Raw genomic sequence first — 576,716 nt, 5'->3', positions numbered from 1 at the left:
TCACCACCCCACTAACATGCCCCTCCACCTTCAGAGATCTATGAACACACATGCCATGGTCCCTTTGTTCCTCAGAACTTCCTAGTGCCATGCCGTTTATTGAATATTCCTTGTCAAATTACTCCTTCCAAAGTGTATCACCTCACACTTTTCAGGGTTAAATTCCATCTGCCACTTATCTGCCCATTTGACCATCCCATTTATATCTTCCTGTAGCCCAAGATACTTAACCTCACTGTTAACCACCCGGACAATCTTTGTGTCATCCGCAAACTTACTAATCCTACCCCCCACATAGTCATCTATGTCATTTATATAAATGACGAATAATAGGGGACCCAGCACAGATCCCTGTGGTACGCCACTGGACACTGGCTTCCAGTCACTAAAGCATCCTTCTGTCATCACCCTCTGCCTCCTACAACTAAGCCAATTTTGAATGCACCTCATCAAATTACCCTGTATCCCATGTGCATTTGCCTTCTTTATAAGTCTCCCATGTGGGACTTTGTCAAAGGCTTTGCTGAAATCCATACAAACTACATCACCGGCACTACCCTCATCTACACACCTCGTCACCTCCTCAAAAAATTCAATCAAATTTGTTAGGCATGACCTCCCTCTGACAAAGCCATGCTGACTATCCTTGATCAAACCTTGCCTCTCCAAGTGGAGATATATTCTCTCCTTCAGAATTTTCTCCAATAGTTTCCCTACCACTGACATGAGACTCACTGGCCTGTAGTTCCCTAGCTTATCTCTACAACCCTTCTTAAATAGAGGAAGCACATTAGCTGTTCTCCAGTCTTCTGGCACCTCCCCCGTGGCCAGAGAGGAATTAAAAATTTGGGTCATAGCCCCTGCGATCTCCTCCCTTGCCTCCCTCAGCAGTCTGGGACACAAATCATCCGGACCTGGATATTTGTCCACTTTTAAGCCTGCCAACACCTCCAATACCTTGTCACTCCCTATATCAATTTGCTCAAGAACCTCACAGTCTCTCTCCCCAAGTTTGATACCTTCATCCTCATTCTCTTGGGTGAAGGCGGATGTGAAGTATTCGTTCAACACCCTACCGATGTCCTCTGGCTCCACCCATAGATTTCCCACTTGGTCCCTAATGGGCCCTACTCTTTCTCTGGTTATCCTGTTCCCATTGATATACTTATAGAATAGCTTGGGATTTTCCCTACTTTTACCAGCCAGAGCGTTCTCATATCCCTTCTTTGCTCTCCTAATTGCTTTCTTAAGCTCCACCCTGCACTTTCTGCACTCCACTAATGCCTCCACTGATTTGCTTCCCTTGTACCTGCTAAAAGTCTCTCTTTTCCTTCCCATCGTTTCCTGAATATCTCTGGTCATCCATGGTTCTCTGGGCTTGTTACTCCTTCCTATCACCCTAGAGGGAACCTGTTGAGCCTGTACCCTCCCCATTTCCTTTTTGAATGCCCCGCACAGCTCCTCTGTAGATTTCCCCACAAGTAGCTGTTCCCAGTCTACCTTGGCCAGATCCTGCCTTATTTTACTAAAATCTACTCTCCCCCAATCCAAAACATTTTTTTGCAATTTGTCTATTTCTTTGTCCATAACAAGCTTAAATTGTACCATGTTGTGGTTGCTATCACTAAAATGCTCTCCCACCACCACTTCAGCCACCAGTCCGGCTTCATTCCCCAGAATTAAGTCCAGGATTGCACCGTCCCTTGTTGGACCCTCTACATATTGACCTAAAAAGTTCTCCTGTACACATTTCAAGAAATCCACTCCATCCAAGCTCTTAACACTACGTCTATCCCAATTAATGTTTGGGAAGTTGAAATCACCTAATATAATTACCCTATTGTTATTGTTTTTACACACCTCCACAAATTGTGCACATATTTGCTCCTCAATTTCCTGCTGACTATCTGGGGGTCTGTAATAAACACCTAACAATGTGGCTGCCCCTTTTTTATTCCTAAGCTCTATCCACAAAGCTTCATTCGACGCCCTCTCCAAGATATCATCTCTCCTTACTGCAGTAACTGACTCCTTAACTAATAATGCAATGCCTCCTCCTCTTTTACCCCCTCCCCTATCTCACCTGAAGATTCTATATCCCGGAATGTTGAGCTGCCAATCCTGCCCCACCCTCAACCACGTCTCAGTGATGGCTACTATATCACAATTCCACTTGTCAGCAGGATGGATTTAATGTTGGCTAAATGTCAGGAAACAGAGATTAGTGGTAAACGCTTTTTTTCAGGCTAGAGGAAGGTGTACAGTGGGCTTCCCCCGGGATTGCTATAAGGACCACTGTTTTTCTTGATCTTTATTACTGAGGCATGCCTTACACAATTTCAAAATTTACAGCTAACATAAAACTTGGAAGTATTGGGAATTGTGAGGAGGATATTATTATACCACAAGAGAACATAGACAAGGTACCTTGTTTAAAAGGATCTGCCCCTGAAGTGCTATAACCTGCAAGGCTAGGGACCGGTTGCTGGAAGGTGTGATTAGAATAGGTGGCTAGTTTTTTTTCCGGCTGGTGCAGGCATGATAGGCTGTATGGCCTCTTTCTGTGCTGTAACTTTTCTATGGTTCCAGACAGGGTGGTGGAATGGGCAGACATGTGTTGAAATTTCATGTAGAAAAGCGTGAAATGATCATTTTGTTAGAAGGAACAAGGAGAGGCAATGACATAAAGGATACAATTCTAAAGGGGCTGTAGAAGCAGAGAGACTTGGGGGTAAATTTGTACAAATCAAAGCTGGTAGGGCAGATTGAGAAAGTAGTTAGGAAAGGCATCTGGGATCCTGGGCTTTATGAATCGAGGCACAGAGTACAAAAGCAAGGAAGTTACATAAAGCATTAGTTCGGTCTCAACTGGAGTATTGTGTCCAATTCTGGGAACTACACTTGAGGAAGGATGTGAAGGCTTCAGAGAGGGTGCAGAAAGGGTTTGCAAGAATGGTTCCAGGGATGAGGGATTTCTGTTATATGGATAGGTTAAAGAAGCTGGGGCTGTTCTCCTTGAAGAAGTGAAGGTTGAGAGGAAATTTGATAAAGATGTTCAAACTTAGAGGCTTTTGGACAGGGTAGATAGAAATAAATTGCTCCCATTGGCGGTGGGGGCATGAACCAGATGACATCGATTGAAGATGAAGGACAAAAAACTAAAGGCATGAGGAAAAAACTTTTTACACAACGATTGGTTAGGCTCTGAAATGCATTGCTTGAAAGTTTGGTGGAGGTAGCTTCAATCATGGCTTTCAAAAGGGAATTGGATAATTACCTGAAGACAAAAAATTGGTGAACCACAGGGAAAAGGCAGAAACTGGCACTGGTTGATTTGGTCTTGCAGAGAACTGGCATGGACATGAGGGGTGAATGGCCTCGTCCTGTGCTGTAACCATCCTATGATTCAAAGATTCTAAGATTCTGGCTGCATTACATTGAAAGGGTATATGGTGGCTGTGCATTGCAATCCCTGCACCCAGTTTTAGAGGTCGATCCAATTCAGCATCATTAGTGCCTATCTTTGGAAAATTGACATTGAACCTGTATTTCAAGTCCAGAGGTGGTTCTTGAAATTATAGTCATATAGTATGATTATAGCGTATCTTGCAGGAAAAGAAAGTCTAGCAAACTACATGGGCTGAATTTTGCCGTCGGCGAGCAGGGGGCCCATTTAAATTTTCAGGAAGGCAGGGGCACAGCCAAATCAGCTGTGTGCCCGCCGACCTGTCAATGGCCAATAAAACAATTAAAGGACCTGCCCATCCAACCTTAAGGCTGGTGGGCAGGCCAGGAGCCCCAGCGGACTTCTGAAAAAACATGAAATCTCATCCTCCGGCGGGATGAGGTTTCAGGTAGGGTTTAAAAAACTTTAATAAAGTTTGAGTGAAATTTATGAACATGTCCCATCTCATGTGACATTGTGACATGAGGGGGACATGTTAATGATTTTTTTATTTTTCTATTTTTAATGTTTGTACAAGTGTAAGCGATCTCCCTGAGGCAGCACTTAGCCTCAGGGAGATGTGTGCTCTTTCGTGCGCATGCGTGAAAGAGCGCACTCTCGCATTTGGGGAATCCCCCCCCCCAAGCCTGCACGTGGAACACATAGCGCTTCCCGCCGGGCGTCACACTGGGCGGGCCTTAATTGGCCCAACCACTTAAAATGGCGGCGGGGCCCGCTTCTCCGGCGGGGATCAGCTCCCCGCCCACAGGAGATTGGGTCGGGCTCACCCACCCGGTGGGCAGAAAATTCTGCCCCATGTCATACCACAAAACCCCAGACTGTCTTGGGAACTACTCTTTAGAACTGACTACATGTTTAATGCACAGTATACAACTTGATGAAGCCAAACAAAAGATGAAGATAGATTTTGCACTACTATGGTGTATACCCATACAGGAAAATGGTACAAGATAAAAAAAGACATTGTTGAATTAAGTGAAGATCATTGAGGTGATCTCAGATCAAACAATGACTCTTGCGCATAATACTGCCAAGAAATTGGTCATTAATATGCAGTTCCCTGGCATTAACAGGAAAGGTAAGATGGCTTGAATTCCTGCCTGCATTTCCAGGCAATACAAAGAGATTGATGAGTACATTTGTCAGTGTATATTAGTTATAGTAACACCCCAGAAGCAGTTATAAACCAGGAAATGAGAAGGAAGCCAGGAAGATTACAGTTACCAGAGAAGTGGTTCTGAGTAAATTGTTGGAGCTGTGGGCTGACAAGAGCTCGGGTCCTGATGGACTTCATCCTAGGGTCTTAAAAGAAGTGTCTAGTGAGATAATTGATGCATTGGTTTAATTTTCCAAAATTCCCTAGACTTGGGGAAGGTCCCATTAAATTAGAAGATAGCAAATGTAACAACATTATTCAAAAAGGGAGACAGAAAGAAGGAAACTACAAGCCATTTAGCTTAACATCTGTCATAGGGAAAATGTTAGAAGGTATTATTAAAGAAGTTATAGCTGGGCACTTGGATAAGCTCAAGGTCATCAGGCAGAGTCAACAGGGTTTGTAAAACGGAAATTGTGTTTAACCAACTTATTGGAGTTCTTTGAGAAAGTGAGATGTGCTGTGTATAAAGGGGAACCAGTGGATATACTGTACTTAGATTTCCAGAACGCATTTGATAAACTGCCACATCAAAGGCTAGTGCAGAAAATAAAAGCTCATGGTGTAGGAGGTAACATATTGGCATAGATAGAAGATTGGCTGGCTAACAGGAAGCAGAGAGAAGGCATAAATGGGTCTTTTTCAGGTTGGCAAGATGTAACTAGTGGCATGCCACAGAGATCAGCGCTGAGACCTCAACTTTTTACAATTTATATAAATATCTTGGATGAAGGGATTGAATGGATGGTTGCCAAATTTGCTGATGACACAAAGATAGGTAGGAAAGTAAGTTGTGACAAGGACTTAAGGAGGCTACAAATAGATACAGATTATTAAGTGAGTGGGCAAAGATCTGGCAGATGGGCCAGGGGTTTTTCCTATAGTGGGCGGGAGCGAGTGGGCGCAGAGCCGATTGCAGGCGGCGATCGGCTCCGTGCCGCCATTTTACATGGGTGGGCCAATTAAGCCCAGCGTAATGCGTGACCAGTAGCGCTCAGCACTACCTGTGTGGGCGGGGGGAGGGGGAAGAGTCGCTCAAGTGCGCGAAAGAGCGCAGCAATCTCCCTGAGGCATGGAGCTGCCACAGGGAGGTTGAATGTATTATGAAATCATGACAGAAATGATTTTTAAAATTATTTAAACATGTGCCCCTTATGTGACCATGTTGCACATGAGTGAGGACATGTTTGTAAATTTATGACAATTTGTTTATTTATTTAATAAAAGTTTCAGGGAACCTCATCCCGCCTGTGGATGAGGTTTCCTGAAAAACGTAAAGGCCGCTTGGGCTTTTTGCCGTTCTTAACTGCTTTAATTAATTTCTTAATGGCCTTAATAGGCCATTGACATTTTGGCAGGCATGCAGCTGATACTGGTGTAAGCCCGCTGAACAAATATCGCAATGGTGTGCGATGACATCGTGATGCACACCTGTCATCACACGACATTTTACATGTTGGCATGTCAGGCCCGCCCACACACACCGACTGGAAGATTCTGCCCATGGAGCTTAATGTGGGAAAGTGTCAAATTGTCCATTTTGGCAGGAACAATAAAAGAGAAGCATATTATCTAAATGGTGAGAGATTGCAGAGCTCTGAGGTACAGAAGGATCTGGGTGTCCTAGCGCATGAATCACAAAAGGTTAGTACGCAGGTACAGCAAATAATTAGGAAAGCTAATAGGATGTTATAATTTATTGCGTGGGGAATTGAATACAAAAGTAGGGAGGTTATGCTTCAGTTGTACAGGGCACTAGTGAGACCACATTTGGAGTATTGTGTACAGTATTGGCCACCTTATTTCAGGAAGGGTGTAAATGCATTGGAAGTAGTTAAAAGAAGGTTTACCAGACTGATACCTAGACTAGGTGGGTTGTCTTATGAGGAAAGGTTGGACAGACGAGGCTTGCAGCTGCTGGAGTTTAGAAGAGTAAGAGGTGACTTGATTGAAACATATAAGATCCTGAGGGGTCTTGACAATGTGGATGTGGAGAGGATGTTTCCTCTTGCGGGGGAATCTAGAACTAGGGGTCACTTTTTAAAAGTAAGAGGTCGCCCATTTAAAACTGAGATGAGGCAAAATTTTTTCACACAGAGGTCGTGAGTTTTTGGAACTCTCTTCCTGAAAAGATGGTGGAAGCAGAATCTTTGAATATTTTTAAGGCAGAGGTGGATAGATTCTTAGTAAGCAAGGGGGTGATAGGTTATCAGGGTTGGTGGGATGCAGATTTCAGGTTACTAACAGATCAGCCATGAACTTATTAAATGGTGGAGCAGGCTTAAGGGGCTGGATGGCCTACTCCTGCTCCTTGTTCATATGTTCGTTATGTTATGGTTGTGTTAGTATTATTATATCTCATTTCAGAACTTTACATTTAAGATATTTGTAGATATACACATGCAAGAGTGCTGCTTATTCTGTCACTTCCTCAAGGTCTATTGCTATCTACGCAATGCAAAACAAATCAGTGGGCATGATTTTTGGGTCATCAGGTAGGCCCAGGAGCGGCCAGGATAAAGTTCCTCTGCCCTCGATTGGCCCCTGACCACAATTTCACGCTGGCTGGCCAATTAACAGCCAGCCAGCGTGAAATGCACACTGAAAGGCTCAACACTGCTGGGGTGGGGGCGGGAGGAGGGCGAGCGCTGAAGTCTGCGCAGGCCCAGAGGATTGCAAACTGAAAGCTCGCTGAAGGCAGAGAGCTGGCTCAGGGAGTTGAAGAGCTTTAAAATCAAAAGTAAAGATTTTGAAAATCTGAAAAAAATGTCCCCCACGTAGGACTCACATAAAGATAAACATTAAAAAATTATGAGAAAACATTTTCTAAAAAATTAATGTCGAAAACCTCATCCCACTCGTGGATGAGGTTTCCTTAAAAATGCAGAGGCCGCCTGGCCGATTTGCCCGCCCGCCAACCATAGGGTTAGACGGGTAGGCAAAAATCTCTTTCAATTAATGCTTTAATGGCCTTCATAAGCCTCTTAATTGTTGACCAGCGCACTGCCGACTCTCACACGTGCCTGCTGACCGAAATATTGCTCAGTGCATGATGACATTGGGACGTTCACCCAACGAGTCAGGACACTTGCCCGGTGTCATCGTGTGCTATTTTACACTTGATCAGGTTGGGCGCCTGCCTGCCCGCAGGACGTCAAATCCTGCCCAGTGTGTTTGCACATTTAACTTCTAAAGGAAATGTTTATAAACTGAGAAATAATTGTTGGTAATGCTATTGCAAGGGAGGCAATGGATGAACATTCATTTCTTGCAACCAATGAGAACATTGCAGCTGGCGCTGAAATGATTTGGAGGGCTCAGAAATCCACCGGGAATTCCTTTCCTTGGATTCCTGTTTATCTTGTTTCTGGTCTATTTAGCCTAACCCAAATTGCACTTGCACAAAACCTGCAAAAGCAGCTTCAACATAACCTTATGTAAGTCATTATTTTCCTTTCGGATGAAACTTCTCATATTATTGCTAATGAGGAGGACTTCTAAAGGGTGATGTTAGAATGCAATTCATCACTTCACTTCAAGGGCTACCAAAACTTGTAATCATAAGCTGCAGCATCCTGTGACATCAGCCAATTCAGTTTAAAGTTAGTGATGGGGGTTGCTTTTAAAGCAGCTCAAGTACAACATTTAATTGTTAAGAGGGGTACAAAATGAAAGAGTGTACGCCAAGAAGATGAACAGAGCTGGATTGCCCATTACTCACTATTATGACACAACCTGCATCTGTAGGTTATGGAATACTTGTCTCGTAATAACCTTTAGGCAAACAGATATATGAGGACCTGCAATTAATTTAAGGACAACAGTAGCCAATCTATATTATATACATGATGCTACACGTGACAGCATGGTCACTACTGCCCTTTTTCTGTCTTCACTTCTTGCAGGATGGTATTGGAAGTATCTGCAGTGTCAGCCAACTTGTTGCCCACAAATGTGTCATAAAGGTGGCTGATGCATTGATGAGTGGACCCAATACTGTAATTCTCTTTTTGACTGAATAGCAACCAAAGTATAATAAAGCAGCACAATTTAACCCTCAAAATAGAACCGAAGATAGCTGTTGTAATCCAGTGAGGAGGGGTCAATTGGCTCCCTTCTTTTCTCCCTCCTTGTTTGACCATAAGAGATTTTTTTGTTAAAATAGATATACTTGCCAACTTAACGAGTGTTTAACTGTTTATGTGCTGTGATCTTAAAGACACAATCAGGCAGGTTTTCTTTAACAAAGAAAGGAGGATAGTTTATATTGCACTTAACCCAGCCTAAGTAAAATAATAAAATACGCTCTGACTTTTGCAAACATACATACTCAAAGGTCATATACCCACACAAAAATAGGTTGCAGGGAGAGGATGGAAGGACCCCACTTGGTACTTCTTCCTTCCGCTTCTCAGCTGCTTGCATTGTACCGCAGAGACAGCAGTTGCTTAAACGCACAAAGGGTGGGCTTGTCACATGACCATGACCCAGTGATTCACATATGGTCATGGTGAGTGTATTCCATTGTAACTTGATTAGTTGGTGTCTAAGTGTCCTCCAGGATCCCACTGTCCATGTGATTAGGTTTAATGGTTTGTCTTCATCTGGTTGAGTACCCCCAGGTGATTGGCTTGATCTTAGCAAATGGGGGCAGGATATATGGTTCATTCAGTCATTTTTTTCAATGGATTTTTGCTGACCTGGGTTTCCATCTCCATGGGCTGGAATGTGGAAAGTACAATGAAGCAAACTGCGTGGCCATCTTTGGCTGTGAGCTCAAGTCACACTTCAGTCGCTGTTTTAAAGAGTTCAATTCCAGCTTCCAGCCGGTGGATTCAAACTCATTATTTGATATAAGGCATATTTTTGTGACAATAGCATTGGTGTGACCTTATGGGGTTCCATTTGCTTCCCCTCACCTAATGCCACTGCTTACCTAAGCAGTATCATGCTTTGTGCTACTTTGTAAAGCTCACAATCTTAATCCTCTGAGCTATGCGCTGATCCTGGCAAGTGTTGGTGGTGAACAGGGTGGTGTGGGATGCTGGTTAATTTGCTCACACTGACAAGCTACTTTAACAAGCCTACACTACCAGAACAAGAGCATATGTTACAATGCTGTTTCCAAGAGATACCTTCAGACAGAGCTTACATTGCAAAATACTTTATTTTCCGATTGGACCCACTCAATTAACAAGCATAATTAGGCCGAGATTGTAAAAGTCAGCAGATAGCAGTTATTTCTGAAAGCTGGAATTTCCACAGGGGCTGTCCAGATCTCCTGCTATAATTTCAACAGATTAGTGTGGAACATCTGTTGCCAACCACCCCCACCCCAAACCTCGAGAAATGGCATAAATAGCTGGAAACAATAGTTTACATCATTTCTCTGGAGTTCAATCAACCTCCCATCCTGACGTTAAGGTGGAAGTTTGGGACAGCACCCACAGACAGTCAGGCCATGATAACAAACAGGGACACGTTAAAGGCAGCACTATACATTTTGAATTAGGTGAATCAATGCAGCAAATTAAAGCTACTGTTGCCATTAGGTCTTTTTGCAACAACATATGGCTTTTGATTCCTAATTACAAAGAATGTTCAGCAAGAAAACAAGCCATTCTTTCTATTGGTCATGCCCAATTGGTCCATGCTGATGTTTAACAAAGTAGAATTGTAACCTAATAAAGAAACAAAACATCGGAGCTCCAATGCGGCCTACTGCTCCACTGGGACAGAGACCTATAGTAAAGAGTTACAGAGAATGAGATCAAAACATTAGGTCTGCATACAAAAAATGCAGTAGACTGGGGCAAATAACTCCTATGCCACAATTTTTATGGCAAGTCTTTTGACAAATCTTGTGAAGTTCTACATTTAGCATAACTTGGTGTTCAAGTAAGGTTGTTTCTATGTAAAATGTCCAAGAGACAAAGGGCTGAATTTTCATCCCAAGGCGCAGGTGGGTTTGGAGGTGGGAGTGCCAGTGTGGTGGTCTGCCACCATGTTCCCACCTTCGGCCTATTTTCAGAAAGGTACTTGCCTGCCACCCGCAGGTAGCCAATTAGGCCAACTAAAATGGCAATTGAGAACACTCTTCACATGTCATCTGGATTTTAGAGAGTCGGATGACCCTCACCACAATACTGCTTTTCCCCACCCTGCCAATTGTGACTGGACCCTCGTAGATGGAATGGTGGCAGCCTGGCGGCAGGCCAGGGCAGCCAGAGGCACATCTCCAAATCAGCCCAGCAGATGGCCACAATTGTGGCTGCAGGCCATTATGCAGAAGGGTCATGATAGCCTGCATAGCACCTATGACCACAAGTACATTTTGATACATTTACCTTCCTTCAGAGGGCTCCTCCATTTTGAGGTGCCCTCGTGATTTCCCACTTACAGCGGTAGCACTTGCGTCTCCTGGGGGTGCTGCCAGCACTCAGAGCCTTGGGCGCTACCATTGGCCCTTCCGGCTGCGCAGCCTACCACTGTTCTTAATTAGTGGGGGCACTCAAGAGTTGGCCTCTTAATTGGCCGCCTCCCCAAAAATGATTTCAACTCAGCTTCAGGATTGCAGGCCTAGAACTAATATTCAGCCCGATGGAAATACCAGTTTCTGTGCAGTTCTGTGAGATAATAAATTATCTCCCAACAAATCTGTTTCCCAAAATATAACTAGAGTGTTTAAGTTAAAACATTCCAAAATAAATCTCTGATAAATACAAGAATAAGGTATATTCCTAAACTTTTTCTGTCATAGAAGCTGAGTAACCCTACGTCCTGTGTAAAGATTTGAGGTCCAGGGGAAATGAGGGGGTGCTATTCAATTACTATATTTCAATCTGAAAATAACAGGATGCTGTCGAAAAAGAATTTGCTGGAGAGTGATATTACCAAAGGAGCAGTTCAGAGATTGATAGGCTGGCGTAATGCATTCAAGGACAATGATAACACACTTGGAAATGAAAATTGGTGCTGGTCTATCTTTTTGTTTGAAGCTATGGACAGATAGCCTGGAGTTACAAGGAGGCACACAACCAAGACCTTTGCTGAAGAGTTGAATCTTAATAATTGTCCAGATTTCTGTACTTGTCTTATTTAATCTCTTAGAACTAATCAGTTCAAATGGCATAAACTCGAGCATTAAATCTGTCAAGTTTGTAAGATTGAGTATTGAACTTGACTTTTCGTTTCCAGTAATGAACTAATTAGCTGCAATCAATGCCAGCTTCCAAACACATCATATTCTAGTGCATAACTCCTGTTTTTAAGGAGGTTTCCCAAGAAACATTTAACTGGAATGTCTCAAGCAAGAACACTGGGTCATTTGTGAACAACAATAGCCTGTCAGGACAGTTCTATTTGCAGACATTCCCATATCATATATATTAATGTGTTCACCAGTCTCCTGCACCTCCCACAGAACTTATCATCAAACACTGCAGCTCTGTGCATTTTGATGGGATTGAAATAGTCTTAAAATGGATTATTTAACAGTAATTAGTCTAATGTCTTTAAATGAATCTTTTAGAATGATTTTCCAGTTTCACATGGGAAATATATGATTCCAATTTCACACTCATAATTACCCTTAAACCAACTCTTTGCAAGCCAATTATTTTGCAGTATATTTTCAGGATAGTGTAGATGACAGCATACTGAAGAAAATATAACTACTGCAGTATGATTGTGGTGGATACAGAACTAGGCCATTCAGCCCCTTGGAATATTTAATCAGATTATGGTTGAAATGCTCCTCAACTGAATTTACCCATCTTTGATCTAGTTTACTTGACATTCTCACCCAACAAAAATGCATCACTCTCAGCCTTGAAAATTTCAATTCTGGCAACATTGAGAGCCTTTTTGGGGAGAGAGTTGGAGAATTATATCACTGTCTGTATGGAAGGGTGCTTCCCGATTTCACTCCTGTATTGCATAGATATAATTTTATGTTTGCACTCTTTTGTTCTGGATTCTGCTTCTTTGCACCTAGCCCATGAAATCCTGCTGTCATTTTGAACTCTTTGGACAGGATTTTCAGCTTGGCGTGCGGGTGCATGCTAGAGTGTGAAATAGCGTCGCCGAGTGTCCCGATGTCATCGCACATTCGCGCAATATTTCGGTCGGTTGGCAGGCGCGCGCAAGAGTCAGCAATGCGCCCTCTGATAATTAAGAACCTATTAAGGCCCTTAAACTGGTAATTAAATTGAAGTTTTCATGGTTGGCGGGCGGATGAGTAGGCCAGGCAGCCGTTGCATTTTTTGTGAAACCTCATCTACGGGTGGGATGAGGTTTCTGTAATTAAACTTTAAAAAGTGCTTGGGCAGGGTTTTAATAATCACCATGTAAAGGTGCGTGAGTCCACTGTGCAGACATTTTTTACGGATTTTTAACATCTTTAATTGTGTTTTTAAAAATCTTCAGCTCCCTGAGGCAGCCTTCAGGGAGCTTTCAGTGAGTGCACCCCCATGCATGCGCAAACTTCAGCACTCACGCTCCTCCCACCCCCACCCCAGCAGCGCTGAGGCTCTCAGCGCACGTTTCACGTTGGCTGGCCGTTAATTGGCTGGCCAGTGTGAAATCGTGGTCGGGGCCCAATCGCGGGCGGTGGACTGTTTTGGAGCTGCTCCTGGGCCCACCCGCCCAATAAGGGGAAAATCCTCCCCTTTGATTAGATCAACCCTCAATTTTCTAAGTCAGTGTACAAATTCCTTTCTCTGGAAGTATGGTATCCTGGATCATGTGGGACTGTCATGTTCATTTTCAATACTTTAAGTGGGGTTAGCTAAGTGAGAGGTTGTTAGTCTTTCCAGAGGCGAAGCAACTTGCTGTTGCACATAGGACTGACAGGAAAGTTGTACAATTACTGTGTAAAACTAGGATTCAATAACCATTTAGATACGTGAAGATATTTCTAACATTTATGCCATTCCTCTGTGTTTCTGACAATCTTCCACTGAAGTTATAGGAGAAGATCGTGGCAATCCCTGCAGAAATTCAGAGTCTCAGTTCTAGGTTCATAGGTGAAGAATATCCACTAGGATGAAGTATTGGAGAATGGTTAATGATGACTGAAACCATAACCGAGCCTAAGATGTTGCTCAAGAATGGAACACCAGAGGAAAAACAGCAAATAATTTCAATTGATAGTCGGCAAATTTTGAAGGAGAGTCGATAGCCTTTGAACATATTGAGCCAACTAGAATCGCCCTTCCAAGGAAAGACTGAATTTTTAATCTTATCTTTTTATTTTCTCAGTTTCCTGTATTTTCTCTTCAATCTGGTCATCTGGCTGCGATTGACAAAACTCTTCCCAAGTAAACCAATCTGTGGGTCCTGAACTTGACACCTTCTTGGTAAAGGCAAGCTTTCTGGTAACCTGTGCTCAGTGTTACTGCTATCCAATCTGATAACATTTTAACATTTTAATGAGAGAAATTAGGGGCAGAATTTAGCCCTCGTTGGGCGGGCTCAACAGGAGCGGGCGGTGGTGATTGGGAAGCCGACCACCGCCCACAATTTCACACTGGCGGGCCAATTAAGACCCGCCCAGCGTGAAACGCAAGCAGCAGTGCTCAGCACTGTCTGTGTGGTGGGGGGGGGAGCGGAGGAGGAGGGCGAGCATGCAAGTTCGCGCATGCGCGCGAGTGCACACTTGCAAATCTCCCTGGGGCACAGAGCTGCCTCAGGAAGATGAAGAGTTTTCAGAAAAATAAATAAAGGCTCATAAAATGTTATAAAACATGACCCGTCATGTGACTCATGAGCAGGGACACGTTATTAATTAAATTCTAAAAATTTTATTTTATTTTTATTTGCTTTTGGAAACCTCATCCCGCCTGTGGATGAGGTTTCCTAAAAAAATGCAAAGGCCACTTGGCCTTTTCACCTGCCCACCAACCATAAGGTTGGACGGACAGAGAAAAATGAAAGTTAATTAAGATTTTAATGGCCTTAACAGGCCTTTTAATTGTTGGCGGCCATGCTGCCGATTCCCGCGCGCACCTGCCGACTGAAATATCACGCAACTGCGCATTGATATTGGGAAGCTCACCTGATGTCAATGCGCATCATTTTACCCTCGAGCAGGCTGGGCACGCGCCTGCCCATCAAGTTAAAAATTTTGCCCTAGAAACACAAAAGGACAAAAATGTGCAGGTGTGACTTTAAAATAAAATTCATAGGGCTGAACTTTAGGTTCCAAATGGGGACCCGTGCCATCCGTGCATGTGTAAAATCCGGAGTGATGACACTGGGTCGCTAACCCGATATCGACACCTACAACAATGGGGAAGTTGAGCAGATTCCAAACTAAGCAGCCCACCCTCCATTTGTAATAACTTGATTAACAAGCTCTTAAACTTGTTCACAAGCCAATTCACCAGAATAATATATTGTCCACACCATAATGTGGTGGGTGCATGGGAAACATATTCGGAGGGAGTCACGTTTTTTTTATATAGAAGTGTAGCAAAGGCAGAGGTAAAGGCTGAATGTTGAACTCTGGCAGACTGCTGAAGCTGGGAGGCTTTGTTAATGTTGTTAATTCTGTTTTTAATTACATTTCAATCTGCATTAGGGCATTTCCTCATGGAATGGGGCAATAAGGAAGTGCTCCGATCAATATTGAGCACAACATCATTTGTGCTGTACATCACTGTCCCCTCTGGGAATTGTCCATTCTGCTGGGGGCTCCTCCTCAGTGAGGAGGAGAGGAGAAGATGGTGAAAGAGAAGGGGGCAGCTAGCCAGGGACAGATGCACCATGAGGTCCAGCAAGAAGAGCAACCTGCTGCTGAGCAAGGGGTTGCAGAGGGGGGACACAACATCAGGCAGACAGATGTAGGCAAAGGCATTATCCTGCCAACCAAGTCTACAGGGTCAGGATGTCCTACCTGCAGATATCGGAACAACAGTGCCTCTGAGTCACATCCCTTTGTGACATGCTTTCTCAGGAAATAGCCTCCAAGGGTGTGGGTGACCACCCAATGCCTGTGACCTTAAAATTACTGTGGCATTGAACTTCATCTCTGGGTCATTCTAGGCAGCATGTGGAGACCTTGATGGAATTACCCAGCCTATAGTCCATCTCAGCATTAAGGTTTTCACTGATGCTATATTTAGGCTTGCCCATGAGAAAATCTTTCCATGTGACAATGCCAAGTGGAAAGAGCCAGAGGTTTTGTAGCCATGGCTGGAGTTCTAAGGATTCAAATGATAATTGAGTGTAACCATGTTGAAATAAAGGGCAGAATTGTCCGCTCCCGTTTGCAATGGGCGTCATAGTGGCCATAGGTTGAAAGTTTTGAGAGATCGCAAAAACTAGTTTCACATCGTCATAAAACCAGTTTGCGATCATCCGCTCCACCCGTCAATGGCCAGCGCATGTTGGGAACCTAATTTCAATATGTTAGCATCTCATTATAAGCCCTGTTTGCTGGGTCATCTGAGCATGTCTGCAGCATAGATATGATCACTCATCCTCTTTCCGTACTGGATGGCCAACCTTTTCTGTGCAGCTTTGGCAATGACCACCACTGCCACCACCTCCTAAGTTGGAGTGATGAGATTGCTGGACCTCCTGAAGCCAGATCCAGGGTGGAGGACATCACAGCAGACCTCCAAAATGCATTCCAGTGACAGGTCACTAAACTCTTCTTGAGTTTCTGGGCCATGTCTTCACTGGAGCAGTCCTGGGCTGTAAGCATTGAAAACTGTGTGTGTGGCTGCAGTTTAAATATGGCACCTGGGGTGAGCAAACGGTGAAGTAATGGCATGGCGAGCGGTTCTGAGGCTGCCCACCAGTAAGACAGTGCATTTCCTGTGGTTACATAATTCATGAGGCGTGAAGCAAATGATACGGTGCCCACTACCTCACTTGGTGCAATTCTGGGGTGATTCTGCCCAAAAGCTCCATCTGGATAGCCAGGGGCATTTATAAACAGGAAAAGGTATCACTCCATCAATGTCCAGATTGTGTATGACCATAAATAAGGAATAAGGTTATCCGGGTAGTAGACATGACACATGTAGCCTTAGATACTCTCAGGTGCAAGGGATGTTCATCAGCCTGGAACCTTTGGATGGCTGGCTTTTGGGAGATAAAGGGTACCCTCTAACGAGATGGCTAAGGAATCCATACACAGAGCCTGAGAGGAGGTGTAATAATAGCCACGCACCTACTAGCAGATCATTGGTTTACTCAAAATGCGCTTTTGATGTTTGGACAGATCAGGTGGCGCTCAGCAATATTCGCCTGCTAGGGTGTAATTTATGGTTATTGCCTGCTGTACATTGCACAATCTGGCCTGCCAGACAGGGGAAGCTCTGACAGAGGAGGATTTGATGGAGACACCTCCGCCATCTGATGATGAATCTGGTAATGAGGAAGGTGAGTCATGCCAGCCAGCAGCACAAATCAGTCCACTGGACAGTCAGAATGCCCACAAAGACTCCAATAGCCACATGTCTCCAGCTCAACAGCACCATCTTGGGCCATTGTTGCCTTTTCCTCTTATCTCCCTCTCATGAACAGCAGGGCTGCATCTGCAAAGGGCAATGTAGAATCACCAAATAAGGCCAAGCAGAGGGACCCACGTGAACACAAACTCCCTTAACAGTATCTAGTCTATCCAATTCAAAACTATCACATCTCACACAACTGATGCCTGAATGCAGCTGGAGCATTATGTGAAAAGAACAGTGATTGAATTAGACATTTAATCAGCATTCTTTCCAACTCACAAATATGCAAATCATCTATATGAACCATGTCTGATTGCTGTGGTGTTTTTTCAAATCTTTTCCTGGTGCTACAACCTCGTGCTTCCCTTTCGCCGCCAGTTGTTTTGGAGTGAGGCTGCTGACCCTTATGCCCCTTTGCCTGGGAAGACCTTTGCAGGCATCCTCTGGTCCCCTGAGGCCATGAGGGGCCTGGCATGGCGGGAGTCTCCTGCACAGTGGCAGGAGTCGCAACTGTCGTTGCAGCACTCAGAAGCAGTTGTATCAATGGCAGAGGGGCAGACGAGAGGCTGGCCCTATCAGAAACACCCTCAGAGGCGCCCCCTGATGGCATTAGCAGCTGCTCATCTGTCGTGGTGAGATCCATTTGGCAACCTCTGCTACCCTGAGAGGAACCAGGGCCAGGATGTGGGTCCAGGCTGCTCGTCCCCCTCTTGCCCTGGGTCCGGGCACTAGAGCTAAGAGACAAGGCAATGGAGTGCATGACAGCATGCATACCCAGTATCCTATCAATGACAGGGCAATGTCAGTCCCTCGATGGAGGAAGCCATGCATTCTGAAGTGAGGGTTATCATGCGCTCATGGTCTGCTTCGATTCCTCCAATATCCCGTGCCAGTGCATGCAACCCCTCTGGAATCTGGGCCACATGTACACATACCTTGCGCTGTGTGTCCAGCATCTGTCACCTGATGGACAACTCCAGAGGCACTTCATCAGCCTGGGCTTGGCATCAAGGTCACCTCCAGCACTCCTCCGAGTGCCAAGAGCCTGCGCTATCTCAGTCTGTGACAGCTGATCTTGTGACCGTGATGCACTTTCACCAGTGTATGGATCCCTTACAGCCAAGTCACACATACACACTGACAGGCATGTCTCTGCGCTGTTGCTAGATGCGGAGCAAAGGAGTGATGCTGCACCCTCTGAGGCTTCCTCCTCCTCCTCTTCCTCAGAGGTTATCGATGTTCTCCCTCAGGACACGTTGCTGCAGCTAAAGATTTTTGTCCTGCAGAAGAAACAAAACAAGGAGAATGAGGGGCGTCATCATTATTTGAGCTGAGTTCAGAAAGACACCGTTCTTCAAAACACACATGGTCACCATTGAGAGATGGCAGCCAGTTTTTGAACCTTAGACCTTTTAACATTGAGACATACCTTCCTCCCTGAATTCTGAAAGCCTCCAAAGTCAAAAGCTATCAATGCTACCTTTCCACCCGCTTCCCCAGTTTCCAACTCTTTCCACATACCCCACCCCGCCAACTTTAGCACTGTTTGCAGGAGGGAGAATCTCACCACCCACGGGGGCTTCCTCCAACCTCACCTCGCCCAATGACTCAAATCCATTCATTGGCTGCCATCTTCAGGATCAATTGGTGCCAGAATGTCCAGGTTTGCAGGTCCACCTCCAGTCCTGGCCCTCTCTCGAGCGCTATGTGCCCACTTCCCAGAAGGAAAAAACAATTCGGGCCAGTATTCTCATTTCCCAGTTTTTACTGTGCTTTCCTTCTGGGTTCTCCTGCAATTAAAAATGGATATGGTAATGGATATGTTGTGTTACAATCATGCCTTCAAATATGTGGCCAACATGCACTTTGTCAGGGTTAACATTTCTCAGTGCTCCTTGCCAACTAACAGGTGTTGCAGTTCAGAGACCCCCCGAACCCCTGTTGCCATGCAGAGTGGTATGCCTGTGTCATGCCACCTTCTACACTTGGGCAAGACAACAGGCAACCCCACATTTGACCGACATCACACCCTCACACCCTTCCATATAGGTCCATCACTGAAATGGTTACATACTCACCCTAGCGGATCTTAAGAGGCCATTGGGCATTTTTGGCACTGCAGCCAGGTTCTTTGAATGACCCGGTGGCTGCTGAGGAGACCTCCTTTGTGACCTCTATCCGCACTGCTTTGGTCGGGCTGGGAGGTCTCCTGTTCCCGCCTGCCAGCTTGAGGACTTCCCGCCTATCACCCGGAACCTGGAAGAGGACTCGCAGGGAGCCTCCATCAACCCATGGGACCGTCCTTGGTCTGCGTCCCTCAGCAGCTGGTGGCTCCATTAACTCTGCCATCTGTGGAGAAACAGAGAGTTAAAGAGTAGAATTTGGATCTCTTCTTAAACACTGGTTATTCATAAGGGTATGGGTCAGGTTTATTTAAACGTTCTTTCCTCCCTGGCAAGGGTCCTGGATAAGTCACTTTTAACACAATGGTCCAAAACATTTAAAAACAAGCTCTTACCTGCTGCTGCTGTTAGTCCAGGGATTTCAAGGCTAAAGTACTGTGCCTCCAACGTTCCTCATCCAGAGCCCCAATTCTGCTGCAGGTGCTACAATTCCCTGCCGGAGTCCTTTAATTGGGTGGCCATGGCGGAATTCCAGTTCACAGCCTGCCCCCTCGGTTCCTGCCTTTCATGGCCAATTGGGCACACTGCCCACCATTGCTCACTGCTGTTGGTTGGCGTCCCACCAGGCAATCATTAATCGAGCCGCAAGATGCTTTACCTGGCATCCTTAAAAGAAGCCGGCGATTGCGTACTCCTAGGTTGGACTTCCGTCCACGGCCGAGCAATGTAAAATTCAACCCATAATGCCTATAAAAGGAAATTCACCTCTTAATGGTAACTTTACTTGTCTTTGAGTTAATTCAAATTGGGAGCTTTCTTACATGACTTCATTAAAAATGTGTGCCTTTTATACACATGATTCGTGTCACACTCAATGCATTCTCACAAGATTGCTTGCAGCATTTCTTTCATGAAGGCTGATATTTGTGTTTAGTTTCAGGGACAAACACATTAGACAGGCCTGACGTCAACCTTTGGGAAATGTTTGACATTTTGAAATTTATCTAGTCAGCCTCCATCGGTTTAAAATAACTCTGTTTATCTCAACTCTCCTTGAAACATTTTAAAACATGAACCAACTTGGCATTGCATTAAGTCAGACAACCACCCACCACCCACCCACACACACATACACCACCCCCTCAGTCTCCGTGAAATGGTTACTTCTGTTTCTAAATCATCAACACAACATAAGGACAGGAATTCCGAAGGAACGTTATGGTATTATCAAGAAGTTTTTAGTTGGGCTAATTTCCTGGGCGGTCAGAATTGTCCAGTCTGATATATCAGCCCAGAATGTAATGTGCTTGCCCCATGGTAAGCAGATTTTATAATTATATTGAAAATATACCTCAGCAGATTCTGTACTGACTATATTGAAAACATATTTTTTAAATAATTCAGGGGTATCATTCCATGATCAACCATGCTATTACTCTTAGACATGTTAGTAAATAGAGTTCAAACTGAGATAACATGTGACAAAGTTTATTTAAACTGGTAGGTATACCAGTATATAGTTCACAATTTTGAGCTAAAATTCTGACTGTATCATTGCATCATCAGAAATGAAGTGGAACAGACTTCTCCTTGCCTTCAAGTTCTGGCACTAGCCCAGTGGTAATAGCAAGCTATGGTGCTTCAGAAACATGGGGCAGAATTTTATGTCCCGTGTGCAGGCATATAGGTGATGGCATCAGCCAAGCCTCCTGCGCCTTAGTGCACTCGCGGGATATTTTGATTGGTGCGCGAGAGAGTTTGCAGTGTGCCCGCCGACAATTAAGAGGCCTATTAAGGCCATTAAAGTATTCATTAAGGCAGATTTGTCGCTGCCCGTCCAACCTTTCGGTTGGCGGGCGGGCGAATCGGCCAGGCGGCTTTTGCATTTTTGAGAAAACCTCATCCACGGGCGGGATGAGGTTTCCGTCATTAATTTTAAAAAACAACAATGTTTTGACTTGATTTTTTATTATGTTTATGTTCATGTGAGGGAGTCCTATGTGGGGGCATTTTTTTCAGATTTTCAAAATCTTTATTTTTGATCTTAAAATTCTTCAGTTCCCTGAGGCAGCTCTCTGCCTTCAGGGAGCTTTCAGTGCGCTCCTCCGCGCCCGCACAGACTTCAGCGCTCACCCTCCTCCTGCCCCCACCCCGGCAGTGCCGAGCCTTTCATGGCACATTTCACGTTGACTGGCCATTAATTGATCAGCTGGTGTGGAATCGCAGTCAGGGGCCGATCGCGGGCGGCGGACTGTTTCCCGGCCGCCCCCAGGCCTGCCCACCCACCACGCCCACCCAGTGACCCGAAAGTCTTGCCCATGAGGTTGCGGGGGCTAATAGCACAGGGGCAGGAGTTAGGCCCCAAGTGGGCCATGAAACAAAAGGGAAGCCAGAAAATACCTGGCGGTGTGGGGCAATGAAGAGGGGAAGGAGGTCTGGAGGGGGAAAGAATGGGTCAAAAAATACCTGGAGGGGAGGCAGAGACCTGCCACAGCAGCCAGATATAAATAAAAACAGAAAATGCTGGAAAAGCTCAGCAGGTCTGGCAGCATCAGTGGAGAGAGGAACAAGAGTTAATGTTTCGAGTCCTATGACTTCTTCAGAGTGAGATATAAAACTTGATGCTGTTTAAAGGGGCAAAGGGAGCACTGGTATAGCTCTGGGCAGTGAGAATAACAGATCAAAGAAACAAACAGCACAGAACCAGACTTTGTATGTCCTCATAGTGAAGATTAGCGACAGTAGAAACAGGCTGTTTGGTCTGTCTCACCTAGCATGTGGCATACAGGCTGTGGCATTGAGTGCCACCTTAGGACTATGAAACTGAAACTGAAAAGCATTGTGCAGACTCCTTTCTGGGCAGCAGAGCTGAGACAAGTGTTTCTAATTGCTTCAAAGTTGATATTCCGGGCAAAGAATGTGGGCTTTCAAAGCTTATGAACTCAAACACTTTCTGGTTTGACAAGGCATGCAGGTATCCTTTTCCTGCACACCCTTATGTTAAGGCTAGTTTATTTTAGGTGTAAATGGTGGAATTCCCATGGCAACACTTTCCCTGATTGTCCCATCATTTACATGCAAAATTTCAGGGGAATACACATCACCTGTGACCAAATCTGCTGGAATTTAGCCTATTTCAGAATGGATCTATCTAACTTAAGCACCAAATTCTGGTCGATGCCAGAATTACATCACTATTTGCACCATTGTTTTTTTAAAAAAAAAATGCATGCTGTAAGAATGTGTATCGAAACATTCAGCTAACATTACTATATCTTTCAACATGATACAATCATGCTTTGAAATGGTTGTTAGATGAGTTGAATAAAGTTTTAATGACTGTACCAAGTTTCGGTTCTCTTTAAATTCCCATGAAATAGAGAGCATTTAGTTATAACTAACTCTAATGTTTCCTTCTTTAATCTTTGACAGGATCTTTTGATCTTAGGAGAGAAAAACCCAAGCTTAATGTGAAGCAGTAATTCTTAATTTGGAAACTACTCACCCGGGTAATTTTTCTACGCTGAGGTTCTTGGCTTTTATGAGAATTTAAGGCTATACATATCAGAGATAAGGGTAAGTGAACTCTTTCACTTATTGAAGGTATCTTGATTAGTGAAAAAGAAAGTTTAAATCATTGAAAGTGCTTTAGGCCCTGCTGGGACTATAAAGTTTCAGACAGAGCTTAGTTTCTCCAGTTAATATTTTTGACATGAACAACAAAGGACTGAAAAATAACAGCTCAAAGGAAACAAAACGTGTTAAGACTTTGTTGATAGTCGCAGCGAAATGCTGCTTTGCCAGAATTCTGCTTGAAATCAGAGTTAAGGAAGTTAATTTCCAATAAGGGGTTAATAGTAAGTATGCAGAAAGATAACTCGTTTTGAAAAGGTTTCAGTGTGAAACAATATAGTCGAAAAGATAACAAATAGAAATAAATTGATATTCAAAATTTAAACAAATCACCAGTCAGCAAAGGCAACACAGTCCCGGATGTTGAAATGCAGTTGAAACCGGTTAATCAGGATATTGTTGATAAAGACAATTTTTTTATACAGGGCATTTTAGAAAGGTTCAATTGACTTCCAGCATCTGTTGCGTAATCAATTGGGATGGGTTTCACTTGAGGCCATTTGGTAAATGAAACAATTCAAAAAGAACCCATCAGCAATAGCATTTACAAAAATTGAACAACAGTAAAGAATTATGATCTTTTTGTTCTGCTCTGTCCAGTTTAGTCAATTTTTGTATATTTTATTTCTTTACACTGTGAGCGCTAATTGTATCATTGATGATACTGACTTTGAAATGCCATTAGCTGGACAATAAAGGAGACTTGAATTAATTTTCTAATACAAAGATGTCCACACACAATCAATGCTGAATCATTTCTGGCCTTATGATTGCACCTCCAATAATTCAGCTTCCTAATATTCAATTTCACTATCTCCTATAAGCTGTATCTCTAACACTACCTCACACAATGACTCAGAACCATACAAATTAGTGAAGGAATCTTCGCTGGAGCAAGCCAAAACTAACTCCATCTTTCACCATTAATGTGATGTAGACATGAGATCAAATTCCACCATGGGAGTTGGGGAATTTAATTTTTTAAAAATTCATTCACGGGATGTGGGCTTTGCTGGCTGGGCCAGCATTTATTGCCCATCCCTAATTGCCCTTGAGAAGGTGGTGGTGGTCTGCCTTCTTGAACCACTGCAGTCCATGTGGTGTAGGGACAGCCACAGTGCTGTTAGGAAGGGAGTTCCAGGATTTTGACCCAGCAACATTGAAGGAACGGCGATATCTTTCCAAATGAGGATGGTGAGTGACTTGGAGGGAAAATTCCAGGTGGTGGTGTTCCCATCAATCTGCTGCCCTTTGTCCTTCTAGATGGTAGCGGTCGTGGGTTTGGAATATGCTTTTGAAGGAGCCTTGGTGAATTCCTGCAATGCATCTTGTACATCTAGTGGTACACACTACTGCTACTGTGTGTCGGTGGTGAATGGAGTGAATGTTTGTGGATGTGGTGCCAATCAAGCGGGCTGCTTTGTCCTGGACAATATCAAGGTTCTTCAGTGTTGTGGGAGCTGCATCCATCCAGGCAAGCGGGGAGTATTCAATCACATTCCTGACTTGTGCCTTGTAGATGGAGAACAGGCTTGGGGAGTCAGAAGGTGAGTTACTCATCGCACGATTCCAAGCCTCTGACCTGCTCTTGTACCACAGTATTTATATGGCTAGTCCAATTCAGTTTCTGGAAAATGGTAACCTTCAGGATGCTGATAGTGGGGGATTCAGTGATGGCAATGCCATTGAACACCAAGGGGTGATGGTTAGATTCTCTCTTGTTGGATTTGGTCATTGCCTGACACTTATGTGGTGCGAATGTTACTTGCCACTTGTCAGCCCAAGCCAGGTCTTGCTGCATTTGGACATGGGCTGCTTCAGTATTTGAGGAGCTGTGAATGGTGTTGAACATTGTGCAATCATCAGCGAACATCCCCACTTCTGACCTTATGATGGAAGGAAGGTCATTGATGAAGCAGCTGAAGGTGGTTGGGTTGAGGACACTACCCTGAGGAACTTCTTCAGTGATGTCCTGGAGCTGAAATGACTGATCTCCAACAACCACAACCATCTTCCTTGGTGCTAGGTATGAGTTTTCCCTCTGATTCCCATTGGCTCCAGTTTTACTAGGGCTCCTTGATGCGACACTTGGTCAAATGCTGCCTTGAAGTCAAGGGCAGTTACTCTCACCGCACCTCAGGAGTTCAGCCCTTTTGCCCATGTTTGAACCAAGGCTGTAATGAGGTCAGGAGCTGAGTGATCCTGGCGGAACCCAAACTGGACATCAATGAGAAGGTTATTGCTAAGCAAGTGTCACTTGATAGCACTGTTGATGACTCCTTCTATTACTTTACTGATGATGGAGAGTAGATTGATGGGGCATTAATTGGCCGGGTTGGAATTGTCCTGCTTTTTGTGTACAGGACATACTTGGGTAATTTTCCACATAGCTGGGTAGATGCCAGTGTTGTAGCTGTACTGGAACAGCTTGGCTAGGGGCGCGGCAAGTTCTGGAGCACAAGTCTTCAGTACTGTTGCTGGAATGTTGTCAGGGCCCATATCCTCTGCAGTATCCAGTGCCTTCAGCTGTTTCTTGATATCATGTGGAGTCATTCGAATTGGCTGAAGACTGGCATCTGTGATGCTGGGGACCTCCTGAGGAGGCCGAGATGGATCATCCACTTGGCACTTCTGGCTGAAGGTTGTAGCAAATGCTTCAGCCTTATCTTTTGCACAGATGTGCTGGGTTCCTCCATGGCATATAGAGAATTCCAACGATATAGTGAAAGAGAGCATACTAGAAATAGTGCAATTCATGTAACTCATGAAATTCGTTAGTGAAGAGTAATACACGTGCAGAAAGAAATCAAGGCTATCATGGCAATGGAGAAATCCAGATACACAAATAGCTGGAAAGGTCAACGAATAGAAATAAAGCCAAGTAACAAGCTGGAGCTGGAGACCTTAATGAAAATATAGGAATTGATAGAATGATAAAAACCAGAACTTGCTAGATATAGAGATAAACCCTCAAATAAATTAAATGATTGTAATAGTTAATATAGGGAAAGGTAGCTAGCTGGGATTTGCCAAATTGATAAGAGTTAGAGAAACTGATAGGTATAAGGAAAGAGAACTAGCTGGAGATGCAGACATGGCGAAAAATTGAAAATATGACATAGCAATCCAGAATTTGAAGCATGGAAGGATTTGGAGAAATGAATAAATCCATTGTGTGACAACAAGCTAGAGTTGCAGAAAATCATAAAAGTAAAGTCATTCACAGCTTTAGAGAACAGGAGGGTGAGGGTGGGGATGTTTGTGGATCCTCCTACTCCAGCCAGTTGTTTAATTGTCCACCACCATTTGTGGCTGGGTGTGGCAGGACTGCAGAGCTTAGATCTGATCCGTTGGTTGTGGGATCACTTAGCTCTGTCTATTACTTGCTGCTTATGCTGCTTGGCACGCAAGTAGTCCTGTGTTATAGCTTCACCAGGTTGACACCTCATTTTTAGGTATGCCTGGTGCTGCTCCTGGCATGCCTTCCTGCAATCTTCATTGAACCAGGGTTGATCCCCTGGCTTGATGGTAATGGTAGAGTGGGGGATATGCCAGGCCATGAGGTTGCAGGTTGTGTTTGACTACAATTCTGCTGCTGCTGATGGCCCACAGCGCCTCATGGATGCCCAGTCTTGAGTTGCTAGATCTGTTCGAAATCTATCCCATTTAGCATGGCGGTAGTGCCACACAACACGATAGAGGGTATGCTCAATGTGGAGGAGGGACTTCATCTCCACAACGACTGTGCAGTGGTCACTCCTACCGATACTGTCATGGACAGATGCATCTGCGGCAGGCAGGTTGGTGTGGATAAGGTCAAGTACGTTTTTCCCTCTTGTTGGCTCCCTCACCACCTACCGCAGACCCAACCTAGCAGCTATGTCATTTAGGACTCGGCCAGATCAGTTAGTATAGTGCTACTGAGCCACTCTTGGTGATGGACGTTGAAGTCCCCCACCCAGAGTACATTCTACACCCTTGCAACCCTCAGTGCTTCCTCCAAGTGGTGTTCAACATTTTTACCTTTATGACTTTAACACTTTTTCTTTAGTTCCAGTTTGTTTCCCTAATAACTAATGACAGGGAACCAAGCAATGCTACCTAAACAAACTTCCTTCTGCTATATGTGGTTTTCAAAGTGCATCAAACATTAAATTGTATAAATAAAAATATTGCTTCAAAGTAAGTAAGACCAGAGGACAAAGGGAAAGGAAAGTGAAATGAATGATGCTTTTTTAAAATTCATTTACAGGATGTGGGCATCGCTGACTAGGCCAGTATTTATTGCCCATCCCTAGTTGCCCTTGTTCAGGGGCGTTCAGGATCAACCACATTGCTATGGATCTGGAGTCACATGTAGGCCAGGCCAGATAAGGACAGCAGATTTCCTTCCATAAAGGACATTAGTGAACCAGATGAGTTTTTACGACAATCGACAATAGTTTCATGGTCATCATTAGACTTTTAATTCTAGATTTTTATTGGGTTCAAATTCCACCATCTACCATGGCAGGATTCGAACCCAGGTCCACAGACCATTACCCGGGGTCTCTGGATTACTAGTCCAGTGGCAAAAGCACTCCGCCATCACCTCCTGTTATGTCATTGTCATATCAAATCAAAGCCAAGCAATGAAGCGTTCAAAATACATAGATGTTTTGGTGGGAGGGATGAGTGTTGAAGGGTAAATGGCCTTTTTACATCTCTGATATTTCTAATGTTTTTATCTATGCCTTGTTCAGTTCAGTTCCATAACCAGATGCTAGGAGATGTAAGGCATTAGATCAGGTTGCGCCTTTTATCTTTTCCTGGCTGGGTTCTCGGCCCGGATTTTCGCCACTGAGGCAGGTAACTTGAGTCAGGAAATTTCCTGCCTCATCGCTCCCACCTCAAGAGAAAGGCCTCTGAATGGTGAGATCTTAGCTGTGGGAGGCGGGCAGGTGCTGGATAGAATCAGACCCGCAGCCCCTGGAAGAGGAGTATAGGCGGCCATGGGAGTGGCTGAATGCCGAGGCAGGCTGGTTAAAAGGCCCACCCTAGTGCTCTGGGACTTTATCTCAGTTGTATTGTAACATTTTAGGCCTTCTAGCCTCCATCCTTCACACCCCCTCAACTCCCTTACCCACCTCCCACCCACTCCCCATGCCACCTCCATGCCAAATCATGCTAACTCATCTTTGTGTGATTATAAGTTATTTTTACTGTGATGTCTTTTGTCAATGTTCCAATGTTTATTTGCACAAGATTAAGAAGTGTAAAGTGTTTGAATCCTCTGTTATTGATACTTTACTATACTGTTTGATTGACACTTTTATAGGGTTGTAGAAACAATACTTTTTGTTCAAATGAAAAATTGTGAGTGGGTATTTTTTAACAGTTCCACACATGCCATTGTTATTATAGGGTTAATTCATTCTGTATATAATGTATACTGGGTGGATGGGCATGAAAGAGTCTTGAGTTGTGTCATGACCACGGATCATAGCCCCAAATTACTTATGGACATATTGAACTTTTAAGTAAGACATATGTTTTTTAAAAAGGACCTAGAAGCAAAAGCTGGCTGAGACTGTAAAATAACCACTTGCTGGAAAATTCCTATGTGGATTACCCATGACCAACTAATCTAGAGAGAACAGAATGTCGCACCTAAAAAGGTGTCAAGATCTTTTGAACATACACTCCAAAAGGTTTCCAAATCCAGACTATGGCTCACGACTCTTCTGAGATCCGTGAATCACAAGTCACGGAGATGTTGGCCAGAGTCCACAAGAATTGAGGGGGACTAGAAGATGCCAAGGAGTGCAGGACTCCCTTATCCCATGCCAGGGAAAATAGTAGTGCAGGGAATGGGTGTGGGAATCCCGGGATCAGGTCCTGCCTGCCATTTTTAAATGGCTCTGCTGTGGCTACGCCTCCATGGAAATCCGGGTCTAGTCTGCCCACCGGCACTTAGAATTTTAACCATACATTCAGTGAATAAATGCTCATTTTCCCTGACTGGGAAGAAATCTGTTGGAACAAATTATCTTCCCTTTGTGGAACCCGTCCAATTTTCATTTCATTATAATCAATTCAATGAAAACAGTGAGGGTGCTACAACAGGTGAGAAATCCCACTGCCAGATTACCATTCATGAGGTAAAGACCAAATTTTACCTCAGCACGTCTATGTCAACTCCTGTACACATAGGCCAACATTTTCCCCCTATCGGGGGTGGGATGGGGGGTGGGGTGGTGGGGGGATGTGCGAGAGCGGGTGTGGGTGGTCAGGCTTCCAATCAGCGCTCCCGATTGGGGGCGCGCCGCCATTTTACATGGGCAGGCCAATTAAGGCCCACCCAGCGTGACGTCCGCCAGGAAGTGCTGTGTGCTCCCTGTGCGGGTGAGGGGGGATTCCCTCAACCAGGAGTGCGCTCTTTCGCCCATGCTCGCGGAAGAGCACACAGATCTCCCTGAGGCAAAGTGCTCACATTTTAAACTTTAAATGAAGCTGAGAAAAAAAATTTCCCTGCCATGTTTCCTCATGTGACACTGTCACATGAGTTGGGACATGTCCATAACTTTTATTTTAAAATATTGTGAAATTTTAAAATTCTCACGAAACCTCATCCCGCCCATGGATGAGGTTTCATGTTTTTTCAGAAGCCCGCCAGGGCTCCTGGCCTGCCCACCAACCTTAAGGTTGGACGGGCGGGTCCACTAACGACTTCAACTACTTTGCTAATGGCCTTAATAAGCTGTTGACAGGTCAGCGGGTGAGCAGATGACTCGGGTGCACGCCCGCTGAACTGAAAGCCTGAATGATGCGCCGTGATGTCAGGACGCACGCCTGATGTCACCCCGTGCCGTTTTACGTGTCGGCGAGTGGACCTGGCCCCCGCTCGCTGACTGGAAGATACAGCCCATACAGTCTGCATTAAAGAGCTATTGAAACATTCCCATTATAAACTCCAAACAGACCTGCTCCTTTTCAGTACCCATTGTCATCATGTAAAAAAAAAACAAATTGCTACAATACTAGCCATATTTATTTATTTATTCATTCATATATATTTATTTTTTCACAATATTTAGTCTTGCAACAGCTTTGATGATTGCTAAAACCTACACAGAGTCTTCACAGTGAGAGACTGAGAAAGCTTAACCATGATTGATATAATATTTTTGTGAAAAACCACCAGCAACTGCAGTAGCAGGGAAATGGAAAATACAAACAAGGTAGGGCAATATTTTTTCACATTATTTAAAGTTATTGCGCTGGTTATTTCATTGACCATGAATTCATTGCTGTCAAATAGTAACACTGGTAGAAATGTAATAATGATAACATTACTTTGCAGGGTAAAATCCCAAAAGCAGAATGCCTGCGTGAGTCCTGAATTAATTTAAAAATATCTGTTTTATTGAAAGTAATAAATAAACTGAAAGCTGAGCTCCATGCTTGCAATCCACTTCAGTGCAGACATCATAGATATATATCGATAGCAATCGAGCAAAACTTCTTCGAGATGTCTCAAGCTGTTTTAGCTTGGAGGCTTTTTGTCAGTTATAGTTTGCTTTCCACCAGTTGTTGTTGTGCAGCTAATTTGAATGGAAAATTGGTGTGAATTTTTTTTTGATATGTCCTCTTGCCATTTTCTTAAAACGGATTTGGATGAGTTCATACCTGAGTTATATCATACATTTTTCATAGATGCAGAGCCCAAGGGCAGAATTTTCCCGTTGGCATGCGGGGGGGCGGGCCCCGCACACAGTAACGTCAGGCAAGCGTCCCAACGTCACCACGCGCCATCACGATATTTCAGTGGTTGACCACGCGATGATCTCCGATGCTCACCCGCCATTAATTAACAGGCCACTTAAAGCCCCCGAGGCACCAATTCACGGCGATTTCTCAGGGCCCGTGCAATCTTCAGGCCATCGCAGGGACGCAACGGGCAGGCGGGTAGGACACATTTGTATAAACCTCATCCACGGACAGAATAAGAGGGGTCCATTGGATCGCGAATGTGCTCAGTCAGATATTTATTTTTGAAAGTTACTGATACTTGCCTGTGTGAGCAGAAATACTTCAAAATTCATACCAGCTGCTTGGACTGGACTCACAACCTTCAGGTCAGCACTCTGCAGTGAAGATCCTTTTTTGGGCCTGCAGATTTCAGGAAGTCTTCCTTTAGCCTGGGAATGGGAGTTGTGCTCTCCACTGGAGGCACCTCCTTTGAGGAGGAAGGTAGGGCCAGAAGTGGGAGGAGGCCAGGAGTCCACATTCAGCCTCCAGGGAAGCCACCTTTGGGAGGAGAGGCGCAGGCACAAGGGGCAGAGGGCCAACAGGAAGCCCAAGGCAGAAGAGGCCGCAGAAGATGCCACTATCCTGCTGCTAGGGTATACAGGCGGCGAAGCAGCTACCTCAATATGTCTGAGGTGCAGTGTCGAAGGAGGTTCCATCTCTCAAGGGAGACAGTCAACTCTATCTGCCAGACGATAGGCCCTGAGATCTCCGCTAACTGTGTGGTGGGCACCTCATGCCAGTGGCTCTAAAGTTCACAGCTGCCCTCAACTTCTATGCCTCTAGATCCTTCCAGGGCTCGGTGGGTGATCTTTGTGGTGTCTCCCAATCAGCTGTCCACACTGGTGTCAAGCAGGTGACAGAAGCTCTGTTCAGGCGTTGATTGACGTTCATGCACTACCGCTGGGGCCAGGCCAGCCAGACACAGCGAGCCAGAGGCTTTGCAGCAATTGCTGGGTTCCCCCGCGTCCAGGGTGCAATCGACTGCGCACATGTGGCCATCAAGGCGCCAGCAGGTGACTCCAGTACTCACCTTTCCAGAGCGCAAAAGGTCATTAAAGTGTTTGCGACACTGGATCCAAGTGCACCGCACCACGTCGCAGGAACTCACCACCTCCGCCACCTCCTCCCAGGCACGTTTGGTCATGTGGGGGGGACCTCCTCCTCCCGTCCCTCGGAATGAGGGCCTCCCGCCGTGCTGCCACCTCCTTGAGAAGGGCAGCAAAGCAATCGTCTGAGAAACGAGGGGCACAATGGCCCCCTGCCCTACCCTCCTGCCTGGCCTGCTCACCAGCAGCGCTCTGATGAGCCCTTCTGCTGGCCATGATTGACAGCCTTTGAAAGGCTGCAGGAGCACTTTTAAACAGGCCACCGGGTCGCCATCGGGCCCGGCAGTCATTGCAGTCCCGCCGCCGCCCGCCCCCTCCCGCTGTCCTCGGGAGGCGCGATTCACACTGGGTGGGCCTTAATTGGCCCGCCCGCATAAAATGGCGGTGCAGATCCGATTGCGGGCTGTTTCAGGGAGTAATTTGCATGGGTCAGCTTTAACAATTTACTTTCTCACTTTGAAATTCCCATAATAATCTGAAGATGAAATGTTATTGGAACACAAAGAGTGGGAGTAGCCAATTCAGCCCCTTGACTATTCCACCAATCAATAAGATCATGGCTGATTTGTACCTGACGCCCATCCCCCTAATTTGGATCCATATCCTTGTGTACCCTTGTCCAGCAAAAAATGTGTTGATATTGGATTTAAAATTATTAAATTAAGATTATAGTCAACTTTCTGGCCACAATTTTATGGCCCCTACCCACCTCCGCCCCCCCCCCCCCCCTCCCCCGGATGTTATGGTCCCACCGTACTGAGTGGAGATTTAAAAGGCTCTCCTAATCCACCTGTGGGGCTGTGGGGAGACACACTACAGCAGGGCCGTAAAATCCTGGCCTCCATACTACAAAATCCAAATCAAAATGTGAGATTTATGAAAGGGGCAGTTAAGTATACTGGAGCACCATGCCTGAATCAAACTTGGACTGAAAGCACAAGGTATCAAGTTATTGGAATGCTTCTGTGAAGTAATGTCTGGATAGTTTAGTTGGTAGCAAGGAACAAACAAAATTAAAGCTGACACAACACTGGTACTTCATTTCTGGCAGAACATGTTTGGCAGCTTTAAGGTTAACATCTTGATTTCTCACGCATGCATGGCTCTGAGGAGAGCAAAAAGCAATCCACTGAATGTGAGAAGAATCCAAAGAGTCCTTATTGATTTTAAGATGTTTTTTTTTTGATGCAGGGACTGGTATTTCTAACCAGCGTGTCCTGAAATCCATAGTTTAATTATGCAACTGCCTGTGTAGTTTTATATTTACTCCCATCACCAACTGTCACTACCCCTGTAGGAAAGCAGTAATTAATTCAGAGCAAGAGGCTAGCGATTCTACAGTGTCATTTATCTAACTAAAATATATCTAATCTCGCAAAGAAACAGTTAAACTGTCACATTATGTTTTTATGCTTTTACCAAGATAAATAGTAGGTCATGTCGGTCAGGGCTCAAGTTGAGCTGCTCCCCCAACAAAAATGCAATTTTAGAAAAAGCCAACAGCTTTACAGGACAACATTATAAACATCCTAATGAAACAATGGGTCCGCTCTCCTAAACTCTCTATTGACAACTAAATGAATGAGCCAGTTAATACAAATTCATAGATAGATAGGCTTCAGTTTCAACCTCAGCCTGAACTTAATACTATGTAGAAATTTTTCAAGTAATTTTTTTCAATTTATTGCCATGATTTCTCCTCAGCTCCCTTTCAGGATCCCATTGCTTGATCAAATACTACATACTACAAATACTGATGATCAACTGGATGATAGTGGAAGAATTTCTACAGCAGCCGTGGACAACCTATGGCCTGCAACCTACCATGTGGCCCATCAGAGTTCTGAATGTGGCCCGTGAGACATTTTGTCGATGGAATCCACGCGCAGGAAAAAGAATCCAACTGCAGTCATCATTGATGCGTTTAGCTCAGTGACCATCGGCTCGCAGCACCACTGGACAGGAGATAAGACAACACTGTTGAGAGTTTTCACTTTGTCTTTCGCTAGTATTTGCACTGTGTTGGGTGTTAATCATTATTAGTGAAACCGAGTTAAACTGAACTGAAAAACATTATACAGTGAAAGCATTGGCTTCTCAGTCAATGAGTTATGTATCGCTTATGCGTATCTGAGCTATGATGTACATTTTCTAATGCTCGATGTTTTTGTTTTATTCGGACTTGTTTTCAAATAATTAGCAATAAATTATTACCATGTTGTACCGCATTTGTAAAGTACACAGAAGCAAATGACTTCAACTGACTGCCAATTACAAAATTTATTGTTGTCTTAGCTGAAGCAGGTAGCCTTTGATGAAACAAAAATTACGACCTTCTGAAACTGTAATATCTATTTGGGAAGAGAGTTTTTAATTCGTGCAGTGCGATGTTGATTCTGCGAATGCAGTAACTTAAAGGTTGGCGGTTGAGGAAGGTAGCTGCTGGAGACAACATTAGCTACAGTTCAATCAGCATGCCCCACGAATTGTGGAGGACAGATCCAACCAGAAGCCACACTGAGTATAATGTAGGTAAGACAAGCGTAAATATTTCTTTTGTTTTTACCATTTGAAGTTGATGACAGTTCTATTAATATATGAATGATTGAGCATTTTCTGTAACTTGTTATGAAATATTCAGCATGTATTAAATGTATTTAATTCTATTTATGGGGGATACGGTTAGTGCACATGCCCAGTTTCAACCTTGTGGCCCACTGAGATGAAGGAGGGCCACTCATGTGACCCACTTACTAGCTTAGGTTGCCCATCACTGTTCTACAGAATACTGAAGCCAGAAATAAAGCTTTAACATGAAATTAAAATGTTCAGAGTAACTGATAGTGTGCCCTGCAATCTCCATATTAAAAACCCATGAGCCAGGAGGTGAAATGTGCGCAAGAACCTTGGCAAATTCCACAGTACATTAATGTGCTTCCCTGATGGCTAATAAAATCACTGACATTGGGGATGATTTTCTTTTTAATCTTTAGAATGATCGACCTAAACGGAGTTGGTGTACTTGGTGCCCGCTTTGGTGCCTTTGGTCACGGCATGTTTGGCCAGTTCCCCCAGCAGCATGAGGCAGGCAGTGCTCTGGATCTCCCTGGCCAAGATGGTGTGGCGCTTGTTGTAGCGAATGAGGTGTGAGGCCTCAGAGGCAATGCGATCAAAAATGTCGACAATGAAGGAATTCATAACACTCATGGCCTTGGACGAGATCCTGTTGGAAGGGTGGACCTGGGTCAGCACCCTGTACACGTAAGTGGAATAGTTCTGCTTGCGAGATTTCCTCCGCTTCTTGGCCGGCACCTTGCGGGATGCACTGCCCTTAGCTGCAGCCGCCACCTCAGGCATTCAACTCGACTTGGACCAACTCAAATCAGTGTGGGCATTGGGCAGGAAGTGGGGGGAACAATTGGACCACCCACCCATCATCCTTGGTCAGAGGCCTGAGCCATTTTGATAGTCGGATTTCAGTTAAATCAGATTGGTAAGATGCAAGCATTGACCCAGCACTCAGTGCTGATCAAGAGATAGAAGTCTCTAGACTCCTTCACAGGTACAAGCCAGAGGTTAAATTATTAAAGGGAACAGGAAATTATGTGGGAGGGGTACAGAGCGGGAAGATGGTGAACTGTAAAGGGTGTGAATATTGTTGTCAGGTCAGCAGGAGCAGTGATACTCCTTCTGGCCCCACAAAAAACACTAAGTCAATGAAAACCTAATAATTCTGTGGGTTGCTTTCAGTGGCCTCTTTAAGGACCTCTGGATAGACGATTTTGTATCGAGGACCAATGAGTGCAGACCGGACCTTGATTTGCATGCATTAATGAGCCTATCATCAGAAACAGGCGTGTCACCTGGCAGACCATTTCCAGGACCAGTAGCAAATGGTGGCAAATGAGAACATGACCCGAAGTTTGGTGCCCCAATTTTCGGAGTGCTCCTGACTCATTCCTTCAGGACTAAAGCATTGAAAATCAGCCTCAATAGAAATAATGTTCTACAAGGGAAAACTCCTGCAGGTGCTGGAAACCTGAAATATCAACAGGAAATGTTGGAAATACTCCACAGGCCACACAGGATCTATGGAGAGAGAAAACGAGTTAACATTCCAATCTGGTGACGTTTCGTCAAAACTAGAAAATGTTGCAGATGTCAATGGTTTTAAGCAATTATAGAGGCAGGGCAAGAAGGAAGTGGATAAAGAACAAGTCTGTGATAGGGTGGAAGGCAAGGGAGATGAATGAACAGAAAAATCAATACTAGCACCTGCTGTTCCCAAAAGATGGGAGCAATGGTGATAATCTGAAATTGTTGAACTTGAGTCTGAAAGGCTGTGAAGTGCCTAATCGAATGAGGTGCTGCTCCTCAACCTTCCATTGAGCTTCATTGGAACAGTGTGAGAAGCTGAGGATGGAGAGTTCAGAGTAGTGGTGGGATGGAGAATTAAAATGGCAAGCAACCAGAGTCACGTATGCAGACTAAATGGAGGTGTTCAGCAAAATAGTCACCCAATCCGCGCTTGGTCTCCCTATTGTAGAGGACATTGCCTCCCCTACGCATTAAAAGGTACTATATCGAATGAGGAAGAAGTAAATTGCTTTTTCACCTGAAAAGAATGTTTGGCATCCTGATGGGAAGGGAACGAGTGAAAGGATGGCTGTTGCATATCCTGTACTTGCATGGGAAGGTCCTGTGGGAAAAGGAGGGGGTGTTGGGGGCGATTGAGGAATGGACCAGAGTGTCACAGAGGTGTCTTTGCAATGCTGAAAGATGAAGGGAGGGGGAGATATTTGACGGTATTGTATGATGAACGATGACAGAAGTGTCCTCTCTTAAAGTTTTGTTGCTGTAAAACAATTATTTGCTTTTTGATCTTTGTCAAGCTACAGTAGCTAATATAGGGCGGGTCCGAAGATTAAGGCCGGGATTTTCCAGCCCAGCCTTGGTAGGACCTGTTGGGCGGGAAATGACGAGCCAGCCAAAAGTCCATTGACTTTCAGCAGGAACGGAAGATCCCAATGGCAGGCGAGGCTGGAAAATCCCAGACTAAGTGTGGTGGCGGGCAGGTTTCATGGCAAGTTTCCCGCTGGGCGGCAGGGCGGGAACTCGCGCCCGATATAACATTCAGTAGCTCATAATTTGCATCAGCAAGTAGTTCTCCGAATCACATGGCAGGGCGAGCACTGATTTGTCCGCCTCACCATTACCTAAAGGTCCGAGCGCCATATTTAAACGCCACCCGAACATATACATTACTCCCTAGGTCAGCTGGTTAGCAGGAAATATCTTGGAATGTCTGCACTGAGGAAGAAAGCTGCATTGAGGTTCAACAATGACTTCCCTGAGGCCCTTACCTATGAAGCCCGCCAGCACTGGGATGTCCTCTACCAGACGGATGACTCCAGAAGGCCCATCAGCCTCACCTCGCTGGCCTGGGAGGTAGTTACAAGAGAGATCAGCTCGTCAGGCACCTGCCTGAGAAACACCATCCAGTGCAGGAAAAGAATGAATGATCTTATCCGCTCAGCCAAGGTAAGTCAACCTTCAGCTCACCCCAATCTCACACTCTTATTGTGGCATCAGGCACACAGTGGGTTACACTGCTCAAGGATCTCACACAATATTAGTGGGGAAGACATTAGCACTGATTGTCTCACGAACACTTCCACATCACCAGCATCTCATCTATCATGCTGCACAAAATCATTCCTCAGCCCTTACTGGGGAGAGCTCAGCACTCACAGCAGGCAGGCATGCTTCCCAACCTCTGCTCCAATGCTTCTCATCACGTTCCATCCATTTATCTTCATGCAGACTAAGCTCACCTCGTGGTCATGCCACTGATGGGAGGAGGGATAGCAGACGTCTAGGCACTGACCGACTTTGAGGAGGATGCTGCCAAGTTGGTAGGCAAGGACAGAGATCGCTCTTGTGGTGCAAGTGAGATCGGCCTCTCCCAGCAAGTCAGTACAGACGAGCCCTCCATGAGTTAATCACATCCTGTTAATCACAGTGAGTGAGATGCAATGTTGTATTCTGCCTGCGAAGGAACTAAATACATCTTTTCTCTCTTACTCAGGATGCATCAGATGAAGACCTTTCACTGCATTCGCCAACACCCTCCACCAACGCAGAGACACATACCCCGGTGCGTCATGAATCCAGGTATGGCTTGGGGTCACATTCTGGGGCACGCCTCACTGACATGTCTCCGCAGCAGTCAGAGGAAGTGACAGCTTTGGCCTTTGGAACTTGGAGGACTGCTGGAGATCAGGCACTCGCAGAGTCTGAGTCAGATGAGGAGCCTCTGCAAGCAGCCATCTCTAACATGCTGGAGATGCAACGACAGGTGGCGGAAGATCAGGTAGAGTTGCAAGAGGCAGTCAGCAGACTAGAGCGAAGGATGGAGCAAACCATCCGCATTCTGTCTGATGTCATGGCTCTGACATACGAGCGGCTCGAGGTTTTCGTGGGAAGATTGACTGCCACCTTGGAGACCATGGTCCAGCAGATCCTGCCAAATTTGCACTCGGACCTGCACTCCATTGCCATAGGTGGGATCCATCAGTGGCTTAGTGAGAAGGGGGCGGGGTACCTGACCTCCCTCCAAGAACCCCTTCTCCTTGGGAGTCAGGCAGGAGCCCTTGGGCACCCACAAGGAGGAGGACCAGCAGCTGGAGACCCCAGTGCCATCCACCCAAGAGACTCAGAGAGTGTCCAGCCGACACCTTTGCCTGTGACCCCTTCACCTCCAGCTGTACAGGCCGAGGGGGATGCACCTGCCCCACAGCAGGAGACCCAAAGCAGGCCATGGCCCTCCAGGTCTCAGCTCTCTAGAAGACGCCTGCCAAAATCATCAAAGACAACAGGGCTGCCCCCCCTCTGCTGCATATATTGGGGATGAACCAAGACGTAGCTGCAGGGTTAGCAAAATTAAGAAACTTTGACATCCCTTCTGGGTCTTGGGTGTTCAATCACTGTATATATCATGCACCTTTGTGAACATGGAGGTGTGTCAGTGAGGTGTTCTCCAGAATGTGGCCCCGAGCCTAACCTAGATCCATGACTGCTGCCTTGGAGACCATGGTCTAGCAGTGTGTCTCAGCGCTCGTGGAGGGTGCAGGTAAATTCAGTGATGGTTTCCAAGGTGGCCACCACCCTCCCCATGGAGACCTCGAGTCACTGGCATGTCGGAGCCATTTGCTGCTCATGAGAATAGTCTCATTTGAAACTATTGTGCACATGCAACTTGTGCCCTCTTATTGCGAGGGTGAGTCATACTCCCACTCAGTGATTGCCTCCCTTTGTGAGCTTCACATTCATGTGATGTGTAGTTGAGTCATGATTGTTGTTCGACTCTTGTGTTATGTCAGGGAGATGTGTCAAACTCTTTATTGGACGCAAAATGCATCAGTAACCTCTATTCCTTACAAGACAACATGGAGTTCGGTGTGCTCAATAGCCTTGGGGGATTAGCTATAACTGTTTCTCAGAATGAGATGACTGACTTCATTAGTAATGCCAAAGTACAAGACCTGCAGCCATGATGGTGTCTCCATCCATGCGAACATCACAATGTCCACTAAAGGTTTCTCATTAAGGTGGCGACAACTGCATCAAGTTCTTTGATGCTGCGTTTGCCCTGATGTGCCAACATTCGCTTCCCAGTGCCCATGGATACAGGGTTTGCCACTGACCTTTCCAAAGGATTGGGCCTGGTGAATCATGTGCCAGGTTGTGAAGGGTGCAGCAGACCACGGTGATGGAGGACACCCTCTGTGGAGAGTACTGCGCAGCCCCGCCGGAGCTGTCCAAGCATCGGAAGTGCATCTTCAGGATGCCAATGGTTGGCTCCATGGTGGATTGTGTCGAGCTGTGCGCCGCATTGTATCTCTCCTCTGAGGCACCCTGAGGATGTGCACAGGTGTGATGAGCTACTGTTTGAGTGGGGACTCCTTATCCCCAAGCAGCCCGCCCTGTATTCACTGAGTCCCTTCAAATATGTGAGGCAGCTGGGAGTGACTCAGGGTGTATGAATCATAGGAACTCCCAGGGTACCTGGCACAAACATATATGATGTGCCTTTGATGACTGCACACCAGTTGAACGTTTAGGGAGTGGAACCCTTTCCAGTTAATGAACGTCAGGGGCTGCTGCCATGGAACTTTCAAAACCACATGTGAGCAATCGATTGCACCCTGTACTCTAGGGAAGCCTGAGACAGCTGCAAACCCCCAAAATCTAGCGGCCTGGTTATCTTCATCGAATGTGAGCTTCACATAATGATGAGCCTCACTGTAGAGGGCCTCTGTCACCTCCTTGCTACATTTATGTGTTGAGGTCTGTGTCCCCTGTGGATACGATAGAACGATCCACAGGCAAAAAAACTGAGCACGGTGGTGACCTTCCGGGGCAATGGCAGGGGGTATTCTCCCAGTCCATGGGTCATTAGATCCTCCCGCATCAAGTCCTTTGATGCTGTGTTTGCACTGTTGTGCCAACATTCGTTTCCCAGTGCCCATGGATACAGGGTTTGCCATTGACCTTTCCAAAGGTTTGGGCCTGGTGAATCATGAGGGTTGAAGTTGCAAGTCCGAATGCTGAACTTGCTGTCAATGTTACTGGTTGTAAATGCCTTTCATGCACTGGCGTGGCACTAAGGGACAAGATATGATCCATCCCATCTCTTGACAAGCACAGATGTGTGCGGAATTGTCTTTCACACATCTCCAGATAGGAAAGTTTTCTTTGGTGGACCCTTGGTTGTGCGAATCGCCTCCGTGGGATGGGTCGAATGACCTCATCCTCTGGATGTTGCTGGGGCTCCCTGGACCATGGACCTCAGGCTGGGCCTCCTCTCGAAGCTGCGCTAGGTGGCACTGGGCCCTTCTCCTCCTTAATCGGATCACTGCCATCAAAAAGGCAGCACTGAACGCAGGCTCCATTGTTCAATCCTCCTTCTAATAGATGGACTAATAGATGCAAGAGATTAGTGAATACTGGGTAAATATAGTAGACTCCCAACTCACAAACAGAAAGCCATTGTCATGTCCTTAAGCTGCTTCTGCGCTACTAGCTTTTCACTGATATAGACTTGCAGCTGAAGCACAAACTTACAGATCTAGGTGACCAAGATGCCAACCCTGATATTTGACATGTCAGTCACACAGAGATTGGAAGAGGTTTGGACACATTCATGAAATGTGTCACCTTACCAAAGGCTCTCCTGCAATCTCTGACCTGGTATACTGAGTAAGCTCAACTTACACTTCAGCAATGACTGGATGTCCTTTGACCAGTTATCCATGCCAACTGGAGAAAGTACATTAGAGGCTTTCATTGATGATCTGGCAGATATGCAACAGTTGTGCTTCCTTAACGGTTGCCTGCATTTTCCATTCTCACAAACCTTTCTGTTAAAGCTCAAATAGAGCAACTGTATTGTGAAGGCAATGGGCGGAATCATGCCAGATTTGCGCTAAGTGCTGTAGCGGGCGGGAAAAAGAACGTTTTACCCGCCGGTCACAATGGCGGCTTTTCATGCCGTACTGTCCCAATCCTGCCTCATTAATCATGCATTCCTGGAAAACGCTCCATTTCGATGACGGACAGGGTCTTATTTGCCCACCACACCATCACCTCGCCACTTCCTCATGTCGAGTGCCATATTTAAAGTGCAACCGTATGCACACCTCTCTGTGCTTCCAGCCCAGGACTGCTGCACGGAACACATGGCCCCAAAAGGCAAGAAAACTACACCCCCCTGATTCAGTGACGCATCCCTGGAACGCCTTTTGGGTGCCGTGGAGGCCTGCCATGATGTCTTCTACCCCCGGTCTGGCCTCAGGAAGTCCAGCAATCTCACCACTCCAGCTTGGTAGGTGATGACAGTGGTGATCAGTGCCAATGCTGCACAGAAGAAGTTGGCCATCGAATACAGATAGAGGATGAATGATCTCTTCCTTGCTTCCATGGTAAGGCAACCATCTCATCACTCTAAACTCACACACTCAAGCCCATCACACATTCACTGGCATCTCACTACTGCCAGCTTAAGAGGCATCACCACTCTCTCTCACACACACCCTCACATCTCCATCTGGCCTCATCTCCTCTGGAGACTGCCTCCTCAGACCTCACCATCTTGAGGCCACTTGCACAGATCAACATGTGCCCCCACACATACCCTGGAATGCCCCCCTACCCCAGTACAGCCCTAGCCCTGAAGCCTCTTCCCTTGCCTGAGGCCACTTCTCCCCCTTCCCCATGCAAGACCTAGCCCTGCAGTCATTGAAAAGCCACCCCACCTTATGGCTGGCCTGGTAGGCAGAGACCTGCCCGTGAACTCCCCTAAAAGTGATGTGGTGCTGTCTGGTGCTGATGACCACATATTCTGCCCGAAGCAAGGTCGGCAAACAAACATCGAAGTCCCAAGCGAAGTGCAGCTCGCCAGGTGCACGTCACTTATGTACAGTTGTGAAACACGTCAACATGGGGGGCGTTTCCAACAAGCTCGGCTTATCATGATTTGCAGATGTGCTGCAATGAAGTTGCCGACGTCTGATGGCGGGAAATGTGGCCTGCCATTGAGGGGCAGAGCAGATGATTGTAAACTAGTTTCCCAACGTTGTGAAGCCAATTTTTGGCCTTCTTGCCATATTCTCCGCTCAAGCTGCCAAACACACCCAATACCAATGGCACAGAAAATTCCGGCCAATGCCTCCTGCAGTCTCTTGTTAAAGTGCACCAAAACGCAATGGCTCCAATTGCACCTTCTTAAGGAAGTCTTCTTCTCTTCTCTCAGCTCTGACTCTATTTCAATGTTGTGACTCTAAGCAGTTTGAGGGTGCCCCAAAAAGTGGCCCTTAGTCCAGCCGTGGGCTCCTCCCACACTGCCTCAGACCCCTCCCGTGCAGATTCTTTTCCACTTTCGATTTTAAACTGTGCATCAACTTTGGGTTTCAAGGTGGTGGTGCTGCACTTTTATTTTGAGACCGGCTTCAACCCTCCCCTGTCAGTGTTCAGGTCCCTCCAATCTTCCTGGAACTTCACGCTGTGTAGGTAGACCTCCTTCCAGTTATTCTCCAGCCTCCCCCAGGAACCCTGGATCCCATTGTACTTGTGATGGATATTCTAGCCCTCCCCACCCCCAAACCCATCACTGCTGATGTCTCCATGCCCCATGTGGACCTCATCCCTCCCCATCTCAAGTCTGTGTCTAAGAGGAGAACATCTCCCAGGACAGTTTCGCATACTCACCCCCTTTATTACGTTTTCCCCATTTACAGGCTGCAGATGCCTCCCCTATCCATGACCATCCCATCTGCAGCCCAGTACCGAGCCAGACAAGCCCATCACCACAAACTGTAAGACAATGAACATGCCCTGCACACTGAGCTGTGCCTTATCCCAATTGAGCACACGGGCCTTGCCCCTCCCTGGAGCCGGACTACCATGTACGTGCTATGCATAGCTCAGTAGTATGGCCTGCAAAGCCCCAGGGCTGCCTTTAATCTCTCACCCTGACTATGAGGTGCACAAAGCCCCAGGACTGCCTTTAATCTCTCACTCTGATTCCTTGGCCTCAGACCAGGGACTATGACTGTCTTTCAATGAGCTCTCCCATTCCTTCTTTACTGATCACAACACAGTCTCCCTCCCACCCAACCCACCACCTCCCCAGGAGTCTCTGTGTAACCCATCCAAAAGCATAACTGCGCCCCTCCCCCACCCCTCCCCACCCCACACCTCTTATTCCGGAGTCTGCGTGCATCCACTCCCATTCATACAGTTTGATTCCCATCTACCCACTTCTGTGTCTGCGTTCGAGCCTTCCATGCTGGGCTCCAGCTTCCCTCCCCTCAGTCTCCCCTCTGCCTGCCACCATCCTACCCCCACTCCCTCCAACCCCATCATAGCCCATTGTCCCCCATGTCTCTGTCCTCCTTCCCCCCTGGTCGCAATGTTGGTCTCTGTTTCAGAGTGCAGCTAGCTCTACCTGAGACCCACAAAACACACCCTCCCAGAGTATGGAGGAAACTAGTGAGCAGACCAACTCTACACCCCTGCCAGTGTGGCATCTTACTGGCATTGGTGAGAATCTGGAGTAGCACTGGTGCAGGTACACTTTGAATGTTGCACTCACCTCAAAGTCTGGAGTGAGGGCTGACAGCTACGCGCCACTTCCATTCAAACGCAATTCAGACCGGTCTAATTTCCGACTGGTGTGGCCTGTAATTGGGAGGGGGAGCTCGATTCTGGCAAGTAGTGTTTTTAATGAGTATTCGTGACATGGTTATGCATGCAAATGACGTTCCTGACATGGATCAAATGGAAACCTGACCCGCCAACAGCCCGTGGGTGGTGAGGGGAAAATTCCGAACTGATTTCCCACCGGCGGAATTCCAATTTTTGGCCTTTCTCTGAAAAATTACCACTCCCGCCTGCCATGAAAACTGCAGGCAGGACTAGAAAATTCCACCCACAATTGCAGTTTTAGTCTCATGATCCAATGTTTCTGTAATTCAAATCATGTGATATTATATCATGTGACTCAAGGCGGGAGTTTGTAAGTTGCTTCTGCCTGATGTGATGATATCTGGCACAAAAGGAAAACCAAAACTTAGCTAAGCGAAATGAAATCAATGAATCATGGACTAGATTTTCCTTCTGGGGTCAGGAACCCAATGTTGGGAAAACTTTGAGGTCTGGACTCCACCCCCGTCAAAAATAGACCTTCGATGCAATTTTTCAATGACAAGCCAATTAATGTCCAGAGGGCATGTTCACTGCCCAATTAAGGATGGTTGGGGCTGGGGTGGTGGTGGTGGGGTTGGGGGGAGGGGGTGTTCCCAAGGCTGGAAGGTCAATGGAAGGCCCTCCAGCAATAACGCATTGACAGCCCCACAATCTGAGGTGGGAATTGTTAATGTGTGTAGGAGAGGGAGAGAGAGGGTGCCTCCATCTTCAGGCACTCTCTGAACACGTTTAAAGAAGTATAAAACTAGGAAGACCCCACAAATGCAAGGGGAATCTATCCATGGGGTGACCAGTATCCACAGTTGTGGCCATCACAAGGTATGGTGGCTGACAAAGTGGAAGGAGGAGTTTAAAAAGTCCACTGGAATGCTGGTTCTCCAGACTGTCACCAAGAAATTGCCTCCTCTAATATGGGTATGCTTGAACCACTACAGAGGGCTCACCTGCCAACTGGAAAATTCTAGTCGGTGTGAGATAGATGCCTTAATAGGCCCCTTAATACATTTATTGGCTACTCCTCACTTGCGAGTGGGTACCATTCTGTCCCCAACCCAGTTTGGAAAATGGCTCAGGGCTGGAACAGTGTTGGCAAACCAGCACTTGCTGGTGGTGGGAAATTCCGGCCCTGGTTGACTTAGTTCCACCCATACCGGGCTTTGAAAATCTGACCCAATATGCCTGTATGATATAAAGAAAAACAAAGAATTACTAATTGCTTCTAAGTAAAGACTCAACATGGGTAATCAGATAATGTTGATCAACCACTTGAGTTTCTCTTGCAGTTTGCAGCGTATAATATTCTGAACGTATCACTGGGTTATTTCCTTTCTAACTCTCTAGTCTGTATGCTATCTTATCTGTAAAGAATAAGACCTGTTACATGACAATGTCCCACTGAAAGCATCAAAAATAAATAAAAACTGGTTTAAATTGCAACCTGAATATCCAAAAAATTTTGAGGCCCTGGACAGTGAGGTCCTACTGAGCTTAATGGGAGGACAACGTTATCAATTTGTCAGTTGACCAAATTGATAGTCCGGCTAATGACCAGAGAAAAAGCCAGCAGCCGAAGGCTATGGATGGGGACCCTTGGTGACAGTCGCTGGAAATTGGGAGTGCAGTGGACATTGCAGTGGGGCTGGTGGGGTGTGAAGTGTCAACGCTGTGATGGAGAGGGAAAAATGGACATCATGGTGGGGGTGGTTGGGGAGGCATTGTGGGGAGTGAAAAGGTTACACTGCAGCAAAATGGGGACATGAGGACATCATGGCAATGTGTGGCGTAATTTCATGCATTTGATAGTTTAACCCCTGACTTTCGCAGTGGGTTAATATTGAGGTCTGTATGTTTACTGAATTGAAAAGTACACTGGTGTGAATTTCTATCTTATTGTTTACAATATCAAGGCATCTTCTTTTTAAAAATTCTAATATAACAATGCAAAGTGATAATTGACATGGGGCAGAGATGATGTCACGAATCATAAAAGCAAAGCACCATCAATTTATTAATATCTGTATGATACTGTGATGTCCAACTGCTTTAGACACTCCAGTGTGAGTTGATCTGTAAACGATATTGAACAGCAGTAATCTTCAATCTTCATTTTGTTGTCATGGGGACGTAGGGGGCACAGTGACGGCTGATACATTTTTAAGCTGGAATCAGGCAATGTGCTAAGTAATGTTATACTTTTATTTTATATAGCTCTCTCCTCTTCCTCATCTAGATGCTGCCTCTTGGCGACATCAAAGGAAGACATGAGGTCAGCTACCACACGTGATGATGATGCCCATTTCTACCTAACCTGACAAATAAGCAAGACTAAATGAGGGTAAAGCCCCAGGTTTGGATGGCATGCACCCATGTGTACTCAAGGAAACTAGAGAGGAGATAGGAGAGGCAGCAGTTTGTATATACAAATGTTCTGTAGGTAAAGGGGTAGTGCCAGAGCACTGGCACACAGCTAATGTTGTTTCTATACAGAAAACAGGAGGTAGAACAAAACCTGGGAATAATGGACTGGTCAACTTACTATCAATGGTTGAAAAGATACTGGAATCTATGTTCAAGAAGTAGCAGGAGAGCATCTAAAGACAGAAAATATAAGAAAAGGTAGTCAGCATGGATTTAAAAATGTTAAGTTCTGCTTACTAAACTGATAGAATTTTTTTAACGGAGTAAGAGAAAGAGTAAACAAGGGTAATGTAGTAGATGTCACATACTTGGATATTCAAAAGACCAATGAAAAGGTATCACACTAGGCTCACAATAAAGGTTAGGGCACATGGAGTCGGGGACAACTAGTTGGATGGATAACAGATTAGCTGGATAATAGTAAGCAGAGAGTATGGATAGTGGGTAGTTATGCAGATTGGAGGAGGGCAGAAAGCAGTGTTTCACAGGAATCAATGCTGGAACCACTGTTAATCATAATATACATTAATGATTTGGGCTCAGGAATAAGTAACTTAATGTCAAAATTTGTAAATGTTACCAAACCGAAGGATACAGTTAACACTGAAGAAGAATGCAATATAACACAAGAAGACATCAGAAAACTTACAGACTGGGCAATTAAGTAGCAAATTAACTTTAACATAGATAAATGTATGGTGATGCACTTTGGTAGGAAAAATAAATACATCACCTATATAATAGAAAATCGGAAACTGAATAGGGTCAAAGAGCAAAGGGATCTAAAGATGCAGTTACACAAAACAACATCACAGGTCAGTGCTAAGCAAGTGAAAATGCTAACAAAGCACTTTGATTTATTTCTACCACTATAGAATACAAAAGGAGTGCAGTTATTTTAGACTTGTATGGAACCCTGACCAGGCGCACTTCAAGAACTATGCAGAATTCTGGTCTTCGTATTATAAAAAGGACATAGTAGCACTGGAGAATTGCAACAAAAAAAAAGACTTACAATGATGGTACAAGAACTGAGAGATTACAGCAATCAGGAAAGATTGAACAGGTTGATGATTTTTTCTTTGAAAAGGGAAGACTTAGAAGAGACGTAATGGAGGTCTTTAATTCATATCCTTTAAACAAACTAGAGCACATGTCAATGCAAATTATGCATGGCAGATAGGAAGAAGTAGGCTCAAGAGGCCAGATGGCTTTTTCTTATTCAATGCCAATCGCAAGGCAAATATTCATTTTTCTTTGAGTGAACCTAAAAGCCAAAAGTAGTCACAGTTAAAAATTAATGATTATGATGTGTTGTAGTTTTATTGTAACACAGTTAATTTTGAATGTTTAATTTAAGATGATGACATCCTGTGGGAGGAATGGCAGATTGTGATTGTCTCTTCTTGTCTATTAGCACTGAAATTGACAATAACAAGATTCCCTGCAATCTAAAATAAATGATGCTATTTGTATTCAGTCTGGAGATTGGTGATGCCTCTTCTCTGAGTCCTTTAATGAATAGGTCACTGAAAAAGCGGAGTGGATAACCCTACCTTTACATAGCATATTGAACATACTGAATTTGATCATTTACACAGCATCTTCATGTCCCTGGAGTAAGGCATGTGGTGGGTTGGATCAAATTACTGCCTGGTGCATGCACTGGGTTGTACAACAGGGGCTGCAATCTTACGAGGGATTAAAACCAGGCTGTTTGCACAGATCTGACTCAAATTTTCTGTGATTCACAGTTGCTTTGAAGCCAGTAGAGTGCAATTTCCCCCCTTTTGTTTCAGAGTAAAAATGGGTTATTCAAGTTTACATGCTGCATTCTAACAGGAAAACAGATGTAGGCTGGGTTGAATGCAAAACCAAATTAACAGCTGCTATGTTAATGGATAGATTGCAACTTTATTGCTGGAAGTGGACAACATCAGCCGTTAGGCAGTTTAGATTGAAAAATCTCTGAGTAGAATGCATATGGAACAATATGATCTCACCCCTAAATTTGTAAATTACAGTGAAATTGCTTTATGTAAAAGCACCAGGATTCACAAGAAAGCTAGGTTTCATTAAGTGAGGGAGCTGAATTAGTTCTCAGGCGTCACAACAGCACCCTCTAGTGTGCCATGATATGCAGTGATGCCAAAGGACACATAACGTCACTCATGCAAGATATCCATCCCATCTAGACCTCTCTGAACATCACGGTAGTCCAGTTTTTTGAACTTGTTTTTTTTTTAATGAATCATTCTCAATTTTTTTGAAAAATATACTAAGAATTTTCCATTTTTCAATTTCTCTGGATTATTTTCTTTAATTTTCTGAATACAAAACTCTCACGTTTTATTTGCGAGAATGGCATTCTAATTACTTCCAAGATTTTTTCAATATTTTATTTCATTTTCAAGTCCTTTTTATTTTTACTATATTCAATTTTTCCTGTTCTATTTCCAGGAGATGGAGCACATTCTCTAAATTATGATTTACTGTTCAATATTAATACATTAAGCAATTTTGCTGCTCCGGGATTATTGAATGGTTAAGGGCATGGCTTCGCATGAGATTCAGCTGTGCGACACCCTACAGCCCAAGGGTCAGCCTCTATTAAATTTGTTTCAGACAGGAAAAGGTCAAGAAATATATATATGTGTGTATATGTGTGTCTGTGTGTATGTCTTTTAGAAATTTCTGATTACATTTGTCCAGAATAATTTTTCTACATATTCCTTGTTATTGCTTTCTTAATTATTTTGATCATGGCTATTTAAGTTTTCATTTTTTTAAAAATTAAATGCCTTGGTATTATCCTTGCTTATTTTCTGACATTCTTCACCTATTACCCCTAGAGAGTTGAGGAAATATATTTTTGTGTATTCTTGTGCACCCTGCTGTGGTTTATATGGTTTCCCAAATTTTCTCAGTTTTACATTAACACAGCAAACCCATGCTAAATATATCAAATTCAATTTTGAAGAGATCTTTATGTGCCGATTCAAGAAAAGCATATGAAAAGAACAATGTTTTCCTTTCTGCTGGCAATGCAATGGATAAATTGAATCTCAGAACCCAAAAAGGTCTCACCTTACTGGATAATTAACTCGGTTGCTCCACCAGAGAAAATCAAAGAATTTTTTGCCTATAAATTACTGCTTCCGATATCAACTTGACAGATCTGTATCACATTGCCCAGCGCACGATTTTAACAGAGGCACCAGACCATTTATTTTAAATAGGTTAATACCTCTTAAAAATAACAGAGTAACGTAATATAAGCCCGTTGAACACTCATGAACTAATATCACCAAAAATAATTTTGAGATTTGAGCCTTAGCTTGTAAAATGTTTCGGAACATCTTAAGGATGCAAAAGGGATTATACAAATGCATTTTTTTCTTTTCTCTCTTTACGTCTTCTAATTTATTATGGTAAATTTTAAATTTGTGAAATATTGTAAAACAGGCGACAGCCATTTTAGATCTCAGCTGATTCATTATCATCCATTTTAGACTAGCGCACAAAGTTAATCTACTCGAGTGATTCGATTTTTTAAAATTTCCTGGAACTCCTGCAGCACCCGGGACTAAGATGATTGACCTCCAACAACCACAACCATTTTCCTTTATGCTAGGTATGACTCCAGCCAATTGAGAGTGTTCTCTCTCTGATTCCCATTGACTTCAATTTTGCTAAGGCTCCTTTTTGCCACCCTGGGGAGGGATGGTGGCTGTGAGGGTAATGTATGTAAGAGGATGTGGAAGAGTTTGTTTCATACTTGTCCATATCCCAAGTCCTAAAGTAATCTTAGTTTGTTTGGTAAGCTTAGCAATTAGCCTGGGCTTGTTTTCATTCCCAGACTCAGCACTGCACTACCAATATGTACTTGGGCCTGTAGGTCCAAGGGTAATTGGATATTGATTCTCAAGCTTCATTATCACAACTGGTCATGCCTCTACAGGCAGCTTACTGCAGCAAGGACATCAAAGTTGGATGACCTGCCTTGCTGCCAGTGGTTCTCAGCTAGTCCCAGAAGTGGGGATGTTACTGACATGGTTAACAGCGTGGAGGATGACCATCACTCCTGTGGAGTAACTGAAGCAATCCTGCTTCTCCTGACTCCACAGCGTGAGTTTTTTTTAAACAAACAAACGTTGGTAAAATACTCAACACGCTTGTCACCATCCAGGACAAAGCAGCCCACTTGATTTGCACCACATCCACAAACATTCACTCCCTCCACCACCGACGCATGGTAGCAGCAGTGTGTAGCATCTACAAGATGCACGACAGGAATTCACCAAGGGTCCTTTGACAGCATCTTCCAAAACCACGACCATTATCATCTAGAAGGACAAGGGCAGCAGATAGATGCGAACACCACCACCTGGAAGTTCCCCTCCAAGTCATTCACCATCCTGACTTGGAAACATATTGCCGTCCCTTCACTGTCGCTGGGTCAAAATCCTGGAACTCCCTCCCTAACAGCAGTGTGGGTGTACCTACACCACATGGACTGCAGCAGTTCAAGAAGGCTGCTCACCACCACCTTCTCAAGGTCAACTAGCGATAGACAATAAATGCTGGCCCAGCCAGCAAAGCCCACATCCTGTGAATGAATTAAAACAAAATCAATTTACCTGGAATTAGCCACCATTAATGAAACTTGAGAGAGGGATGGCCAATGCCTGCCACACTCATCACTGACTAATTCCATGATTGGGTCCTTCAACAGGAACTATTAATGGGTTTAATGTCTTTTGTAGGACAGGACGCTTAAAAAAAGTGCCCACCATTTTAGCTACACTTGTGCAGATTGGGTGTATGTCCTTCCACTGGAAAATTGGTATGCCTCTATGGCACACCTACATTACACCTGAAAAACAGATGTCGCCAAATGAATTGCTAACTCACCAATCCTCTTGAGGAAAGGTTTGATCTTTGATCCTAAACAGCACTTTGTATAAAATACCTCAGAGGGATAAATATTCAACACTGCAGTCTTACTTTTAAAATAGGCTTGTTTTGTTATAATGTGCCTTTAAGCGATAGCAGTGTGCCATCACCAGAAGGGAAGTGTGTCATGTGATTCATTCTCAGTTTCACTTTGGCCTGTGAGCAGAACACAACATACAAACTCTGCTGCTGATGTGGCCAACCTTTCTATCGATGTACATATGTTCTCATGTGCCTAGTTTAAATAAATAAACCCACAACATGTTTACACAATCCTGTGTGAGGGATTTATCATAAAAACACAACACTTCACACCTGTCTTACACCTTGAAAATAGATGTTGCCAAATGAATTTCTAACACACCAATCCTCTTGAGGAAAGGTTTGATCTTTGACCTTAAACAGCACTTTGTATAAAATACCTCAGTCGGATAAATATTCAACACTGCAGTCTTACTTTTAAAACAAGTTCATTTTTTTCCCCCACTGTGCTTAGATTAATTTATATTTCAGTCATTTAGTAAATACTAACCTATGAAGAGTTCATAAATCTTTGATTAGGTGATACACCATGTATTATTAATTTGCAATAAGCACGAGATATAAAAGATTTAAAAATGTACAGCTGTGACAATTACATTCACTGCCTGTGGTTGACCTCCTCATTCAAACCATGACGGAAAGTAGAAACATCGCTGAGTAATGAGCAATCATATTTTAGATGAACTGGAACAAATCACTCCAAAAGGACAATCCCTCATTTTAACTGTCCAATACATTATCAAAATCAATCTATAATATGTTAAAACAAAATCTATAACATGGTGTCAAATTATTTGCAATAATGTATTTGATACTTAACAGGAATGGATGTCCTTGTCCCATGATTTGATGGAACTATACTTTTTTCTAATGAATTATTAAATGCATGAAATACTGCCCCTGCTATCTCTTCCCTAGCTTCTTTTAATATGCACCCACATGATCTGTCAGACTTAGGCATTTTATCTGGCTGGGTTTGATTAGTTCATTTAATATTTCTCTTTTTTATTATAAATGCAGTTATATCATTCTTAATCGCACTTTCTGCAGTAATGTTCACCTGATCTGTCCCCCTAATTTGTTTGCATATTTCTTCCTCCTCCGGCCCAGTATTTAGTGGTCTCTAGACTACCCCTATAGGTGTGATTAATCCTTTATTATTTTTGTTTCTTTCCATGTGGATTCCACATCTATATTACTGATAGCTGCATTACTTTTCTCCACCGCCATTTTGTTATCTCTAATAAGTGCAGCTACTTCACCTCCCATTTTTCGCTATTGTTTCTGAATCTGTTATACTCTGCAACATTTAATTCCCAGTTCTGATTTTTCTGTAGCCATGTCTCAGTAATCCCTACCAAATCTGGTTTCTCAAAACGTATTATTGCCTCCAGTTTTCCTGTTGAATTATAGACATTATGTACATTTCTGGACAGATTGTTTGATGCATTTTTAATAGCAGTTCCTCTCACTTTAATTTTAACCGTCTATATAAACCCTTGTTCTATAACTCTCTTTATTGCCTGGCCAATTCTGTCCCTCCTTAGTTTAACCCATTCTATTCTCTACTTTCCTGTTTTGTTTATATTTAGACTTGTTTCATTTCTTCTAGATACCCCCCACCAACAGTTTAAAGCCTTTGCCACCATCTTATTTGTTCTTTCTGTTAGGACACTGGTACTATTCTGGTTCAGATGGAGCCCGTCCAAACTGTGTAGCTTCGCCCTGTCCCAGTCTGAACCTGGTGAGCTGCATTAGGACATCTTCTGAGGCAGGCAGCTTGCCTAGTTCTGTTTAAGTGAGCCACTGCCTCTTTACTGACTGAGTAGATAGGTGCTCAATGAGTTAGCTGCCCAAAAGTTAAAATTGCTCCCATAGAGAAGTAAGTGAGAGAGGGAGAGAGTAAACAAAACATGACTGGGAGACAGACAGATGCAGGGAACAGTGGCACACAGAGGTGAAGATGGATAAGACCAATCAACTTGAAATTTTGCTCTTAGATGATCAGGCCAAGAACACTTTTGCATTCCTGTGTAATTTCACCTCTGTTTTAACAAAGGCATTATCTAATTCAAAATAAGTAGAGGTGAATTTGGCCTGAAACAGACATGACAGATCAGCAACCCAATTAATACTCAACCTGATTTTCTTAGAAAGTGATTTATAATCATTCCTTTACTTACTCCTCTCTCTTGTGATTATAGAAGCAGAGCCAGAATCCTGTTGTGGAATAGAACCTGCCTATTCCCTCATAGAGCTTTCAAGCTACCATTGCAATTACCTAAGAAAGCCAAGTTTTGGAATGTGTGGTATTAGATTTTAGCAGAAAAGTCGTCGACATTTCCAGATGGATAACTTCAAGATTTTCGAATACTTAATGGAAATCCTTAATCAAGCACAAGCCAATATAATAAAGAAAAAATAAAATCTAAAGTTAAGGAGAGTTGAGACTGCAATTTGCATATTTCCTGTCTCTACAACGCATTGACTATAGCAAATATCGAAACCATTTAACACTGAGATGTATACTCTTAGGATCTGCAAATATTTAATCCTAGACTTTAATTTCATTTGAATGCTCAAAGTATAGATCACTTGTGAAAGTAAAAAAAATCCTTTCCTGAAAAATCACAGAAGGCAGACCTTAGATGTCCCAATTGTAAACACTGTAGCTTACAATGTGTAAAACTTCTGACATGGCTCCACCTGCTGGAAGAAGCAATGGGATTCAACAATGGGATTCAGCCAGTGTTACTTTCACTGCATTTTCAATAACAATTCAATAACCTGTACGGGATGGAATATTTATATTTATACCAAACAATAAAACAAGCAATCTAAAAATCAAACAGTGAACAAGTTTGTTAGAAAAAGGGTGTCAAATGAATGCTATTTTATAACTGGCTTAAATAGCTCAGTGTCTTTGCATGCATGCTCACAATACAATCGTGCTGGCTATAATTTGGTATTTGATGTTCTCCTTTCTGACGAAATTCAAAATACGATTTACTTAATAAAAGGGGCTATGGTCAAAACATAAGATCAAACTTAATTGCTAGATTTTGCATGTGTTATTGGTTAAGGCTATTTGAACAATGAATCAATACTAAACACTTGCAAGGTTGTTAGCGTAGTGTTGTCTAATGCAGCGATGCTGGGGTGAAATTGTATTGGCAGTTTCATTAATGGCAGTGGCAAGTTAAGAATTATCTAACTTAAGGTTGCATAAAATCATACAAATCATTTACGAAACACAAGTGTTGAAAAATAGTGCTTTAGGAAGAATTTTACTAGATTTTAAAAATTCATTCATTCATGGGATGTGGTTTTTCTGCCAGTGTTTATTGCCAATTTCTAATTGCCCTTAAGAAGGACATGGTCAGCCGCCTCCTTGAAATGCTGTGCCTTCTTGAATCACTGCTGTCCTTGTAATGTAGATATTACCACATCGCTTAGGTTGGACTTCCAATATTTTGACCCAGCGATAATGAATGAACAGCAATCATATTTCCAAGTCAGAATGGTGTGAGACTTGGAAGGGAAATTGCAGGTGGTCATGTTCCCATGCACTGGCTGCCTTATTCTTCTGTATGGTAGAGGTCGTGGGTTTGAAAGGTGCTGTCAAAGGAGACTTGGTGAGTTCTACTGCATCTTGTAAATGGTACATGCAGCTGCCAGTGATGGAGGAGTGAATACCTAAGGGGGTGGATGTGGTGCCAGTCAAGTGGGCTGCTTTGTTGTGGATGGTGCTGAGCATTTATACTGCATGAGAAGAGAGTGCTGATTGGTTGGCAAGTGGACTCTGATTGGAAGAGGCATTGTCATGGGGCATTCACCAGTTAACTGATGACTGACAGTTAACTGCTAAGCTTTGTTTAAATTCAAACCAGGCAGGTTGACTCTGATTGGTTAAGGCATTGCCCTGGGGAATGAACCAGAGAATGGCTGTCGCCTGTTTTGTTTAGTTGAAACAGGCGCAACGTGTATACATATTCTTTCTGTCTGCAAAGAACAGGGCCCTGTGTATTAATATATGTAACTTCTAGTACATGTAAGTGCACCACACTGCACGCCCAACTAGTAAACTTAAATTGGTTATCAGCATAATTCTTAGCACACTCAGGATTGTTTAGTAAATGTTGTCCAATTGCGGAATCACATCTAATCTTGGACACTGTGCTTTGAGTTTTGCAAGCACGAGCTGGTTGGATACAGTCTGTACCTTGCCTGTTGCAAACAGCGAATGGACATGCTGCTTGATATGATCTGCCAGTCTTTGGGACGTACAGCCTACATACCTAGCATCACATGGGCACTGAAACTCATGCACCACACTATTCATTTATGTGATAGGCAGAATGTCAATTTGGCTTGATGGCAGCATCCTGTTAGTGGCGAATGTCACTTGTGCTGCTGCTGCATAGTAGCAGCGTGAAACAGCTAGCGTCACCTGTTGCTCAAATTCTTGAGACACGTTACCCTTCCAGGGTAATCTGGGACAGGCTGGGCAGTTTTCAGGACTGAAAGTGATGACCTCAGGCCCATTCGTGACTTTGCGCGATACACAGAGACCAATGATCTGGTCAGCGTAGCCATTATCTCACGGGATGGCTTTGATATGTCCTATTTCAGCTTCAAGTTTGCACGGTGAGAAAATGGCTCAGGCCTTGCTTGCAAGGTTGATAATAAGGCCAATCTTATAGCGTGTGGAGCTGTAGGAAAGCTGTAGAGAACCCCCTGGCAGATTCCTCAACTAGTACATCTAGTACAAAGGGAGCACATTTGACTGCTCCATTTCAAAGGTGAATTTGAGCACCGGATTGAGCCCATTAAGGTGTGTAAGGCAATTCTTACTTGTAGCTGCGAATTGAAATATAGTAAACGTATCATCCACATATCTGACATATGCAAGGGGCAGGATGTTGGATGTCATTCCATCGAAGATGTGTTTCTCGCGGACCCCAACAAAGATGTTTGCAAAAGCTGGGCCTGGAGGAGATCCCATGGCAACACCATCTATTTGGGCATACATGGGGCAGAATTTTTCGCTCAGTGGGTGGGCGCGCGCCCAACATGCTCGAGCATGCAGTAACGCGCATTGATGTTAGCAGAGCATGCCGATGTCAACACACACTCCTGAGATATTTCGCTCGGCAGGCGTGCGAGGGAGACAGAGGTGCGCCTGCCATTAATTAAGAGGCTAGTTAAGGCCCTTGGCACACCAATTGTCTCCGAGTTTCCGTAGCTTGTGCAAATTTTCAGCCATCGTACGGGGAAAACAGGCCGGTGGGCAGGCCACAACTTGCAAAAGCTCATACAAGGGTGGGGTAAGAAGGGTCAGCAGTATTGTCAATGTAACTAGTGAGGAGTTTTGGAGATCATGTGCTGCTGGTTGCTTTTGTGAACTGCACAGCTTCATCTCGCTTCAGAGCTGCATTCTGAGCATTTCTAGGCTTCATTTCAGGACTTATTGTTGTCTTCAAGGCCCTCGGAGGATTCAGACCATGTGGGTCCTCGCAGGTATCAGACAGCCCTCCGTAACCCTGGTAATGGGGATTCTGGTCTCTGCTGGTGGCACCTCCTTTGAGGAGGAAGAGAGGGGCAGAAGGGCGAGGAGGCCAGGTGTCCCTATTCATCTTCCAGGGCAGTGACCTGTGGGACGAGAGGTGCAGGCACAAGGGGTGCAGGGCCAGCTGGCAGTCCAAGATGGAAGGGGCCACAGAAGATGTCATATCCTGCTGCCAGGGTTTACAGGCTGCAATGCAGCTGCATCAGTATGTCCAAGGTGCAATGCCGAAGGAGGCTCCGTCTCTCAAGGGAGACAGTGACCTCCAGAGGTTCGGCCATGAGAGCAGCTCCGACTGTGTGGGTGGACACCCTGTGCCAGGGGCTCTAAAAGTCACAGTGGCCCTCAACATCTATATCTTCGGCTCTTTCGGGGGCTCAGTGAGATATCTTTGTAGAGTCTCCCAATCAGCTGTCCACAGTTGCGTAAAGCTAGTGACAGAAGCTCTGTTCAGCCGTGCATTGACCTTCATTCATTACTGTATGGATGAGGCCAGCCAGGCTGAGTGAGCCAGAGGCTTTGCAGCGATTGCTGAGTTCCCCTGGGTCCAGGGTGCCATCGGCTGCACACATGTGGCCATCAAGGTGCCAGCGGGTCAGCTGGGTGCCTTCATCAACAGGAAGGGATTTCACTCCATGAACGTGCAGGTAGTGTGTGACCATAGGATGCATATTCTGCAAGTCTGTGCAAGGTACCCTGGCAGCTCCAATGACATTTACATCCCGAGACACTCCCAGGTGCCGAGGCTCTTCAGTGCTCCAGCCCGACTGGATGGATGGCTGTTGGGTGACAAGGGCTATCCCCTGAAAAGGTGGCTCATGATGCCTCTCCGCCACCCAGAACAGAGGCAGAGCAGCGTTACAACAGGAGCCACGCCTCCACAAGGGCAGTGGTAGAGAGAACCATAGGTCTTCTCCAGATACGCTTCCGGTGCCTGAACTATTCGGGGTGTCACTGATAGTGGTTGCATGCTGCGCTCTGCACAATCTGGCACTGACGGGGGGGACCCACCGGAGGAAGAGGATGTTGACGCAGCTGCACAGGTCACAGATGATGTGTCCAGCCTGCTCGCCAAGGGCAAAATTCTGCCCATGGTGTCTCTAAAGCTGAACTCAACTGTGCGAGTTGCTGAGTGCATAAGTTCAACAGATACCAATTCACACAATGGCGGTGGGCCTAGATTGCCATGATATAGTGGTGCTGTGCAAATGTCTATGGCTTCCTTGAGTCGTACATTGGTGAATAGGCTATCAATGTCAAATGAGCACACGGACACAACATTGCTATTGATATGCAAGCCCTGTTTGGTCTTCACAAATGTGAAAGAATTCTTCATCATGTATGCGGAAAACTTGCTCAAAACTGGTTGCAGCAATTTGCCCAGCTATTTGGCCAATTCATGTTATGCAGAACTGGTCATAGGTAAGATAGAGTGCAAAGGGATATCACTTTTGTGTGGCTTGGGCAGCCCAAACATACGTGGGTGCAGTGAGCTGTGCGGGTGAATCCTATCACATATATCACCCAGCAGCTCATTGCTCTTAGTCCAATGAGCGTTTTTTTGGTTGCTTTCAAACAAGACTGCTTGGTCATCCTGAGCAGCAGGCCCAATGGATATGAATTTGGGCCCGTCATTAAGAATGGCATGCATTTTATTGATATAGTCACTCTTGTTAAGGATGACTATTCCAATCCCTTCATTGGGTTTACAGGTATGTACATCTGCATTGGCACCAGACATTTGCTTTGCATGAGAAAATCAAACAAGTTATTCGGAATCCTGCCATATCTGTATGCTCAATCAGTTGGCATGCTTTCAAGGATTCTGTGTCTTCAGTGGATGCTGGTTTGTGGCGGGATAGCTGGGAGTAGAGGAATTCAAACTCAGCCAATTCCTCTTCCCATTTGATGTGTGAGGAAGACACATCAAAATTAAAACCATGCACAAGAACAAACTTCTTGCTGTCAGAGAGTACATGGCCAGAGAGAGTTACTACATGTTTGATGGCGTCGTTCGTTGTGTGGCCAAACTGCTTCCACTTAAGTGAGTTTACAGTGTGGGTGTGTTTCAAACGGGTACTGTTTATGGTGTAGTCATGATGAAGCAATGTAGCGGCATAAATGAATCAAATCAAAAAATGAAAGGAACTTGCGCAGCTCAGACCATGCGCAGTGTAGGGCACACTAAATTAGTGTAAATTAGTAACCCTATTACCAATCTATTCAATCTCATCTTGCATAAACGCTCGCTCGATTGTGGGACTGTGTCTCACTTTAGCATTACCAATACGTTTGGATATGAAAACTGGCACAACTTTGGGTTTAATACACTCTCGGAGAAATTTGATAGATAGCATGCCTTTTCTTAACTTACCTGGAAGGGTAAGGTATCTCAAAAATTTGAGCAAGTAGTTTCATGCTGCTACTATGCAGTAGCAACACGAGTGGTGTTCACCACTAACAGGATGCTGCCATCAAGCCAAAAAGATGTCTGCTTATCGCACAAATGAGTAATGTGGTATATGAATTTCAGTGCCAGTGTGATGCTAAGTGTGTGGCTGTACATCCCAAAGACTGGTGGATCGTATCAAACAGCATGTCCCTTCGGCTGTTCACAATAGGCAAGGTACAAACTGTACCCAACCAGCTCGTGCTTGCAAAACTCAAAACACAGTGTCCAACATTAGATATAATTCTGCAATTGGACAACATTTACTAAACAATCCTGAGTGTGCTAAGAATTATGCTGATAACCAATTTAAGTTTACCAGTTGGGCTCGCAGTGTGGTGCACTTACACAGGCTACATAAATTAATACACAGGGCCCTGTTCTTTGCAGGCAGAAAGAATATGTATACACTTTGCTCCTGTTTCAACTAAACAAAACAGGTGACAGCCATTTTCTGGTTTTTTCCCCAGAGCAATGCCTTGACCAATCAGAGTCAACCTCTTGGTTTGAATTCAAACACAGCTTGGCATTTAATTGTCAGTCACCAGTTAACAGGTGTATTCTCTGTGGCAATGCCTCTACCAATCAAAGCCCACTTGTCAACCAATCAGCACTCTTTTCTCATACAGTATAAGTTGTTGTTCCTTTTACATTTGGTATTCTTGCAAATTGTCCTGATGAGTGCATGATGAAAAGTTTCGACAGCATATAGCTTTCTTCAGCAACACTAAATTCAGTTAGTTAAATGGGGGTGGATGTGGACTTCACTGGAAAGGTCCAGCATTTACTTCCCATCCCTGCTTGCTCATTGGAAGGTGATGGCATTTAATTAACTCTACTTAAATTTCCAACTGCCATTTTGAGATGTGAATTTGTACTTCACAGATGGAGGCCTCTGGATTACTAATTCCATGATGTCTCATGGCATCAACTTAATCCTGCAGATTATCACCTAGTACCCTCCCAGTGCTTCTCCATGTTGAACATGATTTGGAAGAAGCACTGAGGGTAGCAATGGCACAAAATATACCTGGGTTGGGGACTTTAATATCCTTCGCCAAGAATGGCTTGGCAGCATCGCCATTGACTGAGCTGGCCAAGTCCTGAAGGACACAATTTCCATACTGGTCCTGCAGCTGGTGGTGAGAGAAACAGCATGAAGGAAAACCTATATGACCGAATCCTCATCAATCTACCTGTTGCTGATGGCATCTGCCATTGACAGTATTGATAGTTGTGACCACCACACAGTCCGTGTGGAGGTGACATCCCATCTTAACACTATGGATACCCTCCATTGTATTGTGTGGTATTGTCACTGTGCTAAATGGGATAGGCTCAGGACAGATCTAGCAGCTCAAAACTGAGCATCCAGGAAAAGCTGTGGGCCATCAGCAGCAGCAGAATTGTATTCAACTGCAATCAGTAATACCCTCACTCGACCATTACCATCAAGCCAGGGAACCAACTCTGGTTCAATGAGGATTGATGAAGAACATGTTATGAGTAGTACCAGCCACAACTAAAAATGAGGTGCCAGCTTGTGAAGCTACAGCACAGGACTACATGCATGCTAAACAGCAGAAGCAGCATGCTATAGGAAGCTATTAAACAACTAATGGGAAGAGAGCATTGCCATCCGGAGTCCAGCACATTAGTGCAACAGACAAGGCTAAAGTAATTATAGCCAGAAGTCCTGAGTGGATGGTCCATCCTGGCCTCTTCGTGGGGTTACATCAAGATCATTCAATAATTAAGTTATTTTAGCCTGAATTTTGGGTTCAAGTAGTCAAAGTTACAAACAAATTCCTCCATGTTAAAATGAGAGTGGGTCTGATACATCAATATCACTTTTTTCCCCAGATGTAAGGGTTGGAGCATCATATGACCTATCAAAACCACTTGGGCAGGCTCATTACAAAAGGTTGATTGTATAACTGGGCATGTCAAGTTATTTCCATAAATAAAATATCTTACAGTTGTTAACACTCAATATATTCCATTCACTCTCAACAGAGTTAATAACTCTATGGCCAGGATTTTTGGGATCGGAAATTCCCACCTGAAGTCGATGGGCTTTTGGCTGGTCTGTCAAATTTTCTATCTCTCCCGTGACGATTTCCCCCAATGGTGGGACCAGAAAATCCCACACTATGGCCTGAATTCTACGCTAGGGGTCCTCCTGAAGTTGGCGCGGCCGAAAGCGGATGTAAAACCCTCTCCTGGCCGAGTTCACACCGTGAACACGATCTTACGCTGGGTTGCCAATTAAGGCCTGTCCAGCATGAAACGCTGGATGTGTTTTCTGTGCGCAGGGTTGAGAACGTGTCCGGCACCGAGTCCAATGGGGACCCGGCAGAGTGTTCAAAAATGGAAGAGGCAGCTCCCTGAGGGCTGCCAGGAGTTATGGGGGAGGTTGAGGGAGCTGTTTGGAAGCAACCCAACAAATGCCCTGGTGTGCAGTCATGGCCTCAGCCCCTGGTGGCCATGAAAGGTGGGAGGGCAAGTCGGGTGCGCACTCTGCCCCCCCTTTTCTCAGATGAGTGCTTGGGAGCGCTGGTGGAGGAGGTCAGTGCCAGGTGGCATATCCTAATGCCCAGGGACAGCAAGAGAAGGCCACCCCACCTGACCAAGAAGGCCTGGACAGAGGTCACTGCCCAGGTCAGTGGGCATGGCGTGGTGCGTCGCATGTGGCTTCTGTCCGCAAAAGGTTCAATGATCTGCTGCAGTCAGCAAGGGTAAATGCAGAAATGGCGTGAATCTGTGCGGAGAACTTTAGTTGGGTGCCTGTTGCTCAGAATGTTCCAGGGTTTAAGAGTGTGTATGCCAACTGGCACTTAACCCTCCCTGCCAAGGCTGGGATGTCAGCACGAATGACCTCAGTGCATTGCAGGGTGAGATGTGCCACAGTGACACAGCCCGCGTAATGCCCAGGTGGGAGGGCAGGTGGGAACGGGGAAAGGACCTTCAGGGAGACCTGCATTCAGGCCTGCAAGCCCTCACACAGGCAGTGCCTGGAGGTCATTGCCAGTGTGAGAGAGTGTGAGGCACCTAGTCTCTCTGCTAGGTCCCCCGTCCATCAATGATGAGCAGGGAGTTGCGAACGCATCTCACACTGGAGGATGAGCTGCCTGTTGTCTCTATGGGCTTCTCTCAGGGCGCTCTGGATGAGGGCACCAGCTCCTCCACCCCTCTGCCAATGGCCCCGCTGCATCTGATGATGCTGTGATGACTGAGGAGTGCCCAGTCATGGGGCTGGATACACTCCCCCCAGGCGGAGTCTACCCAGATTCCGGTGGCCAGAGGACGACTGCCAAGGTGATCAGGGGCACCAGGACAGCAGAGTCAGCAGGCTGCCTCCAACACCACTGTCAGCGAGGAGGGGGCACCAAGACACAGCACCCACAAACGTAAGTTGAAGGCACCTTGAGCACAACAGGGGTGCATCACGGGTGACATTTTTTGCGTTAATTATTTTGACTCTTGTGTTAGGGATGGATACTTTGTTCTTTGTTTGTTTATGTGAAGTAACGTAAACATTTATTTGACTTAAATGGGCTGAATTGTCTGGATGGTATGAATAGGTGCCAGGTGCAGCACAGGCTTGTAAAAGTATGGCATTGTGTGGAGCTGGCGCACTGGGTTGGGTTCTGAATTATTGATTGATAGCAAAGGAGACAGTGTAATTGGCTTGACGAGGCATCGATGCCCTGGATGCCTAGCTGAGGTTCGCTGGATCAAAGCATCCCTGGAGTCACTGCCTCCATGAGGGTCCCTGTCCTCTGCCTCGAGGTCCTCACCCTGCACCGCCCCAGGCTCTTCCTCTGAGCCATCGCTTGAGGCATCCTCCGTGGCCTGTGGAGCTGCCTCGCTTTCCTCAGCCTCCAGTCGATCCCCCCTTGCTAGAGCCAGGTTGTGCAGGGCGCAGCATGTGACGACTATGAGGGAGACACGCTCCGGAGGATACTGCAATGCTCCCCCTGACCGGTCCAGGCATCTAAAGCACATCTTCAACAGCCCAATGGCCCTCTCCACCACTGCTCTTGTGGAGGCATAACTCCTGTTGTATCTCTCCTCAGCCTCAGTTCTTGGGTGATGGAGTGGGATTATCAGCCACCTCTTCACCCTTGTCACCCAAGAGCCATCCATCCACTCATGCAGGAGCCACAAACAGCCTTGGTACCTGTGAGTGCCGCAAGATGTAAACATCATGTGAGCTCCCAGGGTAATGGACACAAACTTGGAGAATCTGTGTCCTGTGGTCACAGACAATCTGAACATTCACTGAGTGGAACCCCTTTCTGTTTACGAAAGCTCCAGGCTCACCTGCTGGCGCCTTGATGGCCATGTGAGTGCCATCTATTGCACCCTGGACGCGGGGGAACCCAGCCATTGCAGCAAAGACTTGTGGTCCCTCTGCCTGGCTCGCCTCATCTGTCCTGAAGTGGGTGAACGTATGGGCGTGTCTAAAGATTGCATCAGTCACAAGCTTAATGCAACTGTGTGCAGCTGATTGAGAAATGCCGCACAGATCCCCCACTGAGCCCTGAAAAGAACTGGAGACATAGAAGTTGATTTCACTGTGACCTTCAAAGCCACTGGCATGGGGTGTCCGCCCACGCAGTTGGAGGCGATTTCCGGACCTATCATGTGACATATTGCTGTCACTCTTTCCCTGGAGAGGTGGAGTCTCCTGTGGCAATGGACTTTGGACATCTGGAGGTAGTTGGAGTGCTGCATGAGCACTCGAAACACTGGGTAGTGCAGACTTCGGTGTGCCCTCCCGTCTTGGCCTCCCTATTGGCCCTGCACCAACTGAGCCCATGCCTCCCCTCTTAAAGGTCAGTCCCTGGGGCACTACCTGCGCTCGCCTGGCCTCCTCTCCCTCCTGCCCCTCTTTTCCTCTTCAGAGGAGGTTCCACCGGCAGAATACGCTATCCCCATTAGATGGGATGCAGAGGAGCAGTGCCATGAAAATAAAGGAGCAACTGTGCTGCAATGCTCAGAGGAACCTTCCAGGGAAGATGAGGACCTGAGATGCTGAAAGGCAGGTTTGACGATCAAACGAGTTGCCATGAAACTCTGGGACAACTCTGTACTCACACAGCAAAGAACTGGTAATGACAGAGAAACTGCTGCTGCTTCCGGGGCCTTTTATCCCGCCCGTGGATGAGGAAATGATTAAAATGTGAATTCCACCCACCTATTTTGCCCGTGCGATGAGCTAAAACTCGCATGGGCAACATAAAATTGTGGTCAACTGGCTTTTTAATGACCTTAGTTGGCCCTTAAATTGTCGGTGGGCACTGCTCTGACTCCCATGTTTGCCCACCAGCCTCAGGATTGCGCATGTGCACAATGATGTCAGGATGCACGCCTGACGTTTTTATGTGTAATTTTACATGCGATCGGGTCGGGCGCGCACCTGACCTCGGAATGTAAGAATGGCCGGGAGAAGAGCACATCAGACGGGCAATGTGCATGATGCAAGTCCGGAGGGTAGGCCATCGGGGCAGGCCAGGCCGGAGGGTGGGGCAGCGGGGCAGTGTGCCTCTTGTTTCTCCAACGAGTGCCTAGCTGCCCTCCTGGAGGAGATTGCAGCGCGGCGGAGGTCCTTCTTTCAAGGGACGGGAGGCGGAGGCCTCCTCACCTGACCAAATGCGCGTTGGGGGAGGTGGCTGAGAGTGTCAGCACTCATGATGTGGTGCAGTGCACATGGGCCCAGTGCCGCAAAAGATTCAACGGCCTCCAGCGCTTGGGAAGGGTGAGTGCCATGTTGCCTCAGGTCACTTAATGCAGCTGTCACCCCAGCTGCGCACCCCACCTCCCCCGCAAACCCCGGCAACTCTGAGTACAGTAACGTCATTGAATCCCTCACTGCATGTTTCCCTCGCTGGGTGGGCCAGCAGATATTGCCCATGCCTAGTTCACCCTGAGAGGGTTGAGCTAGGATGTGTTCTGGATCCGCAGCGTGTGTGACACTGACACCCAGAGTATAGAATTGGGATGAAAGTCAAGGGTCTGCACCTAGGCAGAGTGCTGGAACTATGAAGCATGTTGAAGTCAGGGTGCTAACATGTTGGGAGGGGAGCTTCCAGTTGGCGGGGCACCAATCCATCTGCTGGTGTTTGCGCTCCACGTGCTTGTGCCTCCTTGCTTAGCAAAGTGAAAATTTGTGGAGCCACATGTGAAGGAGGCAGCATTTGGGCAATGGAGGGGGGTCAGCCCTGGCTTCTTTGGGTGAGTGTGCGTTAGCTGCTGGGTAACAAAGAACTAGAGCCCTGCAGTGTCCCACTCTGGCTGGGTTGGCAGGGATGCAATGGGAATTCAGGTACAGGCTGGACTAATCAATGCTCCTCTCTCCTTTTCAGGAGAAGGCGGCGCGCAATTCCACATAAAGGATGTGGACTGGCGGAAGCCAGGCCCAGTTGACCATCCTAACACCTTACGAGCAGCAGGCCATGGATCTGGAGAGGCGCCATGCCCCCAGGTCCACTGGTGGCGGTGAGGCTGGGGTGCCACAGGGAGGTATGTTTGGCAAGCACTCAGGTCACCATGTGTGTCCCAGCAGCCATGGCAGTGCTGCCTGCTCAGTGATTGAAGTTTGCAACATGGCTTGAGCATTGTTTATGAAGGATGAGCACATACTGATCCAGGGGAGCAGCATGCAAGTTGACATTGCCTGCACTGTAACTAATCAAATGTCCTCTTTCTTCCTTTCAGCATCACCAGAGCAGAGTCGGGAGGAGGAGACAGAGGGCCCACCTCTCACACCTGAGGGCCCAGAGGAAACCCACTCACCAGCGTCACATCATCTCAACCAGGCAGGCACCAGCGCAGATACAAGCACCTTGGTGAGAGTTAGATCTTTGGCCAGTGTTCCGGGGCACATTGGTGAGGGCACTTCATACTCACTTGAGGTGCGGGCAGAGACAGAGAGTGCCCAGGGTGCCGGCAATCGGAGGACTGCTGGGGACCAGGTACATGCTCAGTCAGTGGCTGATGATGTGCCCCTGGAGTCGTCCGTGAGGCAGCGAACACTGGAAGTGCAGCAGGGTATGTGGGAGGATCTGGCGGAGATACATGAGACTATGCGTGGCCTGGTGCCCGTGCTTGAGGAGCCCATGTGGAGCATCACTGATGCAATGAGCCTCATGGCTGAGCGCCACGCTTCCTCCATGGAGAGAGTGGTGACTTTCGTGGAGAGGCTCTCCCAGGAGTACAATCAGGGCCTTTTGGAGTTGCGCTCAGACCTACAAGTCCTCACAGTGGCACTGATCTCAGCTGGTCAGTGCCAGTGTGGGAGATGGTTTGGGCACCAAGTTTCCCAGCTTGGTGCCCATCCATCCACGGTGAGCAGGGAGGTCCGAAGCGACCTCACATTGGCGCAGCAGCTGCCTGTCATCGCTGTGGGCTCCTCTCAGGGCGCTCCTGATGACAGCAGCAGCTCCTCCGCCCCAGCTGTGCAACTGGCTTCTCCCTCCCAGGCAGGGCCATCAAAGGCTTCAAGGGGCAGAGGACGTCCATCAAGGTCATCGAGGCCAACAGGACAGCACAGCAGGCAGGCTGTCTCAGATGCTAGTGCCAGCGAGACGACAGCACCTAGACGTAGCACCCGTAAGCGTAAATTTAAGGCACCTTAGACACACCACGGGTTTCTCACTGGCGCTTTTATGTCGGCCCATAGTAGTTTATTGAAGACTTGGTGCGATGTCTAACACTTTTTTTGGTTTATGAAGTTACATTTGTTCCCTCAATAAATTTTGACACGTTGCCATGCCTCAGGGTGATTTCTTACTTCTGCAGGTGGCTGGGAACCCATGATGTTATGAATGACTTGTTTGACACTGAGCTTTATTGGCAAGAGTCTTAGTTGATTTTTTCTATCCAGGCAGATATAGCACTCAGGAATCAAGTATGGAGCCTGCAGCCCTGACGTGTGTTGAAGGTCCATCTGTGGTGGGCTAGCTGAAGGTTCTTTGGATTAAAGCCTCCCGGGTGTCCCTGCCTCCCTGGAGTATGCCCGGGTCAGCAACGGCCTCCTCAACATTCTCTGGTACGTACTCATCTTCGGACTCACAGCTGGATTCATCGTGTGCATCCGAAGCAACTGCATCTATGTCTTCCTCGTCCACTGCGTCGTCCCTTTCCAGAGCTAGGATGTGGAGAGCGCAGCATGCAATCACTATCAGCGACACACAATCTGGGGGGTACTGGAGTGCGCCCCCTGAATGGTCCAGGCATCGGAAGCGCATCTTGAGGAGACCGATGGTTCTCTCCACCACAGCCCTTGTGGAGGCGTGGCTCCTATTGTACCACTTGCTCAGCTTCTGTTCTTGGATGGTGGAGAGGCGTCATGAGCCACCTTCTGAGGAGATAGCCCTTGTCACCCAGCAGCCAACCATCCAGCCGGGCTGGAGCACTGAAGAGCCTCGGCGCCTGGGAGTGTCTGAGGATGTAGGCGTTGTGGGAGCTGCCTGGATACCTTGCACAGACTTGTTGAATCAGCATCCTGTGATCACACACTATCTGCATATTCATGGAGTGGAAGCCCTTCCTGTTGACGAAGGCACCGGGTTCATCTGCTGGTGCTTTGATGGCCACATGTGTGCAGTCTATTGCACCCTGGATGCGGGGGAAGCCAGCAATCACTGCAAAGCTTCTGGCTCGCTGTGCCTGGCTGGCCTCATCCCAGCGGTAGTGGATGAAAGTCAATGCACGCCTGAACAGACCATCTGTCACCTGCTTGACACAAGTGCGGAGAACCGATTGGGAGACTCCGCAGAGATCACCCACGACCCCTTGAAAGAGCCGGATGCATAGAAGTTGAGGGCAGTTGTGACCTTTAGAGCCACTGGCATGGGGTGCCCACCCACGCAGTTTGCAGAGATTTCAGGCCCAATCATCTGATAAATGGAGGTGACTGTCTCCCTTGAGGGACGAAGCCTCCTTTGGCACTGGACCTCAGACATATTGAGGTAGCTGCTTTGCTGCCTGTAAACCCTGGTAGCAGGATAGTGGCGTTTTCTGCGGCCCCTTCCGCCTTGGACTTCCTGTTACCCCTGTGCCCCTTGTGCCTGCGCCTGTCCTTCCAAAGGTGGCTCCCCTGGAGGCTGAATGTGGACTCCTGGCCTCCTCCCCCTTCTGGCCTTCCCTTCCTCCTTAGAGGAGGTGCCTCCAGTGGAGAGCACAACCCCCATTCCCAGGCTAAGGGGAGGCTGCCTGAAACCTGCAGGCCCCAAAGTTGATCTTTACTGTCGAGTCCTGACCAGGGCTTTTACTCCTATCCAAGCAGCTGGTATGAGTTTTGAAGTATTCCTGCTCACACAGGCAAGTATAAGTAACTTTCACACTTAAATACCTGAAAGATCACATGCGCGACCCCACTCACCCCTCTTATCCCACCTGTGGATGAGGTTTATACAAATCTCTCCTACCTGCCTGCCCATTGCGCCCATGTGACATCTGAAGATCACAAGGGCTGCGAAAAGTTGTATTCAATTGCTGCCTCAAGGGCCTTAACTGGCCTGTTAATTAAGGGCGGGCGCGCCTCCGAACTCATAGCACGCCCGCCTTCTGAAGTATCGCGATGGCACACGGTGACGTCGGGACGCATGCCTGATGTCACTGCGCGTCATTTTATGCGTTGGCGTGTAGGGCCCAACGCCCCCGCACACCAACGGGAAAATTCTGCCCCAACTTTCAGCAGCAGCATAAAATGTTAAATAGCAAATACGGTCAAACCAAAGGCATTTTATTTGACAGTGCATAACATTCGCAAAAAATAAGGTTATGGACAGGGGAGAGAGGCAAACATGAACTTCTTTATTTTTCTCACTATCTGCCTTTAAGCAGAGGTGTTTTAATTTTTGAAATAGGCTGTGGCGTGTTTCCCCAAACCCTTGGTTTATGATGTCAATTTTTAAAGTGATTCGCAGTAAACTGTCTTCAGGATTAAATCAGAAATATAGTTTATTCACACATTCAAACCCAGGGGATGGTCACAACTTCATATACATGCACGAACACATAATAAGATAAGGAGTTTTTACAACTATGAGTAACTTAAAAAGAAAAGAACCACAGATATGTATATCAGTTCACGTGATTGCTGGAGTCCACGAAGTCAGAGTTCAGTAACTTCACGGAGGAGTTACAGTTCAGGTGGGTTCAGCTAAGTAGGAGTTGTAGAATTCCTGTAAAGTTGATGGTGATGCAGTAAGATGAGGTTGGCATTCAGAGACTTGGCTTGTTCAGCAGGTGATGACAGGAATCTTCCAGATGAACAGGCTTCGAGGAGGTTTAGACTTGATGCAGGCTGTTGGTCAGCCTGGAGTCCTGCAGGCTGGAGGTTAAACAGCAGACTGAGTTGCAAGTCTAGAAATGTAATATTAAAACTTTCCAAAGGCCAGAAGCTTAGGCCATGTAATGTTGCCCATTAATGATCCAGTTGCAGGCCAACAAACGGTTTCTATAGCCAGGATTTTACATTCGGCGTGCGGGCGTGCGTCTGACATCACCGTGAACTCACGCGATATTTCATTTGGTGAAATTAAGGCAATTAATAAGGTAATTAAGTTGAATTTTACGCTGCCCGTCCAACCTTATGGTTGGCGGGCAGGCGAAAAGGCCAAGCAACCTTTACATTTTTTAGGAAACATCATCCACTAGTGGGATGAGGTTTCCAAAAGCTATTACAAATTAATAAAAATTTCTTTTGCCATTAAAAACATGTCCCATCTCATGTCATTACTAGTTTTTTAAAAAAGCGCTTCGATCTCTCTGAGGCAGCTCCGTGCTCAGCGCTATCGCTCACAATCCACGCATGTCGGGCCTTAATTGGCCCGCCCGCATGAAATCATGGTTGGGAGCTGATTGTGAGCAGTGGTCGGTCCCTGACTGCCCCTACCCACTCCCGCCGAGCCCGTACACCAAATGTAAAATTCTGGCCTATATCTCTGGTCACAATCCATTGTTCACCTTAGGACATAGATAGTGGCTATTAGCGCCGCTGTAGGTATAATTAGTTTTGATGGGGAGACAGGTCATCTGCTGGTCTCTGGTTTCATTGATTGTAATGCGTCCTCAAAATGAGAGGTGTGAGATTCCACAAGGATGAGGGTTGAGCTTTTGTCCTGCAACTGTTGTTGGAAATTTTCAGAAACTGTAGTCAACTTATGAATCATATGACATGTGGCAGCCATCTTTTGGTTCAGCCATGTCCACTTTTTAAATAAGCAAAAAAAAGTAAGGTTTGATTTAAACAGTTTATGATCTCTTTCATGTCTTATGGACATGACATTTGATTAGTTAATAGCAGAAATACTAATTCATGGGTTTGATCCAATAAACATTATGGAGAAATGGATACTTGACTTTCAGAAGAGATGGATAAAATGGAAATGAGGGTGTGGGTAACCCTGATAAAAGATCTGGGCTTGGAAAATTAAGAGGTCAAATCAAATTGGGTGGAGTTTAGAAATAACAATGGACAAAACACATTGGTGGGACTAATTTACAGGTCCCCTCACAGTAGTGCTAATGTTGGGCAGAGTATAACTTGGGAAATTAGATTGGAAAATTAGAGATGGGTGTAACAAGGGTAATACAGTTGTATTATATGGGGGGCGTTTCTATTCATATAAACTGAACAAACCAAATTTGTAGTAATAGTGTGGAGGATGAGTTCATGGAATGCATGCAAGTAGGTTTTATTGATTAGTATGTCAAAGAACCAACTAGAGAACAGCCTTTTTAAAATATAATATTGTGCAATGAAAATGGGTGAATTAATAACCTTGAAGTAAATGAGACTCAAGTGAGTGTAATATGATAGAATATATACTGAGTTTGAGAGTGATTCAATTAAGTATAAAACTCGGGTCTTAAATATGGACGAAGTTGGCTAAGGCAGATTGAGAAACTAAATTAAAAGGTATGGTAGACAAGCAATGTCATACACTTAAGAATTTATTTATAATTTGCAACAAATATGTAATTCCTTAAAGAATAAAAACCCTAGAAGAAAAGTGGTCCCACTCTGGCAAGCAAGAGAAGTTAAAGATATTAAATTGAAGGAAAGGGACCTATAACATTGCTAAAAAGAATAATTAGCCTGAGGATTGTGAGGATTTTAGAATTCAGCAAAAGATGGCCAAGGAATTGATAAAGAGAAATTATAATATGAGAGTAAACTAGCAAGAGACATAACAACAGATTTTAAAAGCCTCTATAGGCATGGAAAAATGAAGAGATTTGTGAAAGTAAGCATGGGACTCTTAGAGGCAGAGAAGGAAGAAATTAGAATGGGAAACAGAGAATTAGCAGAGACATTAAGATCATAAGAAATAGGAGCAGGAGTAGACCATTTGGCTCCTTGAGTCTGCTCCACAATTCAATAAGATCATGGCTGATCTGATTGTGGCCCTCACTCCATTTTCCAGGTGTCAGCTGTGGCTCAGTTCATAGCACCCTTGCCTTTGAATCAGAGGGTTGCGGGTTCATGTCCCACTCCCGGAAACCAAGAACTGTGATTGTACTCGAAAAGAGTTGCAATCTGTGACTGTTGATAACTCGAAAGAGTTTCCTGCCTGCCCTCCATAACCATTGACTCCTTGGCTCCCTTGTTGATGAAAAATCTAACTCAAAACTTGAATATATTCAATGACTCGGCCTCCAATGCTCTATGGGGAACAGTATTCCAAAGACTACTGGCCCTCTGAGAGCAAAATTTCCTCCTCATCTCCATCTTAAATGGGAGACCCCTTATTTTTAAATTGTGCCCCTTAATTGTTGATTTCCTCAAGAAAGGAAACATGTCCAGAATCTAGGAAATTTTGCAAGATTACAATCAATGCATCAATTATCTCTGCAGCCAATTCCTTTAAGACACTAGGATGCTGGCTAGAAGGTCCAGGGGACTTGGTAGCCTTTAGTCCAATTAGTTTTTCTAGTATCGTTTCTCTAACAATGATTGTTTTTAGTTCCTCCCACCCTTTTGCCCCTGCTTTTCTGCTATTCTAGGGATGCTTTTTATGTCTTCTACTGTGAAGACAGTTACAAAACACTTGTTCAAAGTCTCTCCATTTCCTTGTTTCCCATTATTAATTCACAGTCTCACCCTCTAAGGGACTGACTACTCTTGCTACTCTTTTCCTTTTTATATACTTGAGGTTTTTACCCTGATTTTACATTCTTACTACTTTGATCTCATATTCCAGTTTCTCCCTCTTTACTTTTCTTTAGTCACCCTTTGCTGGATTCTAAACTTCTCCCAATCTTGTGGCCTATCACTGATCTTTGCAGCATTGTACATCTTTCCTTTCAATTTGATACCTTTAATTTCCTTAGTTAGTCATGGTTGGTTCATCCTTTTCATAGAGTCACTCCTTCTCAATGGAATATATCTCTGCCACTGCTTCTCTACAGTCTTACCTTTTAACTTATTTTTCCATTCCACTTTAGCCAACTCTATCTTCATACCCTTGTAATTGCCTTTATTTAATACTTATTATTTAAGATCAGGTTTCAGGCCCAAACCTTTCACTCTCAAACTGAATGTGAAATGCTATCATGTTATGATTACTCTTACCTAGAGGATCCTATACTAGAGCCAATAAAGTAATCCTGTCTCATTAGACATTACCAGGCCTAATATAGCCTTTTCATAGTTGGTTCCAGAATATACTGTTCTAAGAAACTGTCCCGAATACATTCTATGAACTCATCCTCCAGGCTACCTTTGCCAATTTGATTTGTCCACTCTGTATGATACGATCCGTTTAGGGACCGTTACCATTTAAAGAGAAATACGAACACCTCATTTTAACCAATACGTCTCAAAATTTCACATTTTTAAACAAAAACACAAACTTTATTGTATATAAAACACTTAAACAGAACAAGCACTATTAACTTAACAATACGGTTTATAACTTCATATGTTATTCAGTCAGATTTACCTCTTACTTCCACCAACAAGTCTCTCGCAAGTCAGATCAATCTTAAAGTTATTTACTTTTGTAGGAACCACACACAAGTGTGCCACAGTCCTCTGGAGATTACTTTAATTCTTTTCAGCTCCGGGTATTCTCGGAGTTAAACATTTCATTTCCATCTTTTGACTGTGGTTGCCTCAGTCCCTTATTCTGGTTACATTTCCAATATTTCTAATTGCTAATCTGCTGGTTACTTTCTCTTTCCAAAGACTCAGTGAGGACCACTGTAGATTCTTCCACTAGTTTCAATTTAGGCAATGTTCAAGCTTCTGTCCCTCACAAAATTCAAACCAAGATTAATTCCTGCCCGTCTTCCACACGATGAACGATGAAGTTAGTTTTTCACTCTGCTTACAATGCAAGCCTATCTAATTATAATTCACTTTGGCTATCTTCTCAAACTGCACACATCAATTCCAAACTGCAACTACTATTTTGATTGCTCTGCATCCATTTATATAGCCTCCACCAGTTTCAGTCTGCCCAGAGATTTTGGTTCCAAATGTCAGGTTCAGCTTTTGTTTCCTTAGAAATGGGGCAGGTCAGTTTTTTTCCTATGTTTCCCTTTCCTGTTTCCATTTTCAGTTTCTGTTTTCAGTTAGATCATGCATTGTTTCAGTTTCTCCATCTGCTGATTTAATGCTCTATCACTTCCATTTTGACCTTTTAAGTGTAACAACCTCCCAGCTTGTTTATGTTGCATTTCCCAATTTTCTACAGATAAAACTTTAATTCTGAAAACTACAAGTTAGATTCTAAAATTAAAAGATATACTCTAAGAAACATGAACTAGATATTCACATTAATGAAGATTGAAATCTCCCCACGATTACTGCAGTATCTTTCTTACAAGACCCCATTTTTTCTTGATGTATACTCTGTCCTGCAGTGTAGTACTGTCAGGGGCCTATAAGCTGTTCCCTCCACTAATGACTTCTTTCCTTTGATATTCCTTATCTCCACTCAAACTGCTTTTCCATTTTGATCCTCTGAAGCAACCATGGCAGCTGGTGAAATTTAAATTCAATCAATAAATCCAGAATTGAAACCTAGTCTCAGTAATAGTGACCATGGAAACCATCATTGCTTGTTGTACAAACCCATCTGGTTCACTAATGTCCTTCAGGAAAGGAAATCTGCCATCCTTACCCGGTCTGACCTACATGTGACTGCAGATCCACAACAATGTGGTTGATTCTTAACTGCCCTCTGAAATGGTCTAGCAAGCCACTCAGTTCAAGGGCAATTAGGGGTGGCAAAAAAATGCTAGCCTTACCAGTGACGCCCACATCCCATGAAAGAATAAAGAAAACAAGATAATTTCTCACCATGTACTGATCTCATCCTTTATTAACAGAGCTATCTTACCTCCTTTTCCTTTCTTCCTGTCCTTCTGAAATGTCAAATACCCTTGAATTGTCAGGTCCCAGCTGTGCCCACTTTGCAATCATGTCTCTGTAATGGCTATCATATCATACTCATTTATTCCTGTTTGTGCTGTCAATTCATCCATCTTGTTGCAAATACAAATGCTGCATGCATTCAGATAAATTCTGTCTTTTCACTATTTCACCATATTTTGACCTTATTTTCTGGTGCACTCTTATGTTTGTACATACTGTCCCTTTCTGTTACCATTACCCAGCTCATTAATCTGCACTATTACCTTGTCCTTTCTCTTTAACATTTGAAATCTCACCTCACACGAACCCACCCTCTCACTATTTACTTTAATGACCTGTCTACAACACTAGTTATATGATTCACCAGCGCACAGATCCCAGAGCAGTTCAGGTGAAGGCCATCCCCATAATATAACTCCCTCTTTCACCAGGACTGTGCAAGTGCCCCAGGAATGAAAACCCATTTCTCCAACACCAATTGCTGAGCTACGGATTCAACTCTGTGATCTTATTTAGCCTGTGCCAATTGTGCTTGCGGCTCAGGTAGTAATCAAGAGATTATTACTTTTTTGGTTCTGCTTTTTAATTCCTAGCTGCTCATACATCCTCAGCAGAATCTCTTTCTTAGTCTTACCTATGTCTTTGGTACCCACCTGGACCACAACAACTGGATCCTTCCCCGCATACTCCAGGTTCCTCTCCAGCCCTGAGGTAATGCCATTAACTCTGGCATTGGGCAGCCAAAAGAGCTTTAGTGACTCGGAGTCTCAGAGAACAGTGTCCAGGCCCCTAACTGCACTGTCCCTACTGCATTCCTCTTTGCTCCCCTGAATTGAATAGCCCCCTGCACCACAGTGCTGTGGTCAGTTTGCTCATCCTCCTTGTAGTCCCTGCATTGTCTACACAAGCTGCAAGAACATTGAAGCTGGTGGGCAAATGCAAGGTTTGAGGCTCCCCCACTGTTGCTTCCACCTGCCGCTCTTACAGTCACACCCTCCTGTCCCTGACCAGGACCAAATCTGAAGTATATAGCCTAAGGGAAACAAAGAATGCCTCCTGGATCAAAGAATTCAGATAACATTTCCCCTCCATGATGCATTGCAATGTCTGAAGCTTGGACTTTAGCTCATCAGTTCTGAACCAAAGTTCCTTGAACTGAGGACACTTGCTACAGATGTGGTTCTCATAGATCACATAGGTATCCACTAGCTCCCACATACCACTCCAATACTGACTTAAAATACTTCCCCAGTTTAGAGAACTTTAAAAACTCACCAACCTGCATATCTAATTGATGTCTCCCGGCTTCAGCTCTTGGGTCTTATCTCCACCTCTCTTTCTTGGGCCACTCCTTTTTTGTAAAAATCCAGACACACCTCTTCCCTCACTGCACCTAATTCCCTCACTTACCAAATTCCAAGATTTAAGCATATGGCCTAGCTGCACTCAGACTCCAGCTGCCACCAAAATGTGACTTATTTTGTGCATAGGCTTCAGCTCCTGTATTTATACTAGCTTAGATTCCAGTGAACTGAGTCAGACACTACTGGCTAGGGAACCAGTTCTAACTAGTTCTCTGATTAACTAACTGCAGCTGCCTCAAGCAGTGAACTTGTTTAAAACTAAGACTGAAAAAAACTTCAATTTATCGTTACAGTTTAAATATAACATAAGAACGTAAGAAATAGGAGCAGGAGTAGGTCATTCGGCCCCTCAAGACAGCCCCACTATTCAATAAGATCATGGCTGATCTCAGACCTCAACTCCTCTTTCGTGCCAGCTCCTCATAGCCCTCAACTCCCCGATATTTCAAAAATCTATCTACCTCCTATTTAAATACTTTCAGTGATCTAGCCTCCACAACTCTCTGGGCTAGAGAATTCCAGACATTCAGTACCCTCTGAGAGAAGAAATTCCTTCACATCTCAGTTTTAAACGGTGTCCCCTTATTCTGTAACTATGTCTCCTAGTTTGTAATTCCCCCACTACGGGGAACATCTTCTCAACATCTACCCTGTCAAGCTCCCTCAGAATCTTGTACGCTTCAATAAAATCACCCCTCATCCTTCTAAACTCTAATGAATAAAGGCCTGACCTGTTTAGCCATTCTTGATAAGTCAACCCTTTCATCCCTGGAATCAGCCTAGTGAATCCCTTTTGAGCTGCCTCCAATGCCAGTATATCATTTCTTAAATACTATACACAGTACTCCAGGTGTGCCCTCATCAACACCCTGTACAGTTGTTACAAGATTTCCTTACTTTTAAACTCCAACGCCCTAGCAATACAGGCCAAAATTCCATTTGCCTTCTTAATTACTTGCTGCACCTGCATGCTAACTTTTTGTGTTTCATGCACAAGAACACCCAGATCCCTCTGTGCTGTACTTTTTTGGAGTCTCTCTCCATTTAAATAATAGTCTGCCTTTTGATTTTTCCTACCAAAGTGCATGAGCTCACACTTTCCTACATTAAACTCCATCTGCCAAGTTTTTGCCTACTCACTCAACCTTGCAGATTCATAATGTCATCATCACAACATGCCCATTAATCCCGACTCTGTCTTCTGTGTGTTAACCAATCCTCAATCCATGCCAATACATTACCCCCAATACCATGAGCAATATCTTGTGCAATAATACGCTACATCTACCAGTTCCCCTTTATCAATTCTGCTTGTTATATCCTCAAAGAACTCCAGCAAATTTATCAAACATGATTTCCCTTTCACAAAACCATGTTGACTCTGTTTGATTGTGTTAAGCTTTTCTACATGTCCTGCTATTTCTTCCTTAATAATGGACTCTAGCGTTTTCGCAACAAAAGATGTTAGGCTGACTGGCCTATAGTTTCCTGCTTTTTGTCTCCCTCCCTCTTAAACAGGGACATGACATTAATGGTTTTCCAATCTGCTGGGACCCTCCCAGTGAATTCTGGAATATTTCGACCAATGCCTCCACTATCTCTGCAGCCACTTCCTTTAAAACCCTTGGATGCAGGCCATCAGGTCCTGGTGACTTGTCTACCTTTAGCCCCATTAGTTTCTCAAAATCTTTGTCCCTTGTGATAGAGAGTATTACAAGATCTTTCCTCCCTTTAGCTCCTTACTTATCTGATATCTTTGGAATGTTTATAGTGTCCTCCACGGTGAAGACTGATGCAAAATATTGATTTAAATTATCTGCCATTTCCCTGTTCCCCGTTATCAATTCCCCAGTCGCATCCTCCAAGGGTCCCATGCTCACTTTAGCTGCTCTCTTTCTTTTTATATACCTGAAGAAGCTCTTGCTGTTTGTTTCTATATTTTGTGCCAATTTACTTTCATAATCAATTTTCTCCCTCTTTATTAGCTTTGTGGTCATCCGCTGCTGGATCCTAAAAAATTCCCAATCCTCTGGCCTACAACTAGTTTTCGCTGCTTTATATGCCTTAGTTTTTGATTGGATACTCTCCTTGACCACCTTTGTCAACCACAGGTGGTTTATCCTTCTCATCAAGTCCTTCTTTTTGACCAGGATAAGTTTTTGCTGAGTGTTATGAAATATCTGCTTAAATGTCTGCTGCTGCTCATCTACTGACCTTCTCCTTAGTCTATTTTCCCAGCCCACTTTAGACAACTCTTTCTTCATACCTCTGTAATTGCTCTTATTTAAGTTGAGGACACTGATTTGAGATCCGAGTTGCTTGCCCTCAAACTGAATTTGAAATTCTACCATGTTGTGATTGCTACCCCCTAGAGGATCCTTAATTATAATATCTCTTATTAATCCCACCTCATTACACATTACTAGATCTAAATTAACCTGTTCCTGGGTAGGTTCTGCAATATATTGCTCTAAGAAACAATCCCTGGTGCATTCTACAAATTCATCTTCCATGTTACCCCTGCCAATCTGATTTGTCCAGTCAATATGCAGATTAAAATCACCCATGACAATTCTAGCGCCCTTCTTACACGCCTCCATTATTTCCCGATTTATACTTTGCCCTACAGTGAGGCAACTCTTCGTGACTCCCACCCGTGACTTCTTCCCCTTGATATTCCTTATTTCCGCCCAAACTGACTCCATATCACGATCTATTGCACCTATATCACTACTCACCGTCGCGCTACTTTCCTTTATTAACAAAGTTACCACACCCCTATTCGTTTTTGCCTATTTTTCTGGAACATCGAATGCCCTTGAATATTGAGTTCCCAGTCTTGGTCACCCTGCAACCACGTCTCTGTAATAGCTATCAAGTAATATCCATTTATTTCTATTTGTGCCATCAACTCATCTATCTTATTACAAATGCTGCATGCATTCAGATAAACAGCCTTAAGCTTTGACTTTTTACCATTATTACTCATTCTGGTTCTACTTTCTGCTGCACTCTTCTGCTTATATTTTCTGCCCCTTCCTGTCACACTTTGATTTTCGTTCACCCCTTCACTACTTTGCACCTCTGCTCTCTCGATTATTTTTTATTTTCTAAACTTCCCTTCAATTGAGCCCTCCCCCAAAACTAATTAGTTTAAAGCCCTATCTACAATCCTAGTTATACTATTCGCCAGGACACTGGCCCCAGCATGGTTCAAATGAAGCCCGTCTTAACAGAACAGCTCTCGCCTTCCCCATGGTGCCAGTGCCCCATGAATTGGAACCCATTTCTCCCACACCAATCTTTTGAGCTACGCATTTAGCTCTCTAATCTTATTTACCCTACGCCAATTTGCACGTGGCTTTGATAAGAATCCGGAGACTATTACCTTTGTGGTTCTGCTTTTTAGTTTATCAGTTAAGTTAAATGCTAAATTCAAACTTGACTAGATTTTAGAAGGAGATTTTTAAAATATATTCTGCCATGGGATGTGGGCGTCATTAGCAAGGCCAGTATTTGTTGCTCATCCCTAATTGTCCTTGAGCTGGTGTCTTGCTCAGCCATTTCAGTGTGCAGTCAGAGGCAACCAAATTGCTGTGGGTCTGGAGTCACATGTAGGCCATACCAGGTGAGGATTAAATATTTCCTTTCCTTAGGGACATTAGATGGGTTTTACAACAATCTATGATCAAACCTTAAAACTCCTTCACTTACCAGATTCCCAGATTTAAGCATGCAGTAGCACCCCACTCTGTCTCCGGCTGCCATCTTTTTGTGACCTACCTGAAATAAATTGCATCTGTCTTCATGGTGGAAGGCACAAAGAACATTCTGGAAATGGTGCTGAGCCAAGGATCTACTGAAAATTAGGAATTTTGGAGTTTTAATGGAAAACTGTGCTGAAATTAATGGAACTTAAAGTTGACAAATCCCTTCGACTTGCATGGCCTGAATCCTAGAGTTTTTAAAGCGGTATGGACAGGATATGGACAGAGATATGGACAGTTTTAATGAGTGAGCAACAAGGTGCAGGAAATGCAGCCGGATGTGCGGGAGCATCTGGGGGAGATACATGAGGCTACGCTTGGCTTGGTCTCCGTGATGGAGAAGTCTTCTGGGGAAGCGGACGATCGCCGAAGCAATGAGCCACATGTCCGGGCGCCATGCGTCCTCCATGGAGAGAGTGGCGACTCTTGTGGACAGCCTCCTCCAGGAGAGCTGTCAGGGCTTCCTGGGGATACGCTTTGATGTGCAAGGCCTCACATCAGCATTGACCTCAGCTGGTCATTGCCAATGTGGGAGATGGTTTGGGCATCAACTTTCACAGCTCGGTGCCCATCCATCCACGGTGAGCAGGGAGGTCCAAAGCGACCTCACGTAAGTGCAGCAGCTGCTTATCGTCTCTGCGGGCACCTCTCAGCGCTCTCCGGATGAGGGTGGCACCTCCTCCGTCCCTCTCCCAGTGACTGTAGCATCCGGTGAGTCTGCGACGACTAGGGAGATGCCAGCTATGGAACTGGCAGCTCCCTCCCAGGCAGAGCCAGCACTGGCTCCACGGGCCAGAGGATGACTGCCAAGGTCATCGAGGCCAACAGGACAGCAGAGTCAGTAGGCTGTCTCAGATGCCACTCCGAGCAATGGGGCAGCACCAAGATGTAGCACCCGGAAACAAAAACATAAGGCATCCTAAGCACGCCATGGGTTTTTCACTGGTGCTTCTGTATTGGCCCGAGATGAGGTCCTTAGGATTTGCTTTGTTTGGTAACACTATTCTCTTTTATTTGGAATATGTTGGATTGCTTGACAGAATAAATTCAGATGTGTCACCATGGGTGACATGGCTGAGGGTGCCTCATTTCTTCTGCATGTGTATAGTTTCCAAAGCTGTAATGAGTGCTTGGTTGGATATTCAGCTTTATTAACAAGGTCATTAGTGACTGTCCCTAACCTGGCAGATTTTGCACTTGGGTGTCGAGCATCAAGCCTACTGCCCAGGCTAGTCCTGGTGGTCCATCTGTGGTGTGCTAGCCGAAGGTTTGTTGGTTAAAGGCTCCTGGGTGTCCCTGCCTCCCTGGAGTATGCCTGGGTCAGTGCCTACCTCCTCAGCATTTCCCTGTGCAAGCTCATCCTTGGACTCACAGCTGGACTCATAGTGTGCAGCCGCAGCCACTGCGTCGATGTCTTCATTGTCCACTGTGTCCTTTCCAGCGCAAGATTGTGGGGAGTGCAGCATGCAACCTCTATCACCAAGACACGGTCTGAGAGCCTCTCCACCACAGCCCATGTGGAGGCGTGGCACCTATTGTACCACTGCTCAGCTTCTGTTCCTGGATGGCGGAGAGGCATCATGAGCCACCTTCTGAGGGGATAGCCCTTGTCACCCAGCAGCCATCCATCAAGCCAGGCTGGAGCACTGAAGAGCCCCGGCACCTGGGAGTGTCTGAGGATGTAGGTGTCATGGGAGCTGCCTGGGGACCTCGCATAGACTTGTAGAATCTGCATCCTGTGATCACACACTATCTGCACTTTCATGGAGTGGAAGCCCTTCCTGTTGACCAAGGCGCTGGACTCACCTGCTGGCGCCTTGATGGCCACATGTGTGCAGTGTATTGCACCCTGGATGCGGGGGAACTCAGCAATCGCCGCAAAGCCTCTGGTTCGCTGTGTCTGGCTTGCCTAGTCCCAATGGTAGTAGATGAAAGTCAATGCATGCCTGAACAAAGCATCTGTAGCCTGCTTGACACAAATGCGCACAGCTGATTGGGAGACACCGCAAAGATCACCCACCCACTGCTGGAAGGAGCCAGCGGTATAGAAATTGAGGGCAGCTGTGGCCTTCAGAGCCACTGGCATAGGGTATCCACCCACACAGTTATCGGAGATTTCAGGCCCTATCATCTGACAGATATAGTTGACTGTCTCCCTTGAGCGACAGAGCCTCCTTCGGCACGGCACCTCAAACATATTGAGGTCACTGCTTCGCCGCCTGTACACCCTGGCAGCAGGATAGTGGCATCTTCCGCAGCCCATTCGACTTGGACTACCTCTTGGCCCTGCGCCCCTTGTGCCTGCACCTGTCCTCCCAAAGGTGGCTCCCCTGGAGGCTGAATGTGCAATTTTGGCCTTCTCCCCCTTCTAGCCCTCCCTTCCTCCTCAGAGGAGCTGCTTCCAGTGGACAGTTCAGCTCCCATTCCCAGGCTAAGGGAAGGCTTCCTGAAACCTGCAGGCCCAGAAAAGATTATTCACTGCAGAGTGATGATCTGAAGGTTAAGATTCCAGAAAAAGCAGCTGGTATTCATTTTGAAGTACTGCAGATCACACAGGCAAGTTTCAAAAACTTTCACAAATAAATGCTTGACTGTGCACACTGTGGATGAGGTTTATACAAATGTGTCCTATCCGCCTGCCCACTGCACCTGTGCGCTGAGCCAAAGATTGCACGGGCACCGAAAAATCGGCATTGATTGGTGCCTCAAGGGCTTTAAGTGGCCTGTTAATTAATCGCGGGCGCGCGTTGGACATCATCGTGCGCCCGCTCAGCGAAATATCGCAATGGTGAGCGGTGACGTCAGGACGCTCACCCGACATCACCGCGCGTCATTATATGTGCAGACATGTGCCCCCATACACCAAAGGGAAAATTCAGCCTTGTGTGTCTGTGTCTATGTGTGTGTGTGGAGGTGTAAATGATTTAATTAAGCTGGGGAAAAGTTACTAGAAGACGGATTGTCTGGGGGTTTAAAACATAAAAGGATAGAGGTGTTAGCTTTGAGGTACAAGTGAATAGGTTGGACCTAACATTTGCATTTCTAGTTAAGTTGAGAGTTCATTTGAATATCAAAGGGAAGTCAAAGGTATCAAGAAACATCTTTGCATCTTACAGGAGTTCCATAGATAAATAGAAGACGGTATATTACATTATATTACAAAATCAGAGACAAAATAAAAACATGAAAGATTTAATATTTAGAAGGACTTGAGTTTCAAAGAGGTGTGAGAATAATGGAACCTGAGATGAAAGGGGGAAAAGGGTATTTTAGCGTTATTGTGGGAAGCTTAAGATAGCTGGCAGCTGTTAGTTTTAGCTGTGGGCTGTTAACTGTTGGCTGTGTGAGGAAGATCTCCTGGAAGCCGCTCTAGGCTGGGAGAAGATGCAGTTTGAATCAGCCAGGAAAGTCTTGGGCTTCAAAAAGCAGTCACGTTCTGAAGTTTGGGTTTCTACAGCAGAATGGGAGAGAGTTTAAGTGGTCATGCGGTATGCCCTTAATAAAGCTACAGCAGTTTGCCTTGGGTAATATTACTGGATTTTTATAGTTAAACATTTATAAAGAAGTGTTGCCTGGAAGGTGTTTACTTGTGGGTCTGACCAATTAGGGAGTCTTTTGAGGGAATGTTTTGGAAGACTAATTTTAACAGTTCAACTGTAATCTTGTGTTCTTAAGTTTTCTTTTATTCTTGTCAATAAAACCTTTACTTTTAATTTTGAAAATCCCAAAAGTGTTACTGGACTTCTTACTGCTGAGATCAATATGTTTTCTTCTCATTTTTAAAGTACAAAAGTAGGGTATGGCCTGTAAGCCAAGTTTCTCCCTAGGATTTGGTTTGCGCAGTAATTAACATCTGTTGTGGTCATAACAAGAGGGACCTGGGTATCCTTGCACATTCTTCACAGAAAGGTAGCAAGAGCGATTAGAAAAGCAAATTGTACGTTAGCCTTTTTACATAGGGATTGAAGTATAAGAGTGATGAAGTCTTTCTGCTGTTGTATAGGGCCTTGACGAGACCACACCTGGAGTGCTGCGCAGATTTGATCTCCTTATTAAGGAAGAATATACTCCCCTTGGAGGGAGTGCACTGAAGGTACATTAGACTGATTCCTGAGATGAGGGATTTGGGCAATGAAGAGAGATTCTAGAATTTAGAAGAATGATAGGTACTCCAAGTGAAACCTATAAAATTCATGAGGAGCTGGTAGGATGTTTCCCCTGACGGGGAAGTCTTGAACATGGTGGGTGGGGTGGGGGTTGGGGGGGGGGGGGTGGGGTCACAGTTATAGAGTAAGGTGTTGGCTATTTACAACTGAGATGAGGAGAAATTTCTTTAAAGGGCTGGAGATCTTTGCAATTATCTACTTCACAGACTGTTGGTACTCAGTACAAGATAGCAATTGACAGATTTTTGGATACTAAGGGTCTACCTGCCGAGGTGAAAATTCTGCCCTAAGGGAATTCCAAGTTATGGGGATAGTGCAGGAAAATGGAGTTCTTAAAATCACAGAATCATCGACTTGTTAAATAACAGAAGGAGGCCATTTGGCCCATTGAGTAAATGCCAGCTCTCTACAAGAGCAATTAAGCTAGTCCCACTCTCTGACTCTCTCAAAAGCCCTGCAGTTTGTTTTCCCTTCAAGTGCTATCCAATTCTCTTTTGAAAGCCACAAATGGTCTGCCTCTACCACCCTCCCATGCAGTGCACTGCAGATTGTAACTCGATTGTGTCAAACCAAATAAACTAAATTAACAAATCAATTTAAAAGGCAGCCCCTTAAAGGGAAGCGGCAGAAAACAAAAGTCAAAATTTAAAGGAAACTTATAAATATTAAACCAAAATGTGAGCAAAGGGGTCAATAAAACACCCTAGTCCCCGGGGTGCCCACCAGGCATGGAAGGCATCACTGCAGATTGTAACCACCCACTGAGTAAAAAAAATTCCTCATGTTTCCTTTAGCTCTTTGGTGAATCACTTTAAATCAAAGTACTCTGGTTTTTGACTCTTCTATCAACGGGAACAGTTTCTCTATTCTCTAGTCCCCTCATAATTTTGACACCTCCATCAAATCTCCTCTTAACCTCTTCTCCAAAAAGAACAACCACAGCTTCTCCAACATATCCACGTAATTGAATTCCCTTCCCTGGAACCATTCTCGTAACTCTTTTCTGTTTCCTCACTAAAGCCTTCACATCCTTTCTAAACTGTGGTACCCAGAATTGGACACAATATCCCAGTTGGGGCCGAATCAGTGTTTTATGAGGGTTCATCGTCATTTCCTTGATTTAGTACTCTAAGGCTGGGATTTTTTGGCTCTGCTATGGTGTGACGGATCACTATCCTCCTCACAGTTCACTACACTTCCCAGGTTTTGTGACATCCGAAAATTTTGAAATTGTGTCCTGTTGTTGGCTGTCCCTTTATTTGAGAATGATGTTGACTCAGGGTCGTGCGTTTCTGCCGTGGGTCTTCATGTGACTGAACAGGCTGATTCTTGGCCCGCAGATCTTTGGGGCAAGAGTGCAGGGCGTCCCATGAGGTAATGGGTTCCAAAGAGCAGGATTTGCTTCCTTTTCTTTCCTTCTCTGCCACTGCTCTGCCTCATCTTTAAGACATTGGGACACAAAGCATGATGCAGCTTGATGGACGTTGCCATTCTGAATGAATGGCCCTGTACACCCAAGCCTAAACCATTAATTTATATCAAGAAAAGCAGTGGACTAGTAGCGATGCCTGGGGAACATGAACCTTTCTCCATTCCAAAAAACAACCAGTACTCTCTGTTTCCTGTCACTCAGCCAAATTCATGTACATGCTGCCATTTTCCCTTTCATTCCATGGGCTTTAAATTTGCTGACAAGCCTATTGTGTGACACTTTATCAAAAGTCTTTTGGAAGTCCATATCCATCACCATCTACCACATTACCTTCATCAACCCTCTCTGGCACCTCATCAAATAACTCAATCAAGTTAGTTAAACAAGATTTGTCTGTAACACATCTGTGCTGGCTTTCCTTAATTAATCCACTCTTGTCAAAGTGACTGTTAACTTTGTCCCAAATTACTGGGCAGAATTTTATCGAAGCTATGGGGGATGTCTCGATATCAGAATTATACACGGATCCCAAACTTACATGGGCAGACAGCATGACCATATTGGCAATATACCCAGAGGCAGCCATGTCCTCTTCTTCCATGTGTAGGTCTCCCTTTTGGTTCTTAATAATCACCAGCCTTCCTCTTACTTCCCTGTTACTATTCATATGCCTAAGAAGACATCTGGCTTTCCTTTTGTGTTACCTGTCAGTCTCTTCCCATAACCTCTCTTTACCCCCTGTATTTTCTTTTTAACTTCCCATCTGAACTTACTATTTCCAGCCTGGGTTTTCACTTGTATTAACAACCTGACATCCGTCATATGCTCACTTCCTAAATTAACCAAACTTACCAAACAATGGAAGAAATTGATGGACAGATTTCACTTTTTATAACTTTTACTATAACTATCAAACCAAAGTTAACATAAATTAAACATGAATTAACAGGCAAACCGTATTCAATAGAAACTATAAATTACACATTAAATAACTGATAGCACAAAGGTGGGTCTCACGCATTTACTGCCAGTCCCCTTGGCACATATGGCACCACATTCAGCCATAATGTCCTTCAAAACTCTGTCTTTCTCATGTAGAGTTCAACTCCTTTGCATCATGCAGGATTTGGCCATCGAGTCACCTCCAACAGCAGCTTTACTCCATCTGAGTTCCACACAGTCATCACCAAAAGGGCATCCTTTAGCAGAACCTCCTTAGCTCAGTTCACAGCAGTCTTCATGGCATGAAGGAGTCCACAGAGTCATCTTCATCTGACTACTTAGTAAAATCCTGGTACATTGTATGGCCTGCTATGATAAAATAACTTAAGCAGTGACTTTATTTCACCATCCCTGCTGCTAAATCCAGCCTTCGGGTTCCCTTTCTTTTAGCTGTCTCCCACACACACCCTCTTCAGCCTGCTTATACTGTTCCTGCTGAAATCTGATCTCTGAGAGCTCTGAGTTTTCCTTTTGGCTTCAATCAGCCTCTATTTCCTTAGCAACCTGAGGCTACAGTCTGATTTCCCAGAAATCTGATGTCACAGCTAGGAGCCCAAAGTCACAATCCCTTTTCCCAGAAAGCTGACGTTTTAGTTTCTCTTTCAGCTAGGGACTGTCTCAAAAAATTGACAGGCTTTGAAACCAATGTCAGTGTCAACAACCACTTGCACACACTTCCCCACTGCTCTTGTAAACCACGGATTTCATCATACTCTCTATCTCTTTTGTCATTTCAGGAGCTTTGGCTTTGGCTACCCTTTCCACCTCATGGGGATATACCTCGACTGTATCCAAACCTTCTATTTAAAGGCAGCCCATTGTTCAATAACAGTTTTGCCTGCCAATCTCTGGTTTCTATTTATCCTGCATAGATCCATTCTCCTATGGTCCACCCTGTAACGAGTCTCAATATCCTAAGAATCTAATCCCTCCTGCACATCTCTCCAGCTATACAATCACCTGCTCTAACCTCCTATTTCTATATCACTGGTGCATGGTGCTGAGAGTAATCCAGAGATGACTACCTTTTAGATCCTGCTTGTTAATCTCTTTCCCAGCTCCCTAAACACTGCCCGCAGCACCTTATCCCTCTCTCTATCCATGTCTTTGGTACCAATATAGACCACAACCTCTGGCTGTTTATTATGACATAGTCGATGGTAAAGGCTGAGCTGTTCAAATCCCAGAGGGAAACTTGAAACAACTGTCATAATCTATTTTTGCAACTTGTAGTTTCGAGATGCAGGCTTTGAATTCAGTAGTTATAAAACCACCAAGTCTCAAGAGGTTTTTTATAAAACTAAATTAAACATTTATTATTACAAGAAAAATTGTAAGACATACATGTGTCTACAAAATTACTACAATAATAGCTACAAAAATCTAACTCTCAGTTACACCCCCGTTAAGGCAACAGTAAAACTCATAGATTTAAAACGACTCCAGGCAAAGAACATTTTCCCTTACAAATTCAAACTGAGGTTCCTTGCAGACACAGTTGCAGCCGTACAGGCTGGTTAGATCTTAAATGACTCTGCCTTAAACACACAAACTCCTTTCTGTTTATACCTAGCTTTTCCTTTGAATATAAATTTTCCATTGTATCACCAGGCTTGTAACATTACATCTCCTATCAATAATATTTTCATCCCACTAATTTTATTATTAATATAAACACATTGCTTGGCATCTCCCAGCTAGGTGCAAGATTTTACTCCCACTCTTGAATGCTTTATTCAACAAATGCAAATGTATATCCTTAATGCCTATGTTTCTAAACTTCCCCATGTTTACCTAATTATCATTTCAAACCTACTTCTTTCTATACATCAAAGAACCCAGACTAGCTGGCTTTAATCCAATTAAGACACACACACATACACACACATAGACAGACACCACTAAACTCTTATTTAAAAAAATAATTTCCAATAATATTATAGACATTAATCTCTTCACGACACTGTTCTTCTTCCCTGCTTAGAATATTCTGCAGTGCTCAGCGACACCCTGGAACCAGGCACCAGGGAGGCAACAGACCATCCTGGAAACACTTTTGCAGGCACCGAAATGCCTGTCTGCTCCCCCAACTATAGAGTTCCCTATCACTATTGCTTTCCCAATCATCCTTCAGCTCCCTGTACAGCTGAGCCACTCATGGTGCAGTGAACCTGACTCTGGCTGCACTGCCCAGAGGAACCATTACTCTCGCCAGTATTCAGAACTGAACACCAGTTGGAAAGTGAGATGCACTCAGGAGACTCCTTCTCTACCTGTGTTGTTCTCCTAGACTGCCTGGAGGTCACCAATTTGCTCTGTTTGTACACCCTTAAACTACAGAGTGACTGCATGAGGAAACATGCTATCGAGATATCTCTCAGCCTCATGGATGCACCACAGTGACACTAGATGCTGCTGAAGTTCTGAAACCTGCAGCTTGAGCTGTTCCAGCTGATGACACTTCCTGCACACATGGTTGTCCAGGATATGATAAATGTCTGGAGATCCAAATGGAACAGGATGTGCATTCCACAGAACTGAGGTGCCCTGCCTTGCCTCTATTTATTAGTTTAACTCAACTTGACAGAAATAAACAAAAGACTTATTAAAGATTTATATGAAAAAAACCTCACCAGCTACTCACCAATCAGCACCTTCCTTTGTGATGGCATTACTTTTAGTTTTCTTTCAGCTTGCTCCTTGATGCTCGCACTCCCTCCGCTCTGCTGCTCCGCTCCCCGAATCCTATCAGATCCGTTCTCCTTAGCTCTAGTCCCTCTGATCTAGACAAATAAAGAAAATTACTTCCTGTATACTCATCTGATTTACTTACCCTCAGAGCTCCACCTGCACACTCACTGTGTTAATGTCACCCTTTCAGAATTTTGAGAACCCTCTGGTATTTGTGCTAGACAGCTCCTCCCTCAGTGTTTGGCACTGACTGGATATTCTCTCTCACTGCTGCTCCTTTTTAAACTGTCTGGACCCCTCCATTAGTGTGTGGTGCTGACTGCTCTCTGTAAACTTGCAAGGCTCCTCCGTCAGTATTCTGCACTGACTGTAGATTCTCCCTCGCTGATGCTCTCTGTAAACTCGCAGGCCTTCTCCCTCAGTGCTCACTGTTCACTGGGGATTCTCTCTCATTGCTGCTCTTTTTTAGATTCACTGGGCTCCTCCCTCGGTGCTCATTGCTGATTCCTAGGCCGCGATCTTCCAGCCTCGTTGTGCTGGGACTTGCACGGGAGGTTTGGTGGCCCAGCCAAAAGTCCATTGACTTTCGATGGGTCTGGCCAATCCTGGCGGCGGGCAGGGCTGGAAAACCCCATCCCTAGTCTATCCACATAACTCAGTCCCACATCCCTTGTACCATTCGAGTAAATCTCCTCTGCACCCTCTTTAAGTTGTTGGCATCATTTTTTAAGTATGGTCTCAAAACTGGGCACAGTACTCCAGCAGGGACCTAACCAAGGTTCCAATCAACAATGACAACAACTTGCATTTATATAGCTCCTTTTTAAAATTCTTTCATGGGACGCGGATATTGCTGGCAAGACTCGCATTTGTTGCCCATCCCTAATTATCTTTCAGGAGGTGTTGGTGAGCTGCCTTCTTGAACCGCAGCAGGCCATGTGGTGTAGGTACACCCACAGTACTGTTAGGGGGTTCCAGGATTTTGATCCAGCGACAGTGAAGGAACAGTATTATAATTCCAAGTCAGAATGAGGTGCGGCTTGGAGGAGAATTTGCAGGAGGTGGTGCTTCCATGCACTGTTGACCTTGTCCTTCTAGGTGGAAGAGGTTGCGGGTTTGGAAGGTGTGTGGAAGGAGCCTTGGTGAGTTGCTGAAATGCATCTTGTAGGTCAGTGATCTTCACTATTTTTCAAGCAAGGGCCAGTTTAGCAAAAAACTTGCAATGTGAGAGCCACATCGACCACTATAATAGAGGCCAGTGCCTGATTCGCTCTTGCTTGCGATAACACAAAGGAAAAAAGGACATTAATTGAAAAGCAGAATATATTGTTCTTTCTGGTGGAATGCAGGCTTGAAGTGCACTGACTTGGCCTCGCCTCAGTGCTAGGGTGAGGGATATACCTGCAGAATGTGCTTCTCGCTCCCTGGGAGGTGATGGCACATTCCTGTATGCCACATCCTACTGAGATGGCGGCTGCCCCTTGAACAATTCCAATAGCCAACTGCATCAAAATGTCAGGTAGCACCTGCCTGGGTGGAGGCCTCTGTCAGGATCGGCTCGTTCCTGAAGAAGTGGGCCCATTCCTGGATACAAATGGATCTCCCACACACACACACAGTCACTTTCACAGTCACACACGCACACGGACACATACACACACACACACACACACATTCTCACTCTCTCTCACCCCCACACACACACTCAGCAATCAGCCTCTTCCTCCTTCCCACCGCTCCCCATGACCTGTGGCTATGCTCTGCAGCGGCTCAGTCCTGGGCCTCGCAGCCAGCCTCTCCTTCCCAAGACCCGCAGGCCTCGTAGCCAGCCTCTCCTTCCCAAGGGCCTCGGGCCTCACACCCAGCCTCTCCCCCACAAAGCCCCTGGACCTCGCAGCCAGCCTCTCCTCCCAAGGGCCCCGGGCCTCACACCCAGCCTCTCCTCCCCAAGGCCCCCGGACCTCGTAGCCAGCCTCTCCTCCCTAGGACCCTGACACTGCACTCCGCTGCACTCTGGGACCTAGTTGGAGGTGCCAGAGCTCCACTCTGGCAGCACTTCCTGTCAATGGGAGCCGCCACTGGCTCGCAAGCCTTGCAATGGAGAACACTGGTGTAGATAGTACACGCTGCTGCCACTGTGTGTCGGTGGCAGAGGGAGTGAATATTTAAATTAGCAGATGGGGCGGTGATCAAGCAGATTGCTTTGGCCTGGATGGTGTCAAGCTTCTTGAGTGTTGTTGAAGCCACACCTATCCAGGCAAGAGAAGCGTATTCCGTCGCACTCCTGACTTGTGCCTTTAATGTATAAAATATTCATGATTACCCTTGGCTAGCAAAAATCTAAAGATCTTAGATTGAAAATTATTAATGAAGCTAGCAGCCGCTGCTTTCTTTGTGAGAGGGGTACATGCTCTATCAACCTTTGTGTGGAAAAGTGTTTTCTAATTTCTCTCCTGGATGGCCTCGCTCTGATTTTCTGCTTATGTTCCCATATCCTAGGCTCATCTGCAAACTCTGAAATTTTGCCCTGTATACCCAGCTCCAGGTCATTAATATAAAAGAAAAATACTGCGGATTCTGGGGATCGGAAATAAAAACAGAAAGGGCTGGAAAAACTCAGCAGGTCTGGCAACAATTGCAAGATGTGTAACACCTACCCCTTTACCTCCTCATCCTCACTGTCCAAGGCCACAAACACTCCTTCCAGGTGAAGCAGCAATTTACTTTTACTTCTTTCAATTTAGTCTACTGTATTTGTTGCTCACAATGTGGTCTCCTCTACACTGGGGAGACCAAATGCAGAATGGGTGACCACTTTGCAAGAATGACCTCTACTTCTGGTTGCTTGCCATTTCAATTCACCATCTTGCTCTCATGCCTACATTTCCGTCCTTGTCCCGCTACAATGCTCCAATGAAGCCCAACACAGGCTGGTGGATAACACCTTTCCTTCCAATCAGGCATTTTACAACCTTCTGGACTGAATATTGAGTTCAACAACTTTAAACAATGAACCTTGGCATCCATTTTGAATATTTCCCCCAAGTGCCATTCTGCATCTTGTTCTCATGATTTTGTTTTCAGACAGCGCTGACATTTATTCTGTGATTTACACATTCTGCTATTTTGCTTTCAGACAGTGCTGACCTCTATTCTGCCATTGACACCTACTCTGGACCAATGTGTCTTTGTGTCTTTAATGCTATAATTAACACACCATTTTTCTTGTGTTCCATGAAATCTTTGTCATTTAATCTCCCTGTCCTCTAACCTCTCCATGATCTCTTTTGCTCCATCCTTCTCCCTTTTTCAACAGCATAAAGCCCATCGCATTCCTACCTCTCTTCAGTCCTGAAGAAGATTCACATTGGACTCGAAACACTAACTCTGTGGGAGGCGGTGGTGTAACAATAATGTCACCAAACTAGTAATCCAGAACCCCAAGTTAATGCTCTAGGACATGGGCTCAAATCCCACCACTGCAGCTGGTGTAATTTTAAATTCAGTTAATAAATCTGGAATTAAAAAGCTATGCTTGGGAATGGTGACCATGAAACTATTGTTGATTGTTGTAAAAATCCATCTGGTTCACTAATGCCCTTTAGAGAAGGAAATCTGCCATCCATACCTCGTCTGGCCTACGTGTGACTCCAGACCCACAGCAATGTGGTTGACTCTGAACTTCCCTCTGAAATGGTCTAGCAAGCCAGTCAGTTGAATCAAAGCCGCTACAAAGCTCACAAAAAGGAATGAAACTGGATGGATCACCTGACATCAGCCTATGCACCAGAAACGACAACGACATAACCAGGCCCTGTTGCCCCTGCAAAGTCCTTCCTACTAACATCTGGGGGCTTGTGCCAAAATTGGGAGAGCTCGCCTACAGATTAGCCAAGCAACAGCCGGATATAGTCATACCTTACACACAATGTCCCAGATGCCACCATCACCATCCCATCACCAGAGTTGGCAGCACAGAGGTATACCGTCGAGTGGGAGTTGCCCTGAAAGTTCTTAACATTGACTCTGGACCCCATGAAGTCTCATGGTATCAGGTCAAACATGGGCAGGAAACCACCTACTGCCTCCCTCAGCTAATGAATCAATACTCCTCCATGTTGAACACCACTTTGAGGAAACACTGAGGATGGTAAGGGCACAGAATATACTCTGAGTGAGGGACTTCAATGTCCACCAGCAAGAGTGGCTCGGTAGCACCACTACTGTCCTACCATCACCTTGAGGAAACCCTCCATTGTGTTGTGTGGCACTACCATTGTGCTAAATTTCAAACAAATCTAGCAAGTCAAAACTGGGCATCCATGAGGCACAGAGGACCATGTGCAGCAGCAGAATTGTATACAATCACAGTCTGTAACCTCATGGCTCAGCAAATCTCTCATTCTACTGTTACCATTGTATGGGGCATCAGCCCTGGTTCAATGAAGAGTGCAGGAAGGCATGTCAGGAGCAACACCAGGCATAACTAAAAATTAGGTGCTAACCTGGTGAAGTGACAACACAGGACTACTTGCATGCCAAACAGTGAAAGCACCATACGATAGATAGAGCTAAGCAATCCCATAAACAATGGATCAGAGCTAAACTCTGGAGTACTGCCACATCCACTCATGAATGGTGGTGGACAATTAAACAACTCACTGGAAAAGGAGGCTCCACAAATATCCCCATCCTCAATGATGAGGGAGCCCAGCACATCAGTGCCAAAGATAAGGCTGAAGCATTTGCAACAATCTTCAGCCAGAAGTGCTGAGTGGATGATCCATCTCTGCCTCTTCTGGAGGTCCCCAGCATCACAGATGCCAGTCTTCAGCCAATTCGATTCACGCCACGTGATATCAAGAAATGGACGAAGGCACTGGGTACTGCAAAGGCTATGGCCATGACAAGTTTTTGGCCATAGTACTGAAGACTTGTGCTCCAGAACTTGCTGCACCCCTAGACAAGCTGTTCCAGTACAGCTACAACAGTGTCATCCACCCGGCTATGTGGAAAATTGCCCAGGTATGTCCTGTACACAAAAAGCAGGACAAATCCAACCCAGCCAAATACCATCCCATCAGTCTACTCTTGATCATCAGTAAAGTGATGAAAGGGATTGACAACAGTGCTATCAAAGCACACTTCCTCAGAAACAACAGGATCACTGATACTCAGTGTGGGTTCTGCCATGGCCACTCAGCTCCTGACCTCATTACAGCCCTAGTCCAAGCATGGACAAAAGAGCTGAACTCCCGAGGTGAGGTGAGAGTGACTGCCCTTGACATCAAGGCCGCATGTGACCGAGTGTGGCATCAAGGAGCCCTAGCAAAACTGGAGTCAATCGGAATCAGGGGGAAAGCTCTCCACTGTTTGGAATCATACCCAGCACAAAGGAAGATGGTTGCGGTTTTGGGAGGTCAGTCATTTCACCTCCAGGACATTACTACAGGAGTTCCTCAGGGAAGTGTCCTAGGCCCAACCATCTTCAGCTGCTTCACTGATGACCTTCCTTCCATCATAAAGTCAGAAGTGGGGATGTTCACTGATGATTGCACAATATTCAGCGCCATTTGCGAGTCCTCAGATACTGAAGCAGTCAGTGCCTAAATGCAGCAAGATCTGCACAACATTTAGGTTTGGGCTAACAAGTGGCAAGTAAAATTCACGCCACACAAGTACCAGGCATTGACCATCTACAACAATAGAAAATCTAACCATCTCCCCACCATATTCAATGGCATTACGATTATTGAATCATCCACATCAACATCCTGGAGGGTTACCATTGACCAGAAATTGAACTTGGCCAGGCATATAACTACTGTGGCTACAAGAGCAGGTCAGAGGCTGAGAATTCTGTGGCAGGTAACTCACTTCCTGACTCTCCAAAGCCTGTCCACCATCTACAAGGCACAAGTCAGGAGTGTGGTGGAATTCCCCACTTGCCTGGATGAATGCAGCTCCAACAACACTCAAGAAGCTTGACACCGTCCTGGACAAAACAGCCCGCTTGACTGGCATCCCATCCACAACCTCCATCATCCACTCTGCACCACTGAATCACAGTGGCAGCGGTGTGTACCATTTACAAGATGCACTGCAGCAACTCACCAAGGCTCCTTCGACAGCACCTTCCAAACCTGCTACCGCTCCCACCTAGAAGGGCCAAGGGCTGCAGATGCATGGGAACATAACCAGGTGCAAGTTCCCCTCCAAGGGGGTGCGAAACGGCACCGGAAAGTCCTCCGAGATAATATCCAGGGAATCACTAAACCTGCCATTCGCCGCCTCACTCGTTGTGGGGGCGTTAAGCGCATCTCCGGCCTCATTTACGAGGAAACCCGCGGGGTTCTCAAGGTTTTCTTGGAAAATATCATCCGAGACTCGGTCACCTACATGGAGCACGCTAAACGCAAGACTGTTACCGCCATGGATGTGGTCTATGCCCTGAAACGCCAAGGCCGAACTCTGTATGGGTTCGGTGGTTGAGAACTTAACAAAAACATTCCCCTCCAAGCCAGTCACCATCCTGACTTGGAAATATACTGCTGTGCCTTCACTGTCGCTGGGTCAAAATCCTGCAACTCCAACCCTAACAAGCACTGTGGGTGTGCCCACACCACATGGACTGCAGTGGTTCACCACCACCTTCTCAAGGGCGGTTAGGGATGGGCAATAAAAATGCTGGCCTAGCCAGCGACACCAACGTCCCATGAAAGAATAAAGAAATAACTGTTTCCCTGTCCACAGAGGCTGCCAGACCTGCTGAGCTTTTCCAGCACTTTCTGTTTTCATTCCAAGTCATTAATATTATGTGCAATATAAAGGTGTGAGAAAATTCCCGCATCCGTCATATGGGGAGGATGCTGGTGCACAGTAAACAATGGACCTGGAAATTCATTGCTGCTCCAAGTACCTTTCCCAGCTGTAAACAGCGGTGAAGGCAACGAACTGAACTAAAAACATCTGGAATTTACATAAAGGCCTTGTTCTGCGAAAATGAGAAGAATTGAGTGCAAAAATTCTGACGGCACGATAGAAAGGAACTTCTCACTCCCTTTTCTGAATGCCCCCCTCCCCTCCCAGGATATTCGGGCCTTAAGCCAACATGATGCCGAATCTCCAGTCATGCTCCAACTTCTCAATTTCTTTGCAGTCTGGCCTCTGCGTCCAAACAGGTCATCCTACTTGTCCAAAACATTATCCATAATGTTTTAAAGACCCGGGCTGCTCCAGCGGAGCGAAGTTTCCGCCGAACTATAGCCAAACATTGGTTTGCTGAACTATTTTCCTCGCGTCACAGCGAGACTGTGTGTTTTGTAGCAGATTGCCACTTTGAGAATTGCGAAGATACATTTCGTTTTAGCTTCTGTCTGGTCACTTAAGGCCGGGCCACGCAGCAAGAATTGCAAAAACATAGGGATCCAGAGGGATGTGGTACTGGATGGTACTGACCCGCTGTCTTCTGAGTAAAACACTGGAGGACGCTGTTGTATCGCGCACAGCGAATTCTCAGCTTTGCTGGGAATGCCCCGTCAAACAGAAAGAAATGCCGCATTGAATAACTTGTTATATTTTTGCGATGTGGGACTGAATCGGAAAGTTGCTGCTATTGCTTTACAACAATCTATAAGCTTTGCGATGGCTTACAACTTTCCCAGTAGCCAAAATCTGGCCTTAATTAATATCCGTTCGAAAATAGCGAAATTCGCTCTTTTGTTAAATTGTTTTCAAAGGGAGTTCAATGTTTTTGCCTTTAATACTTCCAAAGGGGGCGCATTCTGTAAAATTAACAGTTGAGGGGGATATTTATTTTTCGGGTAAAGCCTCATACGGACTGAAGTGGGTACACAGTTGACAGCTCAACACGAATTTGACTGTAAAGCAGCTATGGGTCAACTCCGACAGCTGAGAGTTTGACACCTTTCGTCGCGCGAACAACTATGTGAAGCACGTATCTGTCCTGTTCACATTCAGCCACCTAGTCACCAAAGTGTAAGGCAGCTTTCCGTCCAACACGTAGCAGCAGTGGGTCCTATTAATGCGGCATGCCATGTACATGTTACTCTGGTACATAACTGGAAATTCAACTTTCACTTTAAAAGTATGTCCCTCCCCTTATGAAACTCTGGAACAGTTTGCAAGCCCTGGACTTAAACACATTATGTACAGCCCATTGCCACACAAGCCAGAGCCGCAAATCCCTTGAGTTATTCCTGGTAACCAGCTAACGGTTCCAAGCACACTTTAGCTACGCCCCCTTCCTCATTTTTTTTTATATATCCCTCACCTCGCAAGTCAGCCCAACCAAGCTTCCCTTGGGGAGGGACCAGACGCCAGTCGCTGTGATTGACAGGGGCATCGACCACAGGGGGGGCCAGCCCTAGGCGGGAGGGGGCGCGGCAGTCCGCCAGCACCGGCCAATGGGAAGTGCGGTGACCGTGAGCTGAGAAAGGAGGGGGTGCGGGCGGAGTCTTCCTGTGCTCTGGAGTTTGGTTGCATTAGGAGCGAGTGGGAGAAAGCAAGATCCCGGGGAATGACCAAAGCGAGTCATGTCTTTCCTGGTGCCAGAGCGAAAGCGGCAGTGCGCTGAAACTGTATCCGAGCACCCTCTCCCACTGTAAGCCGCGAGTTAAAACATACAGGGAGGGGAAAAAAAGAAACTGTATTAAAAAAGTTGGATTGGGTCAAAAAACAAAGTTTACAGAAACTTTAGGAAAACGCCAAAGCAGCTTTGGAAAAAACTTTATGAAGAGCAGCGGTGGAAGAAAAACCACATTAATATATATAAAAAAGAACCGTGGCGTTGGTGCTCTTCCAAGGTAACCTAAAAACGGTACCTTTGCTGGAATTTCCCCTCGGCTTCATTCAGATTTGATGCATTTTGGAACAAGTATATTTAATTGGAAAGGTGGGCTCGGAACACACTCTTATCATGGTACCGTTAGGTAGAGGCTGCAACTTGGTCGCCGTTTTGCTGGTGTTTTTAAGCTTTTGCTGGGACGCCGCATCCAACCAACTCCGCCAAGTGTTTCAGGTCGAGGAGGAGCAGCCGCCCCACACGGTGGTGGGCACCATACCCACCAAGCCGAACTTCAGCTACCGTTTCAGCGAGAACCACGCTCTGTTCGCCATCAACGCCACCACAGGTGTCATCTCCACCACCTCGGTCATCGATCGCGAAAGCCTGCCCAGCGATGTGATCAACATCGTGGTGCTGTCCAGTCAGCCCACTTACCCCACCGAGGTCCGGATCATCGTCATGGACATCAACGACAACACGCCCGTCTTCCCCGAGTCCACCATCGTGGTGGCCTTTCGAGAGGACACCAGCGGCGGCCGGCAGGTGATCCTGGACACGGCCACCGATGCGGACACGGGCTCCAACGGGGTTGACCACCGGTCCTACCGGATTGTGCAAGGGAACGAAGACGGGAAATTCCGTTTGGACATTACAGTCAACCCGAGCGGCGAGGGCGCCTTCTTGCACCTTGTGTCCACCGGCGGCTTGGACCGAGAGTCTGCGCCTTTCTACCAGCTGGTGGTGGAGGTGGAGGACCGGGGGCTGCCCAAGAAATTCGGCTACCTGCAGGTCAATGTCACCGTGCAGGACACGAACGACAATTCCCCGAGCTTCTCCAAATCCCACTACCAGAGCAGTGTTTACGAGAATGTGGCCATCGGCTCGAGTGTCCTGCAAGTGACGGCCAGCGACTTGGACGAGGGGGTCAACGGGGACATCGTCTACTCTCTGGACGAAGGGTCTCCCTTCCAGATCGAGCCGCACACCGGCATGGTCACCGTCCGGGAGACTCTCAACTACGAGACCAAGAAGCAATACTCGCTGGTGATCCGAGCCAGTGACGGCGGCAGCCCTTCCCTGAGCGGCCGCACCGAGGCCACGGTCAAGCTGCTGGACGTCAACGACAACGACCCGGTGGTGAAGTTCCGCTACCTGCCGGCCACCTCCAAGTTCGCGGCGGTGGACGAGAACGCCTCGGTCGGCACGGTGGTGGCCCTGCTGACGGTCAGCGACGCCGACTCCTCGGCCAACGGCAACATCTCGGTCTCCATCCTGGGGGGGAACGAGCAGATGCACTTCGCCGTGCAGAGGTCCCCGGTGCCGGGCCTCAGCCTCATCAAGGTGGCCAGCGCCCTGGACCGGGAGCGGATCCCCTCTTACAACCTGAGCGTCTCGGTGTCCGACCACGGCGTGCCGCTGGCCCGCACGTCGCTGGCCAGCCTGCTCATCTTCGTCAACGACATCAACGATCACGCCCCGGTCTTCGAGAAGCCCCTCTACCGGGTGGCCGTCGGCGAGGACGTGCCGGTGGGCAGCTACATCCGAGGCATCTCGGCCACGGACGGCGACTCGGGGCTGAACGCCAAGCTCCGCTACTCGGTGGTGTCCGGCAACCGGCTGGGCTGGTTCAACATCAGCGAGGAGAGCGGCCTCATCACCAGCGCGGCCCCGCTGGACAGGGAGACCGTGTCCGAGCTGACCCTCAACATCAGCGCCCGGGACCAGGGGCTGCAGCCCAAGACCTCCTACACCACCCTCAGCATCACCATCAGCGACGTCAACGACCAGGCGCCCACTTTCCCTCACCCTTCCTACCGCTACTCCATCGCCGAGAACTCGCCCCCCGGCACCCAGCTGGACATCTTCACCGCCCTCGACAAGGACTTGGGCGCCAACGGCACCGTCCGCTTCCTCCTCCACCCCGACAGCCCGCCCCGCCACCTGGACCTCTTCCGCCTGGACCCCGTCTCCGGCCGCCTGACCTGTGTCACCGAGCTGGACCGGGAGGAGCAGGCCGAGTACACCCTGCTCGTCCAGGCCCGGGACAAAGGCAGCCCCCCGCTCTCCTCGGTGGCCCAGGTGACCGTCACCCTGGAGGACATCAACGACAACAGCCCCACTTTCTACCCCGTGCAGTACTTCGCCAACATTAAAGAGAACGAACCCCCCGGGACCTATATCACCACCGTTTCTGCTGCCGACCCTGATTTAGGGAAGAATGGCACCGTCAGGTACTCCATCACGGCGGGGGACATCTTCAGCTTCCAGATCAACTGGGGCACCGGGGTCATCTCCACCAGGCTTTCACTAGACCGAGAGGAGAAGACAGCTTATCAGCTCCAGGTAAGATCATGTGTTAAAATTAGATTTTCAATTTAAAAAAAAAATTAAGCATGCAGCATAACTATAAAAGTACAGCAGTACAAATAACAACTTAGCAGTGACCAGTCTGATTGCACTCACTGTAAAGTCAAGCAGTGAAAAGATGTGTATAAATAGCACCAGGGTCAGTGTGAGCTGAGATCCCCCAAGGCCAGTGTTAACAGACAACCCAACTTTAAAAGTCCAGTCTCAAGGACATACTGCCACAGCTGTTGTCCCTACCCCCCACCACCCACCAACACCCAACACCCACCACTTTTGGAAAAGTTCCATATTTTCAAGGTATGTTTTTCTGAACATGTGCAGAATACTTTTGCATAATTATTCATGGAGATTGGCCAGAGGCAGGCATTGAATTTTTCACCGAATGTTACATCTGGTGCCAGAAACTGCTTCAGTCAGAGATATAACTGATCTAGTCGGGGATGAAGGGCAGTCAGGAAGAAGGGGCTTGGAAATTCAGAGACGACTTCTGTGTTATTAATTTTACTTTTGAAGAATTAGTTTCCTCACTGCCTTACATGTACCAAATTTTGGTCTTGGGCCATTTCCTTTGCTGCTCATATGTAGCTTCCACAAACAGCTGCCATGGCTAGTTCTCCTGATTTTCGCTCACTCCCTGTAGTGAAGTATCTTGTCTGGCTGAGATAGTGAGTTCATATGAAGAATCCTAGCAGCCTGTGAGAAACAGTATTAATACAGCAATGTACTCAATCAACAGAGCATGATGCAGATTATTAATGGGAAAAAAATCATATAGAAAGAAAGTCAAAATCACCAAAAAGACACATTTAATTATTGGGGAATGCACACCATAACTTTGACAATAATTCGTTCCTCAGTGGTAATTCTGGGTTATCTACCATTTGAGAGGGTCAGTCAATATCCTGCTTACAGACTACCACCAATGTTGAAATTGGCCTGTTGCCAGGAGTTATACTGCCTGCTAGTGACTCATCTGATGTTTCCATCCCTTCTCCAGCAAGATGCTCCACTTGGCATCCTTCATGTAGAATGAACAAAATTGGGCGCTCAAAGGCTAGTAGAAAGTTGAACCTGAAACCCTTCACTCTTCGGTACCACACAGCTGGTGCTCCTGTGCTCAATACTGCATTGTTCCCCATCTATACAACTTTACCATGTCAATATAGAGTTTTGCCTGATTGCATTTTCTGCATCGAACACTTAAAGAAATTGAGATGATTGATAAAGGAACAGCATTTTGACCACCCCTGCTGGTTGAACCCTTATTTTATATAATACATTCTTTCCCTGTTTTTCCCTTCCTACCTCCTCCTTTCTGGGAGGCTGCATTCTATATTGTGATACAATTCTACAGTCAGTGGTGGCACTCTGGTATCTCATCCAAATTACTTTTTTGCAATTCATTGTTCATATGTCCAATTGTAATGCCGCAACTACCGCCCAACTGAGATTAGCTGGTTCAATGCAGGCTAGGGATGAAGTAGTTTGCATATCTCAGTAACAAAACACAAACTAAGAGATGGTAATATTTTTGAACGCGCAGTTAACTTAAGTAGGACTGTGATTCATTTTCGAAGCATACTGAATCTGGGTCTAATTATGATGCACCAGTCTTAATATTCCTTCAGCTTTGGAAAGCAAGATTCTGCATCGTAGAGTTGTAGCCAAGCATTTCTGTCAAACAATTTCTTGCACAAATTTAACAGTTAGGATTTCATCTAGTCATTTTGCAGTATTATGTTTATAAATATTTATTTCCGGAAGGGCATTCCTCATACTCATCTGAGTTCCTGAAATCAAAGGCAATGCTACTTGGAAGCATGGAGCTGAAATCAGGCACTTTCTCACAAGGACACTGAAAGAATGTTGTCAAGCCACAGTTACACAACTCCCAACATTTAGCTGCAAATGACAGCTAAGGAGGCCTAGTGTGAATTTCCCTCTTGGGTTGCAGGAAGTTACATGGTCCAAAGAGGTTGAAATAGGAAGGTTAAGGAAATAAAGCAGAGATTTCTTGCATTCAAAAAAGTAAATGTTAATAATCAGCATCACTTGTACCTTTGATTTACCTTGGATAGTGCAGACTTTAAGATTTTACATGAATTCGAAATATTCACTCCTAAAAAGATATAAGAGCAAAGCAAATAATTAAATCAGTTACAAAAGATACACAACAGTATTTTGTAAAAGCAAATAAACCAAGGAATATAACTTTACACTAATTTTCTAGTCTTTTGATTATATATAATGGTTTGATTTAGGTACTGGTTTAATTCATAATCCAAATTCCTGTAAGAAAGATTAACTGAGCAGATTTTTCACGTTCCTTATAATATATAAATGCATCCCAGCTTAGCACTTAATGTTAGAGTACCAGTTGAAGTTAAATCAATGATGCTAGACTATATTCATTTTATTCTATTGCTTAGATTGCTGACATCATAATTAGTAAGTACAGGCTTCCTAATATTTTAAGATACTTTTATTGCTAAAAGCAAATAAGAGATGAGCATTGTTGGAAAATTTCAACTCCTGACTCCTTGAAATCATACTCTGTGATATCATCTTGTCAGTGTTTAGCATATTGGTATGAAATTTTTTTGTTGCTTTAATGGAGAAATGGGGTACATGTTAATTAAAATAAATCAAAGAAATGTCATACAAATGTATTAATTTATTTCATCTTCCTATCACAATTTCAAATGCTTGGTTTGCATATGCCTCATTAATATTTGTTAGATTTTCCCCCATTTAGAAGTGGAGGGTAGATACTCTGCTTTCCACTTAATTTAGTGAAAAAATCAGTGTGCATTCAAGGTGGATTGGACACTGCGTTGGTTTTAGGAAACATGCCAAAAGAGTGAATAAATTATCTCAAGAACTTCTTTTGTTTTAAAAACAATTGAAATTAGTCTTTAATTATATTTGTCTAACCAGCCTGGAAAGTCTGTAGTTATCAGTTTCTGAGACCACGTGGTTGGAGATAGATATAGCCTTGAACTCCCCCGATTCCACTGTAGTATTAGGCAGGGTTGGACTGACATTTCCTATTCTGTGTTCCAACATGGGTGAAGTAAACATGTAGGCTACAGTCACTGTGATGTTATGCATACTTCTGTGGTTCAAATTACACATACAGAACTGTCCCTAATCTCAAAACAATCAGAATGTTTGCGGTAATTAAGAATTGCTTTATATGGAGGTCACAGGGCATTTTTTAAAAATTCATTCTTGGGATGTGACCATCATTGGCAAGGCCAGAATTTATTGTCCAATCCTAATTACTCTTGAAAAGGTGGTGGTAAACCCCTTTCTTGAACTGCTGCAGTCCATGGATGTGGTTACATCCACAGTGCTGTTAGGGAGGGAGTTCCAGGGTTTTGACCTAGCAACAATGAAGATTGGGGAGAATTCAGGTACAAGGCTGTTCCATTCTCATCTCTGGCAATCTGCACTATAGCCGCCAAAACCCAATTTCAATTGACAGGAATCATTACTCATTGAAAAAGATTGTTTTTATGCCATCTTTCATATAATTACTGGGACGGATGTGTCCTTTGCCTGCTAACTGTATGGGTTATGTAAAGTGAGTTAATCTAGTTCCTAAGAGGCATGGGACTAGGCCACAAAATGGTCCCTAATTCAGAACTTATCAATAATGTCACTTAGGCAGGCCTTGATTGGTGTGGAAGTTTGAAGAATTGTCATTATTGGTGCAGTAAGAGGTGCTTTTCTGAGGTTGTGAATGAAACTCAATGTTGACACAGAGGAAATTTTTTTTTTGCTGCATCTGGCTGTGCCTTTTCTGATGTGGAAGTTTAACATGGGATGAAATGGAATCTGTTCCTTCCACATTAGCATGCCGACCTTTACAGTGGGACATGGGGCGGGAGAAGGTAGACCACTGGGGGCGTGGAGCAGATATCCAGCTGCATGCTCCAGAAGGCCTGGGACTGCCCTTCCTACCTCATTTCAATCCTGAAGACTGGTCCAGATAAATACATGTGGGACCTCCAGGAAATACTGATCCAATGTAGTGGGGTGGGAGACCTGATGCCACATCAGATAATCCATAAAATGGATTACTTTATGAGCTCCAGTTCTCAGCTTCATTTGATGCATTTCTTTATTCTCCTAATCAAATATGATTTGGTTATCTCAAAGAGTTCTTTTTTTCTTACTGGTTATAAACCATCAATTATAATATCTTTTCATGTTCATTAATCTTTGTCATTCAGTAATATGTCATAATAAATGTTTGCCATTTTAGTTATGCTCTTTTAATGTTTTTCTGTATGATTTTTGGTTGCAGGTAGTTGCCACTGATGGTGGAAATCTCCGCTCCCAGAGTCCAGCTATTGTAACCATCACGGTTATTGACACACAGGACAATCCTCCATCATTCAGCCAGAGCAGCTATAGTTTTGTTATTTTTGAAAACATTGCCATTGGTTCTCTTGTTGGCACTGTATCTGCATCTACACTTGATCTTAATACCAACATCACCTACCTTATCACTTCAGGAGACCAGAAGGGCATGTTTACCATTGGTGGATCGACAGGTCAAATTAATACTGCCAGGAGCATAGACAGGGAAGAACTAGCATTTTATCAGTTAAACGTTGTGGCTAGTGGTGGTACTGTGACTGGGGAGACTTTAGTGAATATCACTGTCAAGGATCTGAATGATAATTCTCCCCGTTTCCCTCATGCAGTTGAAAATATTAATGCAGTTGAAAACTGGGGTTCAGGACACACAATTTTCCAGGCTGAAGTAAAGGATCCTGATGAAGGTATTAATGGCATGGTTTCATACTCCTTGCGGCAGAATCCTAAAGGCCTCTTCCACATTGATGAAAAAACTGGAATAGTAACTTTAAATGGACCTCTTGACATAAATGCAGGCTCATATCAGGTGGAGGCAATAGCATCCGACATGGGTGTTCCTCAGCGTGCATCTAGCTTAATTTTGACTGTCTATGTACATGATGTGAATGATAACTCACCAGTATTTGACCAGCTTTCATATGAGGTCACAATTTCAGAAGCAGAACCTGTGAACTCTAGGTTCTTCAAAGTCCAGGCTTCTGACAAAGATTCAGGAGTGAATGGGGAGATCACCTATGATATTGCACAAGGAAACAGAGAGAAGAAGTTTGGAATTTTTCCTGATGGGCAGTTATATATTAAGGCGGAATTGGATCGTGAATCTCAAAGCCGTTATGTCCTGATGGTTATTGCTGCAGACAGAGCAGTGGAGCCTTTGAGTGCAATTGTGAATGTGACAATAATACTAGAAGATGTAAATGACAATAGACCTTTATTCAACAGCACAAATTATGTATTCCATTTTGAAGAGGAGCAGAAAGCTGGTTCAACAGTTGGTTATGTCAATGCTGTGGACAATGATTTTGGATTTAATGGTGAAGTGAAGTATACTATTGAAATGCCCCAACTTGATTTTGAGCTGAATGCAGTCACTGGGGAAATTACCAGTATACTCCAATTTGACCGAGAGGCTCTAATGAGACAAAGAGGGGCTGCAGTTTTCACCTTTACAGTAATTGCATCAGACCAAGGATTGCCAAAACCTCTCCAGGACCATGCTACTGTACAGATATACATCAGGGATACAAATGATAATGTACCCAGGTTCACTAAAGACCTGTATCAGGCCACTGTATCTGAATCAGCAGGAAATTTAACACAAGTACTTCGTGTTAGTGCTTCAGATGTTGATGAGGGAAATAATGCTTTGGTAAATTACTCAATCATCGAAGGGAATGAAGAAGAACAGTTTACAATTCAAAGTACCACAGGACAGGTGACATTGGTAGGAAAGCTGGACCATGAAGCTACAGCATCCTATTCTCTGACGCTTTTAGCAGTGGACTTGGGAAGTGTACCTTTGAGCTCCACATGCACTTTAATCATCAGTGTGCTAGATGAAAATGACAACACTCCTTCATTTCCTAAGTCTGTGATGTACGTTGATGCATTAGAAAATATGAGAGTTGGAGAGCTCGTGGAATCTGCAACTGCCACGGATTCAGATTCAGGAGACAATGCTGAGATCCATTATAGCATTACAGGAAGTAACAACCATGGAACATTTAGCATTAGTCATAATACTGGTAGCATCTTCCTTGCAAAAAAAATGGACTTTGAAACCCAATCTGTTTACCATTTGAACATAACAGCAAAAGATAATGGAAGGCCACCAAGATCCTCAACAATGTCGGTAGTGATTCAAGTGAGAGATTTTAATGATAATCCACCTAGTTTCCCTCCTGGAGATATTTTTAAATCGATAGTGGAAAATATTCCTATTGGTACATCTGTACTGACAGTAACTGCCCAGGACCCTGATGCCGATATTAATGGAGAGTTACAATACTGCATAGCCCAGCAAATACCAAGAGGAAACCATTTTGTAATCAGTGCTTCTGATGGGACACTGCGGACCAATGCAGAGATTGACCGTGAATTTTCCAATCTATTTGAACTTACCATTAAAGCCATTGATCAAGCAGTTCCACTAGATTTCAGACGTTTTGCTTTAAAGAATGTCACCATCTTAGTGACCGATCAGAATGATAATGCTCCTGTATTTGTATCACAAAATGCTCTAGTTGCTGATAGTGCTCTTGTGATGGGTTCCATTCTCACAACCATCAGGGCTATAGACCTAGACGAAGGACCAAATGGAGAAGTTGAGTATGAATTAGTCAATGGAGATAGTGACACCTTCATGATGGATCGATATAATGGAGATATTAGAGTAATCGCTCCTTTGGTTCCTTCCAGACTCACATACCATCTTGTTGTGTCAGCTGTAGACTTTGGACCAGAGAGAAGAACAACCAGCACTGAGCTGACTGTTATTCTTCAGGGTCTAGATGGACCTGTCTTTACTCAGCCAAAATATATCACCATTTTACGTGAAGGAGAGCCTGTGGGTACCAGCGTGATCTCTTTAGAGGCAGCAAGCCCAAGAGATTCTTCAGCATTATTGGAGTATTACATAGTTTCAGTTCGTTGCGGGGGAAAATCTGTTGGACGGCTTTTCACAATAGGGCACCAGAGTGGTGTCATCCAAACAGCTGCTGTGCTGGATCGAGAGCGAGGTCCAAATCTATATCTTGTGGATGTTTATGCAGTGGAGAAATCTTCTAGTTTCCCCAGAACACAAAAAGCAGAGGTAAGTGGATATTATTTAAATTATCATCTACGGGCGTAATGGGTCATTCTGTGCTGCCATTTCTACTATTCTGTTTGGCTGCCTTAATGACTAAATAGGTTTTCTGCATTTTGGAATAAGCAGACTAATAATTACCATTTTAAGCAACCTTGTAGAAGCAGCACTTTGGTTCTTTAACACCATATATTTTCATATTGTAAGCCTGCCTTTTAACAATGGGAGGGACACATTGACTAGTACTATGTGAGAGAGTTTCACATCTAAGGCTTATAGTAATAAAAATATTATAATTGCTTCTTTTTAATACCCTCATTCTTTGAACTAAGGTTTTGTAGAACTGACTACTATATTCCACTTTCTCATAAGTCATGAAATTTTCCAGTACAAAACTATCATTTTATTTGACTGCATACTTGCAACTAAGCACAATGCTTTGGATAATCTAACAATCTGTATGACAGAAGATTGTGTTTGCCAGTAAACATTTCCATTCACTCCATCGGGTTTCAATCTCTTTTAGATAGTCCTTTCTTTATTGATGCAAAAAGTTTAGCAGGGAAGGATCCTAACTGTTGTTTTGCATGTGTGTGTCTTGCTTCTATAAACTGGAAACAGTGATATAAATAACTGGTAACTAGGAATACCAAGGTTTGACATGGTGAAAAATATGAATCTAATTTTATCACAAGAGTCAGTTAGACCTTATAACCTACAAATGGCAAAGACACAAGTGAATCACCCTTGTCGCACTCAACACCATGTGGCATAAATTCAGTTTTCACTGTCCACCATTGCATATTGTATTTTCACCATAGAGTGAAAAAAAATAAACAGAGCCTATTTTAAAATACGTTAATATGTTGCTTTTAGATCTGTTGAATGAAGGTAATGTAGTCGCTTTGTGACTTTGAAAGGCAAGTTTGTGGTGTCATGGGAGATAATGTGACATCAGAGCAAATAATGTGAAGTTATAACGTGATTTACATTGAAATTTGTACAAACTGCCATACAAGTGATGCAATGTAGAGAAACAGATGTATGTTGATGGAGAACAAACAATGGCGCGGGAGTGGTGCCAGACTTTTGACAGGAAGTGGCCTGAAGCTTCCATCATAGCTTATGAATCTAGTTTGTACCATTAGGCATAATGTGCTTGAGAGGTGTGAATGGCATTATAACCTGTAAAAGCAAATCAGTCATCTGATTCCTGATTCTGCTTTATAAGTTGAATACATACTTGAATTAGTTTACATTTTGGCTGCTAGTCTTTCCATGTGTTTCCACATCAGCACAGGAGTGTTTTTTCCCAACAAAATTACTGAAATGTAATAGTATAATTAAGGTAAGGGAATTTTACTGCTGTAATATTCCTGTATATTTATATGTTTTATATAATGATTTCAATATCATATTGAGGAAGCGTTTTCAAGAACTTTCTACATTGCAGTATAAAACTGTTAAAAGTCAGTGCTTTTTCCAAAAACTGTCTCATGCCACGTCGTGTCACATAGGGCAGAATATTGCCATTGGTGTGCGGGGGCAGGCCCGACACGCCGACACTTGAAATGACGCGAGATGATGTTGGGCGTGCGTGCTGACGTCATCATGCGTCATTTTGATATTTTGTTTGGCGGGTACGCACCGGAGGCGGCTGCGCGCCCGTCGAGCTGTCAACGGCCTATTAAGGCCATTAAAAAAGTAATTTAACTTATTAATAACACTGCCCGTCCAACTTTAGGCTCTTCGCCTGCCCGCCAACCTTAAGTAGCCTTCGCGTTTTTCAGGAAACCTCATCCATGGGCGGGATGAGGTTTCCTGAAGGTTTTATAAAATTAATAAATACATTTTGCAAACTTCACAAACATGTCCCAGCTCATGTGACATTGTCACATGAGAGGTCATGTTTAAATAATTTTTACTTTATTTTTGAAAAAGTTTTATTATCTGCTTAACCTCTCTGAGGCAGCTCCGTGCCTCAGGGAGATTTCTGCGCTCTTTCGCGCACATGCGCGAAAGAGCGCAGGCCCTGACTCTCCCTCCTCCCCCCGCCCGCACAGGTAGCGCTGAGCGCTACTGGCTTCGCTTTACGCTAGGTGGGCCTTAATCGGCCCGCCCGTGTAAAATGGTGGCACGCAGCTGCCCCCGCCCGCTCCCACCCAGCCTGCCCTGCATAGGAAAAATTCTCTCATTAGAGTTATCTCACTGCCACAAAGTTAGGTCTTGTTTCTTCCTGAGGTATGATTTCAGTCACAACCCAACACCTTTTTATCAGTAACTGATGAGCTTAGAATAAAGAATGATGATAATTGAATTATGCACGCGGGATTGACATACTACTAAAATGGTGCAGGGCTACAACATTGTGAGGGTGCGCTTTGAAGTGATGCTGGAAGGGGCATGTTATGTGATACATTAAGTAGTGAGACGCATCTAATATTGTGTGGCAGCCCCACTGTATTCAACAGGATTTCACACTCCATCTCAATTAATGTTGGAGGAATGCCATAAAGAATAACTTGACGTGTTTTGTTGGCACTTTTTAACCTCCTTTCCAGAAGCCAATGATTTGATCAGAAGCATGGCAACTATACCCCTAGTTCCATAATTTGTTGACTTAGTCTCTTCATTATCCCTGGACTTCTTAAAATTCTTTCATGGGGTGTGGGTGCCACTGGCTAGGCCAACATTTATTGTCCACCCCTAATTGCCCTTGAGAAGATGGCGGTTAGCCACCCCTTGAACCACTGCAGTCCATGTGGTGTAGGTACACAAACAGTGCTGTTAGGAAAGGAGTTCCAGGATTTTGACCCAGCAACAGTGAAGGAACTACAATTTGGTTCCAAGTCAGCTGTGAGGCTTGGCGGGGAACTTGCAGGCGATGGTGTTCCCATGCACCTGCTGCAGGTTTGGAAGGTGCTGTTGAAGGAGCCTTGCTGGAGTGCATCTTGTAGATGGTACACACGCTGCCACTGTGCATCAGTGGTGGAGGGAGTGAATGTTTAAGCTGGTGGATGGGGTGCCAATCAAGTGGGCTGCTTTGTCCTGGATCCTACTTAAATTCCCGTTGCTCCCCACACTGCCCTTCCCGTTCCCCTCTCCCCACCAACACCCCACGTGCCGCCGCCCCCCCCCTTTTCTCATTTTGCAGCTGCCATTTGACAAAGGGATTCATCATTGGAGTTTTAGTTTTAACTCACCTTCATTGGACGTACAGACAACATTGGGGCAATCAGGTGGAGTACTTACAAATAAGAGCTAGCAGGCAAGAGTACCTGGAAATTTCACAAGCAAGAAGTGCTTATCAGCATTTTAATATAATTTGAAACATTTAATAGAAATATGAGCTAATGGTATGGTTGGAATGAGTGATTCTTACGTTATTAAAGTAGTCTAATTCTTTTGGGGTCTAGAGAAGAATGTTATAATGATGACTTTATTGTTAAAACCGGAATTAGTTGGTCAGCCTGGGCCTGAATCATGGCAGATGAAAACCTGTTCAGGAGCTGGCCACTGGAAACTAAACAGTGGGAAGAAATTCATTGGGCTATGCTACATCAACAACAACCCCAGCAAGAACTAAGGATTCACCGTGGGAAATAAGGGGGAAGGAAAAAAAAGTCCTATCAATCATAATCATGTAAATAATCAAGAAAAAGAAGGGAAAGAGGTAACAACCTGAAAAGATACTTGCCTCTTCTGCAAATACTGCAAAATGCATCTCGAGAGGTTGAGCAGTGATTTTGGGCTAGAAGAGCAAACAAAATTACTTAAGGAAGTTTTGTGTAAATAGTGACTGTTGTTTTAACTTAACTCATTTGGCTAGTGTTATGATCTTATTAGGGCTCAGTAACTTTTTGTTTAGCATCAATAAAGTTTGAAATCCCAGTTACCCACTAAGAGAATAAAGCCACAAAATTCCACTGTTTTAAACAAACAAAATAAACTTTACTATATAAAGTCAGAAAAATAAAACAATTTTCAGTATCTATCTTATACTCTAGCATTCAGAATTAATGCAAGGTAAATATGAATTTACAAGCAACACACCACACTGCACATTAAATGGCGGATGCCACCAAGATGGATCCCATGGATTTCTTAGCAATCCACCCAGACATCAGTGACCACTGTGAGTCACAAAATCTCATTAAACCCTATCTCCCTCACGAGGGATTTCAACTCCTCATTTTCGAAGATCTAGCCTCAGAATTCCCTCAAAGCTGTTCTGGACTGCCTCAATGACTGTTCACCTCCTGACGATACAATATCTTCTGAGACTGTGTTTCACCGGATTTACAAAGCTGCACTTGCACCTCTAATTACTGGCACAATTCCAACTCTTTTGCAAATTGCTAGCTTAACTAAACTGGCAGTGCCCCTGGGATTCTCCAAACTCCAGTCTCCCATTGCACTGATCTGTAAGTGGCTCCCAGGGCTTCCCTAAGCCTTAATTGTCTGGCACAGTGCCAGTGACCTTCCACCACCATCTTCTCAGCTCTCCTTATGACTTCGCTGAGCCCTAACTGCCTGGAGTCTGCTAACAACCCGCAGAGCTTCTCTGTGAGCTGCAAATCACATGAGGTCCAAACTGCAAGTAATTCCCCCCTCCCAGCAAACTACAGAAAAACCAGAAAATCTTTTTAAGCTCCACCCATCTCCATGATGACGTAGCCTTTCAGGGCTTACTGAATGTTTTTAAACTAATTTACCTCTAACTCTCAAAACAAAACATGTCTCTGGACTACACATCTTTGCAAGTAGTGTAGACATCACATATCCTGCTCTTCAGCCAAGTATGCACACCTGCTGTTATAGGATCTTACTTTTCTAGCTGTCAACCCCTTAAGTTAACATGGGTCCAACCTTTTAAGTGTAATATCATCCAAGTTGCTTTAGTTGCACTTATCCCATTTTCTACAGTTAAACTTTAACCTTCCCAAATAAAGCATTACCTCTAAAATATTAGCATGAGCCATGAGCTACATATTCGCAACACCAGAAACTCACGGGTTTTATTGGCCACCCAGATGACATCACGTCTGATTTTACTTTCCATGAAGTCAATAGATAGGGTGTGAAATGGCCAACCATCCAATCCTGTCAGCTTGCCACTGAGTGTGTTAGGTTAAAATTACTCTGGAAACTAGTGTTACAGCTATATTTATAGCTTTCAGCATCAGTGAGGTGTGCGGTATTTTTATCGTGTGTCAATTGCGCAGTGCATTGCTTCAGTAAATTTGCTGTGTGACTGTAATGGGTGAATTACTGACATGTTTACACTGTAGCGAAACTGCAACAACATCAGAAGCAGCAGCTCCCAAATTACCTGGAAGCATTGCCAGGGGATATTGAAAAGACATAATAAGGATTCTTGCCATTAATTCCTGCTGGGTTTTTTCCAATCATCTGCCTTAACTTTGCAAAGGATTCAGTGAAACCCAAGAGAAATAACATAAATGGCATCTGGTGGGCTATATTTCAATATTCACAAAATCCTATCCTTCAGAAATCCTTGGTATTTCAAATCCCTTGAGTGTAAAGTAGAAGGAAATTGATAGTGAAAAATTTTGAAACTGCAAAGTAAAAGAGGCTCTTACATCTGGGTCGTAGGGGTACATTGCCTCAGGTTTTTTTTGGTTGTAATAACTTTTTGATTGCCTTAACTTATTACAGGTACAGTACCTCAAATCCGGCTGTTCAAAAACCGGAGTTGTCCGAAAACTGAACACTTTTATAATGTTCCATGCATCAATTTTAATTGAGAAAAATAAAAAAATAAATTTATCTGAACAGTTTGGCTAGGCTCTGTGTTGGCGTGGTGTGGCACTGGGCTAGTTATCTACTTTGTGCTTGGCATGTCGCTCTGTTTCTTGTTCCAAGCGACTCTTGACCCCACCTGATCTGGCTTGACCCGAACTGCACCCAGCTCGACCTGGCCAACCCGAAATCCGTCAATATCTGAAACGCGGCAAGACCTTGGTCCCAAGGTTGCTGCATTTGATGTACTGCACCTGTACTAATATATGTGGCACTAATCATTAATGTAGTTGTAACTAACATTCAGATGTGTGCCAAATGAGTAGGAATAGTACAGAAATACAGGATTCATTTTGATGGAGAGCAACTGATAAGCAGCAGCAGCACAAGGCTACCATTGGTTGCTATTTATTTTGCGTAGACATTCACTCCCATGAAAGTCGGAACTGACAGCACAGAGGAATAAAATGAAGGCAAAGTACTGCGGATGCAGGAAATCTGAAATTAAAAGCAGAATGTGCTGGAAATACTCAGCAGGTTTGGCAATATCTGCAGAGAGAGAAATAGAAGTCTAGATTTTCACCTCGATGGAGAGCCTTTCTGTGATGGTGAAGATGGCCAGAATCCAGAAGGCCACCACCCCCCCCTCCCCACACCAACCCCGATCATGGCACTTACCATTTTTGCGGGAGCAGGAAAGGGCCTAGGTCAGGATTTTCACATGCTCGTTTCACAGAAGCAGCTGCCCATAGAATTCAGCAGTTGTCTCCACTCATGTGCGATTTTGGTGTAAGAGATGTCTCAAACCTGACATCCACAGACTAGACCTGGTAGGAGCAGGTCTGAACCTTGTGGATTTGCTTGGATAGCCAGGGTACTCTTTTGGAGAAGTAAGGTACCCCTTTGGATATGGTTCCAGGACTCTCTCGGCAGGGGGGGGGGGGGGGTGGGGGGGTGGGATGGTGCAGGGGGCAGGGGGTGCAAATCAGGTGTCCTTTGGCTGAGGTCAGATGACCTTTGGGAGAGGTAAGGTGCTATTTGGCTCTGCTGAAAATAGGCTTGAATGTGCATAAAAAAGTGCCTAAACTCATTGGAACTGTAAAGCTCAGTGGAACTGTCAAATACAACTGTTGAAAGTGTCAAGATGAACTGTCAAAAGTAGCTGTCAAGCTGTCAAAGATTTAAAACTCCTGCCCTTTAACTCTTTGAAAAAAAAACTGTCTGGGTTGTTTAAAAAAAAATGATTGCTTGCTATTTAGCTCTGTCTGTTGACATAGTGGCTTAGTGCTGCAGGACTGATTTCACAACTGACCATTATTACAGTGGGATGCCTCTATTTTACAGTTTAATTGGCAGCTCCAGGTGGTTATGGACTGTTGAAACTCTTTCAAGTTATCAACAGTCACAGATTGCAACTCTTTCGAGTACAATCACAGTTCTTGGTTTCTGGGAGTGGGACATGAACCCACAACCCTCTGATTCAAAGGCGAGGGTGCTGTGAACTGAGCCACAGCTGACACCTCATGGACTGTTGAAGTGGGACTATGCATTCCAGTGTTTGTTTTTATAAGGGATTATGCAATTGAATGAAATGGTTGTCGTTAAATTGGGTAATGTAGTTGAGGATGTAGATGAAGCAAATGTAGTAAATAGGTTTTTTATGAATGAAAGTGTCTTTTTTTAAATTAAGTCTCCAATAGACACTTGGAACATTATTTGATTTAATCTCAGCACGGATCCTGAGGTGAATACTGGGTGTTTTGGTATGGTAGGTGTAAGGGCAAAGGGTGTATGGGTTGGAATGAGTTGGCACTTAGGTGGCATTGTGGCTATAAAGAGCCATGGGGGTGGGCAGGGAAGCATAGGTTGGCATGGAGGGTGTGAGGGGCAATGGAGGGGGGCAGAAGGACATGGGTTGACATGGAGTGGGGGCATGAGGTGGCATGGACTAGCATGGATGGCCTTGGGGAGTGTGTGGGGGTGTGAGGGGTGAGGTCTGGAGGGCTGTTTTATGTTTCTGTGTTTTTAAACTTTGACACAGTGCCAGTGCACCGAGGCAGGTCTTCCGCCCAGCCCGCCTCTGCACCTACCATCCTCTGCAGTCATTCTGGGGTTGCCCGGAATGACTTGCAGGGAACCCTGCCCCTCCGAATGAAAATCCGACCTTCTGGGCCACTTTGTTCTGGGTTCGGTTTGCAGAGCTGGGAAATGTCCTCAATCTGTGCTTCCGACCCGGGAGTGAAAACCAAGGGCAGAGTTAATGTTTCAAGTCAACTTTGACTCTTCGGAACCTGCTCTGAAGAAGAGGAATAAAATGAGTCTTTATTTTTCTGATGAGTAATACTCTCATGGCACTTTTGCATTATTAAGAAGACCTTGGAGGAGCATTACTCAAATGGAGACCCATAATCTCCTAACATTGCAGTCCTTTTCCCCGACTCTTGCCTTCAGTCAGGAAATAGGAGGACCCACCATTCCCACTGATAAAAGAAGAGAATCTAATTCTCTGCTTGTAGTTTGAATTGGAAACCGGACTGCAGCTTATAGTACAAATTTTGAGTCTTCTTGGTTGGTGGGTATCAGGAGGGTTGGTTCCTTACAGAGTGCTATTAACTGAGAGACCATGAGCTAGCTGTCAGTAACACTACGATGTAAACTTGTCTTCAGAAACTCCCAGTTAACATAATGCAGAAATGTAGCTGAATTCCCTTCTCTTTATGAGATTTGAAAGTGTGCCTGAAGTCAGCCTTCGAAAAGCAATTTCAATACAAATGATAGGTCTGCATTTTTGGCTTGTTCTGAAAAATCTTTCTGAACGCAGAGATTATATTGCTTGGTGTGTGCCTTTAAAAGAAATTGTAATGACGTATGGCAACTGTATTATACAGTCACTACCGTATTATCTACAAATAAATCCTGTTTTATCAGCTTCTTAGTTGTAAGAGAATATTTTATGCTGAAGATATAACCATATCCCCTGGATTAGAAACACTATAAGGAAAAGGTACATACCAAGCCATATTTATCTGCCATTTAGTATATCAGTTTAAAGTGGTATGGTTAGTTAGTGTGTCATTGCATGCACCGATGCAAAGGTTCAGAAAGAAACTAATATCTTACATCCCTATTCACAACTATTTACAAGAAGTAAATTAAATTATCCTAAAAAACTATTTGCTTTAAAGGCTGTTTAATCCAATAATGCATGAGTGGCAATAAGGCAGAGAGAGGGGTTTCATTACATAAGTTTCAAGATAGTTTTTTTGAGAAACTTGAGTGAAAGGCCAAGTGCAGGATGCCACCACCACCACCAAAAAGAAGCATTAGGGACTAAAATGCTGGAAATGTCTATGGAGGCCGAACCACAGGGCCATAAAATTTCAGCCAGCGTTTCAGATCAATGATTTTTCATCCCTGACATTAGGGATTAATTGATTAGTGTTTGTTTTAAACACTTGAGAAGGAAGAGAAGACTGTAAGAGTAAAGGATGTCTAAAGTTTTCAGGTGTTAGTAATGAATAAATTTGGGCTCAGAATTTGGCCATAGGTCTGAATGCACCTGTTGTCAGGTGAAAATTGGATAGAACCTGGTTCCCTGTGATGGGGAAACCAAGGAATTCTGGCTGGGGATGGGGAGAGAAGAGTGTAGATATTCTGTCTGCTTCCCCTACCTCATGGTGGTATCTCTGGTGGAGTTCCTGGGCCTTCTCAGGAAATTCTACAGTTAGGCCAATGGAGCCTGTCTGTTAGAGACCTAGAAAAGGTCTGAGGAAAAAAGCTTGTGTCTTATCGGTGTCCTGCACCATGCCATTTGGACACTGGGCCATTTCAACATTTGGGGCATGGGCTACTTGCTGATGCACATCCCCTCAAATCATGTTCACGATCACCATCTCTGCAATTTGGGATGGCTCAGCTTACCTGGAAGCCAATGGGCTTAGGAGCCACTCCACCACACTTCTACTGGCAGAGCTGGGCCTTGAGAATTTTGACCACTTCGAGTAAGCAAGTGTGCAGTGATTCCTGGTTTCAACAAAGTGAGGATGCAGGGTAATTTTGGTCATGCTGGATAATTTGTAAAAAGATTATGAGAAGCAATAATTATACTAAGCGTTTTCCAATTTGTCAGCTGCTTCTGTTTATATGGTCAAATTTTCTTTCTGGCAGCCGTTAGCCGTTAGGATATTATCTCGCTTGGCATGTACACCAGTCATCAAGAAATTCCAGAAATGATCACTATTTTAAGGCTTTGGCATCTGCAGTGAGTACTGAAATTGGGATAAGATAATACACCCAAAAAGGCTGATGTTATTCAGGCTTACATTTTACCTGCTATCAGTGACATCCAATGACCCAGACTAGAAAACCTGCATATGCAAACATCAGAGTAGGTGTTGACTGTTAGGCTGTTGCTTGATCTCTTGGACTCACACCTGAAGAATGGCGGATTTGGTTAAAGCAAAGGAGGACAGCTGACATGTATACCTGTACTCCCAGCAATAGTCAGCATTTAAAGTTAGATGGAATAAAACACGTTTTAAAAAGAAATGTCCAGTGATGAAATTAAATGTATTTTCTTTGTGAAGAAAAGATGTTGGACTGTGACCCTGAATTTGTTTTAGTTACACCCTGGCCACATACACCATGTTTGAGCTGGAAATTTATGCTGTTCACCAGCAGAGGGAGTTACACACAAGTTTCATGGGTAGGTTAATTTAAATATTTTGGCTGCAGCTCTGGCGTAATAATTTGATTTTGTGCTCCCCCCAGCCCCCACCAGCAACCAGGAAACTGCTGAGCAACAACATAATCTTTAACAGCATTCTTCATGCCTACTTAGAAGCCATCTTTGCCCACAAGACACCATGCCAGCAGGCACAAGAAGCTCCGACGAAACCTTCCAAGTGGTACAAGACAGGAAATTCACTGTCCTAAATCGCCTCTTCCTTAAGCCGGGCACCATCATCAGTTGTGTTGCCTGCAGAGAGCTATTACTGGCACTGATACCCAACTCCCTCACACTCAGCACTGATCAACAGTCCAGGAAGAAATGAAAACACTTCACAAGGGCAGTCAAGTTATCCTGTCACCAGACTGTCCCTTTTCTCCAACTACTAGATTCTGCACTTTCTTAAAGCAATACTCACAACAATCTGTGTAAGAGTCCCTAAGACTCCCCTGACACAATCCAATTGCCTTGCAAAACCCCCCCAAAAACCTTCTCTGTTATTTTTCGGTTGTCTCGGAAGATATTGGGTGTCTTACTCTAGTAAGAGACCTGGCTGAGGCCAAAATCTTTCCTTAAAAGCATTTTTACTTACATAGCTAACTATATATAAGATTACAGAACATCAGGACAGAGCTCCAGCTCCTCCCTTAGGTTCTTCTCACTCATCTCTCTCTGACATTATAACATAGCTCCTTACACACATGCTCAGTAGCTGTTAGTGTTAGACTTAACCCTTTAATCTACATTTCCCCCAAATCTTTATCCCTGCATTTTCATATACGCATCCTCCTACACCTCCTCCCAGAATCTCTATTTTTAAAGGGATAGTCTCCCCTTGGTGGTTTCACCAATCTCCCTGAATGCGTGCGGAGTGTCCTTTTGAGGACGTTGTGGATGTGTTCGCTCCGAACACATTCCCTGAGAGTTGTCACTCCTTGTTTGCCTCATTAGCGGTTCTGCAGGTGTGATATACTCCTGAGAATCATGGTATGCAGCCCATTCTGCTTATGGTTTCCTGTTCATTGAAATCAAGGCACTCCTGTTTCTTTGGATGATACCCGTTTCTGTCTGGACCAGATACAATCTTGGTTGTTGTAACTTCTCCTTTACGGTACCTTCTTGCTGCCTCTTGCAGCAATGAGTGAGAACGTATGCTGCTTTCATGAAAAACACGCTGGCTGGCCCTTCCGATTCACGTACATCAGTGGCAGTTTGGAGGTCCCTTCATTGCCATGTGCATGCTATTGTGAGAGCATACAGCCTGGAGAATTTAGCTTTTGTACAGAGGTCTGTGGCTCTGAACCTCTGCTTCCCGGGGAGAAGCTAAGGTAGATGAACTTCAACTTCTTTATGGAAGAGGGCATCCGTCACCTGTAGGATACACACCCTGGTTAAGTGGCACCAATCCCCTGTGGCAGCTTGGAAAGAAGCAAACCAGTCAAACATGAGGTAAAAACAGAAAATGCTGGAAAAACTCAGCAGGTCTGGCAGCATCTGTGGAGAGAGAGAAGCAGAGTGAACATTTCAAGTCCAATATGACTCTTCTTCAGAACGTCAGTCAAGCATGAGAACTGTTGTCTACTTTAAGGCCGCAGACAGAAGAGTTGTCAGTGGAGTGAGTGTACAAATTGTTGTGATGAAGTTGGCAGAGATGCCCAGTGCCATCCTTGAAGTGATGCAGCCGTCAGATACACAGCTTCTCCTGGAGGTCCTCTTAGGACTAGTACGGCTTATAGACATGAGGCGGCAGTTGGTGGGCTGCTGTCCTCAGTCACATTGCCTGATTTTCAGAGCAGTCACATGTCCAAGCAGGAAAGGACAGATGTACATCAAGTTTTGCTAAATAATTTGAACCAATTTTCAATAGCACTATGGCCATAAAATTAAAGAGCGACTGTTATTTTTTGGGGTGAGGGGGTTGGCCATTCCAAACTTTGATGGCTGATTTAGTTGGTGCTTGGCAGAAAACCGCCTTCACCTGCACTCAGCAGGTGACTGACATATTGTTCTGGCACTCTGGAAAGTTTATTCATTTTTTTCAGACATTCAAAGAGAGACAGCTGCTCAGGATGTAGCAAATAGTTCCCCCTCTCACCCCTTCCCCTCTGTCTTGGGTGTATAGATACTGTATTTGTCATCAGTCAATCTGAAGATTTACTGTTAGAGCTTGTGTTTGCCCAGATGGGCTGTAATACCTTCAAAAAACCCCATTACCTTCAAAGGATGTCAGGTTCCTAGGGTCAACTTACAACTCCTAAGTTCTCATAGGCTAATGGGTTCTCCAGGTTTTTGAAAAGGATGACCAACTAAACTGATTTTCAGGGCAACTTGGTTATCAATTAAAACTGTAATACTGAGTGGCTAAGTGGTTTTCCAAACTGTCCTTTAAACTCTGGGATTCACATTTGAAACCACATTAACAGGCTGAAAGTCGCTTTTCTCTTTGGTGGATATATATTTGAAATGTGGTTGAACAATGTCAACTTCATTCCTTGTGGATATCGATACACAGTACAAAGTTGCTCCTAATTTGGACTGGCTAGACTTCTGGGTGGAATTTTGGTTACACTGTCCCATTATTTTTTTAGGAGCATCTGACAACTTCAAGAAGTTTGAGAAGTTTTAGTTGTTTGACAGTGAGGTCCTGCACCATAATGGGAATAAAAATTCACCAAAATAGGAATATTCCATGGACACTAACCACAGAAATATTCTGATGAATATGCTTTTGCGATTGGTATATAATTTTGTAGGTTAGTCTGACACTATGATTTCAAAGTTATCCTTGGAATGCAAAATAAATCTTTAAACTCGACTAACGTGCTATAAAATTACGATTATTTTTGTTGTAAATCTTTTTAAGTTGCATTTTATGACGTGCGCTAAAAGAAACATATACGTCCTGGCGTACAGATGTATTTGCAGAGTAATTCAGTAAGATTTATGTTCAACTTTTTGCTTGTTACCATCTGCAAAAATTAGGCTATTATTAGCACTGTAATTAGAATAATGAAAGAACTAAGGCGGGGCAGGGCAAAGTGATTTAAAAATTGATTAAGCATACATATGATGATGACTAAAGCCAATAAATATATTTCAGTCTCCAGGTTTTTTAAAAACTTATTGCGGACTCTTGAATTTTGGGAGATGTATTTTTTTAAGAAGGTTTATGCATGTTGTCATATCCAGATGAACATAAAGAATTGTTTTAATTTTCAACCAAAGCAAAGTCCACTGACTTTCAGACTAACAATTTCCCATATGTTAAAGTTGCTCAACTTGTTATTTTTGTAATAAGAGTATTAGTGTAATCAAAGTTGAAAAATGCCAACTGGTTAACTCCTCTTTGTAGAGTAATGCAAGTCTAGGGATGCATTTTAATTTACAGCATACTTCTGACAGAAGACTGCTCTGGTGAGTTTTTTCCCTTTCTGGCAGAGGCAACTGGGGCTACAACAATTTTAACTGGTGAACCTCATCGAAATACCACCGTTCCATTTCCCACCCTAAATGTGTGTGAAGAGGGTACAAACTAGATGCCAACAGGTGAGGATTGGACGCCCCTTGGCTACCTGCCAGTAAACAGTATTGAGGGGCTTTCGGCAAGGTCTTAAGGGAAGGAAGAAGAGCATGGTTCCATAAGAGAATGTTTTTCGTTTACCTGAACGGCCTCTCTGTCTGGCAGAGCTGCTTCTGCCAAGCAGAGGAAGGCCATGGGCACCAGCTAAAATGCCATTGGGTCCACTGGATGTCATAAGACCCCAGTTAGTATTTATGCATGAGGTTCCTGTCTGAATTCAGCAGACGTTAGAACCAGCTTGTTAAAATCGTCAGGTATGGTATGGGAAATGAGACTGCTTCAATTTAACTTCTCGCCCGCTCCTTTCCTGCGAGTGGGGAGAGTAACTCCCTCTCCCTATTGATCATTTTCAGCTTGTTCAGAGTAATCAAGGCAGGATTTTCTTTTAATGATATTCTCAGTTCTTTGAGCATTTAGGAACAATGTGTGATCTTTTCAGGGGGAAAAAATAAAGGAAGTGGAGTAAATTTGACATTGAAGGGTTGGCTTGTGTTTCAGGTTGACAGAGCTGTACATGCCAGATAATGAAGGCTGCCACGGCCAGACTGAAAGGACACAGATGGTCAAAGCTGATAAAAATAATCAAATTGCTATTGTTTTCTTAGTTCAGCATTTTGCAAACTCTACTGCTCCTCCCCCTCTCAGTCTTACCCACCTTAGGAACTTAAAACAGAGACTCAATGAATAATAAACTATAAGAACTTTGTTTGATAGTTTTAATAGTTTAAATGGTTTTGTGGTCAGAAAGAAGTGCCAACAAATCACTTGGGTGGGAGTAAGCCTTGTCAAGGTCACTAAGGAAACAAAAGATATTTTAGTGTTCAGAAAATAGTCTATGGGCGGAATTGATTTGCAATAAGTGCGGTAGCGGGCGGGAAAAATAGTGTTTTATTTGCCGGCCGCAGTGGTGGCTTTTCACACTCTATCATCCCAACCTGTCTCATTAATCATGCATTCCCGGGAACCATGCTGTTTTGCTGGTGGGTGGCCACCGATTCGCCCGTCATGTCATCACCTCGCCGCTTGCTCATGCTGGGTGCCATATGTAAAGTGCAGCCACGCGCACACCTCTTAGTGGTTCCAGCTCAGGACTGCTGCGTACAAGACGTGGCCCCAAAAGTTAAGAAGTCTACAGCCCCCTGGGATGCCATCTGAACACTGTTGGAGCCCACCGCGACATCCCCTACCCCCGCTCTGGCTGCAGGAGGCCCATTAGTGTCACCACTCCGGCTTGGGAGGCAGTGACAGTGGTGGTCAGTGCCAGTGCTCCACAGAACAGGTTGGGGCCATCCAGTACAGAAAATGGATGAATAATCTCATCTGTGCCACCAGGGTAAGGCAACCATTTCATCACTCTAAACCCACATACTCACACTCATCATACATTCACTCACTGCCAGCTCAAGGGACATCAGCACTCTCTCTCCCACACAAACCCTCACATCCCCATTTGGCCTTATCTCCTCTGAAGACTGCCTCCACAGCCCTCATCATCTTGAGGCACTTGCACAGATCAACATGTGTCCCCACACATCCCATCCTGGGATATCCTCCCTTCCCCAGTAATTCCCTAGCCCTGCAGCCTCTTCCCTTGTCTGAGACCAATTCTCCCCCTCCCCCAAGCAAGCCATGGCCCTGCAGCCGTTGAAAAGCGACCCTCGCCTTTTGGCTGGTCTCGTAAGTAGTGATCTGCCCACAAGCCTCCCTAAAAGCGCTGTTGTACTGCCTGCAAAGGCTGGTGCTAATCACTGCGAGTGCTATCCGATGGGCAAACAAGCCTCAAAGTCCTGTGCGAAGTGCAGCTCGCCAAGTGCACATCACTTATGTTCAGTTGTGAAACATGTCAGTGTGCAATCATGGGGGCGGTGATTCCAGTGAGCTGGGCTTATAATGATTTGCAGATGTACTACAATGAAGTCCCCGACGTGCAACGGCAGGAAACACGCCCCGCCATTGATGGGCAGAGCAGACGATTGCATCGATTTTTGGCTTTCTCACCATATTGTCCGCTCATGCCACCAAACACGCCTGCCGCCAATGGGCACAGAAAATTCCGCCCTATGTTTCACTTCCTTACTTTTAAGTGAAAATTAGGCTAATATATTATTAAATATAGTGTGATTATAGGTTACAGAATTTAAGGAAGCATTGGCCTCCTTTCTTTTGGATTATGCAGATTGGCTTCTAAAACATAAGTGTCAAACTTACAGACTAAAATGTCAAGGGTAGGATCAGAATCCTCTGGCGTTAGTATTTACAGCAGCCTTCTCCCAAGCAAAATATTCCTTACAGTGGAGTTCTTCCTGCAAAGCACCGTACAGTCCATTGTTAGAAAAGCTGTAAGAAAAATAGTTCTGCTTTGTGTTGAATAAGATGTGTGCATCAGCATCACTGGACATTGTGTCTCCTGGCCAAATTATATGAATATCACTGCAGCTAAACATTTGTGCGTGAGACTAATCCTAAAGAAAGTAATATCTGTGTCTAAAGCAGAATTCTTTATCCCTGGGGTCCCACTACAGTGATTTGATGGACAATGCATGCCAGTCAGTAATAGAATAGCTTCTTGGTTTTGGGAATACAAGCTGGGGTATATCATCATTTTGTGGTAACTGGCCGGGAACTCAAGCTAAAATATGGAACAGTCTTACCCAATGCCTTACAGAAGCTCTTTCAATAGCCCAAAAAAACCCTAAGGTGGGCAAAGTCTGTTTATGCTCTAACCTTTTAATCTTTTAAAGGATAGCGTCAAAGTAAAATCGGAATTTAGGTTGCTTGTGGCTTTATCAAAAGTTATCAAGTACAAATGTTATGTTCAGTGTAAATTTAGGATGAGAAACAGTTTCACTTGGTACTTTTGGAAAAGGGCAGATCGTTTCATTTTTCAACTTTTATCCCCCTTTCTGCATGAAAATATCTTTTTTTGAAAGATGGGCTGAATGTCTATTGTTTAAGAATAATATTAATGGGAAAGATGAAGTAAAGGTGATAATTTATAATTGCCACTAAACTTGAGATTTAAAAGCCTGGTTTTCACTTAATGTCTTCCATAATGACATGGCTGAGGTTGTGACCATGCACTGTGGATAATTTTGGGGGAGGGTAAAACTATGACTCACTGTTCAGGCACAGGGTCTTCCTGTATTAATGTGCTGTAGCACTCATTCACTTTGACAGCCTGTTGTTCTCATGTAAGAAGAAACTGGCAATATTGGTCGTGTAGAGATAGACTCGATGATTTTCATCACTTTGAGCTGCTTTCTTTCACTTCAACCGAATAAAGGTGGCAAATATGAATGAGAAAGGAAAACGCGATGAGAAAAAGTGCAACTATTCACGAACAAGAAAAAGAAACTTGAATTGTTTGAAATTACTTATTTAAAATTAACAGTTGTACATCATTTTCCATTTGTTTTCTAACTCAGCTAAAATCCTTTCGGGATGGCTAATGAAACAAAACTTACTGCTGTTTCTACTGTTTATTTTTGTTCCACACCAATTCATAGTACATTAATCTTTCTGGTTGACATTTACATTTGTTTTAGGTTTTTTTGTCCTCCTTAGTTTCCTCCACTGTTGCCTCCTGCCGCCACACTTCCTTCTTCAGGGTGGGACTTTTTGTGCCACGTACTTCATCACGGCCACCATCAATGCCATTTCATGTTCCTGCTAGTTTTTCCTTCCCCTGCCCCAAATCACTTCACCAGTATAAAAGCATTCTATTTAACTGCTTAGGTGAGAACTCCCAAAAGTGGCTGAAAATAAGGGCTGTTGGAATGACTGTGGAACCTGGAACTGGATTTCATGCCTAAGGGTATAAGTCTAAAGCTGTAATTGTGCAACTTGATGCGATTATATTTCTCATATGCAGTTGACATGTATGTAATTCAATAGACCGTAGCTACAGTAGAGGAAAGTTGTTGGTGAAAGTGAAATTCTTAATTAGCCTGAATTCTGCCCACATTTTGGAAAGTAATCATGCCCTTAAGTGTGCCTCTAACAGTTATGTTGTGACATCTTCAGAATTCCACTATGACTTCATACTTCTATGTTCGTATAGGCTCAGTAATAGCCTTTGCTAGTTAATTGTTTCATTGTGTTCCTTTTCACTTTGAGCCCCGAGCTCTGGTTACAGCTCAGTTGGAGCTGCAACGTAAACAAAGTCTAGGTACTTTGGTGTGTTCCATGGGTCCTGCCTCTGTCATTGATAACATATTCCAGGAATCTGAAAGCTTTGCTCCCTGAAACATCATTCATAACCAGCAAACAATATATTCATATAAGAAAGTGGAATAGGCCGCTAATCCCTCATTGCCAAGGAATGCATAAATACTTTATGGGCAGGATTTTCGGGTCATCGGGTGGGCGCGGTGGGCGGGCCTGGGAACGGCCCGCCGAATGCGGTCAGCCCCCGACTACGATTTCACGCTGGCTGGCCAGTGTGAACTGTGCACTGAGAAGTTCAGCGCTGCCAGGGTGGGGGTGGGAGGAGGGCGAGCGCTGAAGTCAGCGCGGGCACAGGGAGCACGCAATGAAAGCTCCCTGAAGGCAGAGAGCTGCCTCAGGGAGCTGAAGAACATAAAATACAAAAATTAAGATTTATAAATGCAGAAAAAAATCTCCACACATCGGACTCACTCACCTAAACACATGCATTATAAAAGTTCTGCCCAAATGTTTTTAATTTTCTTTTATTTAGTTACGGAAACCTCATCTCACCCTTGGATGAGGTCTCCTCAAAAAGGTAAAAGCCACCTGGCTGACTGTAAAGTTGGACGGGCAGCGAAAAATCACTGTTAATTAGTACTTTAATGGCCATAATGGACCTCTTAATTGTCGGCGGGCACACTGCCGACTCTTGTGTGTGCCCGCTGACCGAAATATTGTGCAAGTGCATGATGATGTTGGGGTGCTTGCCCGACATCATTGCGCGTTATTTTACGCCCAATTGAACTGGGTGCGTGCCAATGTAATCTGGCAAAATTCTGCCCTATGTAATCCTGCATATTTGAAAAAATAAATATAGAGACAACATTACAGTGAAATACAATGAGATTTAAAAGCACAAATGAATTGAGAGGCAATGGCATATTAGTATTGATCACTGTTCCAACTGTATCAAAGAAGTACTTACACCTGCAACTCAGATCTTTAGGTTAGGAAGAGATGGTTATCACTATTCCTGCAAAAGGCTTTAAATAGTAAATAAAGGAGCAACAGTACATTTTCTATCTTTTCCTGTTGCTAGATTTGCATTTGCCTCCCAATTCAGACAGACCACTTCAGGTTTAATAAAATTGCAACTTAAACAAATATTCCGACAAGTCAAGGAAGGTCAATCTCTAAAAGATTATGGAGCTAATCAGTATGGGGCTAAACTATCAGGAGGCTTCTCACTCAAATTTTGCTTGAGAGTACGCCCATACCAGCAGTTCTTTTAAGCATCGTATGCCAAACAATTCCAGTGCACTATGTCGAGCATCCCCTCCAGTGGACTTGGTCACGGGTAAACCAATAATTACAGTTGCTTAGTGATTTCCATATCATGGTTCCCAGAAAAAAAAATAGCCAAGAAAGCCTCCCTTTCAAGGACACACCCATCCTTTCAGAACTTAATCATTTGCAGAGCTACTGTAGAACTTGAAATAGGCAATCTCCTAGTATCAAGAGCAAGAGTGTGTTTTCCTGCTGAGCAATTAATCATAGGTTTTCACTTCAGTTACTTCGTTATACCCAAGAAATTGAGAAATTTTTTTCCCATTTTTAGATCAAAGGAAATGGAGTCAGTTCCTATACTAAAACTCATATTTCTAGGAACGAAGGATTGTGTAATGCAAAGCATGGTTTTCCTACCGCTGGAAAGGTTTGTTGTGTTCTGGGCTTTCTGGTGAAAGGCTTATATCTCACAGTTCAGGCTTAACTACGCATAATAAGACTAATGCCATCTTCATGGTTTCCAATTCAACTTTTTACATTGAAGCATTTTAGTTGAATCTGCTCATGCATTTACCTTGTCCTATCTAGTCGTATAGATAGCTGTATCTGTTACAAGTTGCTCTTCAGCTAATTTGCCACAAATGAGGATGACGATGGATACGTTTCTGTCAGCTTGGAAGGCTCACCTCTGAAACAGGTGCCATTGGGGAAGTTTGACTGCCTAATTTTACAGAATTGCCAGTGTTGCAGCTCCCTCTTTGATCACCTAAGAAGACTAACCATTATTATGAGCAACACCTGAGAGAGTTATCAGCATTGATAAACAAGAATAAGACCAGGCTGAGCAGAAAGGACAATAGAGCTAGAATAAGCTTCGTGTATATAGCACAAAGAAGAAATAAACTTGTAAGTGGAAAACGTGGAGAACAAATGTCATATAAAAGGCATGATACAGTAGGGAAGACAGCAAAGCATATGTCCAGAAAAAAGGATGAAAGCAGAATCAATCAAATTAATCAATTTAAATAAAATCTGGACCAGTGAGGAATTTAAAAACATGTTGATGAAATACTGACAGCTTTAGATCAAATGATTGGAATTATTTGTTGCCAGTTTATATTTTTTTAAATTTATTTTTGCTTTTTGAAAGGCTGACTGAGGCAAATGATAGTTTTACCAGCTAGTATCATAAAATATTATTGTTCTCATTACTCATCAAGTTTGCAATAAATTTACAAAGCTGCTGCTCCTATTTTCTATAAAACAAAATAGGGCTGTGCCGATTTGAATTTTACATTTTGTTACCAAAAATAAGGCTTATACTGGCCATTTAGCAAAGTTGCATGCTAAATTCCTTTTGGGAAGTTTATTTTAAATCATGGGCAACCTTACTTTCTAACGTGTTTCTGACTGTCAAGCCTCATTAGCAGCCTATGAGTACACATATGGTTAGTGTACGTTATTACTGCTTAGTGCATATTTTCTTCTCTGCAGGTCACCTGTCTATCAGGCATTGGTATGTGTGAATACGAGAATAAGACACCTATGGGGAAAATCAGCTTAGAGCTGCTCATTTTTTTTAACTGAAAAGTTTCTCTTTGATTTTTGTTGCCGAGTTTAAATGTCCTCTGTGAATTTTAGAATGTAATTTTTTGGGGTGGGACGGAATTGATTGGCACAGAGGTTTTGTGAATGTGCTTCCTCCTAAGGAACAAGGTTCATGACAAGCCTGGAATGATGGGATGAAGGATTCTTCTGTAAAATTCCCACGTGAAGTGTGTTGGGCAGTTTCACCTTAGCTGCTCAAGGCATAAAACTGTTCTAATTTGGGACGAATTGGTACTAAAGTGCACTCATGAGATCACAGAGGCAGCTAGTGTAGGAAATGGAAGTGTTGTAGGAAGTGCTCTTCTGGGATTGCTGGAGTTAAGAGACCAATTGGAGGAGATAGAGGGAGCATTTCTTCACATCTGACCTATGCTATCATTGATCTGAGTGTGCTTCTTCCTGCACAAAACCTGACCAAAACACCCAAGTGTCGTCCATATAATAATGCTGCAAGCCAGGAGATTTTTTTATAAGGAAGACTAAAACCCCAAATCGCCATGCTTACCCTTGTTTACATATCATACAGTCAGTTCCATCACATGCTTACTGAGCAGTACCCATTGAGGCTAATATGCTTTTGAAATATATTTTAAACTATCAAACCTTAGCATCGTGGGATTGGTTGTGCTTAACAACTGGCCTGATTGTGTTAAACATTGATTTAAAAAAAAGACAATGCAGAGGCATAACACATTGAAGTGCCAACATATGACTCATGAAGCTTAGGGATAGGAATTAGACCATTCCGCTCCAATCAAATACCTGTCTGAACAATGCTCTTATAAGAAGGGGCCATGCAATGGCCTTGTTTCTCATTGTGAGGATAAATAATCGTGGAGAGCGAGTTGTTATTCAGCTGTTATCGCTCACTGCAAGCCCTTACACTGCAAGAATTTTGTGGCTGGGCCAGCCAGCCCCTTGAGTAGGAAAAGAGGGAAGAGAGACAGCTTTGTATGCTCTCTTAAAAAAAAAGGACAAGGGATGTTTCTGCAAGGTAATGACATTGAAATTAGTAACAGTTGCTGGAATCCCTCCCACCGTTGGCATCGGGCATCAAGGCGGGAAGGCCAGAAATCAGTTTCATGCCATCGTGAAACCAATTTACGATCTTCCACTCCGCCCATCATTCCTTTTTCTTGCCATCCAACATCGGGAACCTAATTTCCATGCATTTGTATCTCATCACCTTGCCTGCCTGCCGAGATCATTGTCCCACGCTGGATTATCCATGCTGATGTGTTTCGCAACTGAACATAAGCAATATGCACCTGGCGAGTTGCACTTCACTCAGACTTTGAGGTTTGTTTGCCTACCTTGCTTCGGGCAGCACTCGTGGTCATCAGCGCCAGGCTTCGCAGGCAGCACCACATCACTTTTAGGGGGACTGATGGGCAGGTATCTACTTACCAGATGGGCCATAATATAGGGATGGTTTTTAAACAGCTGCAGGGCTAGGGCTTGCTTGGGGAATGGGGAGAAGTGGCCTCAGGCAAGGGAAGAGGCTGCAGAGCGAGGGCTGTACTGGGGAAGGGGTATAACCCTTGGTGTGTGTGGGGTACATGTTGATCTGTGCAAGGGGCCTCAAGAGGGTGAGGGCTGAGGAGGCAGTCTCCAGAGGAGATGAGACCAGATGGAGATGTGAGGGTGTGTGAGAGAGAGTGATGATGTCCCTTGAGCTGGCGGTGAGATGCCAGTGAATGTATGATGGGCTTGTGAATGTGTGAGATTAGATTGATGAGATGGTTGCCTTACCCTGGTGGCATGGATGAGATCGTTCATCCTCTTCTGCACTGGATGGTGAACCTCTTCTGTGCAGAGTTAGCACTGACCACCACTGCCACCGCCTCCCAAACCAGAACGGTGAGACCGATGGGCCTCCTGCGGTCAGAGCGGGGGTAGAGGACATCATGGTGGCCCTCCACGGCATCCAAAAAGTGTCCCAGGGATGCATCAGAAAAAGGGTGGGCTGCAATCTTCTTGCCTTTTGGGGCCATGTGCAGCAGCCCTGGGCTGCAAACATAGAGAGCTGTGTGCACAGCTGCAGTTCAAATATGGTGCCTGGTGTGAGGAAATGGTGAGGTGATGGCGTGGCGGGCAAATCGGAGGAAGCCCACCAGCAAAACGGCGTGTTTCCCGTGACTGCATAAATAATGAGGCAGGAAGGGGATGGTACAGCGCGAAAACCCACCATTGCAGCTGGCTATCGCACTTAATGCAGTTCTGGGATGATTCCACCCAGTGCATGGTAACCGTATGTAATGTAGCTAAGCAGTTGCAGGCAGAAGCCACAATGGGTATAATTATGATTAAAGGCCTCGGTGTGATTTACTGTCAGTATAGTGGCAAGTAAAGCTCAGTCTAATATTTGTATATGGCTTAGGAATAACTTGCTTCCAACTTGTAAATTCTTGTTGCAAAAGGCAGGCTTAAGTTTCTGTCCCCTCCAAAGCAGCTTCCTGTCTGCTGTTTTTTATTTTTCCTTCCTTTTGAGTCACTTCTCCTTTGAGAAAATACTTTGCCTATAGATTTATACCCTTCATAGTTCCAGCTATAAATCTTTGTTTATGCACTGCTAGAAAAACTTATTGTTCACTTCCTCCCTAGTTCCTCCCTCGACAAATCCACAAATCTTTATTTTCAACAAGAAGTACAGAAATAATCCATGCTGAAACAACTAGATATCAGTTGTGTTCAGTTTTAAAGTAAATGGAGAATGAACAAAGTCTTCTGAAGCAGGGGAGAGGGGGAGTTATCCTTGGTGCAATTCTACCAGTTGAGATTTTGCAATGTATTATAAAATACAGCATGCAGTACATGTTGTGAAAATGTAACTAAAGGTTGACGATTGAGTTAATTAGATTTGAAAAGCATGCCGGTGCTGTACATTTGTGGATAGTCACAAAACTTGTAGTAAAATTTCAATTAAAATTAATCAAATATTGCTATGGCTAGTTGTATGTGGAATATTAGTGCAACATGGTGATGGGAACTGTGTATGTTAGAAGAGGGTAATGTTTAAAGATAGTGGTTAATGAGAAGAAAGAGGGAATGTGCTAATACAGTATATGGGATGGAGTGTAGCATATAAAAAATATTTAAGAAGTATAAATAATAGGTTGGCATCATGTATTAGAACCCTGTCCGTTTACTCTTAGCACCTTGGCTCCAATCCAGCAGAGATGCAATTAAAAAAAACACTGGCAATCACTAACATTGATTCCCAAGTTTATCGAGCAAAGGCCATCAATTAGCAATGAGTGAGTATATATCCCAGTACTCAATCTGAACAACACCTAAAGTTAGCTCTCCAAAAGCTGTGGCCGTTTTGCTTGGAGCTGCACAGAGCAAACTTTCAGGCAGTCACTACTTTAAGCCCTGAAAATGAGATGGAAGTCGAATAGTTCCAAAGACCTGAGTGGAGCGTCAAGCGAACAGCAAAGCCCGCCCCCAACAGACCATTACAATTATGATTTACGAATGGTACAAAAACATTAATATAAAATTTCATCTCAGCTACAAAACCTCAGGTAGATGGAAATACATATTTTATGATTTAATTGTTGGGTGAGAGAAAAATCGAACACATAACTGTACTTGGCTGCTGCCAGCTAGTTATGTATCTCTAACGATGCTTCACTTAAGTGGCAAGATGGGCACAGATACAATTTTACCTGGTTCATGGCATCTGTAGGTAAGACCTCCGATCCAGAATTCTTTTTCATTGACAAACATGATTAAAGTTCATGTCTGAAACACCTTTGTGAAAATAATGTTGTCCTGTGCTTAATAAAAAAGGTGATGGCAGATGGATTTTTTTTTTTGCATGGCCTCAGTGAAAACATCCCTTTGTAAGTTTAATGGCTTAGCCTTCCCTCTTGGTGATAATGCAAAATATTTTTTTTCCCCATTCCATGCTGCTAGCAGCAATTTTGAAAAATGGCTGCCGCTTTGCTAGAAGTCCCTTGCCATCCATTAGATGTTAATTTATAGTGGTAACTGGCAGAACTGCAAAAGCGCTACTTGTCTGCTCAAGATTAAATCCCAGGCTGCACTAATTGTTCACATCTTTAGTGCTGCGTCCAGCAGCTATCGTGCAGCAGCTGAAAATGAAGAGTTACCAATGTGTGAGAGAGAGAGCTACACCATTATTTCCCATCCTTCATTCCTCATAACGATGCGGTCACAATGCGTTTACGTTTTCTTGTGGGAATTGAAATGAAAAATGAGTCTAAAAATATTAACTGGTCTTTCATGGCAGACAGGTATATGAGTTTTTTTTAAAGGGAAATAATTTGTATTTTTCAAATTAGTTAAACATTTCAAAAAGAACAAAAGAATCTACAGAGCGTTGGATGTGAGTAGTTTGGGATTTGCCATTGTAGTCATCGTAAACATGAAGGATTTCTTTTTCTGTGGACAAAATATATCACCCGATAAGTAAAGGAGGTTATTGAGAAATAGGGGGAGATTTTCATGGAGTTGGGGAGACTCCATGAGGTGTAAAAATAACATCTGGGAGCTGATTCCTGGATCCCTGAGCTATTCCCGGCGCCCCAAATTTTCACCAGTGCAGGTTAAGAGTATGGGCTAGTGTGGGTTGTGAGCTTGCATCCTGCACTCCCAACCTGGCTAGCTCCATTGTGGGGATAGGCATGTCCTAGTACTCTACAATTTTCATGGAGTTAGACAAGCTTTTAAAGGACTCGTGGTTTACAGCCCCTCAGAGGTGTCATGAGCTATAAACTGGATGAGGGAACCTTTTGAAAGGTAAGTTCAAAAGGCCCCCCATGCCAAGCTATGCTCCTTCACCCACCCACCAATGGCCCCATATAACTTTATATGCCAATCTATGCCCTTCCACCCACCCCCAATGGCCCCCCATACTCTTCATGTCAAGATATGGCTGTTCCATGCCTATTCACCCACTATCCGCTCTGTACATAACCAATGAACCCTAGAGTAACAATAGAACGTGTGGAAAAGCTTTTAAAAAACATATTCATTCATAACTTTCTACTTTCTTTAAAAAAACTGACTTCACTACAACCCTATAAAAGTATCAATCATCCAGACTCTTTAAAGTATCAACAGCTGAAATTGCAAGCACTTGAAACCTCTTTATCTTGTGTAAATAAATGTTGTGCAATTGACAGAATAGATCAGAGAGCAAGAGCTGTCAATCAAGCAATGTCTCCCCTGAGCACTGCTTTTTCAACAGTATAATGGATTTTTGGGCTCTCAGCTAAGCCTCATTATGCATTCTTGGCTGAGAGGGGCAATGGGGGGTTGGTGGAGGAGCATAGATTGGCATGAGTTGGCATGGATGGAGCACGGAGAGTGGGAGGGGGCTGAGGGGGTTGTGAGTGGTGGGGACTAGAGGGCTGTTATTTGTTTTGCTGTCATTATTACAACTGGGACCAGGTCCCAGAACATCAAGGTGGGACTTTTAACCAGTCCATCTTGGCACTTGGTAACCCTTGTGGCTACCTCCGAGCTCTTTCCAAGGGCAGCGGGGCCAACTCCAGTTAGCACCCACGCTCCCTGCCCCAAGAATGAAAATTCCACCTTTGCTGGCACTTTCTCCTGAGATAGATGGATGGATGGGCCAAACCAGGAAATTTCCCCGATTCCTGCTACCCGCGTCTAGGATGAAAATGCAGCCCATAATAACAAGGTATCCTTATAGGAGAAGGACCTTGAATGCTAAATATTTACATGTATCTTGTTTTATTTTAAAAGCAGTATTTTAAGGGTTGCTCTGCAAAGTCAAGAAGGGTATCCCTTTGGTTTATTAAAAGGCAAGCAGATATGCTGATAGCGACAGTCAGGGATATCCCCAAGGAGAATGTCGCCTGTCAAGAGTTGGTATCAAGTTGGTCTTTTCCCAGAGCAACTGTTTTTTTTTTAATAACTCAGTTTGTGCTGAAACTTTTCTGTGTTTTCCTTCAAAGAAAAGACTGCCAGTGAAAGAGAACACATGACGCAAAGATCACTGTTATGTTCTTAAGCACCGTTAGCCAATGTGGGTTCCTTTTAGGGCCAACCTAGTAAAACGATTTCATGACACCATTAGTGACAGAAGCAGCTGCTGCAACTTAAGTTCAATTGAAGTTGGTCACTTCAGGCTAGCTGGCTATATGTAATACTAACTGTTCTCTCTTTGTTGACAGTCATTCATTTTTCCTTCCATACTTTTCTGTTCTGGATTCTGCTCAATGCTAACTCTTTTGTATTCTGCTCGCAGCAGGCAAAATACTTCTGATTAATGAGAGATCGTACCCTTGTTAAAATGTAGGGCAGAAGCTTACACATGAAGAGTTTTTCTTGGTCCATATGTAATAAATATGATTGTTTGTACAGTTGCTGCCTATGATTTCAAGGTCCGTTAAAGTGTCAGCTGCAATCATCTCACCTTACCTTAGCTATGTGAATAATTCAAAATGTCCATGAGTTTGAGTAAAAGACAAAAGAAGAGTTTTAACAATTACCTCAGGTGATTATCTATGTGGATAGGAACTTGTTGGAAGTTTCATTGTAGTCTACCAAAGGTGGTGCGAATGGGTGTCATGTCAGTACACTAAGGGGGAAAACTCGTTCGCGTACTGCCATTTCAAATGTCAGTGCCACATCAATTCTGTGGGGGCAGACTGCCTTGGGCTGTTACCTGTGCAGCCCATGTGATTTTCTCATTGTTAGCATTAAGAAATCCGCGTGAGCCATGCAAGTAATAGCCTTCAACGCCGTCTGCTCCCAGGGAATTGATGTAGTCTATGTAGCGCCTCTTCAAGTGACACTGTGCAAATTAATCTTTTCCACTAAGTTTACACATGCTTTGGCATTCCTGAATAAACAGATACAGTCGAGTGCAGCTTTCACTATAAGATGTAAGATACTCGTTGTGACCAAGTAAATTGTTATCAAACCTTTCCAGTTCAATGATTACAAAAAGTTGATTTTTCTTTTGAAAAGGCGGGATATGTTTCTATGCGCTATGTCCATAGGAACAAGAGTATGCCTATTCAGCCCCTCAAGCTTGCTCTGCCATTCAGTTAAATAATGCCTGATCCATGCCTCAACTCTTTTTACCAGCATTAACTCCATATCCTTTGATATTCTAAACAAACACAATCCAGCAGTGTCAGCCTTAAATATTTCAACTGTCTACAGAATCCACAGCCTTGTGCAGGTAGAAAATTCCAGCTATCTACATTTTGTATGAAAAAGTGCTTCCTGATTCCCTTCTAAATGGCCTGGCTATAATCTTAACATTATTTGTCCTTGTTCTTGATTATCCTACCAGTCAAATAGTTTCTCTGGACTGAATTTTCGCTCTTGATTTGGGTACGCAGAGTTGGGAAAAATCCTGACTCCCAAATCCGACTCAAGAGGAACTTCCCTGAATGGCCTGATTTTTGATTTGGGGGAGTGGGGGTTAACTGGAGTTAGGCCTGCTGCCTCCAGAAACAGTGGGGAGGTATCCACAGGTCTGCTAAGTGCCGATGGGGCTGTATAAATGGCCTGTCTTGGTGCTGTGACACTTTGTCCCAGTTATAATAAGAACATCTAACCCTTACCCCTCACAACCCTCAGCCCCAACACACTCGCCATGCTCCATCTATGCTACTTCATGTCTCCCATGGCCCCCATTCCCTCCATGCCTAATACCCTCCATGCCAACCTATGCCCCTCTACCCACACCACATACTCCCTCGTACCTTGCATGGCCTCTCACATGCCCCGTGCCAACATACGCCCATCTACCCACCCCAGTGGCCCCTCATAGCCTCCATGCTAACTTAGTGACCTCATGCCAACCCATGAACTCCACTTATCCCCATAGCCTCTGAAAACTACCATGCCAACTTAGCACCAACCCATGACCGTCCACTTATTCCCTTAGCCCTTTGTACCCCTGTACCAACTTACGTCAATCCATGATCCCCCCCCCGCACCCGCCACCCTTTGCCCTTGCACCCTTCATGCCAACTCACCCAGTATCCACCATGGCCAGACCTCAGGAGCCACACTGAGATGAAATAAAGTTCTAGGTATCTATTACAGGCTTCACTGTATTAAAAAAACACTAGCATTGATGAAGGCCTGTTCAATACATTTAAATCCCTTCAAATATTTAATCCCTTACAAAAGCAAACATTTATATTCTTGGCATTGACCAAAGGCAGCTAACCCATTTATAATCACTTGCAGCTGTCAATAAAACTGTGAACTTGCGGCCACCACTGTGATAATGATGGGTTGTGGAAGTAGTTAAGAAGTACTAATCATATAATGATAACCCTCAAGCTTATGTCAACAATCACGTATTGAAATTACAAACACCAATATTTTGCAACTGAAAGTCACAGCAGGCTTTTTTTTGGTCCAAATTTAAAGGGCAGGGGATTTAAATGACTTGGCAGTTTGACAGTTCCACAGTCCTTATCCATTTTTATGCAAATTCATGTCTCCTCTTAACAATCCCAACGTGGTACCTGAACTTCTCCAAAATGGTGCCTTACCTCTGCAAAGAACTTTGGTAGGTCCTCAAATTCATAAAGCCCATGAGCCATGCTTCAAAAACCTCAGTGATGAAAATTGCTTCTGATTGAAGGCAACTGCACTTTTAAATATGCCACCTCCTCCATGAACTGCTGAACTGCTGATATGTGAAATACGTTGTGACACAGTTCTCCCCCACCCCTCCCCCACCACCCCCAGCGAAAGTGGCATTTTTTTATGGGATGTGGGCGTCACTGACAAGGCCATCCGTAATTGCTACAACTGAGTGGCTTACTAAGCTGTTTGAGGGCAGTTAAGAGTCAACCACATTGTTGTGGGTCTGGAGTAGGCTAAACTAAGTTTAGACACAATATTTCCTTCCCAAAGGACATTGGTGAACCAGATGAGTTTTTATGACAATCAATGATAGTTTCATGGTCACCGTTACGGAGACTAGCTTTCAATTCCAGATTTTTATTAATTAATTGAACTGATTAGTTAATGGAATTGAAATCCCACCAGCTGCTGTGGTGGGATTTAAACCCATGTCTCCAGATCACAAGCCTGGGCCTCTGGATTATGAGCTCAGTGACATTACCACAATGCCACTTCTCCCCTCAAAGTGATTGGAGTATAAGGGTCTTCCTGCAATTATACAGGGCATTGGTAAAGCCATATCTGGAGTATTTTATGTGGTTTTGGTCTCCTTTCCTAAGGAAATACATACTTACCCAGGAAGGAGTGCAATGAAGGTTCACTAGACTGGTTCCTGGGATGAGGGATTGTCCTGTGAGGATAGATTGAGTAGATTCAGCCTGCATTTGCTTTTTTAAGAGGCTTAAGAGGGTAGATACTGAGAAAGTATTTCCCTTGGCTAGGAATCTGGAACACAATGTCACTGTCTCAGAATTTGTCCATTTAAGACTGAGACGAGGAGAGACCCCTCAACTCAAAAGGTTGTGAAGCTTTGGAGTTCTTTACCCTAGAGAGCTGTGAGTGCTTGGCTGTTGAGTATATTCAAGACAGAGGTTGATAGAATTGTGGGTACTAAGGGAATTAAGGGGTTTGGGGATAGAGCTGGGAGGTGGATCTGAGGTAGATATCAGCCACAATCTTCATGAATGGCGGAGCAGGCTCGAAGTGGCCAAATAGCCTATTCCTTATGTTCTCATGTTCTTATGTACATCAAGCCCACTTCTACAGACCATGTGTGTCATTTTTAACGTAGTACAAAGAACCTTCTGGAGAGGGGCTGGATTTAAAGGCTGGAATTTTCCACCCTGCCAGCGGTGGGATTTGTGGCTGGCTGGGGTGGAGAATACGTCAGGAATGTAAAATTAAGGTACCTGACGGCAGGAAATGCCGGTAGGGGCTTGCAGTCCCAACCATCATGGCAGGTCACCATTCTTGCCGAAGGCCAGCGGGAACCCGATTGGCAGAATTAATATGATTTAAATGGGCACCCGACTGGAATTATCCCCCCCCCCCACCCCCGGCAAATCATCCGCCCCGCCAGTGGGAGTTTGCGTCGGTCTGAAACACAACCAGACCAATGTGGCGTTCAAGTACTTGGAAGGCGCAGCCTGTTCCTCTCAGTGGAAGGTGTACAGTGACTGGGTTGGGGGTGGTGTGCTGGAACACCAGGTGGGGAGAGGGCAGACAACCCAGGTGGGTGCGGGAACACGAGGCGGGGCGGGGTGAGAGAGAGAAGGCAGAGAATGGGGTGGGAAGGCTGGAGGGTGGGGGGCAGGGAGATGAAACCAGGGAGCCTTGCAGGGGGAGGTGGAGGAGAGGGAACAGGGAGCAGTGCAGGGGTTGTGGGCAAGCAGGGGACAGGGAGGGTGGGGTGTTCAGCGGGAGGGTCTGTGGTGTTGATGGAGGAATCTTGGAGGGCAAACCGAGGAAACTGGAGGTGGGAGGGCACAGTAACTGTTAGAGGGGCAGTGGGGTGCGGTAGGGTAGGAGAGTGAGGGTGCGACATGGTGGGTGAAGGGTCAGTTTGGGTGGTTGAAGGAGACATGGAGGTGTACACAGTTCCTTGAGGTGGACAGGATCAGGGTCGGCATGGGGACCGTGACAGGCATGGGCTCACCGGGGAGGCAAGGCATGTGGAGGGTAATGGTGGTGGTCTGTAGGGTGAGGGCTGGGGGGATGAAGGGTGACAGATGGGAGGGTGAAGGTAACACCTTTGCCGGGGGGGGGGTCAATGAAGATTGGGGGGAGGGTATGGGTTACAGGAGGAGGGTAGAAGGTGCTGGAGATGGTCTGAAAGATGGTGCGCACTATCTTGATGCCAAGGCACAGCACTGATCCACACTCTCAATGTCCAGCTGAAGAAATGCTGCTGGGGAGGAGGGCCATTGAGTGGAGCTGGAGGTCAGCTCAACTGGACAACAGAAGGGGAGCTCTACTAAGCCGACCTGACAAGGGAAATGACTTTCTATCGACTCAGAAGGGCAGTGGAGAGAAAGGGAACAGTGTTCTTCGGAAGCTTCTCGCACATGGCTCGCTAGGGCTTTGGCAAAGAGCTATGTCTTCACACGCAGGCATAATTCAGAGGGACAGACCCAACCTGGGACAGCCCCTTGATGGGGAGTTGGCAGGGGTGGGGGTTGTGGGTACTGGTTGCGCACATACATTAACATGAGCAGCAGCAGGAAAACCCAGCAGACCTCAGTTAAGTGCAATGAATCGTTTATTTACAGAAGTGCAGCAGCTATTTACAGTAGTTCTATACCCGTGCTACCAGACAGAATGTGGAACGTCTTAATTTTCCTTACCCTACCACTACTTCTAGGTGTTTCTCTGACATTTGCAGCAGAGGTAAAGGTAGCCTGCTGACCACTCTACCCTCTTGTTTCCGATAACCTTGGCGGTCATCCTCTGGAGGCCTGAGACCTGGAGGGTCCCGGCCTTCTTTGGATCTCTTGCTCTGGGGCAGGTTCACCCTCAGTGGTCCCAGAGGCTGGAGCTGATGGGGTAACAGGCAGAGGGGACTCAGAACTCGTAGAGAGTCCTAGGTTGAAGCCCCAAGGGTGTCCACCTGACGCTCCCCCTCCCTTTTGGCGCCCGAGTGCCCCTCCCTGACTCCTTGGGGAGAAGGGGCACCTGGAGGGAGATCGAGGTTCCCTGTCTCCTTCTTGCACAGCACTGTGAGAGCTCACCCATGGCTACAGCGATGGAGTGCAGGTCTGAGTGCATCTCCAGTAGGAACTGGGCATTCTGCTGGACTAGGGTCTCCAAAGCATCTGCCATCTTCCCCATGGAGCTCTCCATGCACTCACATGTCAGTGCCATGATATCGGAGAGCAGGCGGATGGGCTCCTCTGCCTCTTGTGCCACTCTATTGAGGGATTCTGACACTTCTACCTGATGTTCCACATGTAGATGCGTCTCGCTGCATCTCCAGCGTCGTGTCCATATCTGCTCCCAGTGGCTGATCATCTGACTCGGATTTAGCAGACGCCTTTTTCCCAGCAGTCCTCTGAGTCTTAGAAATCTTGGCTTTCATTGCCTCCTCCTGCTGTGGACACATGTCTATATGGTGACCACCAGAGTGTGAGGCCCAGCCTGAACTAGATCTGTGAGCCACTGAGGCGTGGGTCTCTGGGCTGGGGGAGGGTGCAGGTGAATTTTATGATGGCTGTACAGGTGAGAATTCATCGTACTCATTCTTTCCAGAGGTGTCACGTAGGCTGGGGCTGATTTCAGGCAGGGGGTCTGGCCTCACCATCTTCCTGCTGGCACCTCGAATGGAAAGTGGAGAGAATGAGTGACTGCATGATCTTCCTCCTACATAGCACAGAAAATTGCCCCCAGGTTCCATTTGGCAGAGATTAAGCATGCTTTCTTGCTGCATGGCCAGGGGAGGCTAGCCTCACCACTGCCACAGGCATGGTCACCCAGCCAGCTCCGGAACCCACTGCTCAAACTGTGTGAGGGGCCGGATGTCGGACAAGCCCCCTTTCGCCTTCCCCCTCTCATGCCAGTTGTTATTTTTTCATTCGTTCATGGGATGTGCATGTCGCTGGCTAGGCCAGCAGTTAGTGCCAATCCCTAATTGCCCTTGCTCAGAAGGCATTTAAGAGTCAACCACATTGATGTGGGTCTCAAGTCACATGCTGGCCACACCAGGTACGGACAGCAGGCTTCCTTCCCTAAAGGACAGTAGTGAACCAGATGAGTTTTAACAACAATCAGTAATGGTTTCATGACAATGGATTAATTCCAGATTTTCATTGAATTCAATTTCCACCATCTGCTGTGGTGGGATTTGAACCTGGGACCCCAGAGCATTACCCTAGTTCTTTGGATTACTAGTTGTGCGCTGTCTTCTCCTGCGTAAAGATAGAGGATGGCTTGTGAGCATTTCTGATGCAGGCGCAGGTCGCATGCTACTAATTCTGTCCAGTGAGTGACCTTGTGAATTCCCAAAGCCTGAACACCATATGAAAGGCACAAGTGGGGGCTGGGGGTGGTTGGGGAGTGGTGTTGAGGGAATACTATCCAGGTGCCTGGATAAGTGTAGCTCCAGCAACAGTCTGGAAACTGGAGACCACGTAGGACAATGTAGACCGCTTGACAGATATCCCATCCAGCAACCTCACCATTGAGGTCTTCGACCACTGACCCATTGGCAGCTAATTGTGCCATATGAAAGATGCACTACCACTTGTCCCCAAGGGTGCTTCGGCAGCACCTTTCAAACCAGCGAGCTCTAGCAGCTACAAGGACAAGGCCGACAGAGACTTGACATCAGCAACATCTGTGAGGTGCCTTCACTGCCAAGATCTCCCCCACCCCCTCCACAGTGTCTGTGCCTTCAGTGTGGCTGGATGAGCAGCCCACAGCTGCCTCCCTACCAGCAGGCCACATGGACTGCAGTGGGGCTATGAGGCAGCACCCCAGCAACTTGTGAAGGGCTTTTATGCATGGGCAGCACAGCTGCTGGCCTTGCCAATAATGGCCACGTCCCAGGACCCATTCAGTGAGGTGAGTTTGGAGAGCAGAGGTTTCTCTTATCCTGGTGGCGTGGATTAGGTCATTCATTCTTTTTCTGCACTGAGGGGTGGCCCTCCTCTGTATAGAAGTGGCATTGACCACCCTGGTGACTTTCTCCCAGTCAGGTGTGGTAAGACGGGTGGACGTCCTCCTCCTGTCCCCTCCAGGTCTCCACGGCCTGCAGGAGAGTCTCCAGTGAGGCATCGCTGAAGTGTGGGCCCAGTGCGTGCTGCTCCCTGGAGGTCATTTTATCTTGCAGAGTCCTTGCGTTATTCATGAATGAGACGTCTGGGTAGCTTTTAAATATGGCACCCAGAAATGATGGCAGGGCACGCGACTTCCTGCCCGCCCAGCCACGCTATTCGCTGGGAACCTCCTGGCTGCATAACTAATGAGCCCAACATCGCGCGATTGGGCTGGTTTACCTGTTGGGCTGTGCAGTGGGAGTCCCTCTGACTTCCTGCCCTCGCCACGAGAGTTAGGCCCGGAGCAGAAAATCCCAGCTGCAATCTGTGTACACATTGTATATATAGCCAACTTCCATTATTTTCTGTTGTACACTTTTAGAGGAATTGGGGATGAAGTGAGTGCATTCGGTCTGTACTATTGTGAATTACAGCAGTTTTGGATGACACCTAGCTGTGATTTAGAATCCCAAAATGTGTGTTCATTATAACTACGTAACTTTGTGTGACTATTAGGGGAGGTGTGATGGATTTTTTTTAATAACCAGAATAACCCACTAAAGAAAATACGGTTATCTGTTTTCTTGACTACAGAAATGTAACTTGCTGAGTGCTCTCTGCCAAATGTTGTCTCTCGGGGAATGGGGCCTCCTCGCTGAGAATAGTATCAAAATGTGTATTATATTGTTCTTGTTTTATATAAGAAAAGTTACTTTCAAAATGATACCCAAAATGATTTGGAAAAACACTGCAATGGATGGCATACTGCCAAGAAAGACTAAGCACTCTTAAATCATATTACTTTTTAATCAGCGTTTTTATGTGGGCTGTTGCAGCTTTAATTTGTTCAACGTGTGCCTAATTAATATGGTTATAAATAATCTGTTCAAGTTTATGCTCCCTATAAAGTTTGTAAGATTTTTTCTAGTAATCCCTAACAATAAATAAACTGCATATTTTCTTCTCTATTTCTGAAAAGAGAAATATGTTGCCAAAGCTTTTTATCTTACACGTGTCAGGACAAACACAAGAATGTCAAATTTCGAACGATCACAACAATTTGCACCACAGGAGGAGGTGAGTGCTGATTGGCCAGCAAGTCCACTCTGATTGGCTGAGGAACTGTAGGCTCCCCTCTATGTTTGCTTTCTCCATGGCAACACCTCAGCCAATTAAACTTCACTCTCCCCACCCTATGGCCAGTCGGTTTGAAGGCAATGTGGGCATGTACGATCTCGTGGCCGCCATGCCTGCACCCGCCACAATTAAACAAGGAACAGGGTAGCTGTCGGGGAACCCTCCCTCCCTTGGGCATATTGAAGCCCTTACGTGGCCAGTTAAATACCACTTAAGGGCCTCATCCCACCGCTGCCAGTATTAAACCTATGGCAGGGCAGGTCCGTGCCAGTCGGGAAGCTTGGCAGCTTTAGCTGCATGGGTTGGGGGTGTGAGGAGATATCCTTGTGGGCCTCCTGGAGGCACCCTACCCCCCCGATTGTTCCCCCACTTTGACCATCATCCCTTGGCCTCTGAAACAAGGCTCTCAATCCCCCTTACCAACTCCCTCACCCCTCTTGCCGGGGCCTTCCAACCTGACCTCAGCGACCACAGATATACCTGGGCTCTCAGTATGGCAGGGTTGCCTGTAGTCCCAGCAGTGACCAACGTTCCTGGTGGCACAGCTGGGACTACAGAACTGCTGGCCATCTGATTGTCTGGCAGCTCTTTAAGGCAGGACTTCCTCCCACAAGAGGGGCAGAAGTCCCACCTCCAACCACTTAATGCTGCTTCCAACATTAAATGGCTGTGGGGCAGCTGTCGGGATTGTGGGTGGTCACCCCTCGCCCCTATGTGTCCCTATGTCATCACGCGTCATTTCGATTTTTCGTTCGGCAGGAGCGCGCCAGAGGTGGCTGCGCACCTGCCAAATTGCCAACGGCCTATTAAGGCCATTAAAAAAGTAATTACACTTGTTAAGAATGCTGCCCGTCCAACCTTAAGGTTGGCGGGCAGGCGAAGAGCCCAAATGGCCGTCGCGTTTTTCAGGAAACCTCATCCACGGGTGGGATGGAATTTCCTGAAGCTTTTATGAAATAAATGATTAAATTTTACTAACTTCACAAACATGCCCCCAGGTCATGTGACTTTATTTATTAAAAAGTTTTCTAATCCATTCAATCTCCCTGAGGCACGGAGCTGCCTCAGGGAGATTGCTGCACTTAAAGAATGCAGGCTCCGACTCTCCCTCCTCCCCCCGCCCACACAGGTAGCGCTGAGTGCTACTGGCTGCGCTTTACGCAGGGCAGGCCTTAATTGGGCCGCCCGCATAAAATGGTGGTGCACAGCTGATCGCGGGCGGCGATTGGCTCTGCACCCGCTCCCGCCTAGCCTGCCCATCATAGGAAAAATTCTCCCCCTAAACTGTGTGTCAGTAGCTAATAGTTTGCAGATGGAGTTCACTCGCAGGTATCTGTGTGCTCATTAAATTTAAATAACTGCAAGAAGCTAACATAGTGCTCTGGTCAGATGGCATCTTGAGTACTGTGTCCAGATCTGCTTGCCAAAAGGCAAAGAGAACATTCAGTTACTGGAGGCACAGTACTGATCCCCAGGCCGGAATCTTCTGCCTCTGCAGGAGGTGAGGAAGGAGGTGGACGGGCCTGAAAATTTGGTGGGTTGGCATGGGGACTGATACCTGACTCTTTCCCACCTCCACCAAATTCACAGCTCACTTTTTCAGTTTACCAGGCATCATTCTGTCATTGTAATTCAGCCTCACTTTAATGCTGATCTATTCTGTTTGCGGATTGCATCGTTTTTGTAATGACAACTATGTCATTCACTAAAAGGTGTGCTGTCCATGGAAATAGTTTGGTTAGAACCCCACTACTGAGCCCAACTGCACAGGGTCATACAGACTCGGACTGTTAACTCTTTCTCTCTCCACAGATGCTGTCAGATCTGTTGAGTCTTTCTAGCATTTTTTGTTTTTATTTCAGATTTCCAGCATCTGCAGTATTTTGCTTTTATACTTGCACAGAAGTTTTGCCTGCATCCACTTAAGGAACATTTAAAAAGTGCTTTTGAGAAAATACCAGCAAATGCCCCACAGCACTAACTCTAGTGACACTAATTCGTGACATTTCTTGAACATGAAACTAGACAGTCACGGGAAAGCCAAACAGCAGGAAATGTGTACAGTACATACTTAATTCGGTTGGTGTGCTATACTGAATTTACCATGAATGTATTCATTTTAAACATGTACAGATCATTTTACTAGAAATCCAATGCTTGGCTAAAACCAGCTCAAACTGGAGTATAAATTAATATCCAAAAGCACATATTAGCACATAAAACACTGATGTAAATTTCCAGATAACATGCTCTTGCTGTTTTCTAACTATGACAAAAGCTGGATTGGAGAAGGGATGAGTGTTTTCAGGATTATCTGAACCATTTTCAAGCTCATTATATTTAGGGTATGTTGAAAGGAAATTGTTAGGATTTTAGGATTGTGCCTGGACTATTATTTTAAGCCAGACAGTGACGCAGTGTTCACAGGATGCCTATCTATGTGACTGAAAACATGCCGCATATACTTTTGCACTTCAGCTGCACTCTGGGATGCTATGTCTATCACATGTTTGACAATTCTTTCTTTAGCAGAAATCTTTTCAACTCTGGTGTACATCCTACTTCTATTTGAGCAGATTTTTCAAATGATATTACCGAAAATAATATTACCAGTATGTGGGAGCTAAGGATTGGCAATCTTTAAAAAGCGTGCATTTCAGAAAAGTTTACCGAGATTGCAGTTAAACCCTGAAAAGTATTGGCAACAAGCTAATCAGGGTTTTTGCAGGATACAAGAAAGATACACCAGACCTGTTTTAAACCCAGAGTAGGAATCGTGTGGTCAGGCACAAGGCAAGTGGCCAACCTCCCTGACCTTGCAAGGATGAGATCCGGGTTATTTTATCTCTGTGGCCTCTGATTAGTTACCTCCAGTGTTCTCTGAGGTGCAGCAGTGCAGGAACCTAGAGCGTACTGTGCATTGAAATAAACAGGCTGTTCTCAACAGCAAGCTTGAGTAGGGCAGGGCTTGCGCATCAAACCCCAATGGCGAGAGTGTGAATGGCTGAAGACAGAATTGGAAAATGTGCAGCTGTGGTTGGAGGAGCATGAACGCAAAAGAGAAAGGGAATCTGTGATTGGAGGAGCAGTGAGCTTGAAAGAAAGGGAATCTGTGATTGGAGGAGCAGCGAGCATGAAAGAAAGAGAATCTGTGATTGGAGGAGCAGTGAGCTTGAATGCAAGGGAGTGGGAGGTGTGTCCAGAAGTGAGCAGTGGGCAACAAGAAAGGCATTAAGTGAGATGCAAGACAGGGTTTCAGAGCGCAGGGATGGACTGAGCTGCAGAAGGCGATAGTGCTCTGGATTCATTGGTAAGAGGTTGTGGGAGCAAGACATGGGGAAATGTTCCCTGGAACCAATTGGCCTGTGAAGACAGTGGAAGGGCTGAGGTGGATGCAAATGAGGGGTGTGCAGAGCATCTGGTTACCATCCTTGGATTAGAGCAAGGCTCGGGAGAGCTTCCCATTCAGCAGCCCTCCATGGCCAGGACTCAACCAGGAACCAACTCTCTCAGAAAGGCCCACAGCAACTAAAAGTCACAAACCTAATGGAGATGGCAAACACACAAAAGTGGACCGATGGTTTTAGTATTGGTGAGAACCACATGCTTTCTGGCAGCAAACTTTTGATGATGATTGGGTTATTGATCATATAGATGGGGCATGGCCAATGAACCTTTAGCATTGACTGAGCCACATATACCAACCTTCAATCGCACTTTCCAAACCTGCGACCTCCACTACTTAGAAAGACAAGGACAGCTGATGCAGGGGAACACCACCACCTGCTAGTTCCTTTCTAAGCCACATGCCATCCTGACTTGAAACTATGGGTGGAATTTTCCGTGCCTGCTGGTGTTTGACAATATGGCGGGAAGGCCAAAAATCGCATTTCATGACGTTGTGAAACCAGTTTGCAATCGTTCGCTCTGCCCATCAATGGCTGGTGGCGTTTCCCACCACTGCACATCGGGAGCTCCACTGTAATACATCTGTCTATCTTTATAAGCCCAGCTCACTGGAATCACCCCATCCATGCTGGATCATCTGGGCACATTGGGCGTGATTGCACTTGTTTGTCTACCTTACTTCGGGCAGCAGTCGTGGTCATCAGCGCCAGGCTTCACAGGCAGCACCACATCACTTATAGCGGGGCTCATGGGCAGGTCTCTATTTACGAGACTAGTCGTAAGGCGGGGGTGACTTTTCAATGGCTGCAGGGCAATGGCTTGCTTGGGGAAAGAGGAGAAGTGGCCTCAGGCAAGGGAAGAGGTTGCAGGGCTAGGGCATTACTGGGGAAGGGGGATATCCCAGGGTGTGTATGTGGGCATATGTTGATCTGTGCAAGTGGCCTCAAAATGGTGAGGGCTGAGGAGGCAGTCTCCAGAGGAGATGAGGCCAGTTGGAGATGTGAAGGTTTGTGTGAAAGAGTGAGTGGTGATGTCCCTTGAGCTGGCAGTGAGTGAGATGAAAGTGAATGTATGATGGGCTTGAGTGTACGAGTTTAGAGTGATGAGATGATTGCCTTACCCTGGGGACACGGATGAGATCATTCATCCTCTTTCTGCACTGAATAGCGAACCTCTTCTGTGCACCATTGGCACTGATCTCTACTGCCACTGCCTCCCAAGCTGAAATGGTGACACTGATGGGCCTTCTGCAGCCAGAGCGGGGGTAGAGGACATCACGGTGAAATCCAATGGTGTCCAGAAGGTATCCCAGGGATGTGCCACTGAATCGGGGGGGTGGCTGCAGACTTCTTGCCATGTCTTCTGTGCAGCAGTCCTGGGCTAGCAGCACTGAGAGGTGCGCATGCAGCTGCACTTTAAATATGGCGGCCGGCATGAGGGAGTGGCGAAGTGGCGGGTGAATCAGAGGCCGCCCACCAGCAAAATAGCATGTTTCCCGGGAATGCATGACTAATAAGGCGGGATTGGGACAATATGGCCCAAAAACCTGCCATTGCAGCCAGTCCTTTTTCTCGCCTGCTACCACACTTAGTGCAAATCTGGAACGATTCCACCCTATGTTGCCGTTCCTTCACTGTTGCTGGGTCACAATCCAGGAATTCACTCCCTAACAGCACTGTGGATGCACCTACATTACTGGGACTGTAGCGGTTTAAGAAGGCGGCTCACCACCACCTTCTCAAGGGCAATTAGGGATGGGCAATGAAAATGCTAGCCTAGCCAGCGACATCCCATGAGAAAGAATTAGAAGAAACCTAGGGTGGAATTTTACGACAGCATTATTTTACATTCCTGAAGAAGTTAGTGGACTTTAGAATGGTACGTTGCATTTTATGGCCCTGTCCCCACCACGAAGCAGCCATAAAATTCCAGCCCTAGAAACTTCAAGTTAATTGAAACTGCCTAGATTAATTGATAGTAGAAGAGTGATCAAATTAAGTGAGTTTCATTTCAGTGTGTGGAGTGATGGATGGATTTTTAAGGTTGGTTATAATCCAAGCTGATACTTTCAAGCTGTATGCATTCTCCTGCTCCTTTTACATTTCATAATCCCCCCCTGAAGTGTGAACACTTGTGTCAGGAAAGGAGAGCTAACAGCCCAGGTGTATGACGTATGGTGAGGTGGAGTTGGAGGGGTAAATTGGGATGTGTGAGGTGAGGCAGAATGGAACATGTGTGATACAGTGAATTGGGATATGTGAGGAGAGCGACAGTGGGATGTGTGGATAGACAGAATGGGACCAGTAAAAAGAGTGGTTGATTGTGATGTGTGAGAATAGAAGTATAATGTGACTTGTTCGAGGAGTGATGAATTTGTTCTGCTGAGGGGTGGAGGCGGAAGGAGAAGTAGAATGGGACTAATGTGAAGACAGCAATGTTTCCTTGAAGATGTGCATGTGCCTGGCCATGCAGCAATCTGGATCATAGCACGCATTGAAATAAACACGCCGCTCAAAACTTTGTGACATTTCAGTAACTTTTAAAATATAAGCTGCCCATGGACAAAACTGTGTGCTTAGAGGAGTTTGTAGCTCGCCTGTTGCAATGAAAATTTAAAGGGAATGTTGGCTGCCTCCCTGAAATGGGTGGAAACGTAATTTTGAGTGGCAGGAAGTGAGTGGCCAGGATGGAAGGAATGTTCACCAACATCCAGGGAAGTCATGGAGTGGGAGTTTTGGGAGTGTCTCACGCTTGGGAAACAGGAGGGCCAAAGGCAGATAAGCCTAAACTTACCTTATGGGGACTGGAGAAGCACTTTCGTTCCTCAGGATCACATAATGGAACTAAGAAAAATGTTTATAGAAAATCTACCTGTTTGGACCTCCTCTGGCTAGACCCTTCCTTATATATTCATTGGGTGAGAAAACCACAATGTCTTCCCACTCAGACCTCCAGTTAAATTTGCAGTTGGGCCAACAATATATTCCGGTACTTTGGAGTGGGAAGACAGTTGAAGGTAGAACAGTAACTTGTGGCAATGGGGTGGGGTTTTTGATGAAGTGGTGTTGATGACAGTTTTGAAAGGGTGGGGAAGGGTCCCTGAAGAGGGGGAACCATTTATAATATCAGCTCATAAGTGGCCAAGATGGAAAACGGGTTCATCACTGGTTCAATGGAAACCTTGAGAGAACAGCTCTCGTGGATGAGATAGGTTTGAAAAGTGAATGGAGATAAAGGAATAAGTAGAAAAAGATGAAAGCAAAATACTGTGGATGCTGGAAATTTGAAATAAAAACAGAAAATGTTGGAAAAACTGAGCAGGTCTGGCAGCATCTGTGGAGAGAGAAACAGAGTTAATGTTTTGAGTCCATATGCCTCTTCTTCAGTACTGCAGCTCTGAAGTAGAGAAAGATGTTGGTTCAAGGCTAGACAGAGGGATCCTGGAGGAAGATTTGTCTTGGTGAGCAAGATGCGGGGAAAATGCAGCAGAGCTTGCTGAATGGATGCCTTAATCTTTGTGATAAAGTAGTCCGTGAGGTCCTCACATTTATTTCTGGAGGTGAGGGCAGAGGAGGAAGGGGAGATTGGTTTAAGGAGATAGTTTGGAGTGGAAAACTGAAACTGAGTGTTTCTTTGCTCGCTGGGGTGATACTGAAGCAATGGACAGTTTTAGCAGGGGACAGTGTGGCCCAATAGCACTAGATATTGCCGAAGTAGATCTGGTGATGAATGGATGAAGCAGTTGGGTGCCAGATACATCCAAGTGTATCCTGTTTGACTTAAAGGAATGAAGATGGGGCCACAAGGAGAACGACTAGGAAGAGAGTCATTGATGGTTGGGTACAAGGGAATCAATTGTAGAGCAGAAGGAATGGGTGAGCAAATTCATGGCTGCAGAGGCATTGTAGTGACTCCCTCTAGTGAATTACAGTTTTGAAAAAAAAGTTATAAGCTACTTGCGGACGAGTTTTGTCAGGAAAATTATAGAGGGATTTGAACTTAGACGAGGTAGGAGGATATGGGAAATGCAGGATACCAGAAAATAGTTGGAGATGACCTCGTCAATTATCAAGACCACAGGAGTAGAAAGTCTCCATCTCTTGGACTCCACTTCTATGGTCAATTGTGTAATCCTCCTTATGCTAATAATTGGCTTTCAGCAAATATTTACTTACTTCACGTGTTTACATACATAAAAAGCCATTTACATTTGACTGCAGTGGAAACTAAACTGGAAAATAAGAATCAAATAGACTTTGAGAGAATGGAAACATTTCCTTTTATAGAATAGCGTGAGTTTAGTATAAATTTATTATAACTGGTTTTCCAAGGAATGCAAGTCTCTGGCAACAATGGTGCAATCTCAGAAAATCTCTGCCATGTTTGTAGCCTTTGTTTTCGAGAACCTCCTGCAAGCACGCAGCAACATAACCTCAAGTAGCACCATCCACAGGATCTTGTCCAAGAGAGTGGCCGTCCAACAAGCGAGTTTTGACAGGCTGTGTACTAAAGACAAAACCAGAACTGAACCCAAACTAGTCTTCACCAAATACATATTCAATATGCTTTCAAGCAGTGGACATTGAATAGTGCCAAGCAGCAAGAGCCCCTCCCTAGTACAGGATCATTGAATTTTCTGGATTTTCTCACATAAGTGCTGCAGACACAGAGCTCTACTTGCCAGGGGCACATCTTGATAAACTGTGGCTGTGCTCCCACAATAGGAAATCATGCAGAACACGGCCACAACTTCTCAGTACATGCCTAGGCTCTGTGCGGTAGCACATGTTTGGAAAATCGGCCCTTAAGTGGTATGCCCTTATTAACTCCCTGTTGAGATAAGTTAAGGCAATTTAAAAAAATTTATTAGATGTGGGTGGCGCTGGCTAGGCCAGCATTTATTTCCCCTCCCTAATTGCCCTTGTTCAGAGGGCATTTTTTTAATGTCAACCACATTGCTGTAGATCTGGAGTCACATGTAGGCCAAACCAGCTAAGGAAAGCAGATTTCCTTCCCTAAAGGGCATTATTGAACCAGCTGGGTTTTTACAATAATTGCCAGTGGTCATCATCAGTTATTGAATTAAAATTTCACCATCTGCCGTGGTGGGATACAAACCCAGGATCAATCCCGAGAGCATACCAGTCCAGTGACAATACCACTACGCCACCACCTCCCCATATTGCCACTGCGAGTTAAAACAGGAATATGGCCATTGCATCAAATAATATTAAAGAGTGACAATTAATCTAACAGATTGTGCCAATCTCATTCATTTAGACCAGGAAATAATGGTAGTAACACACAGAAACTTGGGAAACATAGATTTGTTCCCCGATCTGCATCATAATCTTGTGTCACCTGGCCAACTAAAATGGACATTGACTGAAGCTTGGAAAATACCTGACCAACATAGGCATGAAACTTAGAAAGGACCTTGAAACATTGTGGTAAATTGAGGAAACACCATTTCTGAATTTGTACACTTATGCTATCATCAGTTTGATAGGCATGGCTGTCTGTTTTTTTTTAGATTGGCTACTGTGCTAATGCATAGCATTTTACATGGCTGTTCATTCTTTCTAGCCAGAAATGCCATTTGTGTTGATGAACTGGCCATCAAGTTCTGTTTCTATTTCTTTTTCATTATAGCCATGCTACTGAATGTAATGTGCCTTGGGAGCTGAACTCAGTTTCTAACATTTGTTTTTTTATGAAAGTAACACTTTGTCCATTTATTCATAAGTTTTTTTTTGAAGCTTTATCAATTAGCTGGGTATCCACATAGCAACCAAAATATCCCACAAATGAATATTTTTTTTTTACTCATTCATGGGATGTGGGTGTCACTGGCTAGGCCAGCATTTATTACCCATCCCTAATTGCCCTTGTTCAGAGGCAATTTAAGAGTCAACCACATTGCTGTGGGTCTGGAGTCAAATGTCAGCCAGACCAGGTAAGGACAGGAGATTTCCTTCCCTAAAGGACATTGGTGAACCAGGTGGGTTTTTATGACAATCAACAGTGGTTTCATGGTCATCATTAGACTTTTAATTCCAGATTTTTATTGAATTCAAATTCCACTATCTGCCATAGTGGGATTCGAATGCAGGCCCCCAGAGTCTCCAGTGACAATATCACTATGCTGCTGTCTTCCCCAATGAATTCCAGGTGTCCGTTTGGTTGAATAAACAACTAACATAATTACCTCCTGTAATTCAATAAGTTCCCAAACTCAGTAAGACCAGTGAGGTGCTTTCTTTCACTTTAGCAGAACCAAGCTATACATAGATAGATATGAGGTCTACGTGGTTCTACATGGGCGTTGGAGATTGCCAGTTCATTGGCAGGCAGAGACCAGTGCTTTATGTATCAGAGGTTTTCACGGTAAGCCTCCCTGGCAAGCAAACACACTGCACAACATTATTGATATTCCAAATGGGATATAAAAAACAATTTGTGGAACGTTATTTGGTCCCAGTACTCACCATTAGGAATATAAGTTTTCAAGAGCGGTTCAAATGTGCTTAGCAGATTTATGTTGGCTTTTAGCTCTGAAAATTTTAAGAGGCTAAGAGCTGATTGCCTGTTGGGAGACTGAAGCAGTGCATAGGGTTTCTTGTGGTTTGGAAACTAGTGAGTTGAGCTTCTTGCTTCTTTCCAAAAAACTTCCAAACCCAATTAATCAGTCATTTTTTGTTTGTGAAGCTAAAATTCCATTAACCCTTTTTTGTTACTGTATTGCAAAGTACTAAAATGTTTTCATTTGAAAAGTGGAGGGTGGGGCAGGGTGGTGGGCGTGGAGGGGGTGGGGGGGTAGGTTATTGGTGCATTTTATCACCTCATAAGATGTTTTGATAAGGCATAGGTCATGGAACAGATGGTGGACCACCTTGTTGGCCAGAAGGGTAGATTTGTGCTCCAGAAAGCATGATAGGGCAAGTACTGTGAGACTTTGATGTTGGTACAGAGCTTGCTAGATATGAACCTGAAACAAAGGCCTGGATTTTACAGCCCCCGGAGGGGTGGCGGTGGCCATAAAATTGGGCACCATGCCATGGGCACCATTCCCTGCCGCTGCCTCTGCTGCAATTTTACCCACCTCAGGGGAGGCTGTGGGAGGCCCCCCCATCTACTCATGGGTCATTTGAGGCCCATTAAGTGGTCAATTAATGGCAACATAAGAGTCTCCTCCTGCCACTGTTGGGATTTTACCCATGATGATGGGGGAGGCCAGTGCCAAGTGTGCAGCCTGGCAGCTTTCATTTCTTGGGCTAATGGCCGGATAAGGGAGTAGCAGGGTACCTCCTTGATGGGCCCATGACAGAAGAAGCTGTGTCAGCTGAAAAAGAGCTATCCAGTCTTATCCTTCTTCCAAACTCTTGGTCTGTAGCCTTGTAGGTTACAGAACTTCAAGTACATGTCCATGTACTTTTTAAATGTATTGAGGGTTTCTCCTCTGCCACCCTTTCACAGTGAGTTCTAGACTCCCACCACCCTCTGGGTGAAAAAATTCTCCTCAACTCACCTCGAATCCTTCTGCCAATTACTTTAAATATTTGTCCCTGGTTATTGATCTCTCTGCTAAAGGACGTTTCCCATCCACTCCATCAAGGCTTCTCTTAGTTTTATGCACCTCAATTAAATCAAGCCCAACCTATCCAATCCTTTCCCATAGCTAAAGTTCTCCAGTTCTGGCAACATCCTCATAAATCTCCTTTGTACCCTCTCTTGTGCGATCACAGGATTCCTGTAATATGATAACCAGAACTGTACACAGTGCTCTAGCTGTGGCTTATATGATTCTAGCATAACCTTCCTGCTCTTAAACTCTGTGCATTGGCTAATAAAGGAAAGCATCCCTTATGCCTTCTTAATCACCTTGTCCATTTGCCCTGCTACCTTCAAGGATCTGTGGACATGCACTTCAAAATCCCTCTGTTCCTCTGCAGGTTTTAGTATGCAAACATTATCCCTCATCCTCACCTTGTTTGCTCTCACTGAATGCATTACCTGACACTTTTCCTGATTGATTACGTTTGCCACTTTTCTACCTGACCGGTTCATTGATATCTTCCTGCAATATACTGCTTCCTTCTTCTCTACCAACTACATGGCCAATTTTTGTATCATTTGCAAACTTCTTAATCATGCTCCCTATGTTGAAGCCTCAATCATTGATATATACCAATGAAAAGCAAGGGATCAACTAATGCGCTCTGCGGAACCCCATTGGGAACAGCCTTCCAATCAAAAACACATCCGTCAACCTTTCTGACCACGAAGCAAATTTTGGAACCAACCTTCCCTTACTTCAGAGGGAATGGTGTGGGGTCTGAAAGAACAGTCATTGCTGGAAATGCTCTGATTAAGATTAAATAGGTAAGAGAGGGACCAAATGTGGGCAGCCCTGCTGAGCCAGGCATGGAAGAGAGGCGATGAATGAAGATGGTGTAGTAAGCATGGCAATGACTGTTAAAACTGCTGCTTAAAACTATGGAAGAAACAACTAGCAGGAGAAGGAAGTTTTCTTTCTTTATCTACTCTGTGAGACAAACACCAGCACAATGTTTAGGTCAGCACTCTCAAATCTGAGTCTGACACCTGCCTTTCTGTATAGGTCACCTGCAAATATCTGAAAACATACTAAGATTTGACAATTGACACATTATTTTGTGATATATACACAGAAAGCAGTAATAGTTACAGCCTCATACAGTCATTCTAAAGCAAGTGACCTCAAAAGATAGTTCTGGGAATTGTAGAAGAAATTTGGAATGACAAGCACAGGGAGTGTGGGGTTGAAAGAATCTGGGAGCAAATGGTCAGGCTTCTCTGATGGGGCTACACTGCTAATGTTCGAGGCTCCCAAGAGCAAAAAAGGCACATTTTAAAACTCCACTTTGGACCTTCAATGGTGTTTACTTAAAGTTGTGCTGAATTGTTTTCAGAGTGACAGATTTTATCTTTTGCAACTAATATGCGAAAGTGTAGAGATGTTGCGACGAGAGAATATATTGGGATATACACTGTCTGTGCCTTACCTATTCAAAGCCCCACACTTGGACCATCTGAGTTCTTAGCAGATTCCACTGACTTTTAATTTGAATATATTTCAAAATCTTCAATCTTATCATTAGACACTTGCACAGCCTTACCTAGAGGGAGAAACCCTCTAGATCAGGCACAGCTGTATGTCCTTACCAAGATTGAGGAGATGGTAGTCCCCATCATGTCTGAGGCCAAGGCCAGTGACAGGACTGAAACCATCGGAGATAACAGCATGCTCATACCTAACCCTTCTTCTCCCATTTCACTTCTCCCGCAACCCACAATGTCATCTGGTTTTTAAGCTGCATATAGTGCAACCTTGCACTTCTTGCTTCCACTCCATTCCCTTCATTACAACCCCACCCTTGTGCTTTTCTCCTTTGAGATACCCAAGAACTGCAACATGAGAACAGGCAGAAAAACATGCGAAGACTGTGAATGCGTGTTCAGTTTATGTTTATATGCAATGTAGCAATGTTTTATTTCTAAATTTGGATTGGAATGTTTGTTATGTTGAATGTTCATTATCTTAACATTGTGGTCTAGAGGATGCTGTGGTGGTCAGTAAAAGAGGGAAGGTAAGTTGTGGGATTGTTGGTGAATGAGAAATTGGGATTGCCTTCATGTTACTATAGTTGGATGAGTTGATCACAGGGAAGGCCAGCCAGAAATGAGCTGTGTTGGTTGCCTGCTTCCCCTTCCTCACTTTCCTCTGCCATTACCCCCTCTTCCTTCTTCTCCTCTTCCCCCTCCTCCTCCTCCTCTGGTTACTGTATAGCTGATGGAAAGAGCTGTGCCCTCATGATGGTGAGGTTGTGTAATGTGCGACAGACCATGACAAATCCTGACATGTACACTGCTGAATACTGTATGGCTCCTCCAGGTAGTAGAAGCATTGCTTAAGCACCCCAGTAGTCTGCTTGGTTGCATTTCATGTGGTAGCATAGCTATCATTATATGCAAGCTGTCCACATGTGTGTGGGTTGCACACCAGAGCCATGAGTCATGTAATGAACAGATAGCCCTTTTCACCTTGTAACCACCCTCTGGTTTGTTGTGGTGTTTCAATGAGGACATCAGTATTGCTGCCAGAATACAAGGCTTGATATGCTGCCTGATATGTTGCACACCAGCTGAATATTGAGTGAGTGAATACCTTCCTGTTGCAGTACATTGCAGAATTGAAATATGGTGCCTGCAAAGCCAGTGACACCGTGCCATGAGGAAGCCTGCAATCCTTGTGAAGTCATGTGCTCCCTCTGCCCACTTCTCTCTGGCAAGAGAGAATGAGATGTATTCAGCTCTCTTGGAATATAGATCCTCAGTGACCTCCCTCATGCAACAGCGGATGCCAAACTGGGAGATGTTGCAAATATCGCCTGCTCCAGTGTGGAAGGATGTGTAACAGTTCATGGCCATGGTCACCTTCACCAACAATTAGCACTGCCATCCTCGCCTTGCTCCTAGGCTGCAGTTATGGCAGGAGCAGGTGGTGCAGATATCTGACACATTTTTCCTTGCTGAGGTTCAGGAAGGAGAAATGCTTCCTAGCGAGCCTGGTTGGATATGGCCTCTTGCTGAGAGCTCTTCTCTCCACCCCACCACCCGCCCCCCCCCCCCCCCCCCCCCCCCCCCCCCCCCCCCACCCCCCAACCTCAAATCTCTTCTGCTTCTTGTCATCTCTGATCATCCCGTGTCTTGGAGCAAGTGTCTGTACAAAACCCTTGAAGTACGCAGCAATCCAGCACACGCCATGCTGCTCCCTGTAGACTTTAGCAAAGTTATGCAGTTCTGCAAATCACCAAACATTCTATAGTTGCAGCAAGAGCCAGGAGAAATCAAACATTAACTGATTTGAAAGTAGTTGATGATCCCTTTAGATAGCACTGGTGGGGAATCCTTCATGCTGCTGAACATTTTCAGTTGTGCTAGGTTCAGAGAGGGCATTCGCAGGAGCAGTGAGCTCCAAAATTGCAGTGCTGGCATCAAATCAGCATTACACCCTGATTGACATCACAGTCTGCATATTCTATATACTTCCAGTGGATGTCTGCTGTGTATGTGCTAATGCCTTCACCAAAATTGCACTGAGCAAGGCCAGCCTCAGAAGTTTGCACGTGCACGGCAGATGCCCTTTTGGAGACAAAATGACTTCTTCGCACCAAAAAAAATGGGCACTACCCCTGTGAATTTTTGCGGCCTCAATTTTTCATATTTAACCTATTTTCAATCCGAAATATTGGCCAAAGGGTGGAAAAATGTAATCCTTAGCCTCCAAGATAAGTTTCAAAAAGACATCGGCATTTCCGATAGGGGAGAAGAATATATCAGCAATTCTAATACAGGCTTCAAACTGGTCACTGCAGAAAACAGAGGCAATAAAAGGATGTGGCACAGGATGTGCAATGTTAAACTTTTTTTTGTCTGTTTGATGGCTACCTGGCGTTTATGTGCTGCAAAATTACTGTATTGTACTTGTATCAGCTGCAAACATGACCTTAACTATGTTGGGTCAGGGCTGTTAAGAATCTTAGTGGAGCTTAGCTAATGCACTAAGTGGGATAACTATTTATCAATTTCAATTGGAAAAGATTGAATTTCAGTTACCTAAACAAAAAGTGCAATTTAACACAATTTGCTGAATGAATGGAAATTTTCTTCTCACTCTCCGGAATGAGTCATTGTTTTACCAGTTTAAGTGCCTCTGGGAATTGTACCTTTTATTGGTAAGACCTTTCCGTGTTTTAATTTCTAAATTTTAATCTTCTCACAGTGGCAAACCTGTGGTGATAAGCAGTGTTTGTTCAAAGGTGGATGTAGGCACAATATAAGACAAGGGTCAGAATCAGCTGGTGTCCATTCAAAAAACTGTGTTTTGATTGAAAATCCCTAAAACAGCTGGATATATGGAAAGACCTAGATAACTTTTCCTGAGCTCACTGTGTACATTGACTCATAACAACATATCATGAAAGGTAAGCAACATAATTTACTCTTGATGCTTGTGGTTAAATTATGTTCAAAGTAAGTGTATTTTGGATGTTAAATCACTTTAATAGTTTGCGTACTGCTGGCAAGGGGCATAACATTGAACTGGATGGAGGATTCTGCTGCTGTCAAACTGCAATTCTGATGAATCCATTCCAAACCAGATATAGGTCAAAGCAGACAGATAAAGCTGGGGTGAGGTTCACAAGCACTTACATTACCACTTTTCGCTTCATGAAACTGGCATAGAGACACAACCAGTTGCAACTTGAACCTTCAATATGATAGCTAACAATCACTGTGATTCAAGTAGTAAGTGGCACGAGAAGCTCATGAAAGAATGCAGTGGCTCAAGGGGCAATTTTAAGCCATCTCACCCAGTAAAAAACGAGTTGGCAGCTGTTAAAATGGCTGGAGTGACTTACCCCTGTTGATCCCGCTGTTAAAACTATTTAAAGAATTATTACTGTGAATTTTTGGAAGGCAAGAATGCTTTTACAGCCCCTGACTTTAAAAGCAGGAAGATTGGGTTGCGGGTTTAAAACGTGCATCCTTAATTGTTTCATACGTGATACTAATGAACATGTAGTGCCTTCCTTGTAAATATACTTACATGTTTGTCTACTAGAAAATGGAAGTCATGCAAATTACAAACCGTTTGTAAATCTACTATTTAACAGAAGCCTTCTGCTTGATCTCTGCCCACAACTCACAGCACCACCACCCCCACCACACCGCGACCAACCCCTCCAACGACCCCAAGAGCTTTGATGGACTTAAACCTTTCATTTCTCTTCCCTTTCAATCGAAATTTAAAATCAGCTAGGAAAGATTTGGCAGAGATTTGAACTTATACTTTGTCAGATTAGTGTAAAATGTTATCCCTGTTGTTGTGACAATTTTGTGTTGTCCATGAGAGATCTAAACTGGGGATATATGAGAGACCTTTTTCGTTTATTGGATTGGGTTGGTAATGTGCGGAGTTGTCTGATGTAAATCAACCTCTGCTTCCATGAATGCTTTGCCACGAGAGTGATATAGTCCTTTTATTGACTAAAGAGACCTTTATGAAGGTTTCACTAGGAGTCTATGAATAATCCTTCAGCTGCTTGCTGATGATGGGATTCAGTATCTAATTTAAACTATTAACTTTTATACAATTTTATATTAAGCACCTGAAACATTGCTCCACTCTCAATTCTTATATTATTGGGCCTGTCTGGTACTATCTGAATCACTGTACAATGGTCAATGACTATAGCAAAACTATTTTTTATAACAGTTAGGGTCACTTCCTAATCTTCTAACATAACTGCTGTACAATTACTTGAAGAATCTTCAGTCTTAAAAATAATCCGATATGTGTGAAAACACTTAATGCGCTTGTAAGGTGTTATTTTATCCACAATTTTAATGAAGATACTAACCATTATGTGGATTAACTTCTCTATTAAAATAACAGGCAAAAGAATCCCTGTAGCAGTAATCTTTCTCATTCCACCCTATATCTGGCTAGCTGCTTCACATTTTTTCAGGTGATGTTAACCACATCGTGTGATAATAGCTTAATCGTTGTGTGAGCACTTGCTGCGATAAAGACGAGTTCACAATAATCCTGTGATGCTGCTTTTTGGAGTGACCCGCTGAACATGAGTCTGTTATAAAGAGCTGTTCCAGGCAAGGTATTTCATGGGAGGATGATATTAGATTGGTTGCCTATTATACATCTCTCCCAATTCTATTTCCATTGTTTTCCATGGAAGGGAAGGCTGGGAGTGGTGTTTAATGGGTGGTTGATCGATATTTCTCATTTTACCCTATCATCAAAATTTGTAAGGCCCCCTTTGTTATAGGGGTTATATCAGAGGTTGTGTTGTACCTGCCTGAGAGATAACTAAATTTGCAAGCTGGTACAAACTTGTACCCATTGCATATAAATTATGGACAACTCAAATGAATAGACAATATAAAAACACTGGAAGACAATGCCTCATTCTCTTACAATCCCATAATCTTTATTGTGAACGATCATCTAAACAAAAAAAGAGCAAAAAGTCTGCTTTTTTTGTCTTGCAGTTTTCTGTAAGCCATTCTTTATTTTTTTTCCTTTTGAGCCCTAACATCTCTTTGTGTTTAAAGTCAGTAGTTCAACTGGATGCTTGTGATTTGTATGGGACTAATCTTGAGAGCGAGTAATGAGCATTTTTCATTTAGCGAGCTGTTGACAAGGCATTTAAACTAATGCTCTTAGAGGGTCATTAGCCTTTTCAGAGTTATTCTGATAGTTAGTGGAAACACTAAAACCCTGTGTCTTCAAGCCCTGATTAGTGACACTTTGATAAAGTCATCTGAAGTTCCTTGGACTGAATTTTCTACCTTTTCTGCTGTTTCTATGGTCACTGTGAAACGACCTGTATTCAGGCTTTTATGCAATCTTTTTAAATGCAACTCGTTTAAAAGTTTTGTGTAATTCTGTGCATAAGATTTCTCATTTGGCCTCAAAACGTGGATTTATAAACAGCAACAACAGCGTGTTTTTTTCATCCCCTTCAGTTTTCTTAAAGTGACAGAGATTGACTAAACAGGGCCTTTTAAGTTGACAAAAGATTCAGGAAATCTTTACACATTTTATTGCCGAAAGTTTCACAAGGGCCAAAGGAAACAAAGACGTTTCTCTTCCACTCCATTTGATAGGAAGGCGAGGATAACGTTTGGGGCCGAGATATATCTTAACATTCCCTGAATTTTTCTAAGCAGAAAAAATACTATGGCTAATCAGTCACAATCAAATCATTCATGGCTATCTCAGATAGAAGGGATTAATGCATTATGTATTGGATAACGAGTAGACTCAACATTTGAAACACGTGAGAACTCGGTAAAAAAATGACTGCTGGGAGTTGTTTCACAGGAGATGCAGAGTCAGGTCATTGACTTGATTTTCATGGGAAGACTGACTAGGGACTGGGAGCTTTCAGAGTGTGAGTAGCACAGTATTGACAGCTGCAGTTTTGGGAGGGGAGTGTGCAGCATTGTGACATGGTTTGTTGAGAAAAAACAAGAGATGGTTTGAACAAAGCTGTGAATGGAAACACTGGGTTCTGTGTCCCATCACTGGCTGACTCCAACTTGTTACTGCTTGCTAAATCATTACTCCTCCAACATAAATTATTACATAGCAGGGGCAGTCACAAAACAAACAAATGTTTATCTGTTTATACAAAAACAAATACCCCCCTGCATACTTAAAGAACTGGTGGAGTTCAAGTTGCTTCTTTCGTAACAAGGTATTGTCAGAAGAAAAACTTGTTTAAAGTTAACAGCTTGTTTTGGAAACTGTACCTATTTTCACAGGTTGTTTTAACTGGAATTCCCCTTGGCTATGAAGCAAGAAAGCTTTCTCATGTTTTGTTCATAATAATTTATATATATATATATATATATATATATTTAAAATTTTGCCACATAACTCACACCTTTTGGGCTAGGATGTTATTTCAAGAAAGGAGTCCTGATTTTCTGCTTGACTTTGAAGAGAAAAATTGTTGACGTGGTTCCTTATTTTTGCTTTGAAATTGAAGCTATGAAAATAAAGATTCAGTGGAGCACAACTAGTTCCTCTGCGTTCAAAATAGATTTAAATGTGGATGCAGCAGCACTACTGATCACAAAATGACAGAAATATCAAAAAAGATGTCTGTAAATATGACACAAAAAAGAGAAAGTTATGTTTTTATTATTCACAGATGTTGGCATTACTGGCAAGGCCAGCATTTATTGCCCAAACCTAATTGCTCTTGAGTCAGTGGTGGAGAGGTACCTTAAACTGCTACAATGCTGTTAGGTCAGGCGTTCCAGGATTTTGACCCAATGATGGTGAAGGAGTTCCGATATACTTCAAAATTAGGCTGATGTGTAGTTTGGAGGGGAACTTGAAGGTGGTGGCATTCCCATGTGCCTGCTGCTCATTTCCTTCTAAGCGGTATCCAAATAGTCCTTAGTTTGTATGACATTTGCACTTTTTCAATTATTTAACTATTACTAGGATAAATAAAAAGTGAAATATTTGCAGTCATTTATATTATACCTTATTATACCAAGCTTATCTAGCATCCTGAGATTGTTGTTCTGCTTCTGCCTGATATGCCCCGTCCGTGGAAAGGATATTCTTCAACCCCTCCAGTCTCTAAGATGTTAAACCTAGGTGGGCACCTGCACTAACAACATTGTAAAGGATTCTTTTCAGATATATAGTAAGAAGAAAATATGGATCATGTTTGGAAGAAAATAATCTCAGCAGAATTGCAGGCATTGTCAAAGTTATATGCGCTCTACTTTTGAGAACATAGCACTTCTGAAAATGTTGATCATTTATGTTATTTGTGTTCACTATTTAAACATATATATTATAATGCAGAAACAAAATAACAAGAGATTTACCGAAGCAAATGTTTCTATATTTTTGTTTGTTGAACAGTACTGCTAATGGGAATTCAGCTTTAGTCAGAAGCGTTGTTAGTACCTTCAAAGTCATCCTCGAGGCGAATAGAGGAAGTTGGGAAAATTCCCGACTGGGCCAGCCCGCCTTGGGAGAAAATTCAGGAAAGATGGGGTTTTCATTTTGGGGAAACGGGTGCAGGCTCCAGTCAGGCCCGCCGACCCTGGAAAAAGTTTAGAGGCAGCCACAGGGTGCCGAGGTGGGCTTTTGTTCTAGTTGTAATGAAAAAAGTAAGGCTCGCTAGCCCTCAACCCTCACACCACCTCAATCCCCACATGCTCCCTTTGCCCCATTCATGCCATCTCTATGCCCCACCCAACCCCCATGGCCCCTCCCAAGGTATGCCCCTCACCCAAGCTTCATTATGCATTCTTGGCTGAGAGCCCAGAAATCCATTAGACTGTTGAAACAGCTGAGCTGCAGGAAAACATTGCTGGATTGGCAACTCTGGCTCTCTGATCTCTTCTGTCAATTGTACAATCTTTATTTATATAAGGTAAAGAGGTTCCAAGTGCCTGCAGTTTCTGCTACTGTTACTTTAGAAGGTCTGGCTGATTGCCATTTTTATTGGCTTGTCTATTGGACTTTTTAAGAAAGTGTAAAGTTATCAATTAATCGCCTTGTAAAAAAAAATTACACATCCTAATGTCACTGTAGGGCTCATTGGCTCTGTACAGTGTATAGTGGGCGAACGAGCATGGAAGTGCCATAGCATGGCATGGGGGGGGGCAAGAAGGACGGTTCGGACAGGGAAGAGATTTTCAATCCATCAGCTTGTTCTAGATTTAACCCTAAGTGCCAGAGGTAGAAGAGTGGTATCAAACCAACGAAGAACCATTGTCCAAATTTAAAAAAAGCTTTGTTGTACAAATTTGAATTTAGTGTGTTCATAAGTTCTCTCGGCTGAATGTCATATTTTCTTACAATAAGTTAATGCATGTCTGTGCTTTGTCATTATAGTAATTCTTTGAAGGATAACTGATATGTGCCCCTTATCTCACTTCTCTATAGTTTGCTCAATCTCACTAATTTATGTAAATGTATTGTTGTTAGTAATTATGTGGTGCTATATAGTGCTTCAGAGCCCTTTTGTTTTATCTGATTAAAGTTGCTATGCTAGTAAAGCTAGGATGGCCATTTATCTGATTTAATACTGGACTGTCTGGTTTTCAGCTGGCCTGTCCCCAATGCGGAACCCGATTTGAACCTGACGCCTATTGCCCTGTATTTTTATTTTGAAGCACTCAGCTTCTAGGGAAGCATTTTAAATCAAAATTATTTGTCTATCCATGCCTGTGGCCCTGCAAAGCCTCTATCAGGACTATCTGTATATGCCCCCTTACGATGCCCTCATTCTACATCAATACATTGCTTGCAGCTATTGACATATACGTGGAGCCACACTGATGCACACTGATCTCAGGTAGCTGTCATGAGGAGAGACATAAAAGCAACCTGGTAAAAGTTCTTCCTGTCTGCTTGTGCCTTACTCCTATTCTCAACCTGGATATTACTGCCCATAAAAAGGATCAGGTTGCTAGGCAGTCTCAACACTTGCACACACAGTTCCTAATTAAAAGCATCACTCGATTTATTTTTTTAGCCTGCTTTAGCTCCTCCAAGGTTCATTTTAAGCTGGAAATATACAAGCTCCCCAAGTTTAACTCACTCTGAGATACTGGATTCATTACGTATTGTATTTTCACATGTTTGAGCAAAAGGTTCAAATCAGTAAGTGTTATTAAACTATTTTAATAAAGTGTGGAAATGTGTCTGTGCGTAGAGGTGTACCGTATTCTTGAGGTCTTTCAGTGGCCACCATAAGTAAGGCAGTGTTAAAGTTCGATTTCATTATTACACAAACATACAGGGACCCATTTCTGGGGCCTCACACCGATGGTGTCTGAGGCCGACCCACTTGTTCGATCTTCCTGGCGGTGGCCGGTTAACAGGCTGTCCCCATGTTCATCGTCCAATTCAGGACAGTGAGCGGGCTCCACTGGCGGGAGAACCAACTGTAGCGCTGGAGGCTGTGAGCGGGTGAGGTGCTCACTGCTGATGCAGGTGGGAACTGCGAGGTCACCTCATGGCGGAGGTGACTTTTGAGTTTTTAAAAATAAAGGATGGGCATCACTGCTAAGGGAGAACCACCCTACGGGATGGCCTGTGGCCCTCTGAGCCCTGCTGCTCCGAGATTGGGGATTTAAAGGCAGTATTGCTGACCTCCCCTCTCCCCCAGCCAGGATGCTGCCTCCAGTCACCTGCCAGGCTTTGGCCTCAGCCAAAGAGGGACCATCCGTCATCGGGAATGTCATGATGGCATCGCCAATTTTCCCCCCAAGTGGGCGCTTAATTGATTTTAATTTGCTACCTCCGGTCTGGCCCCGCCTCCAAAAAAATTGCTTGAAGGTGGGAACACATCGGGTCATCGACCTGACGCACAACTTGTAGAAATTCACGGCCCTTCTACCTCCAAAACCTCCACTGCCCATCTGATAAGATTCTGCCCCTAAGCTGCTCCTCCAACCGCTGTGCAAGCTGTCAGAGGTTGCTGGATATCATTTTGATTTCAGCCAATACAATGTTTGCCAAATTTAGAATTAGTGATCTATGTCTCCATCCACATCAGCCCTTCTACATCAAATCTCAACCTTAACTCTTTCTCTTATTATAGTTGTAAATCCACCCGAAAACTCTCCGCTGAACTTTCAGTACTGTTTCTCACATTACAAGCCTTCATAAGAATCCACCTGTCCTTGTTCTGTGAATCACTGACACCATCAGATGCACCTCGCAATGCCATTCTGTACTCACTAACCAATGTGCAAATTGTAGCAGCCTTATTTCATGTGTCTCCTTTAACCATGTCTCCCATTTTCTTGTGCACACTGTTTCCAACACTTTGACCATTATAATCAGTCTCAAGTTTATGCCAATTATCTGTTTTTAATATTTTGCACCAATCAGAATTTCATCCTTTTTTTTTACTTCCTGCACTTATCCTCCACCTTATCTAACTTAATTACTGTTCACCATTTTTGTTTCCCATCATTTATCTATTCGACGTTGTTGCACTGCATCATTTACAACCTCCAGTATCTCTGGTGCTTTATGTACATCCCCCGATGCAGCACTGCAAGCTGACAAAATGTGTTCCAAGCTGGCCACACCCTTCCTTCATCCTGAGCACCCAGCCAAACCCACTTTGCCAGTTTCTCCTTAGTTGGAAGCGTACCATAGATTCCATCTAACAAGAAAATAAACTGATTCTGATTCAATGTTATATTTTATTTCTCTCCCCTGCTCTGCACATTGTCCTGTCCTTTATATACACTTTGGTGACTGTGATGTAATCACTGCCACTGTGCACTCACCAGCTCGTTTCCCACGTTATTTTTTCTTAGCCTCTCAACTCTGTTGTTGCCTCAGGGAACTTAACGTTCCAATTTTAACTTGGGGTGGACTCTGGGGGCATGAAGGTCAAAGCATGAGGCATATCCTCTAGTCCACCAGAGCATGAGGCCTGGGAGATTGGAACTTGCAACTTAATTTGCATGCCCCAACACTGAACCCCACCTGAAGCCAATAGGGATGATGTCAACACCAGTGGTTGTGGTGGAAATTGGAGCAATTAGACCTCTGCTGGGGAAACAGACCCTGGCAAGGTAAGTGAGGATAGGGGGGTTGTAAAAATTCCTCATCGCCCACAAGGAACAGTAAAAAGTTGAAATAAAACTTATTTTGGTCTTCAGTGTCTAGAATGCTGCCTGTTGCCAGGTTTCACTCACAGACCTAATATTATGTAGCCCTTCGTTAACCACAGCTAAGATAGGTGCATATCCTGATGATGCTGTTTGCCGGGGGGGCAACTTCATAACTTAAATTAGGCACTCTCCATTCTGGGGTGAGCAACCTTCCTGTACCTAACCTCAGGTAAGTTAAAATGATTGGGACTGGAATGAATCCCTAGCATCATCTTAAGCACTCTCTGCCTGTACCATTCCCGCCGAGTCAATTGGGGGAGGTTAAAATGCTGCTTGAACTTTCTGATTTATCTTACTACCGTTTCCATGCACACACTGTTTGTTGTAAGTGTGCAATGACAGTATCTTCTTATCAGTATTATTGGTCTCATCTTCTTTGCTTTCCTGCATGCTTCCAATTATAAATAAAATACTGAGTATTAAAAATCCCCAAGAATTCTATTTGTCAGTGTTGCACTGTAGAAAGCATGTCCTTTTAATCTGCAAAGTGCAGGTGGTGCATGAAGAGTTAATGGGTAATTGGTTCAATAATTGTTTTGTTTTTTACAGACTTCTTTGAAAAAACAATGCTGTGCAGAATCCTGTTTCTTTTCACGTAGAACCACTATTTGATACTCGTATTTATTATTTTCTCCCTTTTACATGAAGGTAGGTTGACAATAAATGTGAGGAAAATAGTGGAAAATGGTGCTCAGAACAATAACTCTTGGAAACAAGTAGGTACAATAATGAGCATGGTATCAGAGCTGATGCATCACTCAGTGTTAATCTATTAGCTTCATTTTCTCACAGAGAAAAGCCTTTTAGTTATTCAAATATCTTAACGTTGAGAAAAAGATTATAAAATACGTGACGTATTAAAACAAAATTACATGCTTAGTCAGTTTCTGCTAACTTCAAGTGTGCTAGGAGGGTGCATAAATTACATATTCTCATTATGTCAAGAATCTCAGTAATTTGAAGGCTGTATTAAGTCTGGTACTCAGAGGCTGCATGTGGATCGAAATTTCCTGTCAGAAATTCTCTTTCATTGATATCAAGGACAGGATAGTGAGTTCGGCGAGCGGGGGCGGGGGGCGGGGTCCACTCGCCGACATGTAAAATGAAGCAGGACAACATCAGGCGGAACTCCCGATGTCACCCCGCTTCATTTCACTTTTCAGGTCGGCGGGGGCGCAGCTGAATCAGCTGTGCGCCCGCCGACCTGTCAACGGCCTATTGAGGCCATTTAAAAAGTAATTGAAGTAATTAAAGGACCTGCCCATCCAACCTTAAGGTTGGCGGGCAGGCCAGAAGCTCTGGTGAGCTTCAGAAAAAGCATGAAACCTCATCCACGGGCAGGATGAGGTTTCATGAAGGTTTTTAAAAATTTAATAGAAGTTCAATTAAAAGTGATGGACATGTCCCAATTCATGTGACAGTGACATGAGGGGACATGTCAGGGAAATTTTATTTTTCTATATTTCACATTTTTGAATTTGGCGCCGATCTTCCTGAGGCAGCACTTAGCCTCAGGGAGATGAGTGCACTCTTTCACACGCATGCGCGAAAGAGCGCACTCTCGGCTTAGGGAATTCCCCCCCTCCCTGCCCACACAGGGAGCGCATAGTGCGGGCCTTAATTGGCCCTCCCACGTAAAATGACAGCACGCTGCTGATCGGGGGTGCTGGTGGGAGGTGCGCCCGCACGCGCCCGCTCCTGAACTTCAACCCGACGGGGGGAAAATTCTTCCCCAAGAATTTAGCACCACTCATTCTTGGTGCCGCAATGGGTGAACTTTCTAAAGAACATCAAAATTGCATTCTGTGATGTGTACAAATGATAACAAGGGAACACCAATGAATCGTTCCTAATACTTGCAGAAATTCATCGCTGTGCTTAAAACTCTGCAAACCAAAATACTGAGAAATCAAGATGGACTTTCTGTTTGCCTCATTTGGACTGTGCATTCTCTTCCTAGGTGCAGGTCGGCAAAAGTTAGGGACCTGTAAGTGTACATAAGTGTACTGGCTGGAAATTACCAGCTGAATCAGAGAACCTTTGTAGATCAGAGAACTTGACTTCCATTTCTTTTCCAGTTAGAATCACAGTTTGTATTGCAGAGTTACCTGGAAGCGGGTGCAACAAAATCTCTCAGGGCCCATCAGTGAACAATTTTAACTTACAAATTGTTAACAGATCATTGATTATTGGAGACCAACTTATTGATGGAGTCAATCAGAGAATATCAACTTGCTTCCTACCTTTCCATTGACAGGCCTGTTTTGAGTCAATTCAACCACAAGGGGTCCGAATTACAAGCATTTTTCTAATATTTAGGAGTACATGGAAATTAAGATGAATTGACTTCATTAGGAAAGCATGTATATTATTAACTCTTCAAAATAAATGAGTGTCTTTGTGCGCTAGGACTGTGATGTAGCAGAGGTTTCATTTAAACCACCCTTCAAAAATTAAATCAATTAACTAAAAATCAAAACAGTAAATTGAGTAACCATACAGCAGATTAACAACATTCCTTCTTCCTCATGGCATACCTCCTTAATGTTTTTATCTATCTTGCTAACTGGTGGAAACTTTGGATGAGAAGAAAGTATTCAAAGAGGAGAAGTTGATAAATCATACTTCATAAATCAATAGTAAGAACTCTCTGCCATGGATACTGGCAGACTACTTGCAGAGTTTTATATTATATATACTGGGCGCATATCCTTTATCCCTTGGGACTGATTGTATTTTGGTATCCAGATATTTTCGGTAGGCTTAGGCCTACTTACATTACAATAGCCTAAGGCTTGGCTAACTATAGTCTACAAATATTAGGCTATTTCTCCATTTGCCAACTCTGACACACCTTACTTTTTACCTGTTAATATTTATTACACTTGTACTATATTACATTGCTTTATTAACATACAAATTAACTGCATTGCCATTCATAAACACTTCGGTTTTTAGATGTGTTTGGTTTTCAGATGTACTGATAAAGGATATTTGACCTGTATTGCATGTGTGTGTGTATATGATATATATATATATATATATATATGTATAAAATATTTGCACATAATCACCTGGCAGGCTCAGGACCAGGATTTTCCATGTGTTGGGCAGGCTCGGTGGGAGCGGGCGCGGGCAGTCGTGGAGCCAACTGCCGCCCACAATTGGCTCAGCCCCGTGGGTTTCATGTGGGCGGGCCAATTAAGACCCGCCCAGCGTGGATTGCGAGCGGTAACCTGTGCGGGCGGGGGGAGGAGGGAGAGTCAGGTGCTGCGCTCTTTTGCGCATGGGTGTGAAAGAGCGCTTCAGTCTCCTTGAGTCAGCTCCATGCCTCAGGGAGATTGAAGCGCTTTTTAAAGACATTATTGAAAACATGAAAAATTTAATGCACCATGTCCCCTCATGTGACTGTGTCACTTGAGATGGGACATGTTTTTATTTTCAAAATAAAGTTTTTATATAATCAGTATTAGCTTTAGGTAACCTCACCAAGGTCGTAAAGACGTAAAGGCTGCTTGGCCTTTTTGCCTGGCCGCCAGCCATTAGGGCAGCATAAATTTGGAGTTAGTTAGTACGTTACTGGCTTTAATAGGGCGCCCAGCCGACTCTGGCGCGCGCCCGCCGAACAAAATATCGCGAGACAGCGCGATGACGTCGGGACGCACGCCAAACGTCATCGCGCGTCATTTTAAGTTCCGGCGAGTTGGGCACGCCCCCACACGCCAAGTGTAAAATTCTGCCCCAGGTAATTTTTTTAGTGCAGTAAGACTAAAATTCAAAGTCAGGGAAAGAAGATAGCGGTCACAATTCTCAGGAGTAAATCTATTAGATGCACCCACTTCCAAATGCAAACATGCCAATTTTATCTCTCAGATCTTCTTCCTTATCTTTATTCCCTGCTACCTAACCCCAGATAGTGTTTGAGGGGAGAAAAAAACAAAACAGGAATTAAGTCATTTTGTGTCGATCAGGTTTTTATTTGTTCTATTTGAAAACCACACAGTGATGGATCATAACAACATACACATCTTTACATCTGGTAATGTATCATTGAACCGTTTTGTTTTTTGGGCCCTGTTAAAGAACCATCTTTTATTCATTTATGACAATGAGGCAGTAATCATTAACATCCAGCAGTGCTGCTCCTCTGTTTTAAATTTATTTTTTTTTTAATACTAATAAGGAAACCTCATCAGCATGCAAACTTTAAAGATAAAAAGAGGAACATGAAGTGCAAGAAATAAATGAAACCAGAAGATGCTAGAACTGCGCAGCAGGCCCATCAGCAGATAAATAGGAAAAAAAGGCAGCTTAACATTTCAGTTAATGGTGACCTGTCTTTTAATTCTTTCGATGCTCATAGACCTGTTGCATCTTTTTCTGTTTTTGCTTTTAAAAGTGAAAGCACTTGACTTCTTTAAAAGCCTCGCCATCTGTGTCCCAATTCATAATTCTGCTAATCTTCTAACAACCCTTTATTTTTTCGACTATTTCTGTTGTGCTTCATTTTGAATTTTGAAAATGTTTTCCCAATTCTGCCCCCTCCTCTTTGAGTTACCTGGTCCCAGCCAGGGACGCAATTCCATGAGCACCACCTGTCATTTCGTACCTTGCCAATGCAGGAGCCTTTCATGAGTAAGCAGCGATTGCTGGCAAGCTGTTCCAGCTCAGCAGAACCCAGTCCTGTCCTTATCCCATGTAGACACGCAAGCATTTCCCTGGATATCGATAAGGACTGGGAGCCTATCTGAGTTCTCCCTTTTGGACTGAAGAAACACAAAAGTCAATTGTGGTGCAATTATTGCTCTCCTGGCTGAGATCACAGGATGGGATTAATTCTGGGACGTGCTTTGTGTGTCCTTCCGCAATGCTTTTGTCAATGAATAACTGAGACATTTTTTTAAAAGGGATCACAGAACCCTGTCATGTGAGGCTGAATTAACATACATATAACTGGAATTTCACAGTTGCTGAATCAGTTAATCAACATTGTCACTGGTGAAAGCTCAACTCACTCATACTTTTGGACATATACATTTTACTGGACAAGCAAGCTTGTTGATGTCATCAAATATTTCTCAGAAATTAAAATATCAGGCATCATTCAAAACCAACAAAAATGACTGGATGCTTCTCATGCTGAGTAGGCTGATGCACTGTGTGTTGATATGATTATTAACCATAGAGACCAGGAAGTGACGGGTTTCATTCTCTGTCGGTCTTCAGATAGTTAATCCCATTAGCTCCAGAGTGGGGTGCACTGAAACTTTTCACAGTAGCCACTGGGGGAGGGAGAAGGAGAAGAATCAGCCAGGGCTTTTCTTTGCAATTGCTGGTCTGCTTGGGCAGACCTTAGGTGAGACCAGGAGCAGGCTTAGCAGTGATACCATGGTGTGCCACGAGTTATTGTCCAAGACCACATGAAAAGTGGACATTTGGGTAAGGTACCCAGAAGGTCATTACTGTCTTCACAATAGTACCTGATACCAGCTTCACTGTCCAAGTACTTTCATTGCGTGGTCAATAATCAGTTGAAAATTCTTATTTCTTGATTGACAGTCTCAATCATGTTCACGTGGGAATTATCGTATATTTAAAATTGCAATTAATTTGCCATTCCTTAATTTATCAACCTAATTGGCCTTGATAACTTTCAAGTGCCATTTCAAATGTGATTGTACAAATGGATAAGATTCAGAGTTGGTGTATTATTCTCTCACAAGCTGCTAATTCCAGGATGAAATGCAAAATTAATCTAGATGCAGATAATTTAAAAACAACTTGGGGCAGGATTTTGCGCGTCGGCAAGCGGGGGCGGGGCCCACTCGCCGACGCATAAAATGATGTGGGATGACGTCAGGCATCCCGACGTCACCGCGTCCCATTTAAATTTTCAGGTCGGCGGGGGTGCAGCGAAATCAGCTGCGCGTCCACCGACCTGTCAATGGCCAATTGAGGCCATTGACAGAGTCAATTAAGTAATTAAAGGACCTGCCCGTCCAACCTTAAGGTTGGCGGGCAGGCCAGGAGCCCCGGCGCGAATTAGGAAAAGCATGAAACCTAATCCATGGGCAGGATGAAGTTTCATGTAGGTTTTTAAAAATTTTAATAAATTTTTTGTAAAAATTATGGACACGTCCTAACTCATGTGACATTGTCACATGAGGGAACATGTTAGGGAAATTTTATTTTTCTCTTTTTAGGTTTTTACCATTTAGAGCCGATCTCCCTGAGGCTGCACTTAGCCTCAGGGAGATGAGTGCGCTCTTTCATGCGCATGCACGAAAGAGCGCACTCTCGATTTTGGGATTCCCCCCTTGCCCGCACAGGAAGCGCACAGTGTTTCTGTGCGAACGTCACGCTGGGCGCGTCTTAACTGGCCCGCCCATGTAAAATGGCACCGATCGGAAGCGCGCCTGTGTGTGCCTGCCATTCAACTTCGCCCCCGACGTGGGGAAAATTCAGCCCTTGAAATTATTGACGCAACATGGCTTTTGACCTTTGTTAACAAAGGAGATGGGATTTTCTTTGTAATAATTTCGTATGCTCCAAAAAGCCAGAATCTGCTTTGTGTTTCAGTGAAAGAGACAAAGCAATTGGGGGAATTTGATGGTTTGAGATAGGAGGGGGAAAATGGACTGCATTGAAATGTTCTTAAAAGTGGGTTGATTCCTCCTGACCAGTATACCAGAACTGCTCAGACATTACGACCATGGCTAAAGAGAAGGCCTATTTTCTGTGCGAACTCCACCCAATGCATAACTGATGATCAGTACGACTAATATCAACCGAAGTTCTAATAAAATAGAGATGGGTGCCTGGAGGCTTCAGAATGTGGGCAAATGGGAAAAGAGAGTAAAAGCACTTGCAATTTAATTTTATAACCATCACGTGCCTTCTGTGTTCCGATTTTTAAGCACCTCCCAATGGTGCTAGTGTATTCCTCTTAGCAAAGGGTGATTCTCAGATGTTGGAAAAGCTGAGTTTTATGAGAGATGAACACTGACATCATGTCTGGCTGAGAACACGGCAGAACTCATCCGGTATTGATTTCAAATGCAAAATACAAACTTCCCCTCAGCATGGAGGAATTGCACAGCATTGTTTTCTTGACAAACCTTCTGCTTGCCAGTCCCATTGTGTGCTGCCATGTTTTTCTCCTGTGTAAAAATCGTGGTTCCCTTAGTTCTCAAGGTTTTCTATGGTAGTAAGGGTAGTATCTTTCCACCACAGAGAACCAGTCGAACGCTCATCCAGCTTTTCCTTTCAATCCCTTTACCTGACTGTCCTTTTTTGATAAAGAGCCTTAAAGGGCAGAGTAAATTAATTTTTAACAAAGTGGGATATAAAACAAATCCTATCTTCAGTAACCTAAATACTTCTTTGCCACTTGCTTATCTCAATAGATGTTTAATGGATTCATGATTCGTTAACAATTGGGGTTTAATTAATGTAGACACCATATTGAGTCGTATATTATTGCACAGCATAATGAGCCTGCAATATGTGTATTAGTTTCTCCTGTTGTTGTGGTAAGTGCATACAATAATGGGAATAACTTGCTTGCCTCAGAGGACTGGACTCTAATAAATGATCAAGTACAAAGCCACAGCTTTAGAAAAAAGTCTGACAAAAAACAATGCAAACAAAGCTTCCAAAATGTCAAATGTTGGTACAAGCCAGATGAAATGCATCTTCTGATAAGACTGATGGACTTCAAATACACGTTGAGTTCGAAATGAGAAGCAACAAATAGAATATCAATTGCAAATAACAGCTCTGCATCTGGACAGTTTATTAATTCTGAGCATAGCCCTGAGATTAGGGCATAAACAGAAGCTCTCAAAGTCTGGAACACATAAGCAACAAGACTTTCCAGCCGTGGACTCAAAAGCAGTAGAACAACTTGCTTAAAGTGCCACTAATGCACAGGAATCAGCTTGAAACTCACACTGCCAGAGGCACCTACAAATTCCAGCAGAGGGTTTGAATTATAGACCCAGAAAAGTAAACCAAATGGTCAGAATCCAAGAAAAGCAAAGGCCACAATAATATCAGTTCAATCCAATGCAAAAAAATGTATGAACAAAATGTGAAATCAAAATGCGAATAGATTTAGAGACAGCAGAGCTTGACAGTGAGGCAGTTCCACTGGAGAACAGAGCCAACAGCTGACAAAGGTCTGCAGCAACAAAAATATTATTGCTCTGGTAATACCACATACCACAAGAAAACGGAAAAAGTTTCCAATTTCAGTCAGTTTTTATAAAGTCTGCTTAAGAATGTACCTTTATGTGCATGATCCAATGCGGTGAGGACAATTTGGTGACAGAACACGTCCACTGATCCATCAGACTAGCTGCATTCCCACAGTCACTAGTCTCCTGCTAAACTTGCTGGCCTTCATCCAGTCAACCTATATTAATTTTAACCCTGAAAGAATTCAGAAATCAGCAGTTAGTTTTGGACAAACTTCTGGGTTAGAATTTACATCTTGTGGGGGAAGCATGAGTTTCGAGAAATCATTCATGTGGATTTTTCCCTTAATTATTTGAACTTACTTGTAGGCATTGTGCACATTTAAACCAGTTGAGCAGTGGAGCAGCCTGTGCCCAACCTGTGCGGACATTGACCCCTCCCTGCTATATTCATGGCACCCACATTTTAGGTAACCCAGCTCACACCTCTGCACTTTGGTGTGTGTGTGCTGAATCTAGGTACAAAGATGCATCCAGACCAGGATACCAAAATTGGATAAAAGGTTCTGGCAACATCTGTTTTGTCCACTCTTTAAAAAAAGGAGCACGAGGAAGCAAGGTGGGCCCTGCAGTAGTGTTACTTAAAGGCACCCTAACTGCAGGTCAGGAAAATTTATTGAACACCTTCCACTGGAAAGTGTCTGAAAGCACTCAGGAGTGTTATAGACGTATTTGTTGAAAGAGTGTTGCCACATCTTCACAGGGATGGCAGAGGAATAGGTGACCTGTCCACATGAAGGCTGCAAAAGGTATGGGGGCAGCAGTGACAGTGGGCTGGATTTTCGGAGACTGCCCACACAATCTCCCAGGAGGTGGCCTCCTAATTGGCTGCTTCCGTGCTCGCCATTCAGTTAAGGACAGTGAACAGGCCCCTGATGCTGCTGGCCCAATTAGAGGCCTGCTAGCTTTGACATTGATGAGGTATGTCGGAGACAACAAGGGCACCTCAACATGGAGGCACCTCACTGGCTACCACAGAACGGCTGCACAGAAGACTACCTGAAGCTGGTACAGACATTGGGATGGAGGCAAAACCCTTCTGCAGGTTCGGACACCGACACATTTGCAGCCTTTCATCCACCTGGCCCCCATTAGGGCAAGAGGCCTCCAGCTCCAATGGCCCCTGGCTGCCTCTAATGAACTGGCAGTACCCACACAAGGCAGAGGTACTGCTCTGCTGGTGGGAAAATTTCAGCAACACCACAAAAATCGTTCCTAATTGGACCTCAGCATCCTAACTGGCTGTCCATCTCTGTGTAGTGCACAGCTGATCCTGTTGACAGCCTGACCCGGACAAATTTTCCCAGCAGTAGCAATGTGTCAGGGAACCATCCCAACTCATCTTCCCACTATTTTCCTGGCCTGCACCCCACCTCCAACCCTATCTCCATGGGTCGGCAGGATGACAGGGAGATGGAGCAGAGGCTATGCAGAGAGCAAACTCTGTGCGATGCCCTTTGTCATCTTGGAGCCAGGCTTCCCCTTGCTCCTTGACAGTGACAGGAAGGTTTCTGGCAGGCCAGCCAATGTACCCAGCATCTTAGTGACCATGCACATTCAGCAATCTATGTGCTTCCTCACCGAGGTCCTCATTTGAGTTTTCTGCAGCAGAACTCATCTGCAATCTTGCCTCTGGAGGGGTGGTAATTGAAACATTCCTTACACCTAGCCTCCCTGCAACCCTCTTGTGCCAAGATGACTCAACATGCATTTATCCCAACTTTGTACTCAACACTAAGGTCTGTGCTGTGTCAAGATCTGAGTTGTTGACTGCAAATGTGACTTCAAGTCACAAGGCCCCTTCATCAGCCCTGTGCTGTTGCTACCCTTCTTCCTCCTGGGCTGCTGTGACTGGGCAGGTGGCAGATCTTGAGCGTCTGAAATCAGGAAACCAGGAAAGGAAGGTTGGGGTGAGGAAAGGGTGTGGGTGGAAAGCAAGTGGTCCATGGTTACACTATCTGCAACTTGCTCACATACTAGTTAGATGGATGAGGGTGTACTGGGGAGTTGAGAAAGGATGTAATGCAGGAAGATGCCATGATCCTTAATGTTCCCAGTGATGTTGGATGTTCTGGGGCCCATCACAGCCGGCACCATGATGTGGAAAACCATATCTGTAGGGCCCCTGCCAGTTCTGCTCTGCTTGCTCTGTTGTGTGCTACCTTGTCCGGCAAGGGAGAAGATAGAATATCAGTGATTGTGTGGCGCTGTGCTTGGGCGATGTGCTTGCAGCTGTTGAATAGCTAGAGGCCTGTGTGGGCGGTGAGAAGTGTATTTGAGGCTAGCAAAATTGGTAGGTGTGTGAGGTTGAATTGGTGTACCTGGATGTTAGGCATGAGTACTGAGTGATAGCGAGTGTTGCTGGGTGAATGATGTGGATGTGGCGTATTGTGTGGCATGAATGTTTGTTGGAGCAGAGGTTATGTGAAGATTCATTCACTGACATTGACTTCCGCTGTGACGTCATTAGACCAGTGACACTGCTGCTAGGTTCTCTATTGACCGTAGGAGTTGACGTTCCTGGCTACCTTCTGACAATCTCTTATGAGGGCAGTCCTTGAGGGCCTCCTGGCTCCCCATAGAACAATGGCACCTCTGCACCTGCTCATCTGCAGCACTAATGCCTCCAGTATGCATCCATCAGTCTGGATCCTTCTGCATGCCCTGGTGTTCATTTTTCAGGAAATTCCACTGTGGCTATCTTGTTTTTTCCATCTTTGCTCTAAGAGGCAGTCTGCCTGTGCCATGTGATCGGGAACAGAGTTGCTGGTATTGCCATCTGTCTGTAGACTACGTTGGCAGAATTGAGAAGAAAAATGTTGAAGGCCCAGATTCCTGTGTTGAAGTCATTTAGGTTAGGTGGGTGATTAATTTTGTGTCTATTCAGTTTGATCTGGATGGGTGTTGGCATAGCGCAAACTTCCGACCCTGTGCTCAAAAGCTTGGGTGATAGAATATTGTGCCCAGATCTTCAAGAGAAGAGGGGAAAGTGCAAAAATTGGAAGAATGGTGTTAAACCTTTGCAATACACTAAGCAGCGCATGGCTCTGAATTTCTGTGGGGATTGTGCTGATCACTACCTTCAGTGCTTTCCACCATTTCTCTGAAGTTTGCCCTGAAGTCTCTTGCTAAAGTTAATGACAGGAGATCGGGTGAACTCCTGTGGAAATTCAGAGCCCATGTATTTCCATTTCATGGTACGAAGAAGGACAGCGTCCAAAATAATTAACACAAAGACAAAACTTTGGGCTCAGTCTGGGTGGAAGGTTCATTCATTGGGGTACGAAGAGAAGAATGAAATAGTATGCCTAAGTTTCACCCTCACTGAATCCTCACAATAATTCTGACATCAGTTTGATGAGATTCAACGTGACTAATGGACAGTGTAATAATCAAAATTGTTAAGTGTAAAGTTTTTGGTTAAATAAGAGGTAACTTTGTGAAATCCTTGTTAGTGGTAAGCATGGACCAAAGAATCAAAGACCTAAAATGTTAACCACACCTCCAACCTGTGTTCACATCTGACATGATGTTAGGTCAACAATGTAACAAAACTATTGTCTGTAGTATCAATAGGCCATCACCATTATTTTGCATTCATAAAGCCAAATGATAGGTATTTTTGATTATTATGTTTGCATTGGGCGTACTGAACATTATATTTTGTTTGTTGAGATAATGCTGACAATTGCATGAAACCCCTCAATGGTACTGTTAAGTGCAGATTCTCTGGTACTCATGGAAATTTAGGCTTGCTTCACTGAAGTTTTAAATCAGTTAAAGAAGGCATTCAATTGGAAACATGTACAGCTCAGAAGATATCTTTGAAACGGTACCGTAGCAGCTGTGTTGTAAATGGAAATATATTAAATACAAAGATTCATATCACGTTGCAGTACCTCGTTGAATGAAATAATACTGAACAAAATAAATATTTGCACACAGGTATGTGAGTAATAGGATATCACAGCAGATGTAACTTATTAAGGCTTTTATTTGGGGAAATTGGGCTCCTGGTCAGAATTAATTATTTGGCTATTTAATTGGAATTTCAAATGCAGAACAACTTGGATTTCATGGTCAGCGACGAAGCAATGGCACTTGTCACTATCATTGACAAAAGTGTCCCACACTGATCTAGCAATTTCTGTGGCGCTATTCTCTTCTTTCCTAATGTCTGTTTGAATCAGGGGCCAAGTCAAGGGGATCTCCAGGCGTCCTGCAACTTTGATGTCATCAGGCAATATAAGCAACCAATCACATTGAAGTATTTACACAGACAACAAACCAGGAGGCAGAATTATAGAGAGTGAAATAAATGATTGGGACATACACATGGAATTAAATTAGAAACCAAAATATCATAAACCAAATGATTGGAATATACACATGGGATTAAATTAGAAGCCAAAACATCATAAGCCAACTTTATTCTTAAAAGAAAAATGTGTGGAATTTTTTATCATAATGGAGAAATTTGATAGTCCACACATAAAATTAATTTTCCAGAGCAAGTGAGGTTTTTCAGCAGTAATTATGAACCTAGTTTGCTGTTAAAAACCCAGTTACACCTCATTCAACAAGACATATCATTTTCAAGGATTTTTACAGCAAAACAAATATGTATAAACCAAATTCTCATCAGTTCGGCGTTTTCTAATAATTACAGGCTAGGGGGACTTCAGCAGCACACCCTGTTGAGAAGCATAGAATCACTGACAGCAGCTTGTGGATTTCAGCATTGAGAACTGAACATATGTGGATCCTAGACTGTCAGTTGTTGCTGTCAATTTCAGAGAATTAATGATGGCCAACTCTGACGATTTCATCATCATTACTACTGTAAATTCCAGACCAAACACTCTGTTTCATTCATAAAACCCATCTAGACACTTAGTACTTTTTCAATCCATGTGCTATAAATTTTTCTTGAGTGACAGTGCAAAACGGACAATAGTGCATTGACAGCCTATATTACACACTGCCCAGGTTTCTTTTACTTTGTAGACCTTAGGGCATTTTGCATTACTGCTCAAGACAAATTTTAGCTTTAAGGTCTCTTCTGCCAACTTTCCAGTCTTAATCCATTTTCCTTTTTTGTACTGTTAACCCACTCGGCTCTGATCTGTCACTCACCTGGTACCCAATTTTCATTACTTTTGATTCAGCATCTATTAGTGGCTTACCCATCTAATTAACCACCATCCACATCCTTCACGTTCAGCACAACCACATCCTGTCTATCATATGTACGACAGTAGCAAAAAAAAAAATATTTTACTAAATCCAAGCAGGCAAAATTGCTTTACGCCTGAAGCCCCAAACAGGCTTGTAGTGAATCGGCAGCTGATTTTTCACTGTGCCTGTTTGTATCTTCCATTGAATTGGAAATCAGGGCCCAAGATTTTTAATTTCAAATCAAGTATAAGTGACAGTGAGAGGATGAAACGAATCTTCAAAAAGTGTTTGAACCATCATTCTGTGAACTTCAGTGGAAAGATAATCAGTTACGATGAATAAAAGGATGTCAATTCACTACAAGCCTGTTTCAAGCTGCTGATGTGGACCAATTTCATCCCCCCAAATTTCTAAACTATCTAATTCTTTAGTGTAATGGTGCTCTAAATTAGATGGTAGCATGACAACATATTTTGAATTCCCTATTTAGCTAACTTAATTCATTGATTATTGTAAGCTTTGATATATAGGTTGCACCTTTGTGCTTGTTTGTTTTCTTTATGTCGTATTAATACAAGGAAAGTGACTTTATATTGTTATTTACCAAACCAAGAAATAAGTGTAAAACAAAAAATAAATTATCCACCAGTATTTATGGCAACTCTCTCAGATCAAAGCTTTGTCTTTGGGCAGAATTTTCCATGCATGCTGGCAAAGGGCGTGCTTGGTGGCATGAACGAGAAGGCCAAAAATCAGTTTCACGATGTTGTCAAACCAGTTTGCAATCGTCTGCTCTGCTTGTCAATGGTGGGTTGCGTTTTCCACCGTCATTGTAATACATATGCGTATCATTATAAGCCCAGCTCACTGGGATCGTCCGAGCATGTTGACGGGAAAACACGCCGGTGCAGAACACGTTTTGACAAGTGTGATGTGTAGTAGTCAGTACTTACCGTCAAGGCCTTGCTCACATTACGGACATCCGAGGAACGACATCTGAGGAGCAGAAGTTGCTGGAGCCTGACAGCAACAGGACCTGGAAGAACGTCCATCGCATGCTGGATGGGTTCTCATGGACATGGCTCCACCGTAAAGCAGCTCACGGAAGGTGGAAAGTCACCATTGAGGGTCTGCTCACAACGGATGATGGTGGAGCGGAAAATCCAGCTGTGTTTGGGAGAGGAAGAATGGGGGGGGGGGCGGCGTTGGAGTGCAAGGTCTAGGTTCCACTGGGAGAGGAAGGTGTGTCGGGGGTAGGTTGGAGGGGGGAAACAGAGGTGACTGGGTTGGGAGGGGGGAGGGAACGAAGATGTCAGGGGTGTGAGGTTGGAGGGGTGAGGTGGGGAGGGGGAGAACGAAAGTGTCGGGGGATGAGATTGGGAGGGGTAATGGGGTATTGGGGGCGGGGAGGATGGGGTAACGGGGAAGAAGATGGCAACTGGGGAGGTAGGTGTAAGGGGGGAGGAAGGTGTAGGGAAAGGAGCCTGGAGAGGGGATGGAGTCTGCGGGAGGAAGGCGTTCCCAGAGGGGAAGGGGTCCGAAGGGGGGGATGTCCAGGCAAACGTACAAGGAAGGGCTCTGTTGAGTTAACAACTGCCTCCTGGGGAGCGAACTGAGGGTGGATGTGGTAGGAGGGAATGGTGAGAATGATGAAGGGCAGAGTGAGGCGCTAGCACGGGGGTGTGAGGGGTCAACAGTATCAGTAGAAGAGATGATGAGGGTGGCTGGTAGGAGGCAAACACGGACCCTGGGGTGGGAAGGAGGAGGTCGGGGAGGTTAATGTGGACGGGGGTGGGATTTTCGGGAAAGAAGGGAACGTGCATGTTTATCTGGAAAGAAAAGGGTTGTGGCTGGTAGGCAACAGTGATGAGGAGGAAGGTGATGTCAAGGGGGATCGACAGTGTTGGGGGAAAGGAAATGAGTGACTGGGGGAGGGGCAAGGACAGGGGACCTCAAGAAAAATGTTAGATGCACCATGCTTGCTAAATTGAAAGTGGAACGAGAGCCATGGACAACTGAAAGAGAACCTCAGCAGGCAGAATTGAAAATGTTCAAGACATTGAGAAGAGTGTGATGCTTGCACGAGGCTCTGAAAGGCCCTGCCCCCCACACACACACGCACACACTTCTCCCATCAGAATCACTCATGCGTTGGCTCTGTGCAGCTGAACTGCTAGCGGTGGGGGGAAGGGGAATGCAGTGGGTGGACTCGCAAAGCCTGCCAATGAAGCTGAAAGACACCATTACACATTATTCAGTGAAAGTGAATATATTTTCAGATTGTAAAGTGACAAAATGTGTTCACCTGTGCAACTAACAGTGATCAGAATTTCTTAACCTTTGAATGCCTTAGACTTCTAGGTGCTGCCCTGACATCTGCAGCAGGGGTGGAGACTGTGCAATGGTTAGCCCTGTTGCCTCTGATGACTTCGGCATGGGTCCTCTGGGGAACCGAGGCCTTGGGGACCCTGGCTTGCTTTGGCTGTCCTCCTGTGGGTCAGCTGCTCCCTCTGCAGTGGCAGTGAACGAGGTTGAGGGGGTTACAAGCAAAGGGGACTTGGAGGGAGAGGACAGCCTCTGAGATTCCTGAGTAGGTGACCCAGAAGTGTCCAGCTGCTGCTCCTTCTCTCTTCGGGTGCCCAAGAGCCCCAGCCTCACTCCTTGAGGGGAAAGTGCACCTGGAGGGATGTTGAGGTGCCTCATTTCCCTCTCGTGTTGCAGGAACTCACCCATGGCTACCTCGATGGAATGCAGGTCTGTGCGCATCTCCATGTTCTGCTGGACCAGGGTCTCCATGGCGTCCGCCATCCTCCCCATGGAGACCGCCATACGCGCACATGTGGGCAGCACTGCATCAAAGAACAGGCGGACACACTCCTCCGACTTGTGTGCCACTCTGTTGACGGCTTCCAACAGCTCTGCTTGATGTTCCCCCGCCTTCTGCTGAGTCTCCAGGATGAGTTGGAAGGCCATTTCCAGAGGCTCGTTATCTGACTCGGACCTCACAGATGCCTCTTCTCCAGCAGTCCTCCAAGTGCCAGGGAGATTGGCTGAACCTGCCTCCTCCTGCTGCTGATACGTGTCCGTGCGGTGACCACCAGATTGTGAACCCGGGCCTGCTCTAGATCTAGGTCCCACTGAGGTGTGTGTCTCTGCGCTGGTGGAGGGTGTGGGTAAGCGCTGTGATGGGTCTTCCAGGCTACTTAATTTCAGCTCTTCAGTGGAAGAGGTGTCCTCTTGGCTGGAGGTGTGGATGTGGATGGAGCTGAGGAACTGGTTGGCTGAGGGTGTCAGTCACTTGTGAACCAAAGTAGAGATAATTAGTGCATGTCAGCAGAGTCAAAAGCAGGAGAGAGAGCACTCGCATTTGTGTTGAGAACGGGATAATGTGGTGTAGAATCCTCAGGTGGGTGTTTGCCGTTGACCTCACTGTCACTGCAGGCACGGTCCACATCCTCACCAGTCAGCACGATGGCACACTCTTCAAAGTGAGTGAGGGGCCTAATGTGAGACACTCCACCGCTAACTGGTCTGGGACCTCTCCCTGTTGTTGTGAGCCAGCTTCTCCTGCATGAAAACAAATGGAGAGAGTATGAGCAGGACACATGGCACTGCATGGAATGTTTGTGTGGTGAGCGGAGCCATGGATGGGATGAGGCCGCAAGCTCGAGAGATTATGAGCCTGATGGAGATGTGAGGCTGTGTGTGAGAGTCAGTGGTGTTGCCCCTTGAGGTGTGAGATCCCTGTGGATGTGTGATGGGTTTGTGAGTGTGTGAGTTGTGAGCGATGAGAAGAGTGAAATACACTGGCAGAATGGATGAGACCGTTCACCTTGTTGCGGCACTGGTGGCTGTCTTCATTTACAGGGCATTGGCGCTGACCACCGCTGCCACCGCCTCCCATTCTGGTTAGGCGACTTTGCTTGCTGGTCTTCGTCCAGAGCAGGGGTAGAGGACATCACAGTTGTCCAAAAGGCGCTCGAGGGATGTGTCATTAAACCGGGGGCCTGCAGTCTTCCTGCCCTTTAGGGCCATGAGTGCCATGCAGCAGTCCTGGTCTTGAAGCATTAAGGAGTGTGCGTGCGGCTGCATTTTAAATATGTCGGCTGGCGTGATGAAGCGATGAGGTGATGGTGAATGAGAGCTCGCCTGCCATCGAAATGGCGTGTTTCCTGGGATTGCATAATTAAGGAAGTGCGATTGGGGACAATACGGCATGAAAAGCTGCCATTGCGGCCAGCGGGTAAAACGTTTTTATTCCCACCCGCTACCACACTTAGTGCCAATCTGGGACGATTCCGCCATTTGTAATTGTCAGTTACACACTTGGAGAGCTTTTTCTTCTTAAATCTTCCCATCAATACAATTTGCCAATGGCTGGCAATGGATAACCATTCAGCCCATTGCACTGCTAACTCAGTGACTGCGCTTAACATTTGACGAGAACCTGCAAGGCAAATAGAGTACCTGTTGGAGCATATATTTTAAGGTTCATAGCTGTTCCACATTACATTTTTACATCAAGATCTGCGAACCCATCTCCACATATCTGCTGCACTCACCTTCTTCATTGCTCCTTTGCCTCTCCTTTGATGTCCTCATTCCTAACAAATCCCCAGATATTTTAGCACTGCACCATTTCCTAAGAACAGTTCTTATCTTTGTGCCTTTAGAGCTCAAGGTTGGAGTACACCTGACTGTTCTAGTTTACACTGCCAGATGTGGCTCAAACGTTTTAAGCGTTTTGCGAGAGCTTTTCCTCAGCCAAATCCTACCACTACCGCTGTTTCATTCTAGAGTGTAAGGACAATCCTCGGATTCCCTTAGCGACAATCTTCTTACTCTGCCCACCCCATCTTCACTACAAGTATTAAATGTGAGCTTATTGATTCTTTCATTTGAAAGATTGAGACTCAGCAGCTTTGTCTTTTTCACAACTCTTCACAATTATTTACAATTCTTTCTCTATCCCGCCAGACCTTCAACAAGCTGATCTCATGACACCCACTCCTGTTCCTTTAACTACTGCCCAACACTTCTCTTCATTTTAAGATCATAAGAGATAGGAGCAGGAGTCGGCAATTCGGCCCATTGGGCCTGCCCCACCATTCAATAAGGCCATGGCTGATCTGATTGTGGCCTTACTGCCACTTTCTTGCCAGGCCCCCCTTAACCCTTGGTACTTGTCAATCAAAAAACCTGTCGAACTCAGCCCTGAACATATTCAATGACCCAGCCTTCACTGTTATCTGTGGAAGAGAACTCCAAAGACTAATGATTCTCTGAGAAGAAATTCCTCCTCATCTCTGTCTTAAATGGGAGATCCCTTATCTTAAAACTGTGCTGCCTGGTTCTAGATTCCTCCATGAGAGAAAACATCCGCTCAGCATCTACTTTGTCAAGCCCCCTCAGAATCTTATTATACACTCTGTCTGCTCAATCTGTCACTTCCTGACATCATTAATGACTCTGTTTTTCCATGATCTGACCTTTTACCTTTCAAGACTGCCAGAATCACTCTTCTCATCAATTAACATCCTGGGTCTGACATCCCTTCCCACTCAAATATCCGCAGATTTGCCATTTCTACCCGCTTCATAGCTACCTCAGCTATCATTTCCTTTTGTAATATTCCAGTGTCTTTCTTGCAGTCTTCTCACTTCTGCCCTTCACAAATTGCATCCGAAGTTCATCCGAAACTCCACCTACATTTTCTTCTGCTGAATCTCTTTTCTCATGGTCTCTGTGCACACAAACTTCATGTGCCCCCCATCACCTTTTGTACCAAATTCAAAATCCTTGACTGCCTCGACAGATCTACATATCCTTGCTCCTCCTTAACTCCTGGCACCTTTTAGTCTTAATTTCTAGTCTCCCTTGCATTTCCCCCCCTCTATGCTCTCTTTAGCCATGCTTTCTCCCTAAAACTCTTTGCCTTGTTACCTGTCTTCTCTCTCTCTCTCAAAAATATCCTATATCATAACTTGTTGATCCAACCTGTAGTCATCTCCCTTAACTCCCCCGTCACGATTCAATGCCCAGTAATTTTTGCTTCTTTGAAGCTATTTGAGATACTTAATTACCTAAAAGGTGTTAAATAAGAACAAGTCATTGTTGTCAATTAATTCGATACAATAAAGTGTTTATGGAAATTCAGTCCGATGAACAATTTTTGATGTTCCTTACTGTATAAAATAAATAGAGTGTACCAAAAATGGAGAATTGATAATTAAGGCAGAATTTTCCCGTTAAGGCCCTTGAGGTAGCAATTGATCTTGATTTTTCGCAGCCCGTGCGATCTTCAGGATGTTGCACGGGTGCAACGGGCAGGCAGGTAGGAAACATTTGTATAAACCCATCCATGGGAGGGATAAGAGGCGTGAGTGGGGTTGCGAATGTGATGTTTGAGGTATTTAAGTGTGAAAGTGACTTATACTTGCCTGAATGAGCAGGAAGACTTCAAAACCCATACCAGCTGCTAGGACAGGAGTAAAAGCCTTGGTCAGGACTATACAGTAGAGATCATTCCTGGGGCCTGCAGCTGTCAGGAAGCCTCCCCTTAGCCTAGGAATGAGAGTTGTGCTCTCCACCGGGGGCACCTCCTCTAAGGAGGAAGGGAGGGCCAGAAGGGGGAGGAGGCCAGGAGTCCACATTCAGCCTCCAAGGGAGCCACCTTTGGAAGGAGAGGCGCAGGCACAAGGGGCGCAGGGCCAACAGGAAGTTCAAGGCGGAAGGGGCCGCAGATGACGCCACTATCCTGCTGCCAGGGTTTACAGGCGACGAAGCAGCTACCTCAATATGTCTGAGGTGCAGTGCCGAAGGAAGCGCCGTCTCTCAAGGGATACAGTCAAATATATCTGTCAGATGATTGGCCCTGAGATCTCCGCAAAGTGTGTGGGTGGACACCCCATGCCAGTGGCTCCAAAGGTCACAGCTGCCCTCAACTTCTATGCCTCCGGCTCTTTCCAGGGGTTGGTGGGTGATCTTTGTGGTGTCACCCAGTCAGCTGTCCACACTTGTGTCAAGCAGGTGACAGATGCTGTATTCAGGTGTGCATTGACTTTCATCCATTACCGCTGGGATGATGCCAGTCAGACACAGTGAGCCAGAGGCTTCGCGACCATTGCTGGCTTCCCCCCGCGTCCAGGGTGTAATAGACTGCACACATGTGGCCATTAAGGTGCCAGCAGGTGAGCCCAGTGCCTTCGTCAACAGGAAGGGCTTCCACTCCATGAACGTGCAGATAGTGTGTGATCACAGGATGCTGATTCTACAAGTCTGTGCAAGGTACCCAGGCAGCTTCCATGATGCTTACATCCTCAGGCACTCCCAGGTGCTGAGGCTCTTCAGTGCTCCAGCCCGGCTGGATGGGTGGTTGCTGGGTGACAAGGGCTATCCCCTCAGAAGGTGGCTCATGACACCTCTCCTCCATCCAAGAACAGAGGCTGAGCAACGGTACAATAGGAGCCACGCCTCCTCAAGGGCTGTGGTAGAGAGAACCATTGGTCTTCTCAAGATGCACTTCCGATGCTCAGGGGGCGCACTCCAGTACCCCCCAGATTGTGTGTCGCTGATGGTGGTTGCATGCTGTGCTCTCCACAATCTGGCTCTGGAAAGGGGCGACGCAGTGGACGAGGAAGATGTAGACGCAGTTGCTCCGGATGCACATGATGAATCCAGCAGTGAGTCCGAGGATGAGCACGCACAGGAGAACGCTGAGGGGACCCGGGCATACTCCAGGGAGGCAGGGACACCCAGGAGGCTTTAATCCAAAGAACCTTCAACTAGCCCACCACAGTTGGACCTTCAACACACGTCAGGGCTGCAGGCTCCATACTTGATATCTTAATCACCCTGGATAATAACATTAACTAAGGCCCTTCTCAATAAAGCTCAATGTCAAACATGGCTTCCCATCACATGCAGAAGTAAGGAATCACCCTGAGGCATGGCGACATGTCAAAAATTATTGAGCAAACAAAAGTAAATTCATAAAACAAAACAAAAACAGTGTTGGACATCACACCAAGTCTTCCACTAAGTATTATTGGCCAACATAAAAGCACCAGTGAGAAACGCGTGGTGTGCCTAAAGTGGCTTAAATTTACGCTTATGGGTGCTACGTCTAGGTTCTGTTCCCTCGCTGGGACTGGCATCTGAGACAGCCTGCTCACTGTGCTGTCCTGTTGGCCTCGATGACCTTGGTGGACGTCCTCTGACCTGTGGAGCCTATGCTGGCCCCGCCTGGGAGGGAGCGGCCAGTGCCACGGCTGGCTTCTCCCCAGTCGCCACAGCCTCATCGGATGCCACGGTCACTGGTAGAGGGGCGGAGGAGCTGCTGCCCTCATCCAGAGCGCCCTGAGAGGAGCCCACAGTCAACAGGGAGCTGCTGCGCCGACGTGAGGTCGCTTCAGACCTTCCTGCTCACCGTAGATGGATGGGCACCGAGCTGGGATACTTGGTGCCCAGACCATCTCCCACACTGGCACTGACCAGCTGTGGCCAATGCCACTGTGAGGGCTTGGAGGTCCGAGCACAACCCCAGTAGGACCTGATTGTTCTCCTGGAGGACCCTCTCCACGAGAGTCACCACGCTCTCCATGGAGGACGTATGGCACTCAGCCATGAGGCTCATAGCATCGGTGATGCTCCACGTGGACTCCTCCAGCACAGGCACCATGCTACGCATAGCCTCATGTATCTCTGCCAGATTGTCCCGCATACCTGTCTCTGACTCAGGGACGACTCCAGAGGCACATCATCAGCCACCAACTGAGCAAGTACCTGGTCCCCAGCAGTCCTCTGACCTCAAGCAAGTGTGAAGTGCCCTCACCACCATGCCCCGGGAACTAGCCGAAGATCTAATTCCCACCGAGGTGCTAGTCTCTGTGCTGGTACCTGCCTGGCTGAGATGGTGTGATGCTGGGGGGCTTCAGGGGTGAGTGGTGGGCCCTCTGCCTCCCCTTCCTGGCCCTGTTCCCATGACACTGAAAGGAAGAAAAAGGACGTTTGATTAATTACAGTGCAGACAATGTCAACTTGCATGCCGCTCTCCCAGATGATTATGCACTCACCCTTCCATAATCAAGGGTAAACCCATGTTGTTAGCTTCAATCACGGAGCATTCAGCAGTGCAATGGCTTCTGTGACATACATGGTGACCTGAGTGCTCGCCAAACATACCTCCCTGTGGCACCCCAGCCTCACCACCACTGGTGGACCTGGGGACATGGCGCCTCTCAAGATCCATGGCCTGCTGCTCGAAAGCCGTCAGGATGGTCAACTGGGCCTGCCTTCTGCCAGTCTGCATTCATTCCGCACATTGTGCGCAGTCTTTTCCTGAAAAGGAGAGAGGAGCATTGATTAGTCCAGCCTGTCCCTGGATTCCCATTGCATCCCTGCCAACCCAGCCAGAGTGGGACATCGCAGGACTCCAGTTCTTCGTCACCCCGTAGCTGCCGCACACTCACCCAAAGAAGCCAGGGCTGACCACCCCCCCATTGCCCAAATGCTGCCCCCTTCACATGTGGCACCACAAGTTTTCACTTTGCTAAGCAAGGAGGCATAAGCATGTGGAGCACAAACACCAGCAGATGGGTTGGTGCCCCGCCAACTGGAAGCTCCCCTCCCAACATGTTAGCACCCTGACTTCAACATGCTTCGCAGTTCCAGCACTCTGCCTAGGTGCAAACCCTTGACTTTCATCCCCATTTCTATACTTTGGGTGTCAGTGTCACACACGCTGCGGATGCAGAACACATCCTAGCTCAACCCTCTCAGGGTGAACTGGGCATGGGCAATCTCTACTGTCATACCCAGCGAGGGATCCATGCTGTGAGGGATTCAATGCTGCTACTGTACTCAGAGTTTGTGGTGGGTAGGGGGGAAGAACGGTGATGGCTGCATTAAGCGACTTGAGGCAACATGGTACTCACCCTTCTCGAGCGCAGGAGATCATTAAATCTTTTGCGGCACTGGAGCCATGTGCGCCGCACCACGTCGTGGGAGCTAACACTCTCGACCACCTACCCCTACGCATGTTTGGTCTGGTGGGGAGGCCTCTGCCTCCCATCCCTCAGAAGAAGGACCTCCCGCTGCACTGCCATCTCCTCCAGGATGGAAGCTAGGTACTCATCTGAAAAATGAGGGGCACACCACCCCATTGGCCTACCCTCTGGCCTGGCCTGCCCCGATGGCTACCCCCCAGACTTGCCCCTCTGCAGAGTCCTTCTCCCAGCCATTGTGAATAGCCTTTCCAAGGCTGCCAAGCCTTCATTTATACAGGCCGCCAGGCCGCCACTGGACCCGGAGGTCTGAGCGCGCCCGCCCCACCCACCCACTCCCAATATGTCCGGGAGTCATGAAGTATGCTGGGCGGGCCTTAATTGGCCCACCTGTGTAAAATGGCGGCGCGGACCCGATCACGGGCGGCGATTGGGTCTGTGCCCGCCTGCACCCGCTCCCAACCGGCCCACTCGACATGGGGAAAATTCTCCCCTAAATCTTTGCATGTGTCAGTCAGTTCAAACACTAGTAAAACGCCTTGTGTGAATCTGGAAAACAAAACAGTGCCAGAGGTTTGGATTTGGGCTTAAATTCAGTGTCTGTGTTTTTCCCTTCCTAATTAGTCCCCTTTAGCTGGTGCAGAAGGGAAAGCACTCTGCGGTCTTTGATTTTGGCTTGTGCTGTTCGTCGGCATTTTGTTGTGACAACGAAACTATTTTGCATGTGCTGCAGAACAGTTTTTGAAATTAAAAACATGTGTAAAAGTGACTTTGAGGATACTTAAACAGAATTTCATTGTGATTTATATCAAAATTATGTTTCAAAGTAAATTACTTCTGCTTGGATTGATTTGACTCTTTCCATAGATTTGTAATTCATGGTTCATAGAAAAAACAGGAATAGGCCACTTACCTCACCTTGAGTTCTGCCATTCAGTGAGATCACTGTTGATCTGCAACCTAACTCCATACACTCGCCTTTGCTTCTTACCCCTTCATACCTTTGGATAACAAAAATCTATCAATCTCAGGCTTAAAATTTACAATTGACCTAGTATCAATTTCTGTCTGTGGGAGAGTTTCAAACTTCTACCACCCCTTTGTGCATGGAACTGTTTCCAAATTTCACTCCTAAAAGGCCTGACTCTAATTTTTAGAGTATGCCTCCTAGTCCTCCATCCCTGAGAATTTTGGCATCATTTCCATATTCAATGTGCTCAAAAACGACCAGCGATCACTTGACATCAAATGTTCTATTTTGGAATGAGTTTGCTCACAATCAGCTGGGTTTTGCCATGTTTGACATCAAATGGCAAAAGACGCTCAAAGTTATCAAGTGCGGTCAAAGCTCTCCATTGTGCTCAAAACTATCGAGTGCACTCAAAGCTATCCAGCACCCTCAAAGCTATCCAATGTCCTCTAGGCTATCCATTGCGATCAACAACCTGCATTGAAAAATACAAGGAAATTAATTACTTAAATAATATCTGAATTTATTCAGTCTTTCAATTTGGTCCAAAAAATCGGTCTGCTATATAGTACATGCTTGAGAGCACCACCAGATCCCCCATCAGAGAGGGAGGGGGAGGGAGGGGAAAGCGAGAGGAGGGGACAGAGAGTGTGGGGGGTGATAGAGAAAGAGAACTGCTGCAGTCTGAGTAGAGGGGATGGGGAGGATGGGCCATTTTTTCTGGTTTTTATTTTTATGCCTATCCAGGTAAATGCAAAGGACTGAAAGAGCTGTCGGCTGGCCGCTGGCGGGACCGGAAAATCCCACCCTCCATTTCAGAGGATTTTTCCCATGGGCTTCGGGATCCCGATGTTAGTGTGAAATAGCGGTCAGAAGTCTGCACTGTGGGGAACATGGTCCGTGATTTTCCCTGAACTTTTAAAACCCATTTAAACTCTTTGACCAAGCTTTTGGTAGCGTGAACTATGTTGGCTCACCCTACCTGAAAACTTTGGCCTTTGAAAGTTAGGCGGGGGTGGAAAAAAATTACTCAGGGCGGGAGTTTGGGGGGTGGTTGGTGGGGGAGAGGAAATTGCTTGGGGGGGGAGCATGTTGGGGGAGAAAATTTCCCTGGGAGGGTTGATAGGGAGAGAACCGCTGCATTTGAGGGGGAGATGTTGCACAGCGGGGTGGGGTGGAGGGATGTGGTGTGAGGCAAGGTTGTGCTGCACAAGTTATAGGTTATGAAGAAAATCATAAAAGTACCTCATCAAAATAAAGTCTGCTTTTTCGAAAATTAGCTCAGTTTTATGATGTTTGAAGCTATTGAAATTCAGAAATATGGAAAATAAACTCGATGATCGTTTTTGGTGTCCAAATGCTTAGCTAATGTTGCTAATCGCAAATTTTTGAGCGGTTTTGGCCAATTAATGACATTGATGTCAGTTACGGTACTTATAATGTTAAATGATAGCGAACTGATTGCTTTTGAGTGCAATTGATATCAAATGAGGGCAAATGAACACTGGTGAATGCAAATTATGTCAATCTTGTCAGGTAGGGCTAGACTCCCCAGCCAATGGAAATAGTTTCTATCTATGAGTGGCAGGTCAGAATATAGGACAGAATATATAAAAAAACAGCAAAAAATGACTAAAAGATTGATACGGAGGGAAAAATCAGTGTACAAGAGGAAGATAGCTAGAAATATAAAAACATATAGTAAGAGTTTCTATAGATATTTAACAAAAGAAAAAAATGAAGAGAGTGAGTGTTGGTCCTATAGAAAGTGTGTCTGCGGGTTGAATATGGGAAAATAAGGAGATGGCAGACGAGTTCAACAGGTATTTTGCATCGGCCTTCACAATGGAGGATACAAGTAAAATCCCAGAAATAGCTGTAAATTAGGAAATGGAAGGGAGGGAGAAACTCAAAAAAATTACAATCACCAGGGAAGTGGTACTGAGCAAATTGTTGGAGCTGCAAGTTGTCGGGCCCTGATGGACTTCATCCTAGGGTCTTAAAACAAGTGGCCAGTGAGATAGTTGATGCATTGGTATTAATTTTCCAAAATTCCCTAGATTTGGAGAAGATTCTATTTGATTGGAAAATAGGAAATTCAACCCCTTTATTCAAAAAAGGAGGGAGACAGAAAGCAAGAAACTACAGGTCAGTTAGCTTAACATCTGTCTTAGGGAAAATGTTAGAAGATTTTATTAAGGATGTTATAGCAGGATACTTGGAAAAATTCAAGGTAATTGGGCAGAGTCAACATGGTTTTGTGAAAGGGAAATCATGTTTAACCAACTTGTTGGAGTCTTTTGAAGAAGTAACATGTGCTGTGGATAAAGGGGAACTGGTGGATGTACTGTACTTAGATTTCCAGAAGGCATTTGATAAGGTGTCACATGAAAGGTTTTTGTGGAAAATAAACATTCATGGTGTAGGGGCTAACATATTGGCATGGATAGAGTAGCTAGCTAACAGAAAGCATAAATGGGTCTTTTTCTGATTAGCAAGATGTGACGAGTGGTGTGTCACAAGGATCAGTGCTGGGGCCTCACACTTTTACAATTTATATAAATGACTTGGACAAAGGGACCGAAGGTATGGTTGCTAAATTTGCTGGTGATACAAAGATAGGTAGGAAAGTAATTTGTGAAGAGGGCACAAGGAGATGACGAAAAAGGTATAGACAGGTTAAGTGAGTGCCAAAGATCTGCAAATGGAGTATAATGTGGGAAAATAAGAAATTGTCAATTTTGGCAGGAAGAATAAAAAAGATGCATATTATCTAAATGGTGAGAGATTACGGAACTCTGAGAAGCAGAGGGATTTGGGTATCCTAGTGCATAAATCGCAAAAAGTTGGTATGCAGGTGCAGCAAGTAATTAGGAAAGTGAATGGAATGTTATCGTTTGTTGTGAGGGGAATTGAATACAAAAGTAGGGATGCTATGCTTCAGTTTTGCAGGGCATTGGTGAGACCACATTTGGAGTATTGTGTACAGTACTGGTCTCCTTATTTAAGGAAGGATGCAAAAGCATTGGAAGCAGTTCAGAGAAGGTTTACTAGACTATTACCTGGAATAGGTGGGTTATCTTATGCGGAAAGTTTGGATAGGCTAGGCTTGTGTCCACTGGAGTTTAGAAGAGTAAGAGGTGATTTGATTGAAACATATAAGATCCTGAGGGTCTTGACAAGGTGGATGTGGAAAGGATGTTTCCTTTTGTGGGAGAATCTAGAACTAGAGGTTGCTATTTAAAAATAAGAGGCCTCCCCTTTAAGACAGGGATGAGGAGAACTTGTTTCTCTCAGGGCTGTGAGTCTTTGGAACCCTCTTCCTCAAAAGGCAGAGGGAGCAGAGTCTTTGACAATTTTTAGGGCAGAGCTAGATAGACCCTTGATAAGCGAGGAGGTGAAAGGTGATCAGGGGTAGGCATTGTGGAGCTGATGTCACAATCAGATAAGCCTTGATCTTATTGGATGGCGGTGCAGGCTCGAGGGGCCAAGTGGCCTATTCCTGCTCCTAGTTCGCATGTTCATACCCTAGCTGTTCCCCTTAACATCTTGGAAACTTTGGTCACATGACTCCTTAACCATCTAAATTCCAAGGCCTGAACTATACCTTTTGCAGGCACACTCCCCCCCCCACCCGCCCGATCGTCAGGCCCGGGAGCATTCAGGAAATGGACCGCCAACCGCAATCGGCCCCCGACTGCAATTTCACGCTGGCTGGCCAATTAACGGCCAGCCAGCGTGAAACGCACGCTGAAATGCTCAGCACTGCAGGGTGGGGGTGGGAAGAGGGCAGGCGATGATGTCACTGCAGGCACAGTTGAGCGCTGCGAGAAAGCTCCCTTAAAGCAGACAGCTGCCTCAGGGAGCTGAAGACCTGAAAATCATCAAATAAAGGTTTTAAAAGCTGAAAAAAAATGTTCATGCATCACAATCAATCACCTGGAAATATAGCTGATAAAAATGCTGCCCATAGATATTTATTTTCATTTTATTTCATGACGGAAAATTCATCCCGCCCTTGAATGAGGTTTGATGAAGAATGCAAAGTCTGCCTTTCTGATTTGCCCATCCGCCAACTGTAAGTAGAAGTAAGGAGTAGAACAAATTGGAGACAATCGTGCCATTAATGGGCTTAATTACCCTCTTAATTGTCGGCAGGCACACTTCTGACTTTTGCATGTGCCCACCAAGCGAAATATTGCGTGATTGCATGATGATGTCGGGACGCTCACCCGGCATCTTCTCCTGCGATTTTACAGGTTGGGCACATACCCGTCCACTCGCCGGACATAAAATTCAGCCCCAGGGAATATACCTTAGTTTGTGTTATCACTCTTCATAATTTAGCAGTTGCAGCCCAGGTATCATTCTAGTCATCCAATACTGCACTCCCTCCTAGGACAATATCGCTATCCTAAGATGTGGTACTCAGAACTGCTCACGGTACTCCAGGTGTGTGACATGACTTCTATGCCTTGTATTCTCGTCCTCTAGATATAAAAGACAGAACTCCATTTGAATTTTTGATTATTTTCTGCACCGATCCAAGCCAATTTAATGATTTGTGAACCTGAACTCCCAAGTCTCTCTGGACCTCCAATATTTCTAGTTTTTCACCATTAAGCCCTTTTTAGGTCCAAAGTGGATAGCCTCACATTTGCCTACATTGAAGTCCATTTGCCATACTTTTGTCCATTTCCTTAATCTATAAATATCTGATTGTAATTTTACACTCCCATCTACATTGTTTACAATGCCACCTATCTTGGTGTCATTGGCAAATTTGGATACTTAGTTCAGCTTACAATATAATGATCTGTGCTCTTTGATAATGTCACACGTTTCAAAGCATTGCAATCAGTGAGCATTACTGTCTGTTACCTAATGGGACATTTTGATTGATTTCTGAGAGCTGGCATGGTTTGTTTGCACTGGTTAAAATCAACAAAATGACCTGAAGACAGGGACATGTCAGTGGTGTTGAGGTGTCTTGTACCAAAGCTTAATGACGTGGAGTTGGCACTTATGACCCCAGTTATTCACACAGTCAGTTTCCAGGCCAGCTGCTGTGTTGGAGAGTTTTGGGGAATCAAGGGTGAGTCAGTTCGGGATGTTGGCACAAAAATCCCAGTAACCAGAAACAGAATGGTATTGGATTGGGTTAGGCCGGCACATTTGCCAAGCCGCTTTGTTGAGGAACGATGAAAGAGAGAGAAATAAAATTAAAAACAGCATTTTGGACCAAAAAAAAACCTGCAAATCTTGAGGTAGTTTTTTTTTTGTTACTTCCTGGCCTTTCTACCATGGAATTTCATTAGTCAGCTGCATAGTCACATATGATGTAAATTTGCAGCTGTAGCATAAAATGGATCTTTGCTGTGGTAATGAGAGCCCTCCTTAAACTTGGTTTGTTGGAGAAAGTCTTTGGATATTATCATGAATCATTTCTGATGTAATCAGCATCTTCAGAACTGTGGCTGCCCTCATTTTTGAGCAATGACTGTGATTTCTGAAAGAATATATGAAATAGATCATGAGCGAATGCAGACGTTCTTTTATTCATTCTGCAGATTATTTTGAGAACTTACACTTCATAGCTTGAATGATGTGGCAACGAACACTTGGCACTGTAGTAAATCTGATCAGTTTATGCAAGGCTGTCACAATGTTTGCAGTACCATTCTGTAACTGGCCACTGGGAAGTGCATGAGGATGTTCCAGAGTTGTTCTCCCGTAATTTTTCCTGCCCTGTGGAAAATATGGCAGGTTTCCATTTGTCGCCTGTTCTTAATAACATGGAAAAGATTGGGAACTTGCTGCAGGAAAAAGTTGCGCCATTGGAAGCTGACTGGGAGGCGGGGGTTAGGTGCAGTGGTGTTGAAGGCTGTTGTAGATTCAAGACAGGGTGGAAAGCCCATTACCTTCCTGACTCCCTCCAATTCAGTCAGGGACAGAGAAATTTGAGGATGGCTTTCCCTCCCGGAGGCCAATTGAGGCTCTGGCGTAGCCAATTAATGGGCCACTGCGCAGTAAAAGCTGAAGGCTTCCTTTGGGCTTTGTGGGGGTCCTGTCCTGTGGCTCCCTTGAGAAAACCTCCACCCTCCCCTCAAAAACTACACCTTCTTACCTGAACCTGCCAGACTGGCTTCGGCGATCCCCAGGCACTTACCTCCATCTTAGGGCCTCCTTCTGTGTGGCTGGTCCTGGAAGTAATTGCAGTGGCCACCACTTCTGGTGGCGCTTGGAACTGAGGAGCTGCCAGTCCTCTGATTGGCCGACAGCTCTTGGAGGAAAGATCTCTTTCCTTAAAAGGATGGAAGCTCCGATGCCGGGTAATGAACCGAATGATGGGCATGCGATTGCATGGGGCACTCCCGGAAATGACCACATCTGGGTTGCCGCCACTTTCTGGTCGGTGGACGGGGCCATCACAGTGGCCATTAAACTCAGCCAGATGTGTGCAAACCTGATGAACCAGAACTGCAATGTAATGCACTATGCTTTCCCCACTGCTCATACTTTTTATCAAAACTGTCATTCCTCCCCTAAACTTTAGACCCACGTAGCTACATTCATCTTTAAAATTAGAATTTGAAACAGCTGCAGAACAATAGAATAATAGAAGGAATGATTTGGTGAGGTTGGCTTTGCCAGGTGGGAGCATGGGCCAGAACCTCGCAAGAATATGCCTTTAAGGCTGGATAGCATTTTGATTGCTCAAGAATAGTTCACTCGTGCCTATGATAAAAAAAATTCAGAAATAATTAACTAGCCTTTATGTCCAACGATTAATTTCTGATTCTTGAAGAGCTTGTACATATGTCAAAATGACCTAAGGACAGCCTGTGGTTTGAGAGTTTGTTTTTTTTTAACATTGGTTGTAAGTGCCAAATTTGCACAGAAGAGGACTTTTGTAGCTTCATTAAGATGTGGCACTGGTTGGAACAATGAGGTAATTTATTGCCAGCTGGAGACACCACTTTATCACCCCAGCTTGGTGTTCTTGTAACAGTTTTACACTGCTGCTGATCAGATTCCCATACAGCCTCGTAAAAATTGTCTCTATAAATGTCGCCATTTCCCAGCACAGACATTTCTGCTTACCCTGTGTTAAATGTTCTGAGAATGCAGAATATTTATTGTGTCTGCAGATTTCTGCTTTCTGGCATTAATAACGTTTTTTTTTCCCTTTTCTTTCACTGAAATGCATCACATTGTCCTTCAATTTTCCCTATTTCCTAAATTTATCCTGTGTTCCACTCAGGAGCAGGCATGTAAAGGACTGCAAACAAATATCAGTTCAGACTGACAGCCTCAAAACACCAGTAACTGCATTACTTTGCTTGGTTGAAACTCTGGACTTTATAACTGGTTCAAGAATTTTCCATTATTTTGCTCATATCTATAGCTGTGTGCCTTAATGAACTCTCGTAAATTGTCTAACTTCACCTAGAGCAATGATACTGTTATATAATGACAAAGTGGTGTAGGGTCAGTTAGAATTTTAATAATCTTCCCAATAGTGAACAAGGAAAATAAGGCATAAGAAAGAAAATGGAAGAGTGGAGGTTTACTGTCATGCTGCTTCCTTTTGCCAGACATAGGGAAAGACTCCTCTATGCAGTATATGGAAATATTGTAAACCCCTTCATAAAGATCACGTACTATAATTTAGTTACACATGACAGAGTGGATATCTTCTCTGTACTTCGGTTATTTAATCAGAAGAAAATTGAATGACAGTACTTGATGCAGTGCAATTTTACAAAATAGCTGAGTGTGTACATTAATTGCTGCTAGGATACTTAAACATTAGTGTGAGATTTTAAGGCAGTAATCGAACAATATAATGAAGCTTGTATCTGTTCTGGGAGCACAGGGAAAATTTCAGTGTAACATTGGCTTATTAATTTAAAGGGAGTATAGAGCTCTGATTGTAGCCAGACTGTGAAGTGACATTTAACAGAGAATTGCTCTATAATAACCTCATGAATGAGGATAATATGCTAAGGGAAAAAATGTCATACATGTTACCAGGACTTGAATTCATAATATCATGGTAGGGAAGCACCAAGGTGTCTGACCCTGGCAGCCATTGATTGGCCATTTCTAAAGCATGTAACCAATGGCAACAGTTTATTGGTATCTCCTTTTATAATGGTTAGGATTATGTAATTTTTCAAATTGTCCTTAATTTTTAAAAAATTTGATTTTATTTCACAGTCATCAATTCCGAACTGAGTCACCCAGAAACACAAACCAGAGAATACCTTGTAAAGTCCTTAGACCACATTTTCAAAATGACACAGAATCACGCATAATGCAGCTGCAGTCATTGACTGACAGAACAGTGTCCTTAAAGCAGTAGTCCTGCTGTTTTAAACTTGTTTTCTCTGCTGTTGGCAATGTATAGCAAGCGGTCTCTGCTGTGTGTCCAACAAACCTAAAGTGGGATAATAAAAGCTGTCTCGCCATTGAGTCAATCTTTTGAAAGATTTGAAAGGGAAGTGGAAAGCAGCTGTGATAGTGTTCACACAAACCTAGCATGGTGGTCTGCCAGTAGAACCAATGGGATACTAAATAAAGGAGAAAATCATCAATATTTGCAATCCTGATAATTGATATTAACAAGTAAACTGAGTTCTTTCTACCAAATTATTAACTTCTGATATATTGAGTTAATGCTGTATTTTCCTTAAATTATATGACGAAGCATACAATTTGCTAGTTACCACAAGGGACTGGACCTACAATTAAAGGAGCCAGAGTTCATGCCCTATCAATGTGTTTACTCACAAAGGGCACTGCTCCACAACTCAGGGGGTTGTTGCTTAAAATGGATGCAGCTGTGGATTGGTGTGAGATTATGTGTGTCAGACATTGTTTGTAAAAAGCGATAAATTAATGAAGTGGCAGAGCTGGGAATTTCCTGCCCATAGCATTACTGGAAACTCCTCAGCATATTTCTAGGATTATAGTTTTCGTCCATAGCATTAACAGAAATGCTTTTGAAGTCAGTTAATCTTTGCCTTTGACAAATCATGGTTGTTTCAAAGTGGATCGTTAGAAAAGCACTAAAAACGATGTAATTTCAAAGGTATGGAAATAACAGACATTCCTTTTTGTAATCACAGGTCAGTGAAAGGAAAATAAAAAATCAGAACATGACTTTGGAAAAAGGTCCTTCGTTTTTAAGGATTTCTAGTTTACAAGACAGAAAATTCTGATTACAAACCATAAGATATCAGAATGTAAGCGATCCCTTGGTAACTTTCTGCCCCTGACAAACTATGTGGGCAGCAAGGAGGATTTAAACTCATTTTAAAAGAATGACAGTCCCATGAAAGTTTTGAAATCAAAATAGCAATTTTGAACAGATTTTAAAATCTTTTTGTGATACAGTATCTGGTGCAACCATATTATCAAGTGTCATGCTTGATCTTGAGTTTTGATGCTTCAGGTGATGCCACAAAAAATGTTGCCACGGAAACAACTTCTGCTATTCTAACTCGTTACCTATATCCTCGTCTGTTACCACACAATGTGACTGCTGTGCGCCTCGTTTCCCCTGCAGAACAGCACAACACTTTTAAGTGCGAGCCAAATTGTCACTGACTTTTATGGTTAATTACTCAGAGAACTCAGTGTAGCCAGTAGAAATAATCTATTCAAGGTTTTCTTTTGTTTGCCTGTAGTTTATCAGAATGTTTGGTTTTGAATAGTTTAGCACTGTTAGAAGGTTGCACTTTCAAGGCCCCTGTTGGACTGATGAGCCTCAAATGGATTGAATTGCTGTATCTGATCCAGACCAATGTAAGCACCCAGCAGCTGCAATTTGTCATCCTGACTAAACTCAACATTTGAAGCATTAATTCGAGGAATAGTATCCTTTTCGCAGGCCTATGCAAGTTTCATGTCAAACTAATACTGCACAAATAAGATCGATATGACTGCTCAAGTCTGACACGTTAACCAGCTGACAGATCCCCATCCGTTTTTGTTTATTTTTCTTTTCAGCTCATTTTTTGCTTTGTTTTGGATTAATGTTGCTATTCCAACATAGGAGACTCCTGCACTTGAAAATCATGATTAGCCTAAACATTGTGCTCATAATCACATGGCCAAGACAGTACGGAATGGCTCACTGCCTCACTCAGAAGATGCTTCAAGAAGCTTTTATAGCCACCAGTTTAATGGTCTGGGAACACAGGGCATTTGCCTTTAGAAAGATTAAGAAACTATCAATATATTGAGGTGAGGTTAAAATTAAATTCATTTCCAAAACTAAGGTACTTTGCATTATGAGGCTGGCCAGTCCTATTAAAGCAATGGACTGACTAATATTGTGAATTGACAGAAAATATCCCTCAGCACAGACATGTCACCATGTTGCATAATTCATTGTAGGTTTTCTTGCCACACAGCTGGCTGATCAATGAATAATTTTGATCTGTGGACGAATAGGAAAATGTTAGCCCTAAGAAACCTTCCCATCCAAATGTCTCATACCATTTGTTTCAGTCCCAGGCACTCGCAGTGCTTGCACGACCCACTGGTTGGGAAATCAGAAGCTCGTATCCCTCGATTTCCTGTCCAGTAATTTAAATGGATGTTTTGCTGTGGCGTCTTGCGTTGCCAGCCGCTTCCGATGTGGCCTGTGCAGTGTGCCTATTGAGAAGAGCACATGTGCGGATATCCTGAGCATGTGCCGGAAGCCTGGGAAGGAGCACTATCCCGTTGTCACACAGCCCAACCGGCTAATCACAGAATCACAGTGCAGAAGAGGTCCTTCGGCCCATCAAGTCTGCACTGACTTGTGAGAAACACCTGACCTACCTACTTAATCCCAATGTGCACTGCCAAGATCTCTAACTTGGACTATGCAGGTCCAGGTTGCAAATTTGTGCATCACTGTGAAAACCACAAGTGCTAAGCCACAAGATGGGCTATTCTTTTAAAAAGGACCAGGCAACCATTCAGCAGGTAAGGCCATTTTTAACAACTTGTACTATTGCAAAGTGTTATGGAAGTAGCCTGGAATAATTTTGAGGTGTCGTGATGAGTTTCTAGATTTGCCTGGGAATGTTGCTGCATTCTCACAGGAGTGGCAGAGGATTAGGTGACCTGTCCACAAAAAGGCTGCTAAAGGTAAGAGACAGCAGTGGCAGTGCCTCTGGGTAGGGGCAGAGGCTGTGGAGAGAGCAAACTCTGCCCAATGTCCTCTGTCAAGTTGGAATCAGATTCCTGCATGCTGCTTGACAGTGACAGCAGGCTGTCTAGCAGGCCAGCCAATATAACTAGCATCTTGGTATACAGTCCTCATTAACATTCTTTCTGTATGCCACCTCATCGACTTCCTCATCTGAGTTCTCTGCAATAAAGTTCATCTGCAACCTCTCTCTCTGGTGAGCTGGCAAATGTATCATCCTGGCCTTGCTGTAGCACACTCATGCCTGATGACTCATCATGGGCTGATCCCCACTCTATACTTGCCTCTGAGTAACATGCACTGCCAATATCTGAGCTGGTAGCTATGAGTGTTTGATCAAGTGACAGGGCCTCTTCATCAAAGCTGTGCCATTGCTCTCTCATTTCCTCCTGTAGCTGGGCAGGCAGCAGTTCTTGAGTGTCTGAAAGTAGGGGAAGTTTGGCGTGAGGCAAGGGTGGGGTGGGGTGAGAAGCATGAGTTCCCTGGTCACCCCATTAGCTGCTTACTCACCATGCCAGATAGCAGGATGACTATGAGGAGGGGCATAAGCTAGTAATATACCATCATCTTCAATATTTTTAGCAACACCAGATACCGCAGGCCCCATTGCAGCTGGTCCCATGATGCTGAGAGCGATTGCCTCTGTAGAACTCAGAGATGCAGGCGTCCTTGTCTCCTGCCGGCTCAGCTATGTTCCCTTCTATTATGTGCCACCTTGTCGTACGAGAGAGAGGGCAGAATGTCGGTGATTGTGTGGCACAGAGTTTGGGTCAATGAGAGATGACTGGAAGGCTGGCAGCACTGGCAGGTGTGTGAGGGTGAGATGGAATATCTGGATGTTGGGTGTGAGTTCTGATTGCAGGGAATGCTGCTGGGTGAGTAAATATGTTCGATGCATGAGAGACTGGTCGTGGTAGGTGGGAGATGTCATGGGAAGATGCATTCACTGACGTTGACTGTCTGCGTGAGGTTATTAGACCTCTTGTGAGATATGGACATCAGATTTACATGCTGGTGGCAAGGGCCATGCCTTCATGACAGTGAGGTTGTGAAGCATGCAGCAGACCATCGACTTTGCCGAGTACTGAAAAGCACTTTGAGGGAGGTCCAGGAGGCAGAAGTGTTGTTTTAGCAAGACAGTGATCTGTTCTATCACATTTTGTGTGGCAACATGCCTTTTATTGTCTGCATGTTGCACATGTATGCATGGGGTGCACATGTGGCTGTGGGTTCCGCATTGGAATCCTGAACCATGTTGTCAGCAGAATGCATTGTCAGCTCATCAGAGAGAGAGGTTGCAGACGAGTTTTACTGCAGAGAACTCAGATGAGGAACTCAATGAGGTGGCATACAGAAAGAATGTAGATGAGGACTGCATACCAATGCTTTCGTCACCCAGAAACTCACCCTTTGTTTTGCCATGGTGGTTCAAATGCAGGTAGCACAGCGGATTGTTGCAGATTGAAGACATTAACATTGCTGCTATGATACCTGGCATTGACCTAAATGATCGACTGCATATAGTACAAAACAGCTGGAAGTTGAGGGAATGGAATCACCCCAGTTGCAGCGTACTTCAAGAGTTAACATGCAGTACCCACAAAGCAATGTGTGTGAATTCAATGGCACCCTGCTGCGCAGTGAAACTTGTAAACCTCAAAGCCATGTGCTCACTCTGCTTCTCTTTGGCAAGAGAGAATGAAATGTAGTCAGCTCCAAAGAATCTCAGTGACCTATACAACAGTGGGTGGCAAACTGTTAGCTGTTGCAAATACGTCTAGATCCACCCTGGTAGGAGCCTGTTGCATAAAAGTTCATTGCCATGGTCCTAATTGCAGCCACTGATGATGTGCTCTGCTCTGAGGTTGCAGTTGTGTTCTCAGCAGGTGGCAGATTTCAGTGAGGATGTACCTAATGAAGTGCAGATGTCTCACTCATTGTTCTTCACTGAAGCTGAGGGAGGAGAATCTTTCTCTGAACCCCCTACGTGGTTATGGCCTCCTGCTGAGATCCCTTTTAACCATCCCCTTCTCCTGCTCCTTCTAGCAGTTTACTCTACTCTCTGTGGCTTCTATTCATTCTGTCAGTCATGTTGTATTCCAAAGAAAAGGCCTACTCCACCATGTCTGGGAGTAACTGGTTTGTGCAGAAGCCTTGAAGCCAGGACAAAGTCCATCATGAAAGTCCATCAGCACCTGCCACACTACTTCCTGTGGACTTCTGCAACTTTAAAGAACTCTAGGTAGCACCAAACTCTTGTAGAATCATAGCAACAGCCAGTACAAATCAATCAGCAGCAAATCTGAAAGTAGTTGATGATCTCTTTAAATAGTGTCAGTGGGATTGTCCTTCTTGCTGCTGAACATGCCATGTCTAGCTTTAGATTTGGCATTAAGTGACAACTCTAGTCAAAGCATAAAGACACTCACATTATTGTCATTTGATCATATCTAGAAAAAATGGACAAAGATTATTTTGATTTATAAAGCAAAGGGTGTTAACAATTGTCAGCTAAAAATAGAAGATTGCAGTTATATAGTGAACTTCATGATGTCAATGTCTCAAAGTGGCTCACAGCTAAAGAGCACTTCTTGAAATGTTGTCACTGTTGGAATGTTGAGACATGGAACAGACAATTTGTGCATAGTAAGATCCCACAAGACACCAATGAGATAAGTGCATCCAGATCATTTTTAAAAATTCATGCTACCTAAGGGATAATTGTCAGCCAGAATGGGAGAATGCATCTGCATTTCTTTGACTAGTGCTATGGGTTTGTTTACATACAGCTGAGAGGGCAGATAGGGCATTGACACTATTGGTAATAGATGGCTAACCTTGCTCAGAGGGACATAGGATGCCTCACGTGGGAAGTGAATAACTTTGCTCCTGAGCACTCTTACAGTCTTCTGAGTATGGAAGAGTACAGAAATGTTACTGTGTTTTTGGCTGGCTTCTACTTAAACTTGGGAATGCTTGGTTTTCACCACAGCAGATGTAAAAGTGTTTCATTCCTAGCACTGATATCCACCACTTTCATGAACAGAAAGTTTGACTCAGTTGACTCAAGCCATGGAAGTGTGGAGCCAGTCTGACAAGAATATCCTCCGTCATGTCAAGTAGTCTGCTTTCACATGAAGGAACCCATATTAAGGCTACTTAATTGCATCCCCATTTAAATCAGAAATTGTGGTTGGGAGCTAGTGAGATTGTTAGCGAACATGATAGAATTAAATCTTGGTTACATTTTGGTGAAGATTTGGATAGAGATGCAAGCACAGCCCATCAAACAGTGTCTGCTTTTGTTGTCTAGCTCATAAAATATCATTTTCTAATCATCATGTTGAATAGGAATTTACAAAGCAAAGAGGGTTATGTGCATTAAACTGAAACTTACTTGTAAGTTCTAAACCCTGATTCTAAATTCAGCACATGAATGATTTAAAAAAGATATGTCATTTTTATTGCTCAGTAATTATTTCCAGAGATCTGCCAATGAGTCTGAGGGATGCCACTTGCATTTGCGACTATATATGCTGCTGCTTTGCTTCTTGAATATCATTGGGAGCTCTGTTGTGTGAGAAGCCAGAGAAAGGAGGGTTTGTGGTTTCAATATATGTTTAAAGCATATCAGCGACCACTTATTTACGAGTATTATGCCAATGATTGAACTTTCTTTTTACATAAGTGACTGAGAGGAATTCAGCATGTTTCTGATGTGGCTTATTTTAGCCCAACTGAAGTTTTGAAATTATTTCAGATTTATAAGCTTTTTGCCAGTAACATGATTTGAGGATTAATTTGTGATGTATGAAGATATAGAGATATGCCAACAGCAGTTCCGGTTACCAAACTTTATGCAGCAAGAAACTTCTGTTTTAAGCAATCTCTGAATTAAGGGAGCTAAGGTAAAAAAGAATTCTAGCTCTCGAAAATTTCTAGCCTGATACTCACCGACTAAGGATCATTGAGAAGTGAACTTTGTACCAACCTTCAAGCTTTAAAGGGGCAGCATTCTTGCAACATATTTGCAGTATGTTTCTTTTGTTTTATACAGATATTTAAGTTTTCTTTAGGAAAAGATCGACAGTGGATGTTGCTTTCCTGTTGAAAAAGATTAATAGATCACATTTTTGCTTCAGGTTTCCATGGTGATTGTCGAGATTTTAAATTTGAGTTGAACACCTCAGTGCAGTTTTCCTTCATCTCCCACAAGTGTAAGTCCTGCCATCACTAGCAATTACTGCTCTCTTGCCATTGGTAATTTGATCTGATCAAAGATTGTCTGATCTTTTAGTGCAGAACTGGCAAGTTTGACAATTGGACATTTTGATGTTGTAAAGATGTTCATCATCATCATGATGTGTGCTCTGCCCATAGCCAGGTCCTTCATGCATAATAGTCTTTCCATACCTTTCTATCCTGTGTCATTCTTTTCATTTGCTAATAACGTCCTTCAATTTTCAAGCCATTCAACATTGATATTCTCTTCCTTACGCATCCACTTTTTTCTTGAAATCCTCCCTCCATAACATCTCTTACAAGCCCATTTCCTCTTAAAATGTGCCCTACCCAGTCTGGCTTTCTTTTCCTAATTATGTTCAACAAATGTTTTGTTTGTTCACTCCTCAGCACTTCATCATTTGTTACTTTGACTGTCCAGCTGATCCTTTCCAGTCTCCTCCAAACTCACATTTCAAAGCTGTTTAGCAAGTTTGTTTCCTCCTACCATAAGGTCCAAGTCTCACATCCATACAAAACAGCACCCCAAATCAAGTTCTCTGCAAGTCACTTTTTGAGTTGCTTGTTCAGCTTTCCAGTCAGCAACGGCCTCCTAACAAATATGGTCTTCCTCATCATTATGCTTGTTCATATTTCTTTGTTGCATTGTAAAGAGGTAAATTGTTTTAAATATATGATATAACTCTAAAATTATGGTTGAGAGTCAAAATTTCATGCTGCAAACCCAAGCATGCAAGTTTTTAGCTTAAAAATCTACAAGTGGGATTTTCTGACCCAGGCAATAAATTTTGCCCCACTTCTGACCTCATGATGGAAGGAAGGTCATTGATGAAGCTGATCAAAATGGTTCGGCCTAGGGCATTGCCCTGAGGAACTCCGGCAGTGATGTCCTGGAGATAGATGACTGACCTCCAACAACCACAACCATCTTCCTTTGTGCAAGGTATGACTCCAACCAGTGGAAAGTTTTCCTCCGATTCCCGTTGACTGCAGTTTTGCTAAGGCTCCTTGATGTCACACTCAGTTAAATGCTGCCTTGATGTGAAAGGCAGTCACTCTCACCTCACCTCTGGAGTTCAGCTCTTTTGTCCATGTTTGAACCAAGGCTGTAATGAGGTCAGGAGCTGAGTGGCCCTGGCAGAACCCAAACTGAACATCAGTAAGCAGGTTATTGCTAAACAAGTGCCGTTTGATAGCACTGTTGGTGACCTCTTCCATCACTTTAATGATGATGGAGAGTAGACTGATGGGGTGGTGATTGGCCGGATTGGATTTGTCCTGCTTTTTGTGCACAGGATATACCTGAGCAATTTTCCACATAGCCGGGTAGATGCAAGTGTTGCAGTTGTACTGGAACAGCTTGGCTAGGGGTGCGGCAGGCTCTGGAGCACAAGTGTTCAGTACTATTGCCGGAATATTCTCAGGGTCCATAGCCTTGCAGTATCCAGTGCCTTCAGCCGTTACTTGATATCATGTGGAGTGAATCAATTTGCCTGAAGACTGGCATCTGTGATGCTGGGTCCTCTGGAGGAGGCCGAGATGGATCACCCACTCGGCACTTCTGGCTGAAGATTGTAACACATGCTTCAGCTTTATCTTCTGCACTAACATACTGGACTCCCCCATCATTGAGGATGGGGATATTTGTGGAGCCTCCTCCTCCAGTGAGTTGTTTAATTGTCCACCAGCATTCATGACTGGATGTGGCAAGACTGCAGAGCTTAGGTCTGATCCATTGGTTTTGGAATTACTTTGTCTATCACTTGCTGGTTACGCTGTTTGGCACGCAAGTAGTCCTGTTTTGTAGCTTCACCTGGTTGACACCTCATTTTCAGGTATGTCTGGTATTGCTCCTGGCATGCCATCCTGCACTCTTTATTGAACCAGGGTTGGTGGTGGTAATGGTAGAGTGGGGGTATGACAGGGCATGAGGTTACAGATTGTGGTTGAGTGCAATTCTGCTGCTGCTAATGGTCCACAGCACCTCATGGTTGTCCAGTCTTGAGTTGCTAGATCTGTTCAAAGGCTATCCCGTTTAGCACGGTGGTCGTGCCACACAACACATGGAGGGTATCTTCAACGTGAAGACATGGACAGATACATCTGTGGCAGGCAGGTTGGTGAGGATGAGATCATGTATGTTTTTCACTCTTGTTGGACTGCCGACCTATTCTAGCAACTATGCCCTTTAGGATTCAGCCAGCTCAGTCAGTAGTGATGCTACCAAACCACCCTTGGTGATGGACATTGAAGTCCCTTACCCAAAGCACATTCTGCGCCCTTGCCACTCTGTGATTCTTCCAAGTGTTGTTCAACATGGAGGAGTACTGATTCATCAGCTGAGGGGAGGCGGTACGTGGTAATCAGCAGGAGCTTTCCTTGCCAATGTTTTAGCTGATGCCATGAGACCTCATGAGGACCGGAGTCGATGTTGAGGAGTTCCAGTGCAATGTATACCGCTGTGCCACCATCTTTGCTGGGTCTGTCCTGCTGGTGCCTGCAAGGTATGATTCCGTGAGTGTGACTATGCCAGGCTGTTGCTTGACTAGTTTGTGAGACAGCTGTCTCCCAATTTTGGCACAAATCCCCAGGTGTTAGTAAGGAGGACTTTGCAAAGCTGGGTTTGCCATTGTTATTTACGGTGCCTAGGTCGATTCCTTTGAGGCTTTTTAGTGGTTTTATACAACTGAGTGGCTTGCTAGGCCAGAGGGCTTTTAAGAGTCAACCACCTTGCTGTGGGTATGTGGGCCAGAGCAGGTGAGGACATTAGTGAACCAGATGGGTTTCATCATTAGACTTTTAGTCCAGATTTTTTATTGAATTCAAATTTCACCATCTGCTGTGATTCCCAGAGCATTACCCTGGGTTCTAGATTACTAGTCCAGTGCCAATACCACTATGCCACCCCATTAATGTTGGTTGATCTCCTTTAATTCTTCAGTGAGCAAATTAACTTTGAAAAGAACAACTTCGTGATTCTTTTCTCTGAAAAACATGTGACTTGAGGCTAATACAATGTATTATCTTAGGTGTGTTGTGAAATCAGGTTTGTCACCGACCACGGTGACAATACCTATGCCTGTGCTATTTCTTTAATGAAACACTGAAAAATGTCAGTTCTTCCATTGTATTTAGTTCTAATTCGTCTGTAAAGGTGGAGGTGCTATTGATGCAGTCCAATATTGTTGCCCGATATATTTCATAGCTATAATTCCTTAAAGAAACACATGCCAACTTTTACAGCACAGTTGCTGTTTCTTTTTCTGTTGTCCTTAAGTGCTTTGTTCCTAGATGTGATCAATTTTGCTTATTTTGTTCTGCATTTTTAATCCCTATGTCTGTCCACTTTTTTTAAGCTTTTATCTTTTTAAAATTTCTTCCCTTTGGGTATTCCTTTCTGTTATTTCTCTTCTGCTTTCCTGTCTTTTAAAGATATGCTGTTTCTATACTGCCTCTTGCCTTCCACTTTTTCCTGATGGTTGGAGTTCCCTGGCACCTCATAATGCTCTGCCATTTCAGCCTCTCTATCAGTGTCACCCTGGCCCTGTGTATATGGTTTTCTTTTCCTTTTTGCACAGAAATGAACCAAGGGAAAACTGGCAGCAAAAGAATTAATACAAGCTAAAGGTATAATGAAAATGTTAGGAAACAAAAAGTGAGAAATAGCTTTAGATTAATGTTGAGAAGAAGAGGATAATAAAGGCTGTGCATACTTTTATTTGGAGAAATAGAACAAACGTACGAGGGAGCACCAAGTTAAAATCAAGTGACAAAGAAACAGCAGATCAAGTTCATGAGAACAAAGGAAGAACTTTTTAAAATAGCTGAGAAGGAACAATGGTAAAGAAGTTTAAAAGGATAAAAAATAGAAGCAGAGCTTTAAAGGAAGGCAAGTAAAGGTGAAATAAAATGAAATCCATAATTTAAATAAAAGAGAAACTGACTGAATGAGGACCTACAATACACTTTATGCAATGCTCAAAAGATGAAATAAACAAATTATTCCTTGTGTCAGTACTTTGTTAAACAATAGGTACTGGTGAGAGACCACCAGAGGCATCTGTGAAAGTATACTTGCAAATACTAAATTAACACTGATGTGTCATGAACAATTGGAATTTTTCTTTTACTTCTTTTCTGTCCTGGTTTTTTTAGTGAGCAGAATATTTTTGTTAAGCAGTGAATGCTGATCCTCAGGGTAATTAACCTGTTACTCAGCCCTGCAGTATGGAAGAGCTGAGAGAACTTAAATAGTTGAAACTGTCTCTACCGAGATTAATTCAGCTTTATCATACTGCCAGGTTCTTTGTTCTTCCTAGCCATTTACAGCAATTGTGCCCTGTACATTGATAAATAGGAAACACACATAAAAACTAAATTAATAGAAAATCTTTATAACTGACAATGGCACTCACTTTTTGGACTGGTTAAAATGATCAACTTACCTGGAGTGACGGGCTTGTCAATTAGATACCACTGCTGTAATCTTGCTATCATTACATTCCAGTTTAGAATGTTTTTTTGCAGTCTTAAGTAATTGATTTGAAATCAGAGTAATGGTTAAAATGTTATCTGGTTACTCGTTTAATGATCTTATTCACTCCTTGTTCCAGTTTCACTACAGCCTGAAAAGTGTACTTCCCTTTTCTTTCGTGCCTTTGTCGCTCAATGTAAGAAAGGAAGCTTAAAGTTTTCATAAAGTTATAAGTTGAAATAACACAACATTGATCAGAGGAACAACAGATTCCAAAAATACAGTTTTCACAGGGGATCTTGCTCAGTGTGTGTTCTGAATAAAGAGTTTCAAATCAATTATGTTTGCTGCAGCCACACATTTCACTTTGAAGCCATTCTAAGTTTTTATACATATGTGATGGATCTGGCCTGATGGTAGATCAGTTATGACACTTTAGATAACTGTTTTTGAATTACTTTACCAAGCCAAGTGAAATAGTTCATCCATTTGATTTCTTTCCCTAACTTCACATTATTCAGCATAATTGTTCACATTGCTTAGTTGCATGACTGTGCAATACTCCTAAGTCCCACCATTCATGTTTGGTTTGAAAGACTTTTGGCATGAGATAGAAAGTTGCCAAAATTCACTTTCCTTGGGGCATTTGGTTTAAGATTACCTTCGTTGACAGTGAATCAAGATAAGAGTCCAGTCAGTATTTGAACTCTTTCCTGCAAAATCAGTATTTCTTACTAATGAGCCACACTACAAGTACAAGATGAATTCAGTATGAGACTTCCAGTCTGTCAAGGAACCAGAAATTAATGCCTCTCAAACTTGCCAGCTAGAGAGTAAGGAATCTAAATTTATTCTCACTCAAAAGAAAATTGAATCAATTCGTGTTCCAATAGAGTAAAGCGCTTTAGGTTAGGAAAAAGATTAAAATTGGTTGCAGAATAACAGAGAGATCACAAAGGGTAAATAGGTGTTTCTTGTTGCAAATTTCATATAAAACAACATAAGCTGCAGAGGAAAGTTTCCTTTATTCTGCCTAACAATGTCTCATAATCTTGAGCTCCTAAGAACATTCCCTACAGCACTGATGTTGCATGTGCATTTCCAAAACCAACCACTCCGATGTTGCCAAACTGCTTAAGATGAACTGGGTTGAGAATACACAAGTTCATTTAATGTAGGACCCTTGCAGCTAGCAGAGAGGACAAAACATTTGTTCTTCATACGTAACTTGACAAAGAGTTTCAGAAGTAATAGAACACAATTCCTGAACACCACAATGTATAAGGTCCAAGAAGAACTCACACATCTAAACAATTGAACCTGTAGGGATAGTTGTTGTATGATTTCTGAGAAGAAAACATTATTCTTGAAATGAAAAGGGGGAAGGAGGAGCATCTTTCTGAAGACCCACCATGTTGGTCATCAATTGAGAGGAGAGCTGTGATGAGGAGGAAGAATGCTGACCATTTCCTGATCCTGTGAGTCTAGGCAAATTACTTTGTGACTTTCCCAATTGTAATTGAAATATATACACCAATGGAAAATTTTCCAGTCGTTTTAATTTCATTTTGCCTATAGGACATCTCGACACAAGAAGCAAATTTTTTGTTTGTCTTTCTTTCTCATGTCAACCTGACTTGCCCTAATGTTCTTTTTCAGACCAGAGTTGATGGTTTCTTTAATTTGATGCCACAGTTGAACCTGAGAGCCAATAAGTACTTCAGTACTTATTGCTGAAGGGGACAGAGAATGCTGCTATATTTACGTAAATAATAATGGAACCATGTTTTCCTTTGTTGGATGAAACACGAATGACCACTGCTTATAGCTCACTATTTTAAAATGAATCTCTGTTACAAAACAATAAAAAGAGCGAAGGGAACTAATTTTCATTCATCCTTTGTAAAGTAATCTTTTAAGCTGCGACTGTTGAACTTTTTTCTAGTATCTTTCAGGAAAGATCAACTTCATTGTCCCAGTTCCAGTCATCCTCAGCCTGTAGTCCTGTTGTTTCAAAAAACCTCAATGCCTCTTTGTCACATGTACTGGTTGTTCTTGCACTCATTTTCATTTTCATTTCCATATAGTTTAAATAGACAATCACATGATCTTATGAAATTTGTGATGTTGGCGTAATTAAAGATGACATTATTTACAATCAAGAAACAGGACAAGAATTTAGTATTCCCTAGGATTCATTTTTTTTGAATTGAGATGTTAATATCTAGGAACTTAGAATTCCCGAGCTATATTTAGCCTTTGGATTGTAACTCTTCATTTGTAATCAGAGGTGAAGAATAAGGTTATAAAGGAAATCCCAAATCAGAGCAGTCCATTAGTTCCATAAAGATGTGTAATCATTCCATTCATATCTGAGAGCTTATTGCTGTGTTTGGCTTGCTGATAAGTTCACATCATGGGCCAGCTTTGTTGAAAAAATTACGGCTTTAGAACTGAGCAAATTGGCCAAGAACTTGTCGTGAAGAAGAGATATACCATGATTTGTGAATCATCACAAACTGCTGGCATTATGCCACTCTGCCATCAGCTTTGCAAAAATGCATCTCAGCTTTAACCTCCTCGTGAATATCATGAAGTTGCCATGCTTGCACATTAATTGTCCATTAAATGCACCACGGATAGTTAAATCTTTTAATTAATGGCTTAATTTTGACAATAGGATAATTGTTAATGACTGCCCCCTTGCTCAAAAGTTAAAAAAATAAGTGACGTCTCATTCCTTTAGGTTGTGAATTGTTTTAGGGGTTTTTCAAAATGCTAAACACTTCCTGCCTGTTTTCTGCCTTTAGCCTTTCTTTTCCTCTTTAATACAAAATCAAAATGCTACAGATGCCAGAGCTCTTTTTGTTCCTTTCTTTTCCTATATTTATTTCTCTTTCTGTACCTGATTTAATATTGAATCCACCCAGTCTAATTCACCTCCCTCTTCAGGCCCCCCTCTCTTTATTTTCCAGTTTTTAAATCTCACTAAGGAGGTACACAATTGCTCCCATTGTTCCATCCTGTCCCGGATGCCCTGTTTTCCTCAATGCACCATTATCAAATCCAACTAAGATGCCCTGCTGCAGCAAAATCTGGCCCACTTAAAGTTTCTGAATGATGAACTTTCCTTGCATAACCAAATTGATTTTGTTTATTCAAATTGAAACAACATGATTTTATAATTGTTGAAATACCTATTTGCAGGCTAGCTCTTGCAGCTTTCATATTTGATAAATCTAGCCTTACCAAAGTTGAGCATTTTTGGTGGTGCGTAAATCATTCATGGTGCCAAATTGACATTTGGAACTTCACCTTAACTGAAATAGAAAAATAACTGCTTGAGAAAATTACTTTTGTGTTGCTTAATACACAGTAAATTCAAGAAGAAAGATTTTTCAGCAGCAACGCTATATGTTTAGCAATCACAGACCATTAGACTTCCAGCATCATTTGTTATTTCGACTTCTGTTATGGCAATTGCTGATCAGGCCAGTAGATGGAGCACTGAACAACCATAGCAAAATAAATCTCAAGAGGAAGGTAAAACTGACAGGACTACCTTTGTCCTGCAGAAAGCAACTCGGAGGGGCTGGCCACAAAACAAAATTAAAAGCGAGCATGGAGTTCATGCCCAGGCTATCAAACATTTCTAGTTGTAGGAGAAATGATGTTCAGCAATGGTAGACCTTAAAGAAGGAATGAAATAAAGGGTTGAGAATTTTCTGATGGTGTGCACCTGTACATGGAAACAAAATATACTAATTTCACACCTTTTAAAGCTTTTGTCCTGTCTTCCACACACTTCAGAAGGAATGCTGAGAGACTGTGAGAGACAGTGAGGGTAGGTTTAAGTTTGGGTGTGGACAGAAGATTTGTAGTTGGACTGCCTGCCCAATTTTCTTTTCCAATCACAGTTTCGATTTTGAAAGTGATCCAAACCTCCTGGGGGAAAGGGGCAGGACAGATGGGTAGAGTTTCAATCCTCCAGGATTGTCCTGGAGTCTCTAGGAATTACACATCCCCTGGGCACAGCTGCAGAAATCCGAGCAGGAAATAATAGAAGCGGAAGATCTGTTAATAAACATTAAAAGTCTTGGGTGTCTTGTGCACTTGTAAGTGCCAAACTCTCTTCCTGTAACACTTTCACCATCACAATATTGCTGTAAAATAGTGTACCTTCTGATTAACCATAAGCATCAGAATTTTACGCTCGGCGTAAAATGACGCACGGTGACGTTGGGCGTACGTCCCAACGTCATCGCGCACTCGCAAATATTTAGTTCGGCGGGCGCACAGCCGACTCAGGCGCGCGCCCACCGATAATTAAAAGGCCTATTAAGGCCATTAACAACCTCATTAACTTGAAATTTACACTGCCCATCCAACCTTATGGTTGGCGGGCAGGTGAAAATGCCAAGTGGCCTTGACATTTTTTAGGAAATCTCATCAAGCGGGATGAGGTTTCCTAAAGCTAATACACATTAAATAAAAGCTTTATTTTGGGATTAAAAACATGTCCTATCTCATGTGACAGAGGGGCCAGGTTTTATTAAATTTTTACTGTATTTTTACATTTTTTTTAAAAAGCGCTTCAATCTCCTTGAGGCACGGAGCTGCCCCAGGGGGTTTGAAATGATCTTTTGCGCGCATGCGTGAACTGCGCGCCAGGCCCACTCTCCCCTCCTCCCCCCGCCCGCACAGGCAGTGCTCAGCCCTGCTGCTCGCAATCCACCCAGGGCAGGCCTTAATTGGCCCGCCCGCATAAAATCGCGGCGTGGAGCTGATTGTGGGCAGCGGTCGGCTTCCTGACCACTCCCGCCAAGCACCCCCGCAAAAGGCAAACTCTTGCCCCTAGGAGATTTGTTAGAATATGCATACATACAATCCTTCGGTTGAATCATTCTTTGGTTGTTCTGATTTTCTTGCAACTTATAGCTTTACATTATGTAGACACTTCTCATTTTGTGTAATAGTGTCCAGTTACAGCTTTACTTTTTGGAATGCACATTGGCTACTGTTTGCTTGCTTTTCCAGCAAGAAGTGGAGTATCTCTGAAAAACTTTTTGTTCCTTTTATTTATCATTGACACCCTTTCAGCTAATTCTTCACTACAGGTAATAAGATCAATTACACCGTTCAGTTGTATTGCAAAAATATCATAAAATAGTTTGCAACACAGTCGGGGTGGGAGGGTGGGGGGAGTTATTTTACATGGAAGTACACTACCTCACAAGCTTCTGAGTAGTGTTTAATCGTGACATCCTAATTTCAAGGTCAAGTGTCTAGAACAATGTCTCATAACAATTTACTGCAATGTGTTTAAAGCTTTCAGCAGATACATCTAGTTGAAGAATTAGTCTGTCTCGTGTTGGCCTCTAATTTACCAGTACATAAAACCACAGTATGTTATATATACTACACAGTCATACCCTGGGTTGGCACTGTTAAGTAGAACCTCCTTCAACTGCTACTGTTTAGCAGAACTATCTTTTTTTTCAAAAAAAAGCATACAGCTTTTCAGTGTATGTAGATTTCTGAGTTTTAAGAGAATGAGGCCAGCCGGGGTCACGGGTATATTTCAGTCTATCTGCACAATGTAGATGCTTAACATTGTGAGCTCAGAGGCACTATTGTTACTGTGTTACTCACTCACTTATCCTCAAGTGTTGCTAAGTGCACTATTTTCTGTGTTAAGTAAATATGGAATTTGATCATAAGTAGCCTGAAGTTAAGAGTCTAAAAATCTGATCTTAAGTAGAATTACTGGATCATTATAAAATTATTCAAACATGAGATTTGACCTATACTGAAGGGATAGAAAAGAAGAGCAGTTTTTAATTATTGTTTCATTTGGAACAGAGTAAAAATAACAACATTTAGCTAACGTGGCAGTGAAAGTCCAGATGCAGTTATTCTGCTCAGTTGGAGAGTGTCAGGGTTGGCAAGTGGCTTTGACTCAGTGTCACCAGTGAACAAATGGAAATGTTTGCTTTTCCTTCAGTGCAATTCTGAGCTCCTTTCGAGTGCCTTTTTATTATATACCTCTAGGTGTCCAGACAGAAAGCACAGCTAAGGGTATGCACAGGATGGACATTTCAAAGGAACACAAGCAAACATTAAATAAACTGATGTTATAATTACTTCAGGTAATGGTAACAATGGCTGTTCTGCTTTTGTCTTTGAAGCTATTGTGTCAGCTGCAATTCCTCATAGCCCCAGTGTACATCTTGTGCAACATTATCATCTCCTATTGTGTCCACTTGGGCTTTCACTGCAAAATTAATTAATTAATTTGGTAGTACAGAGCTTGAGTATTGCAGAAAAAAGACATTTTGTCAAAGCTTTTTGTCTTGCACGCATCAGGACAATCGCAAGAATACCAATGCCAGGGGAAGCAACAACTTTATACTGTATGAGAAGAGATGATTGGTTGGCAAGTGGACACTGATTGGTAGAGGCATTGCCATGGAGAATGCACCAGTTAATGGTGACTGACAGTTAACTGCCAAGTATTGTTTGAAACTTTAAATCAGGTAGCTTGACTCTGATTAGTCAAGGCATCGCCCTAAACCAGCAAATGGCTATCACTTATTTTGTTTAGCTGAAACAGGTGCAATGTGTGTACATGTTCTTTCTGTCTGCAAAGAACAGGGCCCTGTGTATTAATATATATAGCTTCCAGTGCATGCTGAGTGCTCGACTGATAATCTTAAAATGGCTGTCAGTGTAATTTTTAACATCCTGAGGATTGTTTAGCAAATGTCGTCTAATCGCGGAATCACATCTATTGTTGGACACTGTGTTTTGAGTTTTGCAAGCATGGGCTAGTTGGGTACGACCTGTACTTTGCCAGTTGCGAACAGCGGAAAGGACATGCTGTTTGATATGATCTGCCAGCCTTTGGGACGTTTGGGCTACATACCTAGCATTACACTGAGGATTATTTAGCATCACTTGTACACACATTGTGCCTGTTTCAGCTAAACAGGGTAAGTGATGGCCATTTACTGGTTCATTCCTCAGGGCAATGCCTTGACCAGAGTCAAGCTCCCCGGTTTAAAATTTCAAAAAATGCTTGGTGATTAACCATCAGTCACCATTAACTGGTGCATTCTCCATGGCAACGCCTCTACCAATCAGTGTCCTCTTGCCAAGCAATCAGCACTCTCTTCTCACATAGTATAAAGTTGTTGCTTCACCTGACATTAGTATTCTTGTGGTTGTCCTGATGAGTGCAAGATGAAAAGTTTTGACAAAATGTCTTTTTTGTTAGCAATACTCAGCTTAATTCAAGCAATATTTACTCATAATTGTTGTAAAATGCTGTTCAAAATTACTTATGATCATTTCAGCAGGCTGACGTGTTTGAAGATTTATGAATGGTATCATTGATCAGAACGTATTCAGCATAGCTATTGGTTTACAAATTGGTCTATAAATCAACATTTTTTTATGTTTCCCACTCTTAAATTATACACAGCTGCACATGCTTGAAAGGTATATCATGACTTTCCCTTTCCCGACTCACTTTCCCGATAAATCTCTCTTCTAACATTAATTATATAGTGAAATATGGACCTCGTGAACAACACCCTTTGAATGTGGCTGCCCAGTGGGAGCATGAGATGTATGGATTTACTGTCTAGTAGATGTTAACTCTTGTTATTTTTCAGCAATCGGCTGTTGGTGACTATCACCTGGCAGATTTTGTTTTTAAGTTGATAAACCAGGGTGAAGGGCCAAGGCCCTTTGTGCAAGACGCCACCAAGATTTAGAAGAGCAAGAGGTGATGAGGTAAATCAGAAGATGGCGCTGAGGTGATGTTAGGCTTCAGTGTTGAAATCTTGTAAATTGTGCAAGGCAGTAAAGACTAAAGAACTGGAAGTTGCTCCATGTGTCAGGCTAGGATGCAATAGTCAGTCAGTCATGTGTTCATTAATTTGAGGCTGAGCCAATTGCTATTCATGAGTAGAGATACTTGCAAGATAGGTGACATCATTTCCTATTTGTATTGTAGTTTAAAATACTGTGATGATAACAGCTTGTTGCAAGGCTTGTCCCTAATTGTGTTCAAGTATGCATGGAACTAGAGAGAAAGAAAACATAGCAGTAAGAGAAATATTGGAGTAAAAATTAATCTGGGCCTTTTTTCAAATACAGATGCTCGCAAACCAATAGAAATTAATTCTTGGCTCTCAGCTGCAGTGGCAGTGATGTAGTGGTATTATCACTGGACTGGTAACCCAGAGACCCAGGGTAATGATCTGGGGACCCGGGTTTGAATCCCACCATGACAGATGGTGGAATTTGAATTCAATAAAAATGTGGAATTAAAAGCCTCATGACGACCATGAAACCATTGTCGATTGTGGTAAAAACCCATCTGGTTCACTAATGTCCTTTAGCTCTCCTCACCTGGCCTGGCCTACATGTGACTCCAGACCCACAGCAATGTGGTTGACTCTTAAATGCCTTCTGAAATGGCCTAGCATGCCACTCAGTTGTATCAAATCGCTAAAAAGTCAATAAAACGGAATGGAACTGGACATACCACCTGGCGCCAACCTAGGCACCGGAAATGATAATGGAAAACCCAGCGCTGTCAACCCTGCAAAGCTCTTACTAACATCTGGGGGCTAGTGCCAAAATTGGGAGAGCTGTCTCACAGATTAGTCAAGCAACAGCCTGACATAGTCATCCTCACAGAATCATACCTTACAGATCATGTCCCACCATCACCATCCCTGGGTATGCCCTGTCCCACCTGCAGGAGACACCTAGCAGAGGTGGTGACTCAGTGGTATAGTCGGGAGGGAGTTGCTGTGGGAGTCCTCAACATCGACTCTGGACCCATGGAGTCTCACGGCATCAGGTCAAACATGGGCAAGGAAAGCTCCTGCATATTAACAAGTACCCCCCCCCCCCCCCCCCACACACACACACACACACACACACACACACTCACACAAACCCGCCTGCCCTCAGCTGATGAATCAGTGCTCCTCCATGTTGAACATCACTTGGAGGAAGCACTGAGGGTGGCAAGGGCGCAGAATGTACTCTGGGTGGGGGACTTCAAAGTCCATTGCCAAGAGTGGCTCAGTAGCACCACCACAGACCAAGCTGGCTGAGTCATAAAGGACATAACTGCTAGATTAGGTCTGCAGCAGGTGGTGAGGGAACCACCAAGAAGGAGAAACATGCTTGACCTCATCCTCACCAACATGCCTGCCGTAGATGCATCTGTTCATGACAGTATTGGTGGGAGTGACTACTGCACAGTCCTTGTGGAGACAAAGTCCCACCTTCACATTGGGGATACCCTCCATCGTGTTGTGTGGCACTACAACTGCTAAATGGGATAGATTTCGAACAGATCTAGCAACTCAAAACTGGGCATCCATGAGGCACTATGGGCCATCAGCAAGCAGCATCATAATTGTACTCAACCACAATCTGTAACCTCATGGCCTGTCATATCCCCCACTGTTCCATTACCATCAAGCCATGGGATCAATCCTGATTCAATAAAGAGTGCAGGAGAGCATGCCAGGAGCAGCACCAGGCATACCTTAAACTGAGGTGCCAGTCTGGTGAAGCTACAACACAGGACTGTTTACATGCCAAACAGCATAAGAAGCAAGTGATAGACAGAGCTAAGCGACTCCACAACCAATGGATCAGGTCTAAGCTCTGAAGTCTTGCCACATTAAGTCGTGAATGGTGGTGGACAATTAAATAACTCACTGGAGGAGGAGGCTCCATAAATATCCTCATCTTCAATGATGGATGAGCCCTGCACATCAGTGCAAAAGATAAGGCTGAAGCATTCGCAACAATCTTCAGCCAGAAGTGCCGAACGGATGATCCATCTCAGGCTCCTCCGGAGGTCTCCAGCATCACAGATGCCAGGCTTCCGCCAATTCAATTTACTCCATGTGATATCAAGAAACGGCTGAAGGCACTGGATACTGCTAAGGCTATGGGCCCTGACAATATTCTGGCAATAGCACTGAAGACTTGCACTCCAGAACTTGCCATGCCCCTAGCCAAGCTGTTCCAGTACAGTTATGACACTGGCATCTACCTAGCAATGTGGAAAGTTGCCCAGGTATGTCCTGTACACAAAAAGCAGGACAATTCCAACCCGGCCAATCACCGTCCCATCACTCTACTCTTGATTATCAGTAAAGTGATGGAAGGAGTCATCAACAGTGCCATCAAGCGACACTTGCTTAGCGATAACCTGTTCACTGACGGTCAGTTTGGGTTCCACCAGGGTCACTCAGCTCCTGACCTCATTACAGCCTTGATTCAAACATGGACAACAGGGCTGAACTCCAGAGGGCAGATGAGAGTGACAGCCCTTGACATCAAGACAACATTTGACTGAGTGTGGCAAGAAAAAGCCCTATCAAAACTGGAATGAATGGGAGTTGGGGGAAACTCTCCGCTGGTTGGAGTCATACTTAGCACAAAGTAAGATGGTTGTGGTTGTTGGAGGTCAATCATCTCAGGTCCGGGACATCATTGCAAGAGTTCCTCAGGGTAGTGTCCTAGGCCCAACCAGCTTCACCTGCTTCATTAATGATCTTCCTTCCATCAAAAGGTCAGAAGTGGGGATGTTTGGTGATGATTACACAATGTTCAGCACCATTTGCAATTTCTCAGATACTGAAACAGTCCATGTCCAAATGCAGCAAGACCTGGACAATATCCAGGCTTGGGCTGACAAGTGGCAAGTGGCATTCGTGCCACACAAGTGCTAGGCAATTACCAACAAGAGAGAATCTAATCATCGCCCCATGACATTCAATAGCACTGGAATTGCTAAATCCCCAACTATCAACATTCTGACGGTTTTTATTGCCCAGAAACTGAACTGGATTAACCATATAAATACTGTTTCTACAAGAGAGGGTTGGAGGCTAGGAATCCTGCGGCGAGTAACTCACCTCCTGACTCCCAAAGCCTGTCCACAATGCACAAGTCATGCACAAGTGATGGAATGCTCTCCACTTGCCTGGATGAGTGCAGCTCCAACAACGATAAAGAAGCTTGACACCATCTAGGACAAAGCAGCCCGCTTGATTGGCATCCCTTCCACAAACATTCACTCCCTCCTCCACTGACGCACAGTGGCTGCAGTGTGTACCTTCTGCAAGATACACTGCAAAAACTCACCAAGGCCTGTTTTGCATTTTCCAAGCCCATGACCACTACACCTAGAAGAACAAGGGCAGCAGATACATGGGAACACTGCCACCTGGAAGTTCCCCTCCAAGGCACTCACCATCCTGACTTGGAAACATATCACTGTTCCTTCACTGTCGCTGGGTAAAAATCCTGGAACCCATTCCCTAACAGCACTACACCACATGGACTGCAGTGGTTCAAGAAGGCAGCTCACCACCACCATCTCAAGGGCAATTAGGAATGGGCAATAAATGCTGGCCCAGCCAATGAAGCCCACATCCCATGAATGAATTTTTAAAAAGCTGTTGGGCTAGGTCACACCTCACAGGCATCCCACCTAATGATAACAAGCAGTTCAGGGTCACCTGTTTTGCTGACAGTGGCTTTCAGGTATGTCCAGGAAAGGGGGATTGGAGTAGATTATAAGCAGAGGGGCTGGGGGAAATGACTGCAATGGATGGGGAACGACTTTGTACATGTAGCTGTATTGGTGAGCACCGAAATATTTTTGCATAGAGGCCCTTATGCAGGGGTTAGGCCTGGTATTTCCATATTAGAGGGGTTGAACAAAGCCTAAAAATGGGCCCCACAGGTTTTATCAGCGGGGGCAACCCCAACTCAGATGAAGCATCAGCTGTCCCACAGCTAAATTAATGTGTTTTGCTTCTGCTTTTTGGACATAAAAAGGACACAGCACATTCAAATTTCTACCCCATTAGGTTTAAAGGAAAAGATAGAATCATGGTAAGTTTACGGCACAGAAGGAGACCATATGGCCCATTGTATCTTGCCGGCTGAAAAAAATGAGCCACCCAGCCCAATCCCACTTTCCAGCATTTGGTCTGTAGCCTTGCAGGCTATGGCACTTAAGGTGCACATCCAGGCTCCTCTTACATGAGATGAGGCTTTCTGCCTCTATCACCCTTTCAGGCAGCGAGTTCCAGACCCCTACCACTTTCTGGGTGAAATAGAATCCTCATCTCCCCTGTATTCTTTTACCAATCACTTTAAGCCTCTGCCCCCTAGTCACTCACCTCTCTACTAAGGTAAACAAGCCCATCCCATCTACTCTTTCCAGGCCTCTTACAATTTTGTACACCTCAATCCCCTCAGCCTCCTCTGTTCCAAGGAGAACAACCCCAGTCTACCCAATCTTTCCTCATAGCTACAATTTCCAGTCCTGGTGACATCCTTGTAAATTTCTCCTGTACCCTCTCTAGTGCAGTTACATAGTTTCTGTAATGAGGTGACCAGAACTGCACACAGCACTCAAGCTGTGGCCTAACTAATAGTTCCAGCATAAACTGTCTGCTCTTATATTCTATGCCTTGGCTAACAAAGAAAATGATTCGATATGACTTCTTGACCACCTTATTGCCCTGCCCTACTATTCTTTTGCCTTGTTTGACCTCCCCAAATGCATCACCTCACACTTAGCTGGGTTGAATTCCGTTGCCACTTTTCTGCCCACCTGGCCAGCCCATTGATATCTTCCTGCACTTTACCGCTAACCTCCTCACTATCAACCACGCGGCCAATTTTTGTGCCGTCTGCAAACTTCTTGATCATTCCCCCTACATTTAGGTCTAAATCGTTACTATATGCCACAAAAAGCAGGGGAACTAGCACTGAGCCTTGCGGAACCCCACTGGAAACAGCCTTCAAAAACCTCCATCAACAATTACCCTTTGTTTCCTGCCACTAACCAGTTTTGTATCCAGTTTGCTACCTTCCCATGGGCTTTTATTTTTTTAACCAGGCTGCCATGTGGACCTTGTTAAAAGCCTTGCTAAAATCTATGTAGACCACATCACTGCAGTACCCTCACCAATCCTCCATGTTACTTCCTCAAAAAATTCAATTAAGTTAGTCAGACACGACTTTCCCATAAAAAACCCATGCTGATTGTCCTTGACTAATTTTGTGACTTTCTAAGTGACAGCTTATCCTGTCTCTTAGAATTGATTCCAATATTTTGCCCACTATCAAGGTTAGACTGACTGGCCTGTAATTATTTGGTTCTTCCTTCGCTCCCTTTTTAAACAAAAGTACAATGTTAGCAGACCTCCAATTCTCTGGCACCACACTTGTATCCCGTGAGAATTGGAAAATGATGGCCAGACCTTCTGCTATTTCTCTCTGGTTTCTTTTAATGGCCTGAAGGACATTTCATTCAGCCTTGGCGATTTATCCACTTTCAGGGATGCTAATCCCCTTAATACTTCCCCTCTCCCTATGTTTATCACACCCAGTACTTCACACTCCTCCTCCTTGACTACACTGTCTGCACTGTCCCCATCTTTTGTGAAGACAGGCACAATGTATTCATTAAGAACCAGACCCTTATATTCTGACTCCAAACATAGGTTACCTTTTTAGTTTTTTATGGGCCCTACTCTTTCCTTAATAATATCCTTAAATCATATTTTTCCCATCTCTAATTATGATGTTTGTAAACAATGCCTAAATTGTAACACTTAGCTGTGATTTACTCAGCTTGCACTGAATGAATAGATGTAGTAGCAGTGCCTGATGTGAGTTTAAATGGAATGAAGAAAAGACTAATATATTGCATTATTAAGACCCTCTGTTTCTGATAATTATTACTATTTAAATTTGCTCAATAGTTGAATCAAAGTACTTGTCAAATAATGAAGACCAATGGCTGAAAAGTTATCTAATGGTGTGTTCATGGCTGTGGTCTAAACATGCTGTTGCACGTGGGGAGATAGGGAGGAAACATGACTCTGGCTGCACAAAGTCACAGTTCTATCCTGGCTCCACTGTGCATTGTCTGACATGATGATTCTGTGTCTAACTACTCCCCAGAGAGCAGAGCTATTTATTTGAAAACAAATGACAGGAAAGCAGCACCATTCACCATAACTGATTCACACTCTGCCCATGCATTCCCAATAGTAGGTGTTGCAGCTTGGTTAGCATCTCCCCCACAACCCCCACCACTTCCTCCATCCCCTGCATTTTGACGGGACACTAGACAAGAATGTGACTCCAGGAGTTATCTTTTGTTGCATTATCTGGTAATCTTTGTTTTGTCTGTTTTAATTTCCTAAGTTTAATTCTTTATTTAGAGACATTCTGTTCTCCCCCTCCCTTCTGATTCTCTCCTCAGTCTTCCTCTCTCTTCCAATCACCAAACAAAGCAAAAAAAAAATTAATAACATTGAGGCATTCTAAACAATCATTTTTAAAAAAATTATTTGCAATGCAGAAATTGTATAGATTAAATTTGTGTTATTAGGTATAATAACATTTCTTGTAATGGCAGGAAGTAGGAAGGGTGTTCTCTGTAACATGGCAAACATGCCTCACCCTTTGCTTCTTCGTTTTTGTGGAAACATGCCAAAATTTCTTTGTGTTAATTAGAATGAAAAGTTGTTTTAATGTGCATGTAAATTTTCTTGGAAAAATATGTTTTATGATCAGTATGAATTATAAAGACATCACAGTACAATAAATCCTTCCAATCCCCTCACTTCATTTATTGGTTGAAACATAACAAGTTCATTTTACTTTCTGGAGTCTTGCCAAAGGTAATATAATATCGAGAGTGCGGTAATATTGAGATCTTTACATTTATTTGTAAGGAGAGTGTTCTCCATCTTGCAAGCTTCCCTATTAACAACCAGAATTAGAGCTCTTTTATTTTGATTTTATAACTGTAGTAATAATACTTAAAGTTTCTTTTTTTGTTTATGAAATTTAATTTACTTGAGGTTCATCTGAATTTATAGACCCTTTCCACTACAGGAAGTTTAAATAACTGAGAATAAGATTTTGGAGAGGGAAGAACAAAGTTATTTGCTAATAAATCAAGTTTTGTAAAGTGGCAGATACATATTCTTACAAACATTACAGCTGTGAGTGCTGTGAGCCCTGTGCCTTTGATTATCAGCAATGCCTTTGCTTTCATCTCATGCCAGCCATGTACTAAGAACATAAGAAATAGAAGCAAGAGTAGGCCATTCGGCCCCTCAAGCCTGCCCCGCCATTCAATAAGATCATGGCTGATCTGCCCCAGGCCTCAGATCTTCTTTCGTGCCAGTTCCTCATAGCCCTCAATCCACGATATTTCAAAAATCTATCCACCTCTTCTTTATATACTTTCAGTGATCTAGCCTCCACAACTTTCTGGGTGGAGAATTCCAGACATTCACTACCCTCTGAGAGAAGAAATTCCTTCACATCTCAGTTTTAAATGAGCGTCCCCTTATTCTGTATCTACGTCCCCTAGTTCGAGATTCCCCAATTAGTGGAAACATCTTCTCAACACCTACTCTGTCAAGGCCCCTCAGAATCTTGTACGTTTCAATAAGATCACCCCTCATTCTTCTAAACTCTAATGAATAAAGGCCTAACTTGTTTAGCCGTTCTTGATAAGTCAACCCCTTCATCCCAGGAATCAGCCAAGTAAATCTCTTTTGAACTGCCTCCAATGCCAGTATATCCTTTCTTAAATACAGGGACCAAAACTGTACACAGTACTCCAGGTGCTGCCTCACCAACATCCTATACAGTTGTAACAAGATTTCCCTATTTTTAAACACCAACTCCCTTGCAATACAGGCCAAAACTCATTTGCCTTCTTAATTACTTGCTGTACCTGCATTTCATGTACAAGAACACCCAGATCACTCTGTGCCGCAGTTTTTTTGGAGCCTCTCTCCATTTAAATAGTCTGCCTTTTGACTCTTCCTACCAAAGTGCATGACCTCACACTTATCTACATTAAACTCCATCTGCCAAGTTTTTGCCCACTCACTCAGCCTATCTATATCTTCTTGCAGATTCCTTATGTCCTCATCAAAACTTGCCCTCCCTGCTATTTTTGTATCATCAGCAAATTTGGATACATTACACTTCCCCCCTCCTCCAGGTCATTAATATAGGTAGTAAATATTTGAGGCCTTAGGACTGATCCTTGTGGCACTCCACTCCACATCTTTCCAACCTGAAAAAAACCCATTAATCCCGACTCTCTGTCTTCTGTGTGTTAACCAATCCTCACTCCATGCCAATACATTACCCCCAATACCGTGAGCTTCTAACTTGTGCAATAATCTTTTACGTGACACCTTATCGAATGCCTTCTGGAAATCCAAATACACTACACCTACTGGTTTCCCTTTATCAACTCTGCTTGTTATATCTTCAAAGAACACTAGCAAATTTATCAAACATGATTTCCCTTTCACAAAACCATGTGGACTCTTGATTGATTGTGTTAAGCTTTTCTAAATGTCCTTCTATTTCTCCCTTAATAATGGACTCTAGCATTTTCCCAACGACAGATGTTAGGCTGTCTGGCGCATAGTTTCCTGCTTTCTGTCTCTCCCCCCCCCTCCCCCTTCTTGAACATCAGCGGTTTTCCAATCCACTGGGACCCTCCCAGAAACCAGTGAGTTCTGGAATATTCCAACCAATGCCTCCGCTATCTCTGCAGCCGCTTCCTTTAAAACCCTTGGATGCAGGCCATGATGTCTTGGCAACTTGTCTACCTTTAGTCCCTTTAGTTTGTCAAACACTTTGTCCCTTGATATAGAGACTGTTACAAGATCTTTCCTCCCATTAGCTCCTTGCTTATCTGATATCTTTGGGTTGTTTATAGTACCCTCCACCATGAAGACCAATGCAAAATATTGGTTTAAATTATCTGCCATTTCTCTGTTCCCTGTTATCAATGCTACAGTCAGATGCTGTGATGCATGATCGCTTTTAAGTATGGCCTCTCCCATACCACACTTCAACTCCAATCTTTTTTTAAATTCATTCTTAGGATGTGGATATCACTGGCAAGACTGACATTTCTTGCCCAACCCTAGTTATCCTGAGAAGGTAGTGATGGGTCTTCTTCAACCGTTGCTGGTTGATGCAACTAAATGTTTGCAGAACTACTTCAGAGGGCAGTCAAGAGTCAACCATGTTGGTGTGGAACTGGAGTTATGTATAGGCCAGCCTGGCGAACTGGTTTTCGTCCCTAAGGGGCATTAGTAAACTATTTTATTTTTAAGGCAATTCAGCAGCTTCATCATTACTTTTACTGATACTTTTTATTTCGAATTTTTTTTTTAAATCTCAAAACAGTGGGATTGGAGATCACTTTCTCTGGATTGCTAGTCCAGTAACCATAATCAAATACTACTTTACCATTATTACTAATGCCACTGGTGATATATTGATGGTGTCTAGTATCAGAGCATTATTGGTGGAACCTTCCGGTCCCACCCACCGTAGGAATTACTGGTGCCGCCAAAGTCAATGAAATTTTTGGCTGGCTTGCTGCATTCTGTCAGGGACATGTTATTAATTAAGTTTTAAATTTTTATTTTATTTTCATTTGCTTCAGGAAACCTCATCCTGCCCGTGGATGAGGTTTCCTAAAAGGTACAAAGGCCACCTGGCCTTTTCCCCTGCCTGGCCAACCGTAAGGTTGGACGGGCAAGGAAAAATTCAATTTAATTGATCCTTTAATGGCCTTAACAGGCCTTTTAATTGTCAGTGGGCACACTGCCGACTCTGGCACATGCCAGCCGAATGAAATATCAGGTGCTTGCCCGACGTCAACGTGTGTCATTTTACGCTCGAGCAGGTCGGGCGTGCGCCTGCCCGCTGAGCTAAAAATTTTGCCCTTAAACTCTGCCTTGCATAAATTCTGCATGGGATCTGATACATTGGCAATTGGCCACGAAATGCGGACACAGATAATTTTACCACCCTTGTGCCAACACTTAATGCTTATCCAACAACTTCTGCCAGGTGTTCATGCTCAGCAGCCTCTTCATTTTTTTGTAGCTTGGTGTTATTAAACAATATGAAAAGTGCCATGTAACTGTAAATGCATCCATTCTGTTCAGTGAAAGCACTTGTAGTACTGAACACCTGCTGTTTTTATAGTGCCAGTCTGTCGGGGGGCCAAGTGCACATCATTATGGCATTTTTTTTTATTGAGAAATAGTGTTAAAATGAGAAACCCATTTATGTGAACCTCACAGACAGTCTTAATTACTGCCATACTGTTTGTTTTCTCATAGCATCCAAACAAGGTTACATGCGGAATTAATTTGTAAATGTTCCATAGTAAGTAACAAATTATTTGGTCTACCGATTCCACTTGTTATATAATGGAGGCAGAGGATAACTACGGCAGACTGGTTGACCCTGATTTTGCAGTAAAACAGTGAGGCTATCGGCACCGCTGTGGTTAAGCAGTACATCGAACAGCAACTTCTGGCAATTGCATATACACGAGTTATATAGTCATAGAGTCATTTATGGCACAGAAGGAGGCCATTCAGTTGACTCTCCACAGAGCACTTCTGTTAGTCCCATTTCCCTGCTCTATCCCCAAAGCACTGCAAATTTATTTCCTTCAAATACATATTGAATTTCCTTTTGAAATCATTGATCATCCCTGCTTCCCCCATCCAGTGTAAAAACAAATTCTTCCTCACATCCCCCCTGCAGCTCTTGCTGAAAACCTTAAATCTGTGTCCATGGTCCTTGTACCATCAGCTAATAGAACAGGTTTTCCTTGTCTACCTTATCCAGTACTGTCATAATCTTGTATACCTCTGTCAAATTTCCTCTCAGTCTCCTTTTCTCGAAGGAGAACAACCCCAATTACTCAAACTTAACCTTTTAGCTAAAATCCCTCATCCCTGGAACCATTTCAGTAAATCTCCTCTGCAGCCTCTCAAGAACCTTCACATCCTTTCTGAAGTGTGGTGGCAAGAGCTGGATGTACTCTATTTGTGGCCTAAGCAGAGCCTTATAAAGGTTCAGCATAACTTCCCTGCTTTTGTACTCAGTATCTACATTTATGAAGCCCAAGATCACATGTGCTTTGCTAACCATTCTGTCAATATATCCTACCAGCTTCAGAGACCTATGAACATGCAACCTCCTTTTCCCTAGTCACTCTTTAGTTCTGAGCCATTAAGTCTATATAACCTCTCCCTAACCCTTTAGCCAAAATGCATCACCTGACATTTCTCTATTAAATTCTATTCGCTGCTTGGCTGTACATTCTGCTAGCCTAGCTATGTCCTGTTGCAGTCGATTTGTATCATCCTTATTATTTGCCATTCCTCCAAGTTTGATATTGGGAAATTTTTAAATTTCATTCTGTATTCCAATATCCCAAGTCATATATATTATGTAGTTTTTACATGTACATCCACATTGACCCCTGGGGAACACCACTACCTACCATCCTCCAGTCTGAAAAATAACTGTTTACCACAGCTCACTCTTTTTCTGACCTTAAGCCAATTTTTATCCAAGCTGACACTGATCTTTCTATTCCATGAGCCTTAATTTTGTTAACCAGCCTTTTATGTGGTACTTTGTCAAACACTTTCTTAAAATGCATATGGACAACATCAATTGCATTCCCTTCATCAATCTTCTGTTACCTCATCAAAAAATTCAATTAGACTAGTCAACCATGATCTGCCTTTACAAAACTGTGCTGTCTTCCCTTAATTAACTGAAACCTCTCCAAGTGCATGTTGATTTTTTCCCTAATTATTGTTTCTAAAACCTTACCCACCACTGATATTAAACCAACTGGCTTGTAGTTAGGCCTGTCTTTATATCCTTTTTTGAATAAGGGTGCCAGATTTGCTACTTTCCAATCCTCTGGCATCACCTGTATCTAGGGAAGATTGAAAGATTATAGCAACCCCTCCGCTACCTCCACCCAACTCCCTTTAGCAACCTGGAAATCCATTTATTTTATACCATAGAGGGCCAAGCTCACAAACCATTTCCAGTATGTTTGTAACTGGTTTGAACAAAACCTGCCAAATTAATTAGAGTGGTCTCCCCAATACTTCGTAAATGTAACTGCCAACTCCTTAACCTTAGGCTCCATAGACCTGATGCTACAACCCAGTGCTCTGCTCTGTGTAGCAGTTATTACCATATAATGTATCAACATTCTCAGTATTTGGCCAACCAGCAAACCTAAATCTTTTCTTGCTTGTTGAAACTTATTTAAAAGCGTGAAATCATTTTGGTAGCACTGATGTGCATTTCTGAGCAATTCTCAATATTTGCCATTTGCCTGCAGATCTCTATCAGAGGTAATCCTTTTCATTAAAACAGTCTGCTTTCCCAGAGAATAGAATGTCATCTGCAGACTGGTATATTCTAATTACTTTCATTGGGGGCCATTAAAGAAGGGAATGAAATACAGCAATATTTAGCCTATGGATAATAATAGGTATATTGTTTCCAATGTGATGAGTAATTTAAAGAAAATAAAAACTTAAAGAGTAGTTTAAAGAAAAAGGATAGTGCTGAGGGTACGTGAAAAATTAATGACTCCCAGCAGTAATATAATTTTGGCTTGGGTAGCCTTGCACCAATGTAGAAAGTCTGTTCACAAACAATAAATTTTAGTGATAAACCATTGAGGATACCTTGAAGTGCAGCCTAAAACAAATGAATATTTGAGAGGAAAGGCACGCACAACGATTTTTCTTTACCAAGAATGTACATCATCGAGCCACATTTATTTTAGAGTAGACTGTTTTTCTTGAGGAAATTGCGCTTTAGCTTTACTCATGCTTCTTTTCACTCTGCTATGATAATGGCCCAGATCTCCCGAGCAGCAGCACTGATGAGAGGATTGTCACTGAGCTCGGAGATTCCCCCAACTTGATGCCGCTGCAAATTTCTTCCAGGATTTTTGGATCCTGGCTGTCACAGAAATATGCAGCACAGCGACCCTCAGGGAACTCCTGCGGAGCAGGGTAGAATCAGGGGAAGAGAAGAACAAAAACAAAAATAGCTGGAAAAACTCAGCAGGTCTGACAGCATCTGCGGAAAGGAATACAGTTAACGTTTCGAGTCTGTATGACTCTTCATCAGAACTGACAAGAACTGACAACTGACAGAAGACAAGAACAAGTCCCTTTTTATGGCACTAGCTGCTGTATGGTAAGTTTAAAAGCCCAGTCTTTGAATGAGTGAGTGGGTGAAAGGGTAGGTGGTGGAGTGCGTTGGTGGGTAGGATGGGTGAAGTGCGTAGGTGGGTATGTGGGCAAGATAGTAGGTGGGAGGATGGGTGAGTGGGTGAGTGGATGAGGTGGAAGAGGGTGAGGTAGTAGGTGGGTAAGTGGGTAGTGCAGTCGGGAAGGTATTTCGGTGATCAGAGGGCTAAATGGGTGGTCGGGGGTACTTGGTTAGGTTGGAGGGAGTCGTCGGGTCAGGGCATGAAGTAGTCAGGTCGGGGGATTAGGTGGTCAGGGGGGTCGTCGGGTTGGATCGGGTGTAATCTGGTGATCGGGGGGGATAGTCAGGTTGGGTCTGGTCAGTGGGGTAGTCAGTTGTCGGAGAGGATAGTTTGTTGAGGATGGGGGTGATGGGGGTCTCAGTTGTGGAGTTACCCAGATTTTAGACAAGGTATTAATCTGTCTAACATTTCCTGGGTAACTTTTCAGGTAAGTACATCGGAACTGTCCGAAGTCTCCGACTCTAACTCAGAGTTGGAGACATTCGCGGAAGGTCCCGGCGAGGAAGGCCAATGCCCATCGAAAGTTTAAACTTTCCGGGCAATTTCCATGGAGGTCCGCGCATTAGGACTTCCGACACGCACCTTCAGCTGTAGATGCAGTCTCCGATGTCTAGAGGATTTGGCCCACAGTTGCACACAGTTATGAGAAGCTATAAGCCTAGAAATCAGTGCAGGGATTGCATGGGTAGGCACAAGGCACACCCAATATTGAACCTCATTTACATGTGATTTATGAGCTGCAGCCACTTGCAAGGATTAGGCATGAAGCTTGCTGGCGAAGTAGATTTCAATTTTAGGCCACTGCATCACTGGTAACAGCCTTCAGCCAGGATTTGGAAGAGAGGACGAAGCAATTGGGCAGGAGGGGGTGATCATGAGTTGGTAATGAATGGTCTTTAGCCATGAACCAGCTGAATTCAGGCAGTTCAATTTGGCTAAGAAGATGTCAAACAGGAGTTAGGCCTGCTACTTGCATATGCAAAGACTGTAACATCTGCTTCTTATGCAGGCAATGGATGCTTCTTTCTCTGCCTTTCTCAATACGGGATGTACCACATTTCTGGCATAGAATGAGTGCATTCCTCTCATCCACTATATTAGATGTTATCAGCATCAATGCCATAACAAAGGGTAGAATTTCCTTGGGGCTTTGCAATCTCCATCTGCAACCTCGGGGAAAACTATAGAGGATCAGTGTAAATGGCTTTACATCAATTCTGCAAAGGTTTCACAGATTTCCTGTTAGAGTGATGGTGTTAGATTGGAAGAACTCCTGTGGAAATGCCAGAAACATTTGTTTTTCCAGAACATTAGCAGACCTCAGTTGGTGACAGTGGAACTGGTGATATTGTGAGGTAAGCGAGATAGGAATGATACTGGCCTGAATTTTGCAGTAGGAATTACAATGAGGCTATCAGTGCTCGTGGTTCTGCTGGATTAAATTGGACAAAAACTTTCATTGTCCACACATGCACAGTTAAAGACAGAAATCAGGAAGTTGCTGTTTGAGTTGCCCTGCTCCTCCAGAAGCTTCGCTATACCAGTACCTTGCTGAACGAATCAACATTAAAAATGATGAAAACTTACTGTTTGGATTGGGCCAGGCCTTGGCGAGGGTCGGGCCAGGCCTTGGTGGCGGGGGGGGGGTTCTTTTTTGTTCATTCATAGGATGTGGACTTCGCTGGCGCAAAGAAAGCTCCCACAAATAGCAATCTGAAATTTACCAGATATTCTATTTTTCTGATGTTGACTGAGGGGGAAGTATTGGCCAGGGCATTGGGGATAACTGGACACTGTTCTTTGAAATAACACCATAGGATCTTGTACATCCACCTGAGAGAGTAGACAGGGCCTCAGTTTAACACCTCATCTGAAAGATGGCACCTTCCACAGAGCAGGACTCCTTCAGTGCTGCACTGGATTGTCAGCTTTGATTTTTGTGCGCAAGTCCTGGAGTGTGAGTTGAACCTGGAATCTTGTGACTCAGACATGTGAGAGAATGCTATCACTAAGCCATGGCTGACAGGCTTCACAGACAGCTCAGTAGGATGGCTCACGGGTAGGTCTCTACCTACCAGATCAGCCATATGTGATGGCTTTTCAATGGTTGCAGGGCTAGGGCTTGCTTGGGGAAGGGGGAGAAGTGGCCTCAGGAAAGGGAAGAGGCTGCAGGATGAGAGCTGTACTGGGGAAGGTGGGTATCCCAGGGTGTGTGTGGGGGCACATTTTGATGTGTGCAAGTGGCCGCAAGATGGTGAGAGCTGAGGAGGCAGTCTCCAGAGGAGATGAGGCCAGATGGAGATGTGAGGGTATGTTTGTGAAAATGGGTGGTGATGTCCCTTGAGCTGGCAGTGAATGAGGTGCCAGTGAATGTGTGATGGGCTTGATATGAGAGTTTAGAGTGATGAGATGGTTGCCATACTCTGGCTGCACGGATGAGATCAATCATCCTCTTCTATCTGCATTGGATGATCAACCTCTTCTGTGCAGCATTGGCTCTAAGCACTGCTGCCACCACCTGCCATTCTGGATTGGTGATGTCGCTGCCCATCCTGCGGCCAGAGTGGGGGTAGAGGACATTGCGGGGGCCTCTACAGCATCCAAATATCATTCCAGTGACACTTCATTAAACCTGGGGACTGCAAACATTTTGCTGTTTGTGGACATCTTCCCTGCAGTAGTCATGGACTGATGTCGGCCACTGCACCGCCCCTCTGCCACACTCCCAACAACTATAGTGCACATCTTAACCTGAAGGTGCAGACTCCTCTGAATTGTTCCCCACCTGACTGGAATCTAAGCCAGTCAATCAGGGTGGCCTCCAGTGGGGACCTTGCAAAACAAAATTATGCATGCTGTAGAGTCAAACCTCCAAAACATTTGGGGAAACCCAAGTTTCTGGGTTTCCTGGTGGAAACTCTGGCCACTACCATCACTACATACATAAGATTACATAAATAGGATATATGGAATAGAAACAGGCCATTTGACTCAACGGTGGTTATGCTCCATTCAAACCTCCACCCATCTTTCCTCATCTAAGCCTATCATCGTAACCCTCTATTCCCTTCTCCCTCACTGCTTATTTAGCTTCCCCTAAAATGCATCTTACTGTTTGCTGCAACCACTCCCTGTGGTAGCAAATTACATATTCTTATCACTCTTTGAGTAAAGATGTTTATTCTGAATTTCCTATTGGATTTCTTCATCGCTGTTGATGGCCACCAGTTATGTTGTTCTCCACAAGAGGAAAGATTCTCTTTGTATCCACTCTATCAAAACCTTTCATAATCCTAAATAGCTCTATAAGGTCACCCCTTAGCCATCTTTTTTAAAAGAAGGGAAACCCAGCCTGTCAACCCTTTCCTTATATGTCTACACTGATTTGTGTCATTTCCCGCCTTTGCAGCCTGCCCGGCCAAGATTCAGCCCTGCAAGTCTCTGTAAGGTTTCATGAATCTGTTTGGTTCAGGAGCCACACTGCTGCTTGCTCTGCTCACATAGCTCCAAGATTCTCTGTGCTAGAATGGATCTTGCAAAAGCCCATGAAAATTCTGTGGACAGCTGTAAGCTTAATGAACGAAGAGTGTTATTCATTTGCCATTGACTGCAAAATTCAGTCCATTAGCAAACATTAAGGGTAGTGCTGTAGAAAGGATGACAGCATTTTATGTGCTCATGACGAAACAAAGTAGGATATCATTGGAGGTGTGATTGGATGATCTAGGGAGTTGGCATACTATTCTTTCGGCTTTGGTATCTCGGTTTGAATTAAACCCACAGAGGATGAAAGGCTCCTCTGTTTAGGTTCTGTAAAGACCCTATGCAAAATGTCTACAGGGCAGATTCAGTCAAGTTCCAGTTAGGTGTCACTTGGTTCCAGCTCCCGCATCCTTGATATCGATGAGCAGAGGATTCATCCAAAACATTAAACCGCATTAACAGAAATAACAACTCTGGTAACTTTTTGTATGGGATTAATGTATAATACAATGTACAATAGCTTGATTGACATAAGCATTTGTTTGAACACAGCATTGATCGGCTTAGTGCTGCACGGACAAACTCAAATCCTAACTTGTGGAACTCATTTCAGATGATGATCTTCTTTCACATGTAAGTTTAAAGGGAATATGCACATAGCAAGTACGTGCTGGGAACAACTGCAATATCAGATTAAACTTCTCCACGTAACTTGAGTTTTCATGAATGTTTCACAAATCTTTCTGAGTTATTGGGCATAAAAGACAGTGAAAATAATTCTATTCTCATTGGCCATGCCGCTGATCTTATTTAACATTGTTTTGTAATTGTGGCTTAGATTTATTGTTCCAGCCTAAAGCAATAAATTAAAACCGTAAGGCACATAGTTCACTAAGCCACAGACTTGACTGGGTATTTTGCCTCAAGTTTTTGACCCTTGCATAGCTGTTGTACAAATTTAATGGCCAATAATTCTGGACTTTTATTATCGAAACACATAAATATTTGGCAAATAATTGGCAAGAGCATGTGGAATGTGTTTTCAATAAATGCAGGGAGAAGAAGAATAACATATTGTAGTCCCAGTGTTGTGAATCACACGTGTTAACAGTTGTCTGCCATTAGTGCTGCAGCCCTCAATCTTTATGTGTTTTTCTTTTGTGGTTTGTTAATTGACCTCACTGGATAAAATTTGTATAAATGAGGTGAAAACTAACCTTTATCTAAAGCATACAAGGTATCCAAAGTGTGCAAGGAGACTGATGGCTCCCGCTCTAATTAAATGGCGAGACATTTAATCAAAACTGTGAGGTTGTTTTTGCTGACGACCAACGTAGCCTGTTGCAATAATGCTGTGTTTCTGTAAAAATCTGAATGGTAAATTATTGGAGTAAGCCTTTTTCACGCATCATATATGGATCAAAGGATGACCATGGGCTAAATTGCAAAAGTGTTTACGTGCCCACGATGGACTAAAATCAGTAAGCAAGTTAGCACACTTTAGTAATTAACGTTTCTCATCCAGCTAACATTCTTTATTTAATGGTCAGATGTTATAGTTCCTCTCTTCTCCACACTCGTATCTCTTTCAAATTATTGCCATTATATCTGGATCGATCAGCAGCATGAAATTAGAGATTTGAAATGATAAAAGATATACAAAAATGAATGCAAAGCATATAGGAAAGTAATGTGCATTTTCTGATACTATAATGTACAAAATATACATTTGGCTCCTGGAGTACCCTAGTGAGGTAACTGTTTGCTTGGTTTCCCTGTTTCTTGGCAGTGGATGTCACTTATTTGGTGAAAATGCCTTCTCTTGAATTCCAAGTTTTTAGTGAGATTAATTTTCATTCATCACGATTGAAAGTAAATTTTGACAGTCTGTGGTGATTTGCCTTGCTGAGTAATGGAAAGCGACTTTTGGCGGAACATAGAACTGAGCCATTAAATGTACCTGCTGAGTTGAACAATAAATGAGATTGATGATGTCTGTGGAGCTAACTGGAGCCTTGATTGCCCTTCTCAATTGAAGAAGATAATAGTGGTACAGGCTAAGTTTAAAATAAAGATTTTTAAAACTATTTTTGCGAAATAATTTTTAAAAATAGTTTATTTTTCTCATCTTTAAATTGATTTATAACCTACTGTTTTGATAGTTTGTTTTCTTATCATGATGTTTTTGGTTTTGAGGCATCCAAGCATATAATTAAACATCTTGCATCTAAAGTAAATCAGGAGGGAGGAGTAAATGTCCATTATGTTTCAAAGTACCACACTATTCAGTGTTCATCACATTTGAAATCCTGATTCATTTAAATATTTTCATATAAAAACTGCTGAACAATGCTTATTGCCTCAAATATAGCTAAACACTTAGGAAAGACACCAGTGAGAAAACAGCAATGAGGATAGCTATCAATCATAATTTTTCAAAAGGCCATCCGGTCCAGAATCAGTTCTGCAGATCAAGATCCACTCCTGCTTCATTGTGCAGATCATGGTGTGCCTTACTCTTCATCCAAGATAAAACTCCAGAGTACAGGTTGTTTTACACTCATGCATGTTACAGCACTGAAGCAGTCTGTGCCCATATGCAGCAAGACCTGGACAGCATTCGGGCTTGGGCTGATAAGCGGCAAGTAACATTCGTGCCACACAAGTGCCAGGCAATGACCATCTCCAACAAGAGAGAATCTAACCATCTCCCCTTGACATTCAATGGCATTATTATCATTGAATCCCCCACTATCAACATCCTGGGGTTTACCACTGACCAAAAATTGAACTGGACTAGCCATATAAATACTGTGGCTACCAGACCAGTTCAGAGGTTGGGTATTCTGCAGCAAGCAACTCACCCCCTGACTCCCCAAAGCCTGTCCATCATCTACAAAGCACAAGTCAGGAGTGTGATGGAATACCCTCCACTTGCCTGGGTGAAAACAGCTCCAACAACACTCAGGAAGCTGAACACTGTACAGGACAAAACATCCCACTTGATCGGTACCCCATCCACCACCTTAAACATTCACCTCACCAATGATGCACAGTGGCAGTACCATCTGCAAGATGCACTGCATCATCATGATTGAAAGTAAATGTTGACAATCTGTGGTGATTTGCCTCGCTGAGTAATTTTGGTGGAACATAGAACTGAGCCATTAAATGTACCAGTTGAGTTGAACAATAAATGGGATTGATGATGCCTGTGGAACTAACTGGAGCCTTGATTGTCCTTCTCAATTGAAGAAGATAATAGTGGTAGAGGCTTCTTCGATAGTACCTTTCAAACCTGCGACTCCTAACACCTAGAAGGACAAGGGCAGCAAGATGCATGGAAACACCACGACTTTCCCTCCAAGCCACACACCGTCTTGGCTTGGAAATATATCGCTGTTCCTTCACTCACTGGGTCAAAATCCTGGAACTCCCTCCCTAACAGCACTGTGGGTGTACCTACACCACATGGACTGCAGCGGTTCAAGAAGGCAGCTCACCACCACTTTCTCAAGGGCAGTTAGGGATGGGCAATAAATCCTGGCCTAGCCAGCGAAGCCCACATAGGCAGAAAGGGTGGGGTTGGCTCTCAGGGAGTACCTGCCTTCCCGGGTCAGGTCCCTCAATTGGGCACTGATTACCTTTGAATGAGGGACTCCCCTCAGAGCCGACAAGCAACCTTGACAGGGTTTGCTATTCCTGGGTGGCGACTGCCCCACCCTCCACTGGTTGAATACCAGCAGTGGCAGGATGAGGCCCTTATTTGAGCATCAGTTGCCCACTTAGAGGACTTATTGACAGTGGGGCAGGAAGGCCATGAGATTTCTCGCCCCAGATTTATTCTGGGCAGAGGCAGGAAGGTGGCAGGGTCCCCTCTCGGCACCCTCCCACCTTATTAAATATTCCCCGCACCTCCAGACTCACCCCTGATCTCTGTAGCATAAAAAAGGATGAAGAGTGACTGGAGAGGCTTTTAAAATATTTAGTAGAATTATACAAGAACTGAGAGGAAGCACCTATCATGAGTGTTTGAACAGTCTGGGACTCATATCTCTCCAAAGGAGAAGAATGAGAAGTGACCTGATAGAGGTTTATAAGATCATGGAAGGGTTTGCTAGGCCAGCTGTAGAGGAGATGGTTTTACTTGGAGGGGAAATCAGAACTAGGGACCCTAACCATAAGATAGTCACCAATAAATCCAATAAAGAACTCAGGAAAAACTTTTTTACGAAATGTGCTTAGAATGTAGTGCCCTCTACCCTATGGAGTAGTTGAGGCCATGAGCTTAGATACATTTAAAGGGAAGCTAGTTGAACATATAAGGGAGAAATTAATAGAAAGATATTTTGACAAAACAGGGTGGGAGGAGGCTCGTGTGGAGCATAAACACTGGTGTGGACTTGTTCAAGCAAATGATCGGTTACTGGTTGTTCATTTTATGACCAATTTCAATTTCTGCGAATTGGGCTTTGGAGCACACATATTGTTTTGTGTTATTTTTGAAAGATATCACAGTTAAATCCTACAGAAATTTGTGCCAGTGTGGAAATGAAAAACAGCTTGTGAAGTCGACAAACTGAAGGGATTTTTAAATGTTTTTATAAATATATATATAATACATATATAATGATATATAATATATATATAAAACATAGAAGCAAAGAGCGGTTTGCACAAAAACTCTTGTCATTACTTCCCTCCTCTGTGGCTGTGAGTCTTGGACTTTATACCGCAAACACATAGGGCAGTTGGAGCAATTTCACATGTGTACTCTTTGCTCCATCTTTGGCATCTACTGGTAAGATCGGATCACAAACCTCGAAACCTTAAACCGAGCCCAGATAACAAGTATTGAGGCAATGCTTCTGAAAGCCCAACTACACTGGGTAGGGCAGTTAATTAGAATGGAGAATCATAGCAGTCGGAGACAGCTGCTATATGGAGAGCTAGCACCTGGCAAAAGAAACCAAGGTTGGCTGCACAAGTGCTACAAAGACATGCTTAAGGGAAATCTGAAGTGGTACTGTATCAGGCCTAATGAGCTGGAAGAATCAGTGTGAGAAGGAACTCGCTGGAGAGCCCCAATCCATAGAGCTTCAGTCACTTTTGAAAAGGATTGACATCAGTGTCATATTGCTGCCTGTGAACAGTGTCATAATGCAGCATCTGTCCATGTCACAACATGTCCAACGTCCCAACTGTCTTCAACTCCATCCCGACTGGGACCACATAACCATCTCCATATTCATCATTGATGAGTCTGCACATCCGTTGTCTTCTTCGAACTTGAAGGACAACCATCATCATGTTTAACATAGTTGGTGGCAAGAGGCATCTTGTGATTGATACATTCTCCTGAGAGGAAACCAAGGCAAAGTCAGCAGCAGCTTGCCCACTTTTTCAGGGTATACTATTAGGGGGGGAAAGAACAGGAAAGGCAGTTCAAACTCTGATTCCCAGCTGCTTAGAAATTGGCATTGCGGATCGTTCAGGCTGCACGTTGAAGACTACTGGTGTCAGTAAAGCTGAGGATATTCTCCCTCCAGTCTGTTTCTAAATATTAATTGCGGTTGAAGAGTAAAATGCAGGAGACAGACTGCTGCTCTGTAGCTCTGGAATTTGACTGTGTCTTAACCTAATGGTCCACTAATGTAATGTTGAATTAAAACAAGACAGACACTTTTGAGAATGGATTGGATGAATCAGCTTTGTTGATGTTAATCATCTGTGTGCATGATATATAAATAAGGCTCAACTTAATGCAAACAATTTAAAAAATGCCAAACCAAGTGAGGTGAATTAAAATGTTTGGATATGAGCCTTTAAGATGATTGGCTTTAGAGAAAACAGCATACCAAGTTGATTGATATAGTTATATATGTATATCTATATAAATAGAATGTTTAAAAATAGAGCTCCATGAGTGAATCCTTTTGAGATAAACAATGATCATTTTCTTCTTGGGACATTGTTTATCTTGTGTGTCTGAGGCCCAGTCAGCTAGCTTTTGATCGATCTTTGTGACAGGCCTGGCTTTGTTAATTTTCTCGAGGAAGCTTTTGAGCAAGCGCCAATCTGTAAAATGAAAATATTATATAAAATAATTGAATTGCCCTGAATATAATTTTTAAATATCATATTTGTCAGTTTAGCAAAATCCCTATTTTTCAACCACTTTCTAAAACTCCAATGTGCCTCACTAGTTGGCACATCCAAAATTATTTGCATTGAGTTGATCCTTATTTATATATAAAAACAAACAATAGCCTAAACAAGGCTAATTCATGCATCCATCTTTCAATACAAGACAGCTTTATTCAATATCACATCAATTGTAGTTATTTTGCCAGGGTTATCCCTCTTAATGCGCAATATCCCACTTCCAGTATAACATCATGGCAGCATGTTACATCAGGGGAAGAATTTTTTGCTGAGCAGGCAGACGCGTGCCTTACCCGCTCGACCGTAAAATAGCACGTGATGATGTCGGGCAAGCATCCCGACGTCATCGCGCAGTCACGATATTTCAGTCGGCGAGTGGGTACTAAACTTAGAAGCGCACCCACCAACAATTAAGTGGGTAATTAAGCCCATTACCGGAGCAATTAACAGATTTTTCGTTGCCCATCCAAAGTTACTGTTGGCAGGAGGGCAATTCAGCCAGACAGCCTTTGCATTTTTCATGAAACCTCATCCACGGGTGGGATGAACTTTCCGTGGTAAATTAAAATAAAAATACATTTCAGTGGACAACATTTTCATTAGCTACATTTTCAGGTGATTGATTATGAAGTTTGGACACTTTTCTCCGGTTTCTGTGGCCTTTATTTTAAGTTGTGCAGGTCTACAGCTGCCTGAGGCCGCCCACACCCGCACTGACTTCAGCGCTCGTCCTCCTCCCGTCCTCATGCCGGCAGCACTGAGCTTTTCAGAGCATGGTCGGGGCGCCGATCGCGGTTGGCGGTCCTGCTGATCCCGCCTGCCCGCCGAGTTGAAAATCCTGCCCCAGGTGTGTGGTACCCTCCATACAGTAAGAAGCTGAGAGGGTGTAACATTATGCAATCATGTTACATTGAATGTGCAGTTTCCTGTAACAAGCTGAGAGGGAGTCTGGTGACAGAGGTTGAGCTGAGTGGTTATGGTCATTTGAATTTCTTTAGATATTTTGATATAAAATGGCAACAAAAAGAAAAGGCACAATCTGAACAAAAAGATTAGTGGTTAACATCTAATCTGAGATTTGGGAATACTTCCAAAGGTGATGAGCAGTGCTGGAAATGGTTTCAAATAGTCACAGTTGGAGATACAAATTGGCAAGGACCTTTAGTCCCTGCCGCAGCATCTTTCTTTCCAAGTGAAAAGCGGAAAAAGATAAAAGAGCAAAAGAGAAAAGCAAAAAAAAAAGCTCTCCCAACTCAGGTGGGAGTTAACACCACAGCATGTTTGGTAGGGAAACAGTTGAATATGTGTGTCTGTTTTTATAGTAAACTGCATAGAAATGCTAAAAACAACATCCAAACATATCTCATATAGATTTAGTTAAAAGCGAACTTCTGCTCAATAATCCTAGAGAAAGAATGAAGGAGAATGTATGAAATATAGACATGAAGACAAATGGAGAGGTACAGAGATGACAGCTAGCAAAAATTGTAAGAGCTGCACAAAAAGAAAGTGGAAGATGGGCTGTAAGACAAGGAACGCTATTTAGAAAAAAAGTAAGACAGGAAGAGTTTTTATTACTATCAGTGAGCATGGGAGATCAATTAGCAGCCTAAAAAACCTTAACACTTAATACACGCTGTAAAATCATGTGTGCATTGGCAGACTAGCATCTGTTTTAATAGCAATGGTTTTGTTTAAAGTAAGGAAACTGTGTTGGAGTGGGTATTCCCAAGTGGAAATGGGATAATAGGACTCAGAGAACTCCAGGACTTTTGAGGACATTCTAGCTCTCTAATGCTTAGAATCACTGTAAAGATCAGATAACTTTGCCAACAATTTTCATCCCCACACAAGGTTTATAAGGAAGCAGTGTCCTTTAAATTAAAGCAGTCAATTATTACTACGTGAAGCACAAATTATATAATTAGCCTGCCAACCTGGTGATTATGTTCAGGGCAAAAAACTCCTGCCAATTTAAAAAAATTTAAGTTGAGTGTTCAGTGCTCTGCCATGGGCAACATTTGCTTTGTGAACTCTCTGAGGGACTGAGGCTGTATATTTTACCTCCTCGGAGTCTTACTCAATTTCCTCAGCAATGTACAACGGTGTATTTGACCTTGTAACAGGATGGGCAGAGTTAAGGCACTACCTGGGTAAAGGGTGAACTGCTGTAACCATTTTCAAAAGCAGCTTTAAAATGAAATATCAATTTTTAGATTTGATAAGTATAGATAAAGTACATGCTCCTTTCAATAAAAATAGCATGTAATGAGTTACCGCTCTCCCTACCCTGCTAAAGCCCATATTCTTGCCTTGTGCTTGTTGACTGTATTCATTCTGTGATTGCAACTTTCCTTATCTCCAATTCTCCATTCAATGTAATGCTACCAGTGTATCTGTTTCATAAGAACATGCCTTGAAATTGATTTGGCAAGAGCCATAAAGTAACTCCCCCATGGGCTAATGAAAGTTGGAAGAAGAGTCTTTAATCATGATCAGCAACATGAAACATAGATATACTTGAGGCATCCTGAAACAATCCCAGTGACATAATGCAATTATGTCTTGGAACAATTACCTAAGTAGGTAAAAAAAAAATGCTGGATACTATGGGAAAAAAATGTATGCTGTCAGGTAGTGGTGAGAAGCTTTTTGGAAGACCTTCTCCCCATCCCCCACCCCATAAAGGAACTGGACCACTCTGCAAGAAAGGATTTATTTCTCGGTGTGTCTTATGGAGAGAAACTTTCCTCTGGTTACCATGTGTCATAAACCTAACAGAGAGATTTCCTATGTTTACCACTTCAAGCGAAATTATGTAAGAATATCTGAAGAATGTGCTTACTATTTCAGAAAAAGCAGAATTCAGAGAAAGTTTTCCTGGTCAGCTGACAATTTTTTGGACTCATATACTACATTACTGAAATATTGTTGGGTGGAAATTGCGACATGAAGTACAAGTAACAAAAGTGTTAATATGAAATTCCATAACTTCTATTTTAATGCAAGTGCTAATTTTTTTACAATAAACAACAGCTTTTGCTTTGTGTAAAAGCACATCACACAGGCACAGAGGCAACACCAAGACAGAGATAGGAAAGTGTGATGGGTGGGGGTTGGGCGGGTGGTGGTCACAGAGGGGGGAGTGGGTCCTTGATGAAGGAGGATTGCGGAAGGCTTTCAAAGAAGTGAGAGGTAGCAAGAAAAATTGCTTTGGGAAAGAGTTTCAAAAGATCAAGAGCATAATAACTGTATATTTAGCTTTTGCTGGTAGAGTGGAGAATGCAAGGAACGAGCATCAGGGAACAGGGGAGCAGCAAGCTCAGATGGGAATGTATGACTGAAGACAATCATTGATATATGGCGGGGAAGAGTAGGGAAGAATTTGAACATGAGGAAAGGAACCTTGAAATCGACATACTGGAGGCAGGAAATCATGGAGCAATGGGTATGGGAGAAAGCTCAAGCCAGAGTCTGTATTAACTACAGATTATGCAGAATAGAACTAGGAGGAATGGATAAGGAGGGTGTTAGAAAAACCTAACCTAGAAATGACCTATTCAAAAATTTGCATTTTTACTGTGCCCAATTGTATTAGAAGCTTTTAGACCCTCTAGCCCTCACTCCTGACAGACCATCACCTCCCACCCACTCCCATATGGCCCCTTCATTCCAACTCATTTTCTCTACCCACCTTCCCACACCCTCATACCACTCATGGCTCTTCAATGCCCCCACTCATCTTCCATGGCCCCCATACTCCCATGCCACTTCCATAGCCACTTACCTGGCATTCACCACGGGCAGACCTCAGGAGCCATGTGGAGATGAAAAACAAAATAAGTTTCTAACAATCTAATACAACTCTCACCCATACACGATTGATAGTGTAAAGAGACCCACTCATGAAACCCATTCAAATCTTTTAAATCTGCTTAAGTGGTTAACCTTGTATAAAAACAAACTTTTATTCAGACTCCACATCAAAGGCAGCTAATCATTCAATGGATTCTTTAAACTGTCAATCAAACTGTGAATTCAGAACTCACTGCTGAGATAATTGGAGCTTTTGAAACTCAGCCAAAAATTTATAATCACATAATGACAGCCAGAGGGAAATGTCAACAAAGATCATAATTGAAACTGTGGAATAGGTGGTTGTGTTTTTTCTAACCTATACCAGATGTCCTGACAATAAAAGGTGTCCAGCAAAGTGTGTTTTTTGACTCTCAATGACAGCTTTTTCAAGTTTAAAGAGCAGGGGTTGAAAAAGAAACTTCAAATCATAATAGTTATACTTACCTTCCCTTCCAGAGTGCTTACTTCTACTCCAGCAATTAGTGACTTCCACATTGTGCTTTAAGGCCCGTAGAACAGCCAAAATAGGGCCTGTTTGAGCTCAGCTCTAAGTTCAAATGGCTGTGCTGAGTTTGGATTTTCCACCTGTGTGAATCATACCCGACCCCCTTCCCTCCGATAGCCAGAAAATGGATCTGTTGGAAATGGGGGCAGGAGTTTCACATCTGGGTTCTGCGCAGCATTTTTAAAGCCTGCACAAAAATCCACCTCAACGTAATAGATCATCCTTATCGAAGGTCAAGGATGCCGAGGAATCTCAGACAACAGTGGAGATGCAACTAAATGCCAGCAGCTTCCCCCTACCAATTCCCAAATGAACAAACAAATGTACCACATTGTTATAGACAGGGATGAGGGAGAACTGAAACCCTTGTTCATTTTGCTTACTGTCTAAAAGCAGTGTTTTTGAAAAGGAAGGTGTTGGTATTTTTAACTCCCTAAGTGTATGGTCAGTTTGAATCACAAGCAGCACACTTTTTGTGTGTTTAAATGAAGAGGATTACTTATGCATGTGTTCACCCTGAAAGTCTAACAATATGGCATTCCATCAACACACACACACACACACACACACACACAAGGAAAATACAGTTAAAGGGCATAGTGCATTTTTACAAATTATAAACAAATGAATGGTTTGTAATTCATGCGATTGGCTCGTCTTGTTTCATGCCTGGTGAAGAAGAGGTTTTTTCCTACTCTTGAAGTGTAGCTAGGCGAGTCCAATAACCAAAGTCACTGCAGGATTCCATACTCGAAGGGGTGGGTTTTCAGCAGTTCATAAAGTTAATCACTTGTAGTCTTTATTACTAGGAGGTGAGTTTTCTGCACTGGTTGATTGAAAAGGAACAGGCTTGAAAACCTTATGATGTTGCAGGTTTTAAAACATAGATATTGCTGCCTTTGCTGTTACTGTTTCTTGTTCTGTTGTTTGCAGATTAACTGATTTCTCCCTGGTCCTCGGTGTAAAAAGATTTGTTGTCTGTGGTCAGTTTCAGTCAGGTGACCACCTGATCAATACTTCTATTGTCCTCACAGAATGATTTGAAATGTGCAGAGGTGGGGGTAGGAATGGTGACTATTCACACCTACTTATGATAAATTGGTTTCTCTACAGTTCTCTTTAAGCTTCAAGCTCTGAGACCATGAGTCTACCAGTCCATTGACTTGGAGTTTTGGGTAAATCCATAAACAATAGGAGGTGTGAATTTCACAAATGGTTTTGCCTTGGCATGTCCATTCAAGGAAGGCACTCCAACCATAGCCATTCAATTAGGAATTTTCCAGAGATTTGAGGTTTGTCTGAGGCTGTGCAGAAATTGCAAAAGTCACCTCACCCTGCCAGCCATCTGAACAGCCTTATAATGTGCATTTTAAAAAGAAAGGCAGTTCCAAAAAGCTCTATACTGAATACAGCCAGCTGAATGACTATTTTCAAAGCCTTTGAGGACCTTGATGTCAGACATTCCCCCACCAGTCTGTGAACTCTCCCTCCTGTTGTGTGCCAGCTTGTCCTGCATGACCACAGATGGAGAGAGGGTAAGCAGGATACCTTCAAGCCAGATGAGAAGGATGCTTGGCATGTGTGGTTGGTGAGCAGTGCCATGGATGGGATGAGGACACGATCCACAGGGCATATGAAGATGTATGTGGGAGAGCGAATGATGATGTCCCTTGAACTGACAGTGAATGAGATCCCTCTGGATGTGTGATGGGTTTGTGAGTTGAGAATGATGAGAAGAGTGACTTACCTAGCGGAACGGAAGAGATCATTCATCCTCTTTCGACACTGGGTGGCTGTCCTTTTTTGCAGGGCGTTTGTGCTGACCACCGCTGCCACCACCTCCCATGCTGGATTGGTGACTTTGCTTGCTGGCCTTCGCCCAGAGCGGGGTTAGAGGACTTCACGGAGGGCCTCCACTGCATCCTGTCGGTGCCCGAGGGAGGCGTTGCTAAATTTGGGGGCAGCATGTCTCCTCCCTTTGGCAGCCTTGACTTTGCCAGTTTCTGACCCCTTAGAGAGCGCTAGCTCTGTGCAGGGGCACCCTTTAAATATGGTGCCCCAATTACTGACGGCCTGAGGTGACAGCGGGGCGGGCGAATCAGAGGCCACCCTGCCAGCAATCCGGCGTGTTCTGGGAATGCAGTATTAATGAGACAGGACGGGCTGGGAATGGGACGATATGGCGTGAAAAGTCCTCATTGTGGCCGGCTGGTACAATGTCCTTTTTCCTTCCTGCTACCGCACTTTGTGCAAATCTGGAATGATTCCGCCAATTTGAACATTAATGGAAACAACAGTAAGAAAATATGGCCTGAAACCAGTCAGTGGAAAAGTAAGAGAATGAAAATAATCTGTGGCTCCTTAAGCTTGGTTCTTGGTTATGGGACATTGTGCTATGTTAAAGGTGCTATGTAAATGCAAGTAGTTTTTGTTAACAAAAAATATTCATTTCATTGTATATATGGTGATTATCTGAAATTTCTCATTTGCAAGTCAAATAAACGGTCCCTTGTGAAGCATATGGTGGGGATTTGATTATAGATGGTGCATGTTTTAAGCTCTCATTTGGTTCCTGTTCCTGGTTCTGTGCCAGCTTGACAAAATATCAGACCAGTTAACGCTATTGATGTGAGTAAGCAGTGTAATGGACAGGCAAACACTCAGCTGCAGGTTGGTGTGTAAAATCATTAACAGAGGTGGTTATTTTTGTCCCTTTCAGTGCTCATTTTTGAAAAAAAAACTGATATTGAGGAAGCACTGACTGGCAGCCAACAATCGTAGATGGTTTGCTCTGGTTGCTATTTATAGTGACATCGGAATATATCCAAAATCATGGACCAGGATTTTTTGGATGGCGGAGTTTCCCTTCCCTCCATCAGAGCAGTCGGAGGCGAACACATTGCTGCCGATACTGGCTGCCCCACAGCCACTTAATGCTTCAAGAATCATTAATTGACAGGAGATGGGACTTCAGCCCATCATTCGGGAGGAAGTCCTCCCACAGAGAGCTACTGGCCAATCCGATTGTCAGGCAGCTGCCGAGTCCCAGCAGATATGGGTAGCCTGGTCAGGCTTCCCCTGGGAATTGAGCATTACTGAGAGGACAAAAGGAGCACAAGGGGAGCAAGCCAAACTGCTGGAGGAGGGAGGATGCGGAGGAGTCGAAGGGGTTTCAGCAGGAAGGCATATCCACCGAAGGTTGTCAGGCCATAATTTTCTTTCTGGAGTTTCAGTGAGGACCCCACCCTTGAGAAAACTTTGCTTCACAAAAGATGCCTTGACTGAAATCTGCCAATTGCTGCATCAACACCTGCAGCCCCAACATCTGCAGGGCAAGGGTGGCATTGCTGTCAAAATCACTGCAGCTCTAACTTTTTTGCAGCTGCCAGGCTGTTGCTGAATAAATAAGCAACATCTCGCTGTCTGGCAAGTTAGCACCTGCACTATCCTTTCCTCCAGCCCTAACTACTGCACGTTTGTGCTCGGTGTCTCACCATCCCTACTCTGTTCCAGCCTCTGATGTAGATGCAGTGTCAGTCTCTGAGCTGCTGGCTATGAGTGTAAGGTCAAGTGACCGTGTCTCATCATCTTCTCTTGTCTTTTTTCTCTTTGCCCAATGATTGGGAAAGCCCCAATTCTTGAGTATCTGAAGTGAAAAAGGGGACGGTTATGGTGAGGGGAAAGGAGAAAGTAAGAAATGTGTGTTTATATCAGCTGCAGCTTGAGAGTCAGATGAGATTGAGGGATGAGGGAGAATGAGAGGAGGAAGATTAGATATGAGAATACCCTCATCTTCAATCCCTCGAGACCTGCCAGTAATGCTCTTTCCCATGGTGGGACTGGCTCTTCACTTCTTCGCCTGTTTAGCCATTGCTCAAAATATCACAGTCCAGATTGACTTTTGAACAAGGTTCCACCGCTCTTTGCAGCCACAATGCACTTCCCCCTTTAAGAGGTGTGGGATGTCTTTAAGTGGCGCTAACCATTTGTGATATTGGGCCCCCCCGTTGATGCATGGAGCCAATGAACAGTATGAGAAGCACTGGATGCATGCGGCTGTCATTTAAAAGAATAAGCAGCTCCAATTTAACGTGTTGTCTGTAACGCAATGAACAGACGTGGGTTAATCATGCAAGGCAATTCGCACGCCCATTTTCGGATGTTAGCCAATTTCTCCTCTTCTTTCTACAAAGAATAGCCAGGAAAAGCTGATCAAACCTCGCCCTCTAGGGGGCTCTCCAATGATTACTGTTGAAACTGCTATTTGAGCTCTATTATAAACCTATCATTTAACTGTTGTTGCTACACATATCTCTAACTTGTTTCTTTTATAGATCATAATATGACATAAATAACTGTTTAAGTACTAAAGGCATAAAATGCATGCAGATTGAAGTTGCTCAATATTTTAACTGCATAAAGGGCTCCCCTCTGTTGTAGAATAGACGTGGGGAGAAAAAAACAAAATAACTGCGGAGCTGGAAATCCAAAACAAAAAACAAAAAATACCTGGAAAAACTCAGCAGGTCTGGCAGCATCGGCGGAAAAGAGTACAGTTGATGTTTCGAATTCTCATAACCCTTCAACAGAACAAAGTAAAAATAGGAGAGGGGTGAAATATAAGCTGGTTTAAGGCGGGGGATGGGGGGGTGGGGAGAGAGAGAGAGAGAGAGGGGGTGTGGTTGTAGGGACAAGCAAGCAGTGATAGGAGGAGATAACCAAAAGATGCCACAGACAAAAGAACAAAGAAGTGTTGAAGGTGGTGATATTATCTAAAAGAATGTGCTAATTAAGAATGGATGGCAGGACAAGCAAGGTACAGATAGCTGTAGTGGGGGTGGGGTGAAATAAGACTAAAAGGGCATAAAAGGTATAGATAAATGATCGGTGGAATACATTAAAAATAATGGAAATAGGTGGGAAAAGAAAAATCTATATAAATTATTGGAAAAAACAAGGAGGAGGGGGAAGAAACGGAAAGGGGGCGGGGATGGAGGAGGGAGTTTAAGATCTAAAGTTGTTGAACTCAATATTCAGTCCGGAAGGCTGTAAAGTGCCTAGTCGGAAGATGAGGTGCTGTTCCTCCAGTTTGCGTTGAGCTTCACTGGAACAATGCAGCAAGCCAAGGACAGACATGTGGGCAAGAGAGCAGGGTGGAGTGTTAAAATGGCAAGCGACAGGGAGGTCTGGGTGATGCTTGCGGACAGACCGAAGGTGTTCTGCAAAGCGGTCACCCAGTCCGCGTTTGGTCTCTCCAATTTAGAGGAAACTGCATTGGGAGCAACGAATGCAGTAGACTAAGTTGAAGGAAATGCAAGTGGAATACTGCTTCACTTGAAAGGAGTGTTTGGGCCCTTGGACGGTGAGGAGAGAGGAAGTGAAGGGGCAGGTGTTGCATATCTTGAGTTCGCATGGGGAGGTGCCGTAGGAGGGAGTTGAGGTGTAGGGGGTGATGGAGGAGTGGACCAGGGTGTCACGGAGGGAACGATCCCTACAGAATGCCGCCGGGGGGGTGAAGGGAAGATGTGTTTGGTAGCGGCATCATGCTGGAGTTGGCAGAAATGGCGGAGGATGATCCTTTGAATGCGGAGGCTGGTGGGGTGATAAGTGAGGACAAGGGGGACCCTATCATGTTTCTGGGAGGGAGGAGAAGGCGTGAGGGCGGATGTGCGGGAGATGGGCTGGACACGGTTGAGGGCCCTGTCAACTACCGTGGGTGGAAAACCTCAGTTAAGGAAGAAGGAGGACATGTCAGAGGAACTGTTTTTGAAGGTAGCGTCATCAGAACAGATGCGACGGAGGCGAAGGAACTGAGAGAATGGGATGGAGTCCTTAAAGGAAACGGGGTGTGAGGAGCTGTAGTCGAGGTAGCTGTGGAAGTCGGTAGGCTTGTAATGGATATTGGTGGACAGTCTATCACCAGAAATTGAGACAGAGAGGTCAAGGAAGGGAAGGGAAGTGTCAGAGATGGACCATGTGAAAATGATGGAGGGGTGGAGATTGGAAGCAAAATTAATAAATTTTTCCAGTTCCCGACGAGAGCATGAAGCAGCACCGAAGTAATCATCGATGTACTGGAGAAAGAGTTGTGGGAGGGGGCCGGAGTAGGACTAGAACAAGGAATGTTCCACATACCCCATAAAGAGACAGGCATAGCTGGGGCCCATGCGGGTACCCATAGCCACACCTTTTATTTGGAGGAAGTGAGAGGAGTTAAAGGAGAAATTGTTCAGTGTGAGAACAAGTTCAGCCAGACGGAGGAGAGTAGTGGTGGATGGGGATTGTTCGGGCCTCTGTTCGAGGAAGAAGCTGAGAGCCCTCAGACCATCCCGGTGGGGGACGGAGGTGTAGAGGGATTGGACGTCCATGGTGAAGAGGAGGTGGTTGGGGCCAGGGAACTGGAAATTGTTGATGTGACGTAAGGTGTCAGAGGAATCACGGATGTAGGTGGGAAGGGACTGGACAAGGGGAGAGAGAAGGGAGTCAAGATAGCGAGAAATGAGTTCCGTGGAGCAGGAACAGGCTGACACGATCGGTCTGCCGGGACAGTCCTGTTTGTGGATTTTGGATTTTGGGGAGAAAAAAGCTTCTGTTAACTGTACCACTACTTGATCTCAACATTTTTACTTTTTGATTTGAATTATCTGCATAAAAATGTGCACTGAAATATCAGCATGTGTTATTTGTGTTAGAGTTTCTGCTGCATCTACATTTAAAGTGAATTAGGAGTGAAATTGGTCAATGTCAGTAGTGGAACAAAGGCTGATAGCAAATCTACAGCCTGTTTAGATAAAATGCTGTGATGCAAATGGATATCTTTTCAAAACAGAAGTATTTGCTTATCTGATATTTGCATATGTTAAGCAGAATTAACTATAAGACTTGAGGCATTCTGCATGAAATAATGAGTGCACAAAATGGTGTAGTACATTGAAAACATGCAGTCCATAGCATCATGAAGCAAAGTTTATTTTTTCTTCAAGAAATTTGGATGAAAAATCAAAGTTTATACTGTGGGACATTACAAAGATGTTATAGAATAATAAGGAAATCTTGCCATGATATAAGAGTGACCTGTGATGTCATTGATTATTAGGGTAGTAATTACCAAAAGTAACAAATTCAGCTCTGTTTGGAGGGGAAATTGTCTTATAATTGCTTCTACATGGGTGTCACACTGTGAAAAACTACCCTTTGTCGTTGCCTGTGAAGAGTAGAAAAGCCATAGCCATACATATAATACAATGGAGGCATCAAGGCTCTAAATAAATGAGCAACCTACAATTCTGCTACAACTGTCTTAATAGTTTTTGATTTTAAGAAAAATGGCGCCCCTTTCATACTGCCCCACATAAGCTGTCAAAACCCAAATTGACACATGAGGCCCCATTATTGCCTGAACAGGCTACATACAATCTACCGCCAGTTTATTTATGGTCACATTATAGACGTCAGTGCAGAATTGGATGAAAAATATCAAATGGAAGAGTTTTTTTGTCTCACTGATGTACAAAAGCCATGGCATGAAAGAAAGGCAAGACCAATGAGATTGATGATGACCTTCCACCCTGCCAAACCTTACATGGGTGAGTGCATAATTAGATGGATTTAAATCAGCATTCTTAGATATGTGTGGAAGAAATAGAACATATTTTGTTAATAATTCCTATGAGAAAACATATCGCAGATCGTGTAAGTGAGGTGCCATTCTTGGCTATTTGAGGTATTGCTACAAATTTTCTTCAATAAACAGTATCAAATATTTTGACTACCATACAACTCATTTGAAATAGATTCTATTACTTGCTAAAGTTTTCCTTTCACTGGCCTCAGTTTTTTAAGGGTAAATGCAAAGTTTAGCTGTGATAATTTGTTGAACTAAAATTGTGGGGTTTATTTTCATTATTGCCAACATTTAATCTTGGAAGGGAATAACTGAAAATTGACTTCGTTCCACAGTACATTAACAGTGACTCGTTGCCAACACGGATGAATTTTGTCCATCAAAAACTTCATGCATGGAAGTTTTTAGTCTGTGACAGTTCTGAGAATAAAGAATTTATAAAGCAAATCTGTAGATAAACCAGTCATGTTTTGTAGGATTAAATGACCAGATGTCCCAGATTGTGGGATTATCAGTGCGAGTGACTTTGGGTAAATGTTTTCAGGGTAGGTGTATGCCTTGCTTTTAATGTTTCTTTCAATATCATAACAATGCGTAATCTTTAACATTAATGATAATTGTGACTTACCTAACATAAATTTTATGTATTTGAATCTAATCATCTTTTTCTGCCCTGGTGTAATAAGAATCCTCTGCCTAATATGCTTTCAGTCATTTTTTAGGGAAAAATAATAAATAGAGGTTGGTTATTAAATGACCTTAGATATTTGCAATATCCATTTCTCCTTTCGAAATTCCACTGGAATGAATTTTGAGCTATCTACTTTCTTTATTTGTTCAACCTATCATCTCCCATGAATGTCATTAGCATGAAACCTGGAGAACAAAATTGCAGCATTGCACTTAAAAAAATTTGAATTGCCAGACTTGACTATCATCTTACATAACAATGGACCGTAACCTCTGAGCTCCAGGGCATAGCATCTGGGCAGTACCCCAAAGCTGTGCTGGGGACCCCCACGCCAGAAGAATTCCCAGTAAGGTTTGCATGGCAAGTGCCAGGGAAGTGCAAACTTACTGCCTGATTTGAATTTGAACAAAGCTAGACAGTTAACTGTTCCATGCTGCATTCTCCATGGTAACGCCTCCATCAATCAGAGTCCACTTGCCAACTAATTAGCACTCTCTTCTCATGCAGTATAAATTGTTGTTCCCCGATACAGTTGCATTTTTTGCGAGCTATCCTGATGAGTGCAAGACGAAAAGCTTTGAGGGTATGTCTCTTTTTTCACCTCTACTCCACATTTGTTGACTTGACCAAGGTCTTTGACACAGTCAGCGTGAAGACCTTTGGAAGGACATGGAAGAAGTCAGCTACCCTGAGAAATTCATGACAATGGTTCGACAGTTCCATGTCATCAGGCTGGTGCGTGCCCTGGATGATGGTGAGTCTTCTGACCCATATCCAGTCACTAATGGAGTTAAACAGGGCTGCACGCTAGGGCCAAACCTCTTCAGCAGGTTTTTCTCCGCCATGCTGTCCGATGCCTTTCATGAAGGTGATCCTGACATCAAAATCAGATATCACATGGACAGGAAGCTGCTCAATCTGAGATGGCTCCAGTCAAAGATTAAGGTCTCTAGGGACGTACTCTGTGATTTCCTGTTTGCTGAAGACTTTGCACTAGCTGCCGGTTCAGAGCTGGACGTGCAATGTAGCATGGACTTGTTCTCCAATGCAAGCGACAACTTTAGCCTGACGATCAGCAAGAAGCAAACTGAAGTAACATACCAGCCTGCTCCAGGAAAGCCCTATCTCAGCCCAAGATTTCAGCCCATGACCAGAACCCGTCAGCAGTGAATAAATTTATTTATCTCAGCAGCACACTCTCTTGAGCTGTCGACATTGACGACAGATGCATGCAAGAGTTGCTCAAGCAAGTGTGGCCATTGGCAGACTTTGAACATCAGCCTGGGAACGAGGAGGAGTAAGTTTGCCTACCCAACTGAAAGTTTGTAGAGCAATAGTCCTGCCCGCTCTGCTCTATTCATGCCATGAAGCTCAACCACTTTCACTTGGGCTTCCTTTGGAAGCTTCTGAAGATGAAATGGCAAGACAGAATGCCAGGCACTGAGGTGCTCACCTGAGAAGGCATGGCAAGCATCCACACCATCTTGAGATAATCACAATTGAGCTGGGTTGGTCATGTAGCCAGAATGCCTGAGACTCACTTTCCAAAGTGAATCCTTATGGAGAGCTTGAGTCTGGGTGCACTCCCATGGCAGTCAAAGGAAGCACTGCATCGACACTCTGAGGGCTTCATTTAGGAGTTTTGATACTGACTTCAAGTCCTGGGAGAAGCTCGTCCAGGATTGCTGTACTTGGTGCAACCAAATAAAAAGTGGCTCAGCTGCCTTCTAAAGCAAGTGCATATCAGAGGCAAAGCGAAAATGCAAGAGGAAATTCTGAGCCAGCAACTTGTCCAAAATTCAGTGTTCTTCAGTACCCTGTCCTATCCACAGCAGAATCTCCTGGGCAGATATCAGCCTTAGCAGTCACCCATGTACCCACCAGAACCCTACCAAATACCCCAGATGATGAACCTGGTCATCTTTGCCTTGAAGGATGAACAAGAAGTAACATGTTATCTGCACGACGATTGACTGTTTTTTAGGAGGTGTTTATTTCTTAAAGCCATTTTGATGAAGAATTGCATCCTAGTTTCTTCTTATTCTTTTAAAATTTAGCTTTCTGTGTTATTCATCATGAGTGATAGTGCAATCCATTTAGTGTCTCCAGCAGGAAAATGATGCGCTAACACTCTTATGTATTGAGCATTGCCCAGCTTTTCACTTCATTCAACATGTTAATCACTTGGTGCGATTCCAGTTGCCCCATTCTGTGTCCCTGGACAATGATTGAAAGTGCAGTCTGGAATTCGGCAAAGAACTTTCCAGCTGACATTTTAATGCTACAGTAATATATTTATGATATATTTTGTACTAAGAAGGTATAAGATTTCTCTTTTGGCCCTTGTTGTGGGGAGTGTTAGATTTATAAAATGCTGTCTTATAGTGAACAAGCTGGAAATCAGTTCCAGTAGTCTGAGATATAGGTGACCAAAACAGAATTATGCATTTGTGTCCAGAGTGGTTTGGCTTTTGATTGATACTTCAGCACCGAGGAGGGCTTCACTGGAACAAATGATTTACCTAGAGGCCATAACTCTTCTGTTATACTTCACTAATGCATGTGAAATAGAGACAAAGGGCAGAATTTTTAGGTCAGTGGGCGGGCAATAGGCCCCGACCAGATAGGACGCGAAATCGCACCCGAGTTGACATCGGGTGTGCGTCCCAATGTCATCCCGCGCTCGTGCGTCATTTCGGTCGGCAGGCGCACAAAAAAGTCGGAAGCGCCCGCTGACAATTAATAGGCCAATCAAGATAATTAAAGTTGTAATTGTCTTTAATTTTACATTGCCTGTCCAACCTTACAGTTGGCGGACGGGCAAATCGGCCAGGCGGACTTTGCATTTTACTTCAAACCTCATCCATGGGTGCATGAGATTTCCCTGATGAAATAAAATATAAATAAATTTATGTGCACAGCATTTTCAGTAGCTCAATTTTCAGATGATTTTTAGCGATGTATGGACACTTTCTTCCAGCTTCTGACACCTTTCTTTTTGATATTTCAGGTCTTCAGCTCCTTGAGGCAGCTCTCTGTCTTCAGGGAGCTTTCATTCAGCACTCGCCTGCGCCCGCGCTGGTGTCCTCCCACCCCCGCCCCAGCAGCGCTGAGCATTTCAGCGCATGTTTCATGCTGGCTGGCCGTTACTTGGCCAGCCAGTGTGAAGTCATGGTCTGGGGCCGATGCAGTCGGCGGTCCATTCCCTAGATTACCCCGGACCTACCGATCGCCCCCACCCGCTGACCTAAAAATTCTGCTCAAAATAATTGCTGGAATTCTTTTAGAGTCACACAATACATGTGATAATAATACAACTTGCTAAGGAAATTCAGATAGCTATGTGCATGCTGGAATGAAACAGACTTTGAGGGGCGAATTTTCTCCCCGTCGGCGGAGGGGCAGCTGGGCGGGAGTGGGCGCGGGTGGGCCCACAGCCGATCGCTGCCTGTGATTGGCTGGGTGCCGTCATTTTACGTGGGCGCTGAGTGCTCCCTGTGCGGGCGGGGGGGAAGAGGCTGAGTCGGGGCCAACACTCTTTCGCGCATGTGCAAAAGAGCACAGAAATCTCCCTGAGGCACAGCTGCCTCAAGGAAATTAGTTTGATTTTTTTTTTATTTTAATAAAAGCAAAAAAAAATTTTTAAGACATGCCCCTTCATGTGACAGTGTCAACGAATTTTATTAAAAATTTTTCTAGCACTTTAAAAACCTTCATGAAACCCGTGGATGAGGTTTCATGATAAATGCGAAGGCCGCCTGGGCTCTTCGCCTGCCCGCCAACCTTAAGGTTGGATGGGCAGCTCAGTTAAGTACTTTAATTAGTTTTTAAATGGCCTTAAAAGGTCTTTGAAAGTTCGGCGGGCGTGCAGCCGACTCAGCTGCGCTCCTGCTAAACTGAGACCCCGAATGACGCGGAGTGACATCGGGACGCATGGCAGACGTCACCGTGCGTCATTTTACCTGTCGGCGAGTGGGGCCCGCCCCCACACGCCGACCCGAAGATCCTGGCCTGTGAGTTTTATAAAGCCATAAAAAAAAAATGTTACCTTTTTATTACCTCCCTCCTCACTTTATCACATTAGGTGGATTGTGTTAACGACAAAGTGGGTCAAGAAGCTAAGAGGCAGAATTTTTCTGTCGGTGTGCGGGGGCGGGACCTGCACGCCGACCCGTAAAATGACACGCGGTGACGTCGGGCGCGTATCCTGATGTCACCGTGTGACATCACGATATTTCACTAGATGGGCACGTGACGGTGTCCGTTGTGCACCCGCCAGTCATTACCAGGTCAATTAAGGTAGTTGAGGCTCCAATTGTCGTGGATTTTAAGGCGCCCGTGCGATATTCAGCTCATTGCATGGGCGCAACGGGCAGGCGGCTATCCGAAACTTTAATGGAGCTCGTCCACGTGCGGGAAAGAGGGATCATTGTTTTTGCGAATCCAGACATTTAATAGTTAGTGCTCAGAAATTATTGAAAGTTGCGCATGTGAGGTGGAAAAGTGTCAAACGCTTAGCAGCCGCTTGGACTCCACTCATAACCTTCAGGTCAGTACTTTTCAGTGAGGATTTGTTTAGGAGCCTGTAGGTTTCAGCAAGCCTCCCTGAGCCTGGGAATGGGAGGTGATCTCTCCACTGGAGGCACCGCACCTGAGGCGGAAGGGAGGGCAAGAAGGGGGAGGAGGCCAGAAGTGCACATACAGCCTCCAGGGGAGCCACCTTTAGGAGGACAGGCACAGGCGCAAGGGGTGCAGAAGATGCCGCTATCCTGTTGCTAAGGTATACAGAGCGCAGACCACCTACCTCAATATGTCTGAGGTGCAGTGCCGATGGAAGCTCCATCTGTCAAGGGAGACAGTCAACACTATCTGTCAGATGATTGGTCCAGAGATCTCAGTTAACTGTGTGGGTGGACACCCCATGCCCATCTCTCTAAAGGTTACAGTTGCCCTCAACTTCTATACCTCTGGCTCTTTTCAAGGCTTAGTGGGTGATCTCTGCAGTGTCTCCCAATCGGCTGCCCATACTTGTGTCAAGCAGGTGACAGATGTTCTGTTCAGGTGTGCATTGTCCTTCATCCACTTCCGCTGGGACAAGACTAGCCAGACACAGTGAGCCAGAGGCTTCATGGCCATTGCTGGCTTCTCCCACGTCCAGGGTGCAATCGACTGCACACGTGTGGCCATCAAGACGCCAGCAGGTGAGCCCGGTGCCTTCGTCAACAGGAAGGGCTTCCACTCCATGAAGGTGCAGATAGTGTGTGACCACAGGATGCTGATTCTATAAGTGTGTGCAAGGTTCCCAGGCAGCTCCCAGGACACCTACATCCTCAGACACTCCCAAGTGCAGGGGCTCTTCAGTGCTCTAGCCCGGCTGGATGGTTGGCTGCTGGGAGACAAGGGCTATCCCCTCAGAAGGCGGCTCATGACGCCTCTCCGCCATCCAAGAACAGAAGCTGAGCAGCGGTACAATAGAAGTCACGCCTCCACAAGGACTATGGTGGAGAGAACCATCGGTCTTCACAAGATGCGCTTCAGATGCCTGGACCGTTCCGGGGGCACACTCCAGTACTGTCGCTGATAGTGGTTGCATGCTGTGCTCTGCACAATCTAGCTCTGCAAGGAGTGGACGCTGTGGATGAAGAAGATGTAGATGGAGTGGCTGGGGCTGAGAACGATGAGTCCAGCAGTGAGTCCGAGGATGATGAGGGGGCACAGGTTGACCCAGGCATGCTCCAGGGAGGCAGGGACACCTGGGATGCTCTAATCCAAGGAACCTTTAGTTAGCACAGCACAAATGGATCTGCAACAAGCCTGGCATTTATCCTCCATCCTGGAGACCTCATCTGTTTGATAGGAGGATTGGCGATGGGCGCAGTGAATAAATCTAATAGATACACAAAGCACTCATCAAATCTCAGGATTCCGTGCACCTTCCCAAAAAAAGAGGCACCCACAGCCATTTGAGACGACATAAATTTAATACTGTAACCAAAGTCTCCTCACATAACAGAAATAAAATGGTGTTGCACTTCACACAAAGCTCGATACAACTCATGGTGGGGGGACCAGAAAAGCACCAGTGATGAACCCGGGGTGTGCCTAAGGTGCCTTCATCTTTCATTTGCGGGTGCTACGTCTTTGTGGTGCCCTGTCGCTGGCAGTGGCATCTGAGACAGCCTGCTTTCTCTGATGTCCTGTTGGCCTCGATGACCTTGGCGGACGTCCTCTGGCCCGTTGAGCCTGTGATGGGCCTGCCTGGGAGGGAGCTGCCAGCTCCGCTGCTGGCATCTCCCCAGTCGTCACAGCCTCATTGGGTGCCACAGTCACTGGCAGAGGAGCGGAGGAGATGCCGCCCTCATCTGGAGCACCCTGAGAGGCACCAGCAGAGATGACAGGCAGCTGCTCCACCGACGTGAGGTTCATTCAGCCCTCCCTGCTCACCGTAGATGGATGGGCACCGAGGTGGGATACCTAGTGGCCAAACCACCGCCCACACGGGCACTGACCAGATGAGGCCAATGCCCCTGTGAGGGTGTACAGGTCCGAGCGCAACCCCAGGAACCCCTGATCCTGTCCTTGGAGCTGCCTCTCCATGAGAGTCACCAATCTCTCCATGGAGGAAGCTTGACGCTCAGCCATGATGCTCAATGCATCGGCCACGGCCCACGTAGGCTCCTCCACCGCTGACACCAAGCCAAGCAGAGCCTCATATATCCCCACCAGATGTTCCCAAGCACCCGGCCGCATGTCAGCACTTGGCTGCATCGCCCACGACTCCAGAGGCTCATCACCTGCCACGGACTGAGCATATGCCTGGGCCCCTTCAGTCCTCCGACTGCTCGTGCCATCGGCACTCTCTGTCTCCACCAGCTGCTCCAGCGACTGTGAAGTGTCCTCACCGCTGTGACTCGGGACACTAGCTGAAGATATGATGCCCACCGAGGTGCCAATATCTGCGCTGGTGCCTGCTTGGCAGAGATGGTGTGACACTTCTAATGGTGAAACTTCACCCCCCTCAGGTGTCAGAGGGTCCCCAGCTGCTCCTGCTCCCGGTCGTGCGCTGATGATGCTGAAAGGAAGAGTAAGGAAATTCGATCAGTTTGCCTGCGTGCAATGTCAATGTACATGCCCGGCTCATCAAACGCACATCATTCCACACGCACTGGGCAAGCCATGTTGGTAATGTCACTCACTCAACAATCAACAATGGCAAGGATGTTGGGAGACGACTGGTGACGTGAGTGCTGGTCGTACATACCTGCCCGTGGAACCCCAACCTCTCCGGCTCCAGTGGACCTGGGTGCGTGCTGCCTCTCCAGGTCCAGTGCCTCCTGCTCGTAGCGACTCAGCATCAAAATCCGGCCTGGCCCACCGCCAGTCCTCAGCCGCTCGGCACTGTTATGTGAATTCTTCTCCTGCAAATGAAAAAATTGCATTGATAAGTAATACTTGTACTTTCAATCTCCTCGTAACCAGCCCACCCCAAGCCCTGTTGGCCATTGCAGGTCTGCAGTGCACCCTTCCCCTGCTGGTGGCTGGCACTCACACTAATATGTCTGGTGTGTCCTTCCTCCACACCACCCCCCACCCCACCCCACCCCACCCTACCACACATGCTGCCTTCATCACAGCTGGGAACACAGTTGTACCTGCCGTTGCAAGGAGGCACAATGACGTGGAGCGCAGAGGGCAGCACATCCATCTGTGCCACAGCATCTTGAAGATCCCCTCACACCATGTCATCACCCTGACTTCGACATGTCGTGGAGTTCGACCAGTTCGCCTGGGTGTGGCTGCTCCAGGTTGAACCCACCATAGTCATTTGGGTGTCACTGCACCACATGCTGCGGGTGCAGAACCCATCTCACCACAACCCTCTCATGCTGATGAATGCAATACCTGGTGGCCCACCCAGCTAAGGACATATGCCGTCTCTGACTCATTGTGCTCAGGTCACTCAGACATGGGTGGTCCGCCAGCAGGGGAGAAGGTTACATGATGGGTGAAGTGAACGATGCCAACATGCTACTCACCCTTCCCCAACCTCTGACCATGTACAGCAGCCTCGGTGCAGCTACTGCTTGGCCTTTAAACAGGCTGCCGGGTCACCATTAGACCCGGCGGTGATTGCCACTCTGCCTCCACACGCCCGCTCCCGCATCTCCGGGAGTCGCCAAACATGCTGGGCGGGCCTTAATTGGCCTGCCCGCGTAAAATGGCGGCGCAGTCCTGATCACTGCCGGCGATCGGGACCACGACCGCCAGCGCCCGCTCCCGCCCGATATGGGGAATATTCTCCCCAACATTTTTAAGGTTTTCATTAAGGTGGCAGAATGAGATGCCTCATTATGTAAACTCCTTATTTTAAAATAGCCACTGGTTTTCGCCATGCGTTCCATAACTAAATCAATAACAAACATTTGGTATCTCCCAGAAGGAAAAAACATGTTCGGACCAGTATTCTTATTTCCTAGTTTTTACTGGTGTTCCATTTTAAGGTATACAAGACCAGTTTGGACCATTATTCTTATTGCCCGGTTTTAACTGTCTTTTCCCCCTTTGCAATATTTTGCCTCCAACTATCAGTCACAGAGAGTTCTTAGAATTTAGCTTTCAGACTTTGAAACATCCAGCACTTTTTCTTAACACTGGGCAACGTGTTGTTTCCCCATTACTGGATGCAGACTGTTCTCTTCAGTCATTGCCTCAGTGAAAGCCCAGACAGAATGCTTAAGAATAATTGTTTTCTGACATCCTGTAAAACATGAACGTGGAAATTCACTGTCCATGTTTGTGGTTTAATTAAAATGTCTAACGACTAGCTGAAGTCATTATACGTATAGATTTGTCAGACCTCAGGGATATAAATCTGCCTGACCTGTGATAAACTCAGTTTTGTGCTTAGATATGTTGGTGAAGTTTGAGGTATTTTTTCCTGTTGTATCTTTTTCATTCCCCCAACACCCACTCCAAATCATAATAAATCTTACACCTTGCTATGCTTGCTCTTGAGACCTCCTAGGTACACTGTCAGCTGTAAGCTGCACAAGATTGACAGCTCAGCAAGTTTATTTTTTTCTTATTCCAGTTAGCTAAAACAAAATATGCATTATTCCACTTTCTGGCAATCACAATGATTTATTGTACTACTGCACTGAAACCAACTGACCAATGCACCAATAAAATGCATGTCATATTTCAGGCTAGAATAAAAATATGTATTTAAAAGCGATCAGGAGAAAATGACTTGCTGTGGGCAACCAGCTTGCAAAACAGACTGTCTAGACAGTATCAGTAATGAGTCATTAATGAGAAATGAAATAAAAGTAATCCTGGTGGGAATTTGAACCTAAAAATTGAGTGTGTTTAGGTGCAGTTGGGGATTCAAATCGGAGAAACCTGTTTCCCAACCCAAACCATTCCAGAGGCCAATAATCCCTTCCCCTGAGGCATGAAATGCCCCTCAGGCCTGTGATTCCTCTCCCCTCAACCATGAACCTCATCCCGTCCCCTCCCTCCTCAGAGGCCTCAGAGCAGCACACCCCACTCCCACCCCCTTCCCTCGGTCTCCGACCTAGCCCCTCAGAATGACAGGTCACCCTTGCGTCCGCCCACCTTGATCAACATCCACCTCCTTGCCCGGCAACTAACCCTGTCACTCCCACCCCCCTTCCACAGTCAACAACCTCTAGCCTCCTCTTCCATCCCGCCCCTTCCACCCCCTAGTTGAACCCCTCCAATTGAACCACGCAACCGCTCTGCAATCTGCATCCCACCCCCCCATCCCTAACATACAATTAGCTGCTCCTGTGGCTTTTACCCAGTGGCATTTACCTGACTGGAGTGGAAGCCTGCCAATCTGACCTCAGGGCCTGGAACCAATCAACGATGAGTCACAAACAGCAGATTCCCCTTGACTATATGGCTGACCACCACCCTGTGGTTCAGGCAAGAAAAAACTCCCTGATGTGTTTTGTTCTCTTTTTCAATGGTACTGAGGAGATATTATTAACATTCCATTATTTATGCGTTTGGCATCATTTATCTGCTTCATTGGTTTCCATAGTTTGGTACTTTCCAGTCGCAGGGTTTATCTATGCAGTATGGTTCGCGTTTATAGATAGTTGCATTTATACCGTGTACATCTTTCAGAAATTTGTTTTTCTTTCGGACTGCCAAAGCCAAAGTAGGTTTAACGGCTACACCATGGATATTACCAATATACATCTGTTGCTAATAATTCAGCCGTCAGTTCAGAATTTTATTACCAGGAAAGGGTTATTATAAGATGAATAAAACAATTATAGGATATAATTATAGGATCTGTCCACAGAACAGTCCAGCTGAAATATAAGAGAACAGTACAACTTCCCAGTAAAGATTCTGAGTATTTGACATTCTAGTGAGATTTCCCACTTTCTTATTTACCGACACTATGAGCAAGATTCTCTTTTTTGGGTGGGGAGAAGATGTCGAGATCACATATGGGTCCTGACCCCACACCCGCACTGTGTCAGGAGCAGTATTGCAACATTGATTTTTGCTGGATTGGCCAGTTAGTGGCCAGAGGGTGTACTCACCATCCAGTTAAGGTCAGCGGGTGGGCTCATCTGGAGAGCCGACAAGAGGCCCCCCCCCCAGCACTGTAGGAGCTGCAGCCTGCTATTGCAGGCAAGGGAGAGAGAGAGGGCTCTTCCAGCTTGAAGCACCCTCCCAACACATTTAACATGTTCAAAACTAAAAAGGGCCACAGCCGCCGTACCACCATTGTCAAGGGTAAACCCCTGCACAGGGCACCCTGTAGCCGCTGCAGTTCCCAGGCGGGTATGGTGGCAAGTGTGGGGTGGGGTGGTTTTGAGCTATCAAAGTAATACTGCAGTGTGACCTTCCCCACCCCGCCTCCCCAGCCTTCCGCCAGGAAGTTGCGATGTCATCTGGATGCCTTAGGCCAATTGGAAAATTCCAGTCGGCCTCCAAATAATGGCTTTAATTGACCTTCTAATTGAATTAACAAGCTGCCCATCGTTGTGGGTGAGTAGCCGTTCCTTGTCTGACCTGGCCGCTAGGAAAATGGCTGGGAACCAGGACAATGGCTGAGAACCAGGACGCTGACTGGCAGCGGGAAATTCCACACCTGCTCGTTTCCATTCCCATCCCCATATCGAGGCCAAAACCCTGCCCCCACAATGGAGGGCATGTATCGCACCGTTTTTACTTTCTACACAGGTTTCAGTTATATATTCTGGGCAAAAAATGAGAATTGCTGCTGGCTCAAGGTTTTTGGGACCATGAGACATGAATGTGTGCCAAACACAATTCCAAATCTGCAGTTTTGTACAACTGCTGTGAGCACAGTCAGCCTGAGGTTGGGGAAACATTCCCAGTGGAAACAAAAGCTTTTTTAAGCGTTGTTATGGATGACTGTGTGACAGTGATTACAGCTTTCATTACTTAAATTTGATAAACAATGATTGCTTTTTGGAGAGATGAACATAATTAAATATTTACTGCACGTTTTTTGTCCAGATTTTTGTTGTCGTAAGCATTTTAAAAGTGAACAATTAAATTCCCTGTAGTATTCAGGGAGCTGCAAGTCATTTATTTTGCTTTTACTGTTTCTGATAATTGTTAAAATAGAACTCTCTTAAAAGTGTGAATGACTTCCATTGTAATATAGCTTTACTGGGTTTCCGAAAGTACCCATTATTCATAGATGGAATATGCATAGACCTAAATACTGCCCAATTTAAAATATAATATGTTGCATCAAGAGGAATTCTGAATAGTTAGCATGGAAACACAGTGAGCAGGATTTCAGCTGCTAAGTGGTGGTTTGGGTGTGGGCAGGGGATTAAGTCCCCTAGAAAAATGCCGGCATGTCAGAATCCCAACATGATCCCGCACACTTCTGGCTTTTACCAGGACATTATTGGAGGCCTGCAGTAAGTCCCGAATGGGGACGTGGAGTCTCTAATTTAGAAATGTAAAGCGGCCGTGGTGGAATTTTATACCCCCCCTCCGCCCCCCACCCACCAAAGAGCAGGGAGCGTAAAATCGAATACCATGGAAGTGGTACCAAGCCCGTTGCCTTCCCACCATCACTGGCACTTTACCAATGCTGCGCCAACATGAGGTCACTTCGGACCTCCCTGCTCACAGGATGGGCAAGGAGCTGGGAAACTTGGTGCCCACATAATGTCCCATGCTGGCACTGACCAGCTGAGATCAATGCCGCTGTGAGGGCTTGCTGGTCAGAGCGCATCCCCAGGAAGTCCTGATGGGTCTCCTGGAGGAGCCCCTCCACGAGAGTCACCACACTCTTCATGGAGGACGCATGGCGCTGGGACATGTGGCTCATTGCTTCGGCGATCGTCCACGTAGACTCCTCCACCACGGAAACCAAGCCAAGCATAGCCTCATGTATCTCCACCAGATGCTCCCGCACACCCGGCCGCATTTCCTGCCCCTGCTGCGTAGTGGATGACTCCAGAGGCAAAAACATCAGGCACCGACTGCCTGGTCTCCTGCAGTCCTCCGATTGCTGGTGCCATGGGCACTCTTTGTCTCAGCCAGCTCCTCCAGCGACTGTGAAGTCCCCTCACTGCTGTGCCCCGGGACACTAGTTAATGTTCTAACCCCCACCGAGGTGCTAGTATCTGCGCTGGTGCCTGCCTGGCAGAGATGGTGTGACACTGGTGAGACTTCAGGAGCCTCTGCTGCTCCTCCTCCCGGCCCTGCTCTGCTGATGCTGAAAGGAAGAACAAGGACATTTTATCAGTTAATGTGGAGACAATGACAAAGTGCAACCCTGTCCCCCAGATCATTTTGCACACATCCTTCCATAACCAATGGTCAAGCTATGTTTCAAAATTAAATCATTTAACATTCAGCATTGCTATGGCTGTTGGGAGAACAATGCTGACCTCACTGCTGGGCATAAATACCTGGCCTTGGCACCCCAGCCTCACTGACACTAGTGGACCTGGGCTCATGGAGCCTTTCCAAACCTAGGGCCTCCTGCTCAAACCGGCTGAGAGTGGCTAACTACGCCTGGCCGCCGCCAGTCCTCACACACTCTGTAACATTATGAGCATCCTTCCCCTGAAAATGAGAGAAGAGCATTGATTAGTGAAAATTGTACATGGGCTCTCTTCGCGCACAGCCCACCCCAACCAGAGTGGGACATATCAGGGCTCCAGAGCCACCTCACCCCGCTGCTGCCGAACACTCACACAAAGATGCTAGACCTGTTCCCCACACCCGATCCCCTCCCCCGGCCACATGCTGCCTACATCACATTAGGCACCACACGATATATCCTTCCATAGCAAGGAGGCGCAAGCACGTGGAGCACAGAGGGCAGCAGATGGCTCGGTGCCACGGCACCTTGAAGCTCCCCTCCCGGCATGTCATCACCCTGACTAGGATATGTCTTGCAGTTCAAGCACAGCGCCCTAGGTGCAGCTCCTCCAGGTTGCCCCCAAAGCAGTCATGTGGGTTTCAGTGTGACACATGCTGCGGGCGCAGAACCCATCTCATCACCGCCCTCTCAAGCTGAGCTCAGCATGGGCAATATCTGCTGGCCCACCCAGCGAAGGACACATGCCATCAATGATTCAATGCAATAACTACATTCAGGCTTGGGGCAGGGGGCAGCAGGGGTGAAAAGCCTACCTGCTGGGTTAAGTTACCAATGCCAACATTGTCCTCACCCTTCCAGAGCGCAACAAGTTGTTGAAGCACTTGCGACACTGGATCCAGGTGCGCTGCCCCATGTCGCAGGAGCTCACCACCTCCGCCACCTCCTCCAAGACACGTTTCGTCATGTGGGGGGGCCTCCTCCTCACATCCTGGGGAACCAGCACCTCCCGCCGTGCTGCTATCTCCTCGAAGAGGGCAGCAAGGTGCTCATTGGAAAAATGAGGTCCTACCCTCCGGCCTGGTCTGCCCGGATGGCCTACCCTCAGGCCTGGTCCGCCCCGATGGCCTACCCTCCGGCCTGGTCCGCCCCGATGGCCTACCCTCTGGCCTGGTCCGCCCCGATGGCCTACCCTCCGGACTGGTCTGCCCCAATGGCCTACCCTCTGGGCTTGCATAACCCCCATTGCCCCTCTGCAGAGTCCTTCACCCGGCCATTGCGAGCAGCCTTTCTAAAGCTGCCAGACCTTCCTTTATCCAGGTGAGCGCGCCCGCCCACTCCCACTATGCACGGGAGTCGTGAAGTATGCTGGGCGGGCCTTAATTGGCCCGCCTGTGTAAAATGGCGGCGCAGACCTGATCGCGAGTGGCGATTGGGTCTGTGCCCTCTCCTACTCTGCCCCCCCATCATCCAGAAAATTCTGCGCCAGGACAAGATACATAGGCAGAAGATCAGCATGATGGAGCAGCAGGCCATTGCTGACAACATTCGGAACAAGACCTGCTTCCAAGAGGGCTATGGGCACATTGCTATGACTGTCAAGGACACTCCTTCCAAGAATCTTCTGGTGCCATCTGCCAGATTTCACAGTCTGCTGCGCTCAAGTGAATCTCCCGGGTGACTGATACCATGCTTGCCAAGCTTACCACTTTATGTTCATTTTGACATTGATGAGGCCAGTCAGACACAGAGGGCTCTCGTATTCACTGTGATGACTGGATTCCCGCTGATACAGGGAGCCATAGACTGAACACATGTGGCAATCAAGGTGCCCTCAGAGCATTAGGAACATTTGTTAATTGGAAGGGATAACACGCCTTCAGTGTTCAGCTGGCATATGATCTATGGAGGGTTTTCATGTATGTCTATGGAAGATATCCTGGAAGCTGTCATAAATGTATCTATTCTGCAACAGTCATATCTTCCACCGATGTTCGCATCTCCAAACAAAGTGAGCAGGCGGCTGTTTTGGAGACAAGTGCTACTCTCTGAGGGTGTAGCTGATGACGCCTGTGAGGACCCCTTACCACTGATCCTGAGGGGAAAGTTACAGCTAGAGCCAAATGAGTATAAGGACTTGACAAGCCATTAGGTTGCTGAAGATGCGGTTGAGGAGCCTGGGGCTGCTCGTCAATATGCAATCTCAAAGGTCTCCAGAATTGTCGTTTCTGCTGTGCCTTACACAGCATCACGCTACAGAGAGCACTGGAGCTGTAAGAGGAGGAAGGTAATAATCATTTGGCATCCCCCAAGGAGGAAGGGAGGAGGAGGAACCTGATGTGTCCAGCGTGCCTGCAGCCACCTATCCGGCTGCCAAAGAAACCCACAACAGGCTCGTCCAGGCACAGTTCATATAAACCAAGTGGGAAAAGCTATATGGCACTCCAATGCTAAACCATCTGCCTCCTCACCCTGCCAATACAAATCATTCCTGTACATTCCAATCATTCCAAAACAAAAGTCCCTTCACATTTACACACTTTTCTTGCCTTCCACTCTGGTCACACCATTCTCCTTTAGGCTGATGTCCATTTGGAATTCAAGATACAGCAATGAAGATGGAAGGATGATGAAGATTTCAAATTAAGTGCAAGAGTCATTGAAATAGTCATGTGTGTGTATATAGTGTCACCTTTGAAGGACCTGTAGGGGATGTAAAACATAAATTTCAGTGAATGAATGGATTAGGAACACATTTCAAAGTCAATCTTGAGCAGCTGTTCACATTTTAGTCAGTGGTAGCTGCAATTCGACATAATTTTTTGTGTCAAATGGCAGCATGATATCTGATTCTGTCACTAGGGGCAGAATATTGCGCTCGTTGGGCGGGCACACGCCCAACCCAAACGAGTGTAAAATGACGCACGATGACATCGGGTGAGCATCCCAACATCATCGCGCACTTGCGTGACATTTCGGTTGGCGGGCGCGCGAGGGAGTCGGCAGCACGCGCGCCGACAATGAAACGGCCCATTAAGGCCCTTAATCAACTAATTGTTTGGAATTATTCGCTGCCCGTCCAACCGAGCGGACGAAAAGGCCAAGCGGCCTTTGCATTTTTGGCAAGACCTCATCCACAGGCGGAATGAGGTTTCGACCAGTGATTAAAAAATATAAAAACTTTTTGCATTCATATTTTATATGTCCCTGCTCATGTGACAGACACAAGGGGACACATTTTCATTATTTTAAAATTCTTTATTCATATTGATAAAAATCAGCTCTGTGCCTCAGGGGGCTTTTAATGCGCACATCTCCGTGCATGCTCACACTTCCGCACTCGTGCTCCTCCCGCCCCCCCCCTGGCAGCGCACATTTCACACCGGCTAGCCGTTAATTGGCCAGCCAGCGTGAAATCCATGTCAGGGCCCGATCGCGGGCGACGCTCGGCTTTGCGACTACTCCCGGGCCTGCCCGCCACACCCGCCCGAGAAGGGCAAAATTTTGCCCTAGCTGTTTCGGAGCCCCCCATCTGCATTGCCAAAGCCATCCTGCCTTTCTTCCAGGCCCCTTCTGTAGTGGTCAAGATGGCCATGACTTGTGAGCCACCCTGGCTCTCTGCGACCCCCCAGGAGATGTGTGCTGTCTTCACCTGCAAAGGCAGAAAGCAGAGAGTTATGAGTGTGAGAAATGACATGCTTAAAGAAGAGAGAATGGCAACAGTCGTGAAAGGTGACTGTGAGATGACACCAACGTGAGGGCCAGTGTGAGTATTATCTGTTCAGATGGAGATATGAGGAACTGCCTTGAGAGGAGAATGAGTCGAGCTTTAGAGTGTTGGCCTGAGGGGGGCTGTGCAGGAAAATGCTGGGGAACTCAAGAGTTTGAGGTTGGGATCTGAAAGTTGGAGGTCACATCTTTCCTGCCTTTATGAGGTCATGGAACTTACTGCATCACTGAATTCTAGTTCTGGGGACCCCACTGCTGTTGCTCACTGATTCCGCGACTGCCATCCATGCCTGCTTGTTCTGTGGGACTGGGCTCTTGCTCCTGTCTGTGGAAAACAGCACTTTGCTGGGCACCCTCACAGCATGCAAGCAAGAGTCAGAAAGTGGAGGCAACCTTCCGACATTTTCCTCCGATCCTATTCTTCCCCGAAGCTGATAGAACCAATGCAGGCTGCAGCCATTATGGCCCCTACTTGGGTCCCTTTAAATAGAAATCCACCCATTTACAGGCCGAGGTCATTATCATTGCCCCACTCTGTGATTGGCTGGGAAATCCGGAAGTGGGATGTAATGCCGTGGCTGAGTTAAGCAGGGTAACTGTGAAGGATGGGTGTGAGGTGACACTGACATGTTGCTATAGCAACAATCGGTTTCCCGAACCGTTGCTGGCAACCCCCGCTGCAAGTGGGTCTGTTTATTAAAATTCAGCCCAGTGGGTGGTGCTTTAGGCCTTGCCTTGTTGCACAAACAGGTGCTGTGTACAGTTAGCACAGATTTAGCACAGATTTTACATTAATAAGAGAAAGGTAGCATTGAGGATTCAACTGCAGCAGGCTAGGATATTAGCTTATCAATTTTCCCATTCTTTGTGACATGGGGAGTTCCCATATAAATTTCAACCCACTTTCAGAAGAAGGTTGATGCTGGTCATTAGAACAGTCTCCCTTGTCCCACTTTTTGTTTGCCACAAAATGCAGAACGCAGTGGTTTGCATGTGTACCTGTGTGCCCTCACTCACAGACTCACAGGGCTGGGTTTTGTGGTACCGTTTCGGAACCCCATGGAATTGGGAATCTGAAAGAAATGGCCGCGGAGAGGCAAAGGAGGAAGTCCCACCTCCATTTCAATCTCTGGCTATTGTCAGAAGAGCGAGAAAGGGGGTGGGGCAGGAACCTCACCCGCTGCTGTTTCAAAGTTGATGGCTTCCAGAAGTGGGCAAGCCATTTAGAAAATCATAATACAGTCAGGCAGAGTCATCATGGTTTTGTGAAAGAAAGTCATGTTTGACCAATTTGTTTGAGTCATTTGAAGTTGTAACAAGCAGGTCGGATAAAGGGGTACCAGTAGGTTTAGTGTATTTAGATTCCCAAATGGCATTTGATCAGGTGTCACATAAAAGGTTACTGCACAAGGTAAGAGACAGCTCATGGGCTCGCCAACACGTAAAATGATGCGGGATGACGTCGGGCGGAACCCCCAACGTCACCCTGCTCCATTTAAATTTTCAGGTGGGCGGGGTCTCAGCAGAATCAGCTGTGCTCCCGCCGACCTGTCAATGGCCAATTGAGGCCATTGACAGAGTCATTAAAGTAATTATTGGACCTGCCCATCCAACCTTAAGGTTGGCGGGCAGGCCAGGAGCCCTGGTGGGCATTAGAAAAAGCATGAAACCTCATCCACGGGCGGGATGATATTTAATGCAGGTTCTAAAAAATGTAATTAAACTGTATTTAAAAGGGATGGACATGTCCCAATTCATATGACAGTGTCACATGAGGAGACATGTCAGGGAAATTTTTTTTTCTATTTTTCACATTTTTTACTGTAGAGCTGATCTCCCTGAGGCAGCACTTAGCCTCAGGGAGATGAATGTGCTATTTCATGCGCATGCGCGAAAGAGTATACTCTTGGCTCAGGGAATCCCCCCCCCAACCCCCTGCACAGGGAGCGCATAGCGTTTCCGTGCGGACGTCACACTGGGCGGACCTTAATTGACCCGCCAACGTAAAATGGCAGCGCACCCCCATTCGGGGGCGCCAATCGGAGGCGCGCCTCCGCGTGCCCACTCTTAAACTCCCCCCCCCCCCCCCAACGTGGGGAAAATTCTGCCCATGGTGTTGGAGATGATATATTGCCTTGGATACCTAACAGGAAATAGAGGGCTTAATTTTGCTGTCGGTGAGAGGGGGCGGGGCCTGCTCGCTGACGCGCGAAATGATGTGGGATGAGGTCGGGGGGAATCCCTGACGTCATCCCGCCCCGCCTAAATTTTCAGGAAGACGGACCCGCAGCAAAATCAGCTGCGGGCCCGCCGACCTGTCAATGGCCAATTGAGGCCATTGACAGGATAATTAAAACAATTAAAGGCCCTGCCCATTCACCTTAAGGTTGGTGGGCAGGCCAGGAGCCCCGGCGGTCTTCTGAAAGAACATGAAACCTCATCCACCGGCGGGATGAAGTTTCATGCAGGGTTTAAAAAACTTTAATAAAGCTTTAGTGAAATTTATTAACGTGTTCCATCTCGTGTGACATTGTCACATGAGGGGGACATGTTAAAGATTTTTAAATTTTTCTATTTTTAATGTTTGAACAACTGTCAACGATCTCCCTGAGGCAGCACTTAGCCTCAGGGAGATGTGCGCTCTTTCGTGCGCATGCGTGAAAGTGTGCAATCTCGTATTTGGGGAATCCCCCCACCCCCCGCCCGCACAGGAAGCGCATAGCGCTTTCCGCCGGGCGTCATGCTCCCGCCCACTTAAAATGGCGGCGGGGCCCGCTTCTCCGGCGGGGATCAGCTCCCCGCCCGCCGGAGATTGGGTCGGGCCCACCTGCCCAGAGAGTCAGGATAAATGGGTAATTTTCAGGTTGACAAATTAGTGGAGTGGTTCAGTGTTCAGGCCTCAACCAGTTGCGATCTATGTTAATGGCTTGGATGAAGAGACTGAGTGTATTATAGTTACATTTACTAACCACACAAAGATAGGTAGGAAAGCAAGTTGTGAGGAGGATACAAAAAGTCATCAAAAGGACATGGTTAAGTGAGTCGGCAAAAAATTTGGCAGATGGGGTGTAATGTGGGAAAATGTGAGGTTGTCCTTTTTGGCAAGAAGAATATTATTTAAATTTGGAGACACTGCAGAATGCTGTGGTACAGAGAGGTCTGGGTGTTTGGGTGTTCTTGTACATGAATCACAAGAAGTTAGCTTGCAGGTCCAGCAAATAATTAGTAAGGCAAATGGAATGTTAACCTTTATTGAAAGAGGGATGGAGGATAAAAGTAGGGAAGTCTTGCTACAGCTGTACAGGGCATTGGTGAGACTGCACCTAGTATACAGTTTTGGTCTCCTTACTTAAGGAGGGATATACCTACATTGGAAGCTGTTCAGAGAAGTTTCGGTAGGCTGATTCCTGGAATGCAGGGGTTGTCTTAAGAGGATGTTGAGTAGATTGGGCCTGTACTCATTCACGTTTAGAAGAATGAGAAGTGATCTTAAACATATAGGATGCTGAGGGGGCTTGACAGGGTAGATACTGAGAGGATCTTTCCACTCGTGGGGGAACCTAGAACAAGGGGGCACAGTTTAAAAATACAGGGTCTGCCATTTAAGATGGAGATGAGGAATTTCTTCTCTCAGAGGGCCTTTAGAATTCTCTTCCCCAGTGAGCAGTGGAGGCTGGGCCATTGAATATATTCACAAATGAGTTAGACAGATTTTTGATCTACAAGGAAGTCAAGAGTTATGGGAGGCAGATAGGAAAATGGAGTGAATGCCACAATCAGATCAGCCATGACCTTATTGAATGGTGGAGCAGGTTCGATTGGCCAAAAGACCTACCCCTGTTCCTATTTATTACGATCTTAAATAAATTATGCTTTTCTATTGCCATTCTGTCTTTAGCTTCACAAAATTTACACCTTGTTGTCTGCCTCTTCATTGAGATGCCACGAACGGTGTGAAGTTGCTGTATTTGCATGCTATATATGAACTAAAGTTCCCACAGAAAGCTAAGTCTTATCCATTTCACTCTAAGTATCCTTCTGATGATATCCAAGAATTATTTGCTGTCAGTCAACCTCTCTGGCTTTGAAAATTAACTGTTATAGAGATAGGATCTCATTTCTTCAGATTTTAATTATTGTTGGAGATTTTAAAATGATTTTTTTTAAATTGTTGTTTCTGTCCTTCTCCCTCTCTTAATCCGATTGTATTTAACCCTCTTTATTTTTCTGTACCTGACTTGATCTCAAATTCACCACACTGATTTACATTTCCTTCTTAGTCCCTGTGCTGCCAATTTCGCATTTCTTTAGCCTGAATGTTAAGGACAGGCGCTTTGCTTGCTCAGGTCCTAGATGTTCAGATTTCCTCACCTTAACATTATCATTTTGCATTTCCAGTGCAAAAAATGTAAAAAGCAAAGTCTGCATGAGCAGGTCAAATAAATAGCAACAGTGCTGGATGGCCTGTTACAACAAAACCTGCCTCATTATAATAAATGTATATAGTTACCCAAAAATGCTGATGGTGGTTATGAATCATGTGACCCAAGGGCATTTGATACTAGCAAAATTGCGACTAGGATACAAAACAAACGTCAAAAATCCAACTTTAATTCACAGTGATGTAGGTGAAGTTCACAGAGGGCTGAATTCTCCGGTCGGCGTGCAGGGCCGGGTCCCGCTCGCCAACGTGTAAAATGACGCACGGTGACGTCGGGCGGGTGTCCCGACATCACCATGCGTCACTTAGATTTTCAGTTTGGCGGGCACGCAGCCGAGTTGGCTGCACGCCCGCTGAACTGTCAAAGGCCTATTAAGGCCTGTTCAAAGCTCATTTAATTAATTAAATGAGCTGCCCGTCCAACCTTAAGGTTGGCGGGCAGGCGAAGAGCTTTTGCGTTTTTCATGAAACCTCATCCATGGGTGGGATGAGGTTTCATGAAGCGTTTAAAAATTCAATGAAAATTTTTATTAAAAAATCATTGATATGTCCCAGCTCATGTGACACTGTCACACGAGGGGACATGTTTTAAAAGTTTTCAAATGCTTTATTTAGAAATTTTAAACTTAAACAAATCTCCCTGAGGCACTCTGTGCCTCAGGGAGATTTCTGCACTCCTTCGCACGCATACGCGAAAGAGCGCACTCCCGACTCAGGGAATTCCCCTCCCCGCCCGCACAGGGAGCGCTCAGCGCTTCCGGGGCCTGCCCACATAAAATGGCGGCACGCACCCGATCGGAGGTGCTGATCGGGTTCATGCTCGCTCCCGCCCGCCCCGGCACCACCCCCCCCACGGGGGTCAAAATTAAGCCCAAAAACAGGTAAGCAGTTATTGGCCTAATACCCACCCTTCCTTCCCCCACTCTCACTTTCCCCGCGTTCCTGCACAGCAAAATTGGGAGTCCCTATAAAAGTTTCTTTTTTGGAAGAAGAATTGCTTTTTCCCTGTTTGAAGTGGCATGAGCATGCGGTTTTGGGGGGTATTCCCTTTGGAATAGTAAATGGAACACCAAAAAAGATTTGATCAATTCAGTGGTGTGTTTTTCTTGTTCCAGTTTAACAAGGCACTGTCTTTGTTAATGGAGATGGAGAAGAACCAAAACAGCTGAGCATCCTTTCTGTAATGTGCAAATGGCACTGAGCTTTTCACAGTGCAGTGTTGTTGCATCTAATGTTTCACTTGCAAACAAAGAAGGATTACCAAATAGTTTCTGATGAAGACTGTGCTCCTTTCAGCAACTCCTGCCTAGCAACTGTTAGCATTTCAGATTTGACTGGATTCTGCCAATTCTGTCAATCTGGTAGTAACTAGTTCATACATCACTATCTGAATGCTTGATCCTTGGAGTATCACATTTTAAACAACTATTAATTTTCTTCTGTTATAATGTATTCCTATCAGGAAACCATTATATTAAAAGATAAAAAAAATCTTCTGGAACATCTCCTTAGATACAACAGGAGATTCTGCACCATAGGATATGAGTAAAGGATGTTTAATTTCATATTATCCAGGATGTTCAATGAGTCTAAAATGATTTCTAGGCCTAACGACACAGGTCGTGACTTATCAAATGAAAATAATGGCCAAATATTACTGGTGATGATCATTTTTATTTTTACACATAGGGTGAAATTTAATGCCCTCTCCTGATTTCCCAAGGTGTGCTTGGTGGGTGGGGGGATGTTTATGGCAGGGGGCATTTAATTGGGTGGGATCATGGTTGGTAGGGATCCTGCCACCTTCCCACCTCTGCCCCGATTAAGCCTAGGGTGGGAAGCTCGTAGACTGCCTCTGCTGGTGATCACCTAGCAGTGGGCGGGGGGGCTCGCCATGTGGGAAGTCTGAAAAGCAAACTCTGTCGGAATCGCTTGCGGGCTTCTGGCAGTGGGGGGATCCCTCCTTCAGAGGCACTCGGTGCCTGATCAAGGTACCCAGCATCAGGAAAGGGGGCCCTGCTGAGAACCACATCCCTATCCTTACTGTCGACCCCACCCCCTTCCTCCTTCCCATCTGACCCCGCCCTGTGATCCCCTCCTGCCATCGCTCATCTGTGGCCTGGGCCCCTTGGCGATTACTGGCAGCAGCCACCGCCTTCCCGTGACACTGCCAAGCAATGCGCAGCTGCTGGCCTCTGATTGGCTGGCAACCCTCAGGGGACAGGATTTCCGCCTCCGGGGCCCTTGATCCCGGGGACCTGCCACCGTACACTCAAGTGCCTGAGTGGCATTTAAATCAGCGGGCCCCCCCGAAAGGAGGTGAAACAGGGCTCTTGCCAGCGCTCCAGCCAGCAGGCGAGAGAGACCCTGTTGACTACATTTAGTACCGCCCATAAAGTCTGCCATTAATGCATATGTATAAAAAAACCACAAGAAATAGATAGGTTATGTGTGAGTTATTTGCTTCTTTTTCGTATGCTTATATTTGCCTATGAAATGGACAGCTGAAGCAGTGTGTGGAACTATATGCTTGACCCACCAAGCCCCAGAGTGCTTGGAACAACATGTCTATAAATCTTTCATGCAATGATTTGACAGAGCATTTAAACATTTGAGTAAGTTTTGAAAAATAAGGGAAATTAAGTACCCAAAGCACTGAGTGTCTTTGTTTTAGGTCTATAAACAATTAAAATCTAATGTACACATTCTGATCCAGCTATATCACTAGCGTTAGAAGGATTACAGTGCTTATTATGACATTCAATTTAAAATTCTCTTGTTAAAATAGCAACACACTTTGGTGGTACTTCCACATAAATTCCTGTTACCTTAAACTCTACTTATAAAATAAAATTTGATCCAAATGTTATCTTGAAGGACTGCATGTATTGTTCTGTGCGCATCCATGTGTATTCAGTAGGTAACATTCAATGACTTGCTAACGGAACGCAGATATAACAGAAGACAGCGTAACCCATGGGTCATGCTCACCAATAGATTTAAGTAACAAAAGCTATTGTTTTGCAGAGAAACTCCCCTGCTCTTACCCAAAAAAAATCAGGTTTCTGCAAGCACCACAATAAACAAAGAGAATTATGAATTCAGCCATTTAAATTTAGTTACCATTCACAAACCTTTAGAGTAGCGTAGTGATAAAGTGCTAATCAGATGAAGCAAATACATTGGACAAATACTCATGGGTTCTTCATTAACTATTTTGTAAATCAGGAAATTTTTGCTCTATTCACTCATATAAATTTACCACATAGCTTTAGCTACTGAAACACAAAGTAACCCATTGTATCGGAAATACTTACTTTCTGTAAGACATAAATGTAAGTCTTTCTTAAACTTACCACGAAGTCTAGTTTATTTTATTTACCTTGTTTACCATAAATGTATCAGCAAATTTAATTTCGCAGAGAAGTGTATCAATTTTGGGCTGTGCAGAATATCCTTTGCATTGATATTTCCTGATTTGCAGTTGCCCTTTGAACACTGGTCCAGTTTTTCCATTAACTGGTGATTATACTGTGCAACTTCTGCAATATTACATTCTGACTACAGACTAGAACTCCAGTTTAACTATCAAATTTAAAGGGCAAGATATTTTGATAATATTAAGTTACTGTTGGGAAAGGTGGCAATCTGATGCCTCACCCCATGATCGCACTCACCCACTGATCTCTGAGACCCTTATGATCTCCTCGCCCCCTCCAACAACAATACCGAATACCAGTTAACTAATGTAGAAAATCTCAGGTAAATTTAACAATATTTCATGCATAATTATAATTAAAAATTGAAAAATATTGTATCGCAGAAGATTTACTCACTTTGCATATTAAAGTTGATCATAAAATACACCGTAAAATGGAACAAACCAACTCTTTCACATCAAAGATAAAATGCTGTTAATTAACTTAAGGAAACAAATCACTTGGATCCTTGAGATAAATTAAAGCAGAAATTCAAATTGTGTTTGATTTATTTAATGGTTTCTTTTTCTTTTTTGATTGGTTAGAATCCTGGGTCAGAATTTTCCAGCCCCCCCCACCCACCCCCCAGGAATTTTCCAGTCCCTGCCTGCCCCCCCCACAACGGCGGGTCGATGAGCCATTGAAATCTCCATTCATATGATGTGGGGGGCTGGAGAATTACGGCTCTGGTGTCATCAAGGCAAGTTGTTCTTTTGGTTTTAATTCCAAATATAGTTCTCTGTGTACAGTTTTTTTATAACCAGCTCTGCAGTATGTACATAATCTCTGATGGACATGTATTGTGCATTAACTCTCAATTATTATTTTCTTAAGCACAAAAAAAATGCTTTTCCAAAGGTAAAGATTCCTGGTGCAGAATCGTCCCAGCCTTGCACTAAGTGCGGTAGCAGGCAAGAAAAATGATGTTTTACCCACCAGCCGCAATGGTGGCTTTTCGTGCTGTATCGTCCCATTCCCGCCTCATTAACTATGCAGCACAGGAAACATGCCGTCTCGCTGGCGGGCAGCCTCCGATTTGTCTGCCATGCCATTACCTCACCACTTCCTCACACAGGGCGCTATATTTAAACTGTAGCTGTACGCACACTCCTCAATGCTTACAGCTGGGAAGGCACGAGTGAAAACTTGGCCCCAAAAGCCAAGATGAGTGCAGCCCCCTGATTCAGTGACGCATCCCTGGGACAACTTCTAGATGTCGTGGAGGCACACCGTGATATCCTCTACCCCCGCTGTGGATGCAGGAGGCCCATCAGTCTCACCACTCAGTCTTGGGAGGCAGTGGCAGAAGTGGTCAGTGCCAATGCTGCACACAAGAGGTTGGCCATCCAGTACAGAAAATGGATGAATGTTCTCATCCGTGCCACCAGAGTATGGCAACCATCTCATCACTCTAAACTCACGCATTCACAAACCTATCACACATTCACTAGCATCTCACTCACTGCCAGCTCAAGGGACATCACCACTCGGTGTCTCCCACAAACTCTCACCATCTGGCCTCATCTCCTCTGGAGACTGCCTCCCCAGTCCTTACCATCTTGAGGCCACTTGTATGAATGAACATGTACCCCCACACACACCCTGGGATGCTCCCTTCCCCAGTACAACCCTTGCCCTGCAGCCTCTTCCCTTGCCTGAGGCCAATTTTCCCCTTTCCCCAAGCAAGCCCTAGCCCTGCAGCCATTGAAAAGTCATCCCCACCTTACGGCTGGTCTGGTAAGTAGAGACCTGCCCGTGAGTCCCCCTAAAAGTGATGCGGTGCTGCCTGCGAAGCCTGGCGCTGATGACCATGAGTGCTGCCCGAAGCAAGGTAGACAAACAAACCTTGAAGTCCCAAGCGAAGTGCAGCCCGCCAGGTGCACGTCGCTTATGTTCAGTCATGAAACACATTGGCGTGTGGATGCACCCGGATGCTCCAGTATGGGAGGATGATTCCGGCAAGCAGGGTTTATAATTAGATGCAAAGGCATTAGAATGATGTTCTCGACATCCGGTGGTTGGAAACGCAGCCCTCCATTGACGGGTGGAGCAAACGATCGCAAATTGTTTTCGCAGTGGCATAAAACTGTTTTGTGGCCTTCTCTCCATATTGTTCGCTCACGTCCACCCAGGATGCCCAACATCAATGGGGGTGGAAAATTCTGGCCCTGGGTTCTAAGCCTCAGAGCTTTGCTTGCTCGTTAATACAAAACATCAGTCTTGGTTAGTTTTGAATGGATGGAGAAAGGATTAGGGTGAGTGAGACTCACCATGCTCAGTATGAAGGGGCAAATTTGGGTTCAAGTGGAACACTAAAACCTGAACATCAGAAGACCAAAATCATTATTGGCAAGGGTACTAGATTATGGCTGGTAATTGGCATGTTAGCAAAGGTGTTTGATTACATCAAGCACTTAGTATGTGTGTGCTTACTATAGGATAAAACTTCAAGATCTACAAACACAACGGAAGCAATGATACTTTGCAAAATGTTGCTAAAACTTTATAAAAGCTTATGGCTATGCATTATCGTTGTCTTAAATAGTGTTCATGTAGGAAAATTGTACTAACTTCAAAAAGTTGTAATCGCCAATGGGCTTACAGTCCATTAGTAATAAATGCAACATAAAACAGGAAACAAATGCTAGTGTTATATTCTTTTATCTACTGATTAGTTAGTTGGCGTAGTTCAGAGTTGTGACTGCTTCACTAACTTGGAAAAGCTAATCCAGTTAGTAAGTGGTTCTGATTGACAGAAAGTGTGGATGGAATAAGGGAATACATTATTCCCTCCAGTGACAACATTCTTTTCATGAACTCTGCTTTCCAATGCTCAGGGGTTGAACAAAAACCAATTATTGCCAATGGCATCATTATTGCTGTCATTGCTCTCTTTTGTTGGACATAAGGTTTTGTTCAGATAAAATAGTTGAGGCTTGAACCTCATCCTCTGAGCTACTTCCAACATCCTAAACTTGATTACTTGATGGTTGCTTGATTACATTTGTGTCTCAAGATCTCACATTTCAGTTGGAATGCTGACGGAGGGAAATACTTGTACTGCCTCTCAAGCCAAAAATGGACAGCATATGAACCAAATCATATAATACTTTAGTGTGCCAAGTTAAGATAACAGTGTAAGTGACACAGCATATCATTCATTCCTGCACTTAAATTAGCACCTACTGGAATTATGTCAAAATGAATTTTCAAGTTACTCATGTATTCGGCTGCATTTCACTGTGTAATGATGCAAGAAAGTTTCTATTTGCCTAACCTTCGCTGGTGTCTTCTAAAATATTCCCTGGGAAAAGAAAAATGCCTCTGTGGATTTTGAAGTCACTTATCTGCTGAATTGGACAGTTAAAAGGGGTGCTGTAACCAGAGAGTGATCTGCAGTGGTAGGCCTGCTTCACTAAGATAACAAATCTGTGAAAGATTTTTTTCGCTAACAGAATTTCTGCTGGTTAGCTTATTTATTTCAGTAGAAAATGACCATGGGGATCATTTTCAGAAAGCTGTGGTTAATACATTAAATAGGAATCAGAATTGTTTACAGAATGGCAACATTTGCATTTATTTCAAACCTTTGTACAGAATTACTATTTTCTGCAGGATGATTTAAAACAAGATAGCCGCTCACCGCTTCTCACAATGTGCACTTATTGTCCTCAAACTTGTGAACTGGGAATGAGTGGGACACTGGGTTGCCTCCCACCCAATGTCTCCCCCTCCTACCACCGCCCCCCATCCCCATTGACCCTCACAGAACTCAGAGCTCACCTCTGTGTCAAAACCCAGGGCCAGGATTTTACGGCCCCTCCCACCTAGTGGGATATTACGGTCCCGCTGAACTGAATAGAGATTTAAATGGCTCGCCGCATCCGCCAAGGGGAGACATGCCACGGTGAGGCTGTAAAATCCTGGCTCAGGTCTAAGTGCCCAATGAGTGCAAAAATATATATTTTTAAATTAAAGGTATTGAAGGTATTGGCATAGTAACACCAACTCACCATTTCACAACTTGGTTCACACTGAGGAAAGCATTGCAATTCTTAAATTTAGAATGCTTCAGTAGCAAAGAGTGGCAGGGATTAAGTATGCTTTCATGATTCACTGTGCAATGAGTTTCCTAACTGCTGCCATGTGGAGCATTTACAGGGTTCCCAAGAGTAGATATGAATCAGACAGATGCATAGTAAATTTGGGACTGAAACTGGAAAAAGACAACAATAAAAATTAAGATCATAAAATGTTTGCTTTTAGGACTTCACTTGCATGCTGATGTATTCAACTGGTATTTTGCTTATATGTAGCTTTGTGATATAATGGTATTGGCACATTATATGACCCATAATAATGTACAGTTAAGTTCCAGTTTTGGTGGGACGCAAAATCCCAGAGGAATGGTGTTTTCACCAGATATTGAGAGAACGCTGCAGAACATCTCGGCCTGAGGTGTGTTGTATTGTACCCTCTCTGTAACTGTGCATGCAGGTTAGTAGAATGGGGTTGTGCTGGTCAATTGTTTTTGCAAGTTGCACTAAAATCATGCTATAGCAAACACCATGCTCTACAGATGAAGCTTTTGTATGCCCAGTTTTAATGAGGGCCATGTAATGTGTGCTATGCCTGCAATTGTGAGGGAACAGAAACTGTTAAAATGATGAACTAATGCAGGAAACATGACATTTTCACATACAGCTCTTCATGAGTGGTTTGGGTATAGAAGCATCCAGCAGCCATTAAAATGCCACACAAAGGAGGAATACTAAAAGGGATTGGATCATAAAAACAAAACAGCATTTAAAGTGAAGAGCTGTAGTATATTGCAAAAAAGGTGCTTGATTTGCAAAACGATTGCTAATAAAATATATTTCATTTTTATGTGTTGTACTGAGGCACTGTACAAATGTGTGTTTTGACTAACATATTCAAACATTGGAAAACCATTGTCACTTTCCATCTGTTTTGACCAATCATTACTCGTTTGCAAGTTTTCAATGTCAACCCTCTCTGAACCAGTCACCAAAACAGCACAAGTTTGCCCTGGAAGATGAAAAAAATTTAATATAGTTTTACTCCCGATATTACAACATCGACTACATTTCAAAAGTACTGCATTGGTTGTAAAGTGCTTTGGGATATCCTGAAATTGTGAAAGAAACGATGGGCAGAATTTTGCCGTTGGCGAGCAGGGGGCGGGGCTCGCTCACCGATGCGTAAAATGACGCAGGATGACGTCAGGCGGAACCCCCGACGGCACTCTGCCCCATTTAAATTTTCAGGAAGGTGGGGGCTGCGGGCCCGCCAACCTGTCAATGGCCAATTGAGGCCATTGACAGGATCATTTAAACAATTAAAGGACCTGCCCGTCCAACCTTAAGGACTGTTAGGCAAATAGATAAAACATGAAACCTCATCCAGCGGCGGGATGAGGTTTCATGCAGGGTATTAAAAATTTTAATAAAGTTATTGTGTAAGTTATGAACATGTCCCAACTCATGTGACATTGTCACATGGAGAGGGACATGTTACGGAAATTTTTTTTTCTATTTTTAATATTTTTCAAAGCGGAAGCGATCTCCCTGAGGCTGCATTTAGCCACAGGGAGATGTGTACTCTTTCGTGCGCATGCGCAAAAGAGCGCACTCTCGCTTTTAGGGATTCCCCCCGCCTGCACAGGAAGCGCATAGCGATTCCCGGCGAACGTCACGCTGGGTGGGCCTTAATTGGCCCGCCCGTGTAAAGTGGCGGTGCGGCCCGCTTCGCTGGCGGGGATCGGCTCCCTGCCTGCCGGAGAGTGGGTCGGGGTCGGGCCCGCCCGACAGGCAGAAAATTCTGCCCTATGGGCAGAATCTTGGGTTCAACGAGCGAAGGCAGGGCCCGCTCGCCGAGGTGTAAAATGGCGCGCGGTGACTGCGCACCCGCCGAACTGTCAAAGGCCTATCAAGACCATTTAAAAAGCTAATAAAGCAATTTGCTGTTCAACGTTAAGGTTGGCGGGCAGGTGAAGAGCCCAGGCGGCCGTTGCATTTTTTTTTCATGGAACCTCATCCACAGGCGGGATGAAGTTTCTTGAAAGTTTTTTAAGTGTTTGAAAAATTTGTAATATAATTAATGGACATGTCCCAGCTCATGTGACATGTCCTTACATTTTTTTTTAACCTTTATTCAATGTTATATAAGTGAAAGTAATCTCCCTGAGGCACAGAGGTCCCTCAGGGAGATTTCTGCACTCTTCCGCGCCCATGTGCAAAAGAGCACACTGCCCTACTCAGAGGAAGCTAAGACAATTCGATATGGTGAATGTGGACGTGGGATCGTAATGTAAAATTATGGTTGTGTTGCACAAAATTTTTGAACAGTGCAGCATAATTACAATGTACATCACTGTGTTGTGAGACGTTATTAAGATAATAAGTTTTAATACAGAGTTGCATAACAGTGCATCATAATTTTGTCTGCTGAGAAGATTTAGTTTGCATTTGCCTCAGGAAACTAGAGAATTCGATAAATCACCTTCTGAGGCTCGTTGTATTTTCAGATTCATCCATTCAGGGCCTTATGTTTTGTGACAACAAATTGGTGCGTGAATTTGTTTCCCTGGTCATAAAAATAGCAATGACAGTAAAACAGACCACGGTGGAAAATACAACTGCGCAAGGTAAAGTCAGAAAACAGTCCTTTGTTTTCATTTATGTGAAAGCACATTGGAAGAGGGAAAGACTTTAATGCTTTACACTTGTTCACATGTGAAACAATGTACTGTCAGAATGAATTTCTAACTCCATCCACGACAGCAGCATGTTAAATACAGCTCTCATAGAAAAGCTTCTGCATGAAGGCTGCAATGTTTTCTTTTGAAAAGAACATTATTGAAAAGGTGCTGATAAACTTATGGGCCTGAATTTTATATTTCCCTGGAGAATAATAGCACCCTGCAGGAGGGCATGAAATTAGATGTAATGTCCTGTTTATTGCCAGCCCGGCAACCCACGGGTATTTTATTCCCAACGGGGGAGTTGTCAGGTGGTCTGCTTGCCTGTGGGCCGATTGAAGCCCTTAAGTGGCCAATTAAGGCCTTTCTCTTGCCACCAGTGGGATTTTTCCTGCAAAGGGAGAGGCTTATGCCAGGTCTCCAAACATCCCAGCAAGGCCAGTTGGCCTGGTGAATGGACTGGGGGTGGCATGTGGGGTGACTGCTGGTCAGGCACCTCCTTGAGTGTGAACTCTTCTCCACATTGCCCCTAACCTTGACCTGTCAATGCCTGCTCCCCCACCTCACACCCACTGCGCCGGGGGCTACCAGCCTGACCCTGGTGAGACCCTGCACTCCCCTCGCAATCTGGGCTCCATTGCTGAACACCTTTGAGTACTGTTGGAGCCCCAGCAGTGGTCACTGCTCCCAGTGGCGCTGCAAGGACAAGAAAGCTGACACCCATTTGATTGGTCAGCAGCTCGCTGAGGCGGGACTTCCTCATCGTTGGGGGCGGAAGACCTGCCACACACCAATTAAAGGTGCCACAGCCGTTCAATGGCTGCGAGATGAGCTGGCCACATGCAGGCGGGCTTGCCTCCTACTTTTATATCGGGGCAGAAACTCTGCCCACAGTCAACTAAACTTTATTAATTTTAGAGAGCCAAGAATTTAAAACGCGCCCTTTATAGCGGGATGGGAAGAGGGGTGGGAGGGTGCAGGGGGTGTAGGGTGGCAGTGTGGCACAGGGATCAATCCCTGTCCTTTAGTGGCGAAGCTGATGTGAGTTGGTCCAAGTTGAGTGGAATGCCTGAGGTGGCAGATGTGGCTAAGGGTGGTGCGCCCTGCAAGGTGTCGTAGCAGACGCTGACTAAAGTCACTAAGATGCCGCCCAAGAGGCGGAGGAAATCTCGCAAGCAGAGCTGTTCCACTTACTTGTACAGGGTGCTGACCCAGGTTCACCCTTCCACCAGGATCTTGTCCAAGGCCATGAGTGTCATGAACTCCTTTGTTACTGATATTTTTGAGTGCATTGCCTCCGAGGCCTCGCACCTCACTCACTACAAGTGCCACACCATCTCGGCCAGGGAGCTCCAGAGCGCCATTCGCCTCATGCTGCCAGGGGAACTGGCCAAATACGGAGTCTCCGAAGGCACGAGAGTGGTCACCGAATACACCAACTCCGTTTAGGTCGACGATTCTAAAGATTAAGAAAAGAAACATAATTTGGTCTCTGGCCTCATTTCCATTGAGGCAACAAATTACAGACAGTGAGACAAAAGCAGATGCTGGAAATCTGAAATAAAAACAGAAAATGCTGGAAAAACTCGGCCGGTCTGGCAGCATTTGTGGAAAGAGAAACTGAGTTAACGTTTCGAGTCTGTATAACTCTTCTTCAGAGCTAAAGCGAAGTAGAAATGCGGTGGATATTATACTGTTTAAGATGGGGTGGAACAGGTGGAGCAAAATAGAAGGTAAGGGATAGGTGGGAGCTCAGGAGAGATTGACAAAGATGTCGTGGAAACAAGACAAAGGGTGCATTATTGGTAGTGTTAAAGACTAAAGAAGGTACTGATAGTGGCACAAAGGTAAGATAGCAGAAAGTGTTATTAGCAGAACAAGGGTCAGTGGCCTGTGAAAGCACAATATAGAAACAAGTGACAGATGGCCCTGTGGGTGGGGGGGCTGGGGAAGGGGGAGGTGGCTGGGGAAAAGGATTTAAAAAAATAATAATAAAAGAATAAAAAAAGAAACACATCTCCTCCTGACCCCCCCCATCAGCAATCGTGGATGGTGCAACACCTGCCCCTTTAACTCCCTCCTCACCGTCCAAGTCCCCAAACACTCCTTTCAGGTGAAGCAGTGCTTCACTTGGGCCTCCTTCAATTTTGTTTACTGTATTCACTGCTCCCAATGCGGCCTCCTCTACATTGGGGAGACTAAATGCAAGAATGAGTGACTGCTTTGTGGAACACTTTTGTTCAGTCTGCAAGCATGACAGACCTTCCTGTCGCTTGCCATTTCAACACACCACCCTGCTCTCGTGACCACATGTCTGTCCGTGACCTGCTGCAATGTTCCGGTGAAGCCCAATGCAAACTGGAGGAACAGCATCTCATCTTCATACTAGGCCCTTTACAGCCTTCTGGAGTTAACGTTGAGTTCAACAGCTTCAGACAATGAACTCTCTCTTCCAACTTTACTCCTTTTTAAAATCCATTCTCAATTTTTAAATTTTTTTATTTGTTTAAATTTATTTTTTATTTATTTGTTTTTTAAATTTTTTTTAATCCTTTTTCCCCAACCCCCAATCCCCCTCACCCCACAGGGCCATCTGTCACTTGTTTCTGTGTTGTGCTTTCACAGAGTGCTGACCCTTGTTCTGCTATTAACACATTCTGCTATCTTACCTTTATGCCACTATCAGCACCTCCTTTAGTCTTTAATGCTACCATTAACACTCCCTTTGTCTTGTGTCCATGACATCTTTGTCAATCTCTGCTGAGCTCCCACCTCCAAACTTCTATTTTGCACCACCCCCTCTTAAACAGTGTAATATCCATAATATTTCTACATCTTTTTAGCTCTGAAGAAGAGCCAGATTGGACTTGAAACGTCAACTCTGTTTCTCTCTGCACTGATGCTGCCAGACAGCAAACCAGACTGAGTTTTTTTCCAGCATTTTCTGTTTTTATTTAAGTTACAGACAGTAGCTTGCAGCTGTCTAGCAAAGTGGGATGGAAGATCCAGATACTGTAATTGCAGCAGCACCCCTCAGATAACTGATTAAAGGGGATTGTGACATGTAAAGGGAAGGTAGGATGATGGGGTGACCAGGTCAGGAGGTAGCAGTGGTGGGAGAGATTGGAGTGATGACTGGATAGAGGGTGGAGGTGGTGATGCTGCATGGGAGTGAGTGGAGGCCAGCAGCAGCTGATGTTTCTTGAAAGTTCTCTATTCAGGTAAATGTATTTTCAAGACTTAGGTTTTTTTTTATTGATTCATGGGATGTGGATGTCGCTGGCTAGGCCAGCATTTATTGCCCATCCCTAATTCCCTTGTTCAGAGGGCATTTTTTTTTGAGAGTCAATCACATTGCTGGGGGTCTGGAGGCCGGACCAGGTAAGGACAGCAGATTTCCTTCCCTAAAGGACATTAGTGAACCAGACGGGTTTTTACGACAAGTGAATGCTTTTCATGGTCATCATTAGACTTTTTAATTCCAGGTTTTTATTGAATTCAAATTCCACTGTTTCCCACATGGTGGGATTCAAACCTGGGTCCCCAGAACATTATCCTGAGCCTCTAGAATACCAGTCCAGCGACAATACCATTACACCACCGCCTCCCCCTTAGTCTGTTGTTTGCAGCTTGATAGACGGTCTCTTGTTGGGATGCCTGTGGGCCTGCTTTTCCTTCCGACCAAAGCGGAATGGCCAGAAATGTTTTTTTACAGGTCTAATCCACTTAGCTTGAAAGTGTGTTCCTTATTTAAATACCTCCTGAAAGCCCATCTAGATTTTTGGTCACGTTTCAACCTGAGCTGCTGAGAATATGGAGTCAGCACACTTTTGAGGCCAAAAATGTCTTGAATCCGTGTCTCATTTTAATACGATGATGAACACTTACGTCCATTTGGGAGCATAGGGCTGATCCAGTTAAAAGCTTGGGGCAGGGGTCGGGGGTTCGAATCCACCAATGATCTTGACAGCTGGCCTGCAGCACCCAGTATTAATTGCTTTAAGGGAATTTAGGCATGACTTCCGCCCTATTCTGGAGGGCTGCCAGCCAATCCAATTGGCCGGCAGTTCTGTCGTCCCAGCAGAACCAGACCAGAGCTGTGGCCACTGCTGGGACTACAGAGGAGCCCAGGTATGTCTGGATCAGGTGTCTCCTCGAGGGGTGTGAGGGGTTTCGGAGGCTGGTTTCAGGTGGCCAAGGGTGGGTTAAAGGGAGGAATGGGGAGGGCGTGGTGGGGGGGGGGGGGGGGGGGGGGCGCCTCCGATAGGCCTATGGGGCCCCCAAAGGAGGTACTGCCCCTTGCCCGATACCAGCCTGTTCAGCTAATGTTGCTGAACTTCCCAGATCGTGTGTGTCTCCCTTCACCATGGGTGAAATACGGCAGTAGTGGGATGAGGCCCTAAAGTGGCCATTAATACCTCCCCCATCCCCCATAAAATTTTACACAGGTTGAGGTAGGCAGGGAGACATTGGCCAAGCTCCCCTGCCTTCAAACCCACTGACAGGGGGATGAAACTCCAGTCCATAGAAAGAGTAGTACAACATTCAGCCCCTTTAGCCTTTCCCACCATTAAATTAGATCATGACTGATCATTACCTCAACCCAGTAAATTCAGCTTTGCTTCTTACAAGTTGATACCCTAAAAAATGTATACCCTTAATACCTGTAATTGGGGCAGTAGCAAGATGAAAAGTCCCCTTTCAGTTTTGCACCTGGCTATGCTGGGCCGGATTTTTATGGAATTGCTGAGACCTTTTAAAAATGACGGGTGGAATTAAGCCCCACCCCCATTTCCAACAAACACAATTTTCACACATTTTTACAACAGCTTGACCACTTGAGGAGATTTAAAATCTTTGAGTTTCATGAATGAAAGTTTTTTCAGTATCAAGTGTGTATAAGTGACAGCTCTTTTATATTGTTAGGAGTTTAAATTTTTTTCATCTCCACGTGGCTCCTGAGGTCTGCCCATAGTGGATACTGAGTGAGTTGCTGTGGAGGTGGCAGGGGTATTTGTGAAGTGGCATGAAGGATATGAGATGGACATGGAGCGTGTGAGGTGGCATGGAGGGGGTGTGGGGTGGGTGGGTGGGGGGTGAAGGCCAGAGGGACCAACAGCCTTTTATAAAACTGGTCCCAAGCATCAAAGAACCGAGGCAGACCTTCTAAGCAGCAAGCCCCTGCACTCGCCTGCCTCTGTGGCTGCCTCCAAACTGTCTCCGGAGGAGGCAGGCCTGACCCAATCAAGGCCCCGCCTCTCCAGAGCGAAAATTCCGTGTGAGGGGCCCTTTATATTGACGGTCTACTGAGTCAGAAAATTTCCCCACTTGGGATATCCACCTCTGTAGCGAAAACCTGGCCTGCTGCGCCTGACTTCCAATTGCATAATGTTGATACTGACTGCCTGAAGTGGGGAAATATTTTGCGCGCCAGTGTAAGCATTACTTGTCTAGTTGAGCACAAAAAATTGCCAAAAGAAAACAGTACTTTAAATGTTTTAATTAGATTTTTATGGCTTATATAGCCTAATTTTATAGGTTAAATAGCCATTCATCTCATTGCTGTTCAGGCTTGACTAATTACGTATAGCTGCTGCATTTATCTACATAGCAAACCTTGCGAAGTAATTCATTCTATGTGAGATGCTATTAGCATTTATGAAAGATCTGATAAGGTATTTATAAATATTCTTTCAATGATTTTTTTCCTATTATACATAACCTTTTTTTTCTCTGCAATTCAGTTCACCAAAAAATGTGTGATAGAAACTCGATTAGCTGCATCGCTGGGCCATTTGATTTGCATTAGATGTGCTTATGAAAACAAAACCATCCAAATGCCTAAGAGAGCAGCTTAATAGTAACCCATTTCCTAAAGCAAGCATGCTGGATCAAATACTGAGTCATATCATCAACTTCTTAACAAGCCTAACCGCTACCACGTCCTAAAGGAATGATTTAAAAATTGCTTGGCTGGGAGATCATCTTTTAATCGCCACACTGTCTGCTCCTCTGTCATAAAAAGACATTTGAGTTTGTTCATTCTAACCATAGTTGAACAATTTTTCCAGTTGTGTAACCTTCCATAATTTATAAATATTTACTAGGCTCACTTCATATTGAAAAAATGTAGCAATCAGCTTTCCTATGTTTTCCAAGTTCACTGTTTGTTTGGCTTTTGGGCTGAACCGGTTTAAATTTGACTTGGCTGGGAAAGCCGAAGTTGTAAAACACATAGGATTTATAATACATTAAGTGGAATATTTAGAAATAGTATGACTAAAACAATCTGGTAAACTTCTGATCTCACTTTTATTAGCAGTTAGTTGAATGCTCATCTTATGCCTGATTATAAAAGTGCATTTTCTTGCTGCTTGGTGGTCTTTGATGTTGAAACATTTCTTAGCCTCATGGGAAAACCCTTGTGTCAGAGTATTGTCAAGATGGAGAGAGGACAGCTGCTGTCTTTATGATAATCATGAAGTATGGTATTTGTCATTGTGTGTAGACCAGAGCAGTTCATTGAAGACCAGGGTTTCCAAGAGTTTGCCAGATCTGAACTACTCACTCACTACGATTTGAGAAAACAGAAAAAAAACTAGCTAAAGCCAGTCATCTTTGTTTAAATTTTAACATTATTGTTCCCATTTATCTTCCAAGGTCTGTAAATAAAAAGGCGTCAGAAAGAAATGGCTGTTTAGGTTTTGAGACTGGGCTTGGCATTACACAGGGTCTATCAGCTTTTTATGGGAATTCAGCATTACTTTGTTAAAACAGTAAAGTTATATTAAACAAAAAAAATCTTTTAAAAAGTGACCCAGCAATTTGAGTAACTTAAGCAGTAAAATGACATTAGCTACCAAAATCCAAGAATATATGGAGTTACGTCCCACCATGCATATCATGTGACATTTCATGGCCATGACTTTCAGCACATGCTCAGCAGCTCCATACTAGAGGCTAGAAACCAAGCATTGCATTGATATTAGATCACTGGATTAGGTTCAAGTTAAAACTGGGCACAATCCATTAAGCATTGCCAGTGTAACATTTGGTTTCAGATTAACATTTACGATCTTCAGACTTCTTTAATGCTCCATTGCAAAGCTGTCATTGGTTATAGCTTATGATCCACCCAGTAGCTACTGGTATTTCACTGCAATGTAACTTCTGGGTGATTAGGTCCCATAGTATGTTGAATGTTTTGCAGAAAAAGCAAAAGGACTGTCCTCTCTGACTGTTCTCTCTGACAGCTGTTGAGACATGACTGGATGTGAAATTAGCCTGAGCAGGCTGAGTCCAGCTTCCAGTAACTGTGAGATCACATCTCTCAACTGTCCTCAAATCCAGTACTAAACTAACAAGCTTTCATAGACCATAAGAATATAAGAAATTCAGAACAAGAACGGTCCATTCAGTCCATCCAGCTGTCATTTAAATCCACGCTTAGGAATCTGCAGAGCCCGTTTACACCTCTCTCTGTCTTATGGGGATAAAAATGATGAGAGAGAGAAATGTCAGCACATCGTTGTGGGGCCAGAGGAAACAGGTGTCCTTCTAAAGTTTGGAATCAAAGGTCATATTCAGGATAATATAAAGGATCTGAACGTTCCATCTGCTTTGTACCATACTTGACACAGATTCCCTGGTGCTGTCAATGGGTGTAAAATGGAAATGGAACAGTTGGCCTGACAGCCCACAGTTCCTACACATACCCACCCATGACTCTAGGCACTGGCCCCATTATAGGCCTGAAAGTATGAGATATCCAGCCGTTTCATAGCTCCAACTACAGAAGTGAATGCTAAAAACAGTATTCATTCACCTCCAGCAATCTGGTTAACACACTCTGCTGAAACGATGCTATGGTTGCTGACTTGAATCAATGTAGAGTATGTATGTTTCGAAACTTTCCTGTGTTGGTTACTGTACGAGCTGAAGTTACATTCAACACCAACTCACATATTGTAGAGTGTTTAATTAGACAAAGGGGGAGATTTTACTCCCCCACCATGGGCCAAAATCAGGCAGGGGATTATCAGTTAAAATGGAATGGGACACTTAACACTTCCTTTCCTGCCCTAATCTGGCTGACTGCAATTTTAAGGTATGGCTGACAAGGACACCCACCCAAAGACAGATCTTCTTTAAATATGGAGATCAGACTCTAACAGCCTCGTCGGTACTCGATCTCTACTTTAATCTGTTTCCTGAGCAGGGAAACAATGGTATTCTCCAGACTTGTCAGAAACAGACCAGGTCCTGCAGCTAAATTTTCACATTTTTGGTTATCTGTTGAAACCAGGAGGAGCATAAACACTCCTCTAGGTCCCACAAAAAAATCTTGGGCCCAAACCAGACCAGGATTTCCCTCCAACAGACTTACCTTTCGTCAAGGAGGAGCAATTTATCTAGTGCCACTCCCCTGTCTTCTCCCCATTGCCCTGCATGTTCTTCCTTTTCAGATAACAATCCAATTCCCTCTTGAATGCCACAATTGAAGCTGTCTCCACCACATTCTCAGGCAGTGCATTCCAGATTTGAGCCACTCACTGCGTGAAAACTTTTCCTCATGTTACCATTGTTTCTTTTGCCAGTTACCTTAAATCTGTGCCCTCTTCCATTAATAGGAAAATTTTTACTCTATCTACTCTGTCCAAACACCTCATGATTTTGAATACCTCTATCAAATTTCCTCTCAACACCGTCAAAGACCAGAGCAACAATCAACAATATAATTTCTGGACTTTCATCTTATCCTTTAATTTTTGTTTTCCATCCCCTGTATCATGACCACCTTAATGGCAGATAACTGTGTCCGCACTTTAAGGAATTAGTTTTGAAAGAGCTATTTTCATCTATTTTCACACATTACCCTTAATCGGTATAATGACCCTTTTTCCCACTGTTGATATTGTTACATAGGAACATAGGATTTAGGAGCAGGAGTAGGCCATTTGACCCTTCGAGCCTGCTCCACCATTGATAAGACCATGGCTGATCAGGTTGTGGTCTCAACTCCATTTTCTTGTCTGCCCCTATAAACCTTGACTCCATCGTCTATTAACAATCTGTCTAACTCAACTTTGAATAAATTCAATGACCCAGCCTCCATTGCTTTCTGGGGAAGAGAATTTCATACATATTAATGGCCCGTTGAGAGAAAAAAAATTCTTCTCATCTCCATCTTAAATGGGAGACTTCTTATTTTTAAACTGTGTCCCCTAATTCTAGACTCCCTCATCAGAGGAAACACTCCTCCCAGTATCCAACTCATCAGGTCTGCTCAGGATCTTATATGTTTCAATAAGATCCCCCTCATTCTTTTAAACTCTAATGGGTTTAGGCGCAACCTGTTCAACCTTTCTTCATAAGATAAGCCTTTCATCCCAGGAATGAGTCGAGTGAACTTTCTCTGAACTGCTTCTGATGCAATTATATCCTATTTCATATGGAAACCAAACTGTACACAGTTTTCCAGTTGTGCTCTCACCAAGGCCCTGTACAGTTGCAAAAAAACTTCCCTCCTTTTATTTTCCATTCCCCTTGTAACAAACGCCAACGGTTCTTTACACCTTCCCATTTTTTTCTCACTTTCAGTGGCCAACATGTTCCAAGACATCATGGGCTGCATCTTCTGGTCGTGGGGTGGGGCCTGCTCGCCGATGCGGGGTGATTTCGGGCGGGCGTTCCAATGTCACCCCGCATCATTTACATTTTCAGGTCGGCGGACATGCACCCAGCTCAGCTGCGCACCCGCCGACCTGTCAACGGTCTATTAAGGCCATTGAGAAAGTAGCTGAAATCATTAATGGACCTGCGCATCCAGCCTTAAGGTTGGCGGGCAGGCCAGGAGCCCTGGCGGGCTTCTGAAAAATCATGAAACCTCATCCACGGGCAGGATGAGGTTCATGAGGGATTTTAAAATTTCAGAATGTTTTAAAATAAAAGTTATGGACATGTCCCAACACATGTGACAGTGTCACATGAGGAGACATGGCAGTGAAACCTTTTCTGTTGTTGAAACTGCAGCGCTGTTGGGTTGGGGGGCGGGAGGAGGGCAAGCGCAGAAGTCAGCGCAATGAAAGCTCCTCGAGGCACAGAGCTGCCTCAGGGAGCCAAAGATTTAAAAACTCAAAAATAAAGAAGTTACCACTGTTAAAAATATGTTCCCTCATGTGACTCCATTATGTTATGAATGAAATTTTAAAAATGTATTTCATTTTTATTTGCTGTTGGAAACCTCATCCTGCCCATGGATGAGATTTCCTAAAAAATCCAAAGGCCGCTTGGCCTTTTCACCTGCCCGCCAACTGTAAGGTTGGACAGGCAGCAAAAAATTTCATTCAATTGTTACTTTAATGGCCGTAATAGGCCTGTTAATTGTGGGTGGGCACACTGCCGATTCCTGTGCGCCTGCTGACTGAAATATCACGCGCGTGCGTCATGATGTTGGGATGCTCACCTGATGTCATTATTGCACGTCATTTTACGCTCGAGCGGGTCGGAAAGTGCTCGCCCGCTCAGCGAAAAATCCTTCCCATAGAGTATAATGTGGGGAATGTGAACTTGCCCACTTTGGGAGGAAGAATAAAAATGCAGCATATTATTTAAATGGGGGAGAGATTGCCGAACTCTCTGGGTGTCTTGAGTGTACTGGTACATGAATCACAAAATGTTAGTATGCAGATACAGCAAGTAATTAGGAAGGCAAATGGAGTATGCTGGTGTTTATTGCAAGGGGACTGTAATATAAAAGTAGGGATGCTCTGCTGCAGCTGTATGTGGTATTGATGAGACCACATCTAGAGTACCGTGTGTAGTTTTGGTCTCCTTATTTAAGAAAGGGCATAATTGCATTAGAAACAGTTCAGAGAAGGTTCAATTGACTGATTCCTGGAATGAGAGAGTTATCCTATGAGGAAAGGTTGAACAGCCTGGGCCTGTATCCACTGGATTTTAGAAGGTTGAGAAGTATAACGTCCTGAGGGGACTTGACAGGGTGGATGATGAAAGGATATTTCCCCTTGTGGGAGAGACTAGAACAAAGGGGCACAATTTAAAATGAGGGGTCTTCTCATTTTAGATGGAGATGAGGAGAATTTTTTTCTCTCAGAGAATTGTGAGTCCATGGGTGGGATTTTCTGGCCCCGCCCACCACCGGGATCATCCGGTCCCACTTCAAGTCAATGGAATTTGGGCTGGGCCGCTGAATCTCCCACGCGGGTCCCACCACAGCGGGGCCGGAAAGTCCTGGCCCATGAAACTCTCTTCCCCAGAGAGTGGTGGAGGTAGGACCGTTAAACATTTTTAAGGCTGAATTAGATAGATTCTTGATTGACAAAAGAATCAAAGGGTATGGGGGGTAGGAAGGAAAGTGGAGTTGAGGCCACAACCTGATCAGCCATGATCTTGTTGAATGTTGGAGCAGGCTCGAGAGGTCGAATGGCCTACTCCTGCTCCTAATTTGTATGTTTGTATGTTCATTTATCATTGTATCCAGCAGCGGTGTGCTAACAGATTCTTTGTTGTTTTTCAGGTTGAAATAACACTGCAGGATATTAATGACAATCCTCCTGTGTTTCCCACTGATGCATTGGATGTCATCATTGAAGAAAACATTGGAGATGGTTTTCGAATATTACAGCTGTCAGCTACTGATGCAGATGAGGTAGGTACTGCATCGCTTGACTTAATATCTGTTTTCCACAAATAATTACAACCCCATAAGCGATACAACTTTAACTTTTATCGTTTCCATCGAGTTTCTCATGAAAACTTAGTGAGCGGCTGAAGCCCATACTGCAGGATAGCGCCAAAGTTAAAAAGAGTAGGAAAGAAGACTAGATAAATCAAGAAGTGGTGATTTGGTGACACTAAGCTTGGGTTTAAGAATGTCTGGCTGCCCTCTGGAATTGGCAATGAATCTGTGATGCATTAAGATTAAGTGAGAAAGAATACAGAGGATATTTTGATGCTTGGTAAGTTAAAAATTAAACAGAGGTTCTGGTACTCAAAGAAAGTCTATAGGCAGGATCCCCTCCCCCCCCCCCGTCGGAGAGGAAGTTGAAGTGTCTTGCGTGCCTCTGATCAGCGCCCCCATTCGGGGGTGCGCTGCCATTTTACATGGGTGGGCCAATTAAGGCCCGCCCAGCATGACGTCCGCACGGAAGCGCTGTGCGCTCCCTGTGCGGGCGGGGGGCGGATTCCCTTAACCTGAGAGTGCACTGTTTTGCTCATGCACACGAAAGAGCGCACTCATCTCCCTGAGGCTAAGTGCTGCCTCAGGGAGATTGGCTCTACAATAAAAAATATTAAAAATAGAGAAAAAAAAAATCCCCTGACATGCCCCCTCATATGACACTGTCACATGAGTTGGGACATGTCCATAACCTTTTAAAAAACTTTAATTACATTATTTTTTAAAACTACATTAAACCTCATCCCGCCCATGGATGAGGTTTCATGCTTTTTCTGAAGCCCGCCAGGGCTCCTGGCCTGCCCGCCAACCTTAAGGTTGGACGGGCAGGTCCATTAATTACTTCAATGACTCTGTCAATGGCCTCAATTGGCGATTGACAGATCGGTGGGCGCGCAGCTGATTTTGCTGAGCCCCTGCCTACCTGAAAATTTAAATGGGGCGCGGTGACATCGGGAGTTCCGCCCAACCTCACCGCACGTCATTTTACGCGTCAGCGAGCGTGCCCCGCCCCCTGCTCGCCAACGGGAAAATCCTGCCCTATATTACTTTTCTTAATTTTCTATCAGCTTGAACACATTCTATCCTTCACGCTCTTTAAAATTTTGGTGGAAAATCAAAGGAAATTGTTTCTCAGTATCCAATGAATGTAGAATGTTGTCAGCATCCATTCACTCAATATTAAAGTCCCAGAATGTTGAGGTTTGGAATTACATTCCAAGTTTATAGCGTTCCACATTTATTAAATATTATGCAACATTCAACTGACAGCCAGTAAACATGGCTTCAGTCCATTTCATTCCTCATGTTTATGGGAACGTGAATGCTATCACTTTGTTCAAATATCATTCTAACATCGCAATTATGAAGTTATTCTTACTATTACAAATTACAAATCTCACTTTATTCATGCAGAAGCAGGGGGTCTATGACAGTAATAGTAATGGAGAAACCGGTGGAAGCATAATAATTTGCTGTTGACTTTACTCCTTGGAAAGCTAGCTCACCAAATGAAGCCACTGTGTTGTGCGTGTGATGGTGAACCTAAGAATGAATTGCCATGTATCCCTATGCAAAGAAAGCAATAAATAAAGAATTATATTCATTTAGCTTCTTTATTCTGTCCTCCCCCCCAAATTTGACCACTCCTAAAAAAGTTGACTTTTGCTTGCATGCGCTTCATTGAATCCCAGCTGCTCTGCCTACTTTGTCCAAATGGCTATTCTACATGTGAAAACCTCATTGTCGTTCAGCTTTTCAACTTAAGTCTGGTTGGCTGGATTTCTTGAGTTGTTCAAGGTGAGGCTTGGAGAATCCAGGAGGCAAGTGCCTTTGCACCGATCTTCTGGATAAAGCATACGTCTGATGAACTCCCTGCATTCAGCCAGCCTCCCATTACCTTGTCCTCAAGGCTTTTGATTTACCGTCTCACTCCCCCTCATTGCCAAGAGGCATATGATCGTCCCCACCAGGTCCCTAATCTCCCTCCACCATGAAGCCACCCATCCCTCCCTCCAGAGCCCCAATTCCCCTCCACCGCTCTGCCAGGCCTCCGATTTCCCCAAATCCCCTCACATTCCCCAACCCAGATATCTAATCTCATACCCCACAAAGACTTTCGGCACCGCGGGATCGGAAACGCAACAGATTGACTCCTCCCTGTCACCACTCACTGAGATCATGCCCCTCCACCATCCCCTCCCCCCCAAGGTTGCCTCCGACCGCACCCCCTTCCCACCTCCCTCCCTCCAAATTTGCCCTCCTGAAAATGTTGACTATTGCTTGCATGCCCTTCCTTGAATTGGGTGAACTGATGTGGTTCTAATGCTTTCAACTGGTTTCCCCCCCCTCTCACTCTCTCTCTCTCTCTCTCTCCCTCTCTCTGTGCAGTCTTTCTGTGAGTTAAATTTCAGTGCAGGAACTAACCACCCAGGCAAGCACTTGAGAAGACAACAAAGTGGACCAAGCCAATATTGTGTCTGGCACAATTCAGCATAGTTTGGACACAGCATATCATATAGCAAAATTGTTGTTCTTATCCCAATTTTAGGCTGATGAAATGGAGGGCCCTGATTTGAACATCTTCCCGAAAAGATAATAGATAAAAGATAATAATTACCCTTGTTCTTCAGGCTAATCCTGGGCAGCTGCCTAAAACAAGCGCGGGCCTGTTCCACATAGAATTGCGCAACAGGCCCCTATAATCCAGCTTCTGGGTTAAATGAACCAGTTTAGATTCGATTGGCTAAATTCAGCCATTGGCTGTTCTTTTGCATTCAAAGCAAATGATTCACTTCTGTGTGCAAAAGGCATTCAAAATTGCACGTTCGGAAAGAATCCTGATTGCCAATGCATGTGGTTTTGCACACACACTGTAATGTGTTTTTATATAGAAGAAAAGATAGATTGAAAGCAATATGGAAAAGTCCAGTGGTCGACATTTCTCCCTCATCTCCCCCACCACCCACATATTTAGATGGACTTAGATTCCGGCTTTGTACTAATCCCATGTAAAACTTTTAGTGGTACATATAAATTATATTTAATCACTACTGTCCTGAAGTTACTGTGGAATACCAGTACATTCATGCATAAATCGTTCATTTATAATTATTCACACTGCTATTTTAGTAGAGGCATTACCATGACTTTGCAATGAATTAAAATATAGGCAAAAAGAATTTCATATGACCACCTGGTTCTGATATTTCTCTTCTATTGACCCGGGAAATGCTCGGTTTCCAGGGGCAAAAGAGAAGAAAACCAGGTGGAGGCTCATGATGCTAGGACTTCACCCTTTTATGCCACCCCTGGATTTCCAGGACTTTCCCCATTGTTGGGGGGTGGGGTGGGGTTTAGTGAGCATAGGATGTATATGACTCCGGTATGTGGAGGGAAAGGGCAGGTGTGTAAATGGAGGGGGAAGGGGGCCAGTGTGACTCATGTCTCATTTTCCGAAACGTTTTCTGAAAGGAGCATCTAAAAAAGCTGTCTGTAGCTTTTGCTCCTGCTACCCACATCCCTGCCCTCCCCCATCCCATCTACTCGCCACCTCCTCCACCCCTGCCAATCAGATTGGCAGTTCTGAAAGTGCTAGGCAACAAGACAAAGAAGGCCTAAAAAGGTAAGTGGCCTTAATTTTCAGCAGGATGGTTTTGGGTCATCAGGGCTGCCTTACCTTCTGGCTGGTGTTCTTTAATTACAGCTGGCAGTGCCCTGCGGCTGGTCATCATTATTACTGCAGGAGTCACAGGCTCTGGCTTCCTGGCTGCAATTCTGAATGACAGTCCTCTCAGAGCTGCTGGGGGCCCAGGCTGAGGGCATCCTGACGACTGAACCTGCAGATGTTGAAGTTTGGATCATGACTGCAAAGATAATGCACCTCAGGTGGGCTGGGCCTAACACTTAAGGCAGACTGGGGAGAGAAACATGGGGCTGAATTTTTCGCTGAGCGGGTGGGTGCGTGATGACGTCAGGTGAGCGTCCCGACGTCAGCATGGACTCACGCGATATTTCAGTCGGCGGGCACGCATGGGAGTCAGAATCACGCCCGCCATCAATTACGAGGTAAGAAGGCCATTAAAAAGGCAATTAAGAAGGATTAACGTTGCCTGAGCGATTTCGTGCTCGTCGCACGGGCAAAATGGGCAGGCAGGCAGCCGACAATTTGCTAAACCTCATCCATGGGCAGGATAAAAAAGGTCAGCAGCATTGCCAGTGTGAGTAGTGAGGAGTTTTGGAGATAACTTGCTGCTGATTGCTTATTGGTACTTGGCAGCTTCATCTCTGTTCAGGCTTCATTGTTAGTATTTCCAGGCTTCATTTCAGGGCTTATTGGTGTTTCCAAGGTCCCTGGAGGATTCGGACCATATGGACCCTTCCAGGTATCAGGCAGCCTTCACTTACCCTGGTAATGGGGATTGTGCTCTCCGCTGGAGGCACCTGCTCTGAGGAGGAAGAGAGGGGCAGAAGGGAGAGGAGGCCAGGTGTCCCAATGCAGCTTCCAAGGGAGGGACCTGTGGGAGGAGAGGCGCAGGCACATGGTGTGCAGGGCCAGCAGGTAGTCCAAGGCGGAAGGGGCTGCAGAAGACACCACTATCCTGCTGCCAGGGTTTACAGGCAGCAATGCAGCTACCTCAATATGTCTGAGGTGCAATGCCGAAGGAGGCTCCGTCTCTCAAGGGAGACCGTGACCTCCATTTGTCAGATAATTGAGCCTGAGATCAGCTCCGACTGTGTGGGTGGACACCCCATACCAGTGGCTCTGAAGGTCACAGTGGCCCGAAACTTCTATGCCTCCGGCTCTTTCCGTGGCTCAGTGGGGGGTCTTTGTGGAGTCTCCCAATCAACTGTCCACAGTTGCATCAAGCTGGTGACAGAAGCTCTGTTCAGGCAGGTACTGACCTTTATTCTTAGTGTACAGATGATGCCAGGCAGGCTGAGCAAGCCAGAGGCTTTGCAGCGATTGCTGGGCTCCCCCGCATCCAGGATGCAGTCGACTGCACATATGTGGCCATCAAGGCGCCAGTGGGTCAGCTGGGTGCCTTCATCAACAGGAAGGGCTTCCACTCCATGAACGTGCAGATAGTGTGTGACCACAGGATGCATATTCTGCAAGTCTGTGCACGGTACCCTGGCAGCTCCCATGATGCTTACATCCTGAGACAATCCCAGATGCCGAGGCTTTTCAGTGCTCCAGGCCGACTGGATGGATGGCTGCTGGGTGACAAGGGCTATCCATTGGAAAGGTGGCTTATGACGTCTCTCCACCACCCAAGAACAGAGGCAGAGAAGCCTTACAATACGAATCATGCCTCCACAAGGGCGACAGCAAAGAGGACCATAGGTCTTCTCAAGATGTGCTTCCGATGCTTGGACCATTCAGGGGGAGCACTACAATAACCCCCAGAGCGTGTGTCACTGATAGTGGTTGCATGCTGCGCTCTGCACAATCTGGCACAGGCAAGGGGGGGGACCCACCAGGGGAAGGGGATCTGGACGTAGCTCCACAGATCACAGAGGATGAATACAGTGGTGAGTCAGAAGAGGAGCACAGTGAGGAGAAAGCAGAGGGTGTGGAGGCAGACCTCGGTAACCTGCAGGGAAGCAGGGACACCAGGGACGCCTTGATCCAACGTTTCTTCAGCTATGCTGCCAAAGATCTGCTTCCACTTCATGTTAGGTCTGCCGCCTCCATCCTGGATGTCCGAAATGACCTTTTCATTTACACCCAAAGTCCACTCGATGTCTGTGCAATAAAGTATCCAGCCACTCATGTCCAGCATTACTGGAGTACCCTGCAACAGAAAGAGAAAAGGTGAAGTATACTCAGGCCATCAGAACCATAGCAAATTTAATGTTATTGTCAAATTGAATGCATAATAACATAACCATTACTGGTGTTGATGTCTACACCAGCAGACATATAAACCAAACATAAATGAACAGAAAATCACCCTTGAACTGTCCCTCTTATGCTCATGATGTCTTTAACTTGTGTTTCCGAGTGCTACATCTTGGTGCCATGCCTTCACTGGTACTGGCGTTGGAGACAGCCTGCTAACTCTGCTCTCTTATTGGCACACACTCACACTTCTGATGACCTTGGCGGTCGTCCCCTAACCAGTGGAGCCTGTGCTGGCCCCACCTGGGAGGAAGTGGCCAGCGCCACAGTTGGCATCTCCCCAGTCATCGTAGCCTCGTCAGATGCCACGGTCACTGGCGGAGGAGCTGCTGCCGTCATCCAGAGCACCCTGAGAGGAGCCCACAGAGGTGACAAGAAGCTCATGTGCCAACGTGAGGTTGCCCTGGATCTCCCTGCTCACCATTGATGGACAGGCACCTAGCTGGGATACTGGGTACCTCATCCATCTCCTACACTGGCACTGACCACCTGAGGTCATTGTCTGTGTGAGGGCTTGCATGGATCTCCACCAGATCCTTCTGCACATCCCGCTGGACATCCAGCATCCTTTTTTTATTTGTTTGTTGCACGTGAACATTGCTGGCTAGGCCAGCATTTATTGCGCATCCCTAATTGTTCAGAGGGCATTTTTAACAGTCAACCACATTTCTGTGGGTCTGGAGTCACATGTAAGCTGGACCATGTGAGGACAGCAGATTTCCTTCTCCGAAGGGCATTAGTGAACTAGATGGGTTTTTATGACAATCAACAATGGTTTCATGGTCATCATTAGACTGTGAATTCCAGATATTTATTGGATTCAAATTCCACCATCTGCTGTGGTGGGATTCGAAGCCAGAGCATTACTCTGGATTACCGGTCCAGTGACAATACCACTACATCACCGCCTCCCCCCTAATCTGCTGCCTAATGGACGACTCCAGAGGCTCATCATCTGCTTTTGACTGAGCATCGCCCTGGTACCCAGCAGACCTCCAACTGCCAGTGCCCTGGGCACTGTCCGTTTCCGCCTGCACGTCGAGCGAGTGTGAAGTGCCCTCACCAATGGGCACCGACATTCTTGCTGCCGGTCTAATGCCTACCAAGGTGCTGGCATCTGCGCTGGTGCCTGGTTCAGAGAGTGGGTGTGACGCAGGTCAGTGTCAGGGGTGGCCCTTTGGGGTCCAGAGAGCGGGAGCGTGCTGACGAATCTAATGGAGAACAAGGACACGTCATTAGTTAAAGTCATCACACTGTCACTGTGCATGCCAGGCACCCTGGTGAGACAATGGAGATCTGCATCATGGTGCCATCATCTGACCTGATCAATGGGGACTCCAGGTTCGAGGTTCACATCAATGAAGAGACTACACTAGAATGGTTGCACAATCCGAAACTCACCTCTGTGCACTGCGCTGTTACCTTCGTATGACACCCCCACCTCTCCACGCCCAGTTACACGTGGAACGTGCCGGCTCTCCAGCTCAAGGGCATCCTGCTTGAATCTGGTGAGCAGCCGCAGTTTGGGCGGGTCTCCACCTCTCGATTTGGTTCTGGCTTCTCTTCTCCTGAAAGGACGGAGGAGCATTGATTAGTCCACCCTCTACCTGCAGCGCCATTGCAGCCTGGCCAACCCCATCTGAGGAGCACCTTACAGGGCACGTCGGAGTCATGACCCTCTAGCCGCAAGGCACTCAGTCCAAGCTGCCAGGGCTCACCCCCTAGGCCAGCTGCGGCATCATTGACATTTGGCACTCAGACTCTAGTGCCCCTAAGGTCCACAGGGGGACAGCCACACCATAACACTTCTGCACACTGATTCATGCCAACACGGTACTCACCCATCCTAAGTGCAGCAGGTCACTGAACCTCTTCCAGCACTGCACTCATGTTCACCTCACCATGCCATGGCTGCTCACCAGCACTGCCACCTCCTCCCATGCCCTCTTTGTGAGGTGCAGCAGCCTCCTTCTCCCATCTCTGGGGACAAGGCTGTCCCTCCTGGCAACCACCTCCTCCAAGAGGACCGTGAGGCACCCATTCAAAAAGCCGGGGGCCGAGTGCCCATTCGAGCTGCCCTCCCGCCTGCTGTGTCCAGCCGCACTCGACTCCGCTTGAATATTGAAAACGCCTGTGCCTGTGCCATTTTTAAACCGGCTGCCGCTCACCATCGAACCCGTAAGCCAATAGGCCCCCACACCCACTCTCCCACTCAGCCTTTCCCGACTAGTGGGGAACCACGTTTCATGCTGGGTGGGTTTCAACTGGCCCACCAGCATGAAATCGCGGTCAGGGGCCAATCGTGGGCGGGGGCCCATTTCCTGGCCGTTCCCGGGCCCGCTGACCACGCCCACCCGCCGAACTCGAAGTCCTGCCCATGAGGCTGTTAGGTGTTCCCCCACGAGTCTCCCATGGAGTCATTTTCAGGTCCCAGCAGCACTCATTAACTGGCTATTATTTTCTCATTTTTATGTCACTGAGTTTCAGCCTATGTCAACCATGCTAAATTTTAATGGATCATGATTATTGATCCATGGATGTGAGAAGTTCCCAGTCATCTGTAGTTCTAAATCTGTTCAAAAATCAAACATATTTTTAGTTGATACTTTTAGTGCAGTGGGGTATTTTTTTTTGCTTAAAATGCTCTCTTGCTTCAAACTATATTCCTTACACCAAAATGCATTCCTTCCAGCTTGATGCAGAACCACCCCCCCAGGACTCTTTTACTTACACAATGCAAAACTGCTTATATAGCTGGTGTTCATTATGAAAAAGATGAAACAGCTAAGTCTGAGCTGAGGCATTAAAGCCTGTGGTAAATACAAATGTCCAGAAACTCCTCATTCAGACCTTCCACTGCCTATAGTATGACAAGAAAGGATTTCAATAAGCAGAGGCACCTGTATATACAAGCCACGATCATAATGCTGCTGGGTGAAAATACTGTTAAAGTATACAAGAGAAATTACAGCTGACATGAAAATGTTTAACTGCACATGTTATTGGTTAGAAATAAAACTTTATCGCAGTGAAGGTCGCTTTTTAAAGTATGACTCGGTAGGTAAATTTACTGCATGTTGCCATACAGAACCTATTGTTTTTCTTTTAAAGACAATCCTAATACAGTGGTTCAACTTATGTGATTCTGTGAAGTTTCAGGTTTTGTTTTGCTTTCATCAATATCACACCACATCTACTGCACTCACCACTCCAAGTAGAATTGGCGCTTTCCTGTTTTTCAGTTGGACAGGCTTTTTTTCTCAAACAGGCTTCTTTTTTTGCATTTTCTATATAAACAGGACGGATCTAAGTTTCTGGATCCTTGCTCTTTGTCCTCTTTTCAGAGGATTTCTTTTAGTTTGTATTGTGAGGTTTAGAGTACAAAACCATCAATGGACGGTTCAAGCTGCTCCTGTGGTTGTATGTCAAAATGAAGTTCAGCTTCGCCAGCCGGGAGAAAGACTGCCAGACCCATAAGCTAATGACACTGCATCTAAATCTGCAGCATTTGAACAAAGAGCTGGCAAACAGATTGAATCTAAGAAACCCTGCAAACAAAGTAAGAGATGACGCTGAAATAAATGTACTCTACACCAGCTGAGTATTGACACCACAGAACACTTGATTTGTTTTAGGACAAATATATAAAGGTGATTTTCCCTGAAAACAGGATCCTGACCTTCCTCAACTCTGCCCTCTGCCCAGTTTTGGACTTAAAAGAGGTCACACCTTACTTCCCAGCATATCTATTAAATACTTTAAGAATGTCCAGCAGACTTCGCATGTCCCACTTCAAAGGTTTGACAGAAAGTAGAAAGGAAAAAGGAAATGATTCCACGCTGAAGTTATGTATGCTGTGGTGATGAAACCAAATCACATCTTGGCCTCCACTCTTTATTCTTCTTTCAAAGAAAGAAAAAAAAAAATGAAAGAAAATTTTACTTATATAGAGTACCTTTCATGACCTCAAGACCTCCCAAAATGGCAGTGTTGCACTCTAAATCAGAGTTGTAGTGTAGGAAACATGGCAGCCAATTTGTACACAGCAAATTCTTACAAATAGCAATGAGATCTGACCAGATAATCTGCATTGGGTGAGGGAACTCCAGAGAGAACCTTCTTGTTCTTTTTCAAAATAGTGCCAAGGGATCTTTTACATCTACCTGAGAGGCCAGATGTGCCACAGTTTAATGCCTCATCCAATAGATGGCTCCTCTGACAGTGCAGCACTTCCTCAATACTGCTCTGGAGTGACAACCTAAATTTTGCACTCTAGGCCAGGATTTTGCACTCGTTGGGTGGGCTCAGCGGGGGTGAGCGGAAGCGGTCGGGAAGCCGACCGCCACCCAGATTTCACACTGGCAGGTCAATTAAGGCCCACCCAGCGTGAAACGCGTGCTGCAGACCGCTTGGCATTTTCGCTTGCCCGCCAACTGTAACTTAATTATTACTTTAACAGCCTTAATAGGCCTTTTAATTGTCGGCGGGCGTGCTGTTGACTCACATGCGCGCCTGCCGACTGAAATATTGTGCGAGTGCACGATGATGTCGGGACACTCGCCCGACATCATCGCGTGTCATTTTACACTTGTTCGGGTCGAGCGCACGCCCGCCCGCCCGACGAGTAAAAAATTCTGGCCCTAGAGTGGGTCTTGAAACTGCAATCTTCTCGCCCAGGGTGAGAGTGCTACCAGTGAGCCATGGCTGATATGTTCCCCTGCTCCATACTTCCTTTATGGCATTCAAAATTCTTGTGCACTGCATGCCACCTGCTACACCAGCTTTCTCACTGGTATGCCCTCTGTTTTTTTGGCCACTTAGCTTCTGCACTGAGCATCTTGGTCTCTTCAATGTACACCTCTCATCCAACTTCTCTATCTCCTCTTCTCATTCAATTTCAGTCTTGATCTGGAGCCTTGCATCCATACCCATGGTCACCTATCAACTTTGCCATCTCCTGTGGCCTTGCTGTGCTCAAGGGGCGGAATCTTTTTGTGCCAGAGGCCGGGGAGGTCAAGCGGCTGGCCATGCACAATCGTGCAGCAGCCAAATAGAATGCAGAGACAAGGGCTCTGGCCAATCATGAAGCGGGGTCAAAGGTCCAAGTGCCATATTTGAACAGCACCCAGATGGGCATCTACTCCTTAGCAGCATCAGTCTGGCTGTTTGTGAGGAATTTGTAACTTTTGGATCTACTGGAATTTACACAGTGACATTTTGTGAGGGGATCATGAGATCTTGCAGGGGCCTCATTCTGGCTAGAATCTTCATACATTGAAGGTGTCACCAGCCTGTCTGGCACGTCACTCCATCACCCTTGCCCTGCCTTTGATTACCTAGACCCACTCCCCATCACCCTTGGCCAATTATCATTCACCCTAAAGCTTCCCCCTGTCACCATTGGTCATCCCCCCAGCACAAAGGAACTGACCCCCCGTTACCCTTGACCTGCCATACATCATCCTCAACCCTCCCTCTATCATCCTTGGCCTTCCCTCTGTTACCCTCAACCCTCAAGACCTCACCATTAACCTTCCCTTAACCCTTCATATGCCCATAATTAAGCTTGACCTCCCACCTGTAGATATTGACCTTCCCTGTGCAGTCCAGCTTCCTCCTTCTGTCCCCAACTAGCCTTCATAGGGTTACCACCTCCCTCCCTCCTTCGGTCAGCCATGCCCCCTTCTCCTTGCACAACTGGCACCTGATCTCAATCATCAATGCCTCTTCTCCCCTAGTTCAACAAAGCTCCCCACACAAGAAAAGCAACTCCTACTCATCCAAATCCAGCATGAAGACTACTGCGCTGGCTGCACACCACCTTTAACCAATTGTTTCTGGTTTGCTGCTGTTTACTAACTGAGTGCGAGGCGAAAGGTCAGCTTCCCAATGGTGGGATGAAACTTGGTTATTATGTCACAGCTTCCTCCAATTTATCAGGAAGGATGAAGTTATCATTTTCACCCCTGCCATAAGCTCTTCTACTTTGCCACTGATTCCATGTCCTGGCCTCACTACATGCTCAGACTGCACCAATCCCACTAACAATTTATTGCTTTGTTTGGGCTAAAAATCAGCTTCAAACCCCATGTCAATTCATCACCAAGATTACATATTTCCTCTTCTGCACTGCTTCAGCCACCATCAGTAAAACTCTTCTTTATGTTTTGGTTTTTCCTTTGCCCTGCTGATATGTTTCAGGTTTTTCGACTATTTTACCTTGTCAAACAAAAGTACACGTAGGTGCACACAAACTTATGATATCCAATTTTCATAACAAGGGCTTCTCTTTACCATAGTCCCCACTTCATTTTATTGTATGACTAGATATGTAAGCAACCATGATGACAAGGCAGTAATTTAGTGAAGGGTTTTTAGTAGTTTATTTACTTGGGAACAATTAAAAGGCAATAATTTAATCCAATGGTACAAACCACTACAATGACATTGACTCATTTCTAACTCAGATTGCAGACAGGAAATTATTCCGTCACTGAAACCTGTTCCGATGCTGTGCATGGATCTTGTTGCTTCTGATCAGATTTTCTACCAGCAGCAACACGTGTCAGCTTGGACAGCGAGGTCTGAAACTTCTTCCTCTGGCCAGCGAATGATTGGGATGGGACTTCTGCCACCTCCTGTCATTACAATGGCCCATTTGGCTGATTCAAGGATTATTACCAATTTAGGGTGAGCACACAGCAGCATCCCACCACCAAGAAGGGAGCCAGCCATTACTGAGGATGAAGTTGTGAGTGTGCTGCACTGGCAGCAGCACCAGGTGAGGAGGGAACAAGTTTAAAGGGCACAGAAGAGATTGAAGAGGTGACAGTAGAATTTTTTGGGGGGGGTTTGGACTAGGCAGAAACCTAATAAAAGAAATTATTTTGGCCAGAGGAGAGTGAACGGTGCCCATCACTTGCAATCTCTTCCTTCAAAAGCAGAATCAGTAGGCCTTTCAATTCTGCAGCAAGAACTACTGCTAGACTTTCGTGACTGACTTTGGGATCAGCAATTTTAACAGAAAATGAGAAAGCAATTTGGTAGATTGCTGTGCCCTGCCTTCCTGCTGGTGCCTGTTCTTCCTGCTGTCATCTACATGTGGTGGGCAGTGAATGGACAGCCAACAACCTGCCATCCTGTGGCGTGGGAGGAAAATCTAGTTTAAGGCCAAAATTTAGGAATAGGCCTCCTCCCAGATTTTCCTTGATTTTGCTACCATTATACTGCCTGCCCCTGAGCTGTATAAATTAGGAAAATCCTGACTTTACCGTTTGGTACATTCCATATCCTGGCTGAAAGAACACATTCAAAAGGAGGAACTAACAATCAGGGCATCATTACTGCAATCTCAGGAATAAGTTGCAGTTAGTATCTGAAACATTCTGTATCTGATCTGAAAATACATCAATAAACTTCATTTCTAAATATGAAAGGCAAACTTGATATTTAAAATGCTTCAGCCATGCCTCATTGACGATGTTGGCATGATGCATGAAGATCAGAGAATTTTATTATTGCTGAACTTGGAATTCACGTGACTCTATTTTTCCTTAACTTAGGGTCCAAATGCTCTTGTGACATACACAATTATTAGCGGGGCGGACAACAGTTTCCGTATCGATCCAGAATCCGGAGATCTTCTGGCCACTAAACGTTTGGACCGAGAGCGCCGTTCCAAATATTCCTTATTGGTCCGAGCCGATGATGGGCTGCAATCTTCAGATATGAGAATCAACATCACCGTCAGTGACATTAATGATCACACACCCAAGTTCTCCAGGGATGTGTATTCGTTTGATATACCAGAGGACGCTGCACCAGGTAAGACCAGAAACTAAAGCAAACCTCAAGATATTAATACTAAATATTAATAAATAATAATATTAATGGAATATTAGCAAACTAACATCCACCTTGTCAGGACAGCTAATTTAGGAGCAGTCCCTATGATTCTGTTCACACTTTAATCTACTTCAGTTCTCTGAACGCAGGTCCTTGGCGATTATTCGCCGCGCATGGCAAAGTGCTGTGATTTTTTTTAACTACGGGTAAGGCAAGGAGTCTACCTCAGCCAGATGACGATCGAACCCGCTGCTTTTGGCATTAATCCAATCCACACTTCCTGGCTACGGGTATATTCTGGGCCTAAGTCGGTAATGTACTGGCATCATGCTGAACATGACTCCAGTTAACTGGGGTCAAGTTCCATTGTTAATATGTAATTGTTAGTTACTTGTCTGCAAAACAAGAGGCCAAGTGCTAAGGGATTCCATATGTTATAAACTATCCCAAGCTGATCTGTGCTGTATCTTCTCTGTTTCTGGTCTGGATTGCACTGCCAGCTGCCCTTGAGCAGAAATGCATAGTAAACAAGCTCTGAGGCTTAACTAGAATATCCTGTATAAATATATCTTGGTAAATAAATACATAGGAGTGTTTTGAAATCATGCCTTCCATAAATAATGAGCAAAATGTTTCAATTTTTGCATTCTTCGAAGAGGGGTCATGGGCCTGGATTGTCCTCGGAGGTGTTCTCACGGGAGATTTTGGGAGAGACATCACAGGGAGGGGTCGATCGATCACAGGGGGAGGGGAAAGATTGTTACAGCAGGTTTACATGATAGAATTCCATTGCATCCCAAAAGCTGTTCCCACTCCATCACATAACTTTGCCGAAGGCGACTGTAAACAAATGCCCCAGTATTTATGGGGAGGGAACGGAGGCATGTGTAATCGGCTAGGAAACCTAGATATGTTGGGAACATAGATGTCTTGCCAAATTTAACAGCAGGATATCATTAGATTTTTTTTTTTACTCCTTTTGCCACCTGCCTGTCAGCTACATTGCAGGCTGGCTAGCTGCCAGGCGAGAAAACTTGAGTACAAGACCACAACTGTGGACCACTGGGGATAGGCCTCAGAAATTTGTGAAGATCAGGGATTTCTGAGGGGACTCATGGCACGCCAAATAGATCACGGAGAGGGAGAGATCTTGGGAAGGGGGGAGAGATTGCAGAGAGCAATCGGAGGGAAGAGATTTTGGGAGAGAGATCATGAGGAGGGGTTGACCGATCACAGGGATTGTTGCAGCAGGTTTGGAAGATAGAATGCCATTGGATCCCAAAAGCTGAGGAGCTAAGCCTCATTCAAATATTATAATCATTTACCCGCCCCTGCAGAATGCGGTGTTTGTTTGATCCAAGACATGTTGTGGTTAATTTGGTGTGTTTGTGGCTGCCTATGGTTGGGTTTAAGCCGTATCCTCTCCTGCCTATCCAGGAGTAAGGGATTGTGGGATGGCGGGAGGAGTGGTGGTGAAGTTAAATTTACCCTGATGCTTCTGTTGCATTCCCAGGGAAGTAACAATTGACAGAGCTCGAATGAAATTCGCTGCCTGCTCTCCATTTATTTACTTCCTCTCCTTTGATAGAAACAGTGCTACTTAGCACTAGTTTCACTTTTTTTTGAGGGATTTGCAAAGGTAGTAACATTGCATGGCCAAAGTGGAAAAGACAGCATGACCAAAACATTTAAAAGGTTAATTATTAAAAAAGAATACGAACACTTTAAGGCTTTTATGTCACCTGCTCAATTACTGGACTGTTTACTGTGCTAGGCTGTCATTGCCAAACTGAATATTAATAAGTTTATAACATAGTCCTAACCAGCCTACCGATCAGTCCACTGTGTTATATATTATATATATTAGTAACTGATTGCTACTGAATTGAAATTTCTACAATATTATTGAGTAGATCTTTTGGAAAAGCAGAAGGTGCTTATTAAGCACATGCCAAATCAGATACAACAAAGGCACACCCAACCCAGTCAACCCTGCAAAACCCTCCTCACTAACATCTGAGGACTTGTGCCAAAATTGGGAGAGCTGTCCCACAGACCTGTTGAGCAACAGCTTGGCTTAGGTCCCAGAATCCCTTACAGACATATGTCCCCGAATCCTCCATCTCAATCCCTGGCCCTGTTCTGTCCTACCAGTAAGTCAGACCTACAAGAGTTGGCAGTATAGTGGTATATAATCCTCAACATTGATTCCATGAAGTCTCATGGCATCAGGTCAATACGGGCAAGCAAACCTTTTGCTGATTATCACCTACTGTCCATGTTGAACACTGATTGGAATAAGCACTTGGGGGCAGCAACTGCACAGAATGTACCTGGGTAGGGGGGTTCAATGTATGACTCCACATGTTATTTTCTGGAATTTATAGGAATTAGAGGAATCCAACTGAAACATATGAAAATCTTAAGGGGTTCGATAGGGTAGATGCTGAGAGGATGTTTCCCCTGGCTAGGGAGTCTAAAACTAGGGAGCACAGTCTCAGGATAAGGGGTTGGCCATTTAGGAATGGGATGAGGAGTAATTTCTTTGCTAAAAGGGTTGTGGATCTTTGGAATTCTCTGAGCATCAAAATCCGACCTAGCCCACCACCAGTCCTCAGCCACTCGGCACTGTTATGAGAATTCTTCTCCTGCAGATGAAAAAATTGCATTGATAAGTAATACTTGTACCGTCAATCTCCTCGCAACCAGCCCACCCCAAGCCCAGTTGGCCATTGCAGGTCTGCAGTACATTCTTCCCCTGCTAGTGGCTGGCACTCACACTAATATGTCTGGTGTGTCCTTCCACACCCCCTCCCCCCCACCCTACCACACATGCTGCCTTCATCACAGCTGGGAACACAGTTGTACCTGCCGTTGCAAGGAGGCACAATGACGTGGAGCGCAGAGGGCAGCACATCCATCTGTGCCACAGCACCTTGAAGATCCCCTCACACCATGTCATCACCCTGACTTCGACATGTCGTGGAATTCGACCAGTTCGCCTGGGTGTGGCTTCTCCAGGTTGAACCCACCATAGTCATGTGGGTGTCACTGCACCACATGCTGCGGGTGCAGAACCCATCTCACCACAACCCTCTCATTCTGACAAATGCATAGGCAATACCTGGTGGGCCGCCCAGCTAAGGACACATGCCATCAATGACTCATTGCACTCAGGCCACTTAGACATGGGTGGGGTGCCAGCGGGGGAGAAGGTTACATGATGGGTGCAGTGAATGATGCTAACATGCTACTCACCCTTCCCGCTGCAGGTCATTGAAGCGCTTGTGGCACTGGGTCCATGAGCACCACATTGTGGGAGCTCACGACCTCTGCAACCTCCTCCCACGCACGCTTGGTCAAGTGGGGTGACCTCCTCCTCCTGTTCTCGGGGACAAGCACATCCTGTCGTGCTGCCACCTCCTCGAGAAGGGTAGCAAGGCACTCATCGGAGAACCTGGGTGCACACTGGCTACCCGCCCTCCGCTCCTGCATGGCTGTTTCAGATTTACCTTGCCCCCAACCTTTGGCCATGTACAGCAGCCTTGGTGCAGCTACAGCTTGGCCTTTAAACAGGCCGTCGGGTCGCCATTGGACCCGGCGGCGATTGCCATTCCGCCTGCGCCTGCACACTCCCACCGTCGCCAGGAGTCGCCAAACATGCTGGGTGGGCCTTAATTGGCCCACTGCGCAAAATGGCGGTGCGGCCGCGATTGTCAGCGGCGATCAGGACCACGCCCGCCAGCGCCCACACCCGCACTCCCTGCCCGATATGGGGAAAATTATCCCCAATGTTTCCAGTCCAATATGACTCTTCTTCAGAATGGACTTTTCCAAAGAAGAATCATATTGGACTCAAAACATTAACTCTGTTTCTCTCTCCACAGATGCTGCCAGACCTGCTGAGTTTTGCAGCATTTTCTGTTCTTATATCAGTTGCAGAATCCAGTATTTTGCTTTTATTTTAGTGTCCAGTAGGAGAGAGTTTAACCACCTCCCCACCTCCCACAACATTACCATTTTTAAATCCCTATGATCAATATCCTGGGGGAGGGGGGGCAGTAGGGAGGGCACAGAGTTGGGGGCAGAGGGGCGGCAGTCATCATTGACCACAAAATCACTGGATCAGTCAAATAATTACTGTAGCTACAAGAGCAGGTCAAAAGCTGGATATTCTGAGGTGTGCAACTCACCTGCTGACTTTCCAAATACTTGTCACTCTCTATCGACACAAGTCAGGAGTGCAATGAATACCCTCAACTTGCCTGGATGAGTGCAACTCCAACAAAACTCGAGAGGTCAACCCCACCCAGAACAAAGCAGTTGTTTTATTGACACCTCATTCATCACCTTAAACATATACTCCTTCCACCACTGATACACCCTAGCTGCAGTGTGTACCATCTACAAGGTACACTGCAGCAACTCACAAAGGCTTCTTTGACAGCAATCCCCAAACTTTCAATTTGTACCACATGGAATAACAAAGGCAGAAGGCACATGGCAGCACCATCACTTCCAAGTCACACACCATCTTTGACTTGGAAATACATTGTTGTTCCTTTATCATTGCTGGGCCAAAGTCCAGGAACTCCCTCCCTGACAGCTTTGTGGGAGCACCTTCACCACGCGGACTGTAACTGTTCAAGAAGGTGGCTCACGAATATCTTCTCGAGGTCAATTAGGGATCGGCAATAATTGTTAGTGATAAATAATTTTGTAAAAAGTATTATGCAAAGTGCTTCTGTACAAATGATTGACAGTATAGAAATGGAATAAACTGCTTATTTTAACTAGTGTACACCATAATCTTGTGGGTTTTGGCATTTCGATTTTAATAGTTAATAAATTGCACAGATGAAAGTTGTTTTGAAACAGGCAAGCCACAAGAGTAGTGATAGAAACAAGATGTTACTGATGATATTGAAATGAAAATTGTTCATTGAAGTTAAGTAATCCCTTCCCTTTACAAAAAGAAAATAAGAAAATATTTAGAAATGGGAAAAAGTTTCATATCTTTCTATGAAGAATCACAACGTGCTACAATTTAAAAAATATTGTTAGAGATTTTAAACACTTTTCTTTCTTTATTTAAATGTTTTAGGCTCCATTGTGGCAGCCACCTTAGCCAGTGATGCAGATTCTGGTACGAACGGGGAAATCACATACATGGTAGAAGAGGATGATGAAGATGGGGTGTTTTTCCTCAATTCTGTGACTGGCGTTTTCAACCTGACTCAAACCCTGGACTATGAGAAGCAACCATATTACATTCTGACTGTGCGAGCAGAAGATGGAGGCGGACAGTTCAGCACAGTGAGAGTTTACTTCAATGTGCTGGATGTAAATGATAATCTTCCCATTTTCAGCCCTTCAACTTACAGCACTGTAGCGATGGAAAACCTTCCCCCTGGAGTAAGCATCCTAACCATTAAAGCGACTGATGCAGATGATGGTATGTATTATGGAAAAGTTACGGATAAATTGTGATTATACTAACCAGTATTGCAATAGGTGCTCCATCTCTGAAAGATATTAAAGTCAGTTTCCAGGGATTCAGTTTCATTATCCTGTTGAAAATGGCTGGGGTAATTGCACATTGAGAATAACGCTTCTGTCGTCTCTCTGACAGACAAATTTCCATGAAGTCTGAGGTTTAGCATTAGTAATTTACTACCTACCCTAAATTCCTTCACAATTAATCTCAGTTCTGATTTACAATACAGCAAATTTAACTCTTTCAAATTTGCAAATTTAACTATTGCACTATTGCATTTTTAACAAAAGAGCCAGATTTTTTTTTAAAAAGAGATTTGTCATGAGAATACTAAAATTTATTTCTGTTCCATAATACAGAGGAAGATTTTTTTTAACATTTATTTATTTTTCATTAATTTTTCTCAAGCTGGTAAACATTTAAGTTTCAGAGTCAGCAACAAGCACACATGGAAGAACCACATGTCCAGATATCGGGACACATCTGAGACCCTATACTGGCTGCACTGCTCTTAGTTTTCCATCTATTGATTTCAGTGAATGGAACATCTTAAATATGAATCAGCTGTTTTCTGGTGCTTTACCTCCTGAGTATGAGGCCCCACCTATTTTCCCTCTGGAATGAATTGTCATCTATTTAAACTGTATTTAGTGGCACATTATCACTAGTCTGTATGCTATATGGTGACATGTCATTTTCTCTTCACTGTTGATTAATTTGGACATTTAAAATTTTCAAACATTATATCTAAGAAAAATCAGTGGTCTTCCAAGAAGCAGACTTTTCATTTCTGTCTTTATCATGTAAAAAAAAAGCCCTTGCATTTATCAAATAATTATCATGATCTCAGGGTATCCCGAAGCACTTCACAGGCAAATAAGTATTTTTGAGGGATGGCACTTGTTGTAATGGAGGGATATATAATAACTAATTTGTATGCAACCAGGTCCCACAAACAGCAGTGAGATAAATGATTGGATAATTTATTTTAGTGATAGTTTAAGTTTTTCTTTGAGCCATGACATGGGATTTTTAACATCCACCTTATAGGATAGACGGGACCTTGGTTCAGCATCTCCCCTGAAGTTTGGCACCTCTGACCGTGCAGCAGTTCCTCCGTACTGCGCTTTAGTGTCATAGGTTCTTAATATGTATTCTGTTGAATATTCTATTGGGACATGCTAAAAGCAGAAGTATGAACTCTGCACTCGTCATGGGAGGTTTTATGGAGTGTCAGGGGTCTGGCAGCTGGACAGCCAGTGAGAGACCGATGTTGCATCCCCCGGGAAGCCCCGCTGGCATTAAGTGCCTCTGGCCTTCCCTGGGATCAAGATGCAGATGCAATCTCACCCTCCAAGAGCTGGTGGCCAATCAGAGGCCAGCAGCTCTCTTGCTCACCAGTGTCACTAGGGAGGCGGTGGTTGCTGCGGGAATGACAGCCACCGGAGGCTCAGGATCGAGGAGCAACCCAGACCAGGTGTAAGTCATGGCAGGAGTGTTTTCATGGAGTGAGGGTCAACAGCAAAGGCAGGGGTTGGCGCTCAGCTACCCCCTACCTTCACGATGCTGGGTCCCTCGATCAGGCCCGCAAAAGGCTCGCACAGGTTTGCTTGTCGCGCTCCCCAAGTGGCCCACCTGGCGTTGGTTTAATACCAGCGGCAGCAGGATGAGGCCCTTAAGTGGTCATTAATTGCCCACTTAAGGGCCTCAATTGGCATCTGGGTGGAAAGTCTGACCACGAGCCTTCCAGCCCTGGACTCAATTTTGGCAGAGGATGGAAGGCGGCAGAGTGCCCGCACGCCATCCCACCCCCCCCCCCCACATGATTAAATGACCTCCCTTCCCTCATACATTTTGAGAGAGGGCATGAAATTACCCCCATAGAGCTAATATTGTCGAGCAATGGCCTATATGTGACTCCAAACCCAGAGCAATGCGGTTGACTCTTAACTCTCCTCTGAAACAGCCTAGCCAGCCACTCTGTTGTACCAAACCGCAACAGAAAAGTTAAAACCAGATAGCCAGATAGACTGCTCACCACCACTTTCTCAAGGGCAATTAGGGATGAGCAACAAATGCTGACCTGGCCAGCGACACATACATCCCATGAAAGAACTTTAAAACAGGTTTTATGTTAGTAATTGATACTACAACCTATATTTTTTCCTTACATTGGATAACACTATTAGTCTTGTTTTGATGCTTTTTAGAGATTTGTACTTTCATAATGTTGCATGTGAACTTTCTTCAGCTCAGGCTGCGGTCATACACACACATCATTATGTACATACTTTGCATATGACCTCTTTCAGCTATTGGCTGCATTTAAGCAAAAACAGTCTCTTCAATTGTAATCACAGATGCCCGTTTATTTAAGTCTTGTCATAAATCATAAAAAACATATAATTTTTTGTGTGTGCTAACAAACTATGAGTCAATCCAGCCAAATTAGTAATGGTAAAAACAAAAAACTACTGCGGATGCTGGAAATCCAAAACAAAACAGAATTACCTGGAAAAACTCAGCAGGTCTGACAGCATCGGTGGAGAAGAAAAGAGTCGACGTTTTGAGTCCTCACGACCTGCTGAGTTTTTCCAGGTAATTCTGTTTTTGTTTTCAAATTAGTAATGGCAGGGCCCTGAACGCCAGTTGATGTTTATCAGTTTGTCACACCAAGGTGTGAGAGTAAGCATGAGTGACAGTTGCAGTGTTCCACAACCTTGTGATGATATACCCTTAAGAATAGCATTCAGTTTGCTTGCATGGGAACTCCTCTTTACAACCCTCTGCTACAATTTTATACTGATCTTCTTCCTGGGATACGAGTTGCTCACTTACAGGAGCTATTGGGATAAATCTGTATTTGGCTGTGGAAAGGTTACAAGAGGAAAATTTGCCGATCGGCAGGAGATCACTATAAGCAGCTGGATTTTATCAGAGGCAAGTTTATTAGGACATTTGTGGTGAAGAATTGAGGATTTCGAGATTAAAAATATAATGTGAGAAAAAATAAAAGCAGGAAAAATGGAAACTATGTACAGGATTTACCCACCAATCCCCTCTCTTTCATTTACTATTTTTGCTGCTTTGCCATTTGTACAGCCTCCCTCTTCCCTGAGAAATCAGGCCCATTTGAGGTACAAATTTTTCCGCACCTTTTAAAAAAAAAAGTGTTCATGGGATGTCGACATTCCTGGATAGGCCAGCATTTTTTTTAACCATCTCTAATTGCCTTTATTCAGAGGGCAGAGTCAACCACATTGCTGTGAGTCTGGAGTCACGTGTAGCCAGACCAGATAAGAACAGCAGATTTCCTCCCCTAAAAACATTAGCCAACCAGATGGGTTTTTATGACAATGGTTTCATGGTCATCATCAGCCTTTAATTGCAGATTTTTATTAAATTGAAGTTTCACCATCTGCCCATGGTAGGATTCAAACCCGGGTCCCCGGGGCATTACCCTAGGTCTCTGGAATACTAGCCCAGTGACAATACCACTACGCCACTGCCTCACCGCCATCTGCTGCCTAAATGTTTCCTTAGGGACTGACATATGGCTACTGGTTGTTGAAGTAGGGCAGCACCCAACTTGACAGCAGTATGTGGAAAGAGGAAGGAGAAGTGAGATAAAAGGAGGAGTAACTAAAGGATGTCCAGGACCTGGATATTAACTGAGAAGCGAGAGGGAGCAGCAGGGCTGTCTATTTTGAGATCAGGAAACCTGGAAGAATTTACCTCAGGCCCTGACAGATTTAACAATACAAGCTGATTATTTTTTTTGGCCCAGTTTCCCAGCTGCAGCTAACCAGATTGAGAGGACAGGTGGTATAGGGCAGGTAGACCTTTGGCATCAGGCCACAGCAGGGGAGCTGAGAGGGGAGAGGAAGGGATTGAAGGTCTCGAGGCGGTGGTGAGAAGATGAGAAGCCTCGGGATGTCGAGGGGGAAATCGAAGGCCTTGTGAACAAGATCAGAAGGGTGGTGGAGGGAGATCAGAAGGACCTTAGGGGGAGATGGTCGGAAATGGCTCAATGAGGTGATCAGAAATGTCAGGAAGGCAGAGACAGGAATGGCCTCAATGAGGATATAGGAAGAGTTGGTACAGGGGGAGATTGGAGGCCTTGCGTGGTGATCACAAGAATCAGGGGAGATCGGAAGAGTCAGTGACTTATCAAAGTGGATGAGTGAAGATGGGTAAACTGGGTTCAACAGGTAAGTGGAAAGGCACTGATGTCCTGGGTCCATAATGCCCCCTAGAAACTTGGCTGGCCAGTGTTAAATTTAAAATGGCAATTAAATATGAGGCACACAGCCTCTTTATAAAATTGAAATCAACAAACCACCTCCTGGAAGCAGTTTGGTGGCCCAATTTCCCTCCCTCCTTCTCCGCCCATCCCATCCTGCTTCCATTAAGGCTGGAAATGGGACAGGTTGGAGGTGAATTGAGGATCTGGATTCAGGGTCTATATTTGCCAAAGAGCGGCCATCGTCGTCAGATCACCGCTCCGCTCCAAACTTTCCCCAACTCGACTCTGATCCCCATTTCTTCTGGGATCTTCTGAGCCCGGCTTTCCCAGAATTGCGGAAAGCAGTTTCCCTTGGAGAGCTGTACCAAAGTGGAGTACGGTCATGGAAATACAGTACATGGTGAGTTTAAAGGTCCCGTTTGAATGTTAGTGACTGCTGAATGGATGAGTGGGTGAATGAGTGAATGGGTAGAGTGGTAGGGTGGGTAAAAGGGTGAGGTAAGTGGGTAAGTGGATAGGGTGGGTGAGGTAAATGGGTAGGGTGTGCAGGGTGGGTGAGGTGGATAAATGGGTAGGGTGGGTACATGGTCAAGGTGGGTGAGGTGGGTAAGTGGTTATGGTGGGGTAGGTGGGTGGGAGTAAGTGGGTGAGCTGGGTAGATGGGTGCATGGGTAGGGGGTGAGGTTGTTAGGGGTGAGTTGGGAGGTGGGTAAGGTGGCAGGTTGGTGAGGTGGGAGGAGGTGAGGTGGGTAGGGTGAATGCAGTGATAAGTTGGTGCGGTGTGTGAGTTGGGAAATGTGTAGGGCGGCAGGTGGGTGAAGAGGCAGGTGGGTGAGGTGGTAAGCAGTTCTGGGGATAGATAGGTGGTCGGGAGGTAGTCGGGTATGGATGGTGGTCAGGTCACAGGGCTGGGGGGGGATAGTTGGCTCTGGTCGGAGGGTAGTCGGGTTGGGGGTTAGTCGGTGATCAGAGGGTAGTCAGGTCGTGTCGGGGGTAGTCAGGTGGCTGAGGTTAGTCGGATTGGGTCGGGGGTAGTCAGTGGTCGGGGGGTAGTCGGATTGGGCTGGGCATAGTTGGGTGGTCAGGGGGTAGTCGGATAGGTCGGAGGAAGCCGGTGGTTAGTCAGGTCAGGAGTGTAGCCAGTAGGTCGGGGCGGGGGTGATTCAGGGTTCAGTTGTGGAGTTACCCAGATGTTAGACTAGGTTTTAATCTGCTTAACGTTTCTTAGGTAACTATCCACCTAAATACATTGGAACTGTTCAAAGTCTCCGACTCTAACTCAGCATCAGAGACATTCGTCAAGGATCCTGGGGAGCAGGAGAATTGCCCATCAGAAGTTGAAACTTCCCGGGCAATTCCCACAGTGGTCAGCACATCAGGATTTCCCCAGGGTCCTGATGCGTATCTCAGTCATGTATATCCAGTCTCCAAAAATCCAGAAACTGGATGATTTGGGTTCAAATTTTTAACATCGTTTACATCCCATCCGACCCGAATGCACTCATTTTTAGGGGGTTAAAGTTCCCTCCAGGGTTTCTGACAAATTTAGCCTGAGATCCTAGTAATATTCAAACCAAATTATTCCTAATTGCTCACGCATGCTCCAGTAACCTGGATTCAGAGCTCATTTTAACTCAACACCTGAAGCTCTGCAAGGAAGGAATAGAGGTCTAAGCAAAGTCACTGATATTGAGAGAGATCCAAGAGCAGCAGAAACAGTGTCAGTTACTGTTGCTCTTGGCATTCCTTGAGGAATGTTTGGTTTGACACAGATGTTGAGGGGCAGCTGGAAGTGCTCTCGTGTTTCTAGTTAAACATAAGGCGCCTGGCTTAAGCACTTGTTGTTGTAGCTGTGTTGTTCCAGTCATGATCATGCAAATGTAAATATTTTATATGGTTTTCCTATCTGTGAGGGAACCACAGACAATGCAGGTTGGACCAGTTGTAGTGTATTGCACCATTATAGTAAGGGATGCATTATTAATGGAGTTCACCATGCCATATTATCATTTGAAGCATTGTTGAATGCCTATCACTGTTAACCTGATTACAGGTCACTAATTCTCACTGCATAGTCCAAATTGTTCCCGAATTAGCCAAGTGAAAATCTCTGGTATTTTCTTTCTATTTAACTTTCCACACATAAAAACACTTTCTTAAGTCCTGCAATTTTGAGTCTGCCAATGAAAATAATGGCAGCTTGGGCCCCACGTCAGAATAGTATTGTTGAATATTGATTTTGTGCATCTCTGAAGTATATTTCTTTTCCTTGTTTTTAAAAATATCAGGGTGTGGAATCATGCATCTGAATAATGAAACAAATTAAAATTTTCTTCAAAACCTACTTTACAGTTATTAAATCAGCATAGTTTGAAGAAAATAATATATTCAATTATATATTTTAATTTTCAATACCAGTGCATGGCTGTGCAGTCACCTGCTAGCATCCCAGTACATCCTAATTTCTGTCAATACTTGCAGCTATTGCCACTTATTTGTTTATATTGAACTACTGTACTGGCTCTAAAAGCATTATTGTTTCTCCTGCCCTTCTTGCACCTTAAACATAGCTACACTTGAAACCGGCTCTGTTGTGATTTATGTGTGACAGTCGAAAGATAACAATCTGGGAAAGGTCACTGATAGGCTGCTGTTTATTTGTGGAAATTGGAACTCCAACTGGAAAAAATTGGTTAGCACATTCAAGTCTAATGACCCAGTTAGGCTAATTAGTCAGTGTTAAATGCAGCATTCGACTTAAGATAAGAAACAATGATCGATTGGCAAAGGGCACTCTAACCCACAAAGTACACATTTAAAATAATTCGTGTGTTGACTTTCATCATTATAATGCTCATAAAATTGTTACATTTACACGGCCTGTTGTGTACTGAGGTAAATCAGGAATGGATGCAATTCCAAAGCAAACTAGGTAATGTTTGTCCCTTCTGCCAGTGTGTGAAAGCTTAGCCCCCTTATTATGACTTAGAATCTTCTTTAGATACTAGTGTAAATCAGTGCCTGATCTGCCCTTGGAGTGAGCCTTTGATTTTCCGCCCACTTATCTCTTGGCAGCAAAATACCACATTTGCACCATTGCCTCGAGCAATGCTAATACTGAGAATCTAATACCATATTTATATTGCACTTTCTACTTGATGTAGCTCCACAATATGTTCCAACTCGGTTTGCTCCGAATTGATCTCACTTAACCATAGGGAAACTCAAACGTCAGCAGTAATAGGAAAATAACTGTACATATGCAGTTTTTGATAAGCACTGAAGGTAATTTTGACTTTGTCAAGTGCCTTAAGATGTTTTGCTGCATTAAAATCACTCTATATGTGCAAGCTATTATTGTGTGTGCAATATAAAACGGGTGATAAAGAATCTGCAGCCTGTTTTACATCTCTCCCATTGTTTTTAATTCCAATGAAGTGAGTGATGTAGAACAGGCTAACAGCTTGGCTATCACCTGTTTTACAAGATTGCACCAAGTCAAACTTGACCCTACTGTGTCTTCAGCCTGAAGGAGGTCATAATAACTGGCTGCTGCAGGGACTGTCATTTATGTTTGCCATCAGCGGCGTGGGGAGAAACCAACTTAAGGGTACATGTAGCCAAAGGTATTAGCAGTGCTTGGTATGGCACCATGGTTGCTGGCAAGTTCTGCAACATAAATGCAATGTCAGGCTTGTAATTGGAGCTATACCCTTCAAGTACACCTTTGTAAAAGTGAATCTTCATTGTCACCTCATGGGTGATAATCTGGCAGAGTGGACCACAGCCCATTGCAGAAGTCATCTGATTTTCATTCTGCCGCATTATAGAACTCAATTAGCGGGTGATCCAGCCTACCAGATTGTCGCGCATGTACCCTGTAGAGTTTACATTTACCCTGTAGAGTACCCACATTCCCAGCAGACATTTTGCATTCAGCCCCTTGCCATGCACTGCCAGTGAACATAGGGTTCGATTTTTTTTTTGATAATTCATGGTAATGGGTCAAAAATCCAGATCATCATCTCCATCAGTTGACATTTCCGTCCAAGATTTATTTTTTTTAATGGTTTCAAATCATGGGTTTAAGAATGAAATAAAATTGGAAATCTTTAGCCCATTGGCATCTGAAAAAGAATGATATTCAGTGTATCAACCCATTGTCAGCTCTAGGAACTGCAAGAAAAGCAAACCCTTCTCTCGGGATAGAGCAATAGAGTCAAGAATAAAGTTTGTAGTGACTAACAAAGGAACTGGTTAGTGGCTTTAATAGCCTATGTTCTAAAAAGTTGGAAAGAGAGCATAAAGTCCTGAGAAACGCACAAGGTTTATCTCAATCAGGCACGTAAGAGCATTGGAATGATAAAAAGGGGAGTGAAAGAGCTTGGAAGTGGACGAAGGCGAAGTGGAATAAATGAGAAATCAGGCAGGAAAATGGCGAGACAAGTAATGTCTTAAATTCTAAAGTTTCTGTACAGTCTACAGGACTGCAACCTGCTCAGGAAGAAAATGAGATACTGCTACTAAAGTTTGCGTTGGTTTTGAAAGAATGCTGGAGAGCAAGAACAGAAAGATGATTGTGGGAATGAGAGAGAGAACTAAAGTCGTGAGCCACAGAGTTCAGAATTATACTTGTCGAGATGTTCAGCAAAATTGTCACCTAAATTGAATTTTGTCCAGCAGTGTAAAAGAGAACGTAGCGAGCAGAGAATACAGAAAGCAAACTGCATTATGTGCATGTAAATTGCTGTTTCCAGTTGGAAAAGTGTTTGCGTCCGCAGCTAGTGGTGGGTGAAGAGGCAAATAGACAACAAAATGTAGAAAAGTGAAAAGAAAAATCAAAAGATGTCGATTTTTTTCATTTTGAGTAGACTTCAGGCAGGTAGAGGATAATCTCTTCCAATATAAATATTTTAATAAGACTTCTGCCTAGTTTAGACCACTTAAAATTTGCTTGGACAACGTGATGGCAATAAGATTTTATTTACATTTTTGTCTAACAACCATTCCATTCCCACTGAAAATGGGGTAATAGTGAGATGATGATCACCCCACACTAACGTGATTTGCTTCCATCTAATTCGCTCCACATGGTTCATTTGATCTGAATTACCATTGAAGAAATATATTTAAGAAGTGTTGAAATTTGTAGCATTGTGTAAGGAATTAAACTGTAATTGCAATCGTGACTAGAAAGAAAAGCTCTCTCTTATAAACTATGCTGTTTCTTTTTAGCTTTGTAACATTGCCAACACCAGTAACTAGAACATAAATGACTACATTTTTTTGTGTAAAGCTTGAATTAAAATACTTCTTTAGTTTTTTTTTCATTTTTAGGGATAATTATTAAAATTATAAACTCCTGAAAATCAGCAGTAGCCAAAATCATGGCGGAAAGGCTTACAACAGGAAGTGTTTTCTCGTCTTATTTGTAATTGTGGTGCAATCCCGGTTAACTTTCACCGAGCACATGCGCTAACATTGAAAAGACCTCTCAGTTTTACTGATGGACCTCAGTTTCCTGTATACAAGAGAAGGTTATACAGTAGGGATAAATATTTGGATAAATTCATATTTTGTGGTCAGATTTTGTCTGGGCATGAGGGGAGGGTGCTGTAATCGAAAACTGAAGTCCTGAGATTTAATACAACTGTGCAAGTGAAAATGGTAGTGGCTGTATTCAGTGTTCGTTAGAATAAGGGAATTTGGTCTTCAAAGTTATAAACTTAGGAACCCCTATTACTGGGGCATTAATACTCTGTACCAAAGAGTGGGAGGATGCAGTTCCTATGGGAAACGAAAGCGCGGCACCTTGCTGTGGTGGAGAGGGAAAATCAGGCTGGGTGGTCAAGCTTCATGGATACTCTGTGCCTCTTAACAACCAACCAAGAAAGGAAATGTCGAGGAAAGGCCTGGGAACACACCACATGCCTTCTCTCTCAGCAGAGAAAGGCCTTGGAGTTCAGGGAACTAATGAATATGGATAACTTCAAAAATTGCACAAATATAAAGTAATTAAAACACCAGCTGTTTCACCTCCATTGCAATGCTGCAGTTTTGACCTGTGTATCACAGAGATGCATCATGGCTAGTTACAGGAAAATAACTCAACTGGGGGCATTGAAAGCTGTTGAATCTTCCAATATACTTCAATAAATTATCTTCCATATCTCACCAATTTACACAGCAGTTCATTTTTTTGCCATGTGGTTCTGTGGTACAGAAGTAAAGTAAATATTGAATTTTGCAATAAAACATTTTGGTGGCAGTCATGACCCTAAATAGCCCCAAGAACATGAGCATTACTTCTGGTTACAAAATAAACAACTGTAAATAATGTGCTGGATCTCAGATTACACATGTGGCACAACTGCTGAAAAAACACACTTGACAGGAGTGGATGAGTCCTATTGTCATTCAAGCCTGAGATTCAGATTTACAACCTCCCTGTGGAATCAATTCTGGACTTTCCAAGGCTGCTCAGTAAAGAGCTGTATAGCAGTACATCTCAGAATGGTGAGGTTCTTTGTATATCATATGCAATCTGCTGTTATGTTGGTATCGTAGAATTTGGACATGCTGAAGCCCACTCAAGGAAGATATGTAACAGTCACAGCCAAAAATGAGCTACCTAAAATCCTAGTTGTAACCATTAATGCGAAAGCACTTGTTTTTCAATAGAGTTGCAACACATGGAAGAAAGAAGGGCAGGGAAAGGTCAGCCAAACTTTGGAAGGTAGTTTTATGCTATTTTACTACTCAGCCAACTACTGGAGCAAAAAGCAAGAAAAAGATAACTGAGATTCCTCTGGAGATGCCTTATCTTTCCTCTCACAGAATGTGTTTATGCGGTCCAAATCTGATCTCAGTTTGTTTACTTCGTCAGAAGATTGTTACGTTGGCTTTTCTTTTTTCATGTTGCATTGTCTGATTGTTCAGCGTTGGTGATTAGATTCAAGGATTAGATCCAGGACTTTAGTAGGAATTTGATGTTGTACAGTATTGGTGAGAGTATTAATTATTCCTTAATCATTTAGGGCAGCTGCATAATGAAGCAAGTTCACTTACAGTATTCAAATGGATTCTGATGGATAACATTTCTAAAGTGTTTCTTTCTGGGGGGTTGCTGTTTAGTGGAAAGGTGAGAAGAAAGAAAATGTTCAATTACAATCTGACTTTTGAAGAAAAGCTGGATTTTTCTGCTGGTTGTAGGCTTTGGTATACCAGCATTAATTTCCTAGACTTACAGCATGTACTAGATATATGTTAAGTCATGTATTATTTAATGTGGTGCAACCACTTGCCCTCTCACAATGCTGTAGTCTTTGCTTTTATAATAAATCTGGGTGATGGAGAATTTAAGACCATAGTGTTCCAGTATTTTAAGTACAAACCAGTTAAGTATATGATTTGGTTCCTGTGCTTGTTATAGTCAGTTTGGCGTATGTTCGATTCTGTTAGGTGTACAAGTTTAGCCAAGTTCTTGAGTTCAGACACATTTCATAATAGCTCTAAACATGGCATTAATGATCCCGCAGTTTGGTAGTGCACACAGTATAAGTGGCCATATTAGAAATTACGTACCTTTGGCTTGCATTAAAAATCAGAAGTGTTCTTCTACAATGTCACTTCCATTCTGATATTACAAAGGAAAGTAATGTTTTCTGTTCCAATTAGGCACCGAGGAAATGGTACAAGTAACAGCCTATTCATGTTAGAATTCATGCAACTGATTTGATGAGGGATGGCATAACATCACATCCCAAGACAAAACCCAAGAATTTCTGCACCTACAACGAGTACCACAATTTACTGCGAGTATCACAAGTTTACATAAAATGACTTGGAAGCAGTGCCCATGGCAGTTTAAGAGTGAAATTAAGTAGTTATAAACCATTTGTTGCAACAAATCACTTGTCCTAATTACAATTAATTTGTTGTAGTATTGGTGGTCTAATATTGGTGGTGTAATGTCATTTGGTGGTCTAATCATTAAAGCCTAGACATTTATTCTGAGTGATGTTGGCATCTTTGATGCATCCAAATCAAATTCCTCTTTCCATTAAAATAGTGGACAAAGGAATTTGATGCAGACTCTGATATCACCATGCAAAATAATTTCTAGATTTATATCTCAGAACATTACACAGCACACTAGCATAGGCAAAGGTTCCAAGAGGCTCTGTGCGCATGTATTCAGACAAAAATTAACATCAAGCCAAAGAAGTGGTGTTAGGATGGCTGACTGAAAGCTTCGGTCAAAGAGACAGGTTTCAAGGAGGGTCTAATAAAAAGAGAGAAAGAGGTTTAGGGATGCAATTCCAGAGTTTTGGAAGTCAAAATCTGTTGTTGGGCTCTTAGTACAGTTTGGTGCAGATCAGATAGCATGTTATAGCATTTTTTTTAGTTACAACTGTGCATGGTGGATTTGAACTTACAGTAGCACTATGTAATACATGAGCTAATTACAAACAAGTATATGTTTTTTCATGGGCAACAATAGATGATTTTACAAAGTATTTTCATCACTAAAGTGTCAATCAAAAAAGGTCCTATATAATGTCATCATAGCCAGCCACTTGGACGTAGAATTACAAAATATTTCTTGCCCTATAATTGTTTTCATGAAAAACATTCCGAACTTTTCATACAAAATTATATGTTGCAGTGGTACAGTTATTAAGTAGAGTTAAAGTATAAACACATTCACTGGAGATAGACCTTCTGAGGAAAGAAAGAGATTTAAAAACAAAAATTAAATGTTGCCAGTCACTTGTTGTTTACATACAAAACAAGAGTTACTGCATTTCAAAGCAATTAATTATTTGTGAAGGTGTTTCTGAGAGACTTGATAAAGTACTATATAAATGGATGCTTTTCATTTTTTTCAGTTTAAAAGAACGCATTGAAAATATGCAGAAGGACAGTCAGCACCTGAAACAAAACAAAAGACAGTTTAGGTGTAATCCTGTATCAGAACCCAGATTTTATTTTATTTGTTTTATTCCACCAGTGTAATCTCATTTGATTTAAAGTGGACTTCAGTCTATACTTCAGTTTCTTAGTATAGTGTGCTCATTATATTTTCTGGTCTTTTGTTTCCAGGACCCAATTCCCAGTTGGCATACAACATTGCCTCCGGAGATTCACTGCAACATTTTGATATAGATAATAATGGCATTCTGAGTGTTAAGCAACAGCTGGATCGGGAAAGCCAATCATTCTACAACCTGCTGATTAGGGCTCATGATTTATCTCTTCTCCCAGCAAGTAGGCTTACAAGCACAGCTCAAGTCTCTGTTATTCTGCTGGATGTCAATGACTGCCCACCGAGGTTTATTTCATCTAAGATAGCCTACATGCAGGAAAACTCTCCAATGAACACAGTCGCCTATAAAGCCCAAGCTACTGATCCTGACAGTGGACCAAACAGTTATGTTGAGTACACACTACTAAGCCACTCAGGAAACAAGTTCAGTATTGGGACAATAGATGGGGAGTTACGACTAACTGGTGAACTTGACAGGGAAGAGGTCTCAAATTATACGTTGACTGTGATTGCTACAGACAAGGGTGAACCTCCGCTCTCATCAACAATGGATGTTACTGTGATCGTGCTTGATGTGAATGATAACACTCCCATTTTTCAACAAGTTCTCTATGAAGTTGAGATTAGTGAAAATACACTTAGTGGCGTTGATCTCATCCAAGTTGCTGCAACTGATTTAGATGAAGGAGCTAATGGTCAGATCCGCTATCACATCGCCCATGGCAATCTGAACAATGATTTTCGAATTGATTCTGTTACTGGTATAGTATCAGTAGCCAAGCAACTTGATCGTGAAACGAGATCGTCGTATTCTCTGATTGTCCAAGCAACTGATCGTGGAAGCAGCCCACAGACTGCAACGGCAGTAATAAGCATTAATCTCACAGACATGAATGACTTTCTACCAATCTTTGAACTATCACCCTACACTGTGCATGTGCAGGAAAATGCACAGAATCTACCAATGTCCATCTTGCAGGTTGGTAGTATAAAGAGTTTATTTTAATCTGCAATAATAATTCTTCTACTTAACTGTAAGATCAGTATTATAATTAAATCTGGTGGAAATGTTGCACCCATGTGTTAATCAGTCCCTATTTTATGTTTTTCCTAATACTAAAAATGCAGTAAATCATACTGGTATTCAAGGCAAAAACAAAAATACCTGGAAAAACTCAGCAGGTCTGGCAGCATCTGTGGGGAGGAGCACAGTTAATGTTTCGAATCCGCATGACCCTTCAACAGAACTAAGGAAAAATAGAAAAGGGGTGAAATATAAGCAGGTTTAAGGGGGGTGGGTGGGACAAGAAGAGCTGGATAGAGGGCCAGTGATAGGTGGAGATAACCAAAAGATGTCACAGACAAAAGGACAAAGAGGTGTTGAAGGTGGTGATATTATCTAAAGGAATGTGCTAATTAAGGGTAGAAAGCAGGACAAACAAGGTACAGATAGCCCTAGTGGGGGTGGGGTTGGGTGAAGGAATCGAAAAAGGCTAAAAGGTAGAGATAAAACAATGGATGGAAGTACATTTAAAAATAATGGAAATAGGTGGGAAAAGAAAAATCTATATAAATTATTGGAAAAAACAAAAAGGATGGGGAAAATCAGAAAGGGGGTGGGGATGGAGGAGAGAGTTCATGATCTAAAATTGTTGAACTCAATATTCAGTCCGGAAGGCTGTAAAGTGCCTAGTCGGAAGATGAGGTGCTGTTCCTCCAGTTTGCGTTGAGCTTCACTGGAACAATGCAGCAAGCCAAGGACGGACATGTGGGGATGAGAGCAGGGTGGAGTGTTGAAATGGCAAGCGACAGGGAGGTCTGGGTAATGCTTGCGGACAGACCGAAGGTGTTCTGCAAAGCGGTCACCCAGTCTAACACCTTCGGTCTGTCCGCAAGCATTACCCAGACCTCCCTGTCGCTTGCAATTTCAACACTCCACTCAACCTTATCTTCTTGAAGGAGAACAATCCCAACTTTTCCAATTTATCTGTGTAACTGAGGTTCCTCATCCCTGGAACCATCCTTGTGAATCTTTTCTGTGCCCCAGTGGCATTTCATTTTGGAGAAAAATAATGAACAGGATTCCCGTTCCTGGAAGGCTTCCTGGGAAGCTATGTAAGTTGTAGGTAAGGACAAGATGAATCTTGGCTGTGGGGTTCACTTTGAGGATACATATCCTCAATCACCAAATCACCAACAATCACCAAATGTGCTCAGACATATAGAGCAAAATTTTTAGCTTGGGAGCGGGCACATGCCCGACCCACTCAAGCATAAAATAATGTACGTCGACATCAGGTGAGCGTGATGTTTCATTCGGCAGGCGTGCACCGGAGTCAGCAGCGTGCCCATTGACAATTAAAAGGCCTGTTAAGGCCAATAAATGATCAATTAAGTTTAATTTTTTGCTCCCCGTACAACCTTACAGCTGGCGGGCAGGCGAAAAGGCCAAGCGGCCTTTGCACTTTTTAGGAAACCTCATCCACGGGCAGGATGAGATTTCCTAAAGCAAATAAAACTACAATAAAAATTTTAAAACCTAATTAATATCATGTCCCTGCTCATGTGACAGAGTCATGTTTCATGACATTTTTATTTTCTTTACTTTTTTTAATATTAACTCTTCATCTCCCTGGGGCAGCTCTGTGCCTCAGGGAGATTGTGCACTCGCACGCATGTGCGAAGTTCACGCTCGCCCCGCTTGCACTACCCTTCCCCCCCACCACCCCCCGCCTTATGCTGTGTTGTTCCTGGACAGCCACAGGCTCCAGGCATCACCTGAGCCTGAAGGAAGCTGCATGTGATTAAAGTTCACACTTCCATTTCAAGTATTATTCATTTTAATACTCCCTCAGTTTATTTGATTTTGATACCAATGCTGGTGACAACCCTACAGTAGTGAATTAGCCACATAACTTTCGTTTCCAATAGCAATGGAATAAGGCCAGCTGCTAACAACAGTTTTCTGCCCACAAACAAAGTGAAAAATTACCCCCATCCTGTATTCCTTCTAGTTAAACTTGGGACAAATTATCTTTCTTAATTAATTCGCATCATAGGGGAGAACTTTCCCCATGTCGGGCGGGCTGCCCAGGAGCGGGCGCTGGCAGGCACGGAGCCGATTGCTGCCTGCAATTGGCTCTGTGCCGCCATTTTCCGTGTGTGGGCCAATTAAGGCCTGCCCAGCATGACGCAAGACCGGTAGCGCTCAGCATCACCTGTGCGGGCAGGGGGAAGAGGGAGAGTCGGAGCCTGTGCTCTTTCGCGTATGCGTGCGAAAGAGCGCAGAAATCTCCCTGAGGCTCAGAGCTGCCTCAGGGAGATTAAGTGCATATTAAGAATTTTTAATAAAGAAAGTTAAAAATTATTTACACATGCTCCCTCATGTGACAGTGTCACATGAGCTGGAACATGTTTATGAATTGAGGGAAAATTATTTATTTAATTAATAAAACCTTTAGGGAACCTCGTCCTGCCCATGAATGAGGTTTCCTAAAAAATGCGAAGGCCACTTGGGATCTTTGTCTGCCCGCCAACATTAACGTTGGACGGGCAACGTTGTTAATGACTTCAATTGGTTTTTAGCAGGCCTTTGACAGTTCCACGGGTGCGCACCCACCTCCGGCACGTGCCCACCGAACGAAAGATCTGAATGACGCGCGTTTACGTTGGGATGCATGCCCGATGTCACCGTGCGTCATTTTACGCGTCAAGCGTGCCGGACCCCTCCCCGCACGCCAATGTGAAAATTCTGGCCATATAGATTATGGTGGTAGATGATGACTTCCCCAATTTTTAAAATGAGAATAAAAATAACTTCTACAGGCTCTGTTCATAATTGAGGAGTCATAAACCCTAGATGCTGTAATGCTCTTCTCTAATTACTTTCCATTGCCTAAAGGGGAAGCAGTAGATGTAGTGTACCTGAATTCCCAAGAGATGTTTGATAAGGTGCCACACAAAGGTTAATACACAAAATAATGGCTCACAGAATGGGGTGATAAATTAGCATGGATAGAGGATTGGTTAATGGACAGGAAGCAGAGAGTGGCCATAAGCAGGTCATTCATTTTCAATTTAGCAAGCTGTGACTAATGGACCGCTGGAAGGATCAGTGCTGGGGCCTTAAGTATTTACAATCTATATTACTGACTTAGGTGAAGAAATAGACAGTAATGTATCTAAGTTTTCTGATAATACAAAGCTAGATGAAAAGGTAAGTTGTGGGGAGGACACAGAGAAGCTGCAAAGAGATATAAAGAAGTTAAGTGAGTGGGCAACAAGTTGGCAGATGGAGTATAATGTGAGGAAGTGTGAAGTTATTCACTTTATTTGTTAGAAAAGAAGAAGAATTTTTAAAAGATGAAAAATTTGTAAAGGTTGATGTTCAAAGAGACTTGGATATGCTTGTACATTGAACACAGAAAGTCAGCATGCAGGTTCAGCAAGCAATTAGGAAGGAAAATGGCATGTTGTCCTTTATTGCGAGGGCATTGAGTGCAAGAGTAAAGAAGTCTTGCTGCAATTGTTCAGGGTTTCGGTGAGACCACATCTGGAATACTGCGTGATGCACCCCGGAAGCGCTGTGTGCTCCCTGTGCGGGCGGGGTGGGGGTTGCCTGAGTTGGGAGTGCACGCGAAAGAGCACAGAAATCACCCTGAGGCACCTCTCAGGGAGATGGGTTTTAAGTCCAAAAAGTTTAATAAAGTGGCGAGAAAATTTTTATGACGTGCCCCCTCATGTGAAACTGTCACATGAGCTGGGACATGTGCCTTAATTTCAATAAAGATTTTTGTCAAAATTTAAAATCATTCATGAAACTTCATCCCACCCGTGGATGAGGTTCCATGAAAAATGCGAAGGCCGCCTGGGCTCTTTGCCTGCCCGCCAACCTTAAGGTTGGACAGGCAGCTCCGTTAATTACTTTAATTGAGAGTTAAATGGCCTTAATAGGCCTTTGACAGTTCAACGGGCGCACAGCTGACTCGGGCGCACGCCCCGCCGAACTGAAAGTCCGAATGACGCACCGTGACGTCAGGACACACACCTGATGTCACCACACGTCATTTTACGCCTCGGCAAGCGGGCCCCGCTCCTGCCCCCACTTGCCGAGCCGAAGATTCAGCCCAAGGGAAATGGGGAGCTGGCAGAAAAGTGGAGTTGAAGCCCAAGATCAGCCATGATTGTATGAATGGCACAGCAGGTTCGAGGGGCTATATGGTCTACTCCTGCTCCTATTTCTTGTGCTTTGACTATATGGTCTGGAATTTAGCCTGGAGGCATTATGGGTGTGGGTGTGATGGTGATATTGTATGGCCAGGGAACCCATAGGATGGCTTTCTCCTGTCCTGCAGAGTTTTGCTGATTGCTGGGGGTCCTGATGTTGGTTGGAAGGAGTTCCAATTGTGGGGAAAGGGGTGGGGGGAAGCAGTCAGATTGCGGTGGGGGTGTTACTGTGTAACTTGTTGGGCCTGGAGGAAGTACTGCTTCTCCCCCTGGCCCGCAAGCAGAGCTGTAAAGGCACATGCCTCATGGATTTAGCCGCTCCTGCCACCTTTAAGCCGCTATGTTTCCTGAAGCCCGGGAAACCTAGTTGCCTATGGTTAACATAGGATTACTGCTAAAGTGAAGACATGGGGTGTCAATTCTAACATTTAACTTACCAATCCATTTCCCTTGAATGAAATGGTCGTCTGTCCCTCATTCCACCTCTGTTAAAAGCGGAATTGGGAAGAATCAAGGTGGGTTTGACTCCTGGTTCAGATTTTTTGCATTTTAATCACTGACACAACCTTAACGTAATTGTTTTTGAGAGTTAAGGTTCAGCCCTATCTTTTTGTTAGGTAGAGTGACCATAGCTAACAGATTAGTTTATATGTGGTCTCACCAATGCTACTCAGAATATTACTGTGACTTCATTGGACTTACATATCCTGTGGATTTATGCTATAGGTTGTAGCTCGTGATGATGACCAAGGGCTAAATGGCCAGCTGACTTACACAATTGTTGGTGGGAATGAAGAAGGAGCTTTTACTCTGACACCTAATGGGCAGCTAAGCCTGGTCATGAACCTGGATCGTGAAACAACAGCACAGTTTGTCCTGACAGTCATTGCTACAGATGCAGGTAAAAGCAACAGTCTCATCTGTATTTCAAAGTAGTTTACTCACACTATCTTGTTAAGTAAGAACATTTTGAATGTGTTGCTTGTGAGATCAAGCATCACCCCTAATGAAAAGGCAGATTGAATAATCAGGCACAGAGATCAGCAAATCCAATTTGCGGAACTGAATTTTCCAGTCATTAATTTTAAAGACTGGGAAAATTTGGATTCATGATTCCAATGCACTGATTCCCTATGCTTGAATCTCCTGATCAATGCTCTCAACAGCAAAGCATCCACCAGAAGCACAATCTTGTAAAATCTACTCTATAAATTAGTGAAAACTTCAAAGTTGCCATCCTTCTGGAACATTTTTATACAAAAATCCAACTGGGAACACATTTTTGTTGTTATTAATATATTCTTTCATGGGATTTCGGAGTCACTGGCAATGCCAACATTTGGTGCCCATCCCTAATTGCCCTTGAACTGAGTGGCTTGCTAGGCCATTTCCATGGGCAATTAAGAGTCAACCACATTGCTGTGGGTCTGGAGTCACATGTAGGCCAGACCAGGTAAGGACAGCGGATTTCCTTCCCTAAAGGACATTAGTGAACCAAATGGGTTTTTACGACAATGAATGATAGTCTATCCGAAATGGTGGCACAGTGGTAATGTTTTAAATGTAAACATGTGACTGAGAATCATTTAACTGACTGGTGTATACACTGATGGGCCAATCTAGCATGTCACACAGGAGTGTTTCCTTCATCCTGCTTCTTTCACTTTGCTTTATTATAACAAATGCAAATGTACTCTCCATTGACACTGTGGGAGCAATTTTATAAGTTTGTGCTGCATTGGGGAGCTTCACCTGCCAGTAACACAAATTGAGAATTCAGGCAGGCACAGCTCACAATTTCCTGACTATTCATTTTAATAGATGGGAAAATGTGGACATGTCACATCCAGGTTTATGAATTCTGCAGCTGGTGGGCATAGCTCCCTAATGGCAGTATGAGTACCATACAACTACAGAGTCGATGAGAAGCAAAACTGCTTGGCGTAAATGCATCCTCATATGTTCAGTGAGGATACTAATAAATGCAATATGGAGACTTGACATTGAAAAAATGAAATGTATATTTGTTTTATATATTCTTATGTCATTGTAATATTCCAAAGCATTTTACATGTTGAATTGCATCACTGCAAGATGAAAGAGTACAAGTGCATCAATGCCAGGCTGTAGAACTGAAATCTGGTGACAATCCAGGGCACAAACATCCAAAAAGTCAGTTTTCTATTTGATCTTCCTTTGTGTCATTGCAGTGAACTCAGCTGGCATGTCATTCCTGTAACTTGAGCTCTTTTAATCCACTGATTTTACAATGCTGCACCAGGCAAAGTAGGAATAAAGGAATTTCTAGATGACCCACATTCCACCATCCTGATCATCATCTGATATAACAAAAATGAAAATGCTGATTAATCAAAGCAATCAATATGTATCAATTAGTCCACAACAGACCCAGACATGACCCAAGATATACCTCTGTGGTGGAGAGCTTTGCGTAGCGAAGGTTCAGAATCACCTGTTCCTTCCAAGCTTGCTGTATGTCACATCTCAAGTTGCTCATCCATTGTTTCCAAAAGGTTATTTTTTGAAAGGAATCTAACTAATTAATTCCAGGCATGTTCCTATAACAAATTTGAAATATCACTGTCAATGATTAAACCACATTACCTTTCCGTGCCTCTTGTTTTCTGTATTTATTTTTCATAATCTATTTAATTTGCTCTCTTTGTCCCTTCATGTTACCCACTCTGCACAAATTCTTCAGGCAGGAGCAATACTGATGTATCAACTCACCATCAATAGGTTAAAAAGCACGTGGGATCCTTGGCTTTATTAATAGAGAAATAGAATATGTAGGCTGAGAACTTCTGCCCCCCCCCCCCCCCCCCCCACCCCCACCCCTATGAATTGACAGGCATCTCACTGTGATAATGATAGGTTGTAAAATCAGTCAAATCAATCATGCAGCACAAATCCTATAATAATGACCCTCAAGCTTATGTCAACAGGCAGAGTGAAATAATACTCCATGCCTCAGGGTGATTTTTGCGCTATGCACGCGAAAGAGTGCAGGCCCCGACTCAGCCTCCTCCTACCGCCCGCACAGGGAGCGCTCAACGCTTCTGAGTGCTCGTCACACTGGGTTGGCCTAATTGGCCTGCCCACATAAAATGACTGCATGCCCGCCCATGCCTGCTCCTGCTCAGCCTCCCTGACGGGGAGAAAATTCTCCCCTATGTGTGTGTGTGTGTGTGTGTGTGTGTGTGCTGAGAAAGGTAAAATTGTTTCAGTTTCATTTAGGTTGTTTGTCAGCCTTAGTGCCTGGGAGCCTGGATAGACTCCTGACTAAAGTCAGGTCTTTTAGGTTTGTTCATATATATGCATTTTTAATGAGGTATTGTAACTTCTGAAGTTAAAGAGTGTGGGTTAAAAGGGGTTAAAAGTTTAGTGAATTTGGGGAGAAAAACACAAATCAGAAAAAAACTTTACTGTTGCCTAGCAACGGTGGTCAAGTGACACAGATGCAGGGAAAAGACAGAGGAGCGGGTTCAGCGTGTGTCAGAGAGAGATGACAGGAATTTTAAGCTCTGTGATAAGAAAGACTACAAGGCTTTTGGGGACAGTAGTTGACTGAATAGTCAGTTTTAGAGTTCAGTACAGTGATCTGTTTAGCAGAGGTGCTACTGGAAGACTGAGTTTAGGGAACTCATTTGTTTGCTCTGCAGTTGAAGAAACAGTGAGTTTGGAGTGTGGTTTGGGTATCTCAGGGAGAGATACGATTTGGGTTGTTAAGGATCAAGTGAATGCTCAGGAATTCACCAGAAGGAAACCGTTTGCCACTGTGCCAGTCCCAAGCGAGAAGCCTTTGTGGAAAACTAGTGGTAACTCCTCACTGGTTTATGTGTCTGTAAAGATATTGCTGGGGTAAAGGAATAGTGAGAATTTGAATTGTTTCCTGTGAATTTGATCAGTAGCTTTCCTCCACAATTTCTAGAAAAAGTTAGGATCAAGCCTGGTTTCACTCTTGTTACAACCGCAGCTAATGTGAATAATGCTGAATAAGCCAGACCTCAGACTGAAATCCATCTCGTCTAATTGTAATCTTTTTTTTTGTACTGTAGAAAGGAGGAAGGAAAGTTACTGAATACAAAAGCACAGGACTCCAGTGATAACTTTTAAAATTTGAAGAATTAAAAATGTTTTTAAAAGATAGAAAAAAGCATAAATACACAAAATAAAAGATACACAGTTAGAAAAATCTTACAAAACAACCCCCAAAATGCTTTACCAAAGGTACGCAATAAAACTAACTTTTTAGCAACAGCCCTTATTGATTATGAACCATAACGTCCCAGAAATATTACCCAAATTGAGAAAATACTCTCGCTTTAAACAGAACATGACTTCCCGGAACAACTCCACACTGATATGGTTTTTCCAAAGGGAGATTTGAAACAAATGTTTCTCACAACAAATATTCTCCTGGCTCAAAACTAGAGTTCCTTTTCTTCAGTTAAAAGGTTTTCACAGCTTTTCCAGCACACTCCACTCACACAGGAATTGGCCTTCAGTGGGACGTAGCCCACAGCAACTCACTACAGCTGAAGGCCTGTTGTCATAAATGCCCTTTTCACCCCTTTCATCTTAGTCCTCCATTGTCTTCAAATATCTCTTCGAAAACTCAGTTTCCCAAATATTAAAACCTAGTTCACCACTATTTTTGGGTTGACAAGATTTTAAAACCCTACTCCTATTTACTCACAAATCTCCTGTAACATGCAAATGCTCTTTTTAACCTTTGAAACGGCTTTGAAATGCAGTAACACTTCATCAATTTCAACACTTAATCCCAAATGTAAATTTCAAATCTACTCTGTTTACTTGTAAGTTAAAACCTACCATTAAGCCTCATTACAAAATGCAAGACGATAACACCTCTACTCTTTTATCCCTTACTTTCTACGCACAATCTGGCTCCAACAACCTTGCCTTAGACTAACCCTGGACACACACAGACACAGCTTACTCTTACCTACACAGAATATATACATAAACACAGAAATATAAAAATATACACATATGATCACAGTCTGGGATCTGACTTGTCCAGTATTAACAGCAGCTGGGATTGTAACAATGTGGGGGCTCCCGTGGGATCAAAAACCCTTGAATTTAAGTGGGATCCGTGAATCCTTAAAGAAACGAGTATATGGATGTACTGGGCATGGGAACGGAATTTGCTGTGATGTATTTTACACTTGTTGGAACTCAAAAATGGCTTTGACTGTTGCTGAGGCTTTTCTGAGAGTAGAAAATGTAACAGTGGTTTATTTGAAATCCCTGACTACGGCTGCACTAAGAGAGTTGGCAGATGATTGAATGTAGAAATAAAAGCAGGATGTCGTAAGGATGATACGATTAAAGAAATGACCTGGCATTTAAAATTGAAAGAAGAGAAACCTGAAGCGTATCACAGTGAAAGTTGCAAATGAAGCAGCTTGAGATAGAAAGAGGTAGAGAAATGCAGACACTTAAACTTGAAAAGGAAGTGGACATGAAAAAACTTGAAATAGAAAAAGTAATGGAAATGCAAAAGCTCAAATTGCAAAGAGAGAAAGAAATCAGTATGAGCTAGCTAGAGAAAAGCTTAGATTAAAGAAAGAAAGGAGAAATAGTAGTTCAGAGGATGAGTCTGATTCCACTGAGGGTTTTGATTTAACTAAAAGTCTTTGTTTAGTGCCTAAGTTTACAGAGGATGAAGTTGGAAGATATTTCACCTGGTTTAAAAAGATAGCTGTGAAGTTGAAGTGACCAAAAGATGCTTGGACCTTAATGTTACAAAGTGCCCTTTCAGGTAGAGCTATGAATATGTGCACTAGTTTACCAGAAGAGCAATCTGCAGACAATGAAACAGATAAAAAGGCAATAATTAATTAGTTCTGTTGAAGGGTCATGAGGACTCGAAACGTCAACAGTGCTCTTCTCCACCGATGCTGCCAGACCTGCTGAGTTTTTCCAGGTGTTTCTGTTTCTGTTTTTGTTAATAATTAATGCTTACGAGCTTGTCCCTGAAGATTATCAATTAAAGTTTAGAACCATGAGGAGAAAACATAATCAGACATTTGTTGAATTTGCAAGGAAAAAAGAAATGCTGTGGGACCAGTGGTTTCAATCATTGAAGTTAGAGAGATTTTTTGAGAATGTGAGAGAAATTATGATTATGACAGAATTTTAAAATAGCACTCCAATAACCATGGGCAGAATTTTTAGCTCGGCGGGCGGGCATGAGCGTTAAATAAAGCGCGTTGACATCGGCCGAGCGTGCCAACATCAACGTGCACTCTCACGATATCTCGCTAGGCAGGCGCGCATTGGAGACGGAGGTGCGCCCGCCATTAATTAAGTGGCCAGTTAAGGCCTTTGAGACACCAGCCGTCTCCGACTTTACGTAGCCTGTGCGATTTTTAGGCCGTCGCACGGGCAAAACGGGCGGGCCACAAATTGCAAAACCTCATCTAGGGGCAGGATAAGAGTGGTCATTGACCTTGTCAATGCGATTAGTAAGGAGTTTAGGATATCACTTGCTGCTGCTTGCTTCTGTGAACAGGACAGCTTCATCTTGTTTCAGAGCTGCACTCAGAGAATTTTGAGGCTTCAGTTCAGGTTTCAGTGTTGTTTTCCAGGGCCCTGGAGCATTCATGCCACATGGACCTTTCCAGATATCAGACAGCCTTCCCTTACCCTGGTAATGGGGATTGTGGTCTTCACTGGAGGTGTCTCCTCTGAGGAGGAAGAGAGGGCCAGACGGGAGAGGAGGCCAGGTGTCCCCATGAAGCTTCCAGGGGGCCAACCTTTGAAAGGAGAGGCTCAGGCACAAGGGGCGCAGGGCCAACAGGAAGTCCAAGGCGTTAGGGGCCACAGAAGATGCTACTATCCTGCTCCCAGGGCTTACAGGCAGCTACCTCAATATGTCTGAGGTGCAATGCCGAAGGAGCCTCCACCTCTCCAGGGAGACTCTGACCTCTATTTATCAGATGATTGGGCCTGAGATCAGCTCCGACTGTTATGGGTGGACACCCCATGCCAGTGGCACTGAAAGTCACAGTGGCCCTTAACTTCTGTGCCTCCGGATCTTTCCAGGACTCAGTGAGGGATCTGTATGGAGTCTCCCAATCAGCTGTCCACAGTTGCGTCAAGCTAGTGACAGAAGCTCTGTTCAGGTGGGTAATGACATTTATTCATTTCGGTATGGATGAGGCCAGCCAGGCTGAGCGAATCCAAGGCTTTGCAGCAATTGCTGAGTTCCCCTGTGCCCAGGGTGCAATAGACTGCACACGTGTGGCCATCAAGGCGCCAGCAGGTGAGCCCGGTGCCTTCGTGAACAGGAAGGGCTTCCACTCCATGGACGTGCAGATAGTGTGTGATCACAGGATGCTGATTCTGCAAGTGTGTGCAAGGTACCCTGGCAGCTCCCATGATGCTGAGGCACTCCCAGGTGCCGAGGCTCTTCAGTGCTCCAGCCCGACTGGATGGATGGCTGCTGGGTGACAAGGGCTATCCTCTCTAGGAGAATGCTGAGGGCATGGATGCTGACATGGGTAACCTCCATGGAGGCAAGGACACCCAGGACGCTTTGATCCAACATTCCTTCAGCTAGCCTACCAAAGAAGAACCACCACCACATTCCAGTGCTGCAGGCTCCAAACTTGATCCCTGACAGGACCATTTCCTTATGAACAACATACACTATGTGCCTTTGCAATTAAGTTTCAAGAGACATACGTCCATCAAAACATCATGGCCTACCCTGCACCCACAGAACAAATGAAGCATAACAAAGGCCAATTGCACAAAATAACATCTCATTTACTTGTGAATGTCAAACATTGCTGAAATTAGCAATAACCGGTGATTTCAATCCCACCATGAAAAAATGTCAAGAAAAATGGGGGGACAAAAAATCACCCGTGATAGGGCCGTGTTGTGCTTAAGGTGCTTTAAGTTTTCGTTTGCGGGTACTATGTCTAGGTGCTCCCCCCTCACTAGAACTGGCATTGGAGACAGCCTGCTCACTCTGCTGTTTTGTTGGCCTTGATGACCTTGGCGGGTGTCCTCAGGCCAATGGAGCCTGTGCTGGCCCCGCCTGGGAGGGAGTGGCCAGTGCCACGGCTGGCATCTCCCCAGTCGCCGCAGCCTCATCAGATGCCACGGTCACTGGCTGAGGGGCAGAGGAGCTGCTGCCGTTATCCGGAGAGCTCTGAGAGGAGCCCGCCCAGAGACAACAGGCAGCATGTGCACCAACATGAGGTCACTCTGCTCCCTGTTCACCATTGATGGACGGGCACCTAGCTGGGATACTGGGTGCCCCATCCATCTCCCACACTGACACTGACCAGCTGGGGTCATTGCGGATGTGAGGGCTTGCAGTCCGAGTGCATCCCGAGGAACCCCGATTGAGTCCCTGGAGGAGGTTCTCCATGAGAGTCGCCATTCTCTCCATGGAGGAGGCATTGCGCTCGGCCATGAGGGTCAGCGCAGTGCTTATGCTCCGCAGGGACTTCTCCACACGGACACCATGGCACACATAACCTCATGTATGTCCGCCAGATCCTCCCGCAAACCTTACTGGACATCCAGCATCTGCTGCCTAAGAGGCACATCATCAGCCATTAACTGAGCATTGCCCTGGTCCCCAGCAGTCCTCTGACTGCCAGCACCCTGGGCACTCTCTGCCTCCGCCTGCACTTCAAGCTTATGTGAAGTGCCCTCACCAATGTGCAATGAGATTCTAGACGGCGATGTTAAGCCCACTGAGGAGGTGGTATCTGTGCTGGTGCCTGCTTGACAAAGGGAATGTGACCCATCTACGTGGTGAGCATGGTGCTCCTCCAGGGTCAGGGGTGGGCCTTCAGGGTCCTCATTATGAGCACCTGCTGGTGAATCTAAAAGGGACAAGAAGGACATGTCATTAGTTTAAGTCATGACACTGTCGCTCTGCATGCCTGGCACCCTGATGAGACAGAGGTATGCATCTGGTGCCCTCATCTTCTGATTATCAATGGGGGTTCCAGGTTCGACGCTCACATCAATATAAAGACTACACTGAAATGGTTGCAATAACCGACATTCTTACCTCAGTGCACTACACTCTTACCTTCCCCTGGCTCCCCAACCTCACTGCGGCCACTTGACCGAGGTGCATGGTGCCTCTCCAGCTCCAGGGCCTCCTGCTCCTACCGGGAGAGGATGAGGAGGTGTGGGGGTCCCCCGCCAGTCCACGACCTCTCAACATTGTTCTGGGATGTGTTCTCCTGAAAGGAGAGAGGGACATTGATTAGTCCACCCTGTACCTGCGTTGCCATTGCAGCCTGGCCACCCCCACCTGAGGAATACCTCGCAGGGCTCAGCAATTCGTGACCTTGGAGCCGCAAGGCACTCAGTCCAAGCAGCCAGGCTCACCCCCTTGGCCAGATCCTGCCTCATTGACATTTTCCACTCGCGCTCTAACACATCTGAGGTCCATGGGGTGAATGGGCATTTCTTAACTGTTCTGCAAAGTGACCCATGACAACACAGTACTCACACTTCCCAATCGCAGGAGATCATTGAAGCCCTTCCGGCACTGCACCCATGTGCGCCTCACCACATCATGGCTACTGACCCTGGATGCCACCTCATCCCAGGTCTTTTTGGTGAGGTTGCCAGGGAGGGGCCTCCTCCTCCCATCTCTAGGGACAAGGGTTTCTCTCTTCGCTACCACCTCCTCCAGGAGGGCAGCGAGACACTCATCCAAGAAACACGGGGCTGACTGCCCCACCGACCTGCCCTCTTGCTGTGTCCACCCTCAACGGATTCCATTATGCGGACTTCAGCATCCTCCCATGGCAGCATTCCAGGGGCTGCCGAGGCCGCTTTTCAATTGGCCACCGGGTTGCCATTGGATCCGGCAGACATCATGCCCCCAACCCACCCCTTCCCGCTCATTCACAAGCCGCGTTTCACGCCAGGCAGGCCTTAATTGGCCCACCAGCATAAAACCACGGTGCGCTGCCAATTGCAGGCGGTGGTCGGCTTCCCAATCCCCCCCCCACCTCGCCAATCCCACACTCCAAGGGCAAAATCCTGACCCATGAAGACTTATTTAGATAAGCGTCAAGTATCAAAGAGCCAAGAATCAGCAGTTTTGGCTAATACCTATGTTATCTCACACAGAGAGTTCCAAGTGGGGAAATGGTCATATGGGATTCAACAGGGAAATTGGAAGAATAGAAAATCTGGTGATGGAAAAGGCACTAGTTCTAGGGAACAGATGGAAGGATGCCAAAATATTAAAGTGGATAGGTTAGAACCTAAAGGTGATGTAAAAAAATGTATGTTCCCATTGCAATAAAACTGGACTAAAGCTAATTGCTGGAAATTAATTGGGAGACCTATTGCAGTAATAGGGGTGCCTAAAGAATCTTTAGAAAACATTATTTTAGGGAAGGCGAAAGTGACAAAACAGTAGCCAGAGCGCAGGTGCAAAATGAAGGCTTAGAATCTACCAAAGAGGTAGAGATAATTCCTCAGACTCGTCAAGTAAATTCAGAAAAATGTATTGTGAAAGGGTTTAAAGATTTTGTTTGTAGAGGAGGGGGTTCTCTTATTCTCCTAATCAAAGAGATAAACCAATAAAGATACTGAGAGACACTGGAGCAAGTCAGTCACTGATGCTGACTGATGAAAGAATATGTCTTCCAGAGGGGTTAATGAAGGAAAAAACTATTAATTGGAGGTATCCGCAGATATTATAAACTGGTTCCATTATATAGAGCTGGATTAAAGAGTAATTTAGTAAATGGAGAGGTTATAGTTGGAGTAGTGCGTAAAATGCCTAAAGCATGAACTCATTCCATTTTGGGGAATGACCTGGCTGGCTCAAAAATATGAGCTTCACCGAGGGTGTTGGAACAACCAGTGGAAGTGAAAGAAACCCAGATGCTACAAGGGGAACATCCTGGATTGTTTCCTGACTGTGTATTGATTATATAGCCCATAAAACTAGACAGGAAGAGGAAGAATCTATGAAAAACGGAGATGAAGAAGAAATTCAGTAATCTGACACTATTTTCGAAAACCCACCTTGTTTAGTAGAAATGCTGATCCTGAGTTGAGAGAACTGTATCAAACAGCCTACTGAATCAGAACCAATACCTGTGTGTTATTATTTAAAAGACAAAGTGCTAACAAGGTAATGGAGACCACCTCAAGTACCAAGGCCTGAGTTGTTCGGTCGTCAGGCGCGCGCGTTCGGCGGGCCCGGGAGCGGCCGGGAAACAAACCCCCGACCGTGATTGGCCCCTGACCGCGATTTCATGCTGGCTGGCCAAGCAACGGCCAGCCAGTGTGAAACACGTGCTGAAAAGCTCAGCGCTACCGGGGTGGGGGCAGGAAGAGGGCGGGCAACGACGTCGCCAGGGGCGCAGAAGAGCGCCGCGAGAGGGCTCCCTGAAGGCAGATAGCTGCCTCAGGGAGCTGCAGACCTGCAAACAATAAAATAAAACCCTAAAAAGCTGCAAAAAAATGTCCATGAATCACAATCAAGCACCTGAAAGCATACCTCATAAAAATGCTGTCCGCAGATATATCTTTTTATTTTATTTCCTAACGGAGATTTCATCCCACCCATGGACGAGGTTTCATCAAAAATGTAAAGGCCGCCTGGCCAATGTGCCTGTCTGCCAACCTTACCGGTTGGACGGGCCACGAAAATTCGCAGACAATTCCCCTTTGAGATTAATGGCTTGCTTAATCGCCGGAGGGTGCACTTCCGACTTCTGCGCGTGCCCGCCAAGCGAAATATCACGTGAGCGCGCGATGACATCGGGACACTCGTCCGGCGTCATCTCGCACGATTTTACGCCCGATCGGGTTGGGTGCGCATCCGCCTGTGGGATGTAAAATTTTGCCCCAGCAGTTGAGTGGGCAATAATTCACCAGGTGGTAGCTCCATCTGAGTATTGTAACAAAATTTTACAAGTGGCTCACAAAATCTCGGTGGCAGGTCACTTGGGTATTAGGAAAATGCAGACCAAAATAATGGAACATTTTTATTGGCCAAGATTGCATAGAGACATGGTTGAATTCTGCCAGACATGTCATACATATCAGGTAGTGGGAACAAACTCCAATCATCAATTAAGCCAGCTTTAATTCCAATACCAGATTTTGAGGAACTGTTCAGCAGGGTCTCAAAGGACTGTGTAGGAATCCTACCTAAAACAGAAGTGGGAATCAATATCTTTTAACAATTATGGATGTTTCAACAAGATTTCCTAAGGCAGTGCCTTTGGAGAAGATGCGGCAAAAGTGATAGTGGAAAAGTTAGTTCAATTTTTTACATTATTTGGATTACCTAAGGAAATACAACCCGACCAAGGCTCAAATTTTATGTCACAAATATTCAAAGAAATAATTAATAGCTTGGGAATAAAACAGTTTAAATCTTGAGCTTATCATCCACAATCACAAGGGATGTTAGAAAGATGGCATCAAACTTTAAAGACCATGATTAACGCCTATTGTCAGGAATTCCCTAATGATTGGAATAAAGGAATTCCATTTTTACTGTTTGACCTGATATATGGGCATGAGGTGGGAGGACCCCTTAATTAAGGAAACATTTATAAACCAAAGCTCAGAGACTGCACTTTTGCCCCATGTGTCAAATTTCCGGGAGAGATTAAGCAAAACATGTGAGCTGAGCAAAGGACATTTGAAAATCGCTGAGCAATGAAAGCTAGAACAGATAAAGCCAAAGCTCGAAATTTTGTCGCTGGAGACAAGGTGTTATTATTGTTACCTGTCTCTGGTGAACCATTAAAAGTGAGGTTCACTGAACCTTATCAAATCAAAAAGAAACTCAATGATGTAAATTATATAATGAGTACTCCAGAAAGGAGGAAGAGTCAGCGAGCGTGTCACTTTAATATGTTAAAGCGATATGACAGGGAAGATAGTCAGCATAAGGGTGTATTTACAGCAGTAAAAAAAAAGTAGGTAGTGAAAAAAAGATATCAGAACACTCTAAGATTGAATCAGAAGTTAAGAATTCTAAAGTCGACCCTCAAGTAATTAGATTGGATAATACAGAGGTGCCACTGGGAGACTGAGCTTAGGGAACTCATTCGTTTGCTCTGCAGTTGAAGAAACTGAGTTTAAAGTGCAGTTTTTGGGTATCGCGGGGAGAGATACGAGTTGGGTGAGAAACATCAAATGAATGTTCTGGAATTCACTGGAAGAAAACCGTGTGCAACTGTACCTGTCCCAAGTGAGAAGCCTTTGGGCAGAATTTTGCCCTTACCAGTAGGCTCAGCAGGGGGGCAGGCGGGAGTGGTCGGGAAACTGACCGCCGCCCGCAATCGGGGCTGGACCGCGATTTCACGCTGGCGGGCCAATTAGGGCCCACCCAGCGTGAAACGCACGCTTCGCCGCTGCCTGTGTTGGGGGTGGGGGAGGGAGGGGTGGAGGAGGAGGGCATGAGCACAAGTTCGCACATGCATGCGGTGCACACTGGAAAAGAGCCCTGAGGCACAGAGCTGCCTCAGGGAGATGAAGGTATGAAAAATTAAAAATAGAGCATTTTGAGATGTTAGAAAACATGTCCCCTCATGTGACTCTGTCATGTTATGTGATGTCATGTGACTCTCACATGAGCAGGGACATGTTAGAAATCAGCATGAAATTCATTGTTTAATGACGGATCGAAACCTCATCCCGCCCGTGGATGAGGTTGGGCAAAAAATGCAACGGCCGCTTGGCCTTTTCGCCTGCCAGCCAACCATAATATTGGACGGGCAGCAAAAAATTTTAATCAATTAGATTATTAATGGTCTTAATAGACCTTTTAATTGTCGGCAGGGGCGCTGCCAACTCCTGTGCGTGCCCGCCAACTGAAATATCGCACAAGTGCGCAATGACGTCGGGATGCTTGCCTGACATCATCGCACGTCATTTTACGCTCGCTTGGGTCGGGCGCGCGCCCGCCTAACCAGCAAAAATTCCTGCCCTTTGTGTCAAGCTAGTGGCAACTCTTCACTGGTTTATGTGTCTGTAAAGATATTGTTGGGGTAAAGGAACAGTGAGAATTTAAATTTTCTGCTTGCGCTTGTATTGAGATTTTCCAACCTTTTTGTCTGGTGTAATATAATTCACTTTTCTTGTTTTAATAAGTATTTTATTCTTTGTATTGGAAGTACATCAACAGACTCCTGTGAATTTGCTCAATAGCCCTCCTCGATTGTTTCTAAAACAAGAAGTTAAAATCTGTCAAGCCAGGTTTCATTCTGGCATCTGACTTGTCTGGTATTAACAGCAGCTGGGATCGTTACAAGTGTGACAGTTCCCTTCACATCTTGACAGTTCCCTTGATGGCTTGACAGTAATGAGCTTGACAGTTCCAATGAGTTTATCTTGACACACATTCATGTCTAATTTTAACAATCCTAAAGAGCACTTGATCTTTCCCAAAGGGAGACATTAACGAATGTTACAAAAATTCAGGCCTTAATCTTACAGGGCCAAAGGGCATGGTGATGGGACAAGAAAAGAAACAAAGTCACAAAAGATATACCTAGAGCTGGTTGCTGCTGCCAGAGAATGAAAATAAATGAAAACCCGATACATGCAAAGGAAATAAAACAAAATGGGGATTGGAGGAACAGAGGGCAAAGGTTACAGCCTGAAGTTGATGAACTCAAATGTTGATCCAGAAGGCTGTAATGTACTTAATCCAAAAGTGTGCTGTTTCCAAGCTTATGTCGATGTTCATGAGAACAGTGCAATAGGCCGATGAGAGAGAAGTCAGCATGAAAGCAAGTTGGAAAATTAAAATGAGAGGCTACCAGAAGCCCGGGGTCCTGTTTATGGACCCAACAGAGGTGTTCTGCAAAGCATCACCCAATCTGTGTTTGTTTTTCCACCCCACCCCCACCCCTATCTTGGTTCCTTTTCTTTGCATGTTTCGGCTTTTCTCTTATTTTTGCTTTCTGACTGCAGCAGCTCTTCCCCGGGCTCATCTTTTGTTTCTTTGTTTCTCTTCTTTCCTCATCACCATTCCCTTTGGCCCTGTTGGACTAACTCTACTGTCATCCAGTCTCTCCTGTCTTCCAACGTATCACAGGCCTTCCTTATGTTGTTTTTTTCCCACCCACCCTTTCACATTCCTAACTTTTCCAGTTCTGATGAAAGGTCATTGACCTGAAACGTTAACTATTTCTCTCTCCACAGGTGCTGCCCAACCTACTGAGCACTTCCAGCAGTTTCTGTTTTTATTTCAGATTTCCAGCATGTGCAGTATTCTGCTTTTCGACACCATCTATAGGAAGATGTTAAACTTTTATGAAATACTAGTAAGACCTTAGCTGGATAATTGCATTAATTCTGGGCACCACACTTCAGGAAGGCTGGCAAGGCCTTAAAGAGGGTGCAGAACATTTACTGGAATGGTATCAAGGATGAGGAACTTCAGTTTTGTCAAGAGACTGGAGAAACTGGCAGAGAAGGTTAAGAGAATATTTGATTGAGATGTTAAAATCATTAAGGGGCTTGATATGTTAAGTACATAGAAATTGTTTCCAGTGACGGAAGGGTCAGTAACTAGCTACAATCATGGTCACTTTTTTTTTTGCCCAATTTAAATTCTCTACCACCCTAAGCCCCCACCACACCCCCCACTCCCTTCTCACACACCACTCCCCACCCACCCCCACCTTCTGTAGGCAGTTGCAATCTCTGTTAGCACTTGCAGCACTGATAGTCTGGTACCTTGCTTGAATTTGGCAGCATGTACAATGGATGATGCCTGATTACCTTGCTTAATTACAGCAAGCCTCTCTTGCCTCAGTCATTTTCAATAAATGCTAGTGGCTGGAAAATAGTTCATAATCAAGCAGTTGCCTTTCTCTCAATTAATGGTGTAAACTCTTATAGGACAAAATGCATTTCAACAGAAAGTGCAAAGTCACAAAGAATCTGTGTGAGTAAGCAACATTCATTATGCCTATGTACATGAGAGTTCGTGTTTATTATGAGTATAATCGTAAGCCCCTTTTTTCTGGGGCTTCTGTCATCCCTAATCTACATAAAAGTTGATAAGTTGATCCTCTCCCATTGCAGGACCTGATAGGTCATGAGATCAGTAAACATCAGACCTGGCAACCAGACAGGGGCCCTTCAAACCCCCTCATTATTTTTTTTGCTAACCAAATATGTTTGTATTCCAGATCCAACCAGTGTTTTATTTATTGGCAGGGTCCTAGAATAATGCAGCAGTATAATCTGTCAACTGTATTTCAACTATCTTATTATAAAATGATTGCAGACTGTTACTTTTAATTTCTTAAAATGCTTATTTTTCCAGAGAGTATTTAGTAATAGATGTTGAAGGATGGGTTCCAGCTGTGGTAGGATACAGTGCATACTGTGTAAAATGATGGCGACAGTTATACATGCCCTGGCTGTACAGTTCCTTTAGATATACGTCGTCAATTCCTTACTCTAAACTAGGCATCTCTACATGTAGCAGAAAAGCCAGAATCAGGACAGCTTATCTTCTGGTGGGTAACCCAGTTTTATTTTGTTTGTTCAATATTATTGCAGCAAGAAAATAGGTTTTTTCTTTCAAAAAGTGTTATGTGACATTAGGAAAGAAGAAAGTATAGGACAAAAAAAAGTCATTTGATCCATCAAACCTACCTCTTCCGCATATCATACACAATTCACCCTTTTACAGACTCTACCTCACTTGTAGTATATCCTGAGGTAAAGTTTTGTAGAATTTCCTCCTGTTCCCCCAAAGATAATCAGGTAAAATTCTTTTCAATGTGCCACTATTTACTGTTGGCTGACTGCCCTCCACAGCCAACCCATGTCTTGGCCCCAGCAGCACATGAACCAGTACATTTAATTAACCTAGGTCCTGTTCATATGTATTACATCTCCCCTGCAAACACACATGAACCCCCTCACCATCTGTACTGTGTATACAATGCAGCTTTTTTGCATTTAAAATCTTAGCTTTTCCATTTAATTTTCACAATTTTCAATGCTTTTTTACCTGCTACTTCACAATAATTTCATTTCTCACATGTTGTTTAGACAATTGTTTCAGGAAGAATAACACCACAGACACTTAAGAGTGAGAAAAAGGTCTTTGCAAATACAATTTGTCTTTGAGACTGTCTGAAGGGATTGTACATCAGACGTTGTAAAAGGCTAAGAAATCTCAAACACATGCTTCCTTGACAAAAGGTTGAACACAGGCCAGAATGTTGGGAAGTTCATTATTCTGAGTTTCAATATTAAAGATTCTCAGATTTGAAAGCTTTACACAATAAAGAAGTTGACAGAAACATGTGGATTGTGCTTCAAGTTTTGTGTACCAATCTGATTAACTGGTTGTGTCCATTTCCAATGACAATTTTGCACATTACAGATTTTTTTCTCAAATTGTAAATCAGAAGAGCGCAACTTTCCTTTTGTTCTGTGCATTCAAGACATAAGGGGCTGAATCGTCCCAGATTTGCACAAAGTACGGTAATGAGCAGGAAAAACAACATTTTGCCCAGCAGCTGCAGTGGCAGCTTTTCACACCATATTGTCCTCATTAATCATACATTCCCATGAAATTAGCCGTTTTGATGGCAGGTGGGCTCCGATTCACCCGCCACGCCGTCAACTCACCGCTTCATGATGCCAGGTGTCACATTTAAAGTGCAGCTGCACGCACACCTCTCAGTGCTTCCAGCCCAGGACTGCTGCAAAGAAGACATGGCCCCCGAAAGGCAAGAAGACTTCCTTCAGTACAGCCCTCGCCCTGCAGCCTCTTCCCTTGCCCAAGGTGTGTTTCTGCGGATGTTAGAACATGGGCCTAGTTAGACTTACAAGCTGTGTCTCTGTTAATTTTCAGATAGGATGGAAAAGGTGTTCCCATCAGCTTTGGCACAATTTCCTGCCAGTGATACTTTTTACATTAATACTGCATTAAAATTCAGAAAGCGATGATTTATCAGTAGTTATTTAGTATTTTAATGCAATATTAATGAGGAAAAAACCTTAACTACATTTCAGGGAACCACAAGTAAAGTATTGCCCAAAAGTCGTGGTAGAGGTTGAGAATTACATTCATCTTTTAACAAAAAATGATGCTTCCCTCATGGTTTGCAATATGCTAATTAAACTGCAGGACTGCACTTTGAAATATGTAACTTTTGAGGAGGTCGTTAGGCGTTAAAGAGACACGCTGACGTTTATCCACGGTTTATTAAAAGGAATTCCATTTAGAGCTTGCTCAGACTAGGATATTAATGTATATTTGAAATTATTTCTGTAACATTTGTGAGAATAGATTGCCAACTGTAGCCTGAAAACTGAAGCAGTTATTGCAGCTGCAAGTGTGTTCAGCTGTGCATGCTTAAGAGACGGTGTTAACTGGAGCGCTGAGTTCCAAACTGGCAATGTTGGTATCAGATCAGCAGTACATGCTGATTGACATCATTATCTGCATATGCTGCATATCTCCAACAGATGATCCTTGCATGCACGCTAACACCAAAACACCATCCGGGGCGGCTCACACTAGATGTGTGTTGCCCGTGCCGCGGAGACCATTTTTGAGCCAAAACGCACCAAAAAGAACATGTGCTAAGGAGTTAAATTTTGCAGCCAAAATTTGTAGGAAACTATACTTTAGAACTTAATTATCTTTAAGCTTTTTTTTATTATGCATTAAAGGAGACCTTTTAGATGTAATTGTGATACTTTCTCTTTTAAATCTCGCAACAAAATCTCTTGAGTGACATATAATCCAAGTGACATATAATCCCAGTTGGCTATATATAACTAGCAGCCAGAATTACTGACACGGCCTGGATGTTAGGCAGTACTGTTTTTTAGTTTGACTGACTTGTTTATGCTTCACAGAGAATTTCAGTAAATCGTTTTTTTCATTTATTTTTAAAGTGAAATTAAATATAATGCCAGACTTACCATATTTGTACCCTGGGAAGCACTCGACTACTCTATCGCCAAGGCTGCAGGATGACTCAGTCCAACTAGCATGCACTGTGGAAATGGAATGAACATTTTGATCTTGAAATTCTTGGAGGGAAAATACAGAAAGCCCTGTTCCCCACCCTCTCCTGGGGTGGTGGTAATCCCCAGGAATTTGAGACAGATCCCGGATTTGCCAGGATTTCACCCCATTTTTTTGTGGTCCTTTAAATTCCACCATGCATCAATCTTCCAGCTGCCCTCCCTACATCAAGGGGATGTGATTGGGTAAATTCCTGGGATTTCCACCCTTCGCAACCTACAGCTTAACTTTCCAAGAGCTCTTAGGGGGAAAACCTTTAGACCCCACTTCTCTTTAGGGTCTTGCTGGGCCTCAACCCTGCTGTTGGATGATTCTGCTCCGTCATTGGTCTTTTTAGGGGTCAGTGCTGATGTGCCAGCCCTGGCTATGCAAACGACCCCTTCTCTAGGATTTGCGATAGGATTTCATACCCAGGGCTCGAGAGGATGGAAATTCCGCTCCGCTGCATATGTGCCAGTGGAGCAGACTCCCAGGAATTTCAGTTTCCTTTTATCTATTGGCCTTAAGGGTCTGCAGTGAAATGAGACATGTGGCTAGTTCTGGCAGATGTAAAGCACAAGCCTTAAAGGGACCGCTGAAGGCTGCTGAAGCAATAGTCCAATATATTTTTAACCTGTATTTTTGTGGGTCCAGAAGGATTAGGAGTGTCCCTCCTAGGCCCACAAAAATACCTCAGCCTGTTCCCTGTCTGTGTGATTGATTCAATCTGGTTCAGAGAAAAGGAAGGAGCATAAAAATATTTGAGACAAGCAATTCTTTGTGAAAACCACTAAAAAAGTGAATAGAGCATCAGAGAAAATATGATCTAAATGAATTGCTTTAAAGAAAAAAAAATAACTGAGAGGTGAGGATCTTCCACTTAACTCAGTTTTGTTGTTACTTTGTCTAACACTGGAAGACACTAGCCTCTAGAAAGACATGGTAGAATATTTTCTGAAGTACCATTATGAAGTTAGGAGCGAGGATAGTGTACCAAGTCTCCTTGGCAGAGCATTGTATTAAACTTTACAAGCAAGCTATAAAGTCATTTAAAGGTAAACTATCACTTGGAAAAAATTTTATGCATAGTGTAAAATCCATTTCAAACAATATTTACACAATAAAACATCTCTATTTACTGCAAGAAATAAGCACTATCTTTATTTATATTTCCATCATGCAACAAACAGGAAACTGTCCATTAAAACAGATGTTGATAATACACAGCTGTTATTGGGTTTGTAAATTTGTATTAACAATTAAATGGGAGGTAACTTACTCTCTTTATACAGATTAGATTACTTTTGAATATCAACAGCCAGTTTGGAAACTAAGTTCCACTTGCCTCATATCTATCTGCTTCATCTTCATATTTGGTTGACAGTAATAGATAACAGGAAAGTGTTATTGAACCAATGTTAGATCATGAATTTCACACACGTTGTCACAATAATTTTGGCCTTGTGTATTGTTAAGCAGGTATAGGAAGAGGAGCATTGGGATTAGGTTTTAAGGGTTAAGAATTATAGATGTCACATAATTTGTATTGAAAGTGGAATGTTTGTTTAATTTCCTACCGCCTATCTTTGATTTATGATGACTGAAGGTCTTACTAAGTGGGGACATAGGTAAGATTTCCTTCACCTTGGTCCGAGTTTTCCCTCCCGAGTCAGGTGTGAAAAGTCGGGAAAATTCCTGACTCCCCATAGCTGATTCCGGGGCCAGAATTTTTCCATCGGCGAGTTGGGGGTGGGACCCGCTCGCTGATGCGAAAATTATGTGGAATGACGTCGGGAGGAACCCGCGACGTCATCCCGCCCCATTTAAATATTCAGGAAGGCGGGCGGATAGCGCAATCAGCTGTCTGCCCGCCGACCTGTCAATGACCAATTGAGGCCATTGACAGGATAATTAAGGCAATTAAAGGCCCTGCCCGTCCAACCTTAAGGCCGGTGGGCAGGCCAGGAGTCCCGGCAGGCTTCTGAAAAAACATGAAACCTCATCCACTTAAAAAGTTTAATAAAGTTTTAGTCATATTTATTAACATGTCCCATCTCGTGTGACATTGTCACATGATGGGGACATGTTAATAATTTTTTTATTTTTCTATTTTTTAAGTTTGTCAAACTGTCAGCGATCTCCCTGAGATAGGACTTAGTCTCAGGGAGCAGTTTGCTCTTTCACGTGCATGTGCGAAAGAGTGCACTTTGACAGATGGGGAATCCCTCCCCCCCGCACAAGAAGCGCATAGCGCTTCCCGTTGGGTGGCCCGCTGGGTGGGCCTTAATTGGCCCGTCCACTCAAAATGGCGGCGGAGCCCGTTTCGGCGGTGGAGTTTGGCTGCCCGCCCGCCGCCGAGCCGGTGGGGCCCGCCCGCCCACCAAGGGCTAAATTCTGCCCCTGAGAAACTTCCAAAAAGCCAGATTTTCATTCGGGAGGGTGGGCAGCATCCTGGAGTCAGGCCCACTGCTCCTGGAAACTGTGCAGAGGAGACTACAGGGGCTGCTCACTGCCAAGGCAGGCTGTTTAAAAGGCCCGCCTCAGTGCTCTGGAGCTTCACCCTGGTTGTAATGAAAACAGTAAGGCCCTCTAGACATCACCCCTCACACCACATCATTACCCACACGCTCCCCATCCCCCATCCTTGCTCACTCATTGCCCTCTACCCACCCCCATGGCCCCTTATGACCCCATGCCAAACTAGTGCCAACCCATGAGCTCAACTCAGCCCCATGTCCTCATAGCCTCTGTGCCAACTCATGCCAACCCATTGCCCCATCACTGTTTGCCCTTACACCCTCCATGCCAATTCACTCAGTATCCACCATAAGCAGACCTCAGCAGCCATGCCTGAGATGAAATAAAATAAAGTCCGAAGCATCTATTGCAGATTCTTGAATATGCAAATTCTCCCCTAAATCACCACCCTGACTTGGAAACAGTTTGCTGTTCCTTCATTGTTGCTGGGTCACAATCCTGGAATTCCTTCCCTAACAGCACTGCAGGTACACCTACACCACAGGATCGCAATCGTTCTAGATGGCAGCTCACCACCATCTTCTGAAGGACAATTTGTGATGGGCAATAAATATTGCCTTGCCAATGCTACCCGCAACCCATGAATTAATTTTTTTAAATTGGTAATTTGATCTGTTGGAATTCAGAAGAGATAGTTACCCAAAGTTCTGATAATTCAGTGGATAACTGAATTTAGATTGAGTAAAGGATTTATTAACTGTCTAGCTTTTGTGACAGAGAAGCTGCTGTGGCAGAAAAGATGGATACAATAATGCAGAAGAATTATTCTCTTTATATAGCCCACTGGGGCATGTTCATTATTTTTATCAAGTTGTCAGTCTTGACTCAGTGGTAGCACCCTTGTATCTAAGTCACAAGGTTCTGGGTTCAAGTCCCATTCCTGAGAGATGTGCATTTAATCTAGGCCGACATTCAAGCCCTTTACTGAGGGAGTGCTGCATAGTTAGAGGTGCCATCTTTAGATGAAAAATTATACCCAGGCTCCATCTTCCCTCCCAGGTGGATGCAAAAAATTCAATAGTATAACCTTGAAGAATAGTAGCTGTTGGGGGGGGTGTGTTTTCTTCGATGCCTTGAGCAATACTTATCAATCAATATCACTGAAAAACAGAAAACCTGGTTGCCATCTCATTGCAGTTTGTGGTATCTTGTTCTGTAAAATTTGGCCACTGCATTTTCTACATTATAGCAGTGGCTACTGTTCTAAAATACTCATTGGTTGTTAAGCACTTTGGGATGTCCTGAAGTTGTGGGGGAAGCTTTGTATATGAACATCCTTCTATCATCAAGGTATGATGTTCAGATTGCTTGTGGGAGTGACTGATCCCATTGAATCTGAGAAGATATATACAGCAGACTCAGTTCTGTAACAAGGTATTTAAAGGGTTGCCTGAGCAGAGAATGGCTCAGGCCTGGCCTACTCCGGAGGTCCCCAGCATCGCAGATGCCAGTCTTCAGCCAATTCGATTCACTCCACGTGATATCAGGAAACGGCTGAAGGCACTGGATACTGCAAAGGCTATGGGCCCTGACAATATTCCGGCAATAGTACTGAAGGCTTGTGCTCCAGAACTTGCCGCACCACTAGCCAAACTGTTCCAGTACAGCTACAACACTGGCATCTACCCAGCTATGTGGAAAATTGCCCAGGTATGTCCTGTACACAAAAAGCAGGACAAATCCAACCCAGCCAATTACCACCCCATCAGTCTACTCTCGATCATCTGTAAAGAAATGGAAGGGGTCATCAACAGTGATGTCAAGCGGCTTAGCAATAAGCTGCTCACTGACACCCAGTTTGGGCTCCACCAGGGCCACTCAGCTCCTGACCTCATTACAGCCTTGGTTCAAACATGGACAAAAGAGCTGAGCTCCCGAGGTGAGGTGAGTGTGACTGCCCTTGACATCAAGGCAGCATTTGACCAAGTGTGGCCTCAAGGAGCCCTAGCAAAACTGGAGTCAATGGGAGTCAGGGGGGAAATTCTCTATTGGTTGGAGTCATACCTAGTGCAAAGGAAGATGGCTGTGGTTGTTGGAGGTCAGTCATCTCAGCTCCAGGACTTCACTGCAGGAGTTCCTCAGGGTAGTGTCCTCGGCCCAACCTTCTTCAGCTGCTTCATCAATGACCTTCCTTCTATCATAAGGTCAGAAGTGGGAATGTCCTCTGATGATTGCACAATGTTCAGCACCATTCGCAACTCCTCAGATACTGAAACAGTCCATGTCCAAATATAGCAAAACCTGGGCAGTATCCAGGCTTAGACAGACAAGTGGCAAGTAACATTCGTGCCACACAAGTGTCAGGCAATGACCATCTCCAAGAAGAGAGAATCCAACCATTGCCCCTTGATGTTCAATGGCATCACCATCACTGAATCCCCCACTATCAACATCCTGGGGGTTACCATTGACCAGAAGCTGAACTGGACTAGCCATATAAATACTGTGGCTATAAGGGCAGGTCAGAGGCTAGGAATCGTGCAACGAGTAACTCACCTCCTGACTCCCAAAGCCTGTCCACCATCTATGAGGCACAAGTCAGGAGTGTGATGGAATACTCCCCACTTGCCTGGATGAGTGCAGCTCCTACAACACTGAAGAAGCTGGACACAGTCCAGGACAAAGCAGTCTGCTTGATTGGCACCACATCCACAAACATTCACTCCATCCACCACCGACGCACAGTAGCCTTCACCATCCTGACTTGGAAATATATCGCCGTTCCTTCACTGTCGCTAGGTCAAAATCCTGGAACTCCCTTCCTAACAGTACTGTGGGTGTGCTGCAGCGGTTCAAGAAGGCAAGCTCACCACCACCTTCTCAAGGGCAACTAGTGATGGGCAATAAATGCTGGCCCAGCCAGCAAAGCCCACATCCTGTGAATGAATTTAAAAAAAAGAGCTGGGTCTAGTGTGCAGTTTGCGCATGCGTGTGAAAGAGCGCTTCAGTCTCCCTGAGGCAGCTCCATGCCTCAGGGAGATCGAAGCGCTTTTTTAAAAAATTAATGAAGACAGTAAAAATTTAATAAAACATGCCCCCTCATGTGACTGTGTCACATGAGATGGGACATGTTTTTAATTCCAAAATAAAGTTTTTATTTAACGTGTATTAGCTTTAGGAAATCCTAAAAAATGTAAAGATTGGACGGTCAGCATAAATTCAAGTTAATGAGTTTGTTAATGGCCTTAATAGGCCTTTTAATTATCAGTGGGCGAGCGCCAGAGTTGGAGACTCAACAAAACATCGCGAGACTGCACGATGACATCGGGACACACACCTCACGTCATCGCGCGTTATTTCACGCTCAGGCATGTCGGGCACGCACCCGCATGCCCAGTGTAATATTCTGGCCCAAGTCTCTTACCTTCCTTGTAGCTCATGATGTATCAATCCCCACCTCTTTCAGGTTTAGTAAAAGCAGCTAATAGCCTGAAATATGTTTAACGCTCTCCAGAAACTTTCTGAATTTTTAGTTTCTTCTTTATTTTGTTCCCAATTAATGTATCACACCTTTACTTTTGATATGCACTCAATTTTCCTCTTGTTGCAATGGTGTCATTCCTAGACGCAAATGAGTTTGTACCTGGAGTTGGCATATGCCTGTAGATGAAAATCAGGACGACAGTGTGTGATGTAAAATGGTGCTTGGTGTTTGGAGATATTTGCAACTGTGAAGGCCAAATAACTCAGCCCTGTATCTTTTCACTATGGCACCTGAACCTGATCAATGTCAACTATAAAAAAGTAATTTTCATAAAAACAAATTTATTTGGATAATGTGAACATGGACTAAGGAACCCTGAAACTGAAATTCTGACAGATTCCTTTGGGCCAGGATTTTACAGCCCCACCGCGGCAAGCCATTTAAACCTCCATTAATTCAGCGGGACCATAATATCCTACAGGGCAGGAGGGGCTGTAAAATCCTGATCCTAGTCTTCCACTGTAACTCCATTTGAAGTCCAGCAGAAACTCCTGAGAAACAATGGAAGTGCCCAATTCTACCATTTTCACAGGTGTTCCACCAGTCTCCTCGTGGAGTTAAGTTGGGAGACCAGTGTATACTCTACATTGCTTATATTTTGGTTCTAATGTTTTTCTTCATCAAAACTTTCAAGTTACTTCTGTCATCCATGTATCTGGGGAAGGAGGGAAATATATTGAGGTCAACTGAACAAAGCTTGCAAACGGAGTTAACGTGTTGGGGGCCTGAACAAACATAGGACTTGAGGGAGGGCAGTCAAGGCAAGAATCTTTGATCCTTCTATTTCAATTTTGAATATACGACTAAATCTTTATGTTTTACTTTTCTTCCTTTGAGCTTGAGGGTTATTGTTTTCAATTTTTCCTTGAAAATACTTTGACCATATCCTTATTTTATACTCAGTCAAATGTAAAACAGTGTCATTCTTTTCCATAATACTTTGGTTGAAAGGTTTTTGTGGAAGCAAAACATTTTCCCTTGCTTTAAATTCAGCTGTCTAATCAGGCTACCGAAGAGGAATGTTGAAAGCTCTTTCTGATATGTTATTCATTACTATGCAGCCCAAGGATTGCGCTAGCATTTACCCCCTTGTTTATACAAGGACTTTAACTGCTTGTTTTGAATTCATTCAGCTGAATTTTAAATAAGAGCAACTGGAATGAGAAGGTACACTGTAATAAAATGTTAGATGTGTGCACCAGCTTTTTATTTTATCACTCTTTACTGTTTAATATAAATCTAAGCCTCTAACCTTAATTTCCGACAGAATTTCACAATCAAATATCAAAAAAATTGTCCATGTAAGAATGGTTTCCTATAAGTAGGGTTCACAGTTTAAAACATTAATGAATACATAATAAATGATTTTGTAGCACTTCATGATATGATTTTATAGAATAAGACAACTAAAATGGTAGATCTGTGAATCAAGTTGTAAAGAAATTTAAATTGAAATGTAATATACCTGATTTATATTACAAACTATATGCAGCTTTCTTGATGGACTTTTGTGGAGTTGACTTAGACGAGGAGGCTCAGAAGCCATGTATCAAGGCTTCCCAAAGTCACGGGACTGAGCATATGCCACAAGGCAATTTAGTCTTTTTTTTCTCCCCATAGCCCAGCCTCTGTGGGAGAAAGCTGTACTTATTTCATTAAAATTGGCACACTAATACTGTAAGCACACAAACTTCATCCACCACACAGATCCATTCATTCATCATTTGATCATAGCATCAAAACCGACTTTGTTACGCGGCAACGCAGTCACATCAGTAAACATCCCATAAGTCCATCTGATTGCTTGTCATCTAAAATAATAAACCAAAAAAAATGTGTTTAACCACCATGTCATTTAAAAGGGAATTTATTTTCTTAAGGAACTGTTTAACCTTCACATTGCTGTGGTGGTGTGGTACATTGGTGTAGCACAATGTTACCCACTAACTTCTTTATAGAACCACAGCCCTTAGCAGTAGCTTCCCTGAGGGCAATTTTCCAGAATGGTGGACCAGAGAGAGATGGAATACATTTGTATTTCAATTGTTCCTACAGAAGAGATTTGCCAAGTGACCTTTTCCCTCGTATTTGGTGGGATTATTCCACCTCCTAATAGCTTTCCCGTGTTTTCTGTAAAAAAAAGATATAGGGCTGAATTTTCATCCTCAAGGTGGGCAGCAAGAATTGGGAAAATTCCTTGAGAAATTGCCCGCAAGTACAGGGCTTTCATTGTGAGGGTGGGGTGGTGGGGTGGGTGCGGGCAGTGGTCGGGCTAGCCAGCCCCAGGAAAAAGTTCAAAGGTGGCTACAGGGGCTGCCGGCTGCAGAGACGGGCTGTTTAAAAGGCCCACCTCAGTGGTGTGGGACTTTGTCCCAGTTATGATAAAAACATAACATATGATAAGATGAGCCCCCCAGCCCTCACCCCTCACACCCCCTTGCCTTCCACACACTACCCATGTCTCAACCATCCCACTTCGTGCCCCACCCACCCATATACCCATTTACTTATTATACACTGTATAGAACAAAGGACATCCATAGTGACAACAGGATGTGCAAAAAAAGCTTTTTAAAAAACACATTCATTGATAACTGGCTGAGAGCCCAGAAATTCATTGGTTGAAACATCTGAACTCCAGGGAAAACATTGCTTACTTGACAACTTTGGCTCTCTGATCCATGCTGTCAATTGCACAATGTTTACTTAAAGAAGATAGAGATCCCAAGTGCTTGCAGCTTCGTCTATTGATACTTTAAAGGCTCTGGATGATTGACATATTTATTAGCCTGCAATAAAAAGGAGTGTTTTTAAGAAAGTGGAAAGTTATCAATGAATGACTTTTTAAAAAAGTTTTTTTAACATATGTTACTGTCAATATAGGGTTCATTTATTATATACTGTGTATACTGGATAAATGGACATGGAAATGCCATAGCTTGGCCTAGGAGGCATAATGGGCCATAGGGGTTGTTTGGAGGAGCATACCTTGGCATGGAGCGCATGAGGGGCCATAGGGGTTGCTTGGGGTAGCATACGTTGGCATGGGGGTATGAGGGACCATAGGGGTTGTTTGGGATGCATACTTTGGTATGTGGGGCATGAGGGGCCATAAGGACACACCTTGACATGGGGGCATGAGGAGAACCTTTTGAACTTACCTTTCAAAAGGTTCCCTCATACAGACTATGGTTCATAACACCTCTGAGGTGCAGTGAGCCACAACTCTTTGAAAAGCTGTCCCGACACCATGACAATTGCGGATAAGCTGAGCCCTGCAATGGAGCCAGCCAGGTTGTTGTGCAGGGTGCAGGCTCATGACCTGAACCACTCTGCACCCTTTGAAGGCACTCCTGAAAATCGGAGACCCCGGGAATGGGGTCGGGAATCTGGAACTGCCCACCATTTGTTATGTTTTGTGCTGTAGTGTAAGTCAAAATGTGCTAACTCATTTTTCGGTTCTCTAGGAGCTTTGCTGGATTTCTCGCAGTCTGCATTTAAGCCCCTTACAGCTTTGTTGCACAGTTTGTTTGCACCTATATTCACTTTGAAAATACAGTGCTCAGACAGGGCCATATGTTATGCCCAGACATTGGCTGATATAGGGGATTACACTAGGTTAGATAAATACTTTTGTGTGGTTATTGCAAATGGTCGATGGACAGCAGGTGCTGGCAATGACAACCAGATGGTTGCCTCCAGTGAACTGACCATTTTTTAGAAAGATGTGGAAATGAGTCAGAGGAGCCACCTGCTTCAATTAGTAAAATTACTGCTATTCAAATTAGCTACAGGTGGGATGTGAAAAGTTGACATTTTAAATCATGTTTTAATATTAATTTCTACAAGACAAATCAGTGAGGGTAATGTTGAGCCTCAGGTTAATTATCTTAAATTGCAGAATGCAATGAAATAAGTTACTGTACGTTTTCAAAAATGCCTCAAACCGTCACAAAAGGACAACTAAGAAGCGTGCTTACTATGAACTTGATCCTTTCTAAAAACAAGTACGCTAGGTACAACACACTTACCACATAGATGACAAACATTGTATTATGTAAAATTTCAAAATGTGCCATTAACAGAACACCTGCCTTTCCATGTCTGACTAGTATTCACGTGTTCATCTCTGCTGTTGTGAGACTTTGCTGTGTGGAGGTTGATGTTATAGTACACTGTAATAATGTGAAGTGTTTTGAAAAGGTGATTAGCAATTACATAAATGCAAGAGCTTTTTTTAACCTCTACAATAGAGGTGGGATGTTGTGATAGCGCAGGAGAAGCCTTTCTTCTTCGTAAAATTACATGTTTATGGATTTTTTCATCATTTTTGACAGAAAAAAATTTGAAAAAGAATGACATTGAAATGGTGTGTTTTAAAACAAATCGAATTTATTCAAGTTTAAAGAGAGGCATTTCTATTTCCAGGAAAACTGGGTTCAAGATTGATGGGAATTAAGACTTGTCTGCTGCCAGTAAGGATCCTGTGTGAAATGAGTGGGGGGAGTCAAAATCCAGTTCCTACTGTACATGGGCTCACAGTACAAAATTATCCCTAATACAGGACTAATTGCCAGCCTGCCACAAGAGAGATGACAAGATGACTAATGAGGGAAATGGAAAAAAATGTCACTCTTGTATTAGAAGATACTGTTCTGAACTTGGGGCTGAGGTACAATATCTGGACAGAGTACTCTACATCTGGTTAACCAGTAGTGCTCGATAGTGACACACCCTGACTGAACTGGGAAGAGTTCTGTAGTTCAGCATTAATGTTCCTCCCATAGATAAGTCTTCTTTTTTAAACTAAGAAATTGATAAACAAAACCAACATTCTTCAAAAGCATTCTTCCATTCTGTTGGTGTGGAAAAGAAGTGCTTTTTTGTTATATCGACATTTTCTTGGGGAGATCAGTCAATTAGCTGCTTATGAAATGCAGCAAATGTGGTTATAAACCAAAGGTAACCAATTAAATGAGTCTTTAATCCACCAAAAGCCTGACTGGCAGATGGATGTAAGTCCAGTAATTTTCCTCAAGAGGCTGTGTGAAGACTGTGGATTGTATAACAGTTCTTTTGTAGTGGAGCATAACTGGAATTCCTTCCAGGTAGTCAGCAGTAAATGGGATGTGTTCTTTGGTTGTCTTAATTGTGGAAAATAATTTTAGCTTAGCACTTCTACTTCTATAATAGAGATGTTTATGAAGATCGCTAGTTTGTACAATAAAGAGGAGGGTAGTTTTAAATTTTGGGTGGTCAATTGTCAGAGCGTCCCAGGTTGAGGTCCTGACCTTATTTAAATTGAACCAGAGAACTTGGGCGTCAAGTAATCCACCTCGCCGCTCTCAGGCTGGACCAATACCTGACAGGCCAGAGGTCACCAGGCCAACAGCAAGGTAAATCTGGCTGTGCGGGTAGAGGTTGAGGGGGTGCTGGGGGAAAGTGCTTTGGGATCGTGGAAAGGAGGAAGCCCATTGCCGCAGGATTTGAATTTACGTATTAAAACAATAGACAGGCATTTCAGCTGCTTAAGGTTCGGCCCCTCTGAAAGTATCAGCAGACCGATCATTTACATTAATGGGCTGACAAGTCTACCTGCCCTATTCTGACGTCATTACCATCCTGTTAAGACAGATTTCTGTAGTTAAACTCAACCATAGGGTGTGCTATTTACCAGTAATTTACAGTAAAATCTGGGCAGAGTTGGGCTAAAATTGCATTGCGTGGCGTTAGTAATGTTAGTATGTTTGCATGAAGTTCTTTTGTATTCTGTCTGATTGGACGTATTAACGTTATTGGACAACACATTTTAACTCAAATGTTAGCCTTCCAACTCATTCAACTCAAATCAGATAGTATAATAGCATTGCATTTTAAATCTTGTGATTGCCATTGATTCTCGTTAGCCAGAAAACCTGACAACAAGAAGAACAACCACTTATATTTATGTAACGCCTTTAACGTAATGAAAGGTCGCCAAGTGCTTACAACAACTCAACACTGAAATAAATCCAGCAAATCAGATTTAGACTACATATGTTACACAGTGAAGACATGGGCTGAGGTGCAAGTTTCAAGGATTTCGCACATTTCCGGGTTAAGATGATTAGCAATTTTTTAATTCTTTAACGGACATAGGCGTCACTGGCTAGCCCAGTATTTATTGCCCATCCCTAATTACCATTGAGAAGGTGGTGGTGAGCTGCCTTCTTGAACCGCTGCAGTCCATGTGGTGTAGGTACGCCCTAGGTGCCGTTAGGGATGGGTTCCACGATTTTGACCCAGCAGCAATGAAGGAACAGCAAAATAATTCCAAGTCAGGATGGCGATCATCAGCATTATCTGAAATTCTCCATGTATTAGTGTCTCCTATACATATGTACATATTAAAAAATTGAATCAACAGGTAATTTGAATAGAGTGACTTTTAATTAGCCGAACTGAACTGTAATAGTTTAATTGTTTAGCTTATGGTGCGTCCTTCTATACATATTCAGCAAACTTCCTGTGTCATTATTTTTCATTCACACTTGTATTTCTACCATGATTATATATGGCAGCAGGTGTCATAACTTATTATAATTCTCAGCTCCCAAATATTCCTCCGAGACTAATGTTCTCTGCCATCCATTGGTTGTGCCTCGTTTTGGCCTCCACAATCTTGCCTGTTCTGTGTGTTTTACTCCAGTCAGCTCTGCCCAGCAAGACCACTCCTCTGGACTCCCAAACATATGTAGGCAGGGAGGATCTTCACCTTGGTCCGAAGTCTTCCTTCTCGCCAACTATATATGCTATTTATCTCTCCGCACCCCAAGTTTGTGTGGAGAGGTTGGATCTCTGTGTTTCTCTTCCATTTTTAGGCAGTTTCCATTCAGGCAGGGCTGGATTTTCCCGGCCTTTGGATCATTGGCTGGGAGATGTTGGGGATGGAAGGGGTGTCAGGAAAAAAGGGGGCAGCCTTGTCCCTGATCCATTTGAAATTTTGAGAGTGGCTGATGAAATTCCAGTCGCTGGATATTTGGGAATTAGGAAAACTCAAGCTAAGATACAAACACATTTCTCTTGACCTGGACTACAAAACGATGTAGTCAAATTCTGTCAAACATGTCACACAGGTCAGGAGATAGGAAAGCTTCAGGCAGTGATTAAGCCTGCAACTATAATTCCAATTCCAGCATTTGAGGAACATTTTAGCAGGGCCTTAATTGATTATGTAGGACCTCTCCCTAAGACTAAAAGTGGAAATCAGTACTTACTGTTGTGTCCACCAGATTTCCGGAAACAATATCTTTAAGGAAAATTATAGCAAAGGCAATTGTGGAGGAGTTAAGCAAATTCTTTACAAGATATGGATTACCTACACCACATGGACTGCAGCGGTTCAAAAAGGCAGCTCACCACCACCTTCTCAAGAGCAACTTAGGATGGGCAATAAATGCTGACCCAGCCAGCGACGCCCACACCCCATGAATGAATAAAAAAAACCAAAAGGACTGAGCAATTGAGTTGTTACATTGCTGGCTTAATAGTATTCAGTCAAACGTGGGAGGGACACCTACAACATTTAAAGGAACCATTTGATCGACTGCAGGAAGACAATTTGTTTGTGAATTTGGCTAAAAGTGAATTTGCGAAGGCAAAAGTTACATATTTAGGCCATATTTGTTGGACACAGTCAAGTGGCCCCATGAGACGCAAAAGTAAAAGCTATTGTGGAATTCCCAATGCCTGAAATGAAACAGGAAGTTTTGAGATTTCTAGGCATGAGTGGATTTTATCGGAAGATCATGCCAAACTTCGCAGTGTAGTTGCTCCGCTGACTGAATTATTAAACAAGAACAGAAAATTCCAATGGACACAGGAATGTCAGGATGTATTTGACAGCTTGAAAACTGTACTAACAACTACATCTGTTCCATCAGCGCCTGATTTTAGTAGTTTAAGTTGGCTATTGATGCCAGTGATATTGGTATTGGTGCTGTTTAGCTACAAGAAGATGGAATAGGAATTGAGAAGCCGGTCGGGTATTTCTCATGGAAGTTGAATGTACATCAGAAAAAATTTTCAATTATAGAGAAAGAGACTTTAAGTTTGGTATTAGCTTTGCAGCATTTTAAAGTGTGTGTTGCAAAAAATTCTTCAGAGACAGCTATATATATATATTGACCACAATCCTTTAAGGGAGAATTTTCTCCCCATCATGTGGGCAGAGCGGTTTGTGATTGGTTGTGCACCGCCATTTTGTGTGGGTGGGCCAATTAAGGCCCACTCAGCGTGACGCATACCCGGAAGCGCTCAGTGGTCCCTGTGCGGGCAGGGGGAGGAGGGAGAGTCAGAGCCTGCGCTCTTTTGCGCATGAGCGCGAAAGAGCGCAGGAATCTCCCTGAGGCACAGAGCTGCCTCAGGGAAATTAATCTGATTGTGTAAAGTGAAATAAAGAATTTTAAAAATTATCCAGACATGTCCCCTCTTTTGACAGTGTCACATGAGCTGGGACATGTCAATGAATTTCACTAAAAATTTTTATTACATTTGTAAACCCTTCATGAAACCTCTTCCCGCCCGTGGATGAGGTTCCATGAAAAATGCGAAGGCCGCCTGGGCTCTTCGCCTGCCCGCCAACCTTAAGGTTGGACGGATAGCACTGTTAATTATTTCAGTTAGTTTTTAAATGGCCTTAATAGGCCTTTGACAGTTCGGTGGGTGTGCAGCCAACTCCGGTGGGTGCCCACCGAACTGAGATCGGAATGACGCGCGGCAATGTCGGGATGCACGCCCGACGTCACCGCGCATTATTTTACACGTCGGTGAGTGAGCGCCCTGCCTCCGCATGCTGCCCAGAAGATTCAGGCCTTGAAGTTTCTGTACAAATTGTGAAACAGAAATGCAGGACTGTTTCAGTGGAGTTTATGTTCAGTTTACGAATTATACATGTGGCGGATGAGAAGATTTGATTACAGATGCCTGTCAAGAATTTAAAATTCAAGAGAGCTTGGGTATTGGCAAATGGAGGATGGACTGGAACAAACTCTATTTTTAAAAAAGACTTGCTTATATATTTTCATGGTTAATGCATGTATATTGTAGTGGAATAGTTTTGTTTGTATAGTTAAATGTCGTGAGGAATAAGAAATAGGTTGGAAGTAAAACCATCTTTTTGGAATTATGATGGTTCATTTTTTTTGTTAAGGAGGGAGATGTGAGTATGGACCTTTTATTTTAGTATTTTTGGGAACATTGTGTTATTCTATAAAGAAGGGTAGGTGTCTGTCTGCCTGTGTGATTTAATTGAGCTGGGCAAGAAGTTGATCGGAGTCAGGCTGTCTGGGTGTTTAGAAACATGAAAGATTAAAGGTGTTAAGTTGGAGGTACAAGTAAATAGGTTAGATATAGGCCAGAAATGTACCTATGTCGAGCGGGCTGGGTGGGCGTGGAGCCAATCGCCACCTGCGATCGGCTGCATGCCGCCATTTTATGTGGGTGGGCCAATTAAGGTGACGCTCGGCCGGTAGCACTCAGCACTACCTGCGCAGGTGGGGGGAGAAGGGAGAGTTGGGGGAGCTGCCTCAGGGAAATTAAGTTGATATTAAAATAATTAAATAAAGCGTTTAAAAAGTTATCTAAACATGTCCCCTCATGTCACTGTGTCACATGTCCCACATGGCATGGGACATCCTTTTATATTTCGGGAAATTTTTTTATTTATTTAATAAAACTTTCAGGAAACCTCATCCCGCCCGTGGATGAGGTTTCCTGAAAAATGTGAAGGCCACTTGGGCTCTTCGCCTGCCCACCAACCTTAAGGTCGAATGGGCAGCGCTGTTAATTAGCTTTATTAGTTTCCTAATGGCCTTAACAGACCTTTGACAGTTCGGCAGACACGCAGCCACCAAACGATTGATCTAAATGACACGCAATGACGTTGGGACGCATGCCCGACGTCATCTCGTGTCATTTTGCGCATCGGCTTGTCGGGCCCGCCCCCGCATGCCGACGACAATATTCTGGCCTTAATATTTGCATTTTTAGATAAGTTGGGAAGCTGCTGAATTTCAAAGGAGAGTCCGAGGTGGTGACAAGGAAAACGTTTGCATCACACAGGAGTCCATAAAAATATTTTTATTGACCCAAAAGCAAAGACAAGATAGAAAAATGAAAGATCTTCTATTTGGAAGGGTTTGAATTTCAAAGGGTTGTGAGAACAATGGGACTGGATGAAAGGGAAAAAGGTATACTAGAGCTACTGTGGATAGCTGTTGAGGTAGAAAGAGCTAGAGATAGTTATTGAGCTAGATAGCTTTGAGCCATCAAGCTGGAGATGGCTGGAGATAGCCAGAGCTGTTTAAGCTGTTGGGAAGCCTTGGGCTGCAGTAAGCAGTTTGATTCCAAAGTGAATCCCATAGCAAAGCGGGAGAGGGCACAGGTCACGTGGTACACCTTTATTGAAGCTACAGCAGTCTGACTTGTGTGATATAACTGGATTCAATATTTAAATATCTATAAGGGAGTGTTGGCTGGAAAGTGTTTATTCATGGGTTTGGCCAAGTATAGAGTTCGGGGGAACGTTTTGTAAGACTAACCTTAAATGTGCAACTGTAATTGTGTGTGCTTAAGATTTATTTTGGTAAGAAAACTTATACTTTTAATTTTTAAAAATCCAGGAGAGTCACTGGAGCCTCTTATTGCTGAGATTGGTACGTCTTCTTCTCGTTATTAGAATACAAAAAAAAGGTTGTAGCCCATAAGCCAAATTTCCCTTTGGGATTTGGTTTGTGCAGCAATTAACATCGGCTGTGGTCATAACAGCAGGACGTCATCATGGTAAAGGAGCGTATGTTGCACATGGCTAACAATCACCGACAACATGCAGAGCAGCAAGATGGTGATGAAAATCAGTGTGCAGCACTAATTTGAAACCACCGCTGCCATTTTGCAGCTCCACACTTCAGCAAAGCCCTGTCTTAACCTTGCACAACTAAACATGATATTAAATCTAACAAAAGAGCTTCACCAATGTTATTTAAAGGGGTCGTGAAATACTTGCAGGTTAATTGATGTTGTAATTGTATGTGCTTTCGCAGGGGCAGAATCTTCTGCCTGTTGGGCGGGCCAGTCTGGAGCAGGCATGGGCGGGCGCGGAGCCGATCGCCACCAGCAATCAGCTGCACGGCGCCATTTTAGGTGGGTGGGCCAATTAAGGCCCGCCCAACATGTCACACGGCCATCACAATGAACGCTCGGCAGGGAGAGGGGGGAGAGGAGGACGCAGCACGGAGCTGCCTCAGGGAGATTAAGTTCAAATTGAAAGTTCAAAATAAAGAAAGATTAAAATTATTTAGACATGTCCCCACATGAGCTGGGACATGTTTATGAAATGTGTAAAAAAATATTTATTAATTTAATAAAACCTTCATAGAACCTCATCCCGCCCGTGGATGAGGTTTCATGAAAAATGCGAAGGCCGCTTGGGCTCTTCGCCTGCCCGCCAGCCTTAAGATAAAAACAAAAAGCTAAAAGCTACTGCGGATGCTGGAAATCCAAAACAAAAACAGAATTACCTGGAAAAACTCAGCAAGTCTGGCAGCATCGGCGGAGAAGAAATCAGTTAACGTTTCGAGCCTTCATGGCCCTTCGGCAGAACTGGAGCATAGTTAGAAGAAGGGAGAAATATAAATTGGTTTAAGGTGGGTGGGGGGGTGGAGAGACACATTGAGGGTGTGGTGTGGTGATTGTGGAGATGAGCAGGTAATCAAAAGGTGTCACAGACAAAAGGGTCAAAGAGGTGTTGAAGGTGGTGGTCTTTGTCTGAGAAAAGTGCTAATTAAGAATGGAAGACAGGATATTCAAAGTACAGCTCTAGTGGGGGTGGGGTGGAAAGACTAAAGGTTTTAGTTTTAGATTTAAAAATAATGGAAATAGGTGGGGAAAGAAGAATCTATATAAATTATTGAAAAAAAAAGCGGGGGAGGGGGGGAAAGAAACGGGGTGGGGATGGGGGGAGGGGGAGTTTAAGATCTAAAGTTTTAAGGTTAAGGTTGGACGGGGGCAGCGATGAGGATTAGTTTAATTGGTTTATTAATGGACTTAACAGGCCTTTAACAGTTCAGCGGGTGTGCAGCCTCCTCCGGCGCGGGCCAGTCGAACGGAAGATCTGAATGACGTGAGGTAACGTTGGGATGTACACCCGACGCCACGTCATTTTACGTGTCAGCGTGTGGGGCCCTCCCCCCGCACGCCGACATGAAAATTATCCCCCAGGTTTTCTGTGCTTTCATGTTCAGTTGTCCTTCAATAAATTACAGCATAGATTCACTATTTCTTGCAGTTACCAGGCACCTCCCCTTTCAGTGATCGTATTGACTTGCAGTACCGTGAGCCACTCATGGTATTTTACTCCCTACTAAAGCATGTAACCAATGAACAGTACAAGTTATGATAGCGGCATTCGACAATCATGTTAAACTGCAGGCGGCACAAAATTAACATGCTGCCTGCATCACAATGAACGGGCACAGATTAATCACATGCCAACCTCCCCATGCCCACCTTCAAGGGTTATCCAATTTAACCCCAGTTATCTCTTCCATGGCTTCTGGCTCACTCTGGGAAGACTAAGCATAAAAGCTATCGTAATTCCTTCCAGGGAAAACAGCAAGTTCATTGTTATCTTTTCATACTACTTGCATCCAGTTACAAATTATGTAATAACATTGAACCATGAAGGACTGTGCTATTATTCATGGTGATTAATCCCCCAGGCTAGAACTCAAGCACCTTTGCTGAAAGGGTTAGGTAGATATAGGGTGTCAGTCTTAAAATATTTGATGACTGAGGGAAGTGGCAAAATGGCAGCATATTATTCGAGAACAGTACATTTTGTAAACCCCCTAAAGATTGTGCCATGATGTATAAAATGGCAGTATATTATGAAAATAACTGCAGTTGTAAATGTCAGCAACTGTGGAAAAGTATAAAATATAATACTGAAATATTTTCTCCCCATGTTTTAAATTACATGTATGTCTGATTCAATTTTAAAACCACTGAACATATCTCTACTTGGAATGTGCCAGAATTTTCTGTTGCTTTTATTCTATTCCAGTCTCACACATGAGTTTACTCTTTCATCTTCTTTGTGGAATGTCGTGTGCTGATGATACTGTGAAACCTATTTTTGGGCCACTTATTTGGAATATCTACAACTTTGTAAAGGTGTCCACTCCTGAGGTCTGAAGCTACAAAACACAAATTGGGAACAGGCAACAATATGTCTTTTTTTGTTTTAAATAAGATCTATATTTATAATTAGCATTTGGTCAGTTTTGCAGTCACAGTCTTCAAATGGATGCACAATTCCATCTTTCAGGGTGAAGGGTCAAAGAGTTCTCATATTCAAAAGCTCAGGGCTGTGGAAGCAGCTCAGGTCCCTTTCAGCTTGTTGACTTTAACATTTACATCTGCCGCTTTCTTTGCCTCTGCTTGGTACTGGGGCTTTAGGACAGCTCTCACCGCTTGTGCACACATTCGAGGGCTCTGAATGTAGCTCAGGCTGGCTTGCCTCCAGAACGCCACCATCTTCACTTTGCTCATTTTAGAATACACTACTTCTATATTTTTAAAAAGTCTATTCATTATATTAGCAAACCTAAACAATTCATTTAATATGAACACAGATGTTTTGCATCATAAATACTGAAAACATTGAAAGTTGTTTGACAAAAATAAATGTAATTCATAGTTGTACCAGATCATGAACGCTGCTGACAATCAGAAGGGTAACTTTAGGCATGGCTGAAAGATTAGCTGTAAATAATGTATTCATGTTGGCAAATTTTAAACAAAACTATGGGAAGAATTTTCCAGTCGGCGAGGGGGGGGGCGGGGCCCGCTCGCCGACACGTAATATGATGCGCGGTGACGTCTGGTGGGCGTCATTTAGATTGTCAGTTCGGTGAGCGCGCAGCCACATCGGCTGCATTCCCGCTAAACTGTCAATGGCCTATTAAAGCCATTAAGAAAGTAATTAAAGTTGTTAAGAGTGCTGCCCGTCCAACCTTAAGGTTGGCGGGCAGGCGAAGAGCCCAGGTGGCCTTCGCATTTTTCATGAAACCTCACCCACGGACGGGATGAGGCTTCATGAAAGGTTTATTAATTAGATAAAAATTTTTGAAAAAATTAGTGGACATGTCCCAGCTCATGTCACAGTTTCACATGAGGGGACATGTCCTTAAATTTTTTTTTCCTTTATTAAATTTTTCAGAACTACAAAAGAGCGCAGGCCCCGACTCAGGGAATCCTCCCCACCACACAGGGAGCACACAGCACTTCCGGGTGTGCGTCATGCTGGGTGGGACTTAATTGGCCCACCCACGTAAAATGGCGGCGCGCACCCGATCGTGGGTGCCAATCAGGTTCGCGCTCGCTCCCGCCCACCCCTGCACAACCCCCGCTCGAGGCGGTGGGGTGGGGGGGTGGGGGGGAATTCAGCCCAATGTCATTTTAGTTCAAATTTAATTTGAATTCCAAAGAACCGAATAGGCAATTGCAATTACTTCACAGGGCTCTTTTTTAAAGTAAATTATTATCTTAAGGAAAACCACATTAAAGGGACAAAATTGTTATAAGATACAGAAAGTGGTGCATTGTCATTCATAACATAGTAACATAAATTGCGTATTAAATGAAAGTTCTGAGTCCCGAACTAATGACACGGAGCAGTATTCCAAAAACGAATGCAAGACTAGAGCCATTCATGTTCTTCAGTGTACATAGCAGAGAACATAGTCCACATGGTGTCGTTCTTGTTCGCGATAGTAGGCATTGTGGTTTTGAGAATAGTATCTTAGAAGAAAGTTCTTGTTGGAAAACACATTGGCAAGACAGAAACTTCCCTGTATGTTCAATTTGTTTTTTCTTTTGCTTGACTCACAGTTTATTTTAACCTTATGTTGAAGAGCACCCTCAGTGGTTTAGCTTGCCACGCAGGGTCAAACTAAGAGAAACGATTTATAAAGACCCAGATTTGAAGCTGGTCATTGGTGAGGTAGTTGATCTGGCAGGTTCTGGGTTCAAGTCGCACTGCAGGACTTGAGCACAAAAATGAAGACTGACATGTCAGTGCAGTACTGAGGGAGTGCTGTATCGTTGGAGGTGCTGTTTTTCAGATGAAATGTTAAACCGAAGCCTCATTGTGCCTGCTTGGCTGGTGCAAAAGATCCCAAGGCACTATTTTGAAGAGGAGCAGGGGAGTTATGCCCGGTGTTCTGGCCAATATTCATCCCTCAGTCAATGTCACAAAAACAGATTACCGGATCATTATCACATTGCTGTTTGTGGGAGTATGCTGTATGCAATTTGGCTGCTGCATTTCCTAAGTTCAATACTGACAAACTTCAAAAGTAATTCAGCAGGCCTAACAGCATCTGCGGAGAGGAACACAGTTAACGTTTCGAGTCCGTATGACTCTTCAACAGAACTAAGGAAAAATAGAAAAGAGGTGAAATATAGAGAGACGGAAATCCTGCCGGAGAGAAGAGCAATACTACTTCAAGGTAGGCATTCCTTGAAGAGAAGTGGCAGTCAATTAAACACTAAGATAAAAGCAAAAAACTACAGATGCTGGAAATCCAAAACAAAAACAAAAATACCTTGAAGAAGTATTGCTCTTCTCTCCGACAGGATTTCTGTCTCTCTATATTTCACCTCTTTTCTATTTTTCCTTAGTTTTGTTGAAGAGTCATACGGACTCGAAACGTTAACTGTATTCCTCTCCGCAGATGCTGTCAGACCTGCTGAGTTTTTCCAGGTATTTTTGTTTTTGTTTTGGATTTCCAGCATCCGCAGTTTTTTGCTTTTATCAAAAGTAATTCATTGGCGTGAAGTGCAGTGAGTGTGGTCGTGGAAGGCACTAGTCCTTTTTCAGTAGAGATGCTGACTAACTTCAACACCTCTGGATTACAAAGGGGAAAAGATCAATCAGCCAAGTTTTCTGTTTCTGTTTGCTGTCCATTGAGTCTGTTGAAAGTTTGCATTTGCGGGCATTGGATAATGACAGGATTGAGTTTATCTGTGATGATCCCATTGTCAAAATCTTCTGACAATCACTATACAGGTTACACATGAACAATGACCATCTTAGCATTCGCAAATTCCCAGCAAGAGTTGACAGTTTGAGGGAAGGAATTGGAGAGATCTTAAGAATTTAAAGACAATACTTGTTCCCTGAGTCTAGGGGTGAGTCACGTTGATGGGAAATAATTCAAACTTAATTGCAAAACTTACTGAATAATTCTGTCTGTGATAAAAAGGTGCAGTTTGGCATCTCAATGAGGAAGATGAGTAATAGATCTTTTGAAAATGTTTTAGACTGGTGAAGAACAACCCCCAAAATAGAAGTGAAGTTTTACATACAGCAAGTCTGTAACATTTTATTTCTCTGAGGACAGTTAGGTTTTTATTTAGTCCCAGTTTAACATACTTATACAGATGAGAACAATGGCTACTACATCTTTCAGAGACACGCAGCCAAGTCAAGTCATTTTCAATCAATCCTTTTCTTCCACCACTGTGTAAGCTTGATAGCAAAAGGGTTTGGTACTTGTTTCTTGTTAATCAAGCACAAATCAAAAAAAGAAATTCAACATAATAAAACTTTTCAGCTGAAATTACATCGTATCCCTTTTACTCTGTTCACAATTGCATTTTATGTGCATCTGAATCCATTGTGTGGTGCCACGATATTTTCTTTGGTAAGATTCCCACATGTACAAACTCCATGCAAAAATCTGACTGAAATCAATGCCACGTGATGCTCTTAGTGCATTGTGCTGAATGCTGGTGGTTGTTATTGACACGTAAGGTGGCACACACATAAAGCATTCAAAAGCAGGGCACACTTTAACTCTTCAGTGACTGGAGCAGTGGAATGGGGTGAAAGAGATTTAGAGGTAAAGTTGCGAGAAATAAACTAATTTTTAAACACTGCAAGTGCCAGGGTTCAGTTTTCATTCCTTTAGAGAGAGAGAGAGAGAGTGTGTGTGCGTGTGTGCGTGCGTGCGTGTGTGTGTGTGCGTGCACGTGCATATGTGCGTATGCACACTTGCATTATAGGTGAGGAATTCATTTTATTTAGAAGGGTAAGGGTTAATTCTTAATATAGTTAACAAATTACAAATGCTTAATGGTATTATTCAGTTCCTCAATTCTGCCATATAATATTCAACTATAAAAATTTACTGAATATCATTTTTTACAGATGTTCTATGATCAGAACCACATGCACATTTTCAAAATGGCAAGCAAAATTTAGAGCTCAAGGATTTAAAACTAGGCAGTGGGAGAGAAGGATTGCCTGAGAGAAAATGATTTATGCTAATAAGACCTTGACTAAACTAATAATTGTAGCTGATAACTTAAGAACGTACTTGCAGCATGTAGTTTGCATGGAATGTTTTGGTTGGAGCTAGCTATTAAAATGACTTCTGTCCATGTTAAAACACAGTAAGGTTTGTCTCAGAGCTGTAGTCTTTGAGTCTGCAGTACAGAACATTATAGATGGGCTGGCAGAGGCAATTTACAATTTTCAGGACAGTAATACATTTAATACAAAGCAAGACAGCGATGGAGGATTATCGTCTGAAACTCAAAACATTCGAAAAAATAATAAGCTTTAAATTTGCATTTACTTATCTTTTTAAATGTCATTCTGTGTTTGTACAGTGACTACGGGTGACCTCGTTGATGAGTGTGCTTGTAAAGATTACATAGGCTAATGGTTTTATTATTGCATAGAACTGGTTCAAGAAGCGATTCTATGTTCAGATTCTATGTTCAAGTTCCAGCATCTCCTGCTGTTAAAGTCATTCCACTGGGACAGTATATTAACAAAGCCAGAAGAGGTAGCAACAACTGACTGCAGCTGCCACCTGAGTGGCTAAAATCATTCTCTGTTGTACAAATAGTGCAGTGATTCGTTCCACTAAGTTATAGCTTGGGAAGTTACAGAAGCAAAATGAATACAACAATGAAAGAATTTAAACATGTGTCTATTAGTGCATCATTTAGGTCAAAAAGAAAATGTGAACAGCCTGATTTGAATTTTTATATACCTGTGCACCAAGTTAATGTAAAGGCTTGACCACACAAAGACAGTGATTAAAATAATTAGTTTTGAATGTGGTTTCACTTTTTTCCATACTATATTGGTGGTAAAGGACTGGGTGCCACCTCTGCAAAACATTTTTCAGCCCTTGAGAAACAGCTGTTGGTATCCCCCACATCTTTGTGCAAAAAGGAATTTTTTCACATCGTAAAACGAGGCCTGTCATGTTCTGACAAAGAGTCATACGGACTCGAAATGTTAACTGTGTTCCTCTCCACAGATGCTGTCAGACCTGCTGAGTTTTTCCAGCTAATTTTGTTTTTGTTTCAGATTTCCAGCATCCGCAGTATTTTGCTTTTATCTTGGGGCCTATCATGTGGTGCTCTTCACTTTGGTAAAATGGGGCCCTCCATAAGTGCGATATGCACTCTTATAAGAGACTTGTGGAAAATCAAGAGAATTGGTATGGCTGGTCACAGAACTGGTAGGATATTACATCAGGGGTTAGTTTTTGCAGTGAAATAGTGGGAGTATTAACGACTTGGGTATTGTTAATATCACTATCCCTCAGTAGAATCAATATAAAGTCATGAAACCCACCTTCCAACAAGAGCAAAGTAAAAAATAAAGCGTAAGATAGGAAAAGGAGAATGAAAGAGTTGTTTTCCCCACAGATCTTAATGAAAAGATGAATAACCAGGAAACTGGGAGGTTTGCAGACTGAGTCCACTGACCTCCATTCCCTATGTTCAATTTCTCCAATTTTCCTTTGGGAGGGACTTCACACTGGGAGTGCTAACTCGTAAAACTTACTTTGGAGGTTTAAGTAGATGCCTTAGAAGCACGGACATAGATGATGGGAACATCAGACTTTGTGTTCAAAAATGCCAAATTGGCTCTGTTGAGAACAAAAGATTTGTAAAATGTAAAAGTGAAATGCTGCGGCTGCAGGAAATCTGAAATAAAATCAGAATATTATGGAAATACTCAGCAGGTCAGGCAGCATCTGTGGAGAGAGGAACAGTTAACAGCTGAAATTTAATGGAGCCCACTGGAGCAGACATTATGGTGGGGGTAGTGCAGGAGAATGGGGTGAGAGTACTCATGTCAGATTCCTGGCGTCGGGAAAACTGTTCCAATTAAGTTTGTGACAGGAAGGGCCGGGCGGGCGAATCCCACCCACCAGTGGTGGGATGTCGATTAGGCTTATTGATAGGCCACTTGAGGGCAATTATCCATGAGCCCACTGGAATTTAATGGCGGTTCAGGGATTCAGTAGGTCTCACATGGCTTTCCTGTGCCTCCCGAAGGCCACCAAACAAACTCTACGGCTCCATTGGGGGGTGTTCACAGTGAATCACCATGGCACAATGGCCATTTCAGTACTGTAACCATCCATGAGAGAAATGTAGTTGTGCTGCTGATGAGGACTGATGGCATTGATGCCCAGCCCGAAGTATGCATACGACTCGTCCAGTAATTTACCTCCTTTCTTAGAAACGTGTGCTCGTGGTGCAGGTCAGTCAGAATTGAAGTTGTGCACTCATTGTTATTTATCGTGGAAATTATGCTGTGTGCAAAAATCTGCTTGGACACAGTTTGTGACGCTGAATTGTAAACTTCCTTCGAGTCTGGTTAAAATTTGGCAAGTCACTGCCCACTTTGTGGCCAACTGAGCTACTCGTAGAATTACTCATGTAGCCCAAATGCTCAGAACCTGGCCTGGCCACGGAACTAGCCTTCCACACCGCAAACACAGCCTCTGTGTTGTGTGCAGACGTGAACAGCCAAAATACTTCATTTTTCCCAGAATCTTTGATGGGGTTCATAAAATTGTTTGCTGCTGAAGAGCTAGACCAGTTTAATTACGTGCATCTGGCTGCTCACTGAAATTTGAAAGCATTCATTTAAGAATGAGCTGGAAAAAAGTTTGCATTTTTTTTTCTTTGAAAAATATACTTTATTCATAAAGTATCTGGAAGAACATTCCAAACCATTTCAAAATCACCATCACAAAAGTACAATCAGATTCAACTTTTCCACATGTATCACAAGGTGCATCAATACAATCAAGTTTGCATATTTAGTCAACCTAGGTATAATGTTTCGTTTGGCAGTGGATAGCTTTATAGCTGAGGGCAGTTACAGTAAGTGCTGAGGGCACTTATAGCTGAAGGTAGTTTGTAAAGCTGGGGCCTAATTTCAAATCTTAAATCGAACTGGAAATTTCAAAGATTATTTCTTGCTGTTGTTTAAAAAATGCTCTTTGTTATTTCATTTTGTTAGAGATTATTTAAATAGTTTACGAGACAGTTACATGCAGCACTAGTCTGGGAGAATTTGGCTTGAGTTGTAGCAGGCTCCTGTGGTTGGAAGTAAAATACCTTTTAATGCTAAGAAATAATATGGAGCATTAACCAATTGGAGTCAGGAAACAAGCAGGCACAATTTTGTAGAGGGTGGAGAGCACTTGTGCTATAAATGCTCACCTCAGACAGTGACATCCTGCACACCAGCTCTAGACTTCGCGGCGGAATCGTCCCAGATTTGCACTAAGTGCGGCAGCAGGCCGGCCGCGATGGCGGGTTTTCACACTGTATCGTCCCAAACCCGCGACATTACTTATGCATTCCTGGGAAACATGCCGTTTCCATGGCGGGTGGGCTCTCATTCACCCGTCACGCCATCACCTCACCGCTTCATCATGCCAGGCACCAGATTTAAATGACAGCTGCACTCATTTTGCGGGCTGAATTTTGCCGTCGGCAAGCAGGGGGCGGGGCCTGCTCGCCGACGACGAGCAAAATGACGCGGGATGACGTCAGGGGGAACTCCCGATGTCATCCCGCCCCATTTAAGTCTTCAGGAAGGTGGACCCGCAGCAAAATCAGCTGTGCGCCCGCCGACCTGTCAATGGCCAATTGAGGCCATTGACAGGATCATTAAAACAATTAAAGGACCTGCCCGTCCAACCTTAAGGTTGGCAGGCAGGCCAGGAGCCCCAGCGGGGAATAGAAAAAACACGAAACCTCATCCACCGGTGGAATGAGGTTTCATGTAGGGTTTAAAAAGCTTAATAAAGTTTTAGTGAAATTTATGAACATGTCCCATCTCATGTGACATTGTCATGAGGGGGACATGTTAAGGATTTTGTTTTCTATTTTTAATATTTGTACAACTGTCAGCGATCTCCCTGAGGCAGCACTTAGCCTCAGGGAGATGTGCGCTCCGTCGTGTGCATGCGCGAAAGAGCGCACTCTCGTATTTGGGTAATCCCCCCCGCCCGCACAGGAAGTGTATAGCGCTTCCCGCCGGGCGTGATGCTGGGCGGGCCTTAATTGGCCCGCCCACTTAAAATGGCGGCAGTGCCAGCTTCTCCAGCGGGGATCGGCTCCCCGCCTGCCGGAGATTGGGTCGGGCCCGCCCGCCCGGTAGGCAGAAAATTCTGCCCAGTGCTTTCAGCTTAGGACTGCAGCAAAGAAGACGTGGGGAAGAATTTTCCCCCCATCGGGAGGGGGGGTGTGGGGGGGAAAGTTGCAGGAACGGGCGGGCGCACCTCTGTTCAGGCCGCCATTTTACATGGGCGGGCCAATTAAGGCCCGCCCAGCATGACGTCCACCAAGAAGCATGCGTGCAAAAGAGCGCACTCATCTCCCTGAGGCTAAGTGCTGCCTCAGGGAGATCAGTGCCAAATTTAAAAATGAAGGGGCAAAAATAAAATTTCCCTGACATGTCCCCTCATGTGACTCTGTTACATGAGTTGGGACATGTCCATCACTTTAAAGCATACATTTATTAAAATTTTAAAACCCATCATGAAACCTCACCCCGCCTGTGGATGAGGTTTCATGCTTTTTCAGAAGTCTGCCAGGGCTCCGGGCCTGCCCGCCAACCTTAAGGTTGGATGGGCAGGTCCATTAAGTATCTCAATTACTTTTTAAATGGCCTCAATAGGCCGTTGACAGGTCGGCGGGCTCACAGCTGATTCGACTGTGCCCCCGCCAACCTCAAATTTGAAATGACGCGGGGTGACATCGGGAGTTCCGCCTGACATCATCCCGCGTAATTTTACACACGGGCGAGCAGGCCCCGCCCCCCCCCCCCCGCTCACCTACCTAAAGATCCTGGCCATGGGGGAGAATTTTCTCCCCATCGGGCTATCTGGGCGGGAGCGGGCATGCAGCTGATCATCGCCCGTGATCGCCTGCGTGCCGCCATTTTGTGTGGGCGGGCCAATTAAGGCCCATCCAGCGTGATGCTCACCCGGAAGCGCTGTGCGCTCTCTGTGCAGGCAGTGGGAGGAGGGAGAGCCAGGGCCTGCGCAGCTCCGTGCCTCAGGGAGATTACTTTGATTATGAAAAATTGAAATAAAGAAAAATATAAATTATTCAGGCATGTTCCCTCATGTGACAGTGTCACATGAGCTGGGACATGTCAGTGAATTTTAATTTAAAAATTTCTTAAACTTATAAACCCTTCATGAAACCTCATCCCACCCATGGATGAGGTTCCATGAAAAATGTGAAGGCCGCCTGGGCTTTTAGCCTGCCCGCCAACCTTAAGGTTGGACGGGCAGCCCTGTTAATGACCTTAATGAGGGGATTAGTGGCCTTAATAGGCCTTTGACAGTTCGGCAGGCGCACAGCTGACTCCAGTGTGCGCCCGTCGAACTAACAATCAGAATGACGCGCGGTGATGTCGGGACGCGCGCCCGACGTCCCCACGTGTCATTTAACGTGTCGGACCGCACGCTAACCAGAATATTCAGGCCATGGCCCCGAAAGGCAGGAAGACTGCAGCCCTCGAGCACCTTTTGGACACCGTGGAGGCCGCTGTGATGTCCTCTACCTTCGCTCTGGCCACAGGAGGGGCAGCTACATGACCGCTCTGGCTTGGTAGGCGATGGCAGCGGTGGTCAGTGCCAATGTTGCATAGAAGAGGTTGGCCATCCAATGCAAATGGATGATGAATGATCTCATCCATGCAGTCAGGGTATGACAACCATCTCGTCACTCTAAACTCACACACTCAAGCCCATCACACATTCACTGGCATCTCACTCACTGCCAGCTCAAAGGACAACACCACTCACTCTGTCACACACACCTTCACATCTCCATCTGGCCTCATCTCCTCTAGAGACTGCCTCCTCAGCCCTCACCATCTTGAGGCCACTTGCACATATCAACATGTGCCCCCACACACCCTGGTGTTCCCCCCCCTTCCCCAGTACAGCCCTCGCCCTGCAGTCTCTTCCCTTGCCTGAGGCCACTTCACCCCCCTTCCCCAAGCAAGCCCCAGCCCTGCAGCCGTTGAAAGCTACCCCCACCTCACGGCTGGTCTGGTAGGTAGAGACCTGCCCGTGAATCCCCCTAAAAGTGATGTGGTGCTGCCTGCGAAGCCTGGCGCTGATGGCTGCGAGTGCTGCCCGAAGCAAGGTAGCAAACAAACCTCAAAGTCCCGAGTGAAATGCAGCTCACCAGGTGCACATCGTCCATGTTCAGTTGTGAAACACGTCGGGTGTGCCTGGAGGGTCCAACGTGGGCGGATGATTCCGGCGAGCAGGATTTATAATGAGATGCTAAAGTTTTGAAATGAGGTTCCTGAAGTGCGGCAGTGGGAAACATGGCCCGCTACTGACGGGTGGAGCAGACAATTGCAAACTGGTTTCACGATGGCGTAAAACCGATTTTTGACCTTCTTGCCATATTGTCTGTTCACGCCTGCCATGAACCCTGCTACCAACGGGACTGGCTGATTCCGCCCTATGTTGGAAAATAAGTACAAGCATCGGGTGCTCTTACGACAACAAATTGAGAGAAAGCTGGACTGGACTTGAGACACTAGCAATGTATTTTGTATCCACAGTACACAACAGAACCAGTATTAGGTATCATGTGCCATTTGTTGAGGGCATCAGAGTAATTTGTTAGGGGAAAAGGGTTAGATCGTAAGTGCGCACTCTATTTTAATGGTGTCACAGAGCAGAATAGTAACAAATTTCACAGTGAATATTTCTTGTGTATAGATAATATGTGATTGATGCTTACTATCTTTGTGCTGACCTTCCTTTTTCGTTATTTTCATGTAAGTTTAATACTCGTGGTTGTGTTTGGCAAAAGCTCATTTTAAACGAGCCGCAGCATTTTTGGGGAATGGGGAAACTTGTTGCATGTGTCTGACATATGAAGCAATCAGTAACCACTTTTAAGATTCTCCCAACCAATCTACGGAGAAATCACAAAGTAGAGTCTCTGTTTGTCTTAACAAAGGAGTGCACAGCCTCCGTACTGGAACACAACCCATTTACTTAAATCCAGATATCTAATGCATAGATTGGATTGAGCCAAAGGTTAGCACCCTCCTGTTCTGCACATGGGTAATGCTGGACTCTCACCAACTAAAAGCACAAATCTTAAACAGCATAGAGCACTGATAACTTTTCAGATGCTTATGCTTATGCTACAGACAACCTACATGTTAGGACTTTAGCTTATCTGAGCTGAGTGGGAAGATTCAGAACCCCCCCCGCAGTGACAGGTTTAATCCAAGGCTTTATTATTGAGCCATTCTGACTGCTTATTTTGATGAATTACAGTACTGCATTTTCCTGGTGTACAGCTGCTCAGGTATTGGATTGCAGAGGCTAATGGGGACAGCTGACTTGGCTCCAATTCTCTTATCACCTGGTGTATTATTTTGTTCATTAAATGATTGATTAACACAGCTTTGACCCCTTTTCAAGTGAACAGCAGTTGCTAGGAACTCTCCACGGGCAAGGTTCAGCACCTCACATGTCTTTGCGAAATGTATGAGTGCCTGGGCACCATCCTCCTGACCACAGCATGGAACCATCGACCAGCGGTTCCACAAATTGCACACGTGGAACTTCAGCAGTGGTTGCTTGCCTCCCTGCACAAAGTCATTACCAGCCCTCCGATATATGAGTTCACGCTCCCATATCAGGCCTCCAGATATTGCCTCCCATGTGTCTCAAGTCTCAGAATTTCCTCTTCAGCTTTACAGTGGGTATCCTTCTTCTGTTTGTTAGATGGACCTGTACACAATGGCTTGTGATCTGTTAGTCACTTTTATGTTCTATACATGCAGTCCAATCCTTCATACCATGCACACTTGCCATCAACTGCTTAACACAGGTCCTCACGTGAGGGGGTTTTGAAAAATCTACCCAGCATAAGGCTAACTCCCCCTCTAGGATGCTTAGTGACAGGTCAGTGTAGGCCAGAGCTGTTTCTCTCTCCAAGTACCTTCCCGCTTCCAAAGGATAAGAAGCATTTGCTGGTGAACAACCAGAGAGTATCAGGTCTCATCAACAGTTACAGGATGGAATGACTGAGGAAGACAATTTTTCAATTAATTTCATAATCTGGATTATTAAAATCAATGTCATTTAATTGCAGTGACAGAGCCAATAGAAAGTTAGGATTCAGAAGATGATATGAAATATAAGATCAAAGCTCAAGCTGTCAATCTGAACCTCAAGAGTGTGTTTGAGCCTTGAACACGCATTGGGCCCCAGTATTTCTGACTCGGTGCAGAGACGAAGTCTGGCTTCCCAGTATGCTGTGGAGATTTGACTCAATGCTGTACTTCTTTTTTCCTTTGACTGGATTCCACCAAGAAGTCAGCCTAAGGCTTGGCTCCCAGTCGGGCTGGAAGCGCTCCAGAGCCAGCCAGGAGCAGGTAGGAATACCGTTGCTGCTAGTGGGAGCATTGGAGTGGGTGGGGTGGGGTGGGGGTGGGGAGAGGGATCCGAACCCCGACTGTGGAGTGGAGGGCGGTGCTACTGATGATGGTTTGGGAGAATGCCTGACGGTAGGGAAGCAAGTAGCTTGGTGGGCTGGAGAGAATGCTACTCCCATCCACAAGCAGAGCAGTAAAGGCTCATACACTTTCCCAACGCCGTCCTTTCCTCCCTTGAGCTGCCTGGTTTTGCGAGGCCTGGGAAAACCGCCAGGCCAGGGTTAAACCTGTAAGGGAGGTTAGATGTTAGGCTCCTAGCCTCATTTTTGTAGTAATTGACGAACCCACCTTTCGGGAGTGAGTTGACTGCTCACCCTCTGATCCATCTCTATTAGAACTGAAATTGGACAGGTTGGGGTCAGATTTTAGGTTCTTAAAATTTTTGTACCTTGCCTGACCCCAGCCCACCCATTCTTGGTGGTTTAAATTACCCCCTTGCTGCCTAAGTTACATTAATTTTGCTTTTGGAATGTAATTGCATGATGGATTTGAGACTCAAGGTTGAGGAATCAGTTTGCCATTAGAGCCCAACTTCCAATGACAGTTTGGCAGAATTTTATCCTACATAATATGTAACAGGTGATGTTTTTATTTGCTGCTAAAGCCACCTACACGTTTTGGTGGTATCTTTCACCTACAGCAGCATCCTTATATGGTGTAGAAGATGAAGCCACATAAGTTAAAAAAAAAGTACAGGGCTGGATTTTTGCATTCCAAAAAGCTTGAGAATGGGTGTGGGAATCAGAAAAATTGAGGCTGTGAGACTGTAAATTTGAATTTCCCCCTCAAAAGGAGCCGCACACAAACTTCCCATGGCAGGGGAGGGTGGCGGGGGGGGGGGAAGTTCAGGTAAGGTTCAGTTTGTGACCCTGCATGCACATCCTGTGATGTTGGAGTCACTAGTGACGGGCCTGTGGAAAATTTGTATTTAATGTCCACAGTATTTTTGTCGAGTTGGATGGGTTTTGGAAGCTTTTGAGAAACCCACCAGGTAATAGAGTTTTGGAAACCTTGGAAGCCTGCTGAGGAGTTGGGAACATTCTGACAGGTAGCTATAATATGTCCTGATAGCTTCACATGTCATTATTAGTTGTTGTAGTACTTTAAGGTAGGCGTACCTTTACTGCAGTGATTGATCATTGGGATCTTTCCTGAAAAGGTAAGTTGGCTGTTGCATTTTGCAAGTGTTGAGATATATTAGAGTGCTTTCCTATTGGGAAAGCTGCGAAGTGTGCAAACTGCAAACGGTGCTTGGGAATGTTCCTGTCATGATCTGAACAGTGATTTAAATATCCAGAGTGCTTTAACTTAGAAACAAAATAGCCTGCTGCTTAAACATAGAAAAAATGGCCTGCTGTTTAAACTTAAAAAAAAAGCTATCTGTTCTTTCAGTTTCAATAGGCACTTTGTCTGGCACTGTAATGGTTAGTTTTGAGAGCTGAACCCATTATGAATGCTTGGTTGAGTTTCAAAAGTTGTGATGCACTTTGCCTAGCAGGTGGCTATTTGCACAGTTGGTCATGGGACTGAGAGCATCATTTGCTTAACATTTTCAAGGGATTATAATGAGATTATCTGTCTTTGATATGGTTTCTGAATAGATGTTTCTATGTTTTCACAATTTAATGATCACCTGTGGGGATTTAAGTTTTTTCAATGGGACTGGAGTCTCTTCTGTCAGTATGAATGGCTGTGTCTTTGATTGACAGCTTTATTAGATTATTAGAGGTTTAATTTTGTAAGTCTATTTCAAAGGTTTCCCATTGCTATTACATGGCCCCTGAGGTCTATACACAGTGGATACTGGGTAAGTGGCTACGGAGAAAACATGCAGTGCATGGAAGGGTTATAGGGCTATGAGGGGGGCGTGAAGGGGATATGTGGTTGGTGGGGGCATGGGCCTGGGAGTATGAGGGGCAAGGAGGAAGCATGAGGGGCATGGAGGAAGCATGAGGGGACATGGAGAGGATATGAGAGGTTATGGGGGTATGAAGGGGCATGGGGTCATTAGGGGGCAGGTGGGGGTTCAGGGCATAAGAACAGTATTGAGAGCTGGCTTCTGTCCCAAAGAACTGAGGCGGACCTTCTAACCAGCCCGCCTCAACACCCACCCACTTCTGACGTTGCTTCGGGACTGCCAAGTGAGGTTGCAGACTCAAACCTTGCCTGCCCACAACTATAGGAGACGAAAATATGGAAGGTATCTGAGGAGATGATGGGATCATATTGGTGAAATTGCCCCAACTTGTGTTTCCTGAATCTGAGATGAAAATCCAGCCCTTGGCCTCTGAACGTGTGGAATATTAGATGAAGGAGAAGTAGTAATGGCACATTTTTTAAACGGCACCAGAATACAAGAATATACGGTTAATGATATCTATTTTATATAGGTATAAAATAGGTAGTTTCCATCTCTCAGGTGCCACTCTTCCCCTAAGTCAATCACAGTGAACTCCAACCTGCCTAATCTTTGACCTTCCCTTCTCCACATTACTTATACAGCTACACCCACTCCCCTAAATTCAGTTTTAATGACCCTGTCACTAACTGAACTTTTATTCTCATCCTAATTGATCTCCCTGGTATGGCCTCCATCTTCTCTCTCTCTCTCTCTCTCCAATTCAAAGGTTCAGTCTGGAGCGTATCTTTTGTTATCGGGGCTACTCTCCTCTGCCAAAACCACCCTTTACTCAAGGATCATCCTGCAGAACATAGGTAACCTATGGCTTCTCTTCTCCACTCTCAATCATCTACTTAAACCCATTTACCCTGCCTCCTTCACTCTCACCTTCAAAAGCAAGTACAACGAGCTCATGGATATCTTTATCACATAGATTGAGGCCAACTGTTCAGATGCCTTTGCTGTTTCCCCATCCCCCATCCCCTTAACCATGAAGACAAATTTTCCTCAGAGTTCCCCTTGCCCTAGCCCAGGACCCACATCTTTCTCCAGTTTCCCCACTATCCCCTGCATGTCCTCTGTTAGCTCATCCTGTCCCTGAGACCCATATTATGCTTCCTTGACCCCATTCCCAGTGAAATGCCGACCAATTGACTTCCCTTTCAGGCCTTCATGCTAGCTGGCATTTTAAACTGTTCCCTCTCCTTTGGTACAATCCCAAGACATAGCAAGTAGTTGAGAAATGGAAGGGAGTCAAGGAATCATCTTTGGGGGACCACAGAGGTAGAGGTACAGAAGCAAGAAGAGGAGCTATTGAAAGTGCTTCCTTGACTACGACTGGATATATTAAGAATGGAACTTTGTTAAAAGACACTATGGCAGAATTTTACGTCCCACTGGCGGGTGTGCGCACAACCCAATTGGGCGTAAAATAGCACGCGCTGGCGTTGGGCGAGTGTCCCGATGTCATCGTGCAAATTTTCGGTCGTTGGGCACATGTGAGAGTCGGCAGCGCACCCGCTGACAATTAAGAGGCCTATTAAGGCCCTTAATCAATTAATTAACCGCTATTTTTCGCTGCCCACCCAACCTTACGGTAGGCAGGTGGGCAAATTGGCCAGGCGTCCTTTGGATTTTTAAGGAAACCTCATCCAAGGGCGGGATGAGGTTCCTGTAATTAAATAAAAGAAATAAAAATGTTTGGGCAGAATTTTTATCATCAACATGTTTAGGTGAGTGATTCTTATGTGTTGAAATTTTTTCTGGGATTTTAAAGTCTTTATTTAAGGGTTTAAAATTCTTCAGCTCCTTGAGGCAGCTCTCTGCCTTCAGGGAGCTTTCATTGTGATCTCCCCAGCGCCTGCGCAGACGTCAGTGCTCACTCTCCTCCCGCCCCCACCCTGGCAGCGCTGAGCTTTTCAGGGACGGGAATTTGAGGTCGTCGGGCGGGTGTGACGGGCGGCCCGGGAGCGGGCGGGTGTGACGGGCGGCCCGGGAGCGGCCAGGAAATGGCCCACCACCCGCCATCGGCCCCTGACCGCGATTTCACGCTGGTTGGCCAATTAACACCAGCCAGTGTGAAACGCGCTCTGAAAGGCCCAGCGCTGCCAGGGTGCGAGCGGGAGGAGAGTGAGCGCTGAAGTCTGCGCAGGCATGAGGGAGCGCGCACTGAACGCTCCCTGATGAAGAGAGCTGCCTCAGGGAGCTGAAGAATTTTAAACCCTCAACTAAAGAATTTAAAACCCCAGAAAAAAATTCCACACATAAGAATCACTCACCTAAACATGTTGATGATAAAAATTCTGGCCAAGCATTTTTTTTTTAGTTATTTTCAGAAACCTGATCCTGCCCTTGGATGAGGTTTCCTCAAAAACCCAAAGGCCGCCTGGTCAATTGGCCCGCCCATCCAACCTTACGGTTGGATGGGCGGCGAAAAATAGCGGTTAATTAATTGACTTAATAGGCCTCTTACTTGTCGATGGACGCGCTGTCAACTCTCGCGCGTGCCCGCTGACTGAAATATCGCATGAGTGCGCAATGACATCGGGACAATCAATTGGCCAGCCAGCATGAAATCATGGTTGGGGGCCAATCCCGGGCAGCGGGCCATTTCCCGGCTGCTCCTGGGCCCGCCCACTGCTTCCACCCGACAGCCTCAAAATCCTGTCCTACATGTACGCAAGTTGTTTTACATTCTTCTTCTTGGTCATGCTGTTACTACCCAAATCCATACTCATCTATTCTACCATTCTATGTTTGAACCTCTGTAATCAGGGTTCTGTTCTCCACTATAGTACTGACACAGCCCTAAATATAGTTATAAATGACATTCTTTGTCACTGTGGCACTTTGGTATCAGAATTCAAGTATCACGCCCAAGGAGTATTAAGGAGTATTAAAAAAAACTCTCTAGGCGCACAAAATAGATTAAGGTGTCTTCATACTCTTAATTGACATCAACATATGCCCACTTCTAAACAGTAAATGGACTGTGTTAAAAAGGGCATGCACCTCACTTGACTTTACTTGACATCACGTTCTTTGACTTATAGAATGAGAGATTTGCTATTAATGTATTAACAATGGGAAATCAAGTGCAGACATTACGGGAGCAATTTTCCCAGGCCTTTGGACATGGGAGAGATGGGAAAACTAGAAAAACCACATAGGAGTGGCTTGCTGGCATGTTCCCAGCTCCACCAGCTTCTCCTGGGGCATGTTGTTTGAAAAGTCAGGAACCCCCACGGCTGAGGCGGGAGGGCAATTCACATCATTAAGAGAGATTTTCCCAGTGGAATCCCTCTTTCCCAACTGGGGAGCGGTCTCAAGGCATACAATATGAGACTCCCTGGACCCAGCAGTTAGGAGAAGGTGAGAGCACATTGGGAGGAACTGCCACAGTGAAACTAACAAGCTGGGAATGCTTTGATCAGTTGCACTGAAGAGTTGCAGAAATGGCCAGACTGAGTACAAAGCACTCCTGTCAGAGAGTGCTATCCCTGCTTGACAGGTTAGTGCAAAGTGCCTGGAAAGCACTTCACCAGACTAGCTCTTCACCCATCGCCAACTGCACCTCCCTGCTGCCAGCCTTCAAAGTGGCCCGAGAGCAGCTTGGGCAGGTACATTGTCCCCTTCTGCTGAGGGTCTCGGACAGGGAGCTCAGCACCACAACATGCTCAGACGCAGGTGGTGCAAAATCAGCAGCAGCTGCCTTCTCCACATTAGACAGCCACATGTTCCTTCATAAAACAGAGGGATTGGCTATTGAGATGCAGGTGGAAGGAGGCAAGACACCAAAGGACTTACATGCAAGAGGACCAGATATCCCAACATGTGTGAGCATCGGTAACTCAGGAGGCACAGTCTGTCATGGTAGGTTGCTGCTTGCATCCTCATGGTGCAAGACTGTCTCCTGAGTGGACCAGGCAGGCGAGCATTGCTAGTGGCCGACAAGGTACCTGTCACTGGAGGCCCACTCCCTGCAACACACTAACCCACACCTCTGACTCTTGCCAACTTATTTGACCTTTTGAATGAGGGAAAGCTGTGTGGTGGGGCTTTTAGGAATGTCTTGAGTTCAGAGGAGTGAAGAACAACAATTGTGTGTGGTGACTGTGAGGCATGGATGCGAGAGGGCAGAAGGCTGAGGGTCACTGGGAATGTTGGCAGCTTAGATGAACATGTAAGGTGCCTGCAGAGAAAGGAATGAGTGGAGCTGCAAGGTGTATTGACCTGGGGCGTGCTGTGCTGGAGAATGCTGGGCAAGTTAGAACCTGACAGTGTCAAACCGTTGAGCTCTAATGCCCTCCTGAGGTCCTGGATCCTCCTTGTGCACCATCTCCAGGTTAGAGGGGGCCACACTACTGCTGCTCACTTCCACGGCCATTTCCATTCATGCCTGCTGGGTTGAAGAAGGTGGCTTCTGCCTTCTGTCCTTAAGAGAGCTCACCTTGCTGCACCCCCTCAGGTCCCTCAGATGAACCTCCAAGTAAGAGTGGGAGATCTATGGGCCAGCCTTCCCAGGACTCCTGTTGCTGCTGCAGCCTAAGAAATCCAAGCCCTAATGAAGTAAGTCATGGTCCCTTTAATTAGCAACCCTTCTCCTGACAAACTGGTTAGGTCATCTACCCTTCCTCCCTAATTGGCCGAGAAGCCCGGAGATGGGCTCTGAATTGATTTGCTCTGGCAAAGAGCAACCTGGAGACTCGCTACATGACCAGAAAATGGCCACGACATCTGAAAAAAAAAGCTAAGCCTTGAAAATTCCGTCCTACAGTTCAAACCTGCACTTTGTTACAGATGCAGAACAATCTTAATATGTTGAATGATCTGTGATATGACCTGCAACTGACAAGCATTTTCTGATCTGTGATGTTCCCTGACCTAAAAGCAAACTTCTGAATGGTTGCGAGTTTTATATAGCAATTAGGGTCAAACTTTTTCCTCTGTTGGGTGGGGGGAAGTGTGGGAGCGGGTGTGGGCGGGCAGGCCTCCAATCGGCAAATGTGGAAGTGCACTCCTTCACACATGAGCTGCCTCAGGGAGATCGGTTCCCAAAGGGAAAAAGTTTTTGGTTCGAAAATTTTATTTGCCATCCATGTCCCCTCATGTGGCAATGTCACATGAGTTGGGACATGGACATAACTTTAAGTAAAAGTGAATGTTAATTTTTCAATTCGGCCCATGAAACCTCATCCCGCCCATGGATGAGGTTTCATGCTTTTTCAGGTGGCCGCCAGCGCTCCCGACCTGCCCGCCAACCTTAAGGTTGGACGGGCAGGTCCACTAAATGCTTTAATTGATTTTTTAATGGCCTCAATAGGTCGTTGACAGGTCGGCGGGCACACAGCTGACTCAGCTGCGTCCCTGCCGACCTGAAAATGCAAATGACGTGGGATGACATCGGGAGTTCCGCCCGATGTCATTCCGCATCATTTTACACGTTGACGAGCGGGAGAAAATTCTTGCCTAGATATTTGGCTTTCATAGAACAGGTGGGTTTAAATACAGCTTAATTCACAGCATTAGAAAATAGTGTTTCATGCAATCGATCATGAGCAATGGCGCAGAAGTGTACCACTTATATTTCCATAATTGAATGCGGGATCCTAGACATGTACAATTTTCCTTCAAAAATTGGTGGATAGCTTGGAAACACTTGACTGCAACGTGATTCTTGGCACAAAAGATTCATAGCAGAATTGTACATGAGCAGAGCAACCGTTGTGAGGCTGGTGATTGCAGAGGGGTCTTCCAGGTAATTGAAGTAATTAAATGGCTCAACATCCCGTCCTACTCACCCCAATCAAACTTATGAGATGAGACCTAAAAGAGACATTCGGCCCCTCATTAAAGGACCTAACACCTATTTTAGGTGGCCGCCAGAGATGCCTAAGAAATAGCCCAAACCAAATTTATAGTCAGACATTTTTTGGGCATTCTTGGGAATACAAGATGTTCGGTCAGACCAGCTCTGGATTTTTGACAACTTTCAGTTCGCTGGCGGAATCCATGATGCAACAACTAAATTCTACACAATGGCTTTGGTCTTCCCCATTATTAGTTGGAGAAAAGTTCTGCTCACCCTGTACTGAACATCAGACAAGCAGTTTGGAAATTTATGAGCAAGTAACAAAGGTATAGGAAGGATTGTAGGTTAAATACTATACATTCTGACTCCCTAATTATGCAAAGCTGTCATGAACCAACTTAATCATAATTCGCAGTGGGGAGTTAGAAAGATCTTCTCAAGGTGTTAGCAGTAACTTAGAGTATCTGGAATTGAATTCCTCTTAAACGAACTCTTTCATGATTGCAGTATCATTTATATGCTCGAGTGAGAATGTTCCTTCATGATGAGGAGGTCCAAAAACCAATCAAAGTCACCAGGCAGCAATGAGTACTCAAGTAATAGCTTGCTAGAGAGTTTAAAATATAACAACTTCAACTAATTATTTCAAAGATGACTAGACTAGTTGGCCAACTCTAGTTGCATAGCGGCCCACAAGTTCTTTTTATTTGCTGAGGTTATGTTACCATGGTACTAAAGTGAAAACTACAGAATAGTTAACCATCATTTCTTGAGATAGAGGAGCATGAAACCAGACATAGTTTATAATCACTCCAACACGTAAAGATACCCATTCAGGATTCTGTTTATAATCTGAGAGAAAGGATGGATTTATTTCCAAACACATCTGTTATAAATATTGTTCAAAGTTAATTGGAACCATCCACCAATGGTTTTTACTGAACTTTTAAGTAGTCCCCATAATGTAGCACATTGGGGGAAAAAAATAATCAAAACATTGTGTTTTTAGGTTCTTCATACCAAAATCACTAATGCCATGTGAAATGTATGTTTTTTAAGGGACTGCCTGCACCCCAGCAAGTTGACAATTCTCATGTCAGAAAAATGCTAGTCAGCATGATTTGCTTTTGATAATTTGTGGCATTATCTCCCAGGGAGATTGATTAGCTCTGGAGCTGCCAAAATTAGCCCAATAGAGTGTAAGTGCTGCCAACATTTGTGTGTGTATCATTTTTATGGTGCTGTATAATGTTGTTGTTTAAAATAAACTCTTCAACTCCTGAATGCTTTACTTTATCCTAAAATGGAATATGGGAATACAGTAAATAAGATAGTCATGATCAACTTCAGTGATTAGATGTTTATGGTACTTTGGGTTTTTTTATGCATATATATGTGCATATACTCAGCACCAAGAGTGAGGTCATTTACACACAGTCATCCTTGTGATGGATTTATTCATTGCCAAATGTAATTTCAAGATTTTTGTTGGCTAATTTCATTTGACCCTGTGAAGCCTGTCCCTCTGTGCATATGCACACATAAGTTATTGTACCTGTAATTGAATCTGATGACAGCCATAATCACTCTCCAACATATATGAGATTTGGTGCTATGTTGGATAAATGCAAATATGAAATCCGGTTGGAATTTCTGTTGATCCTAATTTGATAAACATTCAAATTATAAGTTATTATGACACAATTGGCTCAGCCACAGGGAATGGCCAATTATAACATAATTTCTTCAGTTCACAGATAGGGGTAATTTGACACCATCATGTTAGAATCAATAATGAACCAATTATGACATATTGCTGGCTTAGAAAGCAAAAAAGTCTATGTAATATAAATTATGAATTGGCAGTGGATCTACTTCTTTTCATTTTTAACAATTCTTTTGATAGATAATCTGCTGGAACAAGCTCCATCAGATATGTTCAAAAGGCAGGAGGGATAAACCTGGCAACTACAGGCTTGTCAGTCTAACATCAGTGGTGGAGAAACATTGAGATATTAAATCAGGACCACTTTGATAGGCATTGGAAAAATATGAATTAATAAATGAAAGCCAGCTCAGACTTGTTAAAGGGAAATTATGTTTGACCTACTTGATTAAGCTCTTTGATGAATTAATGAAGACAGTTGATGAGGGTGTTGCAGTTTTGCTGAGCATTTGGACTTTCAAAAGATGTTTGATAAAGTACAACATAATAGACTTGCTAACAAAATTGAAACCATTGGGATTAAAGGGGCAGTGGCTGCATGGATCTAAAGTTGGTTAAGGGACAGAAAGCAGAGGGTAGCGGTGAGTGATTTTTCAGTCTCTGGGGAAGTCTGCAGTGGTGTTCTCCAGGGATCGGTGTTGGGGCCACTGTTCTTTTTGATATATATTGAACTTGTATATACAGGACATAGTTTTAAAATTCACAGGTGACACGGAAGTTGGAAATCTATTCAAGAGTAAGTTGAATAATCGCAGACTTCAGGAGATACAGACTGGTGAAATGGGCTGACACATGGCACACAAAATTTAATGCAGAAGAATGAGAAGAACCAACCTAAGTTAAATGGTACCATTGTAAAGGGGGTGCAAGAGCAAGAGAGAACTGGGATGTACATATACAAGTCTTTGAAGGCGGTAGGGCATGTTGAGAAAGCTGTTAAAAAATCAAATGGGAACCTTGGCTTTTTTAGTAGTGGTACAGAATACAGAAGCAAGGAAGTTATGCAAAATCCTTTATAAAACACTGGTTAGATACCAAATGGAGTACTGGGAAATTCTGAGCACCTCACTTTAAGTAGGAACTCAAGGCCCCAGAGAGGATGCAGAGAAGATTTACTAGAATGGCACCAGGAATGAAAGACTTCAGTTACATGAAGAGACTCATGAAACTGGGTGGTTTTCATTAGAGTAGAGAAGGTAAAAAGGGAGATTTCATAGAGGTGTTCAAAATCATGAAGATAGAGTAAATTAAAGAAACTTTCCAGTAGCAGAAGATTAAGTTAATTAACAAAAAAACAGGTGGTTTGAGGCAAAACTGTTTTGCAGAGCAAGTTGCTATGATCTCGAATGCACTGCTCAAAAGATGTGGAAGCAGGTTCAATAATGACTTTCAAAAAATGAATTAGATAAATACTTAAAGTTGGAAAAATTTGTCATGAGGAAAGATCAGGTGATTGGGCGAATTAGATGTCTTTCAAAGAATGGCCTACTTCTGTGCTATATCATTCCATGGTTGGTAGAAACAATAAACTGTGGACAATTCCATAGCAGTTAGCATTGGTTAATTGATATTGTCTCAGTGAAATATTAATGGGGTAGACTTTTGTCTGGATCTGTCTCCAGGCTCAGTCGCGGTGCTGAACAACCAATGCTCACCTGAACCGAAAAACCCAAGGAAATTGAGCCTCGAATCACAAAATGAAGCATACTCAGGGTGAGCTGTCGGACTGGTCGTGGTCCACAGGCAGCTCAGTTAAATGAATATATCTATGTGGGCCACTTTCTATAACGCTCAGCTATGTCCCGGAATTGGGTTTTGGAACAACTGATGGTGGTAGGCGTGATTGCGACGCCTGTGGGATCAGCAGAAGACCCCCACTCGTCCAGCTTCACAGGAACATTTTTTTTTAAAATTTCACCTTTATGTCTCTCGAGATCACTGAGGCTGACAGATTCCTTGATGGGTTCAACAGGTGTGAAGGCTCTAATCTACATACTTAGGAGTCTTTAGGAATCCATGTTGAAGGATAAAAAATATACAGTGCCACAAATTTATCAGTAGAGCCGATTCCTGTTCTGATTGGGAGAGGTTAGCCCAATAGTCAATTAGTATATGTTGCACCTGACTTCTGCCTAATAAACATTTCTATCCCAGTGGCATTCATCATCTAGAATACCATAATGGGTCATGTCTATGTTCATAAATTTAAGGACTGCGAATGTTTATACCTCTCAAAAAAATGTTTTAATTTAGAAATACCTCAATAGATAAGTCGCATAGACGTCTCTGGTCCAGTGTGACCTAAAACATCTCTGTACTGCAGATAATATATGACACATCCAAAAAAATCATAGGGTTACCAACCTTCCTCAATTGTCTAGCACTCTCCTGGAATAGAAAATGAAGCACCTACTTACTGCAACTGGCAACTGGAAAGAAAAATAGAACTGTGATTTTTAAACTTCCCTTCACAGCAATGCCTCCTGCTCTTGCCCATCACCCGAGGCCCTCACCCTACCCCCCCACCCCCTTTCTGTTAACTGTTATTATATTTAAATGAAATTCCATATCACGTATGTCCAGTCAGAGCTAATGTAATGCTATATCTGTGGGTCCTGTCAAGACGTGTGTTCAGAGAATTCTTGTACTTAGCGGGGTGCTGAGAGAGTCTGAGGCTCAACTGGGCCTGCACCCACTGATTATCAGGGTCTCTGTGTGATGCATGTAAATGGGTTGTGGTTATTTAGGGTCTGTCCAGGATCTGATTCAGTTATGATTTTCCCCAGTATTGAATAGTCTAGGTTCCTAAATGAATAATGGTTATTTGAGTCAGCTGTGAGAGTGCTGCTGATTTCATGTTTCAGCAAAAGTCATCTTCAAGATAGGAGAAAAAAGAAAAGACATTCTGTTGTGAAATGAGTAGTAACAATATCATAATGTTGGTCTTTATCCGTGTCGATACTTACCTAAAACCTGACCAGGCAGCAATGGGAGAATTTTCTGTTTAGTGATGTTTTACATCAGTCTAGTTCAGACATCAATAAACTTGAATCCAAAGGCAAAGAGAATGAAGTCTGATAGACAGCCCAAGCTCAGAATGGAAGTAGCTTTGAACAGAACAGTGGTCATTCCCACAACTGAAGTTGCAGTAGTGGAATTGGCATAGTGCCCTGGCTATCTGGGCTCAGAGTGTTTGAGACTGCCACCAGATGCGTTTGAAAAAGGCATCCATTCCTTTGGGTGCACATACTCTTGTAATAATCTCTAAACTAAATGAACGATAGGTTTCTTTGTTCTCCAAAGTTCTGGAAGAATTGTGAGCTGTGCTGAGTGTATGCATTCAGTTCGTCAACTTGAAGACATTGGCATAGGTTTTCCAATTGGCAGTAACATTTGAGCAGATTTAATATATTTTGAGACAGAGTTATCGCCAGATTCATTTTTTCAGTTACTGCACTCAGTGGTAACAGTTGCCACAAGAATCATTAAAATTCAATTAAACCAATAATTATGTGGAACAAAATGTAGCCAGTTCCAATTTTCAAACTCAAATTTCAGTATTATGCAACCAATTTGGATTTGTCCTTAATAGGGCCAGAGGGCTATAGAAATCTATTCAGAAACATTTTTGAATGTGCCAACTGCACATTAAATCATCAGTTACCTCTAAATAGCCCCTTAACAGCCACAAAGTGCAATACCCAGGCCATAGACATCTATCTCTATTTTAATTCATTCACTTTTGTGATAATTAGCAGTTGAGAAAGTGTGCAGCTGTTCAGAGAAAGCTCCAAAGTATTTTTGAGGTAGCACAGTTGTGGTATTTTTTTCCCTTTCATTTGGTAATGTTAATGAAAATGTCAGCACAAGTACAAAATGAGGAAACTTTATACTCACAAACTTTATCGCTAGTATTAGCAAATAAAAAGTGCATTATATAAAGTTTAATATGTTATACATAAGCATTCTCAATTAAAATTCCTGGAGCCCAATTGATTGCTGTGGAGCTGCATCATATTACACAGAACGTACTGGGAAAGGATTGGCAAAGTAATGTAGTTGTTAATAAACCAGAAATGAATTGTTCAAAGGCTGTTTCATCTGAAAATGAGCTAAGTATTCAATGGTGAACAAAATCATAGGGCTGAATCTTCCCCTATGCGCTTCCTGTGCAGTCGGGGGGGACGAAATCCCTGAGCCGAGAGTGCGCTCTTTCGCGCACAAAAGAGCACACTCATCTCCCTGAGGCTAAGTGCAGCCTCAGGGAGATTGGCTCTAAATGTTAAAAACCTAAAAATAGAAAAATAAAATTTCCCTAACATGTCCCCTCATGTGACAATGTCACATGAGTTGGGACATGCCCATGGATGAGGTTTCATGCTTTTTCTAATTTGCGCCGGGTTGGACGGGCAGGTCCGTTAATTACTTAATTGACTCTGTCAATGGCCTCAGTTGGCCATTGAGAGGTCAGTGGGCGCGCAGCTGATTTTGCTGCACCCCCGCCTACCTGAAAATTTAAAAGGGACACAGTGACATTGGGAGTTCCGCCCGAAGTCACCGCGCATCATTTTACGTGTCAGTGAGCAGGCACCGCCCCCACTCGCCGATGTATAAAATCCTGCCCATATATTCCAGTAATTAGCAGGAAAGCAATTCCAAATTGCTTCTATATAGCTGTCATATAAATATTTCAGAACTGAAGTAGCACATATTTCAATTACTAGAAAATATTTAACGCATGAGAAGGTTGTGCATTTTCAATTCCTTTCTTAGATGTGGTCTGATACTCTTAACCTGTGTCGAAGCCATATCAGCTGACTTAAGAGCAGTGACTTTTTCAACAGCAACTTCGTACAGTCTTATTTTAGAGGAATAATATTGTTTTAAGAGAAAGCTATTCCTTTGACCAGTTTCCATAGACTATCCTAAGTTGAAATTGCACATGAAATTTCAGAAATGGATTGTGATTTTTTTTTTTTTTCTTTCTGAGGGATTGAAATGTCTGTAGAAAGTGTGATAATATAATTACAAATGCCTGATTAATTGTGTTGATGTGTTCTTTCTCTCTCCCTACTCTCCCCACTCTCCTCGCAGGATCTCCAGTCCTTACTGGCACAGGCACCATCACCTTGATTGTCAGCGACATCAATGACAATATTCCAACATTTGCCTTCAAAACCTACCATGCCACCATCCCCGAGGATGTTTTGACGGGGACTGATGTCTTGCTTGTAAATGCTACTGATGTTGACGAAGGTTCAAATGCAGTCATTAGGTAAAGGCATTTTGTGTGATGCATATTTTCTGCTCTGTGGTGACACAGCATGTTCAAGAGTAACCCTTTGATATAATCCTTTGAGTTTTATTGTAACACATTGGCCTAGAAATTTTTTTTAGGTGAGAAACTGGCGCCAAAAGGTCCAATGTGGCGGTTGGTTTAGACACATGTACCCATCCCATGTCAGAAGTGCACCACCTGCCACTTTCTGAGCATATGCAATGTGTGCTCATTTTTGGGCATAGTCAAATTTCTGAACTGTTGTGTTTTCATCTCTCACTAATACAGGGAGCAAAGAAAACATTTTGTCAATGATGCACCTCCTGATATAAAATGTATTCCGTGTGGCGTCAAGTGACAGCTTCTTGTGGAGAGCCTGTTGTAACATCTTTATTGTGCCATGTGAATGAATTCCCTAATCTGGACAAAAATCCCACTATGAGACTCTCTAATTTCCAATTTAGCCAAACAAAAGTAATGATGATGCTAAGTGATGGTGACATGTTGTTCACAGTACCACTCAACAGGGGTTGGTATATTTTTCACAGAATGCTGAATTCTCTCAGCTTCTTCATGCTATTCAGGGCAATTTCATAAATTAATCTGTTCAGTGAAATTTCCCTGCCTCTAAATAAAGCCCCATGCAAGAAATTCACAGTAGGTAGATGGAAGCGTGGCTCATTTACACATTGTTTTTTATAATTTCCCATGTCTCCCTTTGATATAGTGTCACATTTTTCCTTTGAAGATATTAATTTGGCTGAAGATGAAAAATATTATTGGAGTACTTTGGGGGATATTGAAGCATGTGACTATGTAACATATGAATTGAATCAAAACGAGCCCTGTGCTCATTGCAGTTAACAATTACCTTGTGAACTCTGTTTTCATTACCTATTATATATTAAGATCACTTGTGGGGGCTGTAAGGGGCATAAAGTATTTGTAACATTCCATGTCAAAATACGTTTTTTGTCCTGTGCCAATGGCCAGAATTTTCCGGCCCCATTGGTGTCGGGCGTCATGGCGGGCGGGGGGATGGGGTGGTGGGGAGCGCAATATGGTGAGAAGGCCAAAAATCGGTTTTACGACGTCATGAAACCAGTTTGCGATCGTCCACTCCACCCGTCAGTGGTGGGCTGCGTTTCCCCCAGCTGAACATTGGAAATGTCATTTTAATACATTTACATCTGCTCACCGGAATTATCTCTCCGCATCAAATTTACTGCCCATGTCGACGTGACTTCAGAACAGCGTGCTTGACAACTGCCTTTAAAAGGCTTGCACCTGGCGACCTGAACTTTGAGCGGAACTCGGAGGTGAGTGCACACAACCTTGCGCAGCGCTCGCATGCATTGCCCGTAGGACATCAAGGATGAGGCACCGCGCATTCGCAGGGGGCACAGGCAAGTGCTTTTTCCCCCCGTCATTCAGTGCAGTGCTGGGGCAAGGGCTCCAGTGTGGGTCAGACCAGGGTGGGGGGGGGGCGGGGTTTGCTGGGGGGGCAAGGCAGCACGGACTGAAGGAAGCACACAAGCATGTGCCGGGATGGGGGATTGGCAGCATAGACCGAAGGAAATACTCAAGTACATGCCAGGTAGTTGGGCTCCATTGACATGGTTGGAATCCGGTCTCTTTCACAAAAGCGAGAAAGTGCCACCAAATGCTCCTTTCACCCTTTGAGTGCAGTCTGCAAATTAATGTGCATTTTAGGGGGCAGCAGAACAATTAGCCAACTGGGCAAGTTGTGCAATCCCCTTGTGAAAGGTGGCCACGGTGCAGTCACTGGTGGAGGTGATCACAGCCCCTTGCAATGTCTTTATTAAGGTTTGGACCAGTCTTCCCCATGGTTCAAGCTAACAGTGCAGCCTTGCAGTGTGGGTTAGGAGAATGCCTGCGCCTGAGTTGAGAGCACAGCATTCAGTCCAGTGGCTAAAGCTGCCGTCAACCATTCAAGTGGAGTGGGGCAGAGGTGGTGGGGTTTTGGACAGCCAATTAATGCACTGCACACTGGCCATCCAAGTAGTGGTCAGCATTCTCCTGCATGCATGAAGAGGCCTTTAAGAGAGGTTCTTAGGACATGTATACTAACCCACACGTCTCTCTCTTTGATCCTGCAGGAGGAGAACATCAGGATCATGGAGCCTGGTAATTTAGCGGTATGTCTCATGGCTTACAGAGAGTAGAGAAGAAGAAGAGAGCAGCACAGGCACCTGGCTTGGCAAAGGGAGGAGCACCTCCCTCAAGATGAAGGGGTGGCAGGGCATGCTGCTTATGCAGCTGAAGATCCACAGCGAGCCATTGCTGGTTGGTGCCTCGCTGGGTCTATAGATGGTGCCTGTCATTCCTGCAGATGACTGAGAACCAGTGTCGCCGAAGACTGCGCATGTCTAGGGAACTGGTTGGTCACATATGCCACCTACTGCAAGATTCGGCACCACGGGGACATGGAGGGTATCCACAGCCAGTGGCCATGAAAGTGACCACGGCGCTCAATTTCTACGCCAGTGGCTCCTACCAGTGTTCCACAGGTGACTAGTGCGGGATCTCACAAGCCTCCACGCATAAGTGTATCCAGGAGGTCACAGACACCATCTTCACGAAGGCACAGAGCTTTGTGTATTTCACCGGAAATCAGGAAAGCCAGGAAACAAGAGCGCTGGGATTTGCGCAGATCTCTGGTTTTCCACAGGTTCAGGGTGCCATCGAATGACTAGATCTTCATGACAACAAGCAGTCAACTGCGTCAGTCGCAAGGGCTTCTATGCGCTGAATGCTCAGCTGGTGTGTGACCACCACAAACACATCCTGCAGGTCTGCGCACCAGTCCCAGGGAGCATCCAAGACTCCTGCATCCTTAGCAGGTCTCAGATCTCTGACCTCGGAGAGGCTGCAGTGTTGGCTCCTCAGGGACGAGGGCTACCCACAGAGGACATGTCTGATAACGTCCATGTGGCTGCCTCAGATTGCAGCAGGGCAGCGGTATAACAAACCTTATGCCGCGACCCGAACTTTGGTGGAGCAAACAATAGGTCTTTTGAAAATGAGGTTCCTCGACAAGTCCAGTGGAGCACTGCAATATGGTCCGCAGAGGTTGACGCACGTCATCATCGTTTGCTGCGCACTCCATAATCTGGCGCTCAAATGGAGGGAGGACCTGGCTGAGGAGGAAATGGAGGAGCTGCACACCTCCTCCGATGAGGAGGGCATCAAAGGGGATGATGATGAATGAGGTCTTCGAAGGCAAGGATGCTGGCGATGAGGCCATTGCACTCATAGCCGCAAGATTCATTAAGGATGATGACGAGATACAGTAAGGACAGTCCTGACCTCCTCACCTTGCATCTGTGAACATTTGACTCTTGTGTGGCTGATGGCAATGCACATACCCTCAGTGCTCAGGCTCACATCATGGAGATGCAGCGGAGGCCCTAATAGTCACTAGATTCCAGGAGGATGATGACGAGATGCAGTGAGGACTTCATAGATCTTCAAATTGCCTCTGTGAATGTCTGACTCCTGTCTGTCTGAGGGCAGCTCGCTTGCGCTGTGTGATCAGGGTCATATCATGGAGACACAACCATGAAACTTTAAGGGCACCTGATACTTTGTCAGCCTTCAGCACCTGAGCCCTTCAGGAACACAGTGTCACCGGTCACAGATGCTGAAGAGATGGGAGCCAGCCTCATCTCAAAGTTGCTGAGAGCACACAGAGAGAAAGGTGAAACTCTGTGATGCCTGCCCATGACATTCTGCAGCAATAATAAGCATTATCGAGGTACAGGCGTCAGTAATGTGTCCAGTGAGTGTGAAGCTGGACCATCACTTTGCTCTGAAGGTTACACACTGCACAGGGAAGAGGCCCTGGACTGAGACACCTGCCTTTATCTTGTGTAGGAACCAAGGTTTCACATCTAAGTGACATGAACACAGCTAATTAAAACAGGAGCCACAGGCAAGGAACCATTCTTGGGAGTTTATTTACAATCATGAACGTTAAGTACAAGCGATTAACACCCATGCCCAGGCTGTGCAACTACATCTTCTTAACTTTTCTAACCCTGCTTTGGTGCTCCCCAGACATCCACAGCGGAGGTGGAGGCAGCCTGCTGACTGACACGCTCTGTCTGTGATGACCTTGGCTGGCGTCCTCTGGAGAGCCGAGACCTAGAGGGCCCTGGCCTGCTTTCAGGGTCCTTCTGTCTGGCAATGGCACCCTCCTGAGCCTGTGGAGCTGGAGCTGCGGGGGTCAAGGGAGAAGGGAATTCAGATGGGCCAGACACTCCCGGAATCACCTGGGTGGATGGCCCTGGGGTGTGCACCTGCTGATCCTCCTCTCTATTTGTGCCCAAGCACCTGGCAGACTCCTTGAGGGGAAGGGACAGCTGGAGTGATATTGAGTTGCCCTGCACACTCCTCTCGCATTGACATTGTTGGAGGCCAACTATGGCGTCAGCGACGGAGTTCAGCCCGTGCAGCAATGCGGGACTGATGTCCTGGACCAAGGTCTCCAATGCTCTCCTACCAGTGTTGACCTCGGTGCATTGGCAAGCCAGTGCTATCACCACAGACTGAAGGTAGATGGACTCCTCCATTGTGCCTTGCAATATGAGGAGTGCGGTGGACATCCCTTCCTGATGTTCCCAAGCTTGCCTTTGCAGCTTCAACAACTAAGGTATGACTGAGTCCAGAGGCTTCTCATCTGACTCAGACTCAGCAGACATCTGGCCTCCAGCAATCCTCTGAGTGCTAGAAACCTGGGAAGCCCCTGCCACCGCCTGCTGTGGATCAGACAATGTGATTTGCTCACCAGATCGTGACCCTGAGGCTACTCTAGAACTAGGTCCCACCGAGGTATGTATCTCTGCGCTGGTCGAGGATATGGGTGAGCGCCGTGACGGGACTTCAATTAGGGTGTCTTCTTCTTCTTCTTCCGTGGTGTCTTCAGAGCATGAGTCGAGGACCTGGGTCGTGGACTCCCTCGGCTGCTTCCCGGATGTGCCTGCGAAAGCACAGAGAGATAATTAGTGCATGGCAGGGACTGCAGAACAGGAGAAGAGACTCACGGCGTGGTTGCCTGCTGAATCCTCACTTAGTTGAGCACCGCCGATCTCACTGTCAGCACAGGAACGGTCCAGATCATCGCTGGCCAGCTGGATGGCTCCATTCTCAAAGGCTGTCAGGATCTTGATGTCGGGAATTCCCCCACCAGTCTGCGACCTTTCCCTCTTGTGTGCCAGCTTGTTCTACATGAAGACAGATGGAGAGAGCGTAAGCCAGATGATAAGTATGCCTTGCATGTGTGGGTGGTGAGTGGTGCCATGGACAGGATGAGGACATGATCCGCAGGGCAGCTGAAGGCATGTGTGAGAGAGTGAATGGTGGTGTCCCTTGAACTGGCAGTGAGTGAGGGCCCTGTGGATGTGTGATGAGTTTGTGAGTGAGAGTTGAGAGCAATGAGAAGAGTGACTTCTCGGAGTAGAGGAGATCATTCATCTTCTTTCAGCACTGATTGGTGGTCCATTTTTGCAGGACGTTGGCACTGACCACCACTGCCAATGCCTCCCAAGCAGGATTGGTGACATTGTTTCCTGGTCTTCACCCAGAGTGGGGTTAGAGGATATCGGGGAGGGCTTCCACTCCGTCCAGCAGGCGCCCAAGGGAGGCGTCGCTAAATTTGGGGCTGCATGTTTCCTTCCTTTGGCGGCCATAACTTTCCAGCAACTTCCAATCCCTTAAAGAGAGCTAGTTCTGTGCAGGGGCACCCTTTAATATGGCGCCGGGATTACTGACGGCCTGAGGTGAGCTAATCAGAGGCCGCCTCGCCAGTAATCCGGCATGTTCCCCGGGAATGCATTATTAAGGAGGCGGTATGCACCAGGAACGGGACGATACGGCACGAAAACCTGCCATTGCGAATGGCGGGTAAAGCGTCCTTTTTCCCACTGCTACCACACTTCGTGTAAATCTGGAGCAATTCCACCCAATGAGAAAATGTATTGCAAGTGTCACCTGCAGTACCTGTTTCGCCTGTAGGTGGCAATGACCTTGTAAAACTCTGCCTGTGACATTAGGTGGCTTATAGCAATAGTTGAAACTGTAAATTACTGTTTTTTAATCCCCCTGCACTCCCTACAAGTGAAGAAATGGTGACTTTGCCATAGATTATTACGAGAAGCAGCCAATGGAAAAATGAAAAACCCAACTCCACTCTTCCAAATCTCAAAAGGAAGTCAAGAAAACACACAATCATACTACGTGCAGCACAAATACAATTTCCTCCCTCCCTCCCACATCTCCTCCAGTCATCTGATGAATATAATGGCCCAGGATTTCCTGGATTGATTAACACAGGAATTACATGGTTATTTATGCAGCATTTTTACACCTATTTTGCTGACAGGATGTTGTATAGAATATGCAGCACAGTCAGAGCTCCCCGTGAACCACAGTAGAGATAATTAGTGCATGGCAGCGGAGTCAAAAGCAGGAGAGAGAGCACCCACAGTTGCGTTGAGAGAGGGATCATGTGGTGCAGGATCCTCACGTGCGTGTTCGCCGTCAACCTCACCGTTGCCACGGGCACGGTCCATGTCTTCACCAGTCAGTGCAATGGCACGCTCCTCAAAGTGAGTGAGCCCCAGAGGGTAAGAGCCTGATGGAGACGTGAGGGTGTATATGAGTCTCCAAAAGGCCCTGCCACACACACACTTTTCCCTCCAGAATAACTTGTGTGCCAGCTGCTCCCTCTGCAGTGACAGGTCTTCCAGGCTGCTTATTCCCACCTCTTCACTGAAGGAGGAGTCTTCTTGGCTGCAGATGAGGACTTGGATGGAGCTGAGGGACTGGCTGGCTGAGGGTGTTGATCCCTTAGCAGAGCTCCCTGTGAACCAAAGTAGAGATAATTAGTGCATGGCAGAAGAGTCAAAAGCAGGAGAGAGAGCACCCAACAGTTGCGTTGAGAGAGGGATGGTGTGGTGCAGGATCCTCAGGTCGATGTTCAACGTCCACCTCACCATCGCCGTAGGCCAGGTCCACATCCTCACCAGTCAGCATGACGGCATGCTCCTCAAAGTGAGTGAGGGGCCTAATGTAGGCCACTCCACCCCTGGTCTGGGACCTCCCCTTGCTGCTGTGAGCCAGCTTCTCCTGCATGAAAACAGATGGAGGGAGTGTGAGCAGGACATATGGCACTGCATGGAATGTTTGTGTAGTGAGCGACGCTATGGCAAGGAATGAGAATGTGAATTCAGGAAGATATGAGCCAGATGAAGATGTGAGAATGTGTGTGAGAGTTAGCGGTGTTGTCTCTTGAGGTGTGAGATCCCTGTGGATGTGTGATGAGTTTGTGAGTGCGCGAGTTGAGAGTGATGGGGTGGTTGACTTAACTTGGTGGAATGGATGAGAGCATTCATCCTTTTCCTGCACTGGATGGCTGACCTCCTCTGTGCTCTGTTGGCACTGAGCCCCGCTGGCACTGCCTCTAGGCCATTTGGTGACACTAGTGGACCTCCTGCAGCCAGAGCAGGGGTAGAGGACATCGCGACAGCCTTCTACTGCATCCAGCAGGCACCCCAGAGAGGCGTCACTAAATTTGGGGTCTACTGTTTGCTTTCGGAGCCATTTGTCACCTGGAGCAGTCCTGGTCTGAAGCAGGCTGCGCTCTGATGCGCTTTAAATATAGCGCCTGGAGCAAGGAAGCGCTGAGGTCACAGTGTAGTGGGCAAATCCAAACCCACCTGGCAGTGATCCAGCTTGTTTCCCATTAATGCATTATTAATGAGGTGGGACACGCCTGGAATGGAACGATACGGCATGAAAAGCCACCATTGCAGCCAGAGCGTAAAATGTCCTTTTTCTCACCTGCGATTGCACTTTGTACAAATCTGGGACAATTCTGTCCAGTGACTTTGAGTCCTGCCGCACCTAATATTAATTGGAATTAACTTGGGAATGACACAAATGATTGATAAAACTCACACGTAGAAATGTTTCAGCATAAAACAGGTGTAAATCAGCTATGTGCAAATTTCCTCACAAAAAGTTTGCACAAATCCACATTTGCGTCGTAGTTAAGCCAAACTTTCCAGTTGATTCCAGGCTACTGTCTTCACTAAGAGTAGAAGAAGCATACAACTAATTTACCCACTGTATTTCCTTGCCTCACAAAGCTCCATCAACCATCAAAGAGCTTAACATGTTGAACAAAACATCCTGGCCCTGCAATTGTCTGCCATCTGAGAAAAAAATCGGGCTGTGGGGAGAAAAGGACAGTCCATTCTTCTCTCCTCTGTCACACTCCGATGAAAACCTGTGCTATTATTCCCTACAGAGCTGGTTCCCTTGCCTTTCCGACCCCATGCCCTTTATCTCGTTCCCTCTCCCTTACTTGACTTACCTTTTCTTCCTCATCCTTTCTCCTCACCCTCCTCATCTGCTCTTCATTGCCCTCTTTTCTCCTATCTCCCTCTTCACCCTCTCATGCCTGGGTTAATTTCATTCTGCTTGACCTGAGTATTCCTTTGATTTTCATGCCCTCTGATTAATATCCTAGGAGATCAATGGGTTTGAAAAGAGAAACCAAAGGGACTTAAATGGCACAGTAGGTTTACATATACCTGCCATCACTAGGAAATGGATTATAGTCCATTTCAGAATAATGGGTTAAAAGTTTCACATTGTCCAGTAGCTTGGAGAGTCTAAAGTGAAATGAGTTTACGTGGTTTCAGCCAAGTTTATGATGGAGACAAGCCACATCACCACAAACTGCACTTCACTTGGCAACAACTGGCAGAGTTAGAGAGGTTGTAGACAGGCTTACACTAAAATTGAGAAGTGCTGAACAATAATGGGTGATTCATTTGCACTTTTCTAATTCTAGAAATTTTTGGGTGCAAGGAATACACATTTGGCATTAATGAGGAGTAATTGGCAGGAGTATAACATTAACATCTGGCAGGATTGTGACATTGATTTCCTGCATTGTTAAAGCATATGCTGATAAGGACTATAAGATATTATTGAAACCTAATTAAATTAAATGAACTGAAATGAAATGCAGCTTCTTGGCAGACACTTGCCTTTGGTAAAAAAGATGTCACTAACCTTGCTTGAAGACAGATTAGGAACCCTGTCACACTAGGAGCAGAGATCTTGCTATCATTTTCTAAACATTCCTTAGTGTATTATGGGTGTGTGGAATTGACTAACTCACAGGATAAGTTTAGATGCCAGGTAGATTGTGTCAAGTTTGGTTGTTTGCCCATTGTCATTGATCTTTCATGGTGCTTCTTCTTTTGCTCAGTTCAAAGATCTGCTTAAGGTATAGGAGGCAACTAGAATGGTGTGATGGGCTGTTATAATTTTTCAGTATGAGCAAAACATCATTGCCCCGGAGTAGCGGTGAGGTGGGAGTTTGAAAAAGAGATGGGCCTGTTTGACCTATGAAGTCTACTGCTTTTGACAAAATGTTAGACATTTTGTTTCTGTTTTGCAGAATGTGCATTCAAAAATTAAGATAATATTTTCATCTAACAGTCTTGCACCAAGTATTTTTGTTATTGTTAATTTTATCTCTCCTTCCCTTCTTCAGTGGCCTAATAAAAACCCTGACTGCTTTCTGGTTTAGGCTTCCTTGGGTTCCAAACACCCTCTGATAACACACTCAAAAGTGACCATTCTTCATGTGTGAGCCTTGGCATATCAACAACTATTCGGTCACAAGTCCAGTTTTGTCCACTCAAATGGGTGTTTCCAATGATTAGAAATGGCAACTGTGGCCCATTTACCTTTCCCAGCCCAAAGATTGCAGTGCCCCAATCATTGTATAGTTGAGATCAACTAACTCAACACATATCAGTTGTCGAACATGTGTCTTGTTTGCATGGTTCTGCTGTGCAGTGAGTTAACTTATTGGAAGAGAATTTCAACTTACAGCTGTCTACTTTTCAGTTGTAAATTTGGCGTAAAGCCTCTAAATTTTGTGTTGTAAACTGTCAAGCCCGAGTTCTGTTAGAATTATGCTGGATGCTATATTAGTGTGGGTAATGTTTGGTCATCCAGTGCAGTTGCCTGAAATAGGCATTAAGCTCCATGAAAATGAAAATCTTTAAATAATGTCAAATTCAGATACAAATGGCTGGAATTTAGGCTGTGCATGCTGTGCCAAGTTGTAGCAGTAACCATCAGTACATAAAGGCAGAAGCGTGCTCAAAAAAACAGCCAAATACATTTTCAGTTTTTATTGTTATGAATCCAGCAGAAGCTAAGAGCTGCCTGCCCATACAAGAATGCTGCTCCCTCTCTCCAACCCGAATCCTTCTCCACCCCAAAACATGCCCTTCCCATCCACGATGACGAGTTGAAGCAGGGTGCTGATTTGATGTATGCAATTCGCCAGCAATATTTAAATAATGCCCAATATCTATTTCAACTCAGGCCTGATGTCTGCAAGGGCAGAGCAGACAGTCATCACTCACCAATTTTATTTTGGGCAGAAGTTGAATTTCTCTGTGTCATAATCATCAGGGGAGTTTATATGTAGCAAAATTAATTTTCTCTTTCCACTCAACTTGGGGCTTTACATTAGAAAATTAACAGGAACCTCTAACAAGATGCTAATTTAATTATAGCTATAACAAAAACTATAGTTACTGCAAATTTGAAATGAAAGCAAGATATTCTGGAAATGCACAGTTCTATCAGCACCTGAAATCAATCTTATATCAAATATGAAGGGATTTGCGCTGCATTTCCAGGAGTTTCTGTTTTTATTTCTAATGTCATTCATTATGTGCAGGTTGAGCTTTTGAAGCTGCAACAGTGACTTTGGAATATGACGAAAGCTTTGATTGTTTGAGGATTTAAGAGAAAAGGAGTAGAAGCGAGAGCTCTCAGGCACACTATTAGAAGATTAGAGATAAGGACTGCGGATTCTGTTGTATGATCCTACCGACATTAGTGTGAAGATTGAATAAGCCTAATGCTGCCTCACTCTGCAACCAGGATTTACTGCCCCTGCCAGGATTGCCATGACCACTCATAAATTATGACACGTTGCAGCGCTGGTTCCCTGTTGAATTTCCTTCATGCCCATCACAGCTGGCACCGCTTCTTGGGGAAAGTGTCAGCCCATCCTGGGAAGTGGTAATATCAGTCCTGAGGTCCCCACAAGAAGGAAGCTGGTCCAGCGGTGATCTCCAATACTTCCATTCAAGTTCTTACTTAGTTTGTGCAATCATTGTTCACTGCCAAGCCTTCCAGAGATACCGAAATTCCCATCTGTGGGTTCCTTCTCTCCGTTTAAGCACACAGTCACTACTTGTGGTATTGCAATGGCAGTCCTGTGGAAGCACCACCAGAATTTTGTGACAAGGCAATGATGGGGTCGATTTTGGGGGGAAAGAGCCCCAATGGATGCTCACCATGCACTCAGGAGGAACCCCCAACTTTGTTTCCTGCCTGAACATTGTCATAGAGAGAACATTGCCATGATCTCAGCAGCATTACTTTATCAGCATAGTGCGCATTCAGGACAACATTTTAATTTGACACTACTGCAAGAAATGAGACCACTGACTTGCCTATATGCAACCTCCTGACTGTGAGTTCACACTCCACACTGAGCATAAAATCTAGATTGACACGTTAGTGTAGTGCTGATGGAGTGCAGCACTGTCGGAGATGTTGCCTTTCAATTGAGACTTTAAACCAAGTCTGCTCTCTCAGATGACTAGAAAAGATAGTATGGCACTATTTCAGCAAAGAGCAGAGGAGTTTTCCTCGAAGACCTGGTCAATATTTATCCCTCAACCAATGTCACTAAAACAGATTATCTGCTCATTATCATAGCCCTGTTAATGCATATGGGAGTTTGCTGTGTGCAATTGGCTGATGTGTTTCTGACATTACAACACTTCAAAAGTATTTCATTGGTTGTAAAGTGCCTTGGGATGTCCTGTGGTCAAGAAAGGTGCTATATAAATGCAAGTCTTTCTGTTTTAATGTGTAGAAAATAATTCAGAATAATCTGGGTCTATCGAAAGTATATTTTTGTCCACTTTTGGAAAGATTCAAATGTAAAAATGTGGTGGAGGATGTGAACAGTATTATCAGAGTTAAAACTTGCTTATGTGTAAGCCCAAGTGGCCATTATTCAACAAGGTAAATGCTTTGGTTAACTCAAAATTAAAGGCAGGATGAAAGTAAAATGAAGAAATAGTGGGCAGAAAATTTAGGTTGGCAGGCGGGCACGATTGGCGGGCCCGGGAGCGGCTGGGGAACAGACCGCCGACCACGATCGGCTGTTAATTAATTAGTGACCAGTCCGCTTGAAACGCACGCTGAGAAGCTCAGAGCTGCCGGGATGGGAGAGCGGGAGCTGACGTCTGTGCGGGCGCAGGTGGGCACTGACAGAAAGCTCCCTGAAGGCAGAGAGCTGCCTCAGGGAGCTGAAGACCCTGAAAAGCAATAAATAAAGTGTGTAAAATCAGGAAAAAAATTGTGCAGGCATCACAGTCAGTCACCTGAAAATATACAGGATAAAAATGCTGCCTATAGATTTTTATTTTTCCTTCATTCAATAACAGAAACACCATCCCGCCAATGGATGAGGTTTCATGAAAAATGCCAAGTCCACCTGGCCGATTCACCTGCCCGCCAACTGAAAGGTTGGACAGACCACGGAAAATCGGAGCCAATTGCACCTTTAATGACCTTAACTGGCCTCTTAATTATCAGCAGGCCCGCTTCCGACTTTTGCAGGCACCCGCCGACCGAAATATCGCGCCAGCGCAGGATGACGTCAGGACACTTGTCCAACGTCATTTCGCGCCCAATCGGGTCGGGCGCACGCCTGCACGCCAAGCTAAAAATTCTGCCCAGTGTTTATCCGAATTTAATACCACCGGTTTTGAAACATTCTATGGGTTTAACATTCTATTTTATAATATTAATCCAGTGAAGTCTTTACACTGTTACAGGAGCTTCACCTAAACCATAATATGCTTTAAAATTCCTGCTATTGATTTCAGTAAAATGGTATGTTTTGTTTAACTTCGGTCATGTCTTTAATTAAGGGCTAACTGAAAAACACACCTTGCTTCCAAATCAAAGCACGTCTAGTTGATTGCCTGCGTTTAACCTTGATGCCAAGGAGTCTAACATTAACCATTTTGTTTTCATATGCTTACTTAGTTATTTGCTTTAAATCAGTAAAGCACATGCTCCCAAATGGGTCTACTTTCTTAGGAAATGATGTGCAGTGTTTTCATGGTCGATTAAAGACTCACTTGGCTCTGAGTCACAGTTTTGGAATCAATGTTTTATGTTATTTAACATCTGGAGATTTATACATTATTAGACTTTGGTGTGGATGTGTGGAGAGTGGCTGGAGTCAGTGCAGGTTAGACTAATCCTTCAATGAGGTGTGTAAAACACAGCTCATCTGCTGTAAATGTAAAAGTAGTCAGTGACTATTATCCTGTGTACTTAACCGAACTAAACACACATGTGTGCTCAGCACTTAGCAAGATTAAATGGTTAAAGTAATTAGCTTAGATTCTGAAGAACAGAGAGCAGGTCCAACATGCTTAGAGAAGTTCCCCCAATGACTCAATGAAAAATACGAGCCTGAGTTATATAGTGCTGGAAGATTCTCCATTTGGCATCTGGTCTCTGCTGAATTAGTAGATCCAGGAAAACAATTGGCCAGGATTAGAGAGAAGATGGCTTCAATCCTGATACAGTGACCCTAGCTGAGGAGTTTTGTGTGAACATTGGGTAAACTCCAGTAAAGTAGCTCTGCTTATATTTGCTATCTAGGCTTTCCCACAAAGAATTGCCAATTGGGTAGTTACAAGAAGAACCTGCACCTGTCAAGTCTTAATAGCAAGATGGTATAATGGACCAGTTAATTTTATCTTGATATTGTTTATTTCACAAGTTCACTTTACTGAAGCTGCTAAGTGTGAAATGATCCCAATGCACTTACTGAGTTTCTTTTATTCTCCTTCCTCTTAACAGCTACAGCCTGGTTGGTGGTAACTCCCATTTTTCCATTAATCCATCTACTGGACAAATTATTACAAGTGCTCTGCTGAACAGAGAGAACAAAGAAATGTACAGTCTTGTAGTGGTAGCTACGGATGGAGGCATACCTCAAGCCATGTCCAGTTCAGCCACTGTGTTTTTAACTGTTTCAGACATCAATGACAACCCTCCCAGATTTCGTCATTTCCCATATGTTACCCACATTCCAGCACCCACAAATGCAGGTGAGCAACTTTGTCAAAAGCATGCCATGGAAAAAGGAAGACATTTTGGAAGCTCCAGTATAGAAGGTGGCATCATCAGAAACAGAGAAATTGAAAGAATGAAAGGAAGTGGGGTGGGAGGAAATATATTCAAGGTAGCTGTGTTCATCAGTGAGCTAGTCGTAGACATTGGTGAACTGCCCATCCCCAGCAGTGGAGATAGAAAAGTCAAAGTAGGGAAGGGAAAAGCTAAAGATGGACCATGTCAAGGTAGTTTGTTACCATTTCTCTAAATTAAGGCAAAATGAAAGCAAAACAGAAGTGTTCAAGTTACCAGATATTAAGCAATAATGTAGGACAGATTACAAGAGAACATTACAGAAGGTTGACTATCCATTAAGTAATGAAAAAGCAATTAGATGCATATTATAAGGATAAATGACATATAAATCATGAGCACAGTGTTCAATTAATAGACTTTGAAAGAATTTTAGCATGGAGAGATAAAGATACTGACTAAAAGCAGATCCAATAACATTTGTAATCTGCTATATTTTGATCTATTAGTGCATGCTGTAACATATTACACATCTCGTTGTCATTTTTTAAAAAATATTTTATGGGCAAAGAATGAGCAGCGTGATTTGTGCTTTAAATCTATTCGGGATGACAAAGCAAGTTGATTTAGTATTGGATATTTAATGTGCACCATCCTTCTTTAGTAATTTGTGTTTTTTTTAATAATTAAAAAAAGTTTAAATTGTTGGCCACCAGCCAAATTAATTTGCTTTGATGTTTTGCTGATATATTGCTGCTATATATCAGTGATATTGCCACAGAATTTCCTTCAGCTAAGCAAAACCTTTTCTAACTGTGCATCTAGTTTGCATAGTTCATTTTTTCCAGATCACTACTGCAAAATGACAATTTTAAAGCATCAGTACAATTTTCTGCTCAAACCAACTATTTATAATATGTATTAAGCCCTTATTGTTCTGTTTTAGAACTGTAAAATAATATATATTAATCTGTATTACTTCCTGAGAATTTACTTTTGATTGTCATCTAATGATCTTTTATGGAAAGAATTTGCAATTATGTCACACTTCTCAAAATTCCTGGAAACATATCACAGTCAACAAAGTACTTTTGAAGCACAGTCACGACTGTAATGTAGTAACCCGTGGCAGCCAGTTTTCACACAAGGTCACAAATCGCAATGATAATCTTTCCGTCTGGTGGTGTTGGTTGAGGAATAGATGTTAGCCATGAAATCGGGAGAATTCCCTTCTTCTTCATCATCATATAATGCCATGGGATCTTTTACATCCATCTGAGAGGGCAGGGGGAACCTGAATTTAACATCTCATCCAAAAGATTGCACTCACACAGCACTGTCACGCTAGGTTCTGTGGATAAGTCTCTGGAATGAGACTTGAAGCAATGTCATTCTGACTCAGGAGCGAGTGTGAACCAAGGCTGACACCTCTTAGTGGTTACATAATAATTATTTAACCTTTCAGCGTCAAAATCATCAAGAGCATAGAATATTCTACCTATTAACATTTAACATAATAAATGGAGGATCCAATGCAGAGTGAGCTTTACCTTACATAACATAGATAGCCTGTTGTGGTTTTTACAGCAGAAACTTCATTTTGGGCTCAGCTGAGCAATAGAACTGAATTTTGCTGCTAGCATGCTGATCCCGAGATTGAGATGAATTCCAGGTAAGGAACCTAGAAGAACGAGTGGCAGGATGTCGAATGTGATTTCCCCCGAGGCGGCCAATTATGGAGCCGCCTCTGGGATTCCCATCCAATTAGGGATAGCGGCTGGGTTCCCGCATTGGGTTGTCAAATCAGCGTGGCTCATAGTGATGGCTGCCAACCATCTTCGCACTGTGAAGGGACAGTGAGGTCTTCAGTGGGAGGGGAGCAGCTTCCATTGAAGCAGGTCAAGCACTAGCAAAGACATCAGTCTCCATGAAGTGACTGAAAAGACACGTCTGCTACCTGGGGATAGATCCCCTTTGTGAATTATTGCCAGCAAATAAATATAAACCCTCAAATGAGGTGCCTCCATGTGCCTGGGAAAATTCTGACCATAGACCGCTCATAATCCCCCACCAGTGAATGAGATTATAATTTATACACTCATAGGTATCCTCAAGTATACATTTTACTCTTTATTATATTCTCATTTGACTATTAATCTGCACTAAGAAGACAACAAACTCATAGTCTCCAGTGTGTCCCATTTCAGCTCTACTTTTCAGCATTGCTTTCATTTAATTGAGATTACAAAACAACAGATTTTTAAAAAAGGATGGTAGAAAATGAATATTGGATATGAATGTCTAGGAAATATATCCCACAATACTGGTCATCAGCATTCCCACAGACTATTTTTCAAAGCATGCTAGCTAGCGAGGCTGTTACCAACTGTTTGTTACGGGTTATCAGATTGTAGCTAGCTTTAAAACTGAGACTGACGACATCAGAAGCCTGAAAATGTGTTTAAATTTCCACTGTAGTCATGAATCCTCTATCCTACACTTAATTCTTATACTAATAGCAAGTCTTAACATTATTCACCAAGAACATTGCAATTCTTTGCATTGTTGGGCTGTTGCTTATGGCATTGTATCTCTTATTAGTGTGGACATTAATAAAAGTTTTGAGATCAAGAGCAGAACCTATAAAACAAAATATTTAGAATTCACCACCGATGCAATATTCTATTAGAGATTATTATGATTTCTATGTTCTGTAACAAACCGGCTGCTCTCACTTGATTTAACATGCGTCATTCAACAATTACCTCATTAATTAAAAGTATGCTGGGTTTTTACAGGAAAGAGACATGGGCCTGATCACATTGTCGCAGTCATCATTTGCTTATGGTAGGATTTAGGAGTAAATAAGCAGGATTAATTTATTCTGCTCAGAATGGCTTCGAAGCTTGAACTCTGTATTCTGAAAGTGTCAGCCTATATTTCATATGCTGCTAGACCTCCCTTTCATTTCTAGCTTTTGTTCAATGAGCATTGTCTAATGGTTTTACTAATTTTGTTGATTATTCAAAAATTAATTTATGTCTCCAAGGGCTTTGGTTGTCAATTTTGTTTTTAAACCAGGATTTCATCAGTCAGCAGTCAGACCACAAACCCAGTCAGTGCAAGGATTAAACATCTATTTCTAAACTCTATTCTTCTAATCTGGGGCATTTTTCACTGGTGTGCTACAGTGAACTTGAATGTGCTAAAGGGCATTATATATTGACAATAATTGATAATTCCTTACATTGAATGTCTGTAGTCCAGAAAAGTCAACTAATAGAGGACTATTGAGATATATATCATTTTCTAATACAACCTGTACAAAACAGATGATAGGATTGCTATATCTTTGTAATTTTCTTAGCAGAACTACTTGAATTGGGTGTGCATAAACAGACTCCTAATGTGTTTCCTTTTTCTCCTGTCTGCAGGTTCATTCGTGTTTGCTGTGACAGTTTCTGATGACGATGAAGGCTCCAATGCGGAACTCCAGTATTCCTTGACAGGAAGGAATGTGGAAAAATTCCAGATTGATCCAAGCCGTGGTGCTATCATGGCTGCTCAAAAGTTAACTGGAGGCACTGATATCACTGTGACTGTTAATGTTAAAGACAGTGGAATATATCCAATGTCAGACTCCACCACTGTGACGGTGAGATTTGGAAATGAGGCTGATTTTCCTCAAATAAACGCAGGGCAACAGTCCTTTACATTCCCAGAAGACCAGAAGATTGATACCTATATTACAACAGTGTCAGCCTCTTCAACAAGGAGTCATGTAAGGGGGTCATTATCTTACTATATCGCCAGTGGTAACCTCGGTGATGTCTTCCATATTGATCAGCTGACAGGGAAGCTTGTTCTGATGAAGCCATTAGATTTTGAAGCTGTTCAGAATTATGTGCTATGGATTGAAGCCAGAGATATGGGGTATCCTCCTTATTCTTCCTATAAGCAATTGGATATAGCTGTGCTGGATGTCAATGACAATGCACCAGCTTTTACGCAGGATCCTTTCATGGCCAATGTAATGGAGAATACCTTCTCACATAAAATAACCACTGTTGTAGCAGAAGATAAAGACAATGGTCCTAATGGTCAAATAGAATATACCATAGTGGATGGTAACCAAGGCAATAATTTCAACATCAACAGAGAAACTGGTGAGATCAGAAATACTGGACCATTGGACAGAGAAAAGAATGCCCAGTACACATTAACTGTAAAAGCAACAGATAAAGGAGCTTCTTCAAGGAGCTCTTTGTGTCATGTCATTATCAATGTTTTGGATGAAAATGATAATGCTCCAAGATTCTCACAGATATTTAGTGCTCAAGTGCCTGAAAATGCTGCTATTGGCTACACAGTGACACGTGTTACCACTTCAGATGAAGACACTGGAGTGAATGCTGTTAGTCGGTACTCTATAAGAGATGTAAATCTTCCCTTCTCCATTAATGCAAAGACCGGAGATATCACCGTCAGCAGGCCTCTGAATCGGGAGGATATGGAACGCTACACAGTCAAAGTTTATGCCCATGATTCTGGGTGGACAGTGAATACAGACATTACCATTTTTGTGACAGATGTAAATGATAATGCCCCTCGATTTACTCATCCTTCATACTATCTAGAGTACCCAGAGCTCACTGAGATTGGATCCAGAGTTACTCAGGTAGTAGCTACAGATCCTGACAGTGGCCTTAATGGTCAAGTGTTTTACTTCATAAAATCACAGTCAGAATTCTTCCGAATAAATTCCAGCACAGGAGAGATCTATACCAAACAATATGTAAAATATCACAATTCCACAAGTTCTAACAATCTGATTATCAACAGGCACAGTTTTATTGTAACAGCCTCAGACAGAGGTAGAATTCCCATGATGAGTGAAACTACAGTCATTATCAACATTGTGGACAGTAATGACAATGCACCGCTGTTTGAATCTGAAAAATACTTTACTCCTGTCACTAAGAATGTCAAGGTCGGTACAAGGTTAATTAAAGTCACCGCAGTGGATGACAAAGATTACAACCTAAATTCAGAAATAGAGTATCATATTACTGGTGGAAACAGTTCAAATCAATTTGCATTGAACAAGAATAATGGTTGGGTTTCTGTTGCTTCCTCTCTGAGGGCCAATGTGAATAAAGTGTTTTTGATCAGAATCACAGCAATGGATAAAGGTAACCCCCCACTGTCCACAACGTCCACTGTTCGTATTTTGGTAACGGAAGAGAATATGCACACACCTCAGTTCTCTCAGAGCCACATCAGCATCACAGTTCCTGAAAGCCTCGCCACTGGAACAGTCATCAGAACAGTTTCAGCCAGAGATAAAGATGCTGATATGAATGGGTTAATCAAATATAACATTTCTAAAGGAAATGAGGCAAGAGTGTTCTCTATTATCAATTCAACGGGTGCTATATCTCTGGCCGGACATCTAGATTATGAGTCTCAGCAAAAGCATGAACTGACCATAAGTGCTGAAGATGGCGGTTGGATGAAAAGAACTGGCTACCTTAGTATTACTGTTCATGTCACTGATTCAAATGATAATGCACCACTGTTCAGTCCAGAGGAGTACTTTCCAATTATATCAGAAAACGCCCCGAGTGGCACAACTGTAGTTCAGTTAAATGCCACAGATGCAGATTCTGGAGCAAATGCTGTGATAGCATATGCAATTGAGACAACTGACAGTGACCTTTTTGTCATTGACCCAAACACTGGAGTCATCACAACTCAAGGATTTTTGGACTTTGAAATGAAACAAAGTTATCACTTGTATGTGAAAGCTTTTAACGTCCCCGATGAGGACCGCTTTAGCTTTGCTGATGTTTATGTGCAGCTCAGTGGTGTAAATGAGTATGTCCCACGTTTTGTGTCCAGACAGTACAGCTTTGAGATCTCAGAGGCTGCTTTAAAAGGCACCACAGTTGGGGAAGTATTTGCAAGTGATCGAGACCTTGGGAATGACGGAGTTGTCAGCTACCTACTTGTTGGTAAAAGCAAAAGGAAAGGGTTCAGGATTGACAAAAAGACCGGACAGATCTATGTGTCAGGGCAGCTTGATCGGGAAAAGGAAGAAACCGTTTCCTTGAGGGTTCTTGCTAAGAATGCTGGAAGCATCCGTGGATTTGATGTTGATGAAGTCTTTGTGAATATTACTGTACTGGATGCCAATGATCCTCCTGTTTTTACATCGGAGGAGGTTTCGGTACAGATTAATGAGGGGGCTGCACCCGGAGCTCATGTCATTTTTGTAAGTGCCTTTGACTCTGACTCTGTTCCCAGTTGGAGCAGATTCACTTATCACATTGGAGCTGGAAATGAAAAGGATGCCTTTTCTATTGACTCACAGTCTGGCCAGGTTTCAGTGGCAGCAGAACTGGATCGTGAGTCCATTCCCGTTTACAACCTCTCTATATTAGCAGTTGATTCAGGAGTGCCCTCAGCCACAGGTAGCACCTGTTTATTTGTCAACCTGGAGGATATTAATGACAATGGACCTACTTTAACATCCACGAGTGGAGAAGTTGTAGAGAACCAACGTGCAGGGGCTGTAGTGATGACACTTAACGCCTCTGATCCAGACCTTCCACCAAACCAAGGTCCTTTCACCTACCATTTGCTCAGCACAGGTCCTGCTACCAGTTACTTCACTCTTAGCTCTGGAGGGATCCTTACCACAACCAGAGAAATTGACAGAGAGCAGATCAGCGATTTCTACTTGTCAGTGGTCACTCGTGATTCTGGCACACCACAGATGTCTTCCACAGGAACTGTGCATGTCACAATACATGATCAGAATGACAATCCATCTGAGCCCAGAACAGTAGAGATATTTGTTCACTATTTTGGAAACCTGTTTCCTGGTGGGATTTTGGCAAGTGTGAAGCCCCAGGATCCAGATATATTGGATACCTTCCGCTGTACTCTGACTATGGGATCTACAACTCTTTTTAACATCCCAGCGGGTACATGCAACCTAAATTCCCAACCGAGGTCAACAGACGGAACATTTGATCTGATTGTCCGTAGTAGTGACGGGTTACACAGTGCCGTAAACAGCAATGTCCATGTTTTCTTCAATGGATTTAATAATGTGACTATAGACAATAGTGTCCTTCTTCGCCTGAATATTGCAACTGTCAAAGATTTTCTTACCAACCACTACCTTCACTTCCTACGCATTGTTAACTCTCAGCTTGCAGGAATGGGAACTGCAGTACAGATCTATGGTTTTTATGAACTGAATGAGAAAACATATATAATGGCAGCTGTGAAACGATTTAGCAGTCAGTATGTAAGCCCCAGTGGGGTAGCCACTTTTTTTGAGAGCATTAAGGAAACCTTATTCAGACAGAGTGGAGTGCGAGTAGATTCAGTGGACCATGACCCTTGCACTAATGACCCATGTCAGAATGGTGGAAGCTGCGTGAAAAGGCTTGCCGTTGGTCCATTATTACAAAGCGAGGAAAGCGTCCCAGTGGTCATTGTGGCCAACACAGTTCTAGAACCATTCATCTGTCGATGTCTCCCAGGATATTCTGGACACGCCTGCGAAACTGACATAGACGAGTGTCTTCCATCCCCTTGCCACAATGGTGGAATTTGCCATAATTTAATAAGTAGATTTTCGTGTACCTGCCCTGAAGGGTTCATGGGAACTGCTTGTGAAAGGGACATCAACGAATGTCAGTCAGATCCCTGCAAAAGTGATGGAACTTGCCAGAATTTCCCAGGAGGTTTTAGCTGTGCTTGTAAAGCTGGATATACAGGTATTCACTGTGGGAAACCTCTTTTAATAATTTTTTCCGTGATTGTTATTATAAAATGCATACATCACTTCGTAATTAAATTAGTCATTAAGGTTTTTGGATATTTTGTATTTAAAATAATAACGCTGAGAAGTAACATTTTGGGCAGTTGGTGGTGCCATTATGCTATGGCAAGAGATTTTGTGATACAAGTCCACAGAGTCAAATGTCCACATGATTAATTCCTCTGAGAAGTCAGTAAGGAAATGTGCCAAAGCAAGGGATTTTCCTCAAGGTGGTGAAGGAAAATTAGAAAATTCACCAATATTGACCACCCTTACAGACTTCCTTCAAGTGGCCAAAGAGTGACAATTACAGAATACTAGTGGCAGGTTTGCTGCTGATTCTCGATGTTGAAGACTAGCACGTGGTGAAGGAAGCCTGAAGAGGGTGGCAGGGTATAAAGTAAAATCTACCCATGTTCTGATGGAGTACGATGCTCTTCAAATTTGTTCAAAGAGAAAGTTACCTAAATGGAGTAATTGCAGTTGCCATTGGGTGACAAGATGTTCACCGTCCCCCACATAGTGGGTTTCCATTTATACTGTAGCTTTACGCTGTCAGCAAAGATGCAAGTAAACAGGAAGGAAGGAAGGGAAGAAATGGTGGACATCTCAGGTTGCTCTTACATTCCTCCGAATGCTGGTTATAAAACAGCATTGACAAAGAGTTGGGAGCCAAGGTGCACTGTGCAAGAAAGAGGTAGTGGAATAAGTGTTAGGTTCAGCAATTCTTTTTTGTTGGGAAATAATCTAGAGATTGGTAGTAAGGAATTGATTTTTCAAACTGTTAATGCCAACATAAACCTATTTCTACACTTGATTATGCATGTCAGGTCATTTTAGAATACTGTAGGTTTTTATTGAGCACCTCAACATTTTCAAAAAACTTAAATAGGCAAATAGATGTTGGTATTTTATTTTAAACTTTGGTGAGCCTCTGAAAGAAAATATTTTTTAAAAGGCAAAGGATGAAGATCTTCAAAAAAGCCTGAGATCTGCACTCTCCAGACACCCCATAGTAGACAGTAATCCCATAGTAAATATTATAAATAATTAGTGTAAAACAAGATATCACGCTGCTGTCCTATTCTCTCCAAAAATACTTTGGAAATAATTTTCTCCCCGTCGGGCGGGCTGGTTGGAATGTGTGCGGGCAGGCGCGGAGCCAATTGCTGCCCGTGATCGGCTGCGTGCCGCCATTTAATGTGGGTGGGCCAATTAAGGCCCGCCCAGCGTGATGCGCGCCCGGTAGCGCTCAGCGCTACTTGTGCAGGCCTGGGGAGGAGGGAGAGTCGGGGCTGCCTCATGGAGATTAAGATCAACATGAAACATTGAAAAAAAGAAAAAATAAAATTATTCAGACATTATTGTGACAGTGTCACATGAGCTGGGACATGTTTAAGAATTTTTAGGAAAATTTTTATTGAATTAATAAAACCTTCATGAAACCTCATGCCCGTGGATGAGGTTTCATGAAAAATGCGAAGGCCGCCTGGGCTCTTCGCCCGCCCGCCAACTTTAAGATTGGACGGGCAGCCCTGTCCAATTGGTTAATTAGGTTATTAATAGCCTGGACAGGTCTCTGACAGTGCGGCGGGTACACAGCCGACTCCGGTGCGCGCCCGCCGAACGAAAGATCGGAATGACGTGCAGTGATTCTGCCCGTTTATATATTTTCAGTAGTAGAATGCAACTAGCAATAGATAGTTGCACAATTTTTAGCATTTGTGTCAGAAAGCCATCATTTCAGTATCATGTGCAATTTTCCAGTCTTGCTGTAAATGCCTGAAATGTACAGAAAAGTGGTAAAATTTCATTTTTGTGCCAACATGACAGATCGAGTAATCAGCATTTACATCAATTATATGCAAGAATCTTCTAATTTTTTTTATTACTTCTTGGGGGCTGTATATTGTGATTGATACATTCAAAAAAAAAAATCACTGTTTTAATGATGGTAAGTATTCATGTGATAATGGACATGTTGGATTTTTACATTTCACCTGACGTTTAGCAACCATCAACTATAGATCGAAACAATATGCCTTTCATCCATGTTCCAGTGAATCTACCTCTCATTATGATGAATTATATTTTGCCAGCTGCATTGTGCCTCATTTCCGTTAACTTATTCTACTTTTTTGGGCTGAGAGTAATCGAAAGAGATTACCTCAGCCCGATGTCATTTGAAAGCTTGAACCCTTATGTCCTAAAGTTGAGTTAGTTAATGATGATTAAGGACATTTTGTCCTCTGTTTAAAAAAGATACATTTTCTTCAAAGTAAACAGGCTTTAACATACAGGAGTTGGGTGTTCACTTTTTCTGCCCAACCTTTCCTTGAACTATTTGTTTCTGGTTTCATATGGCTTATTACAATAAAGGAATCCACTTTCATTAAATTGTTTGTTTTCAAATTAAGAAATCAGACTTATATATTTGAATAAATAAACTTAAGCAAAGCACATATTAGGCAAGTGTTTACTGTCAAAATGACAGTGAGGTTAACAATGCTCACCAACATTAATGCACAAATCGAACAGAAACTTCAGGCGAGAGGAAATCCACATTTAACAATGAAAACCTGAAATTTGCTGTCTAAGATGTGCTTCTTGACTTGCCATTAGCTTCACAAAAACCAGCATATCACTGTCAATCACCACTGAAATCCATTAAATGTCACAAAGCTCCTGTACCTGCACCCAGCCTAAGTACCCTTTCTAACGGTGTGATATGTCTTAATTACCGCCAAACAACCTCTCTAGCACTGAAAATTAACTATTGCAGATGCGGAGACTCTTTCCTTCAGCTTTTAATTGTTGTTGTAGAGTTTTACTTCTTATGTGGTTTTTCTGTTTTCTTGCCTTCTCAAGCAACTCTTTCTTTCCTCTCTTTATTTCACTTTCTGTACCAGATTTGACATTGAATTCATTATTCTGGTTACAATTCCCGGTTCAAACTCTGCACCATTCATTTCAGAATACTTCAATCTGATTAAAACGATACACAGTTGCTTGCCTGATTTCACAGGTCCCGGAAGCCTTGTAGAGCACCTTGTAGAGCAGTAACTTTTGGAAAAGTCTCATGGAAATTGAACAGCCAAGGGCAAATCCGCACCATTGGTTTGCCAGCTAGAGTAAATTCTGCCCCGTTATCTTTCAATTATTTGCTGTCTTGGGAGTGGTGTCATGCTTTCATTTTTAATTATCCATTTGTCTACTTGGCCCAACTGCTGACACCAACACTCATAGTTTTAAATATTATTTTAGAACATTTATTAATTGTACCTCAACACAAGGGAGGTATGTTATGCACTCCCCATGATGTGTTGGCAGCAGGGAGGGCATTTAATCAGGCTGGATGGTGGCAGGTGGGAACCCCACCACCTTCCCATCTCCACCCCACTTAAGTTCATAGTAGGAAGGCATGTGGACAGCCTTCCTGCCCTGCCGCCAATTAAGGCCCTTAAGTGGGTAATTAATGCCCAATTAAGGGCTGCATCTCGCCACCTTTGGTATTAACCCAGCCCAGCAGCTGTAACCACTTATGAAGCGTGGTGAGCCAACCTGTCCGGAAGTTGGGGGGTGGGGGGGAGAGGGGAGGGGGGGGGGAGGGTGGGCCCGACACGCCGACGCATAAAATGTCGCGCGATGAAATCGGCCGTGCGTCCAGACATCATCGCGCAGTCTCGCAATATTTCGTTCGGCGGGCGCACGTCGGAGTCGGCTGCGTGCCTGCCGAAATGTTAAGGGCCTATTCAGGCCTGTAAGGGATTAATTAAAGAAAATAAGAACGCTGCCCGTCCAACCGGGACGGAATGAAGCTTTTATAAAATTAATTAATTAATTTTCTCACCTTTACAAACATCCCCCAACTCATGTGACATGAGGGGACATGTTTAAATAAATTTTTACATCATTTATTGAACTTTTTTATTGTCTATTCAATCTCCCTGAGGCAGCCCCGACTCTGCCTCCTCCCCCGACCTGCACATGTAGCGTTGAGCATTACCGGCCGCGCGTTACGCTGGGCGGGCCTTATTTGGCCTGCCCACATAAATGGCGGCGCACAGCCGATCGCAGGCAGCAATCAGCTCCATGCCTGCCCCCGCCCAGCCCCCCCACCACCATAAGTTAAATCCTGGCCAGTGGCTTCCAATTGTTTCATACAATTTCCATCTTAACCTGTCGGTAATGATTAAACTATTAATCTATAATGTAAAAACAGAAAATTGCTTGAAATACAGAGCAAGTAAATCAGCATATGTATATGGGAAAGGCAGCTTTTGACATCCTAGTTGTGTATGTGTACCATTTTATTATCTTGCCTCGGAATGAGCCCTTGAAGCTTAACCTTCAAGGTGGGTGGCTCTGTTGCTTAATTATCATTCAGACCTCCCAGCTGGATGTTCAAGATAGTACTATTCATTACAGTGCCATCTATGTAGGAGCTGCAGCTGGAAGATTCAAAACCTGGCCTTGGATTACTGGGTGTTGGCTCCTCATAGCATTATTTGTAGCTCCCCTCACCCAAAATTGACCGGATTCCCCATCATATTTTCTCACCCAAAGGCATCTGTTAAACAGTTTTCTTCAGCTGTGAGTATTAATTAAAACACGTATTTATTTGAATTAAAACACATTTCTTCATTGTTGAGGAAACCCTTTAATGAACTCTCCTCCCATCTGCGCCCCCCCGCCCACCTCAACCAGACTATCATCATAGCAAAGGAAGGGAGTGGGGCTGTTCATTTATGTGGTTACCTAGCAGTCAACTGGGGCAATCTATATTGTATTTGAAATAAATACTCAGCTTCATTTCAGATGGTGCAGATGTTCCCAAGCTATTACAATACATTGTAAGAAGTCATATTTAACATTTGATCAATTTTATGTATTTTACATTACAGAGCAAAACATGTATCCTCCTCCCATTCACTGTTAAAAGTAGCAATGGAGATTTATTAGTCTATAATTTAAAGTCAGGTACACATGATGCATTAAATCTATTGTTACAATCCGGTTAAAGACCATCAACATTTAAAGAGAAATTTGAACACTCAGTGATTAACTGAAAGAAATTATGCCACAAGATCCCATGTTTTAAAATAACTATTTAACTATGCAAGAAACAAATAAAGCAAATAATACTAAACAAACATTGTCTCAGGTGAATACATATACTTTATATTGAAAAGCATAATCAAATACAATCACATATACTTTAAAATTCTCAACTGAACCTCCCCTCTTTATTTATGACTTCCTCCAGAAAGTCTCTGGCTACTTATCAGGCTCTTGAAGGTTCCTTCACTGCCTGGGACCAAACCAAAGCACCCCAGTTCTCAGGGCTTCATTTCTGTTCTCCTCAGTGGTCCTGCTGTCCTCCAGTGTATGAGCTTTCTTGGGGCCCTTCCATTCGCCTCCAGCAAAGTGACCCTTAACTGCTCCTTAAACACCTCACAATCATGGACATTCCAGTTCAAGCTTCACTACACTCTTGCTGAATGCCTCCACCTCAGAAATACCCTTGATTTTTGATAGCCCTTTTGCTTCCAGTTCTTAGTAGACTCTTTCTTTCTCTGCCTGCTGAACTCAGGGCTTACACCCTCCAACTTGGATGATTTTGTGTCATGCCTTTCTAATTGATACAAATTTAGTGAAATGAAGATTAACAAAGAGCCTACAGACACATGCAGAACAGCACCCACTGGGAGATGACAAATCCCAGAAGGGAGGTTAATGTTACCACTTCATCAGTCTAAAGTAGTATTGGATAGTAAGGCTAGGCTTGCTTCTTATAACACGCCTGATGTATGACCATTTTTGCTATTGATCAAAAAAAAGATTCCAGTACTTTATACACATTTTCTGGGCGGGACAAGCAACAAAAGCTTCTGCCATAACGAGCTGAAAAATCGGGCTCCATAATGCCACTGGTGTTGGCACTTGCAAGCCCAAGTCCCAAAAATGGCAGCGAATCAGCTTTAGATGCTGAATGACATCACAATTTGCACATCCTGCATTCTTCTGGCCACGCAGCAATCTAACACTGATTTGGTGCTTGACCTGACATTTATGGACCTTACAGGTCCCGTTAACATCCTCTCTTAAACACTCTCAGCTGAGCAGCTGCACGAGGGACCCCAGCTTCTAAGCCCCAACCTCCCAACCCCTTCCCTCTTCTGAGGTCTGCCAGACACACCCATCCAAAATCCCTGACATACCTGAAGTCCGCGATGCATCACTTTTTGATCTTTGTGGACTGCCTGTAGTCCCAGCAGTGGCCATAACTTGGTTCTGGCGCTGCTGGAAATACAGAGCTGCCGGCCAATCAGATCGACCACCAGCACTCTAGGGCGGGACTTTCTCCCATATTGGGGCAGAAGTCTCACTCAGATCCAATTAAAGCTTCTCCCAGCATATTATTGCTGCAGAGGGGCTGGGTTTCAGGTCAGCATGGTGCCAACAGACCTTTCGGTCGGGATGGGGAATGGTGGGGGTGGTGAGGGGCGGGTAATCCATTCCCCCGTAAAATCCACTACTATATGTTTTACATCCATACCACCCATAGTCTACTCAGACAGGAGTTGTCCATTAAGCCCCTCAAATGTCTATCTTAATACCAACTATCCTTTTTGGGTCCATATCCCTTAATCCTCTTGGTACCATAAGCAGTGTGGTGAAACATCAGCTAGTGGATACAGACTTTCTATAATTTTTATACACTTTTTGGAGGAGATCCAATAAATAACATTGAGCTCATAAATTTGGAACAACTGCATTGAATTGGCTCCAATAGGACACTCGAAATTGAATGAACAATTTAGAAGATGATATTTACTCCAGACAGATTCTAGAAGATGAACAACATTGTCAATTATAATCTGGTGAGAACTACGCATTTGAATTTAAGCATAGAGATGAGAGGAGTTCACAATGCGGCTGAATGTCATTGCACTCGCTTACCAACAGGTACCAAGGACCTAAATGAGGGAAAGATATTTTAAAAAAACAAAGCTTTGGAAATCTCAGTATTCTAAGAATGGCATGCACACTTTGGGCTGGTGAACTCTTCAGTGGGATAAGCTATGTACATTACATTTGTGTTTTTCTTTATTTGTTGCAGGTAAAACATGCGATTCTACTATTAACTACTGTGAATGTAACCCCTGTTTTAATGGAGGAACCTGCCAGAATCAAGCTGCTGGTTATTACTGCCACTGTCCATTTGGTAAGGAATAACAATACGAACGCGTATGTATATATACAAATGGAAGGTGCAGTCTTTTTACAATAGATTTCTTAATATGTGAATATTTACATGAAACAGGTCCTAAAGGACAGATTGAGCTGACTGGATGGAATGACCTTTCTCATTTTTGCATCCTCTGGGATATGCATAAAATGGGTCCCCCAATTTACATTTGCTTTTGCTGAAAAACAATCCATTAATTTTGCAGTTTTAAACACAATAATATGCCTTAATTATCTGCCTAAATCATTTTACATTGGTGGCATTTGAATACGATTTCTTTGATAAATTGCTCTGATAGTTTGGATGATTGTAGCTTCATTCCAACCAGCAATTCAGGCTAATTCATGTATAATTGTGAATAAGTAGTTCAAGTTTTGTTGTTTTACATTATAAAACCATCTTACTTCCCCCTCACTGTGTTATTACAGTTTACTGCAGAGCTCTAACCAGTTTCAGGAAACATTGGTTATGTATAATACATAAACTTACTCCAAGTTTAATTTACAGTATGTCATTCAATGTGCAAAACAAACAATATTTGTGCCTTGCATCAGTTGAACAACTGCCAGGTTGGTTTACTAGACCATACAGTAGTAACTAAACTTCACAAGTACTTCATTGGCTGTAAAGCACGAAAGGGATAGCCTGAGGTGGTGAAAGGTGCTATATAAATGAAATTAATTTATTTGTTTCCTTTTTTTACTTCCTGTTCCTATACATGAAAGTGCTTAGATAATTAGAATATTAAGGACAGCGACTCATCTGTCGCAGTTATGGTTCATTACTTCCATCAGATTGAATATGCAGCCAGTCTGAAGTTATATCTGGACTAAAACCAGAGAGAATTGTGGATGACACAAGAGTGAAATTTGTTTTAAGATTTCTTTCTACAGTTGTCAGAGAGACTGTCTCCTCCAGTTGATTTTTTCTCTTCCTTTCCCTAGTTCATGCTCATGATTTTCTCCCAATCCCTAGTCACATGAGGACTTTTCTGCCCTCCTCCTGCCCAATCCCATTCCTGCTTCTACTATTCCTTTCTTCCCTCAATTTACATTGTATCCATGACCAGAATTTACTCTGACATTTTATCCCTCTTCCAGAGTACATTCACATTTTTCTCCCACGTTCTCATGTTCACACTAGTACTGTTCTTCCCCTTCACCGCCAACTCCTAATCACAATTCGGAGGGTAGGCAATCATTTACAGAGTCAGTGAATGTGGATCCGGGAAGACAAGGTCGTCGTTTAATGGGAATGGGGTGAGGTGGGTATTGTAGATCAGATGAACTTGGAGGCAGTATAAGTGAAGATGATAGAGAAACTAGAAAAATATATAGGTCTAGGGAAGAACTAGGTGGAATCTTGGGAGCAGTTTTTCCTTTAGACAGGGGAAGTGGAAGAAGCGGTAGGGGCAGCAGAATGGACGGTTTCAATTCATAATGACAATGAGGTCTATCCTGGCACTAGTTGGAGATGTCAGGGTCAGGAGGGTTAAAGATGCTATTGGTAGCACTGTCAGAAAAATGGAGGCTACATTGCTTTCCAGAATGATCCTGGAGTAGCGAATGGCTTTGGTAGAGGTGAGCGAGAGCCAATGATGCTTCTGGTAAGACAAGCAACCCTTAGTCCTTAAAGGTCCCTGGCTGCTATCCCATCACCTATCTGCTACCATGGCTCTAAAGGGTATAGATTATTGCATCAGGTGAGAGTTTCTGATGTTGCAAAGCTATTGCAAGGTCAGATATCCGTAAAGTTTATTTTATAATCTGATGCATGTAGATAGGCCACTGCACTTCAATGTTACATCCAGTTGCTATCTTTATATTGTTCAGTGAGCAGCAAAGTTTGAGCCCCTGAGGAAGGCAACAGAAGCATATAAGGTAGGAGTTGTGAAGTTAGGAATAGACCCAGACCATTATAACTGAGCCAAATTGATTTATGGATGACCTTAATGAAAGGCAGCAAATTTGAATATTTGTTGGCATCTATTCACAAACAAACATTGGGCGGAATTAAATGCCCCCACCCCAGCTTAGAGTTGGGAGGCAGGAGTCATTTAATCAGGTGGGAGGGTGCGGGGCAGGGGCCCTGTCGCCTTCCTCCCTCCACCCGATTAAGTCTGGGGTGGGAAGGCTCATGAATGGCCTTCCTGCCCAAATGCTAATTGAGGATCTTAAGTGGGTAGTTAAAGCCCACTTAAGGGCCTTATCCGGCTGGGGAAAGGGGAGTCACCAAGCAGGAAGCCCAAAAAGCAAACCCTGTTAAGTTTGCTTGCAGGATTCCCGGGTGGGGTGGGGTGGCACTCAGTGCCTGATTAAGGGACCAAGCATCGGGTGGGCTGCTGAAATCCAGCCCCCTGCCCTTGCCTCCGATTCCCTCCCTCTCCCATGACCCCCACACTGCGACCCCCCCATCCTGCCTTCATTCACCTTTGACTTGGGGCCCCTCGTTGAACCTGGGCCTCTGGTGGGTGAATTTACGGCCTTGGGGTCCTTAATCAAGGGGAAGATCCGATGCTGGCCACTTAAGTGCCTGATGGGCATTTAATTCCAGTGGACCTTCACCAACATGCAGGGTTCCCGCCAGTTCTCCAAACATTAATGCAAACACTAAATTCCACCCTTTGGATCTAGGGCATTAATATATAGCACTCCATTTACCCTTCAGAGTTCTGTCATGACAGCTTATTTTCACTTGTGCTGGCAGTTCTTGAAAGCATGGAATTCCTCCCTCATCCCCATTCATTCTTAATGGTAGAAAATGGACCCAAACTCACATGGCCTAGAATGTACTCTGCTGGAGGCCAGTAATTAAATTCCCTCCTAGCAAGGGAAGTGAGTATGATGACAAAGCAAAACAGCACAGTGATTGATCCATCAACTGTTCAAGATGTCAAGCATAATGCTCGTTTGCATTCAGCAGTGAGTGGTGTAAACCATGCTATTAAATTTACTTAAGGAGACTTCATTTTCTGTGACTCAACATGTAAAGTCCAGTCAACTTTGACTGAATCAGCATTACACCACAGTCTAACGCTTCTGATCAGAAGAGAAATATCAGGGCTTGTCACTAGCCGACTCAGTTCAGCACTCCAAAGATACTCACTCTTCTAATGTAAATTACAATTGGAAGTACAGCCTGCACAACATCTGGAAAAATGTTCCTAATCATTCTGTTTGCTAACTTATACAAAAACTATTGCCATCATGCATTAAAATGAAGTACTGAAGGTTGAAATCATTGCCAGTATGTGTTATGGCAGACCACCAGCAAGAAATTAAGGTGATTCAAACCACATTGGATGCTGCTACATATTAAGTGCTGAGAGCTGTAACTCCTTACTGTCATTTTATTCAAGGCAAATCACAATTGTCCTGTCGCCTTATTGGTACTTGCACAAAGTTTTTGTGCAAACTAGCTTATAGTACAGCAGTTGGTCTGTTGACAATGGCAATTCATCACATTGAAGGCTGGGAAATAAACTAGACATCCCAGATTGTTTATACATAAACGGATTTCAGGAAGTTAAGTATGAACATACATACAAACATATGAATTAGGAACAGGAGTAGGCCATTCAGCCCCTTGAGCCTGTACCACCATTTGATCTGATCTGATTGTGCCTTCAACTCCACCTTTCTGCCTATCCCCGATAACCTTTGACTTCCTTGTTAGTGAAGAATCTATCTACCTGTGCCTTAAAAATATCTAATGACCCTGCCACCACCGCTCTCTGGGGCTGAAAGTTCACAGACACACAGCCCTCTGAGAGAAAAAAAATCTCATTTCCACATTAAATGGGACACCTCTTATTTTTAAACTGTGTCCCCTGGTTCTAGTCTGCCCACAAGGGAGAACATCCTTTCAGCATCCGCCCTGTCAAGTCCCCTCAGGATCTTATATATTTCAATAAAATGACCTCTCATTCTTCTAAACTCCAGTACAGATCCAACCTGTTCAACCTTTCCTCATAAGATCCCAGGAATCAGTTGAGTGAACCTTCTTTGAACTGTTTCTAGTGCAATGATGTACTTTCTTAAATAAGGAGACCAAAACTGTACACAGTATTGTAGATGTGGTCTTACCAATGCCCAGTACAACTATGGCAAAGCGCCCCTACTTTTATATTCCATTCCCATTACAATAAATGAGTATGAGCTGTACCTGCATACTAACTTTTTGTGATTCATGTACCAGGACATCCAGATTCCTCTATATCACAGAGTTCTGCAATCTCTCTCCATTTAAATAATACGCTACTTTTCTATTCTTCCTGCCGAGTTGAACAAGTTCACACTTTCCCACATTATACTCCAAATGCCAAACCTTTGCCCATTCACTTAATCTACCCGTATCCCTTTGCAGTCTCCTTATGTCCTCTTCACAACTTATTTTCCTACCTATCTTTGTGTCATTAGCGAATTAGCAATCATACATTTGGTCACTTCATCCAAGTTATTGACATAGATTGTAAATAGTTGAGGCCCCGAACTGATCCATGTGGCATTCTGCTTATTGCATCTTGCCGATCTGAAAATGACTCATTTATGTCTACTCGCTGTTTTCTTTTAGCAACCAACCCTCTAACCATGCTAATATGTTACCCTCTATACTATTAGCTCTTATTTTGTGTTGTAACCTTTGATGTGGCACCTTAAACAAATGCCTTCTGGAACTCCAAGCACTCCACATATATATAGGTTCCCCTTTGTCTGTCTTGCTTGTTACTTCCTCAAAGAACTTTAATAAATTTGTCAAACACGATTTTCCATTCACAAAACCATGTTGATTCTGCCTGATTGCATTGAGATTATCTAAGTACCCTGCTATAACCTCCTTAATAATAGATTCCAGCATTGTGCCTGTGCTGGATGTTAAGCTAACTGGCCTGTAGAATTGTGCTTTCTGTCCCCCACCTTTCTTGAATAGAGGAGTTACGTTCAATACTTTCCAATGTGATGGGCCTTTCCCGAATCTAGTGAATTTTGGAAAATTATAATCAATGCGTCTACTATGTCAGCAGCCACTTCTTTTAAGACCCTGGGATGAAGTCCATCAAGACCTGTGGACTTGTCAGCTTTTAGTTCGAATAATTTTCGCAGAACCCTTTCCCTGATTATTGTAATTATTTTAAGTTTCTCCCTCCCTTTCACCTCTTAATTCACTGTTATTCCTGGGATGTTATTTGCATCCAATACAGTGAAGACAGATACAAAATATCTGTTCAAATCATCCACCATTTCCTTATTTTCTATTATTAATTCCCCAGAGTCACTCTCTAGAGGACCAGTGCTCACTTTACTCACTTTTTTTCCTTTTTAAGTACATTTAGAAACTCCTCCTGTTTTTTTATATTTCTAGCTAGTTTTCTCGCATACTTTAATTTCTCCCTTCTTATTATTCTTTTAGTCATTCGTTGCAGTTTTTTTATATTCTGTCCAATGCTCTGACCTGCAATAATTCATCACGGAATTCTATGTTTTTTTCTTTCAATTTGATACTATTTTAACTCCCTTAGTTAGCCACGGATGGTGTGTCCTTCCCCTAGAGTTTTTCTTTCTCACTTGAATGTATCTTTGCTGAGTGTTATGAAATATCTCCTTAAAAGTCTGCCACTGCATCTCACTGACCTATCCTTTAACCTAATTTCCCAGTTCACTTTAGCCAGCTCTGTCTTCATGCGCTCGTAATTGCCCTTATTTATGTTTTAAAACACTACCCTTAGACCCACTCTTCTCTCCCTCAAACTGAATGCAAAATTCAATCATGTTACGATCACTACTACCTAGGGGCGCCTTTACTGCAAGATAATTAATTAATCCTGTCTCATTGCACATTACCAGATCTAGAATATCCTGTTCTCTGGTTGGCTGTAGAACATGCTGTTCTAAGAAATTAACCCGAAAACACTCTCTGAACTCATCTTCCAGGTTACCTTTACCAATCTGGTTCGTCCAATCTATATGTATTAAAATCACCCATGATTATTGCTGTACCTTTCTCACAAGCTTGCATTATTTCTTTCTGTATACCTGTCCTACAGTGTGGTTACTATTAGGGGGTCTATAAACTATATAAATGACTTCATACCTTTATTATTTCTTATCTCCACCCAAATTGATTCTACATCTTGATCTTTAGAACTAAGGTAATCTCTCTCTATTGTACTCATGTCATCCTTAAATAATAGAGCTACCCCTGCACCTTTTCCTAGTTTCCTGTCCTTCCGAAATGTCATGTACTCTTCAATACTCAGATCCTAGTTTTTGAGCTGTCAATTCATCCGTTTTGTTCTGAATGCACATTCAGATACAGAGCCTTTAGTTCTGTCTTTTTACTATTTTTCCAACCTCTAGCCTTATTGCTGGCACCCAGGGTAATGCCCTGGGGACCCGGGTTTGAATCCCACCACGGCAGATGGTGAAATTTGAATTTAATAAAAATCTGGAATTAAAAGTCTGATGATGACCATGAAACCATTGCCAATTGTTGTAAAAACCCATCTGGTTCACTAATGTCCTTTAGGGAAGGAAATCTGCCCTCCTTACTTGGTCTGGCCTACATGTGACTCCAGACCCACAGCAATGTGGTTGACTCGTAATTGCCCACTGAACAAGGGAAATTAGGGATGGGCAATAAATGTTGGCCTAGCCAGTGATGCCCACATCCCATGAACGAATAAAAAAAACCTTGATTTCTTGTCCCCACTATTTAATTTAAAGCTCTTTTTACTGCCCTAGTTATACGACTTGCCAGAACACTGGTCCCAGCCCTGAACCTGTTGGACAATTGCAAAGGCTGAGGCTCCTCCACTTTTTTTTCTTGATCTCCTTACCTGCCTCACACTCTCTTGTCCCTGAACTCCGACAAAATGAGATGACCCCATCCTAAAGGATGTGACTGCCTCCTGGAACAAAGTGTCCAGATGATGTGTCGCAGTGTCTGCAGCTTGGCCTCCAGCTCAATGACTTTGGGCCAAAGTTCCTTGAGCTGCAGATACTTGCTTCAGGCGTGTTTGCCCTGGATCACACTGGCATCCACGACCTCCTGCAGTGGTAACACATTACCTGCCCAGCCATTTTTATTCTGTGTTAATTTACTTTTCTTGATTAATTTATAATTAACAAACCCTGCTAGTCTCAATAAGGTTTACTACTGCTAGTAAACCTTACTACTATTGATAAAACCTTACAGTTGCTGATAAGTTACACAACTTTTGAAATATAAACGAGCAAAATACTCACCAACCAATCACCTACCAGTTCCCCGGTGATGTCATCTGTTTTATTAAACAGATATGATTGACAGAATGTACTGTCAGACCTCAAACATAGAGATTTATCGAAATGGTGACCCTTTAGAGTTGCTGCATTCCAGTATAAATGTTCAGCCTGTATGTGTTGCGGTTTAAAAGAAATAGAAATACCAGTAATCCTATATATTGCTGTAACATTGCCTGGGGCCCAAAGTAGGACAATGGTTCTGTACACTTCCCTATCACTTCAAAGTCCTACATTTCAATCTTTTCCACACAATTCACTTCCCCAGGAGCTGAGTGTGAAAAGTGTATGGACAGTTTCAAATACATTCCAACTGGTGATACGTCACTGTACAAAATCTTTTATTAATTTGGCATTTAGCTGGCAAATTTACTCAGAAATGCCAAAGTGATGGCTGGTGTGGGAAGTGGACATATTAACACCAGGGGCTGTTCTAAAGTATGGATTAAATTGTGTTGCTATGTGAAGGAAGCTATGTTCAGCATCTAACACAAGGTACATACAAAACTGGTACTGATGTAAAAATAGGAAGTGTCCCATTGCAAAGCACTGATGTCCTTTATCTTGATGAACGTGCAAAAGAAACCTCCACAAAAATAGTCATAGGACCTTGAGCTCTTCCGCAATTTCTTTATTAATTATGTGCGGAATAAATAAATGACAGGCAGAATGCAGTAAGATCTGTTGCACAAGGGTTTTTTGAATCATAAGAGCAAAACTTTAATAGTTCATCAAAATAATCTAGCCTAAAGCAAGTGATTTGCTGCATGATGTACAGGACAAGTCACTGCACTTAAAGGATACAGCATAATTTATAATCCAAGAAGCTCAATTTTCCCTAGAAAGTATCAGAGAAAATGGCCATGCTGACCCGAATAGACCTGAGTAATAATAGATCACAAGGCTTATGTTACAGTCATTGAACACTGATCCTTATTTTAATATTTTACAATGCATAGAGATTGAAATTTGCGAGGTGATTGTGGGTACAAGGAGGCAGATCATCCACAGGAGAACAGAAATAGGGGCAGAAGCCAGATCCCCCAAGTTTATGCCTCATTTACACTGTGGCCAAAATTAGGATAGTTTCATCCCCGTCCCTGCCTCCACGTCCGTTTCTGGCATTGGGGCACATTTGGGGATATTTCCTGCACTATGCTGGGAATTCTGCTGATTGTCGCTCAGTGGAAGCCATGCTTCATGATGTGGCTTTCAGTACTGGACTTTTCTAAAGCTCCAAAATTTTTGAAATCAAAGATTTCAGGTGGGAGAAATTAGCTTGGAAAGGTACCCCTGCTTTCCTTTCAGGGAGAAATTAAAAATTGATGTTTAGCTCTTCAGTCCATTAAAGGTCGCTGATTTCTACTATTCAGAGTGATAGGTTGCCATTCCGATTTTGCAGCACTTTATTGGACTAGGCATCTCTATGGAGCTTCAACTAGTGTCGGTTAGCAGGTCCTGTTATTAAAATGATTTCATCCCTGTTGGATTAGGGACAGCATCAACATTCTCTCCAGTATGCGGCTCCCACTCACACTGCACCACAGTTCCTGCAGTAGAGCACTGGGATTTTGGACCCATAGGGCTGAACCAACTCGGCGACAGGCGGGCAGTCGATCTGAGCCGCCAAAACAGGCCCCGCTGCTATTTTAAGTGGGCAGGCCAATTAAGGCCCGCCCAGCGTGACACCCGACGAGAAGCGCTATGCGCTTCCTGTGCGGGCGGGGGGGATTCCGCAACTGCGAGAGTGCGCTCTTTCGCGCATGGGCACGAAAGAGCGCACATCTCCCTGAGGCTAAGTGGTGCCTCAGGGAGATCACTGAAAGGTTGTGAAAGTTTAAAAATAGAAAAATAAAAAAATCATTAACATGTCCCCCTCATGTGAAAATGTCACACGGGATAGGACATGTTAATAAAGTGCACAAAAACTTTATTAAACTTTTTTAAAGCCGAAATCAAACCTCAGCCCGTTGGGCCCGTGCGCCGAGCCAGATTTCACACAGGCTCCTCAAAATCGGCGTCAGTTGGTGGCTTAAAGGCCTTAACAAGGCCTTTAATTAATGGCGGGCGCACGTTGCGCTACATAGCGCGCCCGCCGACCTAAATATCGCGATGCCGCGCGCTGACGTCGGGACGCGCACGCGACATTTTAAGCGCTGATGTGTGGGCTCCGCCACCCGTGTGTCAGCCAGAAAATTCAGCCCATAGTCATTTTTTTTCAGTTGTGGCACTTTCTCATTCAAGTTTTGTCACTCACATTTATATTTTGTATTTACATTGGGAATTGTTCTCATAGTGCTTAAAATAATTTGTGGAATGTAGAATTGTATCCTCTGACAGGAAGAATTTTGCTTCAAAATAATTTAATGTGTGTTAACAGGAAATTCACTATCTTTGTTCATGTTATAATAATGATCATGGATTGTAATAATCATGACTTATGAAAACAGATCATACAATTAACCAGGGGCTCGTATGCCGTTATATATTGTTCATTTTTTAGACATTATCGGCAGAATTTTTGGGTCGTCAAACAGGCACGGTGGGCGGGCCCGGGAGTGGCTGGGAAACGGCCTGCCGCCCGTGATCCTGACCGCGATTTTACACTGGCTGGCCAATTAATGGCCAGCCAGCGGGAAAGGCATGCTGAAAGGCTCAGCGCTGCCGAGGTGGGGCGGGAAGAGACCAAATGCTGAAGTCAGCGCGGACGCGGGGAGCGTGCAATGAAAGCCTTCAGGGAGCTGAAGAGTGTAAAACTATCAAATAAAGATGTTCACTCACCTAAACATATAGATGATAAAAATTTTGCCCAAACATTTTTTTTAAAATTAATATCAGAAGTCTCATCCTGTCCTTGGATGAGGTTTCCTCAAAAATGCAAAGGCCACCTTGCCAATTCGCCGGCCCGCCAACCATAAGGTTGGACGGGCAGCAAAAAAAATCGTCATCAATTGCTACTTTAATGGCCTTAATAGGCCTCTTAATTGTTGGTGGGCGCGCTGCCGACTCTCGCGCATGGCGCACTATTTTGCGCCCGATCGGGTCAGGCACGCACCCACCTGCAGTAAGTAAAATTCTGCCCTATAATTCCATGTTACCCCTCTCACCAACATAACATCTTACATTTGTATAGCAACTTGAATGTGAGAAATGCCACAAGACGCACGGAAATTGGATTAAAGGAAACCACTAACTCTTTTTGTGAGAAAATGAGGCCTGAATCGGGCCGTAAGACTGATAAATTGTGCATGCCTTGTTCACGTAGTAAGTAGTAATTTTAAAATCTCAAAGCATCTACATGTCTGAATGGGGCATTTGCAAGTTATCAGTTGTCTCATTTTTTTTGACATAAATGAGGGTTAACTTTGACGTCAATGGTGATGCAACATGGGCGACAGCAAATTTACAGTCCATTTTACACCCTGTCCAATTGCTCTTTCCATGAAGTCATTGCAAAGGAAAATCGAACAGGGTGTAAAATGGTGCTGATCCCTCGCCTGAACAGTAAATTACCCCTGAAATGCATACACTGGTAAGATTTGTGACTACATTACAAGTCAAACTCTCATAGCATTGCACTGAGGGTATCATGACCAAGTGCAGTATTCAGTTCAAACAGGGTTAGAGGGTGGGTGGGACAACTGGACCAAGCTAAAGGAGGGGTAATGCAGGAGAGGTTGAGGAGGGGTGGGGGGAAAGAATGAGAGGAGGGGGAAAGTGAACACATGTGGATGAGAGATGGGGTGGGTATAGGAGGGGGGAAACAAAGCCCTTGTGGGTGGGAAGAGTCAGAGAGGATGGAAAGAAGGATTGCGATGATGAATGGGAGGGTAGGGAGATGGAGGAGTTGGGGTGAGGGAAAGAAGTGGAAAAAGCCTGTTATGAGAAGGGGCTGGCCCAATGTTTGTCTACCAGAGTTGTGGGAGGTTTACAGCCTAGAAAGAGCCATGAACAACACAACGGGACTGAAATGTCTTCGAGGAGGGGAGGGTTAGCCCAGAAGGATTATTGGCAGCAGAGAAAAAGAAAGCCCTTGAAGAAGAAGGTCTTTCTTCAGACGGGTGTGTTATCAACCTCAAAAAGTGCTTCTGAGAGGTTTAACAACATCAGAAAGGTTCAATGTTTGACAGCCAGGGAGTGGGAAAATGGAGCCAAATGACTGGGGTTTCTGTGGGGGTTAGGGGTTGGGAATAGAGCAAGGTAAAGTTCTCTTGGTTGCATTCTATAAAAGGCCCAGTTAAAATTGAGCGATCTTGAAGGTCCACTGGCCTGTATCTTTAGTTTCAAGGTGGAAGTCTGGCGCCAAGAGCTTTCTTTCAAACTTTCATTGCATAAGGATCTTTTTCAGAATGTCTCAACTTTTTCTGACCAAGAAAAATATTGTAGTGACACTACTAGGACACCAGACAGTTTGGTGGACGATTGAGAGGACCTCAGCAGTTCTTCCTTTAGTTATAAAATGCCAAATAAAATCATAACCACGAATTTTGAGTTTGTTGTTGTGATTGTTGCCACCTCGTGAAGTAGATAATTTAAAACAGCAGAGCCAGAGAAATAGACAGCTGTGTTCTGCCCTTTTCACTACCACAAGTTGCAAGCAAAACTTTCATGCAATAATTTCCAGAAACAATTGAGACAGTTACACATTATTTTTTGGCAGCCTGTGCGCTGGAGTGTCACAAGCGCAATGTATTATATTACAGTTTCCACATGAGACGAGGCTGGAATGGGACAGAGTTTTCTCTTATCTTCTCTCAATCCAAATTTCAGAGATGAAACATTGCAATACTTAAACAAATATTCTCTTAATTATTGGAGAGGAAGAGTAATGGGCAACATTTTGCCCTATAAGTACAATGTGCAAAAGCGCAGTTTAAGTTCCATTTCAGTGTAGTGGGCATCAATGTATTGCAGGGTTTATTAAAAAGAACTTTGCTGTACCCATTTTTTGAAGGAGTGAAGCCATTAATAGGGAACTCTCAACAATAGCACCTCTTAAGAGTCAGACAGTTCAAATGCATTATGGTTAGCCTTATCACCCTATTGTTTGTTTTTCTACCATCTGACATTTTTAAATGATTTTCGTTCAGGCCATGTATGTTGATGACATGATGAAGGGACTGACTAATGTGAGTTACTGTGGGTGAAAACTGAACTAATGTCAGGAGATGTCATTGACCAAGGATGCTTGAGCAACATTAACATTTCAAACATCTGCCCAGATTTTTGCTGCCATGTCGGGTGCACAGAGTTGGGACATTTCCTGACTCAGCGAACCTGACCTGGGAGAAAGAGGCCCAGAAGTTGGGACTTTTGTTTGGGAGTTTTTGAGGTTGGGTGGGGGGGCGGAGGGTGGCAGGAGCAGGGTGGACTGTCGTAGAAGTCAGGCCTGCCACCCCTGAATTGAGTGTGAAGGCTGTTGGGTGCGGAGGAAGGCTGGCTGCAAGGCCTGCCTCTGCGCACCAGCACTGTGAAAGATTGAAAAAGAAGCCCCAGCCCATACCCCCATGCCAACCTTTGCCCTTATACCCACCCTCCCATGGATCCTCATATCCTCCATGCCACCTATACCCTCTATCCACCCCAACATGCCCCTCTAACCACCCCAAAGCCCCTCATGCCTCTGTGCCAACCTATGCTCCCACTCATCCTCATGGACCTTTATAGTCCTTATGTCAACATAGTGCCAATTCATGCCAAACCATGGTCCCACCCACCACACTTTGCCCTTACCCCATCCATGCCAAATGGAACCACGGTGCTCAAACATTAAGAGCCATGCTGACATAAAATAGTTATGTGTCTATTGATGACATCACTATTTTAAGAAAAAACACTGATGAAAGAAATTTTCAATACATTGAAATTCCTTCAACTGATCTCTTATGAAAACCAACATTTCACTTAAGTACTTAATCACTTAAGAAAAGAAACATCTCTATTCTATAACCACTGAATCTATTAATCAAACTGCTCACTTAACAGGCACCCACCCCACTGTGATAATGTTAGGTTATTAAATCAGTCATGCAGCACAACTCCTCTAATGATAACCCACAGGCTTATGTCAACAGACAGAGTGAAATAATAAGCGCTTTTTTTTAACTCCACATTTTTTTTTTAAATTTAAATTTCTTTCCCCTTAATTGCTGGTTTAAACTCTTTCGAGTTATCAACAGTCACAGATTGCAACTCTTTCGAGTACAATCACAGTTCTTGGTTTCCGGGAGTGGGACATGAACCCACAACCCTCTGATTCAAAGGCGAGGGTGCTATGAACTGAGCCAGCTTAGCAGAGTTAACTCCCTTGACAAAGAGTTCCAATGATCTTTGATTGTTCCAATAAGCTTTGGCAGTTCTTTTACAGCTTGACAGTCCTTTCAGCTTTGATGGCTCTTTGATAGGTTAATGTGTTTATGCACTTTTTATGCACATTCATGTCTAAGTTTAAAATCCCAAAGGGCACCTGAGCTCCCCTGAAGGGTATCTTACCTCTCCCAATGGGCTACCTTACCTCGCCCAAAGGGAACCTGGCCTCTCCCAAAGGTGTTCAGGGACCATATCCTAAGGGGAACCTTACCTCTCCAAAAAAGTACCCTGACTATCCAAATAAATCCACAAGGTTCAGACCTGATCCTACCAAGTCTAATTTTCACATTTCAGGTTTCAGACGCCTACCTTACCAAAAATTACAGGAGTGGAGGCAACTGCTGACTTATATGGGCAGCTGACTGTGTGAACCACAGGTGTGCAATTTAGAACCCATCCCATTCCACCCACCCCACAAAAATGGTGGAGGCCAGGTTCAAGCCGGGATTCAGGATTCTGGCCTCTGCTGACATTTCTATGCAGATGGAGAGCCTCTCCGTCTGCACGAAAGTTCAGGCCTGCATGTTTGCAGCTCTTTCACATTGTCAGGCTTGGTATCTTATCCAAACTGCTGCTCCATTGAGAACTGACTGAAGAAAGTTGTGGGATCAAGAATTCCTCTGGGTGCTATATGTACCAATATTATATCTTTGTTCGTGAGGATTTCCTCTGCTTGAAATTTCTAGTGAAATTGTAAACACATGCTTTTAGGATAAGTCTATAATTTTGCTGGAAATACCAAGCAGATGCATCTGTAAAATCTCTATGCATAGCAACCAGAGCAATTCCTAGCAACCTTGTTTGCTTTTTCAAAATCAGTGGAATTAAGATGAAGGTCCATTAAAGTTAATGATAATTCTTTCCAAGTGTTTAATTTTTTAAAAAAGGTACCGAGGGCGTGACTAGCACTAATATTTCTCTGCTTTTCCTGGCAGAGTACACGATAAATGACTTTGCCCACCCTATTAGATGTCATTCTCTGAAGCCTGTTTCGTACAATTAAACAACTTTTACACAGGTCTGGTGAAGGTATAAATGTCTTGTTCCTCACACGTAGTCACAAAGAGACCGCAAAATTCAGTCTGTGAGGCCAGTAGTTTCAGCACTATGGATGCCAATTTAGAGAATGAAAATGCCCAAGCCAGTCCCACCTACTTCCAGCATGATTCACGCTGAATGCCATGTTGCCGAGTCCATTAATGCAGGTATAATGCGCTTGTGTCAGAAGTATACAGGGTAGGCAGATCATGACATCAGTCAGCATCTAACACTGATTTGACATCCAAAGTGCCATTTTCAACCTCAGCACCCTAGTTACTCTACTTAACACCCTCTTTCAAACACGCACAGCTGAACACATGGTCAGCAACAAGAGACCCCCTCCTACCAGCGCTAATTAAAGGCATCATCATCTAACTTGTAGGTAATTGCTGATTAGTTTCTACTGTGTCTTGCTGAGTTTATGGATGTTTGGAGAAGTTTACTATTTTGGTGAAGTCCATAGGGAGTGGCACTGGATATTGGAATGGTGTTAGTTACTACTGCAAGGCTGCTGAGTAACCCACTTCCTCCCAGTCATGGGGTTACAGTTGCAGTACCCCCTGGGCTTAAGCATCAGAGGGAGATGAAGCAGAGGCACAAAAGAAGACAAGCTGCTCGCAGAGAGAGTAGGAAGAGGGCTATCAGCAGAAGACCTTACCCACCTAGGGTCTTCAGGGAGAGCTTCTCCTACCTGTACCCAAGTCTGGACCAGTGTCTTTGGTGATGGTGTTTCATCAAGGAGGTGGTGACAGAACTGTGCAGCTTCTTGGCACCAGATCTGTAGCCTCAGTGCAGGGCAAAGATCGTAGTGCCAATGGCCATCAAGGTGACTGTGGCCATGAATATTTTTCAACATCGGATCTTTCCGAGCTGGAACTGGTGGCATAGCAAACATCTTGATGTTTGCCAGCCATTGCTGAGCCCTGGAGGTCACAATGGCTCTGTAAACCAGGAGAAGGACTTTTATTCACATGTGGTTTTGACAGGATAGCTGGACTCCCCATGGCTCAGGATGCCATCAGCTGCACTATGGGCTCTTTGGGCACTGCATTTCAATGCTGGGATGTAAACCTAAACCACAAAGGGTACCACTCCCTCAATGTGTGGTTGGTGTGCTGCCTCACCCATCTGGTGAATGACTGCTATTCTGGCAACAGTCATGATTAGTTTATTCTGCACCAGGCTGCTGTTTCAGATCTTGCAGCCACCACATTGAACCAGAGGGTGGCTGCTCAGTAATAAGGACTCTCTGCATTACGCCTGGCTGATGACTGTCCTCTGTAACCCGAGCAATGTGACCAGCCCTGATAAAATGAGAGCTTTGCAGGCACAGAGAACATTAAACAGACCATCAGGGTGCTGAAGTTCCACTGACTCGAATGTTCCGTAGTAGTCCCCCAATACTCACTGAAGTGGGCTAACTCTAGGGCATAACACTTAGCACAACAGGCTCAGTGAGCACCTCAGGAGGAGGAGGCAGCAGGCATATCCATATTCCAGCTGTCCAGAGTGTGTTGTCAGATTCTGGTTCCCCTGAATGAAACCCCAGATCCCCATTGTTCATCAGTTCCCCAGCTTAGCAAACCTCTGTCATGGACTATCACAGTGTCCTCTTGCCATAGCTCTGAAATGACAACCACCACAAAGCATTTCACAGCAACTATCCAATAGCACCTCCAATACTTCATTCAATTCTCAACTAAATCACTGTTGTGGATCCCCATAGTGCATTTTCCTGGCCTAGTGCTCCTTTGCGTTGTTAATCCAGTGGCTGTAGCATGGCTGGTGGAAGTCTCCTTAGTAAAAGAGACTGCAGATGGTCTTTTAGGTCACCTTCAAGTAGTTCTGACTGTTGAGGTCCCATCCATGACTGCGTCAGCATGGGTGGCAGCAGTCTGGACTGAGATGGCTGACAGCCAACAACAGGCATGACAATGGCAGGAGTGTGAACGCTGTCATCCTGAGAGAGAACAGCAGGATCATGTTCTACAGAGGCTTCCACAGAGGCCCTGCCACTCCCGCCGGGCGGTGCCTCAGCAATCTTAAGCTGCATGGCAGTAAACATGTATGGCCATAACCTGCTGTGCTTCCACTGCAGCACTGAGATGTTGGGTGGCCTCCCCCTGTGCTGCAGTGGAAGCTGAATATTGCCCATCAGAAGCCTCATGGTGATTGTGTGTGCAAGTGTGCGCGTGGATTTGGGCCAACACTTCCACATGGGAAAGAGTGAGATTTAAGTTCTGCACAAAGCACTGTGTTTAGATGAAGCCAGTCTCCTCCATACTCCTTGAGAGTGAAAATGGGCTCTCTGCCAGGAATGCCAGTGCACCAAGCTTTTCTGTCTGCATGTCTGCCAGCTATTTTCTATACACCGCCCCATCAAAGTTCTCATCTGAGTGCTCTGCAAAGGAGTTTGTGTCCGACTTCACCCTCGGGAGTGCCGGCAACTGCGCAGTGTCTTCCCCCTGACCTGGCTGCAGCCCACTTGCGCTTGGTGACACACAACGTGCAGATTTGCCTCCATACTACTGTCTGAGGTTCACACAATGACAGTAACTGAGCTGGTAGCTATGAGTATCACATTGAGTGACCGTGTTTCTTTCTTATCAGTTCTCATCTAAGCTTCATTCTCCTGCACCTCTGGCTGGCCAAGCTACAGTTTTTGGGTATCTGAAAGTTTAAGTGCACAAGGGCAGGGTTGGGTTCAGGGAAGCTGGGAGACACAAGAAGTGCATGGTTATAACATTGCAGTTTGTACAGCATAGCAGATTGCAGGGTGAAGATGAAGTGGGATTCGAGAAAGTGAATTGGGCAGGAAGGTACCATCATTCTCAATAGCTTCAGCGATACTGTTAACCCTGATTCCGATTATTTCCAGTGCCATCTCCACCATGGGGGGTGAGCACCTGCAGCCTTGCCTGTCCCCCAATGGTCAGCTGCTGCTGTCATCTATTATGCGCCACCTAGTCCTGCGTAAGGGAGGGGAGTGTGTTATTGAGTTTGGTGTAATGTGTTTGGGTGATGTGCCTACTGTAATTGAATAGCTGGCACACTGCGTAAGCAGGCAGATGTGAGTGTGCAGCTTCCAGAAGTGTGGCTAAGTGTGGGACAGTGAGGTAAAGCAAATGAATGTGAGGTTTTAGGCATAGTTGACATAGATCTTGGTTACAAGTGAAGTGGGTGTGGTGATTGGAACAGTTTGTGAGGCAGTGTGTGGTGCCATCGGATATGTGATGTAAGGAGGGATTCACCAACTTGACCACTCATGAGAAACCATTAAACTTCTTGTGACACTGCATCCAGATCCTCAGAGCTAGCCCACTGGCATTGATCACCACAGCTACCTTCTCCCACTGCATTCTCAGCACTTATTTGGAGGGCCTCCTGCCCCACTGAGGGAAGAGACATTTGCTCCTGCTGTTGAGCTCCTGCACAGGACCTCCAGCATGGCATCCAAGAACTTAGGAGTCCGGAGTGTGATGAAATGCTCACCACTTGCCTGGATGAGTGCAGCTCCAACAACACTCAAGAAGCTTGACACCATTCTGGACAAAGCTGGCTGCTTGATTGGCGCCCCGTCCATCACCTTAAACGTTAATTTCCTCCACCACTGACGCACAGTGGCAGCAGCGTGTACCATCTACAAGATGCACTGCAGCAACTCATCACGGCTCCTCTGTCAGCACCTTCCAAACCCACAATCTCTACCACCCAGAGGTACAAGGGCAACAGACACATGGGAACAGCAACCACCCCCAAGTTCCCCTCCAAGCCACACACGTTCCTGACTTGTAACTATATCGCCCAACGTTCCTTCAATGTCACTGGGTCAAAATCCCAGAACTCCCTCCCTAACACAATGGGTGTACCTACACCACATGGATTGCAGTGGTTTAAGAAGGTAGCTCACCACCATCTTCCCAAGGGCAATTAGGAATGGGCAATAAATACTGGCCTAGCCAGTGACACCCACATCCCATGAAAGAATACATTTTTAAAAACTGCGTCTGGCCTGTTGCACCATTTCTGTTGCTTCCTGCAGGCCCTCTACTCTTCCTCAGGCAGTTTCAGCACTTTCTGCAACCAGAACTCACCTCATCTTTCGGAGATGCAGTCTGGCTTTTGTGATCACAGGCCAGATTCGAGCTTTACATGAACTTGGGGCCCCAGCTGAAGTGTGCAACCACTCAGCAGCACATTCAGCATGGGCTGCATGTCGCAATCATTTAAATGAATAGGCAGCACGAAGTTTGCATGCTGCCTGTACCACTTTGTAGAGTAATTGCGCAATCACCAAATTTTGGGGCTATCCAATTTTGCCTTCAAAATGTTCTATTCTTGTAGAGTTTCATTTGATGAGGTGCCTTTATAAATGTTCAACTGTGAGATGAAGTATAAATAACGTGAACTTGTATCAACTAACTATTAGATGAAATAAAATAGTAATTAATCCACAAATGCAGAAGCGATAAAACCACTAACAATCTGACGTAATAACACAAAATGCTGGCAATAGAGAGCCAATCAGTGTGTAAAACAGAAAAATGGGATAATCGAGGGAAGTGTTTCTGTTTTTAATGTGACTGGCTCTGAGCATTCAAATCGATATGAAAACCACAATGCAGGTCTTAAGGAGGAGAAATTTTTAAAAATTCACTGTAAGAACCAGAACTATTGACTTTGACTGCTGCTGCACCTAAAATTCTGGGTGTCAAAACTGACATATATGCAAGAAACCTGGCTATTTTGGTCTTCCGCATGGGGGCAGAGTGATGTGAATGACTTGAAATTGTTAATTTTGGATATGTTTACAAACACCTGCATTTTGCCCAAGCTAGTTCAGTTAAGGTTCAAGGTGGGCCATTAAAAATGGTGCAAAAATGGCACATGCAATAAATACATTATTATGTGACTTCCAAAGTTCATATAAAGCTAACACTAACACAATTCCTTGTTTCATTTTTTTGAATAATCGGAAAAAATTCTATTACTAAAAGAAGACAAAGCTGAATCAATTACTCTGAGTGTTTTGTTGTTTCAGGTGTCTTTGGGAAGCACTGTGAACTGAACAGTTATGGATTTGAAGAGCTGTCTTATATGGAGTTTCCTAGTTTGGATCCAAACAATAATTACATCTATATCAAATTTTCCACCATTAAAGAAAACTCCTTGCTAATGTATAACCATGACAATCAGACAGGAAACAAGGCTGAGTTCCTGGCGCTGGAAGTAGTGGAAGGCAAAATGAAATTCTCATTCAACCTTGGAAATGGGGCACACAGACTGATGACAACCAAGAGGGTCTCAGATGGACAGTTTCACACTGTGGTTGCGAGAAGGGCTGGACTGGTAAGTAGCTAACTCACTGAACTGGATCCCATGGTGACCTCTGGAGTTTAATTTGTTCTTACTGTGCCGTATTACATTAAATCACAGTTAATTGTTTTGAACGTTTTTTTAGTGAACTCACAGATATACTCATTGCACATATTTGGAACTTAGGTGTGTTACTGGTTATGCATAACAGAGCAGCCAATAAGAAAATAACTTGCAATAATGGCGTTGAGCTACTCATTAAACTACTTACTGGGAACTACAAAAAATGCTCAGTGTTAATGCAAGTACCATGCAGAACTTGAAACAGTGATGGGCAAGGTAATGCCCAGAAAGGTCCCCTTCACTCACAAGGCTTAGATTATTGTGTATAGTATGGGAGGACTGAGAGTGAGTCAGAAGGGCAATCCACATTATGTTGAGGTCCAGCAGGTATGAGAGGCAATCATAGGAGGTGATCAGGGCCGTTTCCAGGACCTGCTGCACTTGGAGAGATGTGCAAAACAAAGTGTCCAATTTGAAAAAAAAAAGTGCCAAAGGTTAAGTACCAAGTGACACTGTCAGCTCGATTATACTGGTGTATTTGGCATGACACTCAATTATTTTATATTGCTAATATAGGACTGTGTGCCAGTTAATTTGTTTGAATATGTCTCTTGTGCCTGTCTGAGGAGGCACCAAAAACCCTGGCCATAATCTGCTGCCGTGTTCTTTCACAGTATCCAAAATACATGATGTTTACTTTTATGTGCAGCTCTGCTCACCACTTGAACTCTGCTGTTTTCTATTGGTGCCATATATGGCAGTTTTAAATGGGAGAATTGAATAAGATATGGAAGCAATTAATTAGTATGTTTCAAATTAATTGCTTAATTTGCAGTTAATGACCAAAGAATAAACCTGGCTTTGAGAATTAATGTGCGTTAGAAATACTGTATGTACTTCCATATAAGTCGTAAAGCACTAATGACCACTAGAGATTGAGTTGCACTGCACACTGAGTAAAAGTTGATTATATATATACACATTATCCCACTTTATGATTTATTTTCTCATATTGAGGAGTATACATTTATGCTATAAACAGCTCTACATTTTAAACTAATGCTAACAGAGGATCTGATATTTGGGTGTGATTTTGATAATGGTAAAGCCAACACTCATTTATCTCATCTCCCTGTCAGTGGATTGTGGGAACAAGCTTTACTTCAGTATTCAGGCACATAATCTAAACTAATATTTCAATATAATACTGAGAGAGGGTTTCATTGTTCTTCAGTGAGATGTCTGCAAATTCAGCTGGATATAAAACAATATTGTAGCACTTTTCAAAACTGAGTAGGAAGTTCTTCCATTATTCTAACCAACCTTCCATTATTCTGACATTAGTGACCCTTCATCACATTACTCTACTCAATGGAATCTAGCGGTGTGTAAAATGGTTACTGCTTTTGCCTGTATTAGAAAAGTGACTTCCTAACAAAGCTCAGTGGATGTGAAATATCCCGAGAGACATAATAAGTTGTGGTATAAATGCGAGTTCTTACTTTAACCTTTTTGAACTTCTATCTTTGCTTTATCCTTTGTTATCTCCATTTATTGATGCTACCATAATCTTTACTTTTTGAACTTTAATGTCTTGTTCCTACTCAGCCTTTATGTGCCATGCCGCATGCTCTCTTTATTTTGCATCCTATACTGATATCAAGAGTCACCTCCGTCATCCTCTACTTTCAACTTTGATGGCATGGTGTACTGTGGGCTTAAGCCCTATTTTGAGGTTTTTCATTTTCAAATTACACCCATTTCCTATATAGGTTTTGTTTATCTCCTGGACAAGATTTCCAGCTTCTGCATTAATCATGCACAAGTGTCAGCCTTAAACATTATATACCGTGTCCACTGCAGCTAGTATTGAAGCTGTTTGCCGCACTTTTTCAATACATTTTGCATGCGTACAGAGTTACGAAACTGACACCTTGCAATGAGAAGATGTGCTAAAAATAATCATTATTCAAATAGAATCTGGAATCATTGACTGTAACAAAGATATTTCAAAGAAGACAAAGGGCAGAATCGTCCATCCCGCTGGCGTTAGGCGTGTTCGGTGGTGTGAGTAGACAATATAGCACGGATTAGATCATCCATCTGTTTTCTGCACTGGATGGCCGACCTCTTGTGTGCAGCACTGGCACGGACTACCTGTGCCAGTGCCCCCCAAGACAAAGTGGTGAGAATGATTGGCCTCTGCAGCCAGAGCGGGGTTCGAGGACATTGTGGCAGGCTTCCACGGTGTCCAGAAGGCATCCCAGGAATGTGTCACTGAATCGGGGGAGGGGGGCTGCACTCTTCTTGGCTTTTGGGGCCACGTCTTCACTGGCGTGAAGTGTGCGCACAGCTGCAGTTTAAATATGGCGGCCTGCATGAGGAAGCGGCAAGGTAATGGCATGGCAGGCAAATCGGTGGCCGCCGCCAACAAGCCAGTGTTTTCCTGTGGCTGCATAATTAATGAGGTGGCGGCACAAAAAGCCGTCATTGCGGCCAGCGGATAAAACATCCTTTCTCCTGCCCACTACCGCACTTAGTGCAAATCTTGGACGATTCGGCCCTTGGTCAAAATCCTGGAACTGCCTTCCTAAAAGCACTGTGGGTGTACCTATATCACAGGTACTGTAGCAATTTAAGGAGGCGACTCACCTTCTCAAAGGCAATTAGGGATGGGCAATAAATGCTGGCTTTGCCAGCAATGCCCACATCCCACGAACAAATAAAGAAAAACTCAGATATGCACTTAGAGCACATACTCCATCAACTTCACCTCATTCAATACACTTTACCCATATCCTAACCCACACCAGTTCTGCTCATGACCCCTGAGCTTACTGACCTACATTGGTCCACCAACATTTTGATTTTAAAATGCACACCCTCATGTTCCAACACCTCCAGGGCCTGATCCCTCCCTATTTATACAACCTGCTTTAGCCTTACAACCCTCCAGGAGCTCTGCATTTCTCCAAATTGTGGCCTCTTGTACTACCCCTACGCCCTTCCCCTTAGCATTGGCAGGTGTGTTTTCAGCAATCTAGTCCTAAACTTTGGAATTTCATCTAAGCTACTCTGCCTCCCAACCTTTGCTCCTCTCAACCTCGCTCTCCTCCAGAGCCCCCTTAAAACCTACCACTTTAACCATACTTTGGTCAGCCATTCTAATATCACCTTTTTAGGCTTGGTGTCCATTTGTATTTGATTAGGCAACAGTAAAGCCCCTTTGGATATTTTTCTATGTTAAAGATAGAAATGCTGTTCGTTATTGCTAAAATGCTGCTTTAACAAAAGTGTGGAAAAATACATTTAATTGTGACCAGCTGACCTAGCCCCAATGTCCTCTTCATTCTCAATTCTTCCTATTTCTATTTCATTTTTTAAAATCTAACATATGCTATATGTAAATAATTTGAATGTTCCTTCCTAATTCAACATACGTGTTTTTTTTCCCAAAACTTAAACCTTGAATGTGAGAGATACCCTGATAACCCTGTTACTTCTTGCTACTGACTCCTAGGAGTAGGAGTAGGAATTAGTCATCATCGCACACAGAAAACAGGCAGTAATGAACGATTTTGCAGATCTACGTCCAGGCTAGCAAATGCATTGGTGGCACCATAAATCCAACAACAGAACAATACATAAGCATGTGAGAGGACTGGATAAGAGGCCAATAAACCAATGACTGAATATTCACAGAGACACGTAACTGGACTGGAAGGTGCTGTCAAAGGAGGCTTGATGAGTTGCTGCAGTGCATCATGTAGATGGTACACACTGCAGCCACTCTGTGCCGGTGGTGAGGAACTGAATGCAGTATACAGGGTGCTGATCAAGCTGACCACTTTCTCCTGGATAGTGTCAGGCTTCTTGAGTATTGTTGGAGTTGTCCCCATCTAGGCAAGTGGGGAGTATTCCATCACACTCCCGACTTGTGCCTTGTAGATGGTTTTGGAGAGTCAGGAGATGATTTTCCCACCACAGAGTTCCCAGCCTCTGACCTGCTTTTGCCGCCACAGTTTTTATATGGCTAGTCCAGTTAACTTTCTGGTCAATGGTTATCCCCAGGATGTTGATGGTGGGGGAATTCATCGATGATTGAATGTCAAGGGGAGATGGTTAGATTCTTTCTTGTTGGAGATGGTTATTGCCTGGCACTTGTGTGGCATGAATGTTACTTCCCAAGCCTGAATGTTGTCCAGATTTGGTGCATCCAGGCACAGACTGCTTCAGTATCTGAGGAGGCACAAATGATCAGTGAACATCCTATTTCTGATCTTGTGTTGAAGGGGAGGTCATTGATGAAGCAGCTGAAGATGGTTGAGCCTCAGACACTACCTAAGGAACTCCTGCAGCGATGTCCCAGGACTGAGATGATTGCCCTCCAACAACCACAACCATTTTCATTTGTGCTAGGTGTGACTTCGACCATTGGGAATTTTTCCTCCTGATTCCCATTGACTTCAATTTTGCCCCTTAAATGCTGCCTTGACATCAAGGCAATCACTCTCCCATTTTATCTGTGGAATTCAGCTCTTTTGTCCATGTTTGGACCAAGGCTGTAAAGAGGTCTGGAGCTGAGTGGTCCTGGTGGAACCCAAACTGAGCATTGGTGAGTAGGTTATTGTTGAGTAAGTGCCACTTGATAGCACTGTCAATGACACCTGCCATCTTGAATAGACTGATGGGGCAATAATTGGCTAGATGGGGTTTGTCCTGCCTTTTGTGGACAGGACCTACCTGGGTAATTTTCCACATTGTTGGGTGAATGCCAGTGTGGTAGCTGTACCAGAACAGCTGGGCTAAGAAGACTATTGCTGGAATTTTGTCAGTGCCCACAGCCTTTGCTGTATCCAGTGCCTTCAGCCATTTCTTGATATCACGTGGAGTGAATCGAATTGTCTGAAGACTGGCATCTGTGATGCTGGGGACCTCAGGAGGAGGCTGAGATGGATCATCCACTCTGTGCTTCTGGCTGAAGATGGTTGCCAATGTTTCAGCCTTGTCTTTTGTACTGACATGCTGGGTTCCCCCAGCATTGAGGATGAGGATATTTCTGGAGCCGTTTCCTCCCATTAGTTGTTTAATTTCCCAGGACCATTCATGACTGGATGTGGCAGGACAGGAGAACTTTGATCTGATCCATTGGCTGTGGAATTCCTTAGCTCTGTCTGCCACATGCTGCTTCCACTGTTTAGCATGCAGGTTGTCCTGTGATGTAGCTTCACCAATTTGGCACCTAATTTTTACTTATGCCTGGTGCTTCTCCTGTATGAGACTTATGTGCTGGATGTTTTAGATCTTGCTTTTTAGACAGCAGTTAATGAGGAATCTTATAATTAAAGCAAATACTTCTAGGATAAAGAAGGAAATTGTAAACTAGACAGTAAAGTGGTCAAATAATGAGAAACAAAACAAACAATCAAAGGTATTCATTTTAATTGGACAACTCTAACTAACCATCTCTGAGATCAATGTTGGGACTTTTGCCATATTTAAACGTAAAACACCTATGTGTCCACACAGTATCAAGTTGTGTGGGAGTCAGGGTATACAGAGAAAATGTCTAAAATTCAAAGAGATTGTGAGAGACAGTAACTAAGCAGATGATTTGCCAATTGAATATTTAGAATTATTAGGTAATGTGCATACTAATGCTATAAGTACGAGCTGTGATTACAAAATGGATGTATATTATTAAATAGGGTTGGTCGGGAAATAGACCACGATGTAACTGTGGAACTGTGGGCTTGAGGAATAGTTTGAGGACGGAATTTAATGCCCTCCCCCATGCTGAGTTTGGTGGCAGGAGGGAATTTAATTGTAGGGAGGTGGGGAGAATGGCAGGAGGGATCCCACTGCCTCCACCCTTATTAGATCTGCAATTCATGCTCACTTAACCAGATCAGCCATAATCACATCGAATGGTGGAGCAGGCTCAAAGAGCTGAATGGCCTAATCCTGATCCCAAGTTTTATGTTCCTATAACCTAGCTTTGTGAGGGGATGGGGGTGACGAGGTGCAGTGGGGCTCGCATTGCAGAGTTGCTTGCATGCTTCCAGCAGGAAGTCACATGTTTAAAGATGCTCAGTGCCTGATCGAGGGACCTGGCATCAGCAACGGAGGGGACTGCTGAGAACCACCTCCCTGCCCTCGCTGCTGAACCCCCTCCCCCATAATCCCCATTCCACTGTCACTCACCTGTGGCCTGGGATCCAGCAACAATACTGGGCCTTGGGCGACTGTCCTAACAGCAGCAGCCACCACCTCCCCCGTGGTGCTGCCATTCAGTAGAGTTGCTGGCCTCTGATTGGTCAGCAGCTCTCAGCAGGCAGGGCTTCCGCCATAAAACATGCTTCGTAAATTTGAGATGGATAACAAACTGAACTAAGCGGGGTGAATATCTTTGTTCATCCTGACTCGCTTATTCCAAATATAGTAAAACTAAGCCAGCTGCCCTCTCTCCCCTTCTCCAAAAAGAAGCTGGCTAACTGAACCAAGCATTTTTTATTCATAGCTTTCTACTACATAAAGCTTGCCTCATAGTTAACCAAATACTTCACCAATGATCTATTCATCATATGCCACAAGATGAATTTCAGCTTCTTACGCTATCTGTATGGTTTTGAAAGTCTGCTTTCATATATTTAGCAGAAAGCACACAATAGACTTGAAGAGACAAATGTACTAAAAGCTAATGAACCTTCGCAGCTAAACTTGACTTTAAACTGGTGAAGCCCTACATCAGTAACAGGCTGTCACTCAAGGTGACATTAACATCACTCCATCTTAGTTAGAGAACACTTAATATGTTCCTGTGCTGAAAGAATTAAAAGAAATTCAGAGTGTAAAAAACAGTTACAATAATAGAATGTCTGTTATTCAGTATGCAGGCTTGTTTGAGCTAACAAAATATGTCAGCACATGGTATGTAATAGGAAATAAATTGTAGGGATTGCACAGGGAACTTAAACAGCTTTCTATTATAAGTGCTGAGAGAAATCAGTTTTAAACGTAGAAAATTTTTGTGATCTATAAATAACATAAAACTGTCGTTTTAATAGTTTTCACTGTTTATACAATTCCTTAAATGCCAAACAAACACATCTAAAAGCTTCAGCCGTAGAGAAGTTTCTTGAAGCAAAGACCAGCTGATTTCAATTAAATCTTCAGCACACACTGTGTTCTTTGCCAGAACGGGATAGGCTGCTTAGATTGAACCAGATGACCTTCGTGACTTTATAGTCAGTAGGTCCCAAATGTGCAGTGTTTGGAGTAGGTTTTATTTTCAGAAAGTTATGTATTTACTGGCCAAAGATAACTATTCCAGTTTCTCAATCAGAGGATGATATTATTTAACATTGACAATATTACAACACGGAATCAAATCTGCACCAATTCTAGTAATCCTTAAAGAGATACAAAGATGATCAGGATATAAGTGTCAAAAAACATTTTTATTTAAAAATGGCACAGCTACAGTGACAAAACCTGGGCCTGGGTGGCAGGACCTGTTGCGTCAGGATGGAACATTTGGCAACCCAGAAAATCCCAGCCCCAGAGTTATGCACTGCAGTATAAAATCATAAATACTATGAGAGTTGAAATTTTATTTAGCGACATTAAGAAACTGTTAAGAAGTTATACTTTTACAGTGTCACCAGTTTCTATTTCAGCTGAGTAACACTCCCTTCTCACCGTTCATTATTTTAGAAATAATATTTAAACACAGATTTTATAATGCGTATAATTTTAGTATTTTTAAATCAGTTATAAAGCTAAACAGAAGGCATGGGCTATTCCTTTACATGTTTTTCACACATCTGAATACATGTAATTTTTAAAGTGTAACTACAAGCAATGATTTGACTTACTGAAATTAATTGGGGATGGGATTGGTATTTAATAGTTCTGTGAAATGGGCTTATAGTGAATCAGCATTGCATTTTACAACAGACAGAATTTTCATCATGTGCAGTGTAAAACAGGCTGCTATTTTGCTAGGAGCCTGTTTTGCATTGCTAGCACAGACCACTTTCACTCTTAATGTTTCAAATTTTCCATGCACAATTAACTAGAAATTTTATGAAAGTTCAAGGCAGTTTAGGCTTCTTTGCATTGCAAACATCAAAACTTCCGGAATGGCTTCTATGGGAAATGGTTACGGACATTGTCAAGCTACATAAGGCTAAACTACATGACTTTTTTTTTGCCTAGGTGGCATCTCTAACAGTGGACTCATGTTCTGAAGATCAGGAAACCGGTTACTGCACAGCGACCAGTTTGACATCAGCAACTGATTGGTAAGAATTTCTCTTGCAGTCCCCTGCAAGGTCAGACCATTCTTCTTGTCAGAACACAAGATGAAGTTGCAGGGACCTGTGGCTAGCCATATAACCACTGTGCTCTCAGCATTACTTACGAAACTTCTCTACTCATCCAGCATTGGCTACTGTATCTGTAACAGAGATATTGGCCACAGTTTCTCAGGGACCAGAAGGGTACAGGGGAGCTTGATAATGGGTGACAAACTCAGCAAGGTCGGGGATATAAATGCCCTATCTGAACAGCACTGCCTCATTTGAATAAATGTGTGCAGAGTCTCACATGACCAGATTAAACCACTGGCCAATGGTGAGGTTCAGATTATGGAGGCAGAAGGCCACAGCTAGAGACTCAGCTGTCAGTGGATGGAGGGAATTCCTGCGCATTGCATTGGGAGGGGCAGACCAGCATTTCCTCTTGATTGAACATGGAGGAATATCAGGGTTTCCTCTTTATGAGAGATGGTGGGGATGCCAATGCTGGGAAATTCCTGAAGCTCATTGGATACCGACGCTGAGGAGTCCCTAAAGTTTGGACAGTTCATGAGACCCAAGAATCCCTTAAGGGGCATGAGATGAACATTCCTGCTCCTCCCAGGCCCACAAGGAGTTCAAAGCCAGGAAAAGTTTAAAAACTTACTTGGGGCCCCTTCTGGTCAGCTGCCCCATTCTGCATTTTTGCTATTGCTAGACAACACACAGCATAGGATTCCCTTCTGTATAGGCCTCAAAACTATGTTGCGGTGCCAGTGACATCATTGGGCTACAACCTTTGAATCTTAAGTAACCCTGGTCTGCTTTTCGGTGGTAACCTCATCCAGGACCTGATACTCTACCATCAATATTACAGTGGCTGAAAACACGAAGTCTTGGAAGTGAGGCCTCAATTTTTAGGATTTTAAACCCTCGCCCAACTCTTTGCTGCCTATTCCAGACGAGGCTGGAGGGGTGGGGGGGTAGGGGTGGCTGCAGGTGTTAAAGTCTGGCTATCAGGTCAGTACACTTGTATGTTTAGCTTGTAGGTATGTTTAGCTCCGTGGGAATTAGTGCTCATGACACAGCAATTGGAGTGAATAAAGTAATTGCTCGTTCCTCCTTAGGCTCTTGAGAATCGCGCAGAGTACAACCATATTTTTTTAATGTTATTTTATAATACATTTAAAAACTAATTTCGTCTGTAATCTGGGAACTTCTTTACAGGAGAAAAAACATTTGGAATACCACTGGAAAGTGAGGGTAAACATTTACTTTCCCGCAATAGGCAGACCGTCACATTATCTGGAAAGCTGCAAGTACATTTTCCTGCTGGCTGGTTATGATGTGAGACCTAGGTTTACATCCAGTTCAGTTTGATGGGATCAAAACTCTCCTTTTTCTGACAGCTGTTGAGAGTTTTAAATCAAATGGCATTGGACAGTCAAAATATTGTTCCTAGTAGACCCATGCTTATAACATAAAACTGCCTCTAACTGATCACTAATTGATAGTAACTCAGCTATGTCATTCAGAGATCATTCTGATGAATATTTTGAGAGTGTGGGAATTAGAAATGTGATACGGTGCCATGAAGGGATCAGTTTTGAGACACATTGCTAGACAGGTGTAGCATTTTAGACAGGTGACAGATCCCAGGAGAGTTGTCTATTACAACCAGACCTATGTGTGTTGCACTTAATGACCCGAAATGCTTAGGGCAGAATTTTACAGGCCCCTGTGCCGAGTTTGTAGGCAGGAAGGCCCATAATATTCCTTGGCTAGCCTACATGCCACCTACCCTGACCTGTCTGAAATTTAATGGGGGACAGGTGTTGCCAGGGGCCTCAATCCACCCTCGCCACAATTGAGGCCCTTAAGTGATCAATTAATGGCGAGGAAAGACACACTTCCTGACCGGCCATAATTTTGAGGCTTGGGCCTCAGGCTGGAAAGGGGGGGGGGCGCTCCTTCCTGACGGGCTCCGTTTCCCAATTGCCACCTCCCCCACCAGATGCTCTCTACCTTCCTGACTTTTTCAATCAAACCCACTATCATCCACCACCACCCCACCCCCAAGGGCCTCTCCTTCATTCCCCATCACCAGACCCCTGCACTTACTTGGTCTTGGGGCTCCTGACACTTAGAATCTGGGGACTAGGTACAGACCCAGTAGTGGCCACTGCTCCTGATGGTGCTGCTGGGCCTAAAGAGCTGCTACCCAATCAGCTTTGTCAGAAGTCTCTGAGGTGGGTCTTTCTCTCAGATGAGTAGCAGAAGGCCACCTCCAGCCAGATTTTATTTCCTGAGATTTCCAATTTGCTACCATCTGAATTATTCATACAGCCGTTTATGTTGCTACTAGCTAAAAATGTACAAGATTGAGGCAAAAAGCACATAAGTAACACCTAAGGTGCTTTTTGAAAGTAAAGAACTTTGCAGAGATGCAACAAACAACAGTTTGCATTTAGATAATGCTTTTCAGTGTGCCAAGACACTTCATAGGAAAGCAATGAGGCAAAACAATTGGCACCTAGTGAAAGAGGGAGCCATTAGGACAGGTGATCAAAAGTTTGGCCAAAGGGGTAAATTTTAAAAAGGAGAGAGAAGTGAAGGCACTGAAAGAGCTTTAGGGAGGGAATATCAGAATTTGATGAAGGATAGAGGCACCAAATGGTGGAACAAGGAAGTTGGCGATGCACAAGAGGCTGAAGATTCTCAGAGGGTTATAGGACTGGAAGAGGTACAGAGATAGGGAGGGCTGAGGCCATGGAGGATTTGGACACTAGGATGACAATCTCAAAGTCGAAGTTTTCGGGGACTAAGAGCCAATGCAGGTCAGTGAGCCCTGAGGTGCTGGGTGAACAAGATTTGGTGCAAGTCAGGAGATAGGCAGCAATGGCTTGGATTAAACCAACAACCAATTAACTACTACAAAGTCCAATGACTACAGAATATTCCAGGGTTGCTCTATTATGAAGACACCTAGTTTTTTTTTGGTGCATTTGTGTTACTGCAAAGACCTGCTCTTGCTGCAGTGCTTCTATCCAAATATTTTTATTGCATTGGACCTAACTGAATCTGATGCCAGCAATAATTTCTCATCTACATCATTAGCATTAATTCTTCCTTTACCGATTTCAGTGAATCTTGCCTTCAGACAGCTCTGCAGTCCTGCCACACCCAATTGTGAATGGTGGTGGACAATTAAACAACACACTTGAGGAGGAGGCTCTACAAATATCCCCATCCTCAATGATGGAGGAGCCCAGCACATCAGTGCAAAAGATAAGGCGGAAACATTTGCTACAATCTTCAACCAGAAGTGCCGAGTGGATGATCCATCTCGGCTTCCTCTGGAGGTCTCCAGTATCACAGATGCCAATCTTCAGCCAGTTCGATTTATTCCACATGATATCAAGAAACGGCTGAAGGCACTGGATACTGCAAAGGCAATGGGCCCTGCCAATATTCCGGCAATAGTACTGAAGACTTGTGCTCCAGAACTTGCCACACCCCTAGCCAAGCTGTTTCAGTATAGCTACAACACTGGCATCTACCCAGCTGTGTGGAAAATTGCCCAGGTATGTCTTGTACACAAAAAGCAGGACAAACCTGGTCTATTACTGCCCCATCACCCCATCAGTCTACTCTCGATCATCAGTAAAGTAATGGAAGGGGTCATCAACAGTGCTATCAAGCGGCACTTGCTTAGCAATAACCTGCTCACTGACGTCCAGTTTGGGTTCCACCAGGGCCACTCAGCTCCTGACCTCATTACAGCCTTGGGTTCAAACATGGACGAAAGAGAGGTGAGGTGAGAACGACTGCCCTTGATATCAAGGCCGCATTTGACCGAGTGCAGCATCAAGGAGCCCTAGCAAAACTGGAGTCAATGGGAATCAGGGGGAAAACTCTCCACTGGTTGGAGTCATACCTAGTACAAAGGAAGATGGTTGTGATTGTTGGAGGTCAAACATCTCAGCTCCAGGACTTCACTGAGGGGTTCCTCAGGATAGTGTCCTCGGTTCAACCATCTTCAGCTGCTTCATCAATGACCTTCCTTCCATTATAAGGCCAGAAATGGGGATGTTCGAAGATGATTGCACAATGTTCAGCACCATTCACGACTCCTTAGATACTGAAGCAGCCCATGTCCAAATGGAGCAAGACCTGGACAATATCCAGGCTTGGGCTGACCAGTAGCAAGTCATATTTGTGCCACACAAGTGTCAGGCAATGACCATCTCCAACAAGAGAGAATCCAACCATTGCCCGTTAATGTTCCCCCACTTTCAACATCTTGGGGGGTTACCATTGACCAGAAACTGAACTGGACTAACCGTATAAATACTGTGACTACAAGAGCAGGTCAGAGGCTAGGAATTGTGCGACTAGTAACTCATCTCCTGACTCCCCAAAGCCTGTCCACCATCTACAAGCCACAAGTCAGGAATGTGATAGGATACTCCCCACTTGCCTGGATGAGTGCAGCTCCCACAACACTCAAAAAGCTTGACACCATCCAGGACAAAACAGCCCGCTTGATTGTTAGCACATCCACAAACATTCACTCCCTCCACCACCGACGCACAGTAGCAACAGTGTGTACCATCTACAAAACGTACTTCAGGAATTCACCAAGGCTCCTTTGGCAGCACCTTCCAAACCCACGACCTTTAGTGTCTAGAAGGACAAGGACAGCAGATAGATGGGAACACCACCAGCTGGAAGTTCGCCTCCAAGTCACTCACCATCCTGACTTGGAAACATTTTGCCATTTCTTCACTGTTGCTGGGTCAAAATCCTGAAACTCCCTTCCTAACAGCACTGTGGGTGTACCTACACCACATGGTCTGCAGCGGTTCAAGAAGGCAGCTCACCACCACCTTCTCAAGGGCAACTAGGGATGGGCAATAAATGCTGGCCCAGCCAGTGAAGCCCACATCCTGTGAATGAATTTTTTAAAAGTAATTATTTACATTTGCTTTTTTTTCCAATTACTGTCTGAAGATACTGATCCATGTTGGTATGAGGTTCCATGAGTGCCAGCAGCTCTCTGGTACCTTAACTAAGTGACCTTCTTCATGAGTAAGCCCAGGCAGCCCATCGCTTTACAATAATTGATATTAGCTTATAGCGCTGTGAGTTTACTTTGTTCACCTTCTTGGGTGACTGGAGAACCCACACTCCCTTTACAGCTGACACACAACAGTTAGACAGTGTGACATATTTGGCAACTTCATGAGCTAGTGTTGAGCTGTTGGCTGAATAGTGAAATAAAAGCAGTAAACACCAACGATGTGTGAGAAATCTACAAACATCGAAAAAAAAGTTAACTTTCGGTCTGGAGATGCTTATCAGAACCGTTGGCAGTTGAATTTTTCCTACTTTGCTAAGAAATAGTTAATAAATGAAGCTTTGTTTCAATGAATCATATGTTAAGTGCATTCCACTGTGTAATTTTCTAGGATACAGCTCACACTACTATTGGTAAGCTGCCTGGAGAGTTAATTGAGCATGACTCTGGAGCAATTTTGCTCTTTGCACACCTGTAGGTCAGCTGTATGGTATATCGCTTTTAAAGGTACAATATGATTTCTGAAAGCCATTGAAAGAGAATTGCAAAACAAATCGCTAATTGTAGTTTAACATATCTTTGCCTCTTTGTAAACCTTTAATATTTGTAACTTTCTATGCAGTTCACTCATAAAGGGCCCTTGCCTCTACATCAGCAAATCATGAGGTCAAGTCCAGCTACAGAGACTTGAGCAGAAAAATCTAGGCAGTTACTTCAGTGCAGTGCTGAGAGAGTGCAACATTGTTGGCAGTGCTGTCTTTTAGATAAGGCTTTAAGAGGAGGCCCTGTCTTCCTTCTTGGGTGGATCTAAAAGTTCAATGGCACTACTGCGAAGAAGAGAAGGAGTGTTCCCCCTGTGTCCTGGCCAATATTTATGCCTCAACCAACAGATTATCTGGTCATTATCAAATTGCTGTTTCTGGATCCTTGCTGTGTGAAAATTGGCTGCGTTGTTTCCAACTTTACAACAGTAACTAAAGTATTTTATTGGCTGTAAAGCTCTTTAGGTCCTGGGGTTGTGAAAGAGACTTTATAAATACAAGTTCGTTCGTTAATCATTTTTTTGAGGGAGGAACAATCTATTTTCCCAATGTTCAGACGTAATAGGTCAAATCTTTCTGGAACAGCCCAGTTTGCAGCATGTGCCGATAATTAGATTTTTTTCCTGCACCCTTCAATTCAGTATTTTTGCACTGTAGTTTGCTGGAACTGCAAGCTGACATTGGCGAGGTGAGGGCAACAGGGCATCTGGGGCCTTAGTGACCAGGGGACCAACAGATTATCTCCTTAATCAATGAGATTTGAGCATAAAGAAATGGAGGAAGAACAGAGAAAGAGGGTGAAGTAGAGTGGGTGAATTAGAGTTAAATCAAGTACAAAGAGAAAAATAAAGAGGGAGGGAAAGAAAGGAACAGAAAAGAAAGATAAACATTTTGAACGTTATATTTGATAAGCATTTCTACTTGCAGGAAAGGGATTGAATAGTACATTCCCAGAGATTATTAGCATTATTTTTCCAGCAAGATTAAGCCTAATGCATTTCTTTCTCAAGGACAAAAAGCACTTTTTTTTATTACTTTGAAGTGCAGCAGCTATTGTCATCTAGACAGAGTTAGAACTGCTGGCAAATGAGATTTGAATTTTGCCTTTGGCTGTTATTTCACTGAATATTCACAATTCTAATCAAATGATAGGAACCTATTTATGCATTTTTTTTTCAGTCCAAGGTAGAATATCACATACAAATACCAATTTGGAAATGAAACCTAGAGGCAGAATTTTGCCCTTGTCAGCAGGCTCGGCAGAGGGGTCAGGAAGGCGACCGCCGCTCGCGATTGGGGCCGGACCACCAATTAAGGCCCGCCCAGCGTGAAACACGAGCGACAGTGCTCAGCACGGACTGTGCGGGCGGGGGGAGGAGGGTGAGCGTGAACTTCGCGCATGCATGCAAGTGCGCGCTTGAAAATCTCCCTGAGGCGCAGAGATGCCTCAGGGAGCTGAACAGTTTTCAACAAAAAAAAAAGATTTTAAAAAATGTTATAAAACATGTCCCCTCGTGTGACTCTGTCGCATGAGCTGGGACATGTTATAAGTGAAATGTAAAATGTTTTATTTTATTTTTATTTGCTGTTGGAAACCACATCCCGCCCGTGGATGAGGTTTCCTAATAAGTGCAAAGGCCGCTTGGCCTTTTCGCCTGCCCACCAACCGTAAGGTTGTACGGGCAGCAAAAAATCTTAAGTTAATTATCTTTTCAATGGCCTTAATAGGCCTTTTAATTGTCGGCGGGCGCGCTGCTGACCAAAATATCGCGCAACAGCGTGTTGACACCGGAACACTCGCCCGACATCAACGCACGTCATTTTACGCTCGAGCGGGTCGAGCACGTGCCCGCCCGCCGAGGTAAAAATTCTGCCCTTAAAATTTGGTTAATGAACATTTAAGGCAGCTGCATTTCCGCCATTCAAAAAAATTTAGGGAAAAAAGCAGATTTTTAAAAATTTTATGAAAGGTAATGGTTAACAGTGAGGTTCAATGTAGTAATTTAATTGAACATCCTAATCACATGGCCCATGAAAATGAAGGCCAGCAGGATTCTCAGATTGAATTGCTGCCAAAAATTCAATGCGCACTGACCAGGAAATCCCCAAGGGTTCTGCTAATCTCACATTGTAAATTCATCAGGAAATCGGCAGAATCTTCCTGCCCCCAGAGAAACCTAAATGGTTGCTTTCTGCCATTTAAATAATTTCTTCATTGGCTTCACCAATTTGCCACCAAAGTAATGGAGAGAGATTGAGAAGATCGCCTGTGAAATTTCTTTGGTTATGTGTTTATTCTAGAGCAAAGGTTCTCAAACTGAAAGTGGTGCCACCCTGGGATTGCATTTAATAAACTACTGCACCCACACCCATGATTGATCACATTCTAAAGGGTGAACCTCATTGCTATTTCTAAGCTGGTGGAGCACACTGCCTATGGGAGCCATGTGAACTCATTGGGGTTTGTGTTCCAGTGGCAACAGTCACCAGGGACAAGCGGGAGATCAAGCTGCAGTGTACAGATTCACGGCTGGAACCCAAACGGTCACACTTCCTCCTGTTCTGCTGGGGTGGATGTTAACAGCAATGGCTGGAATAGCAGTCACAAATGAAGGCACCTGCAAAGAAAAGGCTGAACAGCATGAAGGCGTCTGGAGAGATGCCGGATGCAGCAGTGTTCCTGCTGGTTCCTTGCTGCTGCTCCAGGTATCATTCAGCCCTCGCTTACAGCAGCTGGTGGTGGGGCCCATTCCACACCAGGACAGCTTCATTGCACACGGAACATGCCATGATTAACCTTAAAAATGTCTCAGCACATTTGGGGCATAGATTTTGGTGATTGCTATTGCAGGCTAGGGTTACTCTTTTACTAATAATGCCCAATTTATTGTTCTATAGCTGTCTTCCAACAAATTGAGCCTTATCTAGTCCTGTGAGATTGGTACCATTACCATTGTATACGCTACATTAGGCATGAAATTAAAACGCTCTTTTTCTATACAGAATATACTGGGCAGAACTTTCAACTTTCTGGGGCTGCAGATCTAGCGGTATGTAGACCCGCCAGATGTTATACACACTGCTTGTTTTGCTTTTCAGTTGAAGTCAGTAGAGAGGAAAATTGGCTGGGGTGTACAACACACTCACCTAAGTTGAGAGTTCCAGCCACTGTTTATTAGACAAAGCAGCGTAGGGCACCTACACGGTACATGAATCCCTGAAGGAAGGTTCACCAAAAGCATTGGTAAAAGCTCCACTTCATAGTAATATGCAGCATGCAATTTAAAAGAAATAGCACATAGTCAACCTGATACCTAGGATAGTATTTAATGGAGGTGACAGCTGTCTCGCCTGCTGACTAGAGAGCCGGGTGTCGCCTTTCTTAGGGAAGGCCCACCGAACTAAGTGGCATTTAACTAGACAGTGGCAGGCCTTCCCTGGGGTCAAGGACCCCAGGAGCGTAAGTTCAGCCCACTAAGAACTGCCAGCCAATCTGAGGCCCTGGATCATTGCTGGGTCCCAGGCCACAGGTGAGTGATGGTGGGAAGGGGGTCATGGGCACTAAGCGGGCCCCCTCCCTTCCTGATGGTGGTCCCTCGATCAGACATTGAGTGCTTTTGAATGAGGGACCACTACCCCTCCCAGGAGCCCTCAAGCAACCCTGATGGGGTTCACTTGTCATGCTTCCTACATGGTGAGCCCTTCACCCACTGCTGGGTAAATACCAGCAGCGGAGGGATGAGGCCCTTGCGTGGACATTAATTACCCATTTGTGGACATCAATTGGCAGCGGGGCAGAAAGGCCTCTGCCACAGAATTAATCAGGGGAGAGGCAAGAAGGTGGAGAGGGTCCCCAGCTGTCACCCTCTCACCTGATTAAATGCCCCTCTGCCACTAAATCCACGAAGGGGGAGGGCATTAAATTCTGCCCTTCGTGTCCAAGGGCTAAATTATGAGGGAAGATTAAACAAAGTGGGGCTGTATTCTCTGCAATGTAAAAGGTTTAAAGGATTATTTGATCAAATTTGTAAAGAAATTAAAAAGTGCAAATAGGATAGATTGGGAGAAACTTTTTTCCAGTATTGGGGGATTCCAGGACAAGGGACAACAGTGTAAAAGTTAGAGCCAGACCCCTCGGGAGTGAAATTAGAAAACACTTCTTCATGCAAAGGCTGAGAGAAGTTTTGAATGCTTTTTCACAAACAGCAATTGATGCTAGATCAATAGTTCGTTTTAAAACTGAGGTTGATTTTTGTTAGCCACAGGTATTAAGGGATATGGGACAAAGGTGGGTATACAAAGTTAGATAACAGACCAGTCAAGATCTCTTTTAATGGCAAAACAGGTCTGAGGGGCTAAATGGCCAATGCCTGTTCCTCTGACAAAATATTAGGCTCCTATGAATAAAATTATATTGCTCAAGGCAGCTTACATCTCTACAAGCACAATGTTAAGGTCCTAAATAAAAAAACAACTACACCAGCTTGTGATTATTTACAAAGGAACCACTTGTCAGTCACTCATGATATGCTGCACCATATAGTCATCCAGCCACACTCTGGGCCTCGGAGTTTGTATACCAAGCGTTTATATTTCAATATTATTTGCTAAATGACACTGTGTATAACATCGTAAAAATCTTACACTACATATTATTTACAGCGCAGAAACAGGCCATGTGGCCCAACAGATCAATGCCAGTGTTTATGCCAGTATTTCTAACCACTCTGTAAATAAATCGTTTCTCTTGAACTCCTTATTGGATTTATTCGTGACTATTTTGGTGTACCTTGCAAGTGGAACCATTGTCTCTGCATTTATGTTTCCCTATTCAATCCTTTCATCATCGTAAAGAACTCTAAAGGTCTTGTCTTTTCCAAAGAAAATAGTCCCAGCCTGTTTAATCTTTCACAATAGGAATAGCCTCTCAGTTCTAATATTATCCTAATAAATCTGTTCTGCACCTTATCTGGAGCTTCTTATCTATTATCATTGATTTTCCACTGTGCGAATGTGAATATGTGAAATGTTAGAACCTCAAAGTGATGTTAGAATTTGTCCATCTCCCAGTGTTACTACGAGCTACTGCAGCCAAATGAAAAGTAGCAGACAAGAAAAACCTCCACAGGCAGAATTTTGCTCTTGGTGGGCGTGCGGGCCCCACCGGCTCGGCGGTGGGTGGGCAGCTGACCCCCGCCACCGAAACGGGCCCCGCCACCATTTTAAGTGGGCGGGCCAATTAAGACCCACCCAGCGGGCCGCCCGACGGGAAGCGCTATGTGCTTCCTGTGCGGGAGCGGGGGGGGCGGATTCCCCAACTGTCAGAGTGCGCTCTTTCGAGCATGCGTGCGAAAGGGCGGACATCTCCCTGAGGCAAAGTGCTGCCTCAGGGAGATCGCTGAAAGGCTGGCAAATATAAAAAATAGAACAATAAAAAATTCATTAACATGTCCCCCTCATGTGAAAATGTCACACGAGTTGGGACATGTTAATGAAATAAACAAAAACTTTATTAAACGTTTTTAAAACCGCTATCAAACCTCATCCCGCCGCTGGATGAGGTTGGTAAAAAAAAAAATCACCTACCCGCCTACACGTTGGGCCCATGCGCCGAGCTGAAGTTCGCACGGGGCCCTCAAAATCGTCGACGATTGGCAAGTTAAGGGCCTTAACAAGGCCTTGAATTAATGGCGGGCGCGCGTCCAACTGCGTAGCGCGCCTGCCGACCGAAATATCGCGATGCCGCGCGCTGACGTCGGTACGCTTGCGCGACATTTTATGCGCTGGCGTGCAGGCTCCGCCACCCGCACGCCAGCCACAAGATTCTGCCCCACATTTTCTTATGTAAACTGTTTTAGACATTACATTTATTTCAATAGGCAACCAATTAAATCAAATCTCAAGGAATATTAAACAAATTTACCTTAAACTTCCCTTGATAGCATATAACGAGGTTTGGGCCCGATTATTGCCACTCTCTACATATGCCAAATTGTCGACTGTCTTTGTCAAGTGTGAATGGTTGGCATCTGTATGGCTGTGCCAAGATGGAAGCCTTGGGAGCAAATCCTTTGCCATAGCTGGTGTGGGTTGTGGGTTGCTGGTGGGTACTGAGAAAAGAGAAGGATTTTGTACCCCTGAAGACCTAAAACGATTGTAACATAAGAGCTGAAGTGATAGAGATTTTAGAGCTGTACGTTGGTGCATCCATTTAGATAAGCCACGTCTATATTAGAGTTTCATACGCTCCAGATGAACTGATGTTTTTAGTTTCTGCAAGTGTAACTTGACTCTTGGTTTTGGTGTTGCAGGACTTTAGAAGTGCAACCCAACAGATTAACAGTGGGAGGAATCAGATCAATAGAACCGATTCTTCAAAGGAAAGGCCAGGTGGTCACCCATGATTTTGTAGGATGTGTGATGGAATTTGCTGTTAATGGTCGTCCACTGGAACCCAGTCAAGCTCTGGCAAACCATGGAATTCTGGACAGGTCTGGCATTGAGCATTGTTTTTATATGTTCTTTCAAATCAAGTACACCGTACAGTATCTACTATGTTCTAATGATGTTCTGTTACCACTGTTTTAACAGCAGCATTAATAGGTTTGTGCTTCTGTTAAAATAGCAGAGAGGAATGCTATACCATTGTGTTATGTTTTTTCCCATTAACACCTCGAACAGCAATTTATAGGCTTTTTTAGTGGAGATTAATGAATTTGAAAAAAGTAACTAGAATTTAAAATTGACTTTTTTTGTTAAAGTCGCTTTTACACATATTAACATTACAGCTGGTGCTATGTTCTGGTGGCCCTGTTTTAATTGATGCAATTGAAATATTGAACGTTTAAACTTTTGCCTTTGTAGCATTTTTCTGTTTGTAACATTTCTCCCCTTTTCTACCCTATCTTCCCCCGCCCTCCCCCCAGCCTTTTAAAATAAATGTGCAATCGGTAATACATAATTGAGTTTTACTGTCGGTTTTAAGCAATGTATTTTTGATTGGCAAGATTATCATAGTACATAAAGTAGGAAAAATTGTTGTTTGAAATCCAGTTATGCCAGGGACAAAAATCCATTTAGTTAAAAATGATGTAGTATTTTATTATGGACATTGGTGCTAATATGACCTCCCAGCTATTAATAGGAGTCAGCTATTAGAGATAAACCAAGGAATTCAGTGAAACAAGCTAATCTGCTTCTCTCATTGCCAGCCTTTATGCTGCTGCTTCCCTCGGCAACAGACTCCACAGAGTTTTCTACTGATGCAGAAGTGAAAGCCCTATTTTGATATGTGTTAGGAAAATTCCAGTAATCGATGGCATTGGCATGGTAACAATAATCTCATTGTGCCTGTTTTGAAACCATGCCCTCAGTATACATCGGGCGATTGGAATTTGTAGTCATTGTAACATTGATTTTAAACTGTGTTGCCTATTAGATCGATTTATGACATGAAATTTTATTTTATTTCAGATGCGTCCGAATGGAAGGAGTTTGTCTCAATAACCCCTGCCAACATGACAGCTCATGTGTGGATTACTGGTCATGGCAGCAATGTAATTGCAAGCATGGATTTACAGGAAAATATTGTGAAAAATGTAAGGCTTAAAGTTAAAAAAATTATGTATCCATAATGTGTAATGTTCCATTATTGTATCTTCTAAAACAGGAAAGGCAGTGTTCAGGGAGAGAGGGGAAAAGATGGAGTCCTTAATGAGAGTAGATGGCATTTCAACCACTAGAGGCTTTTCATGAGATAGCTGTTGTGATTTTTAATTCTGTAAAGGATATAATTAACTCTGACTATTTAATAAAACTTGATGTCAAGGTCCTGCACAGCGACCTGGGTTGCTGGCCTGAATCAGAAATGAAGAAGCTGCTCATTATTGCAAAGCTGTATGTTTTCACAGACAGACAGTTAAACTCCTAATATGTTATCAACCTGAAGGGAAAACATATTGGGCATAGATGAAGCCTCAGTTCTACAGCATCAAACACTGGCAGTCAACCAGGCTGGTCTCAATATCCCAGGAGGCTGGGGACCTTCCCACTCAGTGTTTCACTGTGAACTGACAAGTTTATTATCACATGCCTTACTACAGCTGAACCGAACAATTGGTACGAATTGACCCAGTAATGCAAAATGTTTGGAGCTGTGTGAGTGACCACTGTGAGGCCCCCACTGTTTCTACTAGCTTTATAGGATGAAAATGATAAGCTGAAATTTTTCATCACCATTGTATATTTTTGTTCAGGGGCTCTAGATTACTCAAAATGTGAGCTTTGATTCCGGTTCAACAAAGAAATGCAGAATGGACATAATGTGGGAGCCATTGTGAGAACTATGATCATGTAAAGTTATGAAGGGTAACATTAGGTTACAATCTCATATTCATCACTTATTAAGTATTTGTTTTTAATTATTTTCTATGCTGCAAATTATTAAGTCTTGTTAAAGTATGCAGTATATTCGGCTGAACGTGAAGACAGGCAACCAGCCCAGGGGTTCACTAGTTCTCCTCAGAAACTAACTAATAAACAATACTGACTCTCCCTTCAGCTTTCTTTCTAATGTGGGCTGTATGTTTATCATATAGTAAATTGACTGGCAATAAAGTAGATGAGTATAAATTTCAGCACAGAAAGAGGCTGTTCAGCCCAACATAACTGTGCTAGTACCAATTCAACACCATAGCTAACTAACCCTGTTTCCCTTCTCTTTCTGCATACTTTTTTATTTTTTGTTTTCAAGAATTTAATTCCCACTTAAATGTCAATGCTTGACTCAGAATCAATAGCCATTCACAGTAATATGTTTCTTATTTCAGTAAATCTTTGAATGAACTAATCTCTTCTAAATATCCCCTTTACACTTTTAGAAATTTATTCCTATGACCTCTTCTTGCTAATTCACCTACCAATAGAAATGATCCTTCATCATTTGTCATTTCAAACCCTCTCAGAGCCTGGTATATTTCTGTTCGACAACCCTTTAACTTTCTCTGCTCTAGTGAAAACAAAATCAATATTGACTGTTGCATTGCATAATTTGGTATATTTAAATATAATTACCAATTCCACATCATCGACAACTAACCTATTGCAATATGAACTTTGTAAGCTCTTTCCAAATGTTTCAAAGTTGATGTTCATTCTGATCAAAAATATGATTCTTCTAGTGGTCAACGTGGACACTGCATTGTCACTGGATGGCAGGGGACGTCTGGACTATACGATTAATCAGAATCAGAAGCGAGACTATTTAGTGAAGCAGAGTTTGAAAGGGCAGCCTCCAGTTCCTGTGAGTGCAAGCAGCCTGGACATAAAGTTCAGAACAAGAAGCAAAAATGGCATTTTAATTCATGTCCAGGAAAACAGCAATTATACTACTGTGAAGGTAAGATTAAAGCTAGTTTTAGATGATTTGATTAGACTGCATGCACTGCTGTGGTTTTAATCATTGTTCCCATCACCCATGTCCTTTCTTCATAAAGTATTGGTCACACTGCTGGGAGGTTTTAACTAGTGCTAGGCATTGTGCCAAAAACATCCTTCATCTTAACTCTTGCCAACCATTTGTAGGGTAGATGATGGACTCCCCAGTCTTCAGCTCCATAAGCCATGATTTCATGCAAAATGATCAGGAATAGGAGAACATTGCATTTTGTTTCTAACATCAATATCATAGCTAAAAGCCATAAACAGAAAAAAAAAACCAAATAACCCTGCAAACATTCTGCCTGGTGCTTTTAAAGGACAATGTTTAGCAGTTGGAATATCAAGTAAGCAAGCTCATTTACAATACATCCCATTCTTCATTCAGGAGGGATTCAGTAAAGACAGGTAAATGCTGGAGATCTGAATAAAAACAGCAAGTGCTAGAAATATGCATATCTGTCAGCAACTGAAAAGAGAAAAGATAGATTCAGCTTTGGTGGAAACCTAATGAAGGACTATGCATTTTCAACATTGTTTCTCTATAAAAGTCTTTTCCGGGTGTACTTATGTTCAGTAGTAATTTTCAGAATATCTTCTTGGTTTTTGCAGTTTTAGAATGTCTCACATACCTCATTCTTTTATTATTGGAGCACTCACCCCCTAGTATGATGGATATAGTACAAATCTCCAGTTACTATTACTGAAACCGGTTAGATTTCATGGGGTTATCTGTAATGAAAGCTCATGTGAAACAAAGTAAAATAAGATACAAATTTTTACAATTAAAAATGTTATTCCTTGCACAAAAAGAACAAAAATGTTACATCTGTTTTTGTCCATAAATCTTTCTAAATAAGACAGTTTCATTTTTCAGCGTCAAAGTTCATATTGTACACAAAGTACTGCACGTACACTTGGAGTAACCCAAGGAGTTAAATGGCCCTTCAGATATATGTAAATGATACAGCCATCTACTTGGTGAGATGGTTATTAATGAAGACAGGCTGGTGTACAAAGGAAACCTGATATTAGAACATTCAGGGAGGTTGCATACCATCACTTTGTGTCAGGCAAAAGTAAATGATGAAATTTGACGTATTTGTTTTTCTATAGAGTGATCTGACCCAACACTACTTAAAAACTGCATGTTGCAAATCACATGAAGACTTCTGCATATTTGACATAGCAGTTTGACTTAATAGGCATTCAGTTTTTTTAAAAAGATTGAAAATGGCATAAATCCAAATGGTCAAAGCATTTATTAGCTTTTGAAGAATTTAACTGTATTTCATATTGCAGTTGTACAATACATATGGTTCTAATACTGCAGATATTTATTGTATTATGGGAGAATGATTTAAAAGGATTTGCAATGTGAGCAAGGATCTCAGTGTAGAATTAGCAAGTGAACTTGATATCCTAATGAGCACCAAAATAATCATTTGAATTCAGCAACTTTTGCTTTGAGTCTGCCTCTGCCATCATTTGTTTTAAGTATAATGAGCTAACAGGAGTTTTTTATTCTTTTCCTATAGGTGAAAAACGGGAAAATACATTACATCTCTGATGCTGGAGTTGGCGGAAAAGTAGAAAGGAATTTTCCGGAGATTTCTGTATCGGATGGCCAATGGCATACTATCGTGATTGAGAAAAATGGATCCATTACCACCCTTTCAGTTGACAGGATATATACTAGAAAAATCCTTCATAACACTCAGGATTTTGGAGGGTTGGATGTCCTCACTGTTTCCCTTGGGGGCGTACCTCCAGGGCAGAATTACCAAAGCACTGATCCAGGTGGGTAGTTATATACCTGAGTTATTAGTCTGTTCACAAGAGTTTCCTGGTTTAGCATGAAACATTATTACAAACTCATTTTTCATTTACCAATTATTCAGGGACTGAGAATGAATCGTGAAGTCACTTGGGTGGATAGATGTGGTGTTATGGGTACTTAAGAGGATTGGGGACTCTTTAAGCAGAATTTTCCCTCAAGAGATTAAAAGCTGGGCCAAGGGAGAATAGTTTGCCCCTGAGTTGTAGAATGAACAGGTTAAGTCAAATGCCTGTTTCTCAGTCACGATTATTTCATTGCTGTTTTTGGAATCTTGCTGTATGTAATTTAGGATGCCACATTTGCCTGCAGTCACAAGAGTGACTGCACTTCAAAAATACTTATTTGGTTGTGAAGTGTTTTGGGGTGTCTTGTGGTCATGAAGGCACCATATAAACACAATTTCTTAATCCTTCATTATCAAAATAGATGTGAGATATTGGAGCTATTTTTACTTGAGCAGAGAAAGCCAAGAGGAGGTGAGAAAGAGGCACTTAAAATCATGAAGAGCTTTGATAGAATGAATAGGGATGGACATCTTCTTCTGATTGCCTAATCAGTGACAAAGTTCATCAATTTAAAATTGTCACTAAAATGGAAGAAAGAGTTTAAAATAAGTGTCTTTAACAGATTTTTTTGGAACAGAGCCTGCTTTGCCACAGAAGATGGTTGAGGCAGAGACCATTTCATCACAGAGGTGTGAACAGTTTTGGGAAAGGAATACCATAGGGCTGTACCAAGCTAGCCGAAGATATCATCACAAATGGTGGGCTGGAGGATGGGGTGTACAAAAGACCAAAGTTAAAGAAATGGAGACCAGGGCTGGAGGCACTGGGAGGGGTCAGACCATAAAAGAATTTAAACACGAGAATGAGAATTTTTAATTTGAGGAGTTGGAGCACTGAGAGACTGAGCAGGAATTGGCGCAGGATAGGACAAAGGAAGTATAGTTCTGGGTGAGCAGAAAGGTGACAGCAGGGAGAATGACAAGGAGGGCGTTGGAATAGCAGTTAGTTGTGTAGTACTAGACCTATGAGTACTTGACACTGACACTGACATAGCAGGAATAATAGCAGGGCACAATTCTACTGACTGCCCAGCATCTGCCACTATGATTTTTTTCCAGAAGTAATGGCCAGTCGATATGATGGACAGGCATATGCAAGTCATATGAGAAATGCATACTTCCATGACTAATGCCTTAGCACTGGGTATCATGTTTGGGATTGCACTCCTGGCATTCAGATTTGCTAGGGAGGTGGGTATCCACAGTAAAAGGGATTGCCTTGCTTAGCGCAGTCAGTTGTTATCCAATTCACTTGGTAATGCTGGAGATCAAAATCAAATTCAATGATAAGCCAACAACACCACTCTCTAGCAGGTGCCATAGCTATTTGGCTTGCCTAATCCAGAAATACTGTAAGCCTTTTAGTAATATTGAGAATAGCCTGACCCCAGAAGATCCACCAAGGACAGAGTTGGCTGTAGTCCCACACCAGCACAACTCTAATGGGAGTTCAAACACCAATGAAAGTCGAGGCCCATGTTTCTAGTGCCCTGGTCAATATTTATTCATCAATAAGGACTTGAAAAAACAGATTAGCGGGTTATTTGTGGGACTTCACCATGTGCAAATTGTCTTTTGTTTGTTAAACAATAATGATTACATTTTGGAAGTACTTAATTGGCTGCATGAAAGACATTGGGCTGGATTTTATTGGGTGCCGCTGTCCCCATACCCCAACTAAAATGTCTTTTTGAACCTTCTTGAACCACTGCAGTCCATGTAGTGTAGGTACATCCACAGTGCAGTTAGGAAAGGAGGTCCAGGATTTTGACCCAGCGACAGTTGCTTTAAGGTGAGACCTTTGCCCCTTTCTCAGGAAGAAGACCTGGCTTACAGTGATGCTGGCCAATCAGATGGCCAGTAGCTTTGTAGTCTCAGCAATGCCAGCTGGAAGCAGTAGCCACTGCTGGAGCTACAGGCAGTCCAACCATGCTGAGGAGCCCAGGAAAATCCAGGGTCAGAGGTCTCAGCAAGCAGGGTGAAGGGGATGGGGGAACCAGGTTCAAGAGGCTGGGCAGAGGGTTAAAGTGGGAGATGATTGTGTGGGATGCCTCCAGTGGGCCTAGGGGACCCGCAAAGGAGGTCCCTCCTTGCCTGATACAAGCCCGCCCATTTAAAGCTGCCAGGCTTCCCGCATGCTGTGGGCCTCCCCCTGCCATGAGTAAAGTACTGGTGAAGGGATGTGGCCATTAATTGGCTACTTAAGGGCCTCAATAAGCCCAAGGGCGGACAGGCCGCCCAATGCTTTCACCTTATCCTGTAAAATTTCAGGCAGGCCGGGAGCGGGTGGGTAGGTGGCAGAAAAGCAACTAGCTAGATTTTACATATCCACCTGCCTTCCCGCTGTGCCTTCAAACCCATGGGCGTGGTGGGGAAGCGTAAAATCCAGCTCATTTTATAAATAGAAGTTATTTTCTACAAAGTGAAAGCTGCACTTCTTGACTGGGGATTATGTGCAATGAAATGGACAATTACCAATATTTAAAAATTCATTCACGGGATGTGGGCAGCATTGCCAGACTCGGCCAGCATTTATTGCCCATCTCTAATTGCCCTTGAGAAGGTGGTGGTGAGCTTCCTTCTTGAATCCCTGCCGTCCATGTGGTGTAAGTACACCCACAGTGCTGTCAGGAAGGGAGTTCCAGGATTTTGACCTAACGACAGTGAAGGTGAGTGGCTTGGAGGGGATCTTCCAGGTGATGGTGTTCCCATGTGTCTGCTGCCCTCGTCCTTCTAGATGGATGGGTTTGGAATGTGCTCGCTCAGGAGTCTTGGTGAGTTCCTGCAGTGCATCTTGTAGATGGTACACACTGCTGCCACTGTTCATCGGTGGTGGAGGGAGTGAATGTTTGTGGAAGGAATGCCAATCAAGCGGGCTGCTTTGTCCGGATAGTGTCAAGCTTCTTGAGTGTTGTTGGAGCTGCACTTATCCAGGCAAGTGGATGACTTGTGCCTTGTAGATGGTGGACAGGCTTTGGGGAGTCCAGAGGTGAGTTACTCACCACAGGAATCCTAGCCTCTTACCTGCTCTTGTAGCCACACTATTTATATGGCTAGTCCAGTTCAGTTTTTTGTCAATGATAACCCCCAGGATGTTGATAGTAGTGGATTCAGTGATGGTAATGCCATTGAATGTCAAGGGGCGATATTTAGATTCTCTCTTGTTGGAGATGGTCATTGCCCGGCATTTGTGTGGCATGAATGTTACTTGCCACTTGTCAGCCCAAACCTGGATATTGTTCAGGTCTTGCTGCATTTGCGCATGGACTGCTTCAGTATCTGAGGAGTCACAAATGGTGCTGAACATTGTGCAATCATCAGTGAACATCCCCACTTCTGACCTTGTGATGGAAGAAAGGTCATTGATGAAGCAGCTGAAGGTGGTTGGGCCTAGGACACTACAGGGTATAATGCATTAGAGATCACATGGAATATCTAAAACAATCTCCTGTCTACTTCAAAAAGCAGTAAATACCATACTATCAGTCTGTTATGCTCAGGTGAAAATTCATAGTTTAAATATCTTCACAAAAGTAATTGCACAGAAGCCTAAGAGGACTATATATTGAAAGCACAACACCAGACTTACCTGATGGATGCTATATGGAAGTTGACTCACATGGTGCCCATCTTAAACCCCTCACTTTGTTGAGGCGGTACAAAACAGGGAACTGAAAACCAGAAAAAGTCCATAAATTATACCAGTTAATTATAACCTTTATATAATACAATGGCAGGGCTTATGTAACAAAAACAAAAATTGCTGGAAAAACTCAGCAGATCTGACAGCATCTGTGGAGAAAAAGACAGAGTTAAGGTTTCAAGTCCGTCTGACTCTTCTTGAGAACTAAAGAGAAGTAAAAATGTGGTGAAATATATACTGTTTAAGGGGGTAGGACAAGTGAAACTGGATAGAAGGCCAGCGATAGGTGGAGGCAGAGGAGAGATTGTGAAAGATTTCATAAACAAAAGGTCTAAGGAGTGTTGATGGTGGTGATACTGGCTAAAGGAGGTGCTAATGGTGACATTAAGAGTAGAAAGCAAGATGAGCAAGTGACAGATGGCCCTAGTGGGGGTGGGGTGGGGGGAAGGGGACAGTGTGGGAGAAAAGATCAAAATAGGCTAAAAGGTGGGAATAAAACAATGAATGGAAATAAATTTTTAAAATAATAATAGAAATAGGTGGGAAAAAATATATGTAAAAATTACAAAATAAAATTTGGAAAAGGGGGATCAAAAAGGGGCTTATATCATCTGTTTCCTATTGACACCTGCTAGTCATTTAAGTCACATCATGTTCAATTCTGGCATATCTGTTAATATTTTTAAACAATATACAACCTGAACTCCTTTCGAACAAAGCTTCCTTGATGGTTCAGCCATTTAGGATCTGATGTATTCCTCTGTATTCTTGCATTATGTAATGCTTGCCAACAATTGAAACCGTTCCTATGCCTGACTGGTAGAAGCTGGAGACTGTAGGCTTAATTTTCTTCATCAGTGGATTTAGCACTCTACAACTGTTGTTCAACTTGCTGGTATTTTGCTCCCAAGAGCCAGGCCAGTTTTCTTTGAGGAGCTCGAGATACTATTTGCACCCTCAATAGGCAGTGTGGACGAGGGGGCAGAACAAAATACTATGCTGCAGTTGAAGGGAGGCCATTTATTTCTATAGCGTTGTTCAAAGCAATGTCTGAGGCGGGGAGTTTCTTCACAAGTTTAAACGTGTCTAAAATAGACATCCCTCAAAAACGGGTGCTGTATTAGAATGTGCTTTATAACACCCCCGCCCACCCCCTAACCCCTCCCTGGCCTTATTGCTTCAGATGCAGGCAGCCTGCCAGCTTCCTGTTGTCTGCTGGTTTGCATGATTAGTGCATGCAGTCAGTGCTAAATGCACCATTGAATGGCTGCACGTGTCAACGGTGGGCCTAGGTTCATGAGAGGCTAGCACAACTTAAAGTCAACCTGCACTCTTTTAAGGGAGCTGCATTCTGGTTGGAGCAGATGCTGGAACCCTTTATGGAATAGAGCCAGAGCAGGAAGAAGAATCATTCATGGCACCAGGGGGTGAAAGTATATTCCTAGGTCCTCTGATGCTGCACTAGATGCCATAGTGGAGGTGGTGGAGAAGAGGAGAGATGTGATCTATCCACAGGAGGCCAGGAGGACCTCCAGACAAACTCTGCAAAGGCAGTTGGAGAGATAGCCACGGCCATCAATGCCAAGTGTCCAGCTCTGAGGACCTGGATACAGTGTCACAAAAGGTTCAATGACCTCTCATAAATGGCCAAGGTCAGTGACTGTATCTTCAAGTGCCATATTCCATCACTTGCACCACTTACCTCAGATGCTGCTCAATGTACCACAACCCATCACTCAATCAACAATTACAATCAATCACAACTCACACCTAACATTCATTCCTTCACCTTACCCTCACACATTTAGCACTGCAGCAAGCATCACACCCACACTTCACAGCTTGCACACAAGGCCAGCTATTTAGCCATAACAGCCACACCACACAAACGCATTGCACCACACTCACTGACACACTTCTTGAAGGACAAGTTGGCGAATAACCAGAGGCAGCAGGAGCTAACCAGGGGCATCAGGCACAGTTGCAAGTCTCCAAATGGAAGAGAGGGTGGTCAATTTGATTGGAACAGTTAGCTTTGAAGCTGTGGCAAGAGGCGAGCGCAAAACCATTGAAGATAAAGGTTTATTCATAGTTGATCCTCCTTCTCACATCCCACTTCCCATCATCCCATAATGTCTTCTAATTTACAAGCTGCAGATGGTGTAAGCATGCACCTCTGGCTTTCATGCCCATCTCTCATCACAACAGTACTCTTGTGCCTTTTACCTTTGAGATACCTGAGAACTGCAACCCTGGCCATGCAGTGGTGGAGGAGAAAGAAGACAGTGATGATGAAGAAACACAGTCACTCATTCGTACACTCAGAGCCACCAGCTCAGATCCTGACACTGTGCATACTTTCATGGATAGTTTAGTGGTATCTGCATGTGGACATTGGGTAGGAATGGCCAGGAGCCAGGGCAGGGGATAAGGGTGGTGTTGGTGCCAGCTTGCTGGAGGGCGCGATTGCACACAAATTCTGCTGCAGCGGACTCAGTTGTGGACTTCGATGGACAGCATGCAGAAGAAGGTTAAAGGTATACATAATGAAATGTTTGGGGCACTGACAGGCCTGGTAGAAAGCCTGGATGCAAGACCAAGGAACATAGAGGAGTCGACACCAATTTGTCAGGCGGTTTTGCACAGAATTTGGAACCTGCCCTTTCCAGCTTGGGTGTGATAGCCAATTCCATGATGCAGCTTCTGCTTGCCAATACCTTAGCTTCCATTGCAGCAGAAGTAATCCAATGTCTGTAGTGTTGCAGTGGAAGCTCAGACTGAAGTCACGCAAACTAAGCCTGCCACCAGGCAAATTCAGACTGCTGCCATTATGGCTGCAAATACCACTGTCCAAAGGGATTTTCATGATGTCACAGCAATCCAGTAATCTGTCCTCCAACAAATTATTAGGGTTGTTGAGGTGCTGCCCCTTGCGCACCCCCTCCCCCCACTCCTCACAGCCCCATGGGATTGGTAGTTATTCTATGGATCATGAGCTTGCTGTCCTCTCTCAGGATGACAGCATTCATGCTCCCACCGGCACCACTCCTGTGTTGCCCGTCAGCCAGCCGGCTCAGACTGCAGCCGAGGTGGAGCCATCTTAAGCTAGAACTTGTAGAACCAAAGCTCCTGTAAAGCCACCTGAAGCCTCCCCCATTGAAAGACAGCAGCCATGCTGCAGTCACTGGGATAACATTGTATAAGGACAGGCAAAGGCACAGAGAGGACAGGCAATAAGGGAATTCACAAGGGTGATTAGTTGACTTTTGTGTGGAATATTGGATGGTTTGACTTATAAATTTGGTTTGGAATCTTCATTTTGTGGTTGGTTTTATTTATGCAATTGCCAAGCAGATTTTGTGATGATCAGTAACAGAGGAAAGATAAGGGGCAGAATTTTCTGCCTACCGGGCAGGCCAGCCAGACCCAATCTCAAGCGAGCGGGGAGCCGATCCCCGCCGGAGAAGCGGGCCCCGCCGCCATTTTAAGTGGGCGGGCCAATTATGCGCTTCCTGTGCGGGCGGGGGGATTCCCCAAATGTGAGAGGGCGCTCTTTCGCGCATGCGCTTGATAGAGCGCACATCTCCCTGAGGCTAAGTGCTGCCTCAGGGAGATCGCTGACAGTTGTATAAACATTAAAAATAGAAGAAAAAAATATCCTTAACATGTCCCCCTCATGTGACAATGTCACATGAGATGGGACATGTTAATAAATTTCACTAAACTTTATTCAACGTTTTAAATCCCTACATGAAACCTCATCCCGCCGGTGGATGAGGTTTCATGTTTTTTCTATTCCCCGCTGGGGCTCCTGGCCGACCCGCCAACCTTAAGTTTGGACGGGCAGGTCCTTTAATTGTTTTAATGATTCTGTCAATGGCCTCAATTGGCCATTGACAGGTCGGCGGGCCCACAGCTGATTTTGCTGTGACCCCGCCTTCCTGAAAATTTAAATGGGGCGCGGTGACATCGAGGGTTCCCCCCGACATCATCCCGCGTCATTTTGCACGTCAGCGAGTGGGTCCCGCCCCCTGCTCGCTGACGGCAAAATTCAGCCCAAGGTGTGGGACTTATGGTGAATGGAGAACTGGGACTGTGTTTACAGGCATCCCAGTTAGATGAGATGATTACAGGCAGCCAGTCCTGAAAGAAACTGTCTTGGTTGCATTCTCCATTCCTCTTCCTCCTTCTGCTCCCCGTTTTAAGCTAGTCACTGTAGCACTGGGGGCAAGGCCAGTCTATCCCACCACCAGAAGTCGGGAGTGCGCCCTTTCACGCATGCGCGCAAAAGAGTTTAAACAGTTTAATAAACTGTTGAAAGTTTTTTTATGACATGCCCCCTCAATAGAAACTGTCACATGAGCTGGGACATGTGCATTAATTTTAATAAAAAATTTTCTGAAAATTTTAAATCATTCATGAAACCTCATCCCGCCCGTGGATGTGGTTCCATGAAAAATGCGAAGGCCGCCTGGGCTGTCCGCCTGCCCGCCAACCTTAAGGTTTGACGGGCAGCTCAGCTGATTGCCTTAATTGCTTTTTAACAGGCTTTAATAGGCCTTTGACAGTTCCGAGTTGGCTGCGCGCCTGCCGAACTGAAATTCTAAACGGCGCGTGGTGACGTCATGATGCATGCCCGACGTCACCCCGTGTTATTTTACACCTTGGCGAGCGGGCCCCAACCCAGCTCTCTAAGCCGAAGATTCTGCCCTCAGTGACCTCCCTTATGCAACAGTGAACTGGGAGATGGTGCAAATTTCAACTGCTCCAGCCAGAAGACAAAATTTCATGGCCACAGTCACCTTCCAACCATCCTTGCACTGCTCTGAGGTTGCATTTCTGACTGCAGCAGGTGGCAGATTTCACTGAAGACATCCTTAGCGAAGCACAGATATCCGACACTCAGGTAGGAGTACGCTGGGTGGATATTGCCCCCTTCTAAGAGCCCTTCTCCTCATTCTCCTCCTCCCTCTTCTAGTAAATTGTGCAGCTCTGCTTGCACTCTGCTCATTCTCTCAGTCATGCTGTATTCGAAGGAGAATGTCTACACCCATGTCTGGGAGTAAGTGGTTTATGCAGACTCTGTAAAGTCAGGGTAAAGTCGTTCAGCACATGCCAAACCACTCCCTGTGGACTTTAGCAACTTTAAAGAACTCTGGAAACCAGAAAACACTTCCACAATCGCAGCAACAGTCAGTAGAAATCAATCAGTAACTAACCTAAAAGGTGATCTCTTTCCATAGCAGTGCTGGGGTGTCCTTCCTGCTGCTGATAGTATGTTCAGCTTTGCATGTTTAAGTGATGGCATTAGCTGGAGCACTGAGCTCCAAATCCGCAGCACTGCTGTCCCGTGTCTGTCCTTCAAACCTCAGGTGGGCACTCCCTGCACACATGCCAATGCTCTCACCAAAATGACATCTGGGACAGCTCACCGCCAAAGTCTGTGCACGTTGCCATTTTAGTGCCAAATTGCCACTTATAGCACTGAGAAACCAGGCTCTTCAGTTGAAACGTTACTGTCTGTACTCCAGCAAAGAATGAACCAACTATTGGGACTCAAGGGAAGGAGTACCATGAAGAATGAACTGGGCCCAGATCCAAACAATGAGTGCTGCTACCAGCATCTTCTCTCCACCCCCCCATAGTCACAGTTCACCGAACTTCCAGGGCCAAGAAGGTAACAGGAAACAGTGCACTATAGTAAACATATTTGCCCAGTAAATATTCTTCACACTACCCCTCACCTTACTTCCAGCTGAACACTTAGGAAATCAGTGGAAAACTCATCCAATAGCTATTTCATTGCCAGCACCTGTGGCTAATCCTATTAAGAATGCTTTCTGAAACCTAGGTTGCATTCTATTTGATTGGATCCAGAGTACCATCAAACTCTTTATTTTTCTTAAAGGGAAATGGACCACAACCAGAAAGAAATAATGCTACCTCGATTCCTTCCTGCTGCTATACATTAGTCGTGGGGAATAGCTGAATATTAGCAAGCAACTGAGTTCATTTTGCTGCCAAAAGGGAACCGTAATAGCAAGACTCATTTGGCAGTGGGTTCAAATCTTAATCAGCTCAAGGTCTCCTTTATGAGCTGTATCCACATCTGTCTGACAGCTGGCACAGCTCAGTAATTGTTTCATGAGCAAAGCGCAGCATTCTTATTGCTGAAGAGTCACAGTGAAGTAGCTCCTCTTGCATCTGGAGGTAGGGAAGTGTAGGTAATGGCAGGAGCCAGAGTTTGTGAAGCCTGCCACCTTCTGGTCATCCTCCTGAACCTCCTTCCTCTCCCACCTCAAAGCAGGGGAGGTCCAATAATGATTTCATTGGTTCTTGAGGTCCACCCCACGAGGTTAGAGTGAAACAAAAACTTTAAAATACAGAAAAAAGTTTCTTGTGTATACTTTCAACACATTTAAGGAACCTTCAAAAAGTTAAGGCAGCATTTTTTTAAAATTAAGAAAGCTTATAAAGAAATCAAAGCAAGTTGCAAAACACTCTTTATAAGCCTGAAAAATAATATAACTATTGATGTGGTAAACTTGAAGAAGTTTCATTTGGGCTACTCCAGATCCCTTATTGCCTTGCTGCAAGCAAGCTCAGTTTGGTTTGCCCACAATGAATTTCCAAATGGACAATAAAGATTGAATTGAATTAAACTGAATTACCTCGTCACGTGAACCACTCTTTTCTGCTGCTCGTCAGTAAGATCTGGATTTTCACCAAGTCGAGATGACTCGGGAGTCCTCTAAAAATGGTGGGCAGGTCCCGATTCTGGTAGACCCCATTCCCGGGCTGTCTAATTTTTGGGAATGCCTTTAAAGGGTGTGGGCTGGTTCCTGTCAAAAGCCCCTATTCAGCACTCCCACCCTTGCTGGCTTCATTGCGGAAATAGGAATGTCCCACTCCTTCACAATTTTTATGGAGTCAGACCAGGTTTTTAAGGAGCCATTGGTCACGGCCCCTCAAAGGAGTCCTAACCCCTAGTCTGCATGAGGGGACCTTTTAAAAGGTAAGTACAAAAGATCCTCTCACGTTCCCCCATGCCAAGCTAAGCCCTTCCATCCACCCTATGGCCCATCGTGCCCCCCCCATGCCAAGCTATTCCCTTCCACCCACCCCCCAAGGCCCCTCCTGCCCCTATGCCATACTATGGCACTTCCATGCCCATTGGCCCACTATGCACTTTATAGAACTAATGAACCTTATAGTGGCTGTAAGATGTATAAAAAAAGCTTTAAAAAAAAGTAATTCATCCATAATTTTATACTATGTTGAAAAAAAGTCATCTCACTACAAGTCAATATAAGTGTCCATCATCCAGACACTTTAAAATATCAATAACAAACTCCACACACCCTTGAAACCACTTAACTTGTGTAAACAAGCATTGTGAAATTGACAGCAGAGATCACAGAGCCCGTGCAGTCAAACAAATTTTCACTAGGGCGCAGGCGTTTTAGTATTCTAATTTTTGTCTGGGCTTTCAGCCAAGCATACATAATGAAGCTTGGCTGAGAGTCCAGACAAGCATTGGTCTCACAAAACAGCTGCGCCCTAGAAAAACATTGTTTGATTGACAGCTCATCTTAACTTCAGAATTTCAGAATTGAATAACATAAAATAAAGACTTTGAGGGTAACTTTGATGTTATATGGTGAAATAAAATGGGTGACAATGAATCGGTAGCCTGTTTTACATCTCTCCCATATTTGGAAATAAAAATCAGGAGGGGTGTCAAACATCTGATTTGCTACCACTCATTTTACATTTTTGTGCAAAAAAAAGTTTGCTCATTTCTTCCAGCACTAAATATCTACTGTCAGCATAGCCTGTCCAAGGAGACAGATAGTGTTGGTATATTTGATATGCACTTGCAGCTGCTAACATGTTTACAAACAATTCTGCCCCTCTTTGTTTAATATTTTCAAGCACACTTTTTTTTCCCTTTGGGAATAGTAGGGAAGTGTTAGCAGGATTATCAGGCTAATTATCAATCACGTCATTAATGCTCCTTCCTTCAGTAAGCCCTGGAATGCGACTTGAACCTGGTGCTTCTGACTTAGGCAAAGGCACTACCTACTGAACCACAAGACCTCTAATTCTGTACCTGCAGCCTTGGCATTCTCCTGGCACATTATGAGGACACATTACAATATTGAAATCAGGTGCACACAACATCTAAGGTGTAGTGTACTCGTCAGAGCATCACAACGTATTGCTTGTCAGCCTCCATTTGCACATATCTCATTAATTACTGTTTAGGAAGCATGAAAAATGAACATTTGGTGAATGTGTTGGTGTGTTTACTCCCAGGAACAAGAAATGTGGGTGAAAGTCTGTTTTGTTAGTGCTGCGATTGTGGAAGTGTTTTCTGGTTTCGAGAGTTCTTTAAAGTTGCTAAAGTCCACAGGAAGTGGTTTGGCATGTGCTGAACGACTTTGCCCTGACTTTACAGAGTCTGCATAAACCACTTACCCCCAGGCATGGGTGTAGACATTCTCCTTCGAATACAACATGACTGAGAGAATGAGCAGAGTGCATGCAGAGCTGCACAATTTACTAGAAGAGGGAGGAGGAGAATGAGGAGAAGGGCTCTTAGAAGGGGGCAATATCCACCCAGAGTATTCCTACCTGAGTGTCGGATATCTGTGCTTCACTAAGGATGTCTTCAGTGAAATCTGCCACCTGCTGCAGTCAGAAATGCAACCTCAGAGCAGGGTGAGGATGGTTGGAAGGTGACTGTGGCCATGAAATTTTGTCTCCTGGCTGCAGCAGGTGAAATTTGCACCATCGCCCAGTTCACTGTTGCATAAGGGAGATCACTGAGGCTCCGTATTCCAAGACAGCTGAATACATTTCATTATTTCTTGCTATAGAGAAGCAGGCGGAATGAGCATACAATGTTGCAATGATTGCAGGCTTCTCCATGGTACAGGGTGCCAGTGAGGGAATTGAATATAAAAGTAGGGAGCTTATGCTTCAGTTGCACAGGACACTGGTGAGACATCTGGAGCACTGTGTACAATATTGACCTCCTTATTTAAGGAAGGGTGTAAATGCATTAGAAGCAGTTCAGAGAAGGTTTACTAGGCTAATACCAGGAATGGGCGGCTTGTCTTATGAGGAAAGGTTGGACTGCCTAGGCTTGTATCCACTGGAGCTTAGAAGAGCAAGAGGCAACTTGGTTGAAACCTCTAAGATCCTGAGGGGTCCTGACAGGCTGGATGTGGAGAGCATGCTTCCTCTTGTGGGAGAATCTAGAACTAGGGGTCTTTGCTTAAAAATAAGGGAATGCCCATTTAAGACCGAGATGAGGAGAATTCTTTTCTCTCAGAGGGTATTGTGCCTTTGGAACTCCCTTCCTCAAAAGACAGTGGAAACAGAGGCCGGGATTTTCCGGCCCCGTTGCGGGTGGGACCCACCGTGCGCGAGGTGGCGCCCCAGCCAGAAGTCCATTGACTTGCTACGGGACCGGAAGATCACGGCAGCGGGCGGGTGCGGAAAATCCCGTCCAAATCCTTTGAATATTTTTAACGCAGAGGTAGATAGATGCTTGATGAACAGGGCATGGGGAGGGGGTGTGTGTGGTGAAAGGTTATTGGGTAGGTGGGAGGTTGCAATGAGATCAACCATGATCTTTTTTTTAATGGAGGAGCAGGTTAGAGGGGCTGAGTGGCCTACTCCTGCCCTAATTTGTACATTTGTATGTTGATAATCTCAGTGGAGCAATGAATAGCATCAGGCAGCCAAGAAGAAAGTGAAATAAAAGCAAAATAGTGCAGTTGCTAGAAATCTGAAACAAAAACAGAAAATGCTGGAAAAACTCAGCAGGTCTAGAATCATCTGTGGAGAGAGAAACAGAGTTAATGTTTCAAGTCCGTATGGCCTTTCTTCAGAAGGAAGTGAAAATGGCTCCAAAATTGGAGGGAAGAAACAGTCATGGAAATGGAGAAGACAGTAACGGCAGGATTTTTCAGTCGGCATGCGGGGGAGGGCCCGACATGCAGACGCGTAAGATGACATGCGATGACGTCGGCCGTGTGTCCCAACGTCATCATGCAGTCCCACAATATTTCGTTCGGCGGGCGCGTGCTGCAGTCAGCTGTGCGCCTGTCGATATGTAAACGGTCTATTAAGGCCATTAAGGGAGTAATTGATGTCATTGTTAACACTGCCCGTCCAACCTTAAGATTGGCGGGCGGGTGAAAAGGCCAAGCGGCCTTCGCGTTTTTTAGGAAATCTCATCCACGAGTAGGATGAGGCTTCCTCAAGCTTTTATTCAATAAATAAAAATTTTATCCTAAATATAAAAACATGTCCCATCTCATGTGACACAATCACATGAGGGGACATGTTCGAATAAATCTTTGAACTATTTATTTAGTTATTTCAATATGGATTCAGTCTCCCTGAGGCAGCTCCGTGTCTCAGGAGATTGAAGCACTCTTCCGTGTACAGGCGCGATAGAGCGCTGGTCCCGACCGTCCCTCCACCCCCTGCCCGCACAGGTAGTGCTGAGCGCTACAGCTCGCATACTACGCTGAGCGGGCCTTAATTGACCCGCCCGCGTAAAATGATGGCGTGGAGCTGATTGCGGGCGGCGATCGGCTCCGTGACCGCCCACTCCCGCTGAGCCCGCCCGCTGCCTGAAAAAGTTCAGGCCTAAGTTGCCAAAGTCAGTGTTCATGCCTGAGGGTTGCAGGTTGCCAAAGCATATTTGCTTTGAGGGAACCCTTTTTTTTTTAGTGAGTGGTACCTTCTGTTGTCTTTCTCCAATTAAAATGTGCTTTGATCATTCTTGTCGACATACAAATTGCTGTTATAAATAAATGAAATTCTTCATTCACTAAAACTTTAAAATATTAATAGTTTCCATAGCTGCTATTGTATATTAATGGCATATTTCCAACAGCTGTTTTTATTTTATTTTAAAATACAACATTTTTGTGTCTTATTGCATGAGCTTAGATGGTATAAATTACCAGATACTTAATTTTTTTTTTAAATGGCTCTTTTCTCTTTGGGGCTATCATGTAACCACTGGAGTAGGCCTCTGGGAGGTGATTCAGGGCTGAATACGATATTAATGTTAGTTGCAGCATTAACTGTTACATGTAAATGTTTTGAATCTATGGTAATTACAGACATAAGTAAATCTCCCTAAATATGGCTAATGGCTGCATTTCAACCTGTACCCCTCATGGTTTCTTTGGCACATTGAGGAAGTAGTGATTGGTTGATATGCAAATTGTGTTTGTGGTCATAACATCACTTGACTTCTGTTTGAATATTTAATCTAGGATCCCACCTATTTCCGGTAGGAATGGTGGCTGTCTAAATTGAGCTGTGGGTAATGAAATAAAATCAGTCCCATGATCTCAGGCCAGTTGGGGTCATGGTCACTGTCATATTTTTAAGCACTTTTCGGTGGTACAGGTTTCAATTTTTTTTAAAAATTCATTCATGGGATGTGGGCTTCACTGGCTGGGCCAGCATTTATTGCCCATCCCTAGCTGCCCTTGAGCAGGTGGTGGTGAGCTGCCTTCTTGAATTGCTGCAGTTAATGTATTGTGGGTACACCCACATTGCTGCTCAGAAGGGAGTTCCAGGATTTTGTCCCAGCGACGGTGAATGAACAGCAATATATTTCCAAGTCAGGATGGTGAGTGACTTCCAGGTGGTGGCGTTCCCATCTATCTGCTGCCCTTGTCCTTCTAGATGGTAGTGGTCATGGGTTTGGCATCTGACAATACTAGCAGCAAAAGAAGGAAACAGGCCCCAGCATTAAGATGAGAACTAAATAACTCATAAGTTTGAATATTTATAGTGGAATAGTTCCCTGCCACACTCACTAGTTTACCCATCAGTGAAACACCTGTCCCTAGCATGGACGCTTGATATATATTAGGTATTTTTTTAGTACAGAAAATATGTCGGTCAGCTACTGTAAAGCTCAGGGTCACCAGCACAGGAAATCTAAGACTGGTAATGTTCTTTAGCAAGCATCAAAAAAAGTATTTAAGTAGTTTTGTATAAACTTGACTGGAAAGTATTTATGACAGATTATTTTTTGATTGTTTTCCAGGTTTTGATGGCTGTATCTCTTATGTAAGTTACAATGGAGAAACACTGCCTTTTACTGGACAACACAGGGATGTTACAATATTGAAAAGTGATCCTTCTGTTAAGATAGGATGCAGAGGTCCTAATGTGTGTTCAAGCGACCCATGTTCAGGTGGATTAATGTGTGTGAACAACTGGTATGCATACGATTGTGTCCCACCTGGAGAATGTGCTTCCAGCCCTTGTCAGAATGGAGGGAGCTGTGAGCCTCTTCCAAAATCTGGATTTACCTGCACATGTCCTGAACGCTACACTGGTAAAACATGTGAGACTGTAGTGGTGTGTGTCGGTGTTCAGTGTCCCCAAGGAACTATTTGCAAAGCTGGAGTGGATAAAGGATATACCTGCAGTCCAAAGCCACAAGCGGAGGAGCTTTCTTTGCCACTCTGGGCTGTCCCTGCAATAGTTGGCAGTTGTGCCACATTCCTTGCTTTAATTGTTCTCGGTCTGATCGTGTGTAACCAGTGCAGAGGCAGAAAGGCAAAAGTACAAAATGACGGGAAGACAAAGAAGAAGAAAGAGAAAAAGAAAAAAGGCAGCGAGAATGAAGGATTTGATGATCCAGATAACCTTCCTCCATATGATGAGGAACTGTCCGTGAGAAAGCAACCTGAAGGAGTTCCAAAACCTGATATAATTGAAAGGGAAAATCCCTACTTGATCTTCGATGAGACAGACATCCCACATACAACAGATACATTGCCAAGTGGCCAACCATGTATAGGGCCTGAAACAGAACTTGAGCATTATGACATAGAAAATGCCAGCAGTATTGCTCCTTCAGATGCAGACATTATACAGCACTATAAACATTTCCGAAGTCACACACCTAAATTTTCCATTCAAAGACACAGTCCTTTGGGTTTTGCCCGACAGTCTCCTCTCCCACTAGGAGCCAGCAGTTTAAGCTATCAGCCTTCCTATAGCCAAGGATTGAGGACAACCTCACTGAGTCACAGCAATTGCCAGAATCCTAACCCACTCTCTCGGCAGAGTCCTGCCCCATTCTCAAAGCCAGGAACTTTCTACCGAAATAGTCCAGCAAGAGATTTACACCTTGCAAGGAGGGAAGGAAGCCCTATTGATATACATTCAGATATTTGCCAGCCTGGCATCTTTAATTATGCTTCACGACTTGGAAGGAGAAGCAAAAGCCCCCAGACCATGACAGGTCATAGTCACGGCTCAAGGCCAGGCAGCCGCCTAAAACAGCCAATTGAGCAGATTCCTCTGGAGACCACACCTCCAGTTGGATTGTCCATAGAGGAAGTTGAAAGACTCAATACCCCTCGCCCAAGAAACCCAAGTATCTGTAGTGCAGATCATGGACGATCATCCTCAGATGATGACTGTAGAAGACCTCTTTCCAGAATGAGAAACCCAGCTGATGGTACGCCTGCCCCTGAATCATCTTCAGACAGTGACTCACATGAGTCCTTCACCTGCTCTGAGTTTGAGTATGACAGGGACAAACCTGCAGTGTACACTTCACGAATGCCAAAATTGTCTCAAGTCAATGAATCTGATGCAGATGATGAAGACAATTATGGTGGCAAACTGAAGCCACGGAGATATCATGGTCGTAGGGCTGAAGGAAACTCTGCAGCCCTACAGGCAAGTCATGAAGACTATAAGACACAACCCAAACTTGGACCACATGGAGCTGTGACAGGAGCATTTAACTGGGACAGTCTATTAAATTGGGGTCCTGGGTTTGGGAATTATGTGGATGTTTTCAAAGATCTCGCATCACTTCCAGAAAATGCAACATCAGAGGCAAAAGAGGAAGCATTAAACAATGTTGCACAAAGTGCAGCTACTTCTAATGATGCAGAAGCAGAAGAATATGTATAGATATAATTTATATAGACTGTTAACTTTAATACAGTAATAGCTGCAATTCACTGTCAGTGAAAAGCTGTGTAATGGAACCCACTCAAAATCACGCCCTGCTCTCATCAACATTGCCAGATGCTGTAGCCCGTAATCTTCTGCTGATGAAGAATTTGGTTCTTAAATGAACATTGTCTTTCAGGGTTTCATTGCGTTTTACAGCACAAGAAGAACTATTGCATAAAAGCACATAAAGATCACAGTGATGTTTGTGTTCTGCAGTTGCGGAATATTTTTCCTGACTTTTCTTTTTCAGAACTGAAAACATATGTGTTTGATCTATTTGAGCACAGTGTGTTTATTATTCAGCCACTGGCACTACAACAGCACACAAGTTGGCCAGCAATTTAAACAATTGTGCCAATGTTGGGAGAGTGCTTCAGAACTGCCCTGGTGTAGATTTTCCTCTCCCTCCCCCTCACCCTCCACGATAAGTTAGTCTGTTTTATCAATGGGTGCAATTTATTCTGCCATAAGTAAATGTATGAGCACCCAATAGAAGTATGTGAATTGTTCAGTCTAGGAGAAAGATTCATTTTGTAATGTTATCATTAGAAAGTATTGTTCTCACTTGCTTGAAAAGCAGTGCTACCCTTCACTGTTTGATATGGGGCCAATATGAGGGAAAACTTTAAAAAATATCTGGCCTAGTTTGGCATAGAGCTAACCTTCAAAATTCTGATGCAAACTTTCAATTGTTTTCTATGTCCTGTTTCCAGGATTCTTACTTTTATACCATTTTAGTAACTTTAAAAAAGACAACTCTGTTTGTTACTGATGATATTTTCTTACAAAGTTTTTAAAAATGGTTCATGTTTCTTACTTTCAGGGAAGGTAAGATTGAGTACTTTCTGCATTTGTTACTTATGTAACATCAGTATTTTTTTCATTTTTGATATAAGTGTAACATACTGTATCCTTTGTACACATAAATGCCAAATATAGAAATAAACTATTTATTTACAAAAAAAACTGTTTGTTATTCTTCCATGGTCTTAAAATGATGTCTTGATTTTTAAATGCTCTTCTTATATAATATTTGCCTGAGCGCTAAGTGAAATCTGGAGACTGCGATTTATCATATTGTCCTTTCATGCTGAGCTTCGGTCCTGCAAAAATTGAAACTGTACTGTTTGTAGCTAAAGGGGGACATTGGGGAGAGGGTGGGTGGATGAGTTGGTACAAGTTAACACGGATGAGGCATAGGGAGTGGTTGAGGGAGTTGGGGGTGTGGGGGGGGGGGGGTGGGTGGTGAGAAGTTACTTACCTAGCCCCCTTCCGGCCTTGTGTCATTCTCATGCTAACCTGCTGTTATTCGGTGCAGAGCATTAAAGTTGGGGCTACAGTGACAAGAGCAATTCTTACCCCATTAAAATAAAAGAACATGACCACATCGTGATCTGATGATTCATGGACTTCAGTGCTTCAAGCAGAAGGTCCACTACCACCAGAGCCCCTGGAGTGTGTGCTCAATTTAAATAACAGCAGCAAACTCTTGTGGGTTTAAATAATTTATTCACACCTTCACCCTGATAGTCGAAATGCTAGGTCACTCAAGCATGTACACACATAGGGCAGAATCATCCAGATTTGTAAAAACCGGTGGTAGTGGGCAGGAAGAAGGACGTTTTACCCCGCAGGTTGCAATGGCGGGTTTTTGCACTGTATCATCCTATTCCCGGCATGTTGTCACGAAACTATCATATTTTTCACAAAATTACTGTAGGCTTATGGGTGTGATTGTGGATGGTTTCTGTCTGTGTGACTGATTTAATTGAATTAAAGTCAGATGGACTGCAAGGTTGAAATTATAAAAAGGATTAGGTGATAAAAGGGTATTGGAAATGTTAATGAGTGAGCTGGACTATAAGAATCAGTAGATAAGGCGTGAAAGAAATTTGCATTATAAGTGGGGAGTTGTTTGATTTTCAAAGGGTTGGTGTAATGTTTACAGCTAACAAGATAAATAGGGCAAGGTTATTATGTTTATTTCACCCAGAAGTGCTGACCATAACAATGACATGAAAGATTTTAATATTATGGGAAAAGTAAATTTCCAAAGACATGTAGAACAATGGAATTTTACACATTAAAGAGAGACAAACATACAGAAAGAAGGATGGGAGGTTATGCGGGGGTGGTCGTGTAAAATCTTGAAAGGTACACCATGTGACACAGACTTGGGAGAAGCTGTAACCATTCTGAAGGAGTGCTGCTCTAGTAACTAAAGTGTTAAAAGCCTTTAGCTTTCCACTGTCGAGTGAGTGCTGTGGTAACCTTGTTGGATTGCTTATTTAAATTTAAAATCTATTTTGGACTGTTGTCTTAATGGGGGTCTGTAAGTTGGGAGTCAAGTTAGTTAGGAAATTTGGGACTTGTTATAATATTAAGTAACTGTAATCTTATGTATGTGTTTGAATTCCTTTTGTTAATAATTTATTTCTTAAAATCACACAAGGTGTTAGTGGACTCTCTCCTCATAATACTTACAATTTGCAAAAATGTTGTGATAGCGTGGCCAAGTTTCCCTTGTGGATTTGCTGTGCCTGGCACATAGCACCTGCCACATCACAACAAAATTAGGGGCACATCTGGGATTTTTAAAAATTCCTTGATTGGCTTGAAGTTGGTGAATCTTAAGGTTACAAGTATGAGAAGAACATTGAACTCAGGAGTTGGTGTGAGGAATTTTAAAGAGGTGAGACTGCAAATATGGCTTTATCCATTGTTAAGACTTCTCTGGGAGTAGAAGATATAACTCTCATTGGTTTACAAAAAAGTAACTAAGGTTAAGTTAACAGAATTGGCAGATAAGTTGCAACTGTAGAGGCACAGAAAGCAGACATAATTGAAGTAATAGCGCAGCATTCAAAATTGGAAGGATAACTGAAGCTAGTGAGTCAGTTGAATTAGCTAAGATTCAGTTGCAATAGAAAAGCTTGAGTTGGAGGTAAAAGAGAAGGAACAGGAAAAAGAGAGAGCATTTCAAAAGGAAATGGAAATGAGAAAACTTGATCTTCAGAGGCAGAAATTAGCAATTGAGGAAAGAGGAAAGGAAAGGGCAACAGAATATCAGCTTAGAAATCTGGAGATTAAAAAAAGAGACTTCAGATGCTGAGGAAGGTTCTGATGTGGAAACAATCACTTTCAATTTAAAACCCAGTGGGGAGATGTTTACGTTTGTATAGGCTTTTCCGAAGTTTGAGGAAAGGGATGTAGAGGCATTCTTTATCTCTTTGAGAAGATAGCTAAGCAGATGAAATAGCTACAAGAAATCTGGACATTGCTTTTATGGTCTAGATTGGTAGGTAAAGCTCATGAGGTGTATGCATCGCTGTCAGAAGATATATCGATGGATTATGAGGCAATAAAAAAGGGTATTTTGAGTGCATTTGAGTTAGTTCCTAAGGTGTACAGGCAGAAATTTAGGAATATAAGAAAACAGCCTGGTCAGTCTTATATTGAGTTTGAGAGAGTCAAATAAAGTAATTTTGACTGGTGGATATGTGCATTAAAGGTAGAAATAATATATGCAGCTCTTAGAGAAGTAATTCTTTTGGAAGAATTTAAAGATTCAATTCCTTCAGTACTTAGAACTCATGTGGAGGAACAGAGGGTTAAAACGGCTAGGCAAGCAGCAGAGATAGCTGACGATTATGAGTTCATAGAGACAAACCCTTTTTTATCATCCTTTTATATAAGACAAAGATAGAAAGTGGGAAGGTGGAAGGAAAGTAGTTAGGCAAGGAAGAGGAGTAGTTGGAAATTTCCTGGAAGTTTCTCTATACACCAAAAACGATGATGCTGAAGGCAGAAGTGATGCTCAAAAACTGAGGTGTTTTCATTGTAATAAGGTGGGGCACACGAAGTCAATGGGCAGAATTTTTCCCACGTCGGACTGGTCCGGCGGGGGCGGTCAGGAAGCTAGCCGCCGCCCGCAAGTGGGTTGTGACCGCAATTTCATGCTTGTGGGCCAATTAAAGCTCGCCCAGCGTGAAATTCATGCTACAGCGCTCAGTGCTGCCTATGGGGGGGGGTGGTGGATGGGTGGGGTTGAAGGGTAAGCATGCAATTTCCCCAGGCACATGCAGGAAAAACTCCCTGTGGCACAGAACTGCATCAGGGAGATGAAGAGTTTTGAAAATGAACAATAAAGAATTGTAAAATGTTAAAAAAAAACATGTCCCCTCAGGTGACTGTCACATGAGCAGGGACATGTTCTTAATGAAATGTTATAATTTTTATTTTATCTTTAATTGCTGTTGGAAACCTCTCCCTGCCCATGGATGACATTTCCTAAAAATTGGAAAGGCTGCTTGGCCTTTTCGCCTGTAAGGTTGGACGGGCAGCAAAAAATTACATTTAATTGGGACTTTAATGGCTTTAATGGGCCTGTTGATTGTCAGCGGGCGCGCTGCCGACACCCGCACGCACCCACTGACCGAAATATTGCGTAAGTGCGCGATTATGTTGGGCAAGCATTCCGATGTCATCGTGCATCATTTGACACTCGTTTGTGTCGGACGCGCGCTCGCCTGACGAGGTAAAAATTCTGTCCAATGTGTTGGAGGCTACGGGGAGAATCGATTGCAATAATTGGAACGCGGAAAAGTTCTGGAAATAAGAGTACTGTGGGCTCCGAGGTCCAGAATCGTGTACAGGAAAAGCAGGAAGAATCGGTGATAAGTAAAGAAGTGGGAATGTGTTCACAATTTACCCAAGGGGCTGCTGAAGGGCAGATTAGAGAAATATTTAAAGATGTTGTATGTGAAGGGAAAGCCTTTCCATGTGTACAGGGTGGAGCAGGCAACGATGTTCAAATTTTAAGGGATACAGGGGCTAGTCAATCCTTAGTGTTATGGGATAGTGATATTTGTTGTCCAGAGGGAGTTTAAAAGGCAGGGAAAAGATGTTGAGATTCAATTAGCTGAATCTGTTTTTGAAAGATTGAACAGGGCTTGTGAGTTAGCTAAAGAACATTTAAAGATATCACAACGTGATAAAGGCCAAGGCAAATAAGAGAGCCAGAGCTCGTAATTTTGTTGCTGGGGGAAAGTGTTAGTTTTGTTACCAGTATTTGGCGAACCATTGAAGGCAAGGTTTAGTGGACCTTACGGGATTGAAAATAAACTGAGTGAAATAAATTATTTAATAAGTACTCCAGATAGAAGAAAGAAGCAAAGAGTGTGTCATGTAAATATGCTTAAAAGGTACTTTGACAGGGATGATAACCAAAAGGAGGTATTAGTGGTGGTAGATAAGGAGAAAGAGGTAGAAACGAAAGATTCTGAAATTGACTTCTCTAATCAAATTGGTCAATGAGGAGGTACTTAAGAATTTAAATGTAATATTGAGTTACCTTCCAGATAAGTGCGAAAGTGATTTGGAGAAGTTATTTTCGCCACACAGAGCTATTTGTGGGAATAAACTGGGAGAGAAAAAATTTAGCTACACATGATGCAGATGTGGGTTATTCAGTTTGAATCCAATAAATTATCGCAAGTTTAGAAAGAAACAATTCATGCTTGTTATGACATGGCAGATGATGTGTGCCAGGCAGACCAAATCCACAAGGGAAGCTTGGTTATGCTATCACAACGATTTTGCAATTTGTATTTATTATGAGATGTGTGCACTGAATTCAGAAGTAATTGGTCCGTCAAGACCTTGAAAGATTTTTAAAAATTCAATTAAAATATTTATTAACAAAATAGAAAAGATTTCAAGCACATACATAAGACTACAATTACTTACTGCTATGATAACTCCTAAAATTCCTAATTAACCTGACTGCCAGTTACACTCCTTTAAGGCAATGGTCCAAAATAGATTTTAGATTTAAAACAAACTCAGCAAGTTAACACAAAACCTTGTACAGTGGAATTCCAAATGGCTTTTCCCCAACTTCAGTTTTGTTATATAGCAGACTTATGCACAAATGCTGGAGGCTTCATTAAGGCTATTTCACACACTCCTGTTAGATCTTACATGGCCCTGTGACACGTAGCCTTTCATTCTCCTTTATATATGTTTCTTTCTTTTTAATATGTAGATTCTATTGTTCCATATGTCTTTGAAACTGTACCTTTCTCATAATATAAAAACTTTCATGTTGCCAACATATATTGCCAGTAACCTTTGGGAAAAATAAACATATTCTTTAGCCTTGCTTATCTGGCTAGTTGTAAACAGACTAAGACCCCTTTGAAATCCAAATCTCTTCATTTACCAAAAAATGCAAATTCCCTTCACACCTTACATCCATGTTTACTCATTAGCATGTCAAGCACCTAATTTCTTTTAATGATTTCAAACTTGCAGTCCACTTGACTCTGAATATAATTAAATCACACACACACAGACTCAACTATACTTGTGCCCATAAACCTACTTCACAATAAACCAAAAACAAATTATGACAATTATTATATTTTCATCACATGCTTCAAAATGTCATAATTGAGTCTAGTTGCAGTAACTGGAGTTTGCCTATTGTGATGGTACCAAAACCGAATGGGACACAAAGAGCGTGTGTGGATTATCGAAAAGTAAATGCAATGACAAAAGCGGATTCATAATGTATTCCATGATTGGAAGATTGCATTGAGAAAGTGGAACAATTGAAGTTTGTCGCAAAAGAGGATATTGGCAAGTACCATTATCAGAGAAAGCAAAATAGATATCAGCTTTTGTGATGCCAGATGGACTATATAAATTTAAAGTTATGCTATTTGCTATGAAGAATGTACTAGCAACATTTCAAAGACTGACAAACTAAGTAATTGCAGGACTGAGCAATTGTGCTGTTTATATTGATGACTTGATAGTTTTCAGTCAAACATGGGAGGAGCATTTGCAACATCTGAAAGAACTGTTTGATCGACTTCAAGAAGCTAATTTGGTGGTGAACTTGGCTAAGAGTGAATATGCAAAAGCGCATGTTACATATCTAGGCCATAACGTTGGACATGGTAAGGTGGCACCGAGAGATGTGAAAGTAAAAGCCATTGTGAATTTCCCAGTGCCTACAACAAAACGAGAAAACTTGTGGATATGAGTCGGTTTTACCAGAGGTTTGTACCGAATTTTAACAGTGTGGTTGCTCCATTGACTGAACTATTAAAGAAGAACAAGAAATTTCAATGGACACAGGAGTGTCAGAATGCATTTGACAGTTTGAAAACTCTATTGGCTACGACACCAGTTTGGGCAGTACCTAATTATGCCAAACACTTTAAGTTGGTGATTGATTCAAGTGATGTTGGTGCTACATTATGACAAGAAGATGAAACTAGAATTGAGAAACTGGTGGGATATTTTACATGGAAGCTGAATGTACATCAGAGAAGATATTCAACATTGAAAAGGAGATTCCTGGTCTGGTGTTAGCATTTATGTTGCGAGCAATACATCAGAAACAATTGTTTATATAGACCACAATACTTTAAAATTTCTGGACAGATTTCGGGACCGAAATGCAAGACTGCTCAGATTGTGTTTATTACTGCACCCGTTTAATTTATGGACTATACACGTGGCTTGACAAGAAAATCTAATTGCAGACGCATTGTTGAGCGTTTAAAGCTCAAAGGAAATTGGACATTTAAAAGCTGGACTCTGGACTGAAATGACCTCTGTTAATACAAAGGATTTGGATATATTGTTCTGTTAATGTATGCACCTGATAATGTTATAGTGTGTGGATAAGAGTAAGTAGTGTAAGATGGGTTGAGAAAATGAAGCCATCCTTCAAAATTATGACAGTTCATTTTTCCGTAAGGATGGAAGTGTCACGAAACTATCATATTTTTCACACTATTACTGTAGGCTTATGGGTGAGTGTGGATATCCCTGTCTGTGTGACTGATTTAATTGATTTAGAATAATGAATACCGGTCCAAACCTTAATAAAGACATTGCAAGTGGCTTTGAGCACCCCCACCAGCGACTGCGCCATGGCTAACTTTCTCAAGGGGATTGTGCAACTTTCCCAGTCAGCTAATTACTCTGCTGTCCACTAAAACACACATTAATTTGCAGTCTGTGCCCAAGGAGTGAAAGATTCTGGAGCACTTGGTGGCATTTTCATGCTTTTGCATTGCTTGGGTAGGCAGGAAGTCTTCAGAGGCCCAACTCCAAGCATGCCAATTGAGCTGCAGCTGAATGGTCTCAGCTGCGGAAGAATGCTCACTTTTGACAAGCTTTTCCAAGTCCATGGCCATTTTCCTCAACCCCCCTACACCCATCCCCCAGGCACACACTTGACTCACCCTTCACTCTGTCTGTGATGCCTTGACCCCACCCCCCAGTGAAAGCCAGCCGGGGAAAAATTACTTGCCTGTGCCCCGCGCAAAATGCACGGTGCCTCTTCTTCGATGTCCTATGGGCGATGCTCGTGAGCGCTGCTCAACATTGTGTCCTCTCACCTCAGAATTGCCCTCGAAGTTCAGGTCACCAGGTGTGTGCCTTTTAAAGGCAGTCATGAAGCACGCCATCCTGAAATCACGCGCAATGTGGGTGATAAATTTGACATGGGGGAATGATTCCGACTAACAGGGCTTATAGTTAGATGCAAATGTATTAAAATGTCATTCCTGGATTGTGGCAGCAGGAAACATGGGCCGCTATTGACGAGTGAAGCAAACGATGTGAAACTAGTTTTATGATGGTGTAAAGCTGGTTTTTGGCATTCTCACCATATTGTCCTTCCCCCACCACTCACCTGCCATGATGCCTGACTCCAACGGGGCTGGAAAATTCCAGCCATAGGAAAGATACAGTTTTAAAGAATAGTGCACTTTTACAAGTTCTAAACAAGACAATGGTTCATCATTCATGTGTTTGGCTTGTCATAGGAAAAACAATCATTGCAGGCCCAGCAACCATCATACTTTCACTCAAAAGGGTAGTTTAGATGGTCTCAATAATTGTAATCATATATCAAGATTATTGCAGTCTTCCCACAAAGAGATGGATGTTTTGCAGGTTGCAAAATTAATCACTTGTAGTTTCTTCTTACTAGGAGATCAAGTTCCTTTACAGGTGGGCTTGGAATAGGAATCAGGCTGGAAGACATTTTAGATGTAACAGTCTCCAGATTTAAGAAGGTGCGGGTCTACTGCCTTTTCTGCTGCTGATGTTCTGTAGCTTTTGGTCAGTGTAATCTGATTGAATTTCTCTCTGGATCTTGAGGAACATACAATTCAATATCTGATGACAATTTCAATCACATGATCGACTTCTATTGTCCACCCAGAAGGACCTGGGATTGTGAAACCAACTACACAATGGGATAATGGGTGAGTTCTTCACAATTACTCAGGATGAGTTGGTTTCTGCCTAGCCCTCATTGTTAAGGTTCAAACTCAGAGGCACGAGGCTGGATTTTAATGGAGGCAGAAAGACTCCATTGGAGGGTGAAAGTGGCAGCCGGTTCCCAATTCCAGGATCCTCAACCCCATTTGCAGGTTAATGATTTTCAGGAGTGCCTTTTTAGGGTGCAGGCTGGCTTGTGTGCACCCTGCACTCCCAACTTGGAGGTGTCAGCTGTGGCTCAGTTCATAGCACCCTCGCCTTTGAATCAGAGGGTTGTGGGTTCATGTCCCACTCCCGGAAACCAAGAACTGTGATTGTACTCGAAAAAGTTGCAATCTGTGACTGTTGATAACTCGAAAGAGTTGCACTCCCAACTTGACCGACTGCATCGCAGAGATCGAAATGTTCTAGTCCTCCGCAATAATCATAGAGTTGGCAAGCTTTTCAAAGAATTGTGATCCAGCCTCGTGCCTCTGAGTTTGAACCTTAACAATGAGGCCTGGGCAGAAACCAATTCATCCTGAGTAATTCATCCATTATCCCATTGTGGAGGACTAGAACCTCAAAGGTGATGTGAACCATAGTCTGCCTGAGGGAACATTTTGAAAAGTAAGCAAGTAGGGCTCAGGTGTTTCAGTACACTCATAGCTTTCTGAGCTCTCAACCAAGAATACATAATGAGGCTTGGCTGAGAGCCCAGAAAACCATTAGAGCTCCAGAGAAAACATTGCTTGATTGACAGCTCCGACTCTCTGATCTCTTCTGCCAATTGTACAATGTTTATTTACACATTATAAAGAGGTTTCAAGTATTTGCAGTTTCCACGATTGATATTTTAAAGGGCCTGGACCATTGGTGCTTTTATTGGTTTGTGGTAAAATAATTTTTTTTCAAGTGGAAAGTTATCAATAATTGACTGCTTTTTAAAAAGCTGTTTTTACACATCATATTGTCATTACAGGGTTATTGGCTCTGTACAGTGTATGGTGGGTGAATGGGCATAGAAAAGCTAGGGGGCCTTACAGTTTTCATTATAACTGGGACAAAGTCTTGTAGCACTGAGACGGACTTTTAAACCCAGCCCACCTTAGCACCCAGCAGACCCTGTGGCTGCCTCTGAACTTTTTCCTGGGTTGGCTGACCCAACTTCAGCCCACACTCGCCACGGCAGAATAAAAATCCCCTCTATCTTGGCACTTTCGCCCAAGGTGGGCTGGCCAAGCCAGGAAATTTCTTGACTCCTGCTACCCATCCTGTAGATGAAAACCCAGCCCATGGAGTCTAGACTTGTGTTTTTGGTAAGTTCACAACAATAGCATTTGTGAATTCCACAGATGGCATTCAACTTGGCATGCCCATTCAAGGAGCAGCACTCCATCCATAGGCATTCAAGTAGGAACTTTCTGGATATTTGTGGTAGTGTGGGCAGAAATTGCAGAAGTCACCTGAGCCTTGGCAGCCATCTTAACAGTCTTGTTAGTGTCCAATTTTTATAAATGAACGACAGTTCCAGAAAAATATACACTGAGTGCAGTCCACATTTAAAATTATGAATAGGATATATTTTCACTGTGCATGACAGAAGGAAGAAATCTTTTCAAATCCACTTACAAAGTGGCTGAACCGAAGACAGAAAATTTCTTACCCCAATGAAAATTCTGGCAGCAGATAGTGCAAAAAGCCAATATATCTGATAAAGGTTTGAGTTGATTTTCTAATCTGTCAAAATCAATAACAGAATACAGAAAAGAAAGTACTGCTGATTCAACCAGTTACAAGGTATATAAGAGTAAAATTGGAATAGGAAGGTCCTTTTTCAAAACAGAGAGATTATTAGTACTACAATGCTTCAATACTCTAAAAGGGTTTTTTTTAATAGAGTATAATAATATAACATCGATTACCTGAGACTAGGATTAATGTTTCATGTCAAATCTCAGATAATGCATGCATAGTGGTGACATTAGGCAGGGATGTGGCTTTTGGTTGACAGTGACAACAACAATTTATATTTATATAGCACCTTTAAGTAATAAAACATGACACCAAACCACATAAGGAGATAGTAGGTCAGAGGACCAAAAGCTTGGTTAAAGAGTTAAGTTTTAAGGAATGCCTTAAAGGAGGAAGGCAACATGGAAAAGTGCGGAGATGTATTCCAGAGCGTGGCCAGTAATAGTGGAGCAATTAAAATCAGGGATGCTCAAGAATTGGAGGAGCTCAGATATCTCGGAGGGTTGTGGGGCTGGGGGAAGTTACTGAGACAGTGAGGGGCCAGCCCTTGGACGGATTTGAAAACAAGGATGAGGATTATAAAACCAAGACTTTTCTTGACTGAGTGCCAATAACACTCAGTGAGCACAGGGGCGATAGGTGATCAGGACTTGGTGCAAGTTCAGACACAGGCAGTGGAGTTTTGGATGACCTTAAGCTCATGGAGGGTAGTATGTGGGGGACCAGCCAGGAGTATGTTAGTGAAGTTAAGTCTAGAGGTAATGTAGAGTGATAGGTTACTGCTGGGACTTATTCTGCAATTGCTGCTGATGCCAACCATGCTGTATTCTGGCTGAATTTACTGGTAGTAAATACGCAATAATGTTAAAACAAATGCATGAATGGAAATAGAAAAGGTTGTTCTTCTTAATTCTATGTACCTCCATGTACCATATCCAACCTGATTTGCTTCTGGTGAAATTACGCACTAAGAATGCAAATATTATGGCTTTCCAAATAGATGGTGTCTTTGTATTCTGAATCTTATAAAACGCCAAGACCTGCTCTACTACACTAGTTTATTTTACCCCTTTAATGGCTCTTTGCTCCTCACATTGAGTCTCTCACTATCAAAGCAGACAAGAGCATTAACGTACAAGGGGTTGAGCCACAAATGGGAAGCTTAAACTCAGTAGAGAGTGTGTTCCCCAGATGGGCTGTGGTTGTAAAGTACACCCTTTGGCACTGACCCATATGATACTTTGTCTGCATTAAATCAAACATAAGTGCTCCCTTAGTTAGATCAGTATGTCAGCACCTACTTATGTCATACATTTTAAAAGCTGCACAAAATGCAATATTGCATTCACAATTGTTGATATTCACAGTAGCTATGCAAAATGCTTGTTTTCTGAGAATAATACCTCAATTTGACAAATTTGCAACACGTACATGATTCAAAATGAGAGAATTAAGTTCAGTTTATCTAAGGAATCCAGCCAATCCCAATCTGATGTTATTAAACACAAATTAGCACAGTTGGAACTCTACATAGGTCAGGCAATTTTCATGGAATTTCTGATAGTTCATCTAATTCCTAAACAGACCAAGCATTGGAGTCCACTCAGAAAGGACCCTTATGTAGTATGCCAATTGAGGACTGGACAGTTGTACTTCAGGTCCACACCATATAAGAGGCAGTACAAGTGGAGGTCAACAATTCATCAATGTAAGTGTGACAAGTCAGGATGGTATGCCACCACTCCCATTGGGTAAGATTATTCAGCTTTAGAAAATTAACTAAACAGATTTTCATAAGTGAATTGTCCCTCTGATTGAGGATTATATATAGATGACTGCCCTATGGCTGGAAGAAGTGGATTTGATTGGGAGAGCTCTGCTTTCTGGTCGTTTCCATTGACTTTGACACCTCCTGTTGTCTTTGTACCCCTTGCCCCCAATTATTGACATGACCACTTTGTTGTATCCCTCATGACCCACATTCACCAAGCACTTACATCCCCACTTCTGCATCTACCTCAGAAGAAAACATTTTCCCAAGCCACTTACAACTGCAGTCTCAAACTCTAGTAACCTTTGACATACCATCTGTCACGATACCTCTGGAACTGTTGATTTGTTCAACCACTCCCTCATCTCTACCTTCAATGCAGTCTTCATTATTGCCCATCTCTGTTGTTCCCACCTCTGTTGCTCTATATTTACTCACTCAAGTTCAAAAAATATAGACTTGCATGCACCTGATGCTCAACTGGGCTTAGCCATTCTTCATCAGATAAGGGTCAATCAACCACATTAAGTTTTATTGAGCCTTACTCTCCTCTGCCAAAACTGTCCAGGGCTCTGAATCATCCTGGAGATCTGAAGTAGGAATTGCTTTTTAAAAGTCTCTCTCCTCTGCTCTTTCCTCATCTCTGACACAAAGTGTGAGCTGCTCATGGACTATTCTTTCAGCCCCCCTTCCTTAGAAGTCAATTCCGCCTCCGCCCCCCCACACCCAACCTCTATTTCTATCCAATCTGCCCCAACTCACATTTTGTTTCCCATGCCCTCCAAAAGTACCTCTCACGTATTAGCCCTGTCTTGTGCTCCCTCAATCCCATTTCTACTAAACTCCTGACCAACCAACTTGCCTTCCTTCCCCACATGCCAGCTGACATTATAAAATGATGTACCTTTCTAAAACACTGGTTCCCAGCCTCACCTGGGGTATTGTGTCCAATTCTGGGCACTGAAGTTTAGGAAGGACATGAAGGCATTGGAGAGGGTGCAGAAAAGATTTACAAGAATGGCTTCAGCGTGGGAGATTTAAGTTATGTGGACAGATTGGCAAAACGTGGGCTGTTTTTCTTAGAGAAGAGAAGGTTGAGAGGAGGTTTGATAAAGGTATTCAAAATCTTGAGGGATCTGGGCAGAGTAGATATGGAGAAACTGTTCCCATTGGGTTAAGGGTCGGGAACTGAAGAACACTGGTTTAAAGTGATTGGCATAAGAAGCAATTGTGACCTGAAGAACACAGCAAGTGGTTAGCATCTGGAATGCACTGTCTGAGAGTGTGGCGGAGGCAGATTCAATCAAAGATTTCAAAAGGGAATTGGATAATTATCTGAAGAGAAAAAAATTGCAGGGTGACAGGGAAAAGGCAGGGGAGTGAGACTAGCTGCGTAGCTCTTGGAAAGGGCACAATGGGTTGAATGGCCTCCGTCTGTGCTAGACTAACCATTCCATGATTCTGTTGCAAATATTTGCATTTCTTCAGGCATAGTTCCCATCATTTTTCAAGTTACCATCATCCCCTTTCCTCATAAAACAGAAGGCGCAATCATGCCAGCGGGCGGGAAAAACGATCTTTTACTTGCCAGCCACAATGGTGGGTCTTCGCGCCTTATTACCCCATTCCCGTCATGCCCCGCCTCATAAATAATGCGCTCCCGGGAAACACGCTGGATCACTGGCGGGGCAGCCTCTGATTCGCACCCCCCCCCCGCCATCACCTCAGACCTTCAATAATCTGGGCGCCATATTTAAAGGGTGCACTTGCACAGAGATAGCATCCTCTAAGGCATCGGAAGCTGCTGCAAAGTCATGGCTGCCAAAGGGATGAAACATGCTGCCCCTAAATTTAGCGATGCCTCCATCAGGCGCCTACTGGATGCAGTAGAGGCCCGCCATGAAGTCCTCTATGCCTGCTCTTGGCAAAGACCAGCAAGCAAGGTGACAAATCCAGCGTGGGAGGTGGTGGCAGTGGTGGTGAGCGCCAATGCTTTGCAAAAGAGGATACCAACCAGTGCCGAAAGAGGATGAATGATCTCCTCCGTTCCGCCAGGGTAAGTCACTCTTCTCATTACTCTCAACTCACACACTCACAAACCCATCACACATCCACAGGGATCTCACTCACTGCCAGTTCAAGAGGCAGCACCATTCATTCTCTCACAAACACCTTCATCTGCCCTGCTGACAGTGTCCTCATCCCATCTGTGGCACCACTCACCAGCCACACATGCCAGGCATCCTTCTGGTGAAGAGTCATACGGACTTGAAACGTTAACTGTATTCCTCTCCACAGATGCTGCCAGGCCTGCTGAGTTTCTCCAGCTATTTTTGTTTTTGTTTCGGATTTCCAGCATCCGCAGTTTTTTGCTTTTATCCTTCTCATCTGGCCTGGCAGGTGGCTGCTTACCCTCTCTCCATCTGTATTCATGCAGGACAAGCTGGCACAGAAGAAAAGGGAGAGAATGCCTGACATCAAGGTCCTCACAGACTTTTAAAATAGAGTCACCCAGCTGGCCGGTGAGGATCTGGACCATTCCTGTGCTGACGGTGATGCCGGCAGTGCTCAACCAAGTGAGGATCCAACAGTGTAACATCCATCAACTATGTTGTGAACCAGTTCCCCTGTTCCACAGTCCCCTGCCATGCATTAATTATCTCTCCTTTCTTTCGCAGGCACATCTGGGAAGCAGCCAAGGGGGTCCACAAGCCAAGTCCATGACTCAATCCCAAAGACACCTCAGAAGAAGAATCTGATGATACCCCAATTTAAGATCCATCACAGTGCTCACCCACACCCTCCATTAATGCAGAGACATACATTTCGGTGGGACCTAGTTCTAGAGTAGCCTCAGGGTCACAATCTGGTGAGCACATCACACTGTCTGATCTACAGCGGGCGGCGGCAAGGATTTCCCAGGTTTCTAGCACTCGGAGGACTGGTGGGGGCCAGAAATCTGCTGAGTCTGAATCAGATGAGGAGCTTCTGGTCTCGGTCATACCTCGGTTGCTGGAGCTGCAAAGGCAAGCTCAGGAACATCAGGAAGGGATGTCTGCTGCATTCCTCAGATTGCAAGGCACGATGGAGGAGTCCGTCTGCCTTCAGGCTGAGGTAATAGTGCCAGCATGCCAATGCACCGAGGCCAACATTGGTAGGATGGTGGCCACCATGGAGATCTTGGTCCAGGACATCGGTCCTGCACTGTTGCGCGGGCTCAACTTCATCGCTGATGCCATAGTTGGCCTCTAACAGTGACAATGTGAGAGGGGTGTGGGGCAGTTCAATCTCACTCCAGCTTCCTCTTCTCCTCAAGGAGTCAGCCAGGGGCCCTTGTGCACCCATATGGAGGAGGATCAGCAGGTGCACACCCTGGGGCCATCCACCCAGGTGATTCTGAGAGTGTCTGGCCCATCCAAATCCCCTCTTCCTGTGACCCCAGCCGCTCCAGATCTACAGGACGAGGAAGGTGCCACTGCCACACAGCAGGACACCGAGAACAGGCTGGGGCCCTCCAGCTCTTGGCCCTGCAGAGGACGCCCGTCAAGGTCATCACAAACAGGGCATAGCAGTCATCAGGCTGCCTCCACCTCCACCGTGGATGTCAAGGTTAGGAAAGTTAAGAAGATGTAATTGTACAGCCTGGGTGTTAATCACTTGTACTTAATGTTCACTATTGTAAATAAACTTCCAAGATTGTCTCCTTGCCTATGGCTCCTTGTTAAGATGAGTAGTGTTCGTGTCACTCAGATGTGAAACCTTGGTTCCTGCACAAGATAAAGGCAGGTGTCTCAGTCCAGGGCCCCTTCCCTGTGCAGTGTGTAACCTTTAGACCAAAGTGATGGTCCAGCCTCACATTCCCTGGACACATTAATGATGTCTGCACCTCGATGGTGCTTGTCATTGCTGCCAGAATGTAGTAACAGGTGTCACAGAGTTCTCCCATTCTCTCTGTGTGCTCTCAGCACCTTTAAGGTAGGACTGACCCCCATCTCTTCAGCATCTGTGATTGGTGACGCTGTGCTCCCGAAGGGCTCAGGTGCTAAAGGCTGACAAAAGATCAGATGCCTTTAAAGTTCATGGCTGCGTCTCTATGATATGACCCTGATCACCGGGCACAAGCGAGCTGCCCTCAGCCAGACAGGAGTCAGACATTCACAGAAGCAATGTGAAGATCTATGGAGTGTCCTCACTGCATGTCATCATCATCCTCCTGGAATCTAGCAACTATTAGGGCCTCTGCTGCCTCTCCATGACATGAGCCTGAGCACTGAGGGTATGTGCGCTGCCATCAGCCACACAGGAGTCAAACATTCATAGAATGCAAGGTGAGAATGTCAGGACTGCCCTCACTGCATCTCATCACAAACCTCCGCAAACCCTGTGGCTATGAGGGCCTCCCGAGCGTGCCTGCCTCGGCTGGCCAGTGCGGTGGCCTCATCGCCAGCATCCTTGCCTTCGAGGACCTCACTGTCATCATCATCCCCTTCAACGCCTTCCTCCTCAGAGGAGACGTGCAGCTCCTCCCTGTCCTCCTCAACCAGATCCTACCCCGTTGCAGCGCTAGGTTGTCAAGCACGCAGCAAGCGTTGATGATGGGCTGTATCGTCTCCTCTGGGGATGGTATTGCAGTGCTTCACCAGACCTGTCGAGGCATCGGAGCCTCATTTTCAAGATGCCGATCATTTGCTCCACCAAAGTCTGGGTCGTGGCATGAGCCTCGTTATACTGTTGCTCTGCTGCAGTCTGAGGCTGCCACATGGGCATGTTCTCTGCGGGTAGCCCTTGTCCCCAAGGATCCAACGCTGCAGCCTTTTGTGGACCCTGGAAGATGTCAGGGATCTGAGACCCACTAAGGATGTCAGAGTCATGGACGCTCCCTGGGAATCGTGCACAGACCTGTAGGAGGTGTTTGTGGTGGTCGCACACCAGCTGAACATTCAGTGAGTGGAAGCCCTTGTGGTTGATGTAGTTGACTACTTGTTGCCATGAAGATCTAAGTGCCACATGGGTGTAGCCAATGGCACCCTGCATCTGTGGAAAACAGAGATCTGCGCAAATCCCAGTGCTCTTGCTTCCTGGCTTTCCTGATCTTGGAATAAATGCACCGAGCTCTGTGCCTTCGCAAAGATACTGTCCATAACCTCTTGGACACACTTGTACGTGGAGCCATGCAAGATCCCGCAGAGGCCACCTGTGGAGCCCTGGAAGGAGCCACTGGCGTAGAAATTGAGCGCCGCGGTTACTTTCATGGCCATTGGCAGTGGATGCCCTCCATGTCCCCATGGTGCCAAATCCTGCAGCAGGTGGCATATGTGACCAAGCTGAAGAGCTTCAGAGGCCCGACTCCAAGCATGTTAATGGAGCTGCTGCTGAACGGTCTCAGCTGCGGAAGAATGCTCACTTTTGACAAGATTTACCAAGTGCGTGGCCGCTTTCTTTAACCACCCCCCACCCACCCCGGTGTGCGCTTGAGTACTTCCTTCAGAGTGTGCTGCCTTGCCCCCCGCCCTGACCCCAGGCCTGACCCGCACTGGAGCCCTTGTGCTGGCACCGCCCTGAAAGCCAGCCTGGAAAAAGCGACTTGCCTGTGCCCTCCGCGAATGCACAGCCTGTGGGTGCTGCTCGTGAGTGTTACGTAAAGTTGTGTGCACTCATCTCCGAGTTCCCCTTGAAGTTCAGGTCGCCAGGTGCACACCTTTTAAAGGCAGTTGTGAAGCAAACCATTTTGAAGTCACACCAATATGGGCTGTAAATTTGACGTGGAGGTATCATTCCGGCGAGCAGGGCTTATAATTAGATGGAAATATATTAAAATTATGTTACCGACATGTGGCAGCGGGAAAGGGGTGGAGCAAAGGATCGCAAACTGTTTCACGATGGCCTACAACTGATTTTTGGCCTTCTCGCCGCCCCCTCCACCCACCGCGCCCGCCACCACCCCCCCTGGTCCACCATGATGCTCGATGTCAACAGGACCAGAAAATTTCGGCCATTGTCTCGATTTCCTTGACCTCGCTAAATACCTTCTCATCTCCAACTTCCTCAGCTTTCCAAGGACTTTGAACATGTCAACTCCCCAGATCTGTGATCACCTCCTCTACAAACTCCTGCTGAATCCTTGGAATTAGACTTTCATCTTTTTCACTGCACTCAAATGGCTCTATACAAAATCTCTAATACATCCTCTGTGTCTGCAACCTTGGTGCATTGTTCCCTTCTTACCCTAAAGGCTATGCAATCCACAAAGTAGTAGATCACACCATTCTCTTCCAATCTTACTCCTCTGTTGTCCAGCTAGGTAGAATTACTTCTTCTTGGTTTCACTTTGCCTATCCATTGTAGCTTCATCAACACCTCACTTAACCTGAATGCCTCTATGTTGTCAGACTGCTTTTCCAACATCCAGTCCTGGGTGACTGAGCCAAACAGTTTGAAGACCTCTGCCATCATCTTCAGGCCCAGCACAAACTTTGTACTCACATCACTGCTTCCCTCTCCCTCCCTGGTTACTGTCTCAGATTGAACCAGGCTGCAACCTTAGCATATACTTCATCCAAAGCTGAATGTCTGACCCCCATATCCTGACATTTCAAAGACTGTCTTCACCTGCTTCCCTCCCAATCTCAGACAGGCGATGTGTTACAGCTGTATCTCAGACAAAATAAAAGAGCATGAGGAGAGCGGCGGAGACACAGGATAAAAGAGCGCAAGGAGAGTGGCGGAGTCACAGGATAAAAGAGCATGAGGAGTGCGGCAGAGACACAGGATAAAAGAGCACGAGGAGAGCGGACCTGTGTGAGAAGGGCAGCTGCGGTGGGAGATAAAAACCTATGGCAGAGAGTCCCTTCAACCTGCTTCTACCTGTCAGAGCCAAAGTGTTACGTCACTGGAAAACAGGTAGGTGATTGGTTGGTATCTCTTCCTTGACTCTTGTGATTGGCCAAGTGGTCTAAATCAGGAGACATTATTACAGCTGAAAAGTAAATTGAGAAATTCACGTTTAAGATATTTAACACCCAAATTAATTCATTAAATAGAATAGAGGTGGTTAGGCAGGTGATGTGTTGCAGCTGTAGTATGTGGGTGCTGGTGGACAGTGGTGCGATCCACGGTGACCATATCTGCAGCAAGTGTTGGCTGCTCGAGGAACTTCGGCTCAGAGTTGATGAGCTGGAGTCCAAGGTGTGGACACTGTGACACATCAGGGAGAGGGAGAGCTACCTGGACACTATGTTTCAGGAGACAGTCACACCCCTTAGATTAATTACATCAAATTTGGAATGTGGTCAGGGACAAGAGGGTGTGACTGCGAGTGAGGCAGGTATGGGGATCCAGGATTTCACTTTTGAGGAGCCTCAGCCAGTGCCCTTGTCCAATAGGTATGAGGTTCTTGCTCCCAGTGTGGGGATAATAAATGATAGCGTAGTTAGGGGAATAGATACTGTTCTCTGCAGCAAAGAGAGAGAGTCCTGAAGGCTGTGTTACCTAACTGGTGCCAAGGTTAATGACATCTCTTCTGGGCTGGAGAGGAACTTGGAGTGGAAGGGGAAGGATCCAGTTGTCATGGTCTACGTAGATACCAACAACATAGGTAGGGCAAGGAAAGAAGTTCTACTGAGGGACTATGAGGATCTCGGGGCTAAATTAAAAAGCAGAACCACAAAGGTAATAATCTCCAGTTTGCTATCTGAGCCATGTGCAAATTGGCGCAGGGTAAATAAGATTAGAAAGGTAAATGCATGGCTCAAAGATTGGTGTGGGAGAAATGGGTTCCAATTCATGGGATACTGGCAACAGTACTGAGGAAGGAGAGAGCTATTCCATTGGGGTGGGCTTCATTAGAACCATGCTGGGACCAGTGTCCTCACGAATTGTATAACTAGGGTAGTAGATAGGACTTTAAACTAATTAGTGGGGTGGGGGTGGGGGGTTTAATTGAAGGGAAGGTTAATAAATCAAAAAGAAATGAGAGAGCAGAGGTGCAGCATAGTGAAGAGGTGAATGATAATCAAGGTGCAACAGGAAGGGGCAGAAAATATAAGCAGAAGAGTGCAGCAGAAATTAGAACCAGAATGAGTAATAATGGTAAAAAGTCAAAGCTTAAGGCTCTTTATCTGAATGCACGCAGCATTTGTAACAAAATAGATGAGTTGACAGGACAAATAGAAATAAATGGATATGACTTGACAACTATTACAGAGACGTGGTTGCAGGGTGACCAAGACTGGGAACTCAATATTCAAGAGTATTCGACATTCTGGAAAAATAGGCAAAAAGGCAAAGGAGGCGGTGTAGCTTTGTTAATAAAGGGAAGTATCAGTGCGCTGGTGAGTAGTGTTATAGGTGCAATAAGTCGTGATGTGGAGTCAGTTTGGGTGGAAATAAGGAATAGCAAGGGGAAGAAGTCACAGGTGGAAGTCGTCTATAGGGCCCCGAAGAGTTGCCTCACTGTAGGACAAAGTATAAATCAGGAAATTATGGAGGCATGTAAGAAGGGTGCTACAATTGTCATGGGTGATTTTATTCTGCAAATTGACTGGACAAATCAGATTGGCAGGGGTAATATGGAAGACAAATTTGTAGAGTGCATTAGGGATTGTTTCTTAGAGCAATACATTGCAGAACCTACCCAGAAACAGGCTACTTTAGATCTAGTAATGTATAATGAGGTAGGAGTAATGAGGGATCTTGTAGTTAAGGGTCCTCTAGGGGGTAGCGATCACAACATGGTAGAATTTCAAATTCATTTTGAGGGTGAGCAACCCGGGTCTCAAACCAGTGTCCTGAACTTAAATAAAGACAATTAGAGGTATGACGAAAGAGTTGTCTAAAGCGGGCTGGGAAAATAGACTAAGGGGAAGGACCATGGATGAGCAGTGGCAGACATTTAAGCAGATATTTCATAACGTTCAGCAAAAATTTATCCCGGCCTAAAAGAAGGACTTGATGAGAAGGATGAAGCACCCGTGGTTACCAAAGGCGGTGAAGAGGAGTATCCAATCAAAAACTAAAACTATAAAGCAGCAAAAACTAGTGGTAGTCCAGAGGATTGGGAATTTTTTAGGAACCAGCAGCAGTTGACTAAAAAGCTAATAAAGAAGGGGGAACTTGATTCTGAAAGTAAATTGTCAGGAAATATAAAAACAAACAGCAAGAGCTTCTACAGGTATATAAAAAGAGAGTGGCTAAAGTGAGCATGGGACCCTTGGAGGATGCAACTGGAGAATTGATAACGGGTAACAGGGAAATGGCACATAATTTAAACCAATATTTTTCATCGGTCTTCATGGTAGAAGACACTATAAACATCCCAAAGATATCAGATAAGCAAGGAGCTCATGGGAGGAAAGATCTTGTAACAGTCTCTATCACAAGGGACAAAGTATTTGACAAACTAATGGGACCAAAGGCAGTCAAGTCGCCAGGACCTGATGGCCTGTATCCAAGGGTTTTAAAGGGAGTAGCTGCAGAGATAGTGGAGGCATCGGTCGAAATATTCCAGAACTCACTGGATTCCAGGAGGGTCCCAATTGGAAAACTGCTAATGTGACGCCCTTGTTCAAGAAGGGAGGGGGACAAAAAGCAGGAAACGATAGGCCAGTCAGCCTAACATCTGTTGTTGCGAAAATGCTAGAGTCCATTATTAAGGAAGAAATAGAGGACATTTAGAAAAGCTTAACGCAATCAAACAGAGTCAACCTGTTTCTGTGAAAGGGAAATCGTGTTTGACAAATTTTCTAGAGTTCTTTGAGGACATAACAAGCAGAGTTGATAAAGGGGAATCGGTAGATGTGGTGTATTTGGACTTCCAGCAGGCATTCGATAAGGTGCCACATAAAAGGTTATTGCACAAGATAGGAGCTCATGACATTGGGGTTAATGTGTTAGCATGGATTGAGGATTGGTTAACACACAGAGAGTCGGGATTAATGGGTCTTTTTCAGGTTGAAAAGACATAACTAGTGGAGTGCCACAAAGGTCAGTCCTAGGCCCTCAATTATTTACTATCTATATTAATGACTTGGAGGAGAGGGCAGAGTGTAATGTATCCAAATTTGCTGATGATACAAAAATAGGTGAGAAGGCATGTTGTGATGAGGACATAAGGAATCTGCAAGGGGGTATAGATAGGTTGAGTGAGTGGGTGAAAATTTGGCAGATGGGGTTTAATGTAGGAAGGTGTGAGGTCGTGCACTTTGGTAGGAAGAATCAAAAGGCAGACTATTACTTCAATGGAGAGAGACTCCAAAAAAGTGCAGCACAGAGGGATCTGGGTGTTCTTGTGCATGAAACACAAAAAGTTAGCATGCAGGTGCAGCAAGTAATTAAGAAGGCAAATGGAATTTTGGACTGTATTGCTAGGGAGTTGGAGTTTAAAAATAGAGAAGTCTTGTTACAACTGTACAGGGTGTTGGTGCGGTTTTGTACAGTTTTGGTCACCGTATTTAAGCAAGAAAAACTGGCATTGGAGGCAGTCCAAAAGAGATTCACTAGGCTGATTCCAGGGATGAAAGGGTTGACTTATCAAGAACGGCTAAACAGGTTAAGACTTTATTTATTAGAGTTTAGAAAAATGAGGTGTGATCTTATTGAAACATGTAAGATTCTGAGGGGGCTTGACAGGGTAGATGTTGAGAAGATGTTTCCACTAGTGGGGGAATCTCGAACCAGGGGACAAAGTTACAGAATAAGGGGACACTTATTTGAAACTGAGATGTGAAGGAATTTCTTCTCTCAGAGGGTAGTGAATGTCTGGAATTCTCTACCCCGGAGAGTTGTGGAGCCTAGATCACTGAAAATATTTAAATAGGAGGTAGATAGATTTTTGAAATATCGGGGAGTTGAGGGCTATGAGGAGTTGGCATGAAAGAGGAGTTCAGGCCTGGGACAGATCAGCCATGATCTTATTGAATGGCGGGGCAGGCTTGAGGGGCCGAATGGCCTACTCCTGCTCCTATTTCTTATGTTCTAATCGGCTGCTAGAATCCTCATTCGTGTATTTGTCACCTTTAGACTCAATTATTCCATTGCTCTCTGACTCACCTCCCAGACTTCATAAATTTCAGCCTATTCCATGTGAAGTCCCATTCACCCATCGGCCAGGATTTTCTGTGCCTGCCGGCTTTGGGCGTGTTCGGTGTCTGAGTGGACAATATGATGGGATCTGTCTCACAACAGCGTGAAAGCAGTTTGCGATCCTCCGCTCAGCCCGCCAATGGCTCTTGGATGTCGGGAACCTCATTGTAATACATCAGCATATCATTATTAGGTCAGCTCACTTGACTCATCACCTCCTGTTGGAGCGTCCGCCCATGCTAGCGAGGAAGCACGCCAGTGTAGAAAACGTCTTGACAAGTGTGACGTCCAGAAGTCGGGACTTACCCGCCAGGGCCTTGCTCACATCGCGGACATCTGAGGAGCAGAAGATGCTGGAGCCTGACACCAACGGCACACTGGAGGAACATCCATGGCATGCTGGGTGGATTCTCATGGACATGGCTCTGCTGCGAAGCAGGGCATGGAAGTTGTAAAGTCACCATTGATGCTCACGACGTGTGATGGTTGAGGGGGTGGGAGAGGAAGGGTTAGCATCGGCTGGGAGAGGAAGAGGTGTCAGAGGGGGTGAGGTTGGGATGGAGAATGAAGGTGTCAGGATGGGGGAGGTTGGAAGGAGGGAATCAAAATGTCAGGATGGTGAGAGGTTGGGAGAGAGGGAATGAAGGTGTCGGGAGGGAGGTTGAGGGGGGAAAGGAGAATGGGGGTAGGAGGGGGTAATGGGGGAGAAGACCGCAACGGGGGGGGTAGGTGTAAGGGGGTGGAAGGTGCAAGGGAAGGAGTGTGGAGGGTGCAGTGTGTCCAGGGAGGGAAGGAAGGGGTGCAGAGAGGGGAGGGTGTCCAGAGGGAGGAAGGGGTGCGGAGAGGGGAGGGAGTAAGTGTTGAGGAGAAGTAAGAGTGGAGGAAGGAGTCAGGATGGGGGCTGGAGGAAGGCTGGAGGAAGAAGTGAGGCTGGAGGAAAGGGTAAAGTTGGAGGAAGGAGTTGGGGAGGGGAGGACTAAATTGGTTGGGGGGGTGGGGGGGGGGGGAGAGGAGTCTGGGGGTGGGGGAAGGTGTTCCAGCAGGGAAGGATGCAGAGGGGGGAAGGGATGCGGAGGGTGGAGGGAGTGTGGAGGGGGGAATGTGCAGGTGAATGTGCATGAGAGGGGTCGGATAGATTCATGTCTACCTCCTGGGGAGTGAACTGAGAGTGGGTGTGGTATGGAGGAAGGGTAAGAATGAACAAAGGCAGAGTGAGGCGGCAAGGTGGGAGGGTGAGGGTTCGAAGGTAGTGGTAGAAGGGATGGCGAGGGTGGTTGGTGGGGACCCAGAGGCAGAGAAGGACCTTGGGGGTGGAAAGGATGAGGTTGGGGAAATGAATGGGGGTGGGATTTTCAGGAAGGACGTGAACGTGCAAATTCAGCTGGACATCCCCGAAGGGAAAGGGCTGTCAGCTGTGCTGGGGGAGAGGAAATTCGTAACTGGGGGAGGGTAAAGGTTAGGGGAGCGAAAGTAAAACCAAATTAGCACCATGTTGTCCAAATCAAAATTGAAAGGAGAGTCATGTTGTGTGGGCACAGGTGCTGCATGAGAGTGTGATCGGTGGGTGGGCGGAGATGCAGGTCAGCTCAGATGGACAACTGAAAGTGAGCTCCAGCAAGCAGCATTCAAAATGCTCAGGACAGTGAGATGAGTGTGAAATGCGAAGGCTCCGTGTGTGTGGGAGAGTGCTTGCACGAGGCTCTGAAAGGGCCCTGCCACACACACACTTTTCCCTCCAGAATCACTCATGGGCCGGCTGCTCCCTCTGTGGTGACAGGCCTCCCAGGCTGTTTGTTTCCACCTCTTCACTGGAGGAGGAGTCCTCTTGGCTGCAGATGAGGACACGGATGAAGCTGAGGGACTGGCTGGCTGAGGGTGTTGATCCCTTGGCAGAGCTCCCTGTGAACTAAAGTAGAGCTTAGTAGTGCATGACACAAGAGTCAAAAGCAGGAGAGAGAGCACTCAGTTTCGTTGAGAGAAGGATGATGTGGTGCAGGATCCTCAGGTGGGTGTTTGCTGCTGACCTCACCGTCACCGCAGGCAGGTTCCACAGCCTCACCAGTCAGCGTGATGGCACGCTCCTCAAAATGAGTGAGGGGCCTAATGTGGGCCACTCCAACCCCTGGTCTGCCACCTCTTCCTGCTGATGTGAGCCAGCTTCTCCTGCATGAAAACAGACAGAGAGAGTGTGAGCAGGACACATGGCACTGCATGGAATGTTTGTGTGGTGAGCAGAGCCATGAACGGGATGAGGACATGAGCTCAAGAAAATATGAGCCTGATGGAGATGTGAGAGTACGTGTGTGAGTTAGTCGTTTTGGTCCCTTGAGGTGTGAGATCCCTGTGGATGTGTGATGGGTTTGTGAGCCTGTGAGTTGAGAGTAATGAGAAGAGTAAGTTAATCTGGTGGAACAGGTGAGACCATTCATCCTGTAGTGGCACTGGGTGGCTGTGCTCTTTTGCAGGGCATTGATACCGAACACTGCTGCCACAGCCTCCCAAGTCTGTTGGTAATGCTGCTGCCTATCCTGTAGCCAGAGAAGGGGTAGAGGACATCCCGGCGAGCGTCCACAGCATCCAAAAGGCGTTCCGGTGACATGTCGCTAAACCTGGGGGCTGCAGTCTTTTTGCCTTTTGTAGACATCTTCCCTGCAGTAGTCGCGTCTAGACTTTAAATATGGCGCCCAGCGTGATGAAGCGGCGAGGTGATGGCGGGCGGACAAATAAGAGCCCACCTGCCATCGAAACAGCGTGTTTTCCAGAAGTGGATAAATAATGTGACTGGATTGGGACAATATGGGGTGAAAAGCCATCAATGCAGCTGCCGCTACCGCATTGAGTGCAAATCTGGGACGATTCTGCCCATCACCTGTCCTTGTTGACTTCCTGCTTCCTAATACCTTAAATATAAAAATATGATTCTGTTATTTCAATCTCTCCTGCCTATCTATTATAGCTCTATAACTGCAACTGCCCCAATTTCCATTCCTCTGGCTCTGGGTTTTTATGATCAACCCACCTTCACTCCACCATTGGCAGCTGGACCCCAAGATCTGGTGTTCCCTCCTTCATACTGGTTGACCTTTTGTTCCTCCTTTATTGGCTGTGGGCAACATTGGCTAAGCCAGCATTTATTGCCCATCCCTAACTGCCCTTGTTTAGAGGTCAACCACATTGCTGTGGGTCTGGAGTCACTCATATGCCAGACCTGGCAACAGATTTCCTTCCCTAAGGGACATTAGTGAACCAGGTGGGTTTTTACAACAATGGCTTCATGGTCATCATGGACTTTTTTTTATTGAATTCAAATCCCACCATCTGCTGTGGTGGGATTTGAACCCTGGCCCCCAGAGCATTACCCTGGGTCCCTGGATTGCTAGTCTAGTGACAATACCACTATTCCACCTCCCCTTGCTATTGGTCACCCATTCTAATGCCTCCAGATTCGCCTTAGAATCTCCTTTCTGTAATGCTTCTAAGGATATTTTTCCACATTAAAGGCATTTTATTAGCATAAATTGTTATTGTTGTGCAGTCTTATGTGGTCAGTCCCACTGAAGATTTTAACTCTTACAGGTGCCTTTTGTTGGGAGGGATATCATTGAGGGACAAGCTAAGGAACTGCTGGAAAAATGACCCAATGTGTGCTACGACAGGACTGGCTCGGGAGTACAGACCACTTTTAGGAAACTATTTGCAACCCCCCCCACCCCAACAACCCCTGCCCCCCCACAACCTGCCTTCCTCCTCTCCCCACCGACTCATTTATCAGGTCACACTAAAGCAGGTCTATCCAAGGTCCTAGGGGTCATGACCAAGGCTTTTGAACAATATCTACGTATAGAAAACTCCTATCAGGGATCCTTCTGTGGATCAGGGCCATCTCAGACTTTGCATCATGATTTGCAGATATTCCCTTCTTTCGTAAGATCCAGTCATAGGGATTCATGCAAGCATTCAAAGCCATTCAGAGAAGCATATGCAAAGATGTCTATATTCTCAGAACTATCATAGAGAGCTATTTAGCGTCTAAGTATATCTCTGAGAATCCATGATATGATTGAATTGGACCACTTGTAGGTTCCAATTTTCACTTTTTACTTTTAATCAGCACGAACCATCAGTATCAGGGAAAATAGAAAGGATTAATCCAGGGAGAATAGTATTTTTTAAATTCACATGATAACTTCCAAAAAGATAGGAGGCCATTGCAACTGGGATGGCTGAGTCCCAACCAGAGGAATTATGATTTCTCTATTTGCCTCATGAAAATACTTAATTTGGAAAATGTAAATGTAAATGAAATGCTCTCTGTTGGAATGGAAATAAACCCATTATCTCAAGTATCTCCCCGATTTTAACCTGGAGAAAATGGGGTAAGTTTGAATGGGACCCGTCTTTACAACCCATTCAATTTTGCTCGCCATTAACTGTTACGGAGAGTAAAATTGGTTGGGGTACAAAACAGGTGTCCAAGCTGAGACGATCCCGTTCTAGGTTATGTTAAAATCACAGCTCATAGTTTCTTTTCCTTGGCATTTCATACTTATATATATATGAAAGTACAATTGAGCACTGTATTGAATAAGTTTAGCTATAACTTAGCATTGTTGGCATATTCATGAATGCTGGAATTCCACGGTTAGCAATCCAACAAGTAAAATATATATCCCTTGATTTTTTTTTTACAAAGTTAACTAATTGTATAGCAGGGCCTCTGCTGTGTTGTCTTGGGGATAAGAATAATTTCAGATTCTGCCTTGCTACTTCTCTTCATGGCTTTAGAAACCATCTCAAAGTCGATCTTCTGGACCATGCTTTCAGCATCAGCTTCCCTTTGTGAATTATCTTGGGACATTCTCCTTGTTAAATATGGTGTATAAGTTTGAATTATTATAGCTGATTGTCGGATACTATTGAGCATGATAATCAAAAGCCTTACTTGCAAATTATATCAACTAATTCAATTTGTTTCTCCAGGGCATTTTGTTCAACATTTGCCTCACTTGGAATATAATACCTTCTTTATGGCTTTATATTAGGACTGATGGCTTTTATACATGGTTAAACAAGTTAAAGAAGCTCCACTCAAATGAGTGGAGGTTTGTTCTCTCATTATGATTCTTTCATAAAAACATGTATATTTTTGTAGTACTAATGCAGAATATGGGGAAATTATACACACACCGAAACACTGAAAAAATATTTCTTCAACTAAACACAAAAAAAAGTTGAGCGTTATTTCTGAACTGGCGATACACAGATAGCTGGTGGGTTACAATTAGCAGAGTGTGAATTGACACCACTGTGTCAACTAATGAATGGTACTTTATCAGGCATGATTGGTGGGGGAATTATGCAATCATCTCCATACTGGCCAGGAGTAGTAGCATTACTGTGAGCAGCCAACAAATAGTCCCATTTTATTGCATGAACAATAGCCTCAGACACCAATAATCTCAGTCTTGTAGTTCTAGTCTGACTAATCAACCCATCCACATGACACTTAGAAGCCACCCTGGGAGATTCGCTCACAGAAGTCTCTTCCTTGCAATGCTCTTGAATGTCAGAACCTCTTATCTAATTATTGATCTTCTGAAGCTCCAAGGGGATTAGTCCAAGAAAAACATGTCAGTCTAAATAAAATAATTATAAGTTAATATAATTTCATTCCAAAAACTATAGCCTTTCTGGTAGAAACTGAATACTTGGATGATAAGCTGTAAAATGCCAAAGCTATTCCATGAGTGAGTCAGGAACAATGTGTAGGCAGCGGTTTACTGAATTAACCACAATAAATATTCAATTTATTAGACATTTTTGTAGTGAAGTAGGTTATGGGACTGAGCATTGAGAGTGGAAGGCACCACAGTAGATTTTTCAGACAGGATTCACAGTTAAAATGCACACACACATATTTAAAAAGCTGATGCACCTTCACTTTCCTCAAGCATGATATCCTGGTTTTTCTGCAATTTTAAACTTCTGACAATGTTTTCACCCATTGCACTAGTTCTTGCAACTCAGCCACACCTGACTTGTCTGTTTATCAGGTGAAGTAACAGATATAAGTGTGTGAGCTGATCAAGCCCGGACATGTACTACTTCAGAAAGAGGGTCAGACCATTCTTGAGTGAAGACCATACTGCCATAGTTCATATTTCACTTTAAGTTCTGGAAACTTTTAAGGATGAGCTTGAACCTAAATTAGTGGGAACTGGGTTGGTCGGATTCTGTTGAGCCAAGACTTGCCAAGCCAGGCCTGGTTTAGATTTAACACGGAGTTTTATAGAAAATTGAAGAAGGATTTGCACATTTTCAATTGAAAAATTATTTCCTGATGAAAGGATATATTGGTCATATAAAAACAGCAAACGCTGGAGCTACACAGCTGGGTAAACTCCCAATGCTTTTTCACATTCTCTTGTAAGATCAGTGGAAACCCCCCAAGAAAATGTCAATGACTGTCTATGCCATTTTACCAGGGTTTCTGCTAAAGATTCAGCGGGAAATCAGCAGAGGCCCACGTTCTGATGAAGGATAGTCACTTTTCATTTCTCTTCACAGGTGTTGACCTGCTGTGATTCCCAGCTTCTTCCGTTTTTATTTCAAACTTCCTGTATTTGGCTTTTTTTCTTTTAATTTTATACACTGATCTTTTTCATGCCTGTTGGACAATGCAGGTAGGAATTGCCCATTACTCAGTGCCCCAAGAAAGTGGTGATGAGCTGCCTCCTTTTTTGCCTCCTTATGGCAATGCTGCTTTTTTTTGGGTGGACATTCTTGAACAGCAAGAGGTTGCAATTTCAGCTGTGGACATGCTTTGGTCTGTCAGATCTATTGGTTAATAGAAGTATTACAGAATTATTACAGAAAACAATACCAATATGGTGGAAGCTGGGTTTGAGCACTTACAATACAGTATGATGCAGAATTCTCTGAAGTAAATCAGCAGTTAATCTATTGCCTTTGTGTTTCGAATCTCTGGATACTTCCATCACCCTAAGCAAGATACAGGAATATGCTTGTCAAATGGAACTTCACACCTCTTTTGCTGTAGTACATGTGGAGTAAAAGAATGCTCTGTACGCCAAAGTTATTGACCACAAAAATTAAACACATTTGATTTATTACAGGCAGACTGTGATTGAGGTATAAGCTTGTTGGCTGAGACTATTAAACAGGTCACTCGGGAAGCAAGCTGCTATTCTACCTCACTGAGCCAAATCATCATAATTTTGTGCATGGTGTTCTGTTTCAGAAAAAAAAATGGTCTGTGGTCTTGACTGAGAACAATTTTAGAATAATTTCTTCTGGGACACTCATGATCATTTAACTCTGCCTTTTAACGCAAGAAATAAGTCTGTGCAACATTACTCAAGGCTTGATCCTACTTGGAAACTTCTGTCTTTATTAAGGATCTACAAACTATCAGGATTTCTTAGATACATAATGCTGAAAGGAAAATTAGTTAGGCTGTTATATGGCCATACTGAACTGTGCGAGACATTGAGGGCTATTAGGCTGATCAGCTCTTCAAAGGAAACTTTAAAAGGTTATGTAACGGCCTTATTCTTACTCATGCTGGCCTGGAGTTCCCATGCTGTCCTCACTGTACTCTGTTATTTAATATAATTAGTATAAGAGACAATATGGTGCATGCTCATTGGTGCAAACTAAGCCTCAATGAAGAAGAGGAGCTATTATTCCTCAAGGGCAACATACAGTTATTCATGACATATGAGTTACTGCTCAGTCTCTTGAATTAAAAGATTATGCTGTGTCAACTGGTGCCTTTGTGAGTTCATTTTTATGTGGATATATTCCAGTTGATTTAAAGATCAAACTTTGTCATTGTGATCGTATATATTTATTCGTAATAGAAAGAGTCCCTTTTGTATGAACCGCAGTGAGTTCTCGGGCGAAAAGATTGTAGAAAAATAAAGAACAATGTACTGTAAAAGTGTTTTGTGAACTATTGTTAAGGAACAGCATTCAGGACGTGTCTGCACAATTCATGCTAGTTTCCCCTAAATTAGAAAAAGTATCATGAGGGCAGGTAATTCCTCTCATATATACATTTAAGCTGATGAGTATGATTGTGTAAACTGTAAGGTCTGTAGCTATGACCTTTGCTTGTAATTTTTCCAAGCCTGACAAAGATCTTCGTTTGGCAAATAAACTGGGTGATCAATAAACAATTTACATGCTTTAAAACACAACATTCAATTATCTCACAATGTAAAATGATATTGTCATATTAAACCCATTCTTGTCACTGTTGATGCGACCCTATGTAATATCCCAATTTTCATGTACAGGTTTTTTAAGCACTGGCCCTTCCAATTTTGATATTCTGCTTTTAGTGGGAACAGTTTTTTAACCTATTTTTCTTTGTTTACTCAAGAAACCAAGCTAACAGGAAGATGTTATACTGCACGTGATATGATGCATACATAGTAAACTGCATATATACCAGCTATTGCTGCCACGCAGCTGTTAATTGGCACAGATATTCCTGTTTTAACGCTTAGTCTGATAAGGGAATGGCCAGCTATAGTCACAGCAGGAAGTGTGTTCCAGTCATTTGTCCCACACGGCAGGAAGAAAATCTGATCCCATTGAGCCTTTAACATTTGAAATCGCTCCAGCAAGCTGGCTGTGCAGCCCTCTACATCCACTGTAGTGACAATCAAACTTCAGTAGTTATCTTGTTGGAGATATGGGCTCTGATATTTATGAGCAGGAGAAGTGGAGACAGTGTAGGGAAGACCAAAAATAGCCGGAGAGTCGGTGGGGCTGTGGACATGGAGATCTTGCTGAACATGAGAACCAAGAACTCATTTTAACTTTTGTCCTCAGCTTTCTGCCTGGCAGCTGACCAAACATATAGCCTGGCCAATAGCCAGAAGAATTAATTGGTGGTAAGAGGTTAAAGCTGAGGACCCTTTGGGACGGTTCCTGAAAATTAGGAAGGGGAAGGTCGGCTAATGCTGAGAAGAAACTACATCACGGCAGGGTGAGGATGGGAAGTCAGTGATGGGGAAGGGAGAGAGAGAAGCCGTGATCAATAGATGGAAGGCTGAAGGTTTCCTTGAGGAGGCCAGCTACACCACAAGGACTGCTAGAAAAGGCATTAACCTTCAGGAGCCTTCAGCTCTCCATTCCTTTTCAATGCTGGGTGCCTTGAGCACTAGGAACAATGTGATCGCACAGGAGAGGGTGCAAAGGAGATTCCTGGACTAGAGAACTTTACTAGTGAGGAAAACGTGGATTGGCTAGGTTTGTTTTCTTTGTAACAGAGGAGGGTGAGGGGCGACCTAACTGAAGTTTATAAAATTATGAGGGATCTAGATAGACTGGATAGGAAAGCCCTATTCCCCTTGGTTGAGTGTTCCATAACCAGGGTGCATAGATTTAGGGTGAGGTATGAGGTTTATAGGGGATTTGAGAGGAAATGTTTTCACCTAGAGGATGTGGGAATGTGGAACTCATCGCCTGAAAGGGTGATAGAGGCAGAAACCTCATCACATTGAAAAAGCTATTTGGATATGTACTTGACGTGCCAGAACCTACAATGCTACTGCCCAAAAGCTGGAAAGTGGGATTGGTCTGGCTGGCTACTTGTCGGCCTTTGAGGACACAATGCGTCAAATGGCCACCTTCCATGCTGTAAATTTCTCTGATTCTATGGGTAGAATTTTCCCCCCGTTGGGGAGGCTGTGCAGGGGCAGGCGCAGGTGGGCGTGGACCCAATCGGCGCCCCTGATCGGGTCTGCGCTGCCATTTTACGTGGGTGGGCCAATTAAGGCCTGCTCAGCGTGCAGTGCACCTGGAAGCACTGTGCGCTCCCTGTGTGGGTGGTGGAGGGTTCCCTGAGTTGGGAGTGCGCTCTTTCGCACACATACGCTCTTTCGTGCAGAAATCTCCCTGAGGCACCTCTGTGCCTCAGGGAGATTAGTTTTAAGTTTTAAAAGTTCAATAAAATGTTGAAAAAAATTTTATGGCATGTCCCCTCATGTGAAACTGTCACAGGAGTTGGGACATGTGCATTAATTTCAATAAAAATGTATTACAATAAGCAAGCTCCCAGTATTGAAAGGTAAAACCCTGTGCAGGTAAGTTAATTATGAATATTACAAAATGTCTGCTTCAAATCACATTGTTTAAAAAGAATTTTGTATTCATGAACCATATATCCAGTATCAGACTATATGCAAAAGTGCCAAATTCAAATCATGTTGTCAAGGATTTTTATGAATGATCTACTTCAAAGAGACTGAGTGGCACCATAATGGTCACTGCACTGTACTTTTGCCTTTAGCACCTGGATTAAATCCAACCGAGATTGATGGCATGCAAGATCGTTTGACTGCCAAATCCAAGCTTACATTTAAACTGCATCTTCCAAACTGGGACCAGTAATTGCAGTTTGGGTATCAACTTGTTCACAATGCTTGGCTGACACTTCAATTCTGTCAACCAGGGCTGCCCATGCATGATTAGACCCATGTGCAGTACTCCTCTCTCAGCAATAGTAAGTGCGTCCACACTGTCCAAACTTTTCAATGAATTGAAGGCGAGTTTAAAACAGAAGCCGCTGGCCCATTTTGGAAATTTGGTTTGACACAACAACTTCAATTAAACTCCACTCTGGCTCAAACGGAATTGCATTCACCAGGGAATCTCATACAGTTTCTCTCCATTGTTGAGTTGAGTCCTGATTCTGCAGTTAAATTAAAGCTTTAGCTTTAATGTGGAACTGAAACCTATTTGAACCAATGTTGCAGTTGTCTATTCTCTGAAGGGCCTATCAACTCTTACTCTTACCACCTCCTTCAGAGCAGCAGCCCCAATCATCCCATTCTACTCTCTTACTGAAATTCCCTCCCAGCATGATTGCTTCAGGACCCATCTTGCCAACCTCCTTCCACCCCTGACCCAGTGGACACTGTTGGCAGATCAACAGTCACCTCCTCACATCACATTTCCCATGAAACCTGTGACCTTATTGCATATGATTATATTGACATTGTTGGACAGTAGATTTTAATCCTCTCAAATAGGTGTACTTGGGTAGAGTGGGATGTTAACGTTTTAAAAATTTCAAATCCAAAATCAATCGTCTTCAGATGCACCCACTTCCAGTTTTAACAGGGGTGGGACAAGGGGAGGTCGTGGGGTCAGGCAACCAAACCATAAGACCATAAGACGTAGGAGCAGAAATAGGCCATTCGGCCCATCGAGTCTGCCTTGTCATTCAATGAGATATTGGCTGATCTGACAATATGCAACTCCATTTTTCTGCCTTTTCCCTATAACCCTTGATTCCCTTACTGATCAAAAATCTGTTTAACTCAGCCTTGAATATACTCAACAGCCCAGCCTCTACAGCCCTCTCTGGTAAAGAATCCTGCAGATTTACCAGCCCCTGAGAGAAGGAATTCCTCCTCATCTCTGTCTTAGGTGGATGACCCCTTACCCTGAGATTATGCCCTCCGGTCCTAGGCTCTTCTGCAAGGGAAACAACCTCTCAGCATCTACCCTGTCAAGTCCCCTAAGAATCTTAGATGTTTCAATAAGGTCGCCTCTAATTCCTCTAAACTCCAATGAGTACAGGCCCAATCTACTCAACCTCACCTCATAGGAAAATCCCTCTATACCCGGGATCAACCTAGTGAACCTTCTCTGGACCAAAACTGTTCACAGTATTCGAGGTGTGGTCTAACTAGTGCCTTGTGTAGTTTTAGAAAGGTTTCCCTATTTTTATACTTTTATTTATATTTTTATGAAATAAAGGCCAACATTCTACCTGCCTTCCCTACTTTCTGCTGAAACCTGTATGTTAGCTTTTTGGGATTCATGCACGAAGACTCCCCAATCCTGTAGCTTTCTGCAGTCTTTCTCCATTTAAATAATAAAAAAGCAAAAATCTGAAACAAAAACAAAAACAGCTGGAAAAACTCAGCAGGCCTGACAGCATCTGCAGAGAGTTAATGTTTTGAGTCCGTGTGACTCTTCATCAGAACTAAGAAATATAGAAATGAGGCGGAATATAAGCTGGTTGAGGGGGATGGGACAGGTAGAGCTGGATAGAGGGCCAGTGATAGGTGGAGGCAAAGAAGAGATTGCCAAAGATGTCATAGACAAAAGGACAAAGGGGTGTTGACGGTGGTGATATTAGCTGAGGAATGTGCTAATGGTGACTTTAAGGGTAGAAAGCAGGACAAGCAAGTGACAGATAGCTCTAGTGGGGGTGGGGTGGGGGGAAGGCTAAAATAGGCTAAAAGGTAGAGATAAAATAATGGATGGAAATACATTTAAAACTAATGGAAATAGGTGGGAAAAGAAAAATATATGCTGGTGGGACAGGACATACGCAGGGATGGTGATGGTGGTGTCTGGAACATTATCTGTAATGTATGATTCTGTGAGTATGACTATGTAAGGCTCTTGCTTGACTAGCCTGTGAGACAGCTCTCCCAATTTTTCTCAATTGCCCAGATGTTAGTAAGGAGGATTTTGAAGGGTAGTTTCCAGTGCCTAAGTCGATGTTGAGTGGTCCATCCAGTTTCATTCCTTATGGAGTTTGATCCAACTGAGTGGCTTGTGAGACCATTTAAGAGTCAACCATTTTGTTGTGGATCTGGAGTCACATGTAGGCCAGATGAGGTAAGGATGGCAGATTTAATTCTGGAAAGGACATTTGTGAACCAGATGGGTTTTTATGACAGTTGACAATGATTTCATGGTCATCATTAGACTTTTAATTGCAGACTTTTATTGAATTCAAATTCCACCAGCTGCTGTGGTGGGATTCAAACCCAGGTCCTCAGAGCATTATTCTGGGTCTCTGGATTGCTAGTCCAGTGACAATACCACTACGCCATCGCCTCCCCCACCATTTCAAGGAACTGCTCCTCCGTCTGACTTAACTAAATCAGCAGATTTGGGACACCAGCATCTATTCATCCTCACTCCTGTGCATTGTGACTCCTCATTTTCATGCCAGGGCATACCTGCCTCTCCCACAAAGACGTAGGTTCAGATGCCCATCACATTGCGGCACCTCACCCTTACATACATGCCATCACATACAGTCTTTAAAGGCACAGGAAGACTGCCAATTTACGCTCACCATTTCACACCCATGAGCCCCAACAAGTGCTGCCACCCACAAACACATCTCTCCACAGTTACATCTGGAATCAGTACTCACCCTGGCAGAGCGCAAAAGGTCATTTGACCTCTTCCTGCACTCCTTCTAGGTCCTTCAAACTATATTATGTTTGCTGACCAGAGTTCCCACCTCCATCCATGCCTTCTTTGTTAAGTGTGGTGGCCTCCCCTTGTTGTCTCGCGGCAGCAATGTCTCCCGTCATGCAGTGACAGCCTCCAGGAGAACCCGCAGGCACACATCTGAAAAGCGGGGTGGGGGCAGACTGGCTCCGACCATTTGCATACTGGCATGGGTCCTGAGTGCAGATGACATATTCCAGACACACTTCACAGCACACAATCTCAAAACAGTAGTCTGACCCTTGGAAAATCTTAGTAGTTCCTACCACAACGATTGCCAGCATTCAACATGCAAGTAGTCCTGAGTTGTAGCTTCACCAGGTTGATACCTCATTTTCAGGTATGCCTGGTGCTCCTCCTGGCATGCCTTCCTTTTAAACACCTGCCCACACCCTCATTGATCATGGTGCCCACTCTCTCCCCACCCCCACCATCATCAGCGCTGAGCGTCTCTCACGTATTTCACACTGGCCGGCAGTTAATTGGCCAGCAAGGGCAAAATCGCCATCGGAAGCCGATCGCTGGTGGGAGTGGATTTCACATCCACTTTTTGTCCCCCTGGTTCCGCTTGCCCGACAAGCCCAAAATTCAGCCCCATGGCTCTGGGCTGGTGCCACAGGACTACCCGGCTGACAGCAAGCCAGCCAACCAATCTGGTTGACTGCAGCCGGGAAACAGGGACAAAAACTTTTATTTACGTCCTGTCATTGAAAATGTTCAGGAATCCTGCCGGGTTTTTCGAATGCAGGACTGCTGGTCCTGTCGGCCGTGCCCCCCACCCCCTCCTCTTCTCCCCATAAACCTCGGGATCCATAGCAGAAAGTTGGTCTATGGTGATAACAACTTTTCCCTTAATGAAGCCTCTCCACTTGGCTATAACTTCCACACTTGCCTCTCCCTATGCCACGTAGCCCTTACTGCAAAATCTCACCTTGTTCTATTCCCCTACTCCTCGGGCTTTAAGCAACTCATACTGTTCCACTACTCTCACGTCTCATTGTTGTCTACAGCCCACCGCAGCCCCACATCCAGTTTCTCACTGAAATGTCCTCACTCTTTTCCTCACTCAGTCTTTGCACAAAGTGACTGCTCACCCCTAGTGACTTCAATCTCCTTAATTTACCTTTTCCTCTCTACTCCAAATGGATTGCCCCCCTGTCCTCACTTAACCTCTCCCTTCATATAAACTCTCTTACCCAAATTTACGAGCTTGCCATCTTTATATTCCCATTGTCTCATCACAGCCAAGGTTATCCCAAATCAATTTACTTATCCCACACTGCTCAAATCCCCCATTCCCTCTTCAAATCCACTTCCTTCTGTCTCTGCCCTGTAAAACTATCTTCCTCGGTCACTTAGATCTGCAATTTCAGATTCCCAACTTCCTAACTTGTCCCCCTCTGTTTGCATCGACACATCTACAGCTACCGAGCTGTTTAATTGCATACTCAGATCCACCTTTGAATCTGTTGTTCCCAGAAAATCCAAGGACTTGCATCTTTACTGAGTTTCTTTCCTCTCTGCAGTCATACCCAATCCAAATGCATCTTGCCCATAAGGCACACCTCCTGCTCTTTCAGCCCCATTTGAATTAAACGGCACACCATCCAAGTTCACTGCTGCTGTCACCTCCCAATCCTTAAAAAAACATCACCGATCCTGTTGCCTTTGCGAACTACCATCCCATCTTCAATAACACTTTCCTTTCCATTCCAAAGTCCTCCAATGTTTTGTGAACTCCCAAATCAGTGCTCATCTTTCTTATCACTCCATGTTTGTACCTTTCCAGCAGGTTTCCCTCCTGGCCACAGCATTAAAATGGGGCTCACCAATGACTGGGAAGATCGCAATGACAGAATAATATCCTCATGTCACAGCACCTTTTTTCTAATTCTTTCATGAGATGTGGGCATTGTTGGCAAGGCCAGCATTTGTTGTCCATCCCTTTAAAAGGTGGCAGTGAGCTACCTACTTGAACCACTACAGTCCATGTGCTGTAGGTACGCCCACAGTGCTGTTAGAAAGGAAGTTCCAGGTTCTTGATCCAGCAACAGTGAAGGCAATGTAGTTCCAAGTCAGGATGGTGTGGGGCTTGGAGATGAACTTGAAGGCCGTGATGTTCCATATGTCTACTGCCCTTATCCTTCCAGGTGGTAGAGGTCCAGGTTTGGAAGTTGCTGTCAAAGGAGGATTGACAAATTGCTGTAGTGGATCTTGCTGGTTGTACAACTGCTGCCAATGTGGTGGTGGAGGGAGTGAATGTTTATGATGGTGGATGGAGTGCCAATCAAGCAAGCTGCTCTGTTCTGGATGGTGTTGAAACTCTTGAGTGTTGTTGGAGCTGCACTCATCCAGTTAAGTGGAGACAAAACTATCACACTCTTGACTTGTGCCTTGTAGATGGTGGACAATCTTTGGGGAGTCAGGAGGTAAGTTACTCAGCGCAGTATTCCCAGCCTGTGACCTGCTCTTGTAGCCACAGAATTTATATGGCTGGTCTGTTTCAGTTTCTAGTCAATGGTAACTCCCCAGGATGTTGGTAGTGAGACACTCAGCTATGGTAATGCTATTGCGTGTCAAGGGGGGATGGTTAGATTCTCTCTTGTTGGAGCTGGCCATTGCCTTGCCACTCCCTATCTGTATAAGCTCTATTAGCCCTACAATCCTCCAAGAACTATGCTTTCTTCCAACTCTGGCTTCTTGTGCATCCCTCCACTTCCTTCACCCCACCATTGGCAGTTGTGCCTTCAGGCATCTAGGATCTAAGCTCTAGAATTCTTTCCTGAATCTCTCCACTTCTCTGTTTCTTTGTTGTTCCTTAAAAGCTCTCTGTTTCACCAAGCCTTTGTTTATCCCAGGATCTCTTTCTGTGGCTCAAGGTCAATTCTTTTCTCCCGACATTCCTGTGAAGTGCTTTGGGACATTGCAAAAGTAGTAGGTAAATGCATCTTGTTTTTGCTGGATGAGAGGGCAAAGGGAGGAGCCCTGAATAAACTGTTGGCCCCCAGTTAAGAAGGGGATGGCAGTGAATGGTACAGACACTGACAATTAGTGTGGGTGCAAATCAGCCAGGATTCCCAGTTCTTATACGAGTAAAATGATCCTCACTAACTTCTCTGAGGACCTAAAATCCTCACCAGTTTAGGGGAACATTTCCTCAGTGAACTAGTTCTGCTGAAATCATAAACACATTTATGAAAAATAACAATAGAGATGACATCTCTTATAACATAGCTGCCATGCGGAAACAAAATAGTCATGAAATTTGATTCCATTGCATTCAGTTTTTTGATATCATGAGTGGCATTTTGCCTCCAAAATGATGTCCACAGTGTGTGCATATACTTCTGGTGTGAGCCATGCCAGGCAGAATTTTGGTGAAGGCACTAGGGTATGTGCAGGAAGGTTTCACCAGAAGTACACAGAGTAAGCATACCAGAAGTATTCAGCAGTAAAGACACCATCTGGAATAGAGCTGATGTTCACTTTGGATTCTGTTACTATACAGTGTAATTCTAATTTGATACCAGTGCTCCCATTTTGGAGTTCACTGCTCCAGCTAGTGCCCTCTCTTAACCACACACAGCTGAACATGTGTTCAACAGCAGGAAGGATCCCCATTACCTGTGCTATCTGAAGGGATCATCCACTACTTGCAGGTTAGTTGCTGATTCATTTCTCCTGATCTTGAATGGTAAAACTGTTTAGTGTTTTTCAGAATTGTTTAAAGTTGCTGAAGTCTACAGGGAGTGGTATGGCATGTGCTGAAGGAATTTGTCCTGATGGCAAAGATTCTGCACAAGCCACTTCCTCCCAGACTTGCATGTTTGCAATCCCTTAACTAACAACATGACAGGGAGAATGCATAATGCCTACACAGAGCAGGACTAAAAGTTGGAGGAGGAGGATGAAGTAACGTTAGAAAAGGGCTCATGGTGTGTTTAACAGAGACAACTGGGAACAAGGCATCTAGGAGCTTCCAAACATTTATTAATTTTATGTAACTATGTACGGAGATAGATTAGCATGAGGCTCCTTCCAGAGGCATCTCTCTCTGAATTCTAGAGACCCATGATCTGACATCACTGATGGCATATATAATCATTAGCATAATAACTATTAATCCTTTATACTACATCTCCCCCCCCAAATATTTCATTATACTCATTAAACTACTCATTAACTATTTACACATCTTACTTACCCCCTACCCCGCACCCCCCTACCCTTCACAGTCACCTGCTCCAATGGCATCAATCTCCAATTGTGTTCTTGGCTCTGTGAGAGGAAGTGTAGGATGTATGTTCTCCATATTCTCCCTGGAATGCACTTGAATCAGTCGGCAGAGATTCCTGTTTCTGGTGTATAGTATAAATGTGATGAACAGACATTGTCTTCTTCTTCTTCTTCTTTGTACCCCCTTTAGAGGTCATGTTGCTGGCTGCTCTTTCTTGAAGGAATGAGACTTGTTCAGCTTCTGTTACGGCTTGTACAGCTATAGTGGGCCTGCAATCTTCTGATCCATCAATTATGTTGCTTGGCAAAGGTATCTGTTGCCTAGGTACATCCCGTGATTTCTGTATCCTGATGAAGTGTCCTGCACTCCCAATGTTTCATTCAGGAGCGAATCTGATGGAAAATCAAAAGAATGAAGATTATTCTCAAGTGGAGTTAGTGATACTTTTGTTAATACTGTAGGTTTTTGTCTTTTTGCATATGCTTGTTCAGCATGTGCACACTCTGCTTCCACATCACTGTGAGTTTGCTAAGCATTGGCATTTCGAGAGTTCTGCAGTCAAGACACCATCTGGAATAGAGCTGAAGTTCATCTTAGATTCTGTTACAATTTAGTGTTTTACAGGTTGTTGTTCTGCTGCCATTGCTAGATTTGGAGGAGTTACACTTCCTTGTGCATCTGAAGTGTGTATGAGATCAGTAGCTAGTATATCAACAGTTTCAGATACTTCCTCTCTGGCCTTGATATTAGAGCTTGGGGAGTCAGCCTCTGTTCTGCACTTCTTTCACTGGCCATTGTCAGAACTTCTGTTCGTGGTTCCTCTTCATGAAAGTCAGCGCCTGACCAAGTTTTCCTATGTCATCAGTTTCCTTACCAGAATAGTCAGGTGGGTTGACATCCGAGTCACATTCATCAGTAATGTTCTGGTCACACTCATTAGTGGTATCTTGGTTATCGTCTTCTACTACTCTCTCTTCAAAAAGTACTGTGAAGTCCAGAATGCCCTCCTCTGGCTGGTCTTCAGTGGTGGTCTGGCCTCCTCCTTCATCCACCCTCTCCTCAAAGAGTAATGCAATTTCCAGAATGTCCTCTTGTGTTTACAGATGTGGAGCTCTGTCAATGGAGACTACTTCGAACTGTTCTGGGTCAACTTGGGCATCCACTGCTTCTGGAGAATAAAGAAGTTGCAAAACTTTCAAACTTCTCTGCTTAGTAAAGAACAATCTTGAAGACTATTTCTATATTCTGGAAATAGTGTTGAAGACTTGTGCTCCAGAACTTGGCTGCACCCCCAGCCAAGCTGTTCCAGTACAGCTACAACACTGGAATTTGCCCAGCAATGTGGAAAATTGCCCAGGTATGTCCTGTACACAAAAAACAGGGCAAATCCAACCTAACCAATTACCATCCCATCAGTTTCCTCTCAATTATCAGTAAAGTGATGGAAGGAGTCATCAACAGTGCTAACAATTGGCACTTGCTTAGCAATAACTTGCTTGCTGTTTGGGTTCCACCAGCAGCACTCAGCTTCCAACCTCATTACAACCTTGTTTCAAACATGGACAAAAGAGCTGAACTCCAGAGGTGAGGTGAGTGTGACTGCCCTTGACATCAAGGCCGTATTTGACTGAGTGTGGCATCAAGGAGCCCTAACAAAAGTGGAGTCAATGGAAATCAGGGGGAAAACTCTCTGCTGGTTGGAGTCATACCTAGCACAAAGGAAGATGGTTGTGGTTACTGGAGGTCAGTCATCTCAGCTCCAGGATATCACTGCAGGAGTTCCTCAGGGTAGTGTCCTAGGCCCAACTATTTTCAGCAGCTTTATCAATGACCTTCCTTCCATCATAAGGTCAGAAGTGGAAATATTCACTGATGATTGAACAATGTTTAGCATCATTCATGACTCCTCAGTTACCGAAGCAGTCCATAATCAAATGCAGCAAGACCTGGACAATATCCAGGCTTGGGCTGACAAGTGGCAAGTAACATTCGTGCCACACAAGTGTCAGGCAGTGACCATCTCCAACAAGAGAGAATCTAACTATCGCCCCTTGATCTTCAAGGGCATTACCATCACTGAATCCCCCACTATCAACATCCTGAGGGTTACCATTGACCAGAAACTGAACTGGACCAGCCATATAAATACTGTGGCTACAAGAGCAGATCAGAGGCTCGGAATCCTGTAGCGAGTAACTCACCTCCTAAACCCCCAAAGCCTGTCGACCATCTACAAGGTACAAGTCAAGGGCGTGATGGAATATTCTCCACTTGCTTGGATGTGTGCAGCCCCAACAACACTCAATAAACTTGACACCATCCAGGACAAAGCAGCCCTCTTTGTTGGCATTCCATCCACAAACATTCACTCCTTCCACCACTAATGCATAGTGGCAGCAGTGTGCACCGTCTACAAGATGCACTGCAGTAACTCATCAAGATTCCTTAGATAGTACCTACTAAACTCATGACCGCCACCATCAAGAAGGACAAGGGTAGCAGACACATGGGAAACCACCCCTGAAAGTTCCCCTCCAGACCACTCACCATCCTGGCTTGGAAATATATTGCCGTTCCTTCACCGTCGCTGGGTTAAAATCCTGGAACTCCCTCCCTAACAGCACTGTGGGTGTACCTTCACTGCATGGACTGTAGTGGTTCAAGTAGGCAGCTCAACACTACCCTCTCAAGAGCAATTAGGGGATGGGAAATAAATGCTAGCCTAGCGAGCGATACCCACATCCCATGAATTAATAAAAAAACTACACTTAAAAGGTTGGACCATGTTGACTGAAGAGGTTAGCAGCTAGAAAGGTAAGATAATAAAACAATAGGTGGGCTTACTTAGCTGGAGAATTGGAGATGAGGTATCCAGATTAATTGCAAAGAAATGCAGCCCAGAGAGTTGTTTTATTTGGGGGTTGGAGCTACAATTAATTCTAAAGCATTCAGTAAGCCCTGGAATGCTATGTTGTTATGGAGATGGGTGGAGCTTAAGAAAGTTCTAGCGTTTCAATTTATCTGTGTGTTTGCTGGGGCAGTGAGTGTTCTTCAGCAGGAGAAAGGGTACTGAAAGGGTACTGCTGTTAGCAGGCTCCAGGTAGCAAAAGTGTTGCTGTTAGCTGCCTCAGTGCAGTTGGAGCTCAGGAGAAGTTCCAGAAGTCATTTCCTAACTCTGTGCACTTAGGGCTCAGGAGAAGTCCTGGAGAACTGAGAAGGTGGCAGAAGGGCACTGGCTCCATGCTGGAAAGGCTTCAGGCTCAGAAGAAGCTCTCAGACCCATTTATAGATTGGTTAGCTGGGGAATTTGAAGCTTGGTGAAATCTAGGGGTGGTGCCAGACCAGTGAAGCTAGCTGGCTGTTAAAGAGCTGCCATTGCACCAGTAAGTAGAGGCTGGAGTGCAGACTTGGAAATCCAGGGGAGCTGAGTCTCGGGAGATGAGGTTGAAACCCTGAGAGGTGTGCAGTCCAAGTTGGAGTGGCTTTGAAGGAATTCAGAGGCTTGATCTTTGAAAGTGAAAAGTTTGGAGTTCCTTGTGAGGGAGATTGGTTGACTCACAGTGTTTAGAACAAAGAACAAAGAAAAGTACAGCACAGGAACAGGCCTTTCGGCCCTCCAAGCCTGCGCTGATCATATTGCCCGTCAACTAAAACATTTTGCACTTCCGGGGTCCGCATCCCTCTATTCCCATCCTATTCATGTATTTGTCAAGCTGCCTCTTAAACACCACTATCGTACCTGCTTCCACCACCTCCTCTGGCAGCGAATTCCAGGCACTCACTACCCACTGCATAAGAAACTTGCCCCGCACATCTCCTCTGTAGTTTTCTCCTCTCACCTTAAATCTAAGTTTACTGATGTATGTGTGGTTGGTGAGGCATCTGTGGGACCTGTCTTGGTCACATTTGCTATTTGTTGTACAGTGTGGTGTGTTCAACTACAGGTTGCCTGTTAATTCACATATACCTCACATTAACCCTGAATCCTTACATTAGAGGACGAGAAAGATATTGTAAATTGTTTTATCTTTCTCACCTCGTATATTAAAATTTATTTTTGTTTGTTCATAATCTGTGGAATCTTGTGGCTTTATTCTCTTAGCAAGTGTCCTGAATCTTAGACTTTGTCTGCTTTAAACAAAATGTCATTTGTCCCTAAATGGGTCTTACCCAAAACTTAGGGGCCTGGTCTATGATTATAATGCTTAATAACACCTTCATAGGTTGCTGTGTCTTCATTAACATCTGGTCTTACTGAAATGTCATCTGTGCTGCTGCCAATGGAATAGAGGAGTGTGCGAACCTTCTCATTATCAGGTTTCTGAGCTAACTCTGAAACTGTCCTATACCTGTTGAATTGGCGACGTAAGCTTTTCCAGTGTGCCGCTTGGTCAGGGCCTTCCACGTGGTCAGAGAAGCCAGGTAGAGTTAGGACTTTTACCACCGTTGTCTGTTACTTTAATCAACAGTCTTGGGACTCCATTGGCACTTTCCTTTCTGATTCATTGCTGCAGTTGTTCCCTTGCTGCTGTATTATTAATGACTTTCACTTTCGGACCACGGCAGTTTCGTCAGGGGTTCTTGCAATTCAAGTAGTTTCCCGCTGCCACCATGAAGTTAAGTTAGAAACGGACCCAGGGTGTGTTTAATAGAGACTACTGGAAACAATGCATCCAGGAATTTCCAAACTTTTATGAACTATATGCAACTATGTTCAGGGACAGATGAGCACAAGGCTTCTTCCGGAAGTATCTCTCTTTGTCTCCTAGAGACACATGGCCTGACATCACTGATGATGCATATTAGGTATTTGTGTAATTGCTATTAACTCTTTACAAAGGAGGGGGAGAAGAGCTCTCAGCAGGAGGCTGTAACTGCCAGGGTGTTCAGGGAGCAATTCTACGACCTCAATCTCAGCAAAGAACTAAAGGCTGGATTTTCATGGAATCAGGGAGATTCCATGGTGTGAAGATGGCAGCCGAGACCCAAGTCCTATTCCCAGGGTTTCTGCTGTTTAAGCATGCAGGCTGGTTCAGGTCATGAGCCCACACTCTGCACTCTTCACCTGGCTGATTCCACTTTGAGGATAGGCATGTGCTAATGCTCCACAATTTTCATGGAGTTGAGCCAGCTTTTAAAGAACTCATGGTTCAGAGGTGTCATGAACCATAGTCTGGATGAGGGAACTTTCTGAAAGGTAAGTTCAAAAGGCCTTGCCCATGCCAAGCCATGCCCCCCCACCCACCCCAAAAGGCCCATCATACCCTCCAATCCAAGCTATGGCACTTCCATGCCCATACAATCACTGTACACTCTGTATAGGACCAATGAACCCTATATTGACAATAGGGTGTGTTAAAAAAAGCTTTTAAATGACAGTCATTCATTCACAAAGAAGACCCAATAAAAGTGACTATCATCCAGACCCTTTAAAGTATCAATAGCAGACACTGCAAGCATTTGAAACCCATTTATCTTATGCAAATAAACATTGTGAAATTGACAGAATAGATTAGAGAGCCAGAACAGTCAGTCAAGCGATGTTTTCTCTGGGCACAGCTGTTTCAGTATTCTACTGGATCTCTGGACTATCAGCGAAGAATACATAATGAGGCTTAGCACCAATGGACATTCTTTGGTGACATGGCTCATGAGTTTGGTGGACAACCCAAACACACATGGCAGCATGCATACAACGAAAGCCATATTGCCACATGAAAAGTGGTAGAGCAGATATCTGGGATGCTTAAACAACACTTCATCTTTCTGGACCACTCTGGAGGAGCCCTGTAGTACTCAGCAGAGCAGATTTCGAGGTTCTCTGCAGTTTGCTGTATCCTGAAAAACCTGCCCATCGTAAGGGCACAGCCCATGTCACCAGTTATGCAGTGATAAGCTGAGGAGGAGGAAGAGTTAACTTTTTCTGGCTGGCTGCCCGAGTGTGGTACCAATCAATGCAACCCCAATTCCCCATTCACCAACAGTCCCACACCTTACCTTCCCTCTATTACAGACCACACTCTTATTCATGATGCAGAGAGAAAAGCCACCACAAAATAAAAATTACAGCTACAAATCAAACCATACAATATTACATAAATGTCAACTAATCACACTTTTACAATCCCTTAATGCCTGAGTTACATGTGTCTCTGTCTGCCCTATTGCTCCTATGCAGAGCCAACCCAGAGACTGCAGCATGACAGGTGGAAGGCTATTAACTTCCAGTGAGGAAACCGCAGATATTGGGCAGGATATTTGGGTTGCTGGGCAGCCGCAATCGGTGGGCCCGGGAGTGGCTGGGGAACAATTAACGGTGGCCCGGCATGAAAGGCTCAGCGTTGCTGGGGTGGGGGTGGGAGGAGGGTAAGTGCTGAAGTCAATGTGGGTGGCAGGGTAGAACGGAATGAAAGCCCCCTGAAGGCAGGGAACTGCTTCAGGGAACTGAAGAATTTAAATACAATAAAAACAGATTTAAAAATCCAGAAAAAAATGCCCACACATCAGAATGAGTCACCTCAACATATGAGGCAGAATGTTGCCATCGGCATGTGGGGGGGGCCCCAACACGCCGACGCGTAAAATGACGTGTGAGGACGTCAGGTGTACGTCCCGACATCATCGCGCGTCATTTCGATATTTCGTTCAGTGGGAGCGCGACGGAGTCAGCTGCGTGCCCACCGAACTGTCAACAGCCTATTAAGGCCATTTAAAAAGTAATTAAAATAGATTAGAACGCTGTCCGTCCAACCTTAATGTTGGCGGGCAGGCGAAGAGCCCAAGCAACCTTCGCATTTTTCAGGAAACCTCATCCACGGGCGGGATGAGGCTTCCTGAAGGTTTTATAAACTAAATAAATACATTTTCCACACTTCACAAACATGTCCCAGCTGATGTGACACTGTCGCATGATGAGACATGTTCAAATATATTTTTACTTTATTTATTGAAAAGTTTTTTAACACATTCAATCTCCCTGAGGCAGCTCCGTGCCTCAGGGTGATTGCTGCACTCTTTTGCGCGCAGGTGTACATGCGTGAAAGAACGCAGGGCCCGACTCTCCCTTCTCCCCCCGCCTGCACAGGTAGCGCTGAGCTACCGGACGTGCGTTACACTGGGCAGGCCTTAATTGGCCCACCCATGTAAAATGTCAGCTCCGCGCCCACCCCCGCCCGCTCTGGGCCCAGCCCAACCGCCATAGGAAAAATTCTCTTCGTGAATACTAAAATTTGCGTCCAAACATTTTTTTTTAAAATTAATCTCGGAAACCTCATCCCGCCCTTGGATGAGCTGACCAATTCACCCGCCCACCAACCATAACATTCGATGGGCAGTGAAAGATCCCAGTTAATTGCGCTGTTAATGGGCTTAATAGCTCTCCTAATTGTTGGCAGGTGCGCTGCTGACTCTCACGCGTGCCCGCCGACTGAACTGTCACGCGAGTGTGTGATGACATTGGGACGCTCATCCAGCATCATCGCGTGTGATTTTATGCTCGAGCGTGTTGGGTGCGCGCCCACACGCCAAGCAAATAATTCTGCCCAGTCTTGCAGGTAGACATCAAGCAGCTCTGGTCCTTGAAGATTCAGATTCAAATTGAACCATCTTGGCATGGATGGCAGCAGCCTGGCTTAGCTGACAAGCAACAGCAAGGGCACTGGCAGTGTGGCAGTGGTGGTTCGATGAATGCTGTTGACCTGAGAAAGAACAGCAGCTTTGTAGCTCCACACTCCCCTGGGGTAGCACATTAGCAATCTTAGCAAGGTGTTGGAGGACAGATGCTGTGAAACCCCTTTGGACATTGGTATCCACAGCTATGATGGCAGCAGTCTGAACTTGCATGTCTGCAAGCTGATGCATGACTTCAGTCTGAGCTCCCACTGCAGCACTCAGACATTGAATAGTTTCTGCTTGTGCTGCAATGGAAGATCAGACATCAGCCACAAGATGTTGCTTCATGGTTAGGTCCACAAGTTTGCTAATGGAGTTGGCCACCACTTCCACAATAGAAAGAACGTCCTCCAGCTCTGCAATAAACCCTGCACTAAGTGGTGCCGGACGCCTCCAGTGTTCCTTAAGATGGCCCGCAGGCTTACTGACAGGCCTGCCAATGCACCAAACATTTCATTGTGTATACCCGTCAGACCTTCCACTGTACAACAGCCCACAAAGTGCTCATCAAGATCTTCTGCATAGAACCCCTGTGCGACCTCACCTTTTGACAAGCTGGCATCTGTGCTACCATTGTCCCTGCTCTGGCTGCAGACCATTTTTACCCAGTGACCCAACAAGAGCAGTTGCCACCACCAAGCTATCTTGTAAGGTATCTGAGCTGGTGGCTGCAAATTGGACTGATGGTATTTCCTCTTCATTATTGTCTTCCTGCTCTTCCACCTCTTGCTCCTCCCTCACTGGTTGGCCAGGTTGCTGTTCTTGGTTATTTGAATGGAGAAAGGCACAAGGGCAGAGTTGTGGTGAGGGGAGAGGGAAATCAGAAGAGAGTGTGGGGTGAATGGAAGTGGGACATGAGGAGGCTAACATATGAGGACAGTGTCATCTTCGATGGTCTCAGCCACGCCACTGGCCACGGCCTCAGTCATGACTGCTCTAATCATGGCAAGCACCATCTCCTTGACATGCAGTTGCACCTGTTCCCCATCGGTTATCTCCTGCTCCCTCTGGTTACGTATTGTCTTGTCCTTCAACAGAGAAGGAGATGTGTCAATGGGCGTGATGTAATGTGTTTGGGCTATGTGACTGTCATGGTTGAGTAGCTGATAATATGTGAGATGTGGGTATGATACTTGCAGCAGTGCTAAATGGATGAGAGTGAGGTTAAACTATGAATGTTAAGTATGAGTCCCGATTAATAGAGATTTCTGTTATGTGCAAGATGGTGTTGTGGTGAACTGAATAGTCTGTAGGGGGCAGCTGGTTGAATATGGCATTTGAAAGTCCATTCACTGACCTTGACTTCTCATGTGAGGTTATTGAACCTCTTGTGGCACTGCAACCAGGTGTTTGGACTAGACTCCTGGCATTCTCTGCCACGTCTACCTGGTTCCACTGTCTTCACAAAGTTTATCTGGAGGGCCTCCTTACCCCCTGTGGATAGAGCACGCTTCACCTCCTCTCCACCTCCTGCACCTTAAGGCCTCCAGTGCAGAGTTGGGACATCTTGGAGACCGCCTTTTGTTATTCTTGTGCTATTCTTGTGTTCTTTCCAAGGTCAAAATTACTTTTGGAAGGTCTTCACCTCCCCTTTAAGTGGTGCCAGTTGGCTTTAAATATTGCAGGATAGCTCTGTCATGGCTTTGCACACCCCTGCTCAGGAATGCAGACACCCAACACTGCACTTGGCACTGGCTGCATGCTACAATCATTCAAATAAGCAGGTTGTACGATGTTTATGTACCCACTGCTTCAGAAGCAATGGACGTAGTTTAACAGCGCATCACAATCCCTGTGGCCATTTTCCGGGGTTATCAGATTTTGCAGCTAATATGTTTACCTGGTGTGCACATGCTGATGTGGTTCCCACATTGACAATTTTACTGCACTCTAATGCCGTGTAAACATTATCCGTTTTTACTCAGGAAATATTCGTCCACCTGGTGAATGTGGACCACAATTTGTGTTTTAACATTCGTAGTGCACATAAATGGCTTGATGTGACACAGATGCCATTGGCTCACATGTGCATTTCATCAGCTTTGGGCCTGCTCCTGTTATCTGATTTATCGCAGACCCCTGTAAACTCTGTTCAGTGCACAGTAACAAAGTGTTGACTTTACAGTGATGTTGGCACATGCATTGTGTGAAAACATACAGATTGTCAGAGAGTGCACAAAGCTAAAATGTTTGACAACAGAATCCTGTTAAAAGATTCCATCACAGCTACATACTTGCCAGACTATTAGCATTCATTATTTTTGATGTTTTTTTGTATTCATTGAGGTAACAAATGTTACTAAATGGAGCATTTCCAATTTTTCTAACCCAGCAGCATGTTGGATATAAGGTGCTTTCTCACTACACAAACAGTGGCCTCAATATTTAGGGCATGCAGGGGAGGGTGCAGGAAACCAGTGAGGTAGGAGACGGAGAGTTCCTGCAGAATTTAACGGCAGGACCTCGTTATATTTTTTTCTTCAGTTTCCTGCCCTGCGGCCAGCCAAATTGACACTCTGGTGGGGAAACCAGCAGCAGGGGGTCGCAGGCGGGGACTCTTGTGGATGGTCCCCACTAATTGTGATCGCAGGACAGGCTGCAGATCAAGGTTTGTGGGGATGAGGGGGGTGGGGGGGAGGTTGTTGCTGCAGGACAGGAGTGGAGAAAGGCCAACAGGGGAGAGGCTGAAGACTTCTTTGAGGGACCTGAGGTGGGGTGGGGGCAAACACTCCTGTTCCTTCTGCTCCACATTGTGTGGCGTAAAATGCACTGACCAGGCTTCCAGAGCTCAGGAGAACACAGCCGGCAATGATTAAATTTGAATTAGCCTTTGAATGGACTGTGGGATCCTGATTTAAATATGTTAATGAGGTTTTCTGCCTCTCCAAAACTCACCATGGCATGAAGCCTGCTGTGGTAAAATCAACAGTTGGTAAGTGTGGTTAAAAACAACAAATACTGAAAATATGCAGGAGGTCAGGTAGCATCCGTGCAGAGAAAAACAAAATGATCTTTCTTTCCACCGATGCTGCCTGACTTGCTGAATATTTCCAGCTGTCTCTGTTTCATATTTCCACCAACCGCAGTATTTGACTTTTATGTTTGTGTATATCGGGTTAGGGACTTGTTCCTTTTTTTAGGCTTAACACACCCCCAACCTCCTACCATTCATTGTAGGGGTGGTGGTTAATGTCAAGGCCAATGTCTTGAATGAGGGCTCCAAGGCACAACTCTATCTTATGTTCAAATGTTTCTTCACAAAATTACACTCCCATATTGAGATTTTTTTTAAAGAGAATTTATTCAGAAGCTAAAACTAATTGAAAAGTTTGCCTTACACTTGATATTGTAATAGTCATGTTTGAGCCTCTCTGTTTTGGGGCTCTGAGATGTAACACTTCAATACTCAGCTTTGATGTTCCCTTTAGATGTGGGAATGGAATTCCAGTGCTTAAGGAGCTAAAACCGGAGAAGCTCAAGAAGCTAGAATTAGATAAGTGGAGAGATTTTGCAAGCACACCCTTCTTTCTCTTTTTATGCACTTCCTTATGGCTTCATTCATCCATCCATCATTACCACCTACTCTCACCCTTATGCAATTTGAGGCCTTTCCATGATAGTCAGCTGCACAAAATGCATAGTAGCCATCAGATGAACACATGCCATAATGCCCACTCATAAGAGAGTGCAAATCGTGAGGGACGGAGGGAAACCGGAGGCGAACCTTCAAAGATCATGCAGCTCCCAACTTCAGAGGAGGAAATAATGGAGGTGAGTGGTATCCCAGCATGCCTGACCATGAGCAGTGGGGAGATGGTGACCTTCCAGTTACTTGGAGACACAATTAAATATCAATAACTCACATGGCATACAACGCTCAGTTGTATTGACTTGATTTTAACAGCAAGTGAACGACGCTCATCTTCATAATGATAAGTTGCAACAATATTATCTTTTCAGCAATAATTTCTACTTGCCTGGACCATCAAGCATGCAGCAGGTGGGCCTTCTATATAGCCAATCCTCAGAGCAGTTGGTTGCTTCTGAGGGTCCATCATCACAGGACTGGTGCTTGCCACACACCAGTGCACAGACCCCTACTTCAGTGGGTCCAGTTAGACAGTTAGTTGAATTTTCCTCTTGTGATTCACACTTTACAAGTTAGCAAGAGCAGATGGTGGTGACAGGAACAACTGTGGAGGGTATCAGCTCTCTCCAATCTCTGCTCAGCAGGCCCAAGTCTATAACCTGGGAGCCATTTATGAAAAGGATAATCACTGAGGGGCAGCAGAAAATCTTTGCCATACTGATGGGCCTTTCATGTACACTGTCCACAATTGCAGAGGAAATGGATGTGTCCATCTAAAGCATGAGTGTATTGATGTTGCAGGGCATTGTGAAGATGTACCCCTGCATGGACAGAGTGGTCAACCTTGCGAATCATCAACTGCAGCCATCATGTGGTTCCATGAAGGCCTGTCAATAAGTTCCTGATATGCTGCCTTGTCCCTCAATACTTCTGGGTCATCCTGGATTTCTACATGTGCAATTGATGATGCCGTGCACCCATTGGAAGCCAATCAGAGATGCAAAACCAAGTTCCCGCTCATTCTGTCCAGGGCCATCACAGATGAATTCAGGCATTGTCATATGCAATCCCCAAAAGGGAAAGGGATCTGGTGGACTGACCTTGGCAGACTGGAGGTGGTCATTAATGTGCTGGCAGCACTGGAGCTAGGTTCTCTGGGTGATCCCACCTTTGCAATCTTCATCCAGGCTTGCGTTGTCAGGCAGGGCGGTCTCCTACTCCCCTCACCGGGGAAGACCACCTCTTCCTGCCTTGCTCTGGCAGCCTTCAGGAGAACCTGCAGAGAGGCACCGCTGAACTGTGGTGCCACCCGGAGCCTTCCTTCTCCGATTCTAGTGGTAGGTTTCCATTCAGCAGGTTGGTTGCAGGAAGCAGTCAGGAAAATAACTCCTCTGTGCAGGCAGCAGTGAATGCACGGGTGGCAGCCTTTAAATATGGTGCCAGTACCTGCCACCGAGTTGGCTGACACTGACTTCACTGCCTGAATTCCTGCCTTGGGTCGTGCATTGACGGTCCCCACACCTTACATGGGTTAATTGGCTAGCCGATGAGAGGCCGGGTCCCGCCGTCCATGGAATTCCCAAGTGGAAATGACACCCGCTTCCGTGCCGCTCGGGGAACTACGGCCTTGCTGCAAAATCCAGCCCGTAACGTTTCAGGTCAATGTCCTTCAATCAAAACTGGAAAAAATTTGAGATGTAACAGGTTTTAAGCAAGTACAGAGGCAGAGAATGCAAGGAGGAAATAATAAAAGGAAAGGTCTGTGATGGTGCGGAAGGCAGGAAAATGACAAATTGGATGATGGTGCTCTGATACTGTGTACTGTCCAACTGCAGTCTGCAGAGCAGAGAATCCTTGATCCAGTTCTGCTGAATGATATTCACACAACTACAATGTGAATTAGAAGACACAAGAGTACATTCTTCTTCTTCAACTTATGCACTATCCAGCCTCCTAGCCAATAGTGTCTATTACGGCTTCTTGACTGGGTGAGAGGTACAGCCCATTTGGTCCAGCACCCTTTATCTGCAAGAAGTATGCTTTGCATTAGCAGATAGGCTGTGCTGTGCATGTCAAATAACAGTAGGTATATGGCTTTAGGCATAACTGGTGCAAACATACCGTTCCTTGGCTGAGAATACTTGAAAGCTAGTGGGATTCTATTGTAATTAATAGATTTCTGTGTGATCAGTTTTCAATCCTTTTCACCTGTATCTTAGTTTTATTTTGGCCTGTTTCCTATTCAACTTCATAGCTTTCTATTGTGTTCCAATTTTGGCAGGTTATTGGATATATTACAGTAAGTTAATGCAGCACACAACTGGCACAATATTTAGTCTCCTATATATAGATAGCCTACGCTTTATCATGGTCGTACCTATTTCTCACCCAAGCATCATTCTTTCATTAGACAAGGGTGTAGAAATTTGTCTTGGGCATTTGTACAAAGTGGCACTCTGGCCACTTCTTAGACACTCCACCAGATATTCGGCTCACATAATGTCGCTTGATCTGAATAGCAGGTGGGTCATAACGCCACCCCCCCAGCATGAATTTACTTCCACATCAGTGACCATATTTATATGGCCAGAGCAATGGCCTCCCTTGCATCCTTGAGCCTTTGTTTATTTGTGGGTTCCTCTCCCTCCTTGTTTTCTTTCCTTTAGACGATGACTTGCAGATCTTAGTTTACAAGTTGTGTTTTCCACTGTCTGTGCTGTGACTCCAGGAATTGTACAATCCTGAGCTAGATTTTCCCGCAGTTTAATATCTATATTGATCAAGTATCATTATTGTGGCTGCATTCAGATGAGTTCCTTCAGGTTTGCGTTAATTTTTCCACAGCTTGACACACACCTGCTTCTTGAAAATGCCCAGAATGTTGTTTGTCCGGATGCATTTTGACTGCTGATGCACACAGGGGACTTCCCCGGGTTTTCTGCAGTCCTCTGAGTTAAGTACAGCTGCTGTGCACCCCAGTGTGATTTACGTCATTGACTGAATGTACAGGGAATTTTCCAGACAGGAGCAAAAGCATATTGGTGCAGCTTCTTTGACACCTGCACTTGCTGCTGGCATAAAATTTTGTGCTGAGATGAAACAGAAAACAGCTGAATTCCAGGGGGCAAGTAGTTCAGTCTATGCCATGCAATGTGTTATGAATGGTGGTATGTAGCTGTCCTACTGTAATTAAACAAAAGGTCACAAATTGACACTCAGTGCAAAGAAACAAACACAGTGTTGGCTGGTCTAGCATCAAGATCACAATTTATCAAAATTCCCATACAAACATGACATGTCCTCACCATGGGCTAGATTTTTGACATGGGCTTGGGAATTGTGACTCGCCAACATGAATTCACTGCTCCATTCTTTCCAGATACTCCTCCAGTGACCATATGAATATGGCCAGAGTGATGGCCTCCCTTGCATTCTTGAACCTTTTGTTTATTTGTGGGTTCTTCTCCCTCCCGACTTTGCCAACACAAACTTGTCACCTCTTCCCTTATCCTCCATAGCTTTACCTTCTAGAGACATTTGTGGTCAAGATCTGGGTTTTCTGCTTTCCTAGAAAGGCCCGAGGTACTGTTGGAGAAGAGCAGGTGCGGAGGTCGGTTGGTTAGAACATCAATCCAGCTCTCCATATCATTCTTATGATCCCTCACCACCAGCCCCTCCCCAATCATTCCCATGCTGTCCCATACCCCCAGATTCCCTCCATGCCCCCTTATATCCCGCATGCCCCTCCATGCCCCTATATATTGTCCATAGGCACTCACCCAGTATCCAATATGGACAGACCTCAGGAGTCATGCACTAGCAATGGGAAGTCTTTGAAATGGATGTGAACAGAAATTAAACCCCTAACAATCTAATTATTCATACTGCACAAACTCCTGACCCATTGAAAAAAAAGTTAAATTCCCTTGTGGTCATTGAGTTGTAAAAATGAACAAACATAAGCTACAACAAAGAAGATAGTCCTTTAATAAACTCTTAAAGTTGTCAATAAACTGTGTACAAAACCACCTACTGAGCTATACTCCATATGTTTTTGAAACTGAGCCAAGCATTCATAATGGACTCAGCTGTCAAAACAAACCATGACAACTCCAGGCAATGAATCTATTGAAAAGATGGATAGGGCATTTTTCCTAAGCTAGGATGGTCTGTCATTCAAAAAATTCCAGGAGAAGGTGTCTTTTTTTTCTCTAACTTGAAGCAGGATGCCATTTCTTTTCAAAGTGAAAGCACTGTGAACATTTAAACCACTTACTATAATACACAAGAGTTCTCAAACACGGTCTTCTTCAGTTTTGAATGCATAGTAGCACTTTTTCCAATGGGAAAATTACTCTAATGCATCGGAAAACTTATACAACGCTGGTCAATGCAATAGTCAACTTACCTTTGCATGGCCATGTGCTATGATCACTCATTGCAGTAAAAATACATCTAATTTATAATATAGCATCTAATAATGACATTTGAAGATGTCAAAACATTTAGCACTTAATTGTCAGAATGTTGCCGACACCTTATCAGGTCTCCCCTAAGGTTTCTGAACTCTCTTACCTGGTGGGTTTTTCAAAAGCTTTTAAACTCACCCAACCCAACAAAAACACTGTGGGACATGAAATACAAATTTCCTCTGGGACTGTCAATAGCAACCCCAATGTCGCAGGTTGTGCATGCGGGGTCTCAACCTGAACCTAACCTGAATCTCTTCCTGCTGATGGAAAGTTTATGTGGGGCTCTTTCTAAGTGGGGGGTGGGGGGGGGAGGGGGTTCAAATTTCCAGCCCCAAAGCCTCAGTTTTTTCTGAATACTGCACCCATTCCCCATTTTTCTGGAACACGAAAAACCAGCTTCATGTCTTCAAATAAATGTTGTAATCAGCCTTCTTAGTACCTGGCACATCCTCACCTTGGATGAGGACAAATCAGACACACAGCCTTAGATCCTTGTTTTCCTTTCCCTCTGTGCATGTCACACCAGGAATGGAATTTGAACTCCTTAATTCCCATATGGAAGACTTTCTGTGTTTAAGGGAAATTTCACTGCCTTTTAAGTCTTCAGTATTTCAAAGCAATGTTCTGTGATCTATTTCACTTCTTCAGCAACAGTGGTTACTCTAAACAGACAATGCTACAAACATGAGAATGTGGACATATATTACAATTAACATCCTCAGTTGACAGCAGTTCTCTGAAATAAATGTCAGTTGCTAAAGTTATTGCTCGAATAAAATAAATACAATAAAAACAGTTGTCACCTGATTCATAAGTATGGCAGACCACACTGTCTTTGGATAAATAGTCAGTCAACTGAGTCTGAAAATATAGTACAGCTGTATGTAAGCTCTACTTGAGGGCATGTGAATGTACACAGATATTTCTTTTTCTGTATTTGCACTGGTTTTAAATGAGTTGATTTGTCACACAGCTGCTAAAGGGGAGGTGTGGGGGGGAACTGTGAGGACTTTTTTTAACAAAGTGGAATGTCTGTTTGTCTAAGTTATGTTGCATGACTTTGGATAATGTAGGAGTGAAAGTAGATGGATATGGATGGTCCGCAGTTCCCAGTCTTCATTTTTATGTGGATTTTGACTGAGTTTGAACTCTAGAGTGTGGCAGAGGTACCCTGACATAAATTGGTGTGGATTGAAACATGCATAAACCACCTGAGATGTGTTAGAGTCTGAAACAGAGTTTGCGATACTAAGGTGCATTTAAAAATGAACCTAAAGAGATGCTGAACCCACCAGCTGTCGTGTCCACAGATTCTCTAAGTGAATGGAGAGTGAGAATCATATTGTTTTGGAATTCTAAATGAAACGAATGCAGAGACCAATCATTCTGCAAACTGCTTCATTTAGTGTTAATATGATCTGGGCTTTCTCTCAGCATATTTCACTTAAGTTCAGGGAAAAAAGCCAGTTTCCATAAGGGGACTGAATCTCTTATGAACCAAAACCTGAAATCCTTTGCATGCTGTGAGTGGTATAACATAGCAGGCAACTAACCCTTAAATATGGTATTCATTGTCAGCTGGCTGAGGTATTCTCATGTCTATCTCAAAAGTTTTAGTTTGAAACTAATAATGAGACTTATTTACACGTAAGACATTAAACAAAGATACCAAATACTGACGGTAAATACTTAAAAAATAATCAAGCAATCCACGAGAGGGGAAAATACACTTATCTAGAAATGGATGTCTTTCATGTCTCACTAAATGATAAGGCTTTGAAATGAAATAGTCTTTTGTGAACTTCCAAAGACACAAGTTTGAGCATGGATGATACGATTTCTAGATGATCTTATGAAGCCCAGAGTCTGAATTGAACAAATGATTCCTCTAAGAATCCACAGCTCTGGTATAATTTCCAAGTCTTCAAAGACAGACTCTCCCGACTAAGATCACAGGTATTAATGGGCTAATTTTCTGAGTTGGCGCTGCTGGCAGAGAGCCTTGTATACTGGCTGTGCATTTCAGGAATCACGGGCATGCTGCCCGCGTTTTCTGTCCATGGATGAAAAATCGAGTACATCACGGTCTTGATTTTCCAATCTGTTCATCAAGCAGACAAAGTTCCCGCTGACATTATGAACTCAGAAAGTTGGCTTCTATTAATGATATTTATGCATGAGATACTAGGATTCAGTTTGATGCATATCATCGCAGTCTCACATCTGCATAATCCTTAAAGAATGTACTTTTTAAACTTCTCCCACAGGCAGCTTTTTTGAAGTCACCATTGTGAAGCTTTAGTTTGAAGTTCAGGAAAGAACATTTCCATTAAAAAAAGCTAAATATTGCAGATATTAGAAATCTGAACTAAAAACAGAGAATGTTGGAAATATTCAGCAGGACAGGCAGTATCCGTGAAGAGTGAAACAGAGTTAACGTTTTATGTCTGTGACATTTCACCAGAAAAGGCTCTGATGAAACGTTAGCCCTGGTTCTCTCTCCACATATACTGTCAGGATTTTCTGCTTCTATTTCACATCTATTCATTTCAAAACAATGGGGCAAATTTTTCATGGTTGAATTCAACAGCTAGAACAGGGCACAAAGCAGGTTATGTAACCACTCTTTAACCATGCCTTGAAATAGTTTGGCTGTAGCAACTAAATATACAGGCCATTACCTTTATAATCTAGTGCTTTCTGAAAGGCTTGAGTCTGGCTGGAAATACTATTAATTGCAGGGAGAGTGAGCACATCATGCAATCCATGTGTGAAAAACAATATTTTACATAACTGTACATCATAACTGGACACCTCAGGGTAGTGTCCTCAGCCCAACCATCTTCAGCTGCTTCAGCAGTGACCTTTCTTCCATCATAAGGTCAGAAGTGGGGATGTTCGCTGATGATTGCACAATGTTCAGCACCATTCGCGACTCCTCAGACACTGAAGCAGTCTATGTCCAAATGCAGCAAGAGCTGGACAATATCCAGGCTTGGGCTGACCAGCGGCAAGTCACATTTGCATCACACAAGTGTCAGGCAATGACCATCTCCAACAAGAGAGAACCTAACCATCACACTTTGATGATCAATGGCATTACCATCACTGAATCTCCCACTATCAACATCCTGACCAGAAACTGAACTGGACTAGCCATATAAATACTGTGCCTACAAAAGCAGGTCAGAGGTAAGGAATAGTGCGATAAGTAACCCACCTCCTGACTCCCCAAAGCCTGTCCACCATCTACAAGCCACATGTCAGGAATGTGATGGAATACTCCCCACTTGCCTGGATGAGTGCAGCTCCCACAGCACTCAAGAAACTGGACACCATCCAGGACAAAGCAGCCCACTTGATTGGCACCACATCCACAAACATTCACTCCCACCACCACCAATGCACAATAGCAGTAGTGTGTACCATCTACAAAATGCACTTCAGGAATTCACCGAGGCTCCTTTGACAGCACCTTCCAAACCCACGACCACTACCATCTAGGAGGACAAGGGCAGCAGATAGATGAGAACACCACCACTGGGAAGTTCCCCTCCAAGTCACTCACCATCCTGATTTGGAAATATATTGCCGTTCCTTCACTGCTGCTGGGTCAAAATCCTGGAACTCCCTTCCTAACAGCACTGTGGGTGCCTACACCACATGGACTGCAGTGGTTCAAGAAGGCAGCTCACCACCACATTCTCAAAGACAACTAGGGATGGGAAATAAATGCTGGCCCAGCCAGCGAAGCCCACATCCCATGAATGAATGAAAAAAAATGGTTCAATATATCCAATTTAAATGAAATTTACCCTTTAAATTGAGCCCTTGCACGATCTGTGATAATCACTCCCATGATGTACCGTGGTATACTTTACTACATGAAAGGTGCTATCTAAACGCGAAAACGGTTGTTTTTGTGACAATCAGCCAGGTAGAAAAATCATGCATAGCACGGAATCAGTTACAAATTCAGATAATATGGTATTTTCCAGCTCCTGCAAGCAATGTTCTTGCCCTTTAGAAAGTCTGGCCCAATGTAAAGTAAAATAGATACTCCTTCACTTTTGGACACAGGATGAAAACTCTACTTTGGTCACCACCCCAGCCAACAGTGTGAGTTGATGAGTGCCTCCAAAGTGAAGCTAACCAGATAGCAGAGTGAGCAGACAAGTCACAAACAATTATGGTCCGTTTCACATCTGTAGATATTTATAAGGTGAAACTTCTGACCATATCATACTCTATTCATATTGTGATTCATATCAAATTAAAAGAGTGTTTCTGTGTGGCATTTTCAGTGCATGGAAAACAAGAACAACCACCTAGTGACGGTAATTGTCATTTTAGTATTATAGCAGTGGAAATAAATGAATATAGGAAAAGCAAGATGAGAAAAGATAGATCCATCAGTGCTCAGCCTTATGCTCTAACCATCTCTAAACACAAGGAAAGGCACAAACCCAGCATGAAAGAAAAATGCAGCCAAGTTCCAGAAAAGCTTTAGAACTTGACAAAAGAAAGGCCCATTTCTGCAGCATCTTATCATAGTGAACAGGGAAAACCGTCAGGGGAAAGGTGAGTTCGTGTGCAGGCAGGGGCTCAAAACCCTGAAAAGTGATGTCGAAACATAATATGGCCCTGCCCACTTCTGGGTTTAACCAGGCAAGTTTGTAGGCGAGTGGGAAACTGCTGTGGAGCTGTCGGGTAAGTTACTTCAATATGCCAATCCCCAATTAACTCGAAGCTTAACACCCAGCATCCCAGCTTTAGCAGTCAGCGCACAGTTTGCCGAGCTGCAAGTGGCACTCGCCAGAGTCACTAGGGTGAGAATACAGTGGGGACTCATTGAACAATGAGACCGACTGTTGGGAAGCTTTTAAAGAGTGAATTTGCAAAGCTTGTGGCCAACCCCTGTGAGAAACATGCAGGTTTAGACTGAGAGCTTGATGTAATTACTTCGAGGCACATTTCCAACTTTTTGGAACTATTTTCAATTGCCTTGGAATATCCTTACCTTCAGCTCAACTTCCTTGCTGTCAGTCTTCATTGCGGCATGGGAGAAACTTATGTGGCTGTTGGTCCTCCAATGAGGACCAACAGTAACGGCCATATCAACAGCAACACCAGGAGCAGCATAACACCAACACCAGCAGCACCAGCAGCAGCAACACCAGGATCAGCAACAACACCAACACCAGCAGCACCAGCAGCAGCAACACCAGGATCAGCAACAACACCAACACCAGCAGCACCAGCAGCAGCAACACCAGGATCAGCAACAACACCAACACCAGCAGCACCAGCAGCAGCAACACCAGGATCAGCAACAACACCAACACCAGCAGCACCAGCAGCAGCAACACCAGGATCAGCAACAACACCAACACCAGCAGCACCAGCAGCAGCAACACCAGGAGCTGCATAACACCAACACCAGCAGCACCAGCAGCAGCAACACCAGGATCAGCAACAAGACCAACACCAGCAGCACCAGCAGCAGCAACACCAGGATCAGCAACAAGACCAACACCAGCAGCACCAGCAGCAGTAACACCAGGATCAGCAACAAGACCAGCACCAGCAGCAGCAACACCAGGATCAGCAACAAGACCAACACCAGCAGCACCAGCAGCAGCAACACCAGGAGCAGCAACAACACCAACAGGAGCAGCCACACTAGCAACAACACCAACACCAGCAGCACCAGCAGCAGCAACAACACCAGGAGCAGCAGCAGCACCAGCAGCAGCAACAGCAGGATCAGCAACAACACCAACGCCAGCAGCACCAGCAGCAGCAACACCAGGAGCAGCAACAACACCAACACCAGCAGCACCAGCAGCAGCAGCAACACCAGGAGCAGCAGCAGCACCAGCAGCAGCAGCACCAGAAGCTGCAACGCCAACAGGAGCAGCCACACCAGCAACAACACCAACACCAGCAGCACCAGCAAAACCAGGAGCAGCAACAACACCAACAGCAGCTGCCTTCTCTGCAGCTACATACTTCTCCAGAGAAGATGGACAGAGAGCTGCAGCTGAAAGGAGACGATGCTCCCAGTACAGTCTCTACATGACAGAGCAACCGTGCCTCAGGTGGCTCAAGCATTGGCAGCAGGTTGTTATTAATATTTGTAGCCTTCTGGAACAGGACCTCCTTCTCAGTGGACCAGGTTGGCATGCATTACCAGTGGACGTCAAGGTCACCACAGCCCTGAAAGTCTTCACTTCTAGCTCCTTCCAGGGATCACTGGTGACATCTTGAGGATCGCTCAATCAAGTGCATCACCCAGGTCACCGATGCCATGTTTGCCAAAGCTGCCAATTGGATATTGATAAGGCCAGTCAAACAAAGAGGATGTCCGATTTGCTGCAGTGTCTGGGTTCTCACAGGCACAGGGAGTTATTGACTACACACATGTGACAATCAACACACTCTCAGGTCATGCTGGAGTCTTCATCAATTGCAAGAGATTCCATTCCCTCAATGTCCAGTTAGTTTGTGACCATCAGAAGATTATTATGTATGTCTGTATTCAATATCCTGGAAGTTGCCAGCCATATCTCCTACAGGTTTTCACTGCATCAGTATAGCTCCTTGGAGACAAGGGCTACCCTCTGAGGACCTGACTGATGACTCCTGAAAGGAACACTACCAGCGAGGTGGAGGAAGGATACAGCAGGGCCCTCATAAGCACAAGGGCAATAGTAACATAAGTCATTAGGTTGTTCAAGATGCAATTCAGGTGTCTGGACAGATCTGGAGATGCCTTTCAGTAAGTTCCATTAACATTTTCCAGAATGGTTGTGGACTGCTTTACCCTTCACAACTTCGCACTGAGGAGAGGACTGGAAGCTGCAGAGAGGAAGGTGCAAAACGATCAGCATCCGAGGAGAAAGAGGAAGGCAAGTAGGAGGAGCCAGATATTCCTGCAGCTGCTCACCAGGCTGCCAGAGAAGCCCACAACAGCTTCACCCAGGCGTGGTTCACTTAATCTGTGTGTGTGGGGACATCTGACAATGCCATCAAAAACCCTATGCCCCAATACCCCCTCTCACCCCCACTCCCCCCACCAAAACCACAATTCATTACAACAATCACAAATCGAACCATCTCATTCACGGAATCACAGAACTTTTACTGCACAGAAGCAGGGGATTCAGCCCATCGTCTTTGCACTGGCTCTCCGAATAAACAATTTACTGGTGCCATCTTTCCTGCCTTCTCCCCATAATCCTGCATGTTGTTCCTTTTTGATTCACATCCATTTTTCCTTATAAAGGTTGATCATACCATTCACCTACAGGCTATTGTCTAGGTTGAATGGGGGATGCAACAAAGCAGAGGCCAAGAGCTGATGAGTTCAACTAAAGTACTTCATTCATTGAAATAAATATTAACATAACGCCACTAAAATTGCTATGCACATCCCAGTTAATCCCGTTGTGCAACCAGAAAGTCTTTCTCATCTGCTTCCTATTAGTCCTATGTGGTGCCATTCCTGTGGTTTCAGCAGAGCTAGACATAGGCCAATCGTTCCCCTGCTCTGACAGATGAGGTGCCCATAGTAGATACCCTCTGGGCTTTGGATCCTGTGACAATCCTGCCATCTATGCAGGGGCAGAGTGGGTAATTGGGACAAGAGGCAGAATATAGGGCTCTGTCTAGGGGTTTGTGGGGGAGAAGGGTTGAGAAGTGGGAGAGCCTTGAGAAGAGTCCCCACAGCTACCTGCCCTTTCCCCACCTTTTTCCTCCTGGCCCTCTTGCAAAGCTACCTCGTTGATAGCCAAGAGCTGGAGAACACTTGGCTGTATGTCAGTGAAGCATTCAGCCATCAAGGCGAGGCTTTGTCTATCCTGTGTAAAGTGGCAGACAGTGTGTGCAGGCCATGGGTCTTATAGGAACATAAGAACAAATGAATAGGAGCAGGAGCAAACTATATAACGCCCGAGCCTGCTCTGCATTCAATATGATTATGAGTGACCTTTGGCCTCAACTCCACTCCCCTGCTTCCATATCCCCCGGTTACCTGAGAGACCAAAAACCTGTCTATCTTAGCCTTAAATATATTCAAATATATTCAACAATAAAGCATCCACAACACTCTGAGGTAGACAAATCTAAAGATTCACAACCCTTTGAGTGAAGAAATTTCTCCTCACCTCATTCCAAAATGATTGACATCTCATCCTGAGATTGTGTCCCATGTTCTAAGTTCCCCAGGCAGGGGAAACAACCCCTCAGTGTTGACCTGTCAAGCCCCTTCAGAATCCTGCATGTTTCAACGACATCACCTCTCATTCTTCTAAACTTCAGAGGGAGGACCGAATTTACTTAAGCTCTCATCATATAACAATGCTCTTCTCACAGGAACCAATCTGTGGACTTTCACTGAACTGCCTCCAATGCAAGTATAACTTTCCTTAGCCATGGAGACTAAAAGTACACACAGTATAAGAGGTGTAAAACCCAGATGTAGCAAGACTCCCTTATGCTTGTGCTCCACCCTCCTGCAATAAAGGCCAACATGCCATTTACCTTCCTAATTGGCTGCTGATGCATGCTAACTTTCTGTGTTCCTTTTATGAGTACACCCACGTCTCTCTGACCATCAACATTTACAAGTTTCACACTTTTTGAAAAATATTCTGCTTTTCTATTCTTACAGCCAAAGTGAATGATTTTACACTTCCCCATATTCTTCTCCTTCTGCCACCTTGTTGCCACTCACTTAACCGGCCTATATCTCTTTGCAGCCTGCGTCCTCCTCACAACTTACAATTCCACTTAGCTTTGCATCATCAGAAAACTTAAATACATTACTCTGTCTCTTTATCTAAGTCATTAAGAAAAATTGTAAATAGCTGGGGCCCGAGCACTGATCCTTGCGGCACTCCGTTAGTCACAGCCCGCCAACTTCAGGGTGCCTCATTTATGCCTACTCTTTGCATTCTATCCATGAACCAATCCTCTATTAATGCTAATTTATTACCTCCAACTCCATGAGCTGTTATCTTGCCCATTAACCTTTCGTGTGGCAGCTTATCAAATTCCTTTTTGGAAATCCAGGTATACTACATCGACTGGTTTCCCTTTATCTACCTTACTTGTTTGTTTGTTCATTGGTCTCGTCTAATTCCCAGAGGGTTGACTGCCATGGATCTCCATGTCCTGTGCATCCCTTACACATTCTGGATAAGCCAACTGCATCCAGTCCATCATACCCACCATCCATTTTCTCCTCTGCTTCCCTCTCTTACATTTTCCATCAATCTTCACTACCAATAACTGTTTCTGTCTACCCTCTGCTCTAATAGTATGAGCAAATTATTGTATTTTTCTCTTTTTGATGGTATGCACTGATTTACTGTTTTCTCCAGTCATTTCTGGCACTTCCTTATTTGTCTTTCTTGTCTGTGTTGGATATGCGGAACATCCTCCTATATATCCACATCTCGAATGCATTCAGTTTATCAATAATCTCTTTGTTTGTTATTCATACAATTATGAATTTTTTTGTCTGAGGCATATAACATACATGGATGACAAAATGTAGCACCTCAGCATTCTGCTCCTAAGATTCAGGTTCAGTTTTTTGACATTAACACATCCTTCATTCTGACAAAGCTGGTCTTGGCTATTTCAATTCTCCTTTGGATCTCACAATCACATCTCCCATCGCCTTTGATAATCTGTTCAAGGTAAGCAAACCTTTTTACTTGTTCCAGGGCTTATCCATTTACTTCAATTTTCACTTCTGGGGTTAGGTCTCTGCTTATCACTATTGTCTTGGTCTTCTTCACATTCATCCTTAATCCATGTCCCTCACTCCTTGTTTTCGCTTTATTTATAATTTCCTGTAATGTTTTTTCTGACTTTGCAATCAGTGCAGTGTTATCTGCATTTCTCAAGTTGTTGACATTCAACCCCCAATGTTGCAGCCTGGTAGATCTTCTATGTCTCTGAAGATAGCTTCAGTGTACAGGTTGAACATTTTTGGGACATCCCTGTCGCACTCCTCTTTTGATTGGGAAGCTGTCTGACAAGCTGTTATTAAGTCCTACCACTGCTGATTGATTCCAGCGTAGATTCTGAACTGATGAGATATCAGCAGAATACCTGAATGTCATGAATAATGTTAACAATGGGATACTGAGAGACCTCTTCAACAACATTTACAAAACACGATTCCTACCTGAGGATCTTATACAGTCCGTATTCATAAAGCTGCCAAAGAAACCAAAAACCCTAATGTTCAGAGCACAGGTCAGAAGCCTCATTAGCATTATAATGAAAATAATTCTAATGATCATTTTGGAAAGAAATGTTGAGTCTATAGAAATAGAGATAGATGAAGGGCAGTCAGGATTCAGACCAGAAAAAGGAACAAGAGAGGGCATCTTTAACTTGAGAGGAGTCATTGAAAGATACCTAGAATACAAAAATCTGTGTATATATATACATCCGCAAAGGGTCTAATAAAATTGACAAACAAAATTTCTGTTTTGTAAAGCCATGTTGACTTTGTCTGATCATATTATGATTTTCCAAGTGCATTGTTAAGATTTCCTCAATAGATTTCAGCTCTTTCCCGATGATGGATGTCAGGCTAACTGGCCTGAAGCTCACTGTTTTCCATTGCTGGTAGTTCCATTGTAGCTCCATTGCTACAGTAGACCTGTCATCATGCCCACCTTCCCTGATTGGTCAGGGAACCTGAAAGCAGGCTGCTAATTGTTTTTCTCTGAGAAAGAGCAACCGCAAGGTGCGGAAACCAGTTAGTCAACTTCCTAACCCGAAAATGGACCATCTTTCTGGCAGGGAGCAAGATGATCAGATGCAACCCATTGTTTCTCTTCTCATTTGCGTCTCTTGTGCTACTACCTCTGGGGCAGGATTTAGAGTTAGGCATGTGGGCGCGGTCGATGGGCCCAGGACTGGCTGGGAAATGGGCCGTCACCCGCGATGAGTCCCGACCGCGATTTCACGCTGGTTGGCCAATTAACAGCCAGACAGCGTGAAAGGCGCACTGAAATGCTCAGCGCTGCCGGGGTGGGGGTGGGGGTGGGAGGAGGGCGAGCGCTGAAGTAAATGTCCATGCATCAGGATCAGTCACCTGAATGTAAATTCTGTCCAAACATTTTTATCCTTTTTAAAATTAATATTGGAAATCTCATCCTGCCCTTGGATGAGGTTTCCTCAAAAAGGCAAAGACAGCCTGACCGATTCACCCGCCCACAAACCGTAACTTTGGATGAGCAACGAAAAATCACTGTTGATTACTATGTTAATAGCCTTAATAGGCCTCTTAATTGATGGGGGGTGCGCTGCCGGCTCTAGCACGTTCCCATCAACCCAAATATCGTGTGTGCCCAATCGGGTCGGGTGCGTGCCCGCCCACGGGAAGTCAAATTCTGCCCATGAAAATGAAGGAAATATGGGACATGCCCAAACCAGGCAGGTACATGACTTGGAGGGGATCTTGAAGGTGATTTGACCAAAGTGTTTAAAATGACGAGGGGTCTACACAGAGTAGATAGAGCGAAACTGTTCCCATTAACAGAAGGATCAAGAACCCGAGGACATCGATATAAGGTGATGACAAAAGAACCAACAGTGGCATGAGGCAAAATGTTTTTACGCAGTGAGTGATTAGGATCTGGAACCCATGACCTGAGGGAGTGTTGGGGGCAGATACAATCAGGGTTTTCAAAACAGCATTGGATAAGAACCTGAAAAGGAAAATATTGCAAAGCTGCAGGAAAGGTCAGGGGATGGGATTGGCGGAGCTTCTCTTGCAGGGAGCTGGTACAAACACAACGCATTATTTCGCGCTTGAGCGAGCCGGGCGCCCGCCCGCATGCCAAGCGAAAAATTCTGCCCCTAGTGTCGTATCAGAATATTTGGTCGCCCTCTCTCTTGCCTGCTGTTCCATTTTGTGTGCTTCTCCTTGTAGCCACTTCTTCCACAGATAATCAGCAACAGCTTCTGTACGAGTACAGCTCCCTTTTAATAGGGGCAGGCTGCATTTAAGATGTGCAGGCTAGCTGAAACATATGCTAGCCATGCATGCTGTTTGGCCCCTTGTTGAGTGTGCAGTCTGTCAGCAGCATCAGTCATGCTTGGCTGCACTCTACAATCATTCAAATTAGGAGGGAGCACAAAGTTTGTGTGCGACCTCCCTCAGTGAGACCAGACACTGGCTAATTGTGAATCGTGACTGCCCATGCCTGAAAAAGGCGAACTGAACTTTTCCCCTATTTGTTTTGGTTGAGGAGTCTAAGACGAGGGGACATAGCCTAAAAATTAAAGCCAAGCTTTTCAGGAGTGAAATTATGAAGGACTCCTATACACAAAGAGTGGTAGAAGTTCAAAACTCTCTTCTGCATCCATCAATTGCTGAATTTAAATCTGAGATTATTAAGTTTTTGTTAACCAAACATATTAAGGGGTACGGGGCAAAGGTAGCTATATGAAGTTAGGTCACGGATGCACTATGATCTTATTGAATGATGGCGGTACAAGCTCGAGGGGTGAAATGGCTTACTCCTAATTAACTTCCAAGGCCTGAATTTTTCCCGCATCTGGCGGGCTCGGTGGGAGTGGGTGGGTGCCGGTTGGGAAGCCGACTGCCACCCACGATCAGCTCCGCACCGCGATTTCACACGGGCGGGCTAATTAAGGTCCACCTTGTGTGGATCGCGAGCGATAGCACTGAGCTACCTGTGCGGGTGAGGGGAGGAGGGAGACCAGGCCTGGCGTACAGTTCGTGCAACTGCACGAAAGAGTGTTTCAATCTCCCTGAGGCACGGAGCTGCCTCAGGGAGATTGAAGTGCATTTTGAAAAAATTAATAAATACGATTAAAATTTAATGAAACATATCCCCTCATGACTGTGTCACATGAGATGGGACATCTTTTTAATTTCAAAAGAAAGTTTTTATTTAATTTGTAATGGCTTTAGGAAACCTCATCCCGCTTGTGGTTGAGGTTTCCTAACAATTGTAAAGGTCTCTTGGCCTTTTTGCCTGACTGCCAACCATAAGGTTGGATGGGCAGTGTAAACTTCAACTTAATTACCTTCTTAATGGCCTTAATAGGCCATCGGCTGCATGCCCGCCGAATGAAATATCGCGACGGTGCTCGGTGATGTCGGGACGCATGCCCGACGTCATCATGCGTCATTTTATGTTCCAGCATGTCAGGCACACGCCCACACGCCGAAGGTAAAATTCTGGCCCAACCTTCCAACTTCTGCTGCACCAGGAATGATAGAAATACTGCAAGAAAACAAATTGCAGGCTAATAGTTTTCCACCCACTAAAGTTATTATGACTTATGGTAATTTCCTCATTTGCTGTCACACATTTAGGAATTAACACATCACCTCCACACCCCACAGGCATGTCAAAAATGTATCATAATTGATTCAAACCTGTATTAGGCCTGTATTCACTGGAGTTTAGAAGAATGGGAGGGGATCTGATTGAAATGTATGAAATTCTAACAGGGCCAGACAGACTGGATGCAGGGAGGATGTTTCCTCTGGTTGGGGAGTCTAGAACCAGAGGCCACAGTCTCAGGATACGGGACAGGCTATTTAGGACTGAGGTGAGGAAACATTTGCTCACTCAGAGGGTGGTTAGCCTGTGGAATTCTTAGCACCGAAGGCTGTGGAGGCCAGGTCACTGAGTATATTCAAGAAATAAATTGATAAATTTTGGATTTTAGGGGCATCAAGGGGTATGGAGAGAACATGAGAATATGGCTTTGAGATAGAGGATCAGCCATGGTCTTATTGAATGGTGGAGCAGGCTTGAAGGGCCGAATGGCCTCCTCCTGCTCCTATTTTCTATGTTTCTAAACACTTAATCCTTTACCTCTTGACGCAACTTAACTCCTGCTTTTAGGCAGGTAGACTTCCTATAATGTTACCTAACAATCTTTTCCTTTGCCAAACTACTTTAAAAGTATAAATTCCATAATCTACATATCTAAACTTCCTGATTTGTTAGCATACTTCCTGATATAATTTCCTGCCGAGAAACATAACTATATAACTACTGTATTATTTGTAATCAAAACAGCAAATCAGCAAAGAAAGTAGAAAAATCAGAGCTAATTCTTTCAGCCTGAACTCATAAACAATCTAAAACCTTAATATTGACTGCAAAAATTATCACACTGTGGAAAGGTCACCTTAAAATGTTTTTTTTTTCTCTTTACAGGTATTATAATGCATAATAGGCACTCCTGTTTCATGTCTTCCTTCATAGAGAATGACTGGTGACTAAGTGTGGATGAGCCACTGATTCTGAAAAGTAATTGACTGAGAGCAATTTAAATGTGGATGCCTTATTTGCATAATATCCCAAAGCAGAAGCATTTTTTATATGATATGCACGCAATAAGAGGACATAATACAATGCATGGAAATTCCTCATGATCAATCTTTTGGAATAAGAACATAGGGCGATACATAGGGCTGAAATCCAATGCTGAGGGGGGGCATAGTAAGGGTAAATTTATAAGACAGAAAAGAAGAGTCAAGGCTGTAGAGCAGAGTAGAGATTCAGGTGAAATCAAGCAGGTTGTGTCTAGAAGGGGCAGATAGCTTAATAATGGTAAAAGTGGGGGGTGGGGGATGGTGGATAAACTTTGAAAATAAAGTAGGAGATAAAGGCAGTGAGGAGAAAGGATCTTAAACTAGAAAAGCAGGATGCAAAATCAGTTTGGGTGGAGCCAAGAAATAACAAAGGGCAGAAAACACTGGTATATAGGCCCTTAACAGTAATATAGGCCGGGATTTTCCGGCCCCATTGCGGGTGGGACCCACTGTGGGCGAGGTGGTGCCCCAGCCAGAAGTCCATTGACTTCCGGTGGGACCGGAAAATCGCAGCGGCGGCCAGGTGTGGAAAATCCCACCCATCGTGTCGGATAGTATATAACTCAGGAAATTAGAGGAGAACATAGCAAGGATAATGCAAGAATCCTGTGGGACTATAATATTCACATGGACTGAGCAAACCAAATTGGCAAAAGAACATTGGAGCTGAGTTCATGGAATGTATTTGAGACAGATTTCTAGAACAATATGTTTAGGAACCAATGAGAGAACAAGCTACTTTTGATCTAGTATTGAGACAGGGTTAATTATCAATCTTATAGTAAATGATCCTCTGGGGAAAAGTGATCATAATATGATGGAATTTCATGTTAGACTTAAGTGTGAAGTGGTTGTTCTAAATCTAAGGTCTTAAATTTAAACAAAGGCAATTATGAAGGCATTGTAGAGTAATGGGTTATGTTAATGAGACCATGATGATATCAATGATGTAACATCAGGGGTCAGATGATTGGGAGGGTCCAAGAGAGCTAGGCGCAGAACAATCTGTGTCCTGTATAACATTTGCTCATTATGATTCCTTGTACATAGTGTAAATAAAGTTTTACCAAAGAACCATAGAAAAGTTATGGTACAGACAGGAGCCATTCAGCCCAGTGTGTCTGCACCAGCCAAAAAGAGAAAAAAGAAACTAGCTGTTCATTTTAATCCCACTTTCCAGCACCTGGTCCATAGTCTTGCAGGTTACAGCACTTCAGATGCAGATCCAGGTACATTTTAAACAAATTGAGCATTTCAGCCTCAGCCACGAACTTAGGCAGTGGGCAACTTAGGTGCCCACCACCCTCTGGGTAAAAAAGTTTTTCCTCATGTCCTCTTTAATCCTTCTGCCAATCACTTTAAATCTATGTCCCCTGGTAATTGATCCCTCAGCAAGGGGAAACAAGTCTTTCCTATCTACCTTATCAAGGCCCCTCATAATTTTGTACACCTCAATTAGGTCACCCCTTAGCCTCCTCTGTTCTAAGGAAATGAACCTAGGCTATCCAATCTCTCCTCATGGCTACAATTTTCAAGCCCTGGCAACATTCTTGTAAATCTCCTCTGCACTCTCTCCAGGGCAATTATGCCCTTCCTGTAATGTGGTGATCAGAACTGTACACAAACTTCCTAGGCTATAAGTAACTTGAGATAGACGGTATAGTTTTGCTATATAATTCTCAGTGAATACACATTCCTTGAATGAATAAAAGCTCCATTAGAAAAGCAATACAGCTTTGGCTAACTAGAGAAGTTAAAGGAGCAGAGGAGTAAGACAGTCTTACTGCAATTATATAGGGCTTTGGTGAGACCACACTGAGAGAGTGTCCTTTTGGTCATGATATACTTGCTTTGATGGGGGTGCAACAAGGGTTCACTAGGTTGAGAGGTTTTTTCCATGAGGAGATAGTGAATCAAATGGAACTTAATTCTCTGGAGTTCAGAAAAATTAAAGGTTATCTCACTGAAGCATAGAAAATTGTGAGAGAGATTGAGAGGGAAGATTCTGAAATTTTTCCCTAGTTGGAAAGTCTAGAGTTAGAGTTCATAGTCTTAGAATAACAGGTCAGTCATTTTGGACTGAAATGAGGAGAGACTTCTTCATCCTGCAGGTTCTGCATCTTTTGAATTCTCTAATCTGGCAGGCTATGGATGTTCAGTTGAGGACTATATTCAAGGCTGAGATCAATAGATTTTAGGGAATTAAGGGAATCAAGGAATATGGCGATAGTGCAGGAAAGTGGAGTTGATATAGAAGTTCAGTCATGATCATACTGAGTGGAAGAGTAGGACTGAAGAGCTGTATAACCTACTCTTGCTCCTAATTCTTAACTTTACATTCTGATGGAACAAAACTTCCAACATATTATCAAATGCAGGTCAAGTCACAAAAAGAGAAATGAAATAATGGACGCAGTATTTGCAGGAGGCAGGGGGGTGCGGGGAAAAGCCAGCAAGTCTGGGGACAGGGAGTTCCTGCAGAGTTTATTGGCAGGTCCTCAACATCATTTTTCCTTCTGTTTCTCGCCTGGTAACACCACAAATGGACAGCCTGGTTGGCTGCCCAGTTGGGAAAACAAGAGTCAAGAGGCCACAGCAGGGGTCCTTGTGGAAATCCCTGGAAATCAGGAAGAGAGACATTTGGTGTTTGAGACTTGAAGAGGATGTTGGCCCTCACAGGAAGATTAGTGACTCTTGATTGAGGCATGGATAAGTTAGTTTTTGGGAGTTGGGTGGGAGGTCAGCAAGTGAGAGTGAGGAGGGAGACTGTGATTGGCAGGGCGGTGAGACTGAAGGCTTTCTTGAGGTGCTTGGGGCCCACAAGGTGTGCTGGGAAAGGTACTTACCTTGTGAAGCTGGCATTTCACTCACTGCCAGCTCAAGGGACATCACCACCCATTCTCACACGCATATCCTCACATGTCCATCTGCCTCGTCTCCTCTGGAGAGTACCTCCTTAGCCCTCACCATCTTGAGGCCACGTGCACAGATCAACATGTGCAACACACACCCTGGGATACCCTCCTTCCCCTCGTACAGCCCTTGCCTTGCAGCCTCTTCCTTTGTCTGATGCCACTTCTCCCACTTTGCCAAGAAAGGCCTTGCCCTGCAGTCATTGAAAAGCCACCCACATATGGCTGGTCTGGTAGGTAGATACCTACCCGTGAGCCTCCCTAAAAGTGATGTGGTGCTGTCTGTGAAGCCTGGTGTTGATGACTGTGAGCACTGACCGAAGCAAGGTAGTCAAACAAACCTTAAAGTCCCGAGCGAAACGCTGCCCACCAGATGCACGTCATTGATGTGCTGTTGTGAAACACGTTGGCATGTTTTCCCGCCGACATGGGTAGATAATCCAGCGGGGCGGGGAGGGTGGATTCTGGCGGGCAAGCCTAATAACGGTATGCTGATGTGATGTATTACAATGAGGTTCCCGACGTCCGATGGCAGAGAACGCGGCCCACCATCGGTGGGCTGAGTGGACGATCGCAAACTGGTGTCACACCGCCGTGAAACCTATCGCAGAATATTGTCTGCTCATGCCACCGAACACACCAAATGCTGGTAGGCGCTGAAAATCCCGGCCAATGTGTCTCCTCAGCAAGGAAGACTACTAATCATAACCCAAACCATGGGCGTCAAAGCCTAACCCGAAGCTGTCATTCTAAGACCTGCTGGAAACTAACATTATGAATTAAAATTTTTAACCATGAACACTGGTGCCATTGCCTAGGGTTACCTGATTCTTTCACATTCAGCAAGAAGCATTAAGTTTTCAACCAATGAACAATGATGCAACTTCCAGTGTAAAGTTAGGTTTCCTAGATTCCTTCTCTGAGCTCGAGTGCACATATCTCTTGTGGATATAGAGGGTTAGGGTTAGGGTTGGGGTTAGGGTTAGGGTTTGGGTTAGGATTGGGGTTTGGGTTAGGGTTGGTGTTGGGGTTAGGGTTAGGGTTGGTGTTAGCTTTAGTATTAGGGTTAGGTTTAGGGTTGGGTTTAGGGTTATGCGTCAGCATAATGAACAGCCACTGAGGGTTTTCAGTGGATCTGTGGAAGCTGGGGGAGATTAATTATATTTTCTTGGTAAAGTTTCACTGGCAAGCTGCCTGGTTTAAAATTCAAACAATGCTTGGCAGTTAACTGTCAGTCACCAGCACTGGTGCATTCTTCATGGCAACGCCTCTACCAAGCAGATTCCACTTGAAAACCAATCAGCACCCACTTCACATGCAGCAAAAATTATTGATTTCCCCTTATATTGGTATCCTTGCAAAGTGCAAGTGATGAGTGCAAGATGGAAAGCTTCAACATGTCTCTTCTTTGACAAAAATGTTAACTAAAAAAAAGCTTGGACAAACTCTGGAAGATTATATCTATCAGCAGGTGTAGTAGGACTATTGGTTGAGTCGGAATTCATGTCCACAATGTTAATTAAAGGGAGGTGGAAATGCATTCAATCTCGCAAGTTCTGAAGTAATGAAAGCAAGTGGTGAGATAAATAACTGATGTTGTGGAAAAGCAAGGGAAAGTTCAAGATTTCACAAGAGGGTTGGAAGTGAAGGCTGTATAAAGGCACATTTTATGACACTAATACGCAAAACACAGCCCTTCCCCTGATGCAATGTATCAGCTTTATTTGGAAACACTGGCTGTTGTAGCCCACCCTAAGCAGAAATAATACACATTGGAAAAATAACTGTCGGGACAGCTTGGAAATGCTTTGAAGGATCAAACATTGCCTAGAGTAAAACAATAATTGAATAAAAGGAATAGGATAACAAAGAAAATAAAGAAAAATGTCTGAGAGAAACAGAACCAGCTCTTTCAGCAGATCCATTAAGATTTAAAGACAAAGTGTGAAAGGGAAGCCCAAAGCAACAGGAGAAAAGAGGAAAACAGTGGTGTGAATGTAAGGTGAAAGGGCATAAGTAAATTTGGAGCTTCCCTGTGGATAGAGGGTAAGAATTGAATTAGGAGGAGGAACAGGTCAGGTGTTACACTAGTGCTGGGTTTTAGAGGCCAGTGCCATAAATGCTTGTTCAATCCCTCCTCAGTTCCCAGTCTGAGTTGCAACTCATGGGGCGGGGCCCGCTCGCCGACACGTAAAATGACGTGGGATGATGTCGGGCGGAACCCCCAACGTCATCTCGCCCCATTTAAATTTTCAGGAAGGCGGGGGCACAGCAAAACCAGCTGCGGGCCCGCCGACCTGTCAATGGCCACTTGAGGCCAATGACAGGATCATTTAACCAATTTAAGGATCTGCCCGTCCAACCTTAAGGTTGGCAGGTCGGCCAGGAGCCCTGGCGGGGAATAGAAAAAACATGAAACCTCATCCAGCGGTGGGATGAGGTTTCATGCAGGGTTTTAAAAATTGTAATAAAGTTGTTCTGTAAATTATGAACATGTCCCATTCATGTGACATTGTCACATGAGGGGACATGTAAGGGAATTTTTTTTTTTCTATTTTTAATATTTTTAAAAGCCCAGGTGATCTCCCTGAGGCAGCACTTAGCCTCAGGGAGATGTGCACTCTTTCGTGCGCACTCTCAATTTCAGGGATTCGCCCCCGCCCGCACAGGGAGCGCATAGTGCTTCCCGGAGGATGTCACGCTGGGTGGGCCAATGTAAAATGGTGGTGTGGCCTGCTTCGCCAGCGGGTGTCGTCTCTGCACCCGCCACCGATTAGGTCGGGCCCGCCCGCCCGACAGGCAGAAAATTCTGCCCATGGTAATAGCTCAGCTAACTTCCAGTGAATCCAAAACCATGCAGGGTGTAAGGTTCGTAGATGGGAAGCCCCGGCTCATTCTGTATATAGAAATATTTGAGGTGAGATTGTAACTCATCCAAAATGCATTTACTGATGGAGTTAAAATTATCAACTTGTATGTCAATCATTTTTTTTAAAGTGTTATTTTTAAATGGATAGTTTGTGGAGCTTGTTCATTTTCCTTTTTCTTTCTGAATTTGAGCAAGGGAGCAGATGCTGCTTGTGTGTGATTGTGTAGCAGGGCAGACTGGAAGACACACTTTGGAAAGCCAAACTGATATGCACAGGACTGGCCAGGACCAGTTCCGACATAAAATGGCAATCAGGGTCTGATTTATGTCAGAGCATCCCGATTTGCATATTAAAAGAGACCTATTGCCTGAAACAGGTGGCTGCTTTGGACAGCCCAATGTTAAGCCACTTTTATAATACAGTCACATCAGTAGTGTTAACAGCATGGTAAGGTGACCAATCCCATTTGGAAGCTGGCAAAGGCAGTCAAAATCATCCCCAGTGATTTGTGCCGTGTTCAGACATCAAGCCTGAATACTAAAACAAGGTTTAGGAATTAAAATCTCTCCAGGCCTTAACCTGTGAAGTTTTGCTGGTCCACCCCCCACACACTGAACGGTCCTGCACTGAGTTAAAATCAATGACTTAGTGACCATAATACACTATGCTAGTAACCTCAGAACAAGGGAGAGCTTAAAAAAAATAGGCCTCTGGCCTTGTTTGGAATAGTTTATGTTCAATGCTGAACACTTTTTCTTTGGTACATTGGAGTGACTGTTAGGAACTAGTGTAATTTAACCTGAAGTGAAATTAGAATGTTTTCTCTCGGTATATCACAAATCGGAGAGAACCAGAGCACAGTGTTTGTTTGTTTAGTCAGGTTATCCTAAGTGGCCTCTGGTTACACACAACATCATAATTGTACGCTTCCAAAGCATCACAAAAATATTTTCCACATGTACACTTGTAAGGAAAGCAGTTCAAAGTTACGTATACTGTGCAGTATCATTTATCAAAAGCCATTTGGAAAACAATGCGTGTCTTTGTAAACACTGTTCAGGCAGCTACATTTAAATGGAGCAAAAGTATGATTTAAAGAATGTTAGGAGCAAGTGTACATTATAAACTGTTTTATCCCTGAGCAAAAAAAGTTATCATCAATGTATCATAAAATGTATGAGAATTAATTCTGAAGTGACTGATGTAAACAGGCATGAGAGAGACACAAAGCATTTACAATGCACTATGCTCCATTAACAACTATTGAGTTGGAGACACTTTGATCTTCTCATTGGAGGGCAGCTGAAAGGACTCTAAAGGCACAGAACAAAAAAAAAATAACCTAATCAACATTTCACATGCTCACTATTATTAGACTGTTAATGGAGGAATCATTAAAACAAATTGCTTCCATGTAAAGTTTTGTGTGTGTGTGCATACCTAGATTACATGGTTACGTGTAGATCGGTACGATTTAGTTTATGCATTAATTACACTTGATCGTATTAAAACATAGCCTTGTGTGTACAGTCCAGTTAAACTTTGAGTACTTCCTGCTTACCCAATTTCAGCATAATCTATGATCTAATAATTAGGTGAATTTTTCGGGATCCTTCTCCATTCCATTTATGTGTAATGGAAACATCTGGTTTGTATTACAAAGAAAGTACCACACTCAGAAAACACTTCATCTCCTCTAAAAATCGATTTAGGTTGGCTGAATTCTGATGTTTGCAGCATTACAGAACTGTATATTACTTATTGCAGCTGCTTGCTTCAGAATTTCATTGTCATTTTTTATAGTTTAGAGACAGGAGAGGAATGCATCCCTCTGTGATTGCTAACATAGTGCTTCCTTTAAAAATCGGGTTTGATTATTTCCTCCTTGTGTCCTTAGTTTAACCTCAACATCCGCACATTTGGGCTTTTTTTTAGAAGCTCCGTTGCAGAACATCACCGTCTCCCCTGACTGAATACTGATACTTGATTTCTATTTATTATTTGGTGGATGTGTGCACAGGAGTCAGGTGAGAAAGGTGGACACGGTGGTGGAATAAACTGTCATGAATCACATGCTAGGAACATACATGAAGAGTGGTATCTTTGGTCAAGTGCTGAAGGTCAACTGCCATCCATGAGCTGTACCCCACAGGAGGCAGCACCTTCAACAGAGGAGACAGAGAAAAAGCAAGGAAAAACAGAAAAAAGATAAAATTTTGGGCTAGGTTTTACAGACCCATGCCAGGCATGTTTTTGGAGGGGGGTGTATGTAAATTATGATGGGTGGCTAGCCCACCACCTTTCTGCTGACCCCCAACCCAGTTCCCATAATAAGGTAGGCAGGCAGGCAGGCAATGGAATTGGTGCCCACCATTTTGTTAAAAACTAATTAATGGACAATTGAGCTTGTTAACAAGCCAATTGACCCAAATATTATACTGCCCATGCCATAATACAGTTGGCATGTGCAGAGTAAAGGGTTAACACCAGAAGCGCCTGATGATGATGTAACTATAATGTAATGACACATGACTAAGTAACAGAGATCTAGTGTGAGAATTCCAACCTTGTGCAGAGTTCCTAAGATGCAAAAAAATAATAATAGTTTTAACAAACTGCAATCTTGAGTAGCTTACTTAGGGAAAATAGACAAACCCTGAAGAAACCCACCTGGACCTTGAACACATGCAAAACATGCTGGCAGTGGATAGCGAGTAAAAGACCCAGGAAAACTCCAAGAAAATATTACAGACCTGACAAGCTTACAGATCCTTGAAAGGAGGATGAAAGGAACAGATTGAAGGCTCACCAAAAAAGTCAGAGCATCATTGGGTGCAACAGACACAAGCTGAGACACAGACCCAGAGTCCAGACAGCAGTGAGCACAGACCAGAATTGACAAGCAACACCAGTATAGCAGCAACAAGCCCAGAGCTTTGTTATAAACATGGAATCCATACTGCCACTCCCAGAAACTTTCTGAAGTGCTGAAGGCTCACAACAAGCTCAAAGCTGGAGCAACTGGAAAACAAGGTTTTCCAGGTATAGGACCACTTCGGGCTTCCACAAAAAGGAACAAAAGGATCAAGTCAGTACTTCATTCTATGAAGTTGGAACTATTAGTGATGACATAATAGTGAGACAGGGAGTCGATAAGACTTGAAGCTCTTACAATGAAGCCCTTCAAGCTTTTAATTCGTATTTCAGTATTCAAAAAATTAATTACAGAATGCACAAAGTTTGATAAGCAAAAACCAGATGAAAGCATGCATTAGTTCATCAACAATCTATACAGGCTGGCAGAAAATTATGACTATGGAATATTGAGGGATGAATTGATTTTGTGATCACATAGTAGTTGGGGTCCTGGATGAGGCTATATCAGATCCCTTGCAAATGAGGGAAGATCTGGCTCAAATGAAGGCAGCACAAATTGCAAGGCAAACTGAGCTCAGAAAACAAAATCGAATGTTTGTTTGACGGGAAAGTGAGGTCCCTTGGAACTGAATGAGTGAGGCCATTCAATGTGTGGGGCCAGAAGTGAGAAGGTGCACCAAAAAGAAGCCGATAAAAACAGGGAAAAGTGCCACAACTGCCATCATAAAATTTTCTTGGTATGGTGGGAAAAACCTGTACAAGCGGGAAGAATGCCCAGCAGGGGAACCAGAGTGCCACAACTGTGGGAAGTTAGGACATTTTAAAATTCTCCGCAGATCTAAAATACAGAAAGGCCGCAACAAGGAAGAAAATATATTAAGGCCAAACTACATTCAAGCAGTGGAAAAAACACAGAAAAAGGAAATAGCTTTCCTAGGAGAAGTACATGAAACAGAAAATAAATACTTGAGTATTAAACTTGAAGTGGACAGACAGCCCACACAGTTTAAGAATAGACACAGGGGCAGGTGTTTCAGTCTTATCTGGCAAAGTTAAGTGGCTTAAGCACATTAGACTACAGCCATCATCCATCCAGTTACATGGTCCAGGTGGGACTAAACCAAAAGTCATAGGACAACACCTGGTAAAATTATGATGGGTGGCTAGCCCACCACCTTTCTGTTGACCCCCAACCCAGTCCCCATAATAAGGTAGGCAGGTGGGCAGATGCTGAAATCAGTGCACATCATTTAAAAAAAAAAATTACCAGCAATTGAACTTGTTAACAAGTCAATTTACCCAAATATTATGCTGCCCATGTCATAATACGGTTGGCATGTGTAGAATAAAGGGTTAACACCAAAGCACCAGTTGCTGATGTAACTATAATGAAACACATGACTAAGTAACAGAGATTTGGAACGAGAAGTTCAACCTTGTGCAAAGTTCCCAAGATGTACATAGAGCTGTAAATAAATAATAATAGTTTTAACAAACTACAGCCTTGAGTAGCTCACTTAGGGAAAATAGACAAACCCCGAAGAACACATCTAGACCTCGAGTACACGACGAAACAGTATGGGCAGTGGGAACTCCATTTTTTAAACACAACTGGTTAAAAGATGAGAAAAAAGGGGGATACGTCTTTCAGGGGGTGCTTTGTGCGCCTCGGGTGCATCCTCTTGCAAGATGATACCCCACTTTCTGCCTCCCACCACGACCAACCCCCCTACCCCTGTTTACTTCCTCCCCTCGACCCAACCCCCCCCTCCCTAGAGTGCCCAATCCTCCCCCACCCTAAAAGCCTGGGACTTACCTGGGTCTGGTCTCCATCTTCAACCTTCGTCGACCTCCTTGCAGTCCCAGGAATGCTACTATTGAGTTCTGGTGCTGCTGGGGCTGCTAGAGCAACCGGTCAATCTGATTGGTTGGCCCCCAGCATGTTATTGCTATGGGACGGCCTTTTTTTAAATTGGTCGGTTTAAAACCGACTTTTACAACGGGATTTTGGGGGGAAGCAATATTGCTCCGCTACCCCAACCCCTAAAATTCAGCCCAAGATAATGGACTGCAGCGGTTCAAAAAGGCAGCTGATCAGCACCTTGTCAAGGGCAATTAGGGATGGGCAATAAATGCTGGCCTAGCCGGCGATGCCCACATCCCATAAATGAATCTTTTAAAAATTGGCTGATTTTTGAATGATAATTTAAATTAGAATTATCATGTTAAAAACAATTGTTTCTATCTTTATGTGGGCTATTAGACAGAATGTTTAAAATTTTGAATGGGTGGAGACTGTTCAAAGGAGATGTGAAGACTTCCAATTATGAACCCCTGATGACATATGACATCTGTCTCTGTACACTTCGTGTCAAACCCTGGACAATGTTGTGTAGACACTGCTACTGATGGCAAAGGAACGTTTGTGGCTTGTATTGAATCCAAAATTTGAATGGCTCAGCAGCATAGTTGAGTCATATGAATCATCATGATAGAATCATACAATGGTTACAGCACAGGTGGCTGTTCAGCCCATCATGTCTGTGCCAGCTCTTG

General features: G+C 44.1%; 1 protein-coding gene and 1 pseudogene across 2 annotated transcripts; one reads left to right on the top strand and one right to left on the bottom strand.

Moving 5' to 3' along the window:
* The first annotated feature begins 97,529 nt into the window (after positions 1-97,529).
* Positions 97,530-494,908, top strand: fat4 (FAT atypical cadherin 4). 2 transcript variants are annotated; one of them, XM_078539696.1, is made up of 18 exons: positions 97,531-100,411; positions 104,748-107,636; positions 297,951-298,082; positions 311,577-311,838; positions 316,964-317,314; positions 330,708-331,630; positions 336,604-336,778; positions 401,365-401,545; positions 415,571-415,821; positions 419,293-423,651; positions 430,819-430,923; positions 450,679-450,986; positions 459,237-459,322; positions 471,250-471,429; positions 472,412-472,536; positions 474,118-474,335; positions 475,912-476,173; positions 492,012-494,908. In XM_078539696.1, exons 1-18 carry the CDS (start codon positions 98,201-98,203, stop codon positions 493,901-493,903), a joined length of 14,910 nt encoding a protein of 4,969 aa, XP_078395822.1. In that variant the 5' UTR covers positions 97,531-98,200; the 3' UTR covers positions 493,904-494,908. The 2 variants fall into 2 exon arrangements, with proteins under 2 accessions (XP_078395828.1, XP_078395822.1); XM_078539702.1 differs by lacking the exons at positions 471,250-471,429; positions 472,412-472,536; positions 474,118-474,335; positions 475,912-476,173; positions 492,012-494,908 and adding an exon at positions 467,942-467,989 and having other exon boundaries at positions 97,530-100,411.
* LOC144679337 (ATP synthase F(1) complex subunit epsilon, mitochondrial pseudogene) lies at positions 374,313-374,554 on the bottom strand (annotated as a pseudogene).
* Positions 494,909-576,716: the final 81,808 nt, after the last annotated feature.

This window comes from Cetorhinus maximus, chromosome 1, assembly GCF_964194155.1.
Source record: "Cetorhinus maximus chromosome 1, sCetMax3.hap1.1, whole genome shotgun sequence".
Lineage (NCBI taxonomy): Eukaryota > Metazoa > Chordata > Chondrichthyes > Lamniformes > Cetorhinidae > Cetorhinus > Cetorhinus maximus.
Note: the sequence above shows the minus strand (reverse complement) of the source record. Positions and strands in the feature narration are given on the sequence as shown.

What these genes read in the sequence shown, in the direction of transcription:
- fat4 (XM_078539696.1), top strand. Translation starts at nt 98,201, where the DNA reads ATGGTACCGTTAGGTAGAGGCTGCAACTTGGTCGCCGTTTTGCTGGTG. An exon ending in AGCGACTGATGCAGATGATG is followed by an intron (nt 317,315 to 330,707) that starts GTATGTATTATG and finishes TTTTGTTTCCAG; the next exon opens with GACCCAATTCCCAGTTGGCA. An exon ending in TTGACATCAGCAACTGATTG is followed by an intron (nt 459,323 to 471,249) that starts GTAAGAATTTCT and finishes TTGGTGTTGCAG; the next exon opens with GACTTTAGAAGTGCAACCCA.